At 41.9% G+C, this 576,716-nt stretch overlaps 4 protein-coding genes, 3 long non-coding RNA genes and 3 pseudogenes across 31 annotated transcripts; 5 read left to right on the top strand and 5 right to left on the bottom strand.

Annotated features, from left to right (window-relative positions):
• Positions 1-15,458: 15,458 nt before the first annotated feature.
• LOC143681439 (small ribosomal subunit protein uS8 pseudogene) lies at positions 15,459-15,903 on the bottom strand (annotated as a pseudogene).
• An 11,415-nt stretch (positions 15,904-27,318) lies between these two features.
• On the top strand, positions 27,319-27,802 carry LOC143681438 (protein S100-A10 pseudogene; annotated as a pseudogene).
• Positions 27,803-35,103: 7,301 nt separating this feature from the next.
• Positions 35,104-53,864, top strand: LOC143686327 (uncharacterized). 2 transcript variants are annotated; one of them, XR_013177089.1, is made up of 3 exons: positions 35,104-35,539; positions 41,024-41,146; positions 53,674-53,864. It is a non-coding gene; the product is annotated as an uncharacterized LOC143686327 (long non-coding RNA). The 2 variants fall into 2 exon arrangements; XR_013177119.1 differs by lacking the exon at positions 53,674-53,864 and adding an exon at positions 43,427-44,478.
• Positions 43,476-112,269, bottom strand: CDHR3 (cadherin related family member 3). The gene is made up of 19 exons (XM_077163201.1): positions 112,209-112,269; positions 103,422-103,624; positions 97,859-98,024; positions 95,724-95,821; positions 84,294-84,388; positions 83,406-83,510; positions 76,915-77,063; positions 74,349-74,538; positions 64,160-64,331; positions 62,826-62,928; positions 61,837-61,935; positions 59,809-60,035; positions 57,617-57,788; positions 55,789-56,039; positions 53,781-53,962; positions 51,697-51,710; positions 50,349-50,380; positions 48,679-48,727; positions 43,476-46,851 (listed from the first exon to the last, which is right to left on the bottom strand). The coding sequence occupies exons 1-19, from the start codon at positions 112,252-112,254 to the stop codon at positions 46,550-46,552; spliced, it is 2,655 nt and encodes an 884-aa protein (XP_077019316.1). The 5' UTR covers positions 112,255-112,269; the 3' UTR covers positions 43,476-46,549.
• A 54,128-nt stretch (positions 112,270-166,397) lies between these two features.
• On the bottom strand, positions 166,398-198,394 carry LOC143686756 (uncharacterized). The gene is made up of 3 exons (XR_013177274.1): positions 198,340-198,394; positions 168,054-168,249; positions 166,398-167,827 (listed from the first exon to the last, which is right to left on the bottom strand). It is a non-coding gene; the product is annotated as an uncharacterized LOC143686756 (long non-coding RNA).
• A 10,985-nt stretch (positions 198,395-209,379) lies between these two features.
• On the bottom strand, positions 209,380-220,808 carry LOC143685937 (uncharacterized). 7 transcript variants are annotated; one of them, XR_013176849.1, is made up of 8 exons: positions 220,369-220,808; positions 220,140-220,246; positions 219,215-219,329; positions 215,442-215,516; positions 213,699-213,889; positions 211,813-211,962; positions 209,631-209,800; positions 209,380-209,497 (listed from the first exon to the last, which is right to left on the bottom strand). It is a non-coding gene; the product is annotated as an uncharacterized LOC143685937 (long non-coding RNA). The 7 variants fall into 7 exon arrangements; XR_013176936.1 differs by lacking the exon at positions 211,813-211,962 and having other exon boundaries at positions 220,369-220,807; XR_013176884.1 differs by lacking the exon at positions 209,631-209,800 and having other exon boundaries at positions 220,369-220,804.
• A 237-nt stretch (positions 220,809-221,045) lies between these two features.
• Positions 221,046-483,037, top strand: ATXN7L1 (ataxin 7 like 1). 10 transcript variants are annotated; one of them, XM_077162831.1, is made up of 14 exons: positions 221,046-221,285; positions 221,787-221,855; positions 316,342-316,446; positions 424,116-424,338; positions 437,553-437,663; positions 443,090-443,367; positions 446,344-446,426; positions 447,310-447,566; positions 465,198-465,390; positions 469,400-469,521; positions 471,004-471,309; positions 473,932-474,904; positions 477,721-477,795; positions 479,529-483,037. In XM_077162831.1, exons 1-14 carry the CDS (start codon positions 221,105-221,107, stop codon positions 479,568-479,570), a joined length of 3,018 nt encoding a protein of 1,005 aa, XP_077018946.1. In that variant the 5' UTR covers positions 221,046-221,104; the 3' UTR covers positions 479,571-483,037. The 10 variants fall into 10 exon arrangements, with proteins under 10 accessions (XP_077018946.1, XP_077019023.1, XP_077019065.1 ...); XM_077162908.1 differs by lacking the exon at positions 437,553-437,663; XM_077162950.1 differs by lacking the exon at positions 471,004-471,309 and having other exon boundaries at positions 221,051-221,285.
• Positions 483,038-503,338: 20,301 nt separating this feature from the next.
• Positions 503,339-568,300, top strand: EFCAB10 (EF-hand calcium binding domain 10). 5 transcript variants are annotated; one of them, XM_077162661.1, is made up of 5 exons: positions 517,299-517,324; positions 517,867-517,891; positions 538,293-538,457; positions 538,572-538,659; positions 548,402-548,477. In XM_077162661.1, the coding sequence occupies exons 1-5, from the start codon at positions 517,304-517,306 to the stop codon at positions 548,436-548,438; spliced, it is 336 nt and encodes a 111-aa protein (XP_077018776.1). In that variant the 5' UTR covers positions 517,299-517,303; the 3' UTR covers positions 548,439-548,477. The 5 variants fall into 5 exon arrangements, with proteins under 5 accessions (XP_077018615.1, XP_077018690.1, XP_077018842.1 ...); XM_077162500.1 differs by lacking the exons at positions 517,299-517,324; positions 517,867-517,891; positions 548,402-548,477 and adding exons at positions 503,339-503,466; positions 568,034-568,300; XM_077162575.1 differs by lacking the exons at positions 517,299-517,324; positions 517,867-517,891; positions 548,402-548,477 and adding exons at positions 503,339-503,466; positions 560,679-560,996.
• Positions 518,288-526,714, top strand: LOC143679229 (large ribosomal subunit protein eL31 pseudogene; annotated as a pseudogene).
• On the bottom strand, positions 548,277-570,283 carry RINT1 (RAD50 interactor 1). Of its 5 annotated transcripts, XM_077162103.1 has the most exons (16): positions 570,047-570,112; positions 569,491-569,539; positions 568,948-569,164; positions 563,705-563,889; positions 560,647-560,888; positions 557,087-557,260; positions 556,842-556,988; positions 556,143-556,299; positions 554,441-554,551; positions 554,120-554,345; positions 553,498-553,635; positions 551,491-551,690; positions 550,957-551,171; positions 549,949-550,129; positions 549,646-549,764; positions 548,277-548,783 (listed from the first exon to the last, which is right to left on the bottom strand). In XM_077162103.1, the coding sequence occupies exons 4-16, from the start codon at positions 563,876-563,878 to the stop codon at positions 548,591-548,593; spliced, it is 2,277 nt and encodes a 758-aa protein (XP_077018218.1). In that variant the 5' UTR covers positions 563,879-563,889; positions 568,948-569,164; positions 569,491-569,539; positions 570,047-570,112; the 3' UTR covers positions 548,277-548,590. The 5 variants fall into 5 exon arrangements, with proteins under 5 accessions (XP_077018218.1, XP_077018433.1, XP_077018146.1 ...); XM_077162318.1 differs by lacking the exon at positions 568,948-569,164 and having other exon boundaries at positions 570,047-570,283; XM_077162031.1 differs by lacking the exon at positions 568,948-569,164 and having other exon boundaries at positions 569,961-570,163.
• Between the last annotated feature and the right edge of the window lie 6,433 nt (positions 570,284-576,716).

Genomic DNA, 576,716 nt, shown 5'->3' with positions numbered 1-576,716 from the left:
TGAAAACCAGGAACAAAATGAAAATGCCTGCTGGCATTACTTCACCTCAGAATTTTGTAGAGATCCTATGCAATCCAAGTCAAGAAAAAAAATTAAACCCATAAAGATGGAAACAGAGGAAATAAAACTGTCATTATTTGCAGATGATATGATTGTCTACATAGAAAGCTCCAAAGAATCTAGAAATAAGTTTCTAGACAAAATAGAAGATTTTAATCAAGATCATTATAAAAAATTCTATTTCATTTCTATAAAGCAGACACAATTAGGAAGCATAATTTAAAAATATATACCATTTACAGTATCACAAATCTATAAAAGCCTAGAAGGAAAAAAATTAGACAAAAGCTGTGCAAGATTCATACTTTGAAAATTATAAAAACATGGCAAAATAACATTGAAGAAGGTCTAAATGGAATAATATCCAATCTTTATGGATAGAAAGTCAAACATAAACATCAATTTTCTCCAATTTGATTTATAGATATAATGCAATCAACTAGTCACCATCCCAATAGAGGTTTTCACAGAACTTGAGAAGTTGATTCTAATGTTTATGAAGGGACAAAAGGCCAAGATAATTCTGAAGAGAAATAATGAGGGAAGAATTATCCTAGCAGGTATAATAATTCATAATAAAGTTTTAGTACTTAAGATAGGTTGTTATTGGTGCAGGAATAGACGAAGTGACCAAGGAATAGACTGAAGAGCATAGAATCAAACCTGTGCATATTTGAAAATTTAATAGATGAGGAAAGTAGGGAACTGGGGAAAGGAAAGACTGTAACAAATGAGGCTAAAAACTGGTTACCCATGGAAAAATGAAAACAGATTTTACTTCACACCATATACAGAAATCAAACTTGGATTAAGAACTTACATGTCAGAAGCAAACTTGAAAACTTTTAGAAGAAAACATAAGTGAATATATTTGCAAATTCAGGATAGAGAACTTCCTAAACAAGACACAAAAATATGCTATCCATAAAAGAGGTATTCATAAATTCAAATACACTAAAATTAGTCATTGAAAAATATCATAAAAACACCTTAAAGAAAATGAAAAGAAAAATTACAACTGAGAGAAATTATTACAACTCAAAGGATTGATATACAGAATAAATAAAGAATTCCTATAAATGAAAAAGGAAAACAACCTAATAGAAAACTGCAAAAAGATTCAAACAGATATTTCACAGAAGAGGATATGCATACAGCTAATAAACGTAATAAGTTATGAAGCACTGCTCAACTACACAGAGATACCATTTTACACTTACTGACAAAAAATAAGTCTAACAATATCAAGTTTCAAGGGAATGTGAATCTATGGGGTCACATTGCTGGTAGGACTATAAATTAATACAATCACTTTGTATGAAAATTTGTCATTATCTTGTAAAGTTGCTCATGCCTAAAGACCCAGTCATTCCATGTCAAAAGAAACAGTAACGCCGTTTACTATCTCCTATGAAATAGAAGAATGTTCGAATCAGTGCAGCTTGTATTAGGAAAAAAAACATGTAAACAACCCAAATATCTGTCAGAAGGAGAAAATACAAATAAATTGTGGTAGAGTCACACAATGGACTATAATACAGAGGTGGAAATTAATACACTACAACTTTACCAATTACATGGATAAGTCTCAGAAGCAATGTTGAGTGAAAAGAGCAGGCTACAGAAGACTAAAGTGAGATAAACTTTTTGTTATCCAAGAAAAATTAAATTATATTGTTTATGTGTATACAGTATAATTGATAAAATTCATTTTTAAAAAGCAAGGGAATGACAAATGCCAAATTTAGGAAAGGAGTAACCTATGACAGAGGTTGAGAGCCAGGATAGGGTGGGGTCAAGGTCAAATAGAGGTGATATTCTGGTTCTTGGTTTGTGATTGGCTTCATCAGGTGTTCATTATCAAATTAAATTAAAGTAAAATAAGGCCATACATGGACCAATGATGACAGTGTGTCATGAATCAAGGGTTTTTATTAATTACAATTCCGGGCACTGGAAGTTCATTTAAAAAAAAAAATCTGTGATAACTGGAAAAGACATTTTCCTTAATGTCTTACTGACAAAAAATAAGTCTAACAATATCAAGTTTCAAGGGAATGTGAATCTATGGGGTCACATTGCTGGTAGAACTATAATGTCCTACCCAAATGCAGCAAGCAATTCCTTTTAAAAGTCTCAGTTAATGACCTGGAACATGCTTTTATGGCTTTCCAATGAAGTGTGAAGTGTTGCAGTTCTTGTGAACAAACTGTCAAGTGAGCACCTACCACTTCCAGTAGTTCTCAGATCAAGGGAATGACATGGCTGAGAACCTTAGGAAAGAAACAAACAAAAAAGTGTCAGCTAAGGTTCCTTAGGGACAGTTTTAGTTTATTTTTTAAACGTGACTCCGAAAGTCTGCTTTAACTTCTAGAAAAAACAAATGAGAATATTGCAAAGTAAAAGTTTATTGTAAGGGCTCATGTTTGTCTTAGGTTACATTTATAATGCAACATGTTTTGCACTTTTCTTCTGTTTGATTAATTATTAAAACTTTCTTTATAACTTTGTAGTCCTCATAGAATTAGTTTTTATGTGGAAACTGAAGGCTACAAAGTTAAAAAAAAAAAAAAAAAGAAAAGAAGAAGAAGAAGAATGTTGGAGGTTAAAATTTATTGGCATTGAAAACAACTTGCCTTTGGATACCAGGCAGTAATTACTTGCAGGCAATAATTCAGGGATGGGCTGTGTGGGACAGTCGAGAGTACTGACCTTAACAGTCAAAAGAAAACTAGCTGTGCATATGTGAATCTGTTTCCTTATCCATCAAACTAAGGGACCAATACCTGCCATCCCTACCTCAGGGTCAGTGTAATGATGTAATATTTATGACAGACTTTGTCAGCAGTCAGCAAGGGTCAGTACCAGGTGGCAATAATAGAAGACCGCTGGAATGCAAACAGTACTTTTACATCCACTTTAGGGTACTTGGAGTGGGGCTTTACTATTTGTAATGACCACGTTGTTAGTTATTTTATTTTTGCATTTCTGACAGAAATCATAAAATCATATCTGATGACTTCCAGAGAAGATGGCGGCTTAGTAAGACACGCAGGTCTTAGTTCCTCCTCCAGAACAGCTACTAGGGGGAGTAGAAATGATACAGAACAGCTCCCGGAGCCACGACAGAGATCAAGAAGGCAGTGTACCCCAATCTGGAATGGCTGACTGGCTGGGAGAACCCACTCCGGTGAGATCGCTGAGGGGCGCGGGCTTCCCCGGGCCGGGGCAGCAAGCGGACGGAGTCCCTCCCTTCCTCCTTCCCGGGCCAGCTGGGAGAATTGGACAGGCGGTCCCCTCAAGTAGTGGTGGCTGGCACCCCCACCACGCGCGGCCCCCCAGACCAACTGGGAGAATTGGATCGGAGATCCCCAGGCCGCGGAGAACGGTGACCGGGGTCCCTTCCAAACACGTGGCTTCCCGGTCCGGCTGGGAACGGTGCACTCTCCCGGGCCGCGGCGGCTGGCACCCTCCCGCCATGCTTGGCGCCCCGGGCCGGCTAGGAGATTCGGACGGGCGCTCTCCCGGGCTGCGGCGGCCAGCGACCCTCCCCGCGTTCGGATCCCCGGGCCGGCTGGCACTCTTCCAAGCCGCTTCGGCTGGCGAACCTCCCCCACGGCGAGAGTTTTCCAAAGTTAAAGGACCCACAGCACCTTTTACTGGTGGGACCCGCAGAAAAACGAGTGCCACGAGCGCCACCTACTGGGCAGGATAAGAAAAACAGAACACAGAGATTTTACAGAAAAATCTTTCAACCTGTTGGGTCCAACACCCAGGGAAATCTGACTAAATGCCCACAGCATTTAAATGACGACAGCAGAAGATAACGGATCACGCTCAGAAAATTGAAAATATGGCCCAGTCAAAGGAACAAACCAATAGTTCAAATGAGATACAGGAACTGAGACAACTAATGCTGAATATATGAATAGAAATGGAAAACCTCTTCAAAAACGAAATCGATAAATTGAGGGAGGACATGAAGAAGACATGGGCTGAACAAAAAGAAGAAATAGAAAAACTGAAAAAACAAATCACAGAACTTATGGAAGTGAAGGATAAAGTAGAAAAGATGGAAAAAACAATGGATACCTACAATGATAGATTTAAAGAGACAGAAGACAGAATTAGTGATTTGGAGGATGGAACATCTGAATTCCAAAAAGAAACAGAAACTATCGGGAAAAGAATGGAAAAATTTGAACAGGGTATCAGGGAACTCAAGGACAATATGAACCGCACAAATATACGTGTTGTGGGTGTCCCAGAAGGAGAAGAGAAGGGAAAAGGAGGAGAAAAATTAACGGAAGAAATTATCACTGAAAATTTCCCAACTCTTATGAAAGACCTAAAATTACAGATCCAAGAAGTGCAGCGCACCCCAAAGAGATTAGACCCAAATGGGCGTTCTCAAGACACTTACTAGTTAGAATGTCAGAGGACAAAGAGAAAGAGAGGATCTTAAAAGCAGCAACAGAAAAACAATCCATCACATACAAGGGAAACCCAATAAGACTAAGTGTAGATTTCTCAGCAGAAACCATGGAGGCTAGAAGACAGTGGTATGATATATTTAAATTACTAAAAGAGAAAAACTGCCAACCAAGACTCCTATATCCAGCAAAATTGTCCTTCAAAAATGAGGGAGAAATTAAAACATTCTCAGACAAAAAGTCACTTAGAGAATTTGTGACCAAGAGACCAGCTCTGCAAGAAATACTAAAGGGAGCACTAGAGTCAGATATGAAAAGACAGAAGAGAGAGGTATGGAGAAGAGTGTAGAAAGAAGGAAAATCAGATATGATATACATAATACAAAAGACAAAATGGTAGAGGAAAATATTATCCAAACAGTAATAACACTAAATGTTAATGGACTAAATTCCCCAATCAAAAGACATAGACTGGCAGAATGGATTAAAAAACAGGATCCTTCTATATGCTGTCTACAGGAAACACATCTTAGACCCAAAGATAAACATAGGTTGAAAGTGAAAGGTTGGGAAAAGATATTTCATGCAAATAACAACCAGAAAAGAGCAGGAGTGGCTATACTAATTTTGTCTCTTTTAACTGTTTTACATTTGAAGTCTAATTTGTTGGATATTAGTATAGCCACTCCTAACAAATTAGACTTCAAATTAGTCTAACAAATTAGACTTCAAATGTAAAACAGTTAAAAGAGACAAAGAAGGACACTATATACTAATAAAAGGAACAATTAAACAAGAAGACATAACAATCATAAATATTTATGCACTGAACCGGAATGCCCCTAAATACATGAGGAATACACTGCAAACACTGAAAAGGGAAATAAACACATGTACCATAATAGTTGGAGACTTCAATTCACCACTCTCATCAACGGACAGAACATCTAGACAGAGCATCAATAAAGAAATAGAGAATCTGAATATTACTATAAATGAGCTAGACTTAACAGATATTTATAGGACATTACATCCCACAACAGCAGGATACACCTTTTTCTCAAGTGCTCATGGATCATTCTCAAAGATAGACCATATGCTGGGTCACAAAGCAACTCTTAACAAATTTAAAAAGATTGAAATCATACACAACACTTTCTCAGATCATAAAGGAATGAAGTTGGAAATCAATAATAGGCAGAGTGCCAGAAAATTCACAAATGCGTGGAGGCTCAACAACACACTCTTAAACCACGAGTGGGTCAAAGAAGAAATTGCAAGAGAAATTAGTAAATACCTCAAGGCGAATGAAAACGAAAACACAACATATCAAAACTTATGGGACGCAGCAAAGGCAGTGCTAAGAGGGAAATTTATTGCCCTAAATGCCTATATCAGAAAAGAAGAAAAGGCAAAAATGCAGGAATTAACTGTCCACTTGGAAGAACTGGAGAAAGAACAGCAAACGAATCCCAAAGCAAGCAAAAGGAAAGAAATAACAAAGATTAGAGCAGAAATAAATGAAATTGAAAACAACAGAGAAAATCAATAAGCCCAGAAGTTGGTTCTATGAGAAAATCAATAAGATTGATGGGCCCTTAACAAGATTGACAAAAAGAAGAAGAGAGAGGATGCAAATAAATAAGATCAGAAATGGAAGAGGAGACATAACCACTGACCTCACAGAAATAAAGGAGGTAATAACAGGATACTATGAACAACTTTACGCTAATAAATACAACAATTTAGATGAAATGGACAGGTTCCTGGAAAGACATGAACAACCAACCCTGACTCAAGAAGAAATAGATGACCTCAACAAACCAATCACAAGTAAAGAAATTGAATCAGTCATTCAAAAGCTTCCTAAAAAGAAAAGTCCAGGACCAGACGGCTTCACATGTGAATTCTATCAAACATTCCAGAAAGAATTAGTACCAACTCTCCTCAAACTCTTCAAAAAAATCAAAGTGGAGGGAAAACTACCTAATTCATTCTATGAAGCCAACATCACCCTCATACCAAAACCAGGCAAAGATATTACAAAAAAAGAAAACTACAGACCAATCTCTCTAATGAATATAGATGCAAAAATCCTCAATAAAATTCTAGCAAATCGTATCCAACAACACATTAAAAGAATTATACATCATGACCAAGTAGGATTCATCCCAGGTATGCAAGGATGGTTCAACATAAGAAAATCAATTAATGTAATACACCACATCAACAAATCAAAGCAGAAAAATCACATGATCATCTCAATTGATGCAGAGAAGGCCTTTGACAAGATTCAACATCCTTTCCTGTTGAAAACACTTCAAAAGATAGGAATACAAGGGAACTTCCTTAAAATGATAGAGGGAATATATGAAAAACCCATATATTCATCCTCAATGAATGAGCTAATATCATCCTCAATGGGGAAAAATTGAAAACTTTCCCCCTAAGATCAGGAACAAGACAAGGATGTCCATTATCACCACTATTATTCAACATTGTGTTGGAGGTTCTAGCCAGAGCAATTAGACAAGAAAAAGAAATACAAGGCATCAAAATTGGAAAGGAAGAAGTAAAACTATCACTGTTTGCAGACGATATGATACTATACGTCGAAAACCTGGAAAAATCCACAACAAAACTACTAGAGCTAATAAATGAGTACAGCAACGTAGCAGGTTACAAGATCAACATTCAAAAATCTGTAGCATTTCTATACACTAGTAATGAACAAGCTGAGGGGGAAGTCAAGAAACGAATCCCATTTACAATTGCAACTAAAAGAATAAAATACCTAGGAATAAATTTAACTAAAGAGACAAAAAACCTATATAAAGAAAACTACAAAAAACTGTTAAAAGAAATCACAGAAGACTTAAATAGATGGAAGGGCATACCGTGTTCATGGATTGGAAGACTAAATATAGTTAAGATGTCAATCCTACCTAAATTGATTTACAGATTCAATGCAATACCAATCAAAATCCCAACAACTTATTTTTCAGAAATAGAAAAACCAATAAGCAAATTTATCTGGAAGGGCAGGGTGCCCCAAATTGCTAAAAGCATCTTGAGGAAAAAAACGAAACTGGAGGTCTCACACTGCCTGACTTTAAGGCATATTATGAAGCCACAGTGGTCAAAACAGCATGGTATTGGCATAAAGATAGATATATTGACCAATGGAATCAAATAGAGTGCTCAGATATAGACCCTCTCATCTATGGACATTTGATCTTTGATAAGGCAGTCAAGCCAACTCACCTGGGACAGAACAGTCTCTTCAATAAATGGTGCCTAGAGAACTGGATATCCATATGCAAAAGAACGAAAGAAGACTCGTATCTCACACCCTATACAAAAGTTAACTCAAAATGGATCAGAGATCTAAACATTAGGTCTAAGACCATAAAACAGTTAGAGGAAAATGTAGGGAGATATCTTATGAAACTTATAATTGGAGGCGGTTTTATGGACCTTAAACCTAAAGCAAGAGCACTGAAGAAGGAAATAAATAAATGGGAGCTCCTCAAAATTAAACACTTCTGTGCATCAAAGAACTTCATCAAGAAAGTAGAAAGACAGCCTACACAATGGGAGACAATATTTGGAAATGACATATCAGATAAAGGTCTAGTATCCAGAATTTATAAAGAGATTGTTCAACTCAACAACAAAAAGACAGCCAACTGGGCTTCACTTTACAATATAGATGTTTTCTAAAATGGTGCCTAAGAAACAGATATTTGTCCTCATTGCTTCACATTATCATTTCAAAAGCACTTTACTTTATTCCTGCTCAACCCGCCTTAGAGGGTGCTGCTCCCAAAACTGTCACTTTAAAATGTCTCTGCCCTTTGGCTTCTCCTGTACATAACAATCTGTACATAAGTCCTTAACTGTCTTCAGGAATCTGCCATTTGAAGAAATTGTTTTCAAAATGGAATAATTCTCCTGAAATGCTAATGCACCTATTAAACGGATCTGAAATTTTACACTGGGCTTTCTGGAGGGCAGCAAACCCCTAGCTGGGCCCAGGCTTTTCTTTATTTCTGTTCATTGTCTTTCAGGGAAGACAAGGAAAGAAGCACCCCAGAAAATCTTTATCTCTCTATTTTTTTTTTTCCGAGAGGAGTAGGAGGAAGATTTAAAATAGTTAGGTCTGGCAGCTTAATCTCAGTTGGCTGTTTTTGCCAACAATCTGTAAAACGTGTTTTTAAGGGTAGGAAGTTTGGGCCCTGGGCCAGAGCGCATGTCTGTAATCAGCAGGATGAATAAATGCTCCTTTTAACCCACTGCTATGCTCTGTTTACTTTTGTGCCTGAACACATGAACACTGAGCCTTCCATAGGCCAGAGCTGCTCAGGGTTGATCCTTCTTTCCAAACAGAACTTTCACATGTTCACCAGTTGGGTGAGCATGTGAGGAACAACTTTTTATGGGGTGAAACTCCAACCAGGATCCATTCCTGGTATTGGTATCTAGTCTTTAGAAGCTGAGGAAGGGAACTTGAAGTACTTTTGCTTTTCAATGCCAAAGGTCATTTATTTCTTAGTGGCCAGAAGAACATATATATGGCTACGAGGTGTCCGTGACATCCCACCACTTATTACTGAGGGTCTGTGGGGACGAAAGCCCTCTGGTGGAATCTAGTGTTGATTCAGAAGGCAAAACTTCATTGTAGCATGTTTCTCCGAAAGCGGGGCTACTCTGCTTTTAAGGGGATGTCTGCTAAACCATGTTTCCTGTAGAACTTACCGCATCAGGGCTGACAGTCCTCAGAACAGAAAGTTAAGGGGCAAAAAAACGGGCAGTATTAGCAACATGGCAGTGGGTTGCCCCTCTCCACCTTCCTCTCCCTTCTCCTGCCTCCTCAGGAAAGCTGTTTCCTAAGGGGTAAAAAAAAAAAAAGCAGGTGGTCCTAACTCCTTTGGTAATTGCACAAGTCAAATGTTCCACAGGAGAGGGCACTTATTCCCTCTCTCCCTCCCTCCCATTCCCCCACCGTGGGTCCAAGCTTCTTACTTCCTCCTTCCCCACTCTTAACACAAGCAGGCTGCTACAGAATCAAGGCAAAGTGGACAGACCTGGCAGAGACCTGCAAGAAAGAGAAAGAAGCAGCAGCAAAAGAGACCAAGAGGTGACAGAGAATGAGTCATCTGTTCAGCCCATCCTCCCCATGTCCTCCTGCTCAAACTGGGGTAACTCCCAACTAGGAGGGCAGGACATGGGGTGGGGTGGGCAGCCAGAATCAACATGGCACACTTCTCCAATTCTACTCAAAGCTTTGGAAAGGAAAGATGAGGTTTTTTAACTTGTAAGTTCATACCACATTACATTTTATCTCAAGACAAACCTCTTCTTCTGAAGCTGGGTCCAGCTGAGCCCACCCACAGTTTCTATTTAAGAAGCAATGACCCAAAATAGAGCTGGCCATTTCTGCCCAGCCTCAGAGTATTCATCCATTTAATCACTCATACAAGTAAGTACAGAGCTTTTCCTTTGTCAGATGAAAAATATACAGTTCTCCTCTCAGGGAGCTCATGGTCTTGCTAGGAAGAAACAAGTTAAGGGGGTCTTATAAGGTGAAAGGCTGGGGCTGTGATAGGGATCAGCAGGGGGTGTTAAGGAGCCTCAGAAGAAACACCCCTAACCCAGCCTGGGGTGAAGCCTGAAAAAGGTAAGAAAGCACTGGTTGGGGGAAGAGAGAACTCATCTATGAAACAGTCACAGTGCCCTGGTCAGTGATCCTTCCCTTCCTGGGTCTCCATTATTCACCAGCCAGATAAAAGGAGGTGGAGAGAATTGTCTCCAAGTTCTTGCTGACTTGATATGTCTATGGCTCTTTTCAACCACATCTCTGCAGAACTTGGTACTCTCAAAAGACAGAACCCAGGCGCAGGGTTGTCCAGGTGGTATGTGTTGGGGTTGGGATATGTGAGGCTCCTCCTGATTTCAGGAACTAACAATGGCTTTGCTGGCCCAAGAGTTTCATAAAATGCCTCATAAGCAGGGAGTAGACTTTTGGCAGCATTGGCTCTGAAATCCTGCCATCTAGGTGTGACAAGTAGGCCTGGTGGAATTCCAGGCATGTTCTAACCAGAGAAACCAGAATGGATTCTGTCTGTTGCAAAGGTGCTGAAAATTTGTTCCCTCATTTGTTTTGTTCTGGGACAGTTATCACAGCCAACACCTCTTATAGAACATGACCCCAGCACTCCCAGCCCTGCAGCCCTCTCTTCCCTATTCATTGCTTAGAGAGTGCCTGAAAGAAATGTCTTGTAATCTGGGCAGCTAACCTGGGCTAATCTGTAGAGAATTTCACATCCCTTCCTCCTTTCTCTGAACACACCGTTTTGTGTAAATGTGAAAGCTAAGGGATTCCTGCCTTATAAATGCACTTATCCTCTTATAGGCAGTACTATTTTCATAAATAACATTTAAGTCCTTCTAATGAAATCCTGCCCACCTGTCAATATTTACCCTTAACAGCCTCCTCCTGTCCATCTGTGGGCTTCTGTAAGCCTTTGTAGATGCCTCTTTACCAGAGCTTAAGACCACAGCCTAGTAATTGCTATTTCTAGATTTTGAGAGGATGTGCTATATATGTATAACCTGGTATTTCCCTGGAATTTTGGATATCTGTATGTCATCTAAAGCTCAGAGTAGGAGTTCAACAGTTCTGAAGGTCAGCATTGCCACATACAACTGTTAATGAAATTGTAAAAGAGATCAGGCTTTAATTAGAGATAAGAATGAAGCTGATCTGGTTGGGACTAAGGTAAATCAGAATACAGGGGTAAGGAGGACATCTTCTGTTATTTTAGAACTTCACCTACACTGTAAAACCTAAGGAAGAGAGGTTTTGTTTTGTCCAAAACCTAAATATTCTGAAGCACACAATCTAACTCAACCTGTCTGGATAGCTCATTTAAACAACCCAGACACATGCAACCCAGAATGGGAATGAGGGCTTGTAATTCTGTGTAGCTTAATGTACTACCCAGATTCATCCCAGAGTATGAATCTTGAAGAATGGGAGAAAAAATATGGAATCATTAAACTTTACCACCGGGGAAACCCCTGAAACTGTGTCAAATATTAGGGACTCCCAAATCAATAGGCCATGCCCTTAATCTTTAGGCTTGCTCTTGTGAAGCTTATTTATGTAGCAGAGAAGTTAAGCCTCCCTATAGTTATGCCTAAGAGATACTTTCAGAGGACCTCTTTTGTTGCTCAGATGTGGCCTCTATCTAAGCCCAATTCTACAAGGGAAATCATTACCCTTTTCCCTACATGGGACGTGACATCCAGGGGTGAAAGACTCCTTCGCAATGTGGGAGATGACTCCCAGGGATAAAGTTGGCCCTGTCACCATGGATTCAACAATGCCTTCCTGACCAAAAGAGGAAAAAGAATTGTAACAAATTTTCAGTGGCCAAGAAAGTTCAAATAGAGTGGAACTACTCTGGAAGCTACTCTTATGCAAACTCCAGCTAGATACTGCTACTTATCATGGTTTGCCAAACCCCAACCAAAACCATTCCTGCTAACCCTAAAGAACACCTAGGGTGTTATCAGAGAGTCTACAAAGGTTCCACGAGCTAGGATTACTTTCCAGAAACCTGCACCCTCCAGATGGGTTCCTAGGCCAGATAAGTCCTGAAAACCAGAGGGGCCAGTCCTTCTAGAACATCAACTAGTTCCATCCTCCTATTCCATATTATCAACAGCCTTTTCCAAGATGAAAATGTTAGATTGGGCATAACCCAAATACCTTTAAAGTTTGGGAGAAAGTTCAAAGGAGAAGGTGGAGTTATAACAGAGAAGATAGGATTTGACAAATGAGTATGACTGCCAAACCATTGTATTGATATTTCTTTTAGTCTCCAGGGTCTTGGAACAGCTAGAAGGAAAAACCTAAAATTGTTGGAAATGTAACCCATGCCAAACTCTGAAATCTGTCCTATAACTAATTACTGCAGTGTGCTTTGAAATTTATTGCTTTTTTTGTATATATGTTATTTTTCACAATTAATAAAAAGTTTTTGCAGAGTCCCTTGAGAGTCTGAAGGAAAAAAATATCAATATACATATAGAACTATTAAACTTTACCATGTGGGAAATCCCAGGAACCCTCTTAACCATTGGGGACCCTCTTAACTAATTGTCGTGGTTTGCTAAACCCCAACCTACATTACCCCTGTTAGCTCTTAGGAATACCTAGGGCTTGAACTGAAACTCTATAAAGGTTTCATGCACTATGTTTGCTTTCCTGGAACCTATAATTCCCAGAGGGTTCCTAGGTTAGAGGTATCCTGAAACCCAGAGAGACCAGCCTCTCCAAGATTATTAATTATATCCCCCTATCCTTTAGTGTTAGCACCCCGTCTCAACATGGAAAAGTCAGAATGGGCATAGCCCAAAGATCCCTATAAATTGGGAAAAGGTTCAAAGGAGAAGGAGGAGGTATAACAGAGAGAATAGGATTTAACAAATGAGTGTGGCTGCTGAATAACTATATTAATATTCCTTCTGGCCTCCAATGTTTTAGAGCAGCTAGAAGGAAAAATTTGAGATGGTGGAATCATAGCCCAGGACAAACTCTGGAATCTGTTCTATAACTACTGTAATATGAAAATTACTGCTTTTTTCTATCTTTGCTTTGTATTTGTGTTATATTTTACAATTTTAAAAATGTTTAAAAAAATTTTAAAAAAAGCACAGCCTTCCATCACCTAATATTGGGGCCTACCTAGTGATAAAAGCTCGATAAATGTTGCAACCAATTCTAAGTACTCTTTTCTCAACTATTTTTTTGTTCAAGTTCCTTCCACAACAGTTTTACTCTCTTGTTGAAATCTCATCAATCTTATGGAAAGGTATTTGGGTCATATGACAGCCATCACTTTCAAGAAATGGACATCTTGTAATCTCTAGGTTTTCCTTCAACAACTATACCATGAGTCCTTTACATTGTTATCTGTTTATCTGTTAATTAAGAGCCTATCATGTACTAGGCACTGGGGCTACAAAAGCAAATTCCTTCCCTGAAGTTTTCACAGTCTGGTGAAAGAGATCATGAGGCAGTGATGCAAGTATACATATACTACAGTGGCAAAGCTTTATGTACAGTGGGAGCCCAGAGGATGCTCAGCTTGCCCCTTATCTTGCTTTTCTTTCCTTAATACTTATACTACATGTCATTGCATATATTTATTTATTTATTGGCTGTCTCTCCCCACAAGTTTGCAGATTCCATCAGAGCAGAGACTTTTATTCACAGTTATATCCCCTCCACTTAGTGCCCAGAACAAAGAGATGGACTGGCAGAGATTTGTAAACCCTTGGAAGCCATGGAGAGTCTTTAAAGTATCGAGAATTTGCATTTTAGGACAATGATCCCTTCAGCAGTATGGGGAGTCCATTGAAGGAGAGCAAGACCACTGGAGGATGGAAAACCAGGCAAGCTGGTGCATAATCTAGGACAATGATGTTAATAGAGACCTCAGACATTAGGGTTGGAGAGAAATAGTTGAATGTTAAAGATTTAAGGGTAGAGAATCAATGGGACTTGGTGATTGATTGGATGTGTGTGTTAGTTAGATTCAGTTGTCAACTTGGCCAGGTGAGCATAACTAGTTCTGTTGCTGCAGACACAAGCCAATGGTACCTCATCTGTTGCTAATTACATCTGCAGTTGGCTAGGAGGCGTGTCTGCTGCAATGAGTGACATTTGACTTAATTGGCTGGTGCTTAAATGAGAGAACAATGTAGCACAGCCGAAGCAGCTCGGCATTCCTCCTCTCAGCACAGGCCTTTGGAGATGCAGAAAGAAGTCACCCCAGGGAAAGTTGTTGGAACCCAGGAGCCTGGAAAGAAGACCAGCAGAGACCATCCTGGCTTTCCACGTAAGAAAGAACTTCAGTGGAAAGTTAGCTGCCTTTCCTCTGAAGAACCAACAAAATAAATCCCCTTTTATTAAAAGCCAATCCGTCTCTGGTATGTTGCATTCCAGCAGCTAGCAAACTAGAACAATGTGGTTCACAGGTAAATGAGGGGTCATGAGATGGCTGTTTGGATGTCTAGGTGAATGGCTCAGGAAGTTTAGGGGAAATGGGAGCATATTAGAGGGAGGATTCCTGTTGGCACAAAATTTTGCCTTGTATAATTTGCAAAACTGTGGGAAAGTCCACCATCCCTGTAAGTACTGTTTGGCATAAATCCAGTGGCTAGTGGTCTGTTGCTGGTGCCAGGGTCAGAATATGGGTCACCAGGGTGTGTCTTAGTCCTGTGATTCTCCGAACCTCAAAGGAAAAGCAGGATGTAGGGCTTCCTGATTACTGAGCTCGGCTCTCCAGTTGGACAGCCTCCATTTAACCTGATCTTTTCACATTTCCCAATTTCTCTTTTTCAATTTTTACCAACATAATTAAAGTTGGCATTTTTTTCTTTACATGCAGGAACATGTACAGTTCTCGAGCATACACTCTATGAACTTTCATCGATGCATGTATCCACTCCTGTAGCCATCATCCAGATTGGGATATAGAACACTCTTACCTCCCTAGAAGTTCCCTTGTGTCCCTTCCAAGTTCAAGGTAACGATCCTCACCCCAAGGAAACCATTTTGACTTCTGGCATCTTTAGTTGATTTTTTGCTGATTCTTGATTTCTTGTAACTAGAATCATGTAGTATGTACTTTTTGATATGTGACTTCCTTTTCTTGACATAATGCCTTTAAGACTCATGTTGCTGCATGTTTCAGAAATTTACTTTCTTTTTTTATACCTAATATTCCACGGTATAAATATTTCACAATTAGTTCATTAGTCCCTCGTTCATGGGCATTTGTGTTGTTTGGATTATAGCTGCAATGAACTTTCTTGTACATGTTTTTTTGTTTCTACTTTTTTGTGTGTGTGTCTATAAAGGCATTTTATTTGCATGTATGTATTATATCCCTAGAAAAAGAAACCCAGGATTTTTCCTCCTGTGTGTTTTTGTCTTACTTCCTCATGGTCCATGATGCTAGCTAAGATGTCAGTACAATGAAACCAAACTGACAAGATGGGAGCAGATTATTCTGCCATTATTCATTACTTTGAGTTGCACATCAAATCTGGGACTAATCACTCCACACTTGTGTAACCTGACTGTGATGTTCACAACAATTTTCCCAGCTCTGTGATCACTGATGGTTTCAAATTCACCAATGTAACCAAGCTTCATCATCACAGTTAGACAATGGATGTTGACTTTGGAGCATGGCCTGATAATCCGGTGTTTTTCTCTCTTCTTGGCATTGTTGATGCTCTTAAGAGCATTGGCCAGGACATTCGTGTGCACATCGTAGCCACTTGGAAAGATGGTGGAAAGAGGATGGGAGGGGTGAGTACACGGAGTCATGGGCTCTACTCTTCTTTGACAATTCCAGGAAGCCTGTATTTCATATATATGGTGGGTGTTATTAAAGGAAAACCTTCCTGACCAGGCCTCCTTTTTGCTGCTGGTCTCTGCCTGAAGTTGCCTGGGGGACTGGAAGGCCAAGGGAGTATTGAACAGAAACTCAATTCCCAGTGGCCCAGGTAACATCACATTACCTCAGTTGTTTCTGTTTTAATGGGGATTTGGAGAAAACATACTGATGATCTTGAGCAGTTATTTTCATGCATCTTCCATGGAAGACTTTTACACACTTCCCAAGGATGAGGGCTGGGAAAGGAGATGGAATCAGGATGTAGGGCAAGCCCTGTGTATATGGAGAATGGCATTGGGCCACCTAGTTAAGAAGATGGTTTTCCTTTATCACAAGGGAAAATATTTTCATTTCTGCCTAATCATACCCATCCTGTAAAGCATCCTTCACTAGGACTCAGCTGAAAGAGGTAATCTTCTAATTTCTGCTAAAGAAGAAATCACATCCCTGATTCCTGATACCTAGATGACATTCTCATAGAGTTCATTTCCCTTATAACTGCCCCAAACATTTCTGATCTCCCAGACAGCTCCACCAGTAATGTCCAGAAATTGCTTCTCGAGCACACCAGATCTTAGAAGAGAAGGAGAAAGTTTTATAACCTTATTTTATGGAAAATAATCATAAGTCTTGAGGAGAAATGAACATCAACCCAGAATCATAGGTGCTCAACATTGGGCAGTGGGAGGAATGGGGAGTTATTGCTGAATGAGAATGAACTTTGGCTTTGGGTGATGCAAATAGTCTGGAAAGAGATAGTGGTGAAAGTTACACAGTATTGCCAGTGTACTTAATGTCAAAGAATTGTCCACTTCAAATGGTTAAAATGAATTGTAGGTTACATAAATTTTATGACAACTAAAAATAAATTAATAATAACATTTTAAAAGCTTAAGATAACACCAGTGTGCAGGAATGACTTCCAGAAATCTGAAGCCCAAATAGGAACTGTTTAAAGGCATGGAAGCCCAGAGCTGGCCGTCCTGGAGTTCCTCTCACACATCTTAATTCTTACGAGGGGTCCTGGATGACTTCACATGACCCAATTCATATGAAGACAGTGTCTGCAGGGCCCAAGGGAGCACTGACAGAGCCACCTGCCCACCGCAGCCCTCCCAGAAGTTGCTGAGAATCCAGCCACAGCCTCTCAGAGGCCCCTAAGAGTGCCTGGAAGTTGCGACGAGCTGCCATCCTCCTCCCTCGCACCCCCTCCTCCACAGCAGCACACCAGTCCCCTGCTCAGAGCCTGTATAATTTCATGCTTCCTAATTTCTGAGAATAGTGAATCAATCTCCCCTCCTGTTTGCCTAGAAGAAGAGCTTATTTAGATAAAAGCCTCAAGGGAAACAGTCATAGAAAATCACTTAAGAAAACAAGAGATTGTAAATGAATGCTCAGTGTGTGTTGCTGTGGAAAGATTTGCAGTCTGCATGGGGCACTCTGAGGCTGGGAGAAGCTATCCAGAAGAGTGAGCAAGCATATGCCACTGATTATTCTGGAAAGGAACCCCTCTCATCCCAAGGCACTGGATATCAAAGAGAAGCGGCAAACCCTCTTTGGCAGGGGAAGGGGTCTAGGGTCAGGGTGAATGAAGGCTTCCCACCTCTCACTTCAGAGTGAGTAAGATAAAGTTATTTCCATGTCACTGTCAGACTGCACCCATATTTGGGGGTTCGGAGCACCGCAGCTGTTGGGACCTTCCCCAGGACACCCTACCCAGAGCCCTCTACTTAGTAGAGGTATCAGACTGACCACAAAGTGCTCACTTGAAGGGACAAAGGGCACTGGAGTTGAGAATGTGGAGAGGGGGCCCACGACAAGCGTAGCCTCAGGAGAGTGAGTGGTTTGGCTTCCAACTGCTGCAGAGGAAGAGGGCAAGACCCAAAATAGCCAACCCTGGGGAGCCCCTGGGGCTCCCAAGAAGCTTTGCCTTCCAGTCAAGCAGTTTCCTTTTTATATAAAGGAAAGGGAGCAAAAAGACCATGAATGTTGGCTGGCTTCCCAGAACAGAGGCTACAGGGAAAGGAGAACAGCTGCTCATCCCGTTCAGTGGGTCTGGCAAGGGCAGGTCAGCAGAGACAACAGAGGGGGGAGCGGGGAGCACCCGGGCTCTCGTGCCTCAGGGTTGCCCCTCACTCTGCCACAAGCACCCCATACACACCCCATCCTACCCGGTCAAGGCCCAGCACAAGTGTGGTGGGAGGAGAAGGAGCCCTGGATCAGGAATTTAAGTTTTGGCTGGACCTAACTAGCTTCATTGCGTGTCTGCAAATCATGGGCTCGTGGCACCCCAGGGTTCATGTGGATGCTCTGGCCCTGAGGGGTGAATCAGATGGGCTGTCCTTCCCATCCTGAGCCCTTCCCATTTCCATCCTCCTGGCTTCCACATCAGACTCCCTAGTGGACTCTAAAATACCTACAGGTTCCCCTTTTTTCATGTGCTTTAGGGTTGCCCCTAACCCACCTCGGGGCTGAGACCTTGTCTTCTGTACATTTCATAGTCCCAACAGTTTGGGGGACATAGCAGATACTTAGGAAGTATTTATTGCCTGGTTGATAATGAGCCCTGTCAGAGCCTATGATTTGGGGTCCAACAAATCTGGGTTCCAATTCTGGTTCCCTGGCTTAGAGAAATGCCTCACCCTCTCTGAGGCTCAGCTTTCTTGGATAAAATATATGGCTAATTCTTCACAGAGCTGATGGGAAGGTTAAATGAAGTAGCATATGGCAAGCAGGAGGGGGCTCAGGAAACGAGCGTTCCCTTTTTCCAAGAAACAAATCCTCGATCATCTCCCTCTAAAGAGGATGAGGAACCAGTTGGGCCTGTCGGGGCAGGGGCCTTGTGGGTTCTAGTGTCACATCTGTTGCTGTGGTGGGCAAATGGCACCTCCGCTGGGTGCCACACTTGTCTGGGGGGGAGGCCTTGTGCTGCGGCTGCTCCACCGACAGGGGTGATGTGTGCAGCACAGCCCCATTTAAAAAGCAGCAGAATGAGCCCCGTGCCTGCTGGAAGGGTCTCCGTGCAACCCAGCCTTAACACATCTGCTCTGTCTGAAGCTCATCCAGCTCCTCCCAGTTCCCCAGCTGCTCACCTGCAGTGGGGGGCAGGGGCGGGTAGTGGAGGATGTAGTGGAACACATCGCCACGGAAACCTCTAATAGAATAAATTAAACTTTGATTTTCTTACAAAATAGTGTTTCTGGAACAGACGGGAGGTCTTTAATTCACGTGGGGTGTTCTGGTGAGAGGGAATTTTAACTCCTAATTGATCTAAATCTTTCTGGTGGGACTACCTGTGTTTCAGTCATGGCAGAAATGGGGAGTGTACATCCACAAATCTGGGAGGCAGGAGGAAAGATGTTCTTGGCCATGTTACAAAGGCCCAGAGACACTGAGCAACTTGCCCAGGTCACGCACCTTATACTGGAAAAACTCATTCCCCTGGCATTGATTGGTGCTCTTCCTACTTCAGGCCAGGGAAGGGTGAAAGTCATTGCTCAACCTCATATATTGACCTTTGGCAAGACATTTTGCACATACATGTACAAACATACATGCACATATGTATTCACATATGCACAGATAATCTGTTTATTTCCTGGGACAAGTTCCTATCACTATAGGTAGGGAAGGGACATGGAGAGGACCCTCCCTGCATGCTGCAGACCCTATTCTGGGGGGAAGAGTACTGTATGCAGATGACTTTCCTGAACCCTGAGATGACTGTTAATCCTGTCCCACACATATTCATATTAACCTGGGAGACCCAGGTCTCACCCTAGGCCCTGCTTTGTTGAGGTCCTCGGCAGTGAAAACACAGAAGGCATTGTTGGCCAGTGCTTTATTTCAGGTTGGTGCTAATGAGGGCTTGAGCCTGGGCAGGGTAGGACCAAGAACCCTATAAACCACATGGCTGTGACAGGGCTAAAAGTCCACCCCAGGCTGCTGCTGCCAGGACCAGGTTAGATGGGGGTGGGGGGTTTAGGCAAGGAGTTTTGCACAGACGTGGACCAGCGATCAACTCGGACACCGCCTGAACAGTTCTTCCATCACCCTCATGTCCAGAAGCCATGCACCCTGTCTGCACTGTATGTATGCACAATGTCCACTGAATGAGTTTTGAGAAAGTCTGGTACAGAAGTTGGAAATCTTATTGCTTAGTGACTGCAGACACCAGAGCCCCTACGGTTTTGGATTTAAATCCTGACTCCATTCTTACCAAGTAGGTAATCCCAGGCAATTCATCCCTCCCTGTGTGTGAGGTTCCTCATCTGTAAAGCTGGGATAATAATAATATCTACCATATTGGTTATTATACAATTGAATGAGATAACACATCTAAAGCATTGAATGCAATGCCTGGCAAAGAGTAATAGCTCAATCCATGTTCATTATTCTTCAATAGTCAATGAAATGAACTATTTTTATTGCTGTAGGCTCATGCAAGTAGAAGTTATCTGTATTATTAATCACTCAGTATATCATATATTTCACTTTTTATTTTGTGTATTTCCTGGCTCCCCAGTTAGAATAGGAACCCCATGAGGGCAAGGATGTGTGACTATTTTGCTCATTGATGTAACCCCAGTATCTAGAAGAGTGTCTGGAGCATAGGGAGAGCTTGATTTGTTGAATGAAGGAGGGTGTCCTTTGAAATTCAATTGATAAGGACTGTACAGGGGGAGTCACTGCAGATCAAAGCCCTGCCCTGCCTGCTGTTTTTATAAAGGCTATGATAAAAGATGGGAAGCTTGTGGCCTGGCATGAGACATAAACAGGGAGGGATGCAAAAGAAGGGGAGGAGCAATGAACCAAATTTTTTACTGCAGAGTAACTAGGAAAGTGGACCAGGACCAGGGCATTTCCTCAGTCACATCGGATCAGTGGTTTGACTAATGAGGCCAGTTGGGGACTTGCACCCAAACCCTATTTAGTGATTGTCATTCGGACACATAATTCTGCAAGAGTCCACCATATGCTAAACTGCATTGAGGGCTCATTCCAAGTATGGGTTCAGTCATTTCAGGTATTTTTTGGCTACTTGCTTAGAATTTTAAAACCAATCAAGAAAGATTTGTGAACCAGGTAAGCACCACAGGAAGACTGCAAGCAAAACTCGGGAATGAGCAGATCAAGCAAGTTGCCCAGTTAGGAATGGAGCTTTCCAAGCCTGCTCCTGCCTGTGCCTCCTGCTTGTCCCACATGGCTTCAGCCTCAGCCAATGGCATGGCACTACCACCCACAGTCAACTAAGGGAGCCCCTCTTTTACCTGAAGTTGGTCTCAAAGTTGCTCTCAGTCATATTTATCTCATTATCAATTGTGTTCTCTGAGGAACACTTGGGTTTGTGAAGAAAGAGACTTGATAGGGTCCTCATAGCCCAGTTGGCCAGGCTGAGACCCAGGAGAGTTGCCAAGGGAGACTTTAAGACAGAAAGGAAAAGGGCAGGGGTCCGAGGGTCCAGGTGGGAAGACACTTGGGGGAAAGATAAAGCAGAAGGCTATGCCGAGTCTAACAGGCCAGACTTCCCAGGGAAAGTTCCAGGGTCACTGAAAACTGTCCAAGAGGAGATCCCCAAGCCCAGGGAGGGTCCGAGTTCCTGCACTAGAGGAGATGTTTCTCACTGTGGTCTTGTTTTATGTTTTCCTGGATACAATGAGGTGAGCATCTTCAAATGCTTATTGGCCCTATGAGCTCCTCCTCTGTAAAATACTTATTCCTATTTTGTGCCCATTTTTCTATTGAATTCTTTGTCTATTTTCCACTACCATCTTTCCAGGAGTCCTCAGATCTCAGTATAACTGTGATTCTGATATTTCGTCACTTTTGTGTTGCACTCGTCTTTCTCCGGATTGTGGATTGCCTCTTTATTTGCTTTATGTTCCCTGTGATGACCTAACGTTCTAAAATGTAATGTAGTAGAAATTATTGATCTTTTATTTTATGGTACTTCTTTGTATCTTTTTTAAGGAATTCTTTCCTGTCTCAAGGTTAAAAAGATGCTCACTTATTCCTCAGGAACCTGTGCCTCCAGGCAGGGATGGACAGGCTCTGAACTCACCATGTGAGCCTCAGGGCGCCATTCCTGTAAAGCCACCCAACCATGGGCTAAGCCCTGGACACTAGCTCCTGGGGCTGCTGCTTCTGTACTACCCTCTACCCCTGCTCTAGGGTAGTTCAAAAGTTGTCAGTGACCTGAGGCCACAGAGCTCCACAGGCAGGTAGAGGCAACACATCCGGACGGCTTTGAGGGCCCGGAATGCTGCATCCAGCCTGAAATGCTGTGATCAGCAGCAGGGCTGCCTGCTCGCCACATGCCTGGATCTGCCAGGGACCATCTCACAGCTAATGACAAACCCTGCTGTCAGGGTCACAAAGCAGGGCTTTGTGCGCCTTGTCAGCCTGCTCCTCCCAGGGCAGGGCTCCAGGCTGCGCTGGTCAGCCCAGGCCACCGCAGACAATGGAGCCACAGTCGGGGCTGGGCCAGCAGTGGAGGTCAGTGTGGAGAGAGCAAAGAGAAGCAAGCTCCCTGGTAGAAGCCAGGTCCACACCCACCATCGTGGCCTGAGGAAGGAGGGCAGGGCAGGGTGTGAATCCACACAGTAAACTGGGCAACTTGATTCTTGTGAAGTCTGGCCAGCACCCAGGCAGGCTGCACAGACACCTGCCCGGGCCTGATTTTCCTGTTCTCAGACTCCCACGGCTGCCAGGAGGCACTTGATAAATATTTAACAGCTCTGGCCTCTGGGCCCATGTCTGGAGAATGTTCTTAGGTAGCAAACTGAAGAAAAGCTGAGAGGAGGCCCTTAAAAGAACACAGATCCGTGGCCTCTCCTTCCTGCCGGCAGTTTGGTTTTTAAAGCGTTCCCCTGGGGGCTCCATCCACCCACAGGTGTACCCACCTCAGGCCGCTGCTGGGTTCTCAGCCCAGCTCTCCGGGAGGAAGGAGGGGGGAGTCAGCTCGATAGAGCGGTAGGAATGAGAGAAGGGACACTGGAGAATGTGGTATATACTTGGACTTTTAAAATACCAATACCAAATAGACAGTAGCCAGGCCTTTCTTTTTTTATTTCAAAAGGTACTGAATTAAAAATTTGCATCTTCTTCAGAGGGCCTAGACTTGTCTCGGTCTGCATTTCCACTTGAGCAGCCACACAGGCTGGGGTCTTCCTTCTGCCTTCATGCTTGGCTCGCTGCCAGCTGTGGCAGCTTGTCTACACACCAGTCCCCTCTTCACCTGTCGGCTAAGAGGCTGCTCCCCCTCCCGCTCCCCACAGGCCACAGCTTCAGCTATTTTGAGTATAAAGTTTCCTGTTTCAGCTCAAGATATTTCACAAAAAACCCCGTATTATTTTAGACTTATACTGCAACTCCAGTGGCTGAGAAACAACGTAATGATCAAAAGTGACTGTGAATTCAGTAACCACATTAAAGCTAACCATATTTTACTTATCCCAGGAGTATCTGGGCACCTTTGAAAAATAGCAGTGCATGGATATCCAAGATACCTTATTTATTCAGCCTAAAGACAGTGGAGAGTATGCGTGTGAGATTGCAGGCCCCTCACAAAGGCTTTCTTGAAGTGAAACCCCAATGTTCTCAGGCTCAGCATTCAGGGCACTCTCTAGGTTCCTCTACCGAGACCACAGAGAGCTCTAGAGCACTTGGTGATAATGGTGATTTGGCCCAAGCAGCCTGCAACTGAGCAAGTTCTTGACAATTCTGGCCTTGGTTTAGGGACTGGTTTGGAGTCAGAGGTTCTTTATATGTGGGTCATAGACTTCTTGGAGTGACAGTTTAGCAGTTTCCCCTGAAAAAGTGCATTTGCAATTCAGGGGATCCCCAGAGCCCTGAAGTCCAACCACAGGCATCATGGATGCCACATTGCAGCCTCCTGGATTGAAAGATCTCAAAGGTTGTTTCAATTCTAAGAGTCTATGGTTTATGATTTGTTTAGAGCCTGCTGGACTTTGATTCTGTGGCAGAGACTTTGGGTGGCGGTAGGGAGAGTGAAAGGATGAGTCTTCTGCTCCTAAACCACATATGTGGTCAATGTAAAGAGTGTCGTGGTGCCACCTTGTGCTTCTGAACTGAAATTGCACCTTTTCTGGGGCAAAGCCAATTCCCTTCATTATCTGCTTCACCCTCCATAACTCTCTGACTTAATTTCCTGCACTCCTCCACTTGCTTACTCTGGTACAGCCAACTGGGCTCCTTACATTCCTGCCTCAGGGCCTTTGTGCTGGCTCTTCCCTCTGGCCTGGAGGTCTTGTTTTGAAGCTGCATGTACAAGTGCAGTTTATATACTCTATTGAAAAAAAAATTTTTTTGTTTTGCACGGGCGGCCACCGGGAACCAGACCCAGGTCGCTGGCATGGCATGCGAGAACTCTGCCTGCCGAGCCACTGTGGCCCTCCCTATTGAAAAAATTTTTAATAGAAATGTTTTTGTTCTCATTTGCCTAGGACTAGGAAAATATCAGGTGACTACATTAAGGATTTTTAAATTTTTCAGGGTGACTAGGGGAGAGGTTATAAAGATTATAGAGGGTATATCAGTCACTTTTCTCTAAGTTTTGCTGCAGTAGCAGCAACCTCAAAATCTGAATGGCTAACAGCAAACAAAGTATTTATTGCTCAAGTTACTTGCTTGCCATTGGTCAACAGCAGCTCTGCTGCTGCATCTTTGGAGGATTGAGGGTTTAGGAGCAGCTGCTGCCCAGCACATGCTGTTCTTCGGGTAGAGTAAAAAGCAACCATTGGCTCTTAAAGCTCCTTCTCAGGTGTGGCCTATGTCACCTTCCCTCCCATTTCATTGGCTAACTCATAGACAGGCCTAATGTAAATGGAGTGGGGACATATAATCCTTTATAGAAGTAGGGAGTAAATAATTGGAGACAATAATCTTTCATGGAATGGGAGAGGTACCATAGTTATCAGATAATGTGGACCTACCAAACCAGGCCTTCCCAAGTGACATGCCACGAAATGTACCATCTTATCTTTAAGTAGCCTTCAGTTACTTTTCCTTGTTTTTGAAATTAGGCTGTGCTTCATAAGGAAGCAAAAGATGGGGCAGAAGAGCACTTCAATGGAAAAGAAAAATCTCAAGGAGGTCTAGAGATAGATTATATTATCAGAAAAAGCAGAGGAGGTAATGAATCTGTGAGCAGTCTTCCTCCTTTTACACCTTTCCAGGAAAAGGTGACCCTGAACAAAGGAGCCAGGAGTCCCTTGCTTCCCTCACATTAACAGGCCAAAGGGTTACAGAGTGGACGACTCCTCTAGCTATAGAGTAGAACAGAAACTGTCATTTCCCCCAAACAGGAGTGGGCTGCAGGCGGGGTGCAATGGAGAGGCTCTCGCCAGGGCACTGAGCCATTTGATGCCAGCCCTGTACCCACACTCCTCAATCCACCTCCTACCTGGACTCAGAAGTTTCCAAGATTGCACAGCTCCAAAACCTTTCTTCTCTAGCTGCCACAAGAGGGAGTAAGAGGGCTTCTGGGTAGCTTTGGAAGGCTTCAAGCCAAGGCAAAGGCATAAAGGAAGATTCATGAGAGAATCAGAGGCCGCGAGGTAGGAGATTAAAGAGGGGCCTGTGGTCCATAAGTGGGATGTAGCAGCTCACTCCAAACCCCCCTCCTTCCGTCTTTCAGCTCTGAACAACCGAGGCCAGTGCAGCGGTTCCTTCCTTGAAGGAAAGGCCTCAGCCTGGAGTTACCCCTAAACCTCATCTGAGCTTCTTCCAAGAGCACAATGGACATTTGAAAGGCCCACCTGGAAAACCAGTGGGTAATTGGTATCCTCCCCTAGAAAGATCTCTTTTCTCAGCCACAAGAAAACAAGTTTCAAAGTTGATTGGGAAAAGGGGGTGGGGTGCAGATATGGAAAGAATGAGGAGAGAACAGATGGTGCCTGCTAAAGCGACCAGATTTTTTTTCCCCAGTTAATCTGGGAATGACCTAATTTACATAGTGTTTGCATAAATTTCCATTTCAAATTAAAGCTGTCCTAACTTCAAGTATACAGGAGAAAATAAATGAGATCAGGCAATCTACTGTAATTGAGCTCAAGCTGGTCAGGGCCGACTTCTGTGAAATGCAGGTCAGGTTTTTAAACCCAGGCACAAGAGAGGGGAGGAAGTTGGTCCATCATCTATTAGGAAGAGGGAAACTGGAGAAACACTCTGTCTACTACTCAAATTAGAAAAAGTTATCACTAGGGGTGAGATGGGAGAGGGCTGGGGCCAAGAACCAGAAGCCAAAAGTGTAGGAAGAGAAGGAAATGCAACCTCTCCTGTACTCCACTCCTTCCACGGTGAGGCCTTCTTAGGGGTGGAACAGAAAAAGCAGGACTGTCGCCTGAAGTCAGAGTAGCCTAGCTGGCATGCCACAGAGCAAGATAGAAGGCTAGCATTGGCCCAGCCTCTACCAGGCACAGCAGACTGGGGGCCTGAGTGGAGAGTGAGGACCACTCATTCAGAATGAGACATGGGCACACACTTGTGTGGAGGGTGGGGATTGTTTCTACCCCATGCAGACATCTGCCAGGCTACTTAGCTCTGTATCATTCATTCTCACCCTCCAGCAAATCACATCACATACCCTCATACATACAAACATATGTGAGCGTACAGAAACAACGCACCCTGAGGAGTGACAACCAGCCTGCCCTGTCTAGTCATGATCTGGTGATGGGAACTGTGGAAACCTAGTTGGGCTCAGGGAGAAACCTCAGAGTGGCTCTGGTCTACTCAAAGTCAAGGCCCCTCTCTCTGCTTCTTGTACTATTCAGACCCAGGGAAGTTGCGGAGGCAGTGATTGCTAGGGCAGGTCAGATGGGGACAGAGCCAGGGCTGGCAGCTCAATTGTGTTACCTCGTGAAGTAATACCTACTTTGAAGGAAATTCCCACCAAAATGAAGGAAGACTATTCAGTGGTCCTAGAATGCACTTGTTTCAGTGATGGCTGAAGGGTTACAGGTGGCCTTGACCACTGCCTTTTACGTGGCCCTCAGCTGAGATATCCAGTGTGCTGGGCTCCAGGCCCCTGGACCCATTGATTTCTTTGTACAAAGCATCCCTCTCCCATTCCCTTCCATCCAGAAAACTGTTCAGCCTAGCAAACAAAGTGTGTGTGTGTGGGGGGGGGGGGGCAGCCTTGCTCTCTAGAATGATGTTTCCCTGAAACATTTTTGCTGAGTGTCCTCAAGGCCTCTCTGTCCCTAAAGTCAAAGCCAGAAATGCTCCCTACACCCTAACCTTCACTTCCGTAAGACAACAGTACAGAACAGCCTAGCTGCTTAATCAGGGTTGGGGAGTTCAAAGAAAGGAGGGGTAAAAAAAAAAAGAAAGAAGAGGACCAGGAAAAAAAGACATTCATTAATATTTCAAAAACTGTACTTTTTCCATACACTTTGCTGGGAAACAATGGCCTGGAGGTTCTGTTAGCCTCAAGAAAGATGGAAACTGGCTCCATGTCCCAGCTTGCCGAGCAATCACCCCACGCCTCCCAGCCAAGGTTTCAACAGACCTCACCAAAATGCCATCTCAAATGAAACATACCATGGAAACTATGATGTTTATGTTTCACAGATTTGCCAGGGATAAAAGCTACTTAACAAAGGAGGACCTGAGAGTACTCATGGAAAAAAGGAATTCCCAGAATTTTTGAAAACTCAAAAGAACCCTCTGGCTGTGGACAAAATAATGGAAAATCTGGACCAGTGTTGAGATGGCAAAGTGGGCTTCCAGAGCCTCTTTTCACTAATTGCTGGGCTCACCACTGCATGCAATGACTCCTTTGTAGTGGACATGAAGCAGAAGTAGGCAGAATTGAGGAATTAAATCCCCCCACCCTCATAAGAATTATCCCAAGAGTCGCTTAAGGAATCTGCCCCACAGCTTCCCTCTGCATAAGGATTTCAAAACAGATCAGGTCCTTAGAAAATGTACAAATAAAATCCAATCCCCATTTGACAAGCAGTGGAAGAAAAATCAATTAAATGCCAGATAAGCTTTTAACTTTTATATTGTTTTCATCCTCTTGCCCTCAATAAACCAATTTCTTTTTTAATAATAATAAAAAAAAAAAGAATGAAAAGAAAAATGGAAAAAGACTAGAGTTAAAGTATTGCTATCAAGACAAGGAAGGAAAGAAAAGAGTCAAATGGCTAAGACATTCACCAGTTGCACCATCTGAGCCACTGCCCAAGTTCCACCGCCCCTTGGCCACACCACACAGGACATGAAAGCCTGTCAAGAGTCTCTGGGCGGCTGTTGGATGACTGCTCACCCATTCAGTCTTCTAGTTAAGATGAGTGCACCACAAAGCAGCTGGGACCTTCTGCTGGCCAAAGAGAAGGCTTAGCCTGGAAAAAACCAGACATCTTTCTTCGGGTGGCCCTTTAAAGTTACCACACCAGCAAACTGTTTCTTTGGGGCTCACCGCATCCCCAGCATAAGAAATACCATACTTTAAGCCAGGGGTCAGCAAACTTTGTGTAAAGGGCCAGATTGTAATCGTCTCAGGTTACCGTATGGTCTCTCTCTGCCATTGCAGCACAAAATCAGCCACAGACAATATGTAAACAAATGAATATGGCTGAGATCCAATAAATATAGACACTGAAATTTGAATTTCATAAAATTTTCACACATCATGAAATTATTCTTCTTTTCTTTCATTCTCCACGTCCCCCACCTCCACCCCACCACACCCCATCTAAAACCATTTTTAGCTCATGAGCTATACAAACACAGGCAGTGAGGTTTGGCCAATAGGCCATACTTTACTTTAAGCAACCCCAAAAGCAGAACTCAATCTTCATAAATTCAGATTAAGGGTTGGTTGATGTGATGGTTGGAAGAATTGACCTTCATGATCTAAATAGAGGATTTCCTGCATTTCATATCAGATTTGATTGTAACTTTTTCCTGCCATGCCACAGTGTTTCCTTTCTTCCTTTAGTGTTTTTCAAATTATTTGCCACCCATTAGTGGGCTATGAAATTCATGCATGATATTTTGAATAGAATAGAGTAGAATAAAGTACTTATCAGAGTTTATTGCACATAATAAAGATTGGTAATATCTTATAAAACTTTGTGAAGTACTGGCTTGTCGTGCAAAATATATTTTCTTACAATGGATCATGATCAAAAAGTGTGATGGAGTGAGTTACATTTCCATCCCTTGGGAATTGTCCCCTGTTATGAGCTGAATCGTATCCCCCAAGAAAGACATGTTCAAGTCCTAAGCTCTGGTCTCATGAATGCAACCTTATATTAAAATAGCGTCTTTGAAAATGTGATTAGTTTAGAGGAGGACAAACTGGAGTAGGGCGGGCCCTAATCCATGATGGATGTCCCTATGAGAAGGGAAGAAGAGACAGGGACAGAGAGAGGGAAGAAGGCCATGTGAAGGTGGAGGTAGAGATTGGAATTATGCTGCCTTAAACCAAGGAATGCCAAGGATGGCCAGCAAGCACCTGAAACTAGGAAGAGGCATGGAAGAATTCTATGCTACAGTTTTTTGGAGGAAGCGTGGCCCCACCAACACCTTGATTTTGAGTTTCTAGTCTCCAGAATTGTGAGGCAATTAATTCCTGTTGTCTTAAACCACCCCGTGTATAGTACTGTGCTCCTGTGAGTATTTTTGTTGCAGCTGAGCTCCAGGAACTGCTGGTCAGATGCCATCACAGTGACGTTCTGGTAGATGGGGCTCCAGTAGAGGTGAAGGTGGGGCAGGCCTCACCTCACCTGATGGTTGCAGCCCTTCATCCTCCACACCACAACCATGCATGTCTGTGTTGTTCGCCCATCACCTTGTAGAGAAAGGGTCTGGTGTGTAACAGGTGTTGGATAAATGAATGACTGGATTCCAGCAGGGTTGCATGTAGGAAGGTCCTGAGATGTGAGGAAACCCAGTAAAAGAGATCTCATAGCTGCTGTTGGAGCCACACACCCAGCCTACCCTTGCAAATGTTCTTTATTATGGGCCTGGTCAGAGTTTTAGGCAAGGCCCTCTCCTCTGTCCTATTTAGGTAGCAAAGGGCTTATTTTCCCTGGTACCTGAGCTACATGCAAACCTTTGGAAGAGCTCACCTTTTGCGTGAAGAGAGGGGCATGTATGTAACAAAAGGGAGAAATGCAAGTTATCCCAAAGGCTATCTGGTTTGGGAAGATATGGAACTGCATTCCAGCAACAGAGCAGAATTATCCATTTCAGTGGGACTTTGAAAGTAGTCAAACAGGCAGTGATAGGCTGAGAGCTGAGCTTGCACAACAGGAGGTGGATTGAGCTGGGATGGTACCTTAGAAAAGAAAAGTGAAGAGGACTGTCCCCCGGGGCATCTAACAGAAGCAGCTGCGCCCTTTGCCTTATGTCACCCCTTACAGAAAGAAGTTCTCCTCCATGGAATGCTCTATGGAGCTCCATTAAGTTCCATTCCCTTCCCTCGACTTTGTGCCTCTGGGTGCTCTGGATGTTCCTTACAGTCCCTGGAAGTGCACTGGCCCAGGCCTGTGGTCCCAGAAGTACCTCTGATCTTAAGTGCAAGGGATGAGATCAAAGAACAAAGTCATTCGGCCTTTATGGTTCCAGGTGTGATGGCTAGAAGCAGTTCCCTGGAATGACCAGATACCTCATCCAGGAGTCCTGCCTGGTGGGTCCTATCTGGATTTTCTCCCCTCATGAAACAGGTATAGGTCCCATAATATCACATGGCATAGGTTAAGAAATAGGCTTTGAGGGGAAAAGGGAAAACTTGCAAAGCCAGGAGAAAGCAAGAAGAAAACAGAAGGCATGCTTGCCCCACCTGTCATCCTAGAGACAGGCGTACTGGATACTAGGCTGCAGTGTAGGTCTGTGTTCCCAGTGGAGGACCCTGCCCCCATAACCTCCTTTCTATAACGCAACTGCAGAAAAGCACCCTTGCCCGTGGAGAAATACACAGTCTTCTTGGCTCCAGATAGAGGAGATTTGGGTAACAGCATTTGCACACTGCCTGTTAACCCTGGGGCCTTGGCATGGTTGGGGGTAGAGAGGAAGCCTCCAGTGCCACAGGAAGATGAGCTTAGGAGCTGCTTCTCCTGCTGAGAGAAGGGGTCTGGTCCCAGCAGTGCATAGAATGCTCTCAAGGTTCCCTCCCTTTGCCCTACCCCAGGAAAAGCTGCCTGGCCCTCAGCATTATCAATATCTCTGGCCAGGCTTTGAACCACAAGTTGAGTGCAACCTCTCCATGTGCAAAGTCCCCCTGGGTCGTTCAAGATTTTGTAGAGTCTATTGCGTGAGTATGCTAATTACCTCGGTCATTAATAGGTAAATTGCACGGAGAACTGAGCTCCATGACTGTCTAGAGCCTACCATTAGACCTGTGGTGGCTTCCCAATATGACCCCGGGGTAGACCTCAAGGAGGAAAGTGAGAGCAGAGGCACCAAACTTTCCCTACCTATTCACAGAGACAGAGTTTTTGTTGCAGTGCTTTGTTCTGATTATATTTTATTTAGGTGAAACAAACATATGGTACACAGATCTTTATGCATTTTAAATGCTTTTCCAACCCCTCTCTGGATATTGCACCCCTTCCCCTCTCCTGTCCTGTATTTTAATTTGAATATGAACTTGATGGACGTTAAATAAGTCAACAGAGATGCTGTTTTTAGTACAGTTGAGCAGATGTGTTTCTGAGGAATTGTGCTTGTATGGGCATCGTCACTCAAAAGGCACTTCCAGTCAGCACCCTCTCACCCAGCAGAACCCAGACAAACCACAGGCACATCCTCTCAAGATGCAAAGCACTCGCTGGAGGAGAGTGTAGGAAAGCCTCCATTTCTCAGGGAACCCAACGTGTAAATGTCACCACATCTGGCTGCAGGATCCTACTCTTTATGAAGTTTCTTCCTCCTTCCATTTCTCCCTCCCTTCATTACAGAACACCCTTAGCCTACCAGGCTCTGTGCTAACGTCTCTGTGCTAAGGTCTAGGAAGCCTCAACAAGGAAGAGACAGCCCCTGACCTCACATTGCAAACAGACCATTGCATGCTGGAAAAATAGCCTGTGCTCAACAGTTCTGATGGATTAAAATCAGGGATCAGGACTTTAAGCTCCATCCTAGCCAAGTTCCAGAGCTTTAGGGAATTCTGGGAAATGTGGGACAGGCCACGGAATGTTCAGCTGAGCATGGGTTGACGCATTCTCAGGTTTGAAGAATTCTTATCTGCATTCCGAGATTCCCAGTTTGGAACTTGCAAAGATAATGTGCTTCACAGCTTTACCAGCTCCATAGATCAGTGATTTAACTAAAGCCTGACTGCGCCCAGATTAGGTCTCCTGGAGCCTGGATTTAGGGCTTGTCCTGTTTGTTAAGCCACTTTCTCAGAGCCAGATAAGGGTCACAGACCGGGTAAATCAGCAGAGGTGGCGGCTCCTCCAGGATCCCCGTCCCCTGCACTGTTTCTCTACCTAGTGACATCAAAGAGTAACATGCCCTAAGAGAAAAAACCCTCACTGGAGAGTGGTGAGTCATTTACAGCAGTCAGTGCTCAACATACTTTCTACTTGGTGAATGGCTCAAGTCCAACTTGCCCATTTGAAGTCAGCTCTTCCTTGACTGTCTTCTCTTGAACAGAGACATTTCATCTGCAGAATCTAGAGAGGCAGAAGAAACTAAGTGGGGAGAAGGCCCCATGGTACCTGGCTATGAAGTTTCTGTAACCTTCATCTGGAAAGGCTCCAAAGTACACATGACTCTGCCAGTTCTCTAGAAAAAGGTCTGCTGTCTCCCCGGGGAGATTTCCACCTAACTAGTTAAAATAGCAAATTATGTGCATGATCTCATTTAATACACACAATGCACTGGGTCAATTTATTGTCATCATTATTCCCATTTTACACAGTAGGAAACTGAGGCTCAAAGATGTTAAATAACATACTCAAGGTCACAAAGTAAGTGACAGAGTCAATATTTGAACCCAAGCATATCTATTATCACAGCTCACACCCTTAGCCACTAAGCTTTGCATTCTCCAGAGTGGGCTCAGCTCACCCTGGATTATTCACCTAGACTAGAGTTCATTTTTTGTCTTGAGACTCTCACTGAAGCAGGGAAAGTCAGATGAATTACTGGTGGAGCAAATAAACAAACCCCAAACACAGACCACACACTTAGAGAAATAAGCTCCTGAGGTTTGAGAGGCTATAATGCTAGGATTCTAGGAGCCTTTACATATAAAAAGGAGTTAACTTTAGTTTAACTCTAGGCCTCAGCAGAAGTCAATCCAGGAGAAGATGTAGCTTCCCAAGCTTAATATTCTGGCCCAACTGGGGACAATACCAGAACATTCAACCCAAGTAAAGGGAAATTCCAGTTGCAGTAGGAACTCCTGGTGCAGCCTGCCTCCTCTCCAGATGCCTACCCCTGCCAACGCTGTACTTATGGATTTTATTTTATTAAGAAAGGAGGCATCTGGGTCTTTCAATTCACTAAAAGATCACAGAGCTATTTAATGGTAGAGCTTCAATATGCATAGCTGGTCTGAGTCCATCTTCCCGGGTTTGAACCTGTTGGTTGCTGTGCCTGCATTTTGGATTGAAGCTAGAGGGTCTGAAGTTAGCCTTATATGAGGGTTAGGGCAACACTACTGAACAAACTAGAAGAAGCTGGATGCCACCATGTCAGTATTTCATAGCCCTGCCCGCTGTCTTGACATAGATGGGCAGTTGTGGGGGATATGTGCACGTGTCTGGCTTGGGGAAAGGAGTAGGGAAAGCTCAGGTCTCTAAAGGCCTCGATACCCCACGATGAAGTCTGCAGCTGATTGCTGTGTGTCTGTGTGCTCTTTCCTTACAATCCTTCTGAAAACTGAGCCTTCTGTTTATAGGGGGATAAAGTTCAATAACTTTCTCAGAGACAGTGTGATGCAACTAGTATAGAGACATTGCAGGTGAAGCCAGCCCTTGACAATTACAATTACTGATGCCGGACAAAGGCAGTGGACTCTCAGCCGGGTGTGCTCAGATGACAAATTCCTGAGACACAAGGGTTTCAAAGAGAGAAAGTTTATTGCTAGGCATGAAGCAGGAGATCAGATGGCCTACTGGCCCAAAAGTCTTTCTTCCCAAATTGCAGTTATTCTGATAGTTTTATAGAATTAAAAGGTGAGCAAGTTTTAGGATAATGAGCACAATGGCCCCAGATGATATAATTAAAGGTGATCTAATTATTGAGCATGCACAGATTGAGTACATGCTTAGTCACAAAACTCATGTAAGAAAATGGTGGCCTTAATATGATGATGGGTATAATTTTTAGTATGATAATGAGGTATAGAACACTTGCAGTTTAAAGTCTAACTAAGCTACTGCGCACATCAGGCGGACCCATTTTGGTTAGATCCAGCTTCGGTTATCAAGATGACTTTTGAATTGTGATGGGTTAGTTCTGGGCTGACTCAATGCCCTTCACTGATACACATTTGGGGCTGTCTTTAGTGATCATAAGACTCCAAAGTTGGAAAACTAGATAAAATGGGTGCAAATGAGGGTCACACAAGGTTTTTACAATCCCAAGATAAACGCTATATAATAATTAATTAAAGATTAAGGCAGGTGGATTGCAGTTCAGAGATTTCGGGTATTTCCCTCTGTCTACTCTAATATACCAGAAAGAAAAATGGAATTATCTATAAAATGATTCAGTAATCAGAATCATCCCTTAAATCCTGACTTCTCGTTTACGTTACATCTCCACTTCCATCATCATCATGATTTTATTTCATTGCTTATGGGACAGGAGAATATACCAAACATTTCCATCACAGTGATGTCATACCCACCATTCCTAGCTAAGAAAAACTGCCCCAGTCATAGCTCCCAAGGAGGGAAGTGTCTCCAACCCGTTCCTCATCCGGAATACGCTATATTTCTATCATATGACACACACCCTCTCTTGGCCACATAGGATCGGACAAGGATGAATGCCCTGCCAGGACCGTCCACTCCTGGACTGGCTGGTATTGTCTGAGCCAACCCAACTCAACCAACTCTGCCCAAACAAGAATTAAAATTAGCAATTTAATGGATCAAATGATCTTTTTTTAGGGAATTGATTTTGAAAATAAAGAGAAAAGGAGCCTGCTGGTATCAGAAGAGTCATGAAAATATACTTAAAAGAGAAGAAGTAAGTGAAGAAACTGAATCACTTTGGTAGCAGAGCTCTGGGGACAGAGGTTCTGACCCAAATACCTCTACACACTGGCTGGCAGTGTGTCATTCACAGGTGGGTGCCACATTATGCTCAAAAGAATGTAACTTTTGTTACAACTGAGGGCACATATTGTTACACAAGTGTTTGTCAGACAGGCTGTTGAGAGGAGCACTTGATGCAGAGTGGGAAGCAATCTGATGTACACTGGAAGGGAGAGGCAGAGTGTTCTGACAAGCATGTGCCAACGGAGCTGTGTGTTTCCCAGAGAGTGTGAAAACTTTGCTTCCCAAGTAAAGAAGAGAGAACAATTGGGGCTGTAAACAGTTATCCTCAAATAAAGAGATGGGCTTGAACCAAGTAAGTAGTATGATAAGTAGGAATATAATTTAATCTCTTTAAGGGTATGTAAAAAATTCCAGTATTTGAACATGTGCCATTGTATTAGTGGGGAACCTTTTGATTTTGAGTGAAAGAAATTCAGTTCATCTTTGCCTAAGAAGGCATTTGATGGTTCATGTGATTGAAAAAAAACTATCAATAGAAGGAACTTCAGTCATCACTGGGTCGAAATGCTAATTATTATCAGGAATTAGTGTTGATCTCTTACCATGCTTTCCTTTGACTTACCTTTATGCTTTGAGTGGCAGGAGCTTCCCACACTTGGCAAGGCAGCCACCATCAGCTTCATGCTCTATGCTTACCTGCTACCAGCTTCATGCTCTATGCTTACGTGCTACCGGCTTAGCCTCAGCAGTAAAACAGTATCCCCAGGAATTGCTTTCATTGGGCCAATTTGGAACATATATACATCCCTGAACCAATCACTGGAGGCAGAGAAAAGCAGCAATCTGCTTGACCTGGCCTGGGTCATATGCCCAGCTCTGCATCTAGGATGCGAGGTCAGCCCCACAGGACACAAGCCTAAGAGCAGATAATAGTTGTTAGCAGAAGGATGCTGGGAAGACAGAAACAACAGATATTTACCTCAACCCCTCCAAAAAAAATGTTGAGAGCAATCTCTCTGAAGCAAAGAGCCTTGAACTTCTGACAATGACTTCCTGTACCTGCTTTGAAAGACAAATGACTTTCTGTTACAGCTTTATTGATCAGGGTTCTTATTACAAGCAGAACAAACAACTGACCAACACACTCTGGCTTACTTAAACAGAAAAATATATATATATATTTTTTTAACATAGGCAGGCACCGGGAATCGAACCCGGGTCCTTGGGCATGGCAGGCAAGCACTCTTACCTGCTGAGCCACCGTGGCCCACACAGAAAAATAATTTATTAACGGAAATTAGACTCACAGCATCTCTGGCAGGGTCAGAGAATGGGGTTTAAGGATTCACAGCTATGAACGACACCCAAATCCCCGCTGGTCTGGTCACACTGCTTTTGGCTCATGTATTGCAAGCACCTCTGCCTCACTGCCACCAGGGACTTGATATGCCTCTGCCAAGCTCTGCCCCCAACACGAAGATGCAATCCCATGCAGCAGCTGCTCCCTTGCTTTTCACTCTTCCAAATTGAAGTCTCATGTTGGTAGATACAGTTTGCAGAGCCTAGGGCACACGCCTGTGTCCTAGCTGCAAAGGAGGCTGAGCATTCTAAGCTCTACCCTGGCCAGATAGCATCCATACCATGGCATATTTCCCAGATGTAGGAAGGCTAATCAAATGATGCTGGGGTAGCACCAATATGACCCATATCCACTACCTGTCTCAGGTATTCAGATCTTCTACCTTGTCTAGGTTCTGGAGAAACAGAACAATGTGAGTGAGGCTCTCTGTTTCCACATGTGGCCTCCCAATAAATCTGTTAGTCTGTTCTTTGCAACCAAAGGAAACCAGCTAACACATCGTAATTTGGCCAACACAATTTGGATATAACTCAGCTTGTGAGTAGTGGTTTCCTTTCCAGCAAGATTAGATCACAGACACTCATGGTTTCTTTTTCAAAAGGAAAGCCTCCAGTTGGGTTTTTGAGAGTCCTGCAAAGCAGGGCCACATGGAGTCCTCGCATGGAATGCTAACCCAGAGATATGTAATAGACATTTTTACAGAATTGTACCAGTTCCATACTAGGCTACTATTATAACCACAGATCATACCCAACCATGAACAAGAACTTGCTCTTTCTAGCTCTTCAGGTGGGATAAATTCCCATCAGAGTCTGGAAACCTATAGCAGCATTTACCTGGGGGTTGAATTGCTGGCTTCCCTCCTGTGGCTCCCCACTGCTTTATCAGGACTGAAATCATTCAGTTAAGAAGTAGTTTTTGAGTATCCTTATGTCCCAGGCATTGTGCTAACACTGGAGATTCTCTACCCTCAGGGACCTTCAAACGAACAAATTAACCAAAGCCTAAATGAAATAAGATGAGGTGAGGAAAGGAACAAAAATGTTAATGTACCATTATCCAGAAAGAGATGTGTATTTTTCATTTTTCAGCAGATTTATTGATCACTTATGAAAGCTGAGGTCTTTGACCTAGTATCTTCTGAGCAAAGAAATATCTCTGATTAGGGATATTTGTGTAAGAGTCATGTAAAGGTATCACCATTAGTTATATTGAATAAATGAAAATAATAAAATCACAGGAAATAATGATTGCCTCAGAATAATATAGACGGTGCAAAGTCAGTTTTATATATACAACTGGCCATTCTTGGGGTAGACAACAGATATTCCAGTCTTTACCGCCTCCCCCCAGCACCCACCCAGGAAATATGTGGAACTCCCCTCAGAATTTTTGCATGTCCCACAAAGGGGAAAGAGGACTTCTGAGCAAACTCTGGGCTTTGACAGCATTGAAGAAAGGGAAATGTCCGCCATAGACTCCAAATATTCTCCACAATGTGGAAACATTGTCCTGTGATTCAAAGCCTCACCATTTTCACAGGGCAGCAAGTACCCAAGAAGATCGCTGGGTGTCGCTGTGAACCTGTGAGAATGAGGACTGGTACTGCGGGCACTCGGCTCGGTCTGTTTTCAATCAACACATTGTCAGTTTTCCTCCCCAAGGCCCCAAGGGTGTGCTAGGAAGTTTCATTTCTTGAGAAATCCTGTAATTCAGCTGCCCTTTTTTGGCCCTGCTTGAAAGAATGAGGGCTGTGTTTGTTCTTTCCAGCCTCCCAGGCAGGGGCACCCCCAGCAAGGGTCTTTAGGCCATCTGCCTATGCCTTGCTCCCTACCCTCACCCCCAACTTTTTTCCTTTATACTCCCCACTTTTATCTTTCTCTCTTGGTACCCAGGGACAAGCTCCTGGCTCCTTGGTGCAACGATCCCCATCTTGGAAGCCTCCTCCAAACCAGTGTGAATTTCCAGGCCCCCAAACCAGCTCCCAAATAAAGTAGCTTGCAAATAATTCTGTCCTTCTGATTGCACCCCAGCCTTGGCGCCTTCTCCCAGAACAGCCACACTGTTATAGCAGTGCTGGGGTGGGAGAAACAAGAGACTACGCTCTTTTACCAGGAATTTCAGACTCTAGCCACAACCCAGAGGGGCTTAAAAGTCACACTTGCTTTCAGGTCCCACCTCCCTTTGCCCCTTACCTGCTGTGTGACCTTTGGCATGTCACTCACCCTTCCTAAATCTCAATTCTTCACATGTAAATTAGGAGGAGAGAGTACTTGCCGATGCATGCATTACTGATTCAAGGGAGACATTTCAATAAATGCAAAGATATTTTTATTACGACTGTGGTGAAGCTCACACGGATACATCAATACATGCTCAACCCAACAAAGGCTTAGAATCTGAGGCCCTCATACTCCTGAACGTGTGACAAAATAGCATATAAAGGAAACAAAACTCAGGGGTGTGTGTTCAGAAATGCCAAACACCACTGCTGATTCTAACCCTCCCTACTTATGTCAACAGTGATAAAGTTGTTCCGAGCCCAGCTGGGAGCTGTCTTGATCAATAGCTAGAGCCTGCTTCCGAGAAAAGGCCACTTGTGGGTGGAGCTCTGTTCACTCTCTCCTCCAGAAGGCTGTGTGGTACCACACCCCCTGATTTCCAGCTACCGTGGTGCTACCATGGTTTTTTTGTGGGTGGTATAGGCACCCTATATCCTGACTCTGAGGGCCCTGTGGCTGCTCTCTGCAAACACTGAGGCCACGTGCAATGGAATGCTTGGGAGAAGGTGGAAGAAGTGAAGGAGCACATCTTTTACCAGAGGCGTCTCAGAATCACTCATTGGAAGTTAAATGGCCAAAAAAAAAAAGGGTCCATGCCCCTACTGGCCAGCATTAGTAATATGGCCTTTTCCACCTTTGGAAAGAAAGGGCTGTTTCCCAGTGGCAGGATCTTGTAAGGCGAGACTGCTTTATTTGAGCAGCACACAGGGAATGAATTGTACAACCGACAAAAGAATTAACTTTACCTTTGCACAGCCCAAAGCCTCCTGCACTGGCCTTGGCAGGGCTGCAGAGGTCAGTGGCTATTTCCGACCTTGATGGGAGCCACGCAGAAAAGGACACTCTCAGAGCATATCTGTTATCATGTTATCCCAAAAGCCGGTATCGACCCTGCGGCTGTCAAAGTTTGCTTCCCACAGCCTCAAGAGGCCTCGGACTAGCAGCAAAGAGAGGTGTTCAGTCCAAGGGTCCATCTGGGGGTCCAGTCATCTGACACCTTTTCCCGTCAGAGCACAAATCAAAGGCCATAGCTGAGTCTCAGTGGAAACGGACCTGAGTTTATGTCCTCTGTGACTTCTGGGCAAATTCCTTAATCTCTTTAACTGTCAGCATTCTCCTCCATAAAATGCAGACCCTCAGACCATCCTCAGAAGATGCCGTGGGGATTAGAGTTGGCATGGGTGTAGTGCCCAGCACACGTTAGGTGGACAGTTGCAATCCTGAGATTTGCAGCAACCCATCTGCAGTCTGCTCTGGTGTGAGGGGAGCTGCCAGCTTGAATCTCTTGACGTCAACCTCATGACATCAGCCCGAGCTCCACACTGTACCCTGGCTCCTTGCTCAGAGGTGGTCAGGATCCTAGGAAGGGCTGGATACCTTGTACTACTACCTGGGCCTAGGACACCTCACTTATCTGCTTTAAAAGGCCATATATGGAACCCTCATGCATCAATGGTGGAAATGGAAAATGGTGCGCCACTGTGGGAAACATTTTGTCACTTCTTAAAAAAGGTAAACAGAATTATTATATGACCCGGCAATTTCATTGCTAGATGTCCACCCAAGAGAAATGAAAGCCATGTCCACCCAAAAATGTGTAGACGAATGTTCATGGCTGCATTATTCATAATAGCTAAAAGGTGGAAACAACCCAAATGTCCATCAATAGATAAATGGGTTGAGGAAAATGTGATATATCTATACAGTGGAATAGTACTCAGTCACTAAAAGAATGAGGCACCAATACATGCTGCGATGTGAACAGGATAAACCTTGAAAATATTACAAAATTGAAGAAAGCCGTGCACTAAAGGCCGCTTATGGTAGGATTCGATTTATGTGAAATGACCCAAAATAGGCAAATTCCATAGAAACAGGAAAGTAGATTCGTGGTTGCCAGGGGCTGGGGTAGAGGAGAATGAATGTTGATGGCTATGGGGCATCTTTTTGGGTTCATGAAAATGTTCTGAAATTACATAGTGGTGATGGTTGCAGGACTCTATGACTATCCTGAAAACCACTGAGTCTTGTGGTATGTGAATTAAATCTCAATAAAGCTATTATTTAAGGACAAAAATCCATTTAGCAAGCCAGCTGGAGTGTGCACTGACTGTGGACGAACAAAGGAAATGGGCAGTGTGGGGAGTGGACCTCTTTTGAGCATAAATCTGATTAACCAGCTTCCCTCCCTCAGCTGTGCATGAATCCGACTACAGTGACACAGACTGTTCCTGAATATCCCAAAAATTAAAAGGCTTCTGAGTAGCAGGAACCTGAAGCTTGGGCAAGGGGACGCCGGTGTCTGAGCCCTCACTCTGTGAGTATGGTTTGTCTTTTTCTTTAAGATTTATAGGGATCCTGTCTTCCAAATCAAAAAAACCAGGACCTGAATTACAGTTTGTACTCATGCTTCACAATAGGATATAGACTTTAAGGAGGGATTGTCTCCAAAACTCTGATCCTAACCCTCCGGTTATCCAGGGCATACTCATCTTCCTTTGTCCCCCCAAACAGACAACTTTCCTAAGAACGTCCTACTCTTTTGCAAGTCACAGGCAGCAATTTTTTTCCTACAACTCAGACCTCCTCCCAGTGAAAGACATTTAGCCAGCACCGCACTTTTCCAGACTGAGCTAATTGGATGCTCTACTCAGGATGAGTGAGTCCCCTGCAACCTTTTTCATGACAGGGCACGGGAACCCAAGCCTAGAAAGCATAGTTCGGGCCTTTTCTTTGGCGCGTTGTTTGGAATCTTGATGGGAAATGCAGTGCGGCAGAAACACCGAGGAGTTCTCTTTACTCTCACAACACACTCACATGCACACATCTGACCACCATCCCCAGATGGCAGCAGGTGTCAGAGACTAGGCACAGGACAGTCACACTTAGGAGAATGTGTTATCTGAAATAACTACACCTAGAAGTTTCCAGTGAGGGAGTGGTGCTGGTTGCAAAAAGGAGCCCCTTTAATGCAGGAATAGGGCCTACAAGAACTAAGGACTTTTTTCCTATCTAGGAGACTTCTTCAAAAATATAACACAAAGTTTTTACTCTCTGTCTTCCATCATCCTCCATCTCTGCCACTCTGGACCAAGCTGCCCTCACCTATATCATATCTAGAATAATCCAATGGCCCCCTATTTGTTCTCTCTACCGCCACCCTTGTTCCCTGCCTCCCTTAAGTGTATATTCAAGCCAGCCATCAAGGAGATACTTTTAAAATGCAAATCAAATTATGTCACTGCTTTGCTCAAGATCTTTGATAAGTTCTCATCTCACTCGGAGTAAGAGCCAAAATCAGTAAAATAACCCTCAAGGCCCTAGTGTTGAACACACTGTCCCCAGGCCCTCAACACACACCCACACATACCACATATTCCCAGTCCCTCTCCACACACACACACACACACACACACACACACACACGCACATACACACATGACTCTCTGAGGTCATCTCCTCCAGGCCTCATGCTCATTCCTGCTCCTCCCTCAGCTCCTTTACTTGCCCTTTGCCCTTGCACTCTCTGCCTGGAATACCCTTTCCCAGTCATCTGCCTGGCTCCTTCCCGCACGTTCCCTGCTTGACTGTCACCTGGCCGTGGGAGCTTTGCTTGCCCACCCCAGCCCTCCATAAGCCCTGACCCTGGTTTACTCTTCTCGGTAGCACTTACCACCATTGACAAACACACATGCAATCTATCTGTCTGTCACCCCTCACTAGAAGAGAACCACGAAGAACATTGTTTCATTTACTGCTGTAGCCCCAGAACCTAGAATAGTGCCTGGCCTAAGGAAGGCTGTTGACTGTGATATTATTCAACTCTAGTTAGGAAAGTTATGGTCTGCTAGATGACTTGGGTAGAAAACCAACGACAAGCCTGCTTAGTTCATTCCAACTGTACAAACGTTTGTTAGTTAGTGCTCGCCCTCTACTAGGCTACGATTCCTTACTCCAGGTTACATAAGACAAGAAGTTACCGAAAACGAACCAAGACCAGGATTCCAAATGCTTTAGCCTTTGTTCAGAATTGTCCTTCTCTCTCCCACTTTGAGCTCCCCTTTCCCTCTAGGGTCCTCTTTGTGTTCTGGTTCTCCCCCTATACTTTCAGGGACTGCTCGGAAGGCCACATCTACTTTCTCCCACTCTCACTGCCTACGAAACTCATTTAGTTCTTCTTGTGTAGTGCTTGTGTGTGCTGGTTGTCTTTTTAATGAGCTGCTTGCCTTCTCCACTGGTTTATGCCTTTAGAGCAGGAGCATGTCCATTCCCCAACACAAGTGACCCATAAGGAGGGTCTTGGTGATGGAATTCTCCCACCCTCCTATGTCTGAAATTTTCCCTCAGCTCCAGATCGAATATCCCACTGACCTCAGGATACTTCTGTCTTCCGCACACATCGGTGGCCCCTAGCACAGAGCTACCACCCTGAGACATGTAAAGAGTATGCTTGCTTATAACCCAAGACCGGGGCCCTTCCTTGGGCATCTCAGTGTTCTCTAACGGGCCTCCCCATTAAGTTTTTATATCTAAATTATTCTGAGTTAGCTGTTCCTCGGGAAATGAGATTCCAGGCTTGGGTCGATTTATTTTTCAGAGAGAACACTCAAGGAACCAAGAAGCAAATAGCATTACCTGAACCCTAACAGGCCTGGATGGAGCCAGAAATAGAATCTTTGGGGGCAGTTTATCAGCATGCCACCTTCAGTCGTAGCCAACAGAACATAAGCTCCATAAGAGCGGGGATTTGGGATTGTTGTGTTCACTGAAGAATCCTCAACACCTGACACAAAGTATGTGCTCATACATAGTTACTGAATGAATGGGAGGTATTAACACACTGACTCTGAAATGAGAAATGCCAAGTTTCAATAGCCATCATTTTCAATGTTCATTCATTTTGTAGCTTAATTTTCTCAGCCATCACAAAACACAGTAAATAAAAAGGCAAACAATAGAACCACAGCCGTGAAAGAGGGCTCTGAGGAGCTCAAGTGTAATTTACCAGTTTTTGTTTGTAAACCACAAGCTTTTTGACACAGATAGACTGGGAACCGTATCCTGCTTTCTACTGAGCTCAACATAAAACTCAGACTTCAGAATTTATCACACATTTTAAATTCTTCGACAATTATAGATCCCTATGTGGTCTAATTCTTGAATGTATCTGCCCCAATTTTATAGAGTCAGAATCAGGTATCTGCACATTAGCTGCAATAAACTCATACATGTGTAAGACTTCAGGAGAGAAATGTGAGAAATTTTTCCCAAGACTCACAACGGTTCCTGGCTTCATTTTATTCAGATAAACTTTTTTTTTTCAAACCTGGTAAATATTAGAACCTGAATGGCCTCAGTCTTGGATCTCAAACTTTTGAATTCCCCCTAATCAAATAACTAAATATGCAAAAGAAAAAGGGGAGGGGAGCAAGATCTTCTCTCAGCCACAGATTTCCTTGTGGCCCCTCTTGTCCCATTTCTGAGACATCTGGGGCCCTGGATGGCCACCAGCTCTTCCTGCTTGTCACCAGGGAAGACACTGCTGGGGTCTGCTCTTCACACAGACTGGAGCCTTTGGGAAGTTCCTCCCTGTATCTAACTTCAACCTCTTTTTCAGGCTATTAAACGCAATTCCCTTTTGCCCTGTCATCACTGGAGAAGGAAGAACAGCTGCTCATGGCCCTCCTTTTAATCATCTTTAATGGGCTTATAAACAGTTATTAAGTTCTCCTTCAGCCTTCTCTGAGCCTCATTTTACTTGCATTGAGGCTGAGAGTGTCTGAGGAAGGCATTTTACTTGAGGCAGACTTGTGAAGTCGTAAATGGGTAATCAGCCACTTCACCCACTCTAACCTACACAAATGATCAGCTCTGCCTTCTTTTGCAAAATTTAAACCCATTCAAGGGAGTTCCCTGGCAACCAACCCTTATTAATAAATCACGCCTAATCTAGGACAGGACAGGGCATTTTTCAAATGTTTTTCTTTCTCGAGAAGCCACACTGGCGCACAGGCACTCAATAAACAAGCAGCTGCTCTCTCCTAAATTCTTCATTTGTCAGATGGATCCAGCCTGCCTTCCCACAGGCTCTTGTGGGCCTGGTGAGTTCCCACCTGGTTCTCCAACTGGGAGGAGGTGCTGCTGTAACAGACTCTCACCTGGTCTTTCCTTGCAGTTACTGTTCTAAAGCCACAGCTGCTGGGGAGCAGGACATAGGGCTCGGGCAAGGCTGGTTCGCAGTCTCCAGAAGGCACACATTGGAAAGTTTCTTTCCTTATTTCATCGTTGTGCTGTTTATTTTCAGTTCATTGCTCATGCCAACAGGTGAAAACCTGAGTTTCCTCAGTGGATGGAGTCTCCTACTATGTGTCCATGCAGAGCCCGGTGGTTCCACAAATCCAAGGAAGTAGGGAAGGAGCAGGGTAGGTGGGTTAAAAGGTTGATGGTGTTTGAGCTTTGATAAAAACAGCAATTTCTCCCATCAAGATGGCTAAAAGTTAAAGGGCTGACAACACCAAGTGTTGGCAACAGGGTAGAGCAATTGCAACTCTCAGTCCTTGCTGGTGGAAGCATAAATTGTAAAGACCACTTCAGAACTCTTCTGCAGTATCCAGCAATTGCACCAGCAATTCCACTCCTAGGCATATGCTCAGAAGTAATGAGTGTTTATGTTCCCAAAAGAGATGTCCAGGAAAGTTCATAGTCCTGCAATTCATAATAGAAAACTTGAAGCAGCCCAAGTGCAGAATGGATAAATAAATTGTGATATATTCATACAATGGAATAAGAGATAACAATAAAAAGACTGGACTATTGCTATACCAAACATGGATGAATCTCACAGATATGATGCTGAGCAAAAGAAGCCAGAGACGTACGTTCTATGTGATTCTATTTATATGAAATTCAAAAAAAGGCAAAACTAATCGACAATGATAAAGATCAGAGTAGTTGTTGCCTCTAGAGAGAAACATATATATTGCCAGGCTAAACATCTTAGATCTGTGCACTTTATTGAATATGTTATTCGATAAAAAGGAATAAAGGGTGTCATATTTTCTTCTTCCCAGATGAACTCATTATTTATTCATCCATTTTTTTCACAGCCCTGCTTCTTTTGAGAAAGATTTGAGGTGACTTACAAAGCTGGATGTTTTAAATAATTGAATTGTATTTATAAATGAAGAAATATGAATGATGCTATAATAAGGGCAGCAAAATAAGAAGAAACAAGTTATGAGCATAATTCTCAATGTTTATGTCAGGAAGTCCAATGCAACTCCTAGGGGTGAGCTCAACAGAGCTTCCTAGTAGTCAATGCAAAGAAGAAAGCACGACAATTCTGTACCTAGAAGTTAAGAGTCCAGTGATCAGGGCCACGGTGGCTCAGCAGGCAAGAATGCTCGCCTGCCATGCTAGAGGACCCGGGTTCGCTTCCCGGTGCCTGCCCATGTTAAAAAAAAAAAAAGAAAAGAAGAGTCCAGTGATCAGAAGCCCAGTTAGTCCTGAGGCCTGAGAGAAATTTCTCTTATGAAGTCTCAGACAAAAGTAACAAGGTGATCATACTCCTTCCTATTTGTGTCGAGGGGTAGCAAACATCCCAGATGACTCCTAGAACTCTAGGTCCCTTCAGCCCCCATAGAATTTAGGGTGAGGTAGCACCTCCTTGACAGTCAAGGCACCTCCCCTGGACTGGGCACCTGGCAACCAGACACATTGGTTACTTTCCCATGTGTAGTTTGGGGGAGGCCCTGCTTGTGAGGGTTGGGTTTCTGTTCTTTGCCGTGCCAGGCTTGCCATTCTCATTTCGGGAAGCCAGGTCTACATCCTCACTCTGGACTTTGCCACTCAGCCTGTCTTCTTCCTTGTTGGTGGCCCTCAGTGGCCCATTTCCTTCTGCAGCAGCCCTGCGTGGAGCAGCTATCTGGGGGCTGGACTCTTTCCATTTTGGCATTTGGATGAATGGATCTTTCCACTTCCTGGCTCCTGTTTTTGAGTTGAATTCATATATTTCCCCAGTAACTAGAAGAAAAAAAAAAACCATAAGCCAGGGAATTCTATGATCCTTCCCCTCCCCCACCCCACCCCACCCCACCATGCTCTATTCTTACTCCCAAGAAAAGATGAAACACACTAAAAGGTGTGAATGCTTGAGAGAGAAAAAGCAGGCTTCTGAAGAGCACAAACGAAGGCTCTTCAGTAGCCTGTGCCTTCCTCAAAGTAAACAGCTCAGACAGCACGTGTAGCAGATATGTCATGCTGCTCCGGATAGGAAGGTTTAGGAGAGTCTCAAGGCCATCTCAATTGCAAGATGAGAAGGATGCTGAAGTCTTAAACTCCATGTGAGCTTGGGATAGATTAGGTTCAATTCTAATAGGGTTCCCCATTACTTTCTGATTTATTTGTTTGTTTTAGAACCTGTTTTTTGTTTTATTTTTTATTATTATTTTTTTACATGGGCAGGCACTGGGAATCGAACCAGGGTCCTCTGGCATCGCAGGCAAGCACTCCTGCCTACTGAGCTACCGTGGCCCGCCCCCTGTTTTTTGTTCTGTTTTGTTTCTTTGCATGGGCGGTCTTTAGGAATCGAACCCGGGTCTCCGGCATGACAGGCGAGAATTCTGCCACTAAGCCCCCTGCACCGCCCTATTTTGTTTGTTTTAAAAGGACCCCGAATCCCTGCTACAAAAAAAGGAACTCGCCAAGTGAAGAGGAAAAAATGTTGATTTTTATTTACGTGAAGTTAGCAGGGTTCTGTAGATACAGACACACAAATCTGGCCCAAGTTGACATGATGCAAGGGAGTCGTTTTTATTGTGTTGGAGCCAACAGACATTGATTGATGTGTTTGTTCACATTAGTCCTGTTGGCCCATTTCTTTCTTCCTTTATCTTTCTCTCAAACACACAAACACAGGACAACCTGTCCTCCCTGAATTTTACCCCTGAGTTGGAGTTTCAGGTGAGGCCTGCTCGTGCCATTTCCATAAAGCCTGAGTGGCCTCTCAGCTCAGGATCCCACCAGCACTTATGCTAATGTGGGCACATTATGGTAACAAGTACCTAATAATAGAGGGAAATTTAATTCCAGCAGTAGCAGCCTCACTGGAGAGGAGCCATCCTCCTTCAGAGGAGGACCGAAGCGTTTTGCATATGAAGGTGGCAGGGAGCCAACACACTTGCCTCCTGAATTCTGCTTCCTTCCCTTTATTCACGTCTATAATTGAGCCTTTGTACACAGAGGGTTGTGTGTAAAGGAGCTAAATTTGGAGCTGATTTCATGGGGGTGATGAGAGCTCAGGGAGGCCAGTTTTACCTTATGGTTATCTTACCAACCAAGAAGAAATTCTTGGCTGTGATTTTAGGAAAAAAAAAAAAGAAGCCAAACTTGCCATTTCTATTTCTCTCTCTCACAACTAATAGATGGGGTTAGGAGCACTCAGGAAGGATGGAGGTGGGCGGGGTGGGAGGGAGTGAGGGCAGAGGAAGGGTGGAGGGTAGGTCCTGAGTTCCAGTGAGCAGGAAAAATGTGGGTTCTAGATTAGTTTTTTTTGGCTCCCTAAATTTGTCCATAATTTAGGAAGGGAGGCAAGAAGCAGGAGTGGTTCCTGAGCAGGAGCCTTTAGGTAGAACCCCCCTGAGGCGTCTCACACAGGCTAAGGTGCTTGAGCAGCTGCAAGCCAGCTGTATTCAGAGCAGGTCTCACATTGTTCTGCAGCCTGGAAGGGTCAGCACTGTACAGGCAATGTAAACCCACTGATTGACAAACTGAGTTAGGAGCAGAAAGCTGAATGAGGTCCCCATGGCTCTAACAGCCTCTTCCTTATGGATGAGGTGGTCACTTCATTACCTGGGTCTCTGGCTTCTCCATCAAAGATAGTGCTCATCTGGATTGTTTCCTAAGGAGAAAAAAGAGACTGCTTCAAGCACAACCCTGCACTCTGCCCTGCCCCACCCCCACCTCCACAGACTAGGCTGCCCGCCGGCACACCCAAGTTCCTCTCCAAGGCCTTCTTGACATGTATTTATGCAAGAGGCACTGTGCTGGATGTTGGGGACAGGGCAGTGAACAGGCAGGCATGGTTGCTGCCCATACAAAGCTTGCAATCAGGTGTGAGCTACTGACAAACAGGCGCTACAGTACAGAGTAATAGGGCTATGACTGGGGAAATATGGGATGTAATAGGGACCAAAGCGGGGGTGGTGGTGATCTAATCCAGACAGTAGTGAACGATATCTAAGCCAGAAAGAAGAAAGCATAGAAATGACATATAACACCGGCTAAGAGCCACGTTGCCCACATGGGATAGCTGGCAGGCCGACTTGCAAAGCAGGCACAAATGAGCAACCACATGCTCCCACCTCCAGGCCCTGGCACCCCTGCCCTCTCCTGCTGTCTCTCCTTGCTGAGGCCAATGCAATGTTGCACGTGGGCCTGGCCTCCCGTACACGAGCCCTGTACTCCAAATCTCCTTCCCCTGATCCCTGCCTAATGCATCTGTCCCTGTCCCCATGGAAACACCCCGTTTCCTCATATATGCCCTCTTATAGTGCCCAAGTTAGATTGTTTAGCATGCTGATGAAGAAGGTGTTTGGGGGTTAGTGATATCTTTCAATTCCCAATTTTCTTCACATAAATGATCACTTATTCACTTGCTCACAGCTCCCAACTCAAAAGAGACAGGAAGGAAATGGGCATTAGTTGGGTTTCAGCCACTTGACCAGCTATGAGCACATATATGACAGTCCTGAAGCAAAATGCCAGTGCACTGGACTGACCTCCTCATTGTTTCTATCATCTACCGAATGTCTGTGTCTTGGATAGTAAGAAAGCCGTATTAGGAAGGTGGGGAAGAGCTGGGTGAGTCACCTTCAAACTGCAGTGTCACTTCCCTTCCCAGTGGGTAGATCAGACTCGGTGAAAGAGAAAGAGGACTGGGATGAGGAGGTCCAGCTATCTTATAAACGCTTTAAATTTGTGTAACACTTAACAATTTTCAGAAGAGTTCCCCACCTGTTATCTTAGGGCAGGTGTTCTACTCCCATTTTACAACTGAGGCCTCTGAAGCTAGAGGAGGCCAAGGGATTCCCCAAGGCCATATGGCAAAGCCAGCAAAACCAACCCCAGACCCAACCAGTGCTCTTTCTCTATTTGCTTTTCTGCAAGGCTGTAGAAGAGCAAAGGAAAAGCAAACCCCATTGAAGGCTGAAGTGCCAGTTCTGGTCTTTAAGTTCCACTCCCCTAACTCACTCTCCTGGAAGGTTGGTGTGGATAATAAACACCACTATTCAATATTTATGAAATCCGGTTCTTCTGCAAATATATCAGCAGACATGTTCAGTGGAGGGAACAAATTCTATCAAGAGCTCGTCACACAGCAATCTGTTCCAGTGGCCAAATATAAGCAGCTCCCTGAATGATAAACACCCCCACAAGGCTGTGGCAGGGCCTGCCCAGGGGGAGACAGCACCTCCCACCACCCAGCACCCAAGTCAGCACTCATGGCTCGCCACACTCACCACCAAAGCTTCTCTCTTAGCCTTCTTCATTTCTGCAGGGAATAGGACAGCCAGAAGTTAAGCTTGTTGTACATTAAATTGGCCTTAAAAATTCCACCCCCACAATGGGATTTCCCCTAAACAGGTTTTGAACTCAGTCTTGCAGACACAGCAAAGCATTTTTCTATCTATAAATATGTTTGTGGACAGCTTGCCATCTTCTCAGAAGAAAAATTCTCTCTATATATATTTTTTTCTGTGAAGATATATATATATATATATATATATATATATATATATATGCATGTATACGTGAACAATTATTATTTTTTACTCTTTCTCTACCTTACTGCTATTAATATGCCTAGGAGATTAGTTTTTAAGTGGCTTTATAGGTAAGAAAGAAAGAAGGGGTTGCTACATCTGGTCATAACTTGGGGATTTTTGCCTCCAATCCCTATGCCCTTTTAAGAAAATAACTGGGATTGGGGACAGTTTGTAAAAATCTTATTCATTAAAACGTCTCACACAATATGTCATTACAACAAAAATTTTTACTCTGGTTAGACATACCCTGCACATGTTAGACACATAAGTACCTGGAGATGAACTGATTGAAGCATGTAGGTTTTTTGTTTTGTTTTTTTGCATGAGCAGGAACCGGGAATTGAACCTGGGTCTCCAGCATGGCAGATGAGAACTCTGCCTGCTGAGCCACTGTGGCCCATCCTAAAGCATATGTTTTTAAAATACATTTTCTAGCTCTTTGTCCTGTCTTTGTCAGTATCCTAGATTCTCCTCTAGCCTGGAGATGTTTGGATGGTCCTTGGTCAATTCACCAACTTCTCTGAAATCATTCAGCCTTCCCAGATCATCTGACTGCACCCAGTCCCTTTTCTAACTAGCCTGGCCTAAATAACTTATGAAAATGATCAAACCCATTGCAACCAAGAATAAAGCTTTGGTTGTTCTTTAAAAAGAGGCATCTGTCTAACACAGAGCATTAGCTGTCCTCAGGAGGGGTCACTCCCCTCCATGCAGCAAGTCTGTGCCATCTATGTTTCACACAGGGAGAGTTCTTTATTCCTGTCCCCCAAAGAGGAAAAGGGCCTCTAAGTACTTAAGGCAAGCTGATCGGAGACCACCTGGATCGGGAACAGGCAAGGCCAAGTGAGAGATCTGCATCGGCCAGTGACATCCCACTCCCTACTCTTCCCTGTCTCCAGCTACATCTGACTTCCTCTTTATTCCACTGTGGCTGAAAACCCTCCAAGACACATTTCAGCTCTGATCATCTGCTGAACTGGAGACCTGATACGCAGTATGACAGACCAGGCAGGAGAAAAGAGATAATAGACATCATACATACCTCCTTTCTTCACCCTACGGAAAACAAAGGGTGGACATTAATTAACTTGAGCATATTGTACACTGGAACACCCACCTTTTGAACAACTGTATTTCCTGAGTTTCAGAGATTAATTGAAAGACGGAGCCAGGAGCGTGGGCCAAAAAGAAGGCTGGCAAGTACGGCACTGGGCTCCCACCCCTGCTCCAAACAGAGCAGTTCCACCACTAGTGGTTTTGGAGGATTGATGAGTTTGAAAACTATTTCTTTCTAGAACTTCAGGGAATGGATTTTTCTCTGATGATGACATCTGGTGAGGGCGTGACTTCCCTAATCAGATTGCCCAGGATTCTCCTGAACTTTCTCTCTCCCCAACAGCCAGCCGAGCAACAGGCTTGGCTCACAAAGGGAGGCTGAAGGGCTGCTATTAAACCTGAGTTTCGTATAACATGAGGAGCTGGACTTGGTCTCTAAGACTCTTTCCATGATAATCCTGGACTCCAAACCTCTGGACTCCAATTTTATTCTGACAAATGTTGGCTGTGCTATGTTACAACTAATTTCCAGAGAGGCCAGGTCTGAGTCTGAATTTCCAGCTAGTTTCTCTTTTTTAAGTCAACTATGTTGAAAACAATTGATATTTAAAATGTAATTTAAAACAGTCAGGTTCACGGTGCATATTTAGCATTAAACCATAAACTGCATGTGAGCTGTGGTGTCTATTGGATTATTTCCCTTAAGAACTTCTGCCCAAATCCCTTTACAGAGCACCACCATCCTTACAGGCTTAAGCATCACTCATTTGGAGACTTTTTTTTTTTCAAATCAATTTGTGAGTAGAGACTAAACAAAAATGCCTTTTTTAAATTTCAGCAGATGTTCAAGGATTTCTTACCTTGAAGTTAAGGTTGCCAATAGCAACAACTTCCCCAATAAACATGGCAAAATGCAATGCACATCTCTATGCTAATGCCTTATACTTTTTTACAGAGTCTTTCATCCATAGATTTTAAATTATTTCACAGTACTAGTTAATCTTCAAAATGCATTTAAGACACACACAAGTCTTATAACCCCTTTTTTTTACCAATGTGAAATCCTGAAACTCAAGATACCTGGGCACATAGAGCCAGGGTTAGAATCTAGAACCCTAAACCTACTGAGACTTAGCCTTAAAGAATAATATAACAAATCATAAAAATAATGGCTATAATGGATTAAGCATTTATTGTATATCAGGAATAGTGCTAAGTGCTCTCCTTGCACTTTCTCATTTAATCATTTAGTTTTATAAAAAACTGAGACTCACAAAGATTGTCACTTGCAAAAGCCACATACCTAGAAAGTGATACAGTTAGGACCTGAACCCAGGACTTGTCTAATTTCGAAGCCCAGGCTCAGAACCAACATGCTCTGGTTTTAACAGCTCCCAAGAAGCAAGAAATCTGCCTCTGGGGGAAGTTTTTACAATTGAGTGCTCTCTTCACTTCCCTCTAGTTCCTCACTTTAGGTATTAAACAACATGCCACAGAGTGTCACAGTAAGAGGCATATTAGGAAGCGGGTGAGAGTAGGAGGGAGAGAAGTCAGGCCTCTGTTTATAGCCCTTCAGGAGGGAGAGATCATGGCCTCATGCAAAAGCACAAGGATTATTTAATCACATGAAGGCCCATTTGAGTCACTGAAGCCAAAAGCTTAATTCCCTTATCAGTTTTTTGTGCTTCCTCTGATTTCATCCCATCTTTTAAAAATTCTACTAATAAGGGCACATTATATTCAATCACTGCTCAAAATCGGGCTTTCCATAGCTTTTACCCAGGGCAAAATCACCAAAAGGCTGAAGCTCCAATCGCTTTGAGAGTCCACCAAGGACAGGGCAGGTCGTCATGGAAAGCCAGAAGAATGGTTTCCTGGCCCAATAGAGGATGAGGAAAGTACTTCACAGCAAAGGGGAGCTGGATTCTTTCTCCCATGTTCCCTTTTCATTCTTTTATTCCAGGCACCCTTCCCTGTAGAGAAAGTCTGTTCTCCATCTCTCCTTCTCCTTACATCATCAAAGTGTCCTAAAGGAAGTGATGGAAAGGGCCCACCTCCCTGATGACTTACAGAGGCTGCTTGTCCATTGCGGTCTTGCGGGGACAGTGTCTGCAGATGGCTCTGATCAACAGGACAATCAGGAACACCAGGAAACCCAGAAGCAACATGGCGCCCAAGGTGATGACAAAAGGCACATACCACGCTGAAGGAGAATACATATTCTCCCTCCGGATCCAGTGGGTGATCCTGGGCTTGAACGGCAAGAAACAGGGACAGTGAGTGGGGCGTGGTAGCATTTTTGACATTTAGTACCTCCTTGTGTTGAGTGTTCACTCCACTCTTTGTTCCTACCCTAGAAACTAGACATCTGCGTGCTCACAGGTTTTGCTGCTTCAATCCATTACCTTAACTATAGTCCTTCCAGTCATACATTAGCTCACAACCCCGAAAATTTAAGGACTGAAAAGCAACTCCAGGCCTAATTTCATTCTTCCCCTCCCCCAAAGACTGAAATTCCATTGTTGTTGTTGCTTTTTAATTTTTTTTTTTTTCCTGCCAACTCACGGCATAACCCAGGGCCTAATATAGCAGTTGTCTCTCACTGGGAAGGCATGAGTAGGTTGTTTTGTTTTGTTTTACACCTTGTAGGTTTTTCAATGTTCATTCGACTAAAATCTGCCACTGCCAGATAAGCGAGCTGATATCTTTGTGAAACCTCAAGTTAAGCATCTGCTTCCAAGAGCAGGAGATAGATAACAAATTATGGAGATTTCAAAATTGGAAATGCCACAATGAGGTCAGGTCTTACTCAGGAGACCCTACTTTCCCCTACCACAATTAAATGCCCTAGCGGTAACTGTATGCTTTCTTTCATTGGAGCAGTACTGATACAAGCACAGGGGAGGTGAACATAAATCAACTATGAGTAAGAAGTAGAAGTTAGCCACCTTTCACAGATGACTTTCTAAGTTTCTGATTACATTTCCTGTGGCATGCTACAAGTATGGGGCCACAGAACAGGAGTGCAGCTGTCACAAACCAAGAGGAGGAAAGGGGACGAGAGGGTCAGCATTAATAGAAGCCAGTTCCTCAAAGAAGTGGGGAAGGGAAATCTGTTGTCAAATGAATACTCTCCTTTCCTTCTCCACACTGTTTCTGTTATGACAGTTGCTTTCTTTCTAGCCGTTGCTAAAATCTGTAAAGATTTTATTAATTTACTCCCTTGTATCTGTCTCCTTCTTTAGACCAGTTGCCTCTCAAACTTGAACACACTTCAGAATCCCTTGGAGGGCTTATTAAAAACACAGATTGTTGGGCCTCGCCCCCAGAGTGTCTTATTTGGTAAGTCAGGGGGCATGACTGCGGATTCCATGTTTTAGCATCCTTCCCTGGAGGTCGTGGAGATGATCATGACTGGGTGAGGTATAATTTCAATAATAGTCTGAAGTGGGCCTGAGAATTTGCATTTTTAACAAGTTTCCCGGTGATGCTGATGCTGCTCACCCAGAGCCACACTTCAAGAACCAGCGACATCTACTACAAGTTCATTTTTGTCTTGTTCACCAAAGTGTGATTGGCACATTATAAGCATTAAAGAAAAATATGTGAATGAATGAAATTTGGGGGAGTTACAATGGGGAGTAGGGTATAGAATGTTGCATGGTGACTCTTCAAAAGAGGTGGAGAGCACCTACCAGTTGCCTGCTTTTACGGACATTGATTTGTAGGAGCTCTTAAAAGCTAGCAGAGAAGGGGTGGTAAAGTTAGCAACTGGCCAGATGTCCATGAAAATTGGCTCCTGTGCCACAGGCACCATAGGTGGTTAGTGCCTGACCTATCACAGGTCCCTGCACATATGCACATTCATCTTTAATTGACTAGAAAAAAAGCAATTGTTCTATGAGTCCAAGGTCTTACCCAGATCTTCCCCCAGTGGTTACTCCAATCCAGCCCTTGGTTGTCCTCCTAATATCCCAGCTGTCTGCAGTCCACCCCACATTCCTCCTGTGTCAAAGGACTCCATCAATGTAAGTCACAAGAGGATGTGGCTGGAAATTCCAGGTCCCCCAAATCTTACCCTAGGTGTGGTGGTGATGATTGTAGTTGGGTGAGGAATAACTTTAATACTCAATGTCACTGTTCCTGTTTGAACAAGAGCCTCTGCTTTCTTCCTGCCAGATAGCAAGTTGTCATCAGTTATGTAGACAAGTAGTTTGTAGTCCCAGATCTTATCAAGCCCACCAGCATAGTCAAAGTGAGATGCAAGCAGCAGCTGTGTGACATTGGACCCAGCACTGGGAGAGAAGGTGAAGTGACTGTTGACATTGCCTAAGTGAGATGTGAAACAAGGGTTTAGGGAAAAGGAAGAAAGAAGAGTGAGAAATAAAGGTTTAGAAGAAAACTGCATTCAATCTTTTCTTCAAATGCCCACATCCGAGGTGTACACAGTGTTCCTGATGCTCCAGGGCTGTGTCAGTGATATGAACAGGCCTTAACTACATCAGGAATTTCATTATACATAGAAACTCTTGCTTCAAACTAGCATGGCTGAAAACAAGGATGAGAGTAGAACAGGACAACAGCACAGCTGTCCTAGGAGAATCGGCTGCCATCTTGCTGAGCATCAGACAGAAATTTAATATTCCTGGTGCATCCTCATCCAGCCAATCCTTGGCATCCAGCATTTACTTGGTGACAACATGTATAACTCACACTCGCACCAAAACATGGACAGTAGTAGAGTAGGGCAGGTTGCATCCCCAGTTGTAGGCCAAGTTCACACCATGCCTTCAGTGGAACCTGGCTGATAGCGCTGATTACAGATGCCTCTGGAGGCACCCAAAGAAAGTGTTTCCTGGCTTTTCAAGGACCGCGGTCCGTGGTCCTCCCGCACCATTCCTTCCCTTCCACTACACAGCTTTTTCAGGGCTCAGGGCTCTCAGCTCAGGGAGCCTGAGGCCGAGAGGCTGCCAGCCCAAGCAGGCTCTTGCTCATTCCTCCGGTGGCTCCAGACTCATTACAGACTGAAAACCAGTAAATGGAGCAGGAGATGATGCAATTTTCACTCCCTTAGCAGCGAAGTGCACTGTAAAGGCCTCGGGGTTCTCAGTATGGATTATTTCCATCTTCAGCAACTGCAGTCTCGAGGCAGTTTCTGCCCCTGGGTTTTGTGACACAGACGGCTCGAGAGGCTTCCTGCTGTTCGAGTTCCTGCTCTGCCAAGGCTCAGCAGGCGGCCGAGATGGATTTTACTCTTTCACATGGAATTGCTCTGCATGTTTGGGTTTAAATCTCTGGCCCCAGCACTTCATTAGATGAGCTATTTTGGTCTAATTTCCATTGAGGGGTGCTCTTTTTTCTTTCTTTTCTTTTTTTTTCTCCCCACAATGGTATATTTTTAAAGAGAGAAAATGAATGGAGCAGAGGAGAATTACTGAGGACACATTTCAAAATGCATTTAATCTATTTCATCCCAGAGAGAGGACTGGGATTCCCTGCCCCCACTACAAGCTTCCAGGAAAAGAAATGGTTGAAGAATTGAACTAAAGGTTTTTAATTACACAAACATGATTGATGATTCTTTCATTAGTACGAGTATTTGGGGTTACCACCGATGGGATTCATCCTCCCTTGGGCCTGTGGACAGCAATGTGTAGAGGATCTGGGAAGAGTTAGGGAGGATCCTAAAGGAGAGGTCAAGAGGAGAGCTGGGAAGCACTGAAGCCACCAGATTTTCTGCATTCTCTGCTTTCCTTTTTCCAAATACCCCCCGTACATGCACACTGTGCCTAGATCCATGGGTGAGTGCAGACCCCAACCCTTTTCCCTCTAAATAGCTGCTAAGGCCTCAAACACCAGCATACCTCAGAAGTGGGGTCCAGGACTGTCCAAACCAAGTACTGTACCTGGGCCAATGGAATACCGAAAAGATCTGGGGCTGGAATCAAGGTCAGTACACGTCAGCTTGAAATTCTGAATGTTCGTGCCAACTTTGAGATCCACTGGAATGGCCAGGAAATAAGAGTTTGGGGAACAAATTGGTTTTTCATCGTTTTCCTCAAGGATGTTCACAGTTACCTAGAATAGCAAGAAGGTGATCGTTCTTCATAACTAAAACTTAGTGAGTGTTGACTGTGTGCCAGGCACTGGACTAAGGAAGCACTTTTCACGGACTAACTCATTTAACCTCACATGAGATAGATAATATGATTATTCCCATTTTACAGATGAAGCGATTGAGGCTTAGAGAGATTAGGTAACTAGACCATTCAACTGGTGAATGGCAGAGCTGGGATTTGAACTAAGGTCTGCCTTACTCCAAATCCAATGCTATTAACTTCTACAGCCTGTGTGTGTGTGCATAGTACATGCACGCATTCTACCTACTCCCCACACACATGTGCTTGGAGACATAGGTTCATCCCCAGATGATGCTGAGCTGTTTTCTAGTCATGGTTATTGATTTGCAGTGACTCCTTGAACATTCTTGCTCACTGCCTCCTTGTGAATTGGAAGTTCAGGCTTTAACTTTGGAATAAAGAGCTTCTATTATAGGATAGGCTATAAGCTTCCTCCACATTCCTGGGCTTCATTCAAGTAATTTGAACTCTCTAGAGGGTAGGTCCCAGGCATTTATTTTTTTAATGTTCCCATATGATTCTATTATGCAGCCAAGGATTGAAACTACTGGGATAAGAGGAGTCTCTTTAAGCTAGGATCTTACCTGTAACTGTGTATCAGCACCTTACTGAGCCTGCAGAGCTCACCTGCCACAGGCAGGGCCAGCCTGTTCTCTTTCACAACTCTTTTTAGCCTGGTGAATTGGAATATGGACTGGGATGCCTGCCAGCCCAGAATCATAGACTGTCAGCCTTGAAAGGGACTTAGGTGATCGTTTAGTTCATCCCCCTTTTTCAAAAGAATATGAATTTCGAGTTGTATTCATTCTGTCTTTGAAATTTGGGGATTTCAGCTATTCTTGAACCCAGGAATAAATTGAAATGTTCATTCTTGCTAGCTTCCAAAGAGTAGTCCATTCTTTTTCTCAAAAAAAAAAACAAAAAAAACCCACAACAGCCTAACAAATACCACAATTATCACCAATGTAGCACATCCTTTCCTTAGCTGGCAATGCCGACTCTCACTCATCATTAAAAACACCATCTTACTAATTCAAAGCAAATCACCAGAGAAACTGGACTCTTCAGGCTTTCGGTTACCAGCCAAATCTCCATTTAAAAGATAGAGAAATAGGGACAGAGATAAGCGTTGCTCAGATCCCCTCAGAAAATTGGGATCAAAGTTGAGAAATGAACTCATCTTCTAACTCTAAACCAATAATTCATTGTATCACACAGAGCTGCCTGCCACTGACCAAGAGTTCATTTTGCCTTCATGCTTTTTTACTTTTCTAATGGAAAGCCCCCCCCCCCCCCCCCGCACAATAGTTCCATCTCTGTGGCCATTACATTATCCTCAGCTAGTCCTAACGGCAGACAGCACTGACCCATTAAACCCTTGCTACCTAAAATATGACTGTAAACCAGCAACCGCAGCAGCGAATGGGAGCGTGTTAGAATGCAAGATCTCAGGCTCCAGACCTACTGAATCAGAATCTGCGTTTCCCAAGATTCTCAACCTTAAAGATTACGGAAAAGTATAGCAGTATACTCGGCTAGTCAGGTAGGAACCTACCAAAATTACTCTTGGAGGGGGAATGCCCAACTAGGAAATCACAGCTCACTTCCAGGTAGTGTACATCCCCCCACCAGCCCACCCTGGAAGCAAAGGGAGATTTTAAAGGACAACAGGGGACCTTGTCCCAGAGTGGCTTTGTGGATTCAGCAGATAATCCAACACCTGCTCATCAATCTCAGTACTTCTCCCAGGCACCCACAAACTTGTGCCCTCAGACATCAATCTTTGTTTCCTGGGCACAGTTATGTGTGTCCTGGACATTACGACTGGTTTCCTGTCACATCGGCAATACGTGTCCTATTAAGATTCCTTATGCTGCAGCACATCCCAAGAGTGTCAGAGTGACCCTAAACCCACCGACTGGGCTGGTGTGAGCACACCAGACAACAGCCCCACTCACGGTGACTGAGCTCGTGTCCTCACTGTTGGTGGCCTGGATTCTGAGGCTATAAGTGGAGGTTGTTTCATAGTCCACTTTGGTCACCAGCTGGAGTTCTCCTGTCCTGGGGTTAATCCAAAAGACGTTTGGATGCTGGAGGCTGGCCCCTCCGGTGGAAATGGAGTACCTGATGCTGTTCTGGGGGAAGTCCTTATCAGTCGCTTGCACCTGTCCAATCCGGGTTCTAGCTGGAGGAATAAAATTAGATCTGATAAATTAAAAAAAAAAAAAAAAAAGAGTGAGGATAAAAATAAATAAATAATAGGGAGAGATACAGGGCAAAAACTGGGTAGATTGAAATACTGTGGGTCAATGAGAGGGAGAGGTAAGGGGTATGGGATGCATGAGTTCTTTTTACGTCTTTTTATTTCTTTTTCTGGAGTGATGCAAATGTTCTAAAAATGATCATGGCGAAGAATACACAACTATGTGATGACATTGTGAGCCACTGATTGCATAATATGATTGTATTATATATGTGTGGATATTTCTCGATAAAAATATTTTTTAAAAAGTTACATCTGAGATCAGTCCTGCAGGAGAAAGGGGTGGTGGGGTGCAAGAAGAGACCTCATCCCTGCTGGGAGGGAGAATTTTAGAGGCCTCTTTGCTGTTCAAACACCGTATGTTTTATGAATTCAATTCCATTAAATTCAAATAATTCTAATGAGCACCCACTAGGTAACCAGCCCTATATCCAAGCAGTACTGTGAGATGCAAAAGAAATATTAGTATTGCAGACAATTCCAGTGCTTTATATGGACTACAGGCACACCAATTATTTTGCTATCATAAACAATACTGCAAAGAACATCCTCACGCATACATCTTTTTGTGGCAGTGTTGTTTAAGTCTTTGGTATATTTCAAATTTTTGTAATGAGTATGAATTGCTTTTATAAATGAGATTTAAAATGATTTTTAAGAATTTAGCAACTTATGATTATAGAGTATAAATTTTTAAATACCATTAGATTTTTCTCATTTTACAGATCTTGGTGGGGCTGCTAGAGTTCTGGCTTGCTCATCTTGTACAATTCTTTCTCACAAATTACACTCCTCAAGGGCAGAAACCTCTTATTCAACTATATCCCTCTAGTACTAAGTGAAGTGCTTGACTCAAAGAAGGTGACAAAAGTAATTGTAGTGAGAACTGTAGATTCATACAAAGCCTGTTCTTGCTGTTCATGTTTATTATTTGCAGGCTAAGGTTTAAGGAATTAAAAACATTTTCTTTGATCCCTCTTGTTTGTGTTTTGTTTTAAAACTCAATGTCAGGAAATGGAGACCATCATAAAGGGAGGAGGCAGATAATTTTAGAGGGGAGTGCTTTTGTTTTAATATTGGAAAAAGTAACTCGTGATTAAAGGATCAAAAGCTGGGGAGAAGTCTAAGGTTGTAGTAGAGTTAATGTTATTATTCCAAACTGGAAGAGATGGGAAGAAATGAGCCAGCAGGGGAAGTCTTTTTCTTTAATCAGGGAAGATACTAGAGAAATCAAGGCGTTATAAAGTGCAGGAAAGAAGGCCTCCAGTGAATGCTAGTGAGGGAGAGAGAAAAATGTCTTTATTTTGTTTTTCAATGAAGGAGATCTGAGAATGGGAAACTTTTTCCTTATCTTTTAAATTTCAATTCTCTGAGTGAATTGAATAAAAATCACAATGGAGACCGAGAGAAAATTTAGGCTACAAAAAGGGAAGATTAACGAATCAGGCAAACAGGCAAGAAAGCGATGAGGGGTTTCAGAGAAATGCGGTTTAATCAACAGTTTTCAAAATCCAGAATTCACCTGAAGGGCTCCTCCACAGTGAGGATAATTTGAAAAAAAAAAAAAAAAAAGAAGAAGAGATGCAATAAACACTAATCAGCTGTGAGTTGCTGTTCAAAACACCACTCTGGGCCTCTCCAAGGAAGCTTTCCGGCTGCAGAATTGCATTTGGCTGAAGGAGTCCTCGAGAGCACTGTGAACCCTGTCTTATCTATTACTTACCTGGACTGACTTCTGACACATCAAATACGTATGACGGCCTATCAAAGATGAGCGGAAACTCATTTTCTGGCCTTGTTAGGATATAAATGTAGATGTTATCTAAAAATAGAAACAGGAAAAAAAATATATCGCACTATTCTGTTCTCACCCCATTTGCCTTCTCAACATTTTTAAAGTATCTTCAATGTACCAGGGTCTGTGCAAAATATTGGGACTACAAGACAAATGAGACACGGCAGACCCTGTCGTCAGGGCGCTTAGGGCAACGCCCTTTATAACTGCCTGCGGGGCACTGCGGAAGCTGAAGGACAAGTAGCTTCCAGAAGAAAGTGGCAAGCTGGTCCTTAGAAGGACACTTAGAGTTAGACAAATGGAGTGGAGTGGGGGGCAATGTTCTAGGCACGCACAAAGATCTGAAGGTATAAACAGCATAATTCACCAAGGAAAACTGCAAGTTGTTTGGCTAGTTGGTAAGAAAAAGGGCTCAAGGGGAGCGATGCCTGCCGGCTCAGCAGAGGCCAGGTGATCAAAGTCCCATATGCCAAGCCAAAGAGCTTGAACTTGAACTTGAACTTGAAAGTTAGAATGACACACTCAGGGGCTTTAAGCAAGGAAATAATATGATGGCATTTGCATGTCTAAAACTCACTGGCAGAAATGTAGAGGGTGCATTGGAGAGAGTTGGGACGAAAGGTAGAAAGACCCATATGACACTCTTAAATGCTGTAGATCAGCCAGGAAAAGAGGACTGCCCCGCATTAAAAGCAGTAGCAGAGGGGTGCAGGGAGGAGTGAAGCCCATGAGATTTTAGGAGGTGACACAGAAGAAGGTCTTGGTGCAGGGTAGGGAGGAAACTGGGATGGTTCCCAAGGGTTTGAGTCTTTTGAAGTTTCCTTTTGAACACAATTACCTAGCACATACTGCTTGGCACAGTTTGGTCGTTGCTACTCAGGAGGATGTCTCATGAAATAAATCAAAATGATACTTGCTTTTATAATAAGGAGGGGCGACATCCTGCACCTGGATTATTACAGTGTATTTATTGCCAGTTGCTAGATTACTTGAATTTTCATAATCCAGATCACCAATCAACTAGATTAAAAGAGAGAGATTAGATTAAACAGAACAGTCCTATTTATAGTACTGACAAAGACATTTTCTTATATTGCTTGTAGATGTGTAAATTGGCAAAAGTTCTCCAGACAGCATGTTGGCAATATATATGAGAAGTTTTAAAAAGTTCTGTCCCTACCTTTGCTCACTTTGAAAGACCTTATTCTAAAGAATCTATCAGAAGAGATAATCTATGTACACAGACGTTCATCAAGCACAAGCACCCAATAGCATAGCCTCAGAACCTTGGATTCACTGAAGAAAAGCAGGATATAGAAGTCTGTATGCAGGGATAATGTCATTACTTGAAATGCCTATGCATTTATGTATGGGATTATGCATAAAATCCATGCATTGAGAAAAGACAAGAAGGAAATATATCAAAATATCAACAATGGTTATCAGTGAAAGGATAATGCTTTTCTGTGCTTTCTATATTTCCTTCAGTGAATGTGTATTAATTTCCTAAATAGAAAAAGATAGAAATTGTTTTCTAAGTGACACATGAATTAATGAAAATTCACAACCCTTTCTTGGGGATTGAAGGAGGGCTTGGAGTGGGATGTGGAGAAGGAGGTGGGTGAGGGGTTGGGTGGCAGCCTGCTCACTCTTCTCGAAGCTCCCCACCTCCTTCCCCTGCTCTTCCATTCCCTCTTCCTCCCCACACCCCTCCCGCAGGAGCTCTTGTGTAAGGTCACAAAGCCCGTTTATGTCCGTCCCCTACCAGTTCTGCTTCTGTCTCTTTTTAGTTGCTACCTATGCAACTTCATTTTCTCATTCCTATTTGGGTCTACAATGACTCTACCACACCTAATTTACCAAGAAGCGCTCACACCCTTGAACCTGCTTTCTCCTGCACCTCACATTCCCATGGGCCAGGAATGAGCACTGAAATAAATAAAAGTGCTTGAACTCAAAGGGCACTAATATCACTGCTGAGGCACAGTAAATAGGCAGGCAAACTGCGTACTAGGCAAGAAAGAAGCCAGTCCTTAGCACCTCAAGCCCAACAATGTGTAACAAATGATTCCCAGAACCTGGTAAAATAAAGAGCAAATGGGGAAAAGACAGTCACTATTAAGTTTGTTAGTTACAGCCACTCCGAGGGGGAGTTACCTTGGAAATTTCTCTCTATGGGGTAGCAAATGCACTATGCATGTTAGGCCACCTTCCCCGATGCCCTTTAAATGATGCAATGACCGTTACTGACCACCAGTTTCCCAGAGCCAGCTGGATCCTGTAAAAATCTGCTGCTGCTCCCCACTCCAGATGGCGTGGTGAAGTTGAATTTGTTGTTTGGTGCTTCGCTGTCATCATCAAAGCAGAACTTGTTCAGGTCCAGAAGCAATGTCCCCTTGGCTTCTCTTTCAGCCACCATAATGCTGGCAAAAAGACACAATTCAATATTTTCCCCAACAAATGTTGATTAAGTGTTCCTTCTGTCTTAGGCCAGGCACCTCTAAATTTCTATTCAAAGCAAGTCCTTGGTTATTTGAAACAACCTCCTAACTGTCTTCCTGCTTCTGCCCTTCCTCCTTTCAAACTCTTCTTAACCCAGCAACCAGAGGGATCCTGCTAAAATGGCATAGCACTGTCACTAATCCGGAGTGGTAATTGTTATTTTTAGGTTTTGAGAGGCTGTGCTTTACATGTATAACCCGGTATTTAGAGACCAGAATGAAGACAATCAGGTCAGGATTAAGGTAATTCAGAATACAAGGCGAAGGAAGACATTGCATTTTAGAAAATCACCTACTATATGAGACCAAAGGAAGAGAGGTTTATTTTGTCCAGAACCTAAATTTTCGGTAGCACACAATCTAACTCAACCTGTCTGAATAAATCATTTAAACAACTCAAGCACAGGGAGCCCAGAATGGGAATGAGGGTCTATAATCCTGTATGGGTTAATGTAATACCTGGATACAGCCCAGAGTATGTTGAGTAGATAATCAAAAAGTATTGGCAAAGTGAGGAATGGGAGAAAAAATATAGAACTATTAAATTTTTCCACTAGGGATATCCCTCATATTGTGTCAAATATTAGGGACTCCCAAGTCAATAGGCTAAACCTTGATCTTGAGGTTTGCTTTTCTGAAGCTTATTTATGTAGTGGAGAAGCTTAACCTACCTATAGTTATGCCTAAGAGTTACTTCCAGACAACCTCTTTTGTTGTTCAGATGTGGCCTATCTCTAAGCCCAACTCTGCAAGTAAAATCATTGTACATGACATCTAGGGGTGAGAGTCTCCCTGGTGGCGTGGGAGATGACTCCAAGAGATGAGCCTGGCCATGGCACCATAGGATTGACAATGCCATGCTGACCAAAAGGGGGAAAAGAAGTATAACAAATAAGGTATCAGTACCTGATAGAGTTCAAATACAGTCAAAAGGCTACTCTGGAGACTCTTACGCAAGCTACAGCTAGACATTCCTACCTATCATAGTTTGCCAAAACCATTCCTGCCAACCCTGAAGAACAGCTAGGGCTTTATATGAGATTCTACAAAGGTTCCATGCAGTAGGGTAACTTTCCAGAAACCTACAACCTCCAGATGGGTTTCTAGGCCAGATAAGTCCTGACACATAGAGGGGCCAACCTCTCCAGAACATCAACTAGTTCCATCCACCTATCCCATATTATCAACAGGCCTTTCTAACATGAAAAAGTTAGAATGGGCATAGCCCAAATACCCCTAAAGAGTGGGGGAAAGATCAAAAGAGATGGTGGAATTATACAGGGATGATAGGGTTTAACAAATGAGTATGAGTGCTGAATCATTATATTGATATTTCTTTTAGTCTCCAGTGTCTTGCAGCAGCTAGAAGTAAAAACCTAAAATTGTGGAATTGTAGCCCAGTACCAGACTCTGAATCTGTCCTACAACTAATTTTTGCAGTATGCTTTGAAATTTATTGCTTTTTTTGTATATATGTTATTTTCCTCAAAAAAGCAAAAAAAGTCAATTGTGTGATGATGAATGCACAGCTATATGATAATACCGTGAACCATTAATTGTACACTTTGGATAACTACATGGTATGTGAATATATATCAATAAAATTGCATTTTAAATATGCCACAGCAAGTCACTGCTCTAAGTCCCAAATGGCTCATTTCATTCAAAGTTCTAACCTTAACCCACAGGACCCTTCCTGATGTGCTTCTCCCACCCCAGTTACCTCTCTGACTTCATCACCTCCTTCTCCTTCCTCATTCTAATCACCCCTACCATGACCTCCTGAAGTTCTGTGAATACTCCACCACCCCTGGCCTCAAGATCTTTGCACTTCTTGTGCAATGTTCTTCCCACAAACATCCATGAAGCTCACTTTCTGTAGCCTCTCCTGGCTATCCTATCTAAGACATCAACAATCCCTACCCACTGCTTCCTCTCCCATTCTCACCTTTCTGTTTTAAACTTGGCAATCACTCATCATTATCCAATGTGCTATGTATTTTACTTATTTATCCTGTTATTGTCCATCCCCCCTCTCCCCATAATATAAGCTCCATGAGGGTAGAGATTTGTGTCTGCTTTGTCCATGGCATACGATGGGCACTCAATAAATATTTGTTGAATGAATGGATGATATTTTATGAGAACAGCATACTACTTGAGAATAGAAGAGAAATACAAATTTTGGCCTCTGCCTATAGGAGTTTATAATTTGGTGAGGGAAAATCTCTGCACCCCTGCACCCCTCACTCCCATGCTTTGAAGATTGGGAATATCCCAATTTATGTCCTGACAGATTTAATAACACAGAAGGGCCTCCTGACACACCTTGGTACCAGTTGTTCAATAAAGGTTTACTAAGGATTGCATTCAGGGACCCAACATCAACTGACTTCAGGGTCTAGGCAAACAACACAAATGGGAAAGGCTGCCTCCAAATCAGAGTCTTCTGGTCGAGCACATATCATCATATGTGATGATATTGTAAGCCATTGATTGTATACTTTGGATGGATATATTTTTTAAGAGTTGTCAATACTACACAAATTGATTTACAGATTCAGTGCAATCCCAATCAACTTTCCAACAGCCTACTTTGCAGAAATTGAAAAGCCAGTTACCAAGTTTATTTGGAAGGGTAACTGGCCCTGAATAACCAAAAATATCTCAAAAAAGAAGAACTAAGTTGGAAGACTCACATTGCCTGAATTTAAAGCATATTACAAAGATACAATGGTCAAAACAGAATAGTACTGACATACAGATGGATATATTGATCAATGGAATCAAATTGAGAATTCAGAAATAGACTCTCACATCTATGGTCAATTGTTTTTTTTTTTAACTTTTTTTATTGTATAATATAACACATATGCAAAGCAAAGAAATAAACAAGCAATAGTTTTCAAAGCACTCTTCAACAAATAGTCACAGGACAGATCACAGAGTTTGTCATGGGCTAACATAAGATCCTCTCACATTTTTCCTTCTAGCTGCTCCAGAATATAGGAAGCTAGAGGGTTTAAATATTTTTTTATCATCAAAATCAACTTTTTTTCCATCTTTCTTTGTGAAAAATACATATACAAAAAACCTATAAATTTCAAAGCACAGCACGACAATTAGTTGTAGAACATATTTCAGACTTTGATGTGGGTTACAATTTCACAATTTTAGGTTTTTACTTCTAGCTGCTCTAAAATACTAGAGACTAAAAGAGATATCAATTTAATGATTCAGTATTCCTATTCATTTGTTAAAACCTATCTTCTCTGTATAGGTTCACCACCACCTTTGATATTTCCATCCCTCTCTTTAGGGGTGTTTGGGCTATGGCAATTCTAAATTTTTCATATTGGAAGGGTCTGTAACTAATATGAGGTAGGGAGATGTTCTGGAGAGACTGGGCTAGGTTTCAGGACTTATCTGGACCTGAGACCCATCTGGAGTTTGTAGGTTTCTGGAAAGTTATCTATTGCATGGAACCTTTGTGGAATCTTATATATTGCCCTAGGTGTTCTTTAGGATTGACTAAAATGGTCCTGGTTGGGGGTTGAATGGTTATGATAGGTAGCGAGGTCTACCTGAAGCTTGAGAATAGCAACCTCCAGAGTAGCCTCTCAACTCTATTTGAACTCTCTCCGCCACTGAAGCTGTATTAATTACACTTTATTTCCTCCTTTTGGTCAGGATAGAATTGTTGATCCCATGGTGCCAGGTCTGGATTCATCTCTGGGAGTCATCTTCCATGTTGCTAGGGAGACTTTCACCCCTGGATGTCATGTCCCACATAGGGGGGAGGGCAATGATTTCACTTGCAGAGTTGGGTTTAGAGAGATTGAGGCTACATCTGAGCAACAAAAGAGGTCCTCCAGAAGTAACTCTTAGGCATACCTATAGGTAGTCTAAGCTTCTCCATTACCTACATAAGCTTCACAAGAGTAAGCCTCTTGATCGAGGGCATGCCCTATTGATTTGGGTGTCCCTAAAGTTTGACAGTGTCAGGGGATTCCCTGATGGTGAGGTTTAATAGTTCCATATTTTTCTCCCATCCCTCAGGGGACTTTGCCAATACTTTTTGATTATCTGCTTAATATACTCTAAGATGTATCCTGGCATTACAATAATCTATACAGGATTAAAAGATATGGTCAGTTGATTTTGACAAGGCTGCCAAATCCACTCAATTGTGACAGAACAGTCTCTTCAACAGGTGGTGCTGGGAGAACTGAACATCCATACACAAAAGAAGGAAAGAGGACCCCTATCTCACACCTTATACAAAAATTAAATCAAGATGGAGCAAAGATCTAAATATGAAATCCAGGACTAGAAAGCTCCTAGAAGAAAATGAAGGGAAGCATCTTCAAGAATTTGTGGTAGGCAATAGTTTCTTAGACTTGATACCCAAAGCACAAGTAATGAAAGGAAAAATAGATAAAATGGGACCTTCTCAAAATTAAATTCTTTTTGTCTTCAAAGGACTTTGTCCAAGAAAATGAAAAAGCAGCCTACTCAATGGGAGAAAATAGTTAGAAACCACATATCCAACAAGGGTTTGATATCCAGAATATATAAAGAAATCCTGTACTCAACAGTAAAATGACAAACAACCCAGTTAAAAAATGAGCAAAAGACTTGAATAAACACTTTTCCAAAGAAGAAATACAAAAAGCACATGAAAAGATTATCAATATCATATTAGGGAAATGCAAATCAAAACCAAAATGAGGGTGGTGCAATGGTGGCTCAGTGGCAGAATTCCTGCCTGTCATACCAGAGACCCGGGTTCAATTCCCAGTGCCTGCCCAAGTAATAAAAATAAATAAATAAAAAATAAACAAACAAACAAAACAAAACAAAGAACTATAAGTGTTGGCAAGGAAGTGGATAAATAGGATAAATTACTCACTATTAGTGGATAAATATACTGTTAGTGGAAATGTAGACTAGTATAGCCACTGTGGAAGACAGTTCATCAGTTCCTCAGAAAGCTTAGTATAATATTGACTTATGATCTATCAATCCTGCTACTAGGTATATACTCAAAATAATTGAAAGCAGGGACGTGAACACGTATTTGCCTGCCAACATTCACTGCAGAATTATTCACAACTGCCAAATGATGGAAGCAACTCATGTGCCCAACAACCAACGAAAGGATAAACAAAATGTGATACATACATACACATGGAATATTATTGAACCGTAAAAAGGAATGAAGTCCTGATAATACGACAACATTGATGAACTTTGAGGATATTATGTTGAGTGAAATAAGCCAGACACAAAAGGGCAAATAATGCACAATCCCACTGTTATGCACTAATTATAACAAATAAGCTCATAGTGTTAGACTCTAGAATATAGGCTACTAGGAGATAGACTGGGTTAGAAAATGGGGAGTTGATGCTTAACTTGTACAGAATTTCTATTTCGGCTGATGATAAAGGTTTGAAAATGGGTGGTGGTACTGGAAACACAGTATTGTGAGTGTAATCAGCAGCATTGAAATATATAGATGAATATGGTTAAAAGGGGGAAATTTTAGGTTATATATATATATATATATATTACTAGAATAAAAATTAAAAGATAAAACACAGGATTGTACAACATAGGAAACCCTAGCATAGATGATGGACCATAATTAACAGTACAAGTATAAGAAGGTTCTTTCTTGAATTATAATGCATGTCTGATACTAATCAAGGTGGTAATTATAGGGTGTTATATGGGAAAAATACATATAATGTAAATAATGGATGATAGAATTATTTTAATAACTTTTCATCGATTTTAACAAAGGTAACTACTTTTAAAAAAGGGTACTATTATTTTTAAAAAGTGCTCTCATCAATTGTAACAAATGTTCCACACCAATGCAAGGTATTGGTGGTAGGGTAGTGTACAGAATCTTGTATTTTATACATGATTTTTTGTAAACTCACAACTTCCCTAATTTAAAAACAAAACAAACAAAAAATGAGTACTGGAAGCTTGACTTCTCCTGCAAAAACAGTCTGGCAGCAAAGATGTTTTGGGGCTACTGAAGATAATTGGGTTTGCCTCTTGGAAAGAAGTTTTTCTAGCAGGTATGACAGAATTTCCATGATGCCTTATTGGCAAAGATCACCTCTGCATTTCAGCAAGACTAGAGTCCAAATGTTTTCATTCCTGCCTTGATTGCATTAAATGTTGTGATTCTATTAAGTGTTTAAAGTAGATACCATTTATTAAACAGCAATTATGTGCTATATCATACCAAGTGCTTTTTTTTTTATTAATTAACGGAAAAAAAGAAATTAACCCAACATTTAGAAATCATACCATTCTACATATGCAATCAGTAATTCTTAACATCATCACATAGATGCATGATCATCGTTTCTTAGTACATTTGCATCGGTTTAGAAGAACTAGCAACACAACAGAAAAAGATATAGAATGTTAATATAGAGGAAAAAAATAAAAGTAATAATAATAGTAAAAAAAAAAACCCTATAGCTCAGATGCAGCTTCATTCAGTGTTTTAACATGATTACTTTACAATTAAGTATTATTCATAGCTTTTAAAACACTATCTCTAATTTCTTCATCTCCATGAGTTTTGTGTTCTCCTCCCCATCTTATAGATGAAGAAAGAGTGATTCAGAGTGGTTTGAAGACGTGTTCAAGAAAGTTGATACATGCAGGAGTGATACTTTATTGTCTATGTTAGAGTCACTGTAAACCTTAAGTTCCATCATAGTCTATACAGACTCACCGAAGATTTGGAGGATCTGAGCCTTGAGTATTATCCAAGGAACCCAGAGTCCTGCAGCCAGACATTTTGGGTACTCCAAAAAGAAGATACCACATTCTGTCCCCCCAGGGCTGAGTGGCATATTTTTTCATTCTTCCCTGACACTGGTTATTTCTTCCCCAAACTCATGACTTGGAAAACCACATCCCCTCACTGATCAATCTCTGCCTCATAGGCAGGTTGCCCTAGCTCCCTGCCTTCTGACCATGAGTTCCCTCCACAAGCAAAGGCGACTATGCCCAGCCCCCTTCTGCACCATTCAACTTCTCCACTGCTCCTCTCATGCACAACAGCTTGCCAAACTCTTTCAGCCAAGTGGCTGACAATTTATACCCAGAGTGAGGGCTATTTCTGAGGATTTAATGACTTCATAGGAGCTCTGGGCATATTAATTATCAGCTTGGGAAAGCTGGGGACCTCAACCAGAGCACAGACCAGTGGGGGACAACAAGGGCACCCGCCTTCCTCCAGGCCTTACCCACCGCCTGGCACACAGCCATGCTGCCTCCTTGTACCCAGCACACTGGTGCCAATGAACATATCACCCACTCTATGCCAGCTCATACCCACTCAGCAGGAGGCATTGCACCCAAGATCCCTGAAGAAGGAATAAATATTTAGGGACAAGTGTTGTCTCAGACTGAGGCAGCACCTTTTCTGTTGCTTAGTCTAAAGCTGCTTGTGTGCTTCTCCTTTAGACAGATAAACAACCTGTGGCCTGGCATGGGTTAGAATGGAGAAGGTAGCAAGGATGTGAGGATGGTGGGTGAGGCCAGGCCAGTATGCAAGTGAGCCAAAGGATACACAGGCTAGGTTTTTAAAGTAAAACCTTCCACTCTGGGGACTAGAGGAAGGAGCCCTTTTATTTGGCTTTCATAGGATGGCTGAGAGCTACTCACTTGAACATTGTTTAAAATTATCTTCAATTAATCTGGTTATTGACTTAGCAGTGCCTTAAGGGCTAAATTGGAAAGTCGATTAGCAAGAGCAGGACACTGTATGGGCTTTCCTGGATAGTGTAGTACATTGGAAATGTAATTTCTCAAGCTAACATGGAGGACAGTCTGCAAACTCTCATCACACACATCTGGACCTCAGGGGGGCAGAATACACAATTATTAGATGTACACCAAAGGGAGAAGACTGATAAGGAAGGTTTGAGAAAGCACTGTCCTCTTCAGTCATAGGTCCCCAAAGTTCTTACTCCTCAACCCTAAGGCTCACCATAAAAACTGTCCCCCACCTCTCAGAGCAGGGGAGCAAAGAAGGGCAGGACCCCAGGAGAGGAATTTCCCAGGATGCACTAGAGCCACACAAGGGGTGGTAGCAAATTTAGATTTACTTAAAGAAAGTAAAAGAGTGGCTCTCACATCATCTCAACTCTATCTCCAGGGCCCAAACTCCTGTTAACAGAGGATGGGGTTGATTTATGCATGTGATGGTGTGGAAGTCACAATCCTAACTATCCATGACTGCCATCTCTACCCATCTAACAGAATCTGAGATGCATGAATGCTTAGAGTTGGGATGAGACTCTATCACATGATAAAGGCTAGTATTGACTTGATCAGGGTCCTAGCAGGAAGCAGATGACAAATTAAGATAAATTCTAGGAGGGATTATAAAGGAATTATCACAAAGATACACACAGGGTATATGGACGTTTCCAGGGATGGTGCAATACCCCAAGACTAGTAAGAGCTCTCTTACCACCTCTAGATCTGAAGGAACCAGTGGTGGGAGCAGTTTCTGAAACCAAGCCAGCAAGTGCTGGGTGAAGAGAACTGCCATAGAGGAACTGAGACCTGCAGAAGCTAGAGGGACACACAGCTGACAGGGCTCACATAGGGAGGAGGCCAAGGGCACCAATACCCTGACCTCACTCTTCTCTTGATGTCATCTATATGGATTAGCCTCCTGGGGCGCAGAGGAGGGCTGGCTGGTAGAGACAGGATTTGGGGTCGGGGGGAGGGGGAGGCAGCAGCGCTGGAATGGGAAGTGTCCAGAAGAGAGTTGAACTGTTTTGATATCAGACTCAAGGCCACACTGATTCTCTAACAGTTTGCTAGACAGAACAGGGAGACATTCATAAGCATAATAAAGGAATGTATATCTCTATTGCTTGGCCTAGACAATTCTGTTCCTTTGGATGGCCATACTGTCAGATAAGAATCCGGGTCAAATAACCTGGAACTTTAAAAAGTCAAATTGGAAAACTAGTCACAAATAAACTCAGAAGGAGACTCTCTCTCTCCACAGGGACTTGGAAAGCTGAGACCTGCCGAGGTCTTCAGTCTCGCTGCAGGCGCTGGCCACTCTCTCAGCAAGCCTCACTGCAGGGCAGCCCCACCCGCCACCGAGGACGCCTTCAGATTCCCATGAAACTGGAGACAGGCTATTAAGAAACTTTAGAGATGAACTAAACTGGGGAATTACCCATCTTGTGGCTTTTGACAAAATAGTTAATAGAAAGATAACGCCATTTACGAAAGGCATATTAACTCGGAACCACAAGGGACTTTATCATTTATAACTGTAAGAACCGGGTCAAAATATACAAAAGAAGTCACATCCCACTTGAATCTTCTTTTTTCTTTTCCTTTGCCTTTTGTTTATATGCAATCAAATTGTGTAAGGCAAATTAGATGCTTTGTTTTGTCTTAGGTAAATACTTGGTTTGATTAATTCATATTACTGGTGCTGTGTTTCTCTGGGAGTTCCTAGTTCCTAATTCTAAATCTCAAGCCTCTATTATACCTGCTAACTAAAGCACTACCCTGCCACTGGTGGCAATAAATAGAGAAAAGGTGCTGTCCAGAGAGGGTCTAACAAGTCCCTGTGGTACTTTTCACCAACAGAGATGAGCGTGTTATAGAAGGGAGCAAAATTAAAAAATAACTTTGAAGAGAGTAAGGAAGTAGAGAAAGGAGACAAAGGAGAGGAAATACAGTGAAAGAAAGGGAAGAAAAAAGGGAAAAACCTATATTCCAAACAGGACAGTTCAAATATACTTCTTATAATGAGTCATTTCCCCAAATTCCCACTCAGTTCTTCCCAAGAATGTACCAGAGAGCCAAAGGGCTGAGGACAGCAGAGAGTTAAAATGCCCAGCACAAGTCGCAAAACTTGAATACCTGAAGGTGAACTTGGCGCAAGTCGCAGGGTTGTCATTGATATCTTCCACAATGAAGGTTATCTGGATGCGATTCTCCTGACCCCCATAGGGTCTGTCCTTCACCAGAACTTCCAGAGAAATGGTGGGATTTTGTCGTAATTCGTGTGCATCTCGGTCTAGCCTGTGGGCCACTTGGACTGTACCAGTTACTAAGAAGGCAAAGGTTAGAACATGACTCTTCAACGAGAAAGGAAAAATAGGGGAATGTGGAGACTTGGAGATATTTGGTAAAGAACATTCTCATAGGAAGACTGGCTTGCACAGAGAATAGACAGCCTCCCTACAAACATATCTTTTAAAACACCACTGTAAGTTCCTGTGTAAGTTCCATTTATTGGGGTATCTGGCTTGCTACTGCTAGAATCATTCACCCCAAATCTTAGGGCTGGATCCCTGGCGGCAGCCATTGCCCATAGTTGGACTGCTAGACACTTGACTTTAGCTTGACCAGCTGGGTTCTCTTACTGGAATCTTTGGAACTGAGAGACACAAATTGGCGAATCAGTCAGGTTAAAAGCAGAACAATAGGTAAAAGGCCAGAACTCCAATCCCTGGACTATCACTGGTTCCCAGCCTTCCTGGACCTTAACTGTGAGATACCTAATATCCTAGTGATAGATTCCCCCTACCTTTTTTCTTCCCTCTTTTGCTTAGGTTGGCTTGCTTTAATTTCTGTTACTTGCAACCAAAGAGTCCAAAGGTACTGTACTTCTTAAAATGTTACTTTTCTAACTAAAATGAACCATGGTTGCTGTCCCTGGATGTGGAACATTTTGACAAGGTACTAGGAAATTTGCATTGGTAGATCACAGCCTTTGCCCTGCCTCCCCTGGGAAGAAGTATCCTTTGTCCTAAAGTCTAATACATCATTTGAGGGCTGTCCAATGCTAGCCTCCATAAAATCAGCAAAAGAAAGCCTTCTGTTCTAGTTTGCTAGCTGCCAGAATGCACTATACCAGAAACGGAATGGCTTTTAAGAAGGGGAATTTAATAAGTTGCTAGTTTACAGTTTTAAGGCCAAGAAAATGTCCCAATTACAACAAGTCTATAGAAATGTCTAATCAAAGGCATCCAGGGAAAGATACCTTGGTTTAAGAAGGCTGATGAAGTTCAGTGTTTCTTTCTCAAGTGGAAGGGCACATGGCGAACACAGTCAGAGTTTCTCTCTCAAGTAGAAAGGCACATGGTAAGGACAGTCAGGGTTCCTGTCTCATCTGGAAGGGCACATGGTGAGCATAGCATCATCTGCTAGCTTTTTCTCCTGGCTTGCTGTTTCATGAAGCTCCCCAGGAGGCACGTTTCTTCTTCATCTCCAAAGGTGATGGTGGACTCTGCTTCTTGTAGCTATGTCATTCTGCTCTGCTCTCTTTGAATCTCTTTCTTTCTCCAAAATGTTTCCTCTTTTATAGGACTCCAGAAACTAATCAAGACCCATCCACATGGGTGGAGACACGCCTCCAGCTAATCTAGTTTAACAACCACTCTTGATTAAATCACATCTCCAGGGAGGTGATCTGATTACAGTTTCAAATATACAGTATTGAATAGGGCTTATTCTGCCTTTGCAAAATGGGATTTTGATTAAAACATGGCCTTTCTAGGGTACACACATCCTTTACAACCAGCACACCTTCTAAGAAAGAAGATCCTCTGCAGTGCAGGAGGTGATGTGAGCCAGGACTTAGAGAGGTGACACAGTTTAGTAATGGTTAAGAGAGCAACTCCAGAGTCAGGAAACTGAGCTTTGTATCTTAGCTTTACAGCCTAGGAGCTGTGAGACCTTTGACAAGTTATTTAACCTGTCCAATATGGTAGCTACTGGCCACATGTGACTATTAAGCACTTGAAATGTGGCCAGTCTGAATTGAGATGTGCTTTAAACGTAAAATGCACACCAAACTTTGAGGGGTTGCTACAAAAAAAAAAAAAAAAAAAAAAAAAGCATAACATAGCTCACTGATAAGTTTTAGGTATTCATTATATGTGAAAATTATGATATTTCAGATATGTTGGGTTAAATAAAATATTCATTAAAATTAATTTCACCTGTTTCTTTTTACTTTTTTAATGTGATTACGAGAGAATTCTAAATTGCATAGGTGTCTTCCATTATATATCTGTTGACCAGTGCTGATGGAGATCACTTCGTCAAAAGACCTCAAGGTAGCCACAGGATGGCTGACCCATCCCGCCTTACGTACCCACCTCTATCAAAGGTAGAGAGTGGGTTAGCTGCCAACACTGGGCCTGGTTCAGGTTCTCCAACTGCATGTCAGTTGCTTTTTTTTTTCTCATGGGCAGGCACTGGAAATCGAACTGGGGTCTCCAGCATGGTAGGTGAGAATTCTGCCACTGAGCCACCGTCGCACCGCCCCCAGGTCAGTTGTTTTTAATACATCTATTACCTTAGTTAATAATGATCTTATATAGAAAACCATGTCCTAGACTACAAGACAGATAAAATATGTGTAATACAGTACAAGTGGTTGAATTAAAGTATGCACACGTGCGTGTGTATAACTTACACTGATTTATCACAAAATAGTTGTTAACAGTAGTAATGCTGTAGAGGAGCTGGCTGGTAAAACTTCTATCATCAGGATCCTCAGCTGTCATATTGGCCACGATGGTCCCTGGGCTCAGCTCCTCCGGAATCGTGAACACTCGCCTTGGGCTGGAACACAAACAGCAGACACAGCTAGTTTCCAGGGGCAAGAGAGAGTGGAGTCTGGGAGCTGGGTATTTTGGTTGGTGCTAAATATAGCACTGAGCTGTTTGAGTTGCATAAACACGCTCTGAGTACTCAGCAGCTGAAAGGAGGGGTGACTGGCTTTTGTATTTCCAAAGATCACATCCCTGTGGATTCGAAGAATGAGCCACGCCCACGTCGCAAGGATTTACATTGGCCCTGGTCTGCCTGATGTCATTTCAGATTGGCCTTCTAAATGAGGGGGCTTGGATCCAGCCCTCTTTTCTCCTTTTCCCAATTCATGTGCAAAATATTGCCGAAAATCCTTTTTAAAAAAAAATGGATCCAGGTAAAAGTCCAGAACTAAAGGCTCCCTGCCTTGTTCCGGAATTCCAAGCCATGTCTGCTACCAGAAGCTGAATAAATTGTGAACCTTCTCAGCTCACTTTTTATATCTTCCTCTTTTTTTTTTTCGCCTGAGGAGACAGAATTTATGCACAGAACTTGTGCACCTTTCCAAGCTGCATTAATCATGAAGTCAGCTCTCTGAGCAGAGAAATAAGTCCCTCCGGCAGAAGACAAGGTCAGAGCATCGTCCTTCAGGGGTGACTGCTTATAAGATAACCCCAAATCACCAGTTCACTCATCTTTCTCAGACCTCTATTGCCTTATAGAAAAGAGGTAATAATAAGACAGATAAGTTGGAGTAACTCTACAATTTGGGTAAACTGAGGAATTTTTGTAGGCACCAAGGGAGGTTCATTGTTTAAAACAAGTTTGCAGGAAATCCTTTCGCTGAGGAAAAATAATTTCAGTGGGGCAAAACATCACCTCTAATTTGCCAATATCTTAAGTTTGGATCTTCCACCCAGTAGCCTCTTTTTTTTTTTTTTTTTTTTTCTCATGGGCAGGCTCCGGGAATCAAACCCGGGTCTCCGGCTCGGCAGAGAATTCTTGCCACTGAGCCACCGTCACACCGCCCCCAGGATCCTGTTTTAAAAGGAAGTGCATCATATCTCTGATGTAAATGATTAGATTCAGTTTCCTGAGCTCAGAACATTTCTGTCATTCTATCGCTCCATTCCTGTAGAGTAGGTAGGGCTAGAGGAGGGGAAGCCCCTTCCCCCACCCCCTCCCCAACCCCGGGGCTCCTCTCCGGACTCTGAGCCTACCCTGCCCCAATCTGTAAAATGATCTGTCATGGTGGGAGAGAGTAATACCGCTCAGCCTGAGAGGACACCCCAATGGCTTGAGCCTCTCACCAACCAATGTCCCACTGAAGTGTAACTGAGAAATCAGGATTTAAAGGATTACTGAATCATTATATATGATTTATGATTTCTGGTATATTGGAGTAGGCAGAGGGAAATACCTGAAATCTCTAAATTGTAATCCAGCTGCCTTGATTTCTGACAATGGTTGTAGAGCCCTTATCTTCCATCCTGGTGAATGCAAAAACTTTGCGACTAACCTTCATTTGTACCAGTTATCCAGTTTTTCAACTTTAGAGTCATGTAATCACTAAAGACGGCCCCTGATGTTTATTAATGAAGGGTCTTGGGTAGCCCAGAACTAACCCACCCCAAATCCAAAGTTATTTGGTAACCAAGACTGGATCTTACCAAAGTGGGCCCACCTGATATGCGCAGTAGCTTAGATTTTAACCTAGAAGTCACCTATGCCTCATTCCGCCATTTCCTTACATAGGTTCTCTAAGCAAGTAATCAATCTGCGTATTCTCAATAATTAGATCCCCCCCCCTCCAATTACATCATCTGGGGCCACTGTGCTCACTATCCTAAACCCTGCCCATCTTTTCCCTAATAAAGCTATCAAAATTACTGCAGTTTGAGGAGACAGATCTGCTCTCCTATTAAATACCTAGTAATAAACCCTTTCTCTCTTTGAAGCCCCAGTGTCTCAGGTATTGGTTATTGAGTACATCAGGCAAAAAAAATGTCATGGCCTTTGTCCAGTAACAGAAGCAGGCCTGCTTACCTGACACACCCCTTCTCAGGGAGTCTGCTCCCACCTGCAGTGGGCTGTGTGACACTCCCCGCTGAAGGGTGCACTTAGAGACAGAGTCGGGGCGAGGGGCCTCTTGGGGGGGGACAAGACAGCAGGAGTAACTGGAAGTGAAGGTAGAGCCAGAGTAGCAAGGTGCAGCCCTGGCTCCTGTGGCCAGGCTAGGCTTTCTGCCCATCACATCTATTCTCTGAGGCCCCCTTTTCTCATAAATTATATATTTTTCTTTAATTACTTTGATACCTGTGCTACCTGAACAGTCTTTTGGCTACTCACAGTGTGGACCAGCAGAACCAGCATCACCTGGGAGCTTGTTAGAAATGCAGATCTCAGGCTCCTTCCCAGTCCCACTAAATCAGGATCTGCATTTTAAGAAGATTCCCAGGGTGTTTGTATACACTTCAATGCTTGAGAAGGACTATTATGAGGAATTGCCAGAGATGGGAACCACAGGCTCCCCGGGCTCCGGTTCCGGACAGAGATAAGACTTCCTCCTGGTGTTCTTTCTTATCTCTAAGGCAGTAATTCTCAGCTGGGAGTGATTATGCCTCCCAAGGGACATTTGACAATATCTGGAGACATTTTTGATTGTCCCAGTATGTATGTGTGAAGGGGCCTATTGACATCTAGTAGGTAGAGGCCAATGAAGGTGCTAAGTATCCTATAATGAACAGGACAAAGAAGTTTTCAGATCAAAATGTCAATAGGGCAGAGGTTGGGAAACCCAGCTCTGAAAGCTCATATAGCCACATTGGATGCTCCAAGAAATCACATCCCCGTGAAAGGACTGGTTACCCTAAGGGTGACGGCACAGGTCCGCAAGGTGAAAGGGTCTCTCCTCGGCAGAAGCTAAAATCTTTAGTTTATTTTGTCTTGGAATCCAAGACTAAGTAGGTATCATATAACTTTCAACATAAAGGTGTCACCCTCAGACCACAGTTAACCTCTTTACAAAGTACAGCAAAGCCAGGGACAGTGCAGTCATTCAATGGGATAAAACTCTAATACCAGTATGGCTGCACACCCTTCTCTTCCATGACACAAGGTCACCAGAGCCCAGTGAGAGGGAGAAAAGGGACAATGGCTATATGCAGGGTAAAGGTTATAAATCTCAGTTTTCACAGGCAGCTTAGTTGCTAGGAATGAGTATTTGCTGAGTGGATAAGGTGTGCATGACATGGTACTCCAGGCATCAGGACAGGAAGGACTGCTAGTAAACACAGATGAAATGGACAGGAGGAAAGAAAGACCTACCTGTCCAGCCCTAAAAAAAAATGTTCTGCACAAATAACAGCACTGTGCACATGCAGAGAGGAAATGTAGGCCAGGCACTTTTGTAATAAAGTATTCACTTTATTACATATTCATAATAGCTGAATCTTAGGGTCAATCTTATATCACCAGTCAAGACCCCATAAAGCCCATTGAAACACTCAGAAGTTTGTCACTGCCCAGAGAGAAAATGATTAGAGTCACACAGGCCAGGCTCTTTGTTGGGGTGGAGCAGGACAGGTTCATATCTCAAACCCAAGGTGAGAACCTGAAAATTCCAGACAGACCTCCAGGTGCCCTAACAGGTAGCCAGCATCACACTCTCTTTCTGCTGAGGTTAATTGCTTTATTTTGGAAAACCAAGTACAAACCAGATGCTTTACAAGTTCTGCTTGTTGGGAGGAACTTATTATTTTTTCCCTTGCAATCCCATCAATCTGATGCCCCACCTCACAAACTGGGGGTGTGGGGAGGGGTTTCCACCCCGTGGCCATCAACCTCCCCTTGGGGTTACTGATCAGCGTCACCTACTGGTGACGTAGGGCTATTGCCCAAACCACCTCTAGTCTTGGATGTCACAACATTTATAAACTGCCTGGACTGTGCTTCTGGAAGAAATGCAAAGGGGTCTCCTTCTGAGCTTAACCAGGAAACAGGCATGGGTGGGAAGTGTTACGGGGGAGTTTATTTGTGCTGTTTCCTCCACATTGACACGTGGCTTGACACCAGGTTGACATGTAGAAGTTTCACAATCGTGGCGCATTTGCCACGGGGCACCAGAGTTAGCCTGGGAGCAGGGTAGCCTTAACACTATCTACCTAGCTCTGTGGCCCAGTAGCTTTCTGTTGACTGTATTCACAGCCTTTAATGCAGTTAACCTACAAGCAAGTGATTTTGCCATTTTCTTCATGACTATCTCCTGAGCCCATCTCAGAGACTGGGGTCAAGAGTCTTGTAACTAATAGTCCAAGCTATTTGGACAGTCATTTGCTAGCTCAGAATCCCATCTTCCCTTCCCTAATCCTGGTAAGTAAAATTTTTGGGCGTGGGGAGGCAGGCCATGGTGGCGCAACAGGCAGAATTCTCACCTGCCATGCTGTAGACCCACGTTCGATTCCCATGCCTGCCCATGCAAAAAAATAAATAAAATCTAGGGGGCTCAATATGGAGGCACCCATGCCAAGCCCCATCTCAGCAAAATAAAAAATCTTAAGCTAGTTTCTATTTCCTGTAAATGCCTGGTACCCAGAAAATCACATTTAAATACAGCTGACCAGTTATGGCTGCTAACTTCCTCATTCCTAAGCAACCATCTGCTCCCCACCTTGTAGATAGCCTCCTCTCCAATAAAATGGAAATATGATGTCGGCCAATCAGAACATTTCCTCACTTGTTTCTACATTAGCCCTAGATAAGCTTCTCCTTTCCACCCCCTCTGGGGAGCTTCCTTCTGTTTTCTGAATGGGATGCTGCCCAATTATGGAATTATTCAACAAATTGTAAGTTCCTAAATTGCATGAAAAGTTTTTCTTTTATCAATCCTCATCTATACAGGGCTCGGGTCTCCCTTTGTGCCTAGGACCGTGCCGGGCACATCCCCACTAGGCGCCCCCACCATCTGATGCACTTTCCCTTCTTCACCTTTGTTAGATATAGGAGCTGCCGGAGTCAGCCGGAACCCTTTTCCAGCCCCTAGCAGCAGGAAGAAACTTCAGAGCCCTGGAGTGGGGAGGGTGGGCAAGCCCTTAGGAAAGAGGCACCGCCAAAACAGAGCACTCAGTTTGCATGGAAGTTGATGCTCCAAGAGTAGGCTTCTGGAGTCTTGACTGGTGAGGTTGTAACTGAGAAATTAGAGTTAATAAATAGGGCAGGCCGCAATGGCCCAGCAGACAGAATTCTTGCCTGCCATACCAGAGACCCAGGTTCGATTCCCAGTGCCTGCCCATGCAAAAAAAAAAAGAATTAATAAATAAATTATGCTTACTGAATCAATATATAGATGCTCTTCTCACTTTCTAGTAAATTAGAATAGCCAGAAGAAAATACCTGAAATTACTGAATTGTATCCCAGTTGTCTTGATCTTTGATAGTGATTGTATAACTATATAACCTTTATTTTATGATTGGTTATATCATAAGATAAACCCCATTTTATTTGTGGTTGTGACTGGCCCCATTTGTACTCCCTAATCCTGTTTTCAACTTTAAAGTCTTATGATCACAAAAGACAGTGTCTAATGTTGTTTAATGAAAGAATTTGAGTCAACCCAGAACTAGCCCACCCCAATTCTAAACAAAGCTGGATCTAACCAAAATCGGCCGGCCTGACATAAGCAGTAGCTTAAACGCTAACCCATAAGCGACCTATACCTCACAATCATGCCTGTCATCGCATTAAGGCCATCATTTTCTTATATTTGTTCTGTGACTAAGCATGTAATCAATCTGCGCATACTCAATAATTAGACCATCTCTAAATTTATCTTGAGCCATTGTGCTTATTATCCGAAAACATGTCCATCTTTCAATGCTATAAAACTATCAGAGTTACTGCAGTTCTGGAAGACAAATTTTTAGGCCAATAGGCCATTTGATGCCCTGCTTTACACCTAGCAATAAAATCTTTCTCTCTTTGCAACCTCTTGTCTCAGGAATTGGTCATTTGCGTGCATCCGGAAGAGGACCCTCCATTTTTGAGTGATATCAAGGTATACACAAGGATGCAGCTATTATTAATGTCAACACTTTATTATAATCATATTTGACATAGTTTTTATACAGTTGCACAGTGGCAAGTTGCATGCCAGAAGCATCATGTCCAGCTCTACCTGTCTTCCCACCATAACCCCAAGGCATATGTGAATGTGGGGTGCGGGGGTGACGTGGAGAGTAAGGGTGGGAAATAGACGTCCAGACGCCCAGACAAAGGACATTGAAGATCTCATGTCTCTTATTGCTCCTCTAGGCTGAACTAAGGGCCTCCGTCCCTCTGGTATTAAATGTGTCTGAGGAGCATGGCCTTGGCCTTACCTGGTGAAGAGAGGGAGCTCATCGTTGAGGTTTACAATGTTCACCTGGAGCATGGTGGAGGCTTTGAGACCTTGGCTGTCCCTCACTTCCACAATGAGATAATAACTGCCAGGGAAACATTCCAAGTGGGAGAATTAAGCTTTGCCATCACTACCTCAAAAGGGGGTGGAAGGAGCAAGGAAAGCATTTGTCTTCTTTCTGGCCACCCCACCCCCACCCCCATCTGTATGCTCTGACTGTAGCCAGACCTGCTCTGAACATCCTTCCTTCCCCCATCTCTAAAAACTCACTCCGCCATTTCTCATTCTGTAGTTATAAGCAGCCACTCATCTCACCGAGCATCTGCTCCTACTAGCCATACTAAATATTCTCACAATATCCCACAAACTACATGGTATACCCATATCAGGAACTGAGGCTCTAACTAGCACTATGCTTGTTTCACAACAGGGCAGAACCAGGATTTGAGCCTGGATTGAATCCAACGCCTATGTGTTTTCATTCAGAAACCCTGGTGTTTCCTAGAAGCCCATTGGCCTCTGCTGTCCTGCGTTCATGTTTGCAAGCCACTTCACTCTGGTAGCTCCTACTCTCAAACCAGACTGGGCATCTGAGGCAGTCCTCCAGTAATTTGGGAGCACGCTCCCACATCTTGGCTTTTGTAATCTGGAGATAAGGATTTTCAACAGGGAAAGACGTCTTCCAGATGATGAACTTGTTCCCTCTTTCTCTTTGGAGCTCACCACTCTCTGACCGAACAGGAAGGCAGCAGACTACTCAGAGCCACCCAAGCTGCTCCACGCTGGATTGTGCCTGCTCTTTCATGTTTTCCTTGATTCTCAAATAACCACCAAAGACACTTCAAGCAAGGTCATTTGCAAAGCCTACCTGTTGTGTCCTGCTTCAAAGTCAAATTCCGTTGTGGAGAAGAGGGTACCATTAGCGGACATTCTGAAGCTCTTTGAGGGAGAAATCAGGTAATACTAAGGAAACAAAATGAATGTAACTAAGTCAGTGAACCTGTGTACCTATCCCCAGAAGATGTGTTTCTTGTGTTCCCATTTCATATTCTTGGCCCATGAAACATTCTTGATGTGTTTGTCTGAGGCACATATGGGCAGGTCTCAGATTTAATGGGTCTTGAATCAAGACCGTCCAGATCCCCTAGTCTGAGCCTCTGGAAGCTGCTCACTGGGTCCTCCTTTCATTACAGAAAGCATATGAAAAACCTCCAGTCTAGGCATATAGTGCTTCTGAATCTAGTCTCCTTCTCCCTGACAACTCCTGTCCTTTGATTCTATGTCTTGGCTTTTGCCAGTACTGTTGAAACATCTACCATGTATTAGATAGAAGAGCTGATACTAAGGTGACCCAGATCTGGTTACTCCCCTTAAAATCACTTATGATATAATGATCAGTATTGTAAACAAGCATCATTCATTGAAATGATGGAAAGTTCAAGCAATGGGCCAAGTGTGAGCTGAGAATGAAACAGCAGGGCTCAGAGTCAAAGTTAGAACTGGTTTGGGGATATAGATGGAATGCAGCCACTGGTAAAGTCCTTCCCATATCTCTGGGCCATTGAGAGTCTTGTAATTCTTGGCAACTAATGCCTAGCCAGCTCTCATAACAACACTCAATCCATCACCACTTGCTCCAACAGGAACATCCACAGGCTTATTTGTACAGACCACTGAGGGCCAGCACATAGAAGGAATGTCCCTGTTGTTCACGTGCTCAGTAAGATTGCTTCCCTGCTCTGAGGGTGGAATCAAGGAAGCAGGGGATGGCTGTGAACCAGAAGAGCTGGGTTTAATTGTGGTCCTAGCCAGTGGATCTTTAACAAGTCCCTTCCTTGCCTATAATGTAGGGAGGTTGCCACCAATTGCTCCTCTGTGTTGTTTTGAAAATTAAATTAGAATGCACCCTGCAAAATGTGAAGGGCCACAATAGCACTTGAAGCCTACATGTTTATATCCATTTGTTCCAAAGCGCTTTAAGGTTAGAAGTTTCCATTATTTCCTGCTAGGGTGAGCAATGATCTACACTCAAGGCCTTAGATCTCTGCCTCAGATAATCAGCGGAGGTTTTGCAACCAAAGCCACAGCCCTTGAAGTCTAGAATCAAAGGAAATGCTGGCTAGGGTTTCCAATTCAGCGATTTGCTGTGTTGTGATCGCAGCTGAGCTCCCAGTAGGAGAAGAGAGAATGAGCAGAGAATAGATTAAAGGTCTCCTCTGGGGCCAATATAAGGCTTTAGAAGCATTTTTTAAAGTGTTTACTTTCTGTTTATTATGTAATAACTTTTTTCTGGTTGTAATGAACAAGCTTTTTAATACAAAAATTGGGAAAGAGAGCCAAATAAAAAAGAAACTAAATATAAATCACCTGTAAAATCCCATCATTTTGATGAATAGCCTTCCATTATTTTCTGTGCAAATACTCTCCAAAAAAAAATTGAGATGATGTTCTAATCAAAATTAATCAGAATCATGATATCTTGTTCTTTTTGTTTATATCTTGATTATATTTCCATATCCTTAAATATTATTTTACTGCATGGTTAGTTAATGATGGCACAGTGTTCCATGAAGGGGTTTATTTCACTTAGCCTTTCTTACTGGTTATTTAGGTGACTTCTACCCATTTTTAAGATGACATATCTGGGCAATGCTGAGGAAATCCCATCTGATAGCCCCCACTGTGTAAAAGCACCGTGGCAGCTCTCAGGGGTGTGATGTTTAAATTCCAAGTCCCCAGCCAACTCTCCAGCTCACTGGCTGGGCAGCAATTGCCCCAATCTGCAGCTGTGTGCAAAGGGGACAGCCCCATGTCTTTGAGCAGAGCCTTCCCTGAAGATCCTCCAAACACAGGCATAGATCAGAGGCCCCAGCTGGGTGTGCTGGAGTGGCAGGATTTTAGAGACCATGGCAGGCATTTAATGTATGCCCTTCTGCATGTGTTTTGACAGGTTCTAGGAAATAGTTTCCCAGTTCTGGCTGGTCCCAAGCAGTCTAAAATCTTGGGATTTAGAGATGGCTGATAGGCCCAGCTCTCCAAAAACTAGTCAGCAGAGGGAGAAGAGATATAAGATGTGAGTGACTTGCTCTGAGAGGGATAAATGCAGGATACATAGGAACAGAGAAGGATGGTTCTTAGACCTGGCTTGAAATATAAGGATCAGCAAATGGGGGCAGTAGATTTAAGAGGTGGCTCTGGAGCCCAGACTGCCATAATGTGAATCCCGGTTCCACCACTTCCCAGCTGTGTGAGTTTGTGCAGCAGAGAGTAAAAATGATAGTGCATATCCCATGTAGTTATCCTCTAAAGTGCTTAGGACAGGGCCTACCTAGCACTGGTAAGCCCTCAATAAGTGCTAACTACTGCAACCCAGAGCTAAGAATTAACAAATGATTATCATTTCTAAGTCATTATACAGTTTTTTTTTTCCTTCCAGTGTATGGTAGAATACCCAAAAATTGAAATCACTGACAATCTGATACTGATACTGAAATCACTGACACTCTGAACTAGTCTCAGCCCTGTTTAAACTTACTATTGGAATGGTAACCACCCCATCTTCCCTTGTCTGAATCCATAAGGAACCCTAAACTCCTTAGACTCAGGAGACAAATTTTTAGGCCCAGATGTTACTGGACAAAGGCGGGGGAATCTTTTGCCCAATGCACTCAATTACCAATTCCTGAGATAGTGGGGGTTCAAAGAGAGAAAGAGTTTACTAAGCACATAGTAGGAGAGCAGATGGCCTAGCGGCCCTAAATCTGTCTCCCCAAATTGCAGTTATTCTGATAGTTTTATGAGAGAAAAGATGGGCAGGGTTTAGGATAATGAGCACAGTGGCCCCGGATGATGCGATTAGAGGTGACCTGATTACTGAGCATGCGCAGGTTGATTACGTGCTTAGTCACAGAACATGTGAAAGAAAAATGGCAGAATGAGGTCTAGGTGACTTCCAGGTTAAAGTCTAAGTGACTGCGCATGTCAGGCAGGCCCACATTGTTAGATCCAGTTTCAGTCACCAAGATAACTTCAGATTTGGGGTAGGTTAGTTCTAGGCTGACCGAAGACCTTTTATTAATATACATTAGGGGCTGTCTTTAGTGATTACAAGACTCTAAAGTTGAAAAACTGGATAACTGGGTACAAATGAAGGTTAGTCACAAGGTTTTTACCATCACAGGGGCAAAAGATAAGGGCTATACAATCATTATCAGAGATCAAGGCAGCTGGATTACAATTTAGAAATTTCAGATATTTCCCTCTGTCTACTCTAATATACCAGAAAACAAAAAGGAATGTCTATATAATGATTCAGTAATCAAAGTCATCCCTTAAATTCTGATTTCTCAGTTAGGCAGAGACCATCTGATCTCCTGCTTTGTGCTTAGCAATAAACTCTTTCTCTGAAACTTCAGTGCCATGGATTGGCTGTTATGTACATCATGTAGAGAACACTGCATTTGTTCAGTATCAATTCTACAGTCCAGGAAAATGTAAAATCTATAAAGGAAAGGGCCTCATTTAATTCACTTCTATATTCCAAATGCCTAACACATAAGAGATGCTAAATAAATATTTATTAGGTATTAAATATTGGGGTTTTCTTCTTGTTCATTTCCCATCTGAGACCTATGTTTCCACTTTAAACTATCTTGCCAAATATTTTTTAAAAGTCTATTTGTATATGCTAACGCTAAGCTTGTCTATGAAGCCTCCAATTCTGCCTAAATTCTCAGCAATTTATGGGGAAAGATAAAAAAGAAAAGAAATAGCAGCAGATAGAAAGGGTATGGGGAACTAGGGACATGGGAACTTTCTTTTTTATTTCTATTAAAAGACTGATTTCCTGGAATCTTGATTTTTTTTTCTTTTAGTGCCAGACTAATTTCTTTTATCCCTGAACTTACAAGCTCGTGTTAATGGGAATTGCAGTTTTGTGCTTAGAAAGGAGATAATATCCATAGACTAAAAATATTGTGTCATGTGGCCATTTGCCAGCGACTCAGTAAGGCTTTCTGTAAAACCTGGCATTCTCTCCTCTTTTTAAAGGCTTGTTTAATCAAAGCTGCTCCCCTGATATTCATTCTCAGAAAACAGAAATTAAATAGAATGAAAAGCAATTGCAGCCCCTCTCTGCCTCAGTACTGGCTGAGAAAAGTCCTGAGTAATCAGATCGATTCAGTTAACAAACGCTTGTCAAACAAGCTCTCCGGTTTCCCTGCTGGGAATATTCCTTTACCACCACCCCAGGTTTCTCTATTTGCATCCCCTTTTGCCGCTATGGTTAACTCAGGGACACAAAAGCTTCAGTATGGAAGACAAGGAGCTCATACTTCCTGCCCCATTCACCCTTTGTTGTACCAGTGGTGTAGGGTGAGAGGCAGCCGTCCCAGTTTCCTGAAATGTCAGGATCTCTGGGGAGGCCAGGCCACCTTTGGGGCAGCCAGAGTCATAGGCATTGAGTCAACCTGTGCCCGTTTTGCATTCATCAGTTGCTTTCAGGCCTGCAATGGACAAAAGCGATGAGAATTTAGCCTCCCGTCTCCAATGGAACAGAGCAGTCAAACTTCCTGGGTCAATTTTCGAGCAGCAAGGAAAGACTTGATTCTTCCACAGGCCAGGGAGTGCCGAGGGGTCTTCAACCCACTGAGTAAAAGCCCACAACCAATCCGGAGGGTCAAGAGCACGTGGCATAATCTTCCTCCCCCCCGCCCCAGGCCACGGCAAGTTATGAATAGGACACCCACTTTGCTATTTTATATTTCAGTTTAATCTGAATATTTTGTTGAAAGCCTCAATTCCTCTCTGGCTTTCTCCCTATTCCACCCCCATCCCAGCTCACAGGGAAGAGGTCATGGAGAGGGAAGGAAGGGAAGGGTGCCTGGGAGAAAGAAAAACTATCATTTAAAAATCCTGCAAACCAAGTCCCCTTGGGGGAATGGGGAGAAAGGGGGAAATAGTCAACTTCCCCATTTGAAGAATTCCTGATATTCTCACAAGCAGTGGGGACAACCAAATCAATAGCTGAGCCTTCAATCTTGGGGTTTGCTGCTATGAAACTTATCCCTGCAAAGAATAGGCTAAGCCTATTTAAAAATTAGGCCTGAGAGTCACCCCCAGAGAACCTCTTCTGTTGCTCAGATGTGGCCTCTCTCTCTAAAATGACTCAGCAAGCAAACTCACTGCCCTCCCCCCTCTATGTGAGTCATGACTCCCAGGGGTATAAATCTCCCTGGCAATGTGGGGCAGAAATCCTGGGATGAGCCAGGACCTGGCATTAAGGGATTGAGAAAACCTTCTCGACTAAAAGGGGGAAGAAAGAAATGAGACAAAATAAAGTGTCAGTGGCTAAGAGATTTCAAACAGAGTCAAGAGGTTATCCTGCAGGTTATTATATAGATATCCCTTTTTAGTCTATGGTGTATTGGAGTGGCTGGAGGGAAGTACCTGAAACTACAGAGCTGTGTTCCGGTAGCTAAGTTTCCTGAAGATGATTGTATAATGATATACCTTTTAAAATGTGACTGTGTGACTGTGAAAATCTTGTGTCTGATGCTTCTTTTATCTATAGTATGGGCAGATGAGTAAATAATGTGGATGAAAAATAAATAATAGGGGGAACAAAGGTTAAAATAAATCGAATAGATAGAAATGCTGGTGGTCAGTGAGAGGGAGGGGTAAGGGGTATGGTACATATGAGTTTTTATGTGTTTTTTTTTATTATTTCTTTTGCTGGAGAGATGCAAATGTTAAAAAAAAAATGATCATGCTGATGAATATACAACTATGTGATGATATTGTGAGCCATTGATTGTATACCGTGCAAGGATGTTTGTATGTCAAAAATGTTTGAATGTTTGTTAAGGTTTACAATAAAAATATTTAAAAATCCCACAAGCCTTTAACTGGGCATTTGCTTGTGCTGGATGAGCTAAGTGGTTCATAGACAAGTATCTGGGTGTTTTTAGAAGAGAAACATTTATAAATGCAAAATGCTATTAATAATAGAATCCTTTCCTGATAAAGCTGCAGATCCCATCCTCTCACATTTTGTCTTCCTTTTTTCATGTTCAGTCTGTGTCCTGTTCTGCCTGATTCAAGCTCCACTAATCTTTAGGGCAATGATCCCCATTTATTCAAGACAGTGGCTCTCCCAATGCTATGAATGGCAATCGGTGGTGATGTATTTGGAATGGGAGTTGCCAATTCCAGTGTTTTTCCCTTTCTTGAACATTTTAAGAAGAGCCTGGAGTGCAAACACCTTATACAAAGCCCTCCAGTGAGTTAGCAGGCCAGATGCCAGGAAGGAACTGAGGCTTTCAACAAAATATTCAGACTAAACTGAAATATAAAACTGGGTGGGGAGAGGCTAAGGGAAAGCTGTGGCTCAGGAAAGAAAGGGGCAGAACACCAATGCAGAATTACCAGAAAGGGCTCAAGGGATGAAAGGGAGCTGGGGTCAGGAGACCTTGGTTCTCAATGGAGTTACCTGGCCCAGACAAGGACCTCAGTTCCCTCCTTCATCTGTGAAAAAAGGGGCTGCTCAACAGACTTGAAAATTCCCAACCAGCCAGGACCCTTCTATGGTCAGGTCAGCATGTCATGATCACTTCAGTCCCAGGAAGAGCTTTTGGGCCCAGGAGAGCAGCATGAGCAACATAGAGGCAGAGAGAGAAAGAATTACTCCCCATTTTGCCCTCCCAGTAGCCTGGCTAGTAGCAAAGTTATTATTGCTCTTTTAATGTAATCCTTTTGTCTGCCCTGGTGAAGACAAAGCACATTTCACTTTATGCAAAAGTCCTTCCTTAATGGAAGGGCCAAAAGAAAGCCCCTTAATGGAGGAACTGCTGCACGAGATCAGTTTGCCTCCAGCTGTGAAACTGATTAATGTCCTGAGAGCCTCCAAGAAAGCTCAGCTGCAGTCACGGTGGCCATTTCCAAGCAGAAGGGGCAGGAGGAAGTGTGGGGGTTGGATGTGTGTGCGTATGTATGGGGGCTGGGGGTCTTGTGTAGGGTCTTGCAGGAAGTGGAGAAGGACAGAACAGAGTGGACACAGAGAAGAAATCCCAAGAAATATAGTTATTCATATGCAGATCATCCGTCTTTATATTCTGAGCCTCTTATTTACATCCCTGTTTTCCCTGCACCTATCATAACACAGAAGGTGCACAGGGAGGGGGAGCTAATGTTGGCTCTAAGTCAGCACTGACCATTTCAGTAGCCATTAGGCAGGTGTATATGTGACTACTGAGCACATGAAATGTGACTATGGAGGTGGATTGTACGTGCAACATGCACACTGATTTTGAAGACATCATGCAAAAAAAATGTAAAATCTTTTACTGATTGTCTTAAGTAGAACTGATAATTTTTTAATATATTTAAATTAAATTTATTATGAAAATTTTATTCCAAAAAAAATGTACTCCATTTGTTTCTTTTTACTCTTTAATGTGGCTTCTAGAACATTTAAACTGACATATGTGGCTTTCATTTGTGGCTCGTGGTATAGCTCTAATTGGACAGCGCTGGTCTAAACTATGTAAAACCACATCTTAATTTGTTTTTAAAGGTAGGAACAAATGTCATTGGTTTCTGGGTTAGCCCCTATTTTACATTACCTGTGACACAATTTCATTTCATTAAGCTAGATAAGGGCTGTAGTATTTGTCATTTAAAGGAGCTAGGGTTACACAGGTGTCCTAGAGCTATTTTTTTTAATTCATCCTTCACCTCTAGTTGCTGCCAGCAGCAAGGTGATTCATGGAGCACAAACCAAGCCTAAGTCCCTTCATGCACATGCTTTGGGGTTTTATTACAGCCTGTCTTTGTTTATTTTAGTTCAGTGTTCTGCAGTATAGTGTGCATCAGGATCACCTGGGAAGGTTGCGATTCTTGGGCCTCAAAAGCAGAGACTGTGTGTCAGCATTTGGATGCAGACGTCAGGAACTTGCAATTTTTAAAAGCATTCTGAGTATGCTCTTACACAGGGCCTGAACGTCCTTGGAGAAACACTCATGAACCAGTGGTCCCAGGCTTTCTGACTGGAAGAATTACCTGGGATGTTTGACAAATATGCAGATTCCCAAGCCTATTCCAGACCCACAGAACTCAAAACTCCAAAAGGACTTGGACAGTTGGCTAGTGGGCTTTAAAATCCTGATGCCGAAGCTACCCCCAGCACAGTAGCATCAGACGCTGAGGGGCTGGGACCCACGCATCTGTAGTTCTCAAAGCTTCCCTTGGTGATTTCAATTTATGGCCAAGGTTAAGAAGCACAGGTTCAGTTAACAGCAAATTAACCAATCCTCCTTTTACCATGAGCAAAATATGTCATTTATTCCCAAAATGCCCAGAATCAAATTTCTAAGTACAAAGGCCATAATACGTTACTCCCTAAACTGTTATTACCACTTTCTCACTGGAGAAAGTTTCCTTCTATATCATGTTCACTGCTTGTGCAGGCTGGCTGTCAACTTTCTGTGCAGCTGCTGGTTCTTGTGCAGGTGTTAAATGCTTCATCAACACTTTCTGCTACAACTTTGAGCACCTACACTCCCAAACAACTCCTAAACTCACTACAGAAGGCACCATTCTAACCACCCAGTTCCAAGCTCCTGCACCGTTCAGCTGCTGCCAGTGTCTTTTGATGGCACCACATTTTCTTCTCAGGGACTAACACCTGCTGCAATTTCTTCCCACCTGGGCTATTTCCCTTCCCCTGAAAAGTAACAACCTGTCCCATGAGGTGTTTTTAAGGGGGCCATGACCTTAATCCTTCTGGCTAATTTGAAAAAAAAAAGTATCAAAAATGTAGATTTAAAAATAAATACAGTATTTTTCTTCACGGCTGAAAGTCCTTCCTCTTTGCCCCCGCTGCATCTGGTACACACTTTACAGCAATTATCATATTGGACTATAATTATTTTTTGTATGCATGAATGTCTCCCATCCAGACTGTAAACCTCCTGAGACAAATGGATCTTACTCATCTTTGTATCCAGAGGATCTAATAGAAAGCCTGGCACAGAGCAGATCCTCCGTAACTGATGAAATGCACTAAATATATGGGAGGTACGATACTTTTGGTTTCTCATCTAATCCCCACTCAGAATTCCTTTTCCCATGTTCACTGCCAAATAATAGTAGTATAGGACATAATCAGTTCTGACCACTTTTTGTTATTCTGCCAAAAAGGGACAGACTGGACTGGCATACCCCTCACTCTTTATGCCTTCCTGCTTTCTTCTTTCTTCTTCTTCCTGTTACTGAGAAATTAAGTTTCAACAAACAACTGTGATGACTGAATCATTATAAAGATGCCCTTTTCTTACTTTCTAGCATATTGCAGAGTAGCCAAAAGGAAATACCTGACATTACTGAAACCCATCCTGTCTTACAACTTTAGAGTCTTATAATTACAAAAATAATCTGCTAATATTAATGAAGGAAATTGAGGCAGCCTAGAACTACCCCCTGATTACAGTAGGAAGTTATTTGTTATTATAATGGTTATTCTAGTTTGGTTGTAGTCTAGCTCTGCTCACTACTTTACATTTATAAATTGTAATTATTCAAATTTGTTATTGTAATTGTAATAATTCCATCTCCCCTTCTTTAAATCCATAGAAACCCTACACTCAGGCTCAGGGAGACAGTTTTTAGGCCCATGGGCCATATCTGTTCTCCTTGCTTTGCTGTGCAATAAACTCTTCCTCCCTTTGATTGTCTGTTATGTGCATTGGGCAGAGAACCCTGTGTTTGATTGGTATCATTCCTGCCTGGAACTCAGAGATAAAGACTGGAGGTACTGCAGCCATCTTGTAACTAGGAAGAAAGCAAAAAAGAGGGCAAAGCCAATATACTCTAGATGGAAGAGTAGAAAAATAGGAAAAGCCCAGTTCTCCAATGGCACCATTGAGTAGCTGTACCGGGTCCTGGACAGCCTGCCTGCAGGCAGGTTAAGTTTTCTGTAATTGGTAGACAAATTCCTAATTGATACTATAAGTATATTATTAATAAGTAGGTATGTAAAGCAGCTAGCATTGCTCCTAGTACATAGCAGAGGCCCAGAAAGTGTTCGCATATTCATTCACTTATTCATACAAATATTGACATGAATGTATCTTGAATGAATGAGTGATTGAATGAATGGATGATTTTTGTAGACATAAGGATCATCTAATAAAAATGGACTATTCCCTAACTTCAAGATATGTCCAGTAATTTTTAGAAAGCTTTCAGACCCCATAGACTATATTTTGTTGGTCCTGAAGTTTCTTCCCAATGTTGGCTTCCTTCAGTTAGAAAAAGTATGCCTGTTGAAGCTGCAAATTAGCAGAAACAGCCTCCTGGTGTTACCCATTTGCCGAGTGTCATCTTTCAAGCAGTCTGTTCTTTATAAGGTAGGATTTGAAGGATTAATGCCTGCTCTAAGGATAGTGGGGTGGGAGTAGCTTCTTTTTTCTCTTTCCCCAACCAGGGCTGCCCAGCTGCAGTGAATGCACCCTGCCACATCAATGGGCAGGGTAGAAGCTGAGACATCCACACCCAAGGACAAATTAAGGGGCTTTCTCTAAGGGTTGGTGGTTCCAGAAGCCCCCCTGGTAGCTCCATTGAAGAACCTGATTTGAAAGGAAGGGAAGAGATATCACCTGTTTCAAACTGAACCAAATAGCAACTAACTCTCCAGGGTGGAGTGTTCTTTATGGCCTGGAAATTCTAGGATTCTTCTTTTTTTTTTTTAATTTTTTTATTTTTTAACTTGGCTCCAAGCAGTTTCATCTCTTGAAGAGGATGGGCCATTGCCATCTGTGCTGTCAACAGAATGTCACTGAGCCTGAATCCCTGAGCCAGCACAACTTCAGTGAATACTTGTACTTCTATCATGTAAATGTCTGACCTCAAGGGTGTTTATTTTATGCTTACTTTTAAAATAATATAGGTGGATTTTTATCAGCTAGGGTTTTAAAAATATTGGCATTTCACTATGCCAGGCACCATGCAAAGAACCCACCTACATAAGTATTTTTATTCCCATTTTACAGATAAGAAACTGAAGCTCAGGGAGGTCAAGGACTTGTCAAGATCACACATAGCAACGAATCCAATCTAGGGTATCTGTCTCTGAGACCTCTCACCTATTCCAACCATTTCCAGTAGTATATGCTTTAGAAATCAACAGCATATATCCCCCATGTCCACTGCCTAAACCCGCCCGGTTTAGACACAGGACATGTGGCTTCCATGTCAGAGATGGCACAGGCAAACTTCTCTTCAGTTTAACAAGGAGACTTACACTCAGGGGAATGTTTCGGCTTGTGTCTTCTGGATCAAAGGCCTCAAGCTGGTAAATGGACCCAGGGTTTGTTCCTTCTGCTATGTAGAGATCTATACCTATACCAGTGTTCAAAGTGGAACAAGAAACATTTTATCCGACAGAGCAAAGGAGGAATTCCCAAACTGAAGCAGCCATACACGTCCAAAGAGGACTAAGGTTATTGGCATTTGGGGAAAGAGGGAGGCACTAAGGCCATGAATGAGACCACTGGCCAACTCACGTGACAGCATCCATTTAGGGGAATTTAATACAGAACTAGAGTTGGCCAAGGCAGGATCGACTCTCCATTTACTTCTTTTGTTGACAGATGACCCAGAACTCTATTGTTGGGGGAGAAGGAGGTGATAAGGGAAGAGCCTGGAAGCAACCACAGATAGGAGCCTCCTTTGTGAGGCTGCTCCCTGACCTAGGTTCGCTGTGATGGGCAGATTCCTCCTAAACATAGCTAACCTAACACCGTAAGATGCACTTATCATCTCAGCAGAAAACAGTCAGCAGAAATGAGGGTTTTTATGGTGGAAAAGAGAGGAGATGGAAGAGGAAAGGGTTTCCAGAGGCTCAGGAAAGGGAACAGAAATTGAGTTCTTCAGTCATTCTTGGCTGTCAAGAGGAGGGAGAAGCAGGCGTACCACGAGGCACCACCAGCCCTGCCTGAAGGCCCCCAGCTCTGCACTGACAGAGCTGCCATCTACATTCCACAGGCATGTCTGCAAATATTAAAAGATTAAGATCACCTGGAGTGATGTAAATGCTCTAAAAGTGATCATGGTGATGAATGCACAACTACGTGATAATATTGTGAGCCATTGAATGTACACCATGTATGGACTGTATGTGTGTGAAGATTTCTCAATAAAAATATTTTTAAAAAAAGAAAGATAACAAAATATAATGGTTGATTAGAACACATTTTCAAGTTTCTAAATAGAAATTTAGACTTGGATCTTCATCTCAAAGAAGAATTAACAGTTTTTAGCTTTAAATTGAAAATGATATGTTTCATAATTTAATTTTTATTATAATAAAATGTTACTTAATATTTTAAACATAAATTTTATATTGTAGAAATTGGTAATGCTGATGGGTGGATTTGTTTTACCACCATTGTCTAAAGTAGAAAGCAATTTAATATAATAAAAACTGTCCTTAAAATGTCAAAAAAAAAGATTAAGGTCATCTGGAGTGATGCAAATGTTCTAAAAATGATCATGGTGATGAATACACAACAATGTGATGATATTGTGAGTCATTCATTATATACCATGCATGAACTGTATGTGTGTGAAGATTTCTCAATTAAAAAAAAAAAAAGATTAAGGTCAGACTTATCTTCAGAAGCCATGGAGCCAAGAAGGCTGTGGGATGAAATATTTAAAGTGCTAAAAGAAAATAATTGCCAACCAAGAATTTTATACTGCGAGACTATAAATTGAGACACACAGGAGAAGCAGAATTGGATAGGTCATATGGTGGGTGGGTGGGGTATCCAAAAGTTTGGTTTGGGGACATATTAGATTTGGGACCCATTAGACATCCAGGTAAAGATGTTGGCCAAGACAGTTGTATATTTGAGTTTGGAGTTCAGGGGAGAGTCTGGATGGTAAATACAGTCCTGTGGTGTGTGAGGGAGGGTTCAGCATTTGAATGGTGTTTAAACCATGAGCTGGGGTAACCTCATGTGGGAAGTTACCCTATGCTCCAGAAACAATATTGTCCCTTCTCTCTGCAGACCCTGAACACAGATTCCATGGGGCAATTGAACAAGTCTCCAATGGCCTCAGTACACAGTGTTGAATCTATAATGGGCTCGGCACAGGATTTTCCAGAAAGATCCACTTGAGGTGTCCGAGCCTCAGTTTCCTCCACAGGCTTGGGAGGAGACCAAAAGAAACCAGGAACGTGAGGGGCTTTGTAAGTTGCTAGACACTATTATCAAGCTGATGGACATTTCATTTGTTCTATGCTCATCAGGCAGCTGCCTTTTCCAGGGAAAACATCTGCTATTTATTTACTTTTTTGTTTTCCTCGATCCCTCAGGGTCTTTCCTGATGCCACCGTCTGGACTGCATTGCACATCCACCAGTGTATCTTACCTTTCGCCAAGTTGCCTTGAAACTCAGGCGGCTCATTCACATCTGTTACCTGGACAGTCAGGATCTGAAGGTCTGTGACACCAACCTCATCCTTAACATAAATCTGCAAATCAAAGATGTTTGGTCCTGTTTCAAAATCTAGTTGTTCCTTCCCAGTGGTGACAACCTAAAACCAAATGCAAAATTGTCAGTAATCATGTGAAGGAAGCTCTGTCTTGCACTCATGCATTTTGCAAATGGATGTTACCAGGAAGGATGCAACTAGCATTCTGGAGAACAGCTTTCATTCACTATCAGAAGAACTTGCTTTATCTTAGTCCTTCCAACATAAACTCTATGACACAAACACAAAAAAGTAAAGGGACTTCTACTTCAACTGATTGCTGTTAACTTTTCCCAAGGCCACATCCAAGAATAAACAACAGAAGAGACACTGGGTGCATCTGCATAAATAAGGAATGATGTTTACTCTATCAACAGGCATTCACATTTTGAGTGTCTTTCCCCACATTCTCCCAATGTCAGGGGCTTTTGTGCTCTGTATAAGTGTTTTGGACATGTGGGAGGGACATCAAGAAATAGGGCCAGAGAGATATCACCAGAATCTGGGGATGTTTCTGCCTGGAATCCTGGCAGACCATGTTGGGAGAATTCTGCTGAGGTTAAGTGGAGGTAACCAGAGCTTTAGAAAGGGTGGCCTGGTTCCAAGAACTCTCATGTCTATATGCGTATCCCTGCAACTAACTTAGCTCCCAGAACTCCCAGAAGGCCCAGAGTCCTTTGGGATATCAAGGACTAAAATTCATAAATGTCCTTAATTATGCTAATAGAACCTTTTGGTAATTAATACTGAGACCAAGTAATGAGACATTCAGCATCTCATAATGAAGAGAACACTGGGCTCTGATCTCATTTCTACCCTGCACTTCTCCATGACCTTGGGGAAGTCACTTTACTTTTCCCTGATTTTGTTTCCACGCAAAAATAGTTATTAGGGAAATAATTCTTGTCTAGTTAAACACTTGGAAGCATATTTTAGTATAATACAAGCATAACCAACCAGGTCACTATGAAAAATCAGGAGAGGGAAGCACAGGTGAGCTGTGTTGAGTAGGGAAGTGTTCACAGAGGAGGCAGCAGAGGGCACTGTGTTTGACTTTGAGGCGTTAGATTGATTGAGAAGGGAGAACAGCCACAGTGGAGGGAGGTGTGATTAGGAAGAAGGAGAGGTGGTCTTGCCGCCATCGGTGGGCAGGATCGACCTGGTAGCCACATGAATGGAGATTACCTGGGCTCTGTTCTTGACACATGGTAGATGAGAGGCAACATACCAGAGAGGTCAAGAGCATAGACTCTGGAGCCAGCCTGCTGGGCTTCAAAGCCCGGTCTTCCCACTTACTTTACCTCAGTTTCCCCATCTGTAAAATGAGGATAATAGCAGCACCTATCTTATAGGTTGCTAGTCTTAAATGAGCAGCTCCATGAAACGTACTTAGAACATGTCCGGCACTAGCAACTACTTTTATTATCATTAGGTAGTTAAAAAACATTTAATGAATGTATGTTCAGAGTAACCCCCTCTGTCAAGAAAGAACGCTGTTTCCTGATTTATCCCCTAGTTTCCTACTAAGTCTGGAGCCTTCTCCTGAACCCTAAGTGTCGATAGATCCTTAACCACAGTTTTACCTACCGCCAGCCCCATCTCCTGGGGGAGCTAGTTCTAATACATCAGAAGAAGGACATCAAACAGTCAAAAAGTGATCCAAAAATATTTCATCTTGGAATCAAAGGAATGGGATGCCATCAACACAAAAGGACATTATGCTTTCACTGTTGTTATTGTTACCAGCATTTATTAAGTGTTTATTTTGTGCCAGGCTCTTGCTAAGTAGTTTTGTTTCATTTAATCATCACAACAGCTATAGACTGGTAAAACTTCTCCCCATTTCACATGTAAGGAAACTAAGGCAGGGAGGGTTAGGAACATCTAAAGTCACAGAGCTAGGAGTGGTGGAGCCTGGTTTGGTCATAGGCAATCTGGCTATGAGCCCACACACTTGGTTTTGATGAAAGATGGTAAGTTTGGTTTTAAGCATGTCAAGTTTGAGGTCATTCTGGCCAAGGCTGGGAAAATTTGCAGTCATGCAAGACGACAGGAAATTGGCAAAACTGGCAAGCTCAAGTCCACAGTGCTCCAGACAATAGATGGGAAAAGGGTAAGTCAGGCTCAGATATGGGCAAATGAAAGGGAAGCAGGCATAAGCCTACATCCCACCTCCTCAAGCTCCGTGGCCTGCTGCCCTGTCTTCACAACTGCTGAGCTCAGCAGTCACACCTCCCTGGTTTTTTAGGGCTGTCCTTCTTGGGGCTGCTCCATGAGAAAACTCCTGATGGATAATTAGCCACTGGTGGCCAAAGAACGTTCTGACATCTCTTGCTGGGCAACAGTGAGCCAGCCCAGCAAAGGGATTATAGCAAGGTCTTTGGGCCAGCCTGCCTGATCTCAAGTCTCAGGTCTTCCACCTCCTAGCTATGTAAACCTGGCAAGTCTCTCAGTCTCTCTATGCCTCAGTTCCCCCACCTTTACTATGCAAATAATAACTATACACCATTTCATAGCATTGTTGTGAGTATGAAGGGAGAAGAGTCATACAAAATATTTAGGGAGAGCCTACCGGGGAGCAGGTGCTCTCTAAATGGGCCTTGTTATCCTGATTGATCATCCGCCCTTTCAGGAGCCTGGAACACAGTGTCTCAAAGGAGGGAGGCCTGGGCTGTGGCATGAGCTGAGCTCACCCATGGAAGACCCTGAACAATGAATTCCAAGGCCAACAGTGACCCAGCCTCTGGGCCCACTAATTTCATCACTGAACTCGTCATCCTCTAGGGCACCAGGGTTACTCAAGGATGGGTCAGGATCTGCCATGGGGAGGCATTCCTATGTTCTGAAGGTGGCAGAAGTGGCTCTTGTGAGCATTTGAGGCAGCAGAACAGGATTTTGTTGGAGGGGATGGTTGATGATGTTGGGTAGTTTCTGGGAAGAAGCAAACAATTCTTAAGCTTCAGGGTTTCAGGGCTTGTGAACCTGTGGTCCATCCTAGTACCAAGCCAGGGTCCTGGGCTGCTACCAGGTACCAGGAGGGCAGCACCTGGACAGGAGAGCAAAACACCAAACTCTTGAGCTGAGATTGGTTCAGGAGCTAAGAATTTGTCATTCTAGAAGTTAGGAACAGGACAGAATTCTTCCTTGGTTGACATCCCTGCTTGAATCACATAGAATGTGGGAAAGGCAGGACCTCTAAAGAACGATTTGGGGTCTTATAAAAAAAAAAGTGCTGGCAGCATAGGAGAAAGAGCCTGGGCTGTGGGGGTCAAACAATCTGAGTCAAGTTCTTATTTTATCCTTTACTAGTGATGAGTCTTGGACAAATCAATTAACCTTGCTGTCTCTCAATTAAATTATTTCTAAAATAAGAATAAAAAATGTTTAAGCAATAATAATTTCAAGGTGGTCACAACAATCAAGAGATTAGGTGTGTGAACCTGCCCTGGAAACTATGCAAATCTGAAGCATTGTCATCATCATCATCATTAGAGGTGGTACAATTTAGCAGTTAAGAATGAGTCCCAAATGTCTGTCAACTGAAGAAAAATTAAATAAAATGTGGCATATCCATAAAACAGAATATTATTCAGCAGTAAAAAGAAATGGAGCATGGATACAGACAACACATGGATGAACCTTGAAAACTTTTTGCTAAGTGAAAGCCAGTCACAAAAGACCACATACTGTGTGGTCCAGTTGATAAGAAATATCTGGAATAGGCAAGTTTATAGAGACAGAAAGTAGATTAGGGGTTGCCAGGGCAGGCAGAAAGGAATAAGGAGTAACCATTAATAGATAAGGGATTTCTTTTTGGGGTAATAAAAATGTTCTCAATTTAGATCGTAGTGATGATTGCACAACTCTGAACATACTAAAAAGAAAAATCCATAGAGTTGTACATCTTAAAGGGATGAATTTTATAATATATGAATTATATCTCAATAAAGCTGCTTTTAAAAAAATGAAAGCTCTGGAGCCAGACTTCCTGGGTTCCAATTTCAGCTCAGCTACCTACTAGCTATGTAACCCAGAGCAACTTACATAATTTCTCTGTGATTTATTTTCCCCATCTGTGAAAAGTGGGTAATACAATCAGTGGATTGCTTTGAGGATTAAAAGAGCAAATACATATAAAGCACTTTCAATAACTCCAGCATATACTAAGTGCTATATAAGTGTAAGCAATTGATAAGGCTTAGAGGAACAGACAAGCAGCAGCTGTTAAAAGACAAGCCAGAGGTCAGGGGAGCAGGTAGGGCAGTTAAGTCACAGAACCAGCATTTGGGCCCAGGAAGATGAACTGGAGGCTGAGGTGAAGACTGCTCCTTATAGGCATAGCCCTGGAGAGAGGAGAATCCCAGATGCTGGGCACTGGTCCTCAAGCCATGGATTCTATAGGTCTACTGTGCTGCCCAGGTATATGCACTTTCGAAAGCCCCTTGAGTGACTCTGATGATCAGACAGGTTTGAGAACCCCTAGTACATACCTCAGGGAAGCAGCAGAGTCGGGGCCAAACAAGCCTGGACCCGCTGGGTTCTGCAAGAACTGCAAGAACGGCAGGCAGGACAGGGACTAGGTTGATAATAATTGCAAGAGGTTCCCAAACCAGTGAGTAAAAGGGTGGGGCTGGGAGGAACTACAGTTTAGGTAGATGCTGACACCTGTCCCTTTAAGCATCCTTAAGAAAGCATGTTTCTTCCAGGAAAGCCTTGGGACAATTCTAAGTTCTCCAGGACACCCTGAGTAATGTTGCCAGGACAGAGGAGAGCAGCAGACCGTCGTGATGGCTACCATTTAGAAGATCCCTGAGGTTATCAGTGGAAAACAGCTGGCCATGCAATGAGCAGATTTGTCCTGTCTAAGGGGAAGCAATAACTTTGGAAATGCCCAGACAACAAAGTAGACCATGGCGCAGCAGCTGTATAGCTCTTGAATGTGAAGGATTGGCTGACTTACCCAAGAGAAAGCTTTCATACAGTAGGGCTAGACATTTAGATGTACTTTTACTAAGGCTGTGTGTCTTCCATTTTAACTAAATCTCTTCTTTGATCTCATAGAATTATAGAAAAGCAGGCTCACCAGACACAAGTCTGTGAAGGCCTGGCTTTCAGGGAGATCAATACTCAAATTTTTCTACCCAAAACTTTGGTCACCAGCCACATGCCTAACACTTGGTATCTTGTGAGGTTGTCGGCAGTAAGAAACAAATCATCTATTAATAACCAATTGAGTATAATGTCCAATTGGATTGGATTAAATGGAGAAAGAGGTTCCAAGGGCGACAGGGCCATCTTAGCAGAGAGGGTTCTAGGATGCCTCAAACAGGACTTCTGGATCTTACAATAGGGAAGACAAAATCTGGGCAAAGAGGAGGAAATGATCACAGCTGTAGAGTCCCATCCACTGCCATCTTCAGACACCACCTGTAGAACGCTTCCACGGCAGCTGCTACTTACCTCAAAGTCGGTGCCTGACAGCGAATTCACCCTGAAGGCTTCAGTAAGGGGACTTGAATTGATAACCAGGGGAAACCCTGGGCTCACAGGTGACAGTGATGCTGAGAGTTTCACAGAAAACTTGTGCACTGAAGTCCCAGGCGGAGAATTCTCTGCCACGTTGCTGGTAGCAGGTAACTGGATTAAGTGCAGTGCCTCTCCCTCTGCCGATTTAAAAAGGATACAAAATGTCATGAACACAAAGCCTTTTGCTGGGAACAAAAGGGACTTAACAGCTTGGTTGATGGCTTCAGTTCATGGCTTGGGAGCAAGGATGGTATCTGGGTATTCCCCAAGAACAAACATTCTTGCCAAGCGCTTGAGTGGAAATACAAGATCTTCTGGAGGCCAAGAAAACAACCATGAAATCTGCACTAGAACTAGGTAAATAAAGCTGCTGATTTTTCTCTTGTCTCCCAGTTTTCATTCTTCTTTCTCCTGGCTTTTGTGAAGAGCCAGGGAAAGAGAAACATGCTGCATGGGAAATCGGCACCCACTGAAGGATCCAGTCTGGCAATGACATCTGTTTTACAAGGGCCCGGCAGCTTACAAACTACCTTCTCTTCCTTCTCTGTGTGTTTGACTAATGAGCTCATCTGAGAATTGAGAATGCCTGGAGAGCTCCAAAAGCACAGTGGATCTCCTCACCTCCATCAGTAATCTCAAGGAGTATTATTTGTTATTACTGGATGCTATTGGCAACACGTTGAGGGTCAGCCAGTACTCCCTGGTAGCTAGGTTAATCCCTCTTCCACAGAATAGGAAATAAGAGGCTCCAGGAGAGCATGTGAATTGCCTTGGGCTGTATTACAGATAAGGAACTTTACAATTTAAGTGCAAGCATGTTTCTTCCAGGAAAGCCTTGAGACCATTCTAAGGCCTCCAGGACACTCTGAGAAATGTTGCCAGGGCAGAGGAGAGCAGCACACCGTAATGACGCTACCATTTATCCAGCATGCCCACAAGTAAGCACACAGTGAAAAATCCTTTATCTCAGTTACTGCTCAAAACAACCCTCTGAGATAGGTATTGATATAATCATTTTGCCAATGAGGAAACAGCTCAAGGACACACAGCTAATAAATAACAAAGCCAAAATTAATAACAAAGCCAAAATTCACAACAAAGTCTGCATTATCTCCTTATCTTCACACGGGCTATATCCTCTCTCTAGAATATCCTTCCTCCATGTTTTCCATTTGCTCAAACATCTAACCAAGGATCATTGCCTCCATGAATCCTCTAAATTTCTTGACTATCATCCCAAACAAAGACAACCACCACCATCTTTATGTCACTACGGTACATTTCGCATATTTCCGGTTTAGTTCTCATTAAATTGTAGTGCAGTGTTTGTTTGCATGTCTGTTTCTGCACTGACTGGGAGCATGTTTGTTTTTGAGGGGCTCAGAGAAGCGTCCATCAGTGCACCTTGAGGGAACCACCATCCCGGCCACAGGACTTGCAGGCTTCTACTACCACCCCACTACAGCTTCCAAGTCCTGGCCACCATCAGCCACTGGGGAAAAAAACCTGGGGCAAGAAAAGAGGAACAGTGGAAGGGCCTGTCCTATTGGGAGATATACAATTTCTAGAAACAAATAAGCCACGGAAAAATATTGTTTTGCAAGAGAATGTTCTTATTTCACTGGGGGTGAGGGTGGGAGTGGGTGGGGTGTCAGGGGAGTGAATGGAACTGCAGAAAAAATTGAAATATAAGCACATTTATTGATATGAGCTTTTATCAATCTCAAGTCATTTTATTTAGTTTAGAGACTAAAATGCATTATGCATAAGTTGTTTTTGTTCACAGAATTATCAAGTTTACGGACAAGGACAATGCAAGAACTTAGAAACAGCAAAACAGCTGAGGTTTAGGATGATGGGAATATGAAGAGGTTTTTTAATCTATTAAAATTGACTTCAATATAACAGCACTTTGTGATAAATAAAAACTAGGAGGGGGCAGTGTGACAGTGGCTCAGTGGCAGAGTTCTCGCCTGCCATGCCAGGGACCTGGGTTCAGTTACCGGAGCCTGCCCATGCAAAAAAACTAAGAGGAAAATACAGTGGATGGGACTCTAGAGCTCTTGTTTGAAGTGGAGACAAAAAAGTTCCCCAAAACTGTTTCTCAAAATGAGCAAAATAATTGATTGCTTAGGTAGGTTGGGTTTCATTGGCATAATTTATTGGTATAATTCCCTTGCACTGTCTTTTCCCACAAATGAAAGTCACTAGGGCTTCTTGAGCTGTTCCTGAGAATGTTTCTTCACTATTCAGTGGGACAAGGATGGCCATAAACAAAATCAATTGTTAACAATTTGTCTTAAAGAATCTACACCTTCTTACCCATACATGTCACTCCCCTCGATCTCCTACCCCAGTGATTTGTTCTCTACTCCCACACTACCCCAACCCTTGGCAAGGATGAAGGGAGCCCCTAAGGATATTTAAGCAAAGATACAACTTGCTAAGTTTTTCTCAAGAAAAATGAATAGTCTCCAAACAAAAGTCTAAAATAAGTAACCACTTGCCTTTACTACAAGATACTCGTGCGTATCTTGCCTACTCACAAGACATTATGCTTGGTCCTTTGCTATCTGAGCTCATCGTCTGCCAACCCAAACCTATGATGTAGGTATTACCAACCACAATGAGAGAAAAGAGGCACAGAGTGGTTAGATAACCAGAGATGCCACACTGTGTAAGTGGTTTGGTGGGCCCAGGCTCACCTCACCTGGCTCTCAGAGCTAATAGATTGTACCAATCCACTACAGTCAATTGGTGGTGCTACACTTGCCATGTGACTGTACAAATTTGTGATGTATCAGGCTTGTTCTATGACCTGGAAACTGTGTAGCAAGATGGTTCTAGTGGCTTGTAAAAAATTGGACCCTCAACCTGGATGTCAGATCTGGGTGATGTGATCTACAAGAGGCCATTTTTGAAACAACATTAAAAAAAAATGCACTGGAGAATTAGCTTGATATGGCTCAGGTATGAGATGCTTTCTAAGCCCCCACTCAGGGCTTCCTACCACCTTCCCTTGAACAGGCAGACCCCCACAGCCTTAGTGCATTTCCTTTGGGGAAATGGGAAGGCAAGAGAAATCATGCTCCCCAAACATCACCCGGCTGACAGCTACTAGTTTGCTTTGCTGAGAATATATCCATTGATCTTGTTGCATTAATTGTAACTTTGCAAAGACTCCTGGGTCTGAAAGACTGCTTCTGTGGAAAAACTAGCAGTTTTTGGATAGTTTCATGCTCCCTCCTTATATTTATAGAGTTTTTCATAGTCTACTTTGAATGGTCATATTTCACATGGCAGTGAGGCAGTTATTTTTGAAGGAGAAGCAGATAAATCTGTTACCCTCAAACCATTCAGGTAGGGAACTGTCCATTCCATGTGTATGGATAAAGCCAGACTATGTTCTTGAATATGCCCTTCTTACTACATTCCTGTGAGAGATTTCTCCTTCTGGTGGCCCCTCCTGCCTACCAGGATCATGCAAATCAATCCCCAAAACCTTAAGACAAATACCCTGAGGATTCTGCTAAGAAAGGTAGTCAAGCCAGCTCTCCCGGCTTTTAGTTCAATGTCCAGTTCCTCTACCTCCCTTGTTGTTAAAAAAAAGTAATAGTTGTAGTAACAGAATTAGTAATAATAATAATAGTAATAAAGTGACTAGGGTCCACAACCTAAAAATTGAGCAATTAATGAAACACAAAGTTCATAAAATTGCTGCTCCACCCATTCGTTACACAGCTAAGTCTAAGCAATTGCCCAAAGTCACACAGCTGATTAGTGACAGAGGAAAGGCTAGACACCAGGAGCCAGTTCTCCCTAAGACACAATGTGTTGTCCTTCAAGGCTGGTCTTCCAAAGCTTTCTTGGATGCTTTGGTGCTGGAGACCAAGAGGGCTTTAATAGAATTTGACTTGCAAGATGCATCTTAAGTATCAAATTAGAGTTGCTGGGAGCATACACTTTGAAAAGGGAATAGCGCACAAAAGATTTATTATCAGTCACTGAGCCTATTGTAAAAATCTCACTTGTGGTTGAAATCTGGATGGATGATATGCTAGCTTGTTTCCCTTGAATCATTGCCTTGCTAGAAATGGACCAAAGAGGCCTTCTTGCAGGAGCCTGTGTTGGAATAATTAAGGCTTCTCCAGCTGCAGTTGAAGGGGAGGAAGCTGATAACTGTGGGCCACTGACACCAAAAGTGACGATGTGGTTCAAGAATGTGGGTGACGCCATCTTCTCCCCTTATAGGGTACAGATGCTCTACCTGATAGCGCTGCTTTCAATACACACAACAGTACTTGCCTGAGATGGTTACTCAATAAATACCTCTTCGTTCTCTCTAGTTACGGTAATGAAAGAAATCGGAGAATTATTGTGAAATGGGCAAGGAATTTGAAATCAGAGTTGCTGCTTCAAGTTTTAGCTTAGTCGCTACTTGACTGTGTGGCCAGCTGGTCCCTTTATTTCTCTGCGGGTGGCCGTTCTCTCCCTCTATGTCTCAGGGCCGTGGTGCTGCACTAACAGTGGCTATTAAACTGGGTTTGATTGTTAAAGCAGATTCACAGGACCCAAAATACCAAATCTTACGAATCTCCACTGCACTGCAGGAAAAGGATACAGCTGAGCAACAGCTTTGACGTAAGGATATGCATCACAGCCAGGGCCCTGAGAGGCCAGGTGCAGCGCCTTTTGTCCTTTCTTCTCTAAAGGTCATGGCAGGGCATACTTTCTCTCATGGATCAGGAACCACCAACATATGCGTGGAATGCCATGGCACCCACACTGTTTGTTTTTATATCTTTTGCTGGTTACATAGGCATATTCCTGCTATGCAACCAGCCTCAACAGCAGACCCCTCCATGGGTCTCACTGAGACCAGCTGCAAATCATCAGTCTCACTGTTATCAATAAGTCAAGTTTACAGACTGGTACAAACCACTTTGAAGCTGCTCAGATCCATGATTACATAGAAACTCTATTAATTTGTTTGCTTCATGCCTTAACCAGGGGTTAAAGTTATGCAGGAACTTAAGCAAGACGGCCAATTCTAGGCCTCCTGGAATTAACTTTCGCAGTGCTGTTTCCACGTAAGAAAATGCATTTACTTGATGAAATAAAAAGCATTGTCGAATGGTATTTCTTCACTATATGCAACTTCTTCCTGTTTCTTTAAGTTCCATGGTGTATACCTTCCTGGATGGGTCATCCACTCACCCCCTTTGGGGGGGCTGATCTATACCAGGCAAGAATAACGATGCAAGCCTCCAATAGGACACACAAGAAAAGACAGTGACTTTACAAGTTATTCCATAAATTATGCTAGGTCATAATTAACAAGCCAAAGATGTGTTTGTCTTGAAGCATCTCTCTGGTGCTGGCCTGTGGAGGGCTGGTTTCCTTCAAACATCTTCCAGCTCCAGGGAGGTGAAAAGCAGATGGATTCTAATAACTGAGAGCTTAGACAGGAGATGAGAGAAAGACAACCATCTTGCCATGTTTTCATGGAAGAGGAGGGAGACCTGAGAGGAGGGACTGCCTTTGGCTCCTCTGAGGTAGGTACTAACCAGGAAAGTGATGTAGCAGTAAAAAGTTGAAATCTTTTACAACATTCTTTGGACTCATGCATATTATTAATCTGCCAACAGTAAGACTTTCTGGAAATGAGCTGCATCTTCCAGCCTTTTCAAATGATGAGAGCATTAAGAATGGTTGCATCTAGTTCCTCCAGAACAGTAATACCCCCTTAGCTTCTTTTTTCTTTCCTGGCACTGCAGAGGACCAGGGCCAGATGGGGGATTTAGTGGAGACTTCCTGAAGAGACTCATGGTAGACAAATCTCAGGAGGACGGGTTTGGTGCCTCTTCATGTTCTTCCAGCTCTTCTGACTAGTAAGGCATCCTCTTTAATTAAACACCCTGGCAGTTTTCATTTCCCTGAGAGTAATACAAATGCTAGTTCTCTAGAGGTTTTCACAAATATCTAGAGGTTTTCTTAAATGTAGATAGCTTCATTCTGCAGTGGATTTAAATATGCTAAGAGCAAGAGGGAAATCACATCTCAGGTTCTTTTTTCTTTAAGTTCCATGGTGTATACCTTCTTGGATGGGTATACATTCTGGAAGGGTTGTGCTGGCTTCTGGAAATTACCTGTGGTTCTTTGATACCAAAGGAACCAGAGACTATTTTCTCTCAACTCTATTTCATTTATATGGTTGGGAGATTTGTCTACTTTATATTCTTTAGGGCTATAGTAATTAGGCTCAGGTGTCAATTTGCCTGGAGATGGTGCCCAGTTGTTCTATTGTTGTGGACTTAAATCAGCACGTGAAATTCATCTATGGCTGATTATATCTGCAGTCAGCTAAGGGGAGTTCCTTCTGCAATGAGTAACATTTAATTTGATTAGCTGGAGGCTTAAAAGAGAGAGCTCAGCAGAGCTTAAGAGCCTAGCGCAACTTCAGCTCAGCACCCAGAGCCGAGATAGACTCAGACATTTGGAGATGCAGTAGAGGTAGCACTTTGGGGGAAAGCTGTTTGAATCCAGAAGCCAGAGAATGGGCCAATAGATGTCGCTATGTGCCTTCCCATGTGCCAGAGAAGCCAGAAGAAAGCAAGCTGCCTTTCTTCTGAGGAACTGTAAATTTGTGACTAAATAAATCCCCTTTATAAAAGCTGGTGCATTTCTGGTTTATTGCATTCCAGCAGCATTGGTAAACTAAAACAAGCGCCGTCTTTTGTAAGCTATTGTTGGAATAAAATACTATAGCTTCCCAAAGAGAAACTCTTCCATTTCCCTCATCTTAATAAGGGTAGAAAGAACAAAAACTAACTTAAATGCCAGTATTAAGCAGTTAGAAGATCTAAACTTATGCATTTGAGCGGTATGAGTAAATGCAAAAGAACCCTGCTAGACCCAAAAAAGGATGGAATCCTTCCTACAATTGTGTCAGGAGTGAGGGCAACGTTCAGGTTCTTAGATCCACCCCACCCCCCCAAAAAAATTGGTGAAAGAGAAACAGTCTATTTCTCAGCACAACCCTTCCAAAAACTAGGGTTTAACCTGTTGAGCAAAAGCGTGGTGCAGAGTGTATGCAGAGCTGGGAGGCTGGATTAATATATTTTTTATAAGCTATCTCAGGTGTTTTTGGAAAATCTTTGTGCTCTGTTCCTTTAACACATCCCATGATAAAATTCCAAATGATCGTGTTTACTATGAGACATTGGGTTCTTCCTAACCTCCCTCTTCCCCCAATGATAATAAATGTCTTAACTTAAATTATGGCCCTAAAAGCCTATATTTCTCAGAAAATCTCAAAGGTTTACTTGGAGTCAGAGTCTGACTTGCTCAAGGCTCAGCTTCATGTTGCCAATTCCTCTTGCTCTTTGTCAAGCCTAAAAGCCCAAGATTAAAGAAGGCCTGATATTAGGAAACTGAGTTATCATTATTATATCAAAGGGAAAAATTAAATAGTTATTTTCATGGATCTTGAAAAGGCATTGGATCTAAAAATCCATGTCTATTTTAAAAATAAATGCTCCAAGTAAAATACTAGTAGAATCTATCTCCTTAACATATAAAACATTCCTATCTCAAACCAAAAGCTAACCTCATGCTTGATGGGGAACAAGAAAAGAATGTCCACACTCATCATAATTTAACAATGGTCTGAAGATACCAGGCTCAGCAATTAGATAAGGGGAAAAAATAGGGTATGTAAAATAGGGAGGTATAAAAATAGGAAGGGAGGAATATAAATGTTCATTATTTGCAAATGTGGAAAATGCATGAGAATCACCTGCAAAACCATTGCAAATAAGATTCAGTAAGGAGGCTAGGTTGATAAAATTAATCTAAGAAAACAATAGACTTCTATACATTTTACCAAAATCAGTTAAAAGATATAAGGAAGAAGAGATTCCATTTAAAAATGCAAAAAGAAAATGAAAGGGCTAGAAATAAACATAATCAGAAATAATAACTAACATTTACTAAGCATTTACTAGATACCAGGCACTCTAAATGTTTTACTATATAATTCGTCAAAGATGCAAATTATCCCTAAATCAATCGGTAAATTTAATGTGATTAAATTCCATGCATAATGCAAATATTACCTCACCAGAAATGAAATTAAATTTTTAAAGTTTAATTTCAATAATCCAAGCTGACATTAAACATAGCATCCAAGATTCTTGAAGTTCTTGAATAAAGAAAAGTAAGAAGTACAAGGTTAAATCTGTGTCCCTTCTATCAGAAGACATTTTTTTTTTTTGCTCAAAACTAAGACAGTATCCCCTCAGTTTCCCCACAGGGTGATCTGCCAATCTCAAATTGTCCCACAGGATCCGGAGAAAGGCCAGAATCCCCACAAAGATGGACTTGACAAACAAATAAAGCTCCACCAAGAAAATTATTTTCCTGATCTTAGGCCTTTGAGGCCTTCCAGCACAGGCCAGTTAACACAAGAGGAAAGAAAAGAATCTACAGCAAACATGGACTAGGTTGTGGCTTCTTTAGGCATCCGTCTTCCCAGGGTACCTCTACCCCAGTCTTCCAGGGCTCCCTGGAGCTGCACCACCTCACTTATCATTGCAGATAAGCCAACAGTTGAACAAACCCTTCCAGAAGCATTTTCCCCTCTTCTACAATGGCATCATGCAAACCTAGGAGGCCAGAAATGTTTCAAAGGTAAAACCAGTGGCAAAATGGAGTTCCTACCTGAAAGGACTCCCAGGAGCATCAGAAGAATGGCTGCTTCCTGCATATTTGATAGTTCGCTTCTGTGTGTGCTTCCAGCATATTATCCAGGAACTGAATCCCACCTTATACCCAAAGTTTATTCCAGATGCCACTCATCCTCTCCTCCTGCTTTTGTTGCCATGCAAGAAATCAAACAAGAGCTTGGGTGGTAACTAAGGGAGACTCTAAACACCACAGCACTGTTTGTTCTTTGATCACCTGCTCCTGTGACTGCATAGTACCTGAGAGACCTACCAACCAGTCCCTGTCAGTTCATGGTCCATCTAAAAGGTCCACATCTACTGTCTTCTCCAAGACGGAGGTCACAAATGCAAAGAAAGAGCTGAGACACCAAGATGTCTGTTAAAGCTGGACATACATGTAGTGCATTCACAATGGTCTCAATAGCCCTGAACAGATACCAGAAGCAGAGATGGGAGGTGGGAATTTTTCTGCTGCCATGAATTGTTAGGTAGGACTCAGCTCTGGAATTAACTGGCATTAGCTCTAAAGAGAACAGCCAACAGCTTGGGCCAAACCCCCTCTTCAAGGCAAACTCAGTGATGATTGTAGAGCCCTTCGTTTCTGTCTATCACCCATCCCCCTTCACCTCCCAAAGAGGTATGTGGAGAGAGACCAAGTCTCCCACCCACTGGGGAGTGATGTGAACAGTCCTTCAGGGGCATCTGCTGGCCCCAATGGTGCTTTATGCTCCATGCAGCCTCATGCCAGGGTGCAAGGCTTGGTGAATGAAACACAGGTTGGATTCCAACTTTCACTCAAAGAAGAGAGGGAACAGCAGCCAGGCAGAGAGAGCACAGTGGTAGGGCAGCCTGCCCCTCTATGTGGACACAGTGGAAGGTAACTAAATCGGACCATCTCTCATTCCCCGTACAGAACTGCCCACACAGCCCAGTGCTACTGTGGACCAAGGCTGATGGCAGGAATGGAAAGGGATGGAGAGCCAGATCCTCTTTGTCAGGAAAGTAAGCAGCAGAGAGGCCCCACCGGTCCTCTGAAGAGCCCCATATGTGCCCTACAAGCAAACCAGCCTTTGGCACCTGCTACACGGAGGCCACCCACGGCCAGTCGGTATGGAACAGAGAAGCCGCACCAACCAACACAGACAGCAACGAAGGTCAGCTAAGTGGAGGTCCATGTCCCTTTTCTTCTCCTTTCATCATCCCGGGGGAGGATCCAAGCTTTGAAGGCAACAGTAGGGAGACACGTCCAAGCCAGACTACACCCCACATGTGCTGTGCTAGCATTGGGGGAGGCGAGTGGCAGGAAATGTGATTTAAGTCACCTCTGAGATCGGAAACTTTAAACTGTCCTGGACCCTGAAAAACTGAAAGTTGTCAGAAAGCAAGGGATAGGAAAGAGAGATTCAACAGAGGCCAGGAGAAAATGGTCACTGGAGGGAAAATAAAACCATTCCGCCTACAGGCCGCTGAATTGAGAATACTAAATAAGCTGATTATATCCCCTTTTACGCATGAAGAAACTAAGGCTCAGAGAGGTTGAAAGACTTGCTCCAGGTCAAGTCCCCAATCAGGGCCCAAGCTGGGACTCCTGCTTCTAGCCCAGCAAGGCTGAGGCTGCCTTCCCTGGACCACCACAGCCAAACATCTGCCAAGTCGCTTGTACCCAACATCATGCCTCCGCGTCTCCCTCTTTTTCCAGTTTTGCTGCCACCGGCCTGGTTCAAGCTTTTTGTCTCTTACTTGGACTGTCTCTATAGCCTCCGACCCAAGCTACAAAGAACTGTCAGGTTAATTTCCCAAAAGTCCAATTTTGATCATTCACTTCCTTGCTTAAAATAACAACCTTTCCCTCATGAAATGGTGACTTTTCCTATTTAAAGCAAGTAGGGTATTGAGATTCAAAATAGTCTACAGGTCTATGCCTGTGTTGATGGATAAATAAAAAACTAGGTTTTGCTGTGTGACCTTAGATAAATTACCTAACCTTTCAGGATCTCAGTTCCACTTCTTTAAATTGGGGAGAATAATACCTGCCATGCAGTATTATTGAAAGGAGTACATGAGATAATGCAGTGAAAGAAACTGCCCATTACATGTACTCCAAAAGCGTTATTTTTTTTTTTTTTCCTAATAGGACATGTTTGGGCCCATGGCAAGGAGCTGATACTTAGTAGGTGCTCAATAAACATTAGCCGAATAAAAAAACAAGTAAACAACAGTTGCCAAGTTACCAATTCTCACCTCTCAGTTTTTCCTGTCATATTAGTTACTGTAAATAATCCATTTCATCATGCATAGTTAAAGCTGAAGTGATGGCTCAGATTAAGTTATGGAAAACGTCGGAATAATTAAGCCTTTGAATTAAAGAAACTCACATCTGTTTAATTTTCAGCCTGACTGCACAGCATTTTTCATGTTGCCTGGTTTTCACCAGGATAGCTTGAAAGTGTCCCTTTCCTTCTCTTGCCTGGTTCCGGGGAGCACAAGGGTCATATTTTGGAATTTGTTGAGGGTTTTATCTCCTGTAATTACAGCTTCTGTTTCCAGCCCCTGCAGTTGTTTCTGGCAATACAAAAGGCCATTGCTCATTTGTCAGCTCCTGACTCCCTCTGAAAGCAGGAGGTCCTGGCAGCAGGGACCCAGCTGGGCCAGCATCACACAGATGCTGAATGGGGCCCTGAGGCCTCCTGCTTTCTTGTCCTCTGATCCCATCCTGCTGGGTCCTCCAGGTTCCACCAGGGCCTCAGCAGTGTGAGATGTTTACAGTGGCTCATGGGCAGGGCTGGGACCTCTGGGGCAGGCATCCCTCCAGCTCCACATGAAAGACTTGGGGAGACTTCTATTCTATCATGTCTGGCCCAGCAGAGGTTCAGCCATTAAAGCACTTAAAAGGGCTTCACAGGGCTCCAGCTATAGCAAACGTCTGATTTGCCAGCAAAGAATTTATGCTTCAAACATTTGTTGACTTAGAATTTAGAAAACACTTGCCTATAACAGGTTGTTAGTAGCCTATAAACCCTAACATAATCTATAATGTACTTAAATCTTGAGCAGTAGAAGCACTACTATGAATGATCAGTAGTTCAGCTCCCTCAGCAGTTTCACAGGCAATGGTGGGCTGGCCAGGGAACTTCTCCACCTGTATTCTTTCATACACATGGGGACATTATGTCCTTTACATATATATTCCTTTATATCTATGGGGACATTATGTCCATGGATCCCATTCATCCAGCACTGGAATCATGGGGCCTCAAGTAGGCTTCCAGGAATCCAAGTCCTAAGGCACCCCAGTTCCACCCTTCAAGTGCCCCTACATCACAGGTCCTCCTCAGGAAGAGGGCACTTCTCGAAGCCAGGTCCCCTCTCACTGTAATGGCAGCCATGCTGGAGGCATGAAGCTACCTACAGGAATGGAAACAATTCCCTACTCCCTGTGTCTTCTTGGGGGGCTGGGGGGTGATCTGTATCTCGCACCCACACCTTGCTTTGGCACTGCATTCCCACAATTATCTTACACCCCTGACTCCCCTCTTCAAGGGCAGAGAAGTGCTTATCCTTCTTGCATCCCTGTTGCTATACATGAAACCACCTGCCAGATGCATAACCAGTGCTCAACAAGTTTTGCGGAATGATTGAATTTACTTTATAGTCCACTGCCCTGGGTCATTCTCTCTCTACCTAGCTCCCCTACCCCTCCTGTTTTAGTTTGCTAATGCTGCCAGAACGCAGCATGGCTTTTATAAAGGGCATTTCTTAAGTTACAAGTTGACAGCTCTAAGGCCACAACCCAAACTAAGGCATCCATAGAAAAATGCCTGCCTCATAAGAAAGGCTGATATCTGGCATGTGGCTGGCATCTGCATCCTCTCTTGGCTTCTAGTTTCAAATGACTCACTCAGCCTCTATGGCTCCTTCTGGCTTCTGGCTTGCTTAGCATCTCGTGGGAAGGCACATGGCAATGTCTACTGGGCTTAGCATCTCCAGACGTCTGTGTCTAGGCATCTGCTCTCTCTGTTGGCACTCCAAGTACCTCCTTGGGCACTCCAAGCACCTCCAAATGTCTGTGTCTATGTTGCTTCTGGTTCCTGTCTAGCTTCTTCGGCCCTCTCAGCTCCTGAGGATTCTGCATTTCCAAACATCTTTGCCTGTGTCTGTGTCTGAGGTTTTTCCCAAATGTTTCCCCATTTAAAGGACTTCGGTAAACTAATCAAGACCCACCTTAAATGGGTGGGGTCATATCACCATTAATTAAAACATCACGCACACAATGAGCGTGTCACATCTCCATAGAAACAACCTAATTACCCTACAATATTGAATCAGCCTTAAAGAACATAACTTTCTGGGGTACATAACAGTTTCAGGACAGCACACCCACCAAACACATACCAAGTGAAAGCCCCTTCAGTTTTACTGGGAAGGGAAAAAACGGAAGTTCCACAGCCTTCCTCAGTTCTGGACTTTAGACTTAGACTTAGTTCTGGACTTAGACTTTAAGGTCTAAGGTGACATGTTTCTCCCATCCAGGAGTGCATACCTAGTCCAGAGACCAACACTTGCAAGCTAAGAGGCATGCACAGGGTGGGGGAGGGGCCATGGGAGCACAGAGTGGGTGTAATAGAATCAAATTCACATGGACAGGAGTTGGGGCAATTGGAGAAGGCTTTCAAGGGTGAGTATGAGCTGTGAAATGAGGCAGCAAGGCTGTTTTAGTTTGCTAGCTGTCGGAATGCAATATACCGGGAACGGAATGGCTTTTAAAAGGGGAACTTAATAAGTTACAAGTTTACAATTCTAAGGCCGTGAAAATGTCCAAATTAAAGCAAGTCTATAAAAATGTCCAAATTAAGGCACCATCAAGAGGTTACCTTCACTCAAGAAAGGTTGATTGAGTTCAGGCTTTCTCTCTCAACTGGAAGGGCACATGGCGAACATGGCAACATCTGCCCGTTTTCTTTCCAGGCTTCTTGTTCCATGAAGCTCCCTTGCGGATGTTTTATAAAGGTCTCTGGCTGCATGGGCTCCCATGGTTCTTATGGCTCTAAAAGGGGACTCTCTAAAATGTTTCCTCTTTTAAAGGATTCCAGTAAACTAATCAAGACCCACCTGGAACGGGTGGAGTCACATCTCCCTCTTATCAAAGTTAATACCCACAATTGGGTGAGTCACAGCTGTGTAGAGATAATCTAATTAAGTTTCCAATTTATAGTACTGAATAGAGATTAAAAGAATTGGTTGTTCCCACAAGGTTGCATCAGGATTAAAACATGGCTTTTCTAGGGCAAATAATCCCTTCAAGCCAGCACTAAAACCATTCCAGGTAAAGGGAATAAACAGCAAAAAGTGATGAAACAGCATGGCTCACCTCATGATATTCTGCCAGCTGATTTAACCCTGGGGAACTCGGCTTTTAAGAAAAAAAAAATACACTTTGGAATAGGTAATGCACACACACAATACAAGATTCCAAATGTTCAAAAGAGTAGACAATGAAAAGTAAGTATTCCTGTCCACTTCTACTTCCCAGAAGCTATTTGCCTGCTCAGAAACAACCATTGTTTTAGGTCTTGTGATCCTTCTAGAGGCAATCCATGCACAGACAAATGTATTTTCATCTGCATATTCTTTTCTTTAGCACTAATGGAAGCATATCATATATTCTGTTCTTTAGGCTTTTTAATCTTAGTATATCTTGGAGATTCTAACCTATCAGTGCATATAAAGCAGCCTCATTCTTTTTTTTTTTTTAAATACGTTTTTGGGTTTTTAAATGCATTTTTAAAACATTTTATTGTAAAATTTAAATATACAAAACAAAGAAAAAAAAAGCAATAATTTTCAAAGCACCTTTCAACAGAACAGGTCCCAGAGTTTGTCATGGGCTACCATTCCACAATATATCAGATTTTTCCTGCTCACAAATACTAATACTAGAAGGAATATGAATATAGCCTCGTTATTTTTAATAACTGCATGGTGGTCCATTGTATGGATTGTACTATGTATTATTTATCAGTCTCCTATGGATGGATGTTTGCATTGTTTCCAGTGTTGTACTATACCAAATAATCCCACAATAAATGTCCTTGAACTTATGTAATGTTATGCCTGTGAAAGTCTATTCATAGGAAAAATTCCTAGAAACAGGGAATTGCTGGATCAAAAGCATTAATCTTTTTTATAGATGTTGCCAAAAGACTCCTCAAAGAGGTTGTTCCAATTTATACTCCTACTAATGATACATGAGTGTACTTATTTCCTCCACACTCTCACCAAAACAAAATTGTTAAACATTTTGCTTTTTGCCAGTCTGTTAAATTAAAAAATGCCATTTCACTTCAATCTGCATCTCCCTTATTAAGAGTGAAGTTGAGCATCTTTTTTGAGTGTTTAGGAATCATCACTCTTTCCTTTTCTGTGACTTGTCTGTTTACTTCTGCAATTTTTCTACTGGATTTTTGCATATTTCTTACTGGTTTGTAGGTATTTTTGATATGTTAAACAAATTTGTACTTCATCTGCAATATGCATTTTCCCAGTTTACCATTTGTTTTTTGACTTGTGTATGGTGATTTCAGTCACATACAATTTTTAGGTTTTTATAGTCAAATTTCTCATGCCTTCTCTGTATTCTTGGTTTTGCCTGCTACTTAGAAAGACCTCTCTGAGATAATAACTTTTTTCATGTTTTCTTCTAGCACCTTTATGGTTTTATTTCTCAAACATAGACCTTTGGATTTTTTTAGAATATTTTCCTTAGGTGTGAGATGGGATCCAATGGGAATTTCTTTCTTCAATCGTTGTCTCAGAGTTCTCCTTAACCAGCTAAGCAGAGCAGTCCTCATCACTCAAAGACTTTTTCTTCATTTCTAAAAAGTGTTTAGAGGCATGCAACTAGGTGTATGAACCTTAAGGACTGTATGTTGAATGAAATGTCAGGAACAAAAAGTCTTAATCATATGGACTTATCTATAATATAAAAACTCAGTGAACTAAAGTCGAGAGTGTGGGTTATCAGGTTGGGACGTATTGTGTAGAGTCCTAGATTGTAAGCTCTTACGGCCGTCACGTAAGGAGGTATAGCTGTTATTTCTAAACTCTGAGGTACTGAGCTGTTTCTGTATAACCTGCTTGTTCCCAGAAACTTTGGGTATTTACGTGACACCTGAGACCCAGAGTTAGAGCTCTGAAGTTATGAAAGTCAGCAGTACTCCATACAGGAACTGTTTAAAAAGTTGAAAAAGGGAGCAGACTTTGACTAGAGATGTGATGGAAGCTGCTGTGGATAGGACTAAGGTAGAGCAAAATACAGGGTAAAGGATGATATGTTCTATATTTTAAAACTTCAGCTTCTTTGTGAAAGCAAGAAGTCTGTTTATTTGGTACAAAATTTCTATTTGGGGTAGTGCATTACCTAATTTAATTTGTATGGTCAATTTAGTTGAACACCATAAGTACATGGAATCTTGAATAGGGCGTGAGGTTATTCTGGTTTGTCGAGATTTAGTATGATGCCCCAATAAACCCCAGAGTAATTTGGGCAGAAAATGAAAAAGTATTTGCAAGGTCTCCTTGGGGGACTGTAGAGAAAGGAGGAAATATTCTACTTCCCCATTTGGGGAATTCCTGATATTCTCGCAAGTAGTGAGGACAATCAACTCAATAGGCTGAGCCCTCAATCTTGGGGTTCACCCCTATGAAATTTATTCCTGCAAAGGATAGGCTAAGCCCACTTAAAATTGGGCCTAAGAGTCACCCCCCAAAGAATCTCTACTGTTGCTCAGATGTGGCCTCTCTCTCTAAGCCAATTCAGCAGATGAAGTCACTACCCCCTCCTCTATGTGGGACATGACTCCTAGGGGTGTAAATCTCCCTGGCAACATGGGATATAACCCCAAAGATGAGCTGGGACCTAGCAACATGATATTAAAAAAGCCTTCTTGACCAAAAGAGGGGAGAGAGAAATGAGAAAAAATAAAATTTCAGTGGCTGAGAGATTTCAAACAGAGTCAAGAGGTTATCTTGGAGGTTATTCTTATGCATTATATAGATATCCCTTTTTAGTTTATGGTGTATTAGATTGCTGGAGAGAAGTACCTGAAACTGTTGAGCTGTGTTCCAGTAGCCATGTTTCTTGAAGATGATTGTATAAAGATAGAACTTTTACAGTGTAGCTGTGTGATTGTGAAAACTTTGTGTCTGATACTACTTCTATCCAGGGTATGGACAGATGAGTAAAAAGATATGGATAAAAAGTAAATAAATAATAGGGTGCATAAGGGACAAAATAAGTTGGGTAGATGGAAATACGAGCAGTCAATGAGAGGGAAGGGTAAGGAGTTTGATATCATGAGTTTTTTCTTTTTATTTCTTTTTCTGGAGGGATGCAAATGTTCTAAAAATTATCTTGGTGTTAAATTCACAACTATGTGATGATACTGTGAGCCATTGATTGTACACCACGTATGGAATGTTTGTTTGTTAAGAATGTTTATGTTGAGAGCTTCCGGGTCAAGATGGAGGCTTAACAACGTGTGCGTTTTAGTTCCTCCTCCAGAACAACTACTAAATAACCAGAAACAGTACAAAACAGCTCCTGGGGCCACGTCAGTGACCAGACACACAGCGTACCCCAGTCTGGACAGCTGGACCGGCTGCGAGCACCCCCCAAAACTGTGAGTTCCCAAAGCTGCAGCGGCCAGCGCCCCTCCCCCACAGGCCACTTCCCAGAGGGGAAAGGAAAGGACTTTACCAGCAGCAGGGACCGGGCACAATCAAACGCCAATTGTGGAACTAATTAACAAATTCTGACTACTAAAACAGGCCCCCAGCTTAGGTGAACCTGATCAAAGAGGGGGTTGCTCATTTTTGCCCCAGTGCCAAGGGGGCAGGACTGACAGAAAAAGGGGGGGGAGAGAAGGAAACAGAGGTTTTTGTGGCTGTGTATCTGCAAAGGCTTGACTGCCTCTGGATACAGCGACAGGACTTTTCAGGCTGCAACTGCCCCAGGCATAGGCAGAAGTGAGCTCTTTTGGGGGCTTGTCTGGAGCCTGTGCCTTCCCCAGGGGAGGGGTGAAGCCCTACTCAGGTGGAATCCCTCCATCAGGGAATTCAGACCCCAGGGCTTGGTAATTTGAAGCCATTAAAACCAGCCTACAACCTCTCCTCTGTCTCCACCACGCCCCCAGCAGGGAGAGTCTGCCAAAGTTAAAGGTACCGCATTATCTTATGCTGGTGGGACCTGCAGTCAGACAAGTGCCACACACAGGGCAGGATAAGAAAAACAGAGTCCAGAGACTTCACAGGAAAGTCTTTCAACCTGCTGGGTCTCACCCTCAGGGAAAATCGATGCAGGTGACTCTTTCCTCCTGATAGGAGGCCAGTTTGGTCTGGGAAAATCTGGCTGGGGTATATAATATCTAAGTAGACCCTCCTAAGTGTGTGTGTGTGGGGAAGGCACCACACAAGCAGGGCAAGAAACAAGAAAACAAGAACTGAAATATTCTCCTCTGTTAAACAAAACTTAGGCTAAAGGTCCAGATAAAGCTGAACAGAATGTCAAAGAACAGATAGACAACAAATCCATCCAGCAAGAAAACCCTAGGTAAAAGAAGTGAAAGCAATCTCCAGAATAAACTAATTAAGTTAATCAAATGCCTAGATGCCAGCAAAAAGTAACAAATCACACTAGGAAAATTGAAGATATGGCCCAGTCAAAGGAACAAATCAACAATTCAAATGACATACAGGAGCTGAAACAATTAATTCAGAATATACGAACAGACATGGAAAACCTCATCAAAAACCAAATCAATGAATTGAGGGAGTATATAAAGAAGGCAAGGAAAGAACAAAAAGAAGAAACTGAAAGTCTGAAAAAACAAATCACAGAACTTATGGGAATGAAAGGCACAGTAGAAGAGATGAAAAAAACAATGGAAACCTACAATGGTAGATTTCGAGAGGCAGAACATAGGATTTCAAAACTGGAGGATGGAACATCTGAAATCCGACAAGAAACAGAAACTATAGGAAAAAAAATGGAAAAATATGAGCAGGGACTAAGGGAATTGAAAGACAATATGAAGCGCATGAATATACGTGTTGTGGGTGTCCCAGAAGGAGAAGAGAAGGGAAAAGGAGGAGAAAAACTAATGGAGGAAATTATCACCGAAAATTTCCCAACTCTTATGAAAGACTTAAAATTACAGATCCAAGAAGTGCAGCGTACCCCAAAGAGAACAGATCCAAATAGACATACTCCAAGACATTTAATAATCAGAATGTCAGAGGTCAAAGAAAAAGAGAGGATCAAAGCAGCAAGAGAAAAGCAATCCATCACATATAAGGGAAGCCCAATAAGACTATGCGCAGATCTCTCAGCAGAAACCATGGAGGTGAGAAGACAGTGGGATAATATATTTAAATTATTAAGAGAAAAACTGCCAACCAAGAATTCTATATCCAGCAAAATTGTCCTTCAAAAATGAGGGAGAAATTAAAACATTTCAGACGAAAAATCACTGAGAGAATTTGTGACCAAGAGACCAGCTCTGCAAGAAATACTAAAGGGAACACTAGAAACAGATACGAAGACAGAAGAGAGAGGTGTGGAGAAGAGTGTAGAAAGGAAGACTATGAGTAAAGGTAAAAAGAAGAATGTTTATGTTTATATGTTCCTTTATCAATAAAAATTTTTTTGTTTTTTACTTTTTATTAACCTTCCAATTAAAAATATATATATATAACAACAAACACAAACATTCTTAACTTATGATCATTCCGTTCTACATATATAATCAGTAATTCACAATATCATCACATGGTTGCATAGTCATCATCGTGATCATTTCTTAGAACATTTGCATCAATTCAGAAAAAGAAATAAAAAGACAACAGAAAAAAATTCATACATACCATACCCCTTGCCCCTCTCTTTCATTGATCACTAGCATTTCAATCTAAATTTATTTTAACATTTGTTCCCCTTATTATTTATTTTTATTCCTTTTGTTTTACTCATCTGTTGTTAAGGTAGATAAAAGGAGCATCAGACACAAGGTTTCACAATCACACAGTCACCTTGTGAAAGTTATATCATTGTACAATCATCTTCAAGAAACATGGCTACTGGAACACAGCTCTACATTTTCAGGCAGTTCCCTCCAGCCTCTCCATTACATCTTGACTAACAAGGTGATATCTATTTAATGCATAAGAATAACCTCCAGGATAACCTCTCGACTCTGTTTGTAGTCTCTCAGCCATTGACACTTTATTTTCTCTCATTTTGCTCTTCCCCCTTTCGGTCGAGAAGATTTTCTTAATCCCTTAATGCTGAGTCCCAGCTCATTCTAGGATTTCTGTTCCACATTGCCAGGAAGGTTTACACCCCTGGGAGTCATGTCCCATGTAGACAGGGGGAAAGCAGTGAGTTTGCTTGTTGTGTTGGCTGAGAGAGAGAGGCCACATCTGAGCAACAAAAGAGGTTCTCTTGAGGGTGACTCTTAGGCCTAATTTTAAGTAGACTTGACCTATCCTTTGCGGGGTTAAGTTTCATATGAACAAACCCCAAGATTGGGGACTCAGCCTATAGCTTTGGTTTTCCCCACTGCTTGTGAGAATATCAAGAATTCTCTACTTGGGGAAGTTGAATTTTCCCCCTTTCTCACCATTCCCCCAAGGGGACTTTGCAAATACTTTTTTATTCACTGTTCAAATCACTCTGGGATTTATTAGGGCATCATTCTGGACAAACCTACAAACTCTTATGCCCTACTCAAGTTTCCATGTACTTATGGTGTTCAATTAAGCTGTCCACATAAGTTATATTAGGAACTGCACTAGTCAAAATATAAATTTTGTATCAAATAAACAGTTTTTGCTTTAGTCTCACACGTAAGTTAAAATTTTTAAATATTAATTACCATCTATTTTCAATACTCTGCAGTAATGACATTCCTTTGTTCTTCCTCATGCAAAAACATTTTTAAATTTGTACAGTTAGTCACCGTCATTATACACTGTAGGCATTCCTAGATTATACCATCTCAGTCTTTATCATATACCTTTCTTTCTGATTTCATTTGTGCCCCCAGCCCTCCTCCTTCTATCATTCTCACATTCAGATTCATTCAGTGTTCTAACATAATTGTATTACAGTTAGGTAGTATTGTGCTGTCCATTTCTGACTTTTTACAATCAGTTCTGTTGCACAATCTGTATCCCTTCAGCTCCAATTACCCAATATCTTACCCTATTTCTATCTCCTGATGGAGTCTGTTACCAATGACATTTTCCAAGTTTATTCACTAATGTCAGTTCATATCAGTGAGACCATACAGTATTTGTCCTTTTGTTTCTGGATAATCTCATTCAGCATAATGTCCTTAAGGTCCATCCATGTTGTTACATACTTCATAACTTCATACTTCATACTTCATAACTTCATAAAAAGTTCCAACTCAAGCAGTTGGGCTTTAAACAGCCGTCTGCACTGTAGCGTGCCCTCTGTAACCTGCATTTAAAGCTTCCACTACATAAAAATGAGACATCTTTGTCCTCTTGTCTCCTAACAGATCCAATCCTCACTAAAAGTTTAGACATTTTCTGGACATCTAGTTGATTATACTCATGGGGTTTCCTCAAACAAGTAGAAAATAAAAAAATTCTATAAAACCTATAGAATTTTAAAGTCTGAAATCACCATGTAGCTCTTCTAGTTGAGTGAGATAGGAGCTTTGCATTTTCTAGATGAGAAAACAGAGTAAGTGACTTGCCCCAACTCACCTTCCTAGTTAGTACAGCTCTTGGAATGAATGGCAGGCTTTTGAATTCTCAGGCCTCCCATCTTTCTCCTGCCCTAAAAATGCTAATAATAGTGGGAAGAGCGCAGCAGCAGTAAATGACTAATACTTGAATGCTGCTTTACAGAAAGCACTTTCACATGCAGGTGCTTCTGCTTTGCCAGTTAGGCTTTTCAAGCTACTGTCTCTGCCTCTCAATAGATAATGTGAGGCTATAGCTATTCTGTTACAAAAATCTGGCCGCAGAGGACAGGGGACTGCTTAATGGGCAAAACACCGTGGCTGGCAGAATCCCTGAAGGGTGGGAGTCATGGTCATTAGCTGACCTGGATATGGTCATAGTTGTCATCGCAAACTCCCCAGGAACTCCCTGAGGACCCAAGCTTTGGGAAAGTCTAATCCAGAAGAAGATGGTCAGAGAAAGAGAAGGCTCTGTCAACAGGTGCTCCAAAGGGCCCCTGACCTCAAATGTGTGTGCATATATTTACATGAGTACAGAGGTATGACTGTGAAATAAGACTGGTTTTTGAATGCGTAAATCTTTTCCACAGAGGAGATGCCCTATACATGACTTTTTACTTGTATATATAATCTAAAGTAGTGGAATTCCATTTGGAATAGTGAGATGGTGTGGGCAATTGCCTGTAAATGGATCCAAGTTTGTATTCTGATTCCATAAACCATCAATTTTGTGTGTCATATTAAATGTTACTTAACCTCTCTTTAGCAAAAAGAAAAAGAAAGGAAGCTGATATGGATCTCACCCATGTTGCAACATGCATCTTGTCCAAAATAGGAGGAAAAATTGACCTATGGTATGAAATTTGATGTTGACCATGGGGAAATCAGTTTCTACTGGCTTTGAGCGCAGAAATTTCCAAAACCTATTGCTTTTTCTTGAGAAATTAACTAATGGGACAGAGCAGGAATAGATGGATGAGGTGAGTTGGTATTTTGCCCTGAAATGGTAAGAGTATAAAATAGGGAGACTGGGCGGGCCACGGTGGCTCAGCAGGCAAGAATGCTCGCCTGCCATGCCAGAGGACCCGGGTTCGATTCCCGGTGCCTGCCCATGTTAAAAAAAAAAAGGGAGACTGGTAGGGAGGAGCCAAGGCGCTGCAGGCTCAGACGAGTCCTAGCTGTGCTTTAATCCTCCTTTCTAAGAAAAACCTTCCCCCAACCAGAGAGGGCAGAATAGACTCATGAAGACACCAAAGCCAAGATTAGGAGAAATGACAATGAGAAAGCAAAATGATGACAAACACTGTCTGGGATGGCTGGGGAAGGCAGGCGTCCTGTACGATGGTTGATTTTATATGTCAATTTGGCTAGATTATGGCGTCCAGTTGTTTGGCCAAACACTGGCCTAGATGTCCTGGATGTGGAAGTATTCATGGGATTAGCAGCTACAGTCAGTTAACTGTAAGTAAAGGAGATAATATGGGTGGGTGGGCTTCCTCCACTCAGTCGGAGGTCTTAAGAGTGAGAACTGAGGGTTCCTGGAATCAGAAGGAATTCTACCTCAAGCTTGCACCCTCACAGAGTCAGAATATGGAATCTAGATTACCAGGGGATGGGGTGGGAAAAAGGAATATGGAAGTAAGGCTTAAAATGTACAGAGTTTCTTTTTGAGATGATGGAAAAGTTTTGGTAATGGATGGTGGTGATTGCGGCACAATATTGTGAATGTAATTAACAGCAGCAAATTATATATTTGAATCTGGTTAAAAGGGGAAACATTAGGTTATAAATATGGTACTAGAATTAAAAAAAAAATCCATGGAATTACACAACACAAACACAAAAATTAAACCATGGACTATAGTTAATAGACCAATTATAAAAATATGCTTTCATAGACTACAATAAATGCACTACACCAATGCAAGATGTTCATAATACAGTGATATATATGAACCCTGAATATTGTGCATGATTTTTTATTTAATTAAAAAAAAAATCTGCACCTTCCATTCCTTCCTGAGTTTCTAGCCTAAGGAATTCTATTGCAAGGCTTCAACATCACTCTTACTAAAATTTCCAGCCTCTAGTCTGCCTACAGAATTCAGACTAGCCAGATCTCACAATCACATGATCAATTCCTTATAATAAATCTGTATATTTATAACATATAATATTACATATAATATGGATATAATATTGCATAAAATATATATATATATATCCTAAGGTCACTCTGCTAATCATCAGTAAAGCCAGGATTTGTATATTTACATGTGTCTAAAATTTACATTTTTTGGATTGGTGGGAAGAATTTGCTCAGTATACCATATGTACCTCTGCATTTTTAACTTAATATCTCTGGTCTTTTTATAGTGAATTAAATGATATATAACTAATCAAATGGGAGGATATATATAAATTTGCCACACAATAAATAATAGCTCAAGTTACAGGTATTAATTTCACAATGCACAGACTCCAGTGGGCAAAAGGGATCGAAAATTTTTTCTTGTTTTAGCCTTACTTCCCATCTTGAGTCGTCATTTAAACTGATGCAAACAGCAATCTAGCTATTTTTAGGTAAACCAAGTCAAATTCAGTGATTTCCCAGCCATTCTAGTTTATAACTGAGTCAGAGTCAAGATTTTCATCTCCCTCTTTCTCCTTATCTGGGAGGTTGACACTAAAGCCTGGCTCTCACGCTTATTAACATGGAGTTGAGGAATGGATGCTGCTATGCTGGGCTGCTGCTTGAGATGTACCCCATCCTGCCTGGTTTCCAAGATAGCCTCATACAATCCTCCCCAATTGTGTCTTTGGACTGTATCCTTCTGTATCCCTTTTCTGGTTTAAAACCACCGTGGGCTTGCTCTCTCCCAGGTACCTTCTGTGCCTCACTCAGGAGCCTTGGATAGTTTCAGATGGTCATTTACACCCCTTCAAGGATACAGGAAATTCAGGGTAGCCCCTAGCTCCATCATGCATGCCACCATCTCTACCCAACTACTGATGTACACAATGGGTCAGACTTGAGGTCTCCCTGGACTTCATCTAGGAAGCAAGGTACAGGTCCCTACCATTCTCAGACCCTCAAATTTAAAAGGGGTTCCCTTGTGTACCCCAACCAGACACATCCACATCTGAGAGTTGCCTAGTATGGGGGGATTGAAAGCATGCACAACCTCCACACTGCATATAATTTATTCCCTCTTCAACTCTCCTCTCCTTACCCAACTTAGATGGTTTTATGTGTTGGCTTAGAAGGAAGGGGGGAAGATGTGGATGGAAGGAAGGCAGTGAGAAATGGGTACTGCCTGTTCATATCTTTTGGATTGTTTTTCCTACTTATGCTTGGATAATGATTTCTGAAGCCAAGGAGTTTAGTGTGTTTGTTCACTCTTTCTTCAATGTTTGGATTCGTGGGTACAAGTGAATGATGTGTAGGAGAATATGGAGCATGGGACGCATGTCCTTAAGTGCTACACATGCTTTCCCATACTCTAGGATTGCTGTCCCTAACCCTGATCCGTAAGCACCACTTACAACCCATGAGCAACGTGTGAGCATTCCAATTTCCTTGATATGGCTTTTTCAGTCTCTCTCTCTCTCTTAAATATTTTTATTGTCAGATCTTAACAAACAAACATACAAACATTCTTGACATATAAACATTTTATACACGGTATACAATCAATGACTCACAATACCATCACTTAGTTGTGTATTCATCTCTATGAGCATTTTCTGAACATTTGCATCTCTCTAGCAAAATAAATAAAAAACAGAAAAAGAAAAAACTCATACATACCATACCCCTTACCCCTTCCTCTCATTGATCACTGGTATTTCAGTCTACTCAATGTATTTTAACTTTTCTTTCCCCTATTATTTGTTTATTTTTTTAACCATATTTTTTACTCATCTGTCGATACCCTAGATAAATGGAGCATCAGACACAAGATTTTCACAATCACACAGTCACATTGTAAAAGCTATTTCATTATACAATCATCTTCAAGAAATAAGGCTACTGAAACAAAATTCTACAGTTTCAGGTACTTCCCCCTGCCACTCCAATACACCATAAACTAAAAAGGGGTTATTTTTATAATGCATATGAATAAACTCCAGGATACACTCTCAACTCTGTGTGAAATCTCTCAGCCACTGACATTTTATTTTGTCTCATTTCCCTCTTCCCCCTTTTGGTCGAGAAGGTTTTCTTAATCCCTTGATGCCAAGCCTCAGCTCATCCCAGAATTTCTGTCCCACGTTGCCAGGAAGGTTTATACCCCTGGGAGTCATGTCCCATGTAGAGGGGGAGGGCGGTGAGTTGACTTGCCATGTCAGCTTAGAGAGAGAGAGGCCACATCTGACAAACAAGAGAGGTTCTCTGCTCATGGCTCTTAGGCCTAATTTTAAGTAGGCTTAGCCTATCTTTTGCAGGGATAAATTTCATAGGGGCGAACCCCAAGATTGAGGGCTTAGGCTGTTGCTTTGTTTGTCCCAACTGCTTGTGAGAATATCAGGAATTCTTCAAATGGGGGAGTTTAATGTTTCGCCCTTTCTCCCCATTCCTCCAAGGGGGACTTTGCAAATACTTCTTTATTCACTGCCCAAATGAATCCCAAATCACTCTGGGATTTATTGGGGCATTACGCTAACCTGGACAAACCAACAAAAGCTCAAGTCCTATTCAAGATTCCATGTATTTATGCTGTTCAATTAAATTCTTCAGTCTCTTTTTTATTTATTTATTTTTTTATTAATTAAAAAAAATTAACTAACACAACATTTAGAAATCATTCCATTCTACATATACAATCAGTAATTCTTAATATCATCACATAGATGTATGATCATCATTTCTTAGTACATTTGCATTGATTTAGAAAGAGAAATAGCAAGACAACAGAAAAAGAAATAAAATGATAATAGAGAGAAAAAATAAAAATAAAAAATAAAAAATATATAAAAAAACAAAAAACAAAAAAAACTATAGCTCAGATGCAGCTTCATTCAGTGTTTTAACATAATTACTTTACAATTAGGTATTATTGTGCTGTCCGTTTTTGAGTTTCTGTATCCAGTCCTATTGCACAGTCTGTATCCCTTCAGCTCCAATTACCCATTATCTGACCCTATTTTTAACTCCTGATGGTCTCTGTTACCAATGACATATTCCAAGTTTATTATTCTCTAATGTCAGTTCACATCAGTGGGACCATACAGTATTTGTCCTTTAGTTTTTGGCTAGACTCACTCAGCATAATGTTCTCTAGGTCCATCCATGTTATTACATGCTTCATAAGTTTATCTTGTCTTAAAGCTGCATAATATTCCATCGTATGTATATACCACAGTTTGTTTAGCACTTGTCTGTTGATGGACATTTTGGCTATTTCCATCTCTTTGCAATTGTAAATAACGCTGCTATAAACATTGGTGTGCAAATGTCCGTTTGTGTCTTTGCCCTTAAGTCCTTTGAGAAGATACCTAGCAATGGTATTGCCGGGTTGTATGGCAATTCTATATTCAGCTTTTTGAGGAACCGCCAAACTGCCTTCCACAGTGGTTGCACCATTTGACATTCCCACCAACAGTGGATAAGTGTGCCTCTTTCTCCGCATCCTCTCCAGCACTTGTCATTTTTTGTTTTGTTTATAATGGCCATTCTGGTGGGTGTGAGATGATATCTCGTTGTGGTTTTGATTTGCATTTCTCTAATGGCCAGGGACATTGAGCATCTCTTCATGTGCCTTTTGGCCATTTGTATTTCCTCTTCTGGTAGGTGTCTGTTCAAGTCTTTTTCCCATTTTGTAATTGGGTTGGCTGTATTTTTGTTGTTGAGTTGAACAATCTCTTTATAAATTCTGGATACTAGACCTCTATCTGATATGTCGTTTCCAAATATTGTCTCCCATTGTGTAGGCTGTCTTTCTACTTTCTTGATGAAGTTCTTTGATGCACAAAAGTTTAATTTTGAGGAGCTCCCATTTATTTCTTTCTTTCTTCAGTGCTCTTGCTTTAGGCTTAAGGTCCATAAAACCGCCTCCAATTGTAATATTCATAAGATATCTCCCTACATTTTCCTCTAACTGTTTTATGGTCTTAGACCTAATGTTTAGATCTTTGATCCATTTTGAGTTAACTTTTGTATAGGGTGTGAGATACGGGTCTTCTTTCATTCTTTTGCATATGGATATCCAGTTCTCTAGGCACCATTTATTGAAGAGACTGTTCTGTCCCAGGTGAGTTGGCTTGACTGCCTTATCAAAGATCAAATGTCCATAGATGAGAGGGTCCATCTGAGCACTCTATTCAATTCCATTGGTCGATATATCTATCTTTATGCCAGTACCATGCTGTTTTGACCACTGTGCCTTCATAATATGCCTTAAAGTCAGGCAGCGTGAGACCTCCAGCTTCGTTTTTTTTCCTCAATATACTTTTAGCAATTCAGGGCACCCTGCCCTTCCAGATAAATTTGCTTATTGGTTTTTCTATTTCTGAAAAATAAGTTGTTGGGATTTTGATTGGTATTGCGTTGAATCTGTAAATCAATTTAGGTAGAATTGACATCTTAACTATATTTAGTCTTCCAATCCATGAACACGGTATGCCCTTCCATCTATTTAGGTCTTCTGTGATTTCTTTTAAGTTTTTTGTAGTTTTCTTTGTATAGGTCTTTTGTCTCTTTAGTTAAATTTATTCCTAAGTATTTTATTCTTTTAGTTGCAAAAAGCACTAGTTTTTGAAGCACTCTTCAACAAGTAGTTACAGGCCAGATCCCAGAGTTTGTCGTGGGCTACCATACCATCATCTCAGACTTTTCCTTCTAGCTGCTCCAGGATATAGGGGGCTAGAAGTAATAAATAAAAAATAAATACATTTTTTATCATTACAGTCGATTTTTTTGTGTGAAAAATAGCAGGCTAAAAAAAGCAATAAATTTTAAAGCACAGCACAACAATTAGTTAGAGAACAGATTTCAGAGTTTGGTATAGGCTACAATTCCACAATTTTAGGTTTTCATTTTTAGCTACTCTAGGATACTGGAGACTAAAAGAAATATCAGTTTAATGATTCCGCAATCATATTTGTTTGTTAAACCCCACCTTCTCTGTATAATTCCACCATCATCTTTGATCTTTCTATCCCACTCTGTAGGGGTATTTGGGCTATGGCCATTCTAACTTTTTTAGGTTGGAAGAGGCTGTCAAAAATATGGGGTACAGAGATGGAACTATCTGATGTTCTAGAGAGGATGGAAACCTCTAGGTTTCAGGACTTAACTGGTCCAGGGACCCATCTGGAGTTTGTAGGTTTCTGGAAAGTTACCCTAGTGCATAGAACCTTTGTAGAATCTTATATATTGCCCTAGGTGTTCTTTAGGACTGGCTGGAATAGTTTCGGTTGGAGTTTGGCAAATTATGATAGGTAACAATGTCTAACTGAAGCTTGTGTAAGAGTGACCCTCAGAGTAGCCCCTCGACTCTATTTGAACTCTCTCAGCCACTGATACTTCATTAGTTACACTTCTTCTCCTCTTTTTTGTCAGGATGGCATTGTCGATCCCATGGTGCCAGGGTTGGACTCATCCCTGGGAGTCATCTTCCGTGCCTCCAGGGAGACTTTCACCTGTGGATGTCATGTCCCACTTAGGGGTAAGGGCAATGATTTCACTTACATAATTGGGCTTAGAGAGAGTGAGGCCACATCTGAGCAACAAAAGAGGTTCTCCAGAAGTAACTCTTAGGCAAACCTATAGGTAGGCTAAGCTTCTCCGTTACATATGTAAGCGTCACAAGAGTAAGCCTCAAGATCAAGAGGCTGGCCTATTGATTTGGGTGTCCCTAATGTTTGACACAGTATCAGGGGATTTCCTGATGGTAAGCTTTAATGGTTCCATATTTCTTCTCCTCTCCCTCAAGGAAATTTGCCAATATTTTTTTATTATCTGCTTAATACATTCTAGGATGTCTCCAGGCATTGCATTAAGCTACACAGGATTACAGTCCTCCTCCTTATTCTGGGCTCCCTGTGTTTCAGTTGTCCAAATGAGCCATCCAGATAGGTTGGGTTAGATTATGTGCTATAGAAAATGTCAGTTCCAGACAAAATAAACCTTTCTTCTTTTGGTCTAAAGGAGTAGGTGCAGTTCTAAAATAAAGACAATGTCTTCCTTACCCCCTGTGTTCTGAATTATACCAACCCTGACCTGATCAGCTTCATTCTTATCTCTAAATACCAGGTTATAAATATATAAAACAGCCTCTCAAAATCCAGAAATCATAATTACCACTCCAGACTAAATGTGTCTGCTACAAGAGCTTACAATCTAGGCCCCTGTTTTGTTATAAGCACTTTTTAAAGAAGACCATACAATAATTGTTCTTTCATTTCTGACTTATTTTGCCTCACCAAATGTCCCACGTGTTCATTCACATCGTTGCATGCCTCATGACTTTATTCCTTTTTGTAGCATCACAATATTTGATCATATATATACCCCATCATTTGCCAATCTACTTCTCAGTCAGTGCATACTTTAAACAGGGTCATTTTTCATGCAGATTTTCCCACAGTCTATTTTAATGATTTGCATCCAACAGGGTGTTTGTGGGGGTCCAGGGGCGGAGCCCTTCCCTGAGTCTTTGTGAAACTCTAAAGGACACAGCTGCTTGCATGACCCAGGTCAGTTAACATTTAAGCTAACCTCTTTACAAAGGAAGAATGAGCAGATGATAACGTAGGCAAGAAACCAGACCCCTCTCTGTGTAAGATGTTAATCTATACCCTACTCTCCCTTCCCGGTGTCATATTTACTGTTAACCTATAATCTTTTTCATGGCCCCCTCTGCTGTCTTTGTCGTGGGCCCCTATAAATGGCCCGGTTGATTCCTGCCTAATTGCAGAACACTTCCACACTGAGTTCTGTGCCTGCTGTGGTCAGAGTAGCTTGATTCCATGATTGACCACCTTCTTTCACTCTTGTGTAATAAATTCCTAAAATAAAGTTCATGTCTCAATCCATGGCTAGTGCTTTCAGTCTCTTGGCTGGAAATGCCTCTGTGGGCTGGGACAGTGTTATTTAAATATTTCTATTTTCCTTGCATTTGCTGTTTATTACCCTGACTCTTGCAATTTACCCCTGCATTCCATCCCCTCCAGCCACCCTCGCCTTGAATCTCCCAGGATACCAAGCTCTTCCTGGCCTGGGGTCTTTGCACATACTGTTCCTCTCTCTGGAATCTTTTCCCCCTCTACTTTCCCAGTGACTGGCTCCTTTTCAAAGCTTGCAGATCTCCAGTTAAATGTCCCTCTTCCTTGACCACCCATTTCTGGTCATTCACCCTGAGAGCACCTTCATTCCCTTTATTCATGATTGTCATTACAAATTTTGACTTTGCATTTAATTTTTGAAGTAATTTGCTTATAACCCATTAGACTGTGTGCTCCACGAAGGCAGGGACCACGTCTGTTTTGTTCACAACTGCTCACCCACTGCAGGCCCCAGCACCATTAACTTGTTAAAAAAAAAATGAATGAATCCACAAAGGAATGTTAGGCCTGCACTCAGACAAGTGAGAGAGAATATGTAGCAACCCAACCCCTACATCCCAGATGGAGGTTATTACAGAGAAGACAATAATAAATGAACCAATTGTAAGCACATGAATCAATTAAAGCTGTGTTTACATTTCTTTGTCAAATATGATCACTTAGTGTTTGAATTCAGGTCAGGCTCGTTGTTTACGCTTTCTATTGCTTGTCAAAACTTGATATGAATTACACATGCTTAAATTCCTTGATATCCAGGCACGGGGACCTATCTTTGCTCATGCAGAAGAGCCAGTTACTTTCAGTTTCTGTGCAGAATCTGAGGCTCAGATGGTCCAAAGGTGCTAAGAGTCTTGTCCAGTGACAAGGATGTTTGCCCAAGCAGGAAGCACATGGGCTTTGGAGTCAGGCTTAGTTTGAATCCTGGCTCCCCATTTTACTTCTTTATAAGTTTGGGCAAATTATGTAAACTCCCTGATCCTGTTTCTTCTTCTCTAAAGTGGAACAGTGTCATCTCCATTGCAGCACTGCAAGGATAAAAGAAGAGAATTTCTGTCAAGTAGCCATTCTTGGCCCAGAGTAGGTACTCAAAAAGGTGTTCTTGCATTCCACAAAGCATAAGGAGTGCTGACAGCCTCGCCATTATTGTCTAGGTCTCCCTGCTGAGGGTTTAGGATGCTCACCACGACACAACAACTGGAAACAAACAGAAAAAAAGGTGGTTCTTCACTTGAGTGAAAAAGTATTATCCTTTACAAAAGAACTGCAAACAAGACACTAATGGATGGATATCCCATTAACTGTCATTGTTCAGCCATTTTCAATCTTTTTAGAAGTTGCTGGGTATTCACTATAAATGAATTATAAATAAGACTTGCTCCCCACTTATATAAACTATATAAATAGTAGATAGTGACAGAAACAGGACTGTTATATTATTGCTATCTATAATAATAATGAGCTAGCATTTATTGAATGCTTTCTCTGTGCCAGATACTAAGTTTTCTTGTTTTTTTTCTTGCAAGAATTTACTATTTCTAGTGTTAATCAGTAGGACACATAGGTCTATACAACCCCTTTCAATCAAGTTCCCCTTCAATACAGTAATATTATTATAGACACACTAGAGAACCACCTTCACTTCTTATTTCCTTACATTTGAGTTCAACCTTATTAGCTAACCATTCACCCAGCTGTAGCTTCTATTTATTTCTAAGTTCCCTAAACTCTGATTTATTAGCCTCTGATTTTACCTTTACCATGGTCATAAAAGTGGAATCATATGCTATCCTTTTGTGTCTGACTTATTTCACTCAGCATTGTGTCCTCAAGGCCCATCCATCTAGTCATGTGCTTCAGGACGTCATTTCATCTTATTGCTGCATAATATCCCATCATATGTGTATACCACTGTGGTAGTTAGATTCAGTTGTCAACTTGGCCAGGTGAAGGCACCTAGTTCTGCTGCTGTGGACATGAGCCAATGGTACATGAACCTCATCTGTTGCTGAGTCGGCTAGGAGGCGTGCCTGCAGTAATGAATGATGTTTGACTTAATTGGCTGGTGCTTAAATGAGAGACTCAACGTAGCACAGCCCAAGCAGCTCAGCATACCTCATCTCAGCACTCTCAGCTCAGCCCAGGCCTTTGGAGATGCAGAAAGTCACCCCGGGGAAAGTTATCAGAACCCAGACGCCTGGAGAGAAGGCCAGCAGAGACCATCCTGTGCCTTCCACGTAAGAAAGAACCTCGGTGGAAAGTTGGCTGCCTTTCCTCTGAAGAACTAACAAATTAAATCCCCTTTTATTAAAAGCTAATCTGTTTCTGGTGTGTTGCACTCCAGCCACTAGCTAACTAGAACAACCATATTTTGTTAATCCACTCATCTGTTGATGGGCATTTGGATTGTTCCCATCTTTTAGCAATTGTGAATAATGCTGCTATGAACATTGGTGTGCAAATATGTTTGTGTCACTGCTTTCAGCTCTTCTGGGTATATATCAAGTAGTGCTATTTCTGGGTCATTGGGCAACTCGATATTTAATTTCCAAAGGAACTGCAGTCTTCCATAGTGGCTGTACCATTATACATTCCCACCAGCAGTGCATAAGTGTCCCAGTTTCTCCATATCCTCTCCAACATTTGTAGTTTCCTGTTTGTTTATTAGCAGTCATTCTTATACATATGAGGTGGTATCTCACTGTAATCTTGATCTGCATTTCCCTTATAGCTAATGAAAATGAGCATCTCTTCATGTGCTTTTTTTTCCTTTTTGGGGGGGTGGGGAGGAGGTGCATGGGAATCAAACCCGGTCTCCCGCATACATGGCAAGCATTCTACCACTGAACCACCCATGTACCCTGGTCTTCATGTGCTTTTGAGCCATCCGTATTTGCTCTTCAGAAAAATGCCTGTTCATATCTTTACCCATTTTATAATTGGATTGGTTGTTCTTTTGTTGTTGAGTTGTATGATTTCTTTATGTATACAGGACATCAAATCTTTGTCCGATGTGTGATTTCCAAATATTTTCTCCCTTTGAGTTAGCTGCCTCTTCATCTTTTTGACAAAGTCTTTTGAGGTGCAGAAGCATTTGATTTTGAGGAGTTCCCATTTATCTATTATCTATTTTTTCTTTTGTTGCCTGTGTTTTGGGTGTAAAGTTTAGGAAGCTACCTCCTATTACTAAGTCTTGAAAATATTTCCCTACATTTTCTTCTAGAAGCCTTATGGTACTAGTTCTTATATTTAGGTGTTTGATCTGCTTTGAGTTAATTTTCATGTAGGGTGTAAGATAGGGGTCCTCTTTTGTTCTTTTTGCTATTGATATCCCAGTTCTTCCATGCCCAATTATTGAAAAGACTATTCTGTCCCAGTTCAGAGGATTTAGGAGCTTGTCAAAAATCAGTTGCCCATAGATTTGTTGGTCTATTTCTGCACTCTCAATTCAATTCCATTGATCAATGCATCTATCTTTGTGCCAGTACCATGCTGTTTTGACCACTGTATCTTTATATTAGGTTTTAAATTCAGGGAGTGTTAATCCTCAACTTTGTTCTTCTTTTTTAAGATGCTTTTAGCTATGTGGGGTCTCTTTCCTTTCCAGATGAATTTGGTACTTAGCTTTTCCAAGTCTTTAAAGTATGTTGTTGGAATTTTGATTGGTACTGTGTTGAATCTGTAGATCAATTTGGAGAAAATTGACATTTAACTATATTTAGCCTTCCTATCCATGAGTAGGAAATGTCTTTCCACAAGTCCTTTACTTATCCCTAGATAAGCTCATTCCTAAGTATTTGATTCTTTTAGTTGCTATTTTGTATGGAGTTTTTCCTTAACTGACTCCTCAGCTAGGTCGTTGCTTGTTTATAGAAATTTTTGCACATTAATTTTATATTCTGCCACCTTGCTGAATTTGTGTATTAGCTCAAGTAACTTTGCTGTAAATTTCTCAGGATCTTCCAAGTATAGTGTCATATCATCTGCAAATAATGAGAATTTTACTTCTTCCTTTCCAGTTTGGATGCCTTTTATTTGTCCTGCCTGGTTGCTCTAGCTAGAACTTCTAGCACAATGTTGAATAATAGTGGTGACAGTGGGCATCCTTGTCTTGTTCCTGATTTTAGGGGGAAAGATTTCAGTCTCTCTTCATTGAATATGATGCTGGCTATCGTTTTTTTCATAAATTCCCTCTATCATATTGAGGAAGTTACCTTTGATTCCTGTCTTTTGGAGTGTTTTTATTAGATAAGGATGTTGAATTTTGTTGAATCGTTTTTCAGCATCAATCGAGACAAATGTGATTTTTTTTCCTGTCGATTTGCTAATGTGCTGCATTACATTAATTTATTTTTTTGCGTTGAACCATCTTGCATTCTTGGTATAAACCCCACTTGGTTGTGGTGTATAATTCTTTTAATGTGTTGTTGGATTCGATTTGTTAGTATTTTGTTGAGAATTTCTCTATCTATGTTCATTAGGGAGATTGGCCTGTAGTTTTCTTTTCTTATAGCATCTTTGCCTGGTTTTGGTATTAAAATATACTAGCTTCATAAAATAAGTTAGATAGATAGATTTCTTTTTCCCTCAATTTTTTGGAAAAATTTGAGCAGAATTGGTGCTAGTTCTTTTTGGAATGTTTGATAAAATTCCCCTGTGAAGCCATTTGGCCCTTAGTTTTCTTTGTAGGAAGATTTTTGATGACTGATTGAATCTCTTTATTTGTGATTGGTTTGTTGAGATCTTCTGTTTCTTCCTAAGTCAGTGTAACTTGTTTATGTGTGTCCAGGAATTTGTCCATGTCATCTAAGTTGTCTAGTTGTCAACATATAGTTGTTCATAGCATCGTCTTATGATTTCTTTTATTTCTTCAGGTTTCTGTGGTTACATACCCCTTCTCAATTCTGATTTTGTTTATTTGTATCCTCTCTCTTTATTTCGTTGTCAGTCTTCCTAGTGGCCCATCAATTTTATCGATTTTCTCAAAGAACTAACTTTTGGTTTTATTGACTCTTTCTATTGTTCTTTTGTTCTCCCATTCATTTATCTCTGCTTTAATCTTTGATATTTCTCTTCTATTTGCTTTGGGGTTGGTTTGCTGTTCTTTCTCAAGTTCCTCCAGGTGTGCTTTTAAGTCCTCAATTTTTTCTCTTTCTTGCTTTTTAATATAGGTATTTAGGGCAATAAATTTCCTTCTCAGCACAGCCTTTGCCACATTCCATAAGTTCTGATAAGTTGTATTCTCATTTCCATTCATCTCCAGATAGCTACTGATTTCTCTAGCTATTTCTTCTTTGCCCCACTGATTATTTAATAGTGTGTTATTTAATCTCCATATATCTGTGGATGTTTTCCTTCTTTGGTGGTTATTGAGATCCAGCTTCATCCCATTGTGATCAGAGAAAGTGCTTTGAATAATTTCAGTGTTTTTAAATTTATAAAGACCTGTTTTGTGGCCCAGCATATGATCTATCTTGGAGAATTTTCCATGAGCACTAGGGAAAAATGTATATCCTTGCACTTTGGGGTGCAATAACCTATATATGTCTGTTAGGTCTAGTTCATTTATCGAGTTATTTAACTTCTCTATTTCCTTCTTCTGTCTGGTTGTTCTCTCTATAGAAGAAAGTGGTGTATTGAAGTATCCTACCATTATTGTTGAAACATCTATCGCTCCCTTGAGTTTTGCCAATGTCTGTCTCATGTACTTTGGAGCTCCTTGATTGGGAGCATAAACAATTATGATTGTTATATCTTCTTGATGAATTGACCCTTTAATTAGTATATAGTGTTCTTCTTTGTCTCTTATGATGTCTTTACATTTAAAGTCTATTTTGTCCAATGTTAGTATAGCTACTCCTGCTTTCTTTTGGTTACAACTTGGGTGGAAAATCTTTTTCCATCCTTTCACTTTCAATCTATTTGTATCCTTGTGTCCAAGATGAGTTTCATGTAAGCAGCATATAGCTGGATTATATTTTTTAATCCATTCTGCCAATCTGTATCTTTTCATTGGTAAGTTTAGTCTGTTAACATTCAAAATTATCACTGAAAATCATTTCTTAAATCCACCATCTCATCTTTTTAAATTTATTTGTCAGATCTATATATTTCTTTCCCTCTTACTGTTTATATTCTTTAAATTTCCCCTTACTGGTACTCTTCAATTCTGTATCCTCCTCCAGACCTCCGTCTTCTGTCTTTTTTTCCAGCCAGCAGTACTCCTTTTAGCATTTCTTGTAGGGCTGGTCTCTTGTTGACAAATTCTTTCAGGACTTGTTTGTGTGTGAAAACTTTAATCTCTCCCTCAGTTTTGAAGGACAATTTGGCTGGGTACAGAATTCTTGGCTGGAAGTCTTTCTCTTTCAGGATCTTAAATATATCATACCAATGCCTTCTCATCTCTATGGTGCTAGTTGAGTAGTCTGAACTCAGTCTTATTTGGTTTCCCTTGAATGTAGTAGATTGTTTTCTCTTGCTGCTTCCTGAATTTTCTGCTTCTCTTCAACATTTGACAGACTGGTTAGTATATGTCTAGGGGAAGACCTATTTGGATTTATTCTGTTTGGAGTTTGTTGGGCTTCTTTGATTATATATTTATGTTCCTTATAAGGGTTGGGAAGTTTTCCCCCATTATATGCTCAACTATTCTTCCTAGCCCTTTGCTCCTCTCTTCTGCTGGGACACCAAGATTCTCATATTTAGGTGCTTTGTCTTATCTATCATTTCCTTGAGATCCAATTCAAGTTTTTCCATCTGTTTTGCCATTTGCTGTTTTGAGTCTTCTAAGTCAGTTATCCTGTCCTCTATATCACTTATTCTTTCTTCTGTCTCTTCAAATCTGGTATTGTATTCCTCTATTATGTTTTTTATTTGGTCAACAGAGTCTTTAATCTCTGTAATATGATTTAGCTGAGGTAAGCACCTGCAGCTTTTATGTGCTTGCAGGGGGCAGAGATGGCGAGGTAGGGTTCGGAAGGGGCAGGACAAGACTGCATTTTTGCAGGAGAGGTGGGTTGGGCTGGGGAATACCTACACATGCTTGGGGTAGGGGTGTGGGGTGGGTACACGTGCAGGGGGCTGGTAGGGCAGGGGCACTTGAAGAGCAGGGAGGGGGATGGGTGGCGGGGTTCAGGTATGTGGGTGTGGGGTGGGTCATGGGTCATGGGACTGTACTGGTGAGGACAGCACTGATGAGGAATGCAGCTTGGTTTACTTCCTAGTCCCTGTCTCCCTGTCCGAGCACTCCTGAGGGCTCCAGGCTTCTGTGTTAGCTGTTTGCACCAGCCGGATGGTCTCTAGTTCTGTGCTTCTCAGTTCCTCAGCCTTTGCAAGGGGCCCCCCTATTGGTGTAGAAGACCCTCCCAGTCACTTATACCCTGGAATCACCATCTCAGTCGCTCTCCCGTCCCTTCTCTAGGTGTTCCTTGGAGCAGCAGTGAGCTCAATCTATCCTATTCTGCCATCTTTCTGGAACTCCAGATACTTAGTTTTGAATGTATATATTAGCTCATTTAATCCTCACAACAATGCTATGAGGATAATACTATCCCCATATTACAGATGAGTAAATTAAAGGCACAGAGAAGTGAAGTAACACGTCCAAGATTACAAATCCAGGATTCAAACCTCGGCAATTTGGCTCCAGGGTCTGGTTTCCAGAAAACTACACCACCAGCTTCTCTATTCTGGATGATCGGGCTGTACGGAACATCCACACACATAAATTGCATATATTTTCCCTTGATTAGAGTTGTGCCGCCATCTCCTAGTACCTCATGTCCTTTACTCCAACTTCTATATCCAAGGAAAGAAAAGTAACTGGCAAAGACTAGGTATGGCAGAGGCAGAGGGAGAGAACCCACATTGCTGAGGGACGAATCCATGGGTTTTTGTTTTGTTTGTGCACTAGCAAGAAGTCCCACTGTCTTTCTCTGAGAGGGTGGGAGGGCTGGGGTTGGTCACCAGGAGGAAAGGGAAGGTATTTCTGGCTCATTTTCCTGTTTCTAGCCTTACTTTCCATTTTGAGTCATCATGTATAGAACTGACACAGAAAACTTAATCTAGCTATTTTTAGATAAATCCAAAGTCCATCTTTCCCCTCTTCACCCCCTACTTCCCCTCACCCCCCCACCCCACCACCACCCCCCGCCTAAACTATTTGTTGTTTGTTTGTTAAACAGGGTTTTTTTTTGTGTGTAGATTTTCCCACAGCCCATATTTTGGTGATTGCATCCTCATGGTGTTACTTCAATGTCTACATTTTCCCTGTATTTCCTGTTAATGACTCCATCTCAAGCAATTCACCCCCACCCTCCAGCACATGGACCTTGCATGTCAAGGATATCAAGTCCTGGCTATTAGGGACTGAGATAGTTTCTTTGGTGTTTTAAGCTCGGATTTCCCTAGTGGGAATTCACCCAGTATCTGCCCAATAACAGTCCAGCTCCATTATGAAGAAAAGGAGCAGAAAGAATGCTTTGCCAGCTTTGTTTAGGGAGCGAAAAAAATACCCACTGCTGTTGGATCCCTTGGGAAAGGTCTGGGAAAAGGAATTGTGAAGGTGGAGGATTCAGACCAATGCCTCTGAGGAGAGATGACCACCAAGGAAAATGGCTGAGAGAAAATCAGTCCATGCCCACAGGCCCCCTCCCATGGACGACCAACACTATGGCCTGGACAGACACCTGGGGGCAGGGCAGCAGACTGAGACCCCTGTGGACCTCTCCGGTTGCAAGTGGATGTCCAGTGGGCTTCCTTCCCTGCTCTGGGTACAGCCCTGGGATTCTTGGGTGGTGACCTGCTAAGAGGTGTGAACGTCCCCTCAGTCTGGAGGGGTTGGCTCAAGCCAGTTCGAGGTAACGCTATTATACCCTAACTTTCATGGAGATACTCATCCTTGAAGCATAAGTGGCTCCACTTTCTTGCTCTCCCAACTTCCACTCATTAGAGGGGTCAGACTGAGACCCCACACTTCACCCACCGCCATGGTCTTCCAGTCACCTGAGGTCTACCTCTAATGCTCCACGGAGCATGTGGGATCAAGGGGCCATGAACTCGTATTACCAGAAACCGAGTGCTGCCTGCTATCGCCTCTGGAAAAACAAGTACAGCAGCATTGCATTTTCTCAGCCTACCTGACTTAGAAGAGATTTAAAAAGCACCACTGCTGAACTCTCTCAGCGTGTTCTGCTTCTCTACTTAGGGTACAATGCAGCAACAAGAATATGCATAGCTTGCAAACATTGCTAGAGCTCCTCCTCTCCTCTGATTGTAGTGTGGCCCCACATTCCAGCTGGCTTTTCTGCTTTTCAGGTCCTTAAGTTACAAAGATACATGTGTATATCTACTGATCTGAGGTATGGTAGACTTGCCAACCTCAGAGACCCGCCTTGGGATGAGGGTTCCAGGTCTGAGGTAGAATGGGGAGTCAAGAAGTAGCATGATCAAAAGGGAGTGTAGATCCTGAACTTGGGATTTAGCCTCCCAGGAAATCAGAAATAGGTGGGAAAAAGGAGATATCAGAATTGAGGGCTCAGTGTGGAAACTGTGTACCAAATGTAGTGTATGGGACACAAAAATAAAAGAGGCCAGCTGAGTGGCATTGGGTCGGACCGCAAGCTTAACCACACAACCCTGGGCCCCATGCCACTTGGAAATAGTTGCCAGGACAGCTAGATTGAGGTCAAAATGAAAGGAAGAGAGTCTCTATTCAGCGTCCTCAGTTTGCCCTTGTGGACATTTCTCCAACATGCTTTCAGGCAAAAATATGCTAGCAAACATTTTCATTTAAGTTGGTGAGTTCCCTGGACATGTGAACTTCAGGGAGGAGTAGGAAACAAATAGTGATAAATACATGTTATTATTCCTATTCCTACCTCTTAAAAAGTCTGGGAGGGAGCAACAAGACTGAATATTTTTCGAGGTCTTCAACTGCCCAGTGTCTCTTCTTCTTTGCTTTTCCTCTGACTGGGGATAAGAGCTCTGCCACTGATGAAGGGGTGTGAGGCAAGGGGCAGGTTGGACTTGGGGAATATGAAAACCTCCCTGGTCTGGGCAGGGGCTGCCCCATCTCGTCCCTATGCAGAAGTAATTGCCTGCCACCAATCTGGACACAGGGCTGTGGTTGCTTCATTTCTCTACCTGCTTAGGGATGCCTGGTTGCTCAGATTAATTGACACACAAGCAACCCTGGGAAATTCTACATGATGCAAGCAAACATGAAAGGAAACACTGAGAACAATATGAGGTTTCTATGTACCCAGGCTGGAGCACAGCTCTGTTGTCATGAATCAAGTCCTTGGGTTGACAGCTTATGCTGAAGGCTAGTGGTTACAGCTGAGTTAGAGGTGAGGATTTCCTTGAAGGGGTCACTCTAGAATAGGGTTGGTCATGAGCTACTTGAATCACAGACTTTGGCAGCGTGTGATCAGTGAGGGAGAGACTGTTCTCTCCATGTCTACTGTATGACAGCCGGATGGTAGAAGTGGCCATCACTGAGGAAGTCAATTCAGACCTCCTTAAATTACAGCTAAGATATGGAATTTGTGGCAGATGTGGTTTCAGAGAAAGATGAGAAGGCGTTTCTTGAGAAGTTGAATCAAGGGAGCAACATCTGTGTACATCTGAATATTAGAATATGAATATATATGGCTTTGCAGTTACTCTTGTATTGGCTTAATGAATTACAAGCCTGTGCACATGTGCACACACACACAGGGTATGCACATAAGGGAATTTTCTGGCAAGATGCTGCACTACCACTAAGTAGGGCTTGGTTGGACATGCCAGAAATGTTGGGTCAACACTTCCCTGTCTTCATCCTCTTCTTGGGGAACTTGTCCTTCCATAACCCCTGGAAGGAAAAGCGTCTTTACCAGACACAAATACCACTCCTGCCACCAATGATCATGGTGCTCAACTAACGCAAGAAACCCCAGGCCAGGGGCAGGGCAGCATCAGTCATACTTTTTCTTTTGTTTCCTCCCTCAAGACATTGACCTAAAAGGCATGGAGACTATGCTATGGTGAAATGGTGGTAGGTACTTCAACTGAAAGGTTATGTATAGAATCAAGACGGGGGAAACCTGCTGATGAGTGAATGGAAAAGGCAGAGAAGCAGAAGAGAGCAGGCATATAGAGAAGAGTAGAGAGGAGAAGGCCTGAGGTTGCATGAGTAAGGCAGGGTAGGTTTCAGATCCTAACACCCCTGTTCCAGCCTCATGTAGCCTGAATAGCCTTCATTGCCATTTTTTATGTCTTGAGGTTGCCTATCGAATCCTTGCATCCTTACAATAAACTCCCATTAAACCTTACATAGTTTAGTAGTCTTCTCTTCCTTGCAACCAAATAATCCCTAAGATGGTATGATAGGACAAGAGCAGAGAGTAAGCTTCCAAGGCCCCAAAGACAAGCATATCTATATGAGGGTTGTTAGGATGTCTGTGACTTACTTTAAAATACTTCAGCAAGGTAGATTCAGTGATATTATGTATGTGTTAGTTCATTTAAGCTTTTACTCTAAGGGCAGTCAGTTGCTCTAATGGAAAATTTCACTCCAAGAGTAGTCAGCTAGTATTTTTATTAGAAAGGCTACACTCCAGAGGCAGCCACCTCAAGTGCTTCTGTGATCGATGTCTAAATGAATACCTGAGGCTCTTTAAATTAGCATAGTGAATGTCAGAAATGGATTTTTATTGTTGAAATTAGCTGTTAATAAGTATGATGAATATTAGAAATGGACTCTCGATGAAATTAAAGGTATTCAAGATATGTGGAAAGGCTAAAATATTTTAGACATGTAACATTCCTCACTGATATATGACCAGCGTGCTAGACACAGATGTCTGGCCTGGATGACGCTTCGAGGAAGTCCTTCTTGTCCAGCTGCAGGGAGTGGAGTCATCAGATACCCACTACCCACTCCTCCAGAGTCTGCCTCAGTTACAGAGAGCCACCTCTCCCAGAGTCACCCTTCCTAGGGCAGCCCCTATCCATTAACTAATGATGAGAGATAAAGTCCTGGCCATTTTGACCCAATGCAAGACAACTCGGATGAGCAATATCCACTCCAGAGTGCTGCACTGGGTTGGTTGAGTCTTTGTCAGGCCTGCATCACTGTTCGACTTCTTCCTCTCACCAGTCTTGATTTCTTCCCCCTTTCCTTTACAGGAGTGGATCCCTAATAAGCATCTTTCACCCCCAGCTCTGTCTCAGAAGCTGCATCCAGAGAACATGACTAGGAACGAACAGGGTGTAGGAAACCAAGGTCTAGCACATGTGCCCTTGGGGATAAAACTGTCTCCCGTGGCCATCCTTTTGTTGGGAGGGGTTTCTGGTGGCCTGGTACCGAGTTTAAATGTTGCAAAATCCTGCCTCCGGAATATCTGTTGTCTCTGCCTCAAGAAAACCCCTCACACAGGTGGTGGTAAGAGCACCTAAAAGTACAGAGTGCTAGTCTTCATTGAGATAACTGAGTGGTTTATGTAAATGACTTGAGCCTATTGACAAAAAAGTATTTAATACATTTCTATATATGTGCCCAAATTTGGTAGAGTTGATTTCTTTACCAAATTGTAGGGAGTAGATCACCCTTATTTGCCTCAATTTTTTTTTCAGTGATTATCATCAGCCTAAAAGAACCCAAGAGTTGTACATCCTGACCAATTGACCTAGATCAGTTTGCAATAATGGTAGTGTATGCTTCTGCTTTAGCTCAGGACTCGCACGTGGCTGACCCACTCACTTCACTCAGGCCTGTCTGTTCAAATGTCATCTCTTTAGAACAATCCATCTTAATGAATCTAAATAAATTAGCCAATAGCAATATACATACACACACATTCACACACACCCACTATTATCTCTCAGTATCTCCTAATCCTGCTTCATTCTTCTTATTGACATATATCAAACCTGAATTATATTTAGTGATTTGTCTTTGTTTTTCTCCTCTACCACTAGGTAGGCATCACTAGGGTAGATTCCTTGCTCACTGCTGTACCCCTAGAGCATGAACCCATGCTGGGCATATGTTAGAAGTTCATCATTATTTGTTGATTAAGTACATGAATGGACCCATACAGAAGTCTACTTCCCTTAGGTGGCAACCATGGGGCCTTGGGCTATCAGGCACAAAAGAGGTGGTTTAAAATGAGTGGCCAGCAGCCCACCTTTTTTCCTATAACTGTACCTAGCTACCTTTTTCTCCTTGCCGTTCCCACCCTCTGGACACCTTGATTCTGATTCCTTCACAAAAGCTCACCTAAATTCAATTTCTTGTCACAAAGAAACAGTTCATCAGCCAGCCCGATTATATGAGAAGTTCAGAAAATGTTCGCTTTTGTGTCAAGAGATATGTTGGGACTCTCCCCACCGGGTAGATGTGCCTCACCAGGAACACTGAGAGACAGTAACAGATCACAAGGCCTGGGGAGCAGGGTGGCGGCTAAGCAGAAAGAGTATGCTAAATACATTCTCTTCCTCAAACAAAACTCTGCATGAGATTTTCAGTCTGTGTAGAAGAACCCCCTATTTTAAAATACAGTAGTTAAAAGACAACACCTGATAAGTCAGAAAAAAACCTAAGTCATTCTTACCTATTCATTAAAGCAATTTTCCCAAGTCTCTATACTAAGCAGCAGTTTGTTAGCCTAGTTGTGGTATATATTTGCAGAAAACCAAACAAAAAACAGAAAATATCAGAAGATATTTATCTCCACCAACATCTCTCTTCCAGAATTAGTCTGAATGAAATTTTAATTGTCAGCACTAACAAAAACGATATATGTATGACCCAATTATTTTGAGTAATCGTGGTGGAGGTAGAGGTGGTGGTGGTGACGGTGGTGGCAGTAGCTGTCATGGTGGTCGTTGTGGCGGAGATGGTAGTTTCTCCAGTGTTGAGGTGGTGTGGTGGTACTAACAGCTGACACCACTGAGCCTTTCCTCTGTGCCAGGTCCAGGAGGTGAACTGTTGAAGATGCCCTACACCGGTCATGGGTCTTCTCTCCACAAGTGGATTTCATGGATCCTGTGGGGATTGGCAGCCATGCAGTGTGGACCTTCTGTTAACAGGGCCTCCCCTCCACTGACTTTAGATTTGGGGAAATATTGCCATCTAGTGCCCCACAGGAGTTTCAACTCTTTAACCCAAGAAGTCAGTCCAGTCTCCCTCCCCTTCCCCCACCCCCAATTTCCCTTCTTCTTCCCCCCCACCCCTCTTCAGTAAGAAGTCAGGCCCATATAGCAGACCAGAATTGTTAGACTTTTCTTACCTACTTCAGGAACCATGGAGATGTCTCCAGAAGTTTTTGGTTGTTTTTTTTTAAATCCTCATTCAATATTCTTTTTTTTTAATTAATTAAAAAAACTAACAACAAACAAACAAAACAATAAGATATCATTCCATTCTACATATATAATCAGTAATTCTTAATATCATCACATAGTTGCATATTCATCATTTCTTAGAATATTTGCATCGATTTAGAAAAAGAAATAAAAAGACAACAGAAAAAGAAATAAAACGATAATAGAGAAAAAAAAGTTATACATACCATACCCCTTACCCCTCCCTTTCATTTACCACTAGCATTTCAAACTAAATTTATTTTTACATTTGTTCCCCCTATTATTTATTTTTATTCCATATGTTCTACTCTTTTGTTGTTATGGTAGATAAAGGGAGCATCAGACACAAGGTTTTCACATTCACAGAGTCACATTGTGGAAGCTACATCATTGTTCAATCATCATCAAGAAACATGGCTACTGGAACACAGCTCTACATTTTCAGGCAGTTTCCTCCAGCCTCTCCACTACATCTTGAACAACAAGGTGATATCTACTTAATGTGTAAGAATAACCTCCAGGATAACCTCTCAACTCTGTTTGGAATCTCTCAGTCATTGACACTTAGTCTCATTTCACTCTTCCCCCTTTTGGTAGGGAAGGTTCTCTCAATCCCTTGATGTTAATTCTCAGCTCATTTTTTTGTTTTTTAAAAAGGCCTCTTTCTTTTGCAAAATGTAGAAAGTGACAGAGAAAAAGGCAAAGAAGTAGCAAGAGAATTAAGATTTAGTAATCAGTCAACATTTACTGTATATAGCATAGTAAACTCTGAGAAATGGAGAAAAGGAATCAAGGACAGCTGTAGACACAATAGTGAAGTAAGTGAAGGGATCAGTGGTGCAGCCTTCACTTGCCCCTTGGGTCTCCTCCTTCTTGAACTTTCGTTCCTCTTCCGGTGATCTACTTTCGATTTACTCCTCAGCCCACCAGCCAGAAGACCTTCCCACCCAAGTCACCAGCCTGTTCTTTCAAGCCGTCCTCTCTGCTATCTGCAGGAACAGCTAGCTAGGCTGATCGGCTGATGAGTACTCTGTGTTTTTCAACCTTCCCCTCTTGGGTAAAAGAGGTGCGTATTTTCAATGGAAACCTTCACTGACTTAACAATGGTTAAGTGCCGAACCAGGCTGGTGGGGTGATGCTTTGGGCAGAAAACATTCTATAATATCTCTCAAGCCCCAGGCCCCACTCGACCTTCAACTACAATCTTTTCTTTTATGGCATGTCTATCTTGATTTGGTTTTACGTATTCATTTGTTTGTTTATTTCAGTCTCTCCAACTTAACTGTTAGCTCCAAGAAGACAAGGACCAAGACTGATCTGTTCACTGCTCTATGACCTTTGCTTAGCACAGTGCTCGGTGTATAGGGGCCCTTGTAAGATTGCTGAAGAGAAAAACTAGTGCTCTCCTTTGAGTGGAGACCGAGAAGTAAGGGGTGAAACACCGGCAACATTGAGTCAGAAAGAACTTGAGACTTCATCCAGAATTGTGATTTTCAAATCCGTTAACTCCAGAGTTCTTGGTTCAGTAAAAATCTTAAGAGGGAGCCCTCTTCTCCTTTCCACGTGAGTGCTCAGAATTTCCTCCTCTCCTTCAGCTGGGCCTGGCCAGGCCATGACAGGACTTGAGGTAACACGATTGGAAAACTGCTCTGATCCCTTCATTTTACATAGACAGAAACCCACAGGACGAAGAGTAATGAGGCAAGATGACAAAGGTGAGTCAGAAGGGGAAAAAAGTATACGTCAGAAAAGGAACTTGCTTTGTCACCATTTCCCATCACAGCTCTCCACTGTAGTGCAAGAATACTCATCAGTATTTGTTCTCCATCATCCAGGAATTCATGGTAAGAAGCATCCAGCCTGGCCTGGAGACAAAGGAGACCAAGGGAGAGATTATCAGGAGTTTGGTTTAGAAGACCAACCATGCTGGCCAGGCCAGGCTGCTCTGAGGACCCTGAGGATTGACAGGGGTGTGTAGGCAGTAAGACATCCACCAGGGAAACAGCAGCCGCTTTGAGGCATTGAGGACAAGGACTTTTTTCGTCCTTTGCCACCGGTGAAGTAGTGCTTTTCTGAGAAGCTCTAATTATAAATCCCTGTCCCGCTAAAATGGGTAAACTTGGCAGCATTTGAGATCTGTCTTGTGTCTTGACTATTTCTCAGTTGGTTTAGGCTTGGCAAAATCCCAAATGCATTTTGTCAAGCACTCTTTCCCCTAATTTCGAATCCCCCGGGTGGCTTAAGGGAAATTTCATCCATATGTTTCTGAGTCATTTACTCTGAACTCATCTTTTGGTAAAAGAAATATGTTTTCAAGCCAGCATAGTCTAGAGAATAGTACATTTTTAGGCTGAAATGGGTCAGGCTTTCTTTAGGAAGAATCTCCTGAATTTTTGTAAAGAGGAGGTAAGGAGAGCAGTATTTTCCTGTTCCCATATTCCTTCCCCTTTCTGCATGCTCTTTCGCAAGGCTTACTTTGAAGCTTTATTTTTCATGAAGTCATAAAGATCCAATTTACATTCAAGTCTAAACGAACTGTGGACAGGCAGTTCTTTTGGAAATTCTCGTTTTTAACCCAAGTTGTAAAAACAAACAAGCAATTATTGAACACATACCACATGGCAGATGCATCTCAGCAGTCCAGTAAGACGGACATTATCTTCATACAGAAGAACTCTGAGACTTAAAGATAATAACCAGAAAAGGCAAGTACTTAATAAAAGGTGAAGTCAATTCAATTTTAGGTCTGTCTGGTTCCTAAATTCAGCTCATTCCTAATAAGAGGGAATGACCAATAAATCCTCCAGTCATCATGGGGCCAATAATAGATTCTGGCCAAACATTTTTTGTAAAGTCAGCAGAGACTAGACTTGACATTACTGCAAAACAGTCCCCCTTCTTTCTTGTGGTGAAGTGTAGGTTAGAACAGAGACCCTGCATGAAGGGCTGCGGGAACGATGAGGACACTTGCACCTTCCATGTTCTCTGAGGGGCAAGGGCTGATGATGGAGGACAGTGGTCAGTGCCTGGTGCTACCTGTGCAATTGCCACCTGGGCGGTGTCACCTCCCCACCCTGACACTGCCAGGGAGGGTGCAGCTACCAGGAGAGCCAGTGTCTCAGACTCTGAAACTTTCTCAGTTGAGCTGTCCAAAGTTTTTTTCCACCCTATCTGATAGAAGCTTCTCTAACCCATATTACACTATTACACACTTCTCTGTCTTCTTAAGGAGAGTAGTGTGCAGGACATTTAGCCTTTTTTTTTTAATGACTTAAAGTCATTGTCATAAACAAGTTTTGTGCTGATCTCAAATATAGTCACACCTCTAGGGATTATTGAAGTCATATTAGATGTGTGTTCCTGAACCAAAGGACCACTGGACTTTTATATTTCTGTTTTATTTCAATAAGATAAGATGAAGGCGAAAAGTATTATGTCTTTTCTCCTGTTAGTGTTCACTTTTTACAGCTGTCAATGTACCTGACCATCAGAGTCACATCTTTTCTGCCTTTGAACTTGGTTCTTCTAACCAAATTGTGAAAATTGTTACAATTTCATGTCAGGTAAGAGTAAATTGACTCTGAGTGAGAATTGAAGGGGCTCACCCGCAAGGAAAGTATGTGGATTTTATGGTATCTTTTGTGTGTGCAGAGTCTCTTTGTGACTTATTCTTTCCTTATTGGTTGAGCCTGGACAATTAAAGATGCTGTGGTGGTGATATATTATATCTATATTGCTTCACAGGTGTTTGACACAAGATCTTCAAAAGGGAAGCTAAATCATGTCTTGGCATCTCCCACAGATAAGAAAATAAGGCAAGGCATAGGAGATGGGCAATAAGTACCTTGAAAATGTGGGCACAATGTAGTAAACACCTTCTCCTAAGCAACCCTGGGTCCTGGGAGGAGAGAATTCAGAATGGAAAGAGTAATTTATAAAACTATGTTTTATTTAAACTAAGTATGTCTAGCAAAAAGGGAGACAGAACTTTAATTAAGAACACATTCAACTACATCAAAATCAGTAAGTCTAGGAGCCAAAAGATCCTCATTAGATGAAGTGCATGAGAATTGTTTTTCCAAAGTGTAAGGTCAACTTTTACACACAGGTAAGAGAACAAGGCCAGAGTACCTCAACCATCCAGGAGGGGACTAGGTTTCATTTTCCTGAAAGAAGAGCAGGTGGTCATTTTTCTAGTTATCTCACGGAGAAGTCTCTTGCTCAGACAGGAAAGGAAACTTACAAGGAGAGCTTATGGGACCAACAAAGGCAGCGTGGTTGGTGTGTTGGAAAGAGAGGCCTGTTGGATAAGGGGCCTATGATGTCCTGGAGTTCCTAATTGCAGGAGAATGAAGTATAGGATGTTGGTAGACAAGGGGCCTGGAGTTTAGGGAAGGTTTTCAAATATCAGCAAAAAGACAGAAGATATTTTATGAACTGAAACAGTTTGGTTCTCAACCTTTACTACATAGCACAGTGATCTGGAGAACTTTTTTTCAACTTAAATTTCCCTATTGAGGTATAATTTATATAAATCACATGTATAGATGTTAAATGTATAACTCAATGAATGAAAAAAAATATTTCTATGGCAAATCTTCACACACATGCAGTCCTTACATGGTGAATAATCACAATATCATCACATAGTTGTGTATTCATCACTATGATAATTTTTAGAACATTTGCATCACTCTAGAAAAAGTAAAAAGAAAAAACTCGTACATTCCATACCCTTATGCCCCCCTCATTGACCACTAGCATTTCAATCTACCCAATTTATTTTACCCATTACCCCCCCCATTATTTATTTATTTTTATCGTAGTTTTTAAATCATCTGTCCGTACCCTGGATTAAAGGAGCATCAGACACAAGGTTTTCACAATCACACAGTCACATTGCGAAAGCTATATTATTATACAATCATCTTTGAGAAACAAGGCTACTGGAACACAGCTCAACAGTTTCAGACACTTCCCTCCACCCACTCCAATACACCATAAACTAAAAAGGGATATCTAGATAATGCATACGAATAACCTCAAGGGTAACCTCTTGACTCTGTTTGAAATCTCTCAGCCACTGAAACTTTATCTCATTTCTCTCTTCCCCCTTTTGGTCAGGAAGGCTTTCTCAATCCCATGATGCTGGCTTATCCCAGTCTTTCTGTCCCTAGTGGCAGGGAGATTTATGCCCCTGGGAGTCATGTCCCACGTAGGGGGGAAGGCAGTGAGTTCACCTGCCAAACAACTCAATGAATTTTGACAAATGCATATGCCTTTGTAACTCACACCACTATCAAGATATAAAACACTGCTGTCATTCTAGAAAGATTCCTTACACTGCTTCCCAATCACTCACAACCTACTCCCTACAGGCAACCTCTGTTCTGATTCCTTTCTCCATATTTTATTTTTTCCTGTTTTAGAACTTCCTATAAATGGAATCATCCAGCAGAAACTTTTTTGTGTCTGGATTATTTTACTTTCAGCCTGTTTTTGAGGTTCATCCATGTTGTGTGAATCAATGCACTCGTTTTCTCCTGCTGATTAGTATTCAATTGTAAATTTCACATTTTGTTTACCTACTCTTTAGTTGATGGGCATTTAGATAACTTTGGTCTGGGACTATTATGAATAAAGCTGCTAAGTCTTTTAGTGCAATATGTTTTCATTTCTCTTGGGTAAATACCTAGAAGTAATGTATTTTGGTCATTGAACAAGAATATGTTTAACTTTAGAAGAAACTACTAAACCAATTTCCAAAGTGGTTGCACCATTTTATACTCCTATCAGAAATGAAACAGAGTTCTATTTGCTCCATATCTTTGTCAGCATTTGGTGTTACGTTATCAGTGTTTTTATTTTAGCTGTTTTAGTGGGTATCTCTTTTTGGCTTTAATTTGCATTTTCTTCATGACTAGTGATGTTGAGCCTTTTTGCATGGGCTTCTTGTCCATTTATATATTTTCCTTCATGAGATACTTATTCAAGGCTCTTGACCAGTTTTTTCATAGGGTTGTCCGTCTTTTTATTAGTGGGTTGTAAGAGTTGCCAGATATAAGCCCTTTGTCAGATATATGTATGGTAAATATTTTCTCCCAGTTGTGACTTGTTTCTTCCCTAAAGAAACCTAAAAAACAGAAACAATAACAACACAAAACACATGTCTGGATAGTACCCCAGAGATTTGGCTTAATTGGTTTGGAGTTTTCTTAAAGGCTGTTCCAGTCAACCTAATGCACAGCCAGGACTGAGAACCACTGCACTAAAAGAATATATGACTGGAGAGGTAGAGGGCTCTAAACACTGAAAATTTGAAAATACGTTAATGCATAATCCAAACGAACACAGGGAAGGTACCTAAAAACCCCTCTGTGTCTGCACAAGGGATGTTTCGGTGAGAGGGTAAAAGGAGAGAAGTACAGGAAAGAAGAAAATGTGACACTGTTACAGCTCTGATCTCAGGCCTTTGAGAATGTTGAGAGTAAAACCTGGACCTCTAAAATTGTGTTTCGGTTGAGAAGATGAATAAGGAAGGGTGGTGGCTTAGAATAGATGGTGGAACAGATGTCAGAGAGAAGACAAAACTGCCCAGCTGTGATTTAACTTCTGTCCTTGCCATCTGGAAGCAGAATCTCTACGACCAGTAAGGCAGGGCACAGATGGTTAAGAGGGAACAGAAGCCGAAGATAGATGGAGAGATAGAGAGTGAGCCCCAAGCAGATCTAAATGAGTTCAGGTCTCCAAGCTCCATGAATTATGTCCTGGGAACTGGAAGACCTTTCAGAGGTAATTGAGAAATCACACTGCAATATCTGAAAATCACAGAGCAAGGGAACAGTGCCAGAAAACCCAAGATGAGGAAATGTCCCAAGTTTCAAAAATGGGGCAGTCAGAAACTGTCAAATCACAATAGAGTCCAGCGTTTGCCCCAGAAATATGCCCCTTGAAGACCAGGCAGCCCCAGAAAGCCACCCAGGATGCTGAAAACACCCCACCCAAACAAAGTGGTTCTGATAACAAATCCAGTTGACTTTCCTCTCTGGGACAAATCCTGTGAACACAAGCTTCACCCCAGACCTACTTTACCACACTTTTAGCTTCTCTTATTTTAGTAATGACCCTAAATGCTAATGATTTCCATTTATTGAGCACCTACTGTATGCTAGTCTAGTGTTTCTCAAGTTGTAAAACTCTGAGTCCACAACAATTCATCTGTAGCCAGAGATATCTAATGACCCCAGTTTGTAAAACAATGAACTTAAAGTGAAAATCTTAAAATAAAATTTGGTAGGGAACTTTTGGACCTTGAAAGTATTTTCGTGAGCTCTAGTTGGAGAATCAGTGTGCATAGTGCTTCATATGCATTATTTCAAATTCTTACAATCATCTGCAGAATCTGGGACACAGAAAGATTTATGGAAATTGCCCAAAATCATATTGCAACTAATTGACAGAGTGGGATTTAAATTCACATCTGTCCAAGTGAATGAAAAACCCATGCTCTCAACCCTGGCATTCCCCTGCCTCCTACTTTGACTTCAGCTTACTGTCTGTGTGCTTATCTGGCTTCAGTTCCATCTCTGACCTTTCTCAACCTGGCTTTGTCTGCAAGCTTCTCCTTTCATCCCAGTTATGTTATTGCCAGGACTCCTGACTTATCTGCAACCCAATCCTTAGTCTTAATTCCTTGCCTGACCAAATCCTGCTGACCATATGCTTACCAACCTCATTCTATTTAGCCCACCTTAAACAACCTTATCCCTACCTCCAGCTTTAATTCCACCCTTACTTCTACCTATTCACCCAGTCTTGCCTTGCCCAGCCCAGCCTAGCAGAAGAAATCAGGACTCTGTCCAGGCTCAAGTCCCCAAGCACAGTATTTGGGGGAATGAAATGGAGGAACCCATGACCCCTTCTGCTGGTACTGAAGGAGACTGTATCTCCTCAGGACAAGTGCTCAGCCAGTCAATGGGAGTTAGAATTGGTATGTAGAGCTCCAGGACTCCTTTTGGTAGCAATTACGTCTTTTCTTTATAAAGAAAAATGGGTCATGTGGGTGCTGTGCTACAGTAAAATAAGGGGCCGTCAACTGAGCTCCTTCTCCTGGAGTTCTAGTTATGGCTAACTTAGGGATCTTGGAGAACACTGTAAGGTCCAAGGGCATTCTGATCTGAGCCAAGGCTAACACCATGAATGCCAAGGTCATTAATGATTTTAAGATTTGAGAACATTTTCAGTCTCAGAAACTGTGATCCTGACTTCTTTCTTCCTGATAAGCATTATCACCAGCCTCATAATTGAGGCACTGAACTGACATTGGGGTACAGATCACATGTTACCTGCCCCCCATGAAGAGTTGACTAAGACCAATTTTTTTTAGTGATAGATTATTATCCATCCATCTTCTCTTGTTCTCTTTGTGAAAAAATATAACCATGAGTTGTAGCTATGAAATAACTAAAAGACTTTCAATGCCTCTCATGCATATAAGTTCTTGACAGACATGTTCTTCACTGAATTACACCTTCAGTAGGCCTTACACCTACTCAGAATAGAAAGGGGTAGAGGCAGAAATAATAGCCTTCTAGACTCAGCTTAGTTATTATGTACTATACTCACCAAGCAATAGTTTATCATCTAATTTCATACAGTATTATCTATGAGAATTCACTGACAAGTGAACATGAATATTCCACCAGCTAATTTTTCAAAATGAGTTATTTAACAAGCATGCACTCTACAAAAGTGTATTCGTTTCCTATTGCTGCTATAACGATTACTACAAATTTATCAGCTTAAACAACACATTTGTTATCTTAGAGTTCTATAGATCAGAAGTTCAACACAGGTCTCATTTAGCTAAAATCAAGGTGTAGACAGGCTGCATTTTTTCTGCAACCTTTTCCAGCTTCTAGACTCGCTTTCCTTGGCTCATGGTGCTCTTCCTCTATCTTCCACTCCAGCAATGTCACATTTCTCTGGCCCTGCTTCCAAGACCACACTTCTCTCTCTTACCATAATCGGGAAAGAGTCTCCCCCTTGAAGGACTCATGTAATTAGATTAGGCTCCCCAGATAATCCAGGGCAATTTCAAGGTCAATAATTTGTGTCACATTTACAAAAGTCCCTTTTGCCATATAGAGTAACATATTTACAGGTTTTGGGAATTAGGAAGTGGATGTATTTGCAGAAGAGAGGACATTATTCTGTCTACCACAAAGTTAAAGGTTAACCTTAAGGCCTCTCATACTTAAAATGCCACTCATAATCCTAGGGTTTGTGAATTGAAGTTTATGAGCTTGGTATCATACATCTCAATTTTTTAAATGGAAGGGCCACCTCTCATTTATTAGATTTAGTAGCAGTACACAACAGGTATCTGCCAAAGAGTATTTGCTTAAGCTTACAATACAAGACATGATTTTATCTAGAGCAGAGTAGTACATAATCTTTTAGGGGAAAGTTTCCAATTAATTTCTCAATTCCCTGTCCATAGGACCTTGACATACCTCTGGATATACAGATGTTTTAGGTTGCTAATGCTGCTGGAATGCAATATGCCTGAGATGGATAAGCTCTTATAAAGGGGATTTATTATGTTACAAGTTTACAGTTCCAAGGCCATAAAAATGTCCAAACAAAAGCATCCAGGGAAAGAAACCTTGACTCAAGAAAGGCCCATGGGTCTGAAACACCTCTGTCAGCTGGGTAGGTACATGGCTGGTGTCTGCTGGTCCTTTGGCTTCTGGTTTCAAATAGCTTCCCCAAGGGGCATTTTCTTTCTGCATCTCCAAACATCTCTGTGTCAGCTCTGAAGCAACTCTGCCCTTCCAAAATGTCTCCCCTCTTAAAAGACTCCAGTAAACTAATTAAGACCCACCTTAAATTCGCAGAGTCACATCTCCATTTAATCAAAAGGTCACACCCACAACAGGGTATGTCACATCTCCATGAAAACAATCCAATCAAAGTTTCCACTCTAAGCAATAGGTCTGCCCCAACAAGATTGGATTAGGAAAAGAGCATGGCTTTTCTGGGGTACATAACAGTTTCAAACTAGCATGAAAAATTAAATGCAAAGCTGGAGAAGTACTTTTTTATTTTTTACATGGTAACAATCAATTTCTGGGCCACATCAACTTCAAGCATGACATTCAGAGGGATCAGCCGCCCCCAACACACCTTCTCCCTTCCAAGACCCCAGGTTTTATATTTTCAGGAGCCTCCCACAAAAGCCAGCTACCAAAAATTTACATCTTTCAGGAGTTATCCACTGTATCTTTGAAGAAATTATTTACCTCTGCTTTGATTCACAGCAGTCTTTTCTAGAAAAGAAAGACCCCTTCATCAGCACAATTAATCATCCCCTACCCTCACCTGGTATAAAAACTACCAACCTGGTAATCATGCAGGGGCACGATTTTCCACAAATTCTACTTCAAAGAGATTTAGACTAGCACTGTCCAACTGAACTTTCTGTGGTGATGGCAATGTTCTAGAATCAAAGCCATTCAATGTGTTTAAAAAGCACTGTGACTAAAAAGCACTTGAGATGTAGCTACTGTGTTTGAGTAACTAACTAAAAAAAATTTTTGTTTATGTTTAATTTAAATTTAAAAATAAAGAGCGACAGGTAGCTAATGGCTACCATGGTAGACAGAGAAAATTCTAGACCAACACTTCTCAAACTTTAATGAACATAAGAATCACTTGAGAATTTATTAAAATGCAAATTTTTACACGGTAAGCTTGGGGGGGGAGGGCTGAGGTTCTGCATTTCTAACATTCTGCCAAGTGATATGCTGATGTTGATGCTGCTGATCTACAGACCACATTTTGAAAAGCAAGATCAAGACCAGGGCTACCCAACAGAAATATAATGTGTGCTACAAATGAGCCACATATAAAATTTTAAATATTCTAGTAGCTACATTTTTAAAAGTACCCCCAAAAGAAGAAATTAATTCTTAAAATACATTTTATTTAACTCAATCTATCAAAAATAATATCATTTCAATATGTAGTCAATATAAAAGATAGTGAGATATTTTACATTCTTTTTTTTTTGTACTAAATCTTCAAAATCTGGTGTGTATTTTATACTTACAGCACATGTAGCACATTAGATACATTTTAAGTGATCGTCAGCTACATGTGACCAGTGGCTACCATACTGGACGGCATAAACTGGAACACCTGGGGAAAGGAGCACTTGGCCATCAAGGTCATGTTTTGATCCTATTGATCCTGTCGGAGGGATCAGGCACTCCATCATACCATGAACAAATCCCTGCACACTCAAGCATCTGAGATCTCAACAAAGTACCAAACCTACTGATTCAACCTCTACACCCACAGTATCCAGAACATTGCAATCCACAGATTTTATGTTCTGGCCCACAGGAGTAGGACTAGCTCCAGGTAACAGGCAAGAGTGCCCAGAAACATGCCACAACTCAGTCTTGCTGATCTTTGCATCTCTCAACAGAGAGCAGCAGCAAAAGGCACAGTTCATACCCATTATTTGGCACCCTGCTAACTACAGGAACATGTTGTATCTAACCCTATACACCCAGATGTGGTGGTCGTGTCTCATCTCTTAGTTTGTTCCTGCCATTACATTTTGTGTATTGCAACTTCTAGCAGATCTAGAAAGAAATGCAACAAAACATGGGCCAATCCAAGAAGTGCCCCTGACTCAACTCTTTGTTCAGTCTCTGCCAAATGCCCAAGAACTCTGGGGTATGGGTGCAACAGGTGTTATCCTGAACTCATTTTCTATTAGAACAACAAGACACCCACAGTGACTACAAGCGCCCAGATGGTTGCATGAAATGCATTTTACTTTTATGAATCCTCCAAAATTGGTTACTTCACTACTGAAACCCCAATTTAGACCTCAATTTTTGCAAAGTAAAAAGTAAAAGATGACATATCCTCTGTTCTGTTGCCAACCACCATCACTAAGCTGTCACTGCTCCTTACAGCTAAAATTTCCCTGTAACACCCATTTGTTCTGCTACATTTACCCCAGTTCCTGCCAGTCCCCATAGTTCTTAAAGCCATCATGATAGGAATAACTATCAGTATAAACATCCAGATGACAGGCCAACTAATATATAATTTTCACCAGATCAGTTGTGCCTGTGAGATTCAGGTGAACAAATTGCCTCCCTGGAGAGCCCCTCCATGTCAGGTATCTAGTATAAATATAAGCAGAAGTCCTCCATTTTACCCCATTCTTCTATATATCCAGTAATCAGAGAAAATGAATAACACTTACTAGTCTTTTTCCCGAAAGTCTAATTCATCAATTCCTGTGAGCTGGAGCCAAAATTCATCCTCTTCTTCATCACCCCTCCTCCCGTCCACCAAGCTTGATGCCATGTCACAATTACAACCACCAGGCTGCCTCAGTCCTAACTAAGATTATTAAATATTCCAGATATACCAGCTTTAGGACCTGAAAACTAGGAGATCTGACCTAGTATATGCCTCCTACATAAACAACTTACAAATAATAATGCCCTTTTGTCACCAATTAGTACCATGATGCATAGATAGGGTCAAGATAGAGGTCCTTTAAGAAAGGACTACCCACTTTAAAAGGGGGCTGTTCTCTAATTAATATTGAATATATGAATGGAAGAATGACTGAATTCAACAATATTTTTATTTGTTATATATAAACATAAATATTTTTCACCTCTATGTGCCAAGCAGTGTGGCTAACTGAGCTCTAGGTTGCCCAGTATATTTTCTGGCCCTCAAGGAGCTCCCAATCTAGATAGGTGTTCTGGTTTGCAGGCTGCCAGAATGAGATCTACCACAACTAGAACAGCTTTAAAAAAGGGGAATTTTAAAAAGTGCAAGTTTACAGTTCTAGCTTATACAATTGTCCAAACTAAGGCATCGAGGGAAAGATACCTTAATTCAAGGAAGGCCGATGGGTTGGGAACACCTCTGTCAGTTGGGTAGTCACATGCTGGCATCTGCTGGTCCCTTGTTCCTGGGCTCCATTGCTTTCAGCCTCTGTTCCTGTGGGGGTTCCTCACTTTGCTTCTCCGGGGCTGGCTTTCATCTCTTGGCTTCCCTTGGCTCTCTCCAGGTTCTGGCTTGCTTAACATCTCATGGACATGTCTGCTGAGCTCCCAGCATCTCCAAACATCCATGTCTCTGTTCTCCAAGTGTTGGCATCTGTATCAGCTCTGCTCTGAAGTTTCTGTCAGCTCTGTCATTTCTGACTCTCTCCAAAATGTTTCCTGGAATGGGTGGAATCACATCTCCATCTAATCAAAAGGTCACACCCACAATTGGGCCTGGCACATCTCCATTGAGATAATCTAATCAAAAGTTTCTAACCTGCAGTATTGAATCAGGATTAAAAGATGACGGTTGTTCCCACAAGATTGGATCAGGATTAAAGCATGGTTTTTTCTGGGGTACACAATACCTTCAAACTGGCACAATGGGACACATGCAAGTAAATCAAATTTTTATTTTTATATTATATAAAATATAATGCGATTAAGTCTTACTAAATAAATAAGAGAAGGGCACTCAAAATGGGAAGGAGGGAGCAGGTTGTGGGGACAGGGGAGACCATCACCAGCTGAATGGGGAGGTGAGGGAAGATGCTTCTAGTAGCAGAAGCAGCACATTCAAAATAAAAAATACAGTATCTACAATAGAACCCGACCAAAATATAGAACACCAGAACCTGAGAAGTGTGGGATGAAGCAAGAGGGAATGAGAAGTAAAGCATCCTCCAGGGAGGGGCAGGTATTCCATGTTAAAGGATTTGATTTGATTTTGAAGGTAACAGAAAAACCACAGAAGGCTTTTTAAGCAGGGGAGAAATATGATCAAGTTTGTGTTTCCAATAAGGAAGAAACGATAGGGCTTAATAATTAACCTGGTTATGGGAGGCTGAGGGAACAGGGAGAATGTAGGAGGATATACAGATTTCTGGGATGGATGATTGGATAGTTAACAGTGCTATTGATTGGCACAGGGAATGCAGTTAGTCTCAGCATAAGCCCCAGTGAGGAAGCTCAGTTCTCAGAGACCAATCCTGACTCTTAAATGACTTCGGTCTCACCTCCCTGAGCCTGTGCTTTCTTGATTTCTACCCCAGTTTATCAATCAAACATCAGCCTCATATCCTGCCTCCAGCCTTTCCTTGCCCAGCTGGTTGGCTCTAGAAAGGAACATTTGCCTTCTTCCATTCTTGTTCTTTCCCTGCCCCTTATGTATTCTTGCCAACTGAGCACTTGACCAACCTACCTGCCTCACCATTCAGCTGCCTTCATTCAGCATTCACCCTGCCTGCCACTCCATGCTCCCCAGGGACGCATCGCAACCTGAACCCTGCCCCTTACTGAGCTCCTCAGAGTCTAAGAAAAAAAGTGAATTTGATAACAAGCTCCAGCAAAATTCTCTAATAGACAATTAAAGGGATGTTTTATGAATCCTGAGGGGGGAAAAGTGATGATACCTGGGAACTCATATAGGTTTGCTGAGAATAAAATTGAATACTTCTCATTTTGAATAGGCTTACTAGATTAATTAACCAGGAAAATACTGTGGATGTGTTATATCTTGAAGATAGAAAAGTGTTTGTCCTTATAAACAAGACTGAATGGTACTAATTAGCTATGTTCACATTAGGTTGAATAATTGTAGCCCAGGACTATTCATGAATTGATTAATACCCTTACTGGTGCTCCGAAGACTCTGTCCTTGGTTCTAACTTCAAGAAAATTTTCACCGATGATTTGGATAAAGAGAGACATCATACCTACCTATTAGAATCTGAGAGTGTCACTGAACTGGATAAGTTAATGCGTGATCAAATTGGGGTTCTAAATGTTCTCTATAAGTTGGAATAACAGATTACAACTAGCAAGAAAAATAATAGGCATAATTTCTGTCTTTTAAGATAAAGAAACCCATTTGCAAGTCCATAAAATGAGTAAACCTGGGCCGACAGAAATTTATTAAAAAGAAACAAAAAATGCACAGTTTACTTGCCCACAAGGTCAAAATAAACAAAGACACATACTCATTAGGTTATTATGAAAATGATCCATAAATAGATAGGCAGGCGGATAGATAGACGATAGATAGACAGACAGACAGACAGGTAGATGGATAGAAAGAGATGACAAATGTGGCAAAATGTTAAAATTGGTGGATCTAGGTATCTGGAAGGTTAACAGGTATGCTGGAGTTCTCTGAAAGAGGTTTGCATTATTCTTGTTATGTCCTGTAAGTTTGAATGTATTTTAAAATAAAAAGTTTTTTAAAAAGTAAATTTAGCTACTTATTAGCTGCAGGAACCAGCCCACAGTATTCTCACTCTAACACTGGGGAGATATCTACTCCATAAAGACCCTTAGCACATAATCAACTCTCTATAAACTCACTCAACCAAATTCAGAGAGGACAACCAGATGGAAGGTCTAGAAATAATAAGGGAGATCCTGTTTGATGGGTTGTCATGGGGAAGAAAGAATAACTTTTTCCTGTGTTGCTCTGAAAGTCATGATTGAGACCTACAGGTAGAGACTTTTATGGCAGAAATGCCTTTCAACTCACCATTAGGAAAAACTGTCTTTACTGAGGCCACTTGTTAAAAATAGTGAGTTCCCCATGGCTAGAGGTATTCTTATTTTTTGCAAAACCACTTGCCAAAGATGATATTCAAAGGGAATCTGGCCCTGGGAACCTGCCTTGATTAGTGGTTCTGAAACTGATTGATCATCAGAAATTCAAAGACAGCTTTTCAAAATGTAAGTTTATAGCCCCACCCCCACCCCATCCCCAGTTCTGATAAATCAGAATGGGCAGGGGGACAAGAAAACATATTTTAGAAACATTCTCCAAGACATTCTGCTGATGAGCCAGGCTTAGAAACCACTGAGTTATGATGTATATGTTTCTTTGGGTTTAAGAATCTATGACTTGATCATATGCTGAGCTGAATTTGAAGAGTGAAGCCAGAGGACCACAGTGTCCTTGTAGAAAATGGGAAAGGGGAAAGAGTGTGAGAAAGTGAATGACTCCTTCTCTGCAGCAACCCCAGGGGGCCAGGACACAAGAACTCCTTGTCCAGGTGATCATGTGGACCCATGGGGACCTGCTGCCCTCTGACAAGGGGACCCTTGGGTGTATGTCAACTTCCTGAAAACCACCAGCATAAATTTACTTTGCAAACCATAGTCACAAACAATCCCTCCCCAGTAGAAGCATATCACATATTCTGGTTTGAGAGCTAAGCTAGGTCTTAGATAAAGCTGGAGACATAGGAAGATGTCAAGATGTTAGAGCCAATGAAGAGAGCATAGGAGAGGTGCAGCCTCTGTTACTTCTTAATTGGAGAAAGATGTTATTTCAGGCAGCAAAACATTTAAGAACTGCCATTAATTGTTTGTTGTTGTCACTGATGAAAACAAGGTGGACAGACTGGAGAAGCACACTTCTAAAATTAGCCATCTTCAAAGATTAAGAGGAGTCTCTTGGCCAGGGAGTAGGGAAGCAGGTTACCGTATCAAATACTAGTAAAGTACTAGTTACAATGACATACACTTCCCTAGTCATCTTAACTGGGTAAGCACATGCTAGTAATAACCTTTTGGCTTATTCTCAGAGCGGTATTTTGTCAACCTTTGTGCAGAGGACACAAGAAATCGGAGAATGTACATGGTCATCAAACATTTCAGACAGCTGGATAAATAGGGCTCATGTATGTTTTTTACTACTATACTTGACATGTACATAGATACTGTTGTAATTAATAAAACACGTATTTTTAAAAAGCAATACTGAATTCGCAGTAGCTATTCATCACCATGAGCCATCCCAATCAATAGATACGAAAATACAAATTCTTTAGCAATCCTTGACTTGTAGATGCATCACTCCAATCTCTGCCTCCATCTGGGAATGCACACACCCTTATCCCTTGAAAAGGTGAGAGCTAAGCTCAATAGCTTAGGAAGGGCCTGTTCATGTTCATTTTCCTCCCATATGCTCTACAAATAGTTTTTCCTTAATTCACATCATGCTGGTCTTTCAGGAGTAGAGGGAAAATGAGATCGGAGTGCTGAGAGTGGCGGGAGGGAAAAAGCAATAATTTAGCAGCTCTCCTTTTGTTAGATGGGGGAAGTCTACTTCCCACCAAGTGAAAATCTTCATTTGTATTTCCCCCAGCAAACAGAGCTCTTTAAAGCTGCCAACATAAGTGAGATAAAATGTAATTTAGTTGTGTTTTTTTTTAAGCCTCTGCTATTAGAAAACTGGAAAATTATTGGGAGGAGAGATTGTCTGAATTAGTCATTGCTTTAAAAAGTAATTATTGATTTTGTACTATGTGCAGGACTTGTAAACTGCCCTCAAGCAGTTTACAAAATAGTGGGGATGTCACCAAGAAAAGAGTGGGAAAGAAATGTTATGTATACTAAAAAAGTAGACACAATCACTTATTACATTACATTACATTACATTACATTACATTACATTATAGCAGTACAATTTGCAAATGTTTTTTAAATGATGAAACTCAGTGCTGGCAGATTGTTGAAAATGATACACTCACACCTACTGGTCAGAGTGCAAATTAGTACAATCCTTTACCAAGTAATTTGATAGCCCATTCAAAAGACTTAAAATGTTCATATCCCTTGATCCAGTAAGTTACAGGAATTTTATTTTAAGGAAATAAGCCAAAGGAAATTAAAAGTCATACAGAAATATTTTTATTGGGTGCAAATGCTTAAATTGAGAACTTGGAAGCCATTAAAAAGCTTAATAGTAGAGGAATATTAAAATAAATTATAGTAAGCTTCTCAGTGAAATACTATGTAGCCATTAAAAGGCCAATAGGGAAGAATATGGAAATATGACAAATGTGGAAGATGAAGTGCTGAGTAAAAAAGAACATAAAAAATTGTATCTATGCTATAATTGTAGCTGAATAAAAATATATTACCTACATTAGCTACAAATAAGGACTGCACAGAAACTTGGAAAAATCCAAACAATTTTATTTATTGTTAGGAATTGTGGGTGAATTTTGTCTGCTTTCATCCTGGAGTATAGCTACATTGTTATAAAGCTTGGTACACAAAAGAAAGTCTGAGCCTGAATGCAAAAAAGGACTCATCGTTTCCTCTGCTTGCATATTATAGATCCAAGAAGCTATTATCACTAATTCCTGATCTAAACATGTCCTCCTTGGATAAAAAATATCTTTACTGTCAGGTGGAAGGAGAAAATTGAACTTCTAGTACAAGATACTGCAGCGCTAGGACTTCACGCAAATAAGACACCTGTCTCCCTTCTGGCCTAGAGGGGCATTCAAAAAAATGGATGGTTGCAAAACAGTGTCCAACACTCTTAAAACCAGGAAATTCATCTGTTTCATAGATGACAACCCTATAAATTAGCGTTCTTTACATAGGCAAAAACAGACAGTCAGAGAGGTTATGTGGTTTTCCCAAGGCCACACAGCTTACTGGTAGTGGGGTCATTTTCCCGAAGCTGATAGATCTGATCCCAAAAGACTCTTCCTTCTATTCTCCACACCACTCCTAAGCAAGTTTGAGAGGAGAAGATGAAAGGTCTGTGATGAGGCTCCAGACAGTTTACACAAAGTTTGTCAGTCCATCTGGCCTCTCAGTTTTTAGTCCTGGCTGTACATTAAAATCACCTGGGAGCTAATTGTAACTATTCAGATGTCTAAGTCTCACCTTCAGAGGTTTTTACTTAACTGGCCGTGGACGGAACTAAGACAAGGGTATGCTATAGAAACTCTCCAGGTGATTCTTCATGCAACCATGGTTGAGATGCATTGGTTTAGGTCCTCTACATTTCCAACTTTTTTCCTTGTGAACCTTTCAAATGGCCCACATTTGAATTAGAACAACACTCCATTTGCTCTATTGTTGCTTTTTGTTTTAATTTATGTATTGTGGTAAAATACACATAAGATTTTACCATTTGAAAGTGTATAATTCGGTGACATTTAGTTCATTCACAATGTTTTATTTTTTCATCGCCCCACGTAGAAATCTGGTATCCATTAATCAGTTGCTCTCCACTCCCCCCTCCTCCCAGCCCTGACAACCACTAATCTGCTTTCTGTTTCTATGGATTTGCCTATTTTGATATTTTATACAAATGGAACTACACAGTATGTGACCTCTTATATCTGGCTTCTTTTACTTAGCGTAATGTTTTCAAGGTTCATCCATATTGTGGCATACATTAGGACTTCATTCCTTTTATGGCTGAATAATATTCAATTTTATGGATATGTCACATTTGGTGTACCCATACATCAGCTGATGGACATTTAGAGTGTGTCCACCATTTGGCTTCCATTCACTCTTTCTCCAAATTTCTTCAGGGCACACCTCTACAGAAAGAAAAAAGGGAGAAGAAAACTTTTGAGTTAATAGCACTATGAAGTGTGATTTCCCAATCAGCAGCATCAGCATCACCTGGGAACTTGTTAGAAATGCAAATTCTCAGCCACCTGAGACCTGCAGAATCAGAAACCCTGGGGGGGGTTTTACAAGCCCTTAGACTAATGTTTGAGAACCACCGGTGTATACAGATGATGGCATGTGGTTTCAACTCACGGTTTTTCTGCTGAGTTGGGTCAGATCTGCCCAGATCCCAAAGGATGCACGTTCAAAGCAGAGCAGTTCCAGCCTTGGGCAGCCTCCTTGGTAGCTCAATAATAACACCCACAGTCTACTGGAAGCCAAAATGTCACTGAGTTCAGCTGGTGCATGACATGAGGTTGACACGACACTATCAAGTTATCACAGCTCTCTGTGATAAACAAACACATGTTGTAAGAAAATAGACTTAATTAGAGAGCTGCATCCTGACAGTTTACATTGTTGCATGTCTAGTACACAGGGAACCGCAATCAACACGTTCACTCAGCAATGCTACCAAAAAACAATTGGCAGGCTCTTCACAGCCTGGTTTCTGCTTCTCCTTCTAGCCTGGAGAGATTTCTTTCTCTCTTCCTCCAGCCTGGATGACTTCCCACCCCCCTCCAATCCAGTGTGGCATGTGGCATGTTGTGCCACCTCTGTGCCTTTATTCAAGCTGCTCCCTCTGCCTGTGGCACCCTCCTATCTTTTTTCACTCATCAACTCCCACCTATCACTCATTGCCCAATCCAATTTCACCTTTACTATGAAAGCCAGATGGAGCAAACCCAGCTTACAATCATCTTCTCTTCCTCTCCCCTATCTTTGGAGCCACCATTCACGTAATATTCTTTGGCCATCTCCTGTTTGAATCATTTTCATATAATTTTTTTTCAAATATTTTTATTGTAAACCATAACAAACAAACATACAAACATTCTTGACATGCAAAAATTCTATACTTGGTGTGCAATCAATAGCTTACAATATCATCACACAGTTGTGTATTCATCACCATGATCATTTTTTTTAACATTTGCATCTCTCCAGCAAAAGAAATACAAAAGAAAAAAGAAAAAACTCATACATACCATACCCTTACCCCTCCCTCTCACTGACCACTAGTATTTCAATCTATTCAAGGTATTTTAACCTTTCTTCCCCCCTTATTTATTTTATCCATATTTTTTACTCATCTGTCCATACTGTATATAAAAGTAGCATCAGACACAAGGATTTCACAATCACACAGTCACATTGCAAAAGCTATATCATTCTCCAATCATCTTCAAGAATCATGGCTACTGGAACACAACTCTACAGTTTCAGGTACTTCCCTCTAGCCACTCCAATACACCATAAACTAAAAAGGGGATATCTATATAATGCATAAGAATAACCTTCAGGATAACCTCTTTACTCTGTTTGAAATTGCTTAGCCACCGACGTTTTATTTTGCCTCATTTCTCTCTTCCCCCTTTTGGACAAGAAGGTTTTATTAATCCCTTGATGCCAAGTCCCAGCTCATCCCAGGATTTCTGTACCATGTTGGCAGGGAGGTTTACACTCCTGAGAGTCATGCCCCACATAGAGGAGGAGGGCAGTGAGTTTGCTTGCCATGTCAGCTTAGAGAGAGAGAGACCACATCTGAGCAAAAAAAGAGTGGTTCTCTGGGGGTGACTTTAAGGCCTAACTTCAAGTAGGCTTAGCCTATCCTTTGCAGAGATAAGTTTCATAGAGGCGAAACCCAAGATCAAGGGCTCAGCCTATTGATTTGGTTGTCCCCAATGCTTGCAAGAATATCAGGAATTCTCCAAATGGGGAAGTTGAACATTTCCCCTTTGCTCCCCATTATCCCAAGGGGAATTTGCAAATACTTCTTTATTCACTGTTCAAATTATTTTGGGATTTATTGGAGCTTCACACCAACATGGGCAAACCAACAAAATCTCATGCCCTATTCAAGGTTTCATGTACTATGGTGTTCAATTAAACTAACCATGCATGTTAAATTAGGAAATGCACTAGTCACAATATAAATTTTACACCAAGTAAACATTTCTCCCTTAGTCTCACACGGAAGTTGAAAATTTAAAATATGGATGATCATCTATTTTCAACACCCTGCATATTGACATTACTTTGCTCTTCCTCATGCAAAAATTTATTTTAATTTGTACATTAATCACCATCATTGTACACTCTAGGCATTCCTAAATTATACCATCTCAGTCCTTATCATCTATTTTTCCTTCTGGTTTTATACATACCCCCAGCCCTTCTCCCTCTATCATTCTCATATTCAGCTTCATTCTGTGTACTTAAATTATTGTGCTACAATCAGGTAGTGTCGTGCTATCCATTTCTGAATTTTTACAATCAGTCCTAATGCACAATCTGTATTCCTTCAGCATCAATTATCTGATCTCTACCCTATTTCTATCTCCTGATAACACTACGATCTTAACTGAAAAACTCCATAAAGTTCACTCATTAATGTTAGTTCATATCAGTGAGACAATGCAGTATTTGTCCTTTTGTTTCTGGCTAATTTCATTCAGCATAATGTCTTCAAGATCCATCCATGTTGTGCCATGTTTATGACTTTATTCTGTCTTACAGCTGCATAACATTCTATCATGTGTGTATACCACAGCTTGTTTAGCCACTCATCCATTGAGGGACATTTGGGCTGTTTCCATCTCTTGACAACTATAAATAATGCTGCTATAAATATAGGTGTGCAAATGTCCATTTGTGTCCTTGCCCTCATGTCCTGTGAATAGATCTCTAGCAATGGGATTGCTGGATCATATGCCAATTCTATACCTAGCTTCCTGAGATGCCTCTAAACTGCTCTCCACAACAGTTGTGTCATTTTACATTTCCACCAACAGTGGATAAGTGTGCCTTTCTCCACATCCTCTCCAACACTTATCTTTTTCTGTTTTTTTTATAATGACCATTCTAGTGGGCGTGAGATGATATCTCATTGTGTTTTTTACTTACATTTCCCTAATTGCCAGGGAAGTTGAGCATCTTTTCATGTGCCTTTTAGCCATTTGCATTTCCTCTTCTGAGAAGTGTATGTTCATGCCTTTTGCCCATTTTTTAATTGGGTTGTTTATCTTTTTGTTGTTGAGTTGAAGAATCTCTTTACATATCCTGAGCACTAAACCCTTATCTAATATGTGGTTTCCAAATCTTGTCTCCCATTGCTTAGGCTGCCTTTCTACTATCTTGACAAAGTTCTCTGATGCACAAAAGTATTTAATTTTAAGGAGTTCTCATTTATCTATTTCTTTCATCAGTGCTCGTGCTTTGGGTGTAAGATCTAGGAAACTGCCTCCTATTACAAGTTTTATATTTCCCTACATTTTCTTCTAAAAGTTTTATGATCTTAGCTCTAATGTTTAGGTCTTTGATCCATTTTGAGTTAGTTTTTATATAAGGTGTGAGATATGGATCCTCTTTCATTCTTTTGCATATGGATATCCAGTTCTCTAAAAACCATTTATTGAAGAGGCTGCTCTGTCCCAGGTGAGTTGGCTTGTTGCTTTATCAAAGATTAATCGTCTATAGATGAGAGGGTCTATATCTGAACACTGTATTCAATTCCTTGGTCAGTGTATCTATCTTTATGCCAGTACGATGCTGTTTTGACCACTGTAGCTTTGTAATACTCCTTAAAGTAAGGTAGTGTGGTGTGGCGTATTTCTCAGGGACTGGAGCCTAGCCAAACTTAAAATTTTTTAATGTTTCTCTCCCTCTCTAGGTTCACTCTCTGCCCCCCATATCTGTAACCTAGCTCACTGTTCCCCCCTTCCCCCTCTTGTTGTAGACCGCCCATTTCCGTAGCTCATCTCAAAGCCTGCAACCCTTCCTGTTATGCTCAACTCGTTCCATACCCCTAATTTCTACCCTCTGCCTGGCAACTGCCTACTACCTTGCATGATTGGCTGCCTCAGTGTGACGTGTAGACCCTTAGCTCCACCCCTCCTCCGAGTATATTTAAGCCTGTTGCTCGCCCAGCCCCGCGTCGTCGATAGAGCCCCGGGGTCTTCATACCCCAGAGGTCCCACTCTTCGGGTTCCCGGGTGACCCATCCCGGAGTGTAACAATAAAGACTTAAAACCCGCATCTGACCTGAGTGACGACTTCTTCGCGACCACCGGCAGGGGAAAGACGCCGGCTTCGGCTTACCCAGGTTAATTTCCGCGAGCGAGCTCCCCAACCCCACCCGGTGTGCCAGCTGGCCTGACCGACTGGAGCTCTCCGACGGCAGTGTGGGACCTCCCACTTAATTTTTCTTTCTCAAGATATTTTTAGCTATTTGCAGCACCCTGCCCCAAATAAATTTGGTTATTGGTTTTTCTATATCTGCAAAGTAATTTTTTGGGATTTTAATTGGTATTGCATTGAATCTATAAATCAATTTAGGTAGAATTGACATCTTAACTATATTTAGTCTTCCAATCCATGAACACGGTATGCCCTTCCATTTATTTAGGTCTTTGTAATAACTTTTAGCCATTTCTTATAGTTTTCTGTGTATAAGTCTTTTGTATGCTTAGTTAAATTTATTCCTAAATATTTTATTCTTTTGGTTGCAATTATAAATGGAATTTTTTTCTTGATTTCCTCCTCAGATTGCTCATTACTTGTACAGAAACACTACTGATTTGGGGGTGTCAATCTTGTACTCTGCCACTTTGCTGTAGCCATTTATTAGCTCTAGTAGGTTTGCTGTGGAGTTTTTAGGGTTTTCAACATATAGTATCATATCATCTGCAAACAGTGAGAGTTTTTCTTCTTCCTTTCCGATTTGATGCCTTGTTTTTGTCTAATTGCTCTGGCTAGAACTTCCAAGACAATGTTGAATAACAGTAGTGACAGTGGACATCCTAGTCTTGTTCCTGATCTTAAGGGGAATGCTTTCTATCTTTCCCCATTGAGGACGATGTTAGCTATGGGTTTTTCATATATTCCCTTTACCATGTTGAGGAAGTTCTTTTCTATTCCTATCCTTTGAAGTGTTTCCATTGATATTGAATTTTGTCAAGACTTTTGTGCATCAATCGAGATGATCATGTAGTTTTTTGCTTTGATTTGTTGATATGGTGTATTACATTAATTGATTTTCTTATGTTGAACCATCCTTGTATACCTGGAATAAATCCCACTTGGTCATGGTGTATAATTCTCTTAATGTGCTGCTGGATTGGATTTGCAAGAATTTTGCATCTATATTCATTAGAGATATTGGTCTGTAATTTTCTTTTCTTGTAGTATCTTTGTCTGGCTTTGGTATGAGGGTGATTTCGGCTTCATAGAATGAGTTCGGTAGCCTTCCCTTCTCTTCAGTTTTTTTGAAGAGTTTGAGTAGGATTGGTACTAATTTTTTCTTGAATGCTTGGTAGAATGCACACATGAAGCCATCTGGTCCTGGACTTTACTTTTTTGGAACCTTCTTGATGACCGATTCAATTTCTTTACTTGTGATTGGTTTGTTGAGGTCATCTATTTCTTCTCAGGTCAATGTTGGTTGTTCATGCCTTTCTAGAAAGTTGCTCATTTCATCTATGTTTTCTAGTTTATTAGCATAAACTTGTTCATAGTATCCTCTCATTACCTCCCTTGTTTCTGCAGAGTCAGTAGTTATGTCTCCTCTTCCATTTCTGTATTATTTATTTGCATTCTCTCTCTATTTCTTTTTGTCAACCTTGCTAAGGGTCTATCAATTTTATTAATTTTCTCAAAGAACCAACTTCTGGTTTTGTTGGTTTTCTCAATTGTTTTCATGGTCTCAATTTCATTTATTTCTGCTCTAATCTTCATTATTTCTTTCCTTTTGCTTTCTTTGCGGTTAGTTTGCTGTTCTTTTTCTAGTTCTTCCAAGTGGACAGTTAATTCCTCGATCTTTGCTCTTCTTTTTTGATGTAGGTATTTAAGGCAATAAATTTCCCTCTTAGCATTGCCTTTGCTGCAACCCATAAATTTTGATATGTTGTGTTTTCATTTTCATTTGTCTTGAGATATTTGCTGATTTCTCTTGTAATTTCTTCCTTGACCCACTCACTATTTAAGAGTATGTTGTTTAGCCTCCATATGTTTGTGAATTTTCTGGCCTTCTGCCTATTATTTATTTCCAACACCATTACTTTATAATCTGAGAAAGTGCTTCATAGGATTCCAATCTTTTTTAATTGATTGAGATTTGTTTTGTGACCCAGCATATGGTCTATCCTTGAGAATGATCCATGAGCATTTGAGAAAAAGCTGTATCCTGCTGTTGTGGGGTGTAATGTTCTATAAATATCTGTTAAGTCAAGTTTATTTATTGTGTTATTCAAATTCTCTGTTTCTTTGTTGATCTTTTGTCTAGATGTTCTATCCATTGATGAGAGTAGGGAATTGAAGTCTCCAACTCTTGTGGTAGATGTATCTATTTCTCCTTTCAGTGTTTTCAGTGTTTGCCTCATGTATTTTGGAGCTCAGTGCATAAATATTTATGATTGTTATGTCTTCTTGTTGAATTGTTCTTTTTATTAATACATAGTGTCCTTCTTTGTCTCTTTTAATTGTTTTACATTTGAAGTCTAATTTGTCAGATATCAGTATAGCTACTCCTGCTCTTTTCTGATTGTTGTTTGCATGAAATGTCTTTTCCCAACCTTTTGACCTATTTTTATCTTTGTGTCTAAAATTTTTTAATCCATTCTTCCCGTCTGTGTCCTTTGATTGGGGAATTTAATCCATTAACATTTAGTGTCATTAGTGCAAAGGCAGTACTTTCTTCCTCCATTTTGCCTTTGGGATTTTACATGTCCTATCTAATTTTATTTTATTTTTTTACCTTTACCAATAGTCTTCATTTCTATGCTCTTCTCCACACCTCTCTCCCCTGCCTTTTCTTATCTGCCTGTAAAGCTCCCTTTAGTATTTCTTGTGCAGCTGGTCTCTTGGTCACAAATTCTCTGTGATTTTTGTCTGAAAATGTTTTAATTTTCCCCTCATTTTTGAAGGACAATTTTGATGGATATAGAACTCTTGGTTGGCAGTTTTTCTCTTTTAGAATCTTAAATATATCATACCACTGCCTTCTACCCTCCATAGTGTCTGCTGACACATAGTCTTATTTGGCTTCCCTTCTATGTGATGGATTGCTTTTCTCTTGCTTCTTTCAAAATTCTCTTTCTCTTTGACATCTGACAGTCTGATTAGCAAATGTCTTAGAGTATGTCTATTTGGATCTATTGTGTTTGGGGCACACTGCACTTCTTGGATCTGTAATTTTATGCCTTTCGTAAGAGATGGGAAATTTTGGGTGATAATTTCCTCCATTAGTCTTTTTCCTCCTTTTCCCTCCTCTTTTCTTTCTGGGGCACCCGCAACATGTCTATTTGTGCACTTCACGTTGTCATTCAATCCCCTGAGACCCTGGTTCATAATTTTCCCTGTATTTTCTTTTGTGTGTCAAATTTCAGATGTCCCATCCTCCAATTCACTAATCCTTTCTTCTGGCTCTTCAAAGCTATCATTGTAGGTTTCCATTGTTTTATTATTATAATTTTTTCATCTCTTCTACTGTGCCTTTCATTTCCATAAGTTCTGTGATTTGTTTTTTTCAAACTTTCAATTTCTTTGTTTGTCCATTTCCTTCTTATCTCCTCCCTCAACTCATTGATTTGATTTTTTCATGAGATTTTTTGTGTCTGTTTGAACATCCTGAATGAGTTGTTTCAAATCCTGTATCTCATTTGAATTGTTGGTTCATTTCTTTGGGCCATATTTTTTATTTTCCCAGTATGACTCATTATTTTTTGCTGGTGTCTAGGCATTTGATTTCTTTAACTAGTTTATTCTGGAGATTATTTTCACTCTTTTACCTAGAATTTCCTTGCTGGATGACTTCGTTCTTTATCTGTTCTTTGACATTCAATTCAGCTTATTCTAGGCCTCTAGCATAGGTTTTGTTTAACTGATCAGAATTTTTCAGTTCTTGCTTTTCTGTTTCTTGTCCTGTGTATAGGAGACCTTTTTTTTTAGGAGACTTTTTGATATTGTAGACCACAGTCATATTTTCCAAGAACGGACTGGCCCCCTCTTGGGAGGAAAGAGTCACCAGCATCAGTTTTCCCTAACAGTGAGACCTAACCCCAGCAGGTTGACAGACTTTCCTATGAAGCCTCTAGACTCTGTGTTCTTCCTATACTGTCCAGCATGTGGTGCTTGTCTGCCTGCAGCTTCCCACCAGCATAAAGTGATGTGGTGCCTTTAACTTCAGCAGACTCTCCTTGCTTGGGGGAATGGTTGATACAGAGGAGAGGTTGTAGGCTGGCTTTAATAGCTTCAGTTTTCCAGACCCTGGGGTCTGAATTCCTTGAGGGAAGGATTCCACCTGAGCTGGGTCCCACCCCTCCCCTGCAGAAGGGAATTAACTACTTTCACCTGACCAGCTACTTTGTCTCTCAGACATGCTTAATTCCACCCTTGCCCTGGGCAGTTGGAGCCTGAAAATCCTAGCAGTTTTATCTAATGAGATGTTAAGTAGTAGAAACAAAGTAAAAATAATCCTTTTCGAAGCAGGACCCTGGTACCTCAGGTTTTGTCAATCAAGAGCTTAAGTTTGTACATTGCTCTTGCTCTATGTATCTCCAGGGTTCATCCCTTTGCAAGCATTTTGTGCTGTCTGATGCAAAAAGCCTCTGGTTCACCACCACCCCCATCCAGTCAGCCCTGCCACCTCTCTGCTGGGTCAAAGGCTCCTAGTACCTTTAGCTCTTATACCAGGTTTGTCTGAGCTTGGGGCCTGTTTCAGTAGTCAGAATTTGTTAAGTAATTCTGCAGTTGGAGCTTGGTTGCACTAAGCCTCTGCTGCTAATAAAATCTCTTTCCTTTCCCCTAGGGGAATCAGCCAGCTGTGCCCAGGGGGGAGGGCCATGGGGGAGGGGCACTAGCCTCCACATCTTGGGGGACTTACAGTTCTGTGTGTGGCCAAAGCCGGTACAGCTTGCCCAGACCGGTGTATGCTGTGTGTCTGCTCACTGATGTGACCCCAGCAGTTGTTCTATACTGTTCCTGGCTATTTACTAGCTGCCCTGGAGGATGAACCAGATTCCACATCTCACTAAGCTGCCATGTTGCCTCAACCTCCTGAAAGCCACCATTTTCATGTAATTTTGACCTTACTTTAAGAAATCTAGTTCCCAACTATTCTGCAAGCTCTGACATATATGATGTAGCAGGGGGAACTACTACTCAAAGCCATGGCTGTGGCCATTTTTATACATTTGGACATAATTTATAGAAAGGTAACACTATGTGAGCCTTGATGGTACTTTATGGGTGCGGATAGCAAGTTCTGGGCACAGCTGAGACTGTAAAGAGGAAAATGAGGTATGAGCTAAATTCTACTCCATAGGAAAGTCACTTGGAATTTGGGGGTTGGAAGAAGTAATTAATTGGGCAGATGGCCCATAGTGGGGAGCAAAGCCTGCAAAGATAATAGCATGATAATAGCATGCTTAGTCTCTCAGGGAACATGGTGAGCCATCTAAACAGAGGATAGAACATTTATTTGACTGTCTGCTATTGCCTTGCTATGCTGTGCTGCAATTCCCCTGCATTACATCCAACTTTGAGAAAAGATGAGCTACCTACACAGCCTAAGGTATAAGGGATAAAGGAATTCAGACCATGACAGTAGGAGGTACCACTAGCAGAGAAAGGAGAGTCACCACCAGCATGTTGATAACCACAGGCAAGGGTACTGGGTTGATCAGGAGAACAAAAGGCCTCAGAGACATTCTCAGGAAACCTTGAGAAGGGTCTACCTCCCACAGAAGAGGAGATGAACTGCACCAATTAATCTGAGTTCACAAGAGGAGGAACCCAGAAGACCACATGGAGTGGTGCTTACATGACAATTATGAACATCATCATCATAAAAGCATTCACTTAGCCCTACTGTCTTCTCTTCTGTAAAATAGAGGCAATATTGCACTTGTCTCATAAGGTTGCTGTAGGGAGTAAACATGTCAGTGTTTCTGAAGCACCAAGAGCAGGGCCTGGCACATGTTTTGCACTCACAGTGTCCAGTCTGAGGATACACAGGTTACCTAGGATATGGTGCCCCCTCCCATGGTGAACAGTTCCCTTCTTTGCATTTCCACACAGTAGTTGCTCAATAAATACATAAGAAATGAATGGGGAACTACTGGGGAAGATAGCAGAATAAGGAACTCTAGGACTCAGTCCTTCCACCAAATAGGTAGGAACTGTCTGAAACAACTATTTTGATGCTTCAGAAGCCAGAAGAACACTGTAAAGCATCCAGAGAAGAGCAGGAGGAAGAGGCTGATAAATTATAGCCCAGTGACTACTGGTGCCCATCCCCCATTTGGGCAGGCCAGCACAGGGTCCAGTCCCTGGCTAGCTGCTACAGACAGAAAGGTATGTAAAACTTCCTCCCCTGAGAACAGAGGTATGCAAGCCAATCACTGATAACAGATTTTTTTTTTTTAACATGGGCAGGCACAGGGAATTGAACCCAGATCTCTGGCATGGCAAGTGAGAACTCTGTCACTGAGCCACCATGGCCTGCCCTGATCACAGCTTTTGATTAGCAAACTCAGATCACTGGGTCCCTGTTTCAGCCCTCCCGAGACAGGGGCAGAGGCAGCTGAGATAGCACTCTCTCAGGTCTGCAGGGGGAAAAGTTAGCTGAAGAGCTACATTTGTTTATTTTGGACATTATCCATGATGCCCAATAGATAGAGAAAGCAGAGGGTGTGATGACTGAGAAGCAGAATGACAATCTGTGATACATTTATATGATGAAATATGGAGCAGCTACAAAAAGGAAGGACATCAAGAGCCATGCAACGAACTGAATATACCTTGGGGACAATGTGTTGTGCAAAATAAGCCAGAAATGAAAGAACAAATATGCTAAGGTCTCTTTCTGAAAATACTTATAAGAAAATTGGAGCCTACATTATAAGCCCTCATAGCAGTTACACTTAGTTTAAAGTTGTAAGTGTATTTCTAGATATTAAAACACTGAGCTATATGTATATCAGCTGGTATTTCCCTGGAACTTTGAGTAACTCTGTGACACCTAAGACCCAGAAATGGAGTGCTGCAACCCTGAAAGTTAGCATAGCTATATATAATAACAGTTAAAGTAACAACAACAAAAAGAGAGATCAGGCCTCAATTAGCAATAAAAATGAAGCCAATCTGGCTGGGACAAAGGTAAATCTGAATACAGGGTAAAAGATGATAGTGCATGTACTCTAGACCTTCACCTACTCTATGAGACCAAGGCATAGAGGTTTATTATATCTAGAACCTAAATTTTCTATAACACACAATCTTAATCAACCTGTCTGGATAGCTCATTTAAACAACCCAAACTCTTGTAGTCCATAATGCGAACAAGGCCTTGTAATTCTGTATGGCTTAATGTAATACCAGGATACTTCTCAGACTATGGTGGGCTGACACTGGTAGAGTCCCTTGTGAGTTCCAGGAGGGAAAAAAATGGAACTATTAAACCTTCCCATCTGGGAAACCCCAGGTACTCTCTCAACCACTGGGGACTCCCAAGAAAGTAGGCCAAGCCTTGATTTTGAGGCTTGCTCTTATGAAACTTATTTCTGTAGTGGAGAAGCTAAGACTACTTATAATGAGGCCTAAAAGTTGCTCCCAAGGAACCTTTTTTGTTGCTCAGATGTGGCCTCTCTCTCTCTAAGTTCAACTCTGCAAGGAAAATTATTACCATCCCCACTACACGGGATGTGACATTCAAGGGTGAAAATCTCCCTGACAATGTGGGGTGTGACTTCTGGGGATGAGTTTGGTCCTGGTACCGTGGGACTGACAGCACCTTCCTGACAAAAAAGGGGGGGAAAGTGTAATAAAATAAGGCACCAGTGGCTAAGAGAGACCAAATAGAGTCACGAGGCTACTCTTATGCAAGCTTCAGTTAGAAGTGCCAATTGCCATAGTTTACTAAATGCCAACCAACATCATTCATGTTAGCTCTTAAGAATACCTAGGGTTTGAACTGAGACTCTACAAAAGTTTCATGCACTGTTTGCTTTCCTGAGGATTCCTAGGCCAGACAAATCCTGAAACTCAGAGGGACCAGCCTCTCCAAGATTATCAACTAATTACATCCCCCTATTCTTTAGTGTCAATGTGAAAAAATCAGAATGGGCATTGCCTAAAGATCCCTATAGTTTGGAAGAAGGATCGAAGGAGAAGGAGGAGTGATAACACAGAAAATAGGATTTAACAAATGAGCATAACTGTTGAATCAACATATTGACATTTCTTCTAGCCTCCAGTATTTTGGAGCAGCTTGAAGAAACAATCTGACATACTGGAATGCTAACCTATAACAAAGTCTGAAATCTGTTCTGTAACTACTTATGAACATACTTTGAAAATTGTTGCTTTTTCTTTCTTTTCTTGGTATGTAAGTTATATTTCACATTTTTAAATGTTTTTTTTTAAAAAAAAAAGGGGGGGAAGGTTTTTCCCAAGGGAAAACCAAATTCCTGTTAACAGGGGAACTCCAAAAACAGCTAATAAGCAAATCCCAGGATAAGACAGAGGTCCAAAAAGACAGGGAAAACCCTGCATCATGCATTTATCTTGGGCAGACTTTCCTGACAGGAAGGTTGAGGGTCAAAAAAATAAGCGGTCTTATCACCAGCTGGTTAACAAAAACCAGAAACAGACATCCCAGCAAGTAAATCCCAGAAATAACATTTTAAAATATTAAAATGTACAGTGTGCAACAAAAGAGTAAAAGGCAAAGAAACAGGAAATTATGGCATCCAAATGGAGAGGATAAAAGTACAGAAAACAGCAATGAAGAAGACAAGAGCGTGGACATACTGCACAAAGGCTTTACAGAATAATAGATAAAAATTTTGTTTAAAATTACCTTGAAAATGCTTAAGGAGAAAAAGGAAAGTACAAAGAACTATAGGATATCAGGAAAATAGTGAATGAACACTATGAAAGTCTAAGAAAAGAGGTTGAGAATTTTTAAAGGAACCAAACAGAATTATTGGAGTTGAAGACAATAATAGCCAAAATGAAAAAACGCCCAGGAGGATTTCAAGAGCAGAATGGAGCTGGCAAAAGAAAGCCTCAGTGAACTTGAAGAAAAGACACTTGAAATAACTCAGGCTGAGGAGAAGAAAGAAAAAATAAATATTAAAAGTGAAACTAGCCCAAGAGAGCCATGGGACAACATCAAGCACCAATATATGCATTACGGAGAAGGAGAAGAAAAAGAGAAAGGGGCAGAAGAAATAGCCAAAGAAATGATTTCCTAAACTTAGCCAAAGACATGAACATGCACATCCGGGAAGCTCAGAGAACACCAAGCAGGATGAACATGAAGAAAAATACACATCCATCATATACTGATTACACTACCAAAAGCAAAAGACAAGGAGAGAGTTCTGAAAGCTGCAAGAGAAAAGCAATGTGTTATAAACAAGGGAAGACCAATAAGACTGAGTGCCAATTTCTCATCAGAAACGATGAAAGCAAGAAGGCAGTAGATTGAAACACTTAAAATGCTGGAGGAAAACACCTGCCAGCCAACAGTTTTTATAGAGTTTTTATCTAGCAAAACTCTCTTTCAAAAATGAGAGAGAGATGAAGACATTTTCAGATAAACAGAAATGAAGGGAGTACATCACCACTAGACCTGCCCTTCAAGCAATGCTAAAGGAAGTTCTTCAAACTGAAATGAAGGGACACTAAACAGTGGTTCAAAGCAGCAGAAAGAAATAAAGACCTATGGTAAAGTCTTTATTTGGGTAATTATAAATGCCAGTGTTACTGTATTGTATTGTTTGGGTATGTAACTCCACTTCTTATATGTGCTAAAATGCAAATGCATAAAAAGTAATGATAAGTCTAGGTTTTTGTATCTACAATGTACAAACATATAAAAATGCTAACAAGTGAAAAAAAAAGTGGTGGGGGGACAGAGATGCCTAGGAAAAGTATATGTGCATGCTATTGTAGCTAGTTGACATCAAACCAAATGTAATTGTTATATAGTTAGGATGTTAAATTTTTTTTTTTGAACTGGAAAAAAATATTTATGAAGTACAGAAAAAAATTATAAAACAACACTGCTTACATCTAGAGAAGCTATTTTTCAAAACTGAGGGAAAGACTAAGATATTCCCAGATAAACAAAAGCTGAGTATGCATCATTTGATCTGTCCTATCAGTAAAACCAAAGTGAGTTCTTTTTCTTTTTTATTAATTAACGGAAAAAAAAGAAATTAACCCAACATTTAGAAATCATACCATTCTACATATGCAATCAGTAATTCTTAACATCATCACATAGATGCATGATCATCGTTTCTTAGTACATTTGCATCGGTTTAGAAGAACTAGCAACACAACCGAAAAAAGATATAGAATGTTAATATAGAGAAAAAAATAAAAGTAATAGTAAAAACAAAACAAAACAAAAACCTATAGCTTGGATGCAGCTTCATTCAGTGTTTTAACATGATTACTTTACAATTAGGTATCATTGTGCTGTCCATTTTTGAGTTTCTGTATCTAGTCCTGTTGCACAGTCTGTATCCCATCAGCTCCAATTACCCATTATCTTACCCTGTTTCTAACTCCTGCTGGACTCTGTTACCAATGACATATTCCAAGTTTATTCTCGAATGTCGATTCACATCATTGGGACCATACAGTATTTGTCTTTTAGTTTTTGGCTAGACTCACTCAGCATAATGTTCTCTAGGTCCATCCATGTTATTACATGCTTCATAAGTTTATCCTGTCTTAAAGCTGCATAATATTCCATCGTATGTATATACCACAGTTTGTTTAGCCACTCGTCTGTTGATGGACATTTTGGCTGTTTCCATCTCTTTGCAATTGTAAATAACGCTGCTATAAACATTGGTGTGCAAATGTCCGTTTGAGTTTTTGCCCTTAATTCTTTTGAGTACATTCCCAGCAATGGTATTGCTGGGTCGTATGGCAATTCTATATTCAGCTTTTTGAGGAAGCGCCAAACTGCCTTCCACAGTGGTTGCACCATTTGACATTCCCACCAACAGTGGATAAGTGTGCCTCTTTCTCCGCATCCTCTCCAGCACTTGTCATTTTCTGTTTTGTTGATAATGGCCATTCTGGTGGGTGTGAGATGATATCTCATTGTGGTTTTGATTTGCATTTCTCTAATGGCCAGGGACATTGAGCATCTCTTCATGTGTCTTTTGGCCATTTGTATTTCCTCTTCTGGTAGGTGTCTGTTCAAGTCTTTTTCCCATTTTGTAATTGGGTTGGCTGTCTTTTTGTTGTTGAGTTGAACAATCTCTTTATAAATTCTGGATACTAGACCTTTATCTGATATGTCATTTCCAAATATTATCTCCCATTGTGTAGGCTGTCTTTCTACTTTCTTGATGAAGTTCTTTGATGTACAAAAGAGTTTAATTTTGAGGAGTTCCCATTTATTTATTTCCTTCTTCAGTGCTCTTGCTTTAGGTTTAAGGTCCATAAAACCGCCTCCAATTGTAAGATTCATAAGATATATCCCTACATTTTCCTCTAACTGTTTTATGGTCTTAGACCTAATATTTAGATCTTTGATCCATTTTGAGTTAACTTTTGTATAGGGTGTGACATATGGGTCTTCTTTCATTCTTTTGCATATGGATATCCAGTTCTCTAGGCACCATTTATTGAAGAGACTGTTCTGTCCCAAGTGAGTTGGCTTGACTGCCTTATCAAAGATCAAATGTCCATAGATGAGAGGGTCTATATCTGAGCACTCTATTCAATTCCATTGGTCGATATATCTGTCTTTATGCCAATACCATGCTGTTTTGACCACTGTGGCTTCATAATATGCCTTAAAGTCAGGCAGTGCAAGACCTCCAGCTTCGTTTTTTTCCCTCAAGATGTTTTTAGCAATTTGGGGCACCCTGCCCTTCCAGATAAATTTGCTTATTGGTTTTTCTATTTCTGAAAAATAAGTTGTTGGGATTTTGATTGGTATTGCATTGAATCTGTAAATCAATTTAGGTAGGATTGACATCTTAACTATATTTAGTCTTCCAATCCATGAACATGGTATGCCCTTCCATCTATTTAGGTCTTCTGTGATTTCTTTTAACAGTTTTTTGTAGTTTTCTTTGTATATGTTTTTTGTCTCTTTAGTTAAATTTATTCTTAGGTATTTCATTCTTTTAGTTGCAATTGTAAATGGGATTCGTTTCTTGATTTCCCCCTCAGCTTGTTCATTACTAGTGTATAGAAATGATACAGATTTTTGAATGTTGATCTTGTAACCTGCTACTTTGCTGTACTCATTTATTAGCTCTAGTAGTTTTGTTGTGGATTTTTCCGGGTTTTCGACGTATAGTATCATATCGTCTGCAAACAGTGATAGTTTTACTTCTTCCTTTCCAATTTTGATGCCTTGTATTTCTTTTTCTTGTCTAATTGCTCTGGCTAGAACCTCCAACACAATGTTGAATAATAGTGGTGATAGTGGACATCCTTGTCTTGTTCCTGATCTTAGGGGGAAAGTTTTCAATTTTTCCCCATTGAAGATGATATTAGCTATGGGTTTTTCATATATTCCCGCTATCATTTTAAGGAAGTTCCCTTGTATTCCTATCTTTTGAAGTGTTTTCAACAGGAAAGGATGTTGAATCTTGTCAAAGGCCTTCTCTGCATCAATTGAGATGATCATGTGATTTTTCTGCTTTGATTTGTTGATATAGGATGTTAAATTTTAACCTTAAGGAAAACAGATCAAAAAAAAATTCCAAATAGAAATGAGAAGGCACTCAATACAGTACAACACAAGAAAGCAAATAAATATAAAACTAGGCTTTAAAGGAAGTGAGGGACCAAAATGGTATGACTTACAGAGGCTAAATAGTAAAATCATAGAAGAAAGATCTGTATTATAAGTAGTGACTTTCAATGTCAGTGAATCACACTCTCCAGTCAAAACTGGAAAAATGGATAGCAAAGCATGACCCAACTATATGCTGACTGCAATAGACTCACCTTACAGGCATATATACAAGTAGGATGACAATGAACATATGGAAAAAATATATACCATGCAAGTAATAACCAAAAGAGAGCTGGGTAACTATACTAATCTCAGATCAAATAGACTTTAAGTCAAAAAGAGTTACAACAGACAAAGTTGAACAATACAACAGGAAGATGTAACAACCATAAATATCTGCTCTTAACAGCAGAGCCCCAAAATATATGAAACAAATACCTGACAGATTTGAAGGGAAAATTGACAGTTTTATATTAATGGTAGCAGACTTTAACACACTACTCACAGTAATGGGTAGAACATCTAGTCAGAAGATGAGTAAGGAAGTACAGGACTTGAATGATACACTAAAACAACTATGTTTACAGACATATAGAACACCACACCTAACAAACAAGAATACACATACTTCTCAAGTGCGTGTGGATCCTTCTCCAGGATAGACCATATGTTGTGTTATAAAACAAGTCTCTATAAATTAAAAAATATTGAAATCATACACTGTACATCTCTGATCACAAGGAAATGAAGCTGGAAATAAGTAACAGAAGGCAAATTCACAAATATGTGGAAATAAAACAACATACTCTTAAACAATCAATGAGTTAAAGAGGAAACCAGAAGTGAAATTAGGAAATATCTTGAGATGAATGAAAATGAAAACACAACATGCCCAAATGTAGAATGCAGCCAAAGCACAAAGCAGTGTTGACAGGGAAATTTATAGCTCTATATACTTACATTAAAAAAGAAGAGGGCAGGCCACAGTGGTTCAGCAGGCAGAGCTCTTGCCTGCTATGCCAGAGACCTGGCTTTGTTTCCCTCAAGATGTTTTTAGCAATTTGGGGCACCCTGCCCTTCCAGATAAATTTGCTTATTGGTTTTTCTATTTCTGAAAAATAAGTTGTTGGGATTTTGATTGGTATTGCATTGAATCTGTAAATCAATTTAGGTAGGATTGACATCTTAACTATATTTAGTCTTCCAATCCATGAACATGGTATGCCCTTCCATCTATTTAAGTCTTCTGTGATTTCTTTTAACAGTTTTTTGTAGTTTTCTTTGTATATGTTTTTTGTCTCTTCAGTTAAATTTATTCTTAGGTATTTCATTCTTTTAGTTGCAATTGTAAATGGGATTCGTTTCTTGATTTCCCCCTCAGCTTGTTCATTACTAGTGTTCATTACTAGTGCCTGCCCAAGCAAAAAAAAAAAAAAAAAAAAAAGAAGAAGAAGAAGAAATGTCCCTCACTTCCTTTAAAGCCTAGTTTTATATTTATTTGCTTTCTTTTGTTGTACTGTATTGAGTGCCTTCTCATTTCTATTTGGATTTTTTTTTTTATCTGTTTTCCTTAGGGTTAAAATTTAACATCCTAACTATATAACAATTACATTTGGTTTGATGTCAACTAGCTACAATAACATGCACATATACTTTTCCTAGGCATCTCTGTCCCCCCACCATTTTTTTTTACTTGTTAGCATTTTTATATGTTTGTACGTTATAGATACAAAAACCTAGACTTATCATTACTTTGGTGATTATATGGTATGAGAATATATAATATACTTCATTTTAAAAATTATTTAAAAAGAAAAAAAGAAGAAGAAAGACTTCAAATCAGAGACCTAACCTCAAAACTGGAAGAACTTGAAAAAGAAGAGCAAACTAAACACAAAACAAGAAGAAGGAAGAAAATAACAAAGATTACAGCAGAGATATATGAAATAGAAAATAAAAAACAATAGAGAGTATCAACAAAACCAAAAGTTGGTTCCCTGAAAAGAGCAACAAACTTTTAGCTAGATTGACAAAGGAAAAAAAGAGGACACCAAAAACGAAAACCAGAAGTGAAAACAGGAACATTACTACTGACCCTGCTGAAATAAAAAGGATTATAAGTGGTTACTAAGAGCAAGTACATGCCAATAAAATAGATGCCCTAGATGAAATGGGCAAATTCTTAGAAACACACAAACTGATTACATTAATCAAAAAAAAAAAAAGAATAAAAGATCTCAACCAACCAATTACTAGCAAAGCAATTGAATCAGTAATCAAAAACCTTGCAGCAAAGAAAAGTCAAGGACCACATGATCCACAGGGGAATTCTACCAAATATTCCAAGAAGACTTAACTCCAATTCTGTTCAAACTCATCCAAAAAATTGAAGAGGAAGGAACACTTCCAAACGCGTTCTACGAGGCCAACATCACCCTCATACCAAAGTGGATAAAGATACCACAGGAAAACAAAATTACAGACAAATCTCTCTATTGACTATAGATGCAAAAATCCTCAACAAAATACCTGCAAATTGGATCCAGCAGCACATTAGAAGAATTATACACCATGACCAAGTGGGATTCATTCCAGGTATACAAGGATGGTTCACAACTAGAAAATCAAAATCAATTAATGTTATACACCCCATTTACAGAATGAAGGGGGAGAAAGCCACATGGTCATGCCAATCAATGCAGAAAAGGCATTTGACAAAATCCAGCACCTTTCTTGATAAAAATACTTAGAATACTAAAACTAGAAGGAAACTTCCTCAACATGATGAGGGGCACATATGAAACACCCACAGCTAACATCCTACTTAGTAGTGAAAGACTAAAAGCTTTTCCTCCAAGGTCAGGAACAAGACAAGGATGGCCACTGTCATTGCTGCTATTCTACACTGTGCTACATGTTCTTAACCCAAGCGAGTAGGCAAGAAAAATAAATAAAGGCATCTAAATTGGAAAGGAAGCAGTAAAACTTTATTTGCAAATGATATGATCCTATATACAGAAAATTCTTTAAAATCCACAACAGGGTGCATGGGTGGTTCAGTGGTAGAATGCTTGCCTTCTATGTGGAAAACCTAGGTTTGATTCCCAGACCACACACCCCAAAAAAAAAAATAAAATAAAATAAAGCCCCTAGAGCTAATAAATGAATTCAGCAAAGTAGTGGGGTACAAGGTAAACACCCCCAAATCCGTAGATTTTCTATACACAGGCAATGAACAATCAGAACAAAAAATCAAGAAAAAAAATTATATTCATGGTAGCAACTAAAGTAATCAAATATCTATGAATAAATCTAACCAAGCATGTAAAGGACTTATACACAGAAATCTAAAAATTGCTGAAAGTAATTAAAGAAAACATTAATATATGGAAGGATATTCCATGTCTATGGATTGGAAGACTAAATATTATTAAGATATAATACTACTCAAAGCAATTTATAGATTGAATGCAACCCCAACGAAAATTCCAACAACCTTTTTTGAAGAAAAGGAAAAGCTAATCATCAAATTTATGTGGAAGGGAACTCAGAAATCAACCATTGCATTTACGGCCAGCTTATTTTTTTTTTTTAACATTTTTATTGTGACATAACACATACATGCAAAAAAAGTGATAAATTTCAAAGTACATTTTAACAAGTAGTTATAGAACAAATTTCAATGTATACTATAGGTTACAGTTCCACAGTTTCCTTGTAGCTGCTCAAAAAGACACTGAAACTAAAAAGAAATATCAATACAATGATTCATTTGTTAAATCTTATTTTTTCTGTTACCACTCCTCCTTCTCCTTTAATCCTTCTCCCAACTTCTAGGGCTATTTGGGCAGTGACTGTTTTAACTTTATGTTGAAAAGGGGTGTCAAGATTTTGGGGTAGGGAGATGCAAATGGTTGATATTCTTGGAAAGCCTGGTAACTCTAGGTTTCAGGGCTTATCTGGGTCTAGGAACCATCTGGAGATTTTAGGTTTCTCAAAATTAAACTTAGTGAGTGAAAATTTTATAGAATCTCAGATAGAGCCCTGAGTATTCTTTAGGGATTTCAGAAATACTGTTGGTTGGGGCTTGGCATACCATTGGAAATTAGTAATATCTAACCGAAGCTTGCATAAGAGTAACCTCCAGAATAGCCTCTTAACTCTATTTGAACTCTCTTAGCCACTGATGTCTTATTTTGCTACGTTTCTTTCCCCCCATTCGGTCAAGTAGGTATGGTCAATGCCATAGTGCCAGGACCAGTTTCATCCCTGGGACTTATGTCCCATGTTGCCAGGGATACTAACATCCCATGTATGGGAGAGGGTAATGAATTCACTTGCAGAGTTGGGCTTAGAGAATGAAGCCACATCTGAGCAACAAAAGAGGTTCTCTGAAAGTAACTCTCAGGCATATTTATAGGTAGGCTTACCTTCTCTGCTATAGATGTAAGTTTCATAAGAGCAAGCCTCAAGATCAAGGGCTTGGCCTATAAACTTAGGAGTCCCTAATGTTTGAGAAAGTATCAGTATCAGGGATTTCCCAGGCGGGAAAGTTTAATCATTCCATATTTTTTCTCCAGTCCCTCAAGGGACTTTGTCAATACTGCTTAATTATTAGCCCAGCATACTCTGGAATGTATCTGGGCATTACGTTAAGCTATAGAGAATTGCAGAACTTCATTCCCAATTCTAGGCTCCATGTGTTTAGGTTGTTTAAACTAGTCAGACAGGTTAACTTAGATTGTGTGATACAGAAAATTTAAGTTTTGGATGAAATAAACCTCTCTTCCTTTGGCCTCATATAGTAGGTGAAGTTCTAAAATACAGGCACTATCATCCTTTGCCCTGTATTCTGATTTACCTTAGTCCCAAACTAGATCGGCTTTGTTCTTATTTCTAATTGAAGCCTGATCTCTTTTTCAGCTTCTTTAACAGTTGCTATATGCTGGCTTTTAGAGCCAGCAGAACTTCATCTCTGAGTCTTAAGTGTCACACAGGTACCCAAAGATGCAGGAAAGATCCAGGAAAATACCAGCTTATACATATATAGCACAGCATCTCAGAATTTAGAAATAATACTTAAAGCTCAGGAATAAACGTGATTTCTGTAAAAGCTTACAATCTAGGTCCCAATTTTCTTATAAGTATTTTCTAAAAGAGACCGTACAATATTTGTTCTCTTGTTTCTGATTTACTTTGCTCAACATAATGTCTTCACGGCTCATTCACCTCATTGTGACTTCATTCCTTTCTATAGCTGCGCCATATTCCATCATAGATATACACCGCTCTTCACCCTTCTGCTTCTCAGTCAGTGTGCCCTTTGGCCACCTACATCCATTAGGGAACATGAATAATGTCATCATAAACATCAGTTTACAAATGTCTACTTGAGTCTCTGCTTTCAGTTCTTTCATGTATATTCCTAGTTATGAGATATACAATCATATGGTGCCCTATATTCAGCTTCTTGTAGGTCCACTACATTATCCTCTGGAGGGGCTGCCCCATTCTGCTACACCACCAACATTGAATACCTCCTCAAGTTTCATCCATTTTGTCGCATGCTTCAGGACCTCATTTCTTCTTACAGCTGCATAATTTTCCATCATATGTATTTACCATATTTTGTTTATCCGCTCATATTTTGATGGACACTTGGACTGTTTCCATCTTTTGCCAGTTGTGAATAATTCCACTATGAACATCGTAGGTGCCAATATCTGTTCATAACATTGCTTTCAGTTCTTCTGGGAATATGCTGTGTAGTGGTATTGCCAGGTCATAGGACAACTTGATATCTTGGCATTTAGTTTTCTGACTAAATGCCAAACTGTCTTCCACAGCAGCTGTACCATTGTACATTCCCACCGTACCATTGTACATTCCCACCAACAATGAATAATTGTTCCAATTTCTCTACATCTTCTCCAACATTTGTAGTTTCCTATTTGTTTAATGACAGCCATTCTTGTATGAGTGAGATGATAGCTCAGTGTGGTTTGATTTGCATTTCCCTTATAGCTAATGAAGATGAACATCTTTTCATGTGCCTTTTAGCCATTTATATTTCCTTTTCAGAAAAATGTCTATTCATGTCGTTTGCCAATTTTATAATTGGGTTATTTGTTCTTTTTTTGTTGAGTTGTATGATTTCTTTATATATGCTGGATATCAAACCTTTATCCGATATGTGGTTTCCAATATTTTCTCCCATTAAGTTGTCTGCCTCTTCACCTTTTTTACAAAGTCCTTTGAGGCACAGAAGCATTTGATTTTGAGGAGTTCCCATTTATCTATATTTTCTTTTGTTACTTGTGCTTTAGGCATGAGATCTAAGAAGATACCTCCTATTCTAAGTCTTGAAGATGTTTCCTTATATTATCTTCCAAAAGTTTTATAGTACTAGCTCTTATATTTAGGTCTTTGATCCACTGTGAGTTAATTTTTATATAGAGTGTGAGGTTGGGATCCTCTTTTATTACTTTGGCTATTGATGTCTAGTTCTCCCAAGCCCATTTATTGAAAAGACTATTCTACCCCACTTCAGTGGATTTGGGGGCCTTGTCAAAGATCAATTGACCTAGACATGGTGGTATGTTTCCAAGCTCTCAATTTGATTGCATTGATCAATATGTCTGTCTTTGTACCAATTCCATGCTGTTTTGACCACTGTGGTTTTATAGTAAACTTTAAAATGAGGAAGTATAAGTTCTCCTACTTCATTCTTTTTTTTTTTTTTTTTTAGCATGTTTTTGGCTATTCGAGGCCCCTTTCCATTCCAAATAAATTTGATAACTAACTTTTCCAAGTCTTCAAAGTAAGCTGTGGGAATTTTGATTGGTATTGCATTGAATCTGTAAACCAGCTTGGGTAGAATTGACATCTTAACGACATTTAGCCTTCCTATCCATAAACACAAAATGTCTTTCCACCTATTCAGGTCTTCTTTGATTTCTTTTAGCAGTGTTTTATAGTTTTCTGTGTACAGTTCCTTTACATTCCTTTAGTTTATCCCTAGATGCTTGATTCTTTTAGTTGCTATTGTGAATGGGATTGTTTTCTTAATTGTTTCCTCAGTTAGGTCATTACTTGTATATAGAAGCATTACCGATTTTTGTGCATTAATCTTGTGTCCTGCCGCTTTGCTGAATTTGTTTGTTAGCTCAGGTAACTTTGTTGTAGATTTCTCAGGATTTTCCAAGTATAGGATCATGTTATCTGCAAATAATAAAAGTTTTACCACTTCCTTTCCAATTTGGATGCCTTTTATTTCTTTTTTTCCTGGTTGCTCTAACTAGAACTTCTAGCACAAAGTTGAATAATAGTTGTTACAGAGGGCATCCTTGTCTCATTCCCAATCACAAGGGAAAGGCTTTCAGTCTCTCACTATTGAGTGTGATGCTGGCTGTGAGTTTTTCATATATATCTTTTATCATACTGAGAAATTTTCCTTTGATTCCTACCTTTTGAAGTGGCTTTAGCATTTTGTCGAATGCTCCTACAGCATCCATCAAGATAATCATGTGATTTTTCCCTTTTGGCTTGTTAATATATTGTATTACATTGATTGATTTTCTTGTGTGGCACCACCCTTGCATTTCTGGAATAAACCTCACTTGGTCATGGTGTGTAATTCTTTTAATGTACTATTGGATTCGATTTGCAAATATTTTGTTGAGAATTTTTGCCTCTATATTAATTAGGGAGATTGGACTGTAATTTTCCTTTCCTGTAGTATCTTTACCCAGTTTTGGAATTAGAGTGATGTTTCATAAAATGAGCTAGGTAGTGTGCTGGTTTGAACTAGAAAAGCCATGTTTTAATCCAAATCAGTTTTGTGGAAGCAACTGTTTCTTTTAAACCCTATTCAGTAATGTAGGTTGGAGACTTAATTAGGTTATCTCCATGGAGATGTGACTCATCCACTTGTGGGTATTGACTTTTCATTACAGGGAGATGTGACTCCACTCATTCCAGGTGGGTCTTGATTAATTTACTGGGATCCTTTAAAAAGGAAACATTTTGGAAAAGGCTTGAGATTCTGAGAGAACAGAGAAAGATTAGAAAGCTGCAAAGCAGAGTCCACCAGCCAGCGACCTTGGAAATGAAGAAAGAGAATACCCCCAGAGGAGCTTCATGAAGCAAGATGCCTAGAGAGGAAGTCAGCGGATGTTGCCACGTACACCATGTGCCTTTTCAGGCTTTTCTTGAGTGAAGGTAACCTCTTGTTGGTGCCTTAATTTGGACATTTTTTATAGACATGCTTTTATTTTTAGGACGTTTTCATGGCCTTGGAACCGTAAACTTGCAACTTAATAAATCCCCCTTTTTAAGAGTCATTCCATCTCTGCTATATTGCATGCTGGTAGCTAGCAAACTACAACAGGTAGTAATCCTTTTTCCCACAAGTTTATGGGAGAGTTTAAGTGGAAATGGTGTTAGTTCTTTTTAGAATATTTGATTAAATTTCCCTGCAAAGCCATCTGATCCTGGGCTTTTCTTTATAGGAAGATTTTTGATGACTGATTGAACCTCTTTACTTATAATTGGTTTGTTGAAGTCTTCTATTTCTTCTTGAGTCAGTGTAGGTTGTTTGAGTGTTTCTAGGAATTTGTTCATTTCATCTAAGTTGTCTAGTTTGTGGCATATGGTTGCTCATAGTATCCTTTTAGGATATTTTAAAAATTTCTTCAGGGTCCATGGCAATGACCACCCCACCCTATTTCTGATTTTATTTATTTGTATTCCCTCTCTCTCTCTCTCTTTTATTTTATTTTATTTTTTGGTCAGCCTAGCTAAGGGACCATCAATTTTATTGATTTTCTCAAAGAACCAACTTCAGCTTTTACTGATTCTTTTTTTTTTGTTTTCCAATTCATTTATTTCTGCCTACATCTTTGTTATTTCTTTCTTCTATTTGCTTTGGGGTTAGTTTGCTGTTCTTTCCCTAGTTCCTCCAAGTAAGCAGTTAAGTTCTTGATTTTTGCTCTTTCTTCTTTCTTAATATAGGCATTTAGGGCAATAAATTTTCCTATGAGCACTTTGCTGCATCCCATAAATTTTGACATGTTGTATTCTCATCTTCATTCACTCCAAATATTTACCAATTTCTTCTTTCACCCATTCATTGTTTAAGTGTGTGTGTGTGTTCTGGGAGGAGAGGCTCATAGCCCAGGAATGAACTCGGGTCTCCTGCATGGAAGGTGAACATTCTACCTGAACCACCCATGTACCCAAGAGTGTGTTATTTAATCTCCATATATTTGAGAAAGTTCTGGTATTTTGGTGATTATTGATTTCCAGCTTCATTCCGTTGTGATCAGAGGAAGCGATGTGAATAATTTCAATCTTTTTAAATCTGTAAAGACCTATTTTATGCCCCAGCATATGATCTATCCTGAAGAACGTTCCATGAATACTAGTGAAGAATGTATATCCTGGTGTTTTAGGGTGTAATGATCTGCTTATGTCTGTTAGTTCTAATCCATTTATCCCGTTGTTTAGGTTCTCTATTTCCTTATTGATCATCTATTTGTTCTATCTATAGAAGAGAGTAGTGTATTGAAGCCTCCCACTATTACTATTGAAACATCTATTGCTTCCTTCAGTTTTGCCAATGTTTGCCTCTGTACTTTGGAGCTTCTAGATTGGGTGCATAAACATTCATGATTGCTGTTCCTTCTTGGTAAATTGTCCCTTTTATTAATATGTAGTGTCCTTCCTTGTCTCTTATGACATCTTCGCATTTAATGTTGATTTTATATAATATTAGTATAGCTATTCCTGCTTTCTTTTGGTTACAACTTGCATAGAATATCTTTTCCCATCCTTTCATTTTCAATCTATTTGTATCCTTAGATCTAAGATGAGTCTCTTGTAAACAGCATATAGATGAATCATATTTTAAATCCATTCTGCCAATTTCTATCTTTAAATTGGTGAGTTTAGTCTGTTAATGTTCAAATTTATTATGGTAAAGGTGAATATGCCATCTTATCCTTTGGTTTTTATTTGTCAAATCTATAAATTCCTCCCCTTCTTTCTTTATCCTTTGAGTTACCCTTACTAATACTCTTCAATTCTCTGTCCTCTTCCAGACCTCTCTCTCCTGTCTTTTTTTTCAGCCAACAGAACTGAATTTCTGTTGTATTTCTTACAGGGCTGGCCCCTTGTAAACAAATTCTCTCAGGTTTTGTTTGTCTGTGACAATTTTAATCTCTCCCTCACTTTTGAAGGACAACTTTGCTGGATAAGAATTCTAGGCTAGAAATTTTTCTCTTTCAGAATCTTAAATACATCATACCACTGCCTTCTCACTTCGATGGTGTCTGTTAAATAGTTCAAACTCAGTCTTATGTGGCTTCCTTTGTATGTGGTGAATTGCTTTTTTGTTGCTGTTTTCAGGACTTTCTACTTCTCTTTAGCATTTGACAGTGGTAAGTTACATTTTAAAATGGTGTCTTCCCTTGCAAGTTCCCTTATTTAACTGGAAGTGTTGTGATTGTGGTATCAGATGCTTCACAGCCCCCTAGAGGGTCCCAAGGCACCTTTGCTTATAGTGACTGCTAATTGATGTTAGCTATTGTCATGGTCAGGTTCATGTGTCGACTTGTCCAGGTGGTGGTGCCCAGTTGTCTGGTTGGGCAAGAGCTGACCTGTCTATTGCTATGAGGACATTTCATGGACTTAAATCATGATCATGTTGACTGTCTCCATACATGATTGCATTTGTAATCAGCTAAGGGGGGTGTCTTCTGTAATGAGTGATACTTAATTTAATCACTGGAAGGCTTTTAAGGAGGATTCAGAAGAGACAATCACTCTTCTTGCATCAGCCAGCCAGCCTCTCCTGTGGAGTTCATGCAGATTCTTCATCGGAGTCACCAGCTTCACAGCTTGCCCTACAGACCTTAGACTCTACCTTCCCATGGTTACAGGAGACACTTTTATAAATTTTATATCTACGGATGTCTCCTGCTGATTCTGTTTCTCTAGAGAGCCCTAGCTAATGCAGCTACTATCCCCTCCTTGATTAAGACTGAGCTGCAAGCAACACGCAGAAAAATTTTGGTCCCTTTAGTATGTGCAAGGACAGAAATTCCATGAGTAGCATTTGCTTGGGAAACCAGGAGGACGGTCTAGAAGGTGGGGAGAGGATAAGGACAAACCATCTTAGATGCAGGTTGAGGAAGTTTTTTTCAGCTCCTCAAGACAAAGATGGCCTTACCCTTTGAATTCCAAAATTAAATAAACCCACAAACTCAACTCAAGTTATGTGTAGACAAATTAGCTTCAAGACTTAATGACTGAGAAATATGCTTCTTATGTAAATTCTCATGAACAAATAGAAAACATTCTCCTTTTCTGAGCAATTCAGCCTGGGAACAAGATGTCCACATCAATTAAGCAGGAATGCAGCTGCATCTTCACCCAGAGGCTTGTGCTCAGCTCCCAGGGAAGGGCAGATACCAGCCATCTCCTCCATTTAGTTTTTACAGCTCCTGTTCTGCTGTTTGCTCCTCTGAATCCCATTTCTTTGGCACCAACTTAACCATCTTCAGGGTCCACCTCCGACCTCTGACCTTTGACCTCAAGCAGGCTGAACTCTGGCTCTGTGCCACATCACAAGATGGTCAATTTAGCAATCTAGCTTTCTGGAATTGCATAACAGAGATGCTCAGCTAGGGGGAAAATGCTTTACATGTGACCAGAATTGGGCAGCAGACCTGGAATTCTGAGTTTGAGGTGGTGCTTTCAAGCCATCACCTATCAGTTGGGAAGAACTGTTTTAAGTAATGGGGTCTATTTGGGGCTACCCTAGGAAAAAGAGAGGTCAGGAATGTCAACCACAAAACCAGGCCTCGAGGAGACTAGAGCTCAGTCCAGAAGCTGGAGGGTTGCTTAGGATACGACGTAGCTCTAACAACTGGGTTATAACTGTAAATAAAAGTGCCATCTGTTGAGTTCTTAATATGGGCCAGGCATTACGCCAAGTATTTTACAAGTGTTATCTTTTTTTTTTAAACCTGGTTAAATTGTTGAATTTAATACTCCTATATTAAAGTTCTCAAAACAAATGTACAGTATAGCAAACAATCACAAAGCAGATACTTAGTAAACCACCTTCTTGATCAAAAAACACACCTCAAAGCATTGCAGACATCCCCTTCAAGTCCTACACTCCTCTCCTCCCCCCAGAAGCCACCACTATCCTGACATTTATGACAATCACTCCCTTGTTTTTCTTTATAATTTTCTCATCATCATAAACTACACCATATTAACTGTACTGTATGGTTTATATTTTAGTTTTGCTTATTTTTGAGTTTTAAAATGAAGTCAGTCATATGCTATGTATTATTACTTTTGCTCAACATTGTGTTTGTAAGAGCCATCCATGCTGTTCCCTACAGCACTAGTTCCCTCGTTTTCAGTGCTGAATGGTACTGTGGCGTGTAGATATACCACTATTTATCCATGCTACCGTTAATTATTGATTGATATGTGTGTTGTTTCCAGTATGAGGCCATCAAGAGCAATGAAGTCAATAAGAACATGTATATTCTGAGAAGTTCCTCTTAGATACACCCAAGAACAGAATTGCTGGGTTGTGGCTGTGCTTTCAGTTTTACTAGATAATGCCAAAGTGTTTTCCAAAATGGTTATACTAATCTGCATTCCCACCAGCAGTGTATAGATTTCTCATTCTTCATATCCTCGCCAACACTTGGTATTACCAGATTCCTCAAATTTTGCCAATCTGAAGAGTATGCATAGTAGCTAACATGGCTTACATGTCTGTTGCTTTGAACTTTAAATACATTGAATCATACTTTATGTATTCATCTATAGCTTGCTTCTTTTGCTCAACATTGTATTTATAAGATTCATTCATGTTGTTGCAAGTGGAACTCACTGCATCTTATTTATTATTAACAGGTAGATCATATTTTCATGTGTTTTTGGTCATGTTTATATCCTCTTTTATGTGCTGGTTCAAGTCTTTTGCCTGGTTTCCTATTGGGCTAGCCATGTTTTTCTTATCGATTTTTAGGAGTTTTGTTTTGTTTTTTCAATTTTTAATTCTGGATACTCTGGTGGTTATGAGTGTCACAAATATCTTCTTCCATTCTCATGTGGTACTCTCTAATCCTCACAACGATCCCAAGAAATAAATATTATGATGTCTATTTTAAAGCTGAGGGAATAGAATAGAGTCTTAGGGAAGTTTAGTGACTTCTTCAAGGTCACCCAGGTAGTCAGCATCAGAGCTGGAAATCACACCCAGATCTGTACATGTAACTGACTCTTCACCACTCTGCCACACTGAGGGGCAGGAGCCATCACTCCTCTCTCAGTCTGTCCTTTAGCCACTGCTGCTGGCCCAGCCTCACTCTTCTCTCCTTCTCCCTTCCTCATGACTTTGGCTTACTCATGGCCTCCCCTTCCTGCCTTCTCCTTGTGTGGCCTTCCTTTGGCTTATGTCCCCTGTTCCAGATGTTGTCCCTCACTTTTATTCTCCTTCAAACTCCCCGGGGGAGGTCCAATGAGCTCTCTTTGGCTCTACTCCCTTCACTGGGCACACTGTCATACCAGACCACGACGAGGGCACAGCTCAGGCACTCTCCCAGTCCAATCGGGCAGAAGCAGACGACCAGCTTTCCTCAGATGGGCCTGTGAGCACAAGAGCTACTTAGACATACTACAAGAAAGTTACCTCCTCTGGATCTTCAGCTTTTGTCACCTGTTCCTTTTGCATCTCGTCATCTTAATAATAACTCCTATCTGTCCTAGAAGCCTACAGAAGTCCATGACACCACCTCTTCCTCACCCCCCAGCCAAACCTATCAAGCATCAATCCCTATCAATTCTAAGGCCTAAATAACCCTTCCATCTAGCCACTTCTCTCTGTGTCTCATCTTCACCCTAGTCTGGGGTAGCACCATCCCTCACCTCGACTCCCACAGTAACTGCCTTGTACCCCTTCACACCCACTCTGCCCTCTTCCCAATCCATTCTCCACACAGCAGCCAGAGGGATCTGTTCATAACGCCAACTTATCGTGTCAGATTGATTTAAACTTTTCATTGTCTCTCCCCTTCTCGGGGAATTAAGACCAAAACCCTACACACTAGCTGCCCTAGAATTTTTCAGTCCTGTTGATACAACAGGTACCCTCTGCCCACAGAGCCTTTGCACTTGCTGGCTTCGTTGCCTGGAATTCTGGAGTACCAGGGTCCCTCCTCACCATACCCCTCCCTAGCTGACTATTTCTCATCAAATGCAGATGGCAGCACTTCTGGCCTCCCCAACTAAATTACCTGTTAACCCCCACAAACTTGCCTGCCTAGCTATCATCTCAATTGTAGGTCAAAAACGATTAATTTAAACAACAAGATATTGTCTTCTGCCTATCAGACAGGCAAAGATTAAAAATATTGATACTGTCTGGTGGTGTTGAAGCTACATGAAAACATACACTCCTACTTGCACTCTCATCCACTACAACCTGAATGCTGAGAAATATGACAGCACCTATTATTTGAATTTTTCATAATATTTGACCCAGCATTTCCACTTTGACCCACAAATTTCCACTTGAATTTATCCTTTAGAAATACTCCTATAGGTTATGTAGACAAATATGCAAAATAATTTTCTTTGCACCATTGTTTATGATAGTGAAAAGTGGAAACAGTGAACACATCTGTCAATAAGATACCAGTTAAATAAACTGTGGCATATTCATGAAATGGAATACTATTCAGCTATAAAAAAGAATGAGGTAAATCTCTTTATATTCATGTGGAAAGATGTCCAAGATACAATAAGCTAAACCATAAAAAATAAATTTAGAACAGTATAATTTCATTTTTATGCTTTAAAAATTTATGTACATTTTTAAAACTTAGAAAATATGTACAAACCTGTGACAATGGCTGTCTCTGGGTAGGAAGATGAGTTTTATGGGGGTGGGGAGGTGGTTTCCTTTTCTATGTTATGTATTTGTATAATGTTTGATTTTATGCAACTATAATCAGAAAAAATATGACAACAGATATAATAGCTATGTAATGAATTGTGTAGTGTCAACTCTAAATTCCCTAGAATATAAGCTCTATTAGGTCAGTGGATACATCTATCCTATTCATCATTATTTCCCCAAGGTCTAGTCAAGTGCCAAGCACATGGTAAGTACTCACTAAACATTTGTTAAGTGAATGAATGAACTGACCCCCCAAAAATGTGGTACCCCCTCTGTACTTCAGAAACAGACCTATGACTACCTCTCCCTTCAGTTTTGCCCCATACTTATTAAGTTGTAACAGCACGTCACCTTTTTATAGCAGTCCCAACACACTGTTTGCTGATGTTGAACTTCAGGTCTTTGCAGAAGCACTGCATTAAGTCAGTTTTCCCCCTTCTGACTTAGGCAAATACTTTTTTTGAGTTCCGTTTCAGGGCTTTACATTTTGTCCCTGTTCAATTTCATCTTTGGGGATTGTTCATTCGGCCAGGTATTTTAAAACCTGATCCCTGACATCTAACCAAATACAAGCTCTACCAGCTTTAGGTTACCCACATGCTTGATGAATATGCCTTCTATGTTTATTTCCAACTTAATTGTATAAAAGAAAGAAAGAAAGAAAGAAAATTGTACAAGGTAGGACAGAACCCTGCAGCTTTCCACACACAATGCCTGTCCATGCTGATCTGTAGGAAGCTGGTCTTTCTGTTTGCTTCTACAGCACATCAAGCTCATTCCTGCCTCAGGGTCTCTGCTCTTGCAGCTCCCTCTATTTAGAAGGGTTTTTCCCCAGAAGAGCTCGTATATTCTTATATTCAGGCCTCAGCTCTAAGATTATCTCATCAGAAAGGCTTTCCTACTACAATCCAAAATAGCTACTCCTGATTCCACATTACCATGTTTTGTTTTCATCAAAGTACTTAATCATAACTAAAATCACCTTGTTTATTATCTACTCATTCCTCTTACCCCATTGTCAATGGAGATGTTGTTTGCCTTATTCACTGTTCTATCTCCCATGCCTGGAACATTGCCGAAGGAATGAATAAATAGAATTGGTCAGTTATCTGTGCCCCTACCTACCCAAAGTGTCTTCTAGACCCTTGTCTCCCTTTTATCTCCAAGGATGTTGTATTGGTTTTCTGAGGCCACTGAAACAAATTACCACAAACTTGGTGCCCTAAAAACAGCAGAAACTTCTTTCACAGATCTGAAGGCCAGAAGTCTGAAATCAGTTTCACTGGACTGAAATCAAGATATCGGTACAGCTGTGCTCCCTTTAGGGGAGAATCTGTACTTGCTGCTTCCAACTTCTGGTGGCAGCCAGTGTTCTGTTGGCTTGTGGCTGTGTTCTAGTTTGCTAGCTGCTGGAATGCAACACACCAGAGACAGATTGGCTTTTAATAAAAGGGGATTTATTTTGTTAGTTCTTCAGAGGAAAGGCAGCTAACTTTCAACTGAGGTTCTTTCTTACGTGGGAAGGCACAGGGTGATCTCTGCTGGCCTTCTCTCCAGGCCTCTGGGTTCCAACAACTTTCCCCAGGGTGATTTCTTTCTGCATCTCCAAAGGCCAGGGCTGAGCTGTGAGTGCTGAGATGAGGTATGCTCAGCTGCTTGGGCTGTGCTACACTGAGCTCTCTCATTTAAGCACCAGCCAATTAAATTAAACATCATTCATTACAGCAGGCATGCCTCTTAGCTGACTGCAGATGCAGTGAGCAACAGATGAGGTTCACATACCATTGGTTCATGTCCACACCAACAGAACCAGGTACCTTCACCTGACCAAGTTGACAACTGAATCTAACTACCACATGTTCACCCCTTGTCAACTTGGCAACTACACACATCACCTTAAATAGTAAGGTGCAAAAAGTTCTCTTCTGGCTGTGGACCTATGAATCTCAAAACAAGTTATCTGGAGCTAATATGCAAAGGAGGACATTCACAGGATATAAGTTTTCATTTCCATGGGGAGAAATTGGAAGGAACACAGAGGTCACAAGACCCAAACAGTTCTGAAAATCTGCAGGGCAAAGACCATTTGGATTTCAAAGTCTGAAAGTCATTTATCCTTCAGCTTTAGAAAGTGATGGTTCCACCCTTTTCAAGGACCTATGCAGTGACCCACCTCTTACTGAATCAACCTCGGGGTTCATTGAGGAGACCACCTTTTTCTCGGCTCCACTCTCTCCAGGTATTGGGGCCACACCTGGGCTCTATGCCATTTCTAGGGCACATGCTCAACCCCTCCATGTGGTGGCAGCCAGGCTCTCCCCAATCCTCCAAGGAGCGTGCTATACCTTCTCCAAGGCCTGAGGCTGTAAAAAAACCTCATCCAAAAAACCGCTCCAACATGTCTGGTATTTGCAAACTGCAGCAGTACCCCACTTATGGTACCAAATCTGTTTTAGTTTGCTAGCTGCCAGAATGCAACACACCAGAGACAGATTGGCTTTTAATAAAAGGGAATTTATTTTGTTAGTTCTTCAGAGGAAAGGCAACTAACTTTCAACTGAGGTTCTTTCTTACGTGGGAAGGCACAGGGTGATCTCTGCTTACCTTCTCTCCGGGTCTCTGGGTTCCAACAACTTTCCCCAGGGTGATTTCTTTCTGCATCTCCAAAGGCCTGGGCTGAGCTGTGAGTGCTGAGATGAGGTATGCTGAGCTGCTTGGGCTGTGCTACGTTGAGCTCTCTCATTTAAGCACCAGCCAATTAAATCAAACATCATTCATTACAACAGGCATGCCTGTTAGCCCACTGCAGATGTAATGAGCAACAGATGAGGTTCACATGCCATTGGTTCATGTCCACAGCAACAGAACTGGGCACCTTCACCTGGCTAAGTTGACAACTGAATCTAACTACCACAGGCTGCAGCACCCTATTTTTCAAGGTCAGCATCTTCACATCTCCTTTTGCTCCATCTTGACATTGCCTTCTCCTCTGTGTGTCATAAAATATTCCTCTGCTCTCTCTTATAAGGATACACGTGATGGCATTTAGGGCCACCCATTAATCCAGGATAATCTCCCCATCTCTAAATCCCTAACTTAATCACATCTGCAAAGACTTTAACATATAAAGTAACATTCACAGATTCCAGGGATTAGGACTTGATATTTTGGGGGACAACATCCAGCTCACTACGGCTGTTATTAGTAATTTCATGAAATGCCTTTGAAAAATTGGGACATACCTCATGTCCAGTACTTCTCTTTCTAACCTCTCTAGTAAGGTCAGTCACAAAGGAGGTCTCATTGAATGCTCTTGAATGAATAAATGGATAGATGTTTTACTCCACCATTCCCCTCCTCAACCCTCAAAAGAAGAAAAGATTACTTTTAGCATGTCTGGGTCTTAGTATAGGTATGTAACTCGCTTAGCATAACTGGTTTCCCCAGTTCACAGATCCAGAAAGTATTTGGGGATGGAGAATTTGTTTATGTCTGGTCACTGCATGACATGCTGCCAATGCCCTCTCAGAAGGATATGATTGTTGAATGGGTAGCAAAATTGAAAATTATTTTACAAATGAGTGTGGACCACTAAAGAGGGTTTGGACTTGCTAATTTTGATTTATGCACCTCCCCAGCACTCTGAAGAGGGTTGTGTTGTAGCCAGATTAGTTATTTGGCTTTCATGATACTGAATAGACCAGGAAGAGGGAAACCAATGGCACTGAATAGGCAGGAGGAAAATTAGCATATTTCTGTAAATTGTGGGGACTCCTAACCTATTTCATAGGGAAGTACAGTATATGAGGAGGGGCCACTCAAACCCTCAACAGAGTGATTCCATATTAAAGAGTATTTTCAAGCCCTGGTAGAGCCCCCAGAGTTGCATTTTAAAGATGGTCCCCTACTGATACAAACAGGTTATTCCTCAGTGTGGTAGTTGGGTTCAGGTATCAACTTGGCCAGGTGATGATGCCCCGTTGTTCTGTTGCTGCGGACTTAAATCATCAGCATGTGAAATTCATCTATGTCTGATTACATTTGCAGTCAGCTAAGGGGAGTGCTTCCACAATGAGTGAGGTTTAATTTAATTAGCTGGAGGTTTAAAAGAGAGAGATCAGAAGCAAGCCTAAGCAGCTCAGCCTACCTCATCTCAGCACTTGCAGCTCAGCCCAGGCATTTGGAGATTCAGAAAGAAATTGCCCTGGGGAACCCAGAAGCTGGGTGTGCCTTCCCATGTGACAGAGAAACTCAGATGAAAGCTAGCTACCTTTCCTTTGAAGAACTATAAATTTTTAACTAAATAAATCCCCATATTAAAAGCCAATCCATCTCTGGTATGTTGCATTCTGGCACCTTTAGCAAACTCAGTTACTACATTTATAATTTTAAAAAAGAATTCCTTGCCAAAACTGGGGAGCTACTGATGTGGGACCTCATCCCCAAACCCCCACCTAGACGGAGTTCTCCTGAGAAAGTTCAGCACTCTGAGGTTGTGTCTGGGCTGGAACCTGGACTCCCCACTGCCAAGCAGCAGGAATAAAAAGCTCTGAAAGCTGACAACAGAGGCAGGTTGCCCTATCTCCAGCATCATGATAGATGATCAATCCTTAGTGGTCTGAAGATCTTCCTCTCTCACTCCACAGGAAGAAGGGACTCTGATGGAAGGAGGGTGGGGTTGAGGCTTCCATACGGCATATGAGTGTGGAGAGGATGCTCTTCTCTCCCTACCTGCTAGTATAAACATTGAGAGGGTCAAACAACACAGAGTATGGCCAAGGAGAAAGCAGCATGCTCAAGGCTAACTTTAAGGTTGAAGAAGGAGTCTTCGAGGCTCACATGTGGTTCGACCCAGTACACCATCATGGGAACCCAGATAAAGTATTCACACGATGGTCTTAGCAGAACTAGAATATACAATTGCTCAGAGTGCCCTCATTACCACAGTGCAGTCACTCTGCCACAAAGCTCAGGGATGCTATTTCATGGGGAGCTGCCTGCTTTAGGAGAGCTCTGACAGGTCTATGGCATTTCCTTTACTGTGCATTCGAACTTTGGGTTGCTGCCTCAGTGTTCCTGAGAACACACCACTGCAATTATAAAGCATATCAATGGGACTATATGATTCACTCTGAAAAAAAAAATCTAAATAAACTAGTCCCTTCCAACTCACATTGTAGTTTTTCATAAAGGGAGATATACATGCTGTGTGGTTGAAGAGAAGAATGCATATCACTAGCTGTTACTTGTAGTGACTCATTTGGGAATTTGTAAAATGAATAAACCTCTTCTGAGAGACATACTGAACCATAAAATGAAAATAAAAATTATGCCTCATCTATCTGCAATGCCCACATTGTAAAGTTTGAAACAATGAACTCAAGGGTTTTGAAAACATTAGATAAGAGAGTGAAAATTTCATAGGTTAGTTTTTTTAAATATATTTTTATTGAGAAATCTTCACACACATACAGTCCAACCATAGTATATAATGAATGGCTCACAACATCATCACATAGTTGTGTGTTCATCACCATGACCATTTCTAGAACACTTGCATCACTCCAGAAAAAGAAATAAAAAGAAAAAGGAAAAATTCATCCCATACTCCTTACTCTTCCCTCTCACTGAGCACTAGTATTTCAATCTACCCAATTTTTATATCCTTTATCCACCCTCCCATTATGTATTCCTTTATTATCCTTATTTATTTACTCATCTGTCCATATCCTGGATAAAAGGAGCATCAGACACAAGATTTCCACATACTGTCACATTGTAAAAGCTGTGTAGTTATACAACTATCTTCAAGAATCAAGGCTACTGGAACAAAGTTCAGCAGTTTCAGGTACTTCCCTCTAGCCACTGCAAAACACCATAAACTAAAAAGGGATATCTAGAGTTCTTAGACCAGATAAGTCCTGAAATGCAGAGGGGTCAGCTTCTCTGGAACATCAACTAGTTTCATCCCATTCCATATTATCAACATCCCTTTCCAACATGAAAAACCTAGAATGGGCATAGCCCAAATAACCATAATGAGTGGGAGAAAGATCAAGAGTGATGGTGGAGTTATACAGAGAATGACGGGTTTAACAAATGAGTATGGTTGATAAATTATTAGATTGATATTTCTTTTAGTCTCCAATGTCTTGGAGCAGTTAGCAGTAAAAACCTAAAATTGTGGAATTGTAACTGATAGCAAACTCTGAAATCTGTTCTACAACTAGTTGTTACAATGTACTTTGAGTATTGCTTTTTTGTATTTGGTACTTTTCACAAAAAGAGAAGAAAAGGTCTCATTGTGAGACATTTTTTTTTATATGATGATACTATGAACCATTGATTTTATACTTTGGATGATTACATGGTATGTAAATATATAATATACATCAATAAAGTTGCATTAAAAAGAGATATCTATATAATGCATAAGAATAAGTTCCAGGATAACCTCTCAATTCCATTTGAAATTTCTCAGCCACTGAAACTTTATTTTGTCTCATTTCTCTCTCCCCATTTTTGATCAAGAAGCCTTTCTCAATCCCATGATGCCAGGTCTTGTCTCATCCCAGGAGTCCTGTCCCATGTTGCTAGGCAGATTTACACCCCTGGGAGGCACGTCCCATGTAGGGAGAAGGATAGTGAGTTCACCAGGCAAGTTGGCTTAGAGAAAGAGGCCACATCTGAGCAAAGAAAGAGGTTGTCTGAGGGCAACTCAGTCATAATTGTAAGTAGACTTGGCTTATCCTTTGCAAGAATAAGTTTCATCGGAGTGAACCCCAGGACCAAAGGCTTAGCCTATTGAGTTGTTGTCCCCACTGTTAGCAAGAATGTCAGGAATTCCCCAAATGGGGAAGTTGAATATTTTCTCCTATTTCCCCAAGTCCCCCAAAGAGACTTTGCAAATACTTTTTATTCTTTGCCCAAATTACTCTGGAATGTATTAGGGCCTCACACTAACCTGTACAAACCAACAAGATCTCACACCCTATTCAAGATTTCGTGTAGTTATGGTGTTCAAATGAACTGAATACACAATTTAAATTAGATAATGAACGAACCAAAATATATATTTTGCACCAAATAAACATCTCTCCATTTGCTTTTGCACAGTTGAAGTTTAAAAATATGGACCATATCATCCTTTACCATGTGCTCTGATTTACCTCAGTTCTATGCAGATCAGCTACATTCATAACTCTAGTCAAAGTCGAGACTAGATCACCTTTTAAAAAATATTTTTATTGAGAAATATGAGAAATTTTCACACATACAGTCCATACATGGTGTACAATTAGTGGCTTACAATATCACCACATAGTTGTGTATTCATCACCATGATCATTTTTAGAACATTTGCATCACTCCAGAAAAAGAAATAAACAGAAAAAAGAAAAACTCATACATCTAAGACTTCTTACCCTTTTCTTCCATTGATCACTGCTATTTCAATCTAGCCAATTTATTTTACCCCATATCCCCGCTGGCATGGTCAGGGACATGTGTCAACTTGGCCAAGTTGTGGTACCTGTTTGTCTGGTTGGGCAAGTGCTGGCCTGTCTGTTGCAATGAGGACATTTCATAGAATTAGATCATGATCACGTCAGCTGCATCCACAGCTGATTCCATTTGTAATCAGCCAAAGGGGAGTGTCTTCTGCAATGAGTAATGGTTAATCTAATCACAGGAAGCCTTTTAAGGAGGATTCAGAAGAGACAGGCTCTATTCCTGCTTCTGCTGGCGAGCCTCTCCTGTGGAGTTCGTCCAGACCCTCCATTAGAGTCGTCGGCCTCACAGCCTGCCCTGCGGATTTTGGACTCTGAATTTCCACGGTCACGTGAGACACTTTTATAAATTTTATATCTATGAGTGTTCCCTGTTGATTCTGTTTCTCTAGAGAACCCTAACTAATACACCCCCTATTATTTATTTAGTTTTATTCACTTTTTTAATTTATCTGCCAATCCTCTGGATAAAAGGAGCATCAGACACACGGTTTTCACAATCACACAGTCACAATGTAAAAAGCTATGTCATTATACAATCGTCTTCAAGAATGCAGGCTACTGGAACACAGCTCTTCAGTTTCAGGTACTTCCCTCCAGCCACACCAATACCATAAACTAAAAATGGATATCTATACAATACATAAGAATAACCTCCAGGATAACCTCTTGACTTCAGCCACTGAGACTTTATTTTGTCTTATTTCTCTCTTCCCCATTTTGGTCAAGAAGACTTTCTCATTCTCATGATGCTGGGTCCTGGCTCATTCCAGGAGTCATGTCCCACATTGCCAGGGAGATTCACACCCCTGGGAGTCATGTCCTACCTAGTGGGGAGGCCAGTGAGTTCACCTGCCAAGTTGGCTTAGAGAGACAGGCCACATCTGAACAACAAAAGAGGTTCTCTGGGGGTGACTCTTAGTCATAATTATAAGTAGGCTTAGCCTATCCTTTGCTGGAATAAGTTTCATAAGGGTGAAGCCCAAGATTGAGGGCTCAGACTATTGAGTTTGTTGTCCCCACTGCTTGCAAGAATATCAGGAATTCCCCAGATAGGGAAGTTGAATATTTTATCCTTTTTCCCAAAGACCCCCAAAGGGACTTTGCAAATACTTTTTAATTCTCTGCCCAAATTACTCTGGGATGTATTGAGGCCTCAGGCCTCACACTAACCTGTACAAGCCAACAAGCTCTCACACCCTATTCAAGATTCCATGTAGTTATGATGTTCAAATAAACTGACCACACAATTTAAATTAGATAATGTTCTTTCAGACAGTGCTACAGTGGCTCAATGGCAGAATTCTCACCTGCCATGCCAGAGACCTGTGTTTGATTCCTGGTGTCTGCCCATGTTAAAATATATATATATCACACCAAATAAACATCTCTCCCTTTGCTTTCATACAGAAGTTGAAGTTTAAAAATATGGACCATATCATCCTTTATCCTGTGTTCTGATTTACCCTAGTCCTATCCAGATAGCTTCATTTATATATATATATTATATATATTATACACTAGTTGAAGTCTGATCACTTTTTCAACTTTTTTAATAGTTCCTTTATGGGATAATGCTGACTTCCATAGCTTCAGCGCTCTAACTCTGAGTCTCAGGTGTCACATAAATACCTAAAGTTTTAGGTATTTAGAAATACCTAATACTATTTAGAAATAACAGTTACAACTCCTGAATCTATGTGTCTGCTATAAGAGTTGACCATTAGGACCCTTTACAAAAGCCCCAACCCAATCCATACTATCGACTTCAATTCTCCAAGTTTGTATAATATAGTGAGGCATGATAATATTTGTCTTTTTGTTTCTGACATTTCATTTGATATACTGTCCTTAATGTTCATTCCATTAGCTGCATGCCTCATCACTTCATTCCTTCCAGCAGCCACTCAGTAGTCCGTTGTATGTATACAACACAGTTCCTCCTTCCATCTATCACAGGTTACTTTCGTAGAAAACCTGGTCCTTTAAAAAGGTACATAACCCCATAAAGGAAAAGACTGATAGAAACAATTATATTTTAAAAAGTAAAGGCTTCTGATATCACACATACACATGCACACACATAAATCCATTATAAACTTAAAAGGCAAATAGAAAATAGGAAAAAAGTCTTGCAACTTATAACACAAAGAGTTACTTTATTTAATATATAAAAAGCTTTCACAAGGCAGGCAATGGTGGCTCAGTGGCAGAGTTCTCGCCTGTCAAGTCGGAGACAGGGTTTGATTTCTGGTGCCTGCCCATGTTAAAAAAAAAAAAAAGCCTTTCACAATTCAATAAGAGAAAGATGAACACTCATAGAAAAAAGGTTAATTTGCAAAAGAAAAGAAATACAAATCATCAATAATCAGAAATACAGGTGCTATTACCAGGAGATGAAATTCTTTCTTGCCAGACTGGAAAAGCCCAAAAGAATGATAGATACAGCACGGATGAGATTATGAAGGTGGGGAAATCTTGTGCTGGCAAACTATGGCAATTTTAAATTTTTAAATGTACATTCCCTTTGACTCAGCAATTTCATTTACAGAAGAACATCCTAAAAAAAATCATGATGGGCACAAAATTTAGCTATACAAAATATTCATTACAGCATTGTTAGAAATACATCTAAAAATCAAACAATCTAAATGCTCAGAATTGGGGATTAGTTAAATATATTATAGCTTAAGAATGGCCATTCCTTAGATTACTATGCAGTCTTTCAAAGTAATTATTTAAAAAGTTATATCTATGTATATTGCTATTTTATATTTCTCAATATATAATGTTATATGGCATGTTTATATCCATATCTATATATGCATATATGGGTACCACTCCAAGTAAACCTGCTTGGTTTATAGACTATGGATATAAAAGTACATAAATATATTTATACTACATATATAGTATATACAGTACATATAGTATACTATATGCCAAAATACATGTATATAAATGTATATAAATAAAAATATTAATATTTATTTCTGGATTTATGATAACCTATTTTATCTTATGTTGTTTTTGTTTGTTTTCTTCTGAAATTTTTGCAACAATTGCTTTATATAAAGAAGAAATACAACCATTTCATAAAGACTGAATGTACCTGTGGGCAAATACCCTTAAGCTGGAACCATCCCTTTTGACCACCAAGGGTTCACAAGATAAGCAAAAAAGTCCAAAGTGGATTGCTTAGAATTAGGGTGGCCATATAATTTATCACCCAAACCAGGACACTTTTGAGACTGAAAGGAGACGCTAATAATAATTTTGCTGGGACCCCCTAGGCAAACCCAGCTGTTTGGTCAGCCTACTTAGAATGAAGTAGGTGTTTAGCCTGTCTCTGAAAATGATCTTGTGTTGATGTGTTTGAGGGTAAACCACAAGTGTAGAAATTATAGTATATCTTGGTACAATTTCTAAAAATGCCAACCAAATGGTTAAAGAACCTTGAAAATGTATCTTCTTCACCTAATTAGTTCATTTAGAGCAACAGAACTCAATTTTGCAGATCTGCTCTGGATGCAAAGTATTCTCAAAGAAATAGACTTACTTGACCACACCCCTATTATAGACCTTAATCTGGGAAGCATTGTGCAAGTCTTTCAAACTCTGAATTCCAAAATCCCTCGTGACTTGCTTGCTTTCCACTCAGGGCTTTGTTTTGGGAAACTGTTATCAACGTGACCCCAGGCTCTTAAGGCGGCCAGTTCCCATCTGTCAGCCCTGGGTCACTCTGCCCGCCAGCTATTCATAACCTTTCAGCTCAGGTTTCTCCTCTCTCTCAAGCCTTCCCTGCCCACCACAGCAACCTGTCCTGCTCTGCCGCCTACAGTTTTATTATGTGCACATGAGATCAACAAGTTCTTACAGGCTCTCCTTTCTCTGTTTATTGCAAATCATTTCCCTCCAACTAAATTGTAAGCTCCTCTTAGGAAGCAACTACTCAGAGTCTGTATCACATGGCCCTTGGCACATTGCAGCAAGTCCCTCAACCTCATTTATTCCATTTATAAAATGGGGATTGCAATTTCATTATAGACTACACCCCCAACCCAAACAGGAATTGCTATTCAACTTTACAAAAGGCAATTTTTTTGTGTTAGCCAAATTCCCTGAATGCCAGCACATTTGCAAAGGTGAAAAAAATTAAAGCCTTGACTGAAGCAATTGATAAGGAGTTTCTTCCCTTAAATCACCACGAAGCAGCACAATTGTTGCACGTGAACAACTGGAAGGGGCCAGGTGGAAAGCAGTGTTCCATGTCTTAAAAATGGTTGCATAGGAACAAAGGATGAAAGCCTAGAAAGGTCTGTTGACACTTGCAATACTATCATTCCCATCTTACAATATTTCATCCGTATTTTGATTCTCCCTGAACAGGGCCAACATGGAGCTCATCAATTGGTCAATTCTCCAACATGTGCCCTCAGCCTCCTAAGTCTGACACCTGCCATTATTTGGCTTTGATCACAACCAAACCAACACATGTTGCTAAATCAATCATGGGCCAATCTATAATTAAAATGGCATCCTTTGCACCTCCCTGCTGCCAAATTTACTAACCTAATATGTATGTCGACGTCTCTTCCTCGAAGCCAAGTTTAGGATGACTTAAGCCTTAACTGAGCATGAACAACCAAAATTAGGTACTGGGGCCGCTTGGTTCATTTTATGACCCAAGGCACTGTATTTTCATACTTCTTCTTGGGAAACCTGCCAACACAAATGCATTATGGGTAACCTGCATCACTCCTTACAATACTGACTCGTAATCACACAGGTGCTTAGCAAGGGAGGATAACCCCTGTTCAGACAAAATCAAGACTCCTCGTTGAACTATTAACATATACAGGCAAAGAGTAATCAATAATTCCTTCTGCTGGTCCATACAGTGCTTCTGTGAGCACTGGAAAAAGGCAACCCTTTCTTAAGAAACTTCACTTGGAAAATAGTCTGTATATTCCTGACTTCATTAGAAGAAGCCACTTTAGTGCCATCTGCTGGGAAAACTGTCAATAAATCTACAATGTCTGTGGTGTGAATGGTGCTCCTCTGAAGTGGTACAATTGTGCAGTGCACAACCTATGCAGCAGCCCTGGCCAGGCGTTTGATAACCTTGAAATATAAGAAACCAGTCGGAGGGAGCAATGCTTTCTTTTACTTCACCTCTAAGCCTCAATTTCATCATCTAGAAGTTGGGAATAATAAGAGCTATCTAGCATTGGTGTCTTAGCACTGATCAACCTTCCCACTGGAGTAGGAAAGCAATGGTCTGTAAATTATTCAGAGAATAAGAAACAAAGACCACATTATTTGGTTATTATATAACTATATATATCGGTAAAACAGAGAGCTTCCATTCTCTTTGGTTTCACATATAATACTCATCCAATGACGCAATCTGGGCCTTCAAATATAGAAAGTGAAAAGACTTTGTTTTTCTCTTGTAGCAATGATGGGTCTCATAGACCTCACTACACTTTCTTGCTAGACTTCAGTGTAATCAAAGAAACCCAAGAGGCAAAATAGTTGACAAGGCACTAGGGTTAGGAGTTCATTCTCTGGAAATGAAAAGGAAAGAAAGAAAACCTGGAATTAATTGACCTACACCAGGTTTTTTCCATCTTGGCACTATCATTCTGGGTTGGATAATCTTTTGTTGTGCAGAGCTGTCCTATTCATGGCATTGCAACGTGCTTACCAACACCTTTAGCCTCTATCTAGTAGTACCCCCAACCCACACCCCCATTATGACAACCAAAAATGTCTCTGGTTGTCACCAAATGTCCTCTTGGTTGGGGGTGGAGGGCAAAATTATCCCCAGTGGAGAAACACTGGCCTACATGGAAATTGTAATTTATGCCCTTGGCATCATTCTTGGGTAGTAATAACTTGTGAGCAAGCTGACCTCCAATCCATGGAGACCTGGGCTTTATTCAAAGTTTTGCCACTACTCTTTTGTGATCTTAACAGCTCTAGGATTGCCTTTCCTGTCATATAAATGAAACCCAAATTTTGGCCTCTCATTTTCAGGATTCCCTCCTTTTGAGTGTACTTGGAGCTGGGGCTGGCACAAAGATATCAGGGACGGCTGGGGGCTCAACCTGGGACATCACGGCCTATGGAGCTCCCTTTGCTTACTCTGTACCTAGCCACCTCCCAGGATGCTGATGCTTGAATAAGGTCTCGCCTGGAGTAAAGCCAGCCAATTCCCACCTTACTACTGTGGCTCCCATACAGATACTTAATTTCCCACAGCACAGCTAACTAAGACAAGGACATTTAACAAAATCTGGGAAGATGCAAAAGAAATCACAACATAGAAAACTTTACAACTGGGGGCCAAGTTTGAATGATTCCAGGGGCCATGGCCATGCCGCCTAGACAGATAAACTTTCTGGACGCTGCCTGGCCCGACTACTCAGCATGCAGGATCCACCATCACCCACCTTTCTCTGTCCTATCATCTGGGGAGACCTTTAATCCTCTCTCCACCTCTGGGAGGCTTTAATCAAGAGTCCAGGTTGGCTGCAGCCATGTGGGCCCCACCTTTAGGGTCACCTGTAAGCATCAAGCACCGTTGGGCTCCACATGTTCTCCTGACGTGGTGGGATCTCCCTCATAAGATGTCCCGGGGCACCTGTTGGACAACGACACATAAAACACACTTCTCAGGAATAAAAAACAGTTTTTTAGAGATAGTCTAAATTCATAATGGAAAAAAAACTTTTTCTAACAGATAGCAAAGATAACTAATTAATACAGTGTGGGGAACGGTGTAGGAAATGACAACTCAAGCTACGGAACGAAAAGAGAACTCAGAAATGAATCTAGGTATCCGTGAAGTGAGTATATGACAGATCTCAATAGAAAGGACTTCTTTCAATATACAGTACTGGGATAACTGATGTATTGTTTGGAGATAGAAAATGAATTTTTTACCTCACATCATTAACCAAAAAATTCCAGGTGGATTAGAGGTCTCACCGAAAAAACAAAAATCTATAAACCACAAAGAGAAAATATAAGAATATGTTTTATAACCTTGAGAAAGGGAAAGTCTTTTCAAGCAAGACACACCAAAGTAAAAGGCCTCAAGGAAAAGTCTGATACATCTGACTACATCCAAATGAAGAAAAAAAATGTGTATGGACAAGACACCATAAACAAGGTTAAAAGAAAAGCAACCAGCTAGAAAATTACAATATTCTCAAACAAAGATCTAAAGCCAGAATGTATAAAGAATTTCTACAAATCAATAAAAAGATTTTAAAATACTGATAGTAAATCGTCAAAAGATATTAACAGCACTTGACAGACTGAAAATACAATGAACATAAGGAAAAAATGCTCAAATATATACTAAAAAATGAAGGAAATGAAAATTAAAGAAGATATTTCTTACTCATACTCTTGGCAAAAATTAAAATGTTTGAAAATGTGGGCACATTTCTGTACTGCTAGTGGGAATATAAATTGCTCAGCTACTTCAGATGACTACTGACAAAATTTATTAAAATTTAAAATGCACAAAATCCAATTCTACTTTTGGGTAGAAATACTCCCTCGTGTGCCCAAGGAGGCATGTATAAGAATAAAGATTTTGACTACTCGATTGTTTATAAAAACAAAAACTTAAATTCCCATCAATAAAAGAAACGGTAACTAGATCTAGGACATTTTATGGAATACTATGTAGCAGTTAAAAAGAATGAGGTGTTTCCATATGTAGTGATAGGTAATAGCATATGCCATTGAAGTAAAAAAAGAAGACACACACATACACCGAACAATATCATCTACCCTGTACCATGCAGTGATAGATATATATGGCAGGTAAATGCATAGAAAATGGTATAAAAATGTATGCCAACCCGGGTAGAGGGGAGGAGACCAGTCTGATGAGGATAGTCAGAAAGAATTTTTCCCTTATTTCTAGTGTTCAAATATCTCATGAGGAGAACTCGTTCATGAATGACTTTTAGAATTCAGTATTAAGTGCCTTTTGCAAAAGAAAATAAATAAATTTTCCTAAAGAAAATAATCTGCAGATACCACACTCTGTTGCCATTAAAACAACTATTTACACTGTCATGCAAAGGTAGCTCTGTCCCCAACCAGACTGGATTCTGCAGTTCCTTTTCATAACAAAAAGGTCCTATAGGGTCTCCCCTGAGCAAAGAGATATTTACCCAACTCTGGTGTCCATTTCCAGATAAAGTCTCAGGCAGAAGTCGACATGTGATTGTTGCAGGGGCAGCATGTCCCTGCCAAGAAAGGAGAACTTAAGTTTCCTTTCAAAGCAGAGGATGTTTGTCAGAAGCAACCACATAAACCACTCCAGACCTCAGAGTATTTTCCACTGGCAGCTGCTGTCTTAACAATGCATTGCAACTAAAGTAATAATCACAACGAACATTTACAATTGTCAGTGTATGCTAGGCCTTATGCTGAGAGCTTAATATCCAGAATCTCATTTAATTCTTGCAACAATCCCAAGAGAAGAGCCTTAGTACCTGCGCTGGTCTGAATTTATTATGTACCCCCAGAAAAGCTATGTTTTAATCCTGATCCAATCTTGTGGGAGTAGCCATTTCTTTTAAATTCTAATTCAACATCATAGGGTGGAAACTGTTGATTAGATTATCTCCATGGAGATGTGGCGCGCCCAATTGTGGGTGTGACCCTTTGATTAGATGGAGATATGACTCCACCCATTCCTCAAATAAGAAAGCCAATATTCCCTCTTCTGTTCTTTTCAATAATGTGATCAAAGAACACATGAATCACACAAGTGAGCGTGTTGATTAGTTTACTGGAGTCCTTTAAAAGAGGAAACATTTTGGAGAGAGCAGAACAGAGCTGATGCAGATGCTCAGAGAACAATTGCTCAAGAACCAACACAGGACCCGACATTTGGAGATACAGGGCCCAGCAGACATCACCATGTGCCTTCCCACAAGATGTTAAGCAAGCCAGAACTCACAGTTGGGTCCTGGAAGAACTAAGCAAAGGCCCACAGATGCTTAGAGAGGAAACAACTGGCATCAGGAGCTGGAAGCAACCGAACTGGGAACAAGGACTAGTAGATACCAGCCATGTGCCATCCCGCCTGACAGAAGTGTTCGGGACAGCATCAGCCTTTCTTGAATGAAGGTGACCTCTTGTTGGTGCCTGAATTTGTACATTTTTCAGTCTTAAAACTGTATTAAACCTGTAATTTATTAAATTCTCTTTTTCAAAGCTATTCCATTTCCTGTATGTTATATTCTGGCAGCTTAACAAACTAATACAACACCCATTTAACTGATGAGGAAACTGAGGCTCAGACAGAAAAGAAAGGTTTTCAAGCAAATGGCAGATGGGCAATTCTAACTTACGTCTGCCAATCTCAAACCTATGCTCCGCCCTGCCCTGCCTTCTCCCTCCCCAGCTGTATTAATGGTGAGACTGGAGGGGCAGGTGGATTTTGCTCCAATTAATGTGTGCACCTTAATTGTAAGTTGCACTTACTTACATTGAGGTTAACAGCCAAAAGTGATTTCTAGAACAAGGCTGAGGAGAAGTTTATCTTCTCGCCTGTTTAATCCTTGGAGAAGGGCAGTGGTTAGAAATGGGGCTGGATCTGCCACACTCTGAAGAACAGAGGTCTCCTCAACCTGCACCACCAGAGCAGGTCCGGGGAACCCCAAGTGACCAAAGACACAGGTGACTTTGCTGGGGTACGGGGGGAGGAATCAGTTAAGGTAGCTTTACTTAGTGATAACACGTTCCCATTTTGGCTTTTCTGCCCCGGTCAGAATGCAAATTTCATGTGGTGGTGTTTTTTTTTTTTTAATAGTTTTACTTGTTAATAGAAAATCCCTGTCTGTCTAGACCTGTCCCATGGCTGGGCCTTAAATTGCAATAATAACCCAAAGCCTAAAATTCCCATTCTCTTTCTACTCTATTTGTTACGTGGCATCTTTGATCTCTGTCCTGTTTATGATCCATCAGCTTGTGAGGGGGCAAGGAAGAGGCAGGCAGAGTTGTCTAACAAGGTGAGGTAGATGGCACACCTGCCCACCAGATGCCAACAGCTCTCATAAAAGGTAACAAAGTATGGAACAAATTTCCCCCCAAATTACAATTCTCTGAGAGAGTGGGTTAGAGAAATAAATTTATAGCGAAGAGTGGCAGATGGGATAGATGGATTCAATTAAGGCAAAGAACATCAAACAATTTGGAGGATGCCTCATTTTAATGGAACATGTCATTTTCTCCTCATTGCCTCCAGGTAACTCCCAACGACAGTCAAGGAAGGAAGTAGGGTGCACACACACAAAGCCTCAACTCCAGTAGGAGTTTAATATCCTCAAATAAGAAAGCTAATATTCCCTCTTCTCTTCTTTTCAGTTATGTGGTCAAACAGCACATGAATCACACTAAGCGAAGGCAAGATACATATTACATACAGAACCAGGTGATATTCAAATTAAATAGGCATTTTCCATCATCGTTTCTGTTGAACTGATTTCTTATTTGGTCTAAGGGACAGTGTCCTTTTTAATTAAACCAACCCTCTGTCATTTTTTCTAAGAATGATAATAAAACAATAAAAAATATTTACATCCCTTTTATCTTCTTAAACATTAATCATGAGGAGTTAAGGCTTAGCTAGATGGTTTTACCACCTAGACATTCTAGTAACATACTTAAAAATTACTGTTTTGCAGGTTACTTTATCTCTATTAAGAATATTTAAGATTCTTGTTGCTACACAGTAACTGTAACCATTTACTACCAAAAAGAATACAAATCTGCAATACATTTGCCATATACCTGGTGGATAGATAACTATAGACATATCTATAATAATGTACATGCACCATGTTGGCTCAAATACTATTTTCAACTGACCTCAATTTTCAATTAAAATCAAGTGTAAAAATCTAGTAGTTGAATGAGCAATGCATTTCTTATTCTCCGGTTCCCAGCTGTGCCATTTAATTGACAACTATGTTATGCATACTTAGAAAGTCTTCGGTGGGTTACAGTTTTACAGCATTAGTGCTATTGCCTCTATAGTCAGTGGAGAAACTGTGGAAGGCTTAGAGTAGAAACTGTACAATTACACCCCTTAACCACCACAATGTATATGTTCTGATGCCCAGTTAAACCTGGCAATGCATCCAAAGTCTTATTTGATACACATGCTAAATCACTTTGAGATTCCAGCCTATGCTTTACTATGCTGCAAAGTAAAATCCTCCCAGCAAGAAGGGAAAAATATTTAAGCTATCATACCATCTTCAAGGTCCTGTACAACAGCCTCCACTAAAGAGACCTCAGCTGGGGGAGTGAGCTAATGTCAAAATATGGAAGTGAGGCTTTCTTTTTCTGCGACTGAGGTGACCTGACTTCTAAAGATAAGTCATCTTTGATTTTTTTGACTTACAATGGGAGAGAAGACAGAATTCTGGAAGCTCAGGTCACTGACTCCAGAAGCTGGGCTGGGGTCCCTTCATAACTAGACTCAACCAGCCACCTGGAGGGGGGCAGCGTGGTAACAGCCACGCACGTGGTGATACTGCTATTGGTAAAGGTTTGTTTCCAACAGTTATGTCATGACCTTGTTGTTGGAGAATCCTTTCCCACAAAGTAGTGATTGAGTTTAAATAGCAAAAACTTGAGTACCCAACAGATAAAGAAAAATTATAAAACCCAGTTTGTAGAAGATACTTGTGTAAACTACTTCCACTAAACTGGCAAAAACTTTCTGAAAAGGAAGATGCATGATTCACAGGAAGTGCAAAAGAGGAACAAGGAAATTTTGCTCAGACTTTTCTTTTGTTAAACTTCCTTTTCCAGTAAGTATTTTGTCAGCCAATCACTTTGCACCTGAACCATTCTGTTTGAGTTATGTATTGCTGTGTAACGAGTTACCCCAACACTTAGCTAAAACAACAAACATTAATTATCTCACCTTTTATGTAGGTTAGGAATCCAGACAAGGCTTAGCTGGGTACCTCTGCCTCAAGGTCTCTCACGAGGCACAACTAGAGTTTGGGCAGGGGCTGTGGGCTCATCTCAAGGCCTGACTGGAGAAGGGTAAGTTTCCAAGCTCATTAATTTGGTGGTTGGCAGGATTCAGCTCTTTACAGCTGGTCTACGGTAGGTGACGCTTGTTGAAAAGATGGATGGATGGATGGATGGATGGATGGATGGATGAATGGATGGATGGATGGATGGATAGATGGGTGGACAGATGCACGGAAATGTCAAGCACTGTTTCTAGCATATCATAAGGGTTCAATACGTAATAAACATTTGCAAACACCACCATTTCTTCAAACAAGAATTCTCCACTCGTAGGTAAGTGGGACCTTCCCTATGTAAGAATGATTCCAAAGAAAGCAAAGATAAATGGAATTTATCTGGTTCTGACAAAAACAAGCCCATTTAACACAAACATCACAACTATAGACAAATCTGTATAGCTCCTCCTTCATCATTCCATCATAGAACCTGTTTTGAGGTACACAAGGCCAGGTGCAGGGGCATTAGACGGCACAGTGAGGGCAGAACTCAATACAAAGCAACTTCAAATCAGAGTGCTTCATCTATGGGCAAATAAAAAAGATGTTGGGCAAAGAGGAAAAATATATTCATTTCATTTGTGGGGTGTATCTATACATTTATACCGAGTAAATATAAGGGATTTTAGAAAAAGGTATCAGAAGACTTTTTAAGCCTTTGCTTAACAAAGCTCTGTCAGGGCAGAGGGAGGAAATCTGAAAGCATGAAGCGTTTAAAATTCAGAGGAAATCAAACGCTTCCTTTCTAAAGTGAATTATCCCAGGAATCAAATTCCTAGGTGTAGGTTGCATCCGCTAATGCCGGCTACTCACCTATTGGGAAGCGCTCCAGAGGCTGGGCCCCCTAGCATCACCTTCCTGAAGCGGGTGAATTCGCTCTTCCGCTATAGTTATCCTGGAGCAAAGTCCACGCAGTGGTTCTGTGAGAGCCCGTGACACGAATCGGACAGGGATTTTGGAGTCCACCCGGTCCCTGAATTTTGAGCTTTTGCAAGCACCGCCGCCTGAGATGGGATGGCGACTCTTCTCGCCCCAAACTCACCTTCTTTTTAGAATCATTTCCATTCACCCATTGGCCTCAGCAACCAGAGGTATCCGCAGAATCGTTCACGGTCCAAGATGCACCATGAAAGAGAAGAAAGGGTGAATGGATGGTGACCGGAGACGAGGTCACCCGAGTTCCCTCTGTGGTTTAGAGTGGTGGTTGGGTGCAAAGCTGCTCTGCTCCTCCCTACTAAGCTGCGAGGGACCCCGCGGGGACGCCTCACGGTTGGCAATAGGGACCCGGGAAGGGAGGGACACGCAGGAAGGGCTGCACGCAAAAACTTTCCATCTTCGAGCGACAACTCTGCGAATAAGACCCCCTTTCGCCAGCCCCAGCTCTCTGCCTCTCCCCTCCCCAACCCTCCTCATCCTCCCCCAGACCTGCACGCCCCTGTCCCTCCGCCCCGACCCGCGGTCGCCGGGTGCAGCTGGTCGCCCGCAGCGCCGCAGCATCTCCGTGCCTGGGCGCGCCGCAGCCTCGGGTCTCCGGCTGGCAGCGCTCGCCGGGCCGCGCGGCCCCTCCCCGGGCGGGCGGGCGAGCGCCGAGCTCCGGGGCGCCTCTCTGCTGCCTCTGGCGGCCACGGACGCCGCGAGCAGAGCAGAGCCGGCTCCGGGCGCCCGACCGCCGGCCCCTCCTCCTCCTTTTTTTCTCCTCCTCCTCCTCCTCCGCCTCCCTCCTCCCATCCCTCCCTCCCTCTCCCTTTCAGAACACTCAATGTCGGAACGTTCCGAAGATGACGTCGGAGCGTTCTCGAATCCCGTGTCTCTCGGCTGCTGCTGCCGAAGGAACAGGGAAAAAGCAACAAGAAGGAAGAGCAATGGCGACACTGGATCGCAAAGTGCCCAGTCCGGAGGCGTTTCTGGGCAAACCCTGGTCCTCCTGGATCGACGCCGCCAAATTACACTGCTCCGACAGTAAGAACCCCACCGCCTCCTCCTCCTTTTATTATCCTGTAACCTTTCCATTCACCTAGAGCCACTGGGAAAAAGTGTGTGTGTGAGAGAGAGAGTGGCCCCCGGTGTCCTCCATGCTTCTCCCTCTCTCTCTAAATAAATACACACAGAGACAGACCATCAGTGCACAGAGAGGCCCGGCTGCCAGGGCTGTCTGTCTGTCTGTCGTCTGTGCCCGGCTCCCTGTGGCAGCCCGCGGGGTGGGCTTTCACAGCCCCACGGTGTATCTGTTTAAAAGGCTACTCTGTTGCTGTTGCATAGTTTTTTTGGTACCTATCTGGGCCAGGTAAATGGAAACCCGGACTTGGGAGAAAATGTTGCATTGCCAATTTTCATATACAGTATTTATATCGATCTGTTTGCAAATAAACACTCTCCCTCCCCCCTTGACTTTGGCTTTTCCCCCCCTTTTTCCTCTTTTTTTCCCTTATTTTCTTTTTTCCTTTTCTTTTTCATCTGCAGATGTAGATTTAGAAGAGGCTGGAAAAGAGGGTGGAAAAAGCAGGGAGGTTATGAGGCTTAATAAAGAAGGTAAGTGGAGCTACTGGCATTTTAGTGTTAGCATGTGTGGCAGAATCTTCACAGGATTTCGAATATAATGTGAATTGTTCTGCTGGGTACAGAGTGACTAAGGCTTGTCAAAAATTGAGCACGCCCAGGTGACTACTGCTTCATGTTAACTTCTTTCAAAGTATAAATACAACTGGGGGGTAGAGGGGAAAAGACTGGAAGGCAGAAGTTTCTGCACTTCAGTCGTAGTCCGCGTTTGGACCATTTGATGCATATTTGCTATCCTCCTTTGGAGCGTCATTGCCAAATGTTGGGGGTCGAAATCTCTGAAATGGGGCTCCCATCACAAGCATCCTAACCTTCCTTGTGCGTAAATGCGCAGCAGTTTAATGAGCCCTATGTGGTCAGTCATTTCAGCAGCTACCTCTCCACTGTCCACTGAAAACAATTTTACATGGCAGCAAGTATGGCAGCAGTTTCCAGCGAGTCACATTCAGCCCACTCTGGATTTGGTCACAGATTGTTATGTGGTGAGCAGGGTCGGGGCATCTGCGTGTGCAGCCCTCTAGTTCGTGGATGGGCTCTGTTTTCCCAGCATGGAAATACAGTGCCTGGAATGGGACATAGTGAGTATAGGTCATCCCAGACCAAAACATGAGAGTGAAATCACAGCCTTCTGAAACTGGGCATTGAGCACACATGGTCATCATAAATAAGTCATATCATCTTCGTGTTTGCAAACCTGCCATATGTAATTCTGGCCTATGGGCTTTGAGTGGAGCAACTCCAAAGGCCACTTTCTGCTAAACAAATGGATGGATTTTTTTTGAATTGTGATTTACTAACTAATGTCTTGTAAACAAGAAGTTGGGGATGTGGGGAAAGTGCAAGGGGGCCAAATGGGTTGTTGGAAAGTGTTGAAAGAGTTCAGACATAACTAGGCCATAGAAGCATTGTCATCTAAAATGAATGGAGTAAAAGGTCATAAGTCTTCAAAGAATGGTTTCCCTCATGAATGGGATGTCACCCTGTAAGGCAGCTGAACCTTGCTTGGAAAGATGTAACCCATTTTGTACATCCACATCTATGACAGTCAGTTTTCTATGCCCACTCATTTCCTGACCATCCTGTGAAAGGAAAATTTGTGCTTCAGAAAAATATCATGGGGGTTAAAATGAGTGCATATTCAAGGACAGGTCTCTAGCATAGTGTTTCTGCTAATTAAGCACTTAGGGAACGAGATCTTATTCTTAAGATGTTTACTTCTAAATCTCTTAGTGTGATCTTGATAGTGTCTTTAGGATGTGTGAGGGAATGTCAGGTGGACTTCTTACAAATAGCAGCTTATTTGTGCTAAATGTCCATGTGTGTTGGCCACAGAAACTGCCACTACAGAGTATTTTTCTTCTCAAACTCTTGATATCTGTAAAAATTCATGGGACTCTGTTATCAAACCGTCAAGAATGAAAAGGTTCCCATAAAAGACTGAAGGTTGTGAAAACCTTTAAAACAAAGTTGAGTAAAGGTCATCATATGGCTCAGGTCTGGGTGATGGATTGGGTCTATAACACACAGAACTCATGTTCTGCTCCCTCCTCCCCTTCAATTTCAAAAGACTCTTGTTCTTAGATTCCCTTTGCCTCCTGAGAAATGGATTCTTTTAAGGAAAAATGAAAAGCGCTCCTTGCCTCAGAAGTCACAAGTGGTACATCCTGCTTGTTATGTCCTTTGTCCTGTAAAGGTACAAAGATTTAGCTCCTAATTATATGCATTTGCATTAAGGACACCCACTGTTCAGTGTAACATGCAATTGCTGAGTTCACCAAAATAGCCATGTATGGGCTGAATTCTCTTTGTTCGTTGACCTGATGGAGCAGACTTGTGCGGAGCGGTTCTTGATGGTTTCTCTGGTATATGCACACAGTTTTCCTTTTGGATAAAGTATATGTGTACTACATACATATTCCCCTATGGTATTTAAGGGTCACGCTTGGACTCTGTGTCAGAGTACTTGATTGCTAATGTCTCTAGAAATACTGGTTATATTAGTCATGCCATGGTCCTCTTTTTTTGGATTTTTCATCTGGGAGGGCTCACAGTAGGTACATGTTTATGGATATGTTGCTGTGGGACACAAAATGACGTACGTGTGACTGTGTGTATCTGTGTGTGTGTGTGTATGTGCAAACAATTGTAGATTTACCTTGAAGCTATTGGCAAAAAGCGGGCCTTGAGAAGAAGATGGGGCTTAAATAGTGATGAATGAATAAAATAAGGTTTAGTAATTCCAATTGTGAAATTGGATTTTGATTCAGATTTTGATATGATATTTTTATAGGTTGAGCTCAGAAAGAGAAGGTAGACTGGAAATATGGAATAAGAATCATTTCACCTTCTGCCTCTATCTGGCCACAGCTTCGGAAGATCCAAGAGGGACTTGCAGACTTTTTGAATAACCTGATTATTATAAGATAGTTCCTTCCCCATTCCTTATTCCTTTAACTTTTCTTTGCTTCATTTCTCCAGGTATGAAATATTAACTGACTGCTTTGAAGTCTCTGTAATAATGTGTTCATATCAATATTATTATTTCATCAAGATTTAGCTAAAATTATGGTCAAATAGGAATTGTGACAGACCAGCATCTCCTTCCAAATACTTTTGAACATTGCCAAATCAGAGTTAAGAAGATGTTGCAAATATCAAGCTGGAATGTGGGTATATGCAGTACTATGCAGGGCACCTTGGTAAGGTGAAAAGGGTAGGAGAGAATATTTCAGTCCAGACTCCCTAAGTTCTGAAGTATGGCTTTCAGAATGCATTTACTTTTTCTGAGTCTGTTCTCTCAATTGTACAGTAAAGGAAAGGAACTAAATGTCCTTTACAGTCCCTTTGAGACCTCTGAACCTAAGCATCATTTGACATGCAGTCAATACCAGACAGACAGTCTTTAAAGAAACTTTAAAAGAAAGTCCTCACATTTAAAATATTTTAAACTATGTCATTTTGGTTCATTTTCTCAATTTATAACCTCTTGGTGGCAAAAATCACTGCATCTCATACACAAGTATATTCTGAATAATTCAGGCTTTTGCAAATAATCTGTGAATGGTATGTGACCGTTAGGACTCAGAAAACTGAGGTTTTAAGTCTAAATTCCAGTGTCAAAAGTCCGCCCCCTATTGGTAAGTGAGTTGGCCTCAGTCAGTTAGGATCAGTCAGGCATTCAGATTTCCTAAGAGGAGAGTTCCCAGAAACCTTATTAGCCTAATCTAAGATATGAAATGTGTTTATGATAGAAAATTCCCAGGGAAAGCCATTCATCTCTGCTAACCTTTCAAATAACTTTATCTCTCCAGCTTAGTAGACTTATCTGAAATCTCTTTTCAAGTAATTGGGGGAAAGCTCTCAGTGATGTAGAAAGATGTTTCCCTTTTCCAATGGCTTACCTGGACGTTTTTTTAAAAGAATGCCAGTTCATAGATAGAAATATGGCTGCTTGTGGCTCTAGTGCCCTTAACTATAAAATGGAGATAATCACAGGGTTGTGAGGATTAACTGAGATAATACAAAGGGCTCAGCATGTAGTGAGCACTTAATGAATGCAAGCTTTTATTCTTTTCTTTAAATTCTTATTGTCACCATCATTTAGTAATGACACTAGTTCTAAAGAAGTTTATTATTCTAATTAACTGAGGCTTTTAACTAATCAAGCTATACTGTAACAGAAACTTCTACTTAGAGCATTTTAAAACCATTTTATGATAATTTTATAAAGAGTGATTTTTAAAAACCAATTTCTATGGATATCCTCATTTCTGGTGTAGCACAGGTAGTAAGTGGCCATTGATAAGTTTTATCAAGAGCTAGAGGAAAATACTTAGTCAGTTTATAGCCTATAGCTAAGAAGGGTTTACAGAGTTCTTTCTGGGGACTGAGCCATCTGAATTTTTTTTTTTTTAATGATTGATGAATTGTATTATCACTGAGGAAATAAAATCCTCAGTTGCTCCTTATTGGGTCTTTTGAAAATCTACTGCTGTCACTTTGGGCACTTGTCTGTGTTTTAATGTTCCCAGATGTTTTGATTTGATGCAGGTAAACTTACTTCCAATTTGAAAACTTTGCTGAGGTCGGTAAGTCTTACTATGACTGTAAGAGTTTGCTTTTCTCCTGAGAATGCCGGTGGAATTGGTCTGGAACAGGACAAAAGAGGAAGCAGGAGTTTTGATGGGAACATGTTTAGCCCAGGTTTAGGAGTCCTGAAGTTATTGCTGGATGGGAGCAACTTTTGCGGGGGGGAAGATGGCAACTAACTCAGTAAGAATGCAGTGTTCTTAGAATCTGAGCCAGGGAAACCAGGGACAAGGAGTAGAGATTTATGGGAATCTGCAGCTGGCTTCCCTTTGTCATTATACAGACAACTCTGTTATCTATGTTAATAGGAGATGGGAAGGCATGAAGTCTACAGATTTCACAGATAAACCTCATTTTCACCATTAATTTCACATTCTTTCTCTATAAAGCCTGCCTTCCTCTCCTTTTGCTCACAAGCAGCAATATTTGTTCACTTTGGCATTTTATCTCTCTTCTGTTGGCCAGGGTTTGGGAGAGACAGACAGGAGAGATGGAGTGGCCTAGAGGTGGTAGGAAGGAAGGATGAAGAGAAGGAGAAGGAGAAGTAAACTTTGTGGCTGCAACCAACTGATAGAGAAGAGGGCATGGGGTGTTGATGGCCAAGACAGCAAAACTGAGAAAAGGCATAGGGATCATCTGTGGCTCACTTTGAAAATATAATGCTCCTAAAGCTCCATCTCTTCACATCCACGTATTCCCATGTACCTGGGTTCCCATGTGGCGAGAATGGGGCTGTGTACACTTTGAAACATTGTATATGATATTTCCTTCCAAGCAGAGCTATACTGTACCAGGTTCTTATCATATGTCATTCTATGAGAATTTTTTTCCCAACTCTCTAAGACACGGACTGTTACACACATATGCACACTCATTCACACTTATTTAAATGCTGCAGTTTTTCTATGAAGGTCATATTGTTCACATGTTACAGATTTCAAAAGGATATACAATGAAAAGTCAGTCTCCCTTCCACCCCTTCCCCAGCATGTCCAGTGCCCACTGCAGTGGTAGCTACTGTTTACCAGTGGTTGTGTATCCTTCCCAAGATATTCTATGTCTGTTCGAGGAGATACATGTATGTATTTTTCTCATCCTTTTCCCCCACACAAATGACAGCATACTATACATATTATCTAGTGTCTTGCCATTTTCATTTATCTTAGAGAGCTGCCCATGGCAATTCATGAGTTGCTGCTGCATTCTCTTTGTAGTGCCTGCATAGTAGGATGATAATTTAAGCCTTTGGGTATCTTGCTTCGTTTATTATGTACTCCCCACTGCTTTCTTGGCCTCATTCGTACCCAGCTGTCGCAATGTGCCAGCACCAGGCAAGGCACTGGGGAAATAGCAGTGAAAAGGCACAGCTTCTGCCCTCATTGGCATGTCCATCCTCGTAGTGAAGGCAGACATCGAAATAGTCATAGGGACTGTGATGAGTGCTCTGAGAGGGAAAGCTGGGATGCTGTCAGAAGGTATAGGAGGAGGACCTCATTTAGGTTAGGGGCTCAGGGATGACCTCCCTGAGGAAATTTTATTTAAGAAGATGACTAGCTGTTTTCCAGGTGACGTGCTGGGCAGAGGTGAAATTGGGAGAGTATGAAGTCCCAGATGTGGGAGAAAATATAGAATGTTCTAAAACTGAAAAAGCCTTATAGCTAGTGTGAAGATAGCAAGGCAGAGAGTGATATAATTCAGGCTTTCTCAACCTCGGCATTATTGACATTTCAAGCCACATACTTTGCGGTGGAGAGCTGTCCTGTGCATTGTAGGCTATTTAGCAACATCCCTGGCCTCTACCCACTAAATTCCAGCAGCATCTTCCTCCTTCTCCCTCAGTTGTGACAACCAAAAATTCTTCAGACATTGCCAAATATCCCTGAGGGGCAAAATCACTCCAGTGGAGAATCATTGGTATGAGGTGAGGCTGGAAAGGTGAGGACCTAAGAAAAATAGACAAAGAAACTACAGAAATACTCTGCTAATGCCTTCAATGTCTGAGGCCTGCATTCCGGGTGAATCTGCCTTGTTGAATAATCCACCGACATACAGGGAACTGTGACTGTCCCCTGACATGGGCTTCATTTGGGAGCATATAAAGAGAGAAGATTCGATCTCTCAAGGAGCTCTCCTCCAAAGGTTTCCAAGCTGACTCCTCCAAACCTTGTATTCCATTCTGTGCTACCTGGTGCTAATAGTGAGATTCAGGTTCTAATTCTGTTGGCCCCACCCTCCCACATTGTGGGTTAAGGAGACCCCCAGGCACTCATTCTGGTAATGACAGCATTTATTGTATGGTGGCTCTGATGTCAAAAGCACCACACAAAGCATTAAGGATTTCAGTTTATATTTAAAGTCAGACTGGAAATACAACTGGTGTTCTCTGCAGTTTGATTACCCGTGGGATTTTTCTGAAATGGGGATGTACATGATGGAGAGCAAAGCGGCTGATTTCAGGATTTCCATGTTAGGGATTGGAAAATAGTAAGGTTAGGAGAGGATCTGATTCTTGAGGACTTTTAACCTGCGTACAAGTGATCGACAGTATTGTTGAGGGCTTGGAGACCAGTTAACTCTTTCAGCCAGCAGTTCACAGGGCCTGCTGTCTGTGCTCCAGCATTGATTTAGAAAGGTTAGGCAGATTTGTATCTGCATGGTTTTCTATGTAGGTTGTGTTTTATGTCCTTTGGGCTCACCTTGCATTTGTGATACTTTGTTTCATTCGTAATGTCCTTTGCAAATATACATGAAATGATCCTATATACACAAATTCCTGATGCCCAAGCACCTCAGACTGAAGTCTGAAGTTTTCACATCTGGGTACTGATCATTCACTAACTGTAATAATCAAACATAGCCGTGATGGAGAGGGTGAGGGTTGGCCAATGGGTTGGACTTTTTGTGAGTGTTGTAGAAACTTAACAGCAGGGGCTGATTTCCGTGTCGTCTCTCTCACACTTTTGGGACAGTGTTCTGCCACTGATGGACTCCTAGTTTCTGCTGTTTGCCTGACTCTTGCTTATTTGCTCCTGTGGTAGAACTCACACTGGCTGCCTCTGCCAAAGGGACTGGATTCGAACGCTGAGGCACTTGAACTGTGAGCTTGATGAGTGCCTAGGAAAAGGGATTTGCAGAAATCCCTTTCTGCAAACGGGCGAATGCCAAGGTGTAGGATCCTTAAGACTCGGAGGCCAGACCCGGGTCACCAGTAAGCAAAGCTGGCATTCAGCTGTGGGGAAAGCGTTTATTTTGAAGTCAAAGCTTTATTCTTGTACCTGTGGTTTCATAACACAATTCCGCTTGCCAATTTTAAGGGATCAGGTGCTTAAAGAAAAAAAAAAAAGAGAAACTAAATAAATACTCTCTAGGGCAGGACAAAGTAGCACCAGGTCACCACAGCAAGGAAGATAAAAGTGACTCCATGACCAGCTCTTTGAACATAGAAACAGTTATCAGTGTCACTGTTTCTGTGACGCAGATTGTGATTCCCTATTAATGGTACAAGGACACCCTCGGCCAGGCAAGGGTGGGAGCTGGGGGACCCTGTCCCAATGCACCAGTAGGTCTTGCTGTCCTGGGGTATGGGTGGGGACACAGGAGACCCGATCTGTGACACTAACCACAGGCATGTCCAGTGCTTCCAGAGCCATGGAAGATGGTTGAGACCAGTTTGGTCATATCAGGTCTAGGTGGTGTCCAGCATTTTTAAAAAGTATATTGGTAAAGCAGACTTGGGAGTCTCGTGGATCATTATTTGACTCTTGACTGGGCCACTTACTGAGTAGTAACTTAACTTTTCTGAGCCTCAATTTCGTCATTTTCAAAATAGGAATAATACTAACCTCCCAAGGTTGTACAAATAAATGAGTTATTATGTCGACCCTTATCTGTTATCTGTCATACAGTAGGTACTCAGTGATGGAGCATTTGTTATGGTGATTGTTATTTTTGCCAGAAACTCAAATCCTCTCCTTGGCCTTAGCAGAGCTGCCACTTCCAGGGGACAAATGGGACTCTCACTGCTCTAGGAACATATCCAGTATCAGTAGTTTTTGTCAACATTTGTGTCTCTGGTTCTCTGAGGATGCCAGGAATAAAAACAAAATAAAAAAATCCTCCTACCATTAGTTTTCAAAAAATGATCACTTTTAAAAAGTATATTGGCTAAATGTGCATTTCTTGGATCACCCTGTGAGACAAGTCTTATCAGCAGTCCCATTTTAGAGAGTAGGAAGCTGAGGCCCAGAGAGTTGTGATTTGCCCAAGGTGATACAGCTGGTAAGTAGCAACACTGTGATTTGAATCCAGAGACATTACACGTGACACCGTGTGGTAGTGTCGCCCCAAGAGCAGGACTGGCACTAAGGTAAGGCAGGTGTGGTAGACAGGACGCACAGCTCAGGAGGTACTCACACAGACTTCTGCAAGTGCAGGGTTGTCAGCTAGGAGCCAGGACCCCCTTAAATATTGCATCCTGGGCTCCTCTCTTGCCTCACCGTAGTCCCAGCCCTGGCCTAGGAGAACAGGCTCTTTCAGCAAAATGATTAAGATGGGCTAGCTTTTCTTCCCTCTTGTATGTGCAAGCCAATGGCCTGCTGCTAGGGCTCTGGGTCTCTCTTTCAGTGACATGTTTTCTCATTCCAAGGCCTGTGCGTTGGGGCCTCTGTGGTCAGAGTCCTGGCCTCAGGGAAATCTCTGGAGCTGATTCAAACTGTTCCTTTTTGGGAGAAGGTGTTAGCAAAGATGGTTGCCAAGCAACTCCAGGGGCATCTATCTACAGTGCTGATTTCTCTCTTTTTCCGTTTTAAACATCTTCTAGGCCGCTTTTCAGTTTCTCTCTTGGGGCTGGGATTGTTAGGGTTTCTGTGAAGGGTGCACTCCTTTGAATGAGGAAGCAGAGGTAGCCTTTCTTTTCTGAGCCTCAGAGGACACATACTAAAGGTGTCCACTTGATGGGTGACACACTTGCTAAGCAGGTGTGAACGTCCTCTGCCTGCCCCAGCCACAGGGATGCCGTGATTGTCACTAGCTCTGAGGGATAGTGACAAGGAGGATTCTTTGGACTGAAGAAGCTGAGAAAGGCACAGAATGCCTCTCCCATATGAGGACCGGGCAGTGGGGCAATGTTGCGTTCCTTTGGGCTTACCTACTCCTAATTAATTAAGGCACTTAAACATTTTATACATGATGACCTTGCTGGCCTCAGAGGAGTTGGCATTCTCTGTCTCGGTGGTTTCAGGCACCAGGGGAGTCCTTGATGTGTGATCCCTCCTCAGCTCTCGCCCCTCTCCTAGTCAGCAGCTTTATCTGTGTGAGGTTTCAGGTGACCTTTGATGGGGCCACCACCATTGATTCTTGATTCTTCTGAGTAACAAGATTTGATTTGTTGCTTCTACCAAGTGCTGAGAGCTTGTAGGCCCCAGCAGCTTTCATACCCTGGCCTGGCGGGGAAGTGGAACTGGTCGTGTTTGGTAAGGTTGACTGCGATTAGCACTCCCCCCCTCCCCCACAAATGTCAGCCCAGCTAGCCAAGTCCCCAGACTCCAGACCTCTGTTCCCTTGGGCCACTCCCTACCCCTTGACCAGTGTACCCTTCGTCACCACCTCCTGCAGAGGCCAGGTAAGACCAAGAGAGGACATGGGATGGAAACAAGCTCTGCCACTTTGAGTGGCTCAGACAAAGACTAATGACAAAAGACAATTGAAAATAGGTATAAAATTTGTTTTACATAAACCCAATATATGAAAATCTAGGTTTAACAGATTGGGGGATGTTTGCTTTCCAAATGGAGTTGTTGAGGGCATCTTTAAAGAGTAGACTACCCTAGAGCTTTTTAAAAGCCATTGTTTTCTATACAAAAGTTTTAGTGACAGCCAGTTTTATGCCTCTTTTGTCAGCTCCGCCCTCCAGGGCCAGGCTTTGCCGACCAAATTCACTCCAAGTCAGCAGATCCTTGCCCCTCACTCACTCTGCAGCAGCTCCTCCCACGTGATGGGGATTCTGGTGTGTTCGAACTTTCCTCCCCACAGAGTGCCCACCTCATCTCCCAGTGTGCCGTAAGGCACAGCCCCTCATGGAAGTCTTTAGTGCCCCCCAGATTCCTTCGACCCCAAATGCTAACTCAGAGCCTTGTTTATGTTTCCTTTATGCAGTAGCTTTAGTTAGACCCTCCATCCCCCTCTCCCTCCCCCTGTCATCTGAAAAACAATTCCCTGCACCTCTCACATTTCTTTCCATTCCCACAGCCCCCACCCCAGGCTGGCCTGCCTCAGAGCTACCTAGATTTCCATAATAGCTTCTTAATTGGTCTCCCTGTCTCTTCTTCCCTGTACACCACTTCAAAATTAATCTCCTGAAAATTTCAAATTTTATCAGGTTGTTCCTCAACTAAGAGCCATTCTTCATTTCCCCATTGAGCACGGTTAATACAGCAGTCCCTGGCTTCTGCACCTCAGACCCTTCAAATCCTGACAGGTGGGGGGCCTCACAGCCCCCCTGGACCAGCCGCATTTCTTTTCTTTTTTTTCTCAGTCTTGGCCTCTGCCTCCAGTGCCTTTACATACCTTCCCCTCACCCGAATCACTCCTGCTCCCTCGGGGAGCCTTCCTTAGCCTCTCAGGCTGTACAGCCTGGCCCTGCCTGTACGCTATACCACTGGCCATACCCACCATGCCCTTGGACCCTTAGGTCTTGTACATGCTCAGACAGAGACCATTGCATTGTCTGCTTGATGTCTTATTTTCACCACTGCATCGTAATCCTCTGGTGGTCAGGGTGGGGGCCGTATATTCTCTTTTCCTTTCCTGAGTTATCTTTCAAGCAAAAGAGCATTGCACTTTGGCTAAGCATCCAATTTATTTTTCAGGTACCTGTCTTTATATAGAGTTATGTCTATGTTTCACTTTTTAAATCAGTCCAAAAATGACCCATAAGTTTCTTTGATTTACCACCTGATGTTCTCAGGTTTTTGAGATTCCAAGAACAGGCAGGACTCCTGAGGTTTCTGTTTAAGTGGATATTTGGAGCCACAGAGCAAAAGGACCCAGCTCAGCTTAGAGTCTTGCAGTCACAGTATCCTTTAAAGGTTCCTCCATCAGCAGTGAAATTCAGCGGAAAAGTCCTCTCCTTGAGACCCAGAGTCACAGGGACCTTTGAGAGACATGAAGTTTCTCATTTAAGATTAGATGGTGGTAACTCCAACTCGCCACCCTTGTTGTTGGTTTTTGTAGGGTTGTTTTTTTTTTACCTCTAACTTTTTTTAAAGTTTGTTTTACAAACACACACACACATACCCCCAACTTAATATTGCAGAAATTTTCACACATATAGATAAGTTGAAATAGTAGTGCCATGGTCATCCTAGATTTAAAAATTAGTTCGTATCTTGTCATAATTGCTTTATCTATAAAGATATGTACCTTTTGAAAGTAAGTTGTAGACATCATGACACTTCACCTCTAAATATTTATCATGTTGCCACATCTTGATTGTGTGACCTTGAGCTACTCACTTAAGTACTCAGGGCTTCATCTTACATAAATATGTATGTGTCTTTTTGCTGAACCATTTGAAAATAAGTCACAGACAGCATGACACTTCACCCCTAAATACTTCAGCATGCATCTCCTAAAATAACATCTCCTACATAATCATAACACCCATATCTCACTCAGAAAACTAATAGTAATTCCTTAATACCATGTAACATCCAGTTCATGTTCAAATTTCCCCTAATATTTCTCCCAAAAAGGTCATAGCTGATTTTTTCAAACCAGGGTCCTGTCAGAGTTCATGTATTCAATTTGGTTGTTACGTCCTTCTAGTCATTTTTCACCTAGATCAGTGCTCCCTGCCTTGTAAATATGTACATATAAACGTTGCTATTGAGAATGCTTCACATCCTGATTCATCTGATCGTTTCCTCATGGTGTCATTTACTTTGCTTTTCTGTGTCCTGTTTTCCACCCAAGTTAAATCTAAAGTCTCAGACTCGTGCTCATTTTGGCAAGACTACCTTCCAGATAATTCTGAGTGCTTCCTTAAACATCATGAAATGTAGATTGTCAAAGTGTTCCATTAATGGCTATCCCTTCACTCGGTAAGGAGGGGTCCCCTCTTTTCATTGCAAAGATATGTTTTCCTTCTGCAATTAATATGTCATTCTATCGGTAATGCGTGGCACTCAGTAGATATCCTGTTCCCCATCTGGAAATTTCACCTAATTGTCATGGTGTTCATTGATAGATAAATAAAGTGAGCAAATGTCAAAAAAGAAAAAAGGTGTAATCAAATCTTAGTTAGAAGAACATGAGTGTAAAAACATTGAGAAACATTATCTTACATGCTCAAGTGACCCCCTACTTTAATTGGGGAAAGAAGATAATTGTACTCAAAATAAATCCACCTTCCTGCTGGGGTGCAGCATTTAGCCTGTGTCCAGCAAACCACTGAAGTAATTGCAAACCACAGTGAGTGATGCTTCACAGGTTATGAGCCAGAGCAATGCTTCCTGCACTCATTGATTCAGTAGAAAGTGACCGAATGCCCAGAAGGTGGAAGGCCCTGTATTGGCTCTGAGCTGTATGTGAAGGTGGGACAGCCGTAGCCTCTGCCCTCCAGAACTTACCTGGAGAAAAGTTGAGAACTCTGATGCTGCCTGGAGAGTGAAACATGGATCGAATGCCCTGGAACCCGGGGAAAGAGGAGATTTCAGTCTGCAGTCAGCAAGACCTTTGACAGGTAGACAGGGGCTGTTTGGTTTGTGGTTCTATCTGAGCAGCTAGCGGAGGGAATTGGAGCCACATTGTTTTCAGAATGACTGAATGTTCCACACAAAGGCAGCTCCTGAGCGGTTCTGCACAGATGACTAGGATTTGGATGTTCAGGGCATTCGATAGAAAGGGAAGAGTAAGCAAAGGCCTGGTGAGGGCTGTGAGTTACCCAGACTCTTAGTGTGCCAGCTGCTCTGACAAACACCGTACAGTGGGTATTTTAGTTTCTCAGGGTTTTGGAGGCTAGAAGTCCAACAACAAGCACAACATTGGTGGGGCCTCCTTTCTCTCAGACTCTATAGCATTCCAACAATCCTCCATCACATGGCAATCTCTGTCTCTTGCTCTCTCTCCTTATGTCTGTTCCTCTGTCCTTCTGCCTTCTGGCTTCTGCTGACTGACTGTGTCCGAATTTCCTTTGCTCATAAGGACACCGGTCCTATAGATTAAGACCCACTTCGATTCCATTTGGCCTCATCTAAATGGGATCTTGAACCACAAATGAGTCCACACCTTAACTAATAATAACATCGTCAAATATTCACACCCACAGTCTAGGGGTGGGGTCTTGAGCATGTCAGACAAGGGGACCCATTCAATCCCAACTACCCAGAGAGTTGCTTTTGGAAGAAGGAGGTATGATGAGTCCTGAATCTGTTTGTTAATGCTGAAGAAAAATACTTCAGATTTATTCTGGTTGTAGACCAAGCTCAATTCAGCCTTTCATGTAGTAGAGTTTTCAGGAAATAGGCGCCTATTTTGTTTGGTATTATTTGCACGTGTGTTGCCTTCCCTGTTCAGGATGCTTGGGAAAGAGGATTCTTAGGTTTCTCTCTCACTTCTTAGGTCTTGTTAGCCAGTTTATTTGTAAGTTCTTTTCTTTTACAGTCAGTGTTATGCTAATAAACTGCTTTAACAACCTGCTTTCTAAAAAATGCATACATATCCATATATATGTTTATTACACATTTCATTGATTGAAAGATTATTTTTAGCATTCAGTTCACAAATAATAATACAATTTTATTAAAATCTTTCTTGTAAATTTCATGTAGTCAGTTGATTCTCACAAAATGCTTTTATTGATTTTTGCCTAATTCCTGCAACCCTTAGCCAACCTAAGGGTGAAATTGACAAACAAATGTAGGTCTGACATAAGTGTTCGTTGATATTTTTAGCATATAAGTCATTGAATAAGATGAAAGTGGAACAACGTGTACGTATGCTGGAATTTCACCTGGTTGGCAGTGACGTGAGTGACTCCCTTGCTGGGCTGGAGAATGGTTTTCAAGTACTGAATGAATATGTTCTCAATTTTTTGTGCTATTCACAATACAACTACAGCTACAGATACAATAAACTTTTAAATTTAATCCGCATTAAATTTAATTAATTTAATTAATGCATTAATCTGCATTTCCTTAAATCTAGATGGTCAACAAAATAATAAATCAAACCCTGATCTTGTAGCTTTTGATGGTTTCTGTTGCATAAATTCTCCTTCCACCACCGCTGATTTCATGATTCTGTGACATCACCGAACACAGAATTCAGTGAAGAATTATGCAGCAGTGGCACCCTGTTATATAGTATTTCCACCATACAGATACAATAGAGGTAAATAACTTAAGAACAGGGGTCAACCAACTGTGGCCTATGGGCCAGATTGGGCTTTGTAAATAAAGTTTTATTGGAACACAGCCCCATTCATTCATTTACAGATTTTCCGGGCAGGGTTCAGTAGTGAGACAAGGCAGTATGGGCCTTCGTAAAAGGCCAGCTCCTGCTCAAAGCATAGCTAATAGTAAAATGTAGTGAAACAAACAGCAAGTGATGAGTTGTGAATATTTATTACCTTTGTTTTTAATGGAATATATTCAATTGTGAGCTTATATAATTTCATTTTTAATAATTGGCTCACCAAATTCCTGAACAGTTAACAATCATCTCTTACGAGCCCGTACAAGCCGTCTCTCCCACTCACCACTGCAACGCTTTGAGGGCCTCAGCAACTAGTGCCAAAAAAAAGAAGCTGTCACTGTTGGGAAGAAGCTGCCAATACCAGGTTGGAGGGGGAGCCACAATAAGAAGAATTTGAACTATGTGAAATCATCGTCTGATTGTCCTTAGAAATCAGAAGAAAACATTTTTAAGTCAGTTTTCATATTGATGGGTTTTTTTTTGCCCTGTTAGGGTCTGGGGCTTGTTTTGGTTTTCCAAATGCGTTTTCTTCAGAGCTGATTTAACAACTCAGTACGGCACGCTTTTCTTACCAAATTTTGCGAGCATCTGTCTTGTGCCCAGCAGCTCACAGAAGTCCCGCAGATGTTCCATGTCCTGGAAAAGGCGGGCTTCCTGTTGCTGGCGGTGAGTGAGAGGAGAGCTGGTCCCACCAGTTGCATTTTGCAGGGGTTTTCCTTTCCGCCATTTCCTGCCGGGTGCCTTTGAATGGATTACAGATGGTCAGAAAAAGGCTTCTTGGCACAGGGAGAGGACCAGTCTTCAGTGCTTTGTGGGAAAGGATTTATAACAGGATGGCAGTGCATGCCGACTGAGAATGGGCCGAGAATGGGCCTGGCTGCCACGGCCTTGTAGGAAAACCCAGCTGCCTGTGGGGATGGGCTCTATGGGGGAAGGGATGGAGCAGGACACAGGACCAAGGGGATGTTTGCTTTTATGCGGCACCTTTCATCCCACTGTGGTCTCAGATTGCCACACATCCCTATGGAGATTTTGGCGCCTGGGGAATTATGTGCTGAGGTAATGTACTTGGTGTGTCATGCTCTTATGAGGAGTATAATAAATCCTCCTATCTTTTCAAGGTGAGGTGAAGGCAAGTGCCGCGGGTTCCGTTTTTTTGCAGGGAGTCAGATGGGGGCCTGGAGATAATGGGTTTGTCTGGGATGAGTTCTCATACTTCTGAGATAACATAGCTGAGGTTCACCTCTCCATCAGTGCTCCAGCAACACGTGTGCAAGGTGGCCCTGTGTAGGTGTGCCTGCCAAGTGGTCACCTGGGAACTTGGCTGGAACTGGCGTTTGCTCTGCTGAGCTGTGCACCCTCTGAGCTGCATCTGCCCCGAGGGACTACCTTATTCTGACTTCACAAAGGTGCTTTATGGTCCAGTGGAGCCCTGCCAGGGCTGATAACCTGAGATTGTGCATGGTCTCTGGTGCTTTTGCTTCTTGGAGGAGGGGGCAAGTTGCTGGGCTGCGACTGGGTGGGGAGGGTTAGAGACGCTGACCTGGGTCAGGATTCACAGGATTAGGTCTCTGCTGCCAGAAACAGGACAACCTTCGGCAGTTACAGGGCAAAGTCAAGTGACCCTCATCTGGGAGATGAAGGGTGGGTTGTAAGTTCCCTTCCAGAAGCAGGGCAGCCTGTCAGGACCATGATGCAAAAAGCCAGGGAATGTATGGGGGAGAGGTGAGTGTAGGGGCAGGCGTCTGGAACAGGGGTGTGGGGGGATGAAGCCAGAGACCAAGGGCTTGCAGGCTCAAGGTGAAGTTTGTAGAACTTCACAGAAAACAAGAAGAAGAATAAATCAGAGACTTGAGGGAGAAATGGGGAAAAAGCATCAATGAAGATATGATGAAATGAACAGCTACGTTCTTTCCAACCAAAGATGGGGTGGAAGAAGGAGGAGAAAGAAACAGAGGCATTTTTATTTTATAAGTCTTCAGCACCCTGTGCTAGGGTGTAAGAGAGATACAGAATAAATAAAGATGGCTCCAGCCTTTAAAGTATTATTTCTTGACTTGTGATCTGCAAACCCCTGAAATTGCATGAAGAATCACAGAGGTATGAGGGCATATTTTGTGTGTGCATACTTTTTCTGCAGAGAAGTTCAGTGACTTTCCTGAGATCCTCCTCAAAGACATCTGTGACACTCCCCACTTCTAAACAGATCCTTAAAGGAATTTGCAACTTGTGGGGGAGGACACACATGTGCCCAGATATGACTAGGGAGTGAGCTGCATAGGAAAGGGATCGAGACAAGCAAGGAATGTTGTTTAATTTAAAAAGTTTAATTTTAGGGTTAGGGTTTGTGACACTTTTAAATCTCCTTTAAGGAAGAAGCCTCCCCGATGCGGGCTGGAAAGAAGGCTGGATGGTAGAACCACTTCAGAATCTAGCCCTACTGACACAATTGATATTTGAACTTTTTCCTGGGGACAGACAGACAGAGACATCAGAGAGAGACAAGATAACATGGTGTGTTCGATGGAGAAGTCACTTTTAAATCTGATTGCTGTGTCTTATTGATGGTAGAGGAGTGTGATGGTGGAGAGGGAAAACAGGCTTTGCAGTCAGCTCTTAGTTAACAGTCTACTTGGGTGGCTGGGCAAGTTACCTCTCTGCTCTATGCCTCAGCTTCCTCATTTGACAGCAGGGACAGTCATCAGGAGGGAATGGATAACTCACCAGCTGATGCATCGTTGATGGTCAGGAAATGGCAGTTATTGCCTGGCAGAGGGGGCAGGTCTAAGAAATAATGCTCATTTCCACAGGTTACCTGCTGGGATGTGTGGGGGTAAGGCTTGCCCACTGCATAAACGGTGGGATGAGTAAAACGTGGGACAGCATTTGACAGTGAAGGAAGGGGAGAGTTGTGGGAATGCGGGTTTGGAAGCCTAGCTCTAACTCAGCAAAGAGATGGGTTATAAGGAAGAGGCCACAGAAAGGGATAAGAATGAAGTTAAGTGTCCTGGGATGGATATTTGACTTTTCCATCCTTATGTTATCCTCCAGCCCACCTACATACCAAGGCTCCCAGTGAGGGCATTTGCAGAGACTGGGGAGCTCGGGAATGAGAACTCCTGAAATGGACTCTGCTGTAGGCAAATGAGGCTCTCTTTCCCAACAGGAGGCTGTCTGGGTCATGGATCACCCTCGTGTGACCAGATTGCCAGGGTGTTTGACAGCAGCAGCACCAGGCCTGCTCAGGAGGCACAGGGACATGGTCAAATCGCATAACCTCTGCGAGCCTCATTCTACCCATCTGTAAAATGGGATCATCCCAGGCCATACGTAATATGATTGTTGGGAAAATTTTAAAAAGTGAATGAACAGCACTTAGTTCAATGCATGGACCATAATAAACACTCAGAAAATGTTCCCTTTCATTGCCGTTGAGTATTTCCCAAGAGGGGAGCTGGGGTGTGGTGTGTGGGGTGGGATGTTAGGGATGAGGCTTCCTCATCTTCCTCCTGTGTGGACACAGCACGTTGGGGTGGGCCTCGTTCTGGATTCCATGGGATGCAATAGCCCGTAAGGAAACACCTTCTTAAAGGTGCTTCTTAAATTGAGACCTTAGCCAGGAGTATGCAGACCTGGCACATTTTCCAGAACATCGGTTCTACTGCAAGATTTCTGGGAGAAAATATTATTTTTTTATCATTATATTTCATAGGCTCACAGATGCCACTGAGCATAAGAGATGCTGTTATTTTATGTCATACTAAGAAAAATCCTACTGATTAAACTATAACCACTCTTGATTCTAAGACTCACCCTGATTTTAAAGATGTGCAAAAAGTAGTTTAGAATTAATGAAATTCAGCAAGACAAACAATATTATGCAAAGTTTGCATTAATTTTTAAGGTAAAACACAAGATTTTAAAAAACACTGGAAGCTTTTGGCGTAGCCCCAGAATGTGCAGGTTGTGTGTGAATTTCTCCATCATCAGGGGGACTGTTTAAAGGGTTAAGAGGGCTTGACACACACACACACACACACACACGTAAGTTGAGAGGGGAGCCAAGGGAAGTGACCCCAGCCCTTATCCGGGGGCCTGATCATCCCCAGGGCCCTGCGGTTATCTCCAGGCACCTTGTGAATCATTCATTTCGCTTCAGTTCGGAGGAAAAGTCTACAAACAGCACTTTCAGGAGGTGGGGAGGTGTCATGAAAGCCAGCAAACAGTAGCCACACCTTCAGAAGGGCTGGAAACCACAGATTTTTACCGCCCAGTGAGAGAGGCTGCTTCCTGTGCCTTGGTGGTGTCTTTGAACAGCCTGTGTGACCCACAGATGAGCCCATCTCCTAGAGGGGTCCCAGCCCTGGTGTTTTGATGCCTGGAGAGATTTTTGTGGGAGGGTGACCAGCCTGGCCCTTCTGTCCTTAAAAAATCCAGGCATATCTTCAGTTCTGAAGAGTTCTGATTGCCCTACTTCCTCTCTGCCTGCAGGGGTCTGCCCCTTTGCCCTCCTCCCCGTGTCACCGCATGAAGACAGGGTGTGACTAAAGGAGATGATGTGCACCTCTGGGCTACTGCAGCCTTGGCAGCCAGGGTGGCACAGCACGCTGACTAGCCTTCTCCCAGAAGGCGAATTCCTTCCAGGGTCCCTATGGAGGGGGAGGGGCTATGTATGGTGGTGGGTTGTCTCCTGTGAAGAATTGGAAAGAAAAGTAACAACAGGGTGGTAATAGTATTATCAGCTTTTCGGGGGCGTTTTTTTATTTGTCAGAGTGCTGCGTTCTGGGGGTTGGAGGGGAGGGCAGGCATTGTGCTTTTGGTTTGCAGATGGGGGCATGGGGGTGACCAGAGACCATGGGATTCACCAGTGTGATAATCAGTGGTGGAGCTGGGCCTTGGGCCTCGATCGTGTGCTGCCTCCTGTGTCCCAGGATCGGAGAGCAGTGCAGGAGGGCGTTCTAGAGAGGGACAGGAAGCAGAGGCCTGGCCCTAGGGACATGCTGTGGGCCGGAGGATGGAAGCTTCAGGGAGTGCAGGAGCAGTGTGCTCTAGGCGAGGAACCTTGAACTGGCATTCTTGGAGGGTTTGGACTTCCATGAGTTTGTTTTTTTAATCCTTTTTTTTTCTTTTCTTAATACAAAAGTGATATGATTGCTGAAGAAAATGCACATCAACAAAAAGAAGAAAAGAACTAGCCTATAATTCTGTCACCTAAAATGAACCGGTGCTGACCTTATTTTGCCCCACCCCTTGGCAATTTGTAAAAACGAGATAACTTTATAATGTTTTGATTATGGTGAATATCTTTCCACATTATTAAGTATTCCATTGTATGTGTGTTCCATAAATTATTTAACCAATTCTCCATCGCTGGATATATTGGTAAGCTTTCAGTTTTTCACTATTAAAAATAATGTTGCAATCAATAAATGAATGATTTCGTTGTAGCTAAATCTCTGCACACATTCATGATTATTTCTGATTCTTAGAAGTGGAATGCTGAATCCAGGAGTGTGCTATTTTTGAGGCTTTTGATACTCGTTGCTAAATTGCCCTCTAGAAATATTGTACCAATTAACACTCCCATCAGGAGTGTATTAGAGTAGCTGTTTCCTGAACCCTGGCCAATACCTCACCAATGGTTTCAAATATTTGATAATTTAATAAGTTCAGCTGCTATCTTACTGTTGTAATTTGCACTCTGATAATTACTGATGAGCTTGAAGATTTTTCATGTATTTATTAGCCAGTTGTGTTTGTTCTTTTGTGAGTTGCTTTTTCATAATTTTTGCCTAGTTTTCTATTAGTCTATTAAGTTTTTCTTATCTATTTGCAAGACTTCTGTATATCTGAAAACTAATTTACCATGTCTGCCATTTAGATGTAGATTGCATGATTTTTAGGAAATCTTATAGTTCAAAAATTCTTTGTCTCTCTCGATCTAGCTCTGGAAGACCAAAGTAGCTAGGAAAACACAAATTCCCAGATAATTCCCAAAGCACATGGTAGGTGATACTGTATGTAAGAGCCATTAGTATTAATAATTATGTTGACAAGACTGTTGGTACGGCTAAGCTACCATTTAGTGAACACCTATTACATGCCAGGCACTTCACATATATTAGCCAAAAGTTTAATCCAGTGCAAACCTGAGCAGAGAAAAATGGAATACCTTGCGTGAGATCACATAGCATAAGTGGCAGGCCAGGATTTGAAGCCCATCTCTCCATCCAGCGCATGCTTTCCCCTATACCTAGCTGATACTCATTGTCAGAGTGAGCCCTTTGTCAGTTTTTCCTCTGTCCTCTGCTACTCTCACTACCACACCTGTGGATTTGTTCTAGAAAGTCACCTTGTCCCTGATTTTATCTGCCCTTCCTGCTTTCCCCTGTTACTCAACCTGTTCTCTAGGCATTTCAGCTTGTGTTATCTCTCCTTAATTCTGATGACAAGGAGGTTATTCACCTGGCCAAGGACTTAGGACAAAGGAGGGTCAGAAGGAAGCTGTCTGGCTGTTGTGTTACTGGCAAAGAAGCCCAAAGATGGCATTTCTCTCCCAGATTTCGGGATCTGAAGGCCATGCACAGGTCCCAATCCAGTATTTGATCTGATGGCCAACTCTCCATTATCTCCCCATTAAGACAAAGTGGCAGGTTAGAGAGCACATGGTAACTAGTCTCCAGAGATTCTCCCACAGCGACTTGACTCCCGATGTAGTCCCCTGTCTGTGAAAATGGCCCACCCTGTGACTCACTCGTGTCTGTTTGTGTGTGTTTAATAATACTCTGTTCGGATATAATTCACATACCATAAAACTCACCCCTTTAAAGTTTATAATTCAAGGTTTTTGGTATATTAACAAAGTTGTGCAACCAACCCCAGTATCTACTTCCAGAACATTTTTATCACCCTCAAAAGAACCCCTGTACCCATTAGCAGTCATTCCCCATTCCCTTCTTCCCATAGTCCTTGGCAATATTAATCTACTTTCTATCTCTATGAATTTTCTTATCTAGTTATTTTCTATAAAAGGAATCATATGTGATCTTTTGGGACTGGGTTCTTTGCCTTAGATAATGTTGTCAAGGTTCATCCATATTGTAGCCTTTATCAGTATTTCATTCCTTGTTATGGTCAAATAATATTCTATTACATGGATATAACACATTTGGTTTATTAATTCATCAGTCATTGGATGTTTGGGTTGTTTTCACTTTTTGACTACTATGAATAATGCTTCAATTAATATTCATGTACAAGTTTTTGTGTGGACATGTATTTAGAGTTCTCTTGGGTACATATACCTAGGAGTAGAATGGTTAGATCAAATGGTAACTCTATGTTTAACGTTTCGAAAAGCTGTCAACTATTTTCCCAAGCAACTGGGCCATTTACCTTCCTACCAGCAATATATGGGAGGTTCTAATTTCTCCACATCCTTGCCAACACACATTACTGTCCATCTTTTTCATTATAACCATCTTCATAGGGATAAAGTGGTATCTCATGTTGGTTTTGACTTGCATTTTCCTAATGACTAATGTCTTGAATTTACTTTCGTGTGATTATTGATGTATATTGACAATCTTTGGGGAAAAAAATTCTCAATTCTTTGCCCATTTTTAAATTGGGTTATTTCTCTTCTTAAGTTCTAAGAATTCTTTATATATTCTGGATCCAAGTCCCTTATGGAGATACGTGATTGGCAATTTTTTTCCCATTCTGTGGATTGTCTTTTCACTTTCTTGATGGTATTATTTGAAGCACAAAAGTTTTACATTTTGATTATGTTGAATTTTTTTTCTTTTTTTGTGAAAAGTAACATATATACAAAAAAGCAATAAATTGCAAAGCACATCACAATAATTAGTTGTAGAACAGATTTCAGAGTTTGGTAAGGGTTACAATTACACAATTGTAGGTTTTTACTTCTAGCTGCTCTAAGATATTGGAAACTAAAAGAAATACCAATATAATGATTTAGCATTCATTACTCATTTGTTAAACCCTATCTTCTCTGTATAACTCCATTATCACCTTTGATCTTTCTCCTTCTCTTTAGGGGTATTTGGGCTATGTCCATTCTAATTTTTTCATGTTGTAAGGGGTTGTTGATAATGTGGGATAGGGGGATGGAACTAGTTGATGTTCTGGAGAGGCTGACCCTTCTGCATTTCAGGGCTTACCTGGTCCAGGGACCCATCTGGAGGTTGTGGGTTCCTGGAAAGTTACCCTAGTGCATGGAATCCTTGTGGAATCTTCTGTAATGCCCTAGGTGTTCTTTAGGGTTGGCAGGTATGGTTTTGGTTGGTGTTTGGCAAGCTATGATACGTAGCAATGTCTAACTGAAGCTTGCATAAGGGTAACCTCCAGAGTAGCCTTTCAACTCTTTTTTGGACTCTCTCAGGCACTGATAGCTTATTTGCTATGATGTTGAATTTTATTTTTTGTTTTGTTGCTGTGCTCTCAATATTATATCTAAGAAACAATTGTTTAATTTAACATCACAAAGATTTACTCCCATGTTTTCATCTAAGAGTTTTCTAGTTTTAGCTCTTAATTTAGATCTTTGATCCATTTTGAGTTATTTTTTGTATATGGTGTGAGGGAGTGGTCCACATTCATTCTTTTTTCAGGTGAATATCCAGTTGTCCCAGCACCATTTGTTAAAAAGACTTTTCTTTCCCCATTGAATTGTTTTGGAACCCTTGTTGAAAATCATTTGACCATAAATGTGCAAGGATTTATTTTTGGACTCTGAGTTCTGTTCCACTGATCTGTATATCTATTCATATGCCAATACCACATTGTCTTATTACTTAAGCTTTGTAGTAAGTTTTGAAACTGGGAAATGTGAGTCTTCCCACTTTGTTCTTCTTTTTCAAAATTAAAACAATATGATTCCATTGACTTTCCATATAAATTTTAGGATTAGCTGGTCAATTTATGCAAAAAAATAAAAAGGTAGCTGGGATTCTGATAGGGATTACATTGAATCTGTAGACCAGTTTAGGGATTACTGCCCCATTTTAGTAATATTACATCTTCCAGTACATGAAAACAGCATGGTTTTCTGCTTATTTAGATATTCTGTTTCTTTCAGCTATGTTTTTATAGTTTTCACTGTACAAGTTTTGCACTTCTTTTTTTTTGACTTTTTTTTATTAATTTATTTTATTTATTAAACATATCAACATACAAACACAGGCCTTCTTGCCATATGATCATTCCATTCTATATATATAATCAGTAATTCACACTACCATCACATAGTTGTATATTCATTGTGGTCATTTCTTAAAACATTTGCATCTATTCAGAAAAAGCAATGAAAAGAAAACAGAAAAAAATTCATACATACCACATCCTTTACCCCTCCCTTTCATTGATCACTAGCATTTCAATCTACTAGATTTATTTTAACATTTGTTCCCCCTATTATTTATTTATTTTTAATCCATGTTTTACTCGTCTGTCGATAAGGTAGATAGAAGGAGAATCAGACACAAGGTTTTCACAATCACAGTCATTTAATGCATAAGAATAACCTCCAAGATAACCTCTCGACTCTGTTTGGAATCTCTCAGCCATTAACACTTTATTTTGTCTCATTTCTCTCTTCCTTCTTTTGTTCAAGAAGGTTTTTTAAATCTCTTGATGCTGAGTTCCAGCTCCTTCTAGGATCTCTGTCCCACGTTGCTGGGAAGTTCCACACCCCTAGGAGTCATGTCCCATGTAGACAGGAGGAGGGCAATGAGTTTGCTTGTTGTGTTGGCTGAGAGAGAGAGACCACATCTGAGCAACAAAAGAGGTTCTCTTGGGGGTGACTGTTAGGCGTAATTTTAAGTAGGCTTAGCCTATCCTTGTGGGGTTAAGTTTCATATGAACAAACCCCAAGATTGGGGGCTCAGCCTATTGCTTTGGTTGTCCCCATGCTTGTGAGAATATCAAGAATTCTCCACTTGGGGAAGTTGAATTTTCCTCCTTTCTCACCATTCCCCCAAGGGGACTTTGCAAATCCTTTTTTATTCATTGTTCAACTCACTCTGGGGTTTATCAGGCCATCACTCGGGACACACCTACAAAATCTCATGCCCTATTCAAGGTTCCATGTACTATGGTGTTCAGTTAAGCTGTCTACATAAGTTATATTAGGAAATGCACTAGTCAAAATATAAATTTTATACCAAATAAACATTTTTTGCTTTAGTCTCACACATAAATTAAAGTTTTAAATATGAATTACCATCTATTTTCAACACCCTGTAGTATTGACATTCCTTTGTTCTTCCTCATGCAAAAACATTTTTTAATTTGTACATTTAGTCACTATCATTATACACTCTAGGCATTCCTAGATTATACCATCTCAGTCTTTATCATCTATCTTTCCTTCTGATTTCATTTGTACCTCCAGGCCTCCTCCCTCTATCATTCTCACATTCAGCTTCATTCAGTGTTCTCAGATTGTTGTGCTACAATCGGGTAGTATTGTGCTACCCATTTCTGAATTTTTACAATTAGTCCCATTGCACAATCTGTATCCCTTCAGTTCCAATTACTCAATATCTACCCTATTTCTATCTCCTGATGACCTCTGTTCTTAACTGAAATTCTCCAAATTCATTCATTAATGTTAGTTTATATCAGTGAAACCATACAGTATTTGTCCTTTTGTTTCTGGCTAATCTTGCATAGGTTTTACACATCTATGTTTAAATTTATTCTTGTATCTTTTGTTCTTTTTGATACTGTTATAGATGGAATTGTTCTTTTAACTTTATTTTTCAAATTGTTCATTGCTAGTGTATAGAAATACAATTGATTCTTGTATATTACTCTTTTATCCTACAATATTGGTTACCTTGTTTATTAGTTCTAATGGTCTTGTATGTGTTTGTTTGGATTCTTTAAGATTTTCCATAAATAAGTTCATGTCATCTACAAATAGAGATAGGTTTTCTTTTTACTTTCCATTCTGGATGTGTTTTTTTCCTCCTTTCCCTATATGCCCTGGTCAGAACCGCAGCACAATGTTGAATAGAAGTGGTAAGAGTGAGCCTCTTGTCTTGTTCTTATCTCATGGGGGACAACTTCAGTCTTTCACTATTAAATATGATGTTAATTGTGGGGTTTTCATAAATATCTCTTAATATGTTGAGGGAATTCTCGTCTATTCCTATTTTGTGGAATCATTTCATCATGAAAGGGTGCTAAATTTTGTCAAAAACCTTTTCTGTGTCTGTTGAGATTATCATGTGGTTTTGTTCTTTATGTGGTACATTACGTTAATTGATTTTCATATATGTTGAGCCAACCTTGCATTTCTGGGATGAATCCCACTTGGTTATAGTGTATAATCATCATTAAATATTGTTGGATTTGATTTGCTAGTATTCTGTTGAGGATTTTTTGTGTTTATATTTGTAATATAATTTTGTCTGTTGTTTTCTTATGATGTCTTTCTTTAGCTGGTTCTGATAATAGGGTAATACTGAGACCTCATAGATTGTCTTGGGAAGTGTTCCCTGTGAACTGTTTTTGACCAACAGAATATGACAGAAATGACATCTGACATCTGAAGCTTGGTCATAGGAAGTCTTGCAATTTATGCTTGGGTTTCTTGGAACATTTACTCTTGAGATGCTCCCTCTTGGAACCCAGCTACCATGCTGTAAGAAGCCCAAGTCACTTAGAGTGTATGTACTCCAGTTAACATCACTAGCTGAATTCTCAGCTGATAGCCATCATTATCTGCCAGCCATGTGAGTGGGCCATCTTGGGCATCCAGCCCAGAAAATCCTTCCTATGACTGCACTCCCGGCTGAAATCTAATCCTAAGGGAGAATTGCTCAGCTGACTCTAGTCAATCCACAGAACTGTGAGAGATAATAATAAATTGTTGTTTCAAGTCAGAAAGTTTTTGGGTAATTTATTGCACAGTAATAGAGCAGAATCTATTGGTTTCAGTCTCACTCAGTCATACCTTTCTACAAGAATCTTGAGAGCATACAGTGCTGTTTTCTTTCTTACTGTCATTGGTGAAGCCCTGAAAAATCATGAAATGGCCACAAAATAGCAGTGAAAAGAAGGGAGCATCTGGGGTCTGGAACACCACCCACTCTTGGAGTAACCATTGCTCACAACAGTAGCCAGGAGGTCTGTTTCAGAAGGTCTCTTGTCCAGCTGTCCTCAGCCTCTGCTCATGACAGAGAAAGCTCAAAGGTTTATAGTGTTCATATACCAGGCACCCTAGAGTTACTTTCCCACCCCTATACTTCAGTGAGTGTCCTGCCCTGACATTGGCTGGCATTTTAGGCCATCTGCTCCCTTAGCTTCCTGGATGTATCTGTCATGTGGCATTTCTCCCTAGCTCCCCAGCTTTTCTGAGGCCTTCAGCTGGTTTACCAGCTGAGCATCTCAGAGCCTCTTGCTGACCACACTCTCAAACCTGTGGACAAAGTTAGAAGCAGCCACGAAGGCCCACAAAAGGCAAATGCAACCCAGTAACCAGCAAGAGGAGCAGGGCATGGTGAGCTCCAGATGGATGTGAAAACTTTTGTGGGCCTGTGCAGCCTTGCCAAATCCCACCCTACCTCTAGTGGCCAACTTTGCTTAATACATATCGGAACTAACCAAGGGAACTTGTCTATTGAGTAAGAAGTTTTTTTGCTGTGATCTCTATGTATCTCAGTCCTATGTCCTTACACCAAACTAGCTCCTTCATTTGAAAAAAGAGGCCCAAGTTGCCATATATTTTTTTCTCAATTTCCATACTATAAAGAACATAATGATGTAGTGTACATGAGAAGATACTCAACCTTACTATTTAATTAGGGACATGCAAATCAAACCCACATGAGATACCACTTCACACCCACTAGGATGGCTGTAATAATAAAAACCAAATAAGTAAGCCAACAGACAAAAGGCAAGAAGTAACAAGTATTAACAAGAATGTGGAGAAATTGGAACCCTTGTATATCGCCAGTGGGAATAAAAAATGGTCCAGTTACTTTAGAAAATAGTTTGACAGTTCTTCAAAAGATTAAACATAGAGTTACCACCGAGTTACCATATGATTCAACCATTCCACTCTTTGTTATATGCCCAAGAGAAGTGAAAACTTATGACCACACAAAAACTTGTACATGAATATTCATTGCCACAGTATTCTTAATAGCCAAATTAGTTCATTAGCTAATGGATGGGTAAGCAAAATGTGGTACATATATGTAGTAAAATATTACTTGGCCACAAGAAAGAAAGTTCTGAGACATGCTGCAACATGGAAGAACCTTGGAAACATTATGCTCAGTAAAATAAGCAAGACACGTAAGGACAAATACTGCACAATGTCATTTAAAAGAGATGCCTAGATATAACAGAGACAGAAAATAGATTAAAGATTACCAGGGAATGAAGAAGGCGGGAAGAAGGAGTGTATATTTGGTGGATATATTAGTCAGGGTTCTCCAGGGAAACAGAACCAGCAAGTCATGCGTACATATGTATATATGTGTAAATATTATGAAATTTATTATGGGAATTGGCTTACGTGACTGTGGGGTTTGGCAAATTCACATTCCATAGGACAGGATGCAAGTTGGGAACTCTGATAAAGTTTTCCATGAATTACCCTTTCATTGCTAAAGGCAATCTCCTTTATTAATTGTAGATATAATAAGCTATAGATGCAGTCGGCTGACTAATTATTTAAATCCATGAGATAGCTTCGCAGTAAAATCAGCCTTGACTAAACAACTGGACACCATAACCTAGCCAGGGTGACACATGCACTTAGTCACTGTCCACTCCTTGTCAACATGGCACCCATACTTGTCTGCTTAACCCATACATAATCTCTAAATAAAAATAGTTACAGAATAAGAAATAAAATGATAATAGAGAGAAAAAAAATTATTTCTTATTCTGTTGTCTTTTTATTTCTTTTTCTAAATTGATGCAAATGTACTAAGAAATGATGAATATGCAACTATGTGATGATATTAAGAATTACTGATTGTATATGTAGAATGGAATGATTTCTAAATGTTTTGCTAGTTAATTTTTTTTAATTAATTAAAAAAAGTTACATTCCTCCTTTTACCTAACATAATTCAACTCTCCTGCACACAACTGGCATATTCTTTTCCCCAGAAGTGTTTGCCAAGTCTTTGGGTAATGTTCACTCTTAAACTTGATATCCTGTAATTTAAATACTATGACATAAAGTTAATATAGCTTAAGTTATGTGATAAGGGATTATGTTAGGGGAGAAAACAAAGATGTTTGCTTTATGTATATATACAAACATATTCATAACAAAACAAGGAAGAAATATTCCTTATCATTATAGCCCTTGTTTCTGTAACTGGTCACATGATCATAGTTCATATTTATAACCACTTTCTTCCAGTACCCATTCCATATTCCTTTTACTCAGTAAGCACCTCAGCTGATCATGTTCTTTGCCTTGTGGGGTGACCTAAACCTTCATTTCTGAAGGGTCTGAGCCATTAGTAGTCCTGCCAGGATTGCGTTGCTGCTGCAGTTTTCCATGGGATATGGTAGTTGTTTGGTTTGTAAAGCTGTCAGGATGCAATATACAAAAAATGGAATGGCTTTTAAAAAGGGAATTTAATAATTTGGAAGTTTACAGTTCTAAGCATATAAAAATGTCCAAACTAAGGCACCCATGATAAGATACCTTAATTCAAGGAAGGCTGATGGGTCTGAAACACCTATAACATCTGAGTAGTCGGCTGGCATCTGCTGGTCACTTGCTTCTGGGCTCCATTGCTTTCAGCCTCTGGTCCTGCAGGAGCTCCTCACTCTGCTTTTCCAGGGCTGGCTTTCATCTCATGGCTTCCCTTGGCTCTCTCCAGGTTCTGGCTTGCTTAACATCTCATGGCAGCGTCTGCTGGACTCCAACCATCTCCAAACATCTGTGTCTGTGTTCTCCAAATGTCAGCATCTGTGTCAGCTCTGACCTCTCCAAAATGTTTCCTCCTTGAAAGAATTCCAGTAAACTAATCTAGACCCACCTGGAATGGATGGAGTCACATCCCCATCTAATCAAAAAGTCATATCCAAAATTGGGCATGCTGCATCCCAATGGAAATGATCTGATCAAAAGTTACCAACCTACAATATTGAATCAGGATTAAAAGAAACAGCTGCTCCCACAAGATTGGATCAGGATGAAAACATGGATTTTCTGGAGTACATAGTAATTTCAAACTGACATTGTCGTTACAGTGGTTTGGAGCTGTATGTATCCCAGAAACACATGTGAATGTAAGCCCATTGTAAGTAGGACGTTTTGATGAGGTTACTTCACTTAGGGTTTGTCCCACCTCAGTCAGGATTGGCTTAATTCTCTTACGGGAGTCTTTTATGAGAGAATGAAATTTGGGCAGAGAGAAAGCCATGGAAGCAAGAAGGTGAACTCATTGAAACCTGGAAGAGAAGGGAGAGACAAAGAGATGCAACCATGTGCCCTGCTACATGACAGAGGAGCCCAGGATGCCAATCTTCAGGAAGAAAGCATCACCTTGATGATGCCTTGGTTTGAACTTTTTTCCAGTCTTAAACCATGAGCAAATAAATTCCCATTGTTTAATCGGACCCATTTCATGGTATTTGCTGGAGTAGCATGGGAAACCAAAGCAGTGGTACTGAGAGACGCCCTAAGGGATCTCCTGTATTCCAGCTTACTCTCCTTTACCTCCAGAATTAAAAAAGGCCAACTGTGGGAATGTCAAAGGGTGCAACCACTGTGGAAGGCAGTTTGGCGGTTCCTCAAAAAGCTGAATATAGAATTGCCATACGACCCAGCAATACCATTGCTAGGTATCTACTCAAAGGACTTAAGGGCAAAGACACAAACGGACATTTGCACACCAATGTTTATAGCAGCGTTATTTACAATTGCAAAGAGATGGAAACAGCCAAAATGTCCATCAACAGACAAGTGCTAAACAAACTGTGGTATATACATACGATGGAATATTATGCAGCTTTAAGACAGAATAAACTTATGAAGCATGTAATAACATGGATGGACCTAGAGAATATTATGCTGAGTGAATCCAGCCAAAAACTAAAGGACAAATACTGTATGGTCCCACTGATGTGAACGGACATTCGAGAATAAACTTGAAATATGTCATTGGTAACAGAGTTCAGCAGGAGTTAGAAACAGGGTAAGACAATGGGTAATTGAAGCTGAAGGGATACAGACTGTGCAACAGGACTAGATACAAAAACTCAAAAATGGACAGCACAATAATACCTAATTGTAAAGTAATCATGTTAAAACACTGAATGAAGCTGCATCTGAGCTATGGGGTTTTTTTTGTTTTTGTTTGCTTGTTTGTTTGTTGGTTTGTTGTTGTTGTTTTTTACTATTATTACTACTTTTATTTCTTTTCTTTATATTAACATTTTATATCTTTTTCTGTTGTGTTGCTAGTTCCTCTAAACCGATGCAAATGTACTAAGAAACGATGATCATGCATCTATGTGATGATGTTAAGAATTACTGATTGCATATGTAGAACGGTATGATTTCTAAATGTTGTGTTAATTTCTTTTTTTTTTTCTTTCCGTTAAAAAAAAAAAAAAAAAAAAAAAAAAGGCCAACTAAGCATTGTGCTTCTATTTTTGGTTCTAAAAGGGGCCAGATGCAACAGCTTATCCTTCACCTCAGGTGGGATATCTCGACTGCCAGCTGAAAGCAAACTGTTCCTAGTGGTCTTTACTAATGGGTATTGAGAAAAAAGTGTTTGTCAGATCAGAAGCTGCACACCGAGTACCAGAGGATATATTGATTTGCTCAAGCAATGATACCACATCTGGAATAGCAGCTGCAATTGAAGTCACCACCTGGTTAAGTTTATGATAATCCATTTTCATCCTCCAAGACCCATCTCTTTTCTTTAGAGGCCAAATAGGAGACTTGAACAGGGATGTGGTGGGAATCACCACCCCTGCATCCTTCAAGTCTTTCGTGGTGCTTGAACTGGAAATTTAAAACCTTGAATTCATCCCTTTCTTTAACAACAGTATCCCATGTATTGGGGAACAACCAGCCAACATTATTATACTTTTTAACTCCACAAAAGCCTGTTAAGGTATCAAATATACTTTCACTCAGAGCCTTGCCTCTTATAAGCATTTGAGTAGCAGTGTACAATGGTGATATTTTGTGAACCTCTGTTGCCTATTCACACAGTGAACTATCACTGCCATCTTGATCACTGGAGATTGATTCACTAGTGACTTTTAATGTAATAAACTAGAGAACCAATCCCCCAAACCCCAGCACCAACTCAAAAATCTCATCCCTAAGACTCTGTTTCTCAAGAACCACCCCCAATTCTCTGGCTGGCTAAAGTAGAAATGGAAATTCTTTCTTCTGACTGCTGAAATCATCATTTCTCCCTTTAATCAGCCTATAACTGATTAGATGAGACTTCGCTCATTTCTGAAGACAATCTCCTGTATTAATTGTAGATGTAATTGGCCATAGATGCAGCTGACTCGATTTAAATCCACGAAATATCCTCACAGTAACAATCAGACCAATACTTGCTTGACCAAACAACTGGACACCACAACCTAGCCAAGTTGACGCATGAACTTAACCATTACCATGAATATGGAGTGTTTGTAAATAAAACTTTTTTTAAAAAAAGAATGAAGTTTGATACATGCTACATCATGAAAAAACATTATGCTGAGTGAAAGAAACCAGATGTAAAAAGCCTTTTATTGTATGATTCCATTTATAGGAAATGTCCAGAATGGGTAAATCCACAGAGACAGAAAGTAGATTAGTGGTTGCCAGGAGATGGGGGAAGGGGTAATTAAGAGGCACAGGATTTCTTTTTTCAGGTGATAGAAACATTCTAGAATTAGGTAGTGGTGATGGTTGCACAACATTGTGAATGTACTAAAAATCAGTAAATCATGCACTTTAAAATGCTTAAAATGGTAAATTTCATGTTATATGAATTTAATCTCAATAAAAAATTTTTTAAATGATAAGCTGTATTTTATTATTACTGTAGGTTGATGATGTGCATTGTTTTACTGTAAAGGTTCTTTCCAGTATGAGAGAATGAGGAACTCAGCAGAGAATAGGTGCCTCCCATAGTAGTTTGATGTGGCGTAAAGACTGTGGACCAGGAGCCAAAGAATTCTAGTTCTCTGGCTCACTTTCCAGCTGGACAACCTCAGGCAAGTCATTCAGCCTGTCAGCACTTCACATTTAGTCTTCTCTAAATTGGAGCTCTTTAATACACACTTTTAAATTGCTTCCTATGTGCTAGGCATTGTTATTGGTCCCATTTTTCAGCAGGAGAAACTGAGGCCCAAGGAAGTGGCATACTTGCCTATAGTTACCAGCCTGTGAGTGGTAGAGCTGGATTCAAACCCAGGCAGTCTGGCTCCAGAGTGTACACTTTTACGCTGTGCCCAGGTCGCCTCTTAGGAGTGCCATCTCCCATGTCACTGTGGGAATCCAATGAAATTATATACCATGAAATCCCCTTATAAACATAAACACTATACAGCATACACAGGACCCAGTATTTCTCCTACCTCAGCTATTAGCAATTAGATTTACAGGAAAAATACCTGGGCTTGTCTGCCTCAGCTGTCTGTCCTGACCCCCCTCTAAATGCATTCCTCCTGGAGTTCACCAAGGAAATTAGGATTGTCATCCCATGTCCTGATTTCTCTGGTCACAGAAGAATATCCCAAAAAAGTTTCTGGGAAGACAGTGATGTTGCCGTCAGTCCATGGAGCCAGGACTGCGAGGCAAAGGTTTTGCAGACCTGATGGATCCTGTAATTACTGATACCAGCTGGGGCAGGTAAACCTGGAAGGTGACCTCACCTCTCTGGTAAGCTGTTTGCTGTTTGTATTTGGAAGGGGGCCCATGGATAGGATCAAATGGGGAATACTCCCCATTTCCTTCCTGGGGGTGTGCACCTGAGATCTGGGAGATGCCGGGGAGGAAAGGGAGGCTCAGTGGTCCGATATTTGACAGCCTGGTGGGTTTGGAAGCTGTGATGGACAGGATACATGATCCGGAGAAGACATAAAATGTAGAGCAGGAAGCCAGCATGTAGCTCAGAATCTGGCAGGGGTCAGTCTGGGAATCAGGAATGTTCAGAACATATGGCAGCGATTGCTGGTGTGTTGGCAGGTTGGATCAGAGACGTTGACCAGGAGGCTTTTCAACCCCAGCAGTGCACAGGCCGGTCCCAAGCAGGCATCAGCCCCTGTGAACCCCACCTCTGAGCACTTCTGTTCTGGCCCCGCTTCTTCTCCCCCGCAGTGGCAGTCCTTGCCCCCACCCTCATTGTCTAGAACCTTCTAATCCAGCCTCTCCAATCCAGTGTCACCATATCCACAGAGATTTTTCCAAAACCCAGATCTGCTCGGTCATTTCCGTGCTCCTTAAAACAGGATTGGCGTCTCCCGGGCTCAACTGAGTTAAGTAGGCGTCGACAGGCCTTTTGTGGAAGCCCTGGTGGCCCTTCCAGCCTCAGTCTTACCCTCCCCCATACCAACCATCTCTCCCCCTTCACTGGCTACCCTCCAAGAGGCTCTGTTCTCCCCACAGCCCACTTGCCCTCCCCTTCTGACATGTCTTGGTCCACCTGACAACTTCCTACTTTTCCTTTAGGGCCTAGCTATCACTCCCCACTCCCCACCCCCATGCAGAATTAACCACATCGTCTGTTTCCATGGCACATTTCAGGTGTTCTCTGCTGTGGCATCCATCACATCGTATTGTTATGTCTTATTCACACGTCTGTCTTCCCAAGGGGATCTGGGTCCTTTAAGACAGGGCCTGTGTCTCGTACATGTTCCTTCTTCCCAAACCTGCCACATAGGTGCTTAATGATGTTTTTTCCCGTGGGTGTTCATGGGCTCTCCTCCATCATCTCTGGCCTGGCCCTAGTAAGGTAGGTCCTGCTCGGGGAAATGACATAAGGCTGCCATCCCCTGTGGGTGTTTAAGCTCCTCCCTCTCTTCTGGGCATGCTTAGTTCACAGCCCCGCTGACAAGCACTGCTGCCTTCTCCCCCGCAGGGTCGGCAGCATGCCGAGGTGGGGTTGTGCATGCCGAGGTGGGGTTCCGCACAGAGGTGCGGAAGACCAAGAGAAGGGGAGAAAGGGAGAAGACTCATCTCATTCGACCCTGTGCTCTGACTGCCTAACAGCTGCCATTCAGACGCCCCAGATGGACCATCCAATAAAGGCCAAATGGCCAAACAGACTCGTATGTGCTGATCAGGTACCATCTTGAACCCAGTCCAAGTGGGGAAGCTGCCAGCCTTCACACCCATGTGCCCAACAAATTGGGAGCGAGGTCCAGTGAAGGGCGTGTTGAGCTGAGGCGTGGAAATCCCCGTGTTGGCTTTGGAGTGCTTAGGCCAGGGAAAGGTGCCAAACCATCAGGCAGCTATCTTCCAGTTTCAAGTTTTGATTTTCATTTTAAGTGCACAAAATCTGCAAGCTGCTTCTTTTTTTTTTCATGCAGCAACAACAGCTTTCTAAAAACCTCTCTCAGCTGAGCTGCTGCCCATAGCAGCATGCCATTTGGCCTTTATAAAAGGAAAAAAACCTCTGTATTTGTATCTCAAACACCCACAGCTGAATGTGTCAGATGTTGTGGGCTACTTTGGGAGGTTGCTTTGCATGGATGGCTTCCCGCTGAGCCTAGCTCCCCTGAAGTTGAGTGGGCATTGCGAAGAGTTCTCAGTGATTCCTTTTAAACTAAGGAATGCTTGGTTTAAGGAGGGATGATTCTTTGGGAAAGAATGGATTCCTTTGCATTTTTGTTGGGAATGTTGAGGTTCCTAAGAGTCTCCTTAGTGAATAGAGAGGAAACAAGAGGAGTGCTCTGGCCAGCCTTTCGTGTGAGGCAAGTGGGTTGATCGTGGCTGGTTCCTAGATTCCCAGAGACTTGGTTGGCATGGCTCCCAGTGATCCTGGAGCTCAGGTCATCTCCACTTTGCCCAGGGCTCTTGCTCTGGTGCCAGCCTCGGAGAGTAATTAAAAGGGAGTGGAACAACCAGGGGGGAAATGATGTTCACCAGCCATAGGCCCTTTTTATTGTCTCTGCGGGTTGGTCACGGGGCTGGTCCAGGTAGGATGGAGCTCAGTTTTATTATCGGGCCTCCCATCCCTGTCCCTGGGATTTCAAAGGCCTTAACAAACCTCTGCATGGGCGGCTCCTCTTTTATAAAAACGCTGAAAGCCCTGGGGGGGGGTGTGGCTTGAGCAGCAGCTGCTTCTCTCCTGATTTCCAAGGATAATGTCAAGTACCTCCGAGTGTGTGAAAGTCTGGCTGAAAGCGAGTGATTGAAATGCTTTTCCCATTAAATCGTCTACTTTCTGCTATAGGTATTTTCCTAACAACCCTTATGCAAATAACTGTGAAAAGTAGGAAGTGGTAAAATGTTGAGTGTCCTCGGCTTCTGGCAGCCTTCTCAGCTGAAGCCTTCTGATTTTCCACCAAAAAGAAACAGAAAAAAAGCGGGGAACAGAACTCCAGCCCTTGGAGTGACACTGGACAGGCACAGCCAAGAGGCATGTGTCATTCTCTTGTCTGCGCCTTGGAGGGCAGGGTTCTGTTAGAACTCAGAGCCATTATGGGGCTCTGGGGTCACATATTGAGCTTTATTGTCTACACAGCCAGTGCAAGTTATTGATTTGCAAATATGCAGCATTCCTTTCCTCGTCCCCTGAATGAGGCTGGAGGGAAGCTATTTTCCCAGGGAGAAGACTTGCTTCATTCTGTGCAAAACATTTCCTCTGCAGCCCGACTCCTGCTTTTAGGACCTCCTCCTTGGTGAGAGAAGGCACATGCGAGGTGTTCGCTCACTAGGGAGGCCAGCACTTGGCGAATGTTCCCAAAGCTCTAGCACGTCTCTTATCACACAGAGCCCGCCGCGGTTGGCACTCGCCGTGTGCTCTGTGGCCAAGCCTGCCTTCCCCAGAGACTCTTATTAGGATCCTCAGGAGTCATCATGCCTGTGGGCCTGCTTTCTTTTGTGGATCCCTTTTCATGCATCTGCTTACTTCTCAGCTTTTCCGTATCATGCCTGTTTGCAAAGTGAATCTCTTTACTGCCCCCTCTTTCATTGGTACTCATGAAGGGGTGGAGGAAGTAGAAGCTGTAATGGTTCATCCCTCCTCTTCTGCAAACAGCCAGGTGGTATCCCTACAATCTACCATATTTCACTGATTCTAAGATGCCCATTATTTTCACATTTTAGGATCTCTGATCTTAATTGTTTAATCAATTTAATTGATATAAGTTTTAATTGATTGTTTTTTTTTAATTTCTTACTAGTATGTGAAATAATGTTGCATCTTGTGGCATCATAGATTCGATGTAGGGAATAATCAGGGGCCTGTTGTTTGATGATCACCTTCAAGATAAACTCAAATCCACAGATATCCTTGGAGGATCTGCTCAAGACTGCGGTAGAGGATGCAGAGGTGTGGAGGGTAACATCACCATAAATATTGCCCAGGCCCAGTACTCCCTTTTTTTTCCTCATGTATTCTTTTTTTTTTTTTTAATATTTTTATTGAAATATCTTCATGTACCATATGGTCCATCCAAAATATACAATCAGTGGCTCACAATATCATTACATAGTTGTGTATTCATCACCATAGTCATTTTTAGAACATTTACATCACTCCAGAAGAAGAAATAAAAAAAAAAAGCCCTATGCATCCCGTATGCCTTACCTCTCCCACTCAGTGACCACTAGTGTTGCACTCTACCCAATTTTTTTTACCTCTTATCCTCCTTCTACTATTTATTTTTTTTAACTCATCTGTCCATACCCTGGATAAAAAGAACATCAGCTACAAGGTTTTCACAATCACATGGTCACACTTTAAAAGCTATATAACTTTTTAATCATCTTCAAGAATTAAGGCTACTGGAATACAGTTCAACAGTTTCAGGTATTTCCTTCTAGTTTTTTGAATACATCAAAAACTAGGGATATCTATATAATGCATAAGAATAACCTCCAGAATAACCTCTCTAGTTGAAATCCCTCAGCCACTGAAACTTTATTTGCTCTCATTTCTCTCTTCCCCCTTTTGGTCAAGAAGATTTTCTCAATCCCATGATGCCAGGTTCTGGCTTATCCTGGGAGTCATGTCCCATGTTGCCAGGGAGATTTACACCCTGGGAGTTGTGTCCTGTGTCAGGGGAGAGCAGTAAGTTCACCAGGCAAGTTGGCCTAGAGAGAAAGGCCATATCTGAGCAACAAAAGAGGTTCTTGGGGTGACTCTTAGGCATAATTTTACATAGGCTTAGCCTGTCCTTTGCAGGAGTAAGTGTCATAGGGGCAAATCTCAAGATCAAGGGCTCAGCCTATTGATTTGGTTCTCCCCACTGCTTGCAAGAATATCAGGAATTCCCCAGGTGGGGAAGTTGAATATTTCCTCCTTTCTCCCCAGACCCTCAAGGGGACTTTGCAAATACTTTTTTATTCTCTGTCCAGATTACTCTGGGATGTATCAGGGCATCACAGTAATCTACACAAACCAACAAGGTCTCACTCTCTATTCAAGATTCTGTGTAATTATGGTGTTCATATAAATTGACCATACAAGTTAGTTAGTGTGCTACCAAAAATATAAATTTTGGGTGGTGCAACAATGGCTCAATGACAGAATTCTCTCCTGCCATGCCAAAGACCCAGGTTCAATTCCCAGTGCCTGCCCATGCAAAAAAAAAAAAAAAAAAAAATTGCACCAAATAAACATCTCTTCCTATGGTTTCACACAGAAGTTGGAGTTTTAAAATATAGTCCATGTCATCCTTTACCCTGTATGCCAGTTTGAAACTGTTATGTACCCCAGAAAAGCCATGTTCTTTAATCCTGATTCAATAGTGTGGGGTAGGGGGTGGGCCATGGTGGTTCAGCAGGCGAGAATGCTTGCCTGCCATGCCAGAGGACCCGGGTTTGATTCCCAGTGCCTGCCCATGTAAAAAAAAAAAATAGTGTGGGGTAGGATCTTTTTGATTAAGTTGTTTCCATGGAGATGTGTCCCACCCAATTATGGTTGGGACTTTTTGATTAGGTGGTTTCCATGGAGATGTCTCTCCACCCATTCAAGGTAGGTCACTTACTGAAATCCTTTAAGAGGGAACCATTTTGGAAAAGCTTCAGAGCTGACAGACAGAGAAGTTTGGAGATGCAGAAAGAAAATGCCCCTGGGGAAGCTGTTTGAAGAAGGCGGGAGAGAAGGCTAACAGGTGTCACCATGTGCCTTCCCAGCAAACAGAGAAAACCCATACATCATTGGCCTTTCTTGGGTCAAGATATCTTTCTCTTAGATACCGTAGAGCTAAAGTATCTTAGTTTGGACATTTTTATGGCCTTAGAACTGTAGACTTGTAACTTATAAATTCCCTTTATAAAAGCAAACCCATTTCTGGTATATTGCATTTTCGGCAGCATTAACAAACTAAAACACCCTGTATTTTGATTTACCTTAGTTCTGTCCAGATCAGCTTCATTCATTTCTCTAGTTAAAGTCTGATCACTTTTTCAATTGTCCAGTACTCCCTTTTGGGGGCTCTCAGGCCATCTGATCATGTTTGCCATCTGTCCCTGGTAATCCACCTTTCTTCCCAAGGGCCAGAAGAAACAAGCTAAGAAATGAGATGAAGATACTAAAAGCCCAGAGGAAGGCAATTAAGGAGAAACCGGGAGACCACACTTAAATGTTAAGGCAGCAAGGTCCCATGTTCATCTTAGTTCTTAGGTTATTTCTTCTGGCCATTGGTTCATTTTGGTTGTTTGGGTGACCCTGCACCTCTTGTGTGATTCTGGGACTTAAATTCTTAAGGTGTAATAGAATTTGCAGTTAAATAGATTTTGTATTTTCAACCATGATCAAAACATATGTTATTTACTGGCAACCATTTGCCCCTATTACTACCATCTGCAAGTTAATTAAAGATCTGAGGACAGTACTTGGGTGATTGGGAGCAACTGAAATCCTGAACCATCAGAACCTCCTCATTTCAATCATTTCTCATGAGCTCAGAGTCTAGTCAGTAGATACTTCACTGTGAGAGTTCAAGTTTCCTGTGGGTTTCACCTCTGATCCCCACACCCCTCCCCCAGTCCCCAGGTTTGGGACACTGCCCCTGTCATGTGTCACTGCCATCCTTTTTTTTTTTCTTTTAACATTTTTTATTGTGAAATAGAACATATATACAAAAAAGTGATGCATTTCAAGGTATATTTTAACAAGTCGTTTTAGAACAAATTTCAAAGTATGGTCTGGGTTATATCCACCGTTTCGATATTTCCTTCTAGCTGCTCTAAGACACTGGAGACTAAAAAGAAATATCAGTATGATGATTCAGTAGTCATACTCATTTGTTAAATCCTATCTTCTCTGTTACAACTTCTCCTTTGATCTTTCTCCCAATCGTTAGGCATATTTATTTGGTCGATGACAATTCTAACTTCTTCATTTGAAGAGGGATGTTGACATTATAGGGTAGAGGGAAGCAACTGGTTGGTGCTCTTGGAGAGACTGGTTTCAGAGCTTATCTGCTCTAGGAGCCACCTAAAAATTATAGGTTTCTGAAAAATAAACTTAATTAGCCTTGGGTATTCTTTAAGTTTATAGGAATACTGTTTGTTGGCGCTTGGCATACTATGGCAATCAGCAAGGTTACTTGTATAAGAGTAACCTCCAGAATAGTCTCTCGATTCTTTTTGAACTGTCTTAGCCACTGATACCTTATTTTGTTACATTTCTTTACCCCCTTTGGTCAGATAGGCATTGTCAGTCCTACAGTACCAGGACCAGGCTCATCCCTGGAGTCATGTCCCACTTTGCCAGGAAGACTTACACCCCTGGACATCATGTCCCAAGTAGTAGGGAGGGTAAAGATTTTACTTGCAGAGCTTGACTTAGAGAGAGAGGCCACATCTGAGCAAGAAAAGAGATTCTTTGGAAGTAACTCTTAGCATAATTGTAGGTAGGCTTAGCTTCTCCGTTTTAGAAATGTGTCATAAGAGGAAGCCTCAGGATCAAGGGTTTGGCCTATTAACTTGGGAGTCCAATGTTTGAGAGAGTATCAGGGATTTCCCAGGTGGGAAAGTTTAATCATTCCATATTTTTTCTCCAGTCCCTCAAGGGACTTCGCCAATACTTTAAAATTATCTGCCCAACAATCTCTGCAATGTATCTGGGTATTACATTAACCTATACAGAATTGCAAGATTCCATTCCCAGTTCTAAGTTGCATGTGTTTAGGTGAGTTAACCTGAACTGGCCAGACAGGATAAGTTAGATTGTGTGCGACAGAAAATTTAGGTTTTAGACAAAATAAACCTCTCTTCCTTTGGCCTCATACAGTAGCTGAAGTTCTGAAATACAGACAATATCATCCTTTACTCTTTATTCTAATTCACCTTAGTCCCAACCAGATGGGCTTTGGTCTTATCTCTAATTGAAACCTGATCTCTTTTTGCAGCTTCTTTGATGGTTGCTGTATGTGGGAATGCCTTTGAGAACTACAGAGCTCCAGCTCTGAGTCTTAGGTGCCACATAGGTACCTAAAGTTCCAGAAAAAATAGCAGGTTATAATACACATATAGCACAGCATTCTGAGAATTCAGAAATAAAACTTAAAGCTGAGGAATAAATGTGATTGCTATAAGAGCTTACAATCTAGGCCCCAATTTCACTGCCATCCTTTTAATTTAGTCTGGGCTGCAAGCCATTCCTGCTCCTTCTTCTTTTCCCCTCTCTCTCACCAGCGATAAATCGGTTCACTTCTCCTCAGAAGGAGCTTGCTCTCACACGTTTACTTAAGACCTCTTTCCCCTCTAATTTTCATCCCTTAATCACCTCAGGAAAGTTCTGAGAGCTTTTTTCTCCTGCTATTCTCTCCCTCTATTAAAAAATCGGATGAAAAATGAGGGTACCACCGGCCAGACTTCCTTAGAAAGATTTTTTTTTTTTAAAGAAAAATTACGGATTTGCCACCAGTTCTGTGAGAGTCCCCTTCAGGATGTCTGTCAGTAGGGTTTTTCTCTCCTTTATGAAAATCAGATCTATTTTGGTTTCATTAAGGGTCAGAGAGGTTCTTGCAGGCCAGAATAGCACTGCCTCCATTTAAAACTTTGTTTCTATAGGGAAATATATTCCAAGCACCAAGCAATAACTAACAGATGAACTTTGGGAATAAACCAGTTTGCAAGGCAAGAACAGCTTCTCCAGTGAATTTTAAAACGGAAACGTTAGTGTACGGAAGGCTGGGCTGAAATGCTGACGTGCTAAATCCAAACACAGTGGTCTGAAAGCATCGTCCCCACCAACCTTGTCCCCTTTACCTCTAGGAACTTTTTCCTTTTAATTATAAGGTTGTTAAAAGTAAAGCCAAACAAAGCTACTCCTTCTGGACCATGGAGTAGAAATAGTAAGTCTTCATCTTCAGCCTGCACAGTTCTCAGGATGCTGCATCCTGTTTATGTGCTACATCTCGCTTATTTTTCATGGCATCCGTCCTAATCATCTTCCCACGAGTGTTTATGTAGTTTTGCCGTGTTCTGTTTAAAGGCTACAAGAATATCCCATTGTCTAGGTGAACCACCATTGGCGCAGTGAGTCCCAGCGACCACCCTTACTCCGTCTTGGGTTCCTACAGCCTGCTGGACATCGGGCAGAGTTTGGTCTTGCTGTGCCCATTCGTCGATTTGCTGAGTGCCCTGAATTCTAGGTGGAATTATCGTCCTTAGATGCACACTCATTTTCTCAGCTAGACATTAGCTGTTACACTTGCCTCATGCCTTGAATTGAGCAGATTCAACAACTTTTCATGGGCTAGTCATTCTACCTAGGACCTCAACTTTAAATCTCACTCTCAGTTAATTTTTCTGCATTCGTCACCTTTTTTTTCTTAATTCTTATTTCACTTATGTATATGCACACACACACATATATATTTTAAAACAGAATCATAACATAATTTCATTATATTTGTGTTAGGGATATTTAGTTGTTGCTTTTTAAATATTTTTATTGACGAATGTTCACATACATACATTCCATGCATAGTGTACAATCAGTGGCTCATGATATCATCACATAGTTGTGTGTTCATCAGCGTGATCATTTTTTAGATCATTTGCATCACTCCAGAAAAAGAAGAAAAAACTCATGCATACCATATCTCTTACCCTTCTCTCTCATTGACCACTAGTATTTCCATCTACCCGATTTATTTTACCCCTTACCCCCCATATTTATTAATTTTTTCCATATTTTTTTACTCATCTGACCATACCCTGGGTAAAAGGAGCATCAGACACAAGGCTTTCATGATCACACAGTCACATTGTAAATGTTATATCTTTATACAGTCGTTTTCAAGAATCAACAGTACTGGAACACTGAAACACAGCGGTTTCAAGTAGTTCCCTCCAGCCACTCCAGTACACGATAAAGTAAAAAGGGATGTCTGTATAATGCATAGAATAACCTCTAGGATAACCTCCCGATTCTGTTTGAAATCTCTAAGCCACTGAAACTTTATTTTGTCTCATTTCTCTCTTCCCCCTTTTAGTCAAGAAGGCTTTCTTAATCCCTTGATGCCGGGTCCCAGCTCATCTTGGGGATTCTGTCCCATGTTGCCAGGGAGATTTACACCCGTGAGAGTCATGTGCCCTGTAGGGGGAAGGATAGTGAGTTCACTTGCTGAGTTGGCTTAGAGAGAGAAGCCACTATCTGAGCAACAAAAGAAGTTCTCTGGGGGTGACTCTTAGGTATAATTATAAGTAGGCTTAGCCTATCCTTTGTAGTAATAAGTGTCATAGTGGTGAATCCCAAGATCAAGGGCTCAGTCTATTGATTTGGTTGTCCCCATTGCTTGTGGGAATATCAGAAATTCTCCAGATGGGCAAGTTGAATATTTATCCTTTCTCCCCAGTCCCCCAAGAGAACCTTGCAAATAATTATTTTTTCACTGCCCAAATTACTCTGGAATTTATCAGGGCATCACACTAACCTGGAAAAACCAACAAAATCTCATACTGTATTCAAGACTCTGTGTACTTAAGGTGTTCAACTAAACTAACAACACAAGTTAAATTAGATAATGCGCTACCCAAAATATAAATTTTTCTCCAAATAAACATCTCTCCTTTTGGTCTCACACAAAAGTTGAAGTTTTAAAATATGGACCATATCATCTTCAACCCTGTATTCTGCTCTACCTTAGTCCTATCCAGATCAGCTTCCTTCAAGGAATATTCAGTTTTATATAGTTCATGTTAGTTCCATGGACATTTAATCAGCAGTGCCCATGACCATTTCTGGAATCCTTGGCAGCTTTGATGGTGGCCCTCTCTCTTTGTGAACCACAGGGCAGCTGCCACCCACCTCACAGCCTGGGTTCCAATGCCTAGAGGGACTGACCTTGCCACAGTCCCCACGACTCAAGGTTCCTGCCCTTTTTTAAAAGCAGGTAGGGATTTGGCAGCAAGGCCCAGCCAGACCTGGCCTGGATGGAGAGGAATGGGACCTGGTGGGTGGGTTTGAAAAATCAGTAAGGAGCCGGGGGGATGTAAGGGCAGAGTGTGCCTGCTCATGTGAACATTCCTAGGAAGGAGGGTCCTGGGCAGGGGATCACAGGGAGTGAGGTGTGGGGTTGGTGCAGAGGAGGATGCAGTGGGGGATAAACCCACTGTAGGAGCAGCTGTCACATTCACGTGCCTTCTCCAAGATTCTTCCATGCTTGTACTCAGTCATGGTCCTACAGATACATCTGTAAAGTTGTAGAGTCTTTGCTTTTACATGGTCTTTAGCACCTGAAAATGAACAGTCTGTCCTCTTCAACCTTCTCTCTCCCCGAGGTCACTGTTGGGTGGGTGAGTCTCTTTAATCATAAAGTTTTAAAGGGCTGCATTTCTCTCCATCTTGATGTCCATGACGTAGGTGCGGTTTCCAGTCCTTCCTCCCCTCTCTCAGGAAACAAGGACACATCCACCTCCATACATTGGGGACTGAGCCGTGTGAAGCCATTCCTTCTTTCCTTGGGCCAGTTGGCCACCATGCTCCTTGCTGTCAGGGATGTGCTGCTGGTTTTACAGCCTTCCTCCATTCACTTCTTCCCACATTTACCATTTGTGGAAGAAGACTTTTTCAAGTACCCTCTTAACAGTGATTCCCGTAACCTGTTTCCTTCCTTGGGCATTTCCAGCCCTTCTTTTGAGTGCACGTGGGAGGCAGAATGCCATTAGGGTTAAAATCATGGCCTTTGGGATTCCAGGCAAATGGCTTGGTCTTTCTGACTCAGAATTCTTCATGAGGACAGCATCACTTCTGTGAAGGGCCTCACCCAGTCCTGGCACAAGGAGGTAGCACTCCAGGGTGGTGGAGTTGACAGTGACACTGATGGTGGTACAGGTGATGGGCCAGCGAACAGCCAGTGGAGTTTTCTCAGGAGAGGCTTAATTCAAAGAAGCCCATTCTAGCCCCTCAGGTGGCAGCCCTGGATATGAGACACTTGGCCAAGTCTCCATCCAGTGTTCCCACCCCCACCACCATCTTCACAAGAAATCCACGTGTGCCCCAGCAGAGCTTCCCATGGCACAGGGGACGGGGATCTGCACTTTTGAGGGCTGAGATGGGGGGAGAAGGAAGGTGGAGAAGGAGCACTGGACTTCTGTCTTTGACCCTTCTTTTCTGGTTCCCCATTTCTGCAGCCAGCACAAGCCTCATTCCCACTCCTGCACTCCTCACCCTTTTTGAGCTCCTCTTCCTTCTCACAAAAGCGCCGAGCAAGAGCTGGGTTATTGATTACAGGGAGTTGGCCTCAAAAGCAGGTAGGGACAGAAAAGGATGAAAGTTCTAGTTTTCTCCCAAGTCCACCCCTCCCTTCCCATTCTGGTGGACGTCTCCACCGCTCCTGAGGCATTGGATGTCTGGTACCCTTTGGATTGCTTTAGTCTCCCACCACACTTCAAAAATTTATAATGGGTCTGTCCCTGTATAGGTTATTATTGCATAACAAATTACCCCAAATTTACAGCAACTTGAAACAACTAAAATATATTTTCTCCCAGTTTAAATAATTTATAATGGGTCTATCCCTATATAGATTATTATTGTATAACAAATTACCCCAAACTGTAACAACTTAAAACAACTAAAATGTATTTTCTCCCAGTTTCTGTGGCCTGGGCATCTGGGCTCAGCTTAGCTGTTAACTCTGGATCTCTCACGAGTCTCTCAGCATGCTGTTGGCAGAGGCCTCAGTCATTTCCAGGCTCAACTTGGGTAGAAGGATCTGCCATCAAGCTCACTCTTGTGGCAGCTGGCAGGTCTCCGGTCCTTGTGGGGTGTTGGCCAGAGGCTTCCCTCAGCTCCTTACCCTGTGGGCCTCTCCACAGGGCTGCCCGCAGCATGGCAGCCAGCCACACCCAGAGCAAGGGCTCCAAGAGAGAGCAAGCTGGGTGGAAACCAGAGTCTTTTGCTAACCTAATCTCTGAAGTGACGTCACATCACCTTTGCCATAATCTGTTAATTAGAACCAAGTCACTAGGCCAAGTGCACGCTCGGGGGAGAGGACTGCGCCAGGCTGCACCACCAGGAGGCGGTACCACCGAGCCCCTCCTTAGAGGCTGCTGCCTCGGTCCCCTCCCCCCTCCCCCCTCACTGAGGAGACAGCCTTCCCATGTGTTGAAATCCCTTAAGTCTCTTCTGTTTCTTTCCAAAAGTGAACAGCGTGTCGGCCTGCGCACTCATGTTGTCTGCCACAGTTTTTCCCTCTGAATGTTAGAAAAGGGAGAGGCAGCCTTAGATTTCCCATGAAAAAGTATCTCTCGCCATTTATAATATGGCAGCATTGGTTCTGCTCTTATGTTCTTTTTTTTTTTTAATGTTAGTTTATGGAAAAAGACATGCAGAAAATTGGGGGATGGTGGCCTGTGGGAACTCTGTGTTTTCTTATGTTGTTTAACAAAATTCGTATTCTCAGAAACATTTTTCTAAGAGCCTGTTGTGTCCCTAGTACACTAAGCGCAGAGAGGGAGGCAAAGGAAAATGGTGTTCTCTCTTAAGAAATTTCCTGGACTCATCAGAATGGAACCAGAATGGGCCATTGACCCATTCAGTGGCAATGGGCAGTGTTTGTGCATAATAGGATTCTAAAATGTTATGACATTTGACCCTCCCTGGTAATGCTCTTTCTGGGAGTATAAACTGAGTAAATAAACAAACTTGTACACAGAGATTTATATACAAGGATTTTCATTGCTCTTTTGTTTACAAAAGTGAAAAATTGACAATAGCCTACATGTCTAAAGATAGGAGACTAGTTAAGTAAGCCGTGGTCCATCCGTCCAGCAGCATATAATACAGCTATTTCAAACTGTGTTTTCAAAAATAGTAATGTTACAAGAAAATAGAGCAAAATATTCAGTGAGCCAGGCAGGATATCAGATTGTAATCAGTATGATTCCAAATTATTTTTTTGCAACATTTTTTAATGAACATATTCAAACATACAGCATGTTTGAAAGAACTATACAGTAAATACTCTTGTATAACTATCACTAGCATCTACCATTAATAGTTTACTATATTTGCTTTATATATTTATATTTATGTGTATTTATTATAAAATATGTACTTACGCATTTGTTTTATCTATACATCCAGCATTCATTTTATTTTTTGATGCATTTCAAAGTAAGCTGCAGACGTCTTTATACTCTGTCTTAAATATTTCAGCATGCCTATCTTTAACTAGTGTTCAATATTTGTTTATAGTTTTTTCTTGTGAGATAAAAGGTACGTACAATGAAATGTACAAATCTGAGTTTTGACAAATGCATACTCCTGTCAAACCAAATCCCTATCAAGATATAGAAGATATAGAGCAGGCAGGGGGAAGGAAAGATCTAGAGCCACGTCAATGGTAGTCATTGCTATATAGATGGTGTGGGTCTGTGTACAAAACCTTGGGCCAGATGTGTTCTAAAATTCAGAGTAATCCAGATTTTATCATGGTAATCAATTAACACTCTCACTGAAGTCTGGGGCAGCATCCATAATCAAACTCAAAGGCATTTCTGCAAAATGTTAAATAAGTAGATAAAGACTAGGAAAAAAACTCATATCAATTCAGGTCCGGTGTTGTCATGAAATAACTGTCAGCATCAAAGTTACTAAAAAACTTGGTTGGGTTTGAGAATTGTAGGAGGAGTATTGTAGGGGCCAGCATTTAAAGCCGTGAGTTTGGATGAGAAAACACAGGAAGTGATTTTGACAATGAGAAGTCAGGTGGGAGGCCTGAGTCCTGGGAAGCAGCAAAGGGCCTGGCCTCCCAGGGTTCCAAGAATTAACTAGTGGACTTGACAAACCAGGGTCATCAATAACTTTGACTGGACAGTGAAGTGGTTGGAATTACCTGTTCACAGTGGGCTGAGAGAGCACATATTACTGTTCACAGTGGGCTGAGAAAGAGAACATACTACTGTTATATCCAAAGAAGGCTTGTGAGGAAGGAGTATTTTTTAAAAACCGTTAAGGTATTCATCATCAGATGTATAATGAATACTGTCTTAATTTCCATGCTGCTATAACAAATACCACACAATGAGTTGGCTGAAAACAGGAATTTATTGTCTCATGGTTTCAGAAGCTAGAAGGCCAGTGTATTAGTTTGCTAATGCTGCTGGAAAGCAATATACCAGAAATGGAATGGCTTTTAAAAAGGGAATTTTAATAAGTTACAACTTTACAGTCCCAGTGCCAAGAAAATGTCCAAACTAAGGCACGGAGAGGTTACCTGCACTCAAGAAAGGCTGATGCTGTCCAGAACACCTCTTTCAGCTAGGAAGGCACATGGCTAGCATCTACTGGTGGCTTGCTCCTGGGCTTCATTGCTTTCAGCCTCTGTTTCCTATGAGGTACCTAACTTGGCATCTGTGGGCCTTGACACACCTCCTCCAGGACACAGCTCTGGGTTCTGGCTTGCTTCGCATCTCATGGGCAGGCACATGGCAATGTCTGCTGGACTCTGCATTGCCAAACATCTGGGTCTAGTGTTGGCTCTGTCAGCTCTGAAGCAACTGTTCTCCAAGCATCTGCATCTGTTCTGAAGTTTTTTCAAAATGCTTCCTCTTTTAAAGGACTCCTGTAAACTAATCAAGACCCACCTTGAATGGGTGGAGTCACATCTCCATCTAATCAAGGCCACACCCACAGTTGGGTACATCACATCCCTATGGAGATAACCTAATCAAAACTTTCTGTCCTACAAGGTTGAATTAGGATTCAAAGAAACAGCTGCCCCCATAAAATTGGATCAGGACTAAAACATGGCTTTTCTGGAGTACGTAATAGCTTCAAACTGACATGGGCACCTTCCTCCCGGGTTGGTAGCGCTCTGTCTGACCGGTAATCCTTGGGTTCCTTGGCTTTTGCATCACATGGCACTGTCTTCTCTGTTCTCTTCCCAGTGTCTTGACTTCTGGCTTCTGGCTCCTTTCCATGACTTGCTTTCTCTGGGTCTTAATTTCCTCTGCTTAAAAAGGATTCCAGTAATCACATGGCTTCCCAGCCCCATTCATCTGATTTTTAAGAAAATCATATCTTCCTTCAAGAGGCCCTATTTACAATGGGTTCACACCACAAGAATGCAGATTAAGAACATTTGCTTTTGGGGAATACGTATTTCAACCTGAAAGCGCTATAGGAGAAAGCTGTGGGTGAGCTGGTGGGCCCAGGCCATAGGTTTCGTCATCCAGCTCACAGACCTTGAATGGGGGGTAATAGGAGTGTCTCGGAAGATGACCCTGGCAAAAGGGGTGCTCAGTGTGCTAGGAGTTGGCCCTAGAGACAGGGGTGCCAGTTAAAGAGTTATAGAAAAAAATTCAGTTGCGTGTTGTCAGTAAAAAATCTTCCTTGGGTTAGCAGTTCTTCACCCTACCTTTAATGATGTTTGTTTTTATCAAAATCATACGTGCACCCAGTTTGAAAAATCAAGCCCTACTTGATGGCTTGTAAGAAAAATCAGCAGTCCTCTCCCTATCCTCAATTTCTGCTCCCCAGGTGCACTTTTTTTTTAATATGTATTATATATTCACATACCATGTAGTTATCCAAAGTGTGCAATCAATGGTTCACAGTATCATCATATAGCTGTGCACTTATCATCACAATCAACATTTTTTTTCTTTTTGTGAAAAATAACATATATACAAAAAAGCAGTAAATTTCAAAGCACATCGCAACAATTCGTTGTAGAACAGATTACAGAGTTTGGTATGGGTTACACTTCCACAATTGTAAGTTTTTACTTCTAGCTGCTCTAAGATACTGGAGACTAAACGAAGTATCAATATAATGATTCAGCACTCACACTTGTTTGCTAAACTCTGCCTTTTTTGTGTAACTCCACTATCACCTTTGATCTTTCTCCAGCTCTTTAGGGGTATTTAGGCTATGCCCATTCTAAATTTTCATGTTGGAAGGGGGTGTCAGTAATATGGGATAGGAGGATGGAACTAGTTGATGTTCTGGAGAGGCTGGGCCCTCTGCATTTCAGGGCTTATCTGGTCTAAGGACCACCCCCCACCCCCACCCCAGGTGCATTTTAAAAATTCTGTTTGCTATTATTTCTATTTACTTTGACAATTTAAAAAAAAACTGACTTTTTCTGTCAAAGCTAGATTTTTTAAAGTTTTATGTTGTCTAATAACTTCCTACCATGAAAGATAATGGCTTATTTCTTTGATAGCCTCCTCCACCCTTCTCCTTCGTCCATCCTTCCAGTATCACAGTTTTGCATTAAATTGGTATTTGGGAGCTTGTATTATTATGGTGGTGTATTATTTACAGCAGAGTCACCTAGTCAACTGTTACTACATGTCATTTCTTTAACAACTCTGCTTTCTCAAGCCTTTTGCTGGGGTGAGGCAGTGGGTGGTCCTCAAACTTTCCACCAAGCTTCCTGCTTTCTCCTCACCATCCACTGGGCCTTTCTGGGGCTGTGGGGCTGAAATTGGCCTGTCTCTCTGCCTCCCCAATCCTTTCTCACCCACTGACCAAGGTCTGCTAAGTCATTTGCCATTTTTCCAAATGCTCCCCAGCAGCATTCAGATATTCGTTGGCATCTTGGGTCTGCTATCATCTCATACCTTGTTTGTGTTCTTGTAGTTTGGGCCTTTTCAAAATTAAATTTACAGTCATTTTTGGTGGGGCTTCAGGAAGGAGCCAAGATAAATGTGATCTGTCTGCCACATTCAACCAAAAGTCTCTCAGGGCAGTTTTAGTACTTCCTGGCCACAACCTTCTCATGGTGGGTGTCAGCAGACGTTCCTTATGTCATGCTTTTGTCTACCTGTTGCACATGTCAGCTGATCAAGCTGGAAATTGGAATTTTGGAAGCATCAGTACCAACAGCAAATGGTTTTCGCAGCATTTTAAATCCCCCATGATTTTCTGAGATCAATTTGGGAGACCTCCCAAATGGGACCAATGTGCTTTCAGCCTTTCTCACTACGATGCTGAGACTACATGGCGTTCTCATTTAATCATCAATGTGAGCAGATCCCTATGGGCAGCTAGGGTAAGGGACAGGACATTGGGTAGGCAGGCTGGAGCCCGACCGCTAACGGCTATGACACTGCACAGCTCACATTCCCTCCTGCCACCTCTACGATGTGACAAAGTGGTGGGCTAGAGCACTGCACATCTGAATGAAACTTTACATAGACCTTCCTTTGTATAAAACAGAAAAGGAGAGGAACTGTTCTGGTTGAAGGGGGACCCAGATAACTCTGACTCCCGAGGCACCCCAGTGCTCCTGGGACCCCAGATTGAGAAGCATTGGACTTGAAGATGTCTCTAAAGTCTCAGTGGCACAGCTCTGTGAACCTTGCCCTTTAAAATGCTTACTGCTCTGCAAAGATGAACCACTGCCCGCAGCTGGAGTCACAGTGCATGCAGCCCCCATCCTGTCTCCAGGTCTCTGGACATGACTGGACTGGGCACATGCTGTCCTAATTTCCCTTTGCCTGGACGGAAGCGGGAGCATTGGTTCTCACTGCCTTTTAGAGAAGGGATGGCTCTGTTGATTTATGGGTTGAGAAGCCTGGGATGGGAATCCTCCCAACACAGGCTCTGCAAGAATACAGGAATTCGCTTCCCCACATTGTTTGCTTTTGATTTACTGTTTTGATGTAATGCTGCTTTATGACTCAGATGTTATCTTCCATTGCCAAATCACGCTTTAGGTATGTAAAACATCTCCCACGCAGACGACAGCTTATCCGCTTCCACAGTTGTCACCCGCTGATCCCCAAGCCCCACACACCCTCACGAGGGGTGGGGAGAAAGAAAATTAAAAACTCTTATAGTCACAAATCAAGACATGCCATAGGCATGGGGCAGTGGTTTTCAAAGTCCTCATCTTTGTTGATGAAGAAGTTATTTGTAGAAAAGACACTTCTCCAAAGAAAATCTTAAACCAAAGCCCAATCATAAAACGCATAAACATAAACCTCTGCTCAGATTGAGGGGAACACTCAAAATCTTCCCATCCCCTCCTCCAGCTGTGCCAAGAGCTGTGGTTGTAGGGATAGACCAAAGTGTCATCCTGCTGTACAGCTGGCTGTACCTGCTGTACTTGGCAGGACCTGCAAGAAGTGTCAACCTTGCAGAGCTTCTTGTCCTCATCTGTAAAATGGGTGTGCTGCCCTCTGCCCCACAGGCAGTTGTGCACATGGTGCATTCTGGCATCTGCTAGCTTTAAGTGAGGTGCTCGCTCGTGTGTTCTCAGTAGCAAATACTCTCTTATTGCCTCCCATTTAGAAACCTTGCACTGAAGCTGGAGTCTGTGCTTCCCAATAGCTACGCACGGGGAATGCTTTAGAAAACCCAACTCTCTCCTAACCTTAGGGGGCAGTTTGGAATAACTGGATTTTTTTTTCTTCTTAATCTCATCTTTCCAGAGAAGGTCCTTGTAAGGTCACTGCAACATCCAGTTAAGTGGTTGTGATTTTGCTTGGAATGTAAACACTAATGTTTTCCCCTCTAGCTGAAATAGCCTTACTCTGGTAAATGTATTTTGATCCTACACATTCAAATCAACGATTTTGGTTAATGTCGATGGTGGGAAAGCTGTGGATCCTCTCATTTTACGGTCTGGGCCACACGTAAGTGTCTATTTGTGGGTGTTTTGTGGCTGTTAATGAGATTAATTGAATTATCATAAAATTGCATGATCATTTCTCTTCCCTCCTCCATGCTGGCCCATAGGAGCTGTATCTCTGTGTGTGCCTGCATTTTCACTTTGCTGTTTGAGGACGGAACCTGTCAAAGGTATTGATTGCCTTCTTCAAGTTGGAGCATGGAAGCTACATATTTGCTCATCTTCCCTTGTGAAAAAGCAAATAAGACTGCTTATCTAGTATTTAAATTCTCTTTTCATTTGCTCTGTCAAAGGCATTATGCCATAAAGACATAATTTGAAAAGTATCTTCATAGGAAATAGCTGTCATTGCATGCGCCATGAATACCCTTGCCAGTAGAACCCATGTATTTCTCTTTTAGAAATCTGTAGTGCTCACGGACTTTCATCTCCCTCGGTGCTTTTTCTACTTCTAAACCCCATGGCTTTCCTCTTACCAGCTCTTTCTTCCCTTTTGGCTCTGCCTCTGTTAAACTGTGAATTTTGTGACCTTGGCCTTAGCCTCCTCTCTGTAGAATGGGAATACTAGTGGTTCCTCCCTCAGCAGATTGTCGCACGGATAAAACACGATATTGTATATAAACTGCTTAGCACGGGATTTGGCGTATAATACGTGCTCGATATATGGTAGCTGTCATTACTCCTCTTCATTGTCTTCTCAGTTCTCACTTTCCTATCCATCATTCTTGCTGCCCATATTTACCTGTTACATCCCCACCCTTCCCGTGGAATCCAGAGCAAGCCCCACCCTCTCCGGGGCGCTTGTTTGCCCAGCATCGTTCTGGCTCACGGTCTGCTCTATATGTAACTTCAAACCCTTGATCCTCCGAGTCATCCTCCCTGTTCTTCATGGATGGGAAGCTCTGATGTCAGCTGGCTCTCTTACGGTATCAACAGGTCTCTGCAAATCTGGGTACCATGTTTCTTGACTACTTATATGGTGAAAATGTAATTTATACCCTTCACCAACCCCAACCCCAATCCTGAACCATCAGCCACATACCAGGAAGTAATACGGAAGAGCAGTTAAGAGCCTGGGTTCTGTGGTCAGCCTGCCTGGGTCAACTCCTGAACCCCACCACTTATTAGCTGTATGACCTTGACCAAGTTATGTGATTTCTTTGTGTCTCGATGTCCTCACTTATTAAATGGGGCTAATAATCCTGGTCTCCACTTCTAAAACCCAAACACTTTGAAAACTAAAAGTTTTTTTTCCTTAAGTTTGAGGCATACTCATTTAGGATAAAAAATCTGACCTGAACTTGTATGTGGCTATTTATAGTCTTTATTCATCCACATTAGTATGATTATTCCTGTTTCACTGCAGAAATATTAGTGTTTTGGATTGTAGGATGCAATCCCATACACTGCTGGGTTTTATATAATGTGTTTCATTTACCTTGATAAAATCTGATAAATTCTGAGTTAGGAAATCCATGAGCCTAAGAGTTTTGGATAAGGGATTGTGAGTCTACAGTACCTACTTTATAGGGTTGTTGGGAAGATTAAATAAGGCATTTTACATGGCGTTCTTAGACCAGTGCTTGTATGCTTGTATTTTAAGTGCCAGTATACATTAGCTTTTTATCCTAAAGACTTGAAGAAGTACAGTAGTCTTAAATGTGGCTTATTTGACCTCAATAAAATATTTATTTTTTTAATGAATGGCTTAAATGTTTAATGAATGATACAATAATGAATTTTACTGCCTGGTCATGAAGAAAGTATGCTGTTTATTTTGGAGATAGATTCATAATCCAACAAGAGAAGTCAGTTTAAGCAAATAGATGCCATTATGACTGTCAGATTTTTTTCTGTATTTTCTATCAGGAGGACTTACTTTTACTAGTTAAAGCCAGGATATCTATTGTTCTAGTTTGCTAGCCGCCAGAATGCAATACACCAGAGATGGATTGGATTTCAATAAAAGGGGATTTATTTCATTAGTTCTTCAGAGGAAAGGCAGCCAACTTTCAATTGAGGTTCTTTCTCACATGGGAAGGCACAGGCGATCTCTGCTGGCCTTCTCTCCAGGCCCCTGGGTTCCAACAACTTTCCCTGGGGTGATTCCTTTCTGCATCTCCAAAGGCCTGGGCTGATCTGCGAGTACTGAGATGAGGTATGCTGAGCTGCTTGGGCTGTGCTACCTTGAACTCTCTCATTTAAGCACCAGCCAATTTAAACAAGCATCATTCATTGCAGCAGTCACACCTCCTAACCAACTGCAGATGTAATCAGCAGCAGATGAGGTTCACATGCCATTGGCTCATGTCACAGCAATAGATCTAGGCACCTTCACCTGGCCAAGTTGACACCTGAACCTAACTACCACATCTGTCCTTTCCTTTTCATCTCTCTTTCCATTCTACAAACATCAGACATGGTTGGAGCAGAGTCTGCAGCTACCTCTCTGAGATGCTGTGGTTCTGAAATGCAGCTGGTCCGTGCTGTCCCTCATTTTCTTGAAAACCTTGGTCCTCCACGTCAAACTCTATTAAGTCTGAATTTGGGAGCTCATCTTCCTTCTATATCCCTGAAGGCAAAGTATTTGTAAATTTCTTAGTACAATATTACAGCTTCTCTCTTTCTCATCCTCTTTTCATCTCCATTTTCATGGTTTTGCCAACTTCATTTACTGCTCAGGCTATTCTGCTCCCTTAAGTAAATCCCTTAGGTGGTCATATTCCCCTGCCCCCAACGTCTAATTTAGACCTTGTTTTGAGCTAACTTTCCTTCTCTATTTGATTATTGTTGCTGCATTTTCTTCCATTTCACACATCTTTACAACAAATAGCAGCGGTTTACATTCCTCTTGTTTTTCTGGCAAGCTGCAAGCCTCTTTTACTGTGAGTTATTCCCAAATGCCTCTATTTGGGGTTTACTTTTTTTTTTTAAATAATAAAATGCTATTTTCTTAACACCAATGCTAAACAATATTAGTAGAAGTTCAGAAGTTTAGGACAGCACCACCAAAATTGGAGGAGAATCCAGATGTGCACATTAGAACTATTCAGTCAAGGAATTGTAGAGCTGGGATGGACCCTGTGGTAGGTTGAATTATGTCCCCCAACAACACATGGTCTTAATCTTAAGCTGTGTCCCTGTGGCGTGTGAACCCATTATAAATTGGGCTTTTTGGAGATGTCATTATTAGGGAAAGTGTGGCCAACCGAAGCAGGCTGGGCCTTAATCCAAACTATGGAAGAGGAGAGACTGGAAGCGAGGGTCAGGGAAAGCCACAGGGAGGAGCCAGAACCCAGGATTCAGCAGAGCAGCAGAGAAAGGAGAGGGCATTGCCATATGACAGAAACAGAAATACAAGCCAAGGAACTAGAGGGATTGCTGCAACTGGCCCTGAACGCAGCAACCCTGGAGAAAGCAAGCTTGCTAGCCACTGACACCATAAGACAATAAATTTTTGTTTTTTTGGTTAAGCCAACCTTTCTGCAGTATTCATGATAGCAGCTGGGAAAATTAAGACACACCCTACTCCTCATTTTATAGGTGAAGCCGCCAAAGCCCAGAGATGCAAAGTGTCTTGCCCAACAATACACAGTTGGCTGGGGACAGACCCAGGTCTCCGGACTAGTGTTCTTAATCAATTTTTTAATGTGCCTGTTTTTTTTCCTTAGAGTAATACTACACAGTTTAAAAGCCAACTAGTAGAGGACAGGCCATGGTGGCTCAGTGGCAGAGTCCTCGCCTGCCGTGCCGGAGATCTGGGTTCGATTCCCAGTGCCTGCCATGCAAAAAGAGAAGCCAACTAGTAGGGGATGAAAGGGTAGTTCGGTGGTAGAATTCTCACTTGCCATGCAGGGAACCCAGATTTGATTCCCGGCCCATGTACTTTGCACCCCCCGCCCCCAATTTTTTTTTCAACAAACGGTGCTGCAGTAACAGGGTAGCCACATGAAGAAAGAATGAAATGTGACTTTCACCATACAACCTACAAAAAATAAAAAGCCAACTAATACTAAAAAATATTAAACAAATAGCTGCCGCCTACCCTGTCTCAACCTGCTTCTAGTCCTGTCCCCCAGAGGAAACCACTTTTCATACTTTTAGCTGTTTCTCCTGGTATTTATTCTATCCCTGTTTGAAACTTGCTTTTATGAGTGTTTCTTCTCTTATCAATTTTAGGTATTTCAGACGTTATCTTTGAACATTACATTACAGTAGAGAAGGGTTTGACTCTCCATCACCTCCAGCACACTCTCCTTCCCCCATCGCTTCCCTCTAGCTGTAGGACAGGTCTCAGTTAAGGATCTGTGGTTACACTAACAAGCTTATATAAATATCAGGTATCCAAATCTATTCAGTGCCTGAGTCTGATAACAAGTTCAGAAAGTGAGGGGCACTCCATGATCCAAATTTATCTGGTTTCTAGGTTTCAGATGTGAGTAGTGACCGTTCAAATAGTGAAGAACAGGTTTTTTAAAAAAAATACCTAAATCTGATTCCAGAAAGTATAAAGTGAGGATTTGAATAATGAGAGATGCCTATTTTGTTCACATACAGAGCCAGAATTTACTTCCCTATTTCTTTGAATTATGCTTATTCACTATTTCTTCGTTTATCAATTTTAGACATTGATGTTTATACTTTCTTTCATATTTAAGATTTTTTTTGTCCTAAATTTAAGTATTACCTCATAATATTTGCTTTATTCTTTTCTGTAACTATCCTTAATTTTGCCCTTTAGATTGGGCATATCCCATCAGTTCTTTTTTTCCCCAGCTTATCAAACATATCAGGTATATCAATTCCCGCCCCCCCCCCCCCCCCCCCTTTAATTTCTGGAGCCCAGTTCTGCTGTGCTGCTGCCTTCTTTGGAATCCTCTTTGCCACGGCCCTGGAAAGTCCATTCATTGTTGGCCTGTCTTCCTCTTAGTTAATTTACTCCCTGTTCTGCTAGAACACATCTTCTAGGCACTTCCCACATGGAAGGTAAAATTTTTTGAGTCCTTGAAAGATGGAGATGTTTTTAATCCACTCTCATACTTGCTTAATAATTTGGATGGCTATAGAATTCAAAGTTGGAAATTACTTCCCCCTGCATTTTAAAGGAATTTTTCGATTTTCTTCCAGCTCGTAGTGTCACTCTTTAGATTTGATGCCAGTTCTTCATGTGGGACCTGTTTTTTTCCCTGAAAGCTTTTAGGCTCTTCTCTCTATCCCTAGTGATCTGAAATTTCTTGTTAAATACCCTGTGGAAGGGGTCTTTTTCTTTCTTTGGGTTAGGCACTTTGCAGGTGAGCCCTTTTAATTTGGAAATGCATGTTCTTCAGTTCTGAAAATGTTCTTGTATTATTTCTTTGATCATTTCCTCCTCTCCATTTACTTTGTTCTCTCTTACTAGGGTTCCTGTTTGTCAGAATTGATCCTTATGGGTTTGAAAACTCTATCCATGTCTGTTTTCTATCTGTTTGAAACCCCTTGTTTCACTTTTTTGTGGGTTATTATATTTTATTTTACAAACCTTATATTGAAGTTTTTCTTTCAGCGATCATATTTTTAATTTCCAAGAGCTGTTGATTATGCTCAGCTTGTTGCATCCCGGTTTTGGTTTATCCCTCTGAGGATATTAATAACAGCTTTTTTCAAGTTTTCTTCTTGTCATTAAGTAGCTTCCCAATTCCTTTTTCCTTGGTAGTTTATCTCAGTCTCTTTTATGTCAGTGTTTTTCTTCAATTGTCTAGTGGTCCTTGTTCACTCATGTTTAAAAGTGAGGCATAGAAGTGCTTTAGAGGTCCTGGGTATTTTAGTGGAATTTTTGACTGCTAGGCTTTCCTATAGGGGAATTGCATCACAAACTCACCTTTTGGGTTTTTTTTGGGGGGGGGGAGACTTTTCAGATATCAGCAGATATAGTCTTTTCTTGGAAGTCATTCAATTTTTTCAAAAAGGAAACCCACCCCCCACTTTCCTGCCTGTAGGGTGTACTGAGAATGGATGGGAGAAGGAGACCGAGGTGAGCACAGCTTTCCATGTAGCACTGTTTGTAGCCTATTGCTCATCTCCTCCCTTTATTGTGTTCTTTCCCCCTAGTTTGAAGCCTCTTCTAGTCCATTCCTCCAGAAAATAAACCTCTGGACCTTCAAATAGTTCCCAGTTTTCAGCCCCATGTCTCATTCTTTTCATCTGAACTACATGGTGCCTCCAGCTCCCAAAAGCTCCAAGGGTTATGTCCCAGGCAAGTTTGATCACCTTGCATCCATATTTGTTTGGACTATTTCGTCTACTCTGCCCAGTCAGCAATCACTTCTCTTCCGTCTTCTAAAATGTGTGGAATTCTCTTATTTGCTGATCTGCCCCATTTCCATTCTCATTGGGTTTTCTCTTTTGTATTCCTTTTAGAGGGATCTTTGGAGCAAAAAGAGATAAAGTTGGGGGGTGTAATCAGTCCGCCATTCATTTGGTTATTCAGTCAACAAATACTGATCATTTGTCTACTGGGTTCCATGCTGGAAATACAGCAGTGAACAAATCAGGCAAAAATTCTGGCCTTCTCAAAACTTGCAGTATAGTGTTTACCGTAAGTGCTATGCTCTTTAATGCTACAAAATGGCAATTGTAGTGGCGTAAGCCTGTAAGGAGCAGCTTGGGTTTGTCATGATCCAAGAATCAATGTGTGAACTCCTAAATACCACTATGCTTTCTTGAACCTTTGCTATTTTTAAGTGGTCACAAATTATGCTGGGAATTTGGGATACCACTGCTGGGAGATGCCAAGTTTGCATGTCAGTGGAATCCTTTTTCAAAGTACGATGGTTCATATCAGCCTTAAACTTTGTAGGAGTTGTAGGAAATAGAAGACAGCTTCTATGACTTTGTATAAAATTAGGGTGATTGCTTTACCAAGCAGTGGTGCAATCTGAAGAATATACACCAATAAAAGTTCCTGACCAAAAACTAAAAAGTAATTTGAAAATAGAAGTTTCTGACCAAAAGTCACTAGTAATGATAAAGTGAAGAGAAAGGAGCAGAATGATCTATTAATCTCCAGCATTAGTAAGATTCTTCCTTATAGCCATGACCCCCAAGATGTTTTCATCGTGCATTCCTATTAGTTAAAATATTTGGAACTTACACCCCAGTGAATGTATATTTAATTATAAATTATATACACGTGCTATTATGCTGATAAGTGTATTACAGAACAAATACAAAAAAAAAGTTTAAATTTTGAAGGGTGAGCTAAAATTACTAGAATCAGAGCCTTTAATATGCCTCCACACATTAATGGCTCATCTTGGGTTATGTGGCACTCACTTAGAAACAGTTTGCCAAGAGAATGGAAATGAAGACTTGGTCTTAGGTCCCACCATTACTTAGCTGTGGCATATTGGGCAGGCCACTTGATTTCAGTCCTCAGTGTCCTTATCTGTAAAGCAGTAATAAAAATAGAATTTACCTGCCTTCCTTGTAGGGTGGTTGTGAATATGAATTGGGTTGACATATCTGAAGTTGTTCTGTTAACAGCAGAGCCTCAACACTTAAACCCTATTGGGTGACCTGTTAGCCCCCTCTGTGCTCCGGCCACCAATTGCTCCTTGCGTCCATCCCACACCCTCAAAAGTCCCTCCTGTTGGTTGAAAGAGATAATAATGTCAAAGTGGACAGGTGAAGCAGTGAAAGTCTTCCACCCTTCCTTAAAAAGATAGACAAAAACAGAAAGCAATTCCAAGCCCAAATCCTGCAACTAGAGTCAGTAGTGTCCTCTCGTCCCAGAGAAGAGCACATTTCTCCCTGCAGTTCCAAGGGTGTTATGCTCACCTTACTGTAGGCAGTTATGGGTTTTGAAATAACAGGTTAGTTGTTGACAAGCAGTGGCATTTTCCATGCAGCTCAAAGGATTTCTCTGCATCCAGCTCCATGGCCTCAGCAAGAGAAATGCATAGGCTACCTGGTGACTAGTGGCTGAGCCCTCCAGCAGGTCACTGGGAGGCGTCTGGGGCTTACACATTTTGAGTATGTGCAGTGTCACAATGCAGCAAAATTATTTCTGGCACCAACCAGAGTAGAGGATTTAACTGTGCAAGGAAGAATAAGATGTTCCAAGTACTCACAGCTAATGGACCCTGAGCACTTTTACTTTGTGCCACCCTGCACAAAGGTGTTCCCTGTATGATTACATTTCGTCCTCACAGCCCTGTCCTGTTATCCCTTCCATGTAAAGATAAGGAAACTGCAGGTTAGAGAGGTTAAATAACGTACCCAGAGTCATGATGGAGGCACAATTTGAGCACAGGTCTCTGTCTCCAGAACCCGTGCTACTCTGCCACTATAAAATGAGTTCTGTGTTTTCATCAGTGGTGACTCTTCTCTGTCAGATAGCCATATAACTGATTCTCTGTCCAGTTATAAGGAGATTGCCACTGAAAGGATCCTAGAGATCACCCATTGCAGCTGCCTCCTGCTCAACCAGGGAATTCAGAGGCCAAGGTGGGTTAGAATACCACCTACCCCTGCACAGCAGGGGAATCTTGAAGCCACAGCAGTGAAGTGTTGACACATTACAACTGAGGGTTCCAAGGACGAGGAAGAAATTTGCAATAAAAAAGTAACCCTTCGATTCCCAGTGCCTGCCCATGCAAAAAAAGAAAAGATAAAGTAACCCTCCCATTTTTCCTAAAGTTGGAGTGAGAAAGTGTTAGTCTCTGGCCTCTCCCGCCTGCAGAAGGCAGCTGCAAGCCTGAGCCATGCAGGGCTGAGAACCACTTCGGTCATTCTGTTCAAGTCAGGGCTCCAGCTTCAGGGAGGGGCCAGGAGAGCCTTGGAAGTCCCACCTCCAGCTGCAGTGCCTGCCTTCCCCCAACCTCAAACCTAGCCCCTCCTATTCTCACTTCATTCTTTCCAAAAAGCATTGCTCTCTGGAAAGACACTCAGCTATGATCAGTCATTCATCCCCAAATATGAATTTTAGGCCAGTGTGTTACTTCCTGGTAATCTGTACATTTTGACTATTTTCTTAACTATTGGTTTGAAAGGCTTTGCTCCTATTTCTGTGAGCTGCAGACATCAGCATCAGGTGGGTTAGAGGGCATGTGTGTGGGACACAGCTTTTTTTTTAAGTATGGTTTTTACGTTTATTTTTTAAGCTTATTTAAATATTCAACACTCAAAAAATTGTAATGTTCAACACGAATACAGAAATCCTCCTAAAACAAACTTACAAATCCATGTGGAGCCAATACCCTGTAACCCCCACCCAGGTCAGGAAAGAGTCACCTAGATGATGGCTCATGTGTCCCTCCAGTCACCGTTCCCCTCCCCAGAAGAGCAGCCACCATTCTGAATTTGAAAAAACAAGTTCAGTGTAGAGTGAAAGATGAGCTGCCCATGTGTTTAGCAGTCAGGAGTAAACACAGGCATAGTCCTTTTAGTTTCACTGTACTGGGGTCCCCCATGTGGCCTCCCGTACCCTGGTTTTTAGGGAAAGCACTTCCTCTCATTGAAAAGGCCTTTGCTCGAGTCCCAGGCTCCCTGTGTACAGTTAGGAGGAATTTTCTGCAGCTTTATTCTATTGCATGCTGTCCTCAAAACAGTCATCTGTGGAAGCTGCAGAATTACCCCACAGGACCCAAACATTTGGAGACCCCTCTCTGGAATAATCTCATAAGTCAGTATGGCAGCTGGTCGTCCTTTGTTTTGACTAAAACTGTGTTGTCCAATTGATCACACCTCTGGCATTAGCCTTGAATTAAGGCTATTAAGGAGTGGAGCAATCCTAAAAGTAGTCTGCTTCTACCTTAGGCACCTTAGATTCTAAGACTGTTTTACGGTTACTGAAGCTATTCTGAAAAGCAAGAATTTTAGCCCAGACAGCTTATTGGATTCAAGGTCTGGTATCTCAGGACAACCAGTTGGAAGGATGGCACTCTCCTAGGATGTTTTCAGAGTATTAGTGAAAAGCATTGGTCATTTTCCTAGGGCTTCATTTGGGATACCAGCCACTCGTTTCATTTATATTATTTTTAACCTTTTATTTGGAAGTACTTTCAAACTTACAGAAGAATTACATGAACAAGACTAGTACAAAGAACATCTGTATACTCTTTACTTAAATCCAACTATTGTTAACATTTTACCCCATTTTGCTTTATCTTTCAATGAATGGATAGATACAGATAGATGGGTAGGTAGATGGATAGACAGAAATAGATAAATATAGATCTACTGTATGTTTTAAGTCACACATAATATTTTCTTCTGCACCATCATTTGAAGGTAAGTTACATTATTCATGATTCTTTAGCAATTACTTCAGAGTGTAATTCCTAAAAATGGGAATATTCTCTTCCATAAACCCAGTATAATTATCAACTTCAGCAAGTTTACATCCAAGCATTATTTTAATGTAATCAAAAGAAACCACCACAGACAATGACTTATTTTCTTCTATACACCTACTTCCAGGCTTCCGTTTTTTTGTGGTTTGCATATAGCAGTCTTCACATCTCATTGTTTCAATCTTATTAAAATCGCCTTCTCCTGTATCAACAATAGGTAGAAGGCGCAGTATTGACATTTAGTGCAATGTTTATTTGCTTTGTGTCCTCATTAGGGTCTCCAGGTACTTCAGAGAGATGGTGAAAATAAACATCCCACCCCAGCCCCAGGCCTTGGAAATAAATGAAAGTGTAAATTGCCAGTATAATTTAACACTTTTCCTAATCTGGTGGGAAAATGTTGCCTTTTTGTATCTACAACCCTTGAGGGAAAGAAGCTCTTCATTTGCACCCTCTTCCCGGGGCTTCCCCTGTTGGTTGACTTTAGAGCCAGAACTGCAGTTGTCTGGGGTAACGAGCAAGCGGATCTGTGACCTGCACCTTTCACTCATGATTGTTTTCTCAGTTCCATGGTCATTGTTTGTGCTACCTGTCACCATTTGCATCTCACCCTACTCCCCACGCCCTGGGGGCTCCTGCGAGTTCTTGGCTCCCTAGCCTAGAAGCAGACATTCCAGCCTACAGCAGAAGACAAGTCTCGGCACACAGATTTCCCAATCTGGGCAGCCCTGGGGCCAGGAGCAGATGTGGGAAGGGCGACAGTGATGCTGGGAATTTTCTCAGTGGCCGAACTCTCCTCCCTGAGAGATGTTGGATGTCCCTTTGTGCTCCAGATGTGGGGCAGCGGACACCGCATTGCAGGAGTGCTCTGCTGAGTTTTCAGTGGCAGGACGTCACATTGATCACTTCTGAATCTGAACCATTTCACGTAAGGATTTTATACTATGTCCGTTTTCTCCTCCTGTACCTTTATCTCCCTCTCATTTCGAATTTATTTGTCACCGCGTTTTCTCTATTAGAAGCTTTCAAATATAATTTTAAGGCAGTGCATTTTTTTTCAATTGTTTTATTTTGTCAGAATTTTATGGGAACATAGTTTAAAAGTCTATGTGATGATATTAAGAATTACTGATTGTATATGTAGAATGGAATGATTTCTAAATGTTTTGTTAGTAATTTTTTTTAATTAATAATAATAAAAAAAAAGTCAAACACAGTGCCCTTCTCCGCTGCTCCCCAGTCACCCATACCCACTCCCCAGAGGCAAACTCTTTAAAATCTTTTAGCTGTTTCTTCTGGTGTTGTAATCTATTATGTCTAAATTATATACTTATACTGTGTTTTATTGATTTTTGACGTTGTCTACAGACTTCCTGTTAGAGTAGTTGAGGATTTGGCCTCCTGGTGCCACCCACCCTCATCCCCATTCCCTGTCCTCCCTGTCCAGTTATACCCCATGTGGCAAACTCTGTCAATGGTTACTGTGTCATGATGATATACGCACTATTCATTACCGGATCAACTAATGTATCAAGATTGTCTTCTTTCTTGTTCAGCTTTCGTTTTCCTTAGAGTTAATAATTGCCTGTGAAAGATTGCTTAGTTTACTATGTTCCTGTTGCAAGTTCTTACCAAATGCCCCAGAAGGTCCATCAAGTGCCTATCACTGCCATTCCTCAAGTGCTCACAAGCACTCCCCACGTCCCATCTCCATCCTTCATCCTTCTGCTCCAGTCTAGACTTTTCACTCTCTAGATTGCTGAGCTTCATTTGGGGACTTCCCTTCACTAAACCCCTGTGTCTTGAATCCCTGTTCTCCTGGATCTATGTGTTCCTCTTTTTTAGTTTATACTTTATTTGGAAGGGGATAGGGGACACTTCCTCTAGTAGCTTCCTGAGAAACGGGGCCTGGAAGACAAATTTTTTGAGGCCTCGTGGGACCAATAGTACCTTTGTCTTCCCTCAACTGAGTGATGGTTGGTTGGGTATCGAGTTTTTGGCTGAAATCACTTCTATTCTGAATTTTGAAGACAACGACATTCTACTGTCTTCTCGTTTCTGGTGCTGCTGATGAGAAGTCCTGTGCCACTCTGAGTCTTTAATGTGACCTAGTTTTCTCTGGAAGTTTATAGATTGCCTCTTTATCATTCAGTATAACATGCCTTGGCTAGATCTCTTTTTTCCTCCCCATTCTCGAGCTGGGCATTCAGTAGGAGTTTTTAATCTAAAGTTGCCTTTTCTTCAGTTTTGGAAAACAGTCATATTTGAAATGGTTTCTTTGATGGTTTTCCCTGTGTCTTCTTTCTGGAAGTCCTTCTTAGATGTTCAGCAACCTTGACTGATCCTCTAAGACCTTTACCTCTCTCTTTACTCTTGATCCTTTTGTGAGTCTGTTTTACTTTCTAGGCTATTTCCTTTACTTTATTCTCCAATACTTTCCACTGATTTTTTTGTTTGTTGACATATTTTTAATTTCCAAGAGTTCTTCTTGTAATGATTCTTCCTTTTTCAGAGCATCCTTGTTTCCTGGATGCAATATATTTTCTTTTATCACTGGGGATATAAATTATAGTGTTTTTTTTTTCTCCTTTAGCTCTTCTTATTTTCTCTTAATTGTCTCTATTTCCTTTGAGTTTCTCTTCCTCCTAAACCTGCTAGTTTAGATCCTGCTTTTTCCATTTTGGAGGCTTCCCTCAAATGTCTAATGATCATTAGCTATCCTAAAATCTCTGCAATGGTAGGGGATTCTGGTCAACACGTGAGCTTCATGGGAAAGTGAATGGGTGAAGGCATCAGGACCTTTTGATTTCTCCAGGGAGGGAAGATGTGTCTAGTCTCCTGCCTTGTTAGCACAAGCCTTCAAGGGCAGAAGGCTAGTGCTCGGCTCCACTGTTTGAAATGTAGCCTTTCAGTTCCTTCTGCTGTTTTCATCCCAGCACCACACTTTCCTGCCTTTCACAGCAAAATATCCACAAGTAAGGAACCTGACTAGAAGAGTCTCTCCTGATAACAAGGCTCACATTTTTTTTGACAGTGTTGGGAACCTCTGGGGGTGGGTCCCTAGTTCTAGCCACTCTGTATTCAGACTTTGAAACAGTGTCCCTGGTTTTAGCCCTTTCCTTCCCCTCTTCACTCCCTCCCAGCTAAGGGGCGCCCCCATGGCCCCAACCTGCCCAGGACCCTTGGGGTGAATTGATTTGCTTGTTTCCCTTTTGCATGCCCCACAGCAAAAATCCACAAGACCTGCAAGTGTACAGTGAGTGGGTAGCCTTCTCTCCTGACACTTCTCTCTTGTCTTGCATATTTGTGCCATTTTAATATCTTTACTAGAGTTTTAGAGGGGTCTTTGAGGGAAAAGAAAAAAGCACATATGGCCAGTCTTCCACATTTCAAGGTAATTGTACTTTTAAAAATTTTATTATGAAAGCGAAATAATCTCAAGGTAGAATATTGAGGGGGAAATAGCACCACTCTTAAGCTAAAAAGTCATCCAGCCATGTGCAGCCGTTTTCCTGGATCCAAGGATAAGGTGTTAATGGGAGATTTCTGTGTTTTTCTGCCTCTTGGATAGCCTTGCACTGCTCCCTCTCTTTACGCCACAAAACTTAAGCAGTCCTCAAAACGTCTGAGAGAGAAGGAATGAAGACCTTTATTTACATTTTAGAATGATTTCACACCTTTTCCCTGGAGAGCCCAAAATGAGGTGGGAACAGAGGGTGAGAGGGTGGGAGAACCCTCCGGAGGCCTCCCCTGGAAGGACCTGCCCCACCCACAGCCCTCCCTGCCCCTCTTTAGCAATTCTGTTCCTTATAGTTCCTACGTCATCTGCTGTAACAGGCCTGTGAACTGATTGTTCTAGACTGGCAATTTCTGTGAAATACAGCAATAAATACTAAACCCCAGGAAGAAGCAGTTCAGAACATTCTCTTCTTATTTAAAGAAAAAAATTATTTTTAAAGCAGCTTTCTGCCTCTTTTCTGAACGTCTAGCCATAGGAAGGTGAGAGACAAATTCAAATGTTACCTCTTAAACTATGCAAGTGTTTTGCAACTCACCCGTTCTGGCCCTCCTTCAGTCCTCCTTTCCCATGCAGTTCTTTGTATCCTTCCCTGATGTGTGTTAAAGGATTTCTAAGCATTGGCATCAATGAGTCTGGGAAATGAGGGCATATCTGAGAAGGAGGAAGAAAAAAAGAACAAAAACACCTGAAGGTCAAGTAATAATAAAATACTCAATAATAACCTCCAAATACATATAAATATTAATCCAGCATGTTCGTAAATCTAATCCGTTCTTGTGAGTATGGATCCATTGAAAGTAGGACCTTTTGATGAGGCTACTTCAGTTAAGGTGTGACCCACCTCATTCAGAGTGGTCTTGATCTGCTTACTGGAGTCCTTTATAGATGGGATGAGAGAGGGAGAGAGACAGACAGACGGCAACAAGAAGCTTAATCCACAAAACCTAGAAAAAAGGGGAGATCCCAGCAGGTGTCACTGTGTGCCTCGCCATGTTGGCAGAGCAGCCCGGGGTGCTGGCAGCCAGTCCTCAGGAAGAAAGTATCGCCTTTTTGACGCCTTGATTTGGATGTTTTCTCAGCCTCGAATGCATTTCCGCTTTCAGCAGACTAGGAAACTGAGACAGCATCCTACCTAGTTTTTGTATTCCTCAGACATAGACCCTGAAAAACTCTTCAGGAAAGTACTGATTTAATGGCTTTGCCTTCCTTTCCTTCCCCCACCCCACTTCTCCAAAATCATCATCATCATCATCACCAAGACCTAAAATGGGAGCAGACATAGAGTTTATTAGAGTTTTTTTAGAAGGTCAGTTTCAGATGGGTCATTAACACAGCTGTTCGAGATGCAGTGGTTGGCCGTGGCATGAGAGAATAAATGCTAGAAGTCAGGGAAGATCTCCAGACAGAAAGCATGTCCTAAAGGGTGTGGTTTAAGCACCAGGGGGTGGCGGGAAGCTACATAGAACGGTGAGTGCTGGTAAATTGATCTTAATTAGACAGATTTCCTAAGGACAGCACATTCTTTGGGGAAGACAGCTTTTACTTTAAGGTGGGGAGCAGGAGGAAATGGGCTAGGAGAGAGAAGGTTGGGGATGGAGGCGCATGAACAGGAGGGATTTGCAAACTGTGAAGCATAGAGCTCTTGCTGATGAGAGGAGTCTAGAGTCCATCCTGCTCAGAGGAATTGGTAAGAGGAAAATAAAGAAATGATTAAAAATACCCAGCTATTTTGAGTTCAAATCTCAGACCCAGATAATATTCCAGGTTACTGAAAAAAAAAACTGAGAGGTGGAAATAATTTGGTGAGTGTAGAATAATCCTGGAGAAAAACAGAGACCCCAGAAGACTGAGAATAGTCAGATGATTTTTTTGGTTTCCAGGAAAGGAAAGAAAATTCATTCGAGATTTTACAGACCAGGAGAGAGTCTCGAGTGCATTATTAAGATGATAGATTGTGAATTCTAGAAGAGAGGGTGGCGATCACCAGGAGCCAACCTGGGTTTACTAAGCACTACATATGCCAGAGAAATACCGTTTCATCTTCAAAGAGGCTCCAGGGCTAGGAGTCAGGAAATATAAGCACAGTGTCTCTGGTTTTAACAAGGCATTTGACAAAGGTCTCTCATGAAATGCCCATGGATAAGATGAAGAATATAGTTCTAAAATTCATACAAGTAGGCGGACTTACAACAGGTGGAAAGACTGTATTGAAATGTGAGTCCGTGACAGCAGGGATCTGTTTTGTACTGTGCACCAGGCACACATAGTAGGTGCTTAGTAAATAGCTATTGAACGAGTGGATCATTACTAAATCAGAGAGACAGTGAAGGGTAACGTTACAAGCCTCTTTCCTTCCCCTGGCCTATTTGGTGTTGCGTTAATGACTTGAGTGACGTTATTAATGATATGTTTATGAAAGGCTGTGGAAGACATAAAACTAGTTATAAAGTGATAGAACCAAGATCCCAAATACCTCACAAGGCGAAGTCAGATCTATCAAGATAAAAGCTTAACAGGAATATATGTAAAATCCTATTCTGGTGACTTAAAAATCAACTAAATATAAATAGATATAAGAGGGAAAGCTGTGTCTTAATAAACCGTATTAAAAAGTTTATATGTTTTAGTTGACTCTGAATTCAGGGTTAATACAAGTTATGGCATAGGTGCCAGGAGAGACCCATAGCAATCATTTATCTATTTGTTAACTTCAGCAAATGTTATTATCTGTTCTGTGTCAAATTCTGTGCACAAACCCTATAATCCTTGAGCACTGGAATCGAGGCTAAGGGCAGCACTTGATCTGGCTGGAGCTTGGGGGGGTGGGGGGAGGTGGAGGGTCTCCTGGTAGCTGTGTCCGGAGGCCCTGGCCCAGCAGGAGCAGTGGGGAGCCGCCAGAGGAATGCAGGCTTCCAGGATTCCGCACTCTTGGTGTCCCTCCTACCTCCCTAGCCTCTCCATTTCAGATTCCTTTGCTGTTTCCACATCTGCCCTCTCAATTTTGCAATGCCTCAGGCCCTCTTCTTCATCTACTTTTATCCTTAGTTGAAATCATCCAGTCTCCTTTCTGTCTCCAGCCAGGGTTTTTCTCCTGAACTCAAGACTTACATATCCAACTTTGGACTTGACAGGTTCACATTTAATATATTGAAAGCTACACTCCTAGCCTTAGCCCCTAACCTGTTTCTTTTCCAGCCTTCCTGTCTTGGCTCATGGTCACATTGTCTTTAGTACCATCCTCTACTGTCTTTTTCTTCTACCCCACAGCCTCATCTACTAGGAAAGCTATCAGCTATGCCTTAGGGTTGCATCCTGAACTGACCAATTCTCCAGCTTCCACTTCTACTGCCCTGGTCTGAGCCACCATCACCTGAAGTACTACAAAAGCCAAACGTCAGGTCATCCTGCCCCCCTTCTCAGGACCTTGCAGTCGTTCCCTCACACACAGGCATCCTCTCACTGGCCCACAAGGCCCCTTTGGCCCAGCGCCCCATGCCAGCCTTGACTCCTTTGCCAGCTGCTCTGGCCCTCCGTGGTGCCTCTCCAGCCACCCTGGTGTTTCTGCTTTTCTCATCCATGCAGGGCTCACTCCTGCCTAGTATCTTTGCACTAGCTGCTCCCCTGCCCCCACTGACCCCTCGATGCCCTCCCACTGCATGATTGATTCCTTCACTTTCAAGTCTTTGCTCACATATCGCTTTCTTACTGAGACCCTATTTTAAATTCCCACCCAGCCTTCCCGATCGTTTACCTGCTCAAGTGGTTTTTCCATAGCACTTTTCCCTTCTCCACACTGTCTGATATAAAGCCTTTGCTGTTTACTGTCTGCCTTCCTCAGCTAGAATGTAAGCATGAATCAGGGATCTTGCTGGTTTTGTTCACTGAGGCTTCCCAAGCCTGGGGCTGTAAAATAGAGGCAGGGTCAGATGCTGTCCCCAGCTCCAGCCCCTCCACCTCCACACTATGAAATACCACTTCCAACCACGCCAAGGTAGATCCTCAGCCACTGGCTCACAATTATTCTCCCTGCCCCATCTTTTGCCATCATCCTCACTGACTTCAGTGCCTCGGTGAACCTGTTTGCTGCCTATGAAATTGTTAGCCACAGAGAGAGGATGTGGTATTGTGTTTGAGAGAGTGGACTTTGGAGCCAGTTGGCTCTCCTGCTTACTCTCTGGACGAGTCTGGGCATGACATTTCACCTGCCTGTCCCTCCATCCCCACCCCTGTCAAAAGGGGCAGTCCCTAGCTCACAGTTGTGGTGAGGACGAAATGGGTTAATGCATGTAGTCACTTACTATGCAAACAGTTCTGCATAAGTGTTATTGTAAAAATGCAGACTGTTAGTCACTAACTGCTGTGTTTTATTGAATTTTCTCTAAGATTATAAGTCTTGCCCCAGACCTCACAGCCAGTTAATGGCAAGAAGAGACCAGAATCGAGTCTTTCAGCTCCCATTCTGAAACTCTTTGCCCTCCCCAAAGATGCCCATGATTCCTGTCCATCAAAATCCAGGTTACAAAAGGGCCACACTCTACTGGGAGTCACTTCCACACTCCCCCCAGGAGAAAATGCTTCACACCTTGGCTCCATAAAATTCTTCTATGCCCCATAGGCTGGGCAATGAGAAATAAATAATCCAGACATTGGTGTCATTGATGGACGGCTAGGGCTTTGCAAGCAGGGGGAGTAAACAAAAGAACCATCTTAATTTCAAGCTTCATTAGAACTAACAAAGACCAAAAGTCATTTTTCAAAATGGTGGGCCATGTCAGGGATCTGTCCCCACCTAGAAGGGACGCTTGGTCCATGAAAGCAGCAAAAATAATTGTGTCTTCTATGTCACTTAGGTACAAGCTCCTATCCTAATTAATTCTTATCTCCTCCCTCCTTTATAAATATACTTGGGGAAAATGACATCCTAGCATTTTTTTGTTTTCTCTCTTCTTAGCAAGGAATCTTTCTGCTTAGGCATTTTAGGTGCTGATTTTTCTCATGTCCTAGAGATGCTTCTAATTAGTCGATGCTTCCTTCCCATAATAGTTCACCACAGAGAGTGGGTTTGGACTGGAGGAGGAAATGATTTTGTCGCCTTATCAAAGTGCCACTGATCAGGTTGGCTTTCTTGGGTACTCATTCATTTTTCTGCCTCTCTGGAAATGGAAACCCAGCAAGCTCCTTGCTAAGTGGAGCTGGAGGTTTTGCAGAGCCTCCCAAAAGAGCTCCTCTGGCACCCTTTGATGAAATGCTGCCTTGAAGCCTTTGCATTTGCACTCACTAAAGAGATGATCTCCTTCCTTTCTCATCAGTGGAAAAACACTAGGCTGGGGACAAGACAGCAGTCCCCAAATAACCTGTCACTTTGTCCCCAAATAACCTGGCACCTGCCATGGGCTGCCTGCTGACTGGGGGCAGGCCCACCTGCTTCCTAAGGGGAAGGTGCACAGAGGCCTTTTCCTTTTCCCACTCCCTCTAGGAGCACAGTCACCCTCCATGCCCAAGGGCTGGGTTGTATTCTTGGGGTGATTCCTCCATTGCTCATGGGATCTATGGAGACTAGAGGTCCAAGAATCCTTCTCCAGTGCTTCAGAGCAGAAAGAAGAAGCTGGTTTGGTTATTCTTTCAGGACTTGTATCAGTTAACTTTAGCTGTAAAACAAACCTCTCCAAGCGTTAATGACTTAAGACAAGCATTATCACGATTCCATGGGTCATCTGGGTGGCCTTCTGGTCTACGCAGCTCGGCTGGAGACTCACATGTCTAGTGTTTGGTTGGCCTTTCGGTCTCAGGGAGCCTAGGCAGACAGCTCATCCTCACTCCCTGTGGTCTGTCCTTCCTATGGTAGAAGCCTGGACTTCTCTACATAAGATGTTAGGGCTCCGAAGAGCAGTAAGAGGACAAACAAAGCCTGGGCACAAGACTTTATGTTTCTAGTTGTGTCACATTTGCAGTTGTCCCATTAGTCACAGCAAGCCACATGGCTGTGGGAAGGGACTAAGCATGGGTGTAGATAAAGGGAGTTGTAAGCAAATCTACCCCAGAATTGGCTGTCAGAAGGTGCCCTGTTCCATCCCTATATGGAGCATGTTGACAGAGTCATTATGGGAGGTTCTTTCAAGGAAGACATGAATGGCAGAGGGTCTTTTGAGGCAGGGGGTGCTTGATAGAGCTGGATGCATTTGGGTCCATATTCTGCACACCATTTTCTAGCAGTGTGACTTTGGGCCGGTAACTTTTTCTCTGAGGCACAGTTTCTTTTAGCTGGTAAAGTGGAACTAATCAAGCCTCACTCATGAGGTTCTTCAGAAGATTAAATGAAATGATATTTGTGAAGCACGGTGTTTTGGGGATGGTCAGCACTCAGGCACCTGACAGAAGGCTGGGTACCTGGGGCAAGCTCGGCTGCATTCCTGGACTGCACCACTCCCAGGGCCCAGGAGGACAGGCAGAGAAGGGCAGGAAAGGAAGGAAGTGGAAGGCTCCCCTGACGTCTTACAGCCTAAACCCTTCTTCAAGTATTTATTGTTTAAATAGAAACGAACAAACAGCCCTTCCCCTTGGTTGTACATCCCCCAGCAGCCACCGTCACTTGGTCTCTACACCCACCTTTTCCCTTAAGTAGCTTTTGCTCCTCCTTGATGAGTTGGGCACTTTACGGTGTTTTTCTTACCTGACTTCTCTCTTGACTATGTCCTTCTTGCTACTTTCTTATGACTCACTTCCTCCCTCTCTGACTGTTCCTTCTCAGTTTCATTTACTGGCCTCTTTCCCTCCTCTTGTCCTTTTTTCTTTTTCTTTTTTTTTTTTTCCTTGGTGCATGGGCTGGGAATCAAACCCGGGTCTTGCACATGGCAGATAGCATTCTACCGCTGAGCCACCTGTGCGCCCTCTCTTGTCCTCTTTTAAATGGCTATTCCCCAAGTTCCATCTCTATCATTGCTGTTGGCAACATCATTTTGCTGGGTGACTCCTGCCATGCCTAGTCAGGAACCATCAACATGCTCACAACATCCCAGTCTCTTTCTCTGGCTCCAGCTTGCTTTTTGAACTGCAGATTAGTTGCTCAAAGTCTGCAGGTCACAAAAAGAATTTCTTCTCTTTCCCCATACAACCTGCCTTTGCACTTTATTCCCATTCACTTTCCCCTCTTCACGGTAACTGAAGCCAGAAACCCACAAGTCAATTCCCGCAGCAGGTCGGTGCCAAAGGCCTAACAATTCAACCTCCCTCATGTCTCTTGGGCCCTTTGTGCTCTCTGGCACTGCAGCCACCGCCCCCCAAGTCAGATGTCAGCCCAGACCACATCGGCAGCCTTCTCACCTCCAGGCTTGTCCCCTCCAGCTCACCATTGCCTCCAAAACAAACATCCAATCCCCTGATATTCATGCTTTCTTTCTGGTGCATGCACATACACAGTGAAACCCTTTGCTGCATCCCCATCATTTACAGGATTAAGTCCAAACCCCTTAGCACACAGGACTTGCCAGCGTCATTTATCTTTGCCACACTTTGCAGTCCTTTGAATGCACCATACCCTCTCACTTGTCCGCATTTGCTCTTGCTCTCCCCTCTACCTGGGGCACTTTTCCATCCGCTAGACTGCCTGGGAACTCCTGCCATCCTTCAGGGCCCATTTCAGGATATCCTAGTGAAGACTTCCTTGTCCCCTGCCACAGTATGCTCTCTCTGTACACACCCTATATATCACTCACCGCAGAGGTATTACGGTCTTGTACATCCAGGCCTGTCTCCATTAATGGTCTTTGAGCTCCTCGAGGGCAGGGATTATCTCATTCATTTCTCCACCCCCATCAGTAACAATAAATACATGTTGAATGAATGATTGAATGAATGATTGAATGAAGTGAATGCTTGAAGACCATGAGGTGGAAGCAGTGACTTCCTCTTAGCCCACACCAAATCGCCCAGGTGCCCCATTATCACAGGTGCCAGAGGCTTCCAGCCTCTTGAGCTTCCTGCATATGCAGTTCACCAAGCCATCCAGGGTGGGAGTCCCCATCCTGCCCACATGAACCACCCTCATAAAGAAAGCCCCTTGCCACTCAGCCCGAGTTCACCCCTCCCTTCCCCAGCTCCTTTTGCCCTTTCTGTATGCTCCGCTCAGTTCTCACGTCACTTTATGCTGTCCTGTTCTCTAGCTGTCTGGCACGATTCAGCCCTTTATGATAGCAGTGCATTCTGCTGTCTGGCTCATTCATTGTTTCTTAAGTGTCAGTATTGTCGTGAGCCCTCTTTGTGGACAGGGACTTTGGTTTATCCTCTTCTGTACGTCCTTGGTCCTGGCATGTAGTAAATGCTGCTCCCCAGGTATTTATTCCTAACTGGCCTTGGGGTTCTTGTCAAATCCCCACCCATCTCTGGTCTACCATCTTTAGAAAGGCAGATGGGCCTCAGCAGACCTGGGCTCACATTTTGACTCCACCACTTCTAAGCTGTGAGACTCAGAACAAGTAGCTTAACCTGTCTGAGCTTGTTTCCTTATCTAAAATGGAGATAATGTCTCCCCTGCAGGGCTGTTGAGAGGATTAAATGAAATAATCAGTGGGAAGCTCTAAGCAGAGTGCCTAGTATGGAGTAGATGTTCAATAAGTATTAGCTGCTGTGTTTGTTATTTTATCAATAAATCTTCTCCTTCAAGGTCAGTCATAGACCAGCTACTGGCACCTAACACATGGAATAAGTATTTATGGAAATGCAAGGCTAGCCTGCAAATGATTTCTTGGGGTTCCCCCTGACATTCTACCCCTTGTTAACTGGAATGGGGTGGGGGTCGGGAGAGGGTGCCCGTTCATTCCAACAAGAGCTCTCCTCTTCCCTCTGCACATAACCCAAGTTATGAATGTTACCTGGGTTCAGGGTGGGTTATGCTGACTCCTTACCCACACACACAAGTCCCCAGGACAGCAAGCCACAGGATTCACCCCTTTAATCAGGCTTTGCTGGAGATGACAGCCAGGCCCTCTTCACATCAGTGGTGTAGGGTTTACTTTTCGTACAGCTGCCATGTCTGCAGGGGCTTTTTCTGGCACATGAATGAGGGGAAGGCAGCCTGAGAGAGCTGGGATAGACCCCACCCCAAGGTCAGGAAAGTAATCTAAGACCACACCTTCCAGTTTAGGGGTTGTGGCCAGAGTGAGGGGTGTGGCTGAGGGTTGCCCGGTTCCCCTCTCCCTTTCAAAGCCTGGCAGAAGACCTTCCTATTGAATTCTTACAGTCCTTTCCTGGGGGTGGGGAAGGAGGGAGCCTGAAGCCATAACAAAGGTGGCACCCAGTCCCCCACTGTGGTGGGTCCCTTGCTGGGCTGCCTTCTGTGACTGGCCACTGGGTCAGAGAGGGGACACTGTTATAGCCTCATTTTGCTCAAGAGGCAAATCACATGTTTTTCACCCCTGTTCTTTCCTTTCCTCTATCCCAACACACGCATTAATAACTGGGTGAAAATATATAAAACGATAGACTGTTTCCGTGGGAAGGGACTATGCAGGGAGTCTAGGCAAGTGCCCCTTTGAACGGCTGCATCAGAATCACCTGGAGAGCTTTGTTCCAAAATTCAGATTCCTGAGGCTCACTCCCAGAATTTCCAATTCAGTCAGTCTGGCTGGAATCTGGGAATTGGTACTTTAAAAGCTCCTGGAAGATTCTGAGGCTAGATTAGAACTGAGTCTCACTGCTTCATTTCACCAGCGAGGGGGGTGGGGGAGGGGTGCTCCGAGGACCCTGAGAAGACAGTGGCTGGAAGCCGGATTGGAGCCTCCTAACCCACGTGGCACCGCGGTTACTGCCGAAGTCCCTGCCTTCTTCACAAAGCAACCAGGGCTGGAGCTGACCCCCCACCTCCCCTGAACAGCACCTAGATCATTAGGGGAGCTGGGGAGGGGGCAGGAGCGAGCACTGTCTCAGGGGCCCCAGCAATCCATGCTCCCAGGGAAGCTGAGGAAGGAGCCAGGGCAGAGAAGGGGCTCTTTGACCATTTCTTTAAAAATCTTGTCATGTAAATGCATGTATACCCTCTGCCTCCACCCACCAGCCTCCCAGTTACCCATGGCAATAGATGGGACACATCTATTAGCAGTTGGAGAGTGAAGTGTGTGATTGGCCTTGGCGTCTTTTGAAGGGTGCAAGTAGCAAGACGGTGACCCAGATGGGTGGATTTGACACAGGAGAAGGAGGAAACTGGAGTTGGGAAAAGGTCTAAGTTTACCCACTCAGACAACTCCAAGTCCTGAATAGATTAAAGGTGTTTTGTCTTCCTATCTGACCATTTGGCCCATCTAGAAAAAATGAGAAGGTCTAAGTTACTTGGGCCTGCTGCCAACAGTTTACACTGCGAAGCTGCTAGAATAGCAGGCACAAACCCTACTGAGACAGGCTGGGCAACCAGATCGAAAACTGCAATTAAACTGGGAAAAACAAAACATGTGAGCTCTGGGCAGCCCTGGAAAGGGAAAGCCACCTGCTGGCACAAGCCGGTTGGGCAGGACTCTGGAAGGAGCCTCCTGCCACCAGGAATTGAGGGTCCTGACCTCAGGCCCCTTGGGAAAGTGCCTTTCTCGAAAAATCCTCACCCCCGGGGTGGCGGATGGCCTCGTGCTCAGGTGGCCTGCTGGCCTGCAGCCAACGGGAAGAGAAGGGTGGTGGCCAGGATGTCACTGGTAGCATTCCAGGTTCCAGGAAGGTGGGATCTTTTTTTTTTTCTTCTTTTTGGTTAGTGAGAGGCGGTTTGATGGCACTATAGAAAAAGCTTACCCAGGCATGCAGGCCTTAAGTAAATAAAAGCACAAAAATAGATTTTTCAAACCGTGTCCTTCGAGAGCATAGTAGGATTTACTGAGAAATTGGATTGAATTCTCTCTGACTCATCTGACTGCTGAGTGCAGGAATTTAAAGGAAAAGTCTGTGCTTCCCCCTCAGCAGTATCTGCTGAAACAGGGCAGATAAGAGGTAGATTTCTTATATGACCTCTGTCTGCCCTGACCGCATGTTGTAGATTGGTTTCCTGCAGGTATAAAGGCCACTGGGTAGCCCTCGAGAGAACAGTTGTTTTTCTGGTGGTTGGCCCTGAAGCGTCCACACCCTGCCTCGGTTCCACGTGTGTATCAAGACTGCAATTTGCCAAATGGCCAGCCCAGCGCTGAGGTTTAGGCTCTGACCACAGAGCACAAAGGAGGTTTTCTCTTGAGCTAAGCCATGAGGATTAAAATGGCAGAACGTCATTAACATCATATTTTAGGTAGGTTTTTCAGAAACCAGGCTTTCACTGACCCCAACCATCCAAGGACCTAAATATATAATGCCCTGGGCTGTGTTCCCTGGAGTTTGGGTTCCAGCACAGAACTTTACGATGGGTGACCGCATAGTGGTGAGCCAGAGGACCGGCTTGGGGGATGAGGAGGGAGTGATTCATAGCATTTGCCGATTTCCCAGGTATAAATGCTCCCATCGTGGCCAATTTTCAACTACTAACTAAATGAGGTCACTAAGTGTAGAGGTGGGAATCTGTGCCTGCGAGGTCTGTTGGCTGCAGCCCACCACTGAACTACATCTCTAGTTCATACCCTGAAGAGTTTACAAGTGGAGGGGCCTGAGAGGGGCAAACTAAACCAGGTGCCAGGGCTACCCTCAGTTGGTACCCCTTGGCATAGAGAATGCTCCTCTTCCCTGGCTAAAAGTATCCTTTAACCAACAAGAAATTCCAGATTACCAGACTTACTTGGATGCATCAGTGGTTTTTTAGTGATCCAGTGTCCCCATTTTATAGTTGTCATGATAGGGCAAGGGTTGGACAATTTTAGGAGTTAGATCCCTTGATGAGCTTATGAAAAATGCATCTTCTTGAGCTCTAACCCCCAGAGAAACTGATTCCATACATCTGGGCTGGGATCCAGGCATCTGCATTTTGGCATGCACGTTGCAGGTTGCTGTTCACACTTTGAGAGGCCCTGATCTAGGATTCTTACTGTTTACTCATTGAAAGTTCAAGGTCTGGAATCTTTAACGTGATGATTTCACTTTCAGCATTCACTGTTTTGCTCCAGTAAAACAGGGTTGTTGTTTTTTAAAGTTCCACCATGCAAAATCTGATTTAAATCATGGTCATAGCTATCATTTATTGAGAGCTTCCATGTACCAGACATCATACATGTGTTACCTCCATCTCATCCTGACAACTGTCCTTATGATTAGCATCCCCACTTCGCAGATGAGGAAACCGAGGCTCAAAGAAATTTCCCAGAAAGCTGGTGCCAGATTCAAATCCAGGAGGTAAGACTCTGGGACTTCCATTCTAAACACCACACTGAGTTGTGTCTGTAAAATAAAGTGTTCTTCCAAGGGTCTTTGATTTTTGACCTAGCTTGTTCAGGTCAAAAATCAGTTCGATCTCATGGGCATTTAATAGATGCTGGCACCATCATAAATTAGCTCCTTGCAGCAACCTATGGGGAAGGTCTGACTGTTATTTTTCTGGAAGAAGAAAGATCAACCCAGTGTATCACAGCCAGCTAAAGGCAGAGTAGAAATTCGTTGCTCATTCCACTACCCCGTAGCTATCCCAGTAAAGTCTCCTGGGCACTTCCTTAGTCTACAATAAGGCAGTTTTGGATTCACTGGCCCTGTTTTAAGCATGTGAGTGCGTTTCTGACCATCTTCGTTTCTCACTGTTAAATGTCTGAGTCTGTGTCCACTGTGTTAGTGTCCCAGTGAGGAAGATGGGTATGCTGGTTTCAAAAGATGCATGCCCCCTAGAAAAGCCATGTTTTAATCAAAATCCCAATACTGTATGCTTGAAACTGTAATCAGATCATCTCTCTGGATGATGTGATTTAGTCAAGAGTGGTTGTTAAGCTGGAATAGGTGACAACATGTCTCCACCCATTTTGGGTGGGTCTTGATTGGTTTATTGGAGTCCTATAAAAGAGGAAACGTTTTGGAGAATGAGAGATTCAGAGAGAGCAGAGAATGCTGCAGCACCACAAAGCAGAGAGTCCAGCCAGCGACCTTTGGAGATGAAGAAGGAAAATGCCTCCCAGGGAGCTTCATGAAACCAGAAGCCAGGAGAGAAAGCTAGCAGATGACACTGTGTTCGCCACATACCATTCCAGCTGAGAGAGAAGCCCTGACCGTGTTCACCATTTGCCTTTCCAGACGAGAGAGAAGCCCTGACTGTGTTTGCCATGTGCCTTCTCACTTGAGAGAGAAACCCTGAACTTCATCGGCCTTCTTGAACCAAGGTATCTTTCCCTGGATGGATGCCTTAGATTGGACATTTCTATAGATTTGTTTTAATTGGGACATTTTCTCAGTCTTAGAACTGTGAACCAGCAACTTATTAAGTTCCCCTTTTTAAAAGCCATTCCATTTCTGGTATATTGCATTCCAACACTAGCAAACTAGAACAATTAACTTATCAACCAGTACCTGTAAACACTGGATAGGGTGGGTTAAGTGTAGCAGTGAGATGCAAAGGACAGTGCTAATACAGAGAAAGGTCTAGTTCTCTCTGAGGGAATCATAGAAGGCTCCCTGGAGGATGTTGCACTAAAGCTGGGTCTTTTAGGAGGGGTAGGATTTTGGTGGGTTTGGAGGGAGGAGCACGGACTGGGCAGCAGTATGAAAAGATGTATTGGACACTGAACCTGGGAACCCAGGGTTTAGGGCCAGATCCCAAAACCTCATGAACCTTGCTTAGAGTCTGCCTCTTCTCCTTGGGCACATAATTAGTTTTGTGCTTGATTTGTGAGTGAAGATACTTTGATTTCTCTCCTCTAGCTGATCGATCTTATTTTCCATCCCCTTAAAATAGCTTTTTAATTTCCCTGTTTGTGGTAGATTTTTTTTTTCCTGAAACTCTATACTCAGAAGGCCACAGCTTTAAGCACCAACACTATCAGAGTGCTCTGCCAGATATGTGCGGCTGGTTTGAGGAGCCTGTGTGTGATGAGATGCTCAAGCCCTTCTTTTTTTTTTGTTTTAGAGCAAAGGTACATTTCTGTCCTTTATGAGTATTGGTGCAGTGGGGGGGGTTAGTTGGAGTGACAGTAGCTCCTCCTTGTCAGCATCCCATTCCTAGAAGAATGCCTTGGGAATTTGTTGACAACTTCCTAGAGTCCAGCTGAGTTGTCCCAATGGCTTGAGTGCCTTGGACACTGATTCCTAATTCCTAATTCCAAAGCAGATCCTTTCTGATACCATCTGGCTCTGCCAAGTGGATGCTTCCCTTGATGGAGCCACATGGCACATTTACCTCTGAGCTTCAGCAGCATCGTTTGGGTGATTGCTGTAATCTTGAAGGGTGCACATGGAGTTCCATAGCCTTGACAAACGGCCCTTTGGAAAAAAAAAAGTGTTGGCAGTCTCTTTGCAAGAGACAAACCACCTCCTGTTTTTACACCAGAGCCACTGACAAATACCAAAGGATCCAGAGGTCTCTTGCCCCAGACCCTCTGAATATGAATCACTTCACCATTGTCATGGACTCATCAAAACCATTGGGCACTGGACCACCCACCCTTTCTGGACATCTGCCTCACAGATTCTGAGCCATGCAGCTCTCCTTCATCTTTGAATCTGCACAGCTAATTGAAGGGTTAGTATGTCTGAAATGATGGGTGGGCTGTCTGGGGTAGGCATTTTTTTGGCCCTGTGGGTTAGCATTTTCTACCCACATGCATGGTATTGGTGACAGGAGCTTGATAGCTGAAACCAGTCATGATACAGTCTCACCAGCCAAGGCCTCCTGTGCCTTTAAAAATTCACGTTCCCTGCCTTCAAGAAGCACCTGTGCAAGGCCTCCTCATGGATTCTGCCTTCAGCCTGGTCCAGCAGCACCTCATCCAAGAAATCTCCCAAAGTGCTCTGTTGGGTCAGAAGTTGTGGCCCTGTGGTAAAAGCTGCCTGGTCCCTTCTGAGGCCGTAAAGTCCATTTCCAAATAAAAATCTCTAAACAGTGATGGAAGTGAGAGGATTCTGTCATAGTTCTCCTGGTCCTAGCAGGGCTGTGACAGCCCTCAAGACAGTGTGGCTTTGACTCCTACAGACAGCTGGGTACCCACCCCATTACCCCGTTTCTTTGCCCTGGACTCTCTGTCTTGTTCTCCTGAAGATAGAAGGAAATTCTCTTGGCCTAAAAATCTCAAGAAGAAAGATAACAGACCCCAGATTCTTCAGTATGCCTCAGAGCTGCCAAAAGTCTTCAAGAAGGCTGAGTTCCATTCCCTACCAAGGAGAACTTCAACTCAATCTCCTGTTTAGCTCCTACTGTGTGAACAGAACCGTGCCAGGGTGGAGAAGATACTAGATATGCAAGAAACTTAGTTCATGTGCTTTATAATTCAGCCCTTGAAAGTCAACTGCTGTCTCTTGCTGTCTAGGTTTCCTTTTTTTTTTTTGTTATCTATTTGTTTATTGGGAAACCAAAAATGCAGTATTTGTTGTAGCAGTAGAACGGGCAGAGACTGAGCTAATTCCATCTCAGAACCACAGTGCTTAGACAATACTGTGCTTCCTATGATAGATAAATAGAGGAGAGAAAGACCTGGCCCCCACCAACTTCTCTTAAGAGTAAACCACTCACATTTGTGTTCCATTTACTTTTTCCAGAGATTTCTTTGTGGCATGGGCATGGTCCCTCCCCTGATACTCCCGGTATGACCAGTCATAATAACTGAAGAACTGGAAAGGAACTTAACAGACCATTTCATCCACCTCCAGTCTCAGTCAGGTTGCCACAACAGGAGGGGGACTGCTCTATATGAAAAGACACCAAAGGAGAGTTCCATTGATTTCCCCTCCACCCATCAGTTTGTTTAAATAGCACTTTCATATTCAGCCTGAAAATTCTCTTTGACCATTAACCTGCCTTGTAAGGAAAAAAATTCATATGTGGGTCATCACTTCCTTGTCCCCAAACATGCTTCAAGGGTCAGGGATAGGAAGGGGGAAGGTTATTACAGATTGTGCTGGGAGACCCAACCTGGCCCCAGGAGATGCCCCACGGTGGAGGTGGGAGGAGTCACCCCTGCATCAACCCGATGCTGTCCTCTCTAGCCGTTTGGAAGTGCAGTAGAGTTGAACATGCTTGCCTCTCACAGGCAAAGCACTTAAATTTCTCTGCGGAGGGATGGGAGTCGGGGTGGGGGCTCAGGATAGGGCAAACAAAATGATAAAGCCAGACCTCCTAAAGAAGACCTGAAGAAAAAATGCCCAGGGAGGCCTAATGATTTGATAAAAGCAAATGTCATCTTAACTTTAATTTTCAAGTCGAAGGAAGTATGGACATAAAATTTAAATGAAATTTGAACTTAAAATGAACCAGGAAGAAAATCCTGGGAGGGAAGGGGGCCTAAGGTCTGCCTTGTGGCCACTGTAAGACATTTATGGTCCCTTCTACTACTCTTCTCTATAAATCACACTACCCACAGAAGCCAGGAAGAAAGGACTAGAGTTTCCCCCAATAGGTTGATATTTTTCTTCTCTTTCTAATTGAATCACGTGGACTACACAGATTTTTGCTTACAGGCCCATGGTTGAATATGCTGTACCCATCGTTTAACTTCCACACAGAACTTTTCCCTGGCTTGGTCCAGAAATTGCACTGTCCTGTCCATGCAGCTGATCTCTCAGCCCAGGCAGCCCCTGCTGTGAGAATAGCTTTGGCCAGGACTCCTTATCAGATCTCAGCAAGGTGGGCAGCCTGTCAGAGTGGCTGCAGGGTCCTCATCCATCCACAGCCCGAGGTGGGGATTTCAGACCAGAAGCTACCAGTTGAACTGCTGGAATGTGACCAAGGACAGGGTGGACAGGGAGGAGCCTGGGTGTCCCTGCAGCTGCTTGAGAGGTAGAACCAGAGCTGGTTTTATAAAGTGTTTCACGGGAACACTTTAAGGGCAAATTGTTGGCACTGTTGCCTGAGCCAGGCATAGGCGAAGGGGAATCCTTTGCAAAATTATTCTCCTGGCTCCAAGGTCATCACCACCCTACTTGCCAGCAGATCCTCTGCCAGGTTGGACTCCAACTGCCTCAGTGTGCCCTGGGCTGAGCTGTGCTATTCCAGTGTCAGGAGGGCAAGGACAGCAAGGGGCAGAAGCCTTGCTTGTCCAGGCCCTGGATCATGCATGCTCTTTAGGGTCCAGGAACAGGAAACTGGACCAGAGGAAACATTCAAAAGACAGCCCTGAGCCCACTGCAAAGTTGGAATCTGAGGGAGCCACTGTCGAAAGAGGAAAGAGGCAGCCTCTGTGTGCAGGGGATAGGAGTAACCCCTTCATTACCACGATGGCCCACCTGGAACATTCCTCCTTCTTAGGTCCACATAGCACTTGTCTTCCAAGGATCTCAAAGAATGAACAAATAGACATAATCATTGACTTCATAATCTTAGGTAACATGGATATTAGGGTGATTTATTTTGTACTTCCCTCTTTGAGAGAAGGGAAAATTGAGGGATATGAAAAATAAATCAACTTCTACAGGACTTCAACCTAGTTAGCTTGTTAAAATTTACTAAGCTGTTACTATGTACCAGACTCTGTTTGGCTGTGCACATAAAGAGGTTGATAAGTCACAATTTCTGTCTTCAAGTAGATCCCACTCTGGTGAATCAGAGGCCTAAATCAAAGAAGCCTTAGGAAAATTGTGTTCCCACTGCTGAGGATGGGCTGGGAGGAAAGGAGGGCTCAATAAGGAAGGCTTCCTGAAGGAGGTGACATGTGATTTGAAAAAACAGAAAGAAGGCCATAGATGCTAATAAGTTCTATTGTTTACCTCCTTCCTATGTACTAGGGTCTTCACAAATATACCGTTTAATTCCAGATGAGGAAACAGAATATTAGAGGGGGTTATCATGCTAAAAGGGAGGGCTGGGATTTGAACTCAGGACTGCTAAAGTCCAGGACCCAGCTCTTGTTCTAAGCTCCAGAATACAGTCGCCTTCAGAGTCCAGCTGCTGTCTGTCTCTCTTCCTTCATTGTGCTGAGGAGGGGGAATTCTGTTGACTCTGAATGGAGTCAGGAGGAGAGGCTGGATGAGAAGAGCTGTCCTGAGGACTAAGAAAGCTTCCCCCAGGGACCCAGGGCAGCCCCCTTGCCTCACTGCATCTTGACTGAATGTCTTTAAAGGTCCTTCTCCAGAGGAAGGAGGGATCAGGGTGTCTTGTGTGCTCATGTTTGTTGGTTGGGGTTCGTTGGTTGTCAGGGTTAGGGATGGGGCGGGGACAGCCCATGGAGCACAGGGCGGCCCGGCTTGCCTAGCTCCTGTCTCCCACCAGGCACCGGGGTGCCTTCTGGCCCAGACACAGAGAGAAGAGGCTGGGAGCCTATTTAGTCCTTGGATTGTCAGAGAAGAAAAGCTTTGCTCCTGCCACCTGCACATGCGCTCAGTCACGTTGATGCTGAAGAGCTTGTGCAGCTGCTGGCTTTTCTCGTCCCTTGTTTCATTTCCATTCCCAGATTTCAGGGTTTGTGAAGCCCTCACAATCAGGCCATTGGTTTTCAGAGATCTGAAAAGCAGAAAGTGACTGTATTTTCCTGGAGGGGAGTTTCCTGCTAGGGAAGTGGAAATTGTCAAATGAGGAGCCTCCAGGTACACAGGGTGGGAGAGAGCTTCTGAGGTCATCGCTTTTAAGATCCCACATTGTTGTGCTCTATGAATGTAAGGAGCTATTTTGGGGGAAGGGATACTGGGGCAAATAGAACCTCTCTGTCAGGGCCAAGGAGAAACTTACTTTTTCTAATTTTTATTTATTTATTAAACATAACCACATACAAACACAAACATTCTTACTATATGATCACTCCACTCCATTCCTGATATCCATTCCTGATATACAATCAACAACTCACAATATCATCACATAGTTGTATATTCATTATCATGATCATTTCTTAGAACATTTGCATCAATCCAGAAAAAGAAATAAAAAGGAAACAGAAAAAAAAATCATACATACCATACCCCTTACCCCTCCGTTTCATTGATCACTAGCATTTCAATCTACTAAATTTATTTTAACATTTGTTCCCCCTATTATTTATTTTTATTCCATATGTTTTACTCCTCTGTTGATAAGGTAGATAAAAGGAGCATCAGACACAAGGTTTTCACAATCACACAGCCACATTGCAAAAGCTATATCATTATACAATCATCTTCAAGAAACATGGTCACTGGAACACATCTCCACATTTTCAGGCAGTTCTCTCCAACCTTTCCATTACACCGCAACTAAAAAGAAATCTATTTAATGTGTAAGAATAACCTCCAGGATAACCTCTCAATTCTGTTTGGAATCTCTCAGCCATTGACACTTTATTTTGTCTCATTTCTCTCTTCCCCCTTTCAGTCAAGAAGGTTTTCTCAATTCCTTGATGCTGAATCCCAGCTCATTCTAGGATTTGTGTCCCATGTTGCCAGGAAGGTCCACACCCCTGGGAGTCATGTACCACATAGAGAGGGGGAGGGCAGAGAGTTTGCTTGTCATGTTGGCTGAGAGAGAGAGGCCGCATCTGAGCAACAGAAGAGGCTCTCTTGGAGGTGACTCTTAGGCTCAATTTTAAGTAGGCTTAGCATATCTTTTGCAGGGTTAAGTTTCATATGAACAAACCCCAAGATTGGGGGCTCAGCCTATTGCTTTGGTTGTCCCCACTGCTTGTGAGAATATCAAGAATTCTCCACTTGGGGATGTTGAATTTTCCCTCTTTCTCACCATTCCCCCAAAGGGACTTTGCAAATACATTTTTATTCACTGTTCAAATCATTCTGGGATTTATCAGGCCATCACTCTGGACAAACCTACAAAATGTCATGCCCTACTTAAGGTTCCATGTACTATGATGTTCAGTTAAGCTATCCACATAAGTTATATTAGGAAATGCACTAGTCAAAATATAAATTTTATACCAAATAAACATTTTTTGCTTTAGTCTTACACATAAGTTAAAGTTTTAAAATATGAGTTACCATCTATTTTCAACACCCTGCAGTATTGATATTCCTTTGTTCTTCCTCATGCAAAAACATTTTTAAATTTGTACATTTAGTCACTATCATTATACATTCCTCTCATTCCTAGATTGTACCATCTTGGTCTTTATCATTTATCTTTCCTTCTGATTTTATTTGTGTCCCCAGGCCTCCCCCCTCTATCATTCTCACATTCAGCTTCATTCAGTGTTCTAACATTATTGTATTACAGTTAGATAGTATTGTGTTATCCATTTCTGAGTTTTTACAATCAGTCCTGTTGCACAATCTGTATCCCTTCAGCTCCAATTACCCAAAATCTACCCTATTTCTATCTCCTGATGGTCTCTGTTACCAACTGAAATTCTATGGAGAAACATTTGTGTATGTCCCCTCTAGGTTTCCATTTGGCATAAGTGATGAAAATGCAGCTAATAAAAAGAAATGCAGCTGAAAACTCCACTTGTAGCAGAAAGAAAAAAAACCCTGCAAACTGTGTAAAGAACATATTAAGAGCTAGGGCGGGCCACGGTGGCTCAGTGGCAGAATTCTTGCCTGCCATGCCCAGAGACCGGAGTTCAATTCCCAGAGCCTACGCATGCCAAAAAAAAAAAGAAGAAGAATGTATTAAGATTCATGGGGAAAGAAAGGCTCTTAGGCCCACCTCCTCTCAGCGTTTCAGCTGCTGCTTCTGAGGTGGCATGCACCCTTCTCACAGGGGCTCTTCTGTGCCCTGGTTTGAATCTGTGTGAATTTGAGTCCTGTGTGCCCTTGAACCACAGTAGATGGTCTTCCAAATAATTTCGTCTGAGTTTATGTAAGAGAAGCCCACAAATCAAAACTGCTGCCAGCCACCAGCCCATCTTGTTGATCATTTCCCAAGGACGTCTCGTGGCACTGGCCCCCTGGCAGTCGCCAGGGCTATTATAGCCACCCTCCATCCTGCAAAGGTCCATGTGTCCAGCAGGCCATGGCTCGCATTTCACACAGGATTCACGTGTACCTTCCTGGAAAGGGCTGGGTGTGTCAGAGCTCTCTAAATCCAATCTCGTTTTTTCTTTACAGTCTCTTAAAGATGGTTAAAGAGTGAAGCAGTGTTTTAAATCGTATGAAAGTATTGTTAATGCACCTCTTACCTGTTTCGACATCATTATAATTCTTAGGGTGACTGGTATGGTTTCACAACCCTTGAAATGACTTTGGGGAAAAACCTAAGGCCAGTTCCTGGGTAGTATTTTGTCGTGGTGGGGTTTGGTTTGGTTGAAAAGCTAAAATTCAGCTTCGTCTGTTTTGCTGTCTTTTTTCCCCCCACTGTGAGATTTTCCGTAGTGAGCATGCGTATCACCGGTTGCTTATGATAAGCTGCTTGACTGTCTTCAAAGCAGAATCTGCTTCTCACAGTTTCTCTGTGCGGCCTGTTTTTCACTTAGCTTTCCCACTTGCAAAGGAAGGAGTGTGTGCCCTTACTCACTTTCTTAAGGTTTTCAGCTTTTGTGCTCGCACCAGTTGTTGTTTTTATAATGTCAGAGTCTCAAGCTTTGGAAGGTGTCCACAGGCAAATTTGAAAGTGTACAGCAAGTTTGACCCTGAATCCACAAACCCAGATGTCTTCCCGTCTTAGAAAAAGTCCTGTACATATAACAAATTGGAGCTGTCACCCTGCCTTTTCCTGAAGGGAAAAACCATTTTCAAAAAGTGGATATTGGATATACATTAAAGTTTATACAAACACATGACTTTGTCTGTCAGAAGTGTTCCCCTCAGAAAGCTGTTTACCTTGATTAAACGCTACTCCCATTCTGACAATTTCTTTTTCTGTATTGACTTAAGAAATAGTTTACCAATTACACTGGGAATTCAGAGTTATTACTTTACTTTCATAGTAAAGTAAAAACTTTATTTACTTGTGACTGTACCACAAATGAGAATTGTATGAGAAGTTAAACAAGGGAAACAGAGGACTTACTGCTTTAAACAGGGGCTCTGAGAATCCCCTCTATGTGATAAAAGTTATAGCAGCATTAATTTAATAATGTGAACCTAACCTGTGAGTACGTTCCATGAATAACCCTGAATGGTCAGCAGACACTGGAAAGAACTCCAGTAACTTAATGCCCCCTCTCCCTACCAGCACATGGGCAACTTAAAGCCTCTGTATGCTCATAGGATACAGGGGTTGATTAACCATTTACCTAGCATACATTCTGGGGCAAATGATTGATACCATAACCGTAATTTATATTAACTTAATTATTTCCTCACAAGTTCACAGTAACCTTTCTGCATCCGAGTGTGTGACAGACGAGGCTTATAATCTTCTCCATTTTGTAATTGGGGAAACTGAGCCAGGGAAGAGTGATGCCAAAGTGGTTTGGCAAATGTGTTAACTCAGCTCACCAAGGAAAAAAGCCCTGTTTTGTGGTGGATATAGATTTCCATGGTGTAAATACTCCCACCTTGGCTGATTCAAGCTACCAGCCCGGCGTCACTGACTGCAGAGTTGAGAGATGTTGCATGCAGTCAGCCCTGGTGAGCTGGTACAGGCTGGCTGCAGAATATAACTGACCCTTTGAATATGTTCAGGGCCTCGGACCCCCAGGTGACCTGAGGACAAGCTCACCTTTTGTGGTTCTCGAATAAACTCTCAGGCTCAGCTGATCCCCTAAGTCTACTTTACCTAGAAGAGTGTTTTTCAAACTTTGAGTTATGACTCATTAGAGGGACCATGAAAGTGATTTAGAGATCTCACCCAGAATTTTTTTTTTTTTTTTTGATGAAAGAGAACAGAATGAAACAAATAAGTAGAATAGAAAATGTCAGAGAGTAAACCACATGCTTCAGTAATAGATGATGGATGGGTGGAAGGCGATAGACAGATGAGATAGATAGGTAGATGTGAATGTAGATCACGTAGATGCAGACATAGACAGAGATATGGATAAACAGATAATGCTTATATGTATGTGGTGGGTCAGGTAAATTTTTTTGAGAAATACCAATCTGGATTAAGTATACCTCTATTTCCTCCATCTGCAAAATGGAGCTAATGGAGCTTGCTCCCTCCCTGCCTGTGGTTGGCCAGGAGGGTGATGAAGGTCACCACTGAGAGAAGCCCTAGTGAGTCTAACGCCCTGTCTGATTTATAATGGATCTATTTGCAGGAGCAAAACAAGGTAAAACAGACAGGCATGACTTTGCCCATTTAAGAGGTGGCTGCACATGGTGTTTGAAATTGGGTAAAGCCCCATCTTCTTTCTGCACTTTTCCTCAGAATCCACAGCCTAGAGAGAGAGCCCTCCTGGTGGCTCTTGGCCCCCCTCTGTGCACACACTGTGCATGTGTGCACACGTGCACACACACACACACACGCCTAGTTCTGCAGGTCAGAGGGGTCCCCAGCCTTCCCAGGAGATCTGCTGTGAATGGTTGGGAGGAGGGTGTAGGTATGTGTCGCTTGGAACAAGGACCCTTCACTGGGGAGAGATCTAGTTGGTTTGGGAAACTAAGGGAGGTGACCTTGATGAACACTTTCTTTAGTCTTTTCTGAATCCCTCCTAGAAGAAGGCACAGGGCCCGACAGTTTTTATGAGCTGTCATATCAATCCCATGAGACAGGAACCCATTTTACAGATAGGGAAACTGATGCTGAGAGAGGATTGACACCTTCCTGGGGCCACCCCGCTCAAGAGCATTGTACTCCATGCCCCATGACTGACACTAGGTCTGTGCTCACACAGCAGTTTCCCTGGAGCCTTGGCATGGCCTGTTAGTCCTCCAGGCACTCCTTCCAAACTGGTCTCTTCCTCTGAAATGGCATCTTGCTCTCTTGAGAAAAAGGCAGCTGGGGAAGGAGCACTAGCTTTAAGAGTGCCCTAGAATATCATCCCACTGTACAAACAACTGCTATGGGATCATGCGCAAATTATTTCCCCTTTGTTTCCTTGCCTGGAAAGTGGGGATGAAGCCAACTGCATAGGTTAGTTCTAAGGATCAAACAAAATGCTATCACGTAGTCAAGTCCAGAAAGAATCTTAATACGTAACGATGGTGGCATTACAAGTGAGTTCAGGTACTTTTTTTTGCCTATCTTTGTTCAGTGGTGCTCTGGTAAAGGTTTATCAATTGCCTCTCCAAAAAGAAAAAAAGTCCTGATTTGCACAATGGGAGTTTGCCCATTTCCATGGTGTAACTACTCCCACCGTGGCTAATTTCAAGCTACCAATGTGACATCACTGAGCGTAGAGTCCGGAAGAGGTGTGCATAATGGGCTCTCACAAGCTAGTAAGCTAGTACAAGCCCACTTCAGCGCACCACTGTTTTTATTTTTAACTAAATGCTTTATTGGGTCATACCTTAAAAGACAGAGGGAGAGAGAACAAATTAACAGAATGCCCAGCCTTGCGCCTGGCATATTGGTTTTCACCCTTCTGTGTCCTCCCTCCCCCACCCCACTGTAGTCTCATGGTGCAGCACCCTGACCAGGGACACTTAGCCTTGGGAAGGGGGTTCTTCTGAGGAGCCAGCTGCCCTTACGTGCTCCCCTTCTGCCCAGCTCTCAGATCCTGGTGATCTGTAGAGGGGATTGGTCCTCTGGGGAATAATCCAAGCAAGCACACAGGTCCTCTCATCTTCACAGGAGACCTACTCTGAACAGACCAGTACAAGGTTGAAACAGTCCTAGATGGAAACCAAGGAAAGTCCCAGCAGAATGAAAGGCCGTGAGTGGAACATACCTTCAGGGAACCCCAGGGCCCTCAACCCCCACCCGGTCTCTGACTAGCCTAAGCTTTACCTTCAGCTGGCGACAAGAGTGGTGGTAGTGGGGGAGCAGATGTTGTGTATATGAGAGAGAGCTAGAGGAGGGGCTCTACAGATCTCGGAAGGAATCACAAGTGGGCCTTTCAGTGGTATAAAGTCCCCTCCTCTGGACCCTACAGCATCTGGTCCCAGCCTCTAGCACTCGGCACGCTCTTTGGTACAGAATAGGTGCTCAAGAAATTTTTTGTAATGCTTGTTTTTCTTTTTAATTCATGAAAACTTTATTCCTTTATAGCTTGACCTGTTGCAGAAAGGATTTGAGGCAGCTCAATAAGTGCTTGTTGAATGATTGAGTTTCAGCCCTTGCCAGCTCCTGGTTTTACATGTTTCCTGGCCTATATTTATAACCTGTCAAATTGCTGTCTCCCTTTCCCCAAAATGTGACTTTAAATCTAAATGAAATGCAACGTTTATTAGCAGAGGTGATTAGTAAATTTTTTTCTGTGCTCTATATTTTTCAAATGTATCTTTAAAAAAAACATGGACCACTTTTGTTATAAAAATATGAATATGTTATAACCATAATCTGTAAATAAAAAATGAAACAAGGGTGGAATCAGCATTTATGGACCAAGAGGCACTCTTCTCCAATGTGAGGCTCTGGGTTGAGGGTCCCTTGCCTGCCCATGGGGGGCTCCATTATCCTCAGGTCCGACACAGCAGGTGGTTCACCCTCTGCCTCCCCCCACTTCAGGGCCCTTGTCACATCTTTTTTTTCCCCAGACGTCTGCCTACCGGGGAAGGCAGTGCATCTTCAGTAAGTCCCGGGCATACAGCCTGTGCAAATCTTAACCAGAAGTAGAAATGGAGAGAGGCAGGTCCCACTTGGGACCACACTAGGGGCCACCCCAGAAGTTAGAAATCCAGCCCAGCCTGCGTCCCCTGTCACCTGACCTGTCACCTGCCAAGGGGGCAAGCAGTTTCCTGGTGTGGCTGAAAATGCTGAGGATGCTGCCGGGGGAGTCAGCCTGGCAACACAGGCGGGACGCCTCCGTTAAAGCACATGATGGGTTGTGCAGGAGCCTTCCCCACGTTGTGCGCAGCTCAGCGCTCCCTGTGGCTAGGATTGCAGCTTGGGGAATCATCATGTCTTGGGAAATTTTCGTTAAAGATGCAGGTTGAGTTTTAAAAAATGAGGGCTAGCAGGAGCAGGAGTCGGTTACTGTCTCAACCCCAGGAAGTCCAGGTTCGGGACAGAAAGCACTTTCACCCAGATGCTGCATCGGCCCTGTTGGTGGGTGTGAATATCTCGTGCTCAGAGCCAGTCATTGAAGAAGGGACATGACAGCCGGGCCCCGGGCCCCACACCACGGGGACACGTGGGCATAGATTTCCCCATAATTTTGACCTTTATTTTTTCTTTGAAGGCTTTACTGAGATATAATCACAGACCACACAGGTCACCCATGTACAGCACACCACTCACTGGTTTTTAGTATGTTCACAAGGCTGTGCAGCCATCACCACAATCCATTTCAGAACATTTTCCGTCACCCCAAAAAGAAACCCAGTGACCATTAGCTATCAACCCCACACACCCTGAGTCCTAGGCATCCACTAATCTGTCTCTTGTCTCTATGGATTTGCCTGTCATGCACATTTCATATAAATTGAATCATACAATATGTGGTCTTTTATAACTGACTGCTTTCACTTAGCAGAATACTTTCAAGGTGCATCGGTGTCCTAGCATGTGTCAATGCCTCATCCCTTTTTATGGCTGAATGATATTCCGTTGTGTGGATATACCATATTTTGTTTATCCATTCATTAGTTGATGGACATTTGGGTTGTTTTCACTTTGGAGCTATTATGAATGTTACTGCCATGAATAATTGTGTACAAGTTTTTGTGTGGGCATATGTGTCCACACATCTTTTAACAGTGCATATCTGATCATGTTATTTCTTTGCTTAAAAATCCTCCATAACTTCCTGTTGTTCTTAAAATCAGGTACAAAATCCTTCCCTCGGTCTACAAGATCTTCAGGTTCTGGGCCCTCACCAGCCTCACCCTTGCCTCTTATTCTTATGTTCCAGCCAAGAGGTTCTTTGGATGCATAAACCCTCCTTCCTCTTGAACTTTCCTCCTTGCCGCCCCACCCCCCCAGCCTCTTGTTTCTCTAAGCCTACTCATCCTTCAGCTCTCAGCTAAAATGGCCTCCTTAGGGAAACCTTCTTCAACCCCTCAAGACTAGGTTAGATCCCTGCGTCACATGCTCTCAGGACCCTGTGCATCGCCTGCTGAGCACTAACCACATTTACCACCGAATGATGGCTTGGGTAATTGTACGTTTAATGTTTCTGTCTTCTGCTACCATAGGCTCTAGGACAGCAGGACCTCGTTCTTGTTCACTGGTCACCCCCAGCACCAAGCACAGCACCTGCCATATAGGAGGCACTCGGTAAATAGTTATCAGATGAGTGATGGATAATGTGGCAGCAAGCAAGCCACCTGTGCAGAGGGTTCCTTTTCCCTTGCATCTCCCACAGGGGATGGGGAAACCCAGGCAACTGCTGAGGCTGAGATGACCCCTCATTCTTCCTCCAACCCCCACTCGCCACTCCGCCTCACCTGAGATATGTCTGCTTAAGTAGGAGTGGGTTTGGGGGGGGTCCCCTCCCCCCATCCTGAAATAAATACAGCCTTACTGGTTCCCAGTTGACACTTGGGTCTCTCTCAATAGGGTAATTGCCCATAGCACATGACTCAGAGAAACCCCATGTTCTCATCCCCCCACCACCCCCGCACTACCGACTGAATCATTCACAGTAGCAGTCCATTTCCCAGGATGAAATGAGCAGGGATTCTTGGAGGCAATTTCTTCTCTGAGAGTTGGGGAGCTGTGTTATGACAAGCCACGTTCCCTTTAGTCAAGATTATTGCGTCTCTGTGTGTCTTGTTTGAAAAAGTGTCCTTGAAGAAATTCCAAGAGCAAAGTATACACCTTCTGAGACTTAATTGCTTTTTCAAAAAACATTGTTTTCATTTCCCCCCACAGATATGCACTTATTTGGCCATTATCCAGCACATGATGACTTCTATCTCGTAGTGTGCAGTGCCTGTAATCAGGTCATCAAGCCACAGGTTTTCCAGTCGCACTGCGGTAAGTGGACTCCTGCACCAGGTGCAGACGCCTTCGGCCGCCACTCCTGGGGGAATCAGGGGAATCGCCGCCCCTCTGGCTCCCCGACAGCGTCTGGCCCTGTGTCTGTCTTAGCGCAAGGCTGTGAGTGAACCCTGTTACTCGGGCTGCTGCCCTGTCTCCCAGGGGAACTGTTTCAGGAGGCTGCACTAGTCCTTCTGCTGCATGGCGTGGTCCTGTCCAAACAGATGAGGGGAAACCCACGACTTGGGTAGGTAGACAGAACTGGACAGACACCACCATCCATCCTGGCAGTGGCCTCTGCGGGGTTCGCAGGGGAGGGGAGAGCAGAGGCGTGAGGAATCACTCCTCCAGGCTGGCATTTTCTCCCCGAGAGGGAGGGCCAGGATGGATCTCCCCGGATTTCCACCAAGGAGGGCTGGAGCCAATGGCAGCCCAGTGCGGGGGTCATCTCAGAGTGCTGTCCCAAGGAAATGCATCAGAGTGAAAATCTCAGGCTCAGCTTCTTGTTTTTCAAGCCACCCCCCCCCCCCCTTGTAAAAGAACCCTGGTGTGTTTGGAAATGGGCTTTCACTTTGTCTGCAGTGATTCTTAGGCACCCGTTTGTTGCGGGGTGTTGTACTAGGTGCTCGTAGATACACAACAAAGTCTGCGTGGCCACTCCCTCAAACGAACAAACAGCTGTTTGACCTTAGACAAGAAATCACCTAACCTCACTGGGTGGAAGTTTCCTTATCTTTAGCAGGGAGTTGGAGAGAGGATTTCCAAAGTTGTATCTGCTGTAATACACTGCGAGGTGAGAACAGTATTTCACAGCCTTTTTATTTAAGCTTTTGATAAGCATAAAACCTACCTGCCCTTCTTTAGTAATGTTATTTGAAGTTTCAGAGCACATTAAATATTGTGCCTTAAAACAAATCAAAGCAATCGTAAATTGAATTTATTTTCACAGATTACACACATTCCGCCTTTCTCACACTCAGAATTTCTGACAGTTAAGAATCACTCTTCTATAACAAATAGGCATAAATAAAGGCAGTTGAGCTCATCTAAATTGTTCAGTAAATATACTGGAGACTCTAGTAAAGTTTATATATACTAATATCATCTATGAATATATGTACATCTGTATATAAATGTGTGTGTATAGCATATGCATATCTACATATATATGTGTCATTGGCATCTGTGTGTATACTGCAGGTATATTTTGTATTTATAATATGTAGAAAGAGGATCCAGGTTTATGGGGAACCTGTGTTAGTATAAGACTTTTGACCTGCACAGAGGCAGAGAGAGGGCCTTAGAAAGTGTTTTAAAAAAGAGCTCTGGTTAGAGCCAAGTCTCCTGCTCTCCCTACAGCCTGCTGTGTGACCTTGGGCTACTTGCTTAACAACTCAGGGCTTTGGTTCCCTGCCTCTTGCGTGAGGAGGTGATTTTGGTAGGAGCTTCCAGCGCTAACATTTTAATTTCTGGCAGAGTGAATGTGCAAAGAGCAAGTTGCGCACTTACAACAAGCTGACCTTCTTACTCAGTGCTCTTCCTGCAGGAAGAGAAAAGGTCAAACCTCTCCAAAGGGAAACTGTCAGCAGCCTAGCAGCCTGGTGGTGCTGCTACCAGCTGAGGTGACAGGTGGGGAAATCAAAAGCAGAGCAATGGCAGGAAGATACCACACAGCTGGTTGTTCAGTGAACACCCAGGGAAGCTCCGTGGCCAATTGCTTCTGTTTGTCTCCTGAAAATGCAGGAGCTAAATCATCATGAACTCGGTCATCATTCATTCATTCACAGAGATGTGCTGCTATTCTAGGCACTGGGAATATAGCAGTGAACAAAAGAGATGAAAAGCCCAGCCCTCTTGGAGCTTGCATGCTAATGTAGGCCATCAGAACCTCCGCTGGGAACTTAATTCACTAACAGTCTTTGGTGGAGGGAATCCTAATGGAGCCCTATCTTGCCAGTGAAGGAAACCTTCAGAGCTATATGTGCCTCCCTCAACCCTCGGCCTTTTGGTACAAGAGCCAAATCTGAGCTTAGAGGGAGAGCCGAGAGCTTTGTGGCCACCTGCTTTGCGTAGTGACAGTAAATTACTTTGGGAGTTTGGAGCTACTGACCTCATCACTCGAAGCCCAGTCTCCACTGTGTGTCTTGCTGAACCAGCTGACAAGGAGTGATGAAGCCCAGAGCTTCCCTCATCTTTCATATGCATGTCCCAATGATACAAATCGCATATTTATCAAGACCTGGAAAATGCAAGGCAGAGCCCAGAATCATAGCAACTCTTCATCCAGAGAATATTTCTTAGTTTCCCTAAGTATTCCTCTAGTTTCATGATTTTTTTATTTTTGCTGTTTTGCTTCAAATGGTTAACCTTGCAATTTTTGACAGGTTACTAAGAATGCCACTGTGCCTTGTAACAATAAAGTATCGGTAGGAGCAAACATTTATTAGGTGCTAAGCACCAGGCAGTGTGCTACAAAGTGCTGTTCCTATCTTTGAGCATGTAATCCTCTCAATAGCCTTACAAGGTAGGTGCTAATATTATAGTTGAGGAAGTTAAAGCTTAGGAAGCTCATTGACTTGCCCAGAGTCTCAAAGCTGGGCGGTTGTGGGGCCTGCTTCACTCCAGACTCTACAGACTTCACCACGATCCTTCTCCACCTCTCTGCAAGGATTACACAGCCCTCCCCACTATTCCCACAACCCAAGGCCCAACCCGTTCTCTTGCCAAGTAATACCGTAGCACAGGGCTTCAAACTCTATTTTGTTAGCAGTAGAAGTTCCTTTCAAATGAAATCTCATGTAGGACCCCAGCTAATGCATATATATATATGGAAAGCAGAGCTGCTGGGGTTGAAATCAGGCAGGAATCTAGCCCCACCAGCCTGGTCTTCCCCTGACCTCCTCCAGCCCTCACCTGCTGGGATCCATAGAACAGCGCTTGGAGTTTCTGTTGATGTTGTGAAGAGTGTGGCTTTGGAGTCAGGCAAAACTGATTCACAGGACTTCACTGAGACCTTGGGCAGGCCGTGTCTTCTCACTCTTCCTTGGCTTCTTTGCCTGTAAAATGGGCACCCTGCTTCATTTCCTTCTCCCTGTGGAGTCTTCCCTATCAGCCTACTGGGCGTGATCCTCCCTCTTTAATATCCAGAGAACTCGGTTCCCCATGCCACATCCCGCTCCTGCCGTGCAGTGCTACCGGAGCGCTGTCTTAGCACATCTAGCAGGGATGAGCCCTTTCAACTCTGTAATCGCCACACCCTGAAAATGTGTGTATCCCTGGTCTTGGCCCAAGAAGCAGTGGCCCTGATGCCATGGGAGGAACACTGCCCAAGCGTCGGCACACATGGGATTGAATCCCAGTTGACCTCTGCCCAGCCTGGAGACCGTGGGCTTGTCTCCTTGCTGGATGAGAGGGGGCTGGACTAGGTGTTCTGTGGGGAACATTCTCATTCTTGGCACTTGCGATTTGGTTCTTAGGTTTTTAAGGATCAAAATGTGGTCAGAGAAATTGAGGCAGAGGGTGGGGAGACCGAGGAGCATTCTAGATCTTGGTGCACTGGTTAAGTTAAATTAGAAACAAGTCCATAGGTGTGTGTGTCTATATATGTATATAGACATAAATATATATGCCTGTACTGATACATGTATATGTGTATACAGAAGTATATAAATACACGCATATTTAAGCAGTTGGTTCTGGAGATTTCAGATGTTGGCAGGAGTTTGAAAAATAGAATGCCAAAGTGGAAAAATCATACATTTTGAAGTCAAACAGATTTGGGTTAGAATCCTAGCTCTAAGGTTTACTAGCTGTGTGAACTCAGGCTAATTACTTGACCTTTTTGAGCCCCATTTTCCTCATCTATAGAATGAGGGTGACAATTCCTGCCTTGCAGAGTTACTAGGAGCAGTTGAGATAAAAAATGGATGGCTTCCCTTTTTTGAATATGGTGAGGAAATAGAGAAAGGGTAGCTGTTATTGTCAATAAAGTGTGGCTGTTTGTAATTAAGTTGAATGTTTCTTTCGAAAAATGGGAAGACCTATTCAGTCGAGTGCTCCTGCCTTCGTTTCTTGCCCTCTCCCCAGGAATGTACCCTCTGAGGTCAGCCTGCAGACTTTTGCCTGTGATTCATCTCCAGCTTCCCACACTCTTGGATACGAGAATTGTCAGTCCGAATATGATTGTATTTGCCAGGAGTCCTGACGACTTGGCTTTACAAATACTGGTTTACTTTCACACTAGGCCCCAGTGCCTGGCCTTTGGGAATGCCACAATGTTCCCAATATCTCTCTGGGCTCCCCGGTGAGGTCCATTGGCCTTCACAGCAGCTCTGTGCAGAAGTAACACGAAGCCCACTTCGAGGACTGGTCACACTCCTTCCTGCTCCTGGCATTGTGCCCCAAGATTAGGAAGGGGTATAGCCACTGCTCAGATCCCCCTGCTGGGCATGGAGGTGGGGGCTCTCTGGGGTCACATCCTGTACCACCCCGTATGTCCTGTTCACCTTGAGTCTGTCTCCAAAGCCTATGCAAGGACCCCTTAGATGCTTTTTAAACTTCTACTCTGGAGTTAGGATTTGAGCTGATCAGTTTGTTTCTAATATTTCTTAAGTAAATTCACAAGGTCATTTGGGGGAGCAAGTTGTAGAAAGGGAGACAGAGAAAGCAAAGGAGGCCAGTCTCACTCAGCCGGCATCCCTATCCCCAGTAACCGTCCATCTCAAGTTGTGGCTTAATGCGTTGATGCAACGCGAGAGCTGGTGTGAAGCCGAGTGGTTGAGTGCAGCCTCCATAGAATCAGGCTGCTCAGATTCAAATTCCATCTCTAACACTAGGATGTGTGACCCAGGCAGGTTGCTTTGCCTCTCTGGGCCTCAGTGCCCTTATTCTTAAAATGGGGACAGTAATAGCTTATCACATAAGATTATTGTAATGATTAAAGGACATTGCATGTGGAAAGTAGTTAGCACAGAGATGGAACAAAGTTTGCTTTTAGAAAAAAAAGCTATCGTTAACCGAATAATAAGCCTCAGCCATGTAGAGCGAAATCTTGTCCTAAGGGTTTTCATTTGTGGTTAATGTGGTGTGGGAAAGGAGAATTTTGTGACTTTTCTTGTGCCAGTGCTATGGTGAGTCTCAGCCTTGCCCCAGAGAAAATGCATTGCCATTTCTCCCATAAAGAATCCGCTGAGAGAGAAAGAGAGAGAGAGAGAGAGAGAATGCGTGTGTTTGGAGTATGGGGCTGGGGTCAAGAAAGGGCACCATGTATATGTACTACCACATATAAGCTCAAAACAAGGAAGTGCAAAGTGTCTAAAATGGAAAATTTATTTTCATTACTTTTAGTAGTTGTTGAATATTCTTAATCAATTTGGAATATTTTAATAAAAAATAAAAATAATAGGTATATCCAAATTGTAATTTTGTAAACGGGTTGAACATTTATGAAGTTGTTTGTTTTGCCTAGATGGAATGAATGTGATTTATTTTCTGTCTTTATCTCCTGATGTATTTCCATAGCTAATTGCCATAAAAGCAGAGTTTCTCAAAAGCGGCACTATCAGCACTTTGGGCTGGATAATTCTTTGTGGTGAGGGACTGTCCTGGGCTTTGTAAGATGTTGAGCAGCATCCCTGGACTCTACCCAATAGATGCTAGTAGCATCCCCCAGATATGACAACCAAAATTGTCCCCAGACATTGCCAAATGTCCCTGGAGGTCAAAATTGCCCCCAGTTGAGCCTTGCTACCATGAAAATGCATACTCCCCACTTTTCATTTTATATTCTGTGCCTTTCTGTATTTAAAACTTTTTCCAAATTAAGATATGTGTGCATGGACACACAAAGCCCAGAAAGCATAGAGAAAGTTGAATATGTCAGCTTCCATAGTGCTGGTCCCTCAGAATCATTTCCCCGTCACAATCATATGGCAAAGCATAAAACAAGATATTTTACAAAAGTCCATCAAGTGGGAGTCCTTTCCACCTCAAAATTTGAAGAAAAAAAAAAGCAAAATAAATAATATGTCCTTTGGAGATTTTCAACCACATTTGAGTCCCACTCCCAAAGCAGAGAACCATGCAGCCCCACACCCCCATTCATCAGAGTTAATCCTGGGATGTCACTGCTACTTAAAAAAAATATGATTTCGAACCACAGACTGTAGATGTCATTCAAGAGACAAGAGAAGAGGATTATTTTTTTTTCCCCTCGATCTCAGAGAGAGTTTTTTAAAGTCTCTTTTCTGCCCTTCAAATAGCTGGTTTGCGTGATGAGGTGCTGCAGTAGGACCGAATGGACTAAGAGCTAGAGCAGAGAGGGTGAGGAGCAAACTAAATGAGGGATGGGACTCGTTCCTGGAACAAGGCGGGGCGTGGCCTGGCAGGCGCCGCCCTTCTACACACTGAAGTGGGTTGGAAACCAGGAACAGCAGAGCCTGGCAGTGCTACATATGGGAGCCTAACTGATGAAGTTCCAGGGTTCGTTGCAATTGTTCTTTTTTTATTTTGTCTATGTCCAGGTGACCCCTTGTTGAAGAGGAAGCAAACCATTTGTGCTTCTGGGCCCTAGAGGAGGTTAATCCCTCCCATGTCAGTGCCCCCCACCCCCAGGCTTCCCGGGGTCTCACTGCTGGCTTATTATCCTGCCTGGTCTCCACATGGTGTTCACAGCACAGGGCCTGGTTCTTTGCATCACATACATTGGACTTATATGTTGGGATTCATTTTTATTGTTATTATTTGTGTTATTCAGGGTTCTCTGGAGAAACAGAACCAACAGGAGAGATCTGTAAATATGAGATTTATAAAGATGTCTCATGCAACTGTGGGAATGGAAGAGTTCACAATCCGTAGGGCAGGCTGTGAAACTGGAGGGTGCAATGAAGGGTCTGGATGAACTCCACAGGAGAGTCTCACTGCCTGAAGAAGCAGTGAAAGAGTCTCTCTTCTTCCTTAAAAGCCTTCAACTGGTTAGATTATCTCACTGTGTGAGACACGCCTTAGTTGATTGCAGAGGTAGTCAGCCACAGATGCCATCAACTGATGATGATTTTATCAACCAGCCAGGAAATATCCTTGGAGTAATGGTCAGGTCAGTGTTTGCCTGACCAGACAACTGGGCATCATCACTTGGCCAAGTTCACACCAGAACCTAACCATCACATTATTGTTAGTTGTCTTTTATGAGACTAGATTTTTTTTACACCAGCGAAATATAGGATAATAAAAGGAAGTTGGTCTCATTGAACTTAACTGTCTGTCAAATCTGACAGCATGAATTAATAAAAGTTGACAAGAGCATGTGAATCTGTGCAAACTTTAGCTAGTAGGATTTTTTTCCCTTTAATTTGATAAATGTATCCTAGATCCAGAATTAACTCCTGGATTCATATATCTTCTGAGCTCCTAATGAACAGAAACACTTTCCGCTGTTCATATTTCATTTTTCCATCGTCCCCAGTAAAGTGTGGGACACACAATAGATCCTAAACCCCTACAGTAGATCATAAGGAATTCCCTGGGGAAAGAATGACTGAGTGATTCACAAATGGTCGGACTTTAAGTCTAGCATTACAACTGAGCAACTCCACTACTAAACAGATTACTTTTTGCTTCACTTTGAATCTTTCTCTTTTGAACTTGCTACGACTCATGTTAAAGTTAATGCTGAGTCTGAGACCTAGCCGGTTCGCCTGCTCCCAAACCCTGACTTTTCTTTTCACTCTGCTAATGGTAGATGATAACCACAATAACAATAAAGCTAACATACTTATTGAGCACTTAATATGTGCTGAGCATTTATATGTGTTATTTAGTCCTCTCGCCTTCTTAAGGTGCTATAGTTGTACTCTTCCCATCTCACAGTCAAGGAAACAAAGACTCAGATGATTTAAGAAACTTGTTCAAGATCAAGCTGATAATGAGTGACAGAACCAGGAGTCCAACCTGGGTCTGGTTCCAGAGCATTTTAACCACTTTATATGTTGAATGTTTTGAATCTCAATTCCCTGTGACATCCCAACTAAGCTTTGATATAGAAAACTCATTTTCACCCTCTGTGGAATGCTGGACAGGTGCAAGGAGTAGGTGAGCTTCAGTACTCTTATTCACTTTTCTGACCTATACCAATGATCTTGTCTGCTTATTGGCATAGAGGAAGGACTTGGTCACAATTTTAGGGGAAGGAGGAGGGAAGGAATAAATCCAAAATGGTGGACTGTGTTTAGAGCCTTCACCACAGTATTTGAAATCAACCTTTAAATATCAGAAAGTAAAAAGCAGGGAGTTTGTAGGAGAGATGGAGTGGATACCACATGTGTTCTCCCATCATTTCTGCTTGCCGTTTCTTGTGTATCTCCAACAAATGAACAGCTCCAGAAAGCCCACAGACCAAAGATAATTTCCTACATATTCAATGAAATACCCTTTTTTGCATGTCTCTCTATTTTTGCATGAATTGAGTCAAATGTTACAAACAAACACACAGCAGATGTGATGGTTCAGCTCACATTGAAAGACAGATAGGATCTTCATAACCTTAGGATTATGGGATTCATCTTTAACTGGAAAAAAAAATCTGCGACTTTTAACTTCATCAAAGGCTATTTCTTGAAGGCTGAATGAATCTCTTAGAATTACCTTCTTCATAGTCACATGACTTTGATTCATTCATTTACTTGGAAGATAGTCATTGAACACTTACTATAAACCAGATATATTTGTAGTGCTGCAGATACTGTGATGAACTAGACAGATAAGGGTGTGACCTTCTTGAGACTTACATTCTGGTAGGTTAAATAACATAAAGAAATACACAGTCATGAAGAGCTAGAACAAGAGCATTCCAACAGAATGCACAAGTAGGGAAGAGCACAAGTAGGGAAAGCATGTTTCAGGACCCCAGAGACGTGGTCAGGGACCATAACTGCAGAGGCTTGTAGGTAGGAGTCAGGAGTTTGGGTTGTGTTCTAGGTTCACAACTGAAGGTTGTGAATGAGGGAAAGACGTATACGGCTTATGTTTTCAATCACTGGCTATTGCAGAGTCTGCAAGACCTAATACAGGCTAACACAGTAGATAACAGATGGAAATGGAGAGAAAAGGATAAATTTGAGATCCACTTTGGAATCTGCTGATTCCAAAGCAGATAGAATCTGCTGACAGATTAGATTGGATTGGGTGGTGAGTAAAAGACAGGAGTCAACATTTAGAGTTAGGTAGAAGGGAAAGGACCAGTGATTTGTTGGGAAAACCAGCTAAGGATGATAACATGGAAGCCAAGAGAGAAACGTGTTCATTGACCACATCAAATGCCAAAGGGTTGAGTGAGAGGAGAACAGAGAAGAGGTTGCTATATAGCTTTGTGACTGACAGTGACTGTTTTATTTGCATTTGTGCTGAGTTCAGCTGCTGCCCAACCATTTTGTCAGCTCTACATTCTGCATCCTTATATCCTATCAATAGTGAGCACTTGAGGGCTAGGACTGTGCCTTGTAGTTCCTGTATGCCAGCATCTGGCACATTTCCCAGCTTAAAGTAGACACTCAGAGATGTTGGGATAGGCAGACAGATAGAAGGAAGGACTCCTTCAACCCCAAGTGCTCTTAGCACCCTCCTCTTCCCTACATTGCATATTTCAAAGCTATTAAAATGCTTATTTACTTTTCCATTCCCTTCATGCACACATGCACACACACACTCACACGCACCCCCAGCGGAAAGTTTCAAGGAGCCTGGAACCCTGTTCTGCTCACTGTTCTATTCCCTGAGTTAACACAGTAAGTGCTGGATCTGAAGTTGGTGCTCAGTATACTTTTTAAAAAGAGAATCTTGGAAGAAGAAATAGAGGAAGCAAGCAAGGAAGGAAAATTGGCTTGCCGATTGTGAATAAGCCAAATTCCACATGTAGGCGAGTACATTCATTTAGAGGATATTACTACTTGAAAGAGAATTACAGTCTCTGTTCACATACAGTTGGAAAGGCTGATGCAGGGGAAAACATCTCTTTCTAACTGAGTGCCTGTGAGATTGCTGCTTTGATCCTTGAACACAGCTCATTTCTGGAGGGCTGTCTCTGTAACAGGACCCCCTGGCTTCTGACTCATCATTGGCATGTCCTCTGGGTAGAAGCCATTCCATTCCATTCCTTAGAGCTGCATCAACCACGGAAAAATAGGGTAACAATCAAAGCTTTATTTAAATCAGAGTAAAGAGTGTTGCAGCAGTGATTCAAAAGGTCATTTTGGAATTTTCCCCAAATGATTTGGACTCTTAAGCAATGGGTAGAGCGGCATCTCACAGTGTTCCTTCCCTGGAGCAGTACATCTGTACTTGGGAGATCAAGAGTAAGGGTGGAAGTGTACCCCTGGAAGGACTGTGTGCCTGATTCCCCTCCTGGAGACTCCTGATAGCTGTTAACAGCTCCAAGGGGTCTTAGAATAAAAAAGCAAAAATGCATTGGGGTCTCATCATTCTTAACTTACCTGAAACTAACCATATGCACTGACTATTAATAATAATTACTAACGTTGTGGCCCCAGACACAAGCCCAGCTCTTCAGCGGCTGCACAAGCAGGGAAACAAAGACCTTTACAACCCTGGAGGTGAATCTGACTGTGGAGAGAGTGTGTACTGTACTTTATAAGTAGAAGAGTTTCCAGAGGAAGTTTTGGTTACACACTGTTTACCAATGGCAGAACTTAACTTGTGTCTAAGTTAGGGAATCCGCCATCATGGTTTTCCTTTAACCCCAGTTTGGAAGGGCCTCTGGAGTGTCACCTCAAGGTGCTGATTCTTCATGCTTGGTCCCGGGTTCCTGAGCGTTCGCTCCAAGAGTGTACCAGAGACCCCTGTGTGTAGGCTGGCCTTGGGGACGCTGCAGATCTCTAAGCAGCTTCCATGCCCTGTTGTTTGTAAAGTCACAGTGCTTCTTACCATCTTGTGTATATTTATTATGGCAAGTGTGAGTTTTTCCCCCCCGGGACACAGTTCCTGTTAAATGTGGCATCTTACAGTGAATGGCATCCTGGAATTGAGGAAATGCTTTAGTTGACAGTTCGTGTAGGACCTTTCACCTGCCCTTTCGCAGGGCCAGACACTTCTGAAAAACAAGTGCAAATTGGGGAATGCTGTTTGTGAGACACACGGGAAATAAACGGATCCAGAAAAAAATGTAAAGTGAGGGGGGGAAATGGTGGAAAAGTAAGTGATTTCATTCTGATGAATTCCACTTTACAGGTGATACATAATTTTTTTTTCCCAGAGAAAGCAACCGTATCCTTTGTTTCACAGATTTCTGTAAACTACAACGTTCTGTCCAACGTTTGCTTTCTGATTAACCCTGTGGTTTATTTATTACTAGTATCAGTGATACTTTGCTTTTCTCCCTCTGAATTATTTCTTCAAATTCCTGAGCATTTTGGAGAGGTCCCTTTTCCTAAGACAAGTGTGGCTTAGTCTGTGTGGCGGGGATGCTTTACTGCTCAGCTCTCTAAATGGCTATCCCCACCCCACATGAAACCCTCCCGACAAGCCCTGGCCTCAGACAGGGCGCCACTGTGGTGGTCCCATTTATATGAGCGCGTTGACACCAGCCCTGGACAACACCCCCTCATTTCTCCGCATTACCTGTCGGCTCTGGGATGTCATCCTGACTATGGCGCTATCTCCAAATACATGTTAATTAAGTTCATCTGCGTGTTTAAGCAGGCAGGGGCAAGACAATTGCTTTCTAGAACTCCTTCAACCTGTTTCTGAGCTGCCCCTGCCATATTCTTATGACTTGTGACAGTCATTCTGTGGTTCCCTAGGGTTTGGAGGTGAGGCGCCTCTGTTCAAGAGTTGGGGGTGGAGATGGCAAGGAGGCCTAGAGGAAAAGGGGGTGCCTCTGAGAGCTGCCCCGCCCCGTGGCCTGTAATGTTGGTGAGCCGGCAACCACCAAGTTGGTCATCCCATGTATCTGCTTATTGTCCCATCCTCGCCAACCCGTATCATGAGAACGTAGGGATCCATCAGCAACATGGTTCTATCAGTATTTCCATGACCCTGTGTTCCATCCTTTTTAAGTCATTTGGGTTTTTCTTTTGAATATTTGTTTCAATTCAGTTAGCACTGGAATTGTATTGGGCTGGCAGCACAGTCCAGTGGGAGGGACCAGTGGTCTGGTTTGAGTATGGTTTAGGGGGTTCTTTGGGGCTGAGGGAGCGCTGTCCACACACAGACACACATACACACACACGTAGGCCTATTTATTTTGTGTGTGGCTCATAGGCAGCATTCCTCACTCATTTTTACAGAAGTTCTTGACCCTCTGGAAGAGCAAACAAAAGGTCCCATGCAACCATTAGTTATAGTATTCCCTCATTTTCAAGATGCCGTTCATTGTAAGAGGCCAGATTAATTTTTTTTCCAGGTGCCAGGAGCAGTTCAAGGATAGCCTATTCATCCATCCAAGTTTTTTTCAAAGCTGCACTGACAAATAGAAAGAAATGGGCATAGAGCGACAGCACAGGGGAGTGACCTGGGGAATACACCAATAGCAGTTTCTAGCATTCTACAAGGGGGTTATAATTAACCCAGGAATGCCCCTTCTTTTCTTTTGGGAGGCAGGCATTACATCTTCCCTTTGGCGTAGAGTTTAGTTAGAAATATAAAATAATGATGCTATAAAGGTCTGGGGAGTTTCCTGTTTCTTCTGATACCCTTGATAAATGTCATGTAAAGTAACCTGGTCCCATAGCAACTAGGACCCACGTAGGAAAAAATCACACTGATTGTCAAGTAATAATTTAGGAGTGTGATTTTTAGTTTTCAAATGTAAGGGGTGGAGTGACAGTCTTCATCATTATTTTAATTTTTATTTCTAGTTGAATTTATAGGGTTGGAGAATGTTGGTCATAAGTTTCCACTTATAACTGGAACACTTCCTTTGTGACTAGTATGTGTTCAGTTTTTGCATACTCTTTCTTTCGTGTTCAGGGTTCCATTGATTTATTGTTCATTTTGTTTTTCAAATATTTTATATCTCAACATTTTTATCAGCTTGCTTTGTAATTTCTGAGAAGGGGATTTTAGCTCTCCTGTTATAGTCGTAGGTGTATCAGTCACTCCTGTAAATGACAAATTTTTGCTTTACAATTTTGAAGTTGTGCTGTGGAGAACATATAAGTTTATGACAGTCATGTCTTTTTAGTGGTGGATTCTTCATCCCTATTAATGCGTTTATTTTAGGTTCTATTTTATCTGGTTAACATTGCTACTCAGTTTTCTTTTGGACTATTTGTATTTGCCTTATATATCTCTTTCCAATCTTGTATTTTCAACTTTTTTTGTGTTACTTTGTTTTAGGTGTCTCTCTTGTAAGCAATATTTAACTGGCTTTTTAAAAAGTCCAATTTGATAGTATCTTTTATTAGGTGAGTTTTATCCATTTACATTTATTGTGATTACTTTATGTATTTGGACTTATTTCTGTCCTTAATTTCTGTTTCTGTTTGCCTTGCTTTTTTTTTTTTCGCATGGGCAAGCACTGGGAATCAAACCCAGGTCTCCAGCATGGTAGGCAAGAATTCTGCCAGCTGAGCCACTGTTGCACCACCCTGTTTGCCTTGCTTTTTATTTGCCTTTTTGTTCATGTTTCCTACCTTCCTTTAAAGTAGCAAAGTTTTCCCTATTCTCTCCTCGTTTTACCCTCTGCTAACTTGACCTCTGTAGATTATATTTTTGATATTTTCGTGGTTATGATGAAGTTTCCACATGCATTACTTAACTATAATTTTTTTCCTCATAAAATGTAAAGCTATCCAAAATCTCTATCTTCAACTCAAACAACACAAAAATTTTAGCATACTTTACCCACTTCATGTCAGCTGGTCATTACAACAAATAATTGATATCATGGCCCAAAATAGCAGCCATGAGCCCACTGAGTCACGGTGAGGAAGGGGAGGTTAGAGCCATCCTGATTGATTTATAAAGCATGATTTTTTTTTTCTTAATTCATTCTCTTTTACACCCTGGGATGCTTTCATGCCTGTCTCAGTTGAGAGTGATTCCCAGCTCAAAAAAAATCAGTCTCCCAGGTTCCTGAAAATGTTCTAACACAGGATTGAAAAAAAGAGAACAAAGAATCCTATGGTACACTGCTAGGACCTGTTCTTACAAATCCTATCTGTCATTTGTAGCAATTTCCAGTGAGAAAATCGAGTGGTTCCTTTCCCCTGGTAAAACGGTTTACCTATCCCTAGATTCTCACATTTTAATGTGCATATAAGTCACCTGGGAAAGCTTGTTTTAAGTGCAGTTTCTGGTTCAGTAAGTCTCCAGTTCTGTCATGCTCCCCAGGTGCTAATTCTATTGGTCCATAGGCCATACTTTGAGGAGTAAGACCCTTAGAGAGTGAAATTCAGTTAGGTACATTGAGGTCAGGATTAGGTTGTTTCACAGACCAGCAGATAACAGCAGAAATGTTCTTTTTGAGATGGTTGGGGTTCAGGATCATTTTTAATTCCTAAGGTTTCTTTAAGACCTGGCTGAACCCACAGGGTAGAAAACCTCCTCCTCCCACCTCCCAGTGCAGACTGCCAGAAGTGAGAGTTCCATTCAGCATTCTCTAAAGTCCATCTCGCCTCCGTGCCTGCCCCTCTGACGTCTCTCTTGAGGTCAACATAGCATATGCTTCAAGTCTCAGGCCTGTCATTGTGTCATTTAGATGTGACTCGTAAGAGCCAGTGCTCCGAGGAAGAACTTGCCTGGGGCCAAGGGCGGGCTTCCTCGTAATTTATGTTTAAGACAAGCTTTTAATAGAGATATGCTTTTAAATAGTTACCAGGAAAAAAATTCTCTCCTCTTAACGGGTATCCATTTATAGGGCTCAGCTGTTGAAGCTCAAGGGTAGCATTAGGCTTAAGTTTAATCTTCTGTATACCATAATTTAGAGCACTGAGTAAAGCATCATACGTACAACTATTTCAGTCATTTGCCGTGATAAATAGCTATTGCTCTTGGCGGAACAGAAAAGCCATATCTGCTTTCCATTTATGAATATTGAATCGTCTCAGGCAGGCTTTAGCTGTTAAGTTTTTAAAGGGGAAATCCCCACTGATAACATCTCACTGGCCCAAAATATAATTTCCTTGCTATACGTACCGATCAGATCTTGATCCAGAGAACAGTTCTGCAGTGCCACGTGTCTTTCTGGTGAGTATTTCACAATGCACTTCAAACAATGCCATGTGCAAGTCTCACTAATGGTGGCAGTTTTGCACTGAATGCCCTGAGCTGTCAGGTAGCAGAGTTAGCTGGTGACAGGAAGCAACTGACAGGGGTCAGGAAAATATTTTAGAGGCGATAATCTGATGCAGGAAAAATAGAAGGGGTGTGTGATTCTGTTGGATTTCTGACAGTGAGAAGATGGTGTCAGCTAAGGAAACTGAAACTAATAGGGGCAAAAGGAGAAAAAAAATTGCCCAGCTGTAAATCCCTAGAGATCCACTCTTGAAGAACTCAGAGACATATGTTTTCCCTTAGTTCAAATACTTTATTCCCTGCTGGCCTGGGGAGGAGTCAAATGGACATTAAAATATGACCAGCTTGTTCTAGGTAATCTCTCTAGCCCAGGCAAGCCAAGTCAACTGGTCACCCTACACTGAACCTCCAGAAATCCCCGCCTCCCAACCCCATTCATCTCCCACCAGTGAACTTTCCATGCTGGAGGGTCTGAAATCCTCAGGCTGGTGTTCCTTGATTTGTTCACATTATGAGGACCCACTATGTGCCATGCATGGCCGGATAAGAACTCAAGGACAAACCAGGGCAGAAATAGTGAACAAGTTCAATAGCATGCTGTCACTGGCTTTTTGCATGTCGTGGTGTGAACCCTGCAGTCTCTGCTCACCCTCCCAGGTGCTGCTCCTCAGCTGTGTCTCTCTGGAAGATGATTCCTTTGAAAACTGAGATGCAAGGTCTCTGGTCTCGCACCACCTTTTGAGGGTGGTTGCATCCCTTAGAAATATCCTACCTTTCCACGGCATCTTGCTGTTTGCGAAGTACTCACACCTAGCTTGCTTGTTTTGATTTTCATTACAAAAGCTCAGTAAGGTGGGCTGGGTGGGTGTTAGCTTGACAGATTTGGTAGCTTAATGACTTGCCCAAGGCCCAAAAACTGATGGGGCAGAGTGGGACTGAAAGTCAGGACTCCTGCCTTGTACTCTAGGGTACTTTCCATGAACTGAGACCCCCTGCAAAAAAAAAAAAAAAATGCTTGACAGCAGCAGCAAAGTGGTCTGCCCACTATGGGAGGCAAATTCACCTTTGCAAAAAAAAACTGCCAGTAGTTGCTAATTCCAGACTTATGTGCAATGAACACATCCTCAAGTTTGTCACATCTCCCTTAACAGTGGATCTGAGCTTTATTTAATAGTTATTTGAAAAAGAATCTTGCAGTTTTGACTCTGAAGGAATATGATCAATGCACTTATAGGTTACGATCTACCCTATCTAACCCTGTCCAGAAGATTCCGTCAGAACAAAAGTTGTGGTCCTTTCAGCAAACCCTGAAGGCAGTTGGTTGTGTTCTGCAAGAGAATAAATATATTCAGCCTTCTGGTTTGTCATAACAGCTGTTGAGAGAATTGTGGAGACCAGAAACTCCAAGGGTGTGTTTCATGTGTGTAAACCTACTCGTGAGGATGGATTTTGGCAGAAAGCTAAGCCTTGATGTTCCTGCCACCAGAGCTTCGAGTTGCTTGTTAATATTCTGAGAGCTGGCATACAGGCACAGATACAACTTGATCTTGATAATATCTCTCACTCCCAGGCCATGGATCAGTTTGTTGAACAGGAGGATATAAGGAAGCAAATCTGAAGAGTGAACTGTATGTAAGTGACTCAGGAGATCTGGTAATTTGGTCACAACTTTGCTGTGACCTGCCACCTCTCTATTTGCCCATCTGTGGACTGGACATGGCATTTACGCTCCAGGGTTATTATTAGAAATGATAAATAGCATGTACCTTGTGCTATAAATATGCCCCACTGCCACGTGAAAAAATAAGTGTTTTTAACAGAGATGTATAATGAGGGTAGGCAGGGAACATCAGTCAGTGGCATGCTCCTGCTCGCCAGAGGTGGGAGGTAGGAAGAGAGGGGGCCAGGTGCTCTTCTAAGGAAAGAGAACAGAGAGACCATCTATGAAGCCGTCTGGCGCAACATGGTGAAATGTTCAAAACAAACAAGCAAAAAATACACAGCTTAGGCATTCCGGCATGAATTTAGAAACAAATAGGGGCATTCGAGATGAGGCTGTGTTGGTGCTTCTGTCTTTTCACATTGCAGTCTCTGGGACTCCAGCTCAGGGTACCCACTGAATTCCAGAGGTTCACCTGGGAAAGGAGGAAAGCCTCAGCCAACCATCACCCACGTGGGGACTCAGCTGCTGTGCTGAAGGAGGGTTATATTAGAGAGGCAGCAGAGAGTTAGGAAGCCGAGCTGCCCCGGCTTAATTTTGGCTCTGCTACTTACCAGCTATGTGACCTTCAGCAAATTCCTCAACCTCCCTGTGCCTCAGTTTCCTCAACTACAAAATGGGGATAACGGTAGTACTCACAGAGGTGTTGTGAGTATAAAACAAGTCAATAGCAAAGCAGTGCTTAGAACAGCACCTGGCATGTGTGAAACCATAAACTGGATGGGTGAGAAGAGCTCACCTGTAGAGTATAGAGAATGCTGACCATGAACTACAGGGTCATTTCACAGAGAGGAAGCAGCAGGATAGAAAGGAGGAGGAAGGGTCACAGCTGGAATGATGACCAGCCTTTGCTGGACCACTGGCCCTGTAAACAATGGGATTTGTGGAGGGCTAAATTTTGCTCGGGTGAACCAGCTTGAAATTCCCAATGTGACTTGTCCCTGCCCAAGGGAAGTTGGAAGCTGGAGGGGTTGTGTGTCCACAATCAGGGATTTCAATGACCAGCCGCCTGGAAATTTTTGTCTACTTATCTCACACCGGTCGATCTTTTCCCAGAGTCATCTACTGATACTGTGTCTCTACTCTGGAATCCTACAAAACCACTCCCCTATTATTAGTCTGCCTCAACACGGGAAAACCCGTCTCATCTGAAAGTCTTGTCTGAGGCCTCCTTGTCCTGTCTCACTGCAATGTATGGGCAGGTCTACTCTCTGCTGTACAAGCCTTCAGCATGACTGAATTTCTGGCTTTCAGAGCAAGTGTCTAAATCCACTGGTAAAAGGAGGCAGCAGTCATCTGCCGGTTGGTGTTTGCCAAAATGTGGCCTTATAAAGAAATGAAATGATGGCTCCTGGCATGAAACCTGGTTCCCCCCTGGGCACACACCCAGCCTGAACAGCTCCTTCAAAACCAGAAGCTATTTGTCATCTTCTGATTCTCTTCCAGCACCGTCCCTGTCATGGGTTAGATAAATGAGGCAGCATATGGGGTGTCCACACGCAGGACTGTCTAATCCCAGTGCTCTCCCGTGGAGCTGTCTCTCCACGAGGGTAGAGAGCGCACAGTGGGGTGGTCCCTGGAGTCAAGATTGGAACCGTAAGCAAATGTTTTCGAGTGCCCCATTTATATGCATGAAGGACTTTCTCAGAATCGCCAGCCTCCAGAGTGCCATTGATAGGTGTTTCTCCTTTCAGAGTCCTGAAATGAATCATACACTTGTGAGCTCAACATCTCATGTCTGTAGTTCCACAGAATACTACTATTCAAATCAATGTCTCAGCAAAAGCCAACAAACATCCCTGAATTAAAAATAGGTGGGGGTTGGACTTGTTGTTCTAAAAAGCCTTCATTACAGAAGGCTGGTGGGAAAGGCAGATGCATTTCAGTTCACCTTGCGTTGTATGCTCGAGACGTGGCTTGAAAGATACCTGCATGGCTCTCTATACAGCCCACGTGGAGTTGAGATTTCTTGGTTGGTGTAACTGAAGGCACCAGGTTATTCCCAGGGATGCAGTGGACAGAAAAGGCCTCTTGATCTAATTGTCGAAATACGGGTGACCTGTGACTTCCCCATAAACGAGATGGGCCTCGTGGTAGATGAGCTCAGCTAACCAACACAGTCCCCATGTCTCTGCCAACACACTCCCCATGGCTGAGTGTGTTGCTGGCCGGGCCACACAGCTCCAGTTTCTTCTGTGGCCATAGGTCTCAACCTTCACCCCAACAGCTGTCAGATTAGCTGGGCATCCACAGTCATGAGGGCCCAGGCCTGGCTGGATAAGTCAAGTTCACCCCCAATCACAAGAAAATCATCCGCCCCTGATAGTTTTATAGCACATCATTGGGCAAGTGGCCACACAATCATCAAGACACCTGAGAAAGGAGGAAATGTGGCACAGCTCCTCAAAGCAGGAGCTTTTGAGCATGGTCCAGATTCTCAACCAGCCGCAGATGCTGATGACCATAAGACGTTCAGAAGCAACTTAATTATCTATGGCATTGAAGAAGAAATCTAGCATGAAGTTTAAAATTTAACATAAATCTCTCAAGGGTCGCTTTAGCCAGTGGTTTCATACTAGAAGGCTTTTAGGGGAAGATGGTATTTTCTTTTATGTTTTCCTGATTCATCTGTAGTTTTAATGAGCAGCACAATGGTGCCGTGGGGGCACAGAAGGGAATTAGCCTGGGGGTTAAGACATGGATCTGTGGTCCTAGTCCTGCTTTACATATACCGGGTAGATGGCCGTGGACTATCAGCCTCTTTCAGCCTCCATTCTTCATTCATAGGTGAACATGTTTACACACCCACTTTATAAGGTCAGAGGAGGTCCAGATGAGTCTGAGTGAATATAAGTTATCACAGAACCTGGCCACAGGAGGCCAACAGTACATATGAGCTGTTATGACTTATTTATGTATAGAAAAAGAGGTAGGAAGCTTCTACTTCATCGAAGATGGTGAAACAACAGTTAAAATAGTTTTGTGTTTTTTTTCCTTAAAAGACAGGCACGTACCTAAGTGAGTCTTTGAAGTAGTTCTGCATTTCATTCATGGTGAAATTACAACTTTTTTTTAAGCTTCAAAGGCTGAGCCAGCTGTACGTGATGTATTAAACCCACACACTTACTTACTTTAGAAAGATTCCTATTTTGAGAGTCTGATCATTGCTGTGAAACACCAATTTTGGTGTGCCTCTTGTCCATTGAAAAGATTTTTTACATGTAAAGAATGATTTCCTTTCCTTGGATTAGTATCTTCAATTCCTATCCTGTTTTCAAGCTTTGTAATAAAACAAGGGAGGGGAAAACTGTGGACTCCGTGAGGAAGAAATTCCTTATAATTCCTCTTCATTGCCTGAGAGTTCACTGTGGCAAATAGCTGTCCAACCAGTGCCTTATCAATGAATGAATGAATGAATGAATGATTTAGACCTTTAATCCTTTAAGTCAGGGATTCTCAACTGTAAGCAGTGCATTAGAATCATGTGGGGGCCTATTAAAACTCAGGTTGTCTGGACTCCATCCCCAAAATTTCAGTGGGGGGCAGTGGGTTGGGGGCGAAACCTGAGAATTTGCATTCCTAACCAATCCGCAGTTAATGCTGAAGCTGCTGATGGAAGAGATCACTCTTGGAGAACCAATGGCCTAAGACTCATTCCACTGCTTAGGTCGACTGCTTTTCTCCATTTCCCAAGCCTTCCTAGAGACTCACAGCTATGACAATCTGACCTTGCCCTTAAGACTAAGGTCTGATCTTGTAATAATTACTAGGATTTGACCAGATGGGACAGCAATCTTTTTCATGAAAAGCGACATCTCATCCCTTGTCTAATTATGAGAGAAGTGAGACTAGATGACTGCCTCCTTTGTGACTGTGGCCGGGGCTGTCCGGACCCAGCCAACGGGGGTGACGTCCAGTGGCACACCTGGCGACACCTTAGCCAGATTGCATCTCCATCCAGTTTTGGAATCCCCACCTAGTGTCAGATGCACTTGAACACAAAGTTGAAATGAGACATGAGCTTTTGCAGGAACTGCAGATGAGCAGAAAGGGTGCATGAGATGAGTGTATGGCACAGAAGTCTTTTTCACGCTGCGTTGTTCACAGAGTCTTTTCATGCTGGCTGTAGGCCTGACTGGAGTCACTAGGCCACAGGGTTCAGAAACAGGAGGCTGTTTTCTGTCCTGGGGGAGGCTGCTCTCTGCAAAGTCATTCACATAATTCCAGATGTCACTCCGCCTGGCAGGCTGGCCTTGGGGAACTCCCCCTTCCTTTCCCCACTTCTTAGGGAAGCGTCCTCAAGACTGAAGACACACAGTGCAGACCAGGGACGGGTCAGTAGAGGGAGCCACAGGATACCAGACTCTCTGAGAGGAGCTCAAGATGGATCCCTACGAGGGAAGGGAAGGGAAGGAGGGGACAAGGGCCTCTCCTGAGGTTGAGAGTGTATTGGCACTTACTGCTGTGTAACGAGTTACCCCAATACTTAACAGCTTAAAAACAACAAATAATTTGTCTTCCATAGTTTCTGCGGCTCAGGGATCTGGGAGCCCTTTAGCTCCCAGTGGCCCTTGCTCAGGGTGTTTCATGGTGTCAGGTCTGCCATCATCTGAAGGTCTGACTGGGGCTGGAGGACTCACTTCCAAGACGGTCACCCATCTGCCTCTTGGCGGAAAGCCTCTGATCCTCGCTTTCAGTGCCTCCAGTCTCTCCACAGGGCTGCTAGCAACCAGCAGTTACCTTCCCTCAGAGTTAATGAGAGAGAGAGAGACGGAAGGGCATCCAAATGCCTTTGATGACCTTGTCTCAGACGTGGCATCCTGTCACTTCTGCTTTGTTTTCATTAGTAACGAGTCACAGAGTCCAGCCCCCACTCCAGGGGAAGGGACTTAGGCGGTCCCTCTTGAGAGGAGGTGAATAGCCACAAAGAGTGAGTCTCTTTCCTCCTCTTGCTAGGATTGGAAAATCATAAGAATGATTTTGGTAACAAATGATAGGGACTTTAAAGGGGGTTCCAGAAGGGGAGGGGTCTGTGGGGCTAGTTTCTTAGTAGGCGTGAGGTGAGATGGTGAGTCGAGAAAGCGGGTGGAGTAGGAAGCAGACCCTGTGCGTCCCTGAGCCATCATGCAGGTCCCTCTCTCCTGCAGGTAGGAGGCGGCCTTGCTGAGAAAGGACTGAAGCTACCTGTTAGTCACAGCATCAGGTTTGGTTCCTGAGAAGAGGGAGAAAAGGCAGTCTGCTCAGAGCCACCCTGGGCTGGAGGGAATCACAAACGGCACTGTGGGTTTCATTCCAGATTGTCCAGGTCCCTAGGGCGGAAAGAAGCAGGGATTTGAGGATTTAAGGCCAAAGTGATGTCTGGAATAAAAGAGCTTTGGGGCTGTGCCTCTCGGGAAGAGCTGGTTATGGGCTTGGGGAGGGGGTTAGGAAGCAGAAAGGAAGGGGCCCCATTGCTTTTTTTCTTAAAAATGATCCCGTGGCTCAGTCCCACTAAGGACAATGCAGAGTCAACCTTTTGTGGCTTTGGCTCCTGAGTCCCACAGAGTGACCCTCCCACAGGGGCTGATGTGTATTTTGTCCACGTTGACTCTGTAAGTGGGTTCTGCTTCAAGTGGCAGTTCTTTTGAGGAGGCAGAACCATTGGTGGTCACATTGTACATTGTCTGTTCTTATCTCCCGTCTCATCCCCGGGGAATAAGCTAATCAAACTTGCTGATGATTTTACACTGAGAAGGAGATAGCTAATAACTTGGATGACAAGTATTAGAATACAATGTGATGGGGATAAATTGGGTCCATGTATTAAGAGCTATAAAATGAGATTCCATCAAGGCATGAATAATGGTGCCTGTGGAAAGGATTAATCAAATACCCCCATTAAAAGGTAAAGGAATTCTGGTCAGACAGCCCTGTTTAATTACACTCCTGCCCCCACCTCACCCCCACTGCATTCCTCTGCTTTCTACTAGTAGAAATATGGAAAAGAGTTTAGAGGAAATAATGGAAAGATTGGGACATACGTTTTGATAGAACAAGATCATGAAGACAGATTTAAGCAACCAGTGTTTAATTTAGGGAAGAAAAAAAAAGCAGTTGACATGAGTAATAATTTACAAATGTAATTTCCAAAGGAGCCCTGTTGATACCATTCAGCAAATGCCAGCAAAGCATTTACTTTCTAAAGGGAAAAAGCAGGACAACAAGAGAAATGAAAGCATCTCCAGGAGTGGACAGAGAACTGGCAAGCCATAGAGAAGCTTCAGTGTGAGAAGGGACAATGCAGAAGATATGCACAACTCCTGGAGATCTCAGACAGCTGGCATTGTCTGGAGAAGACTCCCTGGAAGAGGAGAGTCCTGCAGAGCCCTGAGTATGGTCAGGTTCCCATGTACTACAGATTCGTGAGCCTACTCTGGTGACAGCACTTAGTGAGAAAATGGGCTTGAGTGGAGCAGGAGGATCCTATGGGGTTCTTCTCTCCATTTCTACCACCTCCGCTCTGGCCCAAGCTACTGTCACTTCTCGTCTGGACCACTGCAAAAGCCACTCTTGCTTCTCTACAATCTATTCCATCCATAGAAGTCAGAATCAAAGTCAAAGTTAATCATGCCATTTTCTTGGCTTGTGGATTCCCTTTGCTCTTAAGCTAAAAGTAAAAATCATTAGCATGGCTGCAAAGTCTTGCATGGTCTGTCCCCCTGTCCTCCATTTGGACCACATCCTGCGTCAGGCTACCTTTCGTTCTCTGTACGCCAGTCAGACTAGCCTTCAGATTCTCAGCACGTCGGGTCTCCCTGCCACAGCGCCCTTGCACATGTTTTCCCCCCTCAGTATATGCCTTTCTTCCATCTCCTTTTCCCAAAGCTTATTCTGACTCATCCTGCAGAACACATCTTAATGATGATTTCTTCTTGGATGACTTCCCTGCTTCTCATAACCAGGTCAGCTCTCCCTCAGACACTGAAAACAAATGTGCAGGGCGGGCCACGGTGGCTCAGCAGGCAAGAATGCTTGCCTGCCATGCCAGAGGATCCGGGTTCGATTCCTGGTGCCTGCCCATGTAAAAAAAAAACAAAACCAAAAAACAAATGTGCATTTATTGTGAAAGCATATAATTAAGGACTGTTTCACCCACAAGCTGTGTGAGGGCAGAGGCCCACTCATTACATTCCCCAGAACCTAGCACAATTTCAGTAAATTTGTGTTGACTGGATCATGATATTTGATTAGGAACAGCGAAACTAGTTGAGAAATTATGCTTGACCAGTAGGTAGAAGAATGCCATTATGAATTCTTAATGTGGTAAAGAGCCAAATTCAGGCTCAGAGACTATCCCCTGCTGGCTCTGCTACTCTAAATAAATCACAGATCCTCTATTTCCCCATCTATAAAATGGGATACTAACAGCTACCTCACATGACTGTAGTAAGAATTTAATGAAATAAAGGTGATTTGTAAATTGTAGAGCCACTTTGTCATTGTCCCCAGTTCCTGATATGGTGGGTCATTACACATCCATCAGATGGATGGACAGACAGATGGGCAAATGGACATGAGGGAGCCAGTAGGAGTGACAGGAGGGAAATCTGGCAAGTGGAGAGCATAATAGAAGCCAGAAAAGGAGGGAATTTCAAAAACTAGGAGGAGGCATGGTGAGCTGCCCACAATGTCACAAATAGTAGAGCAAGCACGGAGCATGCAGACTGAGGGGCAAAAATCATTTAACTTGGGTAGATGGAAGTTGCTGGTAACCTCAGGGCAATTGCTCCTCAGTCTTTTCATGTTGTCTGTGCTTTCCATGACATGCCTTAATTGTAACTTAATCACTTTACTGATTTTTATCTTTTGGGGGTGGGGGAATCAAATTGATTTGCACATATGGCAAAATTGGTGAGATTACTCCAGCTGCTGCCAGCAGGTGCTGACAAGTGCAGTAGGAAACATCAGAGGATAAGAAAATGCACTAAACATTTATTTCCATAAGGCCTAGGAACCTTAGTTATTTAATAAATTGCCATGGATAATTGGGTTTCCGTTTCGAGGGGTTGTTTCATGTTTAACTCCTTGTGTTCCGGTAGGAATCGGGCCGCATGCATAGGCAGGCACTTGTGGTATGAGATCCAAACTGAAGGCTGTAGCTGGTTTCTCTGAACTTTTTTCTGTCTTCTTGGTTTCATCCCACTTCCTACCAGCACCACCACCACCCCCCTCCAAGGGTTAGTAACTCTAACACACAGACACACACACAAACACTTCTTTTTGGCTGAGCTGCTTGTCCTTTTGATTGGTTCCTTCTGCCTGGAAGCTCAAGCCTCACCCTATGGCTAGAAGGTGACCCAGCCAGCCTGTGTTTGTACCTTGGAAGTTGGTGGATCAGGACAGACCTGAGTCCCACGTTTATCATCTCAGAGCCGACTCCCATTAGTAAGAAAACATGGTGAATAAATGAAACCCCACAGCTCTTTCAGAACCGTCTTCACCCTAGTTCTCCAAAACTGGCTGATAAATTTAGGTAGTCAGTAGGGAAGAAAAAAAAAGTGTTAAGAACAGACTAGACAAAAAGACCATCAAATATTTTATTTTCGTATAGTAGTTGGTAACATAGAATGTTGGATGCATAGGAACAGGAGGTGGTATTAAAGAAGACTCTCAAATGGTTCAAAGAGAAGGTTCCAGGCCTTCCCTGAGTCTCCCTTCAGCAGGGATGGCTCAGGAGAGTGTTACTGATCTAAAGATAGAATTGTGCCTGTCTCTGTCCTCTTCCCCACATCTTCCAGGTCAGGGACAGCCCTGTATTCAGAGGTTTAGTCTCCTTAATTAAAGTGGGTTCCTATGGCCCAATGGGCACAGGTGCCAAGAAGGAATGCCGAGGCCCTGGTCCATCTACAATGAGAGCAGTCCCAGGAAGAGCCACTCATCCTAGCCTGGGCAATGTAGAGAGACACAGGTAAAGGACACGTGCAGCCACATGCCTTCCTTGATGGAGCCTCATGGCAAGGCCTGGATACAGGAAGGCAATGCCCTCTCCCAGGGCTGCGTGACAAGTACAGCAGGTCTGGAACCTGGAACTTCTAATCTATCCTCCTACTGGTTCAAAGAAGGAGTAAACCCCAAAGCTCATGAGTCCTTCCAACATCCAGAAACATGAGGACAAAAATCTCCTGCTACAGACAGAAGAGCGTGATGGTTCAGACCCCAGCTTGCCGTTAGGGTCACATCTTCCAGCTCTTCTAGCTTCTGATGGCTCCTAACTTATATCTTCTCATATGTAAAAAGAAAAGATAATGTGAAGATTGAACACCATAATACCTGGAAAGTGCTGAGCCCAAGCCCAGCCCAGCATGAGGAGTAAGCTGAGAGAAGCTTGGCAGCTGCGATAAATTTCACCCCTGCCTGAAGTTCTTGGTCTTTCCCTCAGACATCACTGCTGGGGCCCAGCCCTGCCTGCCTTTCAGGAATTCCATTCCAAATTAGCTCTTAGAGGCTGGGGTTTTGAAATCATGGGAGGAAATTATGTGGGGTCTGGGGCTGGAAGATAGGGTGGAGGGATGAAAGCGGAAAGGGCCTGGGGCAGAACTTTGCAGAATCCCTAGTGATCCATGGGTGGGGCCTGGAAGAGGACCACAAGCCTGCAGGAAGACAAGTGGTTAGACTCAACTTCAGAACAACAGTGGCACAGAGTCCAGGCAGCAGAGAATTCCAAGAAAGAGGATCAAATCTTTCAGAAAGATAGAATAGGGCAATAACTAAGGAAAAAGCTTTTCAATTACATTTGCCTTTTCAATGACAGTGAATTCAGATTAATTTGGGTTTGAGAACTTTAAACACATGCTCTGTATAATTGGAAATACCCTAGAGGATTGTAGAACCAGGGTTGGAAATCACTTACCATCTACACTTGATTAGCAGTGACCCAATCTTGCAAGCAGATTCTCAAAACTCCTGAGCCCAGGAAAGAAAGAAGTCAGTCCGCCTGTCAAATTTGTAATAAGTCCCTCTCCCCTTTACCTCTTCCCTCCCTGTCCCTTCCCATCCCCACGTTCTCCCTGGTGGAATCGCAAACCTGATTTTTTCACAAATACAATCCCCAGGAGAACCGAGGAATAAGAAATAAGAAAGAGAACCACAATGTGATTTACTTTAGGGCCTTCGCGTAATTTCTTTTATCCCATTTGATATCATTTAGGCCCTTTGTGCTACACAAAACAATGCCATAGCATGGCTTTGAAGTTAGCAGTGGTAACTTACTGGGTTTGAAGAGTACCTTGACTTTTTGGTCCTTTTTTTGTGTCCATCTGTTTTGCAGGGTCTTTTTTTTTTCTTCTGCAAATTAAAACAGGCCCCACGTGTTTAATTTTTCATGTTAAAATCTCTCCTGTCTCCTAGTATAGCACCACTAAATCAAAATAGGCCCCACATGTTTAATTTTACGTGTTAAAAACACTTCTCTCCTACTATAAGACTACTTTTTTATTTTGTCCATCATGTGGATGCATAGCCCTGGAGAATATAATTTAGTATTGTGGACTTACTGGGAGTGTCCTGGGGGTCACCATTAAATAGCTGGACTCTTTATTAAGTCAATATTTAATAAAGCTTTTTGAAAATGCTAATATGTCTGTGGGACTGCTGGCTGAGATTAGAGAAACGAAAAAATTTTAAAGGTTACTTTTTCTTGCTCCAAACCATAAGTAAATGGCCAGATCTAATCATCCTTTCATCTGTAATTTATATTTATTACATTTGGTGGATCTGGTTAGTGGTTTAGATTCCTTAGATTTTGCTACATCCAGTTCCTATTATGCAATCATCTTTGAAAAAACTTAATCATATACAACACTGGACCCTGGAGCATAACATGATGCCAAAGCCTATTCCAAATGTATTTCCTGTTAAAGCAAACTATATTGGAAGGCATTAAAAGGAGGCATTCCCTAGTCACTTCCCTTTGCATTTTTTTTTCACAAATCCCTAGTTCCAAGAGAACTTCCCCCAGATCACCAGGGTTTTTCCCTGCCTCTTTACTCCAATTATGAGAATTCCTTTTGCCCACACACTCAGGAAAAAGTGATATGGTGGGTGTGACTTCTCTTTAAAGAGATGGCTTGCATGCAGGATATTTTTTGTTTTAGTGAGTGAGTATTTGCAGTAAGAATAAGTCCATTTGGACATGTTGACGTGCACCTGGAAAACTACAGGTTAAATGGCCTGAGTCTTCAACAGATAAATTGTAAGAAAAGAAAGCAAGGGCAAGACAAGACTCTAGTGCCTAAGGATTCAGGCTTGGCTGATAAAACCATAAATCAGTGCAAGGCAGTGATGTCTGTCAAGTTGGTGGCAGAGTGGCTGCTTCTGCAGCTATGGGCTTTGTCTGTCTAGAGGGGCTTGTGGGGGTGCCGGCGAAGTTCCAGTCCTTGACCTGGGTGAGTTTGCAAGAGTGTTTGCTTTAGGATAATTCCCAGTTGCAATACGTTTACGTTGTGCTTTTATTTTATAATTAAAGTAGTTTGTTTTCTAATGAGCCCATTTGGGATTCTATTACCTATAGTAATACCTATAGTCTTTCAGGAATTTGGTTTTTTTTTGGGGGGGGGTTTCATCATAAAATATACATAAAATATATCTCTCTTTTTTCACTAAGAAGGAAATTGCAAAGCCAGATGGACTTCACCAGTGGGACTGTCTGGCAGCCTGGTCAGAAATGAGAGAAGCTGCCAGGCACTTTTTGAAGAGAGAGAGAGAGAGGGCTTTTCTGGTTTCTGGCAACTGAAGGCTCCCAGTCTTCACTCTCCCTTATTTCATTTATATAGTTAGATAGCTAGAATAAGCACCTGCAAAACCACCTCCCCTAAGTAAAACTTGGGGCCCTAGCAATAGCTATATTGCTCCCTGGCCTCCATCCTTCCTGATCTTTCACAATCTTTAAAAACTCAAAAGTTTGCCCTGGGGAATTTATCCCTGCCACTGGCCTTCACTTTTTCTAGTTCTATTGCCCTGCACAAGCCGGTCTGAAGTGGTCACTTTAGTGGTGTGATTTTAGGGTGTCCTCTAAAATCCCCTCCCCCACCTCCAGCTGGGACACCATTCCTTTAGCTTAAGGCTTTCCACCCTATTAAATGCAGACCTCTTCATCTCACCATGGGGAGTAGTACCCTGGAAACCCGAGGTGGGGGACACAGGAAGGGAAGACCCAGAGAGGATTGGCTGGAGTTTTTTTTCTTCTTGCTGTTCTCCTTATCAGACCTGGCTCCAACTTGTTAGTATCTTTCAGTATAAATCTAGAGTCGCACGTAAACACATTTTCATCGATCTCTGGAGAAGTGCCCAACTTTCAGTGCACAGCTTGAATCTCAACCCATTTTAGAATAAACAGGCTAGATTCAGTTCCGTGAGGACAGGGACCGCATCTGGCTTTGCTCATCATTCAGTTCTCAACCCCTGGCAGGGTGCTTGGCACATAATAGGTGCTCAGTAAGCACTTCATAAATAAATAAATAAGTGAGAAAACAAGGGGCCGGGCTAACACACAGCTCGCGGGAGGAGAACAGCACAGTGACGTCCCAGGATTGGTGGTCCGAAAACATCTGAGCATTTCCTCTAAAATGAGCAGCCTAGCATTCACCACTTCTGCTTTGCACCTCCCTGTCTTCAACAAGTCAACCAGTGTGTAATTTCTTGAGAAATAATAGCTCTTATCACATTTTTCTACTTGCATAGCACTTTTTGAGTCTTAGAAATGTTTTCCCACGTCTGATTTCTGTTGCACAATAGTCTGATAAAGTAGGTAGTGCAGTTCCCATTTTACAGAAAAACTGAGGCACTCTGGAAACTGAGAAGGATTAAAATGACTTTTGAGAGGCAGAGCAATAACTTGGACACAGAATTTTGAGTTCCTACGCCCAGTCTCCTTTCCACTGCACTGCCCAAGGCACTGTGGAAAACGCAAATAAAGGGAGGGCAGGATTCAGCCCTTGCCCCCCAAAAACTCAAAATATAATTTGGGCAGCGTTTTCTTTACTTATTTTGGCACTGCCTGATCCTTCCCCGGTTTTACTTCACAGAGATGCTGCGAAAGATTTCTTTTACTATTGTTGTTTATTAGAAGTGTTCTTTCCATGTAAATTTATTCACAGGTATAGAGTGGGGTGGCTTAGCCAGGCTTCAACTCTCTGTTGTAATGCAGAGAACAGAAATAATAGAAACCCAGAGTTAATCCTAAAAACCTATTATAATCAATTGTGTCAATCTCACACTTCAGCACACCTCATTAGAAATAACCACATCATAGACAGGAAAAAAGGAAACAAAGAGTCTAAATAATCCATACTCTAGATAACTGTTACCTTATACCAGTGTTGTCTGGGACAGTTGCTAGTACTCCCTTGCACACAGACACACTGTGCTTTTGGACTTTCTTTTTCTGAAGCCATTGCACATCTGTCCTCTCTTTTCATGCTCTCAGGTGACCCTGTGTGAAGGTGAGGCTGATACTGAGGCCTGGAGAAGTAACCTCACTTACCCAGAGTCCCAGTGCTGGAACTTGAACTGGGGCTTTTCCCAGCCCCCAACTCCTCTCTCATTCTCTTTCCTACAGTGGCCCTTCTTAAGCTGCTTTTTCAGCCGTCCCTGGGGAAGACCCAGCAGTGGCAGTTCAGCCACCTGTGTCTACAGCCCTGGCTCCTCCCCAAGTCTGTGGCTCATGCTAGAGTAGTTAAGTGTTCACTGACCACTTTGCTGTGTGATAATCATTTAATTAGTCTGTGCCTAGAAGGAAGAGATGCTTTATTTGGAAGCTTAATAGCGAAACCTCCAAGTCTTCAGTTCACTATGGGCTTGATGGCATTAGGATGATCCCAGCATCTTCTGACTGTCCTCCTAATCTACTTAGCCCCAGGAGGGTAACTGGGAGTGACCACCGAGCTGAGGACTACAGGAGGTTTGTGGCTAGGTCAGCTAAGAGAGGACAGGCGAACCGAGGAAGGTGGGGTGATGAGAAAAAGCTTTAGGACCTCAGAAAAAATAACCAGGCCTTTTTATGCTTCCCTTGAGGCTGAAAGAGAATAGAATTTATCTCTTGCGACCTGGGTTGCATAGAGTAGTGAGGGTCACCTCCTTTGTCAGGATGACAGCCTTTGCTTCTCAGCCTTGCAGGCACATCACAATGACCCAGGGAGCTTTCGTGTGTCCTGACCCCAGACCAATTAAATCAGAATCCCTGCGGGTGGGATCTGGCTTCAGGTTTTGGTTTTTTTTTTCAAACTCTGCATGTGGTTCCATTGTGCTGCCAAGTTTGAGAACCCGTGTCCTAGGTGGGTGGTGGTGTGGCTTTGTGATGTGCGTCCACATGGCTGGGCTGAAATGCATTTCCCAGAGCTCCCTGTCCCATGTGCTTCCCCAGGGTTGAGCCACATGAGAGATTCTTGGGTGGGATTTGGAGGGCAAGGTCAGGCATAGTCATTTTATGGCACACACAGGGTAGCTTCTTGCCACCCTGGCATGAGGCGGTGCCCAGCCTGCAGATGCTCCACCTTCCATTGGATCTTCCTTCAGTGTCTCCAACTCCTGGGTCAGGTGTGTGTGTTTAGTATGATGAAGGACCCAGCACTGCCTGACCTTTGTAGTGTCAAGGTCAGAGGCAGCAAAAACAGATGGGGTTTCCATCCATCCTCATGGGTTCCATCTCAGGCTTGTGGGTTCCAGCTCATTCTTGCTCAACCCTAGTTTACATCCTTCTTCCTTCCCATCTGCTTGTCCTGCAGACTTTAACTCCAGCGTCAGACATGAAAACAATATTTTAACCAGCTTTTCCTATTGCAAAAGGTCGAATACCTGTAATAAATCCGTATGCATGAAGATATATATATATATAGTGCTGCTTTGAAGCTATTATGCACCTCAGAAAAGCCAGGTCCTTTCATCCTCATTCAGTATGCTGGGTGGAATCTTTTTTATTGTTTCCATGGAAACATGACCCACCCAATTGTGAGTGGTAACTTTTGATTAGATGGTTTCCATGAAGGTGTGTCTCCACCCATGCAAAGTGGGGTTGCTTACTAGACCCCTCTAAGAGGGAACGATTTTGGAAAAAACTTAAGAGCCACCTGAACCGACAAAGCAACAGAATGAACAGAGCCCTGGAAAAGCCATTGAAAAAGTCTGGAGAGAAAGCTAGCAGACGTCACCATGCACCCTTCCAGCCGAGAGAGGAATCCCAAGCGTCATTGGCCTTCGTGAACCAAGGTATCTTCCCTGGATGCCTTAATCTGGACATTTTCATGACCTTAGAACTGTAAACCTGCAACTTAATAAATTCCCCTTTTTAAAAGCCATTCCATTTCTGGTATATTGCATTCTGGCAGCTTCCAAACTAGAACAGATTTCTGTCTATCTGTGCTACTCTGCTTCTCTGATTGAACAGTGACTGATACAGGTGGTTTTCGGGGTTGTGGATGCTTTGGGAGATTGTATTTATCCACAGATCCGCAGATGGAGACTCAGTATAAGAAAGAGATAAAACCGGCTCTGTTTGAAGGGGAAGGCGGGCCTGACAATGCTCTGTCTCCACCTCCATCCCTCCGAGGTGCCTTGGGGGCACAGTTTGAAAACCACTGTTGATCAGGGGTTTCCAAGTCTGGTGGTAGAGGGGAAACCCCTGTGGAGAAACTTAGAAATGAAGATTCCTGAGCTTCACCTCAGGTTAAGGGATCAGAGTCTCAAAGGATGGATCTAAAAATCAGAATTTTTCTAAAAGCATCCTCCACCTGGGCCTTTCTGGGATGCTGGCAATGTTGTGTTTCTCGATCTAGGGGCTGGTTATATATACACGTGCTTCCCCGCACCCATCAGTGACTGGCCACAGTTGAGAACCACTGGATTAGATGATCTCTTGCATCCTTCCTGGCAAAATTGAGGGAAAAGAAACAGAAAAATGTGCAGTAGTCAGGGAGTAATTAAACAGGATGCATCCTAATCCTAGGGCTACAATACCATGCATTTATGATAATGTTGAAGAACATGAAACAACCATGGGAAATGGTCACAAAAGGACAAGGAAGGGAAAAAATAAATGATAGATAGTCAGACAGATAGACACAAACACATAGAGATAAAAGCACAAATAGAAGTGGGGAGGAGTTATGTGTTGGGAGACAGTGAGGAAGCCAGCTGGCTTGCAGAGGTCTGAGTTGGTCCCAGGGGAAGTGAGAGTGGGCAGATTGGAAGATTACATTGGAGCCAGATCATGGAAAGCCTTGAATGCCAAACTAAGAAAAAGGAAACGCAACTTTTCGAAGCATTAGGGCTTTATTTTGAAAGCCCCTTACAGATTTTTGAGACAGGTAATTGATAAAATGACATTTTAAAAAGTGCAATTGTAAATATTAAGTGATATTATCCAACATATTTTAACTGCTCCCAAAATACATTGTTTAAAACTCAGAACTGGCTAATGACAGACTAGGTCTTGGCACTGGAAATGGGGGCTTCATACACTAAGTGTCTGGAAGGGGTAGCTCTCAACAGGTTTTTGGAGGGAGAAGGCAGGGAGCAGGGGTGATAACAGAGAAATAAGGTTGAATTAAAATTGCTTTGTGGGGCTTTTAGAAATAAAATGCTGACCTTATCTCAGATCTGCTGAGTCAGAAACTCCACAAGTGAATCTCATGCTCCCCAATTTTAAAACCAGCCTAAATGCTATCTCATATCTTCTTTAATATCCAGAGATGCAGTTTTCATCACCTCTTTTAGTGGTGAGTTTGACAACTTTATATGCCAATCCTCTTCCCCCAAATGTCAACTCTTCAGCTTTCAAAATAAAGGCAGAATTTGGCTTAAAAGCATTGGCTAAATAAAGCAAACCAGGGGCATCTTCAGACTCTATAAATACCCTCCTCTCCCCAAATCTCTTGACATGCTTCTTTCAAAAGACATATTTTCTTTCATTCTTTTTGACTTGCAGTATGATAATTTTACCCTTACTTACTCTCCAATACCATAACTATACCCTAAACTCTATTTTGAGGACTATCCAGAGAAAATTCTTTGATCCCACAGGAAGTTCCCTCTGGAACTCAACACACTCCCAAGCCTCTCTCCACCGACCTCCTGGCCTGTGCAGAGGCAATGCAAACAGATTTGAGCATTAGCTTCAGTCTAAAACAGTTAGCAAACCAAATCTAATAAGGAAGACAGTAATGTGGGCATTCCAAAGTAAGAGGTAAATTCCCTGTGCATCCATACCATTTTCTTTCATCCATTAATGCAGATAATTGGACAATTGAGTGCCCAAGCATTGTTTCTTCTCATACCCCACAACCCTCCCCAACAAAGGGCCTTTCCCCAAACACACTGAAAGCTCTTTTCCTTTACTTGGTGTCCTTGGTGGTATTTTGGGGGCTCTCTGGAAAATTCATTTTAATTATTCTGCCCCACTGGCCCGTGAAGCCACCTGATATTCTCCTTGATCTCTGGGCAGGCCCAGCCATGGGACACGGCAGCGGCATTCATGCATAGCAGCTCCCCAGAACACTTCATTTGGCTGATAAAAGGTGGCTGAGGCACAGAGTGCAAAAACCTCCAACCCCAGGCTTGAGGAGGAAGGCACTGGAAGCAGGAGTGTGGCCTCAGCTCTCTGACTCAGTCTTCCCCAGGCCCAGGTAACCAGGAGAACATCCAGTCTGGTCACCATCGATGGCAGGAGGATTCCTAAGATGTTGGTCTGTGTCTGCATGCATGTCAGAGGATATATAGTATCTGTCCACATATGTGGTCCAAAAAATAATGTCCAGTCAAAACAGAACTGCAGAACGTTAGTGCAAAGAGACCTTCCGGAAGGTCTGACCCCGCCTCCCACCCCCTTGTAACAGTGGAGGAGGCTGAGGCCATGAGTGGCTCTCCAGGAGTCCCACAGGCACAGAGAGCTGGACTCTCTCCCACGGGCTCTGACTTCGAGTCCAGCATTCCACCACTGCCTTTGCCCCAACAACTCAGTTTGCAATGGATATGCCTTCTTGTAATCATTTTATCATCAAGATTGGGAGTGACCAGCGACATCCAACAGAGAGAGTTACAAAGCCCTTAAACATGGCCCCCCTGGTCAAGTTATGGCACCCATCCAGGTCAGCCTTGACTTGGGGTGTCAATATGTTTATTTATTTTTTAATCCTTTGAATAGGTAACACATGCACCCACTGTGATATTTAAAAGGTACCACAAGTATATACAGTGAACAGTCTCCCTCCTTCCTCTGCCCCCAACCACCCATTCACCCTCCCAGAGGCTACAGCTTTTTATCTTCCCAAAGATAGTCAAGCATAGAAGTCTAATTTTTATTATTAAATGGGTATGTATTCTATACACTGTTCTGCTCCTTGCTTTATTTAGTTAGCAATGCATTCACTCATTAATTTAACATATTTTGAGCCCCTCTTATGGGCCAAGCAGTGTCGCTGATTCTGAGATAGTGGGCAAACCAAATAGATTCCCTGCCTCAGGGAATTTAGTGGGGACTATAGACAATAAATAAGTCTGTAATTTCAGTTGGTGTTGAGTGCCATGAAGAAAAATCAGTGCAGGGAAGAGCAGGGAGTGTCCTCTTAGATAAGAGAGTCAGGGAAGCCCTCTCAGCAGAGCATGGAGGCTTGATCCTAAATGAAATCAGGGAGAGAGCCTTGTGGATACTTGGCAAAAGTAATCTGGGCAGAAAGAACCTCCAGGGAAAGTCCCTGAAGCTGGGATGTGCTGGGCTCATTCTGTTCCTGGAACCCCAGAAGGGTGAGGTGTCTGAAACTGCGAGGGGTGAAAAACAGTGAGAAAATATTTTGACAACGCAGGAAGGGTCCCAGCCCTGTAAGCCCTTACTAGGACTTCAGTTTTATTCTGAGACAGAAGCCCTTGGTGAGTTTTGAACGGGGAGAGATGGGTTCATTCTGGTTGCTGTGGGTGGAGTGGACTATGGAAGACTGACAGGTGGAGGCAGGACACCAGTCAGAAGTCCAGGAGAGAAACCCCGGGGCCTGGGGCAAAGCTGGACTCTCTATACATTTGGAAGGGAGGCCAAAGGATGTGCTCACGGTTTGGACGTGGGATGTGAGAGAAACACAGGGGCTAGGATGGCCCTTGGGTTTTGACCCAAACAACTAAGTGAATGGTACTGCCGATACTGAGATGTGGAAAGTGGGAGGGGAGAGAACTCTAGTGTTTGGTTTTGGGCGTATTACATTCCAGGTGCCAATTTGATTGTTGTGGTTGCATTTAGGAGTCTGGATGTCAGGTAGAGGGCAGAGAGTTGCAGAGACAGATTTGAGCCTCTTTAGCTTATGAGTGGTACTGAAAACCCTAGGCACAGAAGGGACTAGAGCAACTTACCAACAGTTTTCATATCATGTCACAGTCTTTTTTCTGCAGCAAATACATTGTGTGGTCAGGTGCTGCTGGAATGCAGTACACCAGAAATGGAATAGCTTTTTAAAGGGGAATTTAATAAGTTACAAGTTTGTAGTTCTAAGTCAATAAAATTGTTCAAACTAAGGCACCAACAGGAGGTTAACTTCACTCAAGAAAGGCAGTGGGTCAAGGAACACCTCTGTCAGCTGGGTAGTCACATAGCTGGCTTCTTCTGGTCCCTTGCTCCTGGGTTCTGTTGCTTTCAGCCTCTGTTCCTGTGGGGGTTCCTCACTTGGTTTCTCTGGGGCTGGCTTTCATCTCTTGGCTTCTCTTGGCTGTCTCCAGGTTCTGGCTTGCTAACATCTCATGGCAACGTCTGCTGGCCTCCAAGCATCTGCAAACATCTCTCTCTCTTCTCTGAAGCAACTGTTCTCCAAGCATGTGCATCTGCTCTCTCTTGTGAGCTCGGAGGCTTCTGTCATTTCTGTAGGCCCTGTCATGTCTGTTGTTTCTGTCTCTCTCTCCAAAATGTTTCCTTTTTTTAAAGGACTTTAGTAAACTAATCAAGACCACCTGGAATGGGTGGAGTCACCTCTCCATCTAATCAAAGGTCACACCCGCAATTGGGTGTGTCACATCTGTGTGGAGATAATATAATCAAAAGCATCCAACCTACAGTGTTGAATTAAGATTAAAAGAAACAGCTGCCTCCACAAGATTGGATCAGGATTGAAACATGACTTTTCTGGGGTACATAACACTTTCAAGCCAGCACAGGTAGTGTGGAGTGGAAGACAGACCACTGGGCTGGGGTCAGGAGACCTGGAATCCAGGACCAGTCAGCTGCTTGACAAGTCTTCATCCCTCTAAGCCTGGCTTCATCACCTGAGAGCGTTCCAATTAGGTGGCCTCTGAGGACCCTTCCAGCTGTAATGTTACCTGCCTATAGTCAAGTGGTATGAGGGGTGCAAAAGGAGCTCCTATACATCACCCACATGAAAAAAAATACATCATAAAGACATTCACAAAGTGAAATAGAAGACAGTGGGATCAACTGTAGAGTGCTTTTTTTTTTTTTGAGGTGGAAGAGGGTGAGTAATTTCAAACTTAAAGAAAAGTAGCAAAAATAGTCCAAACAGTCCCCTTTATTTTTTTCTATAGTCTGTTCTCCACCCAGCAGCCATCTATTTATACACACATATACACACGCGCACACACGTATAATTTTTTCTTCTCAACTGGTTTAGAGAGTAAGTTGCAAATACCATGCCCCTTTACCCTTAAATGATTCAGTGTGTGTGTTTACTAAAAGAACATTCTCATATAACCATACTTAAAATTTCAAAATCAGGAAATTAGCATGTTATTTAAATTTGCCAGTTGTCCTTTATAGGGGAAAAAAATCCAGGATTTCACATTCATTTAGTGATCTGTTTAGTCTCCTTTCATTGGGAACCATATTCAGTCTTTGTCTTTCACAGCCTTGACATTTGGAGGTTGGAGGTTGCAGGCCATTATTTTGTAAAATAGCCTCTATTTGATTTGCCTGGTGCTTCTTCATGTTTAGATTCAGGTTTTGCATTTGGAAGAGGGACAGTCTTTTAGGGGGTAAATCTGAGTCTGGGGATTTGGAGAGGAGCAGCGCTACTGAAATAAGGAGGGTGAGACCTTTTGGTGAGGACCCCAGGAGGTTCAAACACTTGAATGAGAGCTAAAAGGGAAAATTCACCTGGTGCAAACACAGTGCATGTTAAATACATTCTGAACTAACATTTTGGCAAGAAAAGGGAGCCCCTTCCCAGTGGAAATATGCTCCCCAGTTAGTCCAGGTGTATCTAATAATGCTTCTGTGTTGGGCCTGTGTGTGCTATGCACCTTCCATGCTTTCCTTCACTTACCCTTTCAGTGGCCTGAGCCGTGCACAGTTTCTTTTGTTTTACAAATGGGAAAACTGAGGCCCAGGGAGCACAGGTTACATTCCCTCTGTCACACACGCATTTAGGGGCAGGGCCAGGAATTAAACCAGGCCCAGGCCGCAAGGTATCTCCCTTTCCGGTCCACCGTGCCACTCCAACCCCATTAAAGGGCTTTCTCCACCACCAGCCCTTGCTTTGCTTTGCTCAAAACAGAACGTGAATGAAGACTCCAGTTTTTTACTCACCTTCAGTGATTGATACTCGGTTAACGTTCAGGATTGCCATCATCTAGAGCATAGGTTTCACAGAGTTACTGAGGCACAAAGGTCTATTTCCTCATAGTTAACAAAGGGATTTAGAGGGAACCAGTAACCGCCAGGGAGGCCCACGGGCTAATTCTGACAGGAAGCATGGCCGCATGTGACATCATTGGCACTTGGAACTGGTGGGTCGGAAGGTCAGCGGTCAGAAGGCCTGAGTGCGGGCACTGCCCGGGCCTCTCCTCAGCCGGGTGACACTGGATGCAGCCATCGACCTCTGAAGTGAAATGGTCAGGGCTGCCTTCACAGTGTGCCCTGAGGGGCACGTGGGACCTTGTGGCGGGGACCTCGTTGACTGTACAGATGCCATCATCATAGAGCGGCATGAACTACCTCCTACCCAAGCAAGAACTTCTCTTAAGGAGCCTTGCTTTTTGCCAGAACCGATGAGCAAAGCCCCTGCTTCCGCCTGACTGTTTTTCTCGGGGGTTAGCAGCCGAAGGAGTCCTGGGTTCAGATCCTGACATTGCTTAGCAAGCTCCTGAGCTCCTCTGACCTTCTGGCGGTAGAAACAGTACTTGGCCTCAGTTCCTGGCACAGATATTTAATCGTTCTTGGTTTTTCCTCCTCTCTCCTTTATTTTCTGTTGGTTTTCTTTCTCTTCCACTTTACTCTGATGCTGCTCCTTCCTCCTCCCTAACTTCCTTAGCAAAAACAAGAGTTACTATTTTTTTTTTTGGCGTTTTTCACTGTGAGATATATGTACAAAAAGCAATAATTTTTAAAGTGCATTTTAACAAATAGTTACAAAGCAGATTTCAAAGTTTGGTATGGGTTACAGTTCTACCATTTCAGGTTTTTCCTTCTAGTTCCTCTGAGACACTGGAGACGAAACAGAAATATCAATATAACAATTCAGCAGTCATACTCATTTGTTAAATCCTGTCTTCTCTGTTATAACCCCACCTTCTCTTATGATACTTCTCCCAATCTTTAGGGATATTTGGGTTGTGCCCATTCTAACTTTTTCATGTTGGAAAGGGGTATCACCAATATGGATAGAGGGGTGGAACTGGTTGATGTTTTAGGGGAGGCTGGCCCCTCTGGGTTTTAGGACTTTTCTAACCTAGGGACCATCTGGAGGTTATAGGTTCCTGAAAAGTTTACTTAGTGTGTGAAACTTTTTAGAATCTCAGATAGAGCCCTGGGTGTTCTTTAAGATTAACAGGAATGATGTTGGTTGGGGTTTGGCAAACCATGCAATTGGCAATATCTAGTTGAAGCTTGTATTACAGTCGCCTCCAGAATAGCCTGTTAAAGAGTTATTACTTTATACCAAAATATAAATCACATACAGAGGTTGGGAGACTGGGTCTAACAGCTCCCACTTGTCTTCGGCCAATAGAAACACTCATCAAATTCTAGTTTGGAAAGCAATGAGTTCAACCGTTGGAGGTTTGGCTGCTCCCCAGAAAAGCCTTCACTTCATAATTTTAGCTGGATGTAGTGGGGGATTGGGGCTGGAAGTTGGGGTGGGCATGTGAGTGTCGAGAGGAGGAGGGGCAAGGAGCAGGACACTGAAACATATCCACTAGGGGTAGCTGTAGGATCACCAGCCAGTGACCTGTTTCATAAGAGACCTGATAGTATGTGTGAGAGGTGAGGGGTGCGGTGATGGGCCTTTTTTCATTCAAAATTAAAATAGCTTTCCTGGATATGGAAAGCCATGGATTTGGAAAAACTGAATAGTCTTAGAACTTAGATAAATGATCGGAAATATGATGTGAGTTAATGATGTAAGCCCTTAAAACGGTGCCTTCCCTGAGGTAAGCAGTCAGGAGGCAGTGGCCATTATTTGTAGTGTTTCAGGGCCAGAGACACTGGAGCCAAACTGCCTGGGTCCTAATCCCAGCTCCAACCTTTCTAGCTCTGTGGCCTTGGGGAAGTTACTTTACCTCTCTGTATCTCCGTTTTCTCATCTATAAAATGGGCTTAATAAATAGTACTTACATTATAGGGTTGTGTGAAAATCAAATGAATTAGTTCTACATGAAGCACTTAGAAAAGTGCCTGGCATATATATATATTAAGTGTTATGTAAAGTTATTACCTACTGTACTGACGAGAAGAACGTCAATGAGAAAATTGCCGCTGTTTTTGACTCAGACCCAGCCATACTGGAGAATATTAACCAAGAGGCTGGTAAATCACAAGCCATGTTTTAAGGCCAGGTCACTGTACCAGATGAAGTTGGCCATTTCTGTCATAGGTTAAAAGTCACACGTGGGACAGAACGTGTTTACTCTTCTGAAGTCTTAGATCTTTAGAGTTGCCTTGGTGCATGACGATGTTTCCTTTGGACCAGGATCTGACACTCACAATGCCTCAAGCCCCCGTGCCTGAATTGCTGAAACTGCCTTCCAGCTGCCATTCCGTCACCCTTCTCTTCTCACGCCGGGTTGTCTTCCACACGGTTGGTGCAACATCTTTCTCTGACTCCATTTCCACCATGGAGGGGCCCTTACTTCATCACGTATGCCTATCAAAAAAGAGCATCAGGCTCAAGTGGGTCAAAATCAGACGACGACAGCAAAATGTTGAAATCAAAGCCTGTAAAACATAGTGGGGTGTGTGACCTGATAATTCTATAATAAGGAAAACTAAGGTTTTATTTTGGATGAGGCACGCTCCGTTGGCCCAGTGCTCTGGCTAAAGTACAGTGTGGGAAGGAGGAAAATGGCCATTTGGGGTCATTTGAGTTGGATTCAGATTAGTCCTGATATATTCTGTCCCCTCTGGGCTTTGTACCTGTGCCCTGAGGAGGCCTCCAGTGTGGAGAATTGGTGTTTGGGATTGAGCAGCATCCCCACTCTGCCATCACCCAGCTGTGTGAACTTGAAACTGGGGCCTAGAGCTCTCATTAGTCCACTGCAGACGTTGGACTCATAATGAAGTGACCTTTGACCGAGTACCTGCGGTATGTATGAATCCCCATTTCAGAGAAATTAAGAGACTAAGCTTTTTCTGTGAGACCTACCTCGAAGTCTTAAGTCAGTGGTTTTCTATCCTGACTGCACAGTCTAAGTTTGGGTTAGAAGTTTAGCCTCTCGGGGAGTGGCTCTCCAGGTACTAGGGTTTCGTTAAGATCTCCTTAGGCAATTCTACTGTGTTTCCAATGACTGCTCTAAATGATCTACGGCTCTTCCCTGTTCTAAAAGCTATAACAAGTGCACGTTGCCTCAGCAGTGATTGCTGCTGAGCTTGGGGTCTTGGGCCTTCTACTCACCCCTTTTCTGACTTTCAACTTACCCAGCCAGTGCCCTTTCTGGTGGTTCACACCTTGGGATTGGCTGCCCCTCAGACCGTCACTGGCTAGATGACTGGCACACAGCTGTGTGCCCTCTGGCAGATGAGGCTTACTGATTCTGGCTTTCTGGCCCTGACCACATCATCGTCCTTGACTCAGGCATTGCCTACACCATGTTTTTAAGATTGTCACCTCAACCTATTGATGGGTCATGGAATCAACAGAGCAGTGTATTTAAAAATAATAGTCCTAGAGAACTGGATATCCATATGCAAAAGAATGAAAGAAGACCCATCTCTCACACCCTCCTAGAGAACTGGATATCCATATGCAAAAGAATGAAAGAAGACCCATCTCTCACACCCTATACAAAAGTTAACTCAAAATGGATCAAAGATCTAAACATTAGGTCTAAGACCATAAAACAGTTAGAGGAAAATGTTGGGAGATATCTTATGGATCTTACAACTGGAGGCGGTTTTATGGACCTTAAACCTAAAGCAAGAGCACTGAAGAAGGAAATAAATAAATGGGAACTCCTCAAAATTAAACACTTTTGTGCATCAAAGAACTTCATCAAGAAAGTAGAAAGACAGCCTTCACAATGGGAGACAATATTTGGAAATGATATATCAGATAAAGGTCTAGTATCCAGAATTTATAAAGAGATTGTTCATCTCAACAACAAAAAGACAGCCAACCCAATTACAAAATGGGAAAAAGACTTGAACAGACACCTCTCAGAAGAGGAAATACGGATGGCCAAGAGGCACATGAAGAGATGCTCAATGTCCCTGGCCATTAGAGAAATGCAAATCAAAACCACAATGAGATATCATCTCACACCCACCAGAATGGCTATTATCAACAAAACAGAAAATGACAAGTGCTGGAGAGGATGCGGAGAAAGAGGCACACTTATCCACTGTTGGTGGGAATGTCAAAGGGTGCAACCACTGTGGAAGGCAGTTTGGCGGTTCCTCAAAAAGCTGAATATAGAATTGCCATACGACCCAGCAATACCATTGCTAGGTATCTACTCAAAGGACTTAAGGGCAAAGACACAAACGGACATTTGCACACCAATGTTTATAGCAGCATTATTTACAATTGCAAAGAGATGGAAACAGCCAAAATCTCCATCAACAGAAGAGTGGCTAAACAAACTGTGGTATATACATACGATGGAATATTATGCAGCTTTAAGACAAGATAAACTTATGAACCATGTAATAACATGGATGGACCTAGAGAATATTATGCTGAGTGAATCCAGCCAAAAACTAAAGGACAAATACTGTATGGTCCCACTGATGTGAACGGACATTCGAGAATAAACTTGAAATATGGCATTGGTAACAGAGTTCAGCAGGAGTTAGAAACAGGGTAAGACAATGGGTAATTGAAGCTGAAGGGATACCGACTGTGCAACAGGACTAGATACAAAAACTCAAAAATGGACAGCACAATAATACCTAATTGTAAAGTAATCATGTTAAAACACTGAATGAAGCTGCATCTGAGCTATAGGTTTTTGTTTTGTTTTGTTTTGTTTTGTTTTGATTTTACTATTATTACTTTTATTTTTTTCTCTATATTAACATTCTATATCTTTTTCGGTTATGTTGCTAGTTCTTCTAAACCAATGCAAATGTACTAAGAAATGATGATCATGCATCTATGTGATGATGTTAAGAATTAATGATTGCATGTGTAGAATGGTATGATCTCTAAATGTTGGGTTAATTTCTTTTTCTCCGTTAATTAAAAAAAAAAAAAAAAAGAGAAGGGATAATTGGAGATGAAGGGATACAGACTGTACAACGGGACTTGATATAAAAACTCAGAAATGGACAGCACAATACTACCCAATTGTAATGCAATTATGTTAAAACACTGAATGAAGCTGCATGTGAGGTATAGGTTTTTTGTTTTTGTTTTTTTTGTTTTTTTTTCTTCCTATTATTGTTTTAATTCTTATTCTGTTGTCTTTTTATTTCTTTTTCTAAATCGATGCAAATGTACTAAGAAATGATGAATATGCAACTATGTGATGTTATTAAGAATTACTGATTGTACATGTAGATTGGAATGATTTCTAATTGTTTTGTTAATTCTTTTTTTAATTAATAAAAAAAAATAGAAAAAAAAATAATAATAATAGTATCAATTCCCAGACCATACACCCAAATAATAATAATATAATAGAAGAGAAAATAGAGTGGATCACATCATCAGGAAAAGCAGTGTTAGATTACATTTCTGTTTTGTGTGTGTGTTGTGTATGTGTGTGTGTGTGTGTGTGTGTGTGTGTGTGTACTGGGTTGCCATGCAAAGTATTTCTATTTCTTACTACAGATTACCAATAAAAATGTTCAACTGCCCTTCACCAATGCATATTTTTTGTTGCTTTCAGAACCTAGATGAGAATTCTCCTCCTCCAAGGTCATAGACTATTAGAACTGCAAGAGACCTAGAGACCATCTAGTCTACTGACCCCTGTGCCTGTCCACAGCCCCAGCCTGGGGAGTTATAATCCACTTGGTCCAGAAATGTGTATTTTCTGATTCTTAGTTTGTGAATTACTGATCTAATCTACCTTCTTCATTTGACATTAAGTGACATGCCCAAGGTCACATAGTTTGTTAGTGGCAGAGCTGGGACTCCCCATCTCTTTCCTTCCCCTTTTTCATTGGAAAGGCTCAAACGATGACTCTGACCCCTACTGTACATTAAAATCACTGAAGAGGTTTTCAAAAATATGGATGCTCTGACCAGTCTAGTTAAATTCCAGGCTGTGGAAGTGCACCTGAATTTCTGGTCTTATTTATGAGAGTGCTTCTCAAACTTTAATGGTCATATGAATCACCCAAGGATCTTGTTAAAATGCAGATTCTGTTTTAACAGGGCTAGAGTGGGGCCTGAGCTTCTGCATTCCCAACAGGCTCCCAGGTGACGCTCTCTTGCTGGTCAGGACCACACTTTGTATAGCAAGGCCTTCAAGGTCTGGGCCCAGGTCCCAACAAGCCTAGAGACTTCCACACCTCTGCCAGCATCTTCCTTACCTGCCTCAGTTTGTCCGATGTGGATTTGCATTCAATTATCTTCAGCAGTATCATTATCAAAAGTCAGCCTCCCCACCCACATTTTCTCTATCTAGACACCAAGGACCCTGGTTCCAAATTCTTCACCCTTGTCCTGCCCAGTCCACCCACTTAGCCCACCTAGTACTGTGTTCTTCTCATGGAAGCTTCCTGATAAAGGTAACGAGCTCCATGACCCACTCTGACTTTAGCTCTGGCAGTTCAGCAAGTAGTTATGGCACGTCTGCTGAATAAACACAGAGGTGAACCAGCCCCACAGCCTTTCCTAAAGGTGCCCACTGTTTGACAATGCAGTAAGACAAGTGCATAAATCACTGTAACTCATGCCTTCTGAGAGGCATGGATACTGTGCCGACCGGCTGAGAGCATGGAGCCAAACTGCCTAGGTTCGAGTCCTAGCTCTGCTCCTTAATAGTTGTGTGGCCTCGGACAAATTACTGAGCCTCAGTTTCTCATATTATAAAACAGGATTAAGAGTAGTACCTAATTCATAGGGTTGTTGTAAAGATTAAATGACTTAACAAATGCAAAGTACTGGCACACATAGTAAGCTATATGTAAGTGCTAGTATTATTTAATTATAGGAAGAGAGAATCAAAACAGAATCATGACATTTGTGCTAGAGCTTGAAGTATTCATAGCATTTGCATATCCAGAGATAAAGGACATTCCTGGTGGTGGGAACAGGATGGGCAAAGGCTCAGAGGCAGACATACAAGGGCATATAAAGCTAGGAGTTTAGCTTGACGGACACTGCATATAAAGCTAGGAGTTTAGCTTGACTGACACTGCAGTGCCCAAAGGAAGAAGTAACTGGTGGGCTGAGAAAGTCAGGTGATGTTAGGTGGTGGAAATTCCTAAAGGCCAAACTAAAGAATTCAGATTTTTTTCTGGATGCTATAGAGAACCAACACTGGAAGCTGTTTTAAACATACCTTTTCATACAAACGATGTATAGTATGTTGTTACAATGAGTAAAGCACAATAAATCCTCACGTCTTTCAGGTCATTGCAGTTATTTTCTTCATCCTTCCTCATGCCCACCTCAGATATTGGTACAAGCTTCTCTCATTGTCTGGGTGAACATTCAAAGCACGTAAGTGACCTTGGGCCACATTACCAAAAGGGTAATGTAGCATGGAATCCACCTAATCGGGCTTACAGCCCGAAGTGTGTAGGCCATTCATTGCCAGGGGAATCTTGTCAAATCCCAGCCACACTGAGCCCCCAATCTTGGGGGTTGTTCATATGAAACTTAACCCCACAAAGGATAGGTCAAACCTACTTAAAATTAGTCCTAAGAGTCACCCCCAAGAGAACCTCTTTCGTTGCTCAGATGTGGCCTCTGTCTGCAACCAACACAACAAGCAAACTCACCACCCTCCCCCTCTCTACGTGGGACATGACTCCCAGGGGTGTGGACCTTCTTGGCAATGTGGAACAGAAATCCTAGAATGAGCTGGGACTCAGCATCAAGGGATTGAGAAAACTCCTAGAATGAGCTGAGACTCAGTATAAAGGGATTGAGAAAACCTTCTCGACCCAAGGAGGGAAGAGTGAAATGAGACAAAATAAAGTGTCAATGGCTGAGAGATTCCAAACAGAGTTGAGAGGTTATCCTGGAGGTTATTCTTACACATTAAATAGATATCACCTTGTTAGTCAAGATGTAGTAGAGAGGCTGGAGGGAACTGCCTGAAAATGTAGAGCTGTGTTCCAGTAGCCATGTTTCTTGAAGATGATTGTATAATGATATAGCTTTCACAGTGTGACTGTGATTGTGAAAGCCTTGTGTCTGATGCTTCTTTTATCTACCTTATCAACAGACGAGTAAAACATACGGAATAAAAATAAATAATAGGAGGAACAAACATTAAATAAATCTAGTAGATTGAAATGCTAGTGATCAATGAAAGGAAGGGGTAAGGGGTATGTATGTATGAATTTTTTTCTGTTTTCTTTTTATTTCTTTTTCTGAATAGATGCAAATATTCCAAGAAATGATCATGATGATGAATATGCAACTATGTGATGATCTTGTGAATTACTGATTATATATGTAGAACAGAATGATCAAAATAGGAATGTTTGCATTTGTTTGGTGTTTATTGGTATTTAAAAAAAATTAATTAAAAAAAAAATCCCAACCACAGAACTCTTCAAAGGCCATATTCCTAGTTGGGAGCTTTGAGCAGGAACCTGCAGCTCCGAAACTGTTGTTATCCTTTTGTTTTTTTCTTTCTTATTTCTTAACTGGAGGCTAATATAATTAAATGGTAGTTGTTTTAGTTTGTTATATACCAGAAGTGGAATGGCTTTTTTTAAAGGGAGTTTATTAAGTTATAAGTTTACAGTTCTAAGACCATGAAAATGTCCAAATTAAGGCACCAACAAGAAGTTACCTTCACTCAAGAAAGGCTGATGCCATCTGGAACACCTCTGTCAGCTGGGAAGGCAGGCAGTGACTGCTAGTTTTCTCTACCGGCTCCTTCAAACAGCTTCCCTGGGGGTATTGTCTTTCTACATCCCCAAGGTCCCTGGCTCTATGCACTCTGTCAGCTCTTTCCAAAATGGTTCCCTCTTAGAGGGCTCCAATAAGCAACCCCACCTTGAATGGGTGGAGACACATCTCCATGGAAACCACCTAATCAAAAGGTCCCACCCACAATTGGGTAGGTCACACCTCCATGGAAATAAATTAATCGAAAAGATCCCACCCAGCAATATTGAGACAGGATTAAAGAACATGGCTTTTCTGGGGTACACAACACTTTCAGATCAGCACAGTAGGTTATGTCTAAACTCACCACTCCCTGCACTTTAGGAGGCAGCACATGGAGCCACATGCAACCTATTAGCAAGTTGCAAACATTTTTGTGCTCCCAAAGGTGAGGAATGTGTCTGCAACATGAAGATCATAAGAGTGCCTATTTCATTGGGTTGCTGTGAGGATTAGATGAGTTAATGCAAGTAAAGTAGTTAGAACCAAGTCTGGCACATGGCCACTGATCCATAAGCATTAGCTATCATTAGTACCATGGAGGAAATCTGAAAAGCTCATGATCTGCAACATTAGAATGAGAAAGAAGAAGTACTCAGCAATTGAGAAAAGAGTAAAGGAATTATAGAGGTACTGTATGTGAAAATCTCTGGCATTAAATTTGAAGATCTAGAGAAAATGGAGCATTTCCTAGCAAAATATAAATTATCAAAATCACCCCCCAAAATGTAGAACCCTTGAATAAACCTATAGCCTTCGAATACATTAGAAAGCTTATTAAAGAGATACCATTTTTTTAAAGGCCTGAATGGTCTTATAACTGGGTATTATCTAGCCTTTAAAAAAATAGGTATGTCCTTTGTTATTCAAACTATTTCAGACCATAGAATAAAAAGAAAATTTCCCTCAATTCGTTTTATGAAGCCAGCATGACCCGAATAGGCAAACCTAAAAAGCACATGACTCTCCTATTCAAAAGCTTTGAGAAAAAAGGTGACCCTAACAAAAAAAAGATAGGGAAGAAAGTAAGACTCCATGTGCACAACATGCATTTGCTTTAAAGCAGTGTATCTCCAGCCTGGCCCTGCATTAGAATCACCTGGCACCCATACCCAGTGATACTGATTTAATTGGTCTGGTGAAGGGTGGGACCACAGATAGGTTTTCAGACTCCCTAGAACCACTGCTTTAAGGAAACTGGAAATTACATAAGTCCACAAGCCTGGTTTACAGTTCCAAACCATCCCGTCACAACTGCAGTTCAAGAAGAGACTTTTTGCCAAACCTTTACCTGATCAGAGCTAGGAGAGGCATTCTTTGGTCACAGACATGCCAAGCCCCCCCCCCCCCCCCATCAGAGCCTAAGCAGATTCCACCAGTCTGCAAGTACCCTTTCTCCAAAAACCAAAGACCTAGCCAGAAACAAGACCACTCATATAAACAGCCAATCTTGCCTGGTGCAAAGGAAGGCCGGGAAAACCCACAGAGAGTTTTAATCTCTGGAATCCGATGGGATGTCAATGACAGACCTGTTCATTGTTGTGCTGCAAGGTAATTAAGCACACGTGGTAAGTAGTTCACATAAATAATTAATTAGTAGTGTGTGCACACAGCCAATCTACATTTTCAGCTTCCTTCTCCTTCTTCCATTCCCCAGTTCCGATTTTGGCATCAGTACAGGCAGGGCTATCACCACTCATGGCTGAAAGCTCATCACGCACAGCTGTGACTCTCCATAGAAAGGAGATCCAGGAGGCAAATCCTGGATCCCATTTCTCCAGTTGTTGGGGTTCCCTGACCAGGAGCCTCCCATCCTCCCCAGAACCCAAGAAAACTATATTAGCTTTATCATCTGCTTTCAGCCCAGTCCTAGAGTATAAATCTAGTTCTTATCCCTGTTTCATTAAATAATAATAATAAGGCAACTTACATTAATTCTTACCCTAAAACAATATTAAGAATAAGTGATTGATTGTTGGCTTATGTTTGATTGTTGGCTTATGATTGAGGAGCAATGCAAAACCCCACCTCCCATCCGCCACCAAATAATCTTTGGAGTCATTGAATCATTATACAAAGTGAAAAAGAAGTCTTAAAAAATACCTAGAGGGGTTGGCAAAATGATCTGATGTCTTTGCTTTACAATATTCCCTTAAAACACGCACACGCACAGTTGGAGAATGGGGAATAGTCAAAACAGGATTGGTAATACGCTAATGAATGAAACTAGACGGTTGGGTACATGCACATTGGTTGTACTTTTCTCTTTTTGTGTGTGCTTGAAATTTTCTGTAAGAAAAAAGAAAAGAATACAGGGCAGAGAATGAGCCTCTATCTGTGCATAGTTGATGGATGATGGAGTAATGTCCCAAAAGAGGAACTGAAGCCTCAGATAAGCTTCCCTGGGCTGCTTGCTGTTGGCAGTGTTCTTACAGTGCTTGACTCGTGCCTGGCTCCTAGCTATAAAAGGTAGCCAGCAGATATCATCATCATCATTATTTTGAATATAGTTTTCATAGGCCAGCACATGAGGCTTAGTGGAAAGGGACTGGGTGGGGGTGGGTGGGGGTGCAAGGGTAAATATCTTCAAGGAATTTAAGTTGATACCACTTTAGCCCTTGTAGGTGAAAATGCAGGAGGGGTGGGTGAGTCTTTGTGTTCGCTGAATAAATTGCCAGCTCTACCTGATAGTCTCCACTTTTTCAGGTAATGCTGACAATGCCATGTACCCCATCAGGAAGAGAGAGCATACATATAGAGTCTAGAAAATTCCCGAGTTTGTGGAGAAATACAATCGTGACTTTAGGAAGACTATTGTAGCATGTGTCTTCTCTTTGCTTGCTTCATCACACTCTGGCTGTCTCCTCTTTCTCCTCTCCCAGTGTTAATCACTTGGACTAGAATTTGGGAGACTTACAATATCTTCCTTTTGAAACCGGCCTGGCTTGTATGTCAACATTCAGGAATCACTTTCATTTGCAATCAAGTCCCATCTTACAAGAAACTCAATGCCAGCACAAGTCAAGGTTTTTATAAAAGGAGACTCTGAGGACTGCTGAAGCTTCACAACATCACACATTAGCCAACAGATCATGAGCTGGAGGGGCTGGGAGGGCGGGAAGAGCTTTTACACACTCAAATGAAATGTTAACTAAAAATTATTGATGGTCTACTTAGTCTGCAAAGGATTACCTTGACAGAAAGTGGGCTGCCTCTCCTGATTTTTGTCCAACTGTAGAATTTTTGGCCTCACCAGCAGCAGCAGCTGCCTCAGGCTCTGAAGCCCACCAAGAAATGGTCTCAGGAAAGGGTTTTGGTTTTGTTTGTTTGGGTTTTTGTTTTTAGTGCATATTGACTGAGAACCCCTTACATGTGTTTAGGACTTTGCAGCATGGAAAGCACATTTATTTTGGGATCATTTTATTTGATGCTACTGGTAGCACTGCGAGGCAGGCTGGCCAGTGCTCTCCAGCCCCTTTTCACTGATGAGAAAACTAATAGAGTTCGATGACTTTACCAGGGCCAAGAAATTAGTTAGTGGCAGAGCTACAATTCTTAAGTTCCCTGTTATGGGAAGGTTAACAATCCAGAGATGAAGACAACCTATGTACCAAATGCTATCTTAAACACACAGCATCTGGCATTTAGCAGGAAATCAAAAGGATTGGATGATTGCATGGGTGGATGGATGAATGGATGGATGGATGGACGGATGGACAGATGACTGTGAGCTCCTGGAGTCCAGAAGTTGGATCTTACTCACCTTTTAATTACTTTGGACTGTCATAGTGCTTTGGCATGTAGGACCCATCAATAAATGTTTGTTAAATGAATAATGCACTTATATATGCATATACATTTATACCAAGGCACGCAAGATTTTGTGACAAAGGTAAGTTTCTGAGCCTTAAAGAATAGAAGGAACTGATAAATGCAATGTAAATGTATATCTGTACTTACTATTTGCCCTACTGTGATATAAAAAATCTCTCATTCAAAAACATTTAATCTATTCATTCATTATTCATTCAACAGATCTTATTGAGTGCTAAGTACTAAGTTCTATTCTAGACATTGATAATACACAGTGAACAAAAGGTAAAATCTCTGCTGTCATGGAAATCACCTTTTAATTGGGGACGACAGTCAGTAACAACATACAATATAGTGATGCTGAAAAAGAAAAATGAAGCCAACAAGGGGAAAGAGAGTGAAGAGTCTGTCGGGGTTGCTATTTTAGCCACAAAGCCCTCTCTGATACGGTGACATTTGAGCAGAGACCCAAAAGACATGGTGGGGGGAAGTCATGAGGTTTTCTAGAGGAAGAGCATTCCAAGTAGAGGAAACAGCACATGCAATGGCACTGAGGCAGGAACATGCCTGGCTGGTTTGAGGAACAGCTAGGAGGCCAGTGAGATCGGAGGGGAAATAAATGGGACTGAGAATTCAGAAGATTAAAGGGTTTTGAGCAGAAGAGTGATGCCATCTCCCAGGCCTTCCCTGACCTCGCTCTCACCAGCTGTTTCCACATCTAAACCAACTACTAGTGGGAAGCTGCCGGAGGAGGCAGGAGCAGACAGGACAGACTGAGGGTTACACAGAAGGCTGAACAACAACCCTACCCCCACCCAATATGGACTCCATTTTGCTTGGTTCTGACCAACAAATGACCACATCCAGGGAAAATGCATTCTGAGCTTGCGTAATCTTAGCACCCAGCACTGGGGGCTGCAAGAGCTTGAAGGTCAACTCCCCCAGGCTGCTATATCAAACTACAGATTCATTTTAGCTGTATTCTCCAATAGTTGGCCTCCTAGGAATATCTCTCAAGGAAAAAAAAGTCCATAATCTATCCTTGTAAATATGAAATTTGCACTTTACAATTTTGACTCCCCACACCCCTCTTTTTTAAGGAGTAGGAGAAAACGTAGAAATTAAGAAAACATTTTTAATGACTATTTTCTAGGATAGTTTTTTAGATTTTCAGAAAAATTGAGACATAAGACAGAGTGTTCCCATATATCCTGTACCTGCTTTCCCCTAATATTAACATCATGCATTAGTATGGTGCATTTGTTACAATTACTGAACCAATATTGATACAGTATTATTAACTAGACTCCATAGTTTATTCAAATTTCCTTAGTTTGACTCTTCCTGTTCTGGGATCCCATCTAGGATACCGCATTATATTTAATCATGTCCCTTTGGGCTCCTAGTGGTTCCGGCAGTTTCTCAGATTTTCCTTGTTTTTGATGACCTTGACAATTTTGAGGGCTGCTTGTCAGATATGTTTTAGGATGCCCTTTTGGTGAAATTTATTGCTGTTTTTCTCATGATTAGATTGGGTTTGGGGGAGGAAGATCACAGAGGTGAAGTGCCATTTTCGTCACATCGTATCAAGGGTCCTTCCTGTCAACATGACTATTCAGTTGATGTTGACCTTGGTCATCTGACTGAGGTAGTGTTTGTCAAGTTTCTCCCCGGGGAAGTTGCCATTTAAACCCCCCTTTCTGTACCATTCTTTCTGGAAGGAAATCACTATGCAGAGCTCACACATAAAGAGTGGGAATTATGCGCCTTCTGGAGGTGGAGAGTCTAAATATATTACTTAGACTTCTGCAAGGGAGATTTCTCTCTTCTCCATATTTTGTTAATTTAGTCAATCGTCTATTCATATCACTATGGATTCATGGATATGTGTTTTATACTCTGGGTTTTAATCCAATACCATTTGTCTTTGGGAACTCTTTCATTTGGCTCTGGTGCCCCTTTGATATACCCCATCAATGCAGGTGTTTTGTTTTGACCACTTTCTTATTTTCTGCGCTATAAGAAACTCCAGATTCATCTCTATTTCCTGCCCCAATCCTGCAATAAACTTCTTTCTTCAGGGAGCCTCGTCCCTTTAATTGGAGAATGGTATTAGAAACCAAGAGCTGGACACTAAGTATGCTCATTGCTACTAGGGCGTGGTTGCTAATAGGCCCTCTCAACTCACAGAACTAGGATATACATCTGTGTATATTAACCCATGTATATACACCTATCAATTAATATTTCTATATGTAGCCATCTATCTATATTAAGTTAAACATAAGTCCATACTGATGTCTCCAATTCTAATCCATTACCACATCAATCATTCTAGCCTGTGCCCCTTGCTTATCCATAAATTCCCACTCCAACAGTAAGAAACCTGGGCTCCTACCATCTGCCATTCTTTTACTTATTCAGTTCCAGTATATATATATATATATATATATATATATAGCAGTATCAACGCTGTTAACTGTACCACCATGGGAAACAGCTTAATCAACTCAACTGCAGTGCTTATGCACAGTTTCATCTCCCTTCAGCCTTACTGACTCCATTTGTTTCCAAAGTGACTTATGTCAGCAGCTTCCGCCCCATACCCCCTTCAGTGAGGTTGTTTCATACACTTATAATACAATTAGAGCCTCTTTCCACGGTCTGCATTCCTTCCTGCAATCTAAAGGGACACTTTTTAATTCAATGTTTTTATCCCTAGCTAAATTATATAGATTCACAAAGAGCAACTACTGTGAGGGGCAAAGTGGCACAATCATATTTTTTTCATCTTCTTAGTTTTTTTTTTTAAGTAACTTTCCTATTACACAAATAATACATTAATATAAGTTAAAGACCCCTTTAGTGCTATACTAAGCACAATCCCTCCCCCAGAGGAAATCACTGTTGTCAGTTCAGTATATGTCTATCCACACTTTTCTCTTGAATTTATATCCACATATATTTATAGTATTGTTAGAAAATGTATAGTATTGTTGTGTGTGTTTTAACATAACTTTACATGACTTATGCAACTCAATTTTTTTCTAAACTACTCAACTTGGAGACCTTTCCAGTCTGTGTATGGCTCTCTGTCTCATGAAAAACATTACATAGGATGGGCATTTTAGTTACAGTTTTATTTTTTCCCCTGCTCTTTTTTTTTTCTCGCTATTACTAGCAATAGTGCTGTGAGCATCCTTGCTCATGTACAATATTCTCCACTAATTAGTGGGTCATGGATTTTTTTTTTTTTAACTGGAGAAGTTTTGGGTTTACCAAACAACCGTGCTTAAAATGCAGGATTCCAATATACCACCCAATTATTAACACCTTGTATTGGTCTGTGTGACATGTACTTTTTAATTTTAGCAACAACTGTCAAATTGGCCATCAGTATAATCAGACTGAAAGGAAAAAATCTCATGTTATGTGGCTGAGTGGGACAGAGAAGAGGATCCGATTGCTAGCTTTTAATTTGTCTAAATGTTTCTCTCTAGAGAATAGTAACTAGGGGGTAGGACTCATTCTGTGTTATTTAAAAGACCTCATGCTGTGATGATTTCAAGTGCTTTTAAAATGTTAATAGTTAAATTATTAGAAGAGAGGCAGTGTGGTGTAATGGTCTGCCCCACTCTGATAGTCCCTCACTCTAAGTAGCACTTGTATGAATCTGCAGGAATCCTTATTTGCTTGACAGGGGCCCATGAAGACACAAACACAGGAAGGACCAAGATGGTTGGACGCAAGGTGAGAAAATTTTCTGGCTTCTCACCTGCTCCCAATGAGTAGGAAGCCCATGAGTTTATTCATTAGCAGTCCTGCCTGGGTCATCCACTAGGTGCAGGGCACTGGGATGCCCTGTGGTCATCCGATTACTCAGACAGGCTGGAAATTCCCAGTATGCTTCTGCAGAGGTGGCCACCGCATTTCCAAACCTTCGTTTCCCATCTGGTTGAGCGCAGGCCTGAAGCCCTGCACTGGGGAGACAGAGGTGAAAGCAACATGCCCCTGTCCTGGGCTGGCTCATACCTGCTCTGCCAGCCAGCACCGCACACTTGCTGCTAGGTTTTGGTGTGGTCATACTAAGGGGCAGGTGAGGCACCTTCTGTGCCCTCTGAGGAGTGGGCGCTGTGCTCAGCTTCCTGAAAGAATGCGAACAGTGGACATGGTCCTTCCACAGGCCAGAGCTGCACCATTTCCAGCTTCACTCTCACAGCCCTCTTTGTGCTGCTGGAATTATTTCTTAGATGATGGGAGTTTGGATGGATGTGTGAAAGCTAATAATTTTCTGTGTTGCTTTTTAATCAGAAAGGGAAATTAAAAGTTGCTCACAATATCCCTGTTCTGATTAATCAGGTCCAGGTATGTGCTTCACATTCAAAGAGCAGGTTCCTTACAGAGAGGGCTCTGCTCCACAACCTGTCAGCTGTGGGAATGTCAGAGATTGCACCCTGTGTAGAGGAAATGGGGGAGGAATTCAAATTGATTTTAAAAAGGGGGGAGGGGTTGGAGCAGTTTGCATGGAAACACTAATTGTTGGAGGTTTATTCTCAAAATAATCCTATATTTTGGCACAACAGGTTTCGGAGGAGGAATGCAGAGATGGAGGGGGAGCTGGTTGCTTCCACTTCTTATTGTTTTGTAGCTTTGTTCAAAGCAGAAGCATTTTCCCTTGTTTTATCAGTAACCAAACAGGGAACTCTTTCTTTCTTCTCTCTTCCACTCCTCAACTCTATATTCTGGATCTTATTCACCCTGTTCTTTGGTCCACTTGAGAAAGTAGGCTTTAAACCCAAATATCTTGTTTCCATCAAAGAAAGATTCAGTCTCACGTCTAGAAATGTCTCTGAGTTCCAAAAATCTGGCCTTTCCTGCAAGCACTCCTTCTCCTGTTCCTCCGTGCTTTGCAGCAAAGTCAAGTGCCAGTGGAGTGCTTCATCTGTGTGTGGACACTTGAAGCCTGTTAGCACTGACCTCAGTGGCCCAGCTAAACAGCCCAGCATAATGGAGCCGCAGCTTGGGGAGGTAGGGAGGGGGGAACAGGAGCTGGAAGCCACAAACAGGCAAAACAAAGCAGGTTTCACCTTCTTCCTCTACAGCATTCAGAAGGGAGGAGGCTGCAGGGCCGTGGTGCCATCCCAGTTTGTGCCAATCAGAAACCCGTGGGCTTTGCCATGAAATGCACACACAGGATCCAGGAGAGGCTCGGGCCTCTGCAGCCCAGGTTCTCTTCCGCCTGTCTCCCTTTGTGTTTCCCTTTAAAGGGCTCCTGCTCGGGACCCATTGAGTCTTCCATAACATCATAAAATGGTGGGATTTTAGAGTTGTGAAAGACATGAGATATGATTCAGCCCAACTTCCCACCCCATTTATTTATAATAATAGCATCTGCTCTTTGTTGAATAATAAAAATAATACCAAATATTTACTGAATACATACTGTGTGCCAGGAAATTTTCTAAGTGCTTCTATATATCAACTTCTTTAATCGTCACAGCAGCACTTTGCAATATGGGCTTTCATTATTCCCAGTTTGTAGATGACAAAACAGACACAGAGAGAAAGGGAACTGTACAAAGACAGCTAGGAGGTGGCAGAGTCAGGATCAAAACCCAGGTTTACTTAATCATGAGCCCGCCTTCTCGGCCCCTTTGCTCTACAGATACCCCAATTCCAAACGATGCACCCCACTGCCCACAGCCAAAAAGCAAGAGCGTCAAGACGTAGAACCACAGTGTCTGCAACTGAAAGTAGTTTACCCTATTATCTTCCTAATACAGACCCACCTTCTCTACCCAACTTGAAACACGAGCGTGTACACAGGCACACACTTGTATTCACACAGAAACAGTCCCAGCTCTGCATTCACAGTGTCTGAGGGCAGGGTGGTGTCTGAGACTGAGTTAAAGTGTGTTTTAAGGTCACTAAAGAGGAGATTGTGATAAAGCAGAATCGCCCTACCAGTGAACAATGCAGCTGGGATATGCAACAGAATTAAACAAACCTGGTAAACCTACGCACTCGCCCACATCCCTCATGAAAAGAGGGACCACCACTCACTTCAAGAGAACGGAAGTATAGAGCTAGGGATTTTGAAGAAAAGCCCCATTGTGTTATCAATTCAGCTACCCAAATCACACTAATGTAAAATGTCTCTCAAAAATGAGTTTCAGAACGGTGCAACTGTGGCTCAGTGGCAGAATTCTCGCCTGCCATGCCAGAGACCTGGGTTCAATTCCTGGAGCCTGTCCATGGTGAAAAAAAAAATAAAAAAAAAAATGAGTTTCACCCATGAGTTCCCACCACCACCACCAAAATGCAGTCGCAAGAGTTGTGTCTGAGTGGGGCAGTCACAAGAAAGTCACAGGCCAGCCATCTTGTCTCAAGATGAGGAGTCGGGAAAAGGAAAAACAGAACCCGTGGACTGCATCCAGCTGGAAAGGGCTGGGAATTATTCCAAGTTCTCCTCTGGAATGGTTCTGCCTTCTGGTCTAGGATGTTTGCAGTTTTTGCAAAGCGAGGGCCCAAAAGAGTGGTACCCAAGCCAGGGCCAGCAGGGTCCCGTCCCTCCCATCCCCTATCCACAGCCCTGGAACAAGACCACCTTCCCACATCACCCAGCTTCTAGGAGTGCCTGTGATAGGTGAGTTAGGTGAGAGAGAACAGGATGCACTGAAGAAAGCATAGCTGTTCCCCAGTGGGCCTGCAGGGACCATTCCAGTAGCTTCAGTATAGGGTTATTAATAAGGCGCTACTTCGACTTTGAGTGGAAATATGGATGAGGCTGATCTGGATGGGACTGAGGTGTATCGGAATACAGGGTAAAGGACGATATTGTCCATATTTTGGAACTTCGACTTCTGTGTGTGATTAAAGAGAGAGATGTTTATTTGGTGCAAAGTTTATATTTTGGATAGTGCATTTCCTAATTTAATTTGTATGGTCAGTTTAGTTGACCACCACGACTGCATGGAATCTTGAGTCGGGTATGAGATTTTGTTGGTTTGTCCAGGTTGGTGTGGTGCCCCAATATGTCCAAAAAGTGTTTGCAGGGTTCCCTTGGGGGGCTGGGGAGAAAGGAGGAAATATCCAACTTCCCCATTTGGAGAATTTCTGATATTCTTTCAAGCAGTGGGACAGCCAAATCGATGGGCCGAGCCCTCCATCTTGAGGTTCACCCCTATGAGGCTTTTTCCTGCAAGGGATAGGCTAAGGCTACTTGAAGTGAGGCCTGGGAGTCACCCCTAAAGAACCTCTTTTATTGCACAGATGTGGCCTCTCTGTCTGGGTCAGCTGAGCGGATGAGCTCTCTGCCCTTCCTCCTACATGGAACATGACTCCCAGGAATGAGTCTCCCTGGCAACATGGAATCTTGGGATGAGTCTCCCCGGCAACAGATATCTTGGGATGAGCCAGAACCTGGCATCAGGGGATTAGAGGTCCTTTTTGATCAAAAGGGGGGAGAGAGAAATGAGACAAAATAAAGTTTCGGTGGTTGGGAGATTTTGAGCAGGGTCAAGAGATTATCCTGGAGGTTATTCTTATGCATTATATAGATATCCCTTTTTAGTTTATGTTGTATTGGAGTGACTAGAGAGGGGTACCTGAAACTGTTGGACTGTGTTCCGGTAGCCTTGATTCTTGAAGATGATTGTATAAATGCATGACTTTTGCAGTATGACTGTGGATTGTGAAAACCTTATGTCTGATGCTCCTTTTATCCAGAGTATAGACAGATGAGTAAAAAAATGTGGATAAAAAGGTAAATAAATAATAAAGGGTTCAAAGGGTAAAACAGTATTTCCTAGTAGATGGAAATACTAGTGGTCAATGAGAGGGAGTGGTAAGGGGTATGGTATGAATGAGTTTTTTCTTTTTTCTTTTTATTTCTTTTTCTGGAGTGATGCAAATGTTCTAAAGGATGATCGTGGTGATGAATACACATCTGTGTGATGAGGTTGTGGGCCATTGATTGTGCACCATGTATGGAATGTATGTGTGTGAAGATTTCTCAATAAAAATATTGAATATATATATAATGAGCTACTCAAAGCCAGCTGAGCCAAACAATTCAGGGTTCGTCTTCGCAGGGCCCTTCAGCAGCCTGTTGACCCCTCCCTGTCACTGTACATTTATTTGAGTTGGGTCTTTAGTCCCCTCCCCTCCCCTTCCTTCCCCTCATGGGAAGCTGGAGGCAGGCTGTGGTGGGAAGCAACTGAGGCAGAGAGTTGGGCCGACTCCTGGGCCCTGGCCGGCAACCTATGACTCTCCAGTGTGTGTCCACTCTCCTCCATGCCACTGACTGCCCACCAGTTCTGACCCTATGGGCCACACCCTATGGCAGCATTTGGTGTTGGGGTTGTCGGGATTGTGTCTGCTTAGACAGGGAACTCCTCACTAGAATTTGATGTGGAGTTAGAGAAAGGGCAGTGAATGGTGTGCAGGAAGCTGAAGAAAACTTCCTGTGCCCAAGGTCTGAAGAGAATGAAAAGGCTACAGGAAGGAAATGAAACAAGTGGCTTTCCCCGAGTGGAGGGAGGCAGGGCTGCCCTCAGGAGCCTCGTCAGGGTTTACCACATTTAGTTTGGCTCTGGCAGACACGTAGAGCATTCTGGGGAAAGAACAGTGTTTGCTGTGCCTGTCAAGTCTACACTCTGCAGGTACTAATGAATTAACCACCTTTGTTGAGGAAAACTGCCCAGAGAAGTGAACCATGGCCCAAAGGCTGTACCAAAATCGAGATTTCAGTCTTCCTCGGCAGTATTCAGACTATTTAAAGAAGGGGAAAAAATGGTTCCAGGTAATCAGCCCGTGCCCCCAAAGTTCTTATGGCATGAGATATGATTTGGCTTTGGTGGCTAGAGGGTCAGCAAACATTTAAGGGCTTCTGCAGTCACCCTGAGTTTTAGAGAAACCCAAACTTTGAGTCATAGCTGAAGAGAGGCCTATTTTGGGGTACAGTCTTTAAATGTGTTCTTAGCCAGGCCTTTCACAGTAGGCCTTTCTGCTCCCTACACGCTTACTGAAGAGCAGAAATCTACTTCCATAGGGAGGCTCACTCCTTCTGCCCATGCTTTTTCTGTATATGCTGACTTTTAGTCTGTCCTCTGTCAGTGGGACTGCCAAATCCTAACGTTTATGTCTCTACTGTTGGCTCCAGGTTCACCCCCTATTTAAATAGGTATCAGGTTCATCCAAAGCCTAATCTCATCATTGCTGGGCCCAGTCCTTTCTGAGAAGGCAGCTGCTCTTGCTCCTACACCAGCCTAAGTGAATAAAAGGGGGTGCTTAGGAAGCGTGGGAGTACCTCCCAGGGGGACACGGGTGTTGAAAACAGTTAACTCAGTGGAGGTCTTGGGATCCTAACCCCGCAAATGAGGTTATGCCTGAGTTAAGGAAGTCATAAAAACCCAAAGGCCCAGATAGGGAGTTTGTATGTGAAAGTTCTTTAACTTATAAAGCCTTACACAAATGTCCAAGATAATGATTGTTCTCAATATGCAGTCCCCTGAAAGGGCTTAATGAGTCTTCCAAGCCCAAAGCCGCCACATCCACTGAGAGTGGGAGAAGGGTGTTTCCCAAGGGAAAATCAGGGTGCCATTACTGGAAGAAAGAAGGAGGAATGGATGCCACACGGACAAAAGTAGCAAATATTCTCCTTACCCATCTACTCCTTTTCCTCCTTCCTTTGCTTCCCTTCACTCATCTGTCATCCATCTACTGATTACAAAAGAAAAGAAAAATCTCTCCTAGTAGGTGATGGTGACCTGGTAACCACTGTAAACTGGTTGGGTTTCCTAGTCTCACTTGCCTTGGAATCTGGATGCAATGAGGAAATGCAACTGGTAACGTGATACCTGGCTTCCATTTCTCACCCGTTTGTGAAATCTTAGGCCCTGCTATAAGGCAACTCCTCTCTCTCCAACCTACACTCCTGTGCTGAAGCTTGCACCCGCGCATTTTGTTTTGTTTTGTTTTGGAATTCCTGTTCTATTTTGAACAGTTGTAGCCTGGACACGTGCCTTGGCTGACCCAGGGCCCAAGTGAATGGTTAAGCATCTGACCTGAATACCTGACCTGCAATTAGTAACCTGGGCTCGCCCAGAGTGGGAGGTGCTTACATGCCTCTCATGGGGTCACCCTCCACCCTCCCAGCCTGGTGTGGCCACATTACTTGCTCCTCCCATCAGGTGCCGAAATGCAAACTGTTTATGAAGAGGTGTTCTCTTGGCTGGGAGAGGATTTGTGTCTCTATGTGCAGTCCCTTGCCCGGATTTCAGAGCTTGCACCTTCTGTGCCCCACCTGCCTGGGGAGCCTTGGGGCCGCCACGCGGAGAGGTGGATGTGTCCCTGCTTCTTTGGAACAGTGAGTAGAGCAAAGGCAGACGGTACTGACGGTTCCTTAAATTTCCAGTCCCGTGACAGCTCCTTAAATCTCCAGTCCCATCCACCCTGCGGGGGTAGGTGGAGCCCATTTTTGTGGTTTCTTGTGATCACTCGTCGCACTCCAAGCAACACAGAGGAACTCAGAATTCAGACGGCTGACTTGCTGGCTGAGGTCCAAATGAGAATTTCTGCAAAATGCCCTGCCCTTCCTGTGGACGCTGGGACTTGACAGGGCTCACGTGAACTCTCTTTCCGCCTCAGGTGTCCTGCAGCAGATTAATCAGGAAGTGGGGGGACGGGGCACTAGCATAGGTACAGGACCTAGACGAAGTTGCCAGCTACCCTGTCATTTCGTTATTTCTATATCTGGTGTTTTATTATCGTTGCTGTTGTTCTGAAAAGGGGAGACTTTTTTGTTGTTGTTGTTACATGGGCAGGCACCGGGAATCAAACCCAGGTCCTCTGGCATGGCAGGTAAGCATTCTTGCCTACTGAGCCACCGTGGCCCGCCCAGGGGAGACATTTTTAAAAGAGAATTCCAGGCTTGTGTTCAATGACAATTTTCCCGTGACTTAACCTTCACTTCACCTTCACTTCACCTTCACACCCTCTCCCTCTCCCCAAAACATGCGTTCATGCTTGATGTTAACTATTTCAGAGTTGTGAGTCTCAAGAAACAATTTTATTTTTCAACCTCTGACTTTATTTTTCAACCTCGAACTGTATAGAATGTTAGTATTATATTATAACATTTTTACAGATTGAGAAAAAGAAAATGTACTAGTTAAATAATGGGTACAGTGGACATGAGGCAATTTGCAAGGGAAATTCAAATGGCCAATTAATATGAAAAATGTTCAACCTCACTAGTAATCAAAAACAAAAATTAAAACAATCAGTATTTTTCTCTTATCAAAATGGCAAATGTTTAGAAATTCGTAATACCGGTATTAATAAGGAAGAAGGAAAGCTGACTCTTCCCAGCTGCTGAATGTGGAAATTGAGCCTCCCTTTCTGCAGGGCATTTGGCTACATGAAGCCTTGAACCCAGAATTCTACCTCTGGGAATTTGATAAAAAGTAAACAGAAATGTTTATCAGACTTTGTTTAAAGGATGTTCACTATGGAGTTAGCTATCATAGCAAAAAACTGCAAGCAATCAGTACGCCAAACAGTAGGACCTTTTCAAATTATGGTTGTTTTAAAGCATATTTCATTACATGGAGAAATGTTCGTAATAGGTTACTGGAAAGAATAAGCATTTAAAACAGTGCTCAATATGATCACATTTTATAAAAACATGCACCCTATATGTTTATTTTTAAAAGTAAATGGTGTGGTGATTATGAGTAATTTTTATTTTCTTCCTTATGCTTATCCACCTTTTATAATTCAACATTTTTAAACTCTGAAAGCATGAATAACTTGTTAACAATGCCAGAGTTAAGGTACATGAGAACCCACTTTGTTTTTTGTTTTCTTTTTCTTTTTTTCTGGACCAGAACCTAAAAGGACCACAAAACAGGTGGTCCCACAGCAGATGGGGTGTCTTTGCAAAGGTCTCCAAACCATGAAGGGAATAATGAAAAAATTAGGTCTACTCAGGTTTTTGTTCTCCTCCTACACCTTTTCATTGAAATTTTTCCTTACAGATATGAACAGTAATGATTGACATGTCCCAGTGGGATTTTAATTTATATAATGAAGGGAGCATTACATTTTTCCCTTTATCTTTTAAAAAATCCTGTAAATTCTATTTTTACTCATTTCTGAGTTTAAAACGGCAGTGTTGGTGGCCTGGGGCAGCACATTGGCCTCAGGACAACTCAGGTGTTGCCTGAGAATGGATAATGTTTCCCTCCTCCCTCGCATCCTTTCTTTATCTCCCACCCCCAACCCATTTCTTTGCCTGTGACCCAGACCTACTGGCCTCTGGTTGGGCAGCCGCAGCCTCAGTGGTCGTGGAGAACTGCTTCCTCCAAGGTGTCTTAATGGCTAGAGATCGGAGGATTGGCCTGGCTAAGAAAGGCAGGGAGGTTGTTCCTTGCAGAATTCCATCTGGGTTTGGAGCTGATTTTTCACCAACATTGTCCCTGCACCGCCCTTGGGGTATGCGGTGGGGGGATGTTTTTAAAGAAGTGCCACAGGTAGTGCCAGTAATAGGGATGGGAACAAAGCTCTGTTGCCTAAAAATGAATTTCCCTAGCTCTCCAGCCAGCATTCCCCCCATCCCCCATCCCCCAACCCCCAATTTGGGGTGGGTCCGTCTGACAATATTTGGGGCACCTGGGGCAGGTGCCTCACGTGGGCATTGTTAGCTATCTCACAACTCCAGTTTCCAAAAGTATAGCTTCCTTATTCCTTTTGAAAATTATCTTTTGCAATTGGGGAATTTAAAAGTTGCATGATAGGAAAGGACATGAATTTTAGAAAATTGGGGAGTTCTGAGGAGTTCCTGGGACTGCCATTGAGAGAGCACTTCCTGAGCACTAGATATGGGGCATAACACCTCATGTGATGAGTCTTTAACGCAGTCCTCCCATGAACTCTATGAGGTAGATATTATATTCCCATTTTCCAGATGAGGAAAATGAGGCTCAGAGAAGTTAAGTTTTCTGCCCAAAGTTTCCGAGCTGGTAACCACTGTCGGAGCTGTGTTTTTAGCCCATGCCTGTTCTCTTTCTGGTCCAACCAAGCTGCCTCCCAGGGTGTGTCATGTACTCGGTGAAGTTTGTGTCTCAAGTTACACTTGTACTATTACTCTCGTCTGTCCTGGGAAAGAAGTTTACACCTGGATTGCCTACAATGCAGGAGACTTACCTGGAGAGTTTGGAAAGTAGGGATTCTTGGCCCCACCTCCGAGGTCTGTGGTGGATGGGGTAATTTGCGTTTCTCGGGCTGAGTGTGGGTGCTGCTGCTGCTGATCAGATGCGTGGCCTCCAATGTAAATAACCGCCCAGACGTATCGAGGCAGTACTCAGCCGGGGCGGCCATGAAGGGCAAAGGCTCTGTTGCATGGAATGTAGATTTGAATTCTGACTGCCAATTAGTAGGTGGCTTGGGCAAACTGCTTAACCTCTTCGGGCTTGCTTACTCATCTTGAAAATAAGAATTTAAATAGCAGCTACTTCATAAACTTGTGAGCATTGAATGAGATAAGCCACATGAAGTACTTAAGACTGATCGTTCTAAATCAGGTTTGCTTTTATTAGTAACTTGGGGAACCACGACACCCCAAGTAGAGAGGGGGTCTGGCTCCCGGGGTCAGAGGGTTCGAGGCCCTGTGTGGGCCACTTCTCTAAGCAGCACTTGAGTCCCTCTAAGGGAAGGGGAAGATGGATGGTCAGAACCCTCAGGACAGAAGGTTCGATCCACTACCTTACTTGGACCCCAATTTGCTTGGATCCCATGTCTTACCTAGGAGACCTCTGAGGCCTCCTGGCTGGGGTTTCCTGAGGATGCCTCATGTCATTCAGGCCGGAGTGTGCGCTGTGTGCCCTGGACCTGCTGACCTGCCCAAGCCCCAGTGATCCCCACCGTTGCCCTTGAGCTAGCCATATTGCCACTGTGCCTGCTATACGTTAAGGGCCTCAGGACTTACTTCCTTTTCTTTGCGGCTTTCTATTTAATTTCTGTCTAGTAAGGCTACACAAAACCACATCGTTTGTAAAGTAAGACAGTAGCACCGCAGCTGTCCTCGGGGCCCTCTCTCTCGGCTGCTTCACCCACTTCATTCCTGTCGCACATCCAGCTTCAGTGCAGGTCAGCCAGGTACATAGTGTGGTCATTGCCCTCCAGCGTAGCCACGGGGCCTGGTCTGTGATGCAAGCGTGGTCATCTAGAGCCCGGCTACATAAAAGGCGATCTGATCCGTGGATCAGCATCACCAGCCCCAGCCCCCAACCCAGAATCAGAATCTGTATTTTCACAAGCTTCCAGGGTGACTCATGGGCAACTGAAGAGCTGGAGAAGCACTACCCTAGGGCACTCTCCTCTGACCTTTTAAATTGGGTCTACTAAAAGCAACAGATGCAAATAGGGGCAATGACCAAGGATTTGTGAGACTAGGAGCAACAAAAATGGCAGAAATCAGAGAGAAGAGTGTTCCAAAACATGAGCAATGCGCCCATTTCTTGAATACAGGCTGATGATATTCTTTTGATTATTGTTCGTGATTGTTGCCGCAGTCATAGATACTATGCAAACAGATGCAATACTTTCTATAACAGAACGTATTTAAAAGGAGGGAAATAGCCACTTCTTTGAGGAATGGAGATAAAAGCCAGTATTTTTACCCCATTTTACAATGGAAAAATGGCCAAGAAATTATCAAATAAAACCCTAGTTTTCTTCATTCCCAAAATAAGGAGCCCTTCAATTTCTTTTCATGGGACAAAAAAAAATCTCTTTGGGTGACCAGTATGACTCACATCTTTCATCACACAGAAACTCCTAGAAGGAGTTGGCGTATTCCACTTGAGGAAGAGGCAGTTGTATTGTTGAAGAATAGGGGAGAAGAGGAACAAAAGCACAGAGTGGGTACTGCATAGAACCACAGTGCTTGGAAATAAAGGGACCTTTGAAATAATTCAGTGAAAACCCTCATTTCAGAGGTAAGGAGACTGAGGCCCAAAGGGTTAGTAACTTCCATGAAGCCATGCGATCCCTTAATGAAAAGCAGGTACCCAGGCCCAGGTCCAGCCCTTCTCTACTCCACAGTTTTCTCCTCACTCCCCTTCCTTGCTTCCCATTTCAGCAAAGCGCCTCCTTCCTCTTAGATAGGACCCAAAATACTACCCAGTCTGAGAGTGCTGACAACAGCAGCCAAGTGTTTTATTTCTTTGCTTTATTTATTTATACCTCGCCTTGTTGCAAAAGGATTTAAGCCCACTTGTAAAGTTGCAGATAACAGAGCAAGATAAAATAAATTTAAAATGAATGAGAAAGATGTTAAGACAAAGAAACAAGTAAACTACACAGCAACTTTGCCCATTGCCATCCTGCTAGGGCTATTGAGGTTCTAGCTATTAAATCAGAGTGATTGGCATAGATTCCAGTACTCCTGTCCCCCTCATCTCTGCACCTTGGCTGGTTTTAGAGCCTTTTCCCCTTCATGATCACTTTTAGGAACTTGGAAATTCTCTGAGTGGGTCATATTTGCAGACTGTGACCACAGAGTTGATGGTGGCAGGGTTGTTGTGTTGTTGTTACTCTTTTAAGGCTCAGCGGAATAGGAGAGTTAGTTCTTAACTCTTCAAGCCATGAAAGTGGTACAAAATCAATGAGCTGCCCTTTGTCTCTTGAAGGGAACTTCTTGGCCCCTTCATTAAACCCTACAGGTTATGGAGAGCTGATCATATTGCAGCCAAGTTCAGACCAGTTATGGGACCTTATCCTACCCCTTGTTCATTCTTTGTTCATTTTGGCCTCTACTCAGCTCTGAACTCCATGAACCCAGCTCCCTTGCCACCTTGACTTCTTCATTCAGGGAACCTGTGCATGTCCTACATACTCTGAGGACCTCAGCTTTTTCCCACAGACAGGCCTTGCTCTGCCTCAGATGAGCTCTTGCTGCCTCACTGAGCCTTGTCCCCTTGGAAACCGACCTATGTGGTGGGTTTGGGTATCCTCTTCTGTCCCTTCCAAGATTCTACTGCTGTGAAATGGATCAAATCTAGCATTACCCTGAACCCCAGGATTCATGAGCACTTCTCCCTCCTAGACATGTTTGGAAGTATGCATTTGCAGGATGTCACAGTAAATGTCATTTATTGGACCAGAGGTGCTAAATGTTCTGCTGTCCATGGGACGATCCTGCCCAGTGAAGAATTCTTCCACCATAAATGCCACTTGCAACCTGCTGATAAACACTGATAAGAATACAGAACAATCTAAATATTTATAGTTGTACAGTAGCATCAGAACAGCCACACTGCAGATATCTTGGTTTATACCCAAGGAAATCACTGAATTAGTTTTATCTTCACAATGTGGTTAGAATTACACTCTGAAGGGTAAGGCCATTCTGGGAATTGCTTATTTCATTAGGACATAAGCCCCACAGCTGAATCAAGCTTTAGCTCTACGCAGGTCACTTGATAGTCTGCATTGGGAACCTGGGACTTTCTCAGCATAAATGGACATCCTGGAGTTGGGGGGACCTCCAAGAGCTGCCAGTCTCACCATCAGCAGGTGTCACATGGGTGCTGTCGGTTTTTCCCAAGCCCTGGAGGGGCTGCTGGTGGCTGGCACAGCATCAATGAACAGGACCTGGCTGCATTTGGAAAAGCTCTCCAGAGGTTTTTTTTTAATATAACAAGCAAAGAAGCAGAGCACTCAGAATTAAATAGTCTATTGCCTCTTAGAGAAGCCTACTATGATGCTCGTAAGCTTAAGAAATAATTTTTAAGCCCATTGGCAAAGAGATAATTAAGGTTAGCTAGTCCTCGAATCACTGGAGACTACTGGCCTGCTGATCCCTGCATTTTCTCTTGCTTTATTGTGAACTGGCTAATTATTTTTTGATTTATTCATTCGGTTCTCTAACACATTTTGAGTGCCTGCTATGTGCTAGAACTAAGATGACGTCCCTAATTCGGGCTCTTTATCGGCTAGTGGAGGAGGGAGGCAGGTTCATCAGTCATTAGAGGACCATATGTGCAATGCTCAGGTGGCAGCGTGTTCAATGTGGCCTGGGAGCACAGAAAAGGTGGCTCAAATGAGACCTGGCAGAGGGGCTTTATAGGTATCCCTATGTCTGTCTGTCTGTCAGTCTTGACAGAAAGCAAGGAGTTAACCAAGGTGAAGAACGACAGGGTGGAAGAGCATTCCAGGGAGAGAACACTGTGCACTAAATCACAGAGGCATGAAACAAAAGGCTCTCAGTAATTCAGTATGGCAGAAGGGAAGGGTGCATGGAGGGAGGGTGTCAGAATTAGCCAGAGCGCCTGGTGCCCTGGAGACAAGGAGAGCTGCGACAGATTCATAGGGGCTTTTTCTTCTGCAGCTCAAAGACATGAGAGGCCATTAGACATCTCTTGCTGCCACATGTCAATCAAAATAATTAAAAGTAAGAGAACCGAAAAGCCAGCTCGTATATTCCAACATCCATCTAGTTTTCACCAAAAAAAACCTTTGATACAGTCAGACGAAGTACCAAAAAGATGTATGTTAAATAGCATGACATAAAATGAGTGAAGTAAAAACAGTAAAGAAATACTCAATCCCTGAGAACCTGAATTATTCCTAATTCAGTGCAGCACACATTTGAGTGCAAACTTGGGTTTGGAGTCAGACAGACGTGAGTATAAGTCCTGGCTTTACTAACATAAGTTTTAGCCTCTTTGGACCTTGGTTTTCTCATCAAAAAATGAGAATGATAATCCCATTGGATTAGTATTAAACAATATAATCCCAGCAGTTTTTATTATCATCTTATTTATTGCTTTGGTTTTTTTCCCACTTTTTTTTATTGTGAAAAATAACATATATACAAAAAAGGCAATAAATTTCAAAGTACACCATAACAATTAGTTGCAAAGCAAGTTTCAGGGCTTGGTATGGGTTACAGTTCCAAATTTTAGGTTTCTACTTCTAGCCGCTGCAAGACATGGGAGATTAAAAGAAATATCAATATAATGATTCAACAGTCATACTCATTTGTTAAATTCTGTCTTCTCTGTTATAACTCCTTTTCTTTGACCTTTCTCCCAATCCTTAAGGGTATTTGGAATATGCGCATTCTAACTTTTTCATGTTCGAAAGGACTGTCGATAATATGGGATAAGGGGATGGAAGTAGTTGATGTTCTAGAAGGACTGGCCCCCCTGGGTTTCAGCACTTATCTGACCTAGGAACCCACCTGGAGGGTGCAGGTTTCTGGAAAGTAATCCTAGCTCGTGGAGCCTTTGTAGACCCTCTGATAACACCCTAGGTGTTCTTTAGGGTTGGCAGGAATGGTTTTGGTTGGGGGTTGGCAAACCATGATAAGTAGCGATGTCTAGTTGAAGCTTGCATGAGCGTAGCCTCCAAAATAGCCTTTGCACTCTATTTGCACTTTCTCAGCCACTGATACCTTATTTTGTTACAACTATTTTCTCCTTTTTGGTCAGGAAGTCACTGTGACCCCACGGTGCCAGGGCCAGGCTCATCTCTGGGAGTCATATCACACATTGCCAGGGAGATTTTCACCCCTGGATGTCATGTCCCACATAGTGGGTATTTACTTTTTTTTTTGTATGCTGTCTGGTGGGGTCACATTTCATTCTTTTTTCCATGTGAGTATCCTGTAATTGCAGGACCATTTGTTGAATTTTTTGTTTGTTTTAATTGTTTTCTTTTGTTTGTTTTGAGAAATGCATGGGTCAGGAATCGAACCTGGGTCTCCCGCATGGCAGGAGAGAATTCTATCACTGAACTACCCTCACACCCCCCAGATTTACTGCCTTTTAAAGTGCTAACTTAATCCAGGGCAAACAATAGCTTGTGGTCTACGAGGCCATTATCATTAGTGATATAAAGGGCAATCACAAATTACAGTTGTCAGGTTCTAGAAATGAAAGAATTCTTATGCATTTATTTTGTTCATTGAACAGATATATTAAGAAGATTCTCCTGGGAGGCACTGCGTGAGACTAAAGGACTAGAGTAGTGTATTAAATAGAACAGACCTAGTCTTTGCTTTCATGAGGCTTGCCATCTAGTGAAGAGGAAAATGTATTAACGGATCTCTTCCTGAAATCTGACCATTGCAGATTCACCTAGTGGCATGTTCATTGTGAAGTGACCTTCGTTGGTTTAGCCATGTGGAACTCTTAGTTTCTTTTTGGTAGAAAAAGTTGCCACCTTGGAAGATTGAAGGGGCGAGGGTTGGCTTCTCCTGCACAATCTCACCACCAGGTTGAAATGAATGCAGATTGAATTCTGCCACAGATACAGACATTTCTCAAACAAACGTGAGTCAACAACTGGGGACAAAATAGTCCATTCAGTGGGTTCAGTAAGCTTGATGAAGTCCCAGCCCTCTGTCCTTTGAGGTACTCCAACCATGTGTTTCAGGAAAGGATCACACAAAGCATTGGCAAGACAGAACCAGAGACAGGACGCTGTTGCCTCTAATCGGCTTTATGCTATCATAACCCTCCTAATTCAGTGGCAGTCAGAGGGCAGCCTTGAGTGCCTATGGGTAAAGAGACAGGACTGACTAGATTCTAATGTTCTGTTAATGCAAGGGTGGAGAGTGTCTCTATGGGTTTTTGGCTCAGTCACAAGTTCCACGAATTAAATGCCCAGTTTTTGCAATCATAATGTTAATTCGCAAAGTGTTGGTTGTTGATTAAAATACAGATAATGGAAGACATGAAATAGACATTTTTGTAGTGCGGCCCTCTTTGATGAATAGCGGTTGCCTAATCCAGACTTTGTATTTTTGATAGCCTAGAAGCTGATCACCCCTAGACAGAAAGCCTAGGCTAACAGTTCACACAGAATAAAACACTGATTATACTCAAGTCCTTTAAAGCAAATTATAGACATCATAACTGTGTATGGAAAGGAACCTTTCATGCTCAGAGGTGTGATTCTGTGGGTGTGCGTGCATGTGTGTGTGTGTGTGTAGGGAGGTAGATTCGTTATGATGTCTAGAGTGACAGTAACTCCTGATTTTCCTGGAAGAGTCGCAATTGATGCCTGTTGCCCTGGGCCCTGTCCATTTAGTACCCCTTTTTCTTGCACAGGTGTCCAGCTAGGACAATAAGTTACATGGTTACTCTGTATATAGGAAAGATGCAGAGGCACAAACTAAAGAGAGTATACCCAGAAGAACTGGGTTTGAATCTGTTTCTACCGCTTCCCAGTCCAGTGACCTGGGACCAGTTGCCTCACTTTAATAAATCTTAGTTTCCTTATTTGTGAACTGAGAATACTACACTTGCCTGCACTCCCTTCCTGGGCAGTTGTTTGTAAGATGCAAATTCTCCCGTAGATGTGAATAAGCTTTGTAAACAGCACAGCACTAACAAGAATTAGGGATTATTTACTCCCTTAAATCCAACATTGTTTTATGCTTTGAATTGACTCTGACTTGGGAGAAAACTAACTTCAGAAAATAGATGATGCCAGCTCTTTTACTTGTCTTCGTGTATCATAGCCTGTAGCCTGCTTCTACCAAGCAAGTAGCTAGCAAAGCCATCTGCTTGGAATTTACATTCTCCTTAATTCCAGCAGAGAAGAGACCTCTAAGAATATAACGATCAGCTAGTCCTGTGTTTACAACACATTCATGAAAAATTTTTCTAATAATGATTCAACTTACCCTTCTTTATATAGGTAGAATTATTCTTTTTAAAGATTAAAAAGACAACATAATATAATGAGTGGCAAGTCTAAAAGTTCAGTACAAATGTATTTACTGCCTTACTGATACATAGATGTTGGCAAATGTTCACGTGTAAACAGTTACAAATGAGGTGGACATAGGATGGAGTGAAAAATAGGTAGGGTCCCCAAAAAGAGGTACTGTTTTGCATACTAAAATAGAACTGTATTTTTTCAAAGTGAAAATTGCTTTCTTTCTTATTATAAAAGTAACATTGCAGAAACTGCAGAAATTTCAGTAAATACAAAAAGTAAAATGAGAAAATAAATATCTTGGTGTGAAAACTAAACCTGTCTATGTGTATGTGTTTATATATGTATATATCTACATGTATTATATATATGTATATTTGGGGGGTTGGGGGAATACATGGACTGAAAATCAAACTCCCATCTCTCTCAAGGCAGGCAAGCATTCTACCACTGAACCACCCTTATATTTTATATTTTTTAAAATAAAAATGAAGTCTTACTATAGAGATTGTTTGAACCTGGCATTCTCTTCCTATAAGATTATTGTGGACACATTTCAGTGAATACAAATCTACAACATTTTTATAGCTTCCCAGCTTTCCATTGAATGGATGTGCCAATACTTTACTTGACCAGTACCATATTGCTTGTTATTTAAGTTCTTTAGAGACACAGCTCTACCCAAAAATTATAAGAAATAATTATTGAAATGCACAACAATGTATTTACTCCACATACACTTTGACACATTTTTCAAAATGTTACCTGGAGGAGTTTCACATGTTTGTTAGACTGTCTTTTTTGCATTTAGGTGGAAGGATTTATGACAGATAAAGTGTAAACTAGGAGAAGCTATAAATAATAGGGCAAAGGGCAGCTCTGGGTGAAGAGATAAGATACTGCACCTTTGCAAACTGCCTAAAGCAAAGTGAATGATTTAGGAAATAACCTCCTCGCCCACAAAAGCCCAGATGTGGTCATTGACGAAGCAGCATTGCTGCTGGGGAACCTTTGTCATTTTGTAGCCCTGTTAGCCTGAACCTGAGTCATCAGAGCACTCCTTTAAAAGAAGAAAAATTAGCATGCACGTGTGGGTATTTACAGGTCACATACTCAATAGCACTTCAGTATCATGAACTCTGAGGCTGAGTAAAGCTCCTTGGGAATGCAGCCAGGAGCTCTGAACAGCTTGAAGAGGCGGCACCAAATCACCTCGCTGAGCTCCACACCTTGTTCCCAGGGGAACCCTTCAGGCATTTATTGAGAAATAATTTGCACTTAGTTTATACAAAACACTAGCAAGCTTAATGGCCTGATTTCCAAATTAAGCAAATTGGAAATTTGAGGAGAAGCACGGTGGAGGCAAGCCCTGACAGTAGAAAGAGGTGACACCGGACTGCAGGAAAATACAAATAAAAGGCACAGAGTAGGAGCGGAGGCTCATTTGGTGCTGGGGCAAAGAGCCCTGCACACCTTCTCAGTGTTTGCAAACCACAGACACCACCTGCGATGGAAGGGCAATCAATTGAGGGAGTCCTTCCCAACATTTCAAATGATGTAATTGAATAGGACAGAATAGAGCAGACCAGAAAAGAAAATATCAGTGCTTTTTAGGTAGTAAAGGTAAGTGTTGACCTCTGGAACTTTCGTCTCCTATACATATTTGCACACTGGGTTGCAGGGTAAAAGTCATATCTTAAGATGAGTCAGAGTCGGGAAAGTTTCAAAGCTACATTTGTGGGCCCTGAAGTCATCATAGTTTTACAGCGATATATAGTAATGATGCCCTAACATTGACCCTGAGTTCTCAAAAAAGGATCAAATAATGTTCATAATATAAAATTTAAGAAGACAAAGTACAGTGGAATGAAAGTCTTTTAGAAGGACTCCTGTTACAATGTGGCTACAATTTTATTTTTTTTTTTAAGATTTAGTATTTTAAATTTTAAATTGAAAGCCTTTATATTTTCTCCCTGACTTGGACCACAAAGACAACTTTCAAAAATATCAAATTTGATGCATATTTAACATAAAGATACTCACATTCCAGGTATACCTAATAAAGCATCCATGTATCTTTGTAGTTCAAATTAAGAGGGACTTCATTCATTCATTAAAACATTTATTAAAATGTAGGTCGGTTTATGGACCTTAAACCTAAAGCAAGAGCACTGAAGAAGGAAATAAATAAATGGGAGCTCCTCAAAATTAAACACTTTTGTGCATCAAAGAACTTCATCAAGAAAGTAGAAAGACAGCCTACACAATGGGAGACAATATTTGGAAATGACATATCAGATAAAGGTCTAGTATCCAGAATTTATAAAGAGATTGTTCAACTCAACAACAACAAAAAGATAGCCAACCCAATTACAAAATGGGAAAAAGACTTGAACAGACACCTACCAGAAGAGGAAATACAAATGGCCAAAAGGCACATGAAGAGATGCTCAATGTCCCTGGCCATTAGAGAAATGCAAATCAAAACCACAATGAGATATCATCTCACACCCACCAGAATGGCCATTATCAACAAAACAGAAAATGACAAGTGCTGGAGAGGATGCGGAGAAAGAGGCACATTTATCCACTGTTGGTGGGAATGTCAAATGGTGCAACCACTGTGGAAGGCAGTTTGGCAGTTCCTCAAAAAGCTAAATATATAATTGCCATACGACCCAGCAATACCATTGCTGGGTATCTACTCAAAGGACTTAAGGGCAAAGACACAAACGGACATTTGCACACCAATGTTTATAGCAGCGTTATTTACAATTGCAAAGAGATGGAAACAGCCAAAATGTCCATCAACAGACGAGTGGCTAAACAAACTGTGGTATATACATACGTTGGAATATTATGCAGCTTTAAGACAGGATAAACTTATGAAGCATGTAATAACATGGATGGACCTAGAGAACATTATGCTGAGTGAGACTAGCCAAAAACTAAAGGACAAATACTGTATGGTCCCACTGATGTGAACGGACATTCGAGAATAAACTTGGAATATGTCATTGGTAACAGAGTCCAGCAGGAGTTAGAAACAGGGTAAGATAATGGGTAATTGGAGCTGAAGGGATACAGACTGTGCAACAGGACTAGATACAAAAACTCAAAAATGGACAGCACAATAATACCTAATTGTAAAGTAATCATGTTAAAACACTGAATGAAGCTGCATCTGAGCTATAGGTTTGTTTTTTTTTTTTACTATTATTATTACTTTTATTTTTTTTTCTCTATATTAACATTCTATATCTTTTTCTGTTGTGTTGCTAGTTCTTCTAAACCAATGCAAATGTACTAAGAAACGATGATCATGCATCTATGTGATGATGTTAAGAATTACTGATTGCATATGTAGAATGGTATGATTTCTAAATGTTGGGTTAATTTCTTTTTTCCCGTTAATAATAAAAAAAAAAAAAATGTAGGTCGGGCAATAGTGGCTCAGTGGCAGAGTTCTCACCTGCCATGCCGGAGACCCAAGTTCGATTCCTGGAGTCTGCCCATGTTTAAAAAAAAAAATGTATAGGGTGGTGCAATGGTGGCTCAGTGGCAGAATTCTTGCCTGCCATGCCGGAGACCCTGGTTCAATTCTGGAGCCTGGACATGCAAAAAATAAATAAATAAATTGTATAGCAAGATGATTGGATAAACAGAGTGTAAAATATCCACGCAATGGGATATTATTCAGCCATAAAAAAGAATGAAGTTCTAATACAGGTGACAGTATGGATGGGCCTTGAAAACATTATACCAAGTGAAATAAGCCAGAGAACAAAAGGACAAATATGTGGTTCCACATATGTGAAATATCTAGAATAAGCAAATTCCTAGAGACAGAAAGTAAGTTAGAGGTTACCAGGAACTGGGGGAAGGAGGGAGAGGAGTTATTCCTTAATGAATATGGTGTTTCTGTTTTGGGTTATGAAAAGTTTTGGTAATAGATGGCGGTGATGGTAGCACAACATTGTAAATGTAATTAATGCTACTAAATTATACATTTAAAAATGACAAATTTTATGGTGTGTATGCATATGTATGTTATACAATAAAATTAAAAAAAAATAATAACAACAAAAATGCTCAGTAAGGCTTCCATACTAGGGCCCAGCACTGGTCTACAAAGATAAGTGAGACTCCAAGCTGGCTGGCCCTCAGTAACTTACCATCCAGTAGTCCAGATTCAATTCAACCAAAATGTATTCACCTTCCCTACACAGTATTCTTGTGAACTCTTGTGCCGTACTGGCTAAGACTATGTGGAATCTATGTTCTCAAAAATCCAAGGTATCCCCACCACCACCTGTTGTGCAAAACAGGCCCTGGACTTCAGTTACAGTATCTTGGGTTGTGGGTGCCTATCATGAAAAATTAAGCCAAAAGCCAATCACTATATGATCAAATGAGCGGACTTTCCAAGTAACAGGGGAAGAGTGAAGAGTTTTGTGCTGAGTTGCAGGTGCTGACTTGAAGTCTGCAGTGCACCACTGGGGACTAGAACCCAAGAATTAAAGCCTAGCCTGCACTAAAGGTAGCCAAGTTTTCTGTGGTAGTTACATTCAGTTGTCAACTTGGCCAGGTGAACGTGCCTAGTTCTACTGCTGTGAACATGAGCCAATGGCATGTGAACCTCATCTGTTGCTCGCTACATCTGCAGTCAGCTAGGAGGCTGTGCCTGCTGCAGTAAATGATGTTTGACTTAATTGGCTGGCGCTTAAATGAGAGAGCGCAACGTAGTGCAGCCCAAGCAGCTCAGCGTATCTCATCTCAGCACTCAGATCAGCCCAGGCCTTTGGAGATGGCAGGAAGGAATCATCCTGGGGAAAGTTGTTGGAACCCAGAGGCCTGGAGAGAAGGCCAGCAGAAATCGCCCCATGCCTTCCCACATAAGAAAGAACCTCAGCTGAAAGTTAGCCACCTTTCCTCTGAAGAACTATACGTTAACTAAATAAATCCCCTTTTATTGAAAGCCAGTCCATCTCTGGTGTGTTGCATTTCAGTTGCTAGCAAACGAGAACACCTTCCTATCTCCTAACAATTCAGGCCTCCATCCTTTTTTGGCTCCATCCTCTTTTGACCAGCTTTGCATATCCCCAGGCCATGTTTAAAAGACCCTGCTGATCCCTGACCGGCTTCTTCCTCTCTGTATGTACTCGGACAAAGCTTCTTTCACTGAGGGGAGTATAAATACCCAGAGGTTGGGTAGAGGGACACTGCTTTTTCCCCATCAGTGCTATCAGCCTCCAAGGGAGGGATATACTGTGGTCACCAATATTCCTAAAACCACTTTCACACCTGCTTCCTCAAAGCCGTAAGCCTGGTCTGTGGTGAAACTAACTTCACTAAGCCACAGGTACTGACCACAGCAAACCTCAGCTCATCGTCCATATCCCTCCATTAACCCACTTTTGCTAACATGATACTACAAAATTGGTGGCCATTACCCGTGGATTTTCAGAAGTTCTGATTTTTAAATAGCCTACCTTGTCTTCCGTAAATATAAATATGCCAGTACTTGTCAAATCATGTGTCCTACTTTTTGGTTTTAAGAAAAAACTGGTCTCCATGCTTGGGGGTGTCACAAGTTACATAGAAACATTCCATGCTGTATCCTGTAAGCAAATGACTTTTCCTGCTGAAACTGTTCTGACTTACCCAGTTCCCATATTCTTGCAGACAGCATGGATGCAAATGTCATGTAGTTACCGAAACAATCTCAAATAAACCCCCTTCAGAGCAGAGTGTGTACAAGCAGTGATACGCCACAGAGTTTCACCAGACAACAGGAGCACATAGATTTGGTTAGTCTTGAGAACACAGGCTGCTGTAGTGACATTCAACGTAAAGTCCACCTGGACACCCTACTTCCCTGGCCTTTTGTTCTGTGTTTTGTTGTGCTTTCAGGGACAAAGAAAGGAACAGAGGTGGACACAGAAGGGGGTGGCAAACATTCTAGAATTTCCTAATCATTACCACCTGACCATCTCTCCTCCTGCATTCTACATTTGGCCTCTCTGTTCATGGCCATGACAAACTTCTCCATTCACCCCCACATGCTCCATAGCCCTCTGCGTGTGCCCTGAGAGGAAGTCCCTCCAACTTGCAATGAACTTGTGCACGTTATCACGTAATAGTAATATCAGCCTCCACCAGGCTGTGAGTGCATCCACTCAGCATGGACAACACAACATGGGACAGAGGGACCCTTCCTTTGGTCCAGTATTTTCAATGGCCTCTTGTGCTGATTAATTTTATGAGTCAACTTGGCTAGATGATGGTATTTAGTCAAACGTTGGCTTTGATGTTGCTGTAGAGATACTTTTGTAGATGGAATTAGCATCTACTCTCTGTTGACTTTAAGTAGAGATTACCCTCCATGATGGGGATGGGCATCATCCAAGCAGTTGGAAACCTTAAATGCAAAGAACTAAGGGTTTCAGGAGAAAGATGGAAGTCTGCCTCAAGACTACCCCCTCCACTCCTTCCTGAGTTTCCAGCCTAAGGAATTGGGACCCAAGACTTCACCGTCACTCTGACCAGAACTTCTAGCCTCCAGCCTGCCCCACAGAATTTGGACTTGGGAGCTCCTACAACCATGTGAGCCCATTTCTCATAATTAATTAATTCGTTAAAATATAAATATACTTTTTATGTTATTTCTTTTTCTTCTCTTGAAAAGCCTAGCTGATACACTTCTATTCCAAAAGAACTCAGCAAAGGCATAACTTCAAAATACACATTGGAGAAGAAACCCACCAAATCACATTCTAAGCCAAATCCCCTTCTTCATGTAAGGCTGTGCATCGTGTACATGCAGGCTACATAATGTACTGCTTGCCGAGCCTGCCTGGCTTCTTCTTAGATTAGGATTGGATGAGGAGTCAGCAATTGGCATATGGACGAAATGATCAAATAAATCAAAGGAGGTCCCATTGAAATAGTAGCCTTAGAGTTCTGATGTTCAAGGCTCAGGCCATGGGATGAGGAGGAGCCATTCTCTGTTAGGTGATTGCAGTGTATGAATGCTACAGAAAAGCCATGAAGATAGGGAGTTCTGAAAAAATCAAGAGAAATGTTGTGCTGTTATGATAAAACAACAACGTTGTTGGCCATGTTTTCTGGAAATATAATAAAGGTAAGCAAAAAAGACCTGGCCTAGGAGTTAGGAAACCTAGTGTTGTTTATAGTTTGCAGTATGACTTTGAACAAATTACATAGCTTCTCTGATTCTCAGTTTAATTGTGTAATGGGAATAGTAAAACCTGCCATATTTAAAGTGATTTGCAAAGAATAAAGCACCACATCAGCACATGTTCATTCCTGCGGCAGAGACCCAGGATGTGACAACAGCCTCTGGGTGTGTGACTTTGGGAAAGTCACAATGCTTCTCTGAACTGCAGTTTTCCTCCTTTGCAAAATGGGGATGGCAGTACCGGCTATTCCCATCACATAAGTTGTTTCCAAGGATCAAATAATATAATGTGCGTGAATGAGACCTGTAAACTGTGAAGTTTGTGAGACCTGTAAACTGTGAAGTTGTGAACCTGTAAACCGTGAATGTAAACTTCTGGGGCCCCTTTAATGCCAACCCCAAGGCCAGGGCCGCTTTCCCTGTGAAGGTCCTTCCCCCATCAGCCTTTCTCCGACCCCCCAGCTTTCCCCCTCCCCTACCCATTCCTTTGTCTTGGATGCCCTGAGTTGCCTTGGCCCTTCTCTTGATCTGTCAGGCAACTGCTGCGTTTCACTCCAGGGTGGCTCCATTTCACATCCCCGTGAAATAATTTCTATATTTAGTTTGCAATAAAATGTGGGTTCTTTCAGGAGGAAAGGGGCAGCCACTGTGTGGGTTCATATTCTCCACCATTGCACTGGTGACCCCGGAATCAGGGGAATAGCATTTACTCTCCAAAATAAACCTGAGTCTTGCCCATAATTGCAGTGACTTTTATAAAACACCCTGTCTCTACTTAGTACCTTCCCCTAACCCTCTAGTCTGGGGAAAGGGCAACTTTTGATTCTTCAAGTCAGGGATATATATATTGGGGAAGCAAAGTAGCCCACTCAGCATCTGAAAAGTTCTCACTCTTATAGCGACACCCTAGTTCTCTTTAAATTCAGTTTAATATGGCTGATTGTCTTGGCCCTAAAAGGATATACTGCTTGATGCATTCTGGGAACGAAATAGAAAACCTTATTGATAAACAAGTTAAACATCCCCTTGTATTTTATTTTGCCAGGTGCAGAAATTTTATTCACTGTCACCAATAAGACAGTAGAGGGACTCCAGTCCTGAGTAGGGAGAACGCTTGTCCTTGGCAGCCCTAAACTCAGAAGGGAAAAGGGAGACCTTTCTCAGGACCAGGTCTGGCATGGTCAGCAACAGCCCAGGGATCCCACCTCCCAAGTTCCCAATTTGCTTCCTTTTCAGCTCATTGGCCTCACTGCACTGAGCAGGGAACTTGGAAATCCCTTTCTTGTTTCTTAAAAAATCCGCCCAGCACGTCCTTTTTTTCTCTGATAGGATCTACTAATGTCCAACTTCTAATGCTTCTGCCAGCTACCCCAGATGTGCACCAGGCCTCTGCTTTTGCAAAACCTCTAAGTCAGTCGTTAAGTAAAAGATGCTTCAAGGAAGCATCCAGTTCCTTCTGCTGGTAACCGCAGTTTGTCGTGTGACACCCGCTCCTCCCTCCCCCACTGATCTCTCCGAAAACCCCCACCCACCCCACCAATGAAGCGGGTGGACGTCTGTCCTTTATCTGCCAGCATCAACATTTCCTTCCAGGTGGTAATCTTTTGCTTTTGTTATTTAAGTTCTTTCTAATTCTTAATTGTTACCCGGTTGCTTTTGAGCTTGCATAAACAGTTAACAAAAACACACGCACGAGGCAGCAGCCGTTTCGTTTTCTGTGCTTGTTGTTCTTGGCACTGGGTCAGTTCTATGAACTTCTGGTGTCCAACTGGTAGGACCTGAAACTCTGTGTTTAACAAGTGCCTGTAGTCAAAACAGTTGGCGTGTGCAAGCTCGGGTAGCTGGTATTGACTGCAGCTGGTCAGCCGGGGCCCTGAACCGTGCAGAATGCCGAATCATGTTGCTCAGTTTTGTGGTTGGGCTTTTGTTGTTGTTGTTGTGTAGTCGTTGGGTTTTTTTCCTTCCTTTTTTAAATTTTTTTTAATTTTATTTTTTGTGATGGCATCCGTGCTAATGTGGATCTCTTCAGGTTCCAAAAGTACAGCATGTTTACAGTCGTCGTAGAATCAGATTAAGTTGGCAGCCTGAGTCTCTCTGTAAGTGGTTTTAGTTTACATTTCTTCTTCTAGCAGGATGTTTTGCATAATTTTGCTGATCCTGGGTTATTTATAGACTTTTTGAAGAAACTGGGATGTATGAGAGTTTCTGTTCCAACTTTGGAAAGTGAAATCCGTTTCTGCATTTAAAGAAATTGCAGTGCCTATGTAGCAGAGGGTTATTTGAGCTCCTGAAAATTAATTTCTCCGGGATGTCACTTGATACATTCTGGAGCATACCCTCCTAGCTGCTGATATTAGAAACCCTGATAATTGTCTTAGAACGTGTTGTTTTCCTTTGGTCGGTCACAAATGGAGTAAAATGAAAGTGATGATGCCATTTCCTCTGGGGCGCTCTGTGAGGGTGTTTGCAGTGATTGGGTATTGTTTCCAACGTCTGAAATGGATTTGAAGTGGTTGTTTGGTCAAATTCGCAGGAGCAGTGTTATCTGACGATCCTGCAGCCTACCCAGAAGCTGGTCAGAGGGACTCGCTCAGACCACCCCGAGAGGGGGTAGAGGCCTGGACTGCACGGCAGAGGAAGGAGAGCTAAAAGGACGTTAGTAGGTTTGGCCCCAACAAAATTAAAGTGAGACTCTGGTGTTTACAGCATTAAAAAAATAATAATAATATTGCAAGGTGGCATTCTGGCTAATGCATCATCGGTTAGACTTTTCTGGCCTGGAGATAGAATGTTTGGGGGCACGTGTACATGTTTGAATGATAACTAAGGCTGGATACAGTTGAGAACACTAAGCCAGAATTAGCGCTTTATAAAAGGGTTTCCCATAATATTTACTAGAACAGTTGGCTAAAAATTGCTCTGCTTTGCCCACTGAATGGCTGTGTAATTAAATCAGCCCTGGATAGAGAACCTTGAGCACCTCCCCAACTCTTGTGTCTGCCGCTCCTGGAATTTGCATGGGTAAGTAGCGCGTTCATCAGCATAATGAGTGTGGAGTCCCAGTCTAATGGTCCAAGATAACGTTGAAAATGAGACACTTCATTGTGCCTCAGGTTAAATATTTTAAGCCAAACAAATCTAAGAGGAGGGAAAAAAATGATAAACATCATTTAGGCCGCATACAAGGCCTTCTGAGTAGAATCTGCACCCAGCCAGGTCCTTCGGGCCCACGCAAACGGCACCCCACCCTACCGCCACCCCCCACCCAGCATCACAGATGCACACACGCAAATGAGAATGGATAGTTGAAACGGAAATTTCCAAGGTAGTAAGTGTGACCATTAGGCCGAGGCTTGACGTCGTTAAAACTGCTGAGAGCTGCAGCACGATTTCTTTTTCTCCCCGAGGTTTCTCTCATCCATATGAAAGTGAATTTTTTTCTTGCCTTCTCTAACCTTGCTGAGAATAATGATGAGGCTGCCTTGCTTTCCGTCTTCTCCAGATTAAAGTGTGCCCTGTGCTCTCCCTCACTCACTGCACTAGGCTGGTAAAGGACACGTCGAGCCCTTTGGTCCCACTGGGAAGAGACTGGTGGTGGGACTTGGCTTGCGCAGTGAGACTGGGGAGCTAGAAGTCAGGTCCACTGGTTATCCATCAAACAGACCTCCTCCACCTCAAGGCCTCATCCAAACTGGGTGAACTAGCTGCAATGCAGATGTTCAGAAACTCTCTGTTCTGATTCAAATCTGCCCCTCCCCCCGCGTTGCCTTTCCCCCTACCAGTCTTTCAGGTTGGTATAGGGAGAGCACGAGACCCACCTTTTCAAGGCCTCTGGTTGGAGGTGTATGTTGATTCTACGTATGTCTTAGCTGGCAGTGCTTTAAGAAACGTCCCGTCCTCATAGCTAGGAGTGAATGCAGAGATGCGAACAGAACGTACTGGCCTTTATGTTGGCGATGGAGAGGGATGGCAGTGAATACTGAAAGGTTTCCCAGTCACTGTCACCCTCGGGCTTCTGCATTTGAATTAGCCAAACCCACCCACCCTGAACTCCTTGGAAAAGTAAAGTCACTGCCATTTGCCAGCCTGTCAGTCCTGTCTCCTAGAGCTTGTCACCCCTCCCAGGTCCTTCAGATACCAGCCTTTAAAACTGTCCTTTCTGACTTTGATTCCTCCTGCCCACCAGCAAGGAGAAAACTCAGTGACGTAACTGCTGTTTGATTGATCGCTGACCTAGTGTTTCAGGGCCTTTAGCAGCAATGAGGGTCTATGGGTCCACCTCCTCTCCTGGCCTCCAGGGAAGTGGCTCTTCCCAGCCCACACTGAGTGGGAGGACCAGGGCATCTGGGCAGATCCTGGAGATTCCAGGCCAGAGGCAGGATGGGGCCAGGTGGTGTGGGTCAGATCATCCAACCTGTGAGAGTGTGCTGGTGGCTACCTCACTTTGCCATGAGTCCACTAACCCCCAAGGTGTTATCTTCTCTGGAATGATAGCAATGACATATAGATTAATCAGCACCCATAAGGATAAGAGGTCAAATAACCAGAAAGTAAGCCAGTAAGAGAAGTTGGTCCCTCCCAGGCTGTGGCACCGTTTCAGACCCACTCTGTAAGCCTGCTCTATGAACGTGTGGTCCACCTCAGCCTCTGCCCTCCAAGGCAGGTGAGCCGTGCCATCATCGGGGATCAGGAGATTGTGCCCAGCTTGACCTTGCTGCAGCTGGCCCTCAAAGTAGCATGCATGTCTCAGACCAAGGAGGAAGATGCATGTGAGCAGCAGTGATGTCGGATGATAGGAGTTCCTAGTCCTCTGCCCTCCATGCTGAAGTTTCTCTCCCTGAACTGGAGAACGGGAATGTCTTTTTAGGTAAACCAGTCGGCTAGGCCTGGTCCTGTCTCAGCTTCTGTAAATGGCATCATCGGAGCACTGTAATAGTGCGTATGATGTAGAAATTCATCTCTCAGTTGGTTCCTGCCTACACGGGTGCAGAGAGCCAGGCACAGTCTCTCTAGGTGGGTGCATCATCAGAGGAAGCACAGCAAGGGCGAGAAATAGCCAAGGTCTATGAGAGTCTGAGTTAGGGTTCATGTGCTCTGCAGTCCTCTTTAGGTGACTTCAGCAGCCTGCCTGTCTTGAGGGAGACGATTGTGGGGGTAGATTGAGTAAGAGAAGCTTCTGGACTAGTGGGGTCGAGAAATTATCTGACAGGAACCATACCTTCCTCCTGGGTACTTCCTCTCAGTGCTGTTCTGGCAAAATCCCTGATTTGTCAATTGATTCATTGGTATGCTCTTCTCCGTATCTTGCCAACAATTTTATATGTGTGTGTGTGTGAGATGTGTATGTATTTTTTAATCTGCTCTCAGTGTTTATTCCTTCTGGAAGTTGGGAAACTGACCTTAGATGGACTAGGAGAAGAAAAAGTAGCCAGCTATTCCTTCCTGTGTTCACTGCTTTTCTTCCCAGGGGCATGTGGTTGGCCATGCCAGTTCCCCTCTCTCTCTCGTTGTGGGACATCTTTGACCCTGAGATGCCAGAGGCCAGCAGATTGGCCTCAGACAGCCCTTTGCAAAATATTTCTCCAAGGTCTTTCCTCAGTCAAGACAGTTTCTTTCCTGAGGACACAGACATTTTCAGCTGAGAGAACAGGGTTTGTGGGGGCTACCCTGAGAGCCCAAGCCTGATGATCTTAGAAACAGCCATTCAGGATGGAAACTTCAGGATTAGTTTGGGTCAAGCCACAAGGGAGCTAAAATCAGCCTGTCTAACCCTTCCATCACCAGCCAGATCTCAGCTGCAGGTTATTTGGGCCCTGGTTTCAACAAGGTAATGATGGGAAATAATGCAGGCAAAGGCTCCCCACTGCTCAGTACCCTTTATAAACCAGTCCCAGCTTTGATCTAAGATGGGAGGAAAGGCGATCACTGTCAGAAAAGAGATCGAAAGGCCTGTTCCCTCCTGCAGTCTAAGTACACTTGGAGTTTCTTCCTTGGCTTAGCGGGCAAATTTCTGCCAATGGAAATAGTGTCTCTGGGTTATTTATAACAGTAATAATCATAATCCCCTTCCTTTATGTCTGCACCGCATAGCTCAACTTTTAAACCTCTTGTATATGCATGAGCTCATGGGCTCCTCCCTGCAGCCCTGGAGGGGTGGGTATTGTTAACATCAGAGCATGGAAATCCTGCCAGAAGTGCAGGATTCAGACACCAGCTTTCGGATGCCAGTGTTCCTTCTATTGATTTCAGCTGCCTAATGTTTGTATTTGGTTGCCATTAAGGAGGGTAGTTTGCCTGGGGATTGGAAAACCAGTTTTTTTTAATTATGTTTCTTGTCGGTAATAACAGGTAAATGAGCAATGTTTGATTGCTCGCTCTGTAGTGCACTACCTTAAGAGCTTGACGCTTATCTTATGTCCACTGCTAAGGGAAGGGATATTGTTGTATTTGTCAGTTGCCCATGAGATCCTTACCAGGAGGGTGAAGAACTGTGAGCCAGGTGGCAAACCTGCCCTGAATGGCAGCCAGTTGGTGGAGCCACACCTAAGGAGTGCTAGTCAACGGTCAGTGTTATGTGGGGGAAGGTATCCAGTTGCAGGCTTGGCCCTATCCTCTTCCACTTGGTGAATGATGATTTAGGAGGAATGGCATTGATGCCAGGCTTATCAGGTTTTGGGGGGATAGATTTGGGAGGAATAAGGATATTAATTGATGAGGGTTCTAAGAGACCTTCCCAGGCTGGGACAGTAGACTGCATCCATCAAGAGGGCATTTTTAATGGATACCAGTGGGTGCATGGCTGGGCTGCAAGACATGCGAAGTAAGACTTGGGGGTGATGCAGCCCTCAAGAAAAAAGAATCCAAACTGGATCTCTAATTGCATTAATAGGAGAATGAAGTCCAGAGTGGACAGCTTATGAGCTGGTAATGCTCTTCCTTCTAAGTTCCACAGTTTATGAAGAACAGTAGTAACCCAGAGATGGGAGAACTACAGGGAGGAGTAAAAATGATGTTTTGTAAGGAATAGCTTAAAAAGATATCTGGGGGGATGTTTAGCCTGCAGAAGAAGAGATTTAGGGAAATAAATATTGGGCGATGTGTCGCATGAAAGAGGGATTAGATTGGTCCAAGGTGACCCCACTGGGCAGAAATAGGATTAATGTGTGGACATTACAAAGAGGCTCAGCGCAGGGGAGAACTTTCAAACAGCCGGTGCTGTCTAACCTGGGGCAGCACCGCCTGGGCAGGCGCCCTGCAGGATGGGAGCACAGCCTGGGCCAGCCCCTTGGCAGGAGTGTGGGAGAGGTGACTGGAGCCCTGGGCCCGGGAGCAAACGGGGGTAACACAGAGTGATTACCCATAGGGTTTCCCGCCTGTAGAGTATCTGTTACTCTGTCACAACGTCAGGTCTAAGACTTGGGTCCCTGGCAGAGTGGTGAACCCTTTGATGAAATAACAGCTCTAACAGGGATTAGAGGGTTGGCAGCGGGAAGCTGTGCCTCAGTGTCCCATTTGTAAAATAGCCAGTGGAGCTTGTTTGGTTTTGTGCATCTTTCTTCTTTTTCTTTTTACTTTTATTTTGAAATAATTTCAAACTTATAGGACAGTTGCAAAAATAATACAAACCCCATACAGAGAACTCCAACATACTCCCATCTCCACCTCCAGATACTGAGGTCCACCAATTTTAACATGTTGCTACATTTGCCGTATCATTCTATCCATTCATCTATCTGACTATTTCTCTGTTTTTCTGGAGCAGGTTGCATATATCATGTCTCTTGAACCCATAATATTCCCATGTACATTTCCTAAGAAAAAGAACATTCATTTATATAAACACCCTAAGTACAATTATCAAGTTCAAGAAATTTGACATTGATATAAAAATATTCTGTATTCCAATTTTTTCATTTCCCAATAATGCCCTTTTGAGCCTTTTCTCCTTCAATCTCCGATCCTATCTAGGAGCATGTATTACATTTAATTGTCATTGCCTCTTTTGTTGCTCACTCTATTTTTTTCTTTCTTTCTTATACCAAGTAAGGACACTAAAAACAAATCAACACTCCCTAAACAGTAACAATTTAACAACCACCTGTCATCGTTATTGATACATAAATGAAAGGAGATCCTTAACACAGAAATTTAGAAAGGCATAAACTCAAAATAATCTGAATGTATAAATGTGTTTATATATGTATGTGTTTATATCATATTATTTAAGACTAATTAAAATTTCTTCATGGATTCCAATCGGCAACGTTTGGGAACCACTGTTTTGGAGTGCTTGTCTGCTATCTCCCACTAGCTACATTAGTTACCTTAATTTTTTTTTAATACAATTTTATTGAGGTACACTCACACACCATACAGACCATCTGAAGTATACAATCACTGGCTCACAGAATAATCAGGTAGTTGCGCATACATCCCCATGATCGATTTTGGAACATTTTCATTACTCCCGAAAAGAAATAAAAATAAAAAATAAAATCCAAATCCTCCCATACCCCTTACCCCCCCCCCACCCCCCACCCATTGACTGATAGTATTGGTGTGGTACATTTGTTAACTGTTAATGAAAGAATATTAAAATATTACTGTTAACCATAGTCCATAGTCTGCTATAGAGTTACCTTAATTTTAAAATTGCCTTTTTAAAGTGATGTCAAGAAGGGTTTTGAAGGTAACTCTCAGTTATATTGAAACTGATTGTTCTGTCTGTGGATTGTCCAGGCACTTCCTGCAGATTTTTTTTTCAGGTAAAATTCATATAAAATTAACCATTTTAAAGTGAAAACTTCACTGTCATTTAGTATATTTGCAGTGCTGTAAACCTTCACCTCTATATAGTTCTAAAACATTTTCATCACCCTAAAAGAAACCCCATACCCACTATGCAGTTTTTCTCCATTCTCCCCTCTCCTTGGCCCCTGGCAGCCTGGCAATCACCAGACTACTTTCTATTTTTATGTATTTACTATTCTAGATATTTCATATAAATGGAATCATGACCTTTTGTGTCTTACTTCTTTCACTTAGCATAATGTTTTCAAAGTTTATCCACATTGTAGTGCCAGTACGTCATTCCTTTTTATGGCTAAATAATATTCCACTGTGTGTGTGTGTGTGTGTGTGTGTGTGTGTGTGTGTGTGTGTGTGTGTGTGTTATTATTCATCCATTCAGTTTTTATTCATCCATTCATCTGTTGATGGTGGACATTTGAGTTGTTTCTACCTTCTGGTTATTGTAAATAGCTCTGCTATGGACATTGGAATACAAGTATCCATCCTTTCATTTCTTTTATGTCTCTATCTAGGACTGGAATTATTGGGGTATATGGTGATCCTGTGTTTAACTTTTTGAGGAACCGCCACTTTGCTTACCACAACAGCTGTACCATTTTACATTCCCAAAAGCAATACATAAGGGTTCCAATTCTCCACACCCTTGCCAACTTATTGTACTTTAAAAAAAAAAAACTATATCCATCTTCATGTGAAATGGTTTTGACTTGCTTCTCCATAATGTCTCTTAAAGCCTTCTGTCCATTTTTAATGGGGTTGAGCCTGCCTGTTTTTGTGTTTAAGTTAAGTTCTAAACTTGCTGCTCCTCAGGAGCTAGGGCAGTGTAAATATTGCATCATACTGTGCTACGAACTTAGGCCACCTACTTATTACCTGGGCACCTAAGGTGCAGAGGGGAACAGAATCAAAAGAGGCAAGAGAAAGTGCCCCAGAGGATTAGAATTCTCTGAGAGAACCAGGCCAAGGGAGCCGTTCTCATCTCTGTCTTCCACGTCATCCCAGAACTGGCAACAGAGAAACTAGAAGGCTGTGCACGGTTGTCTCTGGGAAGTCTCAGGCTCCCAGGCCACAGAACCTGCCCTTTCATCTGTGTCTCTTCTAAGGATTGCGACATCCTGCAGGCCTCTACTTGACAGTCCCCTGGGTGGGGAAACGTGGCCATGAGCCCTTGACCTGCTAGCTCAGGGCCTGAGGACAAGGCACGCAGCCTCGCCCTGGGGAACAGACTGTCTCTGACCAAAAGCTGCAAATGAACAAGAAGGGAGTGCTGGCAGTCCCTCTAACCGAGCTGGGTCAGGTGGGCGGGTAGTCACACCCCCTCATGCCCACTCCATTCCAAAGAAGTGGAATTTGTGAAAACCACTTTGTCATCCAGCACAGCTTCCTTCCAGTCAGAAACGGATTAATTCCCCTTAATTCTGGAGGAAAAAAAAAAATACTCTTTATAAGACAAGAAAAGGAAGCCAAGAATACAGATGCTCAAAATCATATTCTGCCTGAATAATTCTACCATGGGACACTTCACTCCCTCTTGCTTTGTGTGTGGTTGTCAGGCTGCTGAAGGGATGTTCCCCTGCTGAGACTGCCTTACAAAGAGGCAAGTAGCACTGCCCAGCTCATGCGGCAAGATTTGAGATGATACCATACCCCCACAGTCTGAAATCCTCCCATTAGAGTCATTCATACCTCTGAGTCTTGGAAAACTTTAATCTCTTATAGGTTTGTTGTTATTTTTCCTTATTAAAAGGTTTATACTCCTTAACCAGGGTAACTTAAGATTTATCAGGTGATAGCCAGGGTTTTGCAAAGAAATGCTGAATGAAACACAGGAGAGTTCCTGGTAGAAGATGCGAGGATACCAAAAATATACTTTACTTTTATACGCATATATATATTTTTTTAACTGAAATTACCTGACCTTAACCATTTTAAAGTGAGCAGTTCAGTGGCATTCAGTACATTCTCAGTGTTTTGCAGCCGCTACCTCTGTCTGGTTCCAAAACGTTTTTATCACCCTGAAAGGAAGCCCCATACCCATAAGCAGTGATCCCCTTTCCTCCTCCCCCAGCCCCTGGCATCTCCTCTGTCTCAGAGCACCAATCTGCTCTGTCTTTAGAGAAAATTTGCCTTTTCTGGATATTTCATATAACGGACTCATACAATATGTGGCCTTTTGTTTACCGTAGTTTTTATAGATGCTGTCCATCTGCTGTTGTTTGCCAGGATCAAGGAATAAAATTTTTAAATATCCAAAATGACTGAAAAATTCCCTTCTTAAATTATTAGTTAACATAGTCAACAGAAGTAGTTTCCCCTCATCATAGTGATGTCCCCGCTCTCTCCAAAGCACAGGACCAGGTGTTGGAGTGGCTTCTGCCCAACAGCCAGGACAGGCCCTGAGGGAAGACATAGAAACGCCTGAGGCCTCTGCAGGGTGTCCAGGGCCCAGGCCAAGGCCGAAGAGAGCCCAGGGAGCCGGCAGGGTGCTGGCAGGACACCTGGGGGGTGGGGGGGGCTCCGCCTGCGGGAGGGCCGTGGGCTGGCCCAGCCCTTTACACACCCCTGACGCCTCTAATGAGGATCTGAGGAACCCGCTGCCTCTGACCACACCTCATGCGTGCAGCTCAGAAAAAAACCAAAGTTTATCTGCCAAATTCAGGATGCAACCCTGACTGTTCCGGGCTTTTCTTTCTGCCTTTCCCTAATCTAATCGGGGCGTGCTCTCTTAAAGGGGAAGTGGTGCGTTTTGACTGGCCCGGGCCTCCGCCGGGAGCCAGGAAACATCAACCACAAGTCGCCTTGCCCAGCGTGTCACTGGCTCAGCCTCCTTATCCAAACGGCAAGGCCGTCTCCCCGGGATGTGTAAGTGTGAGCGCAGGGCACGTTGGCCACACAGGCAGGCGTGGGGCTGGGCGCAGGGCACGGAAGAGAGCCTGGCAGGCTGAGCGTGCCGTCAGCCCACTGTCCGTTTAGCAGAGAGGGGTTTGGGCACAAGAGTGCTGGTGTGTCTGTGGGCTGAGACTGGGCTTGCAGGGCTGAGGCGTGCAGCGGGGAGCATAGCTGCCGCAGAACGAGGTCAGGAGTAGGAGGCTGGGTTGGGGACCAGTCTATTTTGGACAGCCCTTCTGGAGGCGCGAGCCTCGGGCCCTGGGAAGGACTGGAATGGAAAATTTTCTAGCACCCCGTTCTTAGCACTGCGCAGCCAGCTTTAATGAGCCTTACCAACTCCAAGCTCCGCCCCCACCACCCCCCTTCCCAGCACTCACGCACAGCTTAAACTACATTTCTTTATTTACTCTGTAGTTGTTTTTCTCAAACATTTTCAGATATGATTTGTGTTAGGAAATGCTTCAACTTTTTGTTTTGTTTTTTTAATTCAAACTTCAAAAATTGCTTGAAACTAGCGATCTGTGTTTTTCCTTCCTTCCTATTTATTGACGGGCCTTGGTCTAGTGTGTGCACGTGGTGGGCCCTGAATAAGTGTTGGTGGCTGGTGACTTGGCAGACCGGCCCAGAGGAATGATTGGCAGTGTATCTGGCCTGGCTTCTAGCTGGGTTTTTGCTTCCTGTGTGCCCGTAGACAAATAAAGGGGAAATCTCATGCACACACCCCTAAACACATAGCTGCTGAGTGCCACACCTGAGTGTTCGACGGTAGGGAATGACCCCCCTAATGTGTTTTCAGCTCGTTCCTACCTCCAAGATTTTGTTTATATGGTCGTAATGGTTGATTTTTAAGTCACGGAAAAAGCTTTGTTTTCACCAAAATAACTCAGACCATTTGCTCCTAAAGAAGGAGAGTGAGCTAGACAAAAGGGGGCTGCAGAGTGGAGGGAAAACAAAAGTATGTGTCTCTGTACGCATGTATTGACAGGGTACAACCACACCCTACTCAAGACAACTTCCTGTTTGCCACTGCCAACTGCCACTCCAAGGAGAACAGAAATGGTTCCGTTATTAGTGGCTGCTGCGGGACCACAGCAGCCTGTGGGGTGAGTGGTTCTGAGTGACGCTGTGGGCTCACCAGGGAGCCAAGACTTTGCACCTTCTATTTTGGAGGCTGTGACCCTGCACGCTTACGACCAGAGGTCGGTACAGATAGAAATAAAGCAGTGGTGGCCTCTTCTGCCCCGGCCTGTGTTCCTTAGGCAGCGTGCTCTCCTTGGATTCTTGTAAATGGAATAATTTTTAATTCAGGAGCAGGGGGAAATCAGAGAACTGGCTACTTGAGAAAGCAATTGCCTGTATTTTTAAAATCAGCGTTTTCATGTATCAAGGAAACGTAGATGAGCGGCCTCAAGTGAGTTGGCACTGTGGTAGCCACCTGCCCTGTGTCATCGATCCTTGCAGCATTCATGTATGCAACAGTGAAATATCGTGAGTGAGTACTAGGGCAAGACCTCGTTCAGAATGCCAGGGGTAAGAGAGCGAACTAGACACCTGTCCTCTAGTCAGATCCAATGGCAGGGAACAAAAACCGCCGACCTAGCAATTACAACATATACTGTCTGCTGGGGGGGGGGGGTGCTGTAGGAGCCTCTGCCCCTTAATAACCTTAGGATATGGGTATTATTATCCCCATTTTATGGATAAGGAAACTGGGGCTTGGGGGGTTAAGTTCTTTGCCCAAGTCACAGAGCTAATCAATGACAGAGCTGGGATTTGAGCCCACATCTTTCTTGTTCCAGCTACAGCAGTGTTTGGTCCACATTTCCAATGATTCCCAGAGCTGGCAGAGCATGAGAATCACCTCTGGACCTTTTTCAAAAACCACAGATTTTTGAGGGTCCCAAGAGTGAAGGAACCCTTGCTGTAGCAAGTGGTCTCCCATGGGCGTATAAGTGTGGCCTGGGTGCTTATTGCCTCAGGCTTCCAAGATCCACTGACCCTTCCCAGAGGCGTGGACAGGGCCTGCCTGTGACAGAGACAAGGCTTTTGTTCACTTTACCCATCTGCATAAAGGCCACTGACTTTGCCTTGAGACACTAATGGGAAGACGCATTCCAGATGCATTTTAGACATCAGGAATCCTGGCTTGTTTATCTTCTCCTGGAAGAAATCTCAGGTTGGGTCTCCTGACACCCCACCCCACTTTGCCTGGCTACCTGCTGTCTGTCACAGCTGTCCGTTCAGTGACCCTGGGGTGGTCAGCCAGGCCATGTTAAGGTAAAATCTAAGTGCTTGTCCTAAACCTGGAAACTGCCAGTTTTCATCTATGAGGTGGTAACTTCTGTGCTTAAACTCGCGTGACTTGTGCAGTGTGCGTGTTTGGGCGTTTTGGCAGCAGTGGCAGGGGGATTGCTCTGGTGAATTTTAGGACCGTGCAGGTGGAATTTCTTGTCAACCCATCCACTACCATGTGGGATCTGGACCGATGGGATGGACTGGGGCAATAAGAAGCCTAATGTTATTCAGAGGATTGTGGCTCCGGCTGCAGGCAGCAGCCAGCAGACCAGGAAGGAATGTTTACTTGCCTCAGGTCCTTGAGGCAGCAGCCCACCTCCTTGGGGGGTTGGAGGGTGCGTGGGGAGGGGGAAGCTCTTCTCCACTCTGGATGACAGAGGTGAAAGTCAGCCCAGTCCTGGAGAGTGCTGTCCCCACCCTGAGGGAACACTGATTAGGAAGCTCTAGTCTTAACAGTGTCTGCTTCTCACCACTGTGATAACCCAGTAAGGGGTAGGTGCCAAGAAAAGGCTGAAAAAAATGAGTGCATGAATGAATGAGATTAGACTTTAACCCATGCTTTTTTATATTTACACCTGTTTTCTCTGCTTTGTCTTTTCTCGTTAGGGGTATAGTTGGATGGTGGTTGATTGGGTTGTATGTTGTTGTTGTTTTAATCTTTTTTTCTAGCGTGAATTTAAACAGCTTTGACAAAAACAGAATCTATTAAACGATACATCCTGTATTCTTCCCTTTTTTCCCCATCACACACATATATGTTTTTACATGTATACACACACACATGTATATGTGTATGTATATGTATATATGTTTTTATAAAGTAATGATTCATGTCTACATATATTTTGTGATTTTTTGAATATTTTTGTGTTGTGGATTTGGGCTTACTCTTTCACATACACATTTCCTTAGATTGAGAAAACCCTCAGGTCTGTTGTGAAAGTGCCCCTAGGATGGTGCACATGTACTTGTTCCCCCACAGGTTTATATTTGATGTGATTTTTCCTTTTGGGTAGGTTGAATGTCTTGTGAGTGTACCCCTGGGGATGATGGAAATGCTTCAGGGCCCTGGAAAGTCCCTGGGACTCCCCAAATCCTACCCAACAGGGATTTTTGCCAGAAATTTGCACCTTAGTGTAAATGGCAAATAGAAGAGTAGGTTTTGTTGACAGGAAGAGGCAGGGGGAAGGGAAATGCTACCGAGGAGGAAGATAAAGAGGATCCTGAATTAAATTTCTACCTTCAGACTTATGTCCAGGGCCAGCCTTAAATGCTTTCAAGGATCATCAGAGAAGTTACATCATTAAAGTATGAAAGGAAAGAATCATCCTTTCACCAAGCAGGATGTCAGGGTGGAAAGGGCATGGGCTCTGGGACCAGGCAGACCTGAACTTTCTTCCCAGCTCAGCCATGGTCTGTGTGGCCTTGGTCTTGTTTTATAATCTTGCTAAGCTTTAATTTCCCCATCTGTATAAAAGGGGCTAGCAGCATCCACTTTGTGGGGCGGTAGTGTAAATTACATGAACTGGTAAGTGTAAAAGTCACTTGTACAATACCTGGCATGCAGTAAGCACGTACGAAATGTTGCTCTCCTTCCTGAGTGAATGAATGGGCATGGAATGAACAGGCAACCAAGAAAGCAACCCAGAGCCCAGGCAGGTTTGAGAACAGAGCTGGCTCAAGCTGTGTAGGCCCCCGGCCCACTTTGGCATTTATCAAAGATCATTGCCTGGAGTGGGTAGAGGGTGAGGAGGGATAAAGAAGACCTAGTACAGATTAATTGGCAACAGGCACCCATGACAGGCTCCTCCCTGGCTATTCAAGCCCTGATGTCTTTTAACAGAATGCGCTTGTCTGAGTAGAGAGTAGGTGCTCCAGGAAAGCTTGCAAACCCTACTGAACAGGACCTGATTAGCATGATCACTAAGTCACTTAGCTTTCCCGTGCCTTCATTTTCTCCTCTGCTGAGGAAGTCTGATTCAGTATCCCTTCTCTAGCCATCCTGTTCTTATACTTAGCATGTAAATACAATTGTGGCAAATGTGACCACAGGCCAAGATTTTAGCTGCCGCTCCTCCACTTAATAGCTTTGCAACATCGGGCAAGTTTCTCAAATGCAGTCTGCCTCAGTTTCCACAGCTGTAAACTGGGATGCTACCTGTCTTAACAAGTGGTTGTAAAATACAGCATATGCTCGGCCTTTCTCCCTCCAACTCCAGTTTACCTTTGGAAGAACGCCCCTTTGAACTCAAGGTTGTTCTTTATAGAAAGCATCCTGATTGCAGCTATTAAAGCACATAGAAGCCACTGATAAAATAGAATCAGGCTAATGATTTGCACCTCAGAGGTGGGGACTGTAGGCAACTCAGAACTGTCAAATGAAAAAGCCAAGTGCTGGCCTAAACCTAAGTGAGATTACACAACTGAGGCTATGAATGTGGTGGTCAAAGTCTATTGAGAGGGATTGGTTTCTTAAAAACCATATTGGAAAATTTCCAATAAGTTCTTTCTAAGACTGGTTCAGAGAGCCACACTGGGTGTCAACAGCCAGCTCAACCTTGAGTCTACTCCAGTTGCATCTGAGCTAAAGGTTTTTGTTTGTTTTTTGTATGTGGTATGGTGGGGGTCACATTTCACTCTTTTTCCATGTGAGCATCCCGTTATCGCAGCACCATTTGTTGAATTTTTGTTTGTTTGTTTCCTTTCTTCTGTTTGCTTGTTTGATTTGGGGAAGTTCATGGACTGGAATCAAACTCAGGTCTCCCGCATGGCAGGCAAGAATTCTACCACTGAACTACTCTTGCACCACCCCTGTGCTAAGGTTTAAATACAGGACATGGATGCTGCAGAGTATGAAAATATCTCAGTGGAAAAGCATGAGGGGGAGGGCAGGGCTCTGAAGTTTTACAGAAATGGAAAAACCTGATGAATTTTACCTGCAGAGAGTAAGGGGACAGAATTGTGGAGGTTCCCAGGCTTACCATTGACTAACAGATTTTTAGGATGCTGAGAATCCGTCTCTGCAATCCCACTGCTCAGCCGGCCTCGGGTTTGCTACCTAGAGCTACACCTGGATGGTTGAGTCTGTGGAGGAGCAAGTGGTCTTAGAACAGCCAGCTGCCGAGGCCTTGGCCTGGGCTCCCTGTGGTAGAAAGAGAAAACAGTAAAAGGGTTTCATTGGCTTGTTCCAGGGGCCCTCAACTCTTTGAGGTTGAGGTCTCAGAAGATTTGGGTCTGAGGCTATGGCATGGGGCTGCTGACTGGCAGCTAAGAAGTGCCTAAACTCCTAAAAGGTGTTTCTTTCCATTCCCTAGGGAAATTAGGGTCCTCTGAAATGTCCACAGGCAGCAGGGAGGAACAGGTTCCAGCCTGCTCCTCCAGCCTCTCTCTGTACACAGCAGCAGCATCTGACATTTCAAGGTAGTAGAGTTTAAGACTACGGCTCTGAAGACATTCCCAGATCTGATGTTTCCTAGCTCTGTGACCTGGGGCAACTCATTGATATCTCTTAACTTCAGTTTCCTTATCTGAAGAATAGAGATAATAAAGTAACCACTCTTAAGGTATTGTAAGAATTAAATGCTATCGGGTAAATCAAGTTTAATAGAATGCCTGACACATAGGAAAATCTTAATAAATTATTATTACTTTTGACCAAAGGACAGAGAGACAAGACCAGAGGTTGTAGACCCAAGACCAATTACTAGGTTGCTATTGATGTATCAGACATTTATTTTGCTTGAGTGTTCTGACAGTGGTTTTCTGTTTTCATGTCAGTAGGTAAGTGGTGCTTAGAGTCAACATTGGCACAGTAGATTGGTTTGGTCTTTCGAACAGTCTAGAAAGAAATGTGTAGCAAGAGCTATAAACTATTGTAGTCATTCACTTTGGGAACCATACCTCAGTGAAATAATTCTAAATCATTTTTAAATAAACTGTTAAAAAGAGAGAGAGGAAAAGAAAAGACAACCACACACACACACAAATGGCAGACCATAAGCAGACTATAAAAGAGTAATTAAATAATCTACATTATGCCAACATGATTGAATATTCCCTAACTATGTAAAATGGCAAATATTTAGGAATTAGAAATGTATGTATAGAATATGTTAGAAAAAAGAAAGTCCAAAATGTCATCCATTATGATGTTGTTAATACATGTATGCACATTAACAAAGATTGGGAAAATTTGTAGGGAAAAGTTCTTTTCTCCAAAATTGTTGGTCTATAAAATATTTGAAGGGTGAGTGAAGAATTATAATTTGTCCTGTACAGGGCAAATGGAATTAGAATACTCATAGGTAAGCCCTTGGATAAACATAGAAAAAGAATGGTGACGCCCAAAGTAGGCAAGGGTTTATATTAGAATGGTTGTAATGCAAATCTGGAAAGTTTTACCCAGAGAAATTCCATCTGCACAGCTCTGCACAGCCTCATCTTCTTACAAGAAACTAAGACCTTGTCTTCTCCTTGTCACCAGCCCACCGTTCCACCAAAAGACAAAACAAGTCATCAACTCGCTGGTCTTCACAGATTGAATAGGAATTGAGTATTTCAATAAAATCTACTCATAGTCCCACCCCATCCCCATCCCAACCTAAGGTATCAGTTTGACCTGTTTTCAAAAGCTCACCTGAAGTTCACCCCCTTAAGAAAGCTCTGGTCACTCTGGCCCTACCTGTTCTCTTCCCACTTTAAATTCTGACACTGCTTTTCTCGCCTGCACCTGTGATGTGCAAGCTTGTTCACGTGACTGACACAGAAATCACAGATGTCTTTGTAGGACACCTCATTCAATCACAACAAGGAATAGTTTCACAAGTAGGATATACTACTTTAGTCTATTTATTGTCATTTAAAATCACACGTAAAAAAAATTAAGAGTTAAGGGCTGTCTTTAGGTCTCCATTAATATTCTCTCATAAACAACTTGTTCTTTCAATTAGTCATTTAAGAAGAATCTATGGAACTAAACTATAAAACCAAAGGAAAGCGTTTATCCATTGTTTTTATTCTCTAAGTTTGGCAACAGAACATACCAGCCAAGTTCGCTAACCAGAATTCTCTGAGAAGGTAGTTTCACAATCACAAATCTAGCCTATTCATTTGACCCTTAAGATGAATTACCTTTTTCTTTTCTTCCTTTTTTTTTTTTAATTTTTGTTCGAGTAATATATATACACAACCTAAAATTACTCCTTTTAATTACATTTAAATACATCATTCAAAAAAAATCATTCAGTGCTGTTAATTATATTCACCATATTGTGCTACTATCACCATCATCCATTACTAAAACTTTTCCATCACCCCAAATAGAAATTCTGTACATTTTGAGCATTAACTCCCTATTCCCTTCCCCAACCCTTGGTAACCTGTATTCTAGATTCTAAATCTATGAGTTTGCTTATTCTAATTATTTCGTAACAGTGAGCTTATATAATATTTGTCCTTTTGTGCCTGGCTTATTTCATTCAACATAATGTCCTCAAGGTTCTTGCATGTTGTCACATGTATCAGAACTTCATTTCTCTTTGTGGTTGAATAGCATTCCATTGAATGTATATGCCACATTTTGTTTATCCATTCATTGGTTGATAGGCACATGGGTTGCTTTCATCTTTTGGCAATTGTGAATAATGCCACTATAAACATCAATGTGCAAATACCTATTTGAGTCCCTGCTTTCAATTCTTTTAGATTTATGCCTGGAAGTGGGATTACCAGGTCATTTAATAATTCTATACTTAACTTTCTGAGGAACTGCCAAACTGTTTTTCATAGTGGGTGCACCATTTTACATTGCCAATAGCAGTGAATGTGTGTTCCTATTTCTCTACACCCTCTCCAACATTTGTAATTTTCTGTGTTTTTTTTTTCTAAATGGTAGCCATTCTAGTGGGTGTTAAATGGTATCTCATTATGGTTTGGATTTGCATTTCCCTAATGGCTAAGAATGGTGAGTATCTTTTCATGTGCTTTGTGGTCATTTGTATGTCTTTGGAGAAATGTCTTTTCAAGTGTTTTGCCCATTTTTACTTGGATTCTTTGTCATTTTGTTGCTGAGTTGAAGGATTTCTTTATATATTCTGGATATCACACCTTTATTGAATATGTGGTGCAGGTAGTCATTTTTACCCTCATGATAAAGTCCTTTGATGCACAAAAGTTTTTAATTTTGATATGGTCCCATTTACCTATTTTTTTCATCTTTTGTTGCTTTGGGTATAAAGTTCAAGAAACCGTTGTCTAACACAAGATCCTGAAGTTGCTTCTCTGTGTTTTCATTTGGAGTTTTAGAGTTCTAGCTCTTATATTTAGGCTTTTGACCCATTATGAGTTGATTTTTGTATATGATGCAAGGTGGGGATCCACCTTCATTCTTCAATTTTCCCAGCACCATTTGTTAGAGAGACTATTCTTCTCCAATTCAGAGGTCTTTGCCCTCTTGTCAAAAATCAGGTGACCATAAATATGATGGTTGATTTCTGAGCTCTCATTTCAATTCTGTTGGTCTAAATGTCTGTCCTTGTGCCAGTACCATGCTGTTTTTGTTACTGTGACTTTGTAGTAAGCTTTAAGATATATTTAAGATATATTCAGGGCTCCTTACCCTTCCATATAAATTTGATTATAAGCTTTTCCATCTTTGCAAAGAAGGTTATTGAAATTTTCATAGGTATTGTGTTGAATCTGTAAATCATTTTGGGTAGAATTGACATCTCAACAGTATTTAGTCTATCAGTCCATGAACATGGAATGTCCTTCCATTTATTTAGGTTTTCTTTTATTCCTTTTAGCAATGTTTTGTCACTTTCTAAGTACAAATCCTTTATATCCTTGGTCAGATTTATTCCTATATATTTAATTATCTTAGTTACTATTCTAAATGGAACTTGTTTCTTAATATCTTCTGATTGTTCATTATAGTGTATAGAAGCACTACTAATTTGGGCTGTTGACCTTGTACCCTACCACTTTGCTGAATTCATAGTAGCTCCAGGAGCTTTTTTGTAGTTTTTTCAGAATTTCCTTTATATAGGACCATGTCATCTACAAATAGGGAAAATTTTACTTCTTTCCTTCCAATTTGGATGCCTTTTATTTCTTTTTTTTTCTTGCTTAATTGTGCTGTCGAGAACTTCCAGTACAATTTTGAATAACAGTGATGACAGTGGGCAGCCTTGTCTTGTTCAGATCTTAGAGGGAAAGCTTTCGGTCTTTTCATTGCTGAGTATGATATTAGCTGTGGGTTTTACATATATGCCCTTTGTCATATTGCAGAAGTTTCCTTCTATTCCTAATTTTCCAAGTGTTTTTAGAACCAAGCAGTGCTGAATTTTGTCAAATGCCTTTTCTGCATCGATTGAGATGATCATAAGGTTGTTTCCTTCACTCTGTCCATGTGGCATGTTAAATTAATTGATAGTCTTATGTTGAATCAGCCTTGCCTATCTGGTATAAATCCTGCTTGATTGTGGCATATAATTCTTTTAATGCATTAAATTCAGTTTCCTAGTATTTTGTTGAGGATTTTTGCATCTATATTCATAAGAAATATTAGTCTGTAATCTTCTTTTCTCATGATATGATTATCTGGCATTGGTATGAGGGTGATGTTCGCCTTGTAGAATGAATAGGGAGTGTTCCCTCCTCTTCAATTTTTTTGAAAGGATAAAATTCCCTTGTGAAACCTTCTGGTCCTGGGCTTTTCTTTGTTGAAAGGTTTCTGATTGAATGATTCAATCTCTTTACTAGTTGTTGGTTTGTTGAAACCTTCTCTTCCCTCTTGAGTCAGTGTAGGCAGTTGGTGTATTTCTAGGAATTTGTCCATTTCATCTATCTAAGTTCTCTAATTTGTTGGTGTAAGTTGTTTGTGGTGTCCCATTTTTCCCTTTTTATTTCAGTGGGGCCCATAGAAATGCCCCCTTTTCATTTCTGATTTTACTCATTAGTGTGTTCTCTCTCTTTTTCTTTGTCATTCTAGCTAAAGTTTTGCTCACTTTGAATTTAGTTTGCTCTTCTTTTTCTAATTCTTCTAGTTTTGAAGTTAGGTCTCTGATTTGAAATCTTTCTTCATTTTTAATGTAAGCATTTAGAGTTACGAATTTCCCTCTCAGCACTGCCTTTGCTGCATTCTGTAAGTTTCAGTATGTTGTATTATCATTTGCATTCACCTCAAGATATTTGCTAATTTCCCTTGTGACTTCCTCTTTAGCCCATTTGTTTAAGAGTACATTGTTTAATTTCCATATATTTGTGAGCTTTCCACTCTTTCCTCTGTTATTGATTTATAGCTTCATTCCTTTGTGGACAGAGAATAGACACTGTATGATTTCAATATTTTTGCATTTATTGAGACTTGTTTTATGACCTAAGATATGGTCTATCCTGGAGGATGATCCACGTGTACTCAAGAATGTACATTCATTCTTTTATTGGATGAATTGTCCATTAGGTTTAACTGGTTTAGGGTATCATTAATCTCTTGTATTTCCTTCTTGATCTTCTGTCTAGTTGTTCTATCCATTTTGAAAGTAGTGTATTAAAGACTCCTACTATTAATGTAGAACCGTCAAATTTCTCCCTTCAGATCTGTCAATATTTCCTTCATATGCTTTATATATTTGGGGTCTCTTTTGTTAGGTGCATATATATTTATAATTGTTATGGCTTCTTGTTGAGTTGTCTCCTTTATCAGTATATAGTGACTACCTTTGTCTCTTGTAACTGTTTTACTTAAAGACTATTTTATCTGATATTAATATAACTACGCCAGCTTTCATTTGGTTACTACTTGCATGATATGTTTTTTCCATCCTTTTACTTTCAACCTACTTATGTCTTTGAATTTAAGGTGATTCTCTTGTAGACAGCAGATAGTTGAGTCATGCTTTTTTATCCGTTCAGCCTTTTGACTGGAGAATTTAAAGTCATGAGTGATAATGCTGGGCTTTCTTCTGCTATATTTAGTCTTCATAAGTCTTATACTTTTTTTTCCCCTCAATTTTTCCATTAATGTCTACTATCAAATTTACTTGATTTTTTTCGTGTTGTACCAAATTGAGTCCCTTCTCATTTCTATTTGAATATATTTTCCATACACTTTTCTTATGGTTTCCTTAGGGTTAAAGTTTAAATCCTAAATATGTAACAGTCGTGTTTGATGCTGTACCAACTTGACTTCCATAGTTTACACATACTGTTCCTATACCTGTCTGTCCCCCCACCTTTTTTTTTAACAAAGTATATCTTTGTACATCGTATGTCCAGAACCATAGGCTTATCATTATTTTTATGCATTTGCATTTTAGCACCTATGGAAAGTAGGAAGTACAATAGTACTGGCATTTGTAATTACCCACATGATTACCTCTACTGGAGGTCTTTATTTCTTTATGTCACTTCGAACTACTGCCTAGCGTCCTTTCCTTTTAGTCTGAAGAAGTCCCTTTAGTATTGCTTGTAGAAATAGGTCTAGTGGTGATGAACTTTTTCAGCTTTTGTTTAACTAAGAATGTCTTAACTTCTCCCTCATTTCTGAAAAACAGTCTCACCAGATATAAAATTCTTGCTTAGTGTATTGGTTTGCTAAAGCTGCTAGAAAGCAATATACCAGAAATGGAACTGCTTTTTTTAAAGGAAATGTATTAAATTGTAAGTTTGCAGTTCTAAATCTATAAAAATGTCCAAACTAAGGAATCCAGGCAAAGATACCTTGACTCAAGAAAGGCTGATGGATCCAGAATACCTTTTTCAGCTGGGAAGGCACGTGGCTGGTATCTGCTGGGGTTTTTGGCTTCTGGTTTCAACAGCTTCCCTGGAAGGCATTTACTTTCTGTATCTCTAAATGTCTGGGTCTCATGTTGGCTCTTTCTGTTGGCTCTGAAACTTTTTCCAAAATGGTTCCCTCTTGAAGTCCAGTAAGCAACCCCACCTTGAATAGGTAGGGATGTATCTCCATGGAAGCCATCTAATCAAAAGGTCCCACCCACAATTCAGGGTATCACATCTCAATGAATGCAACTTAATCAAAAAAGATCCCACCCAACAATATTGAATTAGTATTAAAGAGCATGGTTTTTCTGGGGTACACAACATTTTCAAATCAGCACACTTAGCAATTGTTTTCTTTCAACCCACTGCCTCCTTACCTCCATGGTTTCTGAGAGAAATCAACATTCAGTCTAATTGGGACTCCCTTATATATAACATGTTGCTTTTCCCTTGCAGCTTTCAGAACTCTCTCCTTGTCCTTTGCAATCGACAATTTGATCAATATATGTTGAACATATTTTTCTTCAAGTTTATTCTATTTGATGTTTCTGGGATTCTTGTATGTGCATATTCATGTCTTTTGCTAAATTTGTAAAGTTCTCTGTCATATTTCTTTGACTGTTTCCTCTACTCTGGAACTCCCATAATGCATATATTTCTATGCTTGATGGTATCCCAGAGGTTTCTTAGCTTATTTTCAATTTTTATAAATTTTTTTTCTTTTTGCTCCTCAGCTTAACTCATTTCAATGATCTTGTCTTCAGATTTACTGATTCTTTCTTCTGCCAGCTCCATCTGCTGCTGAAACCCTCCCAGGAATTTTTCATTTCAGTTATTCTGGTTTTCTACTCCAGTAGTTCTCTTTACTGTGATTCTCATAGTTTTCATTCATTGTTTTCTTGACATCTTTTAATCTTTCTCTGTATTTTCCTTCATCTCCTTGAGCATACTGAAGTTCTTTTTTTTTTGCTCTAAGTCTTTGTCCAGTAAGTCTACAATCTAGTCTTTGTCCTTGATGTTTTCTGAATTTTTATCAAGTTCCTTAGGATGGGCTATCATTTCCTGTTTCTTCATTTGTCTTTTACTCTTTTGTTGTACACTATACTTTTTAATATTTTTAAGTGCTAACTCTAGGATTTCTTCCCTGAGATGTCTGTTTCTTGAGTTTGTAACCAGCTGGTGGCATGACAGGGATTTTCTTGAATGTCAGCCATCCTATTACAAAGGTCTGCCCAAGGCGAGTGAAGAGTGCTGGGCCCTCCCTGTCTTTTCCAGGCCCGTGTCTCGTCCTGTGCTCGTGCTTGCTAGTGCCCTTAGAACTTCCCCTATGTACAGGAGTTTGAATGTCCCTCTACTTCCTAGAGGGAGACATACCTTCTCCCTCTCCTGGGTGTTCCATTGCTTGACTTACAGCAGGTGAGCCTCTCCCTAAGCCACCTGCCTCAATTGTTTCTTACACTGCTTTCCTTGTCTCAAGTTGCTTCGGTCTGTAGGGCAAATTCTGGTAGGGGAAGCACACTGGAGAGGACTTTCCCAAATCAGTCTTTCCCAGCTGGAACAGGGTCAAGGGCCCACAAAGGGAGTACTGGCTGGCCCCAAACTGCCCTGTAGAGGGCGTGAGGGAGGGGCCATAAAGGGCACCTGGAACTGCTCCCACCCTCCCTAGGCTGCATTTTCTTGATCCACCCAGTAAATGCAGCCCTTCACCTGCCCTCTGCAGCTCTGAGAAAGTGTACTGTCTTTAAGTCTCCTCTGCCACCTTTGTCTGGGATGGGTTGAACCAATGGCTTCCTGGACCCCCAGTGATCCGAAGTAGCTGATCAAAACCTGTGATCAGAGATTGGCCCATGCCCACTGCAGATCTTGGGAAAGCAGATTTGTATGTCACTTTTTGATACCAAGAAGCTACACTAGAGGCCAGACCCCACCGCTGCATGCCACTGCTGCATGAAAAGCAATGTACTGTTATTTTCTGTAATTTATCAGTCTCTTTCTCCCACTCTACTCAAGAAGCTGTACAGTGTTTCCTGGACTCTGGGGTTTCAGAATAGTTGGTTCAGGTAGTTCCTTCCTGTTTAATAGTTGCTCCAGTAGAGGGACTAATTCCTGGAGCTTCCTACTCCACCATCTTCCCACAATCCTTCTGATTTATCTTTAATTGTTGACTTGTGTTTTTTTTTTATTTGTTTTTTTTTTACATGGGCAGGTACCGGGAATCAAACCCGGGTCCTCTGGCATGGCAGGCAAGCATCCTTGCCTGCTGAGCCACCGTGGCCCGCCCAACTTGTGTTATTTTTAACTCTTAGTTTAACAAAGTGAAATCCATTTCAGTTTTAAGGCTTCTCTCCCCACCTAAACTGAAGGATATTTTTGTACATCCCCCCTGACCAGCTTGAGTAAGCGTTACTAAGTGAATAAATGAGGACTGTGTGGTAAGATTCAAATTGTGGTAAAAATCAAAGTTCTTATTTTTGTAAAGGAAACCTCCGCCAATAACGAAATTTCTGAAGAGCAGAAAGAACTGTGTATTTGCACCGAGGAGACTTGGTTCTGATCTCAGCTTTGCCACCAACTCACTTCACCCCAGGGACTGGCAACTAATAGGTGGTTTCCCCACCTATCAGAAAGAAGGTGTGACTAGTTGTTCTTTAAGGTCCAATTCTAACCTTCAGTGATTCTAAGTTCTAGAATTAGAATGTAGTTTCCTGGCTTTAAATCTTGTTTGCCATTCACCCCATTTCCTGCCTTCCTGAGAAGCGGCTGGGCCCCTGCACACAGCATCCGGCCCCATTGGCCTCACTTTGGTGACTTACCGTGTCTCTCCAGGTCTCCTTTGTCCAGTCATCTGTGAGGAGGATGGAGATGCCTGGCTGGTTCTCTCCTGTCTCACAGGGGTTGTAAAGGCCAGTTCAATTTTACAAAGGGCAAATTCCTCCAAGGAAGATACTGCCTGAGTAGAATATTTCAACACTTCAGCTGTAATTGTTGCTATAACATTAGGAATCATGAAGGAAGAGAAGAGAAGGAGCTGGTGGAAGTAAGCCTTGTGTTCACAATAATGGAGTAGAAAGGGGCCTTAGCCACCCAGGAACTCACTTCATTGACAGACAAAGACATGGAAACCAAGAAAGTTTGAGAGAGGAACTCAAAACCACCAGCCTGCCAGGTAATATGATTGGAGCCAGAGCCTAGGGCTCCCAGTCCCTGTCCCATGCTCACTTCTGCACATAATGGGGGCCCTGCAATGAGCACTTGGTTTTCAAAACTTTCAGCAAGGAGCTTCTGGAAACTAAGCATGTGCACGGGGTCCAAATGAAGAAAAATTATCTGGTGAAAATATTCAGTCTAGGCAACCTGTGCAGACTGATGTGGCAAAAATATCCAAAAGGCAGATGAGCCTCAGAAATCCAGTTGTTTTTTCCCGCTGCCATTTCATCAGTGGTCCAGAGTCAGTCCCAAACTCCCATCCCAGATAGCAGAGGTTAGCCTGGCTTTCTTCTCCCAGTTCAAGGTACCTGAATAGTAGACAGAAATGTGTCATTAACCAGAGAAGCCTGAAATCAGCTTTGGGCGAGAGGGAGAATGTGATCTGTCATCTTTTCCTCACCTTTTTCATAATCACATTCAACCCAGATTTCCAGATTGGTGATCACCAGTTCTTCCCACCAGGACATCTGTTATAATTTCGTTTATTTATTCAACGCCTGTTACTTAAGCACCACCTGTATGCCAGGCACTGTATAAGGCATGAGAGAGCCTGTGAGGGGACAGACACAGTTCTGCAGACTCTGTCTTTTTAGGTTCTGGATTTCCTTCCTGAAATTGTGTACGCAGTTCTGTGGGCATTTGTCTATGTGCGCTTTTCTGGGGAGAGGGTCCTTAACTTTTACCAAGGCTGGTACCCTAAAACAGTTAAGAACCACCATAGTAGGTGTAGACTGCAATGTCACTTCATATGTCTGCTTCATGCTCAGTGTCCCCCTCCTGCCCATTGAGTCGAGACTACAAGGGCTAACTGTCACCAAGAGTGGCATCTCTCCCCAAAGCTCAGATATTTTCTGTAGGACTTCAGGAAGCTGTGCTTGCCAGCCCAAGCCCATAGATTTGTGTATTCTGCCTCAACTGCTGATGTCCTCCACCGTGTCCATGGCCCTGGACCTTGTGGACCCTGCAGCAGCCCTAGCCTGGCTGAGGAAGAGATGCTGAGCTACTTACTATCGGCTCTCAAAGACCTTTTCATTCAGTCCCACTGGTCTCTCTGACTGTTACAGAAATTTCCTGTGTGTTCTTTTGAGGAGTCCTGCCCTGCTCACTGCCCTGAGAGACCTTGCAGTCTCTGAGTAGCTGGCCAGGAAGCCCTTTGGCAATGTGGCCATTCCGCAGCATTCAAGTGACACTTGGTGTACTTCTGCTCATTCTGTGGCAGTGACTTTGCAGAAGGATGGCCTGGGAAATGTCTTTCATGAGAACCTTTGCTAGTTTAGCATGCCATCTGATACAGAAATTCAGAATGTGATAATTGCTGGTTGGTAGGAGAGGAGCAGATGTCAAGACAAATGGTGGTCAGAACTGAGGGTTCGCTAATGTAGACTGTGCAAGAAAAGCAGTTTTCATTTGCCTGTTGTGTAGACAAATATGTGTGAGTGGGGGACAGACTCCATTGCTACTGACGATTTGCTGAGTTCTGTTTTTTCTCTCCCTGCAGAGAGAAGACATGGGTCAATGTGTAGACCTTCTCCCTCTCCAGCATCTCCAGCCTCCAATTCCAGGACATCATTAGTGCAGGTGAAAACGAAAGCCTGTCTCAGCGGCCATAACTCTGCCAGCAGCACCTCAAAGCCATTCAAAACGCCCAAAGACAATCTACTTACCTCCAGCAGCAAACAGCACACAGTCTTTTCTGCGAAAGGATCAAGGGACAAACCATGGTGAGTGTTGGGAGCTGCCAACCAGCAGCTGTCTCTCCCCACTGCTCGCCCCTGTCACCCCGGGCAACAGTGTTTACCCTCTGGCTTTCTTCCTGGGCAGCATGTCCAGGAATCTGGGGAACCGAGGAGGAAAGAGAGAAAACCAGAATGCTATAATGAGAAACCTAAATACCAGAGGGAAAATGGGACCTTAAAAGCAAGATATGCCTGATGGGGGAATTTTTTCTTCCCTGGAGAGCTGACCTAAGTTGTCTAAGAAAAGGGTAACAGGGAAAAATATTCCTCAGTTATACGGTCACCTCTCAATTTTCCACCCCAGTGAAGAGAAGCACTGGCGTGAATAATCAAAAGCAAAGACAATCTGCCCAGCAGGTCCTCCCTGCTGTGAGCAGCCAGGTCCCAGCAGAGGCAGGTAATCGAGAGCTGGCTACAGAAGGAAGAGGAAAGAAACATGGGAGAGTGTCACCCCTTTGATGGGTTGAGAGAGAGCTGGTTTCAGATGACTGAAAAATTAGACACTTTTAATTTCTTTTTCGAGATCAGTCTTTACCAAAAAGTGAGAAAAGGTTACTTGTGGAATGGACAGATAGGAAACCAAACTGAAGAAGAGGCCAGGAAGCAGATAAGAATCTCCAAATATCAACAGCACTCAGATCATTGGGTGTGATGGCTCGTACCTGTGAACACTTAGAGATTAGTTTATCCCACAGCCTCTAGCCTCAGTTCTCCAGGCCTTGTGAAGGCAAAAAAGGGATAAATGTCGAGGCTCTCCAATTTGTATATTGAAATAGAAAAAGTATTCTGTTCATTAGTGCTAGTTAATTGCACTTAACTTTTATACCTAGGAAAGCCATGGAGCAAAATCATCCATCAGTTGGTTTGTCACTGCACTCTGGAAATTATGATGACCTTGTAAAGAGTTAATTATGCCAGGTCAACTAAAGAGCCTTTTGTGATAGAGAGAAAAGGTTTGGACGTGGGTATCAAGGGGAGGAGTTACCTGTCGTCCTGCTGGGCCTTGTGGACAAGCTTTTGTTCTGTTTGGTTGTTATGCTGGTGGGTCCATCCTGTGGGAGATGCACCTGGCAATAGGTGACCTCTGTGCCTGCATGCCAGGAACATGAGTCTCCCAGACACTTTTCTGCAATGCCTCTTATCAATGACCTCAGAGAACACCTGAAAGTTGTTTGCTGAGGCAGCATAGTGTCCTGATATAAGCCCGGCCTCTGGGATCACTTCCTGTGTTCAAATCTCAGCTGGGCCACCTTGGGCAAGTGACTTGATCTTGCTGTGCCTCAGTTTCTTCATCTGTAAAATGGGACTAATAAGTGAAATTAGGCAGCTGGCAAAAATATCATATGATTTTACTTATATGAAATATCTAGAATAAGAAAATTCAGAGTCAGAAAGTAGAGTAGATGTTACCAGGGGCTCAGCAGAGGGGAGGTGGGGAGTTATTCCTTAAATGGTAAAGAGTTTCTGTTTTAGTAATGAAAGATAGCAGTGATAGCACAGCATGTAAAAGAAATTAATGCTACTAAGTTGTACATGTAAAGATGGCAAATTTTATGTTACATAAATGTTACCACAAATTTTTTTTTAATGGAACTAATAATAGCTTTATACCATGATATTGTTGTAAGGATTAAGTGAGCTAGTTGTTATCACAGCAGTGAATACGGTGTTTGGATCAGAGTAGAGGTTCAATAGATATTTGATGATGATGGATTATTATTATCATGCCTACCAAAGGACAGAGCTCCTACAGCCCGGGATAAAGGCTGAGGAGTGAGATCTCTCAAAAAAAATTAGAGATGCCTCTTCAGACAGAGAGCAAGTTGAAGATGTGAAAGGATAAAATAATTTATTCAGAGTCCAGAAATGAGCTTCCGAGAAATCAAACGAGGAACCCTGACAAGGAACTCGTAATCCGGGAAGAGACTCTGGGGGATCTTGAAGAATCATTGAATGAACTCCGCTGGGAAAGAGCCAATGTGTGGGATTTCATGTGGCCCCAGGAGCCTGCGACCCAGGACCATGAGTTATCCCAAGGAGTGAACCTCATGGGGGAACCCCAGGGTTTGGTCTCCACATTCAATTCAGCCCAACTCAACGCAAACTTATTAAGACCTGCCATGTGCAAGGCCTTGTCAGGTAGAGGCAGGAAGGGTTTTTGAAAGCATCTGAAGAAACTAACCAGGGAAGAGCAACCAAAAGGATTGCAAGGAGGGAAATAGCTCCTATGAGGGGAAAAAAAAAAAAAGTCTTCAAAAACCAGAGTGTTTATATTGTGTGGAGAACAGAAAGCAAATGGGAAATTTACCTAACTTCAAGTGGGTATATATGAAGATAGAAAGAGGAGGGCATCAAGGAGACTGAACTATTAATTGCACTTGTCTCCTAGCTGTTCTCATCTCCATTCTGCCTAGTTGGCATCCATCTACCCACCACTGCCAGGAATGTATGTCAGGGAAGTGACAGAGTCCCTGAGGCTGGGAAGACTTGGCATGCTGGCCCAGAGGACTATCTCCCTCTGAGAGACCTTCCCAGAGAGCAGTGTGAAAGAACCAGCACTGATCCCAGGGGCAAGAGAAGCAAGTTCAAGTCCCAGCTTTGCCAGTTGAATTCTGGGTGAATTTTTTTTGTGATTCTAAGTCACAGTCCTCTCAAGGACTCTCAAAGTCTTCATTGCCTACAGAATTAAATGTTAGCCTCCCAACCGAACATGAGAGATGCTTTACCACCTGACTCCAAACCTTCTAATCCTATCCTGATTGTCCAGTAACACCCCATTACTTCTAATCCTATCCTGATCATCCAAATACACCCCATTTGCCCTGGTACCTCTGCCTAGAACATCCATTTGTCTTTGCACAACTTTACATTTAATGAGCAACTACTATATGCCAACTCTATAACAAGCCCTGGGGATACATAGCGGTCATAGATGTCCCATGTAGCACTTTTGTGTAAATTAGAAAAAGGCCTGGCTGCAGCCCTGTACCATGATGCCCAGTTGGCCAATGGACTTCATGCCCTACTCAGTTCCCCAGCTGCATATCCTAGTGCAGTGCATAACCTGTACATCTGTACAATGCAGCCCTGGTGGTACAAACTGTCTTACTGAGTCTGTAAAAAGAAATAGCAGCTAACACAGAGCACAATGTAATAGGGGCTGTGATACTGATGGCACAGAAGAAGGGCACCTAACCCAGACTGAAAAGTCAGAAGAGGTTTTTCTGAAAAGGTTACACTTAGCTGAATTTGAAAGACAAGCAGGAATGAGCTAGACAATGGAGGTGGAAAGGGGGGTCCCAGACAGAGGAAATAGAATGTACAGAAGTATTTGCACATGGGGACAGGCCAGGAGATGAAGCTAAGTAGGTGGACGAGGGCGAGAGTATAAAGATGGGCTGTATGGGCTAAGTTCAGGAATTTGGACTTTACTCTGAAAGCTGCATGGAAGTATTTAAGGAGAAGTTTTTGACTGTAGTAAGATCAACCTGATAGCAGTATAAAGGATGCACCGAAAGGCCAGTCAGGAAGCCAAGGGTTCAGCGAGGACATTGCCGCATAGTTCAGGCGAGACGTGATGATGCCCTGGATCAAGGCAGCAGTTGGGGGCATATAAAGATGGGCCAGGTATGGGAAATGGTGAGGGGTAAACTCCATGGGACTTTAGGGCCGTTTGAATGTAGAGTTTAAAATAAAAGGGAATACCCTAGGATGATGTCCACATTGCTGGATGACTGGTCCCACTACTTCCCCAAGAGAAGGACAGAAAGGGAAGACATTTGCGGGGGGGGGGGGGGGGGCAGGAGAGAAGGGTTCAGCTGGGGGTTCAGCACACTTTGAAGTATCCAAGAAACATGGAGATGTCCAGTTGGCAGCGAATGTTTGGAACCAGGTCAGAAGAGGCATGTGGGTTGGGAATAAAAATTTGAGATCTTCAGTGAAGCCATGGATATGGGTGGGGCCTTCCAAGAAGATATGTGACCTGAGGAAGGCAGAGGCCAAAGGAAGGAGCCTGGAGAATGTGGGGCTAGGGGAAGAGGCGCGTGGGGCCTGACATGGCTGGCGTTCCTTTTACAGCATCCTGTCCCTTTCTTTTCTGGCCAGAATCTGAGCTGTTCCTCATTGCTAACCCCACTGGCCGTCCTCTTCTTGAAGCTCTTCTCTTAGTCACCTCCTCCTTGCCAACAACCTGATAGGCTGTCATCCTCTTTTTAATCCCCACGACACTTAATTTCTACCTCCGCTGTGACACTGTCTGTGGTCTGCCACAGATTAGAGGTTCCTTCCACTCAGTAGTAATTGCTGGGTCTCCTACATAGTAGGTTCTTGTGACTTTACAAACAGTCAGCAAACCTTGTCAGTAAATATTTGCTGAATTGAATAGAATTGAGCTGACCATTGAAGGGGATTGTAAAATGTCTATTCTTGGAGGCTGTTGACCTTTTATCTAGGATTGGAGTAGCGCTATCCAATGGAAATACAATGTATGCCACTACATATAATTTTAGATTTTCTAGTAACCACATTTTTGGTTTTTTTTTTCTTTTTTGGGGGGGGTGGCAGGGTGTATATGCTGGGAATCAAACCTGGGTTTCCCGCATGGTGGGTGAGCCTTCTACCACTGAACCACCTGCATACCCAGGAACCACATTTTTAAAAGTGAAAAGAAACAAGTGAAATTAATTTTCATAATATATTTTATCTCACCTAACATATACAAAATATCATTTCAACATATAACCAAGGAGATCATTTCCATTCTTTTTTTCATATTAAATCTTTGAAATCCTTACTGCACATCCTTAGACTTCCAGCACATCTCAATTGGACACTAAATTTTTCATCAGAAATAGTTGGCCTGTCTTTAAATATCATAAAAATCAGAGATGACAAAGTAGATTCACGTACCCAAGTTGTTCTAAACACCCTTAAAAGTTTTCTAATAGCTGAATTAAGTCGTTTTAAACTTCAATTAATTAGAATTGAAGAATATTTAAAATCCCATTTCTCAGCTGCAGTCTACGTTTTAAGCACTAACTCTAAGCAACTGAAAAACGTCATGTCAGACAGCTCAGAGTTAGACGTTGACACCAGGTGACTTGGCCAGGTCTGTTTGGTTCTTTGATTCAAAAGTATATGTTCATTTGGCTCCCCAGGTTTTTAATGCCATGCATCCGGAAAAGGAGTCACTAAATTCCAGTTGTGAAAGGTGGAAGGAACTCTTCTTCCTTCTCACATTAACTGGTGCTGTAGGGGAGAACAGGACCTGGAGGGAGGGATCAGACCCTGCAGAGACTCTTCTGTCTGCCCAAGTTCTGTTCCTGAGGTCCCCATTGGCCACTGAAAACCCACGAAGTACAAAGCAATGCCTAGGAATGGTGGGTGATCGGGGGCCCTTAGACCATATAGCAGGTTTGGGGTACCCTTTCCCACATAGCTCAAATTCACAAGCACAGTGCTGAAAACACCCTTCCCAAGGTAGGCCGACTCCTGACATCCGTGCACAAGGTGAAATGGTATCTGGTTTTGTTATTTTCTCTCTTCTGTGCTGGGTAGGTTAAAAAAAATCACTCTCCAGTTAGAAGAAAGGGGAAAGACAGAGAGGGCATTACTATGTGATCCCTGCAGACCCGCCCGAGGGCACCCCCAGGCCACCCAGCCTCCCCACCAGCACCCCGCTCTCTGAGCCCCTCTCCCCCAGTGCGCTGTCCTCCTGGTGCACCACTCCTGAGGTTAGCAGGGGCCCGAGAAGACCCAGCCTGACGTCCCTCCACATTGGTGTCCACAGAGCCTGTAAAGGCTGAGGGAGGCGGGCAGGAGGATTCATCCCCAGGTGAAAGTCAAAAAGAAATTATAGCTGTTGGGGATCTTTCAGGCTAAAATGTATATTCAGCCTTTACCTATGAGCTCCCACTGGGCTGAACGGCCACCCCCACCCCCACCCGCACCTGCACTCCCCACCCCCACCCCCCGTAGTGGCCAGCCGGTTGGATCCCCCCACCTGCTGTGGTTTGGGCCACCCTGGTCTAGCATGGGTTGAGGGGGGAGCTCAAACTGCTGATGTGAGCAGGAGGAAGGGAGGAGGTTTTCCTCCCCTGGGTGGCTTATTGCCTTCTCCTTGGGCCTTATCAACCCACACATGTATGTTGAATGCTAAATATGCTCGCCTATTAAAAATGCAGGAGATGAGCCTGCTGCTTCTGAAAGAAAATGAGCCAAAGCAAAAGAAAACTCAGCAGGCTCCCTAGGCTCTGTGAGTGTGCTGGAAGGCAGGTGGTTGGGGGTGGGGGGGCGGAGTCCTTCTCCCCAGGTGAGCATGGCTGCTCTCAAAATACTTATAATGGGAAGTGTGTCCTCCAGGAGGGCCGGGGGCTGGGTCATAGAAGTGCATTGGAAGCCTTCCCAGTGCCTTCTGGAGAAGGGAATGATAGCTGCCAGGGCTGGCCAGGCATGTCCAATGGGGAGAAGTAGCCTGTCTTATCTCTTCTTGCCTGGTACTGGCATAAACTAGAGAAAGACCCCAGCTCAGGATTGATGGCTCCCAGAAGGCATCGGGAGTCGTCTCAGAGGTAACAGTTTGGAAAATACTGGAGGCCTGAAGTGCTGCAGACCTTCCAAGTGCTCTTACCACTCACACCACCCTAGATTCCTCAGCAGGATTCTTGCAGTAGCCTCTGCCTGTTCTCCCTGCCCCTTGCCCTGTCCCTCGTCCAGCCTACCCTCCACCAGCCCCACCGGAACGATGCATGCCACCTCCCTGCTCAGGATTCTTCAGTGGCTCGCCTTCCTCACTCGAGTAAAACTTGAACCTCTTTGGAGGTGGACCAGATGATCGGGCCTTTCCCACTGGTCTGCCTGCTACTGCCAGTATTTTAACCCTTTCATTTTTACATTCCAGGTGTCCTAATTATTTGTAGCGCCTCAAAAATGCCTTCATGCTTTGGCACGTGCTATTTCCCTTATCAGGAACAGCCTCCCCTACACATGCTTAAAGTCTCTGCATAGGCACCACTTCCTCCATGAAGCCTTCCTTGACTTTATGTACATGCTCAGATGTGCCTTCTTTTAAGCTCGTCTCCACATTGAAAAGCTACCATCATGAGAGCTGCCATCATAATGTATTGTAATCGTTTGGATCTTTACTCCCTCCCACCCTCAGCCCACAAACTCCTTGGCAGCCCTATAGCTCAGCATGGAATTTGGCACTCAGCAAATAATTCATAAATGAGTATCTGATGAGTGAATGAATGAATGAGCCTGTGAAATGGAACTGCTCTTTATCCCCTCTTCACAGAGATTTTTCTGATGCTTAGGAAACAATAGGTGTAAATAAATATCTTTTGAGTTCTTTGAGGAGAAATCAGAGTGCCATTTCCCATTGTAGTATTATTTTCCCCTGTTACAATTAATTAGAAGTAGGGAGGGCCAGCCATGGTCCTTGGTGAGGAAAAGCCCTCTGTGCTCAGGCCAGAAGAGAAAGCATTTTGAAAAGTTAGAGATGAGCTTTTACTTAGTGGAGATATAGAGTGTTTGTAGGTAGTTTTTTTTTTAAGCAATGAAATTCCATTTTACACCTATGAGGATACTGTGGTAATTGAAAAAAAAAAATGTGAGTGAGGAAGTGGGGAACAGGAACCCTTGTGAGGGCTGGACCCCAACTGAAAGTTAAGCTCCAGGAGGAAGGCCATCAGCTAGCTTGTTCCTGCAGTAGGGCCAGATACATAAAAGTATTCAGTAAATAGTTGTTGATTGAATGAATGAATGAGTAATGAAACCCTTTTCCCCCTGTGCTTGGGTAGTTTTTGCATGCCAGCTTTTCCTGCAAACACCAAAGAAAACTTGGTTTCAGTCACGCTGCCGTTAATTTGAAGGAATTGCTGATTGCAGTTTTTAATGTCCAAAAATTATATGAATTTTAAATTTCTATTGCCTTTTTAATACCATCAATAAAAGCAGTGGACTCACACCCACTGGAATGGCTATTATTTTTTTTAATGGATACAGAGAATTAGGAACCCTCATACACTGCTGGTGGGGATGTAAAATGGTGCAGCTGCTGTGGAAGACAGTTTGCCGTTTCCTCAAAAAGATAAACATAGAACTACCCGTGGCCCGGCCATCCCACTTCTAGGTATATACCCAAGAGACTAGAAGACGGGGACTCAAACAGATGCTTGGACACCCGCGTTCATGGCAGCAACATTCACAGTAGCCAAAAATGCAGATAACCCAAGCGGCCATCAAAAGATGAATGGATGAACAAAATGGGGTATAGACATACAATGGAAAAAGAAAATTAAAGCTGAGGCCAGGGGAGTGCCATTCCCACACACAGCCCTTTATTGGTGTGCATCTGGGGACTCTCTTGACCAGATGACAAAAACCCTCATCCGAAGGGAATTGAGGACTTGGCATTCCTCAGAAGGCCCTTTCTGGAGTCCCTCACAAATCTCATACACGTTAGGATGGGAACATCTGAGACCTCTTTTTCCCTCCAGGGGTGCAGGTTTGGGCATCCAGGAAGGAGCAGAGCAGAAGATGAAGGAGGAGAAGGTATCAGAAGATGGGTGGGCCAAAGCAGTAAATGGAGGCTCCTGTGATGAGCTGCAGAGAGAAGATTCAGAAAGGGCAGGCGCGTGAGACAGGGTGGGAGGGTAGGCAGGCCAGAATATTGAAGTATCCGGGAGTAACGCCCCTTCCAGGGCAGGGACTTCAGCATCCCAGGGCGCCGCTGCTCGCTGAGTTTTCAGAGGAACAAAGGTAGGGAGGGACAGTATACAGTTCCTTGGAGGCAGGGTGTAAATTCAGCCGCCCTTTCGATTCATGGAAGTGCTCAGAAATAGAGAACCGAGTCGCGGGCTAGTCAGTGCCTACTTGTTGGGCAGTTATACCTGTGCTAAGGGCTAGGCAGATGTTAGAATGAAATGGCCACACACTTTGGGCATTGCCAGGAGGGGACCCCTTTCTGAGAAGGGCTTTTCTAGAAGACAAAAACAATTGACCTGCAGGGGCTTTCCCAAAAGATGGAAAGCAACTTAACAGTACTACAGATAAGAAAAGCCTGCTGATCCAAATCAGTTTTGGTCCAGGAGAAATAGCTTATCAGATTCGATAAGCATACCATGCTAATCAATGTATACCCTAAAAGAAAGAAAGAAAGAAATAGCTATTTATTTTAATGCAGTACAGCTGGGGAAGGACAAAAAAAAACATGATGGAGAGTAGCAGGAGCCACAAATACTAGTAACCATGGCCCTTCATATTTGCACAGCACTTTTATTTTTAGCTGCCTTTAGATCCTCAACCTCACATGAGCCTCGAGACCACTCCATGATGTGGATATTATTCTTCCCCTTTTTACAGATGTGGAAACTGAGGCCCAAGATGTACAGTAGCAGGGCTGGCAGTCGATCCTGGGTATTCACACTTCCCAGGCTGTGATAAAGAGCCTGAATTCTGCCCTGGATTTTGCTGAATGACCTGGGGCAAGTTATTTAGCCTTTCTAAGCCTCTGGTGCCTCCCCTATAAAATTGTGAGCGAAGATTAAACCCCGGCTCCCTGTGAGTACACTCGAGGTGCCCAGCGTGCCTGTAGAGGGACTCAGCATCTGCCACCGCCAGCCTCGCCATTGCCGTCAACTCGCTCTGACTCTTCTGCTAGGAAGAGAGACAGCTAGTCCTTATCTAAAGCATCTGCTCTTACCGAGAGTTGGTGGAGAGCTGGCTCAGTTTTTATTATGTGATTTAGCCTTCACTGGGGATATTAATTCATTCAGCAAACATTTATTGAGTCCTTCCTAAGCGCCAGGTATTGCATATGCCGCTCGGATAATTCCAGAGGTGAACAAGCTACTCAGAGACAGAGAGACACAGTAGTAAAACCTTACCATTTGACATCATCAGGCTGGCAGAAACACCTAGGATGGAAGAGCTAGCACTGAGAGAGAAAAGGCCTATTGTCGGGATCTGGACAGAGAGGGAAGAGTTCACCAGGGCAAGGGGACAGGCTTCCCAGCCCGTGTAAAGGCACAGACCCAGACCAGACGGTCATGCGGGGCTGTCAGAGGAGATGCCGGGGTTGGAGGGGGGTGGCTGTGAGGGACTTCATGTCGGCAGCCCAGGAGGCCTGGGGACCCTGCAGCATCTGGAGGGATAATGCCCCTTCTTTTAAGCAGAGGGATGGCATGATCAGATTTGCACTGGTGGCCAAGTGAAGGCAGATTAGGGCACACAGAGAGGCAAAGGCGGAAAGGCCAGTGGTGGGGATTTTAGTCTGGTGAGGTGAGGCCTGAAGCCATCATGGCGAGAGGGAGCTGTTGTAAGGGTCATGTAAGAGGCAGACGCATCAGGCTGACTTGTGAGTGATGGATATCGGAGAAGAGCCAAGGTCTCGGATGGTGATGTTGTTAACATAGAGTTTAAAAAAAAAGAGAGAGTATTCAATTTTGCTGTAGGGCAACGTGAAGACTGAGAACTTGAAGACTGAGAACTTGAAGATTTAAAAAACGTGTGCTTGGTTTTCTGGCTGGAGGAGGTTTGGGTGCGGGGCTGCCTGACCAGCTGAACAGGATGCAGTAGAGTGAGGGGCACCCAGGAGGCGCAGGAGGGCAGGAGGCTTCCTGGAGCTGTTGCTTTCGGAAGGGGAGACCCTGTTCTGGGGAACAGAGGGTGTGAGCACCCCTGGCCAAAGGCTGGGGCACTGAGGATAGCCAGTCCTGCTATACCCTCTCCTCATTTCCCAACTTGGTCAGAGCAAGCTTCTTGAAAGCAAAGGGGCAGGGCAAACCCACTTTCCTTCCACCGAGCCCAAGGTCTCCATACCAACTCGCAGACTTCCCTAGCAGGGTGTTGGAGGATGTGCTGTGAAGAGTCTTTCCCATCTCACCCTGGACGTTGACTCCAGGGTTCGAGGAAGACAGATGTCTAAGCTGGCTCTGGAAGGTGAGGGGACGGGCTGGAGCCGCCTGCAGCTCATGCAGCAGGAGCCACTGCCCTCTAGCGGCCGCTGCGGGGAGCCCTCCGCCTGCTGCTCCAGAGCAGAGCTGTTCTGGATCACAGCTGGGGGATCTACTCCGGCGGCTGTGTCCGGCTCTGCACCAGCGCCGCCCAGAGAGTCCACTGGCCTCCCGATCGCCACCTTCTCAAAAACACCCCTCAGAGGCACAATGGTCATTGCCTTCTGCCAGAAGCATTTCAGCTGTGAGATTTTTTTAGTTCCCGTTTGTGGAAGGAAAGGTACTGCGCAAGTGCAGTTGATCTAACCTCGGGTGGTCCCGAGCACTCTTCTGGACGCTGTGATGGAGACCGCACCACTACAGGCACAGCTGGCCCCACAGGGCACCGCCAGAGCCAGCCTGTTCACACTATCCTAGATCCTACAGAGCCAGGACTCTGCTTTTCCTTCCGTTCTCTCCCTCAGTCTTTCTACAGTCCTGGAAACAAGGACTCCCCAGGAATATCAGGACATTTAGCGCCCGTTTTTGTCCCAGTGGGTTTGGAGACCACGTTCTAAGCTCGATGCCCTGGGAAGCCCCGATTAACAGATGTGGTGGACCAGAGGCCTCTAAAGGGGGGACTCACAGCACAGCCTCCCCTCCTCCAGGAAAGCAGGGCAGGGTAGAGAGGAACACGGAGTCACTCCTCCCAAAGGAGTCTTGGAGCCCGCGGGAAACCCCATTTCCTAACACGGTTCGGAATGGCAGAACGCACGGGTGTGTATGCGCGGAGGCCGGAGGTCCTGCTCACTCTCCTTCCAGAATGTACTGTTCAGCTGGAAGCTTCAACCTCTCATCAAGGCTTGGACAGCACCTAGAAGATTAGAGATTGAGAAGTGGTTTGTGAATGTGAAGTAGGGCTGAAGGTGCCTGGAAAGGGGCCGTCGAGTCTGGAAAAGTTCCTCCCTAGTTCTGTTTTTACTCTCCACTGCACCACCCAAAGGGATATTCTGCTCTGGGTGAAGGTGGAAGGCTATCCGCTCCCTGCCCCCGCCTCCTCCCCCTCACCCGCCCCTTCCTTTGTTGAGGGACTGAAGGGGAGGACACTGAAAAGACAGAAGTCTCTGAGGGTGACTGTGACTTGCATGCCAGAAGCTTCGGGGTCTCTGGAGAGAGGGAATGGCATGGTCCTCTGCTCACGTTTGGTCTTAGCTCCAATTTATTGGGGGTCTAATACATGCCTGGTACTATGCTAAGCACTTTATGTGTATTATCTCATTTAATCATCTCCACTGTCCATGATTTTCTTCATTTTACTGATAAGAAAACTGAGGCACAGAGAGGTAAAGTCCACGATAAACTAGGCAGGACGGTCACATCTGTTTGTGTGGCTCTTGCAGTGTACAAGGCTGCCTGGCCAAGGAGGCAAGGAAGAAGCCAAATCCAGTGCTGCTTCCACCTGTCAGGCCAGCTGCCCTTCCCCTAATTCTCGCAGAAGTCCTTGTGGGCTTCCCAGGGCCCTGAAACAAGTCGAATGACTTTCCCAGGAAAATGCCTCTCACAGTAGAAAATGCAGGGTTTGGATCGAGGTTGTCATTTAAGGTCTGTGTTCCTACCCATTATCCTAAGCCATCTTGCAACTTTCCATGCTATCAAGTTGCCAAAATAGTAACAAGAGGCAGACCCCTGGCCCTCCTGATCTTTATTTTGTTTGCTTCTAGCCACTTTGACAACTAGTCAAAATCAGTTTGTTCAGTTTTTTCCTCTCTCCGAACTGGCTCGGGGGGAAATTCTTCACACCGTTCTTCTCAGCAGCTGATCACCTCCTCACCAAGTCTCGGCCGGTCATTATCCGAGTGACTGATGAAGATGCTGTAACCTCTGGGTTCCCGATGGGCCCCTGCTGAGCTGTGCTTGGTGCTACTCTGGGCTGGCATGAGATCTCTGATAACCCTTTGCCGGGACCACTCACCCCCAATAGCTGGGTGGTCTGACCACCTTTTCACAGTTTATGAAGGTGTGTTGTGTAGGAGAGACTCCAAAGGCAGGCGAAGGACAGGCAAGAGGATCCATCATCTTCCTCTCTAACAAGCAAGCCTGATAGCCTCAAAATAATAGTTTAATTATTATTAGTCACAGTTTAATTATTAATAGATGAATCTGGCAGAATTTATTTACCGTGCCCTCTAGTTGATTGCCCTATATTCTGTTTGTTTAGGATGTTTATGAATTGGCTTTCTAAAAGTTTTCCCAATATTTTGCCAGGTACAAAAAAAAAATACCATTTATTCATTCGTCAGGATGTATGTCACACCAACTGTGTCTGTCGGGCCATGGTAGGACTAACCACCCCCTCCCAGCTCCTGACTGCACAAGGTAGGACTCTGTTTTTTTAGGCTAATTCCTAGTGATTGTCCCAACTTGTTCTTCAACTTAAAGAATTTCGATTGGATATAGAAAACATCCTCATAGGAGCCCCCAAAATGCATCCAAGAGAGCCAATAGAATTTCTTCTCTGAGGATCTTTTCAAATGAAGTATATTCCTTTTTATTTGGGGTGACAACTTTATCACTGCTTGGAAGGCAAGAGGCGGGTGAGATGGACCTTCCGAGCATCTGCCATTGAAATCAGGGATTCTCAAAATTCTGCCAGGCCAGTAGCTTAGGCATGTGGGCCTTTGTCAAAGAAATCAGTGGGTAGACAGCTGAGTACTCTCAGCAGACACAGAACCCATAGCACAAATACCATATGTCTTCTGGCTCCTGTCTGTCAAATACATCTTTACCCTGGTCTGGTAAGTGGAATGAGGGCTGGCAATAATTTCTGCAGGCCTGAAGATTTTCTGAACCAACCTCTTAAAGTTTATCCATTGATGATAAAAGAATAAGTCATACAGCCGGTACAAGAGCAGCTATCCTGCAGCATGGTGGTAGCGCCCTCAGGATTCTCTACCTCTGCTCTTTTGCACACGTCTCTGGGCAGGGGTGGGGAATCCTCTTGGTGCCAATAGAATCTTTTGTTTTTTTTTTGAAGCCACCCTTCTTGGTCCAGAAAGATAAATTCAGACAGGCCAAGCACACAGGAGGAAGACATGGGCAGTCAAAGCTGCATAAAAGAAACAGAAGGTAAACATTTCCCCAGGTAGCCACGCAGGGATTAGGAAGGACTGTTTTCAGCTGTGGGATCCCTCCCCAGGATACCAGGCAGAGGTGCAGAGATAACAAGGAGATAACTATTCCCACTGTATTAGACACAGCAGGGGAGAAAGCTGCATCCCTGGGCTCCCTGAAAGGTTCATCCCAAGCGTGCAAAACGGGCATTTTGAAAGCAGCAGGAGGAAAGTGGGAACTCATCTTTCCCTTTCAAATACTGCTCCTTAAAGAAAGGACAACTGTGAGTTGATAAATGCAACTAATTGTGAGACATGGGGAAGCGTGTAAATGAATCCCTTAAGACTGATGGAGGAGGAACTTTAGGGGGCTTTGGCCAACCTCAGGGGGAGCTGCCAGGCTTGTTTACCACCTAAGCAAATAGAATAAATGGCTGAGTTAGTCTTCTGGGTGTCGCCCACTAACCACCCCCTCCCCGCTCCTGTCTGCACATGGGGGTATTTGAGTTACTGTGATCAAACCAGAAAAGGGAAGTAATGCCCCTACTGTGAAAGCAGGTATCAGAAGCTTTTAGCTTGTGTCCAAATGGGGCCAAAAAATAAATAAATAAACCTGTTATTCTGCATCCATTGGCATCAGAAAGGGGCCCTTACTTTCCTAGGTCTGGGGAGAGCTCAGTACATGGCAGAGGAAGTAAGGGGGATGAGACAGGGAACGAATGGGAGGAAGCAGAGGACCTTTCCCCGATGGTGGCTTCCAGTTAGCCATGCCATCTCATTCCCTGAGTGTAGGCACAGCCAGGGGTGAGGGGCTCTCAACAGATTCTTATGTTCTTATGTTAGCCTGAGCTCTTAGCTTAAAAAAGATAAACTCTCTGCGATTGGTTTTCCAAATTGGGTGGCACTGTCTTGCAGTCATTTCCTCCTTTATTAATCAGTTTAGGAACTCAGGGCTCTTGCCAGTAGCAGTGAAGAAAGAAGGCTGAATGCTTGGATGAGCCAATAGCATTTTTACTGGGGGCATGACATGGGCAAAGGCATGTGGGTAAATCAGTATGATTTTCATCTCTCTCTCTCTCTCTCTCTCTCTCTCTCTCTCTCTTTCTCCTTCTGGGGATGTGTTTGCCTTTTTCCTCTATCACTGAGCTGCTCACTTCCCTTGACTTCTCTAAACTCCTAGCAGAAGGACCTACTCAGCCCAGGCCAAGAGGCAGGTTACCTAAAAGGGCAAGCACAAACTTTTTGAGGAGAATAGGGACACCCAAGAAGAAAGTATCAGGGGCAGCTCCCAGGTTCTACCTCCCTCTCTCTACCTAAAGCCCTTCTCCGTTAGCTAATAGAAACCCTGAGAATTCCCACCCCAAAAGAACTCAGTCCCCTTCTCTTCCCACTGCCAAGATATGGCCTGCTTACCTAGCATCTGGGGCATTTACTCAGTGGCTCAGCTCTCTGACTCACCTGGTCTTTTTTAATTCAGGTAAAATTCACGTAACATAAAATTAACTGTTTTCAAGTGAATAATTCAGTGACATTTAGTACATTTTCAATGTTGTGCAATCAACACCTCTATCTAGTTCCAAAGCATTTTCATCACCCCTAAAGGAAATCCTGTACCCATTAAGCAATTGCTTCCTACTTCCCCTCCCCTCAGCCCCCAGCAGCTACCAATCTGTATTTTGTCACTATGGATTCACCTCTGCTGGACATTTCACAGAAATGGAATCATGTGATACATTACCTTTTGTGTTTGGTTTCTTTCACTCAGCATGTTTAGCATGTCTTAGAAGTCCATCCACATTGTAGCATATATCAGCACTTTATTCCTTTTTATGGCTGAACATTCCATTGTGTGTATATATAACAATTTGTCCATTGCTGTTGATGGACATTTGGATTGTTTCCACCTTTTGACTACTGTGAATAATTGGTGTACAAGTTGGTCTGCTTACGAGGTTTCAGTTCTTGGGGTATATACCTAAGAGTGGATTTGAAACATTCTCAATCAGACTTTTTTTCCCTCATACTTCCCACTCCTCAGCAAGAAAACTAAATCCCAGAGGACTGCATAGCAGCCTTCCCTTCCCATTTCTGAGAGTCTCCAATTCCATATCCTGCCTGGGGACCCTGGGGTTTAAGTCCATCTGGAGTTCTGGGAGCATCCACAGTAGAGTATGAATGGGTCACACTCATTATATAGTGGAGAAAATTCCAAATTAGGAAATCAGTCACAGACATTAGCTGGCGTGGCCCAAGCTCAGTTGCACACTGGTCAGGGAAAGGCATTGCCAAGGATAGGAGTCAACTGGCACTTTTCCCCATGGCTGGACCTTGTGCACCTGGGGTCTGTGGCTGGCTTAAGGACCGCGTTTTGAGCTGATCGCTGACTTTAGGGGAGAAACACTGACCGCTGTGAGCCTTTGAAGAGGGCTTGGCTTGATCTTTACATTTATTTCAGTTCATATGTCTGCTCCAGATTATTCTACCCCAGGCATCATTCCTTTGTCTGTGGAGCTCAAGAGTAGTCAACCAAGTGCCCAGGGTGTTTTTCATGGACACTGGAGCCTTCCTTACATTCACTTTTCCCAGCTCACATAATAAGAGCCAAATCAGAAATTTGGAAGTCCTCAAATCCTTCCCTGAATTTACTTGGCTTCATGAAGAAGTAGACCAGGGGAGGTCACTTGGGTGCCAGAGAATCTTCTTATCCAGCTAATAGTCTGTATTCACATCAACACTCAAAGTGTTGATTTTTTCCTAAAGAAGTAGAGGTCACAGATCAGAACAAGCGTGAGAGTCAGGTTATTGAGGTATAATTTGTCTACAGTCAAATTCACCATTTTAGGGGTAGAGGTGTATGAGTTTTGTCATTTAATTTATTAAAAAAAGGAGTGAAGGAATGATCCTAGAAGAATTCTATCCCATGGTTTTGCGTGTCTTACCATTAAAAAAAGTAGGGAATCCGACACTAAGTTCACCAAGTAACATCTATAATAGATTCTGTTTTTTTTAATGATTGCCCTGTATCAATTTGGTTGATTGATTGATTGATTTTAAATGTTCCTGTGATAACATGTATACAATGAACATGTCCCATTTTAGCCACTTTTAAGTGTACAGTTCCTTGTTCACAGCGTTGTGCTGCTGTCACCACCATCCAATACCAGCACTTTTCCATCAGCCCAAACAGAGACTCTGTACCCGTTAAGCATGAACGCCCCATTCCCTGCCCCCACGCTATTAAAGCCTCTTAGTGTGCGCCCCCTTCTGGGGTTTCTGTGCTAGTCTACAGCAGTATGCGAATACCTCACGAATTGCCATTAAAGAGAAAGTAGTTCAGCTTTACCTCAGCTACCGAGGTAGTCTGATCAAGGGCAGGACGGGTAGCGATTAGGTGTGTTATTGAAAACCACCCTCCTGTCCCTCCTTACATGCGGCACGAAGTCTCACACCGCCCTTCCCAGGCCTTCTCACTGCCACAGATCTGTGAATAACATCTGTGATCCTGCTTCAAAGTCAGAAAAGGGCTGAGGGGTTACTAAAATAATTTCATGAGCAAGTTGATCAAAGAAACTATCTGTGAATGTTAGAGACGGGAAAACCAGCCAGCCACGTGGACAGATAAGATTCCCCTCCTGCCAAAAACAGCCTCTCTTTCATGCCCTACATTGTCTTCAGGCATGTAAATGTCATATTCTAGATCATTTGGCATTCAAATAGCTAAGTAGGCTCCACTCTCAGCTCAAAGATGATTGGGGGACTGAAGCATTAGCATCCCACCCTCCTGCAAGGAGGGAAGGGAAGCTAGTGCACTAACCAAAGCAAAGCTTATTTGTCTCCCCTTTTAAGACCCTGAGACGGTGTCCTCCATGGGTCCTCAGATGCAGTGTCCTCCCGCATTAAAAGAGTTGCAGAAATCAAATGCACATCCGTTACAGGAGAGTTAGCAGGGAAGTGGGGCGAAGGTGACAGATTCTGAAGAGCAAAAGTACACTTTTGTGCTCTGTCTTCTTAAAATTCATCTTCTCACCTGCCAGCCTTGAGAATTGCCTATTTACATAACACGCTGCCTAAAATGGAATATTAGATAATGTTACATGGCGGCTCACTCAATTTGAGCCCTTCCTCAGGATACGAGAGTAATCCAGAAGCCATCCCGCAGCATGTCACACGGCTCGCTGGCCCGAAGCCAGGCCTCTGTGTGGTGGGATCCTGTCGGCTCTCCCCAGCTCAGCAGATGCCACACCTGATCAGGCCAGGCTGGGGGGCTGTCTGAGTACCAGGGGTGGGGGTGAGATTCAGCAAGTGGCGCGCAGTCTGCAGGGAACAAACAGCACCCCTTCCCGAGCTTCACAGCAGGCACCTTGTTCTGCCTAAGAGACGGCCAACATATTAGGGCTACGAAGCCGGGAGTTGCAGGATCTCTGGGGACGAGCCAGCACAGGAGATAATCAGTCAGTTCCGATGCCACCCCTGGCACCGTGCCAGCCACACACATGCGCACGCACCCACATTGGTCCTTTCCTAAACGTGAATCTTCCTCCTAGCAAAACTGGAATCATGCTGCTAGCTTATAGGAGTAGTATAAATAAGTGATAAGGAAGTGTTCTGATAATGATAAGCGGGTATAGCTTCTCAGTGGACCAGAATCGATCAAAGGAGGCAATTGTGTGTGTTTGTTCATTTCTTTTGCAGCATTCCGGTTCCTGTAGTCAGTTTAGAGAAAATTCCTAACCTAGTGAAGGCAGATGGTGCCAATGTCAAAATGAACTCTACAACCACTACCACATCCTCCTCCACCTCGTCCTCTGCTGTCTCCACCCCACCTTTAATTAAGCCGGTTTTGATGTCCAAGTCAGTGCCACCTTCACCAGAGAAGATCTTAAATGGCAAAGGAATTCTGTCAGCCGTGATAGACAAGAAACACCAAAATGGCACCAAAAACAGCAACAAGCCTTACAGGAGACTTTCAGGTACGTGTCAGTGTCATTAGAGTCTGGCTCGTGATGAGACTGAAGTTGAATCACATCCGTAACCAAGGAGCTGTGTGTTCTTATAATAAAGCAGGTCTGGTTCATTTTAAGGGAGATATGGAGATTACCTGCCAACAGGACCCTACTCCCGCCCCACCCCACCCCCCCCAAAAAAATGCAGGGGAGAACTGATTCTCTTATTCCAGGGCAGATGAAGGCTCTTGCTTGGACCGGCGCCAACCAGCAGTTACCACGGTGACCCAGGAGGCAGGATGCTCTGCACCCACCACGACAGCCCGTAGATTCCGAGGGTCTTGTCGGCAGGTGGCTCTGACAGGCAGCCCTGCCACCAGCCTCCATAGAAACCTCCTGCTGTGCTGTCTGACCCACAGGGACAGCTCACAGCAGGGCAGGCCGCAGCCAGTCCCTCGGCAACTACGTGCCACAGAAAGACACAAGCTCTGGCCTTGTCGCTTTCCAGGTCAATGCTGGGGTGTGGGGCAATGTTCTCCTGCCTCATGTCATCCAGGTAGAACCCTCTTTAGGAACACTCGGGCTGACACAGATGGGCTGCGTGGAGGGCTCTTCCCGGCCTGCCCCTCGATTGTCTGAGCAGACACCCTGCACTAAGCCGTCCCTTGGGGCAGCGGCTGTCTGGTTAGAAGCCTCCACGTGGATGGTATTTGCTTTGGATTTGTTACAGAACTAAATCTGGGAGCTCTGCTTTCTCCAAAAGACCTGGAAAAGCTGTAAACTCCATAACGCCTTCATACCCTGTGGGCCATTTATTTAATAGTAGCCAGAAAAATAATATAATTACGGTGAAAGCCAACCCTGTGAGAGAGAAACTGTATCCTCTGGCATGAACGTAATTTTTTCGGCACCCCAGAAGTGTAGGTAAAATTCATTTTCTATATCATGTTTTATCTATAGGTCTAGTTTTTCTGTAGGGAATATGTCTTACCTGTGTAACTTGAAAAAAAAAGGATAAAAATTATTTCTTAAAAGTACCTCAGGCCCAAAGCATTCAAATGAAGCAGGTTTTGTAGCCTCCAAATCCCTCCATGTACTATTCACCCACAATCAAAATAGAAAGGCAGAACCCAGTACTCCAGCAAGCAGCTGGGGGCCCTCCCTTTGTGGACTGCCGCCCCCAGCTGTTGGCTGTTTCCTGACCATAAAGTTAGGTTCCCCTCTGCAGAGGTGGGTGACAACATCCCTGGAAAGTCCACTAGGCCTGAGCATGGTGTCCACAGGCCACGGGTTTTTGTCATGACAGGAGCATGACCATGGTTTCCAGTCTGCACCCCAATCTGAAGCCACTTGGGATAGTTTTTTTGGTTTGGTTTTTTTGCTGGCTGTTGTTTTGGCATTTTGTTGGTTGTTGTGTATCATTGGGTCTTTTGCTTCCACATTTGTCAGCCAGCTCCTAGCCCCAGCCAAGCAACCTGCTCAGCTCCAGGCCAGCATGAGGTGAGGTGTGGATCTCGGCATGAGTCTGGCTCTGACAGGCACAAGGGAAAAAGCTCCCTGCCAGGCAGGCTCCCTGCCCAGGCACTCGCTTCTTGGTGGGCAGAGAAGGCTCGTGGGAAATGGGCAACTCCAGGCCTGGCAGTTCTCTCTTCTTAAAAATGAGGCTGAAAAAAAGAAGACAAAGCTTAAGGGGAGGAGGGCATTTTGGGAGGCAACTAGGGACTCTGTCTTGGATAACAGAATGGTTTTATTTGCATACATCATCAACACCACTGCAGCCCTTCCATGACCCCCAAACCTTTTTTTATAAAAGCAGAATGCATGTGTTTATTATGTTCAGAGTCCATGCAGTTTTTCAGGCTGTGTAACCTCTTTTTAATTTGCAGCCATTCAGGACTCTTAAGGGCACTCCACTAAGCTTCCTTACACCCCCACCCACCCATGCTGCTACTGGTCCACCTATGTGCCCAGAAGAGCTGGCCGTCCCTGCTCTACAGGGCTCAGGGCTTTGCTGGGTGCCTTCCAGAGAGGGCTCAGGCTATCTGAGAGGTGAACTGTAAAGCTTAGAGCGTCCTTAAAGGATCGCCTCACATCCCCTCATTTTCCAAGTGAGTAGAGCACTTTTATAATTCCAGGAGAGTGAAGGATCCAGAATGGGCATACAAAGAACAGGTTCCTTAAAAGTAACCCCAGTACAAGCCAACAGCAATGCGTTTGGAACACAGGGGCTTGGGAAAGCCTGGTCTCCTCCCCATGCAGCCGTCTTCATCCCCAGGGGCCGCTGCCTGGTGATGCTCGGCAGGAGCAGCAGGCCCCGTGCTGGGGCATGAGCAGGTCATGTCCACCATGCACCTCAACTCCTGATGCAAATAAGACCCACACCCAGACTTTTCACCTGCCCCTGCATGTGACTCCACCAAAACGTTCTTGAATCAGATAAAGGATTTGAATTTTCTAGTCCGCAAGGCCATGTGCAAAGCCTTGTGCCAAGGACTTTGCCGAGCCTGAAAGAGGCAGGTCACACTGACATGTCAAAGAAGGAGCTCCCCTTTAAGTGGCTGACCCTAGCAGGAAGACAGGGCGGGGGTGCGGCTCTGATTAAAGTGGCCCTTCGCCCTGAGGTGGCTCTCTGGGATCAGTAGCTGGCTTTGCCCAGAGCGCCCAGTACCTGTGGAACCGTTTCAAGTAAAAGAAAGCGTAGCAGCAACACAGCTCCTTTCCCTCCAGTGCACACACCCATCCCCTGCCCCCCTGCCCTGTGCTGCATTCTGCACCCCTCCTGGAGCTGGACTTGGGAACTCTCGATTCAGAGGGGAATGCCATTTTCCTCTGAGCGGTTCTTGAAGCATTTTCACAGCCGGTTGGAGAGGAAAAAAAAAACAGCTTGCCTGACAATGTCTCACTTGTTGGTGCAAATGTGCAATTTTTTTTTAATGTAGTCTTAATGCCAAATCCTATTTAGTCTCCTTTTTTCTTATATTTTTTGTTTGTTTCTTAAACCAGAGAGAGAATTTGACCCAAATAAACACTGTGGAGTGTTGGATCCCGAGACAAAGAAACCTTGCACAAGATCCCTCACCTGCAAGGTATTTCTCTTTCCATAAAAAATACTTCCTGCTCTCGCTGGGGCCTTTGTCGAAATGTTTGCATGCCACTCTCTGCACACGGCAGGGTGTGGGACCTCGACATGACCCCCAGCTGTTCTTTGTAAGGGAAATGCTTTCTTCTCTTCCATGGTAGCAGAGTGCCTGCCTCAAGCTGGCTGGCTTTTTAAGAAGGGGGAAAAAAAATAGGCTTCCCCTGTTACTTGTGAGGCCAGACAGTAAATTGTATTTATAGGCACTCACAGGCGGTTCTAAACCCTGCTACATTTTAATGTATGCAGGAGCGGCGGCAGCGGCGGCGGCGGCGGCGGCGGCGGCGCTGGCGGCGGCGCCCTGAAAGGCAGCCCCGGAGGGGAGGATGAGCTGCTGCCGCGCCTCTGATCCCATCGCCCAGGGGTGGCCAGGGAAACGGCGGACCCAGGGCGGCCGCCATTGGGCAGCCCGCAGCCCCCTATTTCATACCGAACTGCTAGTGCTTCCCGGGATCGAGGCAGTGGCCCTCTCTCCTTGGTGACTCTTGTCGTCCGGGCCACATCGAGCCTCCCACCTGCACCTGGATTAACTCTAGCATTCCCTCGCGGTTGCCCTTCGTCAGAGAGGTTTTGATGGGTTCTGCACTGAAGCTCGTCATCTTATGGCATTTTTTGGAGGAAGCTTTGACTTCTTAACACCAGGAGGTTAGGGCATGGTTGTATTTGCGTGGTCACTGCCTCTTCCTAGCCACAGAACAGGAGCCGTTGCCTGAAGTTGACTTTGCAAGCACCTCTGAATTCCCATGAATTGCTATTTCTGAAATGGAGGGCCTGGGGAAGCAGGTTTATGTGCTGATCAAAGAGGCTGTGCTTTTCATCTCTCTTCTCCTTAGACACATTCACTAAGCCATCGGAGGGCAGTCCCAGGCCGGAAAAAGCAATTTGACCTCCTCCTGGCGGAACACAAAGCCAAGTCCCGGGAAAAAGAAGTTAAAGATAAAGAGCATCTCCTGACTTCCACAAGGGAAATACTTCCAAATCAGTCTGGGCCCACACAGGATTCTCTTCCAGGCTCTTCAGGGAACTCTGGACCGGAATCTAAAGTTGTGTCCCCTGCAAAATCCAGGCCACCTAACTCTGTACTTCCTAGGTAAGTCCCACCTTGGTCATAGTAGCTATGAGTTGTCAGTCAAATTACATTACCTAGCTGGGTTATACGTCATCTGATCACGTGTTAAACTTCCATTTAGTGCAGTACTGCCTCATAAGTCTGTTGTGAAGTTTAAATGGAATAGCGTGCCTAAGGCAGTGGCTGCCATGCAGCATTCAACAAACCTTAGCTGCTATCGTCGTCATCATCATTTCATCATCACTGTCATCATCATCATCCCATGGCAGACCTTAGTGTCCGACAGTATTGTCTTTAAGAGCAACAGTGAGATACATAGAGATACCTGGAAGTATGCCACTTCCCCTCCCCCCCCACCCCCCCCACCCACCTCCCCCGTGACTTTCTGGCTGCTCGGGTTTTCGTGTTAGTTGAGGATTCCTGGAGCCGAAGAACCTGGGTGAATGAGTAGTCAGCGAGGCTTAGCAGCTAGTTGGGCCATGCTAGCCCATTGGCCGCAACATTTCGTGAATTTTCCCCACAACTCTCCTATGAGCAGGTTGGAGAAAGTTGGCAAGCGGGAGCTGTTTGTCCTTACATTTCCCTCTACACAAAGAAAGCTGCTGTTCTGAACCACCTGTTTGGGGCTTTATTTGGTTGTCCTGGACAGAAAGGAAAGAACAGAAAATACAGAATGTAAAACCAATTTGGGTTGAGAGCTATTTAAACTCACACACGTCTGTTTTGATGGGCAGCGAGCAGCAGACCAATTTCTAGGTAATGGGACAGGGAACCATTCATTCAAAAATATTGACCTTTCTCCATAAGCAAGGTATCTGCCTCTAGTCCTGTTAGGCAAGCTCAGAGTACAGAGATAACTCAAACAGACCCTGCTCTTTAACAATTTAGAGTTTACAAAATAAGGTAAGACCCAAATATCTATTATGTTCATTAAAAAGGAGACATTAATAACACTCTATGAGAAATGCAGATAGTGGTATTTTCCAATGATACTGAATGCATGCTGTGTGAGTCCCAAATAGCAAATGTCCAGTAAGCAATTAGGTCTTGAGAAGACATCGTTGTTAAAGAAAGGGGGTGGAGGGCTTTTTACAGCAAAAACAAATATCTGATGGCAGTTACTACTGACCCTCGTTCCTTCCACTTTGGTGAGGCCTGACCCCATTGAACAGGCAGAGTCCCTCTGTCGGAATTGCCGACCTCAGCTTCAAGCACTGGGGGTATGGGTCAGATGGAAGTGCCACCCCTCACATTTTCATCATTATAACCATTGTCATGTCATTGCCATCCATTTACATGCCACTCTCCTTGCCACCACTCTCTCTGTAATCATTTTATAATCGCCTCTCACTGTCATGCTGGATGTTGGTAGAGAATGTTACCTTGCTTTAGAGTTGAAAAGACAATTCTGTCCCACACTTCTGGGAAGGGCTCCAATTTTGTCTTTTCTTTTTTTTTGCATGGGCAGGCTCCAGGAATTGAACCTGGGTGCACTGCCCTATATTTGGTGGCTTTTAAACTTCTTTTTAGCTGTAGAACATGTTCATTCCAACCAAACCCTACATGGAACCCAACATAAATGCAGACCTGCCCCCACAAGAGATGTATTCAGCCCTGCTTTTCTCACACACATATACACACAGCATATTCTACCCCAGAACCCACTGAGGGATCATCTCAGAGTCCCCCAAGGACTCCAGGGAACCCTCTTCCTAGTATCCATTTCTCCATCTATTTTTGGCTGATGGAGAGGCACTTCGTACTCAATGGAACCTGGCTTAACAGAGATAGCAGGGAGCCACCAGTAGAAAAAGTAATAATTAGCATTGAACCTCCTGGGCCTCTTCTTTCTGTTTCTTTTTAGTTTAATTTTGAGAGGGAAGTTTGTCTATAGAGAAATGCTGGGCATTTATGTTCTCCTGGGGAAGCGGAATGAAGAGGAGGATGAGGTTAATTGACAAGAAGAATGGCTTTAGGAATGAAGGGGAGATGCAAAGAAACACATTGCAAACATTGGTGATAGAATGACTTATCCCTTTTTTTTGGCATGGGCAGGCACTAGGAATCGAACCTGGGTCTCCGGCATGGCAGGTGAGAACTCTGCCTGCTGAGCCACCGTGGCCTGCCCCAGAATGATTTTTTTAAACGTTTTTTTGGTGAAAAATAATAAATATACAAAAAAGCAATACATTTTAACAAGTAAGTTATACAATAGATTTTAAAATTTGGTATAGGTTACAGGTCTACAATTGTTCATTTTTTCTTTTAGCTGCTCTAAGACACTGGAGATCAAAAGAAATATCAATATATTCATAGTCATTTGTTAAATCCTATCTTCTCTACTCTTCCTTCTCTTTGTTTTTGTGAAAAATAACATACATGCAAAAAAGCAATAAATTTCAAAGTACATTGTAACAATTGTTGTAGAACAGATTTCAGAGTTTGGTGTGGATCAGAACTCCACAATTTTAGGTTTTTATTTCTAGCTGGTCTAAGGTACTGGAGACTAAATGAAACCTCAATATACTGATTCAGCAGTCATACTAATTTGTTAAACCGACCTTCTCTGCATAACTCCACCATCACCTTTGATCTTTCACTCTTTATGGATATTTGGGCTATGGCCATTCCAACTTTTTCATGCTAGAAGAGGCTGTTGATAATACAGGATAAGGGGATGAAACTAGTCGATGTTCTGAAGAGGCTGGCCTCTCTGCATTTCAGGACTTACCTGGTCCAGGGATCCATCTGGAGATTGTAGGTTTCTGAAAAGTTACCCTAGTGCATGAAACCTTTGTAGAATCTTATATAATGCCCTGGGTATTCTTTCAGATTGGCAGGAATGGTTTTGGTTGGGAGTTGACAAGTTATGACAGGTAGCAATATCTAGCTGAAGCTTGCTTAAGAGTGACCTCCAGAGTAGCCTCTCAACTCTATTTGAACTCTCTCAGACACTGATACCTTATTTGTTACACTTCTTTTCCTCCTTTTTGCCAGGATGGCATTGTTGAACCCATGGTGCTAGGGCCGGACTCATCCGTGGGAGTCATCTCCCATGTGGCAAGGGAGACTTTTATCCCTGGATGTCATGTCCCCTGTAGCAGGGAGGGCAATGGTTTCACTTGCAGAGTTGGGCTTAGAGAATGGCCACATCTGAGCAACAAAAGAGGTCCTCTGGAGGCAACTTGTAGGTATACCCAGAATGATTTTTGAGAACACTTTTCAAGATTGAGATAAGCACCAGAAAACTCAGGGGTGAGCTATTATCAAAGTTTATAGAGTATAATGTCCTTTCTCACTTGCGTTAGGTTACAACAAGAGCCCATGCAATCAGAGACTAAAAATGCATGATCATAGTTTAACATTGTAATCATATAAAACTCATAGCAATATTTATTTTATTCATGTTAATGATATACCCAGTAGCTATTTCCTTTATAATAATTATCTATATAGGCAAAAAAAAACCCACAAATACATAAAAGCAACTATTGTAATTCCTTCCCAATAATGATTCCCCTTTATAGGAAATGTTGACATACATGAATTTATTTCTTACATACTTTTTTGGTAACCTTGAAAATATTTCATTTCTCATATTCTTGAATTGTAATGCACTCTTGTCAAGGATTCCTTTTTTTTAACTTTTTTTTTATTGTGAAATATAACATATATACAAAAAAGCAATACATTTCCAAGTACATTTTAACAAGTAGTTATACAACAGATTTTAAAGTTTGTATGGGTTACAGTTCCATGATTTTTTTGGGTTTTTTTCGCTTGAGAGAGAAACCCTAAGAAGAAGGCCAATTCTTCAGTCAAGATAACCTTCCCTGGATGCCTTTGATTGGACATTTCTATAGACTTGCTTTAATTGGGACATTTTCTTGGCCTTAGAACTGTAAACTTACAACTTATTAATTCCCCTTTTAAAAAGTCTAGCTGCTCCAAGATACTGGAGACCAACAGAAATATCAATATAATGATTCAGCAGTCATACTCATTTGAATACTACCTTCTCTGTTACATTTCTCCTTCTCCTTAAATAACATATATACTTAAAAGCAATAATTTTCAAAGTACATTGCAACAATTAGTTGTAGAACAGATTTCAGAGTTTGGTATGGGTTAAAATTCTGCAATTTTTTTAGGTTTTTATTAGTAGCTGCTCTAAGGTACTGGATGCTAAAAGAATTATCAGCATAATGATACAGCACTCATACTCATTTGTTAATCCTGACCTCCTCTGTATAACTCCACCATCACCTTTGATCTTTCTCTCACTCGTTAGGGATATTTAAACTATACCCATTCTAACTTTTTCATGTGTGTCAGGGATTCTTTAAAAAAATGAACCTAACAATAAAGAACAGAGTTTCAAGTGTAAATCTTAGGTTCAGGCTTGCTAATTAGATAGCCTTGGTTATGTTTCTTCATCCCTCTAGCCTCAGATTGCACATATGTAAACTGGAGATAAGGATTAAGTGAGATAAAGTACCAAGTATATAATAAGCACTCAATTAATGATAGCTGTCAGTTAGTGGTAATGGTATTCAGTGGGAAAGTAATGTGAGTAAAAGGCAGCCTTGGTGCTGCCTTATTTCCTTATGTCCATACTCTGTGCTTCTGCCCTGCAACCTGAGGACCCTTAAATAACATACCCATAGGCTCTCTTTCTTTGCCCCCAAGTGTAAGTAGACATATTGCTAGCTAGCTCCAAAAATCCCAAGAACTGGATGACCAGCCCAGCTCAACCCATCTACATTCTCTTGGAAAGGGGCAGAGGAGCAGAGAATGGAGCTGAGCTCTGACAAGCCAGGCTATGGCCCTATGTTCTAGTTTACTAGCTGCTGGAATGCAATATACCAGAAACAGAATGACTTTTTAAAAAGGGAATTAATAAGTTGTAAGTTTACAGTTCTAAGGCCAAGAAAATGTCCCAATTAAAGCAAGTCTATAGAAATGTCCAATCAAAGGCATCCAGGGAAGGTTATCTTGACTGAAGAATCGGCCTTCTTCTCAGGGTTTCTCTCTCAAGCGAAAAAGCACATGTAAACACAGACAGGGTTTCTCTCTCATCTGGAAAGGCATGTGGCAAACACAGCGTCATCTGCTAACTTTCTCTCCTGGCTTCGTGTTTCATGAAGCTCCCCAGGAGACGTTTTCCTTCTTCATCTCCAAAGCACTGGCTGGTGGACTCTCTGCTTTGTGGTGCTGCAGCATTCTCTGCTCTCTCTGAATCTCCTACATTCTCCAAAATGTTTCCTCTTTCATAGGATTCCAGTAAACTAATCATGACCCACCTGAGTGGATGGGGACACGTCTCCGCCTAATCCAGCTTAACAGCCACTCTTGATTGAGTCACATCTCCAGGGAGATGATCTAATTACAGTTTCAAACATACAGTACTGAATAGGGATTAGAAGAAACAGCTTTACAAAATGGGATTAGAATTAAAACATGACTTTTCTAGGGTACATACATCCTTTCAAACAGGCACACTCTATGTGAGTGGGAGGTAGAGGGTGGGCTGCGTAAGCCAGTGCTGACAAAATCTGGGCATATTCCTCTCTGCCCCATAAAAATTCATGCATCTACTCCTAAATATAATATGGTAAAATCCAAGGAATCTTAGACTGACAAGGGCAATGGGGAGAAAGGCAGAACATCCTAGATACCTGGAAAGGACAGATAAGGTCAAGTCTCATTTCCATCTCCTATTGATGTTGCAACCAATTTCTTCATCCAAGATATGTGGATAATGCCCTCATCTAGGGCAGTAGGTGACTTGGATGAGAAAATGTACATAACATGCCTGACACGTAGTAGGGACTCAATTAAGATCAATTGCCTTCCACTCTCTTGCCCAAAGCACCCAGACAGACTGATGTTCATGCTTCCTCAAAGTGTTTCTCTGTTTTCTTGAGCAGAACTAAGTATATACTTTGTCTTTAGATGACAATGATGAGGTGAGAGGGAAAGGGTGGTGGGCCCGCACTAAACAGACAGCAACTTTTCCAACACGCTCTCATGACCTATTCCCTATCACTCACCACACAGACTGTTTCTAGAGACTCCCTTCCCTCCAAGTCCCATCTTGGAGTATAGAGATAGAACTTGAAGGTCCTGAAAGCACTTACAACTCCATCATCTCCAGGAAGATGTATGCATCCTGGTGGAAACAGGCCAAAAAGGAAAAAGATTCAGAGCTGTTTCTTCTTGATGTGCATGTACTCACATGTGCACACAATCAAACCTTTATAAAGTCATGTGTATAGCTTGGCTCTCCAAGCTGATTGTGCTCTAGAGCACACAGTTTCCAGGCTGAGTCTTCCTCTCCCCTCATCTCCTCCCCTCTTTAATCTGGCAACTAGAGCTTACCATCAGTGCTTCAGCCATTTTCTTTCTTTTTTTTTTTTTCATTTTTAAATACAGGTAATATAGATACATAGTTTAAAAATCAGATAGTACTAAAATACTTAGAATGAAGTATTTCTGCCATCCTGGAACATTTCTTTACACCTCTGAGTTAGAGTACCTGTTTCCTGGATCACAGTTTTAGTTTGCTCTTTTATTTTGCTCCTTTACATCTCCTCCATTAGCTTCCTGTGAAAAGGTTCATCAGAGGTCAAATTTTGGAATCCTTGCACACCTGAAAATGTTTACATTATACTCATATTTGATTGATAGCTTCTCTGAATATATAACTAGTTTGAAAGTCATTTTGCTACAGAATTTGAAGTAATTTTTCATTGACATCTAGCATCAAATATTTGATTTAGAAATTGAATATCATTCTGACTCCCATTTATTTGCACTTGACCAGTTTTTATCACTGAAGTCTGGGGCTCTGAAATTTCATAAGAATAACTCTCAATGTGGATTTTTTTTTCATTCATTGTCCTGGGTACTAAGTGGATCCTTTTAATCTGGAAGACATGTCTTTCTCTCCTGGGATATTTCCGTGTGATACAGCTTGCATAATTTTCTCCCACCATTGTCTTTCTTCTCTGTTTCTTGACCTCTTAATTGTTAGATGTTGGACCTCTTGCACTGGTCTTTTAATTCTTTTTTCCTCCTGTGGTCCATCTCTTAGACTCTTTGTTGTACTTTCTTTTTTTTTTTTTAGTTATATATATATATATATATTTTTATTAATTAACAGAAAAAAAGAAATTAACACAACATTTAGAAATCATACCATTCTACATATGCAATCAGTAATTCTTAACATCATCACATAGATGCATGATCATCGTTTCTTAGTACTAGCAACTAGTACTAGCAACACAACAGAAAAAGATATAGAATGTAATATAGAGAAAAGAAATAAAAGTAATAATAATAGTAAAAAAAACAAAAAACAAAAAACCCTATAGCTCAGATGCAGCTTCATTCAGTGTTTTAACATGATTACTTTACACTTAGGTATTATTGTGCTGTCCATTTTTGAGTTTTTGTATCTAATCCTGTTGCACAGTCTGTATCCCTTCAGCTCCAATTACCCATTATCTTACCCTGTTTCTAACTCCTGCTGGACTCTGTTACCAATGACATATTCCAAGTTTATTCTCGAATGTCCGTTCACATCAGTGGGACCATACAGTATTTGTCCTTTAGTTTTTTGCTGGACTCACTCAGCATAATGTTCTCTAGGTCCATCCATGTTATTACATGCTTCATAACTTTATCTTCTCTTAAAGCTGCATAGTATTCCATCGTATGTATATACCACAGTTTGTTTAGCCACTCTTCTGTTGATGGAGATTTTGGCTGTTTCCATCTCTTTGCAATTGTAAATACCGCTGCTTTAAACATTGGTGTGCAAATGTCCGTTTGTGTCTTTGCCCTTAAGTCCTTTGAGTAGATACCTGGCAATGGTATTGCTGGGTCATATGGCAATTCTATATTCAGCTTTTTGAGGAACCGCCAAACTGCCTTCCACAGTGGACATTCCCAACAACAGTGGATAAGTGTGCCTCTTTCTCCGCATCCTCTCCAGCACTTGTCATTTTCTGTTTTGTTGATAATGGCCATTCTGGTGGTTGTGAGATGATATCTCATTGTGGTTTTGATTTGCATTTCTCTAATGGCCAGGGACATTGAGCATCTCTTCATGTGCCTCTTGGCCATCCGTATTTCCTCTTCTGAGAGGTGTCTGTACAAGTCTTTTTCCCATTTTGTAATTGGGTTGGCTGTCTTTTTTTTGTTGAGTTGAACAATCTCTTTATAAATTCTGGATACTAGACCTTTATCTGATATGTCATTTCCAAATATTATCTTCCATTGTGTAGGCTGTCTTTCTACTTTCTTGATGAAGTTCTTTGATGCACAAAAGTGTTTAATTTTGAGGAGCTCCCATTTATTTATTTCCTTCTTCAGTGCTCTTGCTTTAGGTTTAAGGTCCATAAAACTGCCTCCACTTGTAAGATTCATAAGATATCTCCCTACATTTTCCTCTAACTGTTTTATGGTCTTAGACCTAATGCTTAGATCTTTGATTCATTTTGAGTTAACTTTTGTATAAGGTGTGAGATACGGGTCTTCTTTCATTCTTTTGCATAAGGATATCCAGTTCTCTAGGCACCATTTATTGAAGAGACTGTTCTGTCCCAGGTGAGTTGGCTTGACTGCCTTATCAAAGATCAAATGTCCATAGATGAGAGGGTCTATTTCTGAGCACTCTATTCGATTCCATTGATCGATATATCTATCTTTATGCCAATACCATGCTGTTTTGACCACTGTGGCTTCATAATATGCCTTAAAGTCTGGCAGCGCGAGACCTCCAGCTTCGTTTTTTTCCTCAAGATGTTTTTAGCAATTCGGGGCACCCTGCTCTTCCAGATAAATTTGCTTATTGGTTTTTCTAATTCTGAAAAATAAATTGTTGGGATTTTGATTGGTATTGCATTGAATCTGTAGATCAGTTTAGGTAGGATTGACATCTTAACTATATTTAGTCTTCCAATCCATGAACACGGTATGCCCTTCCATCTATTTAGGTCTTCTGTGATTTCTTTTAGCAGTTTTTTGTAGTTTTCTTTATATAGTTTTTTGTCTCTTTAGTTAAATTTATTCCTAGGTATTTTATTCTTTTAGTTGCGATTGTAAATGGGATTCGTTTCTTGATTTTCCCCTCAGCTTGTTCATTACTAGTGTATAGAAATGCTACAGATTTTTGAATGTTGATCTTGTAACTTGCTACTTTGCTGTACACATTTATTAGCTCTAGTAGTTTTGTGGATTTTTCCGGGTTTTCGATGTATAGTATCATATCGTCTGCAAACACTGCTAGTTTTACGTCTTCCTTTCCAATTTTGATGCCTTGTATTTCTTTTTCTTGTCTAATTGCTTTGGCTAGAACCTCCAACACAATGTTGAATAATAGTGGTGATAGTGGACATCCTTGTCTTGTTTCTGATCTTAGGGGGAAAGTTTTCAATTTTTCCCCATTGAGGATGATATTAGCTGTGGGTTTTTCATATATTCCCTCTATCATTTTAAGGAAGTTCCCTTGTATTCCTATCTTTTGAAGTGTTTTCAACAGGAAAGGATGTTGAATCTTGTCGAATGCCTTCTCTGCATCAATTGAGATGATCATGTGATTTTTCTGCTTTGATTTGTTGATATGGTGTATTACATTAATTGATTTTCTTATGTTGAACCATCCTTGCATACCTGGGATGAATCCTACTTGGTCATGATGTGTAATTCTTTTAATGTGCTGTTGGATACGATTTGCTAGAATTTTATTGAGGATTTTTGCATCTGTATTCATTAGAGAGATTGGTCTATAGTTTTCTTTTTTTGTAATATCTTTGCCTGGTTTTGGTATGAGGGTGATGTTGGCTTCATAGAATGAATTAGGTCGTTTTCCCTCCACTTCGATCATTTTGAAGAGTTTGAGGAGAGTTGGTACTAATTGTTTCTGGAATGTTTGATAGAATTCACATGTGAAGCCGTCTGGTCCTGGACTTTTCTTTTTAGGGAGCTTTTGAATGACTAATTCAATCTCTTTACTTGTGATTGGTTTTTTGAGGTCATCTATTTCTTCTTGAGTCAAAGTTGGTTGTTCATGTCTTTCCAGGAACCCGTCCATTTCCTCTAAATTGTTGTATTTATTAGCGTAAAGTTGTTCATAGTATCCTGTTATTACCTCCTTTATTTCTGTGAGGTCAGTAGTTATGTCTCCTCTTCCATTTCTGATCTTATTTATTTGCATCCTCTCTCTTCTTCTTTTTGTCAGTCTTGCTAAGGGCCCACCAATCTTGTTGATTTTCTCATAGAACCAACTTCTGGTCTTATTGATTTTCTCTATTGTTTTCATGTTTTCAATTTCATTTATTTCTGCTCTGATCTTTGTTATTTCTTTCCTTTTGCTTGCTTTGGGATTAGTTTGCTGTTCTTTCTCCAGTTCTTCCAAGTGGACAGTTAATTCCTGCATTTTTGCCTTTTCTTCTTTTCTGATAAAGGCATTTAGAGCAATAAATTTCCCTCTTAGCACTGCCTTTGCTGCGTCCCATAAGTTTTGAAATGTTGTGTTTTCATTTTCATTCGCCTTTAGGTATTTACTAATTTCTCTTGCAATTTCTTCTTTGACCCACTCGTTATTTAAGAGTGTGTTGTTGAGCCTCCACGTATTTGTGAATTTTCTGGCCCTCCACCTATTATTGATTTCCATCTTCATTCCTTTATGATCCGAGAAAGTGTTGTGTATGATTTCAATCTTTTTAAATTTGTTAAGACTTGCTTTGTGACCCAGCATATGGTCTATCTTTGAGAATGATCCATGAGCATTTGAGAAAAAGGTGTATCCTGCTGTTGTGGGATGTAATGTCCTATAAATGTCTATTAAGTCTAGCTCATATATAGTAATATTCAGATTCTCTATTTCTTTATTGATCCTCTGTCTAGATGTTCTGTCCATTGATGAGAGTGGTGAACTGAAGTCTCCAACTATTATGGTATATGTGTCTATTTCCCTTTTCAGTGTTTGCAGTGTATTCCTCATGTATTTAGGGGCATTCCGGTTCGGTGCATAAATATTTATGATTGTTATGTCTTCTTGTTTAATTGTTCCTTTTATTAGTAGATAGTGTCCTTCTTTGTCTCTTTTAACTGTTTTACATTTGAAGTCTAATTTGTTGGATATTAGTATAGCCACTCCTGCTCTTTTCTGGTTGTTATTTGCATGAAATATCTTTTCCCAACCTTTCACTTTCAACCTATGTTTATCTTTGGGTCTAAGATGTGTTTCCTGTAGACAGCATATAGAAGGATCCTGTTTTTTAATCCATTCTGCCAGTCTATGTCTTTTGATTGGGGAATTCAGTCCATTAACATTTAGTGTTATTACTGTTTGGATAATATTTTCCTCTACCATTTTGCCTTTTGTATTATATATATCATATCTGAGTTTCCTTCTTTCTACACTCTTCTCCATACCTCTCTCTTCTGTCTTTTCGTATCTGACTCTAGTGCTCCCTTTAGTATTTCTTGCAGAGCTGGTCTCTTGGTCACAAATTCTCTCAGTGACTTTTTGTCTGAGAATGTTTTAATTTCTCCCTCATTTTTGAAGGACAATTTTGCTGGATATAGGAGTCTTGGTTGGCAGTTTTTCTCTTTTAGTAACTTAAATATATCATCCCACTGTCTTCTAGTTTCCATGGTTTCTGCTGAGAAATCTACACATAGTCTTATTGGGTTTCCCTTGTATGTGATGGATTGTTTTTCTCTTGCTGCTTTCAAGATCCTCTCTTTCTCTTTGACCTCTGACATTCTAACTAGTAAGTGTCTTGGAGAACGCCTATTTGGGTCTAATCTCTTTGGGGTGTGCTGCACTTCTTGGATCTGTAATTTTAGGTCTTTCATAAGAGTTGGGAAATTTTCAGTGATAATTTCTTCCATTAGTTTTTATCCTCCTTTTCCCTTCTCTTCTCCTTCTGGGACACCCACAACACGTATATTTGTGCGGTTCATATTGTACTTGAGTTCCCTGATACCCTGTTCAAATTTTTCCATTCTTTTCCCAATAGTTTCTGTTTCTTTTTGGAATTCAGATGTTCCATCCTCCAAATCACTAATTCTATCTTCTGTCTCTTTAAATCTATCATTGTAGGTATCCATTGTTTTTTCCATCTTTTCTACTTTATCCTTCACTTCCATAAGCTCTGTGATTTGTTTTTTCAGTTTTTCTATTTCTTCTTTTTGTTCAGCCCATGTCTTCTTCATGTCCTCCCTCAAGTTATCGATTTCGTTTTTGAAGAGGTTTTCCATTTCTGTTCGTATATTCAGCATTAGTTGTCTCAGCTCCTGTATCTCATTTGAACTATTGGTTTGTTCCTTTGACTGGGCCATATTTTCAATTTTCTGAGCATGATCCGTTATCTTCTGCTGGCGTCTGGGCATTTAGTCAGATTTCCCTGGGTGTTGGACCCAACAGGTTGAAAGATTTTTCTGTGAAATCTCTGGGTTCTGTTTTTCTTATCCTGCCCAGTAGGTGGCGCTCGTGGCACACGTTTGTCTGCGGGTCCCACCAGTAAAAGGTGCTGTGGGTCCTTTAACTTTGGAAAACTCTCGCCGTGGGGGAGATTCGCCAGCCGAAGCGGCTTGGAAGAGTGCCAGCCGGCCCGGGGGTCCGAACGCAGGGAGGATCGCCATCCGCCGCAGCCCAGGAGAGCGCCCGACCGAATTTCCTAGTAGGCCCGGGGCGCCAAGCGTGGTGGAAAGGCGCCAGCTGCCGCGGCCCGGGAGAGTGCACCGTTCCCAGCCGGACCGGGGAGTCACGTGTTTGGAAGGGACCCCCCCCCCGGTCACCGTTCTCCACGGTCTGGGGATTTCCGACCCAACTCTCTCAGTTGGTCCGGGAGGCCTCGCGTGGTGGGGGCGCCAGCCGCCGCGGCCCGAGGGGACCGCCTGCCCAATTCTGCCAGCTGGCCTGGGAAGGAGGAAGGGAGGGACTCCAGCCGCTTGCCGTCCCACGCGGGAAAGCCCGCGCCCCTCGGCAATCTCACCGGAGCTGGTTCTTCCAGACAGTCAGCCGTTCCAGGATGGGTTACGCCGTCCCTTTGATCTCCATCGTGGCTCCGGGAGCTGCTCTGTATCGTCTCCACTCCCCCAGTAGCTGTTCTGGAGGAGGAAAGGTGAGGGTGGCAAGGCTGTCGAGGATGGTGGCGGAGGAGCTGGTGAAGGCGGCAGAGGGCACGGTGGTGGTTGGAGAGCCGCTGGAGCAGGAGGAGAAAGGGAAGGATAAGATGGCGGATGGAGCGCCAGAGCAGGAGGGGAAAGGGAAGAATAAGATGGCGGCAGGAGCGCCAGAGCAGGAGGGGAAAGGGAAGGATAAGATGGCGGCGGGAGCGCCGCCGGCGGAGAAGGGGAAAGAGGAGGGCTGGCTGGCTGGCGGTGGGAGCGCCGCCGGCGGAGAAAGAGGGAGAGGAGGGCTGGCTGGCTGGCGGCGGGAGCGCTGCCCGCGGAGAAAGAGCTGTTGTACTTTCTCAAGATTTTCTTTTACTTTACCTTAAAAACCACATATTGAGTATTCATTTTATGATAACACTCTTTACATTTTTAGGTCCTGGTTTTGTTTTGTTTTGTTTTTCTACTTGTTTCTTCCTCACAGTATCCTGCAAGATACTTTCATTTTGTAGAGGCAGTACCATCTCTAATATCTCTGAAGATAGAGTTGTTCAGTTTTTCCTCTTTCCTTCACTATCTTTGTTTCCTCCAGATTTGTTTCATTTTTGTGTTGATGTATTTGGGGTTTGTTCGGTTAGTCTCAGGTCAGAGATGTTCCAGGAAAATTTGGTGATCTGTAATCATATTTAGAAGAGAGGCCCTATTGGGTTAATTGGAAGTCTTTGTGTGGGATCATGAACCAAAAGGTCATCAGGTCACCATTCAGCCTATTTTTGGAGGATTCCCAAAGGTAAGATCTGGAAGCCTTCTCTCTGGGGCCATTTAGTTTCTTAAGGGTGTGAGGTGGTGTTATGTCTGGCTTTAGGTCCCAGGGGAACGGGGTGGGGGGAGGAGGTTGAAGATAGCCCAGAATCACTCTGTTTCCAGCCCTTTGCCTCACTTCTGATCACTGTTGAGCTTGGTGGTCCCATGTGTAAAGTCTCTCCAGTTCAATCTGTCTAGAAAAGAAACCTTTGTTCTCTTATTGGAAAGTGGTTTGAGGGGGGAGGGGGACATAAGCTGGCAGGGGGCAGGGGTGACTCATCTGGCTAGATGGTAGAGATGAGTTATAAGTCCAAGTGCCACATATGAAGGCTTTCACTCTCCCTTGTGTTTAGTGCTCTCCTCCCCCATGACTTATGCACTTCTAGGTAGGTCCAAGCTTTGAACTTTTCAGGAGTTCTGTGGTAGGTCAGTTCCTTTCCCATCGAACTTTTCCTCTGCAGGTACTTAGCAAGGTGGAGGAGGTTACCTACCACCTTAAGTCATTTACCATTTCTCAAACCACATTTTGTTTTCAAAAAACTTGTTAAAATCTCTTGTTCACACTTGTATCCGTTAGGACGCTTTAGATGCAAGTAGCAGAAAACCTAAACTGCCAAGGGCTTAACTAATTAGGAAATTTCTTATCTCCTATAGCAAGAAGTCCAGACTGGAAGGGGCACGAGGCCCTAAAGGTCAAGAATTGGCCCTTCTTCTCTGCCCTTCTCTTATTCCACCCTCTTCCATGTGACTGTGACTCAAAGTCAGTAGCAGGGTGGCTGCAGCAATTCCAGGCACATCAGGCAGAACAAAGTCCAGTGAAGGAAGAAACCCCATCTTCCTTTTTAAAAATAAGAAAAATCTTTCCAGAAGTTCCCCTAGCCCCAGAAAAGAAAAAAAGGGGACCTCATGCCCTTTTCTGAGCCAACCATTAGCAGGATTAATAAAATATTCTCATTATTGGCTTAGGGGTGAAACGGATGTTGGGAAGAACTTGTCTTATCTCCTCTGCTGAGCACTTTGCTCTTCAGGGCTAATAACCTCTTCTAAGTAAACTGTCATTTCAGTAGGGTTTGGGGAGGAAGGGGATAGACATGGAGATTTGTCTGCTATGTTTCTTTTTGCTTTTGTTATTTTTTACTTTTTGTTGTAATTTTCTCCATCTACAGAAAAGTAGAGAGAATAGTATAGTGAGCGCACATGTGCATACCCATTATCTAGTTTTAACAGTTGTTATAGTCATATCTTGTTCTTCTTGCTTCATCTGTATTTTTACTGATGTATTTTAAAGGCAATTGCAGATATCACATTTCACCTCTAAATTTTTCCAAATGCATCTTTTAAAATATGAAGATATTTTCCTATTATCACACTGAACAAAATCGCACTCACTTTCATCTCCACCAGGTCAGAGAGGTCCTAACATGGTGGAGAAGTCTTCAAAAAGAGCCTATTAGGGTGGTGCAATGGTGGCTCAGTGGCAGAACTCTCGCCTGCCATGCCAGAGACCCAGGTTCGATTCCCAGTGCCTACCCATGCCAAAAAAAAAACAAAGAGCCTGTTAGAGGGTATATATACAGATGAATAACATAAAAAGGACAAAAAAAATAGATAAATCATTTGGGGGTAAAGGGTTAAAAAAATTGGGTAGATTACAATACTAGTGGTCATCAAGAGGGGGGTTAAGGGGTATGGGATGTATCGAGTTTTTCTTTTTTTCTTTTTTCTTTTTATTTCTTTTTCCGGAGTGATGCATATATTCTAAAAATGATCATAGTGATGAATACACAACTATGTGATGATATTGTGAGCCACTGATTGTATACTTTGGATGGACTGTATGGTGTGTGAAGATATCTCAATAAAAAAAACTTTTTTTTAAAAGAGCCTGTTAGAAAGATTGGACAGAATTTAAATATCCATCAATAGAAGATTGTTAAGTAAATTATGATATACCCATACCATGGAATATTAAAAATAATGGTGGACTTCTGTACTTATTGGCATGGAAAGATTTCTATAACATCGCTAAGCTTAAAAGAAAAAGCATGTCTTAAAATAGTATGTACAGTGTGATACAGCTTTTGCTTAAAAATGCATGTGCATGTGTAGGCACAGTAAAGAAGTCTGGAAGGATATAAATCAAAATGTTAACCACTCTACATCCTGGGTGGCCGGATTCGCTATGCTGTTTTCCTTCTTGATATGTTTCAGCATTATCAGAATGGCTTTACAATTTCGGTTTTCAGGTGTGAGCATGAAGTAGTGATGTTGCTCCTTCCAGTGCAGAAGAGGAGGTTTGGGGAAACACCCTGTGGCGATGTGCTCTCTGAACTATAGACTTTTAACATGCAGAGCAGTGGCATTTTTAATTGTATAAATATGGGAAGGTGATAGTCAATAATAAATCGTCATCCAGCATCGTTCTTGTAATGACACTAGGAAAAAACACTGCCCGGGGCTTTGTTTTTAAATGACTGAGCTTTTGGGATCTGGTTTCAGTTCAAGTACTTTTGAGACTTGGAAAAATTTCAAAGCAACCAAGAACCCTGGATGCAAAGAAAAAAAAAGGATACAGGATGAAAATGAGAGAGAAGGGTGACAGATCAACAGTGCTGCTTCATGTGACCTGAAGGTGCAGCTTTCAAGCAAGAAGCAGAAAACCCATTTTTTTAAAGACCCTGAATTTTTTTTTTTTTCCAAAACTTCTTTTTCTGCTCATCTTTGCCATCTCTCTTTGATCAATCATCTGATGAAAGTGGGGAAGTAACAAAAAACTATAGCAACTAACTGTGACTAATCCTTTTCTAGTAACATAGACACTTTTATCAGTTGGTTTTATTTTTGCCTTGTTTTGTTTTTTTAACTGTTCAGAAAGTGTGTAGTGCTGCCTCCTATTGTGACATTGCTTTTTTCTCAGCTTAGCCATAATTGAGATCTGTTGGATCATTTTATACACATGAAATTTAATCATTCTTTCATTCAGAAATATATATCTTCCACACCTACTACTACCCAAGCCTGCCAGGCAATGGCTTAAGTGGCTTGTCAACACTTTAATTGAAACATTCAGCCTTACAAGACACAGTACAACTGCATGTGGCTCAATATTAAGAAAAAGACATAGCTGTGCATTAAGGAACCAGTATGATAACAGTTTCATCAAGTCTCAGTTTAGTAGCAAAGAAAAGTGTTCCAGGACTGTCTTTCCTCATCTCTGATAGTTCGTTGATTGGTTTGAACTTTTTACCTGTTTACCTGCTGATATCCCTGTCTGGTTCACCAGCCCTATATGCATGCACATTTGAAAGGGCTTCCGCTTTCAAGGAGAAGCAGTTAGATGTGGCAAATACAAATTACTTACATACAAATGGGTGAATGGTTGTAACTGAATTCAGAGAAGACTACTTTGATGTTAAATTAACTCTGTCATGTTATGTGTTTTACATTCAGCTTACACAGTTGTGGTTTTCTCTGTTGTGCCTGTAGTCCACCCCTGAGGCAGCAAGCAGGGAAGAAGCTCAGCCCCACCGGATCACTGTAGAGAGCCAACCCCCTCAGCCTTAATTTTTCTCTTGTGCAAATTTGCCATCCACCTGCTCTCCCTGACATCTTGGGAAGATGAACTGGGCTGTCTTCTGAGCTCCATTAAACTGGCTGGATGTGGCCACCTTAGAAAAGTTTATTCAGTCTGTTCTCCTTTCCTGCCCTTAGACCATCATCCGCGAATAGCATCAGTAGCAGCGCATCTTCAAATCACAGTGGCTACACTCCGGAACTCCCCTTGCCTCCCGTTGGAGGTGACCTCTCCAGCCGACTGTCCAGTGATGAAGGGGAGATGGACGGAGCCGACGAATCCGAGAAATTAGACTGTCAGTTCTCCACACACCACCCCAGACCTCTTGCGGTAGGCTGCTTTCTGTTTCCTTCTATGCCATTTTTTGCCCTGTGCTTTGCAGGCATTTTAGCTGATCGTGCCAGACAGCATGCATTCCTAAGGAGACACTGCCAGCCAGTGTGCAACGAAAAGCCTTACTCTGAGGTTGAATGATTGCCTAAGAAATGCCCTTGAAAAATCACAGAAGGAAAGGAAAGGAAAGGGCTACTGGCTGATGCTAATCCTCTAAACACCTGAGTATTTGTGGTCCACCTGGAAGCAGTCGTGCTGGAGAAATGGTGCTTATGTGAGTGCACTGGGGGCTGACCTTCTGGTCTTGCCCATCTAAAAATGGAGCCTGTAGGTTCAAGAATTGGTCTGGCCCACCTGCTCTGGAAACTGTCTAGCTTATACCAGGTGCGGGACCTTGTTGTTTTTCTCCCCTACTGGTTCTAAGCTTTATTCTTATTAGTGTGGCCTAATAGCACGAGAACTGAGAATGTGTGTGTGCATATGTGTGGGTGTGTGTGTGTGTGTACGTATCTGTGTGAAAGAGAGAGGAGAGGAAGGATGGGAAGGAAGGAGAAAGAGTTTAGGGAGGGAGGAAACATTTCATGTCAGTATGATTGCTGATAAACAAAAACGGACTTGCCTTTCCAATTCCTTGAAAGAGTTAACTTTGTTCAGAAGGACATTGAAATTGAGGTGGAAAATACTAGGAGGCATTGGCTAGAAGCTCCTGTCTGCTGTGTAAGTACTTTAGAAGGGACTGCATGGGGCTCCCGCCTTCGAGCTGAATGCAGGGGGGGCTGGAACCTGGGACCCCAAGGCCTACTGGCTCAGTATCATCCTGAACCCTTCAGGCTGAGCTTTTTGTCCCCCTAGACCTCATGAACTGTGGAGGTAAAAACCAATCCTGCCTCAAGATAGAGAGGGCCCCTCCTTCCTTCTCTCCGTGGGATGCATGAAGACCAAATTCACTTCCTTCTTTGTTGTGGCTCACCAGCAGCCTGAGACTTTGCCTCTTGGCTAATACAGAAATAGTCAGGGACTATTTAGGAATGCCTTTGACAGCCAATAATAGAAAGCTTACAGCTTAAACACTATCACTCACATGACAAGAAGTCTAGAGGCAGGTGGCTCCAAGGTTGGTTCAGCATATCCACCACGTTGTGGGGCTGAGGGAAGCATCTCTGCAGCCCTGATGGCCTTTCTTACATGGTCTCTTGTATCTCCTACATCTCCAGTAGTGCATCCTCATCCAACAGCATTCTAAGCAGGACAGAAAGAGACAAACAGAAAGGGGCCATCTTGCAAGATGCCATCTTGTTGGGGAGGGCGGGGGTTCGAAGGAGCAGTCACATAAAAATATATATAAAATATAAAATTCACCATTTTAACCATTTTTAAGAATTCAGTTCAGTGGCATTAATTACTTTTACAATGCTGTGCTACCATCACCACCTTTCATTACTAAAACTTTTCCACCACCCAAAACAGAAACTTTTTACCCATTATGCAATTAATTGCTCCCTTCACCCCTCTCCTTACAGCCCCTGGCAAACTCTAATCTACTTTCTGTCTCTGTGAATATGCCTATTCAAGATATTTCACATAAGTGGAATCACACAATATTTGTCCTTTTGTATCTGGCTTCTTTCACTATGCATAATGTTTGCAAAGCTCATCCATGTATCAGAACTTTATTCCTTTTTTCTGGCTAAACAGCATTCCATTTCACTGTGTGTATATGTTACATTTTTTAATCCATTCAACTATTGATGGACATTGGGGTTGTTTACATCTTTTGGTTATTATGAGTAATGCTGCTATGAATACTGATGCACACGTATCTGTTTGAGTACCTGTTTCCAGGTCCAAGATGCTACATTTCGTTAGGGAAGAAAATCTTCCTATGAAATCCCCATCAGACTTCCTCTTACATCTGCATCAGCCAGAAATGAGTCACATGCCTGCCCCTGGACCAACTAGTGGCAGAGAAGGATGGGATTGCAATGACACAGGATGTAACTAGTCACGATTTATCCCAAGGTCCTGGGAAGGAGACCTAACTTTCCTGCCCACTGTCCACGTCAGATATTAGAACAAAAAAGACAGAGAGAGTTAGGAATGGCTTAGCACTTGACTAGGCTGGCTACCAGTAGGGTCTGCATAGTAGTTAGCCGAGACACCAAAGATCCACAGCTCTGCTAAGGGCTTAACATGCCAACTGGGACAAGCACCTCTCAGGGCCATCTAGCCTCTCATTTGTATTAAAATAGATACATGGGTAGCAAAGACAGAAAGGTGCCCCCAGCTTCCAAGTCTGAAACAGAGATGAGGCTCTTCCAGAAGGCCAGACTGTTGAGTACATCAAGACATTTGTCCAAATTGAAAGACTGCCAGGACACAGTGCTTCAGCTAAGCTCTGGGCATGGTGGAGTTGTGTGCCCTCAGTGTTTGGCTGATTTTTAAATGGAAGGGCCACATATTTGTTCCCTTGCTTTGTCCTTTCTCTTGTGCAGTCGATACACTAAATCAGTTTGTTTTTTTTAATAACAAATGCTCACGCAGTATATCTTTAGCTATTGGGATAAAAGAAGAAATGCTGTCCAGACCTGGAATGGCTCCTGGGCACTGCTAGGGCTAGCTTCCATGATGGAGGATTCCCCTTGTATGTTTCTTTGGTTGGTCAGTTAAAACTTAACATAAAGATGCAGAAAACTGTTTTCCATAAGTGGTACCAGACTTGACATGTGGCAAGATTTTTAACACGAACCCCTCAAAACACAAGCAGAGACAGAACAAAAGGAAGGTCTTGCATTTCCTTCTGAAAACTGTTCCAAAAGGCTGGTTCCAGGAAGGTTTGGGGAATGACTGCCAACCCAGCACTGTCTGGGATGGAGGCCAGCGAGCTTCTGGGAGGCCTGGAGGAAGGAAAAGAAGCTGCATTTGAGTTATAGAGTCATTTGCAGACGTGCCTGAGCTCTAGACCAGCCAAATGTCACCTTCTCACAGCCTGCTTCTTGCATCTCTGTCCATCGGCCTTCTGGTTGTCATAACATCATAATCAAATGGAGTTTATTATAAACATCTGAATACTCATATTTCAGCCATATGTTTTAAATGTGATGGTTTGCTTTAAACATTTTGTGGGAACCTGTCTCCACTCTTTAGCCCCAATCTTACTATCCTCATATGAGGAGGAGGAAGAGGAAGAGAATGGGGTTTCCAGCCTTTACAAATATATAATCTGGTTAGGAACAGAAGGCATTAGCTACAATGTAAAGCAGTCGTGGAATGATTCCAAGGTGGTAGATAACAAAGCATGCAGTAGGGTATGCGGTGGGAGTTCAGAGTGGGAAGAATAATCAGGTGAGGATCATAGGAAATTAGAGTCTTTGCTTAAGGCCCCAAGGAAGGCACAGACTTGGAAATGAAAGGGAGGAGAGGGAACAGCATGAGTGAAAGCTGGAGATGGTTATGTACCCTGGGGTAACCTGAAAGGGCTGATATGGGAAGAAACTGAGGTGGTGACTGGAAAAGGAAGGTGGTGAGCCTAGCTGGAAGTGCAGTGGCTCTGTTGACATCAGAGAGGAAAAGTGTCACCAGTTGGCAAAAGACCTCAAACACCAGAGCAAGCAGTTTCCGTTGCTGCGATGAGAAACAGAGAACCACAGAGTTCCTTGAGAAGATGGATGATATGGTGAGCAGATGGTGCTGAAAAATCACCCTGGCTGCTGGTTACTCTTTTTAACCTAAAATGCTGACTCAGTCCCTGGAGTGGAGAATTCAATCCTCAGTGCCACAGGAAACTGAATGTAGCTCTTGTCAAGTTATAATGTAAGGTTCTGCAGAAAATCTAGAGCTCAAACTCAAACACCACGGAAATATTTTTGGCTTTAACACTATTTGCCTTCTTTATTTCGAGTGAAATTGTGCCCCTGTGTGTTTTTATGCAAATGTTATTTTCTCTGTATGGTTTATATGCGCTTATAAACCTGTAATCAAAATTAAAATATTTTTTTCTCCCTCACAGTTTTGCTCATTTGGGAGTCGCCTCATGGGACGAGGGTACTATGTGTTTGATAGAAGATGGGATCGGTTTCGATTCGCACTAAACTCCATGGTTGAAAAACACTTGAATTCACAGATGTGGAAGTAAGTGAGAGAGCGGGGTTTTTGTGCACTCTAAGATCGAGCTGCCCCCATAATGGTCTGAACCCTAACTTTCTAAATAAATGTCAGAGGTTAGTCTTTCATAGAACAAGATGATTCTTCATAATTAATTCTTAAATGTCAGCTCTTCTTAATGGTTTGCCTACCATTAAGAAACAAATATGAGGTGTTGTCTGTTTTGTCTTCTTTGGAGATTGTTTTTGTGTTGGTATCTTCTAAACTAAATGAAAAAGATATTAGATAAAGTCTGGCTTATTTAACAGTATTAAAGGGCCTTTTATGACTACTAACAACATCTAAGGATATTAAGAATGTACTGCTGTTTGTCATATTAATGCTACATTATCAGTACTAAAAATGTCGTGATGGTTATAGACCAGTTGCGAATTGTTTACGGTCCTGTGGGGGTGAGGGGAAACACACACAGTTGTTAACAGGGCAGATCCTAAACAATGTTGTGAAGTTGGTTAAGTTTGTCTTTGGCCCTTCCCACCTCCCTAGGATCCCCTCCTCACCTCTACTCGTACTTTTTTCTACTCTAAACCCCACCTTATGTTCCTTTTCTCTAAGTTCCTTTGATTCTCTGATCTCTCCCAGTGTACTTACATTTTAATAGGGGTTCATGAAAAGGGGAGAAACCTTCTTGACCTGGTAAAATGCTATTGTGAAGGAACAGACGACCTAGATTCTCTCAGATCCCAGCACAGAAGGAGCTGCCTTTTCCACCACTTGATAAGTAAGGCCAGCCTTCTGGGTACCCCTGCCCTCCACTCCCACAGGTGAGCTCTCAAGATACCATAATCCATCAGAAACATGGATCACTTAAGACTCAGCCCAGATGGTCCAGGAGGGACGCCAGTGAGGGGTGGCTGAGACACCCAATCCTGCCCCAGTGAAGCCATGAGACAAGGAAGTCATTCCTGAGAAATAAGGAGGGTCCTGGGGGTGCGACTAGAGCAGAATTCAAAACACGCTCCTCTCCCAGGCTTCCACTTCTCACCCAGGCATCGATGTTACCTCAGCCCCTTTTCATCACCATAACCAGAGAGCTTCCCGCAGGAGAAGGATGCTCCATTGAGTCTGCATTAAATGCTCATAGCAGGCTTAGGACTAATTGTTGACACTTAACATGAAATAGGAAAGGGCCAAAAGAGAAGCTTATCGTTTCTTCCCATTTAAGTGACTGCCCTGTGTGTCTAATAGGCACCCTTGATAGACCTGTGTCCGTTCGAAACAGCATCAAATTGGCGCAGCCTGTGAAGTTACCTTGTCCTCAGTGATTTGGTGATTTCTCCTTCTGCGCTTGCTCCCCCAAGATGACAGCCAGTCCTGGCGATTCTCGCGGCTCTTTGCTCTCCTGGGTTATGGAAGCGTGAATCCCGGACACTTGGAAGGAATGTGTTGATCTGTATTTCGCTGCCTGGTATCCTGTCAGCTCAAGCTCCATGTTCCTTTCCTCCTCAGGCACAGAAGCCCAAGCCACAGGGCATCAGGTCCCTCCCCCCTTTTCAGGACTTGCCTAACCAATCTGCTGTCACTGAGCAACATTGGGGCTGCCTGGGTGTCAACTCTGGAGAGCGTAGCACCCCGCTGCCCTCTCAGCCTCGCTGCCCAAACCCCAGGCCCCGACGGGCCCGCACCTGGAGGGATGGCAGCCGATGGGGGCATGGAAGACATTAGGAAGAAAAGGAACGGCCAAGACTCTTTTTTCTTTAACAAGCATTTAACTCTGCATCAGGAGACGCCAACACAGTGTTCTCTTTCAGCCAGGTCAGCATCTGGATCTCCGTGCCAGCTGGCAGGGGAGGATGGGCACTGTCAGTAATTTATGCGCACCTCTGGGCTTTTGTCACGGGACTTCCCTAGGCCAGTATGGGCGAAGCTTAAACCGTAGGGCACAGCCCACAGAGCTGAAATTCATTGCTCTTCGGCACCTAGAAAAACACATAAGCTGTGTAGCGTGGCGGGGGAAAGGCTCCCAGGGACAGTGAGCTGTCCACGTGCTCCGTGCCTTGCTTCTCCCCTGCCCTAATACTGCCCCTGGCCCTGCTATCCACTTAGGATTAGTGGGAAGAGGAAGGAAAAGGATAGAAGCGATGGTGAAAAAATAGTACCTATCCCAACCCTGAGTGCCACCCCGTTCAGTTTTAGGACTTCGGCTCTGTTCATCAGCACAAGTTGAAGCATGCATTTATATTATTTAATGGGAAAATTATAAATTGGCTCCTTAAAAGTGAATCCCATTTAAGGGCATTGATTGGGGTCCACTCTAAAATGAGCCATATGGTATTTGTAAATAACTTTTTATGACAAATGATTGCCAAGCCTCTTCCCACATGAATTTCTATCCATCCTCTAGCTGGAAAGGAAAGGAAAGATGGAGCAGGATGCTGGTAGAACCACAGCAAGGCCACAGAGACAGGAGAAAAAGTTTGCTGACTCCTCATACCCTAAGCAGTTCTTCTTGGCCCTGTTGGGAAAGGGGTTGTGCAATGCCAGACAGTTCTAAGGAGTGTTTAGACTCTTCCAGTCTGATTATGTGGGAGTCCTTGCCCAGCATGCCTGGTCCCTGACAATACGGTTATGTTGCTGCCGGAATTCACTTGCTCACCCATCCACCCACCCATTCATCTATTCATTCAGTCACTCATCCATCATTGCAACAAGTATTTATAGAGCCCCTCGTTTAGTACTAACAGGGTCTTTTTCATTCTTTAGGCTTGAGAGAAAGTAAATTCTCAAATGCCATCATGGTCACCGTGAGTTTGGCAACATTTTTCTCACCCCTGGTCTGACATTTCCTAGGATGTTGTGCTTCTCTATTTAAGGATTTCTCCAGATTCCACCCTAAAAGTGGAAGCCATGGGTTCTACTAAAGAGGCAGGCAGAAAAGTTAATCTATAGAGAGAGGAATGCTAGGAGAGGCATTTATTTCTCCAGGGGCTCTTTCCAGGGTTCCCTGGCACCTAATTCTGATGCCAGCTGGGAGGGTGGCCTCCAACGAAGAGAAGGGACTGTGGAAGGGCCCATCTCACACCTTGCTCCAAGCCTTCAGGGATGCAGGACCCAAGCCTGGCCCTGCTTTCAGAAAGGAAAAGCTAGTTCTTAATTGCTGGGCACAGTAAGAATGATTTCCAGGGGGAAAAGGGAGGCGAGAAACAGAAAAGAACCTGTTTGAAAATGTTCACTTGTCTCCCAAGTGGATGCAGAACCAGAAACAAATGGTGACCCCCCAAACCCCTTGTGCCTCCTCCCGGCTCCGAATAGCAGCAACATTGACCAGGAACCGGGAACTGTTTCCAGCACAAGTGAAAGATGGAGATTTCAGGGAGGCCCCAAGAGTGACCTGCCATGGTGCCAGCCTTGATTTGCTCTCAGGCCCTCCCCAATCTCCAGGAAGACTGAAGAAGAAAACAGTGGCTTTCCCCTCCCCTCCCCTCCTCTGTCCTCTCCTGTCCTCTTCCTCTCCATATCCTGCATTTATCTTCAGAACAAACTAGAAGTTTCTGACCCCTTTCTCCTGGCCCAAGAGGTCCGCTGCACTCTCACCCCTTCCTTACACAGGGACAAGAGGACCCGATGAATGCAGCCCACGCCCCATTGTGGTTCCTCTAAGTGAGAGCTGGGAATGGGGCAGAGCAAATAAGAAAAAAAATTAGTTCTGGGTATGGGCAATGTAACATCTTTGTCATTTTTCAAGCCCCTGAGCCTCTGCTGTCCTGCCGCCTCTGTGGCCAGGCTAACAGAAGCCAGCAGCTTATATGGACATGCCTCTCTGCAGACTAAGCCAGAGGCTATAGGCAGAAAATTCTGGCCTGTGAGGAGAAGGTCATTTCCCAGACTACCTCAGCCAAGAGTAGGGTGCAGGGAGTGTGAAGGGGAATAGAAAGCCTTTAGAGGCAGCAAGTAGAGGCTGCAGTGGGGAGAGGGTGAGAGCTCTGGCCTGTATGCAGGTGGCAAAGCCCTGTCCTCACATTTCTTCAAGCCAGGACCTTAATGTGAAGTGACGAGTTCCCATTAAAAGTCACCTTCATCACTGCCAAAAAATATATAGATATATATTTGCTGGGAATTTATATTCTAAGTAACATTTGCCTTTTATTCATGAACCCAAATCAGCTATTATCCAGTAGCCATGCAAGGAGAGTAGGATCGGAAAAACCTGAGAGTGATTCAAAATAGGGTGCTGGATGTTGCAATGGGGTGGGGGTGGGGGGAGCCATAAGGAAGGGCCATAATTCAGATTTTATCATTCCTCAAGGCTTCATTTTCCATAGTCTGGTTCTGCCAGGGTTTTCTCTGTAGCCCTGATGCTCAAACTTAATTGGAGCCTCCTGAGCAATGCCAACCCTATTTCTCACTGTTTCTCTTTCACTTTTCTCTCACATTTAGGAAGATCCCTCCTGCGGCAGATAGCCCCCTGCCCTCGCCAGCAGCCCACATCACCACCCCTGTTCCAGCATCCGTTTTACAGCCTTTCAGCAACCCCAGTGCAGTGTATCTTCCTTCAGCTCCCATCAGCTCGAGACTCACCTCTTCTTACATAATGACATCCGCCATGCTCTCAAACGCAGCTTTTGTGACATCGCCGGACCCGAGCGCCCTCATGTCACACACCACAGCTTTACCTCATGTGGCTGCAACCCTCAGCATCATGGACTCAACCTTCAAGGCCCCATCCGCCGTGTCCCCGATACCAGCTGTCATCCCTTCCCCATCCCACAAGCCATCCAAAACCAAAACCAGCAAATCCTCAAAAGTCAAAGACCTGTCCGCCCGGAGCGATGAGTCTCCAAGTAACAAAAAGAGGAAGCCGCAGTCTTCGACTTCCTCGTCCTCCTCCTCCTCCTCCTCTTCCTCCTCCTCCTCATTGCCCCTGCAGGCCTCCCTCGCGTCTCCATTATCAGGGCCCCACAAAAAGAACTGTGTTTTGAACGCCAGTTCAGCTTTGAACTCCTATCAGGCCGCCCCTTCCTATAACAGTCTGTCTGTGCACAACTCAAACAATGGCGTGAGCCCCCTCAGTGCCAAACTGGAGCCCTCAGGACGGACCTCGCTGCCCGGCGGCCCCGCGGACTCAGGGAGACACGTGGGCGTGGTGGGCGGCAGCGGTGACCCCTGTCCCCTCTCGGTGCCCTCCCTCGCGCTCCACGCAGGGGACCTCTCTTTGGCCTCACACAATGCCGTGTCTTCTCTGCCCCTCTCTTTTGACAAATCAGAAGGAAAAAAGCGTAAGAACTCGAGTACTAGTAGCAAAGCCTGTAAAATCACTAAAATGCCGGGTATGAATAGCGTTCACAAAAAGAACCCGCCCAGCCTTCTCGTGCCGGTGCCCGAGCCGGTTAACAGCGCCTCCTCTCGGCAGGTAAGGGACCCGTGCTCCCAGGGGCTCTCCGGCACCGCCTTCATCGGCTCTGGGGGGGCAGGGGGGAGCCGGGCACCGCCCCTGCTTAGCCACGTGACTCAGGCCGCAACCACCGCTCCTTTCTTTGAGAGCAGTTTACTTAACAAATACTTTGTGTCACTCTTACTGTGTACTAGGGACTGTCCTAAGCCCTTGACAGGGCTTTAATCCTCACAACCACCCAGGGCCGTTGGTACAATTATCACCATTTTAGAGCGGAGGAACCGGAGGCACAGAGAGATTCTGAGCTCCCCACTCCACTTCTGTTTTATGTCTCACGGCACTGACGATGATTCCGTTAAAGAGTTCTGATCCACTGGAATCCCCTGAGGAAGAGCCCGAGGGCCAGGCAGGTTAGATGAGGAGCCTGCGGTCCCACCCCGGGAGAGTGGAGTCTGCCCCTAGATGACTGTCCCTCTCAATTTGCCATGCTGCTGCGCTCCCTGCCCCTCCTAATATGACTCTTTCCTTCTTGTAGAAAAAGTCAAACTGCAGCTCACAGCCACCGGCTAGGAAAGGCTCAATGGCAGTGGGCAAATAGTGCATCCTGTGAGGAAAACTGGGAAAAGGTGGTACAATCAAAAACAAAAGCTCAAGCTCTGTCCCTCAAGCTCTGTCCTCAGGCTGGGGCATACTTTGTAAAGCCCGCAGTCCCACCCCAGATTCTCATCCTGCTTGGGCAGTGAAAGAAAGAGCAGAGATGGGGAGGAGGCCGGCCTGGGGTTCTCAGTGGAACAGAGCCAGCCTGCCCAGGAGCCTCACCCCGGAAGGCAGGCTGTGCTTGGTGTCTAAGGTTTATGACCGTATCTCTAAGTGTGCCAGACCCTAAGCCCAGCCCCATCTGGGGATGAGGAATTTAAAGAGATGGTATGGGAAGCAGCTGTTAAAAAGATGTTTTAATGTTTTGTACCATTGTTAATGAGAATTGTTGAAATCTCACAAAGAGAAAATCTTGAGGAGAATTTACAAATCACAAGTCAACACGTGAGAAGCTGCAAGTTTAGGACTCGAAGGATAGACAAGCCACAAACCAAGGCCAAGCCGAGGGGTGGGAGACATAGGTCCTCTCACTAGGCACAGTCATGTCTGCCATTCTCTTGCCCCAGATCCGTGTGTGGGAAAGGGAGGTTACACCCATAGAGCCCTACCTTGAGACCAAACTGCCGGTCAGTGCCTCCTTGGAGGGCAGAGCCAGGGCTTCCCGAACCTGGGTGAGCACATGAATCACCTGGGGATCTGTTACTGTACAGATTCTTAGCCGGTAGGTCTGGGGTGGGACCTGAGAGTGTGCAGGCTTTCCAGGCAGGGCCGCTGCACTGGTTGGTTGACCACTCTTTGAGTAGCAAGGTTTTAATGCCTCATCCGATTTAGATAAAGTACTAGTGGAAAACACAGGCTCTGTGCCAAGCGCTTTAGATAGATAAACTAATTTAATAATTATCTATTAATACCCCCCACTTTACGGATGAGTAAACTGGGGCACAGGAAGGTTAAGCGATGTACCCAGAGTCACACAGCTATTAAACAGGAGGGTCGGGATTTAAACCCCTTGGCAGTAGATTCCGGGCTCCTAATATTTGTGCCATGAATGGAATATCTCTGAAAAATTAGTGAATGTTGCTTTGTTGATATTTTGGTCTACAGGACCAAATGAAATGTTTTAAACATGATGAATCACCCAACTACCAGCGGTGAAAGGAGCAGTCAAGCCTCCACCAGAGAGTACTCATCAGGAAGGGGGAAAAATGAATTTAACAACTGCCTTAGATCTAGTCAGCATGGGTACCAGGGTGCTTGTCACCAGGCCATTAAGAGAAGGCTCAGCCAGGGTCACCACCAGTGATTTCCAGGGTTAGGAAAAGGCAAAGGCCTTTGGGTCTGGATGGATTCTGTTAGGAGATTGGAAACGGGGGATGGGAGCATGAGGTTGAGAAATCCAACATTCATGTGAGCTTTGGGGACAAATTGGGGATCCATTTAATTGTACCTGAAAGGCACAAAGCCAGAATTTGCCACAAAAGTGTTACGTTGAACAAAAACAGGACTGCAAATATAAGGCAAATGTCTTTATGCAACGACAAGTTAAGGCAGAGGACAGACTGTTTAGAGGCAACAGCTGCCTCTGCAGTAGCAGGTTTTGTCTGAGCCACAAAGAAAGGAAGGCCAGGAGCCCAATGGCCATACCCACTGCTCTTTTCAGTACTGCCCACCTCTGGGACCCATCTCAGGCAAAGCTCGCTGCCTTCCCCTGCCACTCAGCAGGGAAGCCCAGTGCCATCTTGCTCTTTTTCTGAAGAACAGCAGGTGTGAGCTATGTCTCCTGGCAGGAAAAATTGAGCCAGAAAAAGACCCAAGCTTTTGTCCCAGCTCATCCATGGTATTCTGGGCTAGAAACAAGTTGGGCCTGCATCTGAGATTCAAGCTTCTGTGACCCTTTGGCCACAGGTGGAAAACCTGGGTCTCTAATAAGTTAGATACTCCCAGGAGGGATATGGCCTCTAACCAGAAACCTTTGTTCTGTTCCCTGAAACTTGTACTCTCTACACCTGAAGAGGCAAAAGTAGGAGTTCCCCCACCATTCCGCACTCCCTCTGGAGATGAAAGAGGCAGCAGCAAGAAATCCATTTTCTCTACCATTTAAGATGGAAATGCATTTCCAACTCAGCTTGAGGAGAATAACACACATTCCTGGGCAGCCCTTCTCCTTTCCCCTAGAGACATGCCCACAGCCTTTTCTAAGTTGTGTGTCTGAGTACAGCTTCACTGGTGTTTTTCAGGTTGGGAAAAATAGCAGCCTAGCTTTGTCACAACCCAGTCCTTCAAGCATATCGAGCCCAGGACACAACCGACAGGTAAGTTGTTGGGAATGGGGGGAAGTGGTGAGTGGGGGGCAAAAGTTCACAGGGTCATTAGCACAGCTGAAAGAGTGTGGGTATTGGGGTCAGGCCCTGGTCAGTCCCTCAGCCCCAGTTGATGTGGTCAAGAGCATGGCTCCCTGGCTTCCAGTCTTAGGCCTTCTAGTTATTAGCTGTGTGCCCTCGGGCAAGTTACTTAACTTCTCTGTGCTTGTGTTTCCTCTTCTAAAAGGAAATAAAATGGGGATAATAACGGCCCCTAAGTCATATGGGTTTTGTGAGGACTAAATTAGTTTATTCACATAAGGCCTCTAGAAAATGCCTGCCATGCAGTAAACACACGAAAAGTGCTAACTGTTCCTTCGACTACTTCTGTTATTACCAGCTGCGTGATCTTAGGCAGGTGACTTTTCTGAGTCTCAGTTTTTTCATCTGTTAAGTGGCAAAACTGATGCCTACCTCCTAATGTGACTGTGAAAATTAAATGAGGTGATGTTGACTGTCCCATGTCCATGGCAGATTCAGTCAGTGAGCTGTAGGCCCCAGTCAGGATGTGATGGACATTGCAGTAGGAATATTCAGGATAGTCGTAGGCATTTTTATAAGCTTAAAGTGTGAGAGTCGTCAGTGGATAAGTCCAGTAGATAACATGTTTTTCTCCAGGAGAGAGAGAGAGAAAGAGAGAGAGAGAGAGAGAGAGAGAGAGAGAGAGTGTGTGTGTGTGTGTGTGTGTGTGTGTGTCTAGGTAGGGCTGGGAGGCCAGGAAGGTGAGGTTGTACATGTTTACACATGAGTAGAAAAAATTTATGCATAGGGCTGTGTTGTGTTGCGTTAGATGTGCTGCAGAGTCTGCAGGTACCAAATTGCAGTGTATGTGTTTGTCTACATTTTGCCCTTTGTGGTTTCCTCACAAACCTGTTGTAGAGTTTAGGTGACAATGATGGGGAAATAATTTTTGTAGCTCTAGATCATTGACAGAAAAAGTTCCCTCCACCATTTTGAGCCACTATAGTACTTTCCGTTCCTGAGCATGACAGTACATGGTAGGGAAGGGAGGGAGGTCCCTGCAGAGGTGGCTGGTTGCACCTGGAGACAATACTCACCCTTAAAAAGCCTGGTGTGTGCCCACAGTTCCATGTACATCTGCCTGGGAGTCCAAAATGCTGCCATCAGCCTTCACAAATGTCATAATAGTAATAACGACCACTTGTTGGGCCCTCTACACACATCTTTTTATTAAAACCTTTTAAGTACCCTGTGAAGGATGAAACGACTGTCTTTGTTTTATAGGTGAGGATACAGGGCTAAGGTTAAGTAATTTGAACCCAAAGTCTCTATGTTTAACCCAACACTATACTTCACCCCTCAATAATTCGCCATGTCGACTGTAGGTTAGATAGGAAAAGGTGAACTGATAGAGAGAAAAACACAAGGGGAAATGTATTACCACAGTCCTCTGTCCTAAAGAGAAAAGTATCCCATGTACAACCACCCTGTTTGGCCCTGCATTTTCTCTACAGCTAGGGTCTTTGTGGCTACCTCACTCACCTTTATGAAGCACATTACATCCGTCGTCTCACTTGCTCATTGCAGCTGCTGTTTGCCCTATGCAGATGGTGTGATATTAACCTTTTTCTTATAGATGAGAGAACTGAGGCATAGTTTTCCAGAGTTCTCGTGGGCGATCCCAAACGCGTGGTTTTGAAACAAGTTTTTTTTTTCTTTCCTAGAAGACCACAAACAGAACGGGCAGGATAAGGACTCTTCCATAACAAGATTATGAAGCCACTTCCGAACCAGTTCCTGGCCACCTGATCCCAACCCAGGAGGCCTTGACAGGAGGAGGGAGGGAGTGAGCAGTGGGGGAGAGTTGATTTCCTGTGCCCTGCCTGTGGCTCTGGCCTTTCTTCTTTTCTTTAATTGACCAATTTTTAGTTTTGAAGGAAAAGGAAAAGGCAAAACAAACAAACAAACAACAACAAAAAACCCACATGAATTTGAGATTTACAGAAAACAATACCAGTGTTTTGCTTCCATTGTCTTTCCTTTCATTTACCACGAGTTTATACGTTCTTCTAGATCTGGGGTCACCACTCTAGCTTCTCATGCTGCTATTGCACCATCGTTTTGCTCCAGCCACCAAGAGCAGGCATTGCAGAATGTCAGTTCTGAGTTGGCTTGAACTTTTGCACGTGCAGTGTTCCTTTTCTTCTTTGTCCTGTTCCACCCCAGCCCTCCCAGCCCCTCCCACCTGCCATTCGCTGGATCCCCACCGGCCATCTGAAGCAGCCAGCTCTCACCAGCTCCTCTCACGACAGCATGCTGGGGGAGCCCTCTGCTGGGCAGGAGTGCAATGCTATGACAAAATTGAGAAGAGCGGCCATTTACAGTTGTGGTTTACCCAATATCATTCACTGTTCAGCGTGTGCAGCTCAGAAAAGACCTATGGGGTCAGGTTGTGTGATTGCCAGGGGTGGAATGGGCCTGGGAGAGTGGCAGGAAGCAGAGCAAGGGGGATATCTCAAAAGATGGTGGGAGCCAGGTACCTGGGATGGTCTGAGCTTGTTAGGAATCCACTGCATAAACCTCTCCCAAGGCCCAGTGTGCAAGAGCTGAAAGCTAGGCGAGCCAGAGACAGAAGAATCCCTGGGGAAAGGCTGTGACAGGCTGGGAAGCCATTCTGTGGGGAGGCATGTTGTATAGCTGCTGAAAGTTCTCAAGCTGCTCTCCAGTGCTAGGGAAGAAAAAGGAGGAAGAGGAAGGAGAAGTCTCCAAGGGGGAAAGCTCCGTAAGTTACGTGTCAAGCCCCTTGTAAGAATAAATATTGGCATTTCCCACCAATCTCCATGCCCTGGGTGAGAGACCCTGCAGAATCGGCATAGATCAGCTTGCTCTGGGTCATCAGATGTCCCAACTCAGATACAGCCCCCACCAGGAGTGGTAGGGACAAGCCACTGCTTAGTGAAGAACCATTTGGAAGTCCTAGTAGAGAGAAATTTGAGCCATAAAACTGTTCACACTGGAGTTTTGAAAGAAACATCAATATCATTGCTCTAATTAGGGTATCATTACCAGGAAAGGAATCGTGATATAAAACAAGGGTTCTATGCTATTAATCATGTAACTTTGCATAAGACATCCGGCTAATATTATTTAAAATAGCAAAGATCCTAGGAGGATTTGCTTCCTCCTTAAATCAGAAAAATGAATGCCAGTTTTGCAGCTAGGCACAACCCCCACCCCCACCCAGAAGTTTTCCTTTTCTTTACCATCCCCCCCCAACCCAAAGATCAGACTACTGCTAAAGTTTCATCACATGATTGGAATTCTCAAAGACGGGAGGCAAACAGAGTGATTTGCATCAATGGAATTGCACTGACAGTGTTTCTTATAGGATCACTAAATTTTTTAATATAAAATGAAGATTTTTAAACAAATCAGGAGTTATTAGGTACCAGGACATTAGTTCGTATGATTTCATTTTTATTTCTACAGTGTTAAAAGTGCACTTAATATGCTGGCTTATTTTATCTTGGGAAAAAGAGACTGCAAATTGAAGGGAAGATTGTTACTTTTTTCTTTTTTTAAAAAATGGTTAAGGCAGATTTTAAGACTTATAAATGTTTAAGAAATTATAAACAAGGTTAGACCCTTTGAAAAAAGTTTAGAAGATATTCTTAAAGTAAATTTTTATAGTGTTAATTTTGTAATAATTTATGTTTTACTATATTACAGAGCTAACCAGAGTAGGTTCTGAAACAATATGAAACTTAGGAAAGTTTAAGCAATGTTTATATTTTTAAAATGTTCTTTGAATTACGTTTTTATTGTACATTTCTTCAGACTGAAAAGTATGTACATATCTTTGTTATTTTTGCACAATTTTTGTCTTGTTCGAATTTAGAAGTCTGTTGTTTTTTGTAATTTATTTTTAAGTTGTAAAACTTGCAGGAGTAAAAACAAAAAAAAATCTCAGCAACAAAATAACTCTCTGATTTAAAAACTCCTATACTCAAAGAGGGAAAACAAAGGTTGTGAGATAAAGTGGCTGTTTCTGAGAAATAATGTCTCGACAGGGACTCACGGAGCAATTCAATAGGTTTAAACATTTTAGCTCTCAACTTATATCTTGAATTGGAAGCTGGAATAAAGAGGCTCCCCATCAAATGCTGCTCCATGGTGAAAGACTAGCTCTGACCACGGTGGTGACATTTCTGGAAAACTGAGCAAAAAGGGAAAATCCACGGTATTTCTTCCTTCACAATCGACCATAGGTTTACTTTATAATGACGTATTAAAAACTTGCAGCTTGGAAAATGGAATGAAAACAAAAGGTTTTCTTTTGGTTTATTTTAATGGAGGTTAACTGGACCAGCCTATAAAGCATTTTTAGGGTGATAACCTTTGGGTATTTCTGCACAACCCACTCAACCTTCTCTCCCAGCCCCTTGACTGCACACACCCCTACTTGCCTGAAGATCTCATGACTCGGCTCCAACCTTAGAGGCTCAGAAGCTCTGGTTGTTAAGCATAATGCAATGCATAGACCTGTCAGCCATAAAAAAGCGACTTGGATAACTTGTATGCCTTCTTTTGTATCAATGTACCAATTGTAAATAATGCTGATCAACCTTTGTAGAGAATAGTTTATACACCATATTCTATTATTGCTGATTCTCAGTGAACTCTTGTTTTAAAAAGGAAAAAAAGAAAATTTTCTATTTACACCTTATATTTTGTTATGCTGTCGGCCCATGGCACTTTAACAAAACTCTGTGGGTTTTACGTAGCTGGTCAGTCATGGGGTATATTAAATAACTGTTGTTGCACAGACAAGAATTTGCACCTGCTCAATTGTCCTCTCCTACTACCGATTTTAGAACCTTTTCCAGAAGAATTTTGAAGAAAGCATGTCCAATCATTCTAAACAAATGCCACACTTGTGGAGTGGATTTCTTTTCTACGATCCATATTTTGTAACACTAAGTATTTTCCTTCTTTGTCCCACACCTTTATGTACTAGCACTATCAGATAGAACTCATTCCATGCCTGTGATATTGTAAGCAGAATAAATGTCTAAAGTAGGTGTAAATAGTAAATTCTATGGCTTACAGTTTTAAAAAGGAAAGAATAAACATGTATCTATTGATACTGCCGTGGTTCAGCACCAGGCCTGGAGACATTCTCCAGTGAGCGATTGTAATTTTTTTTTTTTTGCTTTTTTTTTTTTTTTTTGTAACATGGCTTTGTAAATAAAATAATTTATATGTTTGTAAAACCAAGTCTTCTGGTTTTTATAAAATTTAGATTTGGGGAGTATTGTGTTTTGTTTTTAATTTTCTTTTGGGTTAAGGTATTATATCAACGAAAGAGCCTTCCTGCTAGAACACAGACTCCACGTGAGAGATAACAGAGTAGAAGGCGTGCATTTGTTTGCCAGCAATGAGTTTGCTGCCCAATGCGCACAGAAGCCGATATCATGACCCTGGGATTTTGAGGAAAGAAAGAAATTTGTTGCAAAGTTGACCGGCAAAGAGATAAGAGGTAAGGCTCAAATCTGTCTTCCCGATCCAAGAACTGAGGAAGGATGGATACAAAGGGAGGTGGGGTTAGTGATGGAATTCAGGTTGTCATATTCTGATTGGGTGTTTGTAGAAATATGCCAGTGGGCTGCATTTTATCTTCTTTTTGAGGGATCCCTCGTGTTTTATTTGCTTTCCATGACTCTTCATCCCTGTAATCTTGGCTCCAAGGAGGGTTTCTGGAGGAAAGGTTGGCAGTAAGTGTGCATGTGTTTGGCTGGGGAGCTTTTACAGGCCGATTAAGTCTGGTCTCTGCCTGTGTCAGGCAGTTTGTGGTTAGGGGATTGTGGTAATTTTTTGGAGAGGGGAAGTTAAGGGAGCTTATGATAAAGGCAGAGAAAGGGAGGACTTTCCATGGTTTCAAATTCATTCAACAAATATTTATGCAGTGCCCTCTCTCTCTGTACCTGGCCTTGAGCTAGGCACTCTGTGCCCAGCCATGAGAAACAGACCCGGTCCCAGCTGCTCTTTGGAAGCAACCCAGTGAGGGAGACAGTAAATAAATAAATACACGGAATTAAATGTATAATTACAGACTGTGGCAAATGCTATGGTGGGAGGAACTGAGTTCTATGAGAGAGAAAATTACAGGAGAAACCAGTGTGGAATGGGGGAGCTCAGGACCTGCTCTTTGGGGAAGTAACCTGAGAGACAGTAAGTCAGGCAGAGAGTGGGGTCGGGAAAGAGTCCTAGGCAGAGATTACCTAGGGTGAGTAAAGCTTGGTAAGTTCTTGGAACCTAAGGAACTTTCATCGTGGAGAGAGGACGGTGTGAGAAACAGACAGAAAGCACAGGCAAGGTCACAAAATGTCTCATAGAGATAGAGGTGGGATTTTTTTTTTTTTTTAGGTACACGTTCCGGGAACCGGACCCGGGTCTCCCGCATGGAAGGCGAGCATTCTACCATGGAACCACCCATGCACCCCTGAGTCGGGATTTTGTACTAAATTCAGTAGGAATTCCTTGAAGGATTTTAAGTAGGAGTATAGCATGATTTGATCTGAGTTTTTAAAAACAGCTTTATTGAGACACATATCATACAGTTCAACCATTTAAAATTCAATGAATTTTAGTGTATTCACAGATAAATATTTAGTATATTCACAATTTCAGAATATTTTCATCACCTCAAAAAGAAATCCCACCTTCACTATTATCCTCTTCTCCCCCATTCTTCATCCCCACCCTCAGCCCAAGCAACTACTAATCTACTTTCCATCCTAGATTTGCCATTTGATCTGTGTCTTAAAAGATCACTCTAGTTGCCGTGGAGAATCAGTTGGAAGCTATAGCAAGAGATCAGGAGAGACAGGAGTGTGTACTCAGTATGGCTACAGTAGATGTAAAAAGAAGTGAATGTTTTTATGACCATGGTAAAGGTAAAATCGGAAACTTATAATACAAAATATAGAGGACTTAGAGATACATGGAAACTAGGAATGGGTGAATGGTTAGCAATGAGGTTGAACTCAAATAGTAAGGGAATAGATAGAAGTGAAGGTGGTTCACTTACAGGTCTATAAGTAATATTACAATATTGAAGGTGAACATAATTGAAAGGGGCTATATAGACCCATGTGTTCCACTGATTAACACTACAAATATAAATAAGTTCTTGCATGAACTATTTCAAAGGTATGATTCTTGTACAAAGAATGTTTAAGTTCAGGGTACAGGGGAAAACTGCTGTTGCATGCTATGGGCTATGTTTAACAAGAAAACAGCAGTACCACAGCGATACCAAGGGTAAATAATGAGAGGAGAGACAAGAATTAAGGGGACATTTAGATTTCTTACTTGGTAAGGATATGTTTATTGGTTACCTTTTTCTTGGAAACAGTGAAATTATCTAAAATTGAGAGTGCTGATGGACTGTGGACTTTGGGCATTAAACATAATGCCTAATGAATGCAGGTGGCTGAAGGATGCACTGACTGAGAAGTAGATTGGAAAATGATGGTGTATACATATGATCAAATATTGTGCTGCTACAAAAAAGGAATGAAGTTGTGAGACATGCAACATTGTGAATGAACCTATGGGACATTTGGTGAGACAAAATAAGCCAGAAACAAAAGAGTAATTAATGTATGGCCTTCTTTAGAAAATGTTATAAGAAAACAGGGGCCTAGATTGTAAGCTCTTATAGCAGTCACAGTGGTAGTTGTTATTTCTGGATTTTTGAGAGGCTGTTTTATGTATGTATAACCTGGTATTTAGAGATAAGAACGAAGCCAATCAGGTCAGGATTAAGGTAATTCAGAATACAGGGGGAAGGAAGACATTATTTGTATTTTAGAACTTCATCTTCTCTTTAAGACTAAAGTAAGAAAGGTTTATTTTGTCCAGCACTTAAATTGTCTGCAGCATATAATCTAACTGAAGCTGTCTGGATAGATCATTTAAACAATCCAAACACAGGGAGCCCAGAATAAAAATGAGGGTTTTAATCCTGCATAGCTTAATATAATGCCTAGATAAATCCTAGAATATATTAAGCAGATAATTAAAGGTATTGGCAGGGTCCCTTGAGGGATGGTAGAAAAGATATGGAACTGTTAAACTTTACCATCAGAGAAACCCCCAATACTGTGTCAAATATTGGCCCAATCCAAAGGCCAAGTGCTTGATCTTGAGGCTTGCTCCTGTGAAGCTTATGTATGTAGTATAGAAGCTTAACTTACCTATAGGTATGCCTAAGAGTTACCTCTGGAGGACCTCTTTTGTTGCTCAGTTGTGGTCTTACTCTCTCTGGGTCCAGTTCTGCAGGTGAAATCATTGCCTTTCCTCCTGCCTGGGGCATGGCATCAGGAGGTAAAGGTCTCCCTGGTGGCATGATAGATGACTCCCAGGGATGAATTTGGCACCGTGGGATCAACAATTCCATCCTGACCAAAAGGGGGAAATGAAGTATAACAAATAAGGTATCAGTGGCTGAGAGAGTTCAAATAGTCTAGAGGCTACTCTAGAGGTCACTCTTCTGCAAGTTTCAGTTATACATTACTACCTATCATAGCTTGCCAAACCACATCCAAAACCATTCCTGCCAACCATAGAGAACACCTAGGGCTTTATATAAGATTCTACAAAGGCTCCATGCACTAAGGTACTTTCCAGAAAACTACAACCTCCAGATGGGTCCCTGGACCTGGTAACTCCTGAAATGCAGAGGGGTCAGCCTCTCTAGAACATCATCTAGTTCCATACCCCTATCCAATATTATCAATAGCCCCTCCCAACAAGAAAAAATTAAAATGGCCATAACCCAAATACCCATAAAGAGTGAGAAAAAGATCAAAGGTGGTGGTGGAATTATACAGAGAAGGTAGGGTTTAACAAATGAGTATGATTGCAGAATCATTATATTCATATTTCTTTTAGTCTCCAGTATCTTTGAGCAGCTAAAAGTAAAAACCTAAAATTGCGGAATTGTAACCCATACCAAACTCTGAAATTGTTCTACAGCTAATTGTTGTGATGTGCTTTGAAATTTATTGCTTTTTTATATGTTATTTTTCACAAAAAAAAGAAAAAAAAAAGGAAGGAAGGAAAAATATGGGCAATTCGTAAAAGAAATATATAGTCAATAAAGATAAGAAAAAAATTACCTTCAAATCAAAACAATAGAAATTAGAAAAAGAAATAATTTATTTTGACCTATCAAACTAGAGAAGATTTTTTTAAAACTGATAATATTCCATGTTAGGTGTAGGTAAAACACTCCTATTGCCGCCATATAAACTTGGATAGCCTTTCAGGGAGTCTGTTTGGCTCAAACAGTCACCACTTTGCCCAGCCCATTCCAACCATGTTTTTCAGATATTGCTTATCAATTATGGTTCTCTTTCCAACAAAGCTAAAAGAGAGTTTCAGAATTTTCTTAACATAGCACTCAAGATAGCCACAACTAATTGATAAGAATTCATTTGTTAGATTGAACAAACCTATGTGCCATCCTAGAATAAAAACACAAAAATGGTATTAAAAAAAGAAGAAGTAATGTTGGAAAACTTGCAGGATCTGATGAAAGACATGAGTATACACATCAAGAACTCAATGAACTCCAAGCAGGATAGACTCAAAGAGATCTACACCAGGACACATTAGAGCAAAATTGTCAAAATCCAAAGACAAAGAGAATTTTGAAAGCAGCAAGAGAAAAGCAATTTGTCATATGCAAGGGATCCGCAATAGGATTAATAGTGGCTTTCTCATCAGAAACTATGGAGACCAGAAGATAGTTGGACGGCATATTTAAAGTCCTTTAAAAAACTGTTACCCTAGAATTCTATATCCAGCAACATTATCTTCCAAAAATGAAGGAGAATTTAAGGTATTTGCAGATAAAAGCTGAAAGAGATTTACCAGAAGGTGTGGCCTACAAGAAATGCTAAAGAGAATCCTTTAAAGTAAAAAGACACTAGACAATAACTTGAAGCCATTAAAAGAAATAACACTGGTAAAGGTAACTACATAGGTAAGTATAATATCCAGTATTGTTGTACTTTTGGTTTGTAACTCTGTGCCCCTCCTTATATGACTTAACAGGCAAATGTGTAAAAGAACATTTAAAATCAATGTTCATGGGCATACAATGTATAAAGATTTAATCTAACACAAAAACATCACAAAGGGGGAAGGACGGACATATATAGGAGTAGAGAATTTGTATACTACTGAAACTAGTTTGGAACCAGTCAAACTAGATTGTTGCTTTGGTTAAGTTCATGTGTCAACTTGGTTAGATTATGATGTCCAGTTGTTTGGTCAAGCAATCACTGGCCTGATTATTACTGTGAGGATATTTCATGGATTTAAATCATCAGTAAGTTGATTGCATCTATGGCTAGTTACATCTACAATCAACTAAGGAGATTGCCGTCAACCATGAGAGAAGTCTCATCCAATAATTTGAAGGCCTTAAAGGGAGAACTGATGATTTCAGCTGTCACAAGGAAGAATTTTCATCTGTACTTCAGCCAGCCAGCTCTCCTGGGAAATTCATCAAAAACCTTCATCAGAGTTCCCAGCTTTGGCATGCCGTATGAAATTTGGACCACAATGAAGAATACATTATTTTAATGGATTGTATGCTGAATTTCTTGAATTTAATGGCTGTACTTAAGGTGGTTACATAGTGAGTGTCGTTGTTCTTAGGAAATGCACCAGGATGTGTTAATTTTCAGAAGAGGATGATATATGCAACCTACTCTCAAATGTTTAGATTAGGATAGATAGATGATAGATAGATAGATAGATAGGTAGATAGATCGACAGATAGATAGATAGATAGATAGATAGATAGATAGATAGATAGATAGATAGATAGATAGAGATAGATTGATAGATTGACAGAAAGAAGGAATGATATAAAAAATACTACAAAATGCTAATCACAAAATGCTAAAAGTTGATAAATCTGGCTATCAGGGTTAGAAGGGAATTCAATATATTCTTTTTGTATTATTTTAGCAAGTTCGCTGTAAGTGTGAAGTTATTTCAAAATAAGTTTTTTTTTAAATAATATATTGTTTTTAAAAAGCAGGGATTCTGTGGCATTTCTTCTGGAAAGAATCGATGAATGCTTCTTGTTTCCTTTAAATTTTTACAAGTCTTTTGTTTCTGACCACTCAAGAAATTGAGAAAATTTTGATGTGGACTAGATCATACATTAAGAAGAGGTCTAACTAACTCTGCTATAAAAATGTTTAAAAAACGACTTTGAGGCAAAGTGGATGTCTTAGTTTACAAATAATAATAGATGTATAATGGCATTTCATGCATAAGCAATCCTCACTCAAAGAGTTGTGCTCCAATTGTTTGATTCTATTTAAAATGTATTGTCGAGGGTGATTAGGTCATAGGACAACCCACAAAGGCCATAAATCCTATAATGCACCTAATTCTAGTATCAATGCGGTAATATTATTTGGGAAAATATGTTCTCAGTTTCAGCCGGAGAAGACAGGATCACATGCCTCCTGGCCACATCCCAGCCATGAGAAGGCATACCTTTCCACCCTGCCATATGTTACCTGCCAGGAGAGCAGACTTCCAGACTGTACCCAGTACCCAGCACTGAGCCATACCCACACTGCTCTGACACTGAGAAATGGGCTAAAAGGATGACAGGGAGTGCCGTGGTGCTGGTAATGCTGGTGATAGTACTAGTACTTGTAGTGGCAGTAGTTGTGGTAATGTTGGTAGTAAATTAGTAACATCATTAAGCCTCAGTTCTGTGTTTTGCGTGGTTTCTAATTTAATCCTCACAAAAACTCTGTGAGGTAGGTAAGATTATTATCCCATTTTGCAGATAAGACTATCAGAGCTTAGATTACGTTAAACAACTTTACGTAATAATTGGGGAATTATTACGGGCCAATAATTGGGGAAGCCTCTTGGGCAAGGGCCTTTGGCTTCCCAATGTAAATTGTGGTAATGAGGGATCATCTGAGGTCATCCTTCATAAAACTAACTTAGAAAGTCAAAGTTATTCATAAATTTTGTTCTAGGCTTCAATTTGGTGGACCTAATTAAAGCTTAAACAGAACTAGTCAGTGTGATGGGAGCTAAATTTAGGCCCAGTTTATGATAACGATATTTTGAAATACAGAAGCAGGCTCAAAAATGAAACAGGAAAAAAAAGAAATGCATGTAAAAGCAGGTGAAATCCACATGAGGTCTATACCTGAGTTAATCATATGGTACCCATGTCAATTTCCTGGTTTGACAATCATCTGTGATAAAGTAAGATACATTATCTGGGGAACCTGGGGCCACACAGGAACTCTGTACTCTTTTGCAGCTTCTTGTGAGTCAAACTATTTGAAAATTAAAAAAAAAAATTTTAATTAAACAAAGTAGGGTAGTACCACAGGGCCAGATTCAATCATTTCCTACTATAGAGTGATCCTCTTGATATTTTCTATACTTTCATGTTTTGTAAGTGGATTTGAATTACTTAAAAATGTTTTATGGAGTTTGCTTTTTAGGTCTATAAAGAATCAGGAAAGTCTGGACACAGATTCTGGGTACCTCTGGCACTACCTCAAATAATTGAGTGTTACCATTTTACGACGACTGTAATGTACCTTTTGGGACTCAAATTCCACCGAACGCTGTGTACCTGTTAGGTCACAGTTACAAAGCTAAAACCGGCTCCTACACCCTACCAGACACCAAGACTAACATGAGATCCCTATTCAGCTGTGTTTTGTTTCTGAAAGAAAAAAAAAAACTAAAAATGCAGTTTAGCAATAAAATAATAGAGAAAATAAAATTATCAAGCTTCAAATTTATTCCTCCTTTACGATTTGCTCAAGAGTGTTAAGGGTATAATAAATTTATCTTTTCTTCCTCCTACATTCCCACTAAAAGTCTATAGCATTTTTTTAATTTTAGTATTTATTTATTTTTTCGGGGCAGGCACTGGGAAGCCAACCCAGGTCTCTGGCATGGCAGGTGAAAACTCTGCCTGCTCAGCCACTGTGGCCTGCCCTAAGCGTGTATAGTTTTAAAAGCTGCAATACAAAATCTGAAAGGTCATCAAGAAAAATCTTTCATTAGGAAACTAAGTAGGTGTTCTGGTTTACTAGTTGCCGGAATGCAATAACCAGAAATGGAACAGCTTTTTAAAAGGGGGAATTTTAATAAGTTTCTAGTTTACAGTTCTAAGGCTGAGAAAATGTCCCAATTAAAACAAGTCTATAGAAATGCCCAATCTAAGGCATCCAGGGAAAAATATCTTAGTTCAAGAAGGCCGATGAAGTTCAGGGTTTCTCTCTCAAGTGAAAAGGTACATGGCAAACACAGTCAGGGTTTCTCTCTCATCTGGAAATACACGTGGCAAACAGCGTCATCTGCTAGCTTTCTCTCCTGGCTTCATGTTTCATGACGCTCCCCGGGAGGCATTTTCCTTCTTCATCTCCAAAGGTTGCTAGCTGGTGGACTCTCTGCTTCTCACGGCAATGTCATTCTGCAATGTTCTGTCATCCTTCTCTGCTCTCTCACTTTCTCCAAAATGCCTCCTCTTTTATAGGATTCAAGTAAACTAATCAAGACCCACCTGGAATGGGTGGAGACACATCTCCACCTATTTCAGCTTAAGAACCACTCTTTTTTTTTATTATTAATTAAAAAAAAATTAACTAACACAACATGTTGAAATCATTCCATTCTACATATGCAATCAGTAATTCTTAATATCATCACATAAATGTATGATCGTTATTTCTTAGTACATTTGCATCAATTTAGAAAAAGAAATAGCAAGACAACAGAAAAAGAAATAAAATGATAATATAGAGAAATAAATAAAAATAAAAAATACAAAAAATATATATAAAAAACAAACAAACAAAAAATTATAGCTCAGATGCAGCTTCATTCAGTGTTTTAACATGATTACTTTACAATTAGGTAGTATTGTGCTGTCCATTTTTGAGTTTTTTTTTATCTAGTCCTGTTGCACAGTCTATATCCCTTCAGCTCCAATTACCCATTATCTTACCCTGTTTCTAACTCCTGATGGTCTCTGTTACCAATGACATATTCCAAGTTTATTCTCTAATGTCGGTTCACATCAGTAGGACCATACAGTATTTGTCCTTTAGTGTTTGGCTAGTCTCACTCAGCATAATGTTCTCTAGGTCTATCCATGTTATTACATGCTTTATAAGTTTATTCTGTCTTAAAGCTGTATAATATTCCATCATATGTATATACCACAGTTTGTTTAGCCACTCGTCTGTTGATAGGCATTTTGGCTGTTTCCATCTCTTTGCAATTGTAAATAATGCTGCTATAAACATTGGTGTGCAAATGTCCGTTTGTGTCTTTGCCCTTAAGTCCTCTGAGTAGATATCTAGCAATGGTATTGCTGGGTCGTATGGCAATTCTATATTCAGCTTTTTGACGAACCGCCAAACTGCCTTCCACAGTGGTTGCACCATTTGACATTCCCACCAACAGTGGATAAGTGTGCCTCTTTCACCGCATCCTCTCCAGCACTTGTCATTTTCTGTTTTGTTGATAATGGCCATTCTGGTGGGTGTGAGATGATGTCTCATTGTGGTTTTGATTTGCATTTCTCTAATGGCCAGGGACATTGAGCATCTCTTCATGTGCCTTTTGGCCATTTGTATTTCCTCTTCTGAGAGGTGTCTGTTCAAGTCTTTTTCCCATTTTGTAATTGGGTTGGCTGTCTTTTTGTTGTTGAGTTGAACAATCTCTTTATAAATTCTGGATACTAGACCTTTATCTGATATGTCGTTTCCAAGTATTGTCTCCCATTGTGTAGGCTGTCTTTCTACTTTCTTGATGAAGTTCTTTGATGCACAAAAGTGTTTAATTTTGAGGAGCTCCATTTCTTTCTTTCTTTCTTCAGTGCTCTTGCTTTAGGTTTAAGGTCCATAAAACCGCCTCCAATTGTAAGATTCATAAGATATCTCCCTACATTTTCCTCTAACTGTTTTATGGTCCTAGACCTAATGTTTAGATCTTTGATCCATTTTGAGTTAACTTTTGTATAGGGTGTGAGATACGGGTCCTCTTTCATTCTTTTGCATATGGATATCCAGTTCTCTAGGCACCATTTATTGAAGAGACTGTTCTGTCCCAGGTGAATTGGCTTGACTGCCTTATCAAAGATCAAATGTCCATAGATGAGAGGGTCTATATCTGAGCACTCTATTCGATTCCATCGGTCGATATATCTATCTTTATGCCAATACCATGCTGTTTTGACCACTGTGGCTTCATAATATGCCTTAAAGTCCGGCAGCTTGAGACCTCCAGCTTCGTTTTTTTCCCTCAAGATACTTTTAGCAATTCGGGGCACCCTGCCCTTCCAGATAAATTTGCTTATTGGTTTTTCTATTTCTGAAAAATAAGTTGTTGGGATTTTGATTGGTATTGCATTGAATCTGTAAATCAATTTAGGTAGAATTGACATCTTAACTATATTTAGTCTTCCAATCCATGAACACGGTATGCCCTTCCATCTATTTAGGTCTTCTGTGATTTCTTTTAACAGTTTTTTGTAGTTTTCTTTGTATAGGTCTTTTGTCTCTTTAGTTAAATTTGTTCCTAAGTACTTTATTCTTTTAGTTGCAATTGTAAATGGAATTCATTTCTTGATTTCCCCCTCAGCTTGTTCATTGCTAGTGTATAGAAACGCTACAGATTTTTGAATGTTGATCTTGTAACCTGCTACTTTGCTGTACACATTTATTAGCTCTAGTAGTTTTGTTGTGGATTTTTCTGGGTTTTCGACTTAACAACCACTCTTGATTGAGTCACATCTCCATAGAGATGATCTAATTACAGTTTCAAACATACAATGCTGAATAGGGATTAGAAGAAAAGGCTGCCTTTACAAAATGGGATTAGAATTAAAACATGGATTTTCTAGGGTACATAGAAACCAGCACAGTAGGATACCCTATTGACATAGATTATGGATATTATATTTACTATATATATTTATTTTCCATTTCCTCTCTTTTTTCTTTATTAAAGATGTTGTAGGTTTATAGAACATTTATGCATAAAACATAGGATTCCCATATACCACCCTATTAACACCTTGCTTTGGTGTGGAACATTTGTTTACAACTTATAAAAGCACATTTTTATAATTGTGCTATTAAATTTAGTCCATGGTTTAACTTAGGGTTCACTGTGTAGTGTAGTTCCATGGATTTTTAAAAATTTATTCTGTTACCACATGTGCAACCTAACAGTTCCCCTTTTATTTCAGATATATGTTTCATTGTTGTTAATTGTGTTCACAATATAGTGCTACCATCACCACATCTATTACCAAAACATTTCCATCATTCCAAATATCTTTCCTCTCGTTTTAAGGTAACAGCAAACACTTTGCAACATTGTACCTGCTGGACACCATTCTAAAAAGCTTATATATTAGCTCATTCCATGCTTATGACATCCCTATGAGGTAGATATATTATTACCATTCTTTTATGAGGAAACTGAGGCAGAAAATTTAGGTATTTTGCCAAGCGTCTCACAGCTATTAATGTTCAGTGGTAAAACGGGGTTTTAAAGTGAGACAGTGTGGCTCCGGAAGCCTCTGCAGTACAGTGCCTCACCTACATATTTTCTCAGAAAAATAGTCTCTCACACTTTTCCTCCTTTTTAAACAGCAACCAGATTCCTAGCTGAGCCACTGCTGACTTGTCCCCGATTACAGCAGAGAACAGGCAAACGGAGTTAGCACACAGTCTGCTCTAGCTACTCATGTCTCCCCATTTTCCTTGTTTCACATCATCCCTTTAGCTGCAACTCTAAGATTGCTGGGCAGATCGACAAATCTATCTGGCTCCAAAGCCCAAGCTCTTTATGCCACTGGTCTGAAAAAAGAGTACCCAATGTCCTAGTTTACCTGGGACTTTCCCAGTTTTAGCACTGAAAATTTCCTATCTCTGGACACCACTCAGCCCTGGGCAAACCAAGACCATTGGTCACTCTGCACCCTAGAACCACCTGGGAAGCTGTTAAAAAAAGTGATGCCTGGGAAACCCCTCCCACCTCCAATCACCACCAGCAATCGCATCGCCAGCCCCACCCCCACCACCAGCGCCCCTCCAGAGCAATTATATCAGAATCTGCAGGGAGAAAGGGCAGACACTGTATTTTTTATTACTATTATTACTAATTTATTTATTTATTTTTGCACGATCGGGTCTCCAGCATGGCAGGTGAGAATTCTGCCACTAAGCCACTGTCACACTGCCCAACGCTGTATTTTTAAAAGGCTCCACATGAAATTCCAGAGTTCCTCCTATGTTGAGACTCATTGTAAGTCTATACTAAGTCTATACCAAGCATGGAATAGTGTTGGTATAGACCAAACACTAGGACTCCCGATCAACATTTCCTAGCCCTTCAGCTCAACTTGAACAGGTAGCTATAATGCAGGGGACTTAACCCTTGGCTGCCCATTAGAATCATCTGGGAAGCTATCAGTACCTACTAGTGTGGGAATATAAAATGATACAGCCACTTTGGAAAAAGTTTGACAGTTTCTTAAAAAGTTAAACATACACCTATTATATGATCCAGCCATCCCACTCTAGGTATTTGCCCAAGAGAAATGAAAACTATGTCCACACAAAGACCTGTACATTAATGTTCATAGCAGCTTTATTTGTAAATAGCCTCAAATTGAAAGAAAACCCAAATGTCCATCAACAGGTGACAGGATAAATAAGTTGTGGTATGATCCTTAGCAATAAAATAGAATGAAGTCTTGATACATGCAGCAACATATGCTGAGTGAAAAAAACTGGACCCAAAAAGGTACATAATGTATGGTTCCTTTTATGTAAAATTCCAGAAAATGTGTAGTTACAGATAGCAGTTCAGTGGTTGCCTAGAGATGGAGGGAGAGAGACTGGGGAGAGGGCAGAGTCGGGGATCACCAAGGGACACAGGGAAACCTTTGGGGTGATGGCTATGACCATTACCTTTTTTTTAATTATTAATTTTTAAATTTTTTAAAAAATATAACAAACAAACACAAACATTCTTAACATATGATCATTCTGTTCTACATATATAATCAGTAATTCACAATATCATCACATAGTTGCATATTCATCACCATAATCATTTCTTGAAACATTTGCATCTATTCAGAAAAAGAAATAAAAAGACAACAGAAAAAATTCATACATACCATACCCCTAACCCCTCCCTTTCATTGATGACTAGCATTTCAATCTACTAAAATTTAACACTTGTTCCCCCTATTATTTATTTTCATGCCGTATGTTTTACTCATCTGTTGATAATGCAGATAAAAGGAGCATCAGACACAAGGTTTTCACAATCACACAGTATGATCATTATCTTGATTGTGGTCATGATATCATGGATTATATATACAGACATCAAAACTTTTCATATATCGCCAAATATGTGCCATTTATTCAGTGTTAATTATAGCTCAATAAAGCTGCTAATAAAAAACAATTCCCAGTGTCCAGGTCCCAGCACCCAAGATTCAATCGAATGGGCTTGGAATGGGGCCCAAGCATTAATGTTTTTTCCCAGGTGGTTCTAATGTGCAGCCCTGGTTGGGGGCCCCTTCATTAATGCCTTTCACTTGGTGTAACTCTCAAACGTCACTGCAAGGGTTAGTGATTATATCAATTGATTATACTAATAGTCATGAGGAGATTCAGGACTCATGAACTCAAAGAAGGGCTATGAAGATGATGTTGATGACAATGATTAATTGAGCCCAGTTTGGCTTATTAAGTGATGGCATTGACAGCAAATAGTTGACTCCACTAGGTGGCACCTGGACCCTTCTCTTTAGCATGTTTTCCGGGAGAATCAGCGTTGCAGACCAGAGCTGCCTGTGGTGTGTTGTGAGAAAAAGCCCTGAGCAGACAGTGTGGTTCTTTTGGCAGAGAAAGACACCCAGGCTTTTGGGAACAGAAACCAATTGGCAGCTTGCAGAGAAGTCAATGAGGCCCAGTGCGCTCTTCTCAGCCTGACTTTGTAGGCACAGAAGAAATAAGATTGTTTTAATTTCAGTGTTATCTAAGGTCCCAGAGCACAAAGAGCAGAGCTATTTATTCAGGGACTAACTCCTGAAGAGTAAATAAATGACATTCTCAACAGGAAGACCAAAACTCTTGAGCGTATAGCACTGAGCAGAAATCACTGTATCCAGGAATATTCCTTCTATTTTTTTACTTTTCTTTCCTCAGGCCACACTGGCCTTGGGTCAGTTAGTCAAGGGACACCATGACAATGGCAGGCCCGGAAATGCAAACTAGATCCCTCTATTTGCTGTGATTCAGGCCTTCCTCAGCCAGGTACCTAGTTTTCTGCTTCATACTGCCATTGTCCCCCTCCACTGGGGGTCCCTCTCCCTTCCCCCCCCACCCCATTCCCACCCCCACCTCCACCCCAACTGCCATTGTCTGGTCTCTGCTGTGCTGACCTGAAACAAAGCCAGAGTTGCTCTCCTAAGTGATCACACATTTTTGGTCAAGCATGAAGGGTCAAGCATTTAGGTGGCAGGATTTGGGGGGTGGGATGGGGTACACTGTTCAGGCCTTGATCTTTGTGCTCCACTGTCCTTCACCATGGAATACAGAGCAAGTCTCAAAGGACTAGATCAAAAAACACTGAGGAACAATGTTCCACATCAGTAGTTTTCAAATCCCCTCAGAGCCCATCAGGGGCCAGGAGTCCAAGTGGACCCTTGGGTCTAAGGGCCCAGAGTAATGGATCTTTCTACTTTCTCAGCTTAATTCTGCCCCAGGGTCAGGTCTTCCCAGTTTCTCATTAATTCTGTCACCAGGGACACTCAGGCTAACAGCCATGCCTCCATGAGAAAAATACAAATAAAGTAGTTTTGATAACACGACCCAATTATGTATGAATTCCAATGTGGTACTCCTCTTTTATCTGTTTCACATATTGAGATTCAGGTGTGATTTCTTTTGAAGAGTTCTGCTGCTGAATAGTTTGCACAGCACTTGTTTTATTTTGCTAAATGCTACCAGAATGCAATATGCCAGGGATGGAACTGAGACTTTTAAAAGAGGAATTTACTCAGTTACAAGTTCACAGTTCTAAGGCCATAAAAATGTCCAAACCCAGGCATCCAAAGAAAGATATCTTGACTCAAAAAGAGGGCTAATAACATTTGGGTTTTCTATGTCAGCTGGGAAGGCAAATGGTGACATCTGCTAGATTTCTCTCCCAGGTTCTCATTTCAAATGACTTCCCCAGTTTGCATCTCCAAAGGTGTGGGCTCTGAAGCTTTTTCTAAAATGTGTCCCTCTTAAATGACTCCAGTGAGTGACCCACCTTGAAGGGGTGCAGACACATTTGCATGGAAACCACCTTATCAAAAGGTCCCACTTGACAATATTGAATCAGAATTAAAGAGCATGTTTTTTCTGGGGTATACAACAGCTTTAAACCAGCTCATTCCATCCTCTAGACCCCAAAAAGACATGTTCTTTGCATATACAAAATACATTCATTCCATTACAATATCACAAAGCTTTAAAACATTTCAGTAATAATACAAATACAAAGTCAAAACCAGTAGAAAATCTCATCAAGTTCAGTTACAAGCATGGTCTGGCCTAAGGCAAAATTCTTCTCTGGCTCTGGATGTATATAACTCAGAACAAGTTTATCTGCTGCCAATATACAAAGGAGGAACAGTCATAGGATAAACAATCCCACTGCTACAGGGGGAAACTGGAAGGAAAGCAGGGGTCACTGGACCCAAACAGTTCCAAAAACCTGAAAGGCAAACTACATTAGATTTCAAAGTCTGGGAGTCATTAATCCTCGGGGCTTTAGAAAACAGCAATCCCACCCTTTCTAAGGGCCTACACAGCAGCCCTGTTCTCTCCAAACCCTAGGGTGAGGGTTGGAACTTTGGGAACTTTGGGGAGACCACCTTTTTCTCAGCTCCACCCTCACCAAGCATCAGGGCACCATCCAGGCTCTGTGCCATCTCTGAGGTATACGCTCAAGGCCGTCAGAACAATGGGGCAGGTAATGTGCCCCACCCTCTCGGAGACCTGGGGTACCAAAACTCTTCCTGAACATCTAGGAGGAAGCCCTGCCCTATGCCTTTGGGGCAAACGCACTGTCTCTGAGTGTGTCTGTCAGTCTGCTCTCTTAGCTCAAGGTTTCTTGGCTTCAGACCTTAGCTTCCATGGTTCTACTTTTGAAGTCATTTTTCCTTCAATTTGTCCCTTTTTTGTCTTTTTAGTCCGGACTGGCTATGCTTCTATTTATACAGATCCCACAATAATCTTGTTGGTTTTCTATGCATTATGCGGGGGTCATAACCATCAGACAATAGGAATTTCCACAAATCCTTCATGGATAACTCCATCTCCAATCATGGCTTGTCCTATAATGGCTGACTGGTTCCATGTTTGGTTAAATCCTCATGTGGGGCACTATTCTCTGGGGCACAAAGTCTCCCTTTGTGGAAGCCCAGAATTTTCCAGACTATCAAAGAAACCTACAATTTCTTGGTTTCTTTGTACCAAGAGTTTAGTTCTCAGCTAATCTCTTTCTGGTTGCATTTCACTATAAGCTGCAAGGAGAAACCAGGCCACACTTTCCACATTTTATTTGGCAATTGCTTCAACAAGTATCCCAGCTTGTGGCTTTATTATTATTATTATTGACGAAACAATATATAAGCACAAACATTCTTAACATATAAACATTCCATATATGGTGTACAGTCAATGGTTCACAGTATCATCACATAGTTGTATCTTCATCACCATGATCATTTTTTAGAACATATGCACCATTCCAGAAAAAGAAACAAAAAGAAAAATTCATACATATTATACCCCTTACCCCTCCCTCTCATTGACCACTAGTATTTTCATCTATCCAATATATTTTAATCTTTGTTCCCCCTATTATTTGTTTATTTATTTTTTTATCCATATTTTTTACTTATCTGTCCATACCCTAGATAAAGGGAACATCAGACACAAGGTTTTCACAATCACACAGTCACATTGTAAATGTTTTATCTTCATACAATTGTCAAGAAACAAGGCTACTGAAGCATAGCTCTACAGTTTCAGGTACTTTCCTTTCCATCTCGTGGCTTTTAAATTCTGCCTTCCATTCAATGCCAGTAGTCAATTTTGCAAAATTCACTGCCACCTTAAAACAAGGATCATCTTCTATCCGGTTTGCAATAACACATGCATCACTTCTGTCTAAAGCCTTATCAGAAGTATCTTGAGTCTATATTTCTATCAATAGTCTCTTCAAAGCATTCTAGGCCTTCTCTATCAAGCTCCTCACAACTCTTCCAGAATCTTCCCTTATCCATTTAAAAAACCATTCCAACATATTTGGTATTTGCAAACTGCAGCACCTCACTCTCAGTACCAAAATCTGTTTTAGTTTGCCAGAAAGCAATATACCAGAAATGGAATGTCTTTTAAAAAGGGAATTTATACAATTACAGGTTTGCAGTTCTAAGGCCATAAAAATGTCCAAACTAAGACATCCAGAGAAAGATTCCTTGACTCAAGAAAGGGCCGATGATGTTCAAGGTTTGTCTGTCAGCTGCGAAGGAATGTGGAGACATCTGCTAGCTTGCTCTCCTGGCTTCTCGTTTCAAACGGCTTGCTAGGGCATCTTCTTTCTGCATCTCCAAAGGTCTCTGTCTGTGTGGGCTCTGAAGCTTTTTCTAAAATGGTTCCCTCTTAAAGGACTCCAGTAAGTGACTCACCTTGAATGGGTGGAGACACATCTGCATGGAAACCACCTAACCAAAAGTTTGCACCCATAACTGGGTGGGTCACATCCCCATGGAAACAACTTAATCAAAAAGATCCCACTCAACAATATTGAATTGGGACTAAAGAACATGGCTTTTCTGGGTACACAACAGTTTTCTGGGTACACAACAGCACTCTTCTATGTCCTTCCCCAAGTATCCTCCTCCTTACAAATCTAAGCCAATGTCACAGATTTAGGCCCACAGTTTTCAAGTCTTTTCAGGAAGGGAGTTCCTTCCCTCCTCGGAGCACCTCTTTTAGACTTTGAGGACAGTCTTAAGCCTTCCTTTTTGCTTAAAGTTGTGCTATGGACCCAAATTAGCCAGAAAGTCTCCTTCTCTATATCTCCCAGATGCACCTGGCACTCATACAAATGCTCCTCTGCCCTACCCAGATATCCCAAAATTCTCAAGGTAAGCCTGACCTCTGAAGATTTGGTTCCTACCATGTTCCCTGCACCTCGGCCACCTTCTATTTCAGAATTAAATAGTTCAGTATCCTGGCATCATCGATTTTCTGGCTCCTCTTTCCCTCCTCTATTTTTCAATTGAATAATAATTTTTATTAAATGTCAAATATATAAATATATATATATATATATATATATAATATTTTCTAAAGACTCACAGCCCAATGGACACCTGTGTGCCCACCGCTCATGTAAAGAAAAATCACATTACCCTCACCCCCGCAGTCCCTGGTCTATTTCCCCAAATCCATTCCCTTTCCTCCCACCTCTATGCTGAATTTTTTGTTTTATCATTCCTTGCTTTTCTCAATAGATTCCATACCTACATTTGAAGCTGCAGACAATATACTGTTTAGTTTTGGATGCTTTGTAACTTTAAATAAATTGATTCATGAGGTATATATTCTCAAGACGATATATTTCTGAGATTCACCCATGTCATTGCAAGTAGCTACAGTTCATCATTGCAATGCTTTGATAGTATTTCATTGTATAAGTATACCATAGCTTTAAAAATCCATCGTCTTGATGAGATTTGGGCAGTTGTCAGTGTTCTCTGTCATGAACAGTGCTGCTGTGAAAGTTCTTCTACATGTCTCCTGCTACCTATGCTCAAGAGCTGCTCTAGGAGTGGAATTTGTGAGTCATAGTGTGAAGACATGTTTACATTTTCTAGATAATTCCAACTCTTTTCCAAAGTGGATGCTCCATTTACACCCCACTATCAGTGACTATTTCACTGTACCAGGCCAAAAGAAACAAAATCACCAATATAATCAAAAGTTGCAAGTAATAAAAGAGAAACTGCTCCTACAGGGAGATCTCAAACAGGGGAAGTGGGAGTGAGAGTTTCAAAATGCCAAGAGAGTCAGAGTTGCTTTATAAAGGCAATTAGAGGTTTTCAAGTGAGAAGTCATTTTCAAGTGGTTGTCATTTTGAGTTCTTTATTATGTAGGAGAGTCTTACAAAGTAGGGAACAGATATACATTAGTTAATATGGTATACTTATCGACTTGTCCATTTTCAAAAGGCTATCCCTACTGGGCCAAGACCATTTTATTAAATGTTGCTCAAATTACAACTTATCAGGAATGTTCCACTTTCTCAATCTGCATTTATTCTTAGTCAGTTTTTATCTTCTGAAATATCCCTGTCATTCCTCAGAAAAGGGCTGCTCTAAGTAACTACCAATGCAGATGCCCACTTTAGTTAACAACCATATCCTTACCAATACTTAATATTGACCAACTTCATACTTTTTGCCAGTGTGGTAGATGTAGGAATGATATGTCCTTGCGGTTTTAATTAGTTTATAGGATTACTAAAGAGGTTGAGAATATTTTCTCATTTTATTGGCCATTTGTCTTTCCTCTTCTTGAAGTGCCTATTCTGGGCACTCTCTGGTAAGGGACAGAGCACAAGCTTCAGAGCTCAGCACAGGAGTCTCAGCCCAGAGTTTAGCTTCTCAGGCACAGTAATGACTGAACTGAGGCCCTTAAAGTGATTACATCCCACCTTACTTAGGGACCCACTCTCAAAACTATCAGATGGCCTCTGTCTCATAAATGACCTCCAGAGGTCTAGTTTAGCAGCAAGTGGAGATGCTGAATTCAGGATCCAGGCTTAATGACCCACGATGGAGTAGAGATCATGGTCTGAGAGCTTCTCGCCCACTGGCCAGCACCATGCCTGCAGGCTGCTCACACTAAAGATGCAATTTAGGACTCTCCACTGATGGACATCCCCAGAATTATACAAGTCAGCTCTGCTGTCTGATCACATGAGGTCTCATTCATTGGGTTAAGAAGTGTTAAGCCCTACGCTACACAGTGAACTCTTAGGTCAGGAACTATTCGTTAACAGAATTACAAAAATGTGCTATCGTCAATTGAAAGAAATGTTCCACAGATTCACTGTGACAATAATAAAGCGGTACATGAGAATCCTGTATTTTATGCATGATTGCTTCATAAATCCACAACTTCTCTAATAAAGGTGGGAAAAAAGCAGTAGCGTTGAGTCCTACAAGCACTGCGCTAGGTGCTGCAGACCAAAACATGAAAAGCCAATCAGACCCAGCCCGCGCCCGGATGGGGGCGGGAGAGGGTGGAGCCCAGCCAACCGGATCTGCCCGGAAGTCGCCTGGTCTCCTAGCAACGACACTACGCCACACCATGGAGACCCGCGGCGACCGCGAGTGCGCCGCAAGGCGTTATTTGGAAAAACATCGGATCATGGAGCTGCTAAACCACCTTACCAGCGTTCTCCTCTTTTTTCAGCCGGGTGAGTGTCTCGCCTGTTATTCTTCTTTGGGTCTCAGTGGCCGTCTCACACGGAGCGTGTCCTTGAAATCATCCCCTCCCTCCGCTCCCGGGCCTCGCGGATAGCCCCCACCTCCACGTACTCACACCTGACTCTTGTGCTGGTAATTAACTCTGTGTCCTTCGATTAAACAAATACCTATGGAACGACCTTTTTGTAGCAGCCACAACCCAGGTGCCCCGGGACTGGCAGAGACGGGAGGGATTGTAGGGCGTGGGACCTGGGCCCTCGTGCCGGGCAGCTGGGCTCCATCTCCACCTCTCGGCACTACGTAAACTTTCCTCTCTTCTGGGAAATGGGGATAATAATAGTATTCATAGGATAGCGGGGAAAATCAAATGAATAATGTAAAAATCATCCTTATGCTTGGCAAACAACAGATGATTCCAGAGCTCTCAAAGAATTTTTTTTAATTTTTAAAAATTTTTTATTAATTAAAAAAATTACAAGAAAGAAACACAAACAGTCCCAACACATACTCAGCAATTCACAATATCATCACATAGTTGCATATTCATCATCATGATCATTTCTTAGAACATTTGCATCAATTCAGAAAAAGAAATAAGAAGATAACAGAAAAATAAAACAAAAACAGAAAAAAAAATTTACATACCATAACCCTATTCCCTCCCTTTCATTGATCACTAGCATTTCAAACTAAATTTATTTTAACATTTGTTCCCCCTATTATTTATTTTTATTCCATATGTTCTACTCATCTGTTGACAAGGTAGATAAAAGGAACATCAGACACAAGGCTTTCACAATCACACAGTCACATTGTGAAAGCTATATACAATCATCATCAAGAAACATGGCTACTGGAACACAGCTCTACATTTTCAGGCAGTTCCCTCCAGCCTCTCCATTACGTCTTGGATAACAAGGTGATATCTACTTAATGCGTAAGAATAACCTCCAGGATAACCTCTCGACTCTGGAATCTCTCAGCCATTCACACTTTGCCTCATTTCACTCTTCCCCCTTTTGGTGGAGAAGGTTTTCTCAATCCCTTGATGCTCCGTCTCAGCTCATTCTAGAGTTTTTCTCAATCCCTTGATGCTGAATCTGAGCTCATTCTAGGATTTCTGTCCACATTGCCAGGAAGGTCCACACCCCTGGGAGTCATGTCCCATGCAGAGAGGAGGAGGGTGGTGAGACTGCTTGTCATGTTGGCTGGAGAGAGAGGCCACATCTGAGCAACAAAAGAGGTTCTCTTGGGGGTTACTCTTAGGCCTAGATTTTAAGTAGACTTGACCTATCCTTTGCGGGGTTAAGTTTCATATGAACAAACCCCAAGACTGGGGGCTCATCCTACAGCTTTGGTTGTCCAAACTGCTTGTGAGAATATCAAGAATTCAACTTGGGGAAATTGAGTTTTCCCCCGTTTTCACCATTCCCCGAAGGGGACTTTGCAAATACTTTTCCACTCACTGATTGTTCTAGTTTGCTAGCTGCCGGAATGCAACACACCAGAGACGGATTGGCTTTTAATAAAAGGGGATTTATTTTGTTGGTTCTTCAGAGGAAAGGCAGCTAACTTTCCACTGAGGTTCTTTCTTACGTGGAAGGCACAAGATGGTCTCTGCTGGTCTTCTCTCCAGGCCCCTGGGTTCCAACAACTTTCCCCGGGGCGACTTCTTTCTGCATCTCCAAAGGCCTGGGCTGAGCTGCTAGTGCTGAGATGAGGAATGCCGAGCTGCTTTTGCTGTGCTACATTGCACTCTCTCATTTAAGCACGAGCCACTTAAGTCATACTTCACTCATTGCAGCAGACACACCTCCTAGCTGACTGCAGATGTAATTGGCGACAGATGAGGTTCACGTACCATTGGCTTATGTCCGCAGCAACAAGATAAGGTATGCTTACCTGGCCAAGTTGACAAATGAATCTAACTAACACACTGATCAAATCACTCTGGGATTTATCAGGGCATCACCTGGACAAACCAACAAAATCTCATGTCCTACACAAAGTTCCATGTACTTATGTTGTTCAACCAAGCTATCTACATAGTTATATTAGGAGATGCACTAGTCAAAATATGAATTTGTTCCAAATAACATTTTTTGCTTTAGTCTCACACATAAGTTGAAATTTTAAAATATTAATCACCAGCTATTTTCAGCACCTTGTAGTAATGACATTCTTTTGTCCTTGCTTATGCAAAAACATTTTTTAAATTTGTACATTTAGTCACTGTTCTGGTTTGCTAGCTGCCGGAATGCAACACATCAGGGACGGATTGGCTTTTAATAAAAGGGGATTTATTTTGTTGGTTCTTCAGAGGAAAGGCAGCTTACTTTCCACTGAGGTTCTTTCTTACGTGGAAGGCACAAGATGGTCTCTGCTGGTCTTCTCACCAGGCCCCTGGGTTCCAACAGCTTTCCCCGGGGTAACTTCTTTCTGCATCTCCAAAGGCCTGGGCTGGGCTGAGCTGCTAGTGCTGAGATGAGGAATGGCGAGCTGCTAGGCTGTGTTATATTGCGTTCTCTCATTTAAGCACCAGCCAATTAAGTCAAATGTCACTCATTGCAGCAGACACGCCTCCTAGCCGACTGCAGATGTAATGAGCAACAGATGAGGTTCACGTACCATTGGCTTGTGTCCGCAGCAACAGAACTAGGTATGCTCACCTGGCCAAGTGGACAACTGAATCTAACTAACACAGTCACTATCATTATACACTCTAGGCATCCCTAGATAACACCATCTCAATTTTTGTCTCTTTCTTTGTGATTTCATTTATGCCCCAGACTTCCTCCCTCTATCATTCTCACATGCAGCTTCATTCTGTGTTTTAACATAACTGTATTACAGTTAGGCAGTATTGTGCTGTCCATTTCTGAGTTTTTATATTCAGTCCTGTTGTACAATCTGTATCCCTTCAGCTCCAATTATCCAATATCTTACCCTATTTCTATCTCCTGATGCTCTCTGTTACCAACAAAATATCACAAGTTTACTCACTAATGTCAGTTCATATCAGCGAAACCATACAGTATTTGTCCTTTTGTTTCTGGCTAATCACACTCAGCATAATGTCTTTAAGGTCCATCCATGTTGTTACATACTTCATAACTTTATTCTGCCTTACAGTTGCATAATATTCCCTCTTATGTATATGCCACAGTTTGTTTAGCCAGCTGTCTGTTGATGGACATTTTGGCTGTTTCCATCTCTTGGTAATTGTAAATAATTCTGCTATAATCCTTGGTGTGGAAATGTCCATTTGTGTCCTTGCCATCATGTCCTTTGAGTAGAGACAGCATATAGATGGGTCCTGTTTTTTAATTCATTCTGCCAGTCTATGTCTTTTGATTGGGGAGTTCAATCCATTAACATTTAGTGTTATTACTGCATGGATAGTACTTTCTTCTACTATTTTGCCTTCTTGATTTTATATGTCATATCTAATTTTCCTTCTTTTTACCTTTACTCATAGTCTTCTCTTTTCTACACTCTTCTCCACGCCTCTCTCTTCTGTCTTTTCCTATCTGTCTCTAGTGCTCCCTTTAGTATTTCTTGCAGAACTGGTCTCTCGGTCACAAAATATCTCAGTGATTTTTTGTCTGAAAATGTTTTAATTTCTCCCTCATTTTTGAAGGACAATTTTGCTGGATATAGAATTCTTGGTTGGCAGTTTTTCTCTTTCAGTAATTTGAATATATAATCCCACTGTCTTCTCACCTCCATGGTTTCTGCTGAGAAATCTACACATAGTCTTATTGAGCTTCCCTTGTATGTAATGGATTGTTTTTCTCTTGCTGCTTTCAAGACTCTCTCTTTCTCTTTGATCTCTGACATTCTGATTAGTAAATGTCTTGGAGTACATCTATTTGGATCTATTCTCTTTGGGGTATGCTGCACTTATTGGATCTGTAATTTTAAGTCTTTCATAAGAGTTGAGAAATTTTCAGTGATAATTTCCTCCATTAGTTTTTCTCCTCCTTTTCCCTTCTCTTCTCCTTCTGGACACCCACAACGTATATTTGTGTGCTTCATGTTGTCATTCAGTTCCTTGAGTCCCTGCTCATATTTTTCCATTTTTTTCCCTATATTTTCTTTTCCTTGCCAGATTTCAGATTTTCCATCCTCCAGTTCACTTATCCTATCTTCTGCCTCTTGAAATCTACCATTGTAGGTTTCCATTGTATTTTCATCTCTTCTACCTTGCCTTTCATTCCCATAAGTTCTGTGATTTGTTTTTTCAGACTTTCCATTTCTTCTTTTTGTTCATTCCTTGCCTTCTTTATATCTCCCTCAATTCATTGATTTGGTTTTTGATGAGGTTTTCCATGTCTGTTTGTATATTCTGAATTAATTGTTTCAGCTCCTGTATGTCATTTGAACTGTTGGTTTGTTCCTTTGACTGGGCCATATCTTCAATTTTCCTAGTGTGATTTGTTATTTTTCACTGGCATCTAGGCATTTAATTACCTTAATTAGTTTATTATGGAGATTGCTTTCACTTTTTTTACCTGGGGTTTTCTTGCTGGATGAATTTGTTGTCTATCTGTTCTTTGACGTTCAGTTCAGCTTTATCTGGACCTCTAGCTTCGGTTTTGTTTAACAGAGGAGAATTTTTCAGTTCTCATTTTCTTGTTTCTTGCCCTGCTTGTATGGTGCCTTTTCCCCTCCCCCTTAGGAGGGTCTGTTTGGGTATTACAGACTCCAGCCAGATTTTCCCAGACCAAACTTGCCTCCTATCAGGAGGAAAGAGTCACCGGCATTGGTTTTCCCTGAAGGTGAGAACCAGCAGGTTGAAAGATGTTCCTGTGAAGTCTCTGGACTCTGTTTTTCTTATCCTGCCCAGTATGTGGTGCTTGTCTGCCTGCAGGTCCCACCAGCGTAAGATGATGCAGTACCTTTAACTTTGGCAGACTCTCTCTGCTGGGGGCGTGGTGGAGACAGAGGAGAGGTTGTAGGCTGGTTTTAATGGCTTCAAATTACCAAACCCTAGTGTCTGAATTCCTTGAGGGAGGGATTCCACCTGAGATGGGCTTCACCCTTCCCGTGGGGAAGGTACAGGCTCCAGACAAGCCCCCAAATGAGCTCGCTTCTGCCTATGCCTTGGGCAGGTGTAGCCTGAGCAGTCCTGCCGCTATATCCAAAGGCAGTCAAGCCTTTGTAAAAACACAGCCACAAAAACCTCTGTTTCCTTCTTTTTTTTTATTTTCCCCTTTTTCCGTCAGCCCTGCCCCCTTGGTGCCGGGGCGAAAATGAGCAGCCTCCACTTTGACCAGGTTCACCTAAGCTGGGGGCTTATTTTTAGTAGTCAGAATTTGTTAATTAATTCCACAATTGGCGTTTGATTGTGCTCAGTCCCTGTTGCTGGTAAAGTTCCTTTCCTTTCCCCTCTGGGAGGCAGCCTGTGGGGGAGGGGCCCAGCCACGGCAGCTTTGGAAACTCACGGTTCTGAGGGGGCTCACATTCGGTCCAGCTGGTCCAGACTGGGATACGCTGTGTGTCCGGTCACTGACGTGGCCCCAGGAGCTGTTCTGTACTGTTTCTGGTTATTTAGTAGTTGTTCTGGAGGACTAACTAAAATGCACACATTGTTAAGCCGCCCTCTTGACCCGGAAGCCCCCCCCTCAAACGTTTTTTAATCTGGTAAGGGCACTAAACAGTTGATAGGGCAAGAGGGAAGGATGTTCTTGAGGAGTTAGCTTTTTTTTTCCTGATATTTTTTAGATGCTGAGCGCCTTTACAGAGTTTTAAACTTTTGTAATTTTTGTATGGTGTATGATAAAAATTAATGGTTAGGTGAAAATTTCATTTTAAATCATTATTATATTGTAAATGGTTTTATTTCCTTCTCCCCAGGGTGCACAGTTGTAATTTGCTGGCCTCCATATGGAGTGACAAAATGCCACAGTTGTGCATTTGATTCTGTATAAGGAAACATTTTGACTCTCCCAAAAGCTACTCAACCAATATGATCATGTATCAGTAAAGGGATCAAAAAAAGCAATTAAAAACTCTGTAACAAAAAATAAATAGGGAGGGGCCAAGATAGCGGCTTAGTAAGGTACGTGCGTCTTAGTTCCTCCTCCAGAGCAACTACTAGGTGAACAGAAACAGTGCAGAACAGCTCCCGGGGCCACGGCAGGGAATGGACATACAGCGTACCCCAGTCTGGACTGGCTAGACTGACTGCGAGACTCTGCTGCGGTGAGATCCCCGAGCGGCGCGCAATTCCCCGAGCGGCGGCAGCTGGCGGCCGGAGCACCTCCCTCCCTCCTTCCCGGGCCGGCTGAGAGTCTCGGAGAGGCAAGTTTCCCAAGTCGCGGCGGCCAGCGCCCCTCTTTTGCGGGCAGCTTCCTGGACCAGCTACGAGTCTCAGATCAGAGGGCTACCCAAGCCGCGGTGGCCGGCAACCGGCGCCCCTCCCCTGTGGGCGGCTTCCTGGTCCGGTGGCGAGTTCCCCAGGCCTAGGCGGCCAGCGACCGGTACCCTCCCCTGTGGGTGGCTTCCTGGTCCGGTGGCGAATTCCCCAGGCCGCAGTGGCCGGCGACCGACGCCCCTCCCCCGCAGGTGGCTTCCGGGTCCGGTGGCGAATTCCCCAGGCCACGGCGGCCGGCGACTGACGCAGCTCCCCCGCAGGCAGCTTCCTGGTCCGGTGGTGAATTCCCCGGGCCGCTGCGGCCAGCGACCGACACCCCTCCAGGGAGAGGAGGGAATTTCAACAGTGGCAGGGACTGGGTCCAACCAAACACCAATAGGGGAATTAATAAAGGAGCCACAGAGTCCCCTCAAGCCGCGGCGACTGACGCCCCACCAAGCGCGGCCCCCTGGACCAACTGAGATAATTGGATCGGAAATCCCCAGTCCGTGGAGAATGGTGACGGGGGGATCCCTTCCAAACACGTGAGACAAACGTGTGCCACGAGTGCCACCTACTGGGCAGGATAAGAAAAACAGAACCCAGAAATTTCACAGAAAAATCTTACAACCTTGTTGGGTCCAACACCCAGGGAAATCTGACTAAATGCCCAGACGCCAGCAGAAGATAATGGTACATGCTCAGAAGATTGAGAATATGGCCCAGTCAGAGGAACAAACCAATAGTTCAAATGAGATACAGGAGCTGAGACAACTAATGATGAATATACGAACAGAAATGGAAAACCTCTTCAAAAATGAAATCGATAAATTGAGGGAGGACATGAAGAAGACATGGGCTGAACATGAAGAAGAAATAGAAAAACTTAAAAAACAAATCACAGAGCTTATGGAAGTGAAGGATAAAGTAGAAAAGATGGAAAAAACAATGGATACCTACAATGATAAATTTAAAGAGACAGAAGATAGAATTAGTGATTTGGAGGATGGAACATCTGAATTCCAAAAAGAAACAGAAACTATTGGGAAAAGAATGGGAAAATTTGAACAGGGTATCAGGGAACTCAAGGACAATATGAACCGCACAAATATACGTGTTGTGGGTGTCCCAGAAGGAGAAGAGAAGGGAAAAGGAGGAGAAAAACTAATGGAAGAAATTATCACTGAAAATTTCCCAACTCTTATGAAAGACCTAAAATTACAGATCCAAGAAGTGCAGCGCACCGCAAAGAGATTAGACCCAAATAGGCGTTCTCCAAGACACTTACTAGTTAGAATGTCAGAGGTCAAAGAGAAAGAGAGGATCCTGAAAGCAGCAAGAGAAAAACAATCCATCACATACAAGGGAAAACCAATAAGACTATGTGTAGATTTCTCAGCAGAAACCATGGAAGCTAGAAGACAGTGGGATGATATATTTAAATTACTAAAAGAGAAAAACTGCCAACCAAGACTCCTATATCCAGCAAAATTGTCCTTCAAAAATGAGGGAGAAATTAAAACATTCTCAGACAAAAAGTCACTGAGAGAATTTGTGACCAAGAGACCAGCTCTGCAAGAAATACTAAAGGGAGCACTAGAGTCAGATACGAAAAGACAGAAGAGAGAGGTATGGAGAAGAGTGTAGAAAGAAGGAAAGTCAGATATGATATATATAATACAAAAGGCAAAATGGTAGAGGAATATATTATCCAAACAGTAAAAACACTAAATGTTAATGGACTGAATTCCCCAATCAAAAGACATAGATTGGCAGAATGGATTAAAAAACAGGATCCTTCTATATGCTGTCTACAGGAAACGCATCATAGACCCAAAGATAAACATAGGTTGAAAGTGAAAGGTTGGGAAAAGATATTTCATGCAAATAACAACCAGAAAAGAGCAGGAGTGGCTATACTACTATCCAGCAAATTAGACTTCAAATGTAAAACAGTTAAAAGAGACAAAGAAGGACACTATATACTAATAAAAGGAACAATTAAACAAGAAGACATAACAATCATAAATATTTATGCACCGAACCAGAATGCCCCAAAATACGTGAGAAATACACTGCAAACACTGAAAAGGGAAATAGACACATATACCATAATAGTTGGAGACTTCAATTCAACACTCTCATCAAGGGACAGAACATCTAGACAGAGGATCAATAAAGAAATAGAGAATCTGAATATTACTATAAATGAGCTAGACTTAATAGACATTTATAGGACATTACATCCCACAACAGCAGAATACACCTTTTTCTCAAGTGCTCATGGATCATTCTCAAAGATAGACCATATGCTGGGTCACAAAGCAAGTCTTAACAAATTTAAGAGATTGAAATCATACACAACACTTTCTCAGATCATAAAGGAATGAAGTTGGAAATCAATAATAGGTGGAGTGCCAGAAAATTCACAAATACGTGGAGGCTCAACAACACACTCTTAAACAACGAGTGGATCAAAGAAGAAATTGCAAGAGAAATTAGTAAATACCTCGAGGTGAATGAAAATGAAAACACAACATATCAAAACTTATGGGACGCAGCAAAGGCAGTGCTGAGAGGGAAATTTATTGCCCTAAATGCCTATATCAGAAAAGAAGAAAAGGCAAAAATGCAGGAATTAACTGTCCACTTGGAAGAACTGGAGAAAGAACAGCAAACTAATCCCAAAGCAAGCAAAAGGAAAGAAATAACAAAGATCAGAGCAGAAATAAATGAAATTGAAAACATGAGAACAATAGAGAAAATCAATAAGACTAGAAGTTGGTTCTATGAGAAAATCAATAAGATTGATGGGCCCTTAGCAAGATTGACAAAAAGAAGAAGAGAGAGGATGCAAATAAATAAGATCAGAAATGGAAGAGGGGACATAACTACTGACCTCACAGAAATAAAGGAGGTAATAACAGGATACTATGAACAACTTTACACTAATAAATACAACAATTTAGATGAAATGGACGGGTTCCTGGAAAGACATGAACAACCAACTTTGACTCAAGAAGGCACAGATGACCTCCACAAACCAATCACAAGTAAAGAGATTGAATTAGTCATTCAAAAGCTTCCTAAAAAGAAAAGTCCAGGACCAGATGGCTTCACATGTGAATTCTATCAAACATTCCAGAAAGAATTAGTACCAACTCTCTTCAAACTCTTCAAAAAAATCGAAGTGGAGGGAAAACTACCTAATTCATTCTATGAAGCCAACATCACCTTCATACCAAAACCAGGCAAAGATATTACAAAAAAAGAAAACTACAGACCAATCTCTCTAATGAATATAGATGCAAAAATCCTCAATAAAATTCTAGCAAATCGTATCCAACAACACATTAAAAGAATTATACATCATGACCAAGTAGGATTCATCCCAGGTATGCAAGGATGGTTCAACATAAGAAAATCAATTAATGTAATACACCATATCAACAAATCAAAGCAGAAAAATCACATGATCATCTCAATTGATGCAGAGAAGGCATTTGACAAGATTCAACATCCTTTCCTGTTGAAAACACTTCAAAAGATAGAAATACAAGGGAACTTCCTTAAAATGATAGAGGGAATATATGAAAAACCCACAGCTAATATCATCCTCAATGGGGAAAAATTGAAAACTTTCCCCCTAAGATCAGAAACAAGACAAGGATGTCCACTATCACCACTATTATTCAACATTGTGTTGGAGGTTCTAGTCAGAGCAATTAGACAAGAAAAAGAAATACAAGGCATCAAAATTGGAAAGGAAGAAGTAAAACTATCACTGTTTGCAGACGATATGATACTATACGTCGAAAACCCGGAAAAATCCACAACAAAACTACTAGAGCTAATAAATGAGTACAGCAAAGTAGCAGGTTGCAAGATCAACATTCAAAAATCTGTTGCATTTTTATACTCTAGTAATGAACAAGCTGAGGGGGAAATCAAGAAACGAATCCCATTTACAATTGCAACTAAAAGAATAAAATACCTAGGAATAAATTTAACTAAAGAGACAAAAAAACCTATATAAAGAAAACTACAAAAAACTGTTAAAAGAAATCACAGAAGACCTAAATAGATGAAAGGGCATACCGTGTTCATGGATTGGAAGACTAAATATAATTAAGATGTCAGTCCTACCTTAATTGATCTACAGAGTCAATGCAATACCAATCAAAATCCCAACAACTTATTTTTCAGAAATAGAAAAACCAATAAGCAAATTTATCTGGAAGGGCAGGGTGCCCCGAATTGCTAAAAACATCTTGAGGAAAAAAAACGAAATTGGAGGTCTTGCACTGCCTGACTTTAAGGCATATTATGAAGCCACAGTGGTCAAAACAGCATGGTATTGGCATAACGATAGATATATCAACCAATGGAATCGAATAGAGTGCTCAGATATATGGACATCTGATCTTTGGACATTTGATCTTTGATATGGACATTTGATCTTTGATAAGGCAGTCAAGCCAACTCACCTGGGACAGAACAGTCTCTTCAATAAATGGTGCCTAGAGAACTGGATATCCATATGCAAAAGAATGAAAGAAGACCCATATCTCACACCCTATACAAAAGTTAACTCAAAATGGATCAAAGATCTAAACATTAGGTCTAAGACCATAAAACAGTTAGAGGAAAATGTAGGGAGATATCTTATGAATCTTACAATTGGAGGCAGTTTTATGGACCTTAAACCTAAAGCAAGAGCACTGAAGAAGGAAATAAATAAATGGTAACTCCTCAAAATTAAACACTTTTGTGCATCAAAGAACTTCATCAAGAAAGTAGAAAGACAGCCTACACAATGGCAGACAATATTTGGAAATAACATATCAGATAAAGGTCTAGTATCCAGAATTTATAAAGAGATTGTTCAACTCAACAACAAAAAGACAGCCAACCCAATTACAAAATGGGAAAAAGACTTGAACGGACACCTACCAGAAGAGGAAATACAAATGGCCAAAAGGCACATGAAGAGATGCTCAATGTCCCTGGCCATTAGAGAAATGCAAATCAAAACCACAATGAGATATCATCTCACACCCACCAGAATGGCCATTATCAACAAAACAGAAAATGACAAGTGCTGGAGAGGATCCGGAGAAAGAGGCACACTTATCCACTGTTGGTGGAAATGTCAAATGGTGCAACCACTGTGGAAGGCAGTTTGGCGGTTCCTCAAAAAGCTGAATATAGAATTGCCATATGACCCAGCAATACCATTGCTGGGAATCTACTCAAAGGAATTAAGGGCAAAAACTCAAACGGACATTTGCACACCAATGTTTATAGCAGCGTTATTTACAATTGCAAAGAGATGGAAACAGCCAAAATGTCCATCAACAGACGAGTGGCTAAACAAAGTGTGGTATATACATACGATGGAATATTATGTAGCTTTAAGACAGGATAAACTTATGAAGCATATAATAACATGGATGGACCTAGAGAACATTATGTTGAGTGAGTCTAGCCAAAAACTAAAAGGCAAATACTGTATGGTCCCAATGATGTGAATTGACATTCGAGAATAAACTTGGAATATGTCATTGGTAACAGAGTCCTGCAGGAGTTAGAAACAGGGTAAGATAATGGGTAATTGGAGCTGAAGGGATACAGACTGTGCAACAGGACTAGATACAAAAACTCAAAAATGGACAGCACAATAATACCTAATTGTAAAGTAATCATGTTAAAACACTGAATGAAGCTGCATCCAAGCTATAGGTTTTTGTTTTGTTTTGTTTTGTTTTTACTATTATTACTTTTATTTTTTTCTCTATATTAACATTCTATTTCTTTTTCGGTTGTGTTGCTAGTTCTTCTAAACCGATGCAAATGTACTAAGAAACGATGATCATGCATCTATGTGATGATGTTAAGAATTACTGAGTGCATATGTAGAATGGTATGATTTCTAAATGTTGGGTTAATTTCTTTTTTTCCGTTAATTAATAAAAAATATATAAAATAAATAAATAAATAGATAGATAGATAGATGAATAAAGTAAGAAGTGAGAAGTACAAGGGAGTACACTTAAAATTTTTTAATGCATTGGGCAAAAAATTGGTATTAATAAGCTACTTTTTAAAAACCTACTTTTTTAAAAAGTGAAAGGAATCTTGCTGATGTTTGTTGCTGTAACTTTGAAACTAGTTTCCTGCTATTAGATGCAGTAATAATTTCTGTAACTATTATGGATCATTATTAATGAATCCAGCGAAATAAATAAATTTTCATTCATTTTTAATATTTATATTGATAAAATTTATCATTTTATTGTTATTCTTGATAACCTGATTTTAATGTATTTGATTTTCAAAACAAATGTTAACAAATTCTAATAGTCATTGTATATTGATACAAAATTTAATTTTCCCCATTTTAATAAGTGATAAATTCATTAGTCTTGTTATATTCACTATATAAAGAAAACTGATTTATGAACATATTTTTTACATTTTATTTTGATTTTTATCAAATTATAAGCATGAGATTTTAAAAAATCAAAAAGTACTCGAAGGTTTGTAAGGAATAGTAGTCCTCTCCCCATTTCTACTTCCTACTCCACAGAGGAAACGACTTTCAACTGTTTATTTTCTTTTTTATTTATCTTGATATTCCTAAAAAACAGTCTTATATTGCTGTTTCTTGACTTCACATCCCTGATTTAGATATTATCTTTATACTGTGGAAAGTGAAAATTTAGTTCTCTTACACACACACACACACATACACGCACATACTTTTGTTCCAACTCACCCCCACCTCTTCCCAATAAAGTTGGATTGCAATTTTTGATATAGCTGGTATTCAGAATTTCCATTATTATTAGACAGCTCTCCATGGCTAAGCTATGTATAGTATGTTCTGATTATATTTCCCTTGTTGTTTTCCTTGGAGTTAATAATATTACATTTTTTTAATTTGCTTAATTTTCTGAATAATTATCATAATTCATCCATTATTTTTTTTGCCAGAAGCGTTGCTCTTCTCTGATTACATTTGCATTCATCAAGTAATCACACTCCCCTGGAGCTGTCTTCCTGCTCTAGTCTGTATTGATTGTTCAACATCCCTGCTACACAACTGGTAATCTAGGATTTCCCTCACTCTAATCCTCAGAATCCTGTTTGCCTCTCTTGAATGTGACAGTCTGTGTTTTCTGCCACTCTGGTTTCCCTATTTCTTGCTTTATCCCCTACTTCTATTGAAACACATCCTCTGATGGCTTCCTGAGATACATGCTTTGAGACGTATCTGTTTTGAGAACTTGCATGTCCACAAATGTTTATCTTACACTGAAAACTTGATAATAACTTGGCTGATAAAATTCTTGATTGGAAAATGCTGCCCTCAGAATTTTGAAAACTTCCCTCTATTGTCTTCTTCCAGTGTTGCTCTGAAGATGTCTGATGTCATAATGTACAGATTTTTTATCTTATGTACAGTTATGAGACATTTTTTCCTTTCTGTAAGAGTTTGAGTTTGTCTTTTTATCTGATCCTTGTTGATTTACTTGTTGATGCCTCAGTGTTTGTTTCTTTCTAATTCATTGTACTGGTTACTTTGTAGTCTTTTTCAATTTGTGGACTTTTTTCCCTTCAGGACTAGGAAATATTATTCTTAGTTACTTTTCTCACTATTTCTTTCCTTCTGAAACTATTGTCAGTTAGCTGTTGAACCTTCTGGTCTGATTCTCTAATTTTCTTTTATTTCCTTTCACCTCCTCTTCATCTTCTTGTTCAACTTTCTCAAATTTCATGAACTTTTACTTATGTTCTTTCTGTTGGTTTCTTATTTCAATCAGATTTTCAGACTTTCAAAATCCTTTTATCTGAATGTTTATGTTTTAAAAGCATCCTGTTCTTTTGCATGGATTCAGTTATTGCTTCTTATTTGTCTAAAGGTGTTATGTTTTTTAAAAAAAGTTTTTAAAAGTTTTCTGCTCCCTGCGTTTCCCTCCACTCATTTTCCTTTTTCTGTTTGCATGCATTGATTGTCTTTGCCTTTTAGACTAGAAGATTTTCTCATATATCTGGTAAGCATTGCCTAACCACTCATATTTAAGACTAAAACTCCTAAAAGTTGATTAGCAGCCGTTTGCATTGGCAAGGCTTGTTGCCTTGTGGGCTTTACTGTAGCAAACATAGACCCAGTTTTTCTTTGGCGGACACCTATATGTCAGTTTCTTGAGAGATTTTTCCCTTGAGTGAGCTTCTCTAGAGAGAAATACCACAATCAAGGGGAAGGGAGCGAGAGGTGTGGTGGTAAGTTTGTCTGGCAGCCACTGCCATTCAGTATATGGTCTTTGCATAATACCCCCATTTTTAGGATAGGCTCAGTCCCCACCCCCACCCCCGACTGTGCTTGGTGTCCCCAGTGAAAATTGTCTCTGGTGCAGCCTCTTTTCTTTTTCTTTTTTTTCTTGTGGTACATGGGCCGGGAATCGAACCGGGGCTCCCACATGGCTGGCAAAAACTCTACCACTGAGCTACCTGTGCATCTGGTACTGGCTCTTTTTTTTTTTTTTTTAATTTATTTATTTTAGTTATTAAACATACCAACATACAAACACATTCTTATCATATGATCATTCATTTTTCATATATAAACTGTAATTCAATATCATCAGATAGTTGTATATTCATCATCATGATCATTTCTTAGAACACTTGCATCAATTCAGAAAAAGAAAACAGAAAAAAATTCATACATACCATGTCCCTGACCCCTTCCTTTCATTGATCACTAGCATTTCAATCTACTAAAATTTATTTTAACATTTGTTCCCCCTATTATTTGTTTATTTTTAATCCATATGTTTTACTCCCCTGTCGATAAGGTAGATAAAAGGAGCATCAGACACAAGGTTTTCACAATCACACAGTGTTCTAGTTTGCTAGCTGCTGGAATGCAACACGCCAGAGATGGACTGGCTTTCAATAAAAGGGGATTTATTTAGTTAACATATAGTTCTTCAGAGGAAAGGCAGCTAACTTTCAACTGAGGTTTTTTCTTATGTGGGAAGGTACAGGGTGCTCTCTGCTGGCCTTCTCTCCAAGCCTCTGGGTTCCAACAGCTTTCCTCAGGGTGATTCCTTTCTGCATCTCCAAAGGCCTGGGCTGAGTTGCCAGTGCTCAGATGAGGTATGCTGAGCTGCTTTGGCTGTGGTACTTTGAACTCTCTCATTTAAGCACCAGCCAATTAAATCAAACACCATTCATTGCAGCAGGCACGCCTCCTAGCTGACTGCAGATGTAATCAGCAACAAATAGGTTCACATGCCATTGGCTCATGTCCGCAGCAATAGAACTAGGCACCTTTCACCTGGCCAAGTTGACACCTGAACCTAACTACCACACACAATCACACTGCAAAAGCTATATCATTATACAGTCATCCTCAAGATACATGACTACTGGAACACAGCTCCACAGTTTCAGACACTTCCCTCCAGCCTCTCCATTACACCATAACTAAAAAGGTGATATCCATACTATGCGTAAGAATAATCTCCAGGATAACCTGTCGACTCTGTTTGGAATCTCTCAGCCTTGACATTTCATTTTGTCTCATTTCACTCTTCCCCCTTTTGGTTGAGAAGACTTACTCAATCCCTTGATGCTGAGTCCCAGCTCATTCTAGGATTTCTGTCCCATGGTACCAGGAAGGTCCATACCCCTGGGAGTCATGTCCCATGTAGAGAGGAGGAGGACAGAGAGTTTGCTTGTCATGTTGGCTGAGAGAGAGAGGCCACATCTGAGCAACAAAAGAGGTTCTCTTGGGGGTGACTCTTAGGCCCAATTTTTAAGTTGGCTTAGCCTGTCCTTTGCGGGGTGAACAAACCCCATGACTGGGGGTTTAGCCTATTGCTTTGGTTGTCCCCACTGCTTGTGAGAATATCAAGAATTCTTCCCTTGGGGAACTTGAATTTTCCCCGTTTCTCACCATTTCCCCAAGAGGACTTTGCAAATACTTTTTAATTCACTGTTCAAACCACTCTGGGATTTATCAAACCTGTACAAACCCACAAAATCTCATGCCCTACTCAAGGTTCCATGTACTAGGGTGTTCAGTTAAGCTATCTGCATAAGTTATATTAGGAAATGCACTAGTCAAAATATAAATTTTGTACCAAATAGACATTTTTTGCTTTAGTCTCACACATGTTAAAGTTTTAAATATTAATTATGATCTATTTTCAACACCCTGCAGTATTGACATTCCTTTGCTCTTCCTCATGCAAAAACATTTTAAAAATTGTACATTTAGTCACTATCATTATACACTCTAGGCATTCCTAGATTATACCCTCTCAGTTTTTATCATCTATCTCCTCCCTCTGCATTCTCACATTCAGCTTCATTCAGTATTCTAACATTATTGTATTGCAGTTAGGTAGTATTGTGCTATCCATTTCTGAATTTTTACAATCAGTCCTGTTGCACAGTCTGTATCCCTTCAGCTCCAGTTGCCCAATATCTACCCTATTTCTATCTCCTGATGGTCTCTGTTACCAACTGAAGTTTTCCAAGCTCATTCACTAATGTCAGTTCATATCAGTGAGACCATACAGTATTTATCCTTTTGTTTCTGACTAACCTCACTCAGTATTATGTCCTTAAGGTCCATCCATGTTGTTACATATTTCATAACTTTATTCTGCCTTACAGCTGCATACTATTCCGTTGTATGTGTTTACCACAGCTTGTTTAACCACTCTTCTGTTGATGGACATTTAGGCTGTTTCCATCTCTTGGCAATTGTAAATAATGCTGCTATAACATTGGTGTGCAAATGTCTGTTTATGCCCTTGTCCTCATGTCCTCTGAGTAGATACCTAGCAATGGTATTGCTGGGTCATATGGCCATTCTATACTTAGCTTCCTGGTACCAGCTCTTAATGGAACAAAGCTACAGTTTTTTGCTAGGGTGAAATAGTTACCTGACTGGATGTGGTGGGAATAGAGTTCTGAAAATCTGTCTTTTGCACAGATTTTCATCTAGTTCTCCTGTTTTCAGCACTATCTACACCTCTTCCTTCAGAAGTACCTGGTTGAATTATTGAACCTTCTTTGGGATTCTGCAGCACCATTTGACTTTGGTTTTAGCTTCTCCTTGTGCCTGCACTTAGCTTTCGGCTCTGTCAGATCTGCTAAGTCAGTTACCACATGTTTATTTACTTTCCACTTTCCAAAATTTTGTTGTTGTCTCTAAAGTAGTCACCACTTCCTCTCCCATTCTCTATATCATTGTGAATTTTTGTCTACCCATTTACAATGATAGTAAATGATAACCGTTTACTATCATTGTAATAGGATTTAGGAAGAGAGAGGAGGTAAATGTTTGTTCAGTCTGGTACTTGTAACCAGAAGCTTTAACAAATAATTAGAAGATCATACGTTAAATCATATTTGGTGATTACAAATATGTTAAAATGTAGGTAGACACAATTTCAAGTTCATGCAACAAAAATAGACAAAAACTGCTTTTACAAACCTCATACTTAAAATTATTCCACTTTCTATTAAAATAACATATTATTTTCTAGGGTGCATCACAGATTCAAACCAGCACACCTACCTTGAATGGGCTGGGTCACATCTCAGTTGAAATAACCTCACCCACAGGAATGGATTAAAAGAACATGGCTTTTTCTGGGATCAAACCAGCACAAGGGGCATATGGAAAAAAATATACCTGTTGGAAACTTTGGACTGTAGTTAACAGTAATATTTTAATACTCTTTCATCAGTGGTAACAAATGCACCACACCAATATTATGGATCAGTATAGCAGGGGATAATGGCTATGGGGAGATTTGGGTATTCTTTTTTATTTTTAGTTGTTCTGTGGAATAATGAAAATGTTCTAAAACTGATCATGAGGATGTATGCTCAACTATGTGGTATTATGGTGAGCTGGTGATTGTATACTTCAGATAGGTTGTATGATGTGTGAAAATATATCTCAGTAAAATTGCATTAAGAAATGATTCCATTTTCTGCTTAAAAAAAATAAACTATTTTAAGTTCGTAATTGTCTTACCCTCTTTCTGAATGATGGACTATGAGAGGTTTCAGGCTGCTGTATTATAAACCTTCCCACAAACTAACATTAAAATGTTGGATAGATTTTTTTTCCAACAAAGTCAATATTGATATAGTTTTCACTGTGTGTTAAGTACTAGAGACAATTGGATGTGCAATATGATTGTTTTGATCAGATGAATGCAGTTTAGGAATCTTCTGATCCTCTTGAGAATTTACAAAATTGTTGTTTTGATGCTCCTTGTTAACTTTTTTTTAATTAAAGAGGTTGTGGGTTACAGGACAATCATGCATAAAATACAGGATTCCAATGTACTACACTATTATTAACACCTTTCATTGATGTGGAACATTTGTTAAAATTGTTGAAAGCATATTTTTATAATTGTACTATTAACTATCGTCTTTGGTTTGACATAGGGTTTACTGTTTGTATTATGCAAGTCTATGATTTTTTTTTAATTTTATTTTAGTACCACATATACAACCTAAAATTTCCCCTTTTAACCACATTCAAATATATAATTCAGTGCTGTTAATTATGTTCACTGTGTCTTGCTACCATCACCACATCCATTGCCAGAATTTTCCTGTTGTCCTAGAAAGAAACCCTGTATACTTTAAGCCTTGACTCCCTGTCACCATCCTGTCCCTGGCAACCTGTATTCTAGATTCTGACTCTATAGTTTCCTTATTCTAATTATTTCATATCAGCCAATATGTTGTATATGGCTTTTTTCACTAAAAGTGTTATCTTCAAGGTTATCTGGCTTTGGTATGAGGTTGGCCTTGTAGACTGTATTAGAAGTATCCCCTACTCTTCAGTTTTTTTTTGGAAGAGTTTGAGGAGAATTGGTGTTTTAGTTTGTAAGCTGCCAGAATGCAATATACCAGAAATGGAACAGCTTTTAAAATAGAGAATTTATTAAGTTGCAAGTTTCCTGTTCTAAGGCCATGAAAATGTCCAAATTAAGGCTTCCAGAGAAAGATACCTTAACTCCAAAGAAAGGACCAGTGAAGTTTGGAGTTTCTCTCTCAGCTGAGAGCCCACGTGGTGACATCTGCTAGCTTTCTTTTCTTATTTCATAAGGCTTCTTATCCCCGAAGGTCTCTGACTGTGTGGACTCTATTGGCTCTATTGGCCCTATTGGCTCTTTCCAAAATGGTTCCCTCTTCAAGGGCTCCAGTAAGCAGCCCCAACTTGAAGGGGTGGAGACACATCTTCATGGAAACCATCTAATCAAAAGTTACCATCCGCAATTGGGTGGTTCATATCTCCATGGAAACAATAAAAAAGATCCTACCTAGCAATATTGAATGAGGATTAAAGAACTTGGCTTTTCTAGGATACACAACAGATTCAAACTGGCAAGGTGTAACATCGTCTTGGAATGTTTGGTAAAATGTTTGAAGCCATTCCTGGGCTTTTCTTTGTTGGGAAATTTTTGATGACTGATTCAATCTCTACTAGTAATTGGTTTGCTGAGATTTTTTTTCTTCTTGAATTAGTGTAGGTAGTTTGTGTGTTTCTGAAAGTTTATCCATGTCATCTAGGTTATCTAATTTATTGGCATGCAGTAGCCTCTTATTATAGTCCTTTTTATTTTGATGGGGTCAGGAGTAATGTCCCTTTTTCCATTTCTGATTTAGTTGTGTTCTCTCCTTTTTTATTTGTCAGTCTAATTTTCCAATTTTATTTATCTTTTCAAAGAACCAGCTTTTGGTTTTGTTAATTTTCTCTGTTGTTTTTCTATTCTCTATTTCATTGATCTCTGCTCTAATCTTTGTTATTTCCTTCCTTCTGCTCCCTTTGGGTTTAGTTTCCTCTCCTTTTTCTAGTTCTCTCAGTTTTTTGTTTTTTTTTTTGTTCTCTCAGTTTTGAGGTTAGGTCTCTGATTTAAATTCTTTCTTCTCTTTAGTGTAAGCATTTAGAACCATAAATTTCCCTCTCATTACTGTCTTTGCTGCATTCCATAAGTTTTGGTAGGTGGTATTTTCATTTTCATTTGCTTCAAAATATTTCCTAAATTCCTTTGTGGTTTCCTCTTTAACCCATTGGTTGTTTACATGTACGTTGTTTAATTTACACATATTTGTGAATATTCCATCTCTCTCTCTGTTATGGCTTTCTAGCTTCATATCATTGTGGTTGGAGAATATGCATTTTATAATTTTGGTATTGAGATTTGTTTTGTGACCTACCATATGATCTGTCCTGGGGAATGATCCGTTTACACTCGAGAAGAATGTGTATTCTGTTGTTACAACTTACATTTTAACATTATTATCCTTTGTATTTCCTGTCTTCACTAATGGACCTTTATGGATAAGGTGGCTGTATTATTTATCATCTAAACCAGGGACATTTTTTAAAATTAATTAATTTTACTTTTTATTGATATGTATTATCTATTTACATACCATGTAATTGTCCAAAGTGTGCAATCAGTGGTTCACAATATCATCATATAGCTGTGCATTTATCATCACAATCAACTTTTTCTTTTTTGTGAAAAATAAAATCTATACAAAACACTAAATTTCAAAGCGCATTGCAGCAATCAGTTGTAGAACCAATGCCAGAGTTTGGTATGGGTTACAATTCCACATTTTTAGGTTTTTACTAGTAACTGCCCCAGGACCCCAGAGATTAAAAGAAATGTCAATACAGTGATTCAGCAATCATACTTATTTTTAAACACTGCCTTCTGTATATAATTCCACCATTACCCTTGATCTTTCTTCCACTCTTTAGGGGTATTTGGGCTATGCCCATTCTAACTTTTAGGCTGTCAATAATCAGGGATTGGGGGATGGAACTAATTGATGTTCTGGGGAGGCTGGCCCCTCTGCATTTCAGGATTTATCTGATTTAGGGACCCATCTGGAGGTTGTAGGTTTCCTAGTGCATGGAACCTTTGTAAATCTTATGTAATGCCCTAGGTGTCCTTTAGGATTGGCAGGAATAGTTTTGGTTGGGGTTTGGCAAGCTATGATAGGTAGCAATGTTTAACTGAAGCTTGCGTAAGAGTGACCTCCACAGTAGCCTCTTGACTCTATTTGAGGTCTCTCAGCCACTGAAACCTTATTTGTTACACTTATTTTCCCCCTTTTGAGCAAGATAGTGTTTTTGATCCCATGGTGCCAGGGCCAGGCTCATCCCTGGGAGTCATCTCCCATGCTGCCAGGGAGACTTTCACCCTTGGATGTCATGTCCCATGTGGCGGGGGAAGGACAGTGATTTCATTTGCAGATTTGGGCTAGATAGAAAGAGGCCACATCTGAGCAACAGAAGTCCTCCAGACGTAACTCTTAGGCATTACTATAGGTAGGTTAAGCTTCTCTACTACACACATAAGCTTCACAAGAGCAAGCCTTAAGATCAAAGACTTGGCCTGTTGATTTATGTATCCCTAATGTTTGACACAGTATCAGAGGTTTCCCTGGTGGTAAAGTTTAATAGTTTCATATTCTCCCATCCCTCAACAAGATAACATACATGAAGGTGTGATTAGTGGCCTATTTGTTGTTATAGTCTATTAAAATTTGTATAAATAAGACACTATGTTAGATAAAAAGTCTTGTCTACTTCTGATTTCTTCAACATATAAATCCCAAGAGGGGAAAAAAGATGGAGGGGAATTCTGTAGATTGAGACTTAAAAAACATAGCAACTTCTCACAATGTATGGATCCTATTAGAGTACTGACTTATAAAAAAAAAAGTGTTTAAAAATTATGTCATTTGTGAGACAATTGGAAATTTAAATACTGCTGGACTATTTGATGATATTAAGAAAGTTTTTTGAATGTGTGAATGGTATTATGGTAATGGCATTGTGATAATGTGAAAAAGGAGTCCTTATCTTTTAGAGATATACACTGAAATATTTGTGAATGAAATTATATAATGGCTGTGATTTGCTTCAAAATAATACATGAATGGGGGAAGTTGGTGGGATTTAGTGGAATAAGATTGGCCACAAATGATAATACTTACAGTTGGTTCTGGGTATATTTCATTTTACTTTTGTCTTCTTTTATATATATATATTTCAAACTTCTCCATAATGACATGGTTTTAAAAGATAATTTAGAGACCTGGGCTTTAGGGATCCAGCCTCATCATCTTCCAGAATCATGCTGGTCAGGGCAGTGGGATCATTCCTGAACAGTCCCGGGGCCCAGAGACGGAGTTGGCACTGCACTTTAGGAGAGCACGTGCAAAGAAGGATGCGAGAAGAAGAGCCATTCTGCCATCAACGAGATTGTGACCAGGGACTACACCATCAACATTCACAAGCACATCCATGGAGTGGGTTTCAAGAAAAGTGCCCCTCAGACACTCAAAAATCCTAAATTTGCCATGAGGAAGATGGGAACACCAGGTGTGCTCATTAACATGGGGCTCAGTAAGGCTGTCTGAGCCAAGGGGATAAGTAATGTCCCATATCGATCCGTGCACAGCTGTCCAGAAAACATAAGGAGGGTGAAGATTCCCCGAATAAGCTCTATATATTAGTTACTAGTATAACTGTCACCACTCTCAGAAACCTAAAGACAGTTAGTGTGGATGAAAACCAATAGCTCATTATCAAATAAAATTATAACAGCCAAAAAAAAAAAAAATACAATTTAAAAGGAAAATATAAGAGTAAAGTCTGGCAGTGAAATAAAATGGCAGGCAGTAGAAGTGACATTTGTTACCTGAACTGCTCCATCTTTACTTCTGGCTTCTTTTTATGATTGTCCTTTGACATTATTTCTGGAAATTAGATTGATCTTCATTTTCATTTTTCATGGTGCTTATGAAAGATAACCTGTTTGTTCAGAATAGTTAGAAATGAATATTTCTGTTTCCCAACTGGAGGACTATATTTGTGTAAGAATCTCTATTTTTATATTTTATACCTTTTTTTTAACTTCTTTGCTGCATCATGCTGTTCTGTTTGTCCTTTTGATTTTTAACCCTGTCTGCAAATTAGAATCACCTGGAGAGTTTTTAAAAAAAATACCCAGGTCCTACTGGCATAAAGATAGAAATATCAACCAATGGAATAGAATCGAGAGTGCAGAAGAGATAGACCACCAAATGTATGGACATTTGATTTTCTTTAAGGCCCCCAACTCCACTGAATTGGGACAGAATAGCCTTTTCAATAAATGGGCATGGGAGAATTGGATAGTGTGGTAGTTAGATTCAGGTGTCAACTTGGCTAGGTGAAGGTGCCTAGTTCTATTGCTGTGTACATGAACCAATGGCATGTAAACCTATTTGTTGCTGATTACATCTGCAGTCAGCTAAGAGGCATGCCTGCTGCAATGAATGATGTTTGATTTAATTGGCTGGTGCTTAAATGAGAGAGATCAACACAGCACAGCCCAAGAAGCTCAGCATACCTCATCTCAGCACTCGCAGCTCAGCCCAGGCCTTTGGAGATGCAGAAAGGAATCACCCTGAGGAAAATTGTTGGAACCCAGAGGCTTGGAGAGAAGGCCAGCAGAGATCACCCTGTGCTTTCCCACATAAGAAAGAATCCCAGTTGAAAGTTAGCTGCCTTTCCTCTGAAGAACTATACCTTAACTGAATAAATCCCCTTATATTGAAAGCCAGTCCATCTCTGGTGGGTTGCATTCCAGTGCTAGCAAACTAGAACAGATATCAATAGCCAAAAGAATGAAAGAGGATTTCTACCTTACCCCTATACAAAAGTTAATTCAGCAAGTAACTGAAGGATGCACTGACTGAGAAGCAGATTGGTGAACAATAGTGTTTACTTATGAACAAATGTTGTGCTGCTACAAAGAGGAACGAAGTCATGAGGCATACAACAATCTGAATGAACATGTGGGACATCTGGTGAAGCAAAATAAACCAGAAACAAAAGAACAACAATGGTATTGTCTACATTTTAGAACCACGCGTACTCTTTGAGACCAAAGAAAGAAAAGTTTATTGGGTCTAGAACTGAAATTTTCTGTAGCACATAATCAAACTCAACCTATCTGTATAGCTCATTTGAGCAATTGAAACACAGGGAGCCCAGAATAAGAAAGAGGTCCTTTAATCCCGTATAGATTAATGTAATGCCTGGATATATCCTAGAGTATATTAAGCAGATAAAAAGTATTAGCAAAGTCCCTTGAGGGATGGGAGGAAAAATATGGAGCTATTAAACATTACCATCAGGGAATCCCTTGATACTGTGTCAAACTTTAGGGACACCCAAATCAATGGGCCATGCCCTTGATCTTGAGGCTTACTCTAGTGAAGTTTATGTAGGTAGCAGAGAAGCTTAGACTACTATAGATATGCCTAAGAGTAACTTCTGGAGGACCTCTTTTGTTACTCAGATGTGGCCTTATTCTAAGCCCAACTCTGTAAGTGAAATCACTGCTCTCCCCTCTATGTGGGACATGACTAACAGGGGTAAAAATCTCCCTGGCAGTGTGAGAGATGACTCCCAGGGATGAATCTGGTCCTGGCACTGTGGGATCAATAATTCCATCCTGACCAAAAGGGGGAAAATAGGTCTAACAAATAAAGTATCAGTGGCAGACAGAGTTCAAATAGAGTTGAGAGGCTATTCTGGAGGTTGCTCTTATGCAAGCCTCAGTTAGACATTGCTACCGATCATAATCTGCCAAACCCCAACCAGGACCATTCTAGCCATTCCTCAAGAATACCTAGGGCAATATATAAAATTCCACAAGGGTTCCATGTACTAGTGTAACTTTCCAGAAACCTACAACCTCCAGATGGGTCCCTGGACCAGATAAGTCCTGAAACCTAGAGGGCCCAGCCTCTCCAGAACATCAGATAGTTCCATCTCCCTACCCCATATTAGTCACAGACCCCTCCAACATGAAAAAGCCAGAGTAGCCATAGCCCAAACACCTCTAAAGTGAGAGATAGAAAGATCAAAGGTGATGGTGGTTTTATGCAGAGAAGATAGGATTTAACAAATGAATGTGATTGCTGAATCATTTAATTGACATCTCTTTTAGTCTCCAGTATCTTGGAACAGCTAGAAGTAAAAGCCTAAAATTGAGGAATCATAACCCATGTTAAACAGTGAAATATGTTCTACAACTAGTTGTTGTGCTGCTGCTTTGAAATGTATTAGTTATATATATATATATGTTATTTTTCACAAAAAAGAAAGTCAATTGTAGTGATAAAAAAATATTTAAGCCTTCTAGCCTCCTATATTTTGGAGCAGCTAGAAGGAAAAATCTGAGAGGATGATGTGGTGGCCCATGACATACTCTGGGATCTGTCGTGTAACTTCTTGTTGAGGAGTATTGTGAAAACTATTGATTTTTTATTTCTCTGCTTTATTTGTATGTTATATTATACAATAAAAAAGTGAAAAAAAATGAATTCAAAATGGATTAAAGACCGAAATGTAAGAGCCAATACCATAAAACTTCTGGAAGGAAATGCAGAGAAACATCTTCAAGATCTAACAATACGAGGTAGCTTCCTAAAGTTTACACCTAAAAGCACAAGCAGCAAAAGAAAAAAAAGGGCAAATGGAAACTCCTTAAAATCAAGAACTTCAAAAAACTTTAATATGATCTATATCTACATGGTTTCACATCACAGAAAGAAGTGAGTTTATATACTACCTAATCAATGATAAAAAAAACTGTGAAATTAAAATATTTTAACATCTAAAATTTGTGAACTAGAACAAATGTATATCACTATTATGAGGAGTTAATAATAGAGTGGGATATGGGAAAATGTACCTAATGTAAACTGTGGACAACAGTTAACAATAACATTTTGATATTCTCTCATGCAAAGTAACAAATGTACCACACCAATGCTGAGGGTCAGTAATAGGTGGGGAAAGGAGTAATGAGGTTTTTTTTTGGAGTAATGAAAATGTTCTAAAATTGATTGTGATAATGAATGCACCAACCTGTGATTATACTGTGAACCACTGATTGCACACTTTCAATGGATTCTATGGTATGTGAATACATCTCAATAAAATTGCTTTAAAATAATTTTTAAAAAATAATAAATAAAAATTAAAAAAATCAAGAGCTTCTATGCCTCGAAGAACTTTGTTAAAAAGTGAAGAGGCAGCCAACTCAATGGGAGAAAATACCTAGAAACCACAAATCAGATAAAGGCTTGATATTCTGTAAACATAACGAAATTAGCTCAACAACAAAAAAAGCAAACAACTCAATTATAAAATGGGCAGAGGATATGAATAGATACTTTTCTGAAGAGCAAATACAGCTGGCTAAAAAGTACATGAAGAGATGCTTATTTTTATTAGCTTATCCTTCACCTTAGAAGGGATATCTCGACATGCTCCACACCACTGGACACTTAGAAATTTCACTGAGGTGGAAGGCCCCTGTATTTTTGTTAGATTTATCTCCCATTCTCTGACACACAAATGCCTTACCAATAAGTCTAGAGTAGTTGCTTCTTCTTGCTCAGTAAGTCCAGTCAACATGATATCACCAATATAATGGACCAATATAATGGATATATATGATATCTTGTAGGAGGGAGAAATGATAAGATCCCTACAGAGAAGATTATGACATAGGGCTGGAGAGCTGATAAACCCCTGAAGTAGGACAGTGAAAATATATTGCTGTACTTGCCAACTAAAAGCAAACTGGTTGCCAACTAAAAGCAAACTGGTTCTGGTGGTCTTTACTAACAGCTATTGAGAAAAAACATTTGCCAGATCAACAGCTGAATACCAGGCACCAGGACATGTGTTGATTTGCTCAAGCAGTGCTTACTAGACCAGACAACTGAGCATCAATTGCCTGGCCGAGTTGACACATGAAACAGATCATCACAAAGTGTAATAAAATAAGGCATCAGTGGCCAAGAGAGATCAAGTGGAGTCAAGAGGTTGTTCTGGAGGCTACTCTTATGCAAGCTTCAGTTAGATAGTATTAATTGCCATGGTTTGCTACAACCCCAACCAACATCACTCATGTTGACTCTTAAGAACAGCTAGGCTGACTTCCGTGCCAAGATGGTGGCTTAACAATGTGTGTGTGTGTTAGTTTGTCCTTCAAACAACTACTAAATAACCAGAAACAGTACAGAACAGCTCCTGGGGCCACATCAGTGACCGGACACTCAGCGTATCCCAGTCTGGACTAGCTGGACGAGCTGCAAGACCCCCAGAACCGTGAGTTCCCCAAGCCGCGGTGGCCGGCACCCCTCCCCCACAGGCTGCTTCCCAGAGGGGAAAGGAAAGAGACTTTACTGGCAGCAGGGGCTGAGCCCAACCAAACACCAAATTGTGGAATTAATTAGCAAATCTGACTACTAAAAATAGGCCTCCAGCTCAGGTGAACCTGGTCAAAGCTGAGGTCGCTCATTGTTGCCCCGATGCCAAGGGACAGGGCTAATGGAAAAAGAAAAAAAAAGGAAACAGAAGTTTTTGTGGCTGTATTTCTACAAAGGCTTGACTGCCTTTGGATACATCAGCAGGGCTTCTTGGGCTGCAACTGCCTCAGGCATGGGCAGAGGCAAGCTCGTTTGAGGGCTCGTCTGGAGCCTGTGCCTTCCCCAGGGGAAGGGTGAAGCCCAACTCAGGTGGAATCCCTCCCTCAAGGAATTCAGACACTAGGGTTTGGTAATTTGAAGCCATTAAAACCAGCCTACAACCTCTCCTCTGTCTCCACCATGCCTCAGCAGGGTGAGGGAGAGTCTGCCAAAGTTAAAGGTACTGCATCATCTTATGCTGGTAGGACCTGCAGGCAGACATGCACCACATACTGGGCAGGATAAGAGAAACAGAGTCCAGAGACGTCACAGGAACGTCTTTCAACCTGCTGGGTCTCACCCTCAGGGAAAACTGAGGCAGGTGACTCTTTCCTCCTGCCATGAGGCCAGTTTGGTCTGGGAAAATCTGGCTGGCATCTATAATACCTAAGTAGACCCTCCTAAGGATGGGGGGAGGGGGAGAAAGGCACCATACAAGCAGGGCAATAACAAGAAGCAAGAACTGAAAAATTCTCCTCTGTTAAAAAGAACCTAAGCTAGAGGTCCAGATAAAGCTGAACTGAATGTCAAAGAACAGATAGACAACAGATTCATGCAGCAAGAAAACCCCAGGTAAAAAAAGTGAAAGCAATCTCCATAATAAACTAATTAAGGTAATTAAATGCCTAGATGCCAGTGAAAAATAACAAATCACGCTAGGAAAATTGAAGATATGGCCCAGTCAAAGGAACAAACCAACAATTCAAATGACATACAGGAGCTGAAACAATTAATTCAGAATATACAAACAGACATGGAAAACCTCATCAAAAACCAAATCAATGAATTGAGGGAGATATAAAGAAGGCAAGGAATGAACAAAAAGAAGAAATGGAAAGTCTGAAAAAACAAATCACAGAACTTATGGGAATGAAAGGCAAGGTAGAAGAGATGAAAATACAATGGAAACCTACAATGGTAGATTTCAAGAGGCAGAAGATAGGATAAGTGAACTGGAGGATGGAAAATCTGAAATCCGGCAAGGAAAAGAAAATATAGGGAAAAAAATGGAAAAATATGAGCAGGGACTCAAGGAACTGAATGACAACATGAAGCACACAAATATACGTTGTGGGTGTCCCAGAAGGAGAAGAGAAGGGAAAAGGAGGAGAAAAACTAATGGAGGAAATTATCACTGAAAATTTCTCAACTCTTATGAAAAACTTAAAATTACAGATCCAATAAGTGCAGCATACCCCAAAGAGAACAGATCCAAATAGATGTACTCCAAGACATTTACTAATCAGAATGTCAGAGATCAAAGAGAAAGAGAGAGTCTTGAAAGCAGCAAGAGAAAAACAATCCATTACATACAAGGGAAGCCCAATAAGACTATGTGTAGATTTCTCAGCAGAAACCATGGAGGTGAGAAGACAGTGGGATTATATATTTAAATTACTAAAAGAGAAAAACTGCCAACCAAGAATTCTATATCCAGCAAAATTGTCCTTCAAAAATGAGGGAGAAATTAAAACATTTTCAGACAAAAAATCACTGAGATATTTTGTGACCAAGAGACCAGCTCTGCAAGAACTACTAAAGGGAGCACTAGAGACAGATAGGAAAAGACAGAAGAGAGAGGCGTGGAGAAGAGTGTAGAAAAGAGAAGACTATGAGTAAAGGTAAAAAGAAGGAAAATTAGATATGACATATAAAATCCAGAAGGCAAAATAGTAGAAGAAAGTACTATCCATGCAGTAATAACACTAAATGTTAATGGATTGAACTCCCCAATCAAAAGACATAGACTGGCAGGATGAATTAAAAAACAGGATCCATCTATATGTTGTCTCTACTCAAAGAACATGAGGGCAAGGACACAAATGGACATTTCCACACCAAGGATTATAGCAGAATTATTTACAATTACCAAGAGATGGAAACAGCCAAAATGTCCATCAACAGACAGCTGGCTAAACAAACTGTGGCATATACATAAGAGGGAATATTATGCAACTGTAAGGCAGAATAAAGTTATGAAGTATGTAACAACATGGATGGACCTTAAAGACATTATGCTGAATGTGATTAGCCAGAAACAAAAGGACAAATACTGTATGGTCTCGCTGATATGAACTGACATTAGTGAGTAAACTTGTGATATTTTGTTGGTAACAGAGAGCATCAGGAGATAGAAATAGGGTAAGATATTGGATAATTGGAGCTGAAGGGATACAGATTGTGCAACAGGACTGAATATAAAAACTCAGAAATGGACAGCACAATACTGCATAACTGTAATACAGTTATGTTAAAACACAGAATGAAGCTGCATGTGAGAATGATAGAGGGAGGAGGGCTGGGGCATAAATGAAATCACAAAGAAAGACAGACGATAAAAATTGAGATGGTATAATCTAGGAATGCCTAGACTGTATAATGATAGTGACTAAATGTACAGATTTAAAAAATATTTTTGCATGAGGAAGAACAAAGGAATGTCATTACTACAAGGTGCTGAAAATAGATGGTGATTAATATTTTAAAATTTCGGCTTATGTGTGAGACTAAAGCAAAAAATGTTTTCTGGTACAAAATTTATATTTTGACTAGTGTATCTCCTAATATAACTTATGTAGATGGTTGGTTGTACAATAAGTACATGGAACCTTGGGTAGGACATGAGATTTTGTTGGTTTGTCCAGAGTGATGCCCCGATAAATCCCAGAGTGCTTTGATCAGTGAGTGGAAAAGTATTTGCAAAGTCCCCTTTGGGGATTGGTGAGAATGGGGGAAAATTCAACCTCCCCAAGTTGAATTCTTGATATTCTCACAAGCAGTGTGGGCAACCAAAGCTACAGGCTGAGCCCCCAGTCTTGGAGTTTGTTCGTATGAAACTTAACCCCACAAGGGATAGGTCAAGCCTACTTAAAATTAGGCCTAATGGAATGTTATCTTAATGTTTTGTTTGTTAATTTTTTTAATTAATAAAAAAAAAGTTAAAAAAAAATTAGGCCTAAGTGTCACCCCCATGAGAACCTCTTTTGTTGCTCAGATGTGGTCTCTCTCTCCAGTCAACACAACAAGCAAACTCACCACACTCCCCCTGTCTACGTGGGACATGACTCCCAGGAATGTGGACCTTCCTGGCAACGTGGGACAGAAATCCTAGAATGAGCTGAGACTCAGCATCAAGGTATTGAGAAAACCTTCTCTACCAAAAGGGGGAAGAGTGAAATGAGACAAAGTGTCAATGGCTGAGAGATTCCAAACAGAGTCGAGAGGTTGTCCTGGAGGTTATTCTTACACATTATATAGGTACCACCTTATCACCTTTTTAGCTAAGGTGTAATGGAGAGACTGGAGGGAACTGCCTGAAAATGTAGAGCTGTATTCCAGTAGCCATGTTTCTTGATGATGATTGTATAATTATATAGCTTTCACAGTATAACTGTGTGATTGTGAAAACCTTGTGTCTGATGCTCCTTTTATCTGCCTTGTCAACAGGCGTGTAGGACATATGGAATAAAAATAAATAATAGGGGGAGCAAATGTTAAAATAAATTTAGTTTGAGATGCTAGTGATCAGTGAAAGGAGGGGTAAGGAGTATGGTATGTATAATTTTTTTTCCAGTTTCATTTTATTTTTCTGTTGTCTTTTTATTTCTTTTTCTGAATTGATGCAAATGTTCTAAGAAATGATCATGATCACGAATATGCAACTATGTGATGATGTTGTGAATTACTGATTATATATGTAGAACAGAATGAGCATATGTCAGAATGTGTTTCTTTCTTTAATATCTTTTTAAAAAATTAATAAAACATTTTAAAAAAAGAGAAGGATGGAAAGCTCAGAGGTGATGGTGGAGTTATACAGAGAAGATAGGATTTAACAAATGAATATGAATACTGAATCATTACATCATAATCTCTTTTGGTCTCCAATATTTTAGAGCAGCTAGAAGTTAAAACCTAAAATGGTGGAATTGTATCCCATGTCAAACTCTGAAATATGTTCTACAACTAATTGTGGTGCTGCGCTTTGAAATTTATTGCTTTTTTGTATATATATTATTTTTCACAAAAAAAGGAAAAAAGTCGATTGTGATGATAAAAAAATATTTAAGCTTTCTAACCTCCTATATTCTGGAGCAGCTGGAAGGAAAAATATGAGAGGATCATATGGTAGCCCATGACAAACTCTGAGATCTGTCCTGTAACTGCTTGTTGAAGAGTGTTTTGAAAACTTTTGTTTTTTATTTCTTTGCTTTGTTATACTATACAATAAAAAAAAAGTTAAAAATTTAAAAAAGAACACCTAGGGCTTGAACTGAGATTCTATAAAGATTTCATGTGCTAAATTTGGCTTCCTGAAACACTTCATTCCCAGAGAGTTCCTAGGTCAGATAAATCCTTGAAACCCAGAGGGACCAGCTTCTCCAAGATTATCAGTTAATTACGTTCCCCTATCCAGGATGTGTGGACATCCCTTCTCAACAAGAAAAGGTCAGAACAGATATTCCCCAGAGATCCCTATAGACTGGAAGAAGGGTTAAACGAGAAGGAGGAGATATAACAGAAAAAATGGGATTTAACAATGAGTATGGCTGTTGAATCACTATGTTAATATTTCTTCTAGGCTCCAGTGTTTTGGAGCAGCTAGAAGAGAAAATCTTAGATGATAGAATGGTAGCCCTTGATAAACTCTGGGATCTGTTCTGTAACTTCTTGTTGAAGTGTGCTTTGGAAATTACTGCTTTTTTTTCTTCTTTGCTTCGTATATATGTTATATTATACAATAACAACAACAACAACAACAAAAGCCTTAGAAAAAAATGCCCAGGTCCAAGGGGTCTGGATTGTAAGCTCTTATAGCAGACACATTGAGTCCAGAGTGGTAATTATTATTTCTAGATTTTGAGAGACTGTTTTATGTATCTATAACCTGGTATTTGGAGATAGGAATGAAGCCAATCAGATCCCAATTGGGGTAGTTCAGAACACAGGGATAAGGAAGACATTGTCTGTATTTTAGAACCACACCTACTCTTTGAGACCAAGGGAAGAAAGGTTTGTTTTGTCTGGAACCTAAATTTTCTGTAGCACATGGTCTGGCTCAACCTGTCTGCACATCTCATTTGATCAATTAAAATACAGGGAGCCCAGAATAAGAACGAGGGCCTTTAATCCTGTATAGCTTGGTGCAATGGCTGAATACATCCTAGAATATATTAAGTAGATAATCATAAAGTGTTAGAGGAGTCCCTTGAAGGATGGGGGAGGAAGTATGGGGCTATTGGGCTTTGCCATCAGGTGGTCTCCTGATGCTATGCTGAACCCTGAGATACCCAGGTCAATGGTCCAAGCGCTTGATCTTAAGGGTTACTCTGTGAAGCTTATATAAGTAGCAGAGAAGCTTAGCCTGCCTATAGGTATGCCTAAGAGTTACTTCTGGAGGACCTTTTTTGTTTCTCAGTTGTGGCCTCACTCTCTCTGGGCCCAGCTCTGCAGGTAAAATCGTTGCCCTCACCCCGCTTGGGGCATGGCATCCGGAGGTGAAGGTCTTCCTGGTGGCGTGGGAGATGGCTCCCAGGGTTGAGTCCAGCCCTGGCACCATGGGATCAACAATTTCATCCTGCCCAAAAGGGGGGAAAGAAGTGTAACTAATAAAGCATCAGTGGCTGAGAGAGTTCAAATAGAGTCAAGGGGCTACTCTGGAGGTCACTCTTGCACGAGCTTCAGTTAGATCTACCATAACTTGCCAGGCCCCAACCAAGACCATTCCAGCCAATCCTGAATAACACCTAGGACAATATATAGGATTCTACAAAGGCTCTGTGCACTGGGGTAGCTTTCCAGAGGCCTACAGCCTCTAGATGGATCCCTGGACCAGATAACTCCTGAAACCTAGAGGGCCCAGCCTCTCCAGAACATCAGCTGGTTCCATCTTCCTACCCCAAATCATTGACAGCCCCTTCCAACACGAAAAAGTTAGAATGGTCATAGCAAAATACCATTCTACAGAATCTTGGGATAGCAAGAGCAAAGGTGTTGGGGGAGTTATACAGAGAAGGTAGAGTTTAAAAAACGAATATGATTGCTGAATCATTAAATTGTTATTTCTTTTAGTCTCCAGGATCTTAAAGCAGCTAGAAGTAAAAACCTAAAATTGTAGAATTGTAACCCATACCAGAGTCTGAAATCCCTTCTCCAACTAATTGTTCTGCTGTGCTTAGAAATTTATTGCTTTTTTGTATGTATGTTATTTTTCACACACACACAAAAAAGGTTGATTGTGATGACAAAAAAATATTTATTCCTTCTAGCCTCTTATATGTTGGAGCAGCTAGAAGAGAAAATCTAAGAGAATAGTATGGTAGCTCTGACAAACTCTGGAATCTGTCATGTAACTACTTGTTGAAGAATGCTTTGAAAAGTATTGCTTTTTTCTTTCTGTGCTTAGTATATAGTTTTATTATACAATTTTTAAAAAAAGCAGCTGGGTGTGTTTGTGGGGAATGGTTAATGGTAACTCAGTACTTTTTGCAATGCTGTAATAGAAAAAAAAAAGCAATTGTGTACACTTAAAATATGGTTAACATGGAAAACTCTATTACAACACCATAATAAATATTTGTATAAAAAGCAAAAATAAGTAAGTAAAATTTAAAATGCCTAGGTCCAATCTCTGGAATTTCTGATTTGTTCAACTCACGTATGACACTTGTATACATAATAAATAATTTAATTATCACTGTCTGCCTTTTCTGCTGGACTATTTCATGAAAGCCTTGTATCGCTAGTGTCGAGTACAATACCTTGCACATAGATATGTAATAATTGTTTAATGACTGTTTCCAGTCATTAATATGTTTTCATTTCCTATCTGGAATTATTTTTTTGCAGAAAAACCAAGAGACTATTTAATAGCTGTATTGGAACGATTGAGACTTGCCAAATTAACAGGTGTGTCCTTTCCTTTCTTTATGGATAACTCTAACATTGTGGCTATGTTTGAGATGATGGACACCTCAGGTAGAGGCAGCATATCATTCGTGCAGTATAAAGAAGGTCAGTATCTTCTACAAACAGAGGTAATAGTTTGTGGTTTTCATAACAGAATCTACCTGAAAATAATTCTCTCACTATATGTATTTTCATTTCCTCTCATTCTGACTTTTATAGCCCTAAAAACCTTGGGTTTATGTACTGCAGATGAAGTTTTAAATGATGACGGACATTCCATAACTTTGGATAAGTTCAGGCATGAAGTGTAAGTTTATTTACTTTTTTTTTCAATAAGAGAAATTGAGTTTACAGAATAACCATACATAAAATAGAGGATTCCTACATATCACCCTGTTTTAACCCCTTTCCGTTGGTGTGGAACATTTGTTACAATTGATGAAAGCTTATTTCTATAATTGTACTGTTAACTTACACCCTTAACCCTAAGCCCACTTAGGGTTCACTGTTTGAGTATTGTAGTTCCAAGGATTTAAAAAATCTTTTCATTCTGTTGCCATATATATTATCTGACATTTCCCCTTCTAATCATGTTCAGATATATATTTCAGTGTTGTTTACTGCATTCCCAACTTGTGCAGCCATCACCACCATCCATTACCAAAACATTTCCATCATTTCAAATAACAACCCTATACATTTTAAGCCTTAACTTCCCATTCCCTATCCCCACCCCCTCCATCCCCCGGTAACCCGTATACTAGATTCTGACTCTATGAGTTTGCTTATTCTCAGTGTTTCAAATCAGTGAAATCATACATTTTATCCTTTTGTGTCTGGCTTATTTCACTCAATATGATGTCTTCAGAGTTCATCCACATTGTTGCATCTATTAGACTTCATTCATTTTTGTTTATCTTTTCTGTATTTTACTTAGCACCAGAAAAAAAAAAACAGCAGCAAGTTTTGTGTTGGCATCAATAAGTTCATCTTTAACATGTAGCTACTATACTCCAAAATTGAAGTCAACATAGTCATTACTACAAAGAACTTGTTGAAAGAATCTATCTGAAGAGAAAGAAAATTAGAAAAAAGAATTTAAACATTTCCTCTAAACCACACATTTATAAATATTGTCATATTTAAAATGCTTGAAAGGCGTGAATTCTCCATGAATGGAAAAGCAGTTTGCTATTGGCAACAACGACAAAAGAACCTCAGCAATAGTTATGGCTAAGTAATATCCCATTATATGTATTTACCACATTTAATCCACTCATTAGTTGATGGGCACTTGGGTTGCTTCCATCTTTTGGCAATTATGAATAAGGCTACTGTAAACATCTGTGTGCAAATATCTATTTGAGTCCCTGCTTTCAATTCTTTGGGGTATATACCTAGCAATGGAATTGCCAGATCATAGGGTAGTTCTATACTTAGCTTTCTGAGGAGCCATCAAACTGTCTTCCACAGCAGCTGCACCATTTTGCATTGCCACCAGCAGTGAATGAATGTTCCTGTTTCTTTGCATCCTCACCGAGACTTATTTTTTTTTTATAGTAGCCATTCTAATGGGTATGAAATGATATCTCATTACGTTGTGATTTGCATTTCCCTAATAGCTAACAGTGTTGAGCATTTTTTTGTGTGCTCTCTGACAATTTGTATATCTTCTTTTGAGAGATGTCTATTTAAGTCTTTTGCTCCTTTAAAAAGTATGTATTTTTATTGACACATCTTCACACACATGCTGTCCATACATGGTGTACAACCAGTGGTTCACAATATCATCACATAAATATGTATTCATCACCATGATCATTTTTAGAACATATGCATCACTCAAAAAAAAGAAAACGAAAAACTCATACATACCATACCCCTTCCCCCTCCCTTTTATTGACTGGTATTTCCATCTGCCCAATTTATTTTAACCCCTTAACCCCCTACCATTTATTTATTTTTTTATCCTTTTTTTTTACTCATCTGTCCATACCCTGGGTAAAAGGAGCATCAGACACAAGGTTTTCTCAATCACACAGTCACACTGCAAAAGTTGTATCATTATACAATCATCTTCAAGAAACATGGCTACTGGAACACAGCTCAACAGTTTCGGTTCCCTCCAGCTACTCCCAAACACCTTAAACTAAAAAGGGATATCTATATAATGTATAAGGATAACCTCTGGACTTTGAAATCTCTCAGCCACTGAAACTTTTATTTTGTCTCATTTCTGTCTTTCCCCTTTCAGTCAAGAAGGCTTTCTCAATCCCATGATGCTTGGTCCCAGCTCATTCTGGAAGTTCTGTCCTGTGTTGACAGGGAGATTTACACCCCTAGAAGTCATGTCCCATGTAGGACAGGGGAGGGCATAAGCCAACTTGGCAATGAGTTCACTTGCCAAGTTGGCTTAGAGAGCAAGACCACATCTGAGCAACAAATGAGGTTCTCTGGAGGTGACGCTTAGGGATAATTAAAAGTAGGTTTATCCTATCCTTTGATAATAACTTTCATAGGGGTGAACCCCAAGATCTAGGCTCAGCCTGTTGATTTTGTTGTCCCCACTGCTTGCGAGAATATCAGGAATTCTCCAAATGGGAATGTTGAATATTTCCCTCTTTCCCCCCATTACTCCAAGGGGGCTTTGCAAATACTTCTTTGTTCACTACCCAAATTACTCTGGCATATATCAGGGCAGTACACTAACTTGGACAAACCAACAAGATCACACCATATTCAAGGTTCCATGTACTTATGGTGTTCAACTAAATTGACCATACAAGTTAAATTAGGTAATGCACTACCTAAAATACAAATTTTGCACCAAATAAACATCTCTCCCTTTGGTCTCACACATAAGTTGAAGTTTTAAAATATGGACGATATCATCTTTTACCCTGTATTCTGATCTATGCCAGGCCTATCCAGATCAGCTTTATTCATATCTTATTCAAAGTCTAAGAAACATTGTCTAGCACAAGGTCCAAAAGATGCTTCCCCACATTTTCTTCTAGGAGTTTTGTAATTCTGACTCTTATATTTAGGTCTTTGATCCATTTCAAATTAATATTTGTATATTGCATAAGGTAGGGTTCCTCCATCTTTTCTTTGCAAATGGAGATCCAGTTTTCTCTGCACCATTTGTTGAAGAGACTATTCTTTCCCAATTGAGTAGTTTTTGCCACCTTGTTAAAAATCAGTTGGGGGTGGGCCACGGTGGCTTAGCAGGCAGAGGTCTCACCTGCCATGCTGGAGACCTGGGTTAATTTCCTAGTGCCTGCCCATGCAAAAAAAAAAAATCAGTTGGCCTTAAACTTGAGGGTTGATTTCTTCTTTTTTTTCCTGTTTCTTTTTTTTATTATTAATTTTTAAATTTAAAATATATATATAACGACAAACAAATGCAAACATTCTTAACTTATGATCATTCCATTCTACATATATAATCAGTAATTCACAAAATCATCACATAGTTGCATATTCATCATCATGATCATTTCTTAGAACATTTGCATCTATTCAGAAAAAGAAATAAAATGACAACAGAAAAAAAAAAATTTATACATACCATACCCCTTACCCCTCCCTTTCATTGATCACTAGCATTTCAAACTAAATTTATTTTAACATTTGTTCCCCCTATTATTTATTTTTATTCCATATGTTCTACCCATCTATTGACAAGGTAGATAAAAGGAGCATCAGACACAAGGTTCTCACAATCATATGGTCACATTGTGAAAGCTATATCATCATACAATCATCTTCAAGAAACATGGCTACTGGAACACAGCTCTACATTTTCAGGCAGTTCCCTCCAGCCTCTCCATTACATCTTGACTAACAAGGTGATATCTATTTAATGCATAAGAATAACTTCTAGGATAACCTCTCAACACTGTTTGGAATCTCTCAGCCATTGACATTTTACTTTGTCTGATTTCACTCTTCCCCCTTTTGGTCGAGAAGGTTTTCTCAATCCCTTGATGCTGAGTCTCAGCTTATTCCAAGATCTCTGTCCCACGTTGCCAGGAAGGTCCATACCCCTGGGAGTCATGTCCCACATAGATAGAGGGAGGGCAGTGAGTTTGCTTTTTGTGTTGGCTGGAGAGAGAGACCACCTCTGAGCAACAAAAGAGGTTCTCTTGGGGGTGACTCTTGGGCCTAATTTTAAGTAGGCTTGACTTACCCCCCCTTACTGAAAAGGTGTTTCTTGATTCCACCATCTTATCTTTTTTATTTTATTTATCAGATCTATATATTCTTTTCCCTCTTTCCCCTTGTATTCTTTAAATTACTCTTGGTGGTGCTCTTCAATTTGTGCCCTCCTCCAGACCTTCCTCTCCTGTCTTTTTTTTTTTCAGCTGGCAGAACTCCTTTTACTATTTCTTGTAGGGCTGGTCTCTTGTTGACGAATTCTTTCAGGACTTTTTTGTCTGTGAAAACTTGAATCTCTCCCTCAGTTTTGAAGGACAATTTGGCTGGATACAGTATTGTTTGCTGGAAGTCTTTCTCTTTCAGGATCTCTAATACATCATACTACTGCCTTCTTGCCTCCAGGGTGCTAGTTGAATAGTCTGAACTCAGTCTTATTTGGTTTCCCTTGTATGTAGTAGATTGTTTTTCTCCTGCTGCTTTCAGGATTTTCTGCTTCTCTTCATCATTTGACAGACTGATTAGTATGTGCCATGGGGAAGGCCTATTTGGATTTATTCTGTTTCGAGTATAAAGGAGGGTAAAAACCTCCTTTATGAGGGTTGGGAAGTTTTCCCCCATTATATCCTCAACTACTCTTCCTAGCCCTTTACTCTTTTCTTCTTCTTCTGGTACACCAATGATTCTTATATTTGTGCGCTTTGTTTTATCTATCATTTTCCTGAGTTCCCATTCAATTTTTTCCATTTTTTTGCCGCTTGCTTTTTTGAGTTTTCGAAGTCAATTATCCTGTCCTCTATATCACCTATTATTTCTTCAGTCCCTTCAAATCTGGTGTTGTGTGCCTCTAGTATGTTTTTTATTTGTTCAACAGAGACTCTAATCTCAGTGATTTCTGCTATTTTTCTATTTATTCTTTCAAATTCCTCTTTGTGCTCTTCTGCTGTCTTCTTGATCTCCTTTATGTCATTTGCTACCCCACTTATTTTATTAAGTAGAGTTGTATGAATGTCTTTGAGTAGTTGTTCCTACGTCTGCATCTCCTATGGTGTTTTAATTTGGTCATTAGGCAGGGCTATATCTGTCTGCATTGTGATGTGTTAGTGATCTTCTGCAATCTTCATCACATGTAAATATATTGATTGATTTACTTTGGGAGTTGATTTCTTTCAGTAGTCTAAGGCCTTGTGTTTGCAGGATGGTTGTACAGCAGGGAGCAGGACACAGGATGGGGCACTCGGTGTGGTGATTTCTTTCAGGGCGAGTATGGGCACAGGTTGGGATGTGTTACACTGATGCTTGTGAACATGGGTGGCCAGGGAGGATGTAGCTGTGCAGGTACGCCTGTCTGGAAGGTGTAGCCCTGGTGTGCACTGGTCTAAGGCATGGGGCCGTTTATGCACATGTGTAGAGCTGTGGCAGCAGCTCAGCATTTTACCTTCCTGGATTGGGGGCAGCTATGAGACCTGGCTGTGCAGGTCAGCACTTTCTCAGAACTGGAAGTGAGGCTGAGGCCTGTGCATATGCGTGGTTCTGTGACTGCTGTAAAGTGCAATTCCCAGAGCTGAATGATGTGATTGGGGGCCCGAGTGCATGCGTGGGCCTGGGAATGCCATAAATGGATGTGTTGAGCTCAGGGAGGATGGGGTGAGGCTGTATGACACTATGGGTGTGGTGGCAGGGGGGGTGGCATAATATGGAGGTCAGTGCCCGCCATATGGAGGTCGTTTACACACTGGCTGTAGTCTACAGGAAACAGGGAGGAGGATGTAGTGCTCAGGAGGGGTGCAGGAGAGGTTGGGTGGGGCTGCATTTGGGGTTGGGGGGGCAGGTACGCGCACTGGGGGCTGGTGGGGTGGGGGCTCCTGGAGCATGGGGAATGGGAGCAGGTGATGGGATTCAGATGCATGGGGTATGGGGTGAGTGGCTGGTCACAGGGCTGTGCTGCTGAGAGTAGTGCACCCAAGGAACACAGCCTGGCTTACTTCCTGGTCCCGTGTTCCCATCCATGCACTCCCGTGGGCTCTGTGGTTCCACACCTGCACAGCAGGCTCCAGCTTTCTGCCTCTCAGTACCTCAGCCTCTGCAACCAGGGCTGCCACATGTGGTGCAGAAGGCTCTCCCAGGTCCGCCACAGTCCTGAATTGCCGCTTCAGTTACCCTCCTGACCCTTCTCTAACTTTTCCATGGAGCTGGGCTAATCTTGGGCTTCTCTAGTTGGCTATATTCCCGGAAGTCCTCTACCTCTTTTTTTTTTTTTTGACTTGTTACCACTTATTCTTTTGTACATTGCATGTCCAAAACAATAGATTTATGATTACTCTTTGTACATTTGCTTTTTAGCACCTGTAGGAAGAAGGGGAGTTACATACCAAACAATATATTACAATAGTACTGGCATTTCTAATTACCCAAATGGTTATACTGCCTGTCTTTGTGCCATTTTGTTTTTGTTTTTTGGGGGGTGCATGGGCTGGGAATTGAACTTGGGTGTCCGACATGGCAGGTGAGCATTCTAATCTCTATGCCATTTTTAACCACTGTCTACTGTCCTTTCCTTTCAATACTGAAGAACTCTCTTTAGCATTGCTTGTAGGGCAGGTCTAGTGGTGACAGATTTCCTCAGCTTTTGTTTATCTGGGAAATGTCTCTCTCTCTCTCATTTTTTTTTTTTTTATTGAGATATCCTCACACACATAGTCCATCCAAAGTATACAACCAGTGGTTCAAAATATCATCACATAGTTGTGTGTCACCATGATCACTTTTAGAACATTTGTATCACTCCAGAAAAAGAAATAAAATGAAAAAATAAAAAGCTCAATACATCCCATACCCCTTAGGCCTTTCTCATTGACCACTAGTATTTCAGTCTGCCCTCTGTTACTTATTTTTTATCCTTTTTTTTTTTACTTATCAGACACAAGGTTTTCACAATCACACAGTCACATTATAAAAGCTATATAGTTATACACTTGTCTTTAAGAATCAAGGCTATTGGATCACAGTTCAGCAGTTTCAGGTACTTCCCTCTAGCCACTCCAATACACCATAAACTAAAAAGGGATATCTATATAATGCATAAGAATAACCTCCAGGATAACCTCTTGACTTTGTTTGAAATCTCCCAGCCACTGAAACTTTATTTTGTCTCATTTCTCCTCTCTTCCCCCTTTTGGTCAAGAAGGCTTTCTCAATTCCATGATGCCGGGTCCCAGATCATCCTAGGAGCCCTGTCCCACATCGCCAGGGAGATTTACACCCCTGCAAGTCCTGTCTTATGTGTGTGTACGGGGGGTGGGGGGGCAGTGAGTTCACCTGCTGAATTGGCTTAGAGAGAGGCCACATCTGAACAACAAAAGCTCTCTGGTAGTAACTCTTAGGCATAATTATCAGTAGGCTTAGTTTCTCCTTTGCCAGGAGTAAGTTTCATAGGGGTAAATCCCAAGATCGAGAGCTCAGCCTATTGATTTGGTTGTTCCCACTGCTTGTGAGACTATCAGGAATTCCCCAAATAGGGAAGTTGAATATTTCCTCCTTTCTCTCCAGACCCCCAAGGGGACTTTGCAAATACTTTTTTATTCTCCGCCCAGATTACTCTGGGATATATTGGTGCATCACACTAACCTGTACAAACCAGCAAGATCTCCTGCCCTATTCAAGATTCCATGTAATTATGGTATTCAAATAAACTGACCATACAAGTTAAATTAGATAATGCATTACCCAAAATATAAATTTTGCTCCAAACATCTCTTCCTCATTTTTCAAATTTTGTTTTCAGAGGGGTGCTTGAGCTGGGAATCAAATCCAGGTTTCCCACATGGCAGGCAAGCATTCTACTCTTTATACCATTTTTAATCACTGTCTACTATCCTTTCCTTTCAATGCTGAAGAACTCTCTTTAGCATTGCCTGTAGGGAAGATTCTTTTAGTTTTCATCTGGGAATGTCTCCCCCTCATTCTTGAAAGACAGTCTTGCTGGATATAAAATTGTTGCTTGGCAATTTTTTTTTTTTTTGGCACTTTAAGTATTTCAACCCACTGCCTTTTTGCCTCTGTGGTTTCCAACAAGAAATCAGCAAACTAATTAGGACTCCTTTGTACGTAAAATATTGCTTTTCTCTTGTAGTTTTCAGAACTCTCTCCTTGTCCTTTGCATTCAATAGTGTAATCAGTATATGACAGGATGTATTTTATTTCATATTTATCCTGTTTGGTGTTTTCTGGGTTTCTTGGATGTGCATATTCACATCTTTTGCTAAGTTTGGGAACTTCTCTGTCATTATTTCTTTGAATATTCCTTCTGCCTCCTTCTCTCTTCTCCTTCTGTGACTCTCATAATGCATGTATTGGTATGCTTGATGGTGTCTCAGAGGGGTCTTAGGCCATTTTCCCCTTTTTATAATTATTTTTTCTTTCTGCTCCTTAGCTGACTTATTTCAAGTGTCTTCACTGATCCTTTCTTCTGCCAGTTCCAATCTGTTCTTGAAACCCTCTGGGAATTTTTCATTTCAGTCACTGTGGTCTTCAGCTCCAGTAGTTGTGGTCTTTATTGTTGTTTTCTGGATGTTTATGCTCTTCTGTTTAATGGGCTGTCAGTTCCTGTTTGTCTTATACCCTTTTGTGGTACATTGTACATTTTAGTATTTTAAAATGTTAACTCTGGGATTTATTCCTTGAGATTTGTTTCTTGATTTTATAACCAGCTGGTGATGAGCGATTTTCTTGAGCTTCAGTCCTCCTGTCAGGCAGGTCCACCCAAGGCAAATGCAGTGCACAGGGTTATTCCTGTCTTTCTGGGCTTCTGCTTGTCCTGGTCTTTGGCTTACGAGTTGTTTTGGAGTTCCCCACTTTACAGTAGTCTCCCCTTCTGATTTCCAGGAGACACACCTCATTCCCCCTTTGTCCCACAGATTATCTCGTATTTTTTTTTTTTTGCACTCCTTATCTCAAGCTGCTTTTATCTGGAGGGCAAATTCTGGGAGAGGGGGTGCATACAAGAGAGAACTTTCCCAAGTTAGTTTTTCCCAGCCGAAACAGGGCCAGGGTGCAGACTGACTCAAAGTGCCCTAGGGTGGGGATCAGTTAGGGCACCAAGAGCCTTCTTCATAATATTCAAAATATTTCTTTAAATTTATTTATTGTGAAGTAAATGCTTGTTGATAGTACAGGTTGTATGACAGCCTAACCTAAAAAGTGTAGATCTGAGGTGTATAAACACGAAAAGGACTAATTGTTAAGTCAGGGAAAAAAATAAATAAAACTATTATTGTTATAAAAGTTGATAGTTATGTGAAACCTCTTGTTAATCTAGTTCAATTTGTTTAAAAGTTTTACTGTCTGAGGATTTTTTTTTAAATCATTACATAATAATGCCCAAGGCCAAGGAAAAGTCAGAATAAAAAGAAAATTTAAGAGTCCCACTTCATCATCAATTACATAAATACTAAACCAAAAAAAAAAAAAAGTATGATTCCATTCCATATCCGAGGAAAAAAAGGATAAGGCAGAGTGCTCTAGCCTGAAATGTTGCAGGCAGAAAGATGTTGCCCACTATCACATGGAATGGAACTATGAAGTATTTTGAAGGAGACAGCATTTGTGGAAAATGAAGAGCAATTCTACCTTAGCTACCATTTTTCATACTATATTTTCTTACAGAAATACAGTGAATTCTCTGACCAAACACATGATTCTAAAATGATTTTTTTTAACGTATTCACTGTGTTATTAATGACAGTCTCTGATAATTAGCACAGGAAATTGAAAGTTGGTTATAATTTATTATCTATGCTCTTACATTCAACAGAATCATCAGCATTTATATTTGTAAACAGAATTATTTTGAGTTTTCTTAATTTCTGAGTTTTATTTTTTTATTTTCTTAGGAACAGGAGGACTCAAGAAATATGGTCGGCATTTTAGTAACACCTTAAGTCCAAGATAATAAATGATTCCATGAAATTCTTAGTAGTGCAGTTCCGTTAATATAGAACTTTATCATACATCTTGAAGTCCAATTGGTTTCTTCTTTGTTCAAAAAATAAAAACAAAAGGCTTTTCCTGAAAGACCTGTATTATCTTCCAGTGTTAGGCCAGTTTGTTCTTAGATTAAGTAGAATCTCAACATCTTGTTGAGCTAATTTGTAAATTCCAACTTCATTTAATGCTGCTGTAGCAGGAGGTTGCTCTGAAGCTGACTGTAGTACATCTTTCAGAAGTAGGGCAGATCCAATGTTCATATTCAAGATAATACAGGCTTCTTTTACACTGTTAAAAAAAAAACAAAAAAGCAAGAGGGAAATGAACTTTAGTTTTCATTTTGAAAAACTAAACATCTTGCCTGTACTGGTTGTCCATACGTCCTCTAAAAAATTTATTTATGGGTCTATTATTGGTTAAACTATCTATTTCAGTATTATTTCACTGGATTACTATAAGGTAATAGAATCACTGGTTTCAATATGCATCTATTACTACCCTAAAAACACTGACACTAAAAATCTATTAAATACAGCTAGACTTTAATTAAGAGATAAAATGAAAGAAGCAGCAGAAAAGTAGAACACTAAAATAAACAGAAATAGTTTTCCACTTATGTTTTATACACTTATGTGCATGAAAGGAATACTTTATAATCTCAGAAACCATTAAGTAAAGTTTAAACCAACAATTTCTGAAAATACTAATTCTATATACATTTATAGTTACATTTAGAACCAAATTAATATCAAATGTTTAAAAAAACAAATTTCCTCCAGACGCTAGACAATATTTGTAATTTCTTCTATCTGTTGAATATGGCAAATTGTACTTGCTCTCATTTTCCATTTTATCCCCCAGTGATAAGCAAATAGGAGCATTAAACCAAATGCTAGTAAACAAAGCCCAAGATATAATTTATATCCAGTTCTGGTAAACTTTTTGAGGTCATGATTCACATCTTATATTATTTTAATTTTCCCATTGTGCTTAGCATTGTGCTCTAGACATAACAGATAGGAAATTAACTTTTTAATGATTCTATACATATTCTACCAAACATTCATAAGGCCCTATAATTGTTAAAAAATGAGTCAATTTCTTCTAACAATTTGATACATCAATATTAATAGTTAAATACGGAGCTTACTGCTTAAAATAATTTTCTGGTCTCTTGCAATAATGAGAAAACAAAGGGAAAAGATTCCGGGTCATATCAAACTGCAACTGAGCTGCTCCTCCTTCATTGAAGTGATTACCAAGAATTATCTGAAACAAAGAAAAATTCATATAATATACCAGCTACCTTTAGCATCATAGCCCAATAATACAGTTTGCTCTTTTTTTTTTTGACGTGCATGAACCAGGAATCCAACCTAGGTCTCCAGTTTGGCAGGCAAGAATTCTACCACTGAACTACCCATGCACCCCTATAATATAGACTCTTACTTACTTCTTGGTAGATGTATATATCCAGTTTCTCTACAAGCATTTGCCAGAAGATTTTAAATAGGGAGAAACAAAGCTGCTGCTCCAATTGAAGTAAACGGTCTCGTATTGTAAGCAATAAGGGGCAAGCCGAACTGGACAGGGACATGACTGCCTGCTCTGACTGAGATGGCAAGGACAGCCATCTGAAAAAAAAAAAACAAAACATTTCCTGGAGCATAGTAACTTTTACTATAAAAATTTTAATTGCTGCATATTTTAAAGATATAGTAAATCATTTTAAGTATTGGGAAGTATACTGTGTTTAAATAATCCTGGTACATTTTCGAGAAGAACAAAATGTACCATTCTATCAGAAAACAAATGTACTTATATTTACCACTTTAGCTCTCAATGAAATACTTAATATGAGGATGAAAGATAAAAATTTCAAGAAACCAATCCCAAATTTCCATATGATATGTTGATAATGTAATTATAAAACAAGATGTAAAAATATATCAGCATTTAAGATATCAGCTGATACTATGTTCTAATTTTCAGCATAAACAATGAGGACTAATATCACTTCCAAACTGATTATGAGTACTCTGTGGTAAGGACTATGACAGAGAGAGTAGACACTGCCTGCTCTTAAAGAGGTCATGATCTGTTGGAAATAAGAGAGGTGTCCACAGGTGGTTATGGTAGTGCAATAAATCATACAATGCAAGCATGAAGAGGGTACAACAGGAGCACCTTATTTTGTAAAATGGGTGACAGGCTAGGTCATTCAACCCCAGATCACACAACAGCTCTCTACATTTACAAATACATATGAAGGTTAAATTATGATCAATGTATTCTGATTAAGGAGATCTGAAAGAATAAATACTTCCATCAAAAACAGTTAAAGATTTTGGAGTGCAAAAGGCCATGTAGACATCTTGGAAATCTGATTGCATGTACCATCTTTTAACTTTTACCAAACTGGAGTTAAGAGTTGATTCACAAGAAAATACAGAGGACTCACCTTTCTTTTTTATACAATTTTGAAGCATCTTTAACTTCTCTAAAAACATGGTCTACTTGACGGGTTAACATATCATGTTTTAAGCGTTCTAAGAGGTTAATCATGTCATCAAAGACTGAGCTTTCCATAGAGGCTAGTTGTCCCAGCTGCAGTTTACTGAGTGTATTATTTTCTGCAAAGACCTCTAATGCTGCCTGTTGAAGCTGTAGAAAGAACTGGAAATAAAATCACGCTAACATGTTATTACGTACTCTGTATATCATACATTTTACCCATTCAAAGTATACAACTCAGTTGCTTTTTAATATATTCTCAGACCTGTGTAACATTAAGTATATTAAAATATCAGGATTACTTAGCCATCTGAGATTTCTGATTTAAAAAAAAATTTGCACTTTAATCACACCTCCTAAGTTTGTCACTGCTGTGATTCTGCCTACAGGCAACAGATTTAGGTTTTAAAAGATAAAAGAGTACGGTAAAAATAGTTCAAACTTCTAATATATTATTTACTGTAAAAACACATGAACTTACAACATTGTCAGCCCAATCAGCTAGTACCGTTGAGATGTAGTTAACGGCATTAAGAATTGCACAGTATCGAAAACCAAGGGAAGCTCTAGTCTCTTCCTTCATCACCTGAGTTAATCGTATTCTAAAATCATCTACTAAGTCCTTCTGTAACTCCAGGAACTGCAGCTTTCGGGAAGCGGTAGGAAGATTTTTGTACCTGTCTGTTAAGAAAGTTAAAAAGACATATGAAGATTTTTGGTACCATCCATGATGTAATTACGTTTTCCTCCACTGAACTGCTTTGGTGCCTGTGTTGAAAATCAACTGACCATTCAAGTATGAGTCTATTTCTAAACTCTCTAAGGAGATGGTTTCACAAATATATGCATTTGTGAAAACCCAATGATCTGTAAACTTAAGAACTGTGCATTTCACTGTATTTAAATTATACCTCAATTTTTAAAAAAGGACTGAGGAAATTATATACAATAATGACTCTGTTTCTTCAACAAATAAATAGCATTTTAAAAAAAAGGAAGGAGGAAACATGACAGATTAAAAGAGATACATTTGTAGGTGAAATATGATGTCTAAAATTTTGTTTAAAATACTCTGGGGGAAAAACATCAGGAAGAAAAATATATAATAAAAAAGGGACAACTGTTTTGAACTTGGGTAATGGGTACTTGAGAGTTCATTATATTATTCTCTGTACTTTGGGGTATGTTTGATAATTTCTCTAATAAAAAGTTCTTGAAAGACACGTGGATTTTATCTTAAAACTCATTTCTTGTGTTTTAGTGTTTTTCATATTTTTCTTGCACTTAAGAATGTGGGACTGTTTACTGACTTGACCAGAATGATATTTCTTCAAGTTACTCTACAGGCTGAAGCAATAGACAGGACATGGAAGAATGGTGGCAAAAAAGGCCCAGAGGTTCCTAGAGAACCACAGGTCTGCAATGGGGTAGTGTAGATGGCTACAGACCAACAAAGGATAGAGGCAGTTATGCCACCCACTGGCCAGAAAATTCCCACACCTAAACGTTACTTTTACTTTCTTCTTCATGTCTTAAATAAAAACAAGGCCAAGAAGATATTTAAAATTTAGGTCAATCCAAAACAAAGTGTCAGTGGCTGAGAGATTTCAAATAGAGTTGAGAAGTTATCCTGGAGGTTATTCTCATGCATTATATAGATATCCCGTTTTTTAGTTTAAGGTGTATTAGAGAGGCTAGAGGGAAGTGCCAGAAACTGTAGAGCTGTGTTCCAGTAGCCATGTTTCTTTAAGATGACTGTATAATGATATAGCTTTCACAAAGTGACTGTGTGATTGTGAAAACCTTGTTCTGATGCTCCTTATATCTCTAGTATGGACAAATAAGTAAAAAAAAAAAAAAAAAGGATTAAAAATAAATAACAGGGGGAACAAATGTTAAAATAAATTGGGTAGAGGGAAATACTAGTGGTCAATGAGAGGGAAGGGTAAGGGATATGGTATGTATGAGTTTTTTCTTTTTTCTTTTTATTTCTTTTTCTGGAATGATGTAAATATTCTGAGAAATGATCATGGTGATGAATATACAACTATGTGATGATACTGTGAGCTACTGTTTGCACAACAAGTATGGAATGTTCATACGTTAAGAACATTCATGTTTGTATGTTAATTGGTTTTATTAATAAAAATTTTTTAAAAATTTAGGTCAATCACCATACACTGAAAATGAAAACACTTAAAAAGCTGAATGGCAGGAGACTTAAGATGATAAAATTAAATTCTTTTAAAATTATTTTTATGTAAAACAATTCAGGAGTTTTTTTTCCTAATGTATACTGTTAAAGTTCTTACTTAAATTATTAAACAGTCCCAAGCTAGAATACTGTTCTAGATTTCTGCAAAAATAGAAATGGAATATGAAGATATTATAATAACTATGTATTAATTTATTGAACCACATGAAAAAATATCATGTGAAAAGTCTGTATTTTTAAAACAAAGCCATACCTTAAAAAGATTATACTTACCAGTTATAACCAAGAGTAGGGTCATAAAAGTTTCTGCACAGTCTGGAACTTTCATTTCATCCACATCAGTGATATCCTTATACTGGGATACCCAGGCAGCTTCTGATGAAAGCATTGAATCCATTTTTTGAAGAGCAACTGATATGCAGAAAAAAGAATTATGTCAATTAAATAGTTAGAGTCATTCCCAACTTTTCAACTCACAATATATTAGGAACAATGACTCTTCCACAAGAAATAACCATAACCTCCCACTAAGTTGCTCTATATTGAACATGTTCTATTTTATACTTAAACATGACATCTTAAGTTTCCTCCCCCCAAATCTTCAAAATAGTTATACTGATTAACAAGCTACATTCCAAAAAGATTGTACCAAGAGCAGAAATATTATATGTAAAATCTATAAAACAGTTACACTATTGGCTTAAATTCTCCTCTCTAAAAATATGTAGAGTGTAATTCCAAGAAAAACTGAAGTTTGATGGAAAGAAAATGAACTCTGAAGGCAACTTGGTAAACCCTGACAAAGAAAAGTTTAGATGGCTCTAGTTTGTACCCAGGACTGTATATGCACAAAAACAGACATTTCTTCCCACCCTATGACCACATTAGCACTTACATTTTCTTTCTACTGTCAGCCATCTCTGAAAACAGGTTTCCTCTGATAGAATATGCATACAACTGGCAAAAGTGCCAGGATAGCTATGGACATTATGTAGCTCCCTCTCAAACAGAAGCACCTCATCCACCAAGTGACAGAAGAGATTGTCATCATAAAGCAGAGATGGAATATCAATAGCTAACTTCTCAAGAACCAGCATCATAAGGCCCCGAGAAAAGTCAAGCTAAGAGAAATACAGAAGTATGAGTTATATAAACGACAAATTATTCATCTACACAAACAACTCTAAAACTGAAAGGCTTAGGACTCTTCTCTTACCCTTGCATTTACTGGAGAGCCTATTTTGTTTAAAATTGGTTGAATCTTCTCATCCAGAAATTGAGTGTGATTTCCAATCCACATAAGTACCTGAGCCAGGTACCATTCAGGCTAAGGAAGAAAGTAAAATCACTTGAATTCTGAAAAGTCATTCCAATTAGAAAGCTGCAATTAAATGGGTCTTTTTAATTGTATACAACACTAAAAAATAAGCTAAAAATTCCATATATATGTAAGAGTACAATTTCTACTCTGAAATTTGAACTCATGCAAGGCTTGAGTTCTAATGTACTTTCAACAAATTCCAGTAGCATGGCTTAAGTCCAACAAACTCACATTTATAATACCACATAGTTTAGTAGTTTGTAAAATGATGAGTATTACAATGAACTGCTGGCCTTGAAATTGTTTTGAGATAGCATTACAAATTAATTTTAAAAGATTATTTTCTTCTGCTTTTTCTTTTCAAGAGGTAAATTAAGAAAAAAAAAAATTGGCTGGTCTCACATGCCTCAAAACAGATATAATTGTGAAAAGAAAATGTAGGTGTGCAGCATTTAAATTGTCCCTAGAGAGTATTCTGCAACACTTTCCCAAGTTTGTTGGACAGGATTCAAAACCGAATGGTTTATCCCTGTAGTGTGCTAGATGCTGGGAATACAATGATGAGTAAGAGATAGGCTAATTTCAAGGCTGCACAGTTTAGGCTTGATGACAGAGTGCCGGGACTGTTGGGATCATACTTTAAGAAGCAGCCAACATAACTCACAATTTGCTTATCTCAGATTATTACTGCCTCGCTACAACTTTAGGTTAACTGCTTCATCTCATAACTTACTAACTGGTTCTACACTTCTTTCCCATCCAAAAAAGAAGACCCATAAAGTACAAAAGAACAAGCTGAATTTAATAACCAGCAGCCCACTGCAACTCAGTCCTTCTTGTGCACCCGTAATTGCCTATCCCTTGATTCCTTTAGAATTCCATAAAACCTACAAGTCAATTCATATATGACACATACAATACCTGGTGTTTTGAATTATATTACATATAATTCAAAACACTGAACACCTGCTAAGTGTGTATGAGATATAGTGAAATGCAAGGATAAACAAAGTAGTATCCATTCCCTAGCAACCATGGAGGTTATAAATAGCAAATTTCAGTGAAAATAGTTGGGTATTATTTTTTTGTTTACTGGGTCAAATTAAAGAAAAATCTCAACAGTATGCCCAATACAGAAGGGAGTAGTCCCTCAACCAAATACTGATGATAATTTCCACAAAAAGATTCCCATCATTTATTCCCTTGCATGGCTGCAAATCTTAGCTTCGTCACCTCTATTCAAAAGAGGTATTCTACTATCTTTTGACCTTAACTTCTCTTTCTGATAAATTTATAAACCTAAAAGGCAATTTGCACAGTGAAAATACAAAATACATTGTAAAAACTGCCATAGCAAATTCACAACTAAGGGGACACCTGAGAAATTGGTCAGATGATCTAATGAATGAGTTGATTCCTTCAACATACCAACATAGTACCAAAATATATCTACAAGGGGCAACAACAGGACAAGAATTTAACTCTTCCAAGAAAAAAAACAAAAATGTGAATAAATCCTATTTTAACTTAAACCAATGAACATACAGAAATTGGTAACATCTAATAAAAATGAAGGACAAGAGTTGGCAAAGCACACCTTGCTTATGAGATTAGTCTGTCGGTTCCCTCTGAAGTGATATCTGAACCTTTTCTGAAGGGGAGTCAGCATAATCTGGATGGGTAGGATGACAGAAGGGGATGCAGGAAGAGAGTATTTTTCTGGGAGATGTTTTGGCTCGGTCAGTAATTCATCTCTGACATAGTCAAGTCAAGGAAAAAGTGAAAAAAATACACACAAACACACAAAACAGGTTTTTCCAACAAATTTATCAGGTACTAAGTAAAGTTAATTATAATAATATACCATGTAACCTAACTTTATGAATTGAGTAAAAAAGTACCACAATTGTTAAGTTATTAGAATTAATATATCTTTCCTAACATAAAAAAGGATAGTAATAAGTAGGGAAATATACAAATAATTGTTTTATTAGATAACCCCCAAATTATAGGGCTTTCCTCCCAATTGCCCATTTTTTCTATTATCCCAAGAGACCTATGTGGACTACAAACTTGAGTCGGTCATGTATTTTGGAACTCTTCCTCACAGTCCTCCCAGCAAATGCAATTCACTTTGAAAGAGAACAGTTACCACTTGATGGATATATTTAAGTCAAATTCAAACCCAGGACTCCCTTTTGGCTTCTTGGCCACTTTCAAAAGATTTTATTATCCAGCCACAAATCCACTTTCAAAAAAAGAACTTTTAGTAAATTTTCAACTCCAACAAAGATACGAGGTTTGCAGTTTCAGAAGCTGGCAAAATAGTGTCTCCAGATTACTATATATCTCTGGGGCAGTGGCTGGTCGACTCAAGCCAGTTTGAGTCTGAGGGGGTCCAATGAATGGCCAATGAAGCTGTGCTAATACTTCCTCAAAATCACTGTAATAGAAAAGTAGCACACATTTTTCAGTAAAATAAAATGATTACCAAATATCCATCTGAAAGCAATTACCCTGAAATGTGAGTTAACTCACTACCTAGTAAGCTTGTCCTTGAGAATTTTATGCCAGAATTTAACAGTGGCTCTCATGAAACCAAGAAGATGAGTACAGGAAGACTCCTGAAGTTTGATGTCAAGTTCTGCCATAAACACCAGAGTTGAAGCTGCTTCTGGTACATTATTGGTCATCAGATACTGCTGAATGTTATCACTGCAAAGCAAAGCAAACTTTAAAGACAGTTTGTTCAGAAAAATCCCAAACTCAGAAAGACTGCTTCTCCTTCATACTTTAAATAAAAGTTACAACCAAGGAGAAATGAAGCACCAGCCTGAGTAGCTTTTTTTGCCTGATACACAAATGACTCTGGCACTTTGTGTTCTCAAATTTGCATCCTGTTAAGAGCAGTGGCCCATACTCAGGACACCTTTCCCTCCTCACACCAACAGCACCTATTTTTCCTGGGTCCCTTAGGCGCTACTCATTTTTGATGTCTACCTTTTATAGACGTCATTAGTGTCTTAATCTAAGGGAATAAGGTCAATAGGCCCTGGAAAGGTCAAATTTGAGAGGACAGCAGAGGAGTTTTTGATAATCACTGATTTTTATCTATTTTGCCCCAAACTGACCTTGATTATAGGAAACTTAAGGGATGGCAATTAAGAATCTAGTCACGTGAAGTTACTGTTGATGAAGTTCCAGATAAAATGTAAGTTCTAAAGCAAGGGTACCAAATTCAAGTGCCCACAAAGTCTGACTGGTAAAGTAAATGAGAAAAGCAAATTGGGTGGGGTCTACAGCAAACTAAAAAGCACATACCCCATCCTAAAGTTCTAGCCAATTGTTACCATCCTGGAAAATGGGTCCAAAGTGGCCAAATCTTAAAACATTTTTAAGAGAGGCCAAAAATTGATCAAGATTTGCACATAAAATCAATCAAATTTTTTAAAACACAAGCCAAATAAAACATGTATTCAGGATAAATTTAGTCCATGAGCCATAAATTTGCATATTTGGCCCTTAAAAATCAAAATGTTTTATTTAAAAGTGAAATGTCCCTTTTGACAAAAATAACATATTCCAAATTTTAAGCCATTTAAGAATAAGGAGCAAAATTATAATTCTAGTAATTAATCCCAGTTCAGGGGTCAACTCCTACAGAAAATCTGAAACAAGAGCTCCACTCCCAGCTCCTGTAGCAGCCTATGCCTACCTCTCCCTGGCCACAGCACTGGAAGGTGACTGATGTGCTGACACTCTTGTCCCAGGTTCAGTGTGCTGCTTCAGTTGTGCTCCTGGGATAGCCACAGGGCCCTCCTTAGGAACAGAAATGTGTGCGTACACCCTGTCAAGCGCCATTATGCACTAGTAGTCTACTTCTTCCTCTCCTCCCTCCATGAACCACTTTTGCTTTCCACTGTCAGTGTTTTAGGCCTCAACAAGAATACTAAGCTCATGTCTGCATCATCCTATTTCTGTAAGTTCTTTTGGCTATCCTCTACTCTCATTCTACCATTTTTCTTTCTTCTTTTTCTAATCATTTTTATTAAGATTTCCAACAGATTTTGTCTTTTATAACTACCATCAAAATTGAAACCACTCTTTTTTCCAGCTGGTTGCCCACAAGTTTACCATTTCTGCAATTAAGGCATCGATACTGCTCTGTGGGGCCTGTTCTGAATAGTGTAACTGCTTCTGTATAAGGTTTTTCCTTTTGCATTATGGCCTATTATCTTAAAAGGGACCCGTATACAAACTTTTCCCTATTTTCCCACTTCAAAGAGAAGAATTATCACTCCAAATTAAGTGTAGTTTCCAAATTATGTGAAAACAAAGATTACCATGTTTAAGAAACATACAAATGTTACAAAGGAATTGAAAATGTACACATAACTCCAGAATACAGAGTATTGCTTTCTAGAATGGAATGAACCTCCTGAAACAGATCAGCACCCAAAAATGAAGCAGGAATGACATTTAGAGCACAGGAAAAGCCAGGATAATAAGGATCATTCATAGTGATGGTGCTATAGAATGGTATTCAATAAACAAACTAATATAAAGATGCTAGTTCTAGAAAGAGAAAACTATTTTGAAAAGAGAGAGAAAAAGTGCTACAATATAAAAAACAGATCCTTAGAGGGAAATTCAGAGAGGAGGGAAATCCCAGGAGACCCCAAAACACTAGAAATAGAGATGTGTACAAAACCTAGGGGAAAAGAACACATTATTAAAAAGAGAGAGAGCTATGGCCAACTTCATTATGAATTTGATTTCTGTTTCAAACATGATTCCCTAGGCATGTTTCTCATTTAAACAATTCAGGTACCAGAGAGAAGTTTATCAATAACCATAGTTCTATTTTAGTTTATCTATTTAAGCCTACAAGAACGAGGATTTTAGAACGGTGCGATGGTGGCTCAGCAGCAGAATTCTCGCCTGCCATGCCATAGACCCAGGTTTGAGTCCCGGTGCCAAAAATAAAAGAATGAGGCTTTTAAACAACTTCTTTTACTTAATAAGATTATTAATATTGTCCCTTATTGGTGTTTTCTTTCATAGGGGTGAGGAGGAAAGAAGTAAAATAAAGCAAGGATTAAAATTTGTTCACTGCAAATAATTTATTTAAACAAGAATACGATACTTAAAAAAGCTGAAGTCAATTTCTGGAATCACTAGTCACACTATAATCCCAGGCTATCAGTTTTCCTCTAAATGTAAAACTCCTCCTTTATGGAAACAAAGATTTTTCATACTTTTTTCATATGTAAAATCCTTTAAAATCTTGGGAAAACGTGGGACAAAGGGATACTGTGTTACATTTTTGAAGAAATTACAAAATATATTAACTATAATACATTTGAAATGAAACATCAGGACTCTATCTGGAAGACCTTTCTCCTTCAAGTCTTCCAGACATCACTAATAGTTGCTGACAGTTTTTAAGCAAGAGTAATTAAAACAGAGCAGGGATGGTACAGTACAATTTGGAAGGGGGTGGGGGAACCATATCATGAAACGACATAATCTGGCAATCTAGGCAGGTAAATGTTAATTTGACTTGTTTGAAAAAGCAATTATCAAACATTCACAATCAACCATATACTATAAATATGCAATTCAAATAGAATTAAAGTCAAGTCTTATTTATTTTCTATCCATAAGTACTACAACCCAGTGTTATTCATTTAAAAAATACTGTGTAGCTTTTATTAGATGCTTCCCACTGAAAAAAATATTCAAATTATTAAAAAACAATCCATTTAATTATGTGACCATTGTTAAAAAATAAAAGTAAATACGAATGTTCTATACTGGGGGGTTTCTTATAACTTGGCATAAGTTTTTATCATATGTTCACAATACAACTAAAGGCCTTAGATCTTTCTTTCAAATGCAAATTAAACTCCCTGAAAAGTTTATGTTCACTCACAATAAAGGAAAAGAATCATTATCATAATGCAATTTTCCTGGCAGCTGGTAAAACGACATTATTATAATCTTAAATTAACTCAATTATTTAATGGTATGCATAGCCTCTTTGAGATAGCCGTCTCAAAGAGAAATAATAACTATGGGAACAATGAGGCACATTTTACCTTAGTTCTTCAATCTGTGAAATCCATTTTAGGTAAGTGAGATGCCGTTCAGTCTCTTCAATTTGGTTAATCATGGACCCAAGATCGTCCATCCAGGGCTGTGCAGTCAGCAAATGGTTGTTAATGGAGCTGAAGAGATAATTTTCTTGTTCCAGAAGCTGATTTAGGGATTGCTTTGATTCTTCTGCATTTTTTAAGGCACTTTGAATTCTTTTAGGGATTTCTGATGAAATTGTAAGTACCTGACCATACCAAAAAACAGACCGAACCAAACAAACAGCAGCCATCAGATACAATTTTCATAATCTTTTCTATTATTTCATTACCTTCAAAATACATGCTTGTTCTAATAAAACTGAAAACTGTCTTAAATTGTATTGAAAACTTCAAAAGAAAGGTTGATTTCTTCATCCTGTGCCAAACTCAAACATTAAATACTGTCTATGAGGGTGTCTGGGGAGGGGGCCTATCACAATGGTCCAAGTAAGCATTGTGGCACCCGCCTAATGCTTCATCACGAGGCTCAGCACTTTCAGAGTTTCCAGCCAGAGTCCACTTATAATCTTTTTCTTCTAACTATTCTTCAAAAACAAATGAAGCTCTGAATCTGAAAAGTCTGGGAAGGAACTATTTTGCAAAAGTTCCTCAGGCAAGTCTAATTTAAGCCCAGGTTGAAAACCCCTGACCTAGTAACAAAATATCTATATAATGCCCTCAGATATGGTATTTAGTAAATGAATTTTTCTTATGGCATATGAAAAAATATATAAATACAAGCATCAATATAGCACAAAGAATAGTAAGAATAAAAATCCAATCAACATTGATTAACTACTATTTGTGTGTGTGTGTGTGAGGCACAGAAAATCTTTATGGCCACAGGAAGCAACTACACTCATTCCACCTCACCAACAGCTTTGTTGCAAACTTCACATAATAAAGTATAACACAGACTTGGGGAGAAATGGTCCCTTGGACTACACTGGCTGTGATACTGAGGTAACCAATTGAACTTGTACAGTGAAAATACCTTTAACACAATGAAAAATCAACTAGTTATAACATCCAGTTCATTAATACAATTCAAATAAAAATATATATTATTTGCTTAAATGTATAACAAGTTTAATACATAAAACTGTTTCTACTGATATTAGTTACTCTTATTATCAGGCACCGTACTAAGGATATACAGAAAAGTAAGACAGCATTTGCCCTTAAGCTCAGGTTGGTATGAGAGAGATAAAAGCAAATAATTTCAGTCAAGTGATTAATGCAATAAAAGGTATATGCTAGGTGTAATGGTATACTTCCAAACTTGAATGAGCACACAAATTACCTAGAGCTCTCATTAAAATGCAAATTTGGACTTGGTAGATCTGGAGTAGGTCCTGAGATGCTGCTTTTCTAACAAGCTTTCTTCCACACTTTGAGTAGTAAGATTTTGAGGTACAAGGCAATTCTGCTTTCAAAACTCATGGCCAGACCTTTGGAGGGTTGGTGGGAATTTTCCAGGGAACTGACTACGGAAGATGGCATTTCAGGCAGAAGGACCACAACTCAATCATGATTAAAAAAATAAATAAATAAATAAAAATTTTAAAAAACCAGCAAGGGCAGAGAGAGCAAAGGATAAAGTTCAAAGAAATGCAAAGAGGAGTTGAAGATGGGCAGGTTTAGAAGGACCAGATCACAAAGTGGCATTTTGAGTGGCAGATGGGGTTGCCCTTAACCAAGATAGCAGAAGTATTTTAAGAGATGATTCAATACAGTTTTGTACATACTGAACTTAAGGTTCAAATAAAGACTACAGCAGGTTTTCAGTACCCATTTGGGAAAAAAGGCCTAATTACAGTGGGCCAACAGTGAATGGCAAATCAGGAAGTAGAGATAAATAACAAAGTAAGATGACTTTCTGAAGTAGCCTGGCAATAAAAAGAACTAACGCCTACTAGAAAATGAGCAGAAGGGGCGGGCCATGGTGATTCAGCAAGCAGAGTTCTCGCCTGCTATGCCGGAGACCTGGGTTCGATTCCTAGTGCCTGCCCATGCCAAAAAAAAAAAAATGAGCAGAAGGTTTTTTGTTCATCCAGGTTTGAAGGGAAAGACCTGTACATGTCTACATGCTAGAAGGCAGAACTGGTTGAGGTGTAAAGGATGAAATTAGAAGAGAGAAAAGGGGAATTTGTGTTCAAGCAAGTCCACTGGGTGGCAGGTAGGATCTGAGGCATAAAGAAAGACTTATATTGATCTTTTGGTGAAGTAAAGGTTAAAATGGTTACAGTTAAGTTTTCTGAGTGTGGGGTAAATTGTTCAACAGATTCATGCTAGAAGGCCTCAATTTTTTGTTTTAAGAAAAGGAATGGTAGACTGGCCAAGAGCAGGGGAGAATTTGGAAGATCAGCTAGGGGAGTAGCAGGGGAGACAAAATGGATACCATGGAAGGATTGCCAGGTGGGGCTGAACACTCAGCCATGATGGCATACCACAAATGTGGGCTGACATCAATCCACTTAGCTGTGTGATTTCCTCCACTAGGGCCCACAGCTACCTGCATTCAGGAGTGGAAAAGGCAGACAAGGCTAGGCTAAACTGAGAGGCTAGCAATGGTTATGGTAGAAATAATGTGGTAGAAATAAGCCTATTGAGTAGGCTTGATGTGATGGGATGGGAGAAGATAAGAAACTGACAAGCTGAGGATAAAACAACAAAACACCCACACACAGTTTACTTAATCTATTTTAGTTGTTACATGATAAAAATCTTTTATCCTTGACAATTACACCATTCCAAGTAAAGGACCCTTTTTTTTTTGTTTAAGAATATATTTACTGGATGTTTGAAAGTTATTTTAAGTAATATATGTTCATTGTAAAAAAAAAAAGTTTAAATAATGGAAAATATTAAAAAAACTAGAAAATACAGAAAAATATGAATAAGTCACATGTTAATCAACCACCCAAAAACATTAAAATGTTATATTCCTGTTTATCTATGATTATAGGTTTACATAAACATACATAAAATAAATATTATTTCAATGAGGCTTAATACTTGCCTGTTCTTCTAATTGCATTTTACTTTCTGTTATCTGTTCTATGAGTTTATCAAGTTTCTTTAAAGATTTAAGGTCAGTTCCAACTTCCTTTTCTATGAATGCAGACACATAGGAAGAAAGAGCACCATTATCTGTATCTTCACAGACTTGTTCACTTCCAACAAGAGCAATCATATTTATGTCACCTAAAATAAAAGAAAAACAATTACTCAGCACCACTAGATACTAAGGAATTAAAAGAAATAAAAAACATGTTCAAGGCAGTACTTCTACCTTCAAAAGTTAATAATTTAGAGAAAACAAAGAAATTATACATAAAATGCCCACATGAATAGCTACAAAACAATCCACCAATCAAGTACCAGAAAATGCTTAAGTGCTGAGGGAACTCAGAGTATGGGTATTATGAGTCTGAGGGATTTGTTCAGTAAAAATCCCTAGAGTTTGACCTAGAAGCCCCAGGTGTCAATTGATCTTGTATGACAATGCAGTCACAAACCAATCAAGCTTTTCCGGAAGACCTTGTATCTTAAGAATTTTATTACATAAAAAGGCCAAACCTTAGCCAGAGTGATGCCATGATAAATCCCAGAGTGATTTGAACAGTGAATAAAAAACTATTTGCAAAGTCCCCTTAGGGGAATGGTGAGAAAGGGGGAAAATTCAACTTCCCCTAGTGGAGAATTCTTGATATTCTCACAACAGAGGGGACAATCAAAGCAATAGGCTGAGCCCCCAATCATGGGGTTTGTTCATATGAAACTTATCCCCACAAAGGATAGGCTAAGCCTACTTAAAATTAGGCCTAAGAGTCACCCCCAAGAGAATCTGTTTTGTTGCTCAGATGTGGCCTCTCTCTCAGCCAACACAACAAGCTAACTCACTGTCCCCCCCCCCACCATGTGGGACATAACTCCCAGGTGTATGGACCTTCCTAGCAACGTAGGACAGAAATCCTAGAACGAGCTGGGACTCAGCATCAAGGGATTGAGAAAACCTTCTCGAAAGTGTCAATGGCTGAGAGATTCCAAACTGGTCAAGAGGTTATCCTGGAGGTTATTCTTACACATAATATAGATATCACTTTTTTAGTTAAGGTATAATGGAGAGGCTAGAGGGAACTGCCTGAAAATGTAGAGCTGTGTTCCAGTAGCCATGTTTCTTGAAGATGATTGTATAATGATATAGCTTTCGCAGTATGACTGTGTGATTGTGAAAACCTTGTGTCTGATGCTCCTTTTATCTACCTTATCAACAGACAAGTAAAACATATGGATTGAAAATAAATAAATAATAGGGGGAATAAATGTTAAAATAAATTTAGTAGATTGAAATCCTAGTGATCAATGAAAGGGAGGGGTAAGAGGTATGGTATGAATGAATTTTTTTCTGTTGTCTTTTTATTTCTTTTTCTGAATTGATGCAAACGTTCTAAGAAATGATGATGATGAATATACAACTATGTGATGATATTGTGAATTACTGATTATATATGTAGAATGGAATGATCATATGGTAAGAATGTTTGTGTTTTTATGTTGGTATGTTTAATAAATAAAATTTTTAAAAAGGTCAAACCTAATCTTATTGTACAGTTTTTTTTGTTTTAGTTTTTGTATGCTGCATGGCAGAGGTCACATTTCATTCTTTTTCCATGTGACTATCCTGTTATTGCAGCACCATTTGTTGAATCTTTGTTCATTTGCTTGTTTGTTTTTTGGGGAAGTGCATGTTATTGTACAATTTTTCTTACATTAGTAATACATTTTTACAATTTCTAAGTAGAAATTATCAGATGGTATGGTTTATAATAACAGCAAAGGAGGACTCTGGCTTTAAAATATTTTTTAAAAATTATTTTGAAATATTTCTTTCAAATATATGAAAAAAATTTGAAAGGCTTACCAATGAATAAAAGCTCCTTATCTAAGAGTAAAAAAATTTTAGAAGCTTCAACTGTCATACAAAGATGTCCACATCAGAAACAGGAAAGATACAAAGGAAAAATGAGAGAATATACAAATTACTATGAAAAAATCAAAATGGCCTGATGCAGGTACTAAACTGAATATTCAAGAAATGCAAAAACCCACAGGTTTATATTCTGCAGTGTAAAATGAGTCTGTTTCCATGGCAAATAAAACAGACCAGTATTCCTATTGGACTTATTAAATGTGACAAACACAGGTGACTTGGAACCGAAAAGCCATTTCTCAAGAAGGGTAGCAGAGACAACATTTAAAAGCCAACAACAGGGGTGCACGGGTGGTTCAGTAGTAGAATGCTCCCCTTCCATGCAGGAGACCCGGTTCGATTCCTGGACCAAGCACACAAAAAAATAAAATAAAATAAAATAAGCCAGCAATACCCAGTGAAAGCAGGGATGGCATGTATCTTTGCTGTCATCCCAAGTAGTATGTCAAGTTTCCCAAAATAGTTCACTTCTTTTTCTATGCTTGAAAGTTGACCTATATTTCACACATCAGTTTTTCACCATGCAAATGTTTATACCTTCTTCCACTACCTAGGATATTTATTAAGACAAAATTAAGTCATTTAAGTTGCTTCCACTTCTTTGTGGAATAAGGCAAAATTTAAATATAACTTTTAATTCACCTTTTATTTAAACAAAATGCTTAAGAAAAGTTTCTAGTAAACACATAATCCATTTCAAAGGCAAATAAATTATTTTGCAGTCCTGAATTTGTGTACCAACAGCACTGCTCTTTCCCAGAGTGTCTTTAGCTGCACCTCTGCTGACCATCTCTGTCAGGGAGCTTTCTGAATGTGCCTTGTGCCCAAGGGTAACCTGAAGGGCCACAGCAGCTTTTTGCAAAGGAAGGAGGGGTGATATGACACAGATAGTTAACTGCCATATCTTTCCCTTTCTACATCATCCAGTGTGCTAAGATAAGCTGTTTCCCTTTGAATTATCTGTTTCTATGTGTAAGCTATCCTCTTATGGTTAATAATGATTTCTTTCTTCGTGGGCAAGTTTAGGAAACCTGAGTATGGGTCAAAGTTGGTACAACAGTAACTCCATTTCACTGTGCAGTTATTAAATTCCCTGATATTAAACATGGTCAACACTACTCAGTCTACAACTTGAATTATTTTAGAAACAGGACTGAACCTTCCTAGATTTGAGCAGTGCTTGGGGATTAAAAAAAAAAAAGGTGTGTGTATGAGTGATCAAGCTTGGGGAAAATACAGAGACTTCTGGGGTACAATATTGATTGGAATTCACTTTTGTTCTTTGGACAAATGTATTTTGACCTGTCTCTTAAAGCTTTTTACCAAAAATGCAAAGTTTTAAGAAAATAGCAATGAGAAAAAGGGAGGAAGGGTATAATCAACCTCATTACAAACAACTTCACTTCTGATAAAATGGAAATATCTTGCCTAAATGCAAAATATAAATATCACATATTAGTCAACTATTTATGAAGATATTAACAATATATACTGATGTGTTTAGTGAACTTGGCATTCCCCCCCAAAAAAACACAAAATTTTCCTTTGTTCTATTAAACTTATAAGAATTAAAAGACTATTCACATGCTATGAGATCCAGAAGCAAAACTAACAAAAAACTGCAGCTCAATTTCCCAACTACAAAATAAATCTATAAAATTTGCCTCAGGCTACTCTTAGAAGTTGGAAACTGGACTAAAATTCATGTTTTCCAAACTCTTAACCCAAAATATTTTCTTCTTCTTCACACATGAGGAGAATAGGCTGGCCTGCACCAAAACTTTATTAGTTCAGAAATCCATCACTATTATGTACAGAAGTCACAATGCCTTCTTTTCTTATTTATCTTATATAAAACAAAAGTGAGTCGTGTGGTATATCTGCAGACAAATGGAGGTAGAGCTATGAAGAAACAGGATGTTTTGTGAATGCTATTGTTGCTGTACCTTAAGAAGTAAATTATATCTACATATTAAAAAAAAAATTAAGCCCTTTTGATGTAACCATTTAAATGCAGCATAGCACATTCTCTTTTTCTTTTTTTTTTTACATGGGCAGGCACTGGGAATCGAACCCGGGTCCTCTGGCATGGCAGGCGAGCATTCTTGCCTGCTGAGCCACCATGGTCCACCCAGCATAGTACATTCTTAATCAAATAACATTTTTCAAAATGGCACATTGGTGATTTAGAAGGTATGGTGATTTTTAGCTGTATGTACCCCAGAAAAATGTGTTCTTAAACCTAAACCATTCCTATGGAAGTGAATCCATTGTAAGTAGGTATTGTTGATGACTTTATTTCAGTTAAAGTGTGGCCCACCTCAATCAAGATGATTCTTAATCCTATTACTACAGCTCTCTATAACAGGATGAAATTCAGACAAAGAGAAAGCCACAGAGGGAACAGCCAGAAACAGAGAATCTGGGAAACCTGGAAGAGAAGGGAGAGACCAGGAGACACTGCCATGTGCCTTGTCACATGACAAGCTAAGGACCAAGGATAAGGGATCTCCAGCAGTTGCCTCAGAATACCACAGTCTTTGGGGAGAAAGCATTGCCTTGATTTGGACTTTCTTTTACCCTCAAAACTGTAAAATAATAAATTCCCATTGTTTAAGCCAACGAATTCATGGTAATTGCTTGAGCAACTAAGGAAGCTAAAACAGGAGGTTTTTATTTTTCTCTATTTTTTTGTAAAGAGCATTCCAAATTGCAAAGTAATTAACTGAGCCACCAAGGCAGAGACAGGACAAATGCTAAAATCAACATCTATCATTTTACTGAAATGACTGCTCAGCAGGTATTAAACTTCCCAGGTACCTGAATGGGGCAAAAAGTACAAAAGGGAAGGGTTTGAGTTGGAGGGTCCTAGCCTCAAATCCTTCAAGGAAAAAGAGCTGAATTCTGGTGGCTATGAATGTGAAATGCTAAGCACTACTTAGAGTTTTCTTTCTGGGGCAGAATACGTTGGTGGGAATGTCAAGGGTAAGTTTGATTCCTAAAGGCCATATGGTAACATGGGTACAAGGGTACAAGAGTGTTACCATTACTCTTCGCAGACTTTTTGCATGGTCAGAAGAACCAAAAGGCTCCTAACAGAATAGTTATTATGTATTTTCCCTCCTACTCTCCCAATAAATTTTCACTTCAAAAGTTTCTGATGATTCCTATTTCCAATAGTCTGCCATGCTCGGTTCATGATAGTAAAATGACAAACATATATATCCTGACATATTTTTCTATCCTAGGGAGGAAAGGCAGATACTGACCTTATACACCTTCTGCATTGAGATCAAGATCCAGATTATATATAATCCATTGTGCTCATCCCACGACAATTTTTAATTGCGAATACACTGATGTTTAAAAGTACAACTAAATAGTCATCATTTGACTCTTCCGAATCCATTTAAGGTGGTGGTCACATCTCCTAGGTAATTAGTCCCTCCTAATTTCATGATGCTTAATGAGTTGGTGTTTCACTCACTGTAAATGACAGGCAGGTCCCCAGGTTATTTTGAATCCTGTATGATGGGCAGAACTCCACGGAAAACACCAATCCCTGCACTAAGTAGGGATCAGGAAGTGATCTTCTCCAAAGCATCCCATATTCTACAATTTTATAAAGTTAAGACAAAAATGTGTGTAAAATAACCAGTATTTAATATTATATAAGCTTATTGTACAGAAAAAAGACGCCTCATCTAAAAATAACAGGATAAGTAAGACCCCTTCTCTGATGTGGACCTCGGAAGGCTGAATTTTCAGTGATGGCCGGGCAGAAAAAACTAAGGTGTTTGAAGCCTGCTTACTTTTTTCTTCGACGTTCTTCCTTTCTTCTTCACCATTCTGAGGACAGCACTGAAAGGAGAGGAGGTGTGACAAACACATTAAGACCCAAGTTCTGGGTGGAACTCAGGCAGGGTTCTACTGGACGGGCGAGCAGTCCCAGACCCCTTCCTTGGTGCCCTCCTGAAAGGTTAGAATGGTCCGATGCCGCTTCAAAAACGACCACCTCCCTGGGAGGTCTGTGCCATTTCACCGGGTCTGCCAGAGCCACTTCATCGGGCTGCCAGGGCCACGTCACCAGGACAAGATGCCTCGGGAGATCCATGCCACTTCACTAGGATTGCAAGGGCATCTCCCTCGGGACCGCCCGTGTCACCTACCCGGATTGTAGGGTCTCTCACCAGAACTAACCCTTTCGGGAGATCTGGGCCACCAATGCCACCTCCCTGGGGATTGTGGGACCATCTCACCGGAGTGGCCCGGGCCACCTTACCGAGGTCACAAGGGCCATCTTCCCGGGACTACCTCTCTCGGGAGGTTTCTGCAACCTTACTTTGACCCCTCACCCGGACGTCTCACCGGGGCTGCGGGCGTTTCGCCGATCTCGTCAGCCGTGAGCATCCCGCCTCCGCGCGTGTTCTCGGCTTGATGCGCAGCCAGTGTGGACTGTGGAATACAGCCCGGGCCAGAGACTTTGCCGGGACGAAAGACCAGATCAGTCTTACAGACTTCAATTCTGAACACCAAACGCCACCGAGACTTCCTCCTACCGTCTCTCTGGTTTCTTCCTCTCCGACTAGAGAGGCCGGGTCCGCGCAGTCGCGGGCCGCGCGGCGTAGCTCCCCCTGCCGGCCAGGAACTGAGTCAGCCGCCTCTGTTGCAGGGAGTAAGGTTCCTCTCAACCATGGTAAAGCCCCGTACGCGGCGTTGGGGCGCTCTATTATGCAGCTTGACGATACTCCTCCCTCCACGCCACAAATTCAGTATAAAGTATTTAAATTTACATTTAAGATGATGTCCTTCGTTTTTCTGCTTCCACTTAAAGATGTTCCGAAAGTGTGAGCGAGCTTGTCGACTAGGAGCCGTTAGTTTGGGCTATTTAGTTGGGGGAATTTCCAATGTCAGTATTTTTGGATCTTTCTTTTGAGGCTGGTCAGGTTTTCTTCGGATGATCGTCCAATTTCCTGCCTGGAGGATGCAGATCTGATTGTAAGTGTTCTGAGAGCTGAACGGAGGAAGAGGTCGCAGCACCTAACATCTAACATACACTTTGCCCAGTGCAGACACAAACACACACACATACGCACACAAATTATCTTTTGACAAGAAAGAGAAAGAGGAGTTACCTAGTGGCAAGGAGTAGAGAGAGGACCTGGGGATTTGACAATTTCACAAACAAACTAGCACAGAAAATAGTACGATAAAAACCAAAACACAAGGGGGTGGGGACAACTTGCTTGAGCAATTAAGAAAGCTAGAGGAGACAGAAACCGTTCAATGAGGAGAACACTAAAAAATATATTATGAATATCCTGAGAGGGGTATGAGATACCATCACAACCATAAAAAAAAAGAGCAGATTTTTTTTAAGTAGCATTCAAAGACAAGCAGCTATACATATGATAGCAGAAATGAAAAGTTCAGTGAAAGAGTTGGAAGATAAACGTTGGGAAATATCCTTTAAAAAAAAGCAGAAGAACAAAGAGATAGAAAATTGAAAAGAAAAGATAAATTAGAGAACCAGTCCAAGGGTTCCAAAACTAAAAATAAAACTTCTGAAAGGGAAAATGAGAAGAGGTAAGCATGGAGGAGATCATCAACAAAACAATTCATGAAAATTTCCCCAGACTGAAAGTCATGAGTTTCCAGATTGAAAGGGCCCACTAAGTGTCCAGGCTCATCACTGTGAAACTACAGAACATGGGGGCCAAAAAGATGATCCTAAACCTCCAGAGAGAAAAATAGATAATTTACAAAGTTAATTTCTCAACAAATCTTTGGATTTCTCAACAATAACAAAGGAAGCTAAAAACAGAGAAGCAATTCTCATTTCAAAAGGAAAATTATTTCAAACTAAATCCTATACTTGATTGAGCTGAAATAAAGATATGTTCACATATTCAAGAATTAAAAAAATATATGTTTCATTTATCTCTCCTTTCTCAGGAAGTAGCAAGAGGTTGTACTCCCCTAAAATGAGGGAGTAAACAAGGAAAAGAAGACACAGGATATAGGAAATAGAAAATAAACAATGGAGAAAAATAAAGTGAATTGCCATAATTGTGCACTAGGCATAGAGCCACACAGGTCAGAAGGTTCCAGAAGAGATTCTTCAGAAAGAAGAAATTGATAGAACAGTTCATGTATCTCATCCTCTGGAGGGGGAGATTTCAACAATTAGTAGAGAGCTTGGATTTGGAATGATGAATAAGTAAACCAAAAGAAGATCATTAACTATAGAAAAAAACAAAAGCTTGAAGGAAAAGTGAAGTAATCATGGTTTATTACTTACCTAAGATGTGAATAATGTTTACCTCATCAAAATGAAGTAAACAAAGCTCTAAAAACAAGCACAAAAGAACTTTATTGGACAGATAGAGATATGAGAAGTGTGATGAAGATAAGGGAAAGGAAGAAGAACCAAATCCTCATTTTCCATTAAGTGAAGTCAATAGATAATGTTATGTTTTCAAACGATAGCCAACTGAAAAATCAGAGGAACTGAGTCCAAGTTTAAAAAAGTTTATTATCCTGGGGGAGTTCCCGGGTCCAGGTGCTCAGGGTGCGGGCGGGGAAGTCACGCCCCCCTGGGGGCGGTGGGGTTAGATAGAGGCTAGCTAGTGGGGGTGCTGATGATGCCTACGGGGCCCCCTGTGGTAGGTTAGGAGTTTCGGGGGCTTTAGGGCCAGGGGCATAGGTATGGGACTTGGTTGGTGGATTTCCAATGAATGGAGGTAGCCTAAGGGTACAACCACTGAGAGAAGGAAGGGGGAATTGTGGTATATACGTACAACTGACTGAGTGGCTGCAAGGATGAATGAAATTGTAAGCCCTGCAACTAGGTGAATGAAACTTAAGGGCAGTATGTTGAATCAAATGGCAGAAACAAAAAGAAATATGATCATGCCTCACTCACATGGACTGGCTATACTATATAAACTCAAAAAATTGAATCAAGAGCATGGGTTGTCAGGTTGGGGCCTATTGTAAAGGGTTCTAAATTATAAGCTCTTTCAGCAGTCACACATATTCAGGAATTGTAACTGTTATTTCTAAATTCTGAGATACTTAGCTAATTGAGTATAACCTGGTCATTCCCTGAAACTTCGGGTATGTTTATGACACCTGAAACTCTGTGTTAGAGCATTGAAGCTACAGAAGTCAGCATTACCCTATACAGCAACTGTTTAAAAAGTTGAAAAAGTGATCAGATTTCAACTAGAGATATGAATGAAGCTGACTTGGATAGAACTAAGGTAAATCAGAATATAGGGTAAAGGATAATATGGCCCATATTTTAAAACTTCAACTTGAGACCAAAGGGAGAATGTTTATTTGGTGCAAAATTTATATTTTGGGTAGTGCATTTCCTAATTTAATTTGTATGATCAGTTTATTTAAACACCATAATTACATGGAATCATGAATAGGGCATGAGATCCTGTTGGTTTGTACAGCTTAGTGTGATGTAACACTACATCCCAGAGTAATTTGGGCAGAGAATAAAAATGTATTTGCAAAGTCCCCTTGGGGTACTGGGGAGAAAGGAGGAGACATTCAACTTCCCCATCTGGGGAATTCCTGATATTCTCACAGCAATGGGAACAACAAATTCAATAGGCTGAGGCCTCAATCTTGGGGCTCACCCCTATGGAGCTTATTCCTGCAAAGGAGAAGCTAACCCCACTTACAATTACGCCTAAGAGTCTCCCCCAGAAAACCTCTTTTGTTGCTCCGATGTGGCCTCTCTCTCTAAGCCAGAGAGGTGAACTCGGCAGGTGAACTCACTGCCCTTCCTCCCTACAGGAGACATGACTCCCAGGGGTGTAAATGTCCTTGGCAACATGGGACAGAAGTCCATGGATGAGCCAGGACCCAGCATAATGGGATTGAGAAAACCTTCTTGACCAAAAGAGGAAGCGAGAAATGAGACAAAGTTTCAGTGACTGAGAGATTTCAGAGTTGAGAAGTTATCCTGGAGGTTGTTCTTAAGCATTATATAGATAACCCTTTTTGGTTTATGGTATACTGGAGTGACTGGAGGGAAATACCTGAAATGGTTGAGCTGTGTTCCAGCAGCCTTGATTCTTTAAGAAGACTGTATAACAATACAACTTTTACAATGTGACTGTGTGATTGTGAAAATCTTGTCTGATGTCCCTTTAACCAGAGTATGGACAGATGAGTAAAAAAAAAATAAGGATAAAAATAATAAATAATAGACGGTGCTCTAGTTTGCTAGCTACTGGAATGCAATATACCAGAAACAGAATGGCTTTTAAAAAGGGGGACTTTTTATTAAGTTGCAAGTTTACAGTTCTATGGCTGTGAAAAATATCCAAATTAAGGCAAGTCTATAAAAATGTCCAAAATAATGCACCAACAAGAGGTTACCTTCACTCAAGCAAGGCCTGTTAAGTTCAGGGTTTCTCTCACACCTGGAAAAGCAACTAGAAAAGCACATGGTAAACATGGCGACGCCCACTGACTTTCTCTCCAGGCTTCTTGTTTCATGAGGCTCCTCCAGGGCATTTTTCTTTTTCATCTCCAAAGGTCTCTGGTTGTGTGGGCTCTTATGGTTCTCAAGTTTTTTTCCAAAATGTTTCTTCTTTTAAAGGATTCCAGTAAGCTAATCAAAACCCACCTGGAATGGGTGGAGTCACATTTCCCTCTATTCAAAGGTTAATACTCAAAATTGGGCGTGCACATTTCCGTGGAGGTAATCTCATCAAATTTCCAACCTGCAGTGCTGAATAGGGATTAAAAGAAAGGGTGCCTCCCCAAGATAGAATAGGATTAAAACATGGCTTTTCTAGGGTACATACGCCTTTCAAACACGCACGGGGTGGGGGGGGATAAAGGGTAAAAATGTGGGTAGACTGAAGTATGAGTGGTCAATGAGAGGGAGAGGTAAGGGGTATGGGATGTATGAGTTTTTTCTTTTTATTTCCATTTCTGGAATGATGCAAATGTTCTAAAAATGGTCATGATGGTGAATATGCAAATATGTGATAATATTGTGAGCCACTGATTATATACCATGTATGTACTGTATATGCGTGACGATTTCTCTATTTTAAAAAATATTTTTATTGACAAATCTTCACACACATACATTCCATATCTGGTGTACAATCAATGGCTCACAGTATCATCACATAGTTGTGTATCTATCACCATGACCATTTTTTAGAACATTTATATCACTCCAGAAAAAGAAATAAAAAGAAAAGAGAAAAACTCATACATCCCATCCCCCTTTCCCCTCCCTCTCATTGACCACCAGTATTTCCATCTACCTAATTTCTTTTACCCTTACCCCCATTCTAGTTTGCTGGCTGCCGGAATGCAATATACCAGAAACAGAATGGCTTTTAAAAAGGGGAATTTAATAAGTTGTTAGTTTATAGTTCTAAGCTAAACTAGCAATTTATTAAAAATGTCCCAATTAAAACAAGTCTTTAGAAATGTTCAATCTGAGGCATCTAGGGAAAGATACCTTGGTTCAAGAAGGCCGATGAAGTTCAGGGTTTCTCTCTAAAGTGGAAAGGCACATGGTGAACATGGTCATGGTTTCTTTCTTGGCAGGAAGGGCACATGGCTAACACAGCTTGTTCTGCTAGCTCCCTCTCCAGCTCCCTGGAAGGTATTTTCCTTCTTCATCTCCAAAACTCACTGGCTGGTGGACTCTACTTCGTGATACCGTGGTGTTCTCTGCTCTCTCTGAATCTCCAGCTTTCTCCAAAATGTTTCCTTTTTTATAGGATTCCAGTAAACTAATCAAGGCCCACCCGAATGGGTGGAGATATATCTCTACCTAATTCAGTTTAACAACTACTCTTGATTGAGTCACGTCTCCAGGGAGATGATCTAATTACAGTTTCAAACATACAGTACTGAATAGGGATTAGAAGTAATGGCTGCCTTTACAAAATGGGATTAGAATTAAAACATGGCTTTTCTAGGGTACAGTCATCGTTTCAAACCAGCACACCCCCCCTATTATTTATTTTTTCCAGTCAATAAAAATACTTTTAAGAAAACAATATTCTGAATATTATATAGAATATACATGCTGTGGTGGAATTGTAAAGTTGAGGATAATATTGAACTGTTAAATGTTTATTAGAGGAACTTGGAATGGGGGAGAGGTTTTCAACACTTCTGTTTTATTTTAACTACAAAGCCAGCTCTTTATGAGCTGCCCATTTTGGAAAACAGAAAACTATAAATGTATGTTTTCCTTGGATCTTGTGTAAGATTTAGGCTGAAATGCAAAAGGGTAAGTTTTGACCACAGACCCAGCTAGTGGCCAAAGCATGTGAACTTTCTTTCCTTTATGCACATTTTTGAGGAGTTGGGTCCCAACCTCAGAAAAAGAGACTTTACCAAAGTATACACATATTAAGAGTTTGGGGTTGCAGTATTACTTTAAGGCAGTGCTAAGAATATTGGCAGTTACTGTCATTGGGATATTAACACATGAATTAACCATAGCCCACGAACATGTGACCATACACCCATTGGGGACAGAAAAATATCTGAGGGACTTAAGGTAAATATTATAGAAGAAGGTAGCAGTGAATTCCACCAGTCTGAGCGAATTATTTATGGCTCATTTGATGAGATCCCCACCTGTAAAGCCACGCTTTAAAAACAAATCAAAATGAGGAGTGACTGCTTAATTAACGGGTTATGGGGTTTCCTTTTGGGTTAATGAAAATATTCTGGAACTAGATAGTGGTGATGGTAGCACAGTAATGTGGATGTATTTAATGTCACTGATGGTTAAATTTTATGTTACTCTCTGTAATGTAAAATTGAGAGAAAAAAAAGTCTGGAAGAAAATATAAAGACTTGAAATAGCCCCGTTTTTCACTCAGGCTGAAGTCTGCAGAATACTAGATCTGTGAAAGTTGTTTGGCACTGGAATTTGATCGGGAACTATCTGCTTCTTTAAGAGCGTGGGAAGAGGAATGTATTTTATTTTTCCTTGCATAGAAGTACAAACTTGCTATGTTCAAGTTTC

This window comes from Tamandua tetradactyla, chromosome 1 (assembly GCF_023851605.1).
Source record: "Tamandua tetradactyla isolate mTamTet1 chromosome 1, mTamTet1.pri, whole genome shotgun sequence".
NCBI classification, from domain to species: Eukaryota; Metazoa; Chordata; class Mammalia; order Pilosa; family Myrmecophagidae; genus Tamandua; species Tamandua tetradactyla.
This window is presented reverse-complemented; position numbering and strand designations above follow the sequence as displayed.

Coding starts and splice junctions, on each gene's coding strand:
- CDHR3 (XM_077163201.1), bottom strand. CDS start 112,254: ATGCAGGAAGCAGCCATTCTTCTGATGCTCCTGGGAGTCCTTTCAG. Junction 103,625..112,208: donor GCTCCTGGGAGTCCTTTCAG/GTAGGAACTCCA, acceptor TTAAATCGGCAG/AGGGAGAGGCACTGCACTTA. Junction 61,936..62,825: donor CGCCCCTCCTTATTATAAAA/GCAAGTATCATT, acceptor TTCTATTTTTAG/ATAACATCTACATTTATATC.
- ATXN7L1 (XM_077162831.1), top strand. CDS start 221,105: ATGACGTCGGAGCGTTCTCGAATCCCGTGTCTCTCGGCTGCTGCTGCC. Junction 437,664..443,089: donor CCAGCTCCTGACTGCACAAG/GTAGGACTCTGT, acceptor TTTCTTTTGCAG/CATTCCGGTTCCTGTAGTCA. Junction 469,522..471,003: donor TTGAATTCACAGATGTGGAA/GTAAGTGAGAGA, acceptor TTTCCTCCTCAG/GCACAGAAGCCCAAGCCACA.
- EFCAB10 (XM_077162422.1), top strand. CDS start 503,358: ATGGAGACCCGCGGCGACCGCGAGTGCGCCGCAAGGCGTTATTTGGAA. Junction 503,467..538,292: donor TCTCCTCTTTTTTCAGCCGG/GTGAGTGTCTCG, acceptor ATTTTTTTGCAG/AAAAACCAAGAGACTATTTA. Junction 538,660..548,401: donor GATAAGTTCAGGCATGAAGT/GTAAGTTTATTT, acceptor TTATTTTCTTAG/GAACAGGAGGACTCAAGAAA.
- RINT1 (XM_077162318.1), bottom strand. CDS start 570,088: ATGCTCACGGCTGACGAGATCGGCGAAACGCCCGCAGCCCCG. Junction 551,691..553,497: donor CCTACTCTTGGTTATAACTG/GTAAGTATAATC, acceptor CTTTCTTAACAG/ACAGGTACAAAAATCTTCCT. Junction 548,784..549,645: donor CCAGAAAATTATTTTAAGCA/GTAAGCTCCGTA, acceptor TTTTTTTAACAG/TGTAAAAGAAGCCTGTATTA.